The 505,282-nt window shown below is 45.7% G+C and overlaps 2 protein-coding genes across 8 annotated transcripts; one reads left to right on the top strand and one right to left on the bottom strand.

Annotated features, from left to right (window-relative positions):
* Nucleotides 1-5,270: 5,270 nt before the first annotated feature.
* GATAD2B (GATA zinc finger domain containing 2B) lies at nt 5,271-258,502 on the top strand. Of its 5 annotated transcripts, none has more exons than XM_085638453.1 (11): nt 5,271-5,461; nt 132,266-132,583; nt 209,325-209,454; nt 212,551-212,682; nt 212,821-212,952; nt 215,881-216,051; nt 218,163-218,478; nt 224,071-224,273; nt 240,009-240,119; nt 257,931-258,045; nt 258,155-258,502. In XM_085638453.1, the coding sequence occupies exons 2-11, from the start codon at nt 132,267-132,269 to the stop codon at nt 258,286-258,288; spliced, it is 1,761 nt and encodes a 586-aa protein (XP_085494579.1). In that variant the 5' UTR covers nt 5,271-5,461; nt 132,266; the 3' UTR covers nt 258,289-258,502. The 5 variants fall into 5 exon arrangements, with proteins under 5 accessions (XP_085494579.1, XP_085494580.1, XP_085494581.1 ...); XM_085638454.1 differs by having other exon boundaries at nt 218,166-218,478; XM_085638455.1 differs by lacking the exon at nt 5,271-5,461 and adding an exon at nt 88,362-88,480 and having other exon boundaries at nt 218,166-218,478.
* Nucleotides 258,503-302,342: 43,840 nt separating this feature from the next.
* Nucleotides 302,343-392,351, bottom strand: LOC146772793 (immunoglobulin superfamily DCC subclass member 3-like). 3 transcript variants are annotated; one of them, XM_085637319.1, is made up of 14 exons: nt 391,712-392,351; nt 374,655-374,963; nt 364,978-365,122; nt 363,183-363,313; nt 360,727-360,864; nt 360,082-360,240; nt 330,932-331,097; nt 328,511-328,761; nt 327,124-327,288; nt 326,815-327,003; nt 324,922-325,026; nt 315,813-315,942; nt 312,246-312,405; nt 302,343-310,462 (listed from the first exon to the last, which is right to left on the bottom strand). In XM_085637319.1, the coding sequence occupies exons 1-14, from the start codon at nt 391,761-391,763 to the stop codon at nt 310,367-310,369; spliced, it is 2,196 nt and encodes a 731-aa protein (XP_085493445.1). In that variant the 5' UTR covers nt 391,764-392,351; the 3' UTR covers nt 302,343-310,366. The 3 variants fall into 3 exon arrangements, with proteins under 3 accessions (XP_085493445.1, XP_085493444.1, XP_085493446.1); XM_085637318.1 differs by having other exon boundaries at nt 315,813-315,945; XM_085637320.1 differs by lacking the exons at nt 302,343-310,462; nt 312,246-312,405 and having other exon boundaries at nt 315,809-315,945.
* Between the last annotated feature and the right edge of the window lie 112,931 nt (nt 392,352-505,282).

Consider the following 505,282-nt stretch of genomic DNA (forward strand, 5'->3'; position numbering starts at 1 on the left):
AAACTGAGTAGGTCTAGGTTCTAATCTCATCATCCTTTCTCTTAAATTTCTTAATACAGCTAAACTAAAGGAACCACTTTCTGGGAATGCTAAGACTCCACCTTCTTTGGTATACTTTGCCCAATTATCCAGCTAAATACATGTAGGGTACCCATATTTCGCCACCATAAAGGATGCGGTCGATTTCGGTGGGGGAAGTATTTGTCCTTCCCTAGTCACAATAGGTTTATCCTTTTTAAATAGGTTCTTGATTTTCCCAAACCATGATTTTTTCTCTTTCTCTGGTGGATCGTAATACATCATTTTCCTTATCCTGTATCTCTAGATCTCTTGAATCACTCCTCTACGACTATTCTGTTGACTCTCCAATCCCAGCGCGACTCACACTAAAGCACCAATCCGGAGCGTCTACGTCACCCTGGCAATTCTCCACTCCTAGCGCGGCGTACACCAAGGCACCAATCCGTGAAAATCTCGTCACTTAATGGCTGGCCAATCCCAGCGTGGTCTTTCTGACGTCAGCCTTTCTCGCTACTCCTGCTTCTGCTGACCCCTCCTTTACAAAGTTTATCGGCAAACCTTTCTTACATTTTCTTTTACTCAGGATCTGTTAGTAACGACATAAAAACACCACCATTGCCTGTTCCGCTAAACAAAGAGATAGTTGTGTCCAATTACACCAGAATCCTGTATTTCTCGAGAGCAGCGCTTACCTCTGCCCTTCCACAGAATTATTCAGTTCGCCGATAAAGTAGCACTTCCCTCTACCTTACCCTTCTAACAAGCAAAAAGACTAACCTTTTCTCTGGGGATAAAACACATGTGGAGACTACACTGCTCATGAGAATTAAGGCCAGAGTTTCACGAGAGAACCTGTTGCTATTGCACTCACTCACTTTCACACAGAAATGTCCCTAACGATAACACACGACGATATTATCAAATCGAACCCAGACAATGCGTCGTGCCACTCCAATCGCCACACGTTTTCCCTGTGTACCTACAGGGCAACAAGACAATACACCGTGCGACTTCACTTGCCACACGTTTTCCCCATGTACCTAGAGGGCATCCAACTTCCTACATCCCGGAAGTCTTCAAAACAACATAGAACGCGACGCGACTCAACATAGAATGTTAGTACAAAAATCAATAATCAATCAATCCTCCATTACTCAATAGCAATAATCACCAAACCAATGCAATAAAACCATAACTCTGCCACCAGAAAAACTGCTCCAGCGCGAAAGCGCAAATTTACATATCCTCCCTGCGTCACAGACCCGTCATCACACTTACTCATTCATACACTCATTCATTGGTGGGGCTCATAACACCAACACTCATGCGTCTCACTCGAATCTGCGCACAGGAGGAAGAGAAGCGCTGGACATGTGGGGTACCTTATTACCTATAGAAAAGTAAATTTATTACAGTAAGTACATTTTTACATCAATACCTATAGAAACCTAACCTTAGCATCAAGGCACTCCACCACTTGGTCGATGGACCAATTAGTTGGACTGGTTGATGGTGATTTAGAACCAGCTAAAACACATTTAAAGCTTCGGAATCTTTAATCAATACCTTACTTAAAGAATGACAAACTCAATTTTCTGTTAATCAATGTTTAGTTTATCTAATTAATTTGCTTTCATTTGCATAATCAGCATTTTGGTCAACACAGAGTTCAAATTTGATTATTCAGCACAATTTAGCATGACATTTATATTTACCTAATTCTTGATATCGGGGGACCTTTCTTAAACCCTGTTAGCTCTGCATAAATCAAATCCCTTCGGGTGAAATCGTCCCAATCGAATGCAGGCTAATACCCAAATAAGTCCGAAAAAGTTATTTCGCTCGGCACGACACAGTCCCAAAGATATCCAAAGGACCAGGCAATCGTGCAAGCAAATCGGTCATGCAAGTTCGGGACACCCCTCTGGAACGCACTAGCATTAGCTTCTCCCCTCGCCTACAGTTCCCCTTTTATAATGATTTCTAAAATAATCGGTAACAATTTCTAAATCCAAACACTCTGATTGGCTAAGCCCCTCAAATTTGTAACATGGTTCTCCATTCTCACGTTCCCGGGTACTCAGGGAAATGGCTTATGTCATTCTTCTAGCTCATAAAGTTCTCATGCGAAAAGGTCCGAAGTATCAATGTGTTGACCTCCAAGCATAGGTGGTTATTGTTTTCTCTTGTCATTCACACTAGCTGAATTCTGGCAGTCCTCCACGGTCCTATTCTTGACGAGGAACACTGTGCTCTGATCTGAGGATGCCTGGAGATCTTCAGAGCCATCCGAGTCTGCGCACTAGACCTCGCGCTCACACGAAGGTGGCCACTTCTGAACTCCATTTTGAATATCATGGCCTAGTACACCCGAATGCCAACTTAAGCACAACAAACATAAAAGATAATTAATATACGAAAATGAAAATTCTAATGTTTAAACCCACACTAATCCCATTATATATTAGTATTTTCCTAGCTTAGAGCAACATTTAAAGCAATAATACTCACCATTCCGCTATACCAGGAACGCAAACCATTACAGAGCAACATAAATCATGCAATTTCTATCACAACACCTTCTATTGTTAAATATGCGTACCACAGTTAGTCATCAAAGTTATTCTGTCATGCAATTAGCATTTAGTCCCGCGTGTTATACGTGTTTGTCAAGGTGCACTGTTGGATAGTTATACCACGGCACACAGTTAATACAGGTTAATATGTAAATTGATTACGCAATTGGTATTTTTCATGCAAAATAGAGAAGGTATACAAAATTTTGTTTACCTGCTCCACCACCAACTTAAGCAAAAACAGACATAACAGTAATTAGAATATAAAAATTAAGATTCTAATGTTTAATCCCAATATATATTAGTATTTTCCTAGCTTGTAGCATCATTTAAAGCAATAATACTCACCAGTCTGCAGTACTAGAAGCACAAACCATCACAAAAGCAACATGAATCATGCAATTCTCTATTTCACCACGTTCTACAGTTAGTTTGCGTACCACAGTTAATTATTTCATTGTTTTGCCATGCAGTTTACATTTTAGTCCCACGTGTATCTCGTGTTTATCAAGGTGTAAGAGTTGATTAGTCATCTCTCACTTCAAACTAATTAGTATGAGTTAATACTTAGAATGATTACGTAATTAATTTCATGCAAAAATAGAGGAGGTATACAAAATTTTGTTTTACCTGCTCCATTACAAGCTTTCCTTCTGTCCAGGCCTACTTTCTCTGCTATTTTTGCTAAATCTTTCTTCATTTTACATACCAACACTCTAGATTTAGGCTTTGAATCGCAATTTCTCAGCATAAACTGTGTTATTTTGGCTTCTTGCTACTTAAAACTACCTCCATTCAAATGCAAGGTTATGGGGAAACACCCCTCTTTGGTTCCTAAATTTTGCTGTGTATCCATTTAAACAGAACTGTAAAGGTGATGGGATGAATGCTTGTCTAACCATTGCCAATTGATGGGGAGCATTCCAACCCATCGTTATTTTGACCACCATGCGACCTCGGATTATACCCAACCATATGCAAATCCGCCTGGGTCCTCCATCAACAACAGTCCAGCCTAAACTGCCAAGTGTGGTCCTCTCTGAACTGTTTACCATAAGCAACCCAAGGCTGTTTTTGGCTTGATTTGGGCCTCTTCAGCAAGGTGCATCTGGGTTCTTGATGCACAGTGAGCAAGGGGGCCATGCCTGGGCATACCCAGATTCACATAGGGTGTTACATCAAACACAAAATGTGATGGGAAGAAAGCTTAGAATTTAACCACTGGCAATTGATTGGGGTATTATTCCAACCCACTGTTCTTTTGCCCACCATGCTGCTTCAATTACAGCCAGAAAAAGCAATGTGCTGGATAAGTTCTCAACAGCACTTGCTACTGTTAGGTACTTACCATGCTGTAGATTTGCTGTACAATAGCATACATGTCAACATTCATGTGTGACTGGGGAGTTTTTTTGAGCCAAAATATCTCATGCTTAAGACTTGCTCCTCAACAAGCAAAATAAGGTAATGAAGACATTAACATACCTTGTTTATTATTTCTAGATCTTCAACCGATACTATCCAAAATATTGGCATGTTTCCATGGGCACCAGTACCAGCCAGGGAACTATATGATAGACTAAATCCAACCCTCTGGTGTTCCTCTTTTAAGCCATAATTGCGTTACACAAACAAGCAAAATGCGATAGGTTCGCTATAGTTACGTTTACATCACCCTATCAGGGTCATCTCCGTTGGTTTGAATAGGACCTCTCTAAACCATCCGAATTCACTCTCCATTAACAGCCGACGGTCTGCAGGAAGGGTTTTATGTTCAATGTCTGTTCCTGCAATGAAAAGGGTCGTCTTTAAAGCGCGCAGTTGCTTTTTGGAGATAGACTTGACTGTATGTGTAGTCTTAAAAAAAAAAAAGTGTACGAGAAGCAAAGCACCGAGTACGTGATCATTATGTGGGACCGACTGCAGTACCCTCATTTCCCCCCTAGCAAAAAGGCCTCGAGTTCTACTGACTTGTTTTAATTATAACTTGTAGAAGAATAAAATACCAGCTAAAATATATACAAGGGTGATGTGGTGTAGAGGGAAACACCAACAGGGGTCGGGGCGCCATGTTGCTTTATGCACAACGAGCAGCCCTCGGACCCGTCACGGACCTACGGTCTCCGCCTCCCCCGGGGATTCCCAGGCCAGACATTTCACATTGGCTTAATTTCGGTCTTTCAACAGAACCGGCAAAAGGAACAACCCACAGTCTCGCATTCCGGTTGGGTAGCACGTCTGTCACTCACGATACTGAGTTCTAGACGTAAACGCCCACTGTCAATCGTCCAATCCATCCCGTACGAAACGAAAACTCCTGCCTTTATTGGTTCACGGAATTATGCCTACACCCGTAATAGTGTCGTGGGAGGTGAGGGCAGACTGACTGAATCGTTCGTTTGACAGGTTACCGCTGCTGTCAATCATCTAGTGGGCGGTGGTGAGAAAGACCGCTCTCATTACAAATGGATTGACACGACTGTAATCCAATCGATGTGAACAATCGGTTAGAGTAACGTTCTTCAGCACCGCCTGTGATAGTCTGACAATAAGGGTATCAAATCAGGACTTCAGATCAGTCACACAGTCTCTCTTTTGTACCACCCCCTTCCGCCAATGGGGTTCCCGGCCACAGCAGAGGGCGGGACCCGAGACTTTGGCACTTGCCCAATCAGCGTCATTGTTTGTGTGCCGCCGCTGCCGGTGCTGCTGGTTGCCGGCTGCTGTCTGTACCGCAGTGTCTGAGTCCGGCTTCCACACGCCACCCTTGTATCCCGTGCAACGCTCCTTCCCACACCCTTCTCCGCGTTCCGGACACGGAGCCAGACCGGGGCCGGTGGATTCTCCCCGGGGACAGCAGCCAGGTGAGGCCGGGGATGAGTTGGGGCCTGGAGAAGGAGGGGCCTGCGGGGGCATTGGGGCGGGCCTGCACCCACCGTCATCACGTCAGTCCTTCATCATCACTACGGCTCACCATCATCTTCCTCGGTTCTTCATCACCACCTCTGTCCATCTTCATCACTATAGCCTTTCGTCAAAATAACCATGAGCCCTTCATCTCTTTGGCCCTCCTCCCTGACCGCAGTTTAGCCTCTCATTGGCTTTTCATCATCACCTTCACTATAACCACAACACCACCCTACAATCCTTAGTACAGCTCTTCATCCACTTCTTCACTGCATCATCAACATCACTGAAGTCTTTATCATCTTTACTGAATCACCCTCACTTTTTATCTTCCTCACGGCAAGCATCATACATACAGCAAGCATCGCTAGCATCATACATACAGCATCATCCGCCTCCACATCACAGCAGCACTTCATCACCAGCATCCCCCCTACGGCCCTTCATTACCATCATGCTCTTTGAAACTGTAATGAGGATTGTGCTGTCAGGAGAATCTTGACGCTGCAGTAGAGATTCTACACTAAAGCATCCCCTTCACTACAGTGTTAACTATTTCACAGTGTCACCCTCATTAGAACATCTTTCCCACCTCACTGATATCCTCGCTATATTTCTTTGCCGTCCTCCCGTAGCCCCATAATTTTGCTCACATCATAATTGTCAAAACCATCTAAACGTTCAGCCCCCATCACCGTCACTTTTTATCAAGTTTGCTGTGTAGAAACTATCATACTCTCACGATCTTATTACATCACCATCTTATTATCAATTTTTGGCATTCAGTACCATTTTCAAAAGCACTGTTATAGCTTAAATACGTAAACACTCCAACTCTGCTCACAGTTCAATTGTGCACTCTTGCTGTCCTTCCAAAAACATATTGTACCTGTCTAAAACTACTCTTCCGTTCCCCCAATTAGGTCTCCTACTCCTTCTCTAGACCTTTTAATGCCTTATCTAGTCTTTCTTGAACTTGATCTGTCTATCTACAGTATCATGTCTAGCACTCAGACGGGAACACATTCAGGATGCACATTTTGGCATCTAAACTTAGTATTTAATCAGCTCTCAAAGTATCTAATTGATGATTATTGTGCTTTAGTCAGACCCTATAGTACCTAGTCAATAGTCCTTAATGTAGCTTCATCAGTACCCAATCAATCCATAAATCATAGTATCTCTTTTACTCTTCTTAAATCTTATTAAGTTCCATAATAACTTATTTCACACTGTTCACCGGCTACTTTCACCAGCGCTTACTAACCTTTAATTTTCACCTCCCTATTGCCTGCTCACCACAATTACCTCAATACTTTATCATTGTATCCTCATTGCTTTTGATTCCATGTTATCATATGAAATAACATTTTATCAATCATTTAATCAATCCCCATAGTTTTTAATAATGATATGCTTCTGGCGAGATTACCTGCTACGCCTTCGCTACATTGCTGGTCCTTGACTATCTGGTTCCGTCTATCTTGTCATCACTGCTAGTATATCTCCTCCTTGACTCTCATCCATTGTCAGTCACAGTCTGTCCCAACAGTTTTGGCTTGTAGCATGCATGACTCTTTGTAACAAACGCAGCCTTCAGTAGTAACCATTCCCCTCCCAGATACCTCCCATCATCACCTGAAGTGTGTATTATTGCAAATTTTTCGGAATCACCATTCTTCATCATGATAAAATTTGTCATCACTATCCTCCTTTTGTTGTTATACTAAGACTGTCGCAGCTTAGGTAAACATATCTTTATTCTATAACTAGCACTTCTATCCACGCTTTCTTTCCTCTGTATTTAATTTCGAATACATTTTGTCGTTATTACATGACTTCATGGACCATGTCTTCAGCAAACACTTCCCGTAACTTTCTACCATCCCAGGTATTATGTATCACTGTGTGTATCTGCATCATTGCTGTTTAATTTGAGAATCTTCATATCATCTCCTCTTTCAAGCTAATCTCTCTGATACCACTACCTTGTTTAAGCGCTCTACTATTCAAGGCTCTGTCATTATTTCATCAGCATGACTTTGAATACTCTTTGCCCTAGAATCCTCAGTTTGCCATCCAGTAATGCACCGAACACTTTTCGCTCTCGCAGTCCTCAATCTCATTTTTCTTAGCGCCCATCTTAGTTACTCGGTTATCAAAAGATGCTCCCATTGTTAGCCTGTTATATGGCATCACCTAGGTTATTCATATACCAGAGCAGGCAGTCTCTCTGTTCCTTTTCTCATAAGCCATCTTTATTATTTTATTGTTTTATTATAACTGTGATCACAAATCTGTCTTACTGTAACTTCTCGTCGTTGAGTTTTTCCTGTATTTGTTTATCCAACTTGTTTCTCTCTTGAGCACACTTGCACCATGTCTTGACTTCATTTTTCAGACTCATGAGCCTATAATTGCTCCAGTATTGTTTTATCATTACGTGCTCCGTTCAACATGCATGTAGCGTCGCATTGCATTGCATGCGCTCTACATAATTTCTTTGCTTCATCCCTGACCCAACATCCGACCATTCATTGCTCCATTAAGGTGTCTTCCCAACGTCCTCTATGTGCTGCATCATATCTATCTAAAGCCTGGCATCCTCTCAGTCCTGATGACATTCTCCCTTGAATGCCAGCTCAACATTTTCCCAAGGCCCAAAATCTGCCCATTGTCTCAAAATGCCAATTTGCTATCAGCAGCCCAGTGTCGCCCTGCACCTTCCTCTTTCATCATCTGATCATATGGCTTCACCTGTTCATCCCAAAATGTCTGCATAATCGTCTCTGCCACCAGCCCAAAATGTTTGTTGTTACCTCTATCCATCCCAGCATTTTCCCACAGCCTATCTGTTTTTATTTTCAGACAAGTGTACTAGTCTTCTGTCTACATTAATATTTGGAAACTTCTCCTATCTTTAATTTTTTCCACCATATATTTGTATGAAATGCATTTCTGTGCTACTTTGAAACCTGACATTTAATGGGGTCCTCGTGAACCCCGTCTTGGATGGAACGTCACTTCAAAATAGTATGCTCACTTGTGCAGTGGTACAGGTCCTACCCCACACTTGGTTCCCTAGGCTCCAAACAATGACCTGTTATTTTGGTGGAATGTAGCAAAGTTTACTAAAACAAATGCAGAGTAAAGCCAGGTTAAATGGGTCATTGAGTGTTTGCAGAGTAAGTGAACACCCATGAACACGTTTATGCTTCTGTTGCTCCTCAGCTCTGGCACCCCTCATGCCTCGCCACACCACCTCAAAGCCCATTTTTTGTGACTAGGGCCTGTGGTTGAAGTGGGCGGATCTAGTGGGTACAACGTTCCTAATCTTTTTTACTTTAACTGAATCAGTTCCCTGTTCTGTTTGTTAAAGAAACAGCTGTCACTGGATGGTTAATTCTGACCTTCGGGTTGCCTCTGGAGGAAAGGGATGAGGGTCTCTTGTACTGTGATGCCAGAGGAGAGGCAGACATTGAAAACAAAAACCAGCCTCGTCATATTGCCTATTACCTCAAATAAATGTAAATGTGTGCAGTTGGCTAATCAGCAGACTTAAATGCTGCTTGGGAGCAGTATGTTGCTTTAATTAGTGGGAGATATTTGAAGCTTCGTGGTGACAAAGTTGTATTTCTAATGGAAACATATAAAAAAAGGTTTGCACTGGGTACAGTCTGATTGCATGTTCTTGAAAATATAAATGCATTGAAGGCACTTATTTGATCTTAAACGCTAAATCTCTGTACACGTTTCAGCATCCCATCTTATATTGTAATAGAGTTTGTGGTTATGCAAATAACGATTTGCATAACCACAATGCATTTTATGTATCTACTTGAAGTCGAAAGGCCCAAAAAATAGTTGCAGATCACTATGTTCTTTTTTAGCTACTTGTCTTGGGACTGCTGCTCCTCAGTCACTGACCCCACCACATTGCACCCTGGATCACAGTACCCATACTTTTTTATGCACTTCAACCGCTGACTAGTCCAAACACCCCGTCCTGTCAATCCACACACCTCCTCGCTTCCGCTCTGTGTAAACCATTTCCTCCTAACATGTCGGACATCCATTGGCTGAAATACCTCCCAGTCACTTGTTTGATGCCTCTTTGCTCTTGTTCCTCTTTCCTCCTGTCTCTACTCCTTCTACGGGACTAGGTTAGACATCCCCTCACTTCAATCTGCACCACCTCGCTCGGTGTGTAAACCACTACCTCCTCGCTCATCCACTGGCCACAATACCTTCCAGTGACTTTTTTTTTCTCAGTCCTCAGCTAGGCATCCCTCCCCTCCTGATGTCTGTACGTGACTAGGTCAGACTTCCCCTCACTTCATTCCATACCACCTCGCCCTTATTTATACATGCGAAGCCCTCCCACCTCGCAGTTCAGACACTCATTCACTCTCGTCTGGCCACATTACATCACAGTGCCCTCTTCGTGATGCCCCTCAGTTCAGGCCACCCCCTCCATCTCATGCCTCGCCACACCATCTCGCAGCCCCTTCTCGGGCCATCTCCCTCCCAGACTTCAGTTCACAGTTATCAGTTCACACTATCTCGCAATCTCTGGTACTTGCCACCCCTCCTCCCCGTCTAACGCAGACACCCCCTCACTCCCGGCTGGGCCCCCACCTTCCTCCTAGCTCAGACGTCTCCTCTCTCACCTATACGCGACCTCACCTTCACACACTGCACTCCCTCCCGCCTGACTGGCATTGCGTTCCCCCCTCGCCGTACTGCTTGAATCAGTGGCGCCGCTCGCTGCCCACCCTTGCGCCTCGCATGCCCACTCTAGTGCCTCGCATGCCCACCCTCACGGCGCCCCGCGAGTGCGAGCTAGGCTGCCTCCTGTAACGGCGCAGCCTTTGTTTCCGGCTCAGGGGTGCCTGCCCCTCGTTGCATCCTGTTCATTTTCAGCACTGATTATTATTGAACGATGCATTCGCCTCGCGCTGCCCGTCCTGTGACTCCGAGCTCTCCGGTGTTCATTCTTTGATTTAAAAAAAAAAAAACCACTAACGTTTAAAATGAAGCGCCTACGCCCGTGTGTGATTCGGTCTGAGCACGCACTTTGAAGTTGGGGGGCGGTGGCGTCTGAGTGAGCCGAGGCGCCCCGACTTTGTGGCTGCTCCAGCGGCCGAAGCCCCAGCCTCGCTGGCACTGCCAGGTTGACTCGTGCTGTTTCGCGCTCGCCTTTCCATCTGCTGCTTCGCGGGTTGACCCTCCTTTTGGGCTCTGTTAAGGTGTGCGGGGCATGGGTACCCATCTGGGGAGAGTATGTAGTCTTACGGCCAGAGCTGCCGACTTTGGAGCTGGGGGACCTGGTTCGAGCCTCGGTGTTGGCTCAGCATCCTTTGATTCTGGGCAAATCACTTAATCTCCCCGTGTCTACCAAAATGATGTTTAGTAGTGCAACCAGTTTTTGGGAAAGAATGTACTTATAGAACACAGTTTTAATGTAAAATGTATATCTGGCTACTGGCCTGAGCTGGTCCCTCCAGCTGAAAGTGCTGTGGGGTACGGCGGTGACTAGTGTGGGGCTGTAGGGTAGATGGGCGCCTGGGCTTTAGTCGATCTGCCTACGTGCCCTGCGCTCTCATTGCATCAACACTCTGATATCTCTCTTTACGCCATAGCTCAAATTACACCTCAGTTAGGGAAATATTCTTTTAATTGTGCTATTGCTATATATATATATATCACATTAGTTTCTGAGGAAGCCTCTTGCAAAGGACAACAATTTACTTTTAAGCTACGTTATTTGGTGTCCAGTGATTAGTTTGCCACCGAGGACCTACATGACCGCTCACAGTTTGATCTACTCCACTAGACCACATTGCGTGCTTTTTGGACAGATGGCTTTTTCATCAAACTGAGCCTCAGTTCCATACTTCCCACAAATGTGAGTGTGTAGCAAGCACTAGATCAATGCATTGTTTATCTTTGACACCTATATGAACTCTGCAAAGTCATCTTGGAGTGAAAAATGTTATGGACCAGTACTCAAAGCTCTTCACATATGTAGGTTTGCTTTGCAGTTGTAAAATTTGGGTTTGCACTCATAAAAGGATTTACTCGCATGAAGATTTTCATGAGAATTTAATCAAATGAGAAACATGTTTTTACCCACAGGACCTGGAAATAGGTGGGAAGTCGTAGTTATAGGGCTGTAATGCTCCATGAAAATGTGCCCATCCATAAGCTTCCATGTTTAACAGTATTTGTTTTCAAGGTCAAAAGAGGTTCCTGCCCCTCCAAATAGAATGGAGATGGTATAGGTAAAGGAGTTGCTCTACACAAGAACATTTTTCTTTCTTTCCTTGAATAAAAAGTTTGTCACATGAATTTGCAGTTGGCCAGTAAACCCCCACCCCCTTGCAAATCTGCACACATATATTTGACTATGGCTTCCAGACCTACTTCTGTAAACTCTTATATTATTTCCTGAGACATAAGTATGTTTCAGTGCATTGCTGTAGTCCTGCATATGCATTTGTGTGATTGTTTAACTATTTGGGCCTCTTATTTTTTATTTACATCTTACCCTTGTTGGTTTTACACATTTTCCATTATTATTATTTTTTAAATATTGGAATACATCAGACACATTTTATTAAACAATGTCTTAGAGATATAGCGTTTAAAGTTGTCATTGAAAGTTGTATTACACTTTAGCAAATCTGCGTATATGTTTCATATATTTTTTTCAAATCACTATTTGTTTTATTTTGTTCTGAAAATAATTTAAAGGATATCTTAACAAAACTGTAACCCCCATCTTTTATTTTTTAAGTTCAAGTATTTTTTAGGAGCATTTTATTTTGAAGGCAAACAATGCCCAATCTTGCTTTTATTCTTTTGCAAATATTTGCATGTAATCAAGGAGCATTGTGGGAGCATTCTAAATGGCTAAAAATTCTTTAAGATTTGCAAACATTTGTACACGTTTTTATATTGTAACCACTGTGAGTAATGCAAACTCAGCTTGTAGTTAGGTGTGTTTATTTTAGTGCTTATCCTACTAGACGCATTTGGAATTGCGTAATTGAATACGTGTTTTTGAACATATTACACACCTAGATAAAAATCTTGTCATAGATGGAAACAGTCCTTTTCCCCACTGGCAGCCAAAGGGATTCTGCTGAACGGGTCTGGACCTAATTGTCCAGATGACATAATACACATGAAAACTTGTTCTTGCAGCAGTGTTCGACAAGCAGTGATATTGCATGTGTTTAAATTCAACTAGGAAAGAGCAGCTTTCTGTTAATTAGCAATAGCACTAAAGCAGCATACATAATATCCAAATATATTTTTGATGTTCTTCAAATGGAATACTGCTGTGGTGGATACGTACAATAGAAAGTTTATGTATGTTTTCAAAATTAGGTGAAAGTTTTTCACCCTGAACGCTGATAAAAATTTGTGTGATATAGTATTGCCATATTATATCAATATCTGCATGTATTTATGTCCGACTTTCTGCTATATGTGTGAGTGACAAATTCCACACAGGCAACCAGCAAAACGTACTTTTGGAAAAAAAAATGCATATTTTCACTTGCTGACTCTATACACTTCAGAATTGTAACAATTTCCAAGTTTGGTGCGGTGTACAAAAATGAGCGGGGACAGGTTTTACGGCTGTATTCTGTTCAGAGTTTGCAGGTATTGATAGTAGTTTGGCTCACTTTGGCGGAAAATTAGAAGAAAGTGTTGGACTTTGAGGAAAACTTTATGGGATGCCTACTGGTGGAAAGATCTTGACCAAGAATTCCACCAAAGTTGATGTGCATGTGATGTGGTTGGATGTCCAGTCCCAAGGACGGTTCAGTAAAGAAGCATATGCATACTGCTATGTATATCATAGTTAAGTACATGAAGGGTCCTGGTAACTGATGGGTGGTCAGTAAAGGAGATGTAGGGCCTGATGTACTAAACTCTTTTTGGATGCAAACCCTGAAATTCACACAATTACTGGGTTTGTGACCACACAATCCATTTACGATTTGAAAAAGCTTTCTGACGCATATAAGGACTTTTGCAACTCTTTCCACATCTTAAATAGAAGTCATTGTGGTGCCCCCCCTCTCCTGTTCGAGTCGAATTAATGGGTATCAATGGTTTTATGACTGTAGTTTTGGTGGAAAACCATTAATCATTTACAATCCCCTGTTGTGGAAGTAGCTGATTCACAAAGAGCAAGCACCTTTGTAAATCTTGACTGCTGCGTTGGGGAGAGCAGTCATTGGAAACTTGTCTGCTCCACTGATGTCTTCACAAGAGATCCAAACAATTTATGTGCAACGCTTGTTCGTCTAGCTACCAGGTGCCTCCGGTGGAGAATCCCCCACAGCGGGCGCCCCACCCGATCTGCTAGCGTCGGACTCTATGACCAGGTCGGGAACCGAGCTGAAGATCGCTCTGCCGTTCCACGCCTCCATATGAGTGAGTCACCATGACATCTCTTCTTTCACCTCCTGAGAGAGGGGAACCGCTTGATCGTAGGACAAACCTTTCCTTAGATAATATGCTTTTAAGCTTTGCAAGGCCCGATAGTGGAGGGGCCCTGGTAAGATTGCCTGGATGGACGAGGAAAGAAGGCCCACCACTCGGGCAATCTGCCAGAGGGAGGTGTGAGACTAGGAGATGGTCTGTCTCAGCTCGTGCCGAATCTTGGCCATTTTCCGGGAAGGCAAGCTCAAGGTTGAGCAGACTGAGTCCACCACGAAACGGAGAAACACCACACTGAGTAGGATTGAGGATTGATTTGTCCTCGTTGATGACAAACCCCAGTCCTTGTAAGAGAGACGCCGTCTGTTGTAGCTGAACCGACAACGTCTTGGGGCACTGAGCCATGATGAAAATGTCGTCCAGGTAAACAATCATGCGGATGCTGTTGGGCTTGTAGGAATTCCACCGTCGGATGAAGCACCTTCGTGAAGCACCAGAGCGCTGATGAAAGACCGAACGGAAGGGCGGTGAACTCTAACACTTGATCCCGCCAGCAAAACTAAAGAAACCGCCGATGTGGTGGGTGGATAGGAACTACCAGGTAAGCATCCTTGATGTCTAGCCTCACCATCCAATTGGATGGCTATAGAACATCCCGGAGGAGATGAATCTCCTCCATCTTGAAATGCCGGTACACCAACCAACCGTTGAACTCTTTGAGGTTGATTACTGGCTGGCGTCCCCCATCGGTTTTGTCCCCCAAAAAATGTTGCTGAGGAAACTGTTGGGATGCAGTGCTGAACGACAAATGCCCCCTTTGCGAAGCAGCGCGGAGACCTTTGTCGAATAGCAGTGCATCGGCAACGGAAAAAACGATGGGGTGAGGTAAAAACCGCTGGCGCGGGAGATCGTAAAACTCTATGTGAAAACCTCGGATGGTCTGCAGGACCCAAGCATCTGATGTGATATTTGTCCAAGCGTTGTGGAAAGCTGCCAGACGGCCTCCGATACAAACTTGTGAAGCAGGCAGTACACTTACCATTGGAACCACCGCCACCGGCGTTGTTTTTGAAGCCACCTCGGCCCCGGAACCATTACCCTCTTGTGGGGTAAAAGTTTGTGTAATTCGCGGTAGAGTTGTACTGTCCCCGCCCGGAGCCTTGTCCCCTGTTGGGATTGTGTTGACAACCGCGGCAGGTCGAGCGGCCCCTTCCACGACTGGCCCCGTAGGAAAAACAGGTCTGGAAAACCCTCTTTACGTTGGACTGTGCCTTGTCCAACAAGATAAAAGTAGCAACAAATTTTCCTAATTCCTTAACAAAAGGGTTCCCAAATAGGCCCCCCTGCGCAACTGCCCCGGCCTCTGAGTAGGCCAAATCGCCCAGTTTTGGGTCTAAGTTGATCAATAGAGAGTGACCGCCTCCTGTCGAAAGGGCGCAGTTTGCATTGCCCAAAAAGATGATTGGATTTTGCGCCCAATTTGATAGCACTTGGGGGGAAATGGTGGACCCCGTCACCTTAGCCTCCTCCGCCATATCAAATATTTTCATAAGAGGGTCTATCGCGTCTAACAACTTATCTTGACAGGAACGCCAAGAATGATCAATACCCTTCCGGGGATCTTTTATGTATTTGGCTAAAAAAGTGGCCATCTTGGAGTCCAACTCCGGGGTGAAGGCGACTTTACCCTCTAATGTGGGACGTGGACACTCTGCTCTCAAACACTCCCTAGCCTCCTTTTCCAGGGTCTTGCGGAGGCTGTCGGCCACAAACTTGGCCACCTTATCCCCAGGGGCCCAGGCGGCTGACCGAGGATGAATAGTTTAATCCGGCTCCTGCATACCTGAACTGTCCTGCAGCAGGTCGGTGGAAGTGGAAGCCGGGCGCCAAGACCACGAAGACCCCTCATCGTCATCCGTATCATCCGGCGAATCCCCGACCGGGGGTGGCGAAGCCGGCGCAGGAGACTCTAGGGGCTCTTTCACTGGAGCCGGGGCGGGTGGGGGAACCACTTTAGCCAGAAAAGTGCTCTTGAGGCACTCAAACGCACCCTTATCCACCTCTTGCACCACATCAGGACCACCCTCCGGACAACCCTTCTTCCGGGGCGAATGCCCCTCCCCGGGCGCTGGGGTAACAGGGACTGGGGCCAAGTGGGCTTTTGCCAATCTGGCACACTCCCGAACTATGCAATCTGAAAGGCGCTGTTCCATGGAGCCCACAACTTCATTCACACACCTATATATGGAGGTATCAACCACGTCAAAGAAATCGTCATCATAGGGAAGGTACTCCTGGTACACCTCCTCCTCATAAACATCATCATGCTCCATGTACACAGAAAAACCCAGGTGAGCAAAGCCCTGACAGGCCTTGTCTACTTAAGCAGGGAAGAAAATACCCCCAGGCGCTACCCTTACGGGAAGTTTACAGTTTGGGGACCCAAGTGACAAGATATAGGCAGACCCAAGGACTGCTACTTTTTTGCATGCAGGTAACAAGCCTGCTATTGAGGTGGCACCAGCCTCCGGCGCGCGTAGGTCCTCAGAAACTGACCAGGCCAACCGTCTCTCTGCACGCCAAAATTTAAACCAATAACGTGCGCCCCAAAGAAAGTGTGCCCGATGGCGATAACGCGGTACTAACCGGAATACGGACCCCGCCGGGGCGTGAATGAGATAATTGCCGGGAAATACAGACCCCAGAGGGGCGTTCAGGTGAGACAGTATACAGGGACAAGGCTCGCGACAGTCCATCTCCTGCAGCGCGGCGCCTCAACTGAGGAGACCGCGATGCGGGAGAAACGAGAAGTGCGAGTCCCCCTAGCGGCTTGTACAAGTGCCGCGACAGAAATGGCGGCGGCCGCGTAAGTAGCAGTAACGCTCCCGCGACCGTCAGGGCTCTACAAGAGAAATATTAGGCAAAGGCACAATAACAGCAAACAAATCCCCAGGTGCTGTCCATAACGAGACGAGTGACAATCAGCAAATTAGGCAACACTTCAAAACACATCAATAAAACACATTAGGAAACAGTTAGAAAAGTGACTTAACTGGCTGCGAAGCAGCGGAGAAAGAGGAGGGACAGGCAAAATTGGAGGACATATCTGTGCTTAATGGACACTGTGGAAGGACTTGTTGGGCACTGTACCCTTTGGACTCATGGGAGTTGTAGTCTGTTCTCAGACCTTCGTTCTTTTTTGCTGTTTATGAGATGTTTTTCCTGTTTTATTGGGAGAAAAATCTTTGTTATTGCTTTTCGTGGCTGCTGTGAAATTGTTATGTTTATTAAAGCGGAGAAAGAAAAGCATAATCAGAGCCTCCAGTCCGGACATAGAATTAGGCTGTTACACTGCAGACATAAAGAATTTTGTGAAATAGTGTTCCTGCTTTACTTGCACTTACTTCTGCTCTGTTATTCGCCTTTATCAATCTCGGTAAAAAAAACAGCATTTGGGTCTGAATAGGAGTATTTTTATTTTTTAAATTTCTTTTTTAGGTAAGGGTAACTTGGTGGGTTTGTGCCTTTATCTGTGATAGTGTTCTGGGTAGATTCTCACTTCTTGAGATAAGGGCACAGGTGAACTTGTTCTGTATGTGATCAAGAGCTTTGGTGAATTTTTAGCTTCTTTGTTTCGGTCTCGGATGAGTTATTGTCTAATCCTGTGATCGTTTTCTGGGAGGATTATTTCCTGTGATCCATTACTAAGTGGTCCTTTGCTGTCTCTGGTTGATCGGATCTGGGTTTCGTTTGTCATTGTCTCTCTTTTTGTAATTTTAGTGTTATTGGTAATATGTTTTGCATCACATAATAAAAGTATTACACCATACTCCTACAGGTCCGTTCAACTGTCAACATATGTGTAGGAAGCCGTGCTTGCATATCAATCCTCAACACTTTCTCCTCAAAGTTTCTCTCTTTTAACCAGTGTTATTTAGTTTGCCTAAAATGAAAAGTCTCATCAAGGCTTCACCATATTCAGAGGAGAATCATTTGGTATTCACTCTTAATGGGAGTCAGGTACTCCAGAATTTGATGTGGGGAGTATCAAAATAAACGAAAACGTTCAATGGCAGATGCAAGGGGGGGGGGGATGGTGTGATTAATATGTGATAGAAAAAGAGACCCGATAGTGTGAGAAGCATCCCAGGGGCTACCAAGGTTGTGGAAGGGAGATCGGGGGCCAGACGGAAAGAGGAATAGGAGGGAAGAGTTTGTTATATTGTTGGATACATGATGCAAGTAACGTTCATTGCGCAGGGGTAAGTGGACAGTGGTGTAGGTTGCAGAATGGCAGGCGCAGAAAATAATCTTGGACCAAATGCCACCTTGATTGCCAATCACTTTACTAGTCCTTTAATCTCTCCAGTCTCATTTATCACAATTGAACAGGATGACTTCCCTAAGGCATAAACCTCCTACTTAACTAACGTTATTGTTAAAGATGTGGTCCTGTGCTCTGCACATCAACTCCTCCTGGGCCCCTACAGGCCTCCGTCTTTTTAGTACACATCATCCTATTTGAAAATTCTTTTTATTGGCATTTGATAATTTAAGCGTACATACATCATGTTTCGTATAGATGACTGTGATACATAAGTAGCAGAGTAGACTATCATTAATATAGAGAGTACGTTTACATCTTATTCAGTGTGGATGCGGTCTGTGTTGTAGCAGGTCTTTGCCAGTAAGAAAAACTGGGGGGAGAACTAAACTGGGATGTGCCACGGGGTTTTTAGTGTTTGGGCCAGGCGTATACTGTGGGTCCGTTATTACCTACTCGATAGTGCAGCTACTATTCACCTAGGAGGGAGCGGGTGCGCGGGCTGATGTAGGGGGCCGTTGAGTGTGGCAGACGGGCGAGGACGGACCTGGCGGGTCCAGGAGTGGCACGGAAAGTCGTGGAGGGGGATCCCCTGCCCCGGGAGCCTGTACAGTGTGAGGCTGTACGGCGTCGGGGGTATGTATGTCTGTGACCGGGACCTCCGGGGTCTGGGATTGTCTGAATTGGTGCAATAGAAGCGCCCATTCTAGAGAGATTGGGACTTTGCGGATACCTTTGGCTTCTTCCTCGCGGATTGCATCCTCCTCAGCTGCCGCCCATTTAAGAACCGCCCCCACCCATGCCGCAAGTGGAGGACCCGATGGGGCCCGCCAATGCATGGCTATACAGCGTTTGGCCAGCAGGTGGGCTAGGGAAACAAAGCGCATTGGTATTTTGTGTCGTTTCCTCCGTCCGAGTATGCCCAGCGCGTAACCCTCCCAGGTAGTCAGGTGGGTCAGCTCGGTGAGATCTCTGAGCGTCGAGTGGATAGATGACCAATAGGTCTGAATGCCCGGGCAGGTCCAGAACATGTGGGAAAAGGCTGCGTCCCCCGCTTGACAACGAGGGCAGAGGAAGGTCGTGTCGGGGTAGAAGCGTTGAAGGCGCGCTGGCGTTCGGTAGGCCCTATGCAGGATGTGAAACTGTATGTTCTTAAACCGGGCGTTCCTGGATACTTTTTTGGGGGATTCTATCGCTCTTTCCCACTCGCTATAATGAAATGGTCGTCCCGCTTCCTCCTCCCAGAGGGCCCGTAGGGATCCTAATAGTGGGGGTGTCAGTTCCCTAATCGATTTGTACAACCATGTGGTGAGATGGCGACCCGGTCCCATTCGTAATATTGTGTGGAGAACTTGGTGTGTGGGGGGTTCCCCCGATATGAGGTCGGAGTATGGTCGGTAGTGGCTGAGAAGTTGGCGGTGGAGCAAGAACTGGCCTGGGGCCAGGTCATAATCGTCCATAAGCTGCCGGTACGACCGGAGCTGTCCTTCTTCAAACAGTATTTCTGCCTCGGCAATGTCTCTAGACGTCCATTCCCGAAGCATGGCAGATGTGAAAACCCCCCGTGTCTGGGCCAGCCGACCAGCGGTAGTAATGGTGTGTATGGGGGGCATTCTGGTGCCATGCGATGAATACGCTGAACGCACTTCCGGGCAATGTCTACTTGTAGGGGGTAGGTTCGCGTGGGGCTTAGTACACATCATCCTATACATACTTGTAGTCCTTTCAGTCTTGGTGACTCCTTTGCCAACCAGTCTGCATTTGAGAGCGGGCCGTAACACCACGGTAATCTATAGAGGGTAAAATAATCATCTTGCAATAAGCTCCATATGAGGCTCTGACCAAAGCTATTCGAACTGTAAAGACCATTATAAGATGCTCCATAGCATTGCATCAATTGAGAGCTTTCTCAAAATGCTGCTCCCTGAGGCACCCCTTCCACAACCTCACAAAGCAGCTGCTCACTTTTATCTGTGGCCACCTTTCACAGCTAAATTGTGGTCAGTTCCTTCAGAGGTGTTGGCTGGACCATCTTTTGACCATTGAACTCTTTCGTTCGTAAGTCATTATGTCATGACTTTGTAGAACAAAAGAGCAAGCAAGGTGTTGTCAGCCACCTTTCACCTGGCACATAGACTCATTCATCGTTGTATCCACCTGGGCAGCAAAACCTCTTGCAGCCCTCTTAGTCGTTCCCTTTGTTATTTACCTTGGGCCTCAAGCTCCTGCCATTGGAGGCCCGGGGGAGGGCGGGGGGAATGTCCTCCACATTTTTAGATAACTTGGAGGGTCTTGACTTCTTATGTGTTTCCCATAGCTCCAGTCACTAGTGTGCTTCACAGTTGACATCTGCAGCTCAACTGCTTCAAGCCCATCTTGGGACAAGCCACACCCCTGTCTTCTGTTCAGGCATAGTATTGGTGGCAAAACGTCAGTCTTTCAATGAAGAGCTCAGAGAGATAGAAAAACCTTTGAGCCCATGTGGTTGCATCCCCAGTTTTTTTGCCGTCTTCAGTGATCAAGTACTCTGTGGTTTCTTACTTTTGTCTGTGATCTTGATAAGATCGTGCTTATGTTCTCACCCTTCAAGATTTTATACTTGGCATACATTCTGTCTGAAATCTTGTGGCCCCTCTAATTTTGAACATTCGCACTTTCTTCTTCAATCAGGCATTTGAATTTCTGGAACTCCTATTCTAAATTCCTGCTTGGGTCTCGTATCTGCTCCGCTTTCATCTGTGTCTAAGCTTTCCTGTCTTGAAGAACCTTAGTGAGTTAACGCTGCCTCCTTTTGTAATTAGTGCCTTGGGAGTTTATTTTTAACCTTCTCTTGTGATTGGGATGTTTCTGGATCTATTCACTGCTCATTGATTTGTTTTGGATGGGTCCTCAACCTTCTGTGATCAAGGGCTGGGAGGTAACTAGATCTCAGATGGATTATATTCTACTCCTGAGACCAGTACTTTATTAGTGAGTTCTTGTTTTACATGATCAGGCTCTTTTGTTGGTTCTGTGATAAAGTCCTGGGTGAGGTCTCCCGTCCTCTGATCAGATCGTAGGTTGATCCGCTCTTCTGATTAGGTCTTGGGTGGTTTTTGCATTGTGAAATCAGCACTGTCTTGGAGAAATTAAAATGTTGAGTTTACAAACATTGCAGTTTGTGAGATTTCATAGTTTTACAAACATTGTAGCTGTAGGCAAAAAGCAAAAACGTTTTCATGAGAGAAATCTACCCTGATAATTCTTTTTTTACCCGTAAAATGTACTTACCGTTTCATTTTTCAGTTTTAAAAAAAACGTTTTGCAACCTTTCCTGGGAAAACCCTTGTGCACCGTTTCATTGATCATATCCTGGGTGGATTCTTGGTGCTTTTTCTGACTTAGTCCCCTGGGGATTTTGCCTTCTGTTTTAGGAACCTTAGATGGCCTATTGCTTTTTTGACTTCGTTTTAGGTGTTTGCCTATTCTTAATTAGTTTCACCGATGGTTCTCACCTTTTAAGATCGGGCGCACTCTTAATTGCTTCTCAGCTACTGTGATTTATTTCTGGAGTTGATTCTGGACTCATTCTGCAATAGGGCCTTGGCTGGTTTCCAGCGTCCTCCTGTGTAAAGGTAATTTTTGGCATGTCAACACAGTTAATCAAAATTGGGTGGGTTGTCTCCTCCTGTGGCCAGGTCCTGGTTGGCGATTGCTTTCTGTGATCGGGTCTTCGGTGAGTTCTTATCTCCTTCACCTTAGTTTGAATGCATTCTCCCCTTCTGTGACCGGTCCTTTGAGTTGCAGCATCCTTCACTGATCCGATCCTGGGCATGTTTTTTTTCCTTTTCTGATTGTACCTGAATCAGTTCTCATTTCTTTCTGAGATCATATCAAGGATGAGATTCTAACTTTCTACTTTGATTAGGTCTTGAGAGGGTTTTTGTCTCTAGTGTTTTGGGGCCTTGGATGAGTTTTCAGCTTCTCCAGTGCTGAGACCATGATGGTATTTGATTATTGGATGAGGTGATGGGTGGGTTCTCCTCTTCTATGAACCGGCCCTGTGAGGGTTTGCATCTCCAGGATCAGTACCCGAGTGTTTTTTATTTTACTATTCTCATAGGGAATACTGTTTATAATTTTACATAAATTTGTAGGCACTGCCTTAGCACGTTATTTATGCATTTGACTTGACACAACCGCAACATTACCCTGGCCTAGAGAAACAAGTATAGAGTTAATATATAAGAATCTGTATAGGTAAGTCTTATAGAAAGTTGAAGGGATATTTAGAGGAAATAACCTTTTTCTTATTCTGCGAAAACCGTTGATCTTATGGAACAACATCAGGATCATTTAGATATCAACCCAGGACTTAATTCAACAGTTAACTGGCGCTGCTACAGGATAATGAATAATTGGTCAGAGTAGATAACGGTTGGAGGCAATCTTTTTAGAAATATCACTGAATTCGTGTGGTTTTATTTATCTGCAAATCTAACTGTGTTGTCAGTACCTTGCATATGAATTTGGATGTAGACCCAAGCTGCTGTACATTATTCTAGTATCAATATCTCCTGCAAAACGTTATGATGGGTCCACTCTTTGTAGGTATTTTTCTTTGCTGCTCCATAATCTCACAGCTGGTTAAATCTTTGGTCCCTAGAGCAATGTCCTTTTTTTGATTAAAAAAAAAATATATAATCTGCTTGCTTCTAGTGTGACAGACCACCCCTCGGGTCAGATTACTTTAAATAATTTACATCTATATAACCAGTGGTGTAAAGAAAAATGATTGCATCCTCTGCAAAATGTGATAATGTGTCCCAAGTCTCCAATATCTTGCAAATATTCATAGCCATTGGGCTGAATGGGGTTTCTGATGGGTTGAAGGCCCCCCTGTGCTGCAGGGGCCTGTGTTACACCCCTGTATATAACATGAGAAACATTTGACAGTGTTGATCCTTACAGTGCCACCAAGACAGCGGATCATATAGTCTAATTTTATGACTAGTCCAATGTGTCTCTTTTAAGATCACAAATCTTGATTGTGCTTCGTTCTCTTTTATCGTGACTTTAAAAGGGAAGCCTCCAAATATGAGGCTCTTGTGCATCTGTATGGAGTGTACATTTTAGCGGTGTGCAGGCTATATTCCACTCCTCTTTTCCCAGTAGATTTGATAATTTAGAGTTTATATTTAAGTGTATTGTTGAGGTTACATTACCTAATTTGTGGATTAGTAAGAAAACTTCTTAAATGTCCAGCGATTTGCTTAACTGCCCTTTTTAGTTACACTTTTAATTAGAAAGGCTATAGAACTCGAGTATTTTAGGCTAACGTTTGCTTGTATTACCACAAAACCAAGATTGCAGACCATAAAACAGATGTAATACTACATTTATTCCTACCATTTCCAAACTCCACATGATATGGATTTGCGTTCTATTTAGAGTTTAATTTCACCATGTTGACCTATATATTGATTTGAAAAATCCTATTTGGTAATTATGATTTTGTTTACATGGAAACAGTCATGCTCTCCATAGTTTGGCACTTAGGTGTTTTATGAGGTTCCCTTTGTCCAGTCAAACGCCACAATTCTACTGCGTCCTCTCTGTGATGAGGACAGAATCATGTTATAGTATTCAAATGGAGACACTGTTCCTAGAGAGATAAAGGGAGATATGAAGCGAAAAAATCTAGGCTAATATTAGGCCCAACTGCCTAAGGATAGGGGAGGGCATTCCTTAGTTTCTCATGTTGCCCTCACACACCCCGAAGGATGTCATGCTTCATCATTGGGCGTTTGCTCCTCGTCGGGCCGGCGCTGCAATGCCCTACGGGTCCCCCGAAGGGTCACTTTAGCGGAGATCTTTTTGAGAAAACGCCGTTTGGTGCATGCGGGTGTGTGGTTTGGGTCCTAATAACAAAAGAGCTGTGTGGTGGTGGAGTGTGTTAGTGAAGTGGTATCCTAAAAATGTCTAAGGGTTACTGGAATAAAGTTTAATGTGAATAGCACCCTTGACATAATAAAAGACCCGTAGGTCGGGTGTTACCTTATTGAAATTAATGTATCAATGGGTAACTTGTGTGTGGTCAAGCGGTCGACATGTTTCGCGCCCCAATGGTCCAAGAAAAGGATCCCTGGCGCTTCTTCAGGACCAAAAACGAAAAAGTGAAGGTGAATGTGCCCTAAGCGAACATAGAAGCACGATCCGACGGGGGAGAACAGCAACCAGACTTACGAATCACTACTTGGAAAAAGGACATACATGTGACGATATGAAGTGGACAATATTGGAAAACAACCAACATTGGAACAATAACACCCTTCTACGTAGAGAACAACGCTGGGTACATCGCCTCCGGACCAATGAGGTGGGCCTGAACGACGATATACCATGGACTGAACTATAACCTAACATAAGGGTTTGGCAGCGAAATCAGTAGTATACACTCATGACTACCTGACTACGAGGTTCCACGGCACAACATCCATGTCCATGGTCCCCCTATCCTCGCGAGACCTCTCCTCTTTAAGCATCTTTATGAGATTAGAGGGTTATGAGTAGGCTTCCCGGGGTCACTTGCCACATAATGAAAACCCCCCTCTGACCCCCGTTTTTCCCCCCATCCCCCCTAGACTCACGTAATCAATCATGCCTCTCTCTCGAGTTCACCATTGACTGCACGTCGATGGCACCATGAGGCGCTTACAATTATACGAGTCACTCACACTATTACCGCTCGTTTATCACACCTGATGGGTCTTTTCGAAGCGTTTTTTGATAGTTTACGAGCACTATTCAGCTGATTATACATAACATTCATTGCTTCACAGACACATAACCATGGCAACAACAAGACGTGAGCCGGCACCACGTTCTCTAGATACACGCATGCGCCTAGCTCAGCTGTCTACCCTCTGCGCATGCGCAGCTAACAGACACCAGCGAGAACACAGCTGCCCCTCGTTTGAAGACCGGACACAGAGCCCGCCCTAATTAAGTTAACACGGGCAGTACTTAAGAAACGCGGAGTAGTCTTCGTCTCCATTCCAGGTAGGAGGACGACTGGGGTAGGTGGTACAGAGGCCACGCCGGAGCAAAACTGTGAGTAATATCGCTCTTATGAGTACTTAGGAAACTGGCTATTCATTAAAATACAGTGTACGAGACAGCTCAGACCAGTTTGGAATCTATAGATGTTGGATTGACTAGCAGTTGCTTGTCATTTATTCCTTTGTTCACAGCACTAGAAGGTGTGTACGCTCGTCCCCTAACCTATGGAGCATTATTCTCCGTGCCTTTAGGTGAGTGCTTGGAACATATCATAGTAGGAATCGTAATGAAAGACCTACAGAGTATATGCCACTTCAGTCTGTGGACATTTGGTTCAACCTCTACCACGGTTAGTGCATGCATATATGGGTGACTCCGGTCGGCGACGGGCTGTCTTTCTCCTGGCATAGGCACCTGTTAGCTTACCGTCGAGACCCCATTACGCCACCACCCGTGGGTGGAGATGATATCCCTGTTGTATATAATTTGTATATACTTTGATGATGCACTCGTTTTTTAAGATCTCGAAAAGGTGAACAATCTTTAATAGGTAGGATGTTCTCCTCTCTCTTTGTTTCCACTTTCTCCTAGGCTGTCTATCCTGGTGCGACCTGACTCTCATACAGAGAGCAGTGCTACTTCGGAGTGCTCGCCCGGATAGTAAACTGAGGGTAGTATCCCTTAGGGCACATTCACCTTCACTTTTTCGTTTTTGGTCCTGAAGAAGCGCCAGGGATCCTTTTCTTGGACCATTGGGGCGCGAAACATGTCGACCGCTTGACCACACACAAGTTACCCATTGATACATTAATTTCAATAAGGTAACACCCGACCTACGGGTCTTTTATTATGTCAAGGGTGCTATTCACATTAAACTTTATTCCAGTAACCCTTAGACATTTTTAGGATACCACTTCACTAACACACTCCACCACCACACAGCTCTTTTGTTATTAGGACCCAAACCACACACCCGCATGCACCAAACGGCGTTTTCTCAAAAAGATCTCCGCTAAAGTGACCCTTCGGGGGACCCGTAGGGCATTGCAGCGCCGGCCCGACGAGGAGCAAACGCCCAATGATGAAGCATGACATCCTTCGGGGTGTGTGAGGGCAACATGAGAAACTAAGGAATGCCCTCCCCTATCCTTAGGCAGTTGGGCCTAATATTAGCCTAGATTTTTTCGCTTCATATCTCCCTTTATCTCTCTAGGAACAGTGTCTCCATTTGAATACTATAGATATAACTCGGAGCACAGACACTGGACCATAACTAGCTCCCGGTCCCCCTTTCCCTCCTTCTTTTTGTACAGACAGAATCATGTTGCCATGTTTTGCAATCTGGTCCTGGATGAATCCTTACGGGCAATGATGGGGACCTGAGTGGTTTCTCTCTGCTTCTTGTAGCTGGTTCTTGGTAGGTTCTTTCTTCCTGTAATCAGGCCGTGAATGGGTTCTTACCTCTGTCAGTAAACGTGTAGTGACCACGTCCTCCTTTGATCAAGTGTGTTGGTTCTTTCCTTCTTGAGCGATCGGTGCCTTGGTGGGCTGTTCTTCCATTTTTGATCTGATTTTCAAGAGCCTTCCCTTTAGTTTCTAGTTACCTTGTGCTTCCACCTTATTTCATTGTTTTGGGCACTCCCCGTCAGTTTGTCAGCAGGCACAGGGGCTGTTACTGGTATCACATATAAGCGGTTGGATATGGTCTTGCCTCCTCCTTTCATTGGTTTCCGAGTGCTCATGTCTTAGAAGCTGCATCATATTGTTGGTGGGATCTTGCCCCCTCTCCTAATCGAGGACTGGATACATTGTTGGCTCCTTTGCTGATCCCATCCTGAGGGAGTCCTGCTTCATGTGACCAGTTCTTGGGAAGGTTTATTACCCCCTATTGTGAGCTTGCCCTTCAGGATTCTCTTATAATGCACTTTGGCCTTGTTTTGATAGGATAATTAGCTCAAATGTCAGCTTTTCAGTTTATTTGGAATCCAAACTCCTATAGAGAGGGAAACAATGCTGATCTTTCCCCCCCAGGCCTAGATTGTTCTGCCAGCTCTCTATGGCTGCACTTCACCTGGAATAGCGACTGGAAGCAATTCTTAGACTTAGCCCCCTGGAAAATGAGTGCTGACTCCTCTCTTACTAGTTTTGATTTGGGACCTCCTTAGTTACCTGTTTTGGTTATTGTTGTACTGCCCTCGACCAGTAATGCCTTAAGACCTCCCTTATTATGGTCCGGCTTGACAACACAGCTGTCGCCACACAATAATATGAGCATCACTGGAAAAGGGGCTTTAGCTTTGCCCACATGTTGGGAGCCAGGAGTACATGTTTTGATTGGGCAGACGTTTTTTCCCCCAAAAAAGGGGTGCCCCCGCCCAGCCGTGATCATTTTTGTTTATCCAGCTGCCTAAGCTTGAATTTTCAGGGGCATATGCATGATATTGGAATGCTAGTAAATTGTCTTAGATAACTAGATAGTTTGTTGTTTTTCTCTGGCAGCAGCACAGATTGGCGAAGGGCCGTCATTAACCTACATGGATTTTCAGGAATGGCTTGACAGTGCAACTGTCATCTGACCTTTTAAGCTCTACCAATATTATTCTACAGTTATTTGCTTCCATACAACTACATATCTATTCTCATGCTATTTACTTGTAATTCTTCACATTACCAATTCTTGTCCTGAAGTAAGCCTTTTATACCAATAGGCAGTCACCGTGGAGGAAAGAACCCTTTTTGGATGGTCACAACACACACACCCACACTTTTTGCTCTAGGTGCTGTGGTAATTGATCTGAAAGTGTACTGGAGTCTGCTAACCAGGCCCCAGTGCTCGTTCTTTCAAAGTAATGTGAATTGGTACACCTAATTGGCATGATACCTTAACCCCCCCTTATAAGTCCCTAGTATATGGTACCAGTGGTGCCCAGGGCAAGGATGTTAAAGAGGTGTCCAGGGCTGTAGCCCTATTTGTGCCACCCTGAGTGACCTGAGTAAAAGTAAAGTCAGCAGATCTGCCATCGCAGCCTGAACGAGCAGCTTGCGTGCTCGAGATTGACCCTGCACACACCATGTATGACGGGGTCACCTCACTGCCTGAATGCAAGTAAGACATCCCTAAGATAGGCCTCCTATAGCCCAGGAGACGAGATGCATTATATGAATAGCGTGGACATGTATGTGCAACCATATATGTCCCAATAGTGATCCTTTCATTTAAAGAGCACTGCAGATGAATAGCAGTCAATAAGTTAATATGGACTGGCTACCGTGCGACCCAGAGTTAGCCAGCTCCAGTATGGAACCACCAAATTTAGCTGTGTTTGGAATGCAACACTGTGATTTTTGATCCCTAATATGATTCTTGTGTCGAGGGTTAGCTCGCATGTACCCGGCTGGCATCCTTAGGGGTTGCCCCAGTGTCACTGTGCATGGTGAGCTTTCTAAGCCGGTTGCTGCCAAGACAGAAGTCTGCCCGTCTGCTGGGAAGTGCTGTCACTCCCAGAGAAAGGAGACACATGGCCTGGGCAGGAAGGAGGTCACACCTCCTCCCTCCCAGGTTGGCTAGTGAATGACACATCAGGGCGGTGAGTCTCAAAGGCCACACCGCCTCTAATATGCAAGCAACCTATCTCCCAGTGGAAACAAAGATCCCCTCCCATGCGCTCATGTTTGCGAGCAGGTGGAAAATTAGATAGGAGGCGTACAACCCCCAAAGGCTAGCCACGCCTGTATGGTGGGCTATCTGGTCTGTTCAGTCGAAGTGCTCATGCCATCTTGAAAAGTCCCCAAAATAGTGGGTTCTGGTCAGTTTGGTGACCAGTAACCCCCGCTCTTCCCCCGGAGGAGGTCACCTTAGTGGTGGATTAACCTAAGGATCAGTAGCCTATTGGCTACTAACCCTCACACCCCTATACACCCCCTAAATCCAGGATTTAAGGTGTACCCCTGACACCAGAACTCCAGATCTGCCTCTAAAAAAGGAGGACAAAGAAGAGACCAATATCTGGAATGCCAGGGCTCAACAAAGATAAGGTGATAAGTTCTGCACCTGTGGTAGCCACCATGCAATCGCCAGATCATGACTCGTCCCGGGCCAGAGACCGGTTCCAAAAGGAAGGCGAACCCTTCTGCAACTGAAAGACATCACCAGCACTCCCTAGGGCTAGAAGTACTAGTCCTCTGCAATTGGAAGGCACAAACTGCCCTTCCAAGATCCAAATGAGGACTGTCTGCCGGGCTCTGTCAAGATCCGCACGAAAGTAACTGGGCAGGTGCCTTCTGGGAAATCTAGTCATGAACCCCAGTGAGTCTCAGCCCTCTACAGCATTCCCAAGACTTTTGGAAGAAGAATTGCCTCCCGCTGCATTTGCAGTGGTCAAGGTTTGTTGGTGGTCTTGCAAACTACTTTACTTGACACCCCACGAGGAGGGCAGTATCCCTCAAGTTCTACCCTCCATCTCTGTGGCGCAGTTTTTGAATATTTTCATCCCCTTTCGGTTTATGTTGGCATGCCTGGTAAATCAGTCCCTGCAGCTCCTGTTCAGCACCACGGATAGCCAGGAACACCTCTGCACCCGAGGCACCTGAGCTAAGTAGAGCATTTCTGCCTGGTGATTCCTTGTCCAGGGGCCCCTCCAAGCTTAACCTTCAAGGGGCGGCTCTGAACTTAACCTGAAAGTGACCAAGTGTCACAAGTACGGCTTTTTCAGCATCTGCGGTTCTCGCTCTTTAGCAGCAAGGACAGCCAAGTCACCTCTGCACTCGGACCCCCTGGGCAAGGTAAAATTATTTTGACCTTCGAGGCTTGGTCTAAGGACCTGAAAAGACCTTAACTCCAAATGGGTTTCTCTGCACTCACCCCGAATAGTAGTATCGCATAATGTTTTCTCCATTGACCGACCACAATGGAAACGTTTGACAGCTCTGCGAAGTACTGATTTTCTAAACCCTTTACAATTGATAACTCCTGTTATCTGGCTTGTATTGATTTTGTTTTGTTGTCTAAACATATATAAAAATAAGCTCTAATTTTATAAATTGGTGTCTCATTTTGTTTGAGTCTTGTCAATTACTTATCGTCCATGTTGGTACTCTGAAATGCTTACCACATGTTCCTCTAAGTATGTCTGACTGCTCTCTGCCACTCTACCAGGATTGAGCTAAGGATTACGAATGCGAATCTGAGATCCACGTTTGGGTATTGTGTTCATATTACATGGTAAGGCCTCCCAGCCATACCACATGATATTCCAACCTTGCTACAAGGAGCCACTAGCTGAAATGGTCCGGCATTTATCCCCAAGGTTACTGTCACCAGGAAAAATCCTCCAGACACCTATCAGCAGGAAGCTTCAGATTCTGAGTGTGTGACCTGCTCGTTCTCATTACTGAATGGATTCAGGAAAAATTGTAACCCACCCAATTTCATTCTTAGTCCGTGTTTCCCAAACTGTGGATGTCGCTAGCTGGTTTTTGGTGGGTTGCCGAAGTCCAGGCAATAAATAAAGATGCATTTAAATTCTGTATTTATGGTGAAATATTTCCTGCTCTCCAAAAATAGATGTCAAATGTCTCGCTATATCTTCTGCTGATTATGGTATTTTTTTTTTAAACGGAGGCTGGTGTTTAGAAACTACTCTCACTTTGCAGTCAGAGAAATTAAAATAAAGTGAATTATGTGACAGTCCTGCTGGTGTACATGAAGTGTAAAAGGAAAGCTGAAGAATGTTATAGTTACCTAACGCATGAAAAAGTGTAAATACCTGGTAAATGAACTGTACACATTCAGCACGCAGGAAAGCAAATTGAAGCAGGTTTTTTTCTGAAGTGTGATGGAAAACCAGATTTTTTTTTTTTGTAGGATTGTGCAAATATTATTTGAGACCCGATTTTCACACATTTGTGTGAAAAATAGTTTTACCTATAAAACTGTAGGTCTGTGCAAATTTAGAGATCATTTAAATGTAAAATGTGCTGGGTGCGAATAACCACGTGCTACCACACGCTGCTTTGTTACATAAAAAAAAATCACCCAGCTCATGTCCATTATAGCTAGGTGGATCACAAAAGTTTGTTGTACTACAAACTGGGTCGTGGTTCTAAAACATTTGGGAAGTACTGCTCTAAGGGTTTCTGCTTCTCCACACAACTCAAAGTATGTGGTATGAATTACTCATGTGCCTAAAATGACTCCTCAGTTTCATACAGAGCTACAAATTTCTGTTACTCTCGACTCTACATAATCTGATTCAGATTGCCAGATGGATAATTGTACTGAACACTTTTCTAAACCATATTCCATTTCTTCTGAATTGCTACCAGGTGCTTACTTGGTCTAGAAACATTTTCCCAGGAATACTTGCTGGGTGTGTCAGAGTGACTCCATTCTTCGAATTATCAAGGCATCACCAAACGTGACAAGATAGTTCTGCAGAGGTGCCACCTGATTTTTATGTCTGCCTTTTTTCCCATCTACATCTGACATCAGGGCCTAGAGTTTGTCTTGTTTTCATGGTGATTTCTTTCCCTTTTATATTTATCTGTGACTTCTGGTAGAGTTTTTTTTTTTTTTTTAACCTCTGCCCGATGTTGGTGTCTTAGTCCATCTCCCGACCATACATGAAATGCAGGAACTACATATTGTTGACTAAACACCACAGTAGATTGTTGAGTTTTGCGCTTTGTCGTAGGTCTGAGCATGCCTCTAGCTACACTCCATAGCCCTGAAGGAAAGGGCATCCAAACTCTGTCGACATAATCCAAGGTTATGTTACTGGAATTTGTAGAGCGCTAAGGTAACACAGTTCAGGTGTCAGCTCAAGAATGAAAAATTTCCTAGCTAACGTTACGGAAAGTTTCAAATCTTTTAAGGACTTGGAGGTGAGGTTTATGCTATACTTTCTTCACTTTATTTTTCATAGCAGCCGTTTTTAAAGTATTAACAAACCACTTTCCCCAGAAACCACAGGGAAGTTGGTAAAAACAAAGAATGGACAGCATAGTCCAGTCAGTATCTTCCATATAGTACCTGTCCTATAAATCATCTTGTGTTGCGCGAGTCACGCCATTAATCTTTTCCTTCACACCCTGCTTTCCAGTTGCTAAGCCTGGAACAAAAAAAATGAGATCAATACAAGACATGGACTCAAAGAAATGAGCAACAGCCAAAGATGCATGAGACATTCATATGCCAAGGGAAGAACTTGTAACAACTAATATCATGTAATTAGCAACGTGTAAATAAAACAGAAAAACTTGTTACTAGTTACGGGGAGGATGTCCCGTATCATGTATTCTGAGTCCTTAATATAATTAAAACGTTCCGTTGGCTAGAAACATTTTCATTCTATGCCCAGAACGGAGATTCAGATTATGCTAGTTTAAAGCTTGCATACCACCAAATGAACTACATCTATAAAAGGCTTAAAATAGAACCTCTTGAAGGTAGACTCTGAGGACCAATCAGAGGCATTCATAATATTCCCTAGTAGTGCGCCTAGACTGAAAGCCTTGGAGGCCCTCGCCTCCCCTAGCGGAATGGGCCCCAAACCTCCCACGGTCTATGCCAGCATCCTGCGTGACCCAGCACACCCACCGTGCGATAGTGGAGTACGAAACTGCCTTGTGAGGTTTCCGTAGCGCAATAAGGACCTGTTTCTCTCTTGGAGGCTTAAACTCTGCTGACACTGCACCACACAGAGCATAGGAAACTCAGAAAATGCTAGGTACTCAGTAACCCTAGTATGGCATTTAGTATGCCTGCTAATTTTAAAAGACACCCCCTTAGGGGAAAAACTCGTCCCATGATATCCAGGCCTCTAACATCAGAAACCTTTCTGCATTATATCAAACAGAGAAGCATTGTCAGGTTTGCTGCAATTTCTTTTAGTGACAAAAACCTATTTGGATGGCAAGATAAGAAAAGGTTAAGCACCTTATTAACATCCCAAAGATCTGCGTACCGTAGCTCTGGTGGCAGGGATAACCTGATACCTTGAAGCAATCAGCACACACAAGGGTGTGCCCCCTCCCCCTGGGAAATATCAGTCTGTAAATGTCCTGCCTAAATTGCTGAACGGAAGGTATTAATGGAACGATCGGTCAAACCCTGTTGGGCCAGGCCGGCTAGAAAATTTAGGAAGTGAACTACCTTGGTACCCACGGGATCAAAACTCTGTTGCACACACCAATGACACCCTCACACCCAAGCAAACCTTTTATTGCTTGACTGTACCGTCAGACCAGGCCTTGGACAAGAGGCCTTCAGTGTGCGCCAAAAGTCCTGGGATCGACCATCTACTTCTGGAATCCCAATGCCATCAGACGCAGGGACCCGTCCAGGACCATCTGATGCGGACTCTGATCCGGCTTGAGAAGAATTGCTGGGAGACGGATTGGAAAATCCCAAGAAAGTTGCAGAAGAACTGTAAACCATACCTGCTACTTCCAAACCGAGGTCATGAGAACCACCTCCGCTTGCTGCCTTCTGATCTGAGCCAAAGCCAACGTGATCATAGCAAATGGCGGGCACGCATATGCCCGCTTCTTCCCCCAATCTTGCAGGAACGCATTTGTAGCTGCTGCTAGAGGGGGCGGCCTCCCAACTGAAGAAGCGGGTTAACTGGTGATCCAGTCTGGAGGCAAACAGATCCACTGAAAAGGTTTGAAGCTTGGCAAAACTCCGGATGTAGCTTCCATTGGCTGGAATTTCGAAAATGACAAGCGTGCCAATCCATTACCTGGTTCTCCAGGCAAGGCAGATACTCCACCATCACCAATATCTGGTGGTCGAAGTAACACTGCGCAAAATTTGTCGCCAAATCGGATAGAACCTTGGTCCTAGTCCCACCCAGGTGATTTATGTACCTGACGGCTGACATATTGTCAGTTTTTAGAAGGACACATGACTGAAACCTGCCCTTGGTCCAAAACTGGACCGCAAACGACCTCGCCAAAAGCTCCTAATACTTGATGTGCAACGCCTGCTCCTGTGCAGACTATGACCCACTGGTGGAAAAATCTCCACACCAAGCGCTCCAGCCTGACCTGCTGGCATCAGATTCTTTAACCAGGTAGGGAACTAATCCGAAAATCGCTCTTCTGTTCCACGTGGGAGAGCCACCAATGGATTTATTCTTCGTTTCGTCGGACAGTACAACTTACTGAGAATAAGAGAGACCTCTCCTTAAGTGCACGGCCTTCAGTCTTTGCAGCTCATGGTAATTCAATGGTCCCTGGTAGATGGCCTGGATGGAGGCAGACAACAGTCCTACCAGGCATGCGATCTGCCTTAAGGATACCATCTGGTTGGCTAAAGTTCTGTGCAGGTTATGGCTGATCTTGGATAGCTTCCAAGAAGGAGGGCTCGGATGGCTTTGGTAGAGTCTATGCCGAAACCCAAGAAAGTGGCCCCGTCAGAAGGCACCAGAAGTGACTTTTTCAGTTGATCACAAACCCGAGGCTTTCCAACATGTCGACCGCCTGCTGCAATTGCTGCGTCAATTGCTAGGGATCTTGAGCCAATAGAAGCATATGGACTAGGTACACAATAAGGCGCCCCCCTGATCTCGCAGGTACTCCACGACGGGCCTGAGCACCTTCGTGAAGCACCACAGAGTGGAGGAAAGGAAGAGTTGTGAAATAGAACATTTGCTGACGCTTGACAAATTGTTGGAACCACCTGTGGGGAGGAAAGATTGGAATGGTCACGTACCCATCTTTCAAATCGAATCGGACCATCCAGTCCGCTGCGCGCAAGACACTCCGAAGGAGCTGAATCCACTCCATTTTGAAATGGCGGTAAACCAGCCACTCATTGAACCCACGCAGGTTCTACACTGGACTCTGACCTCTGTCTGCCTTGTCGACTAAGAACATATTGCTGACGAAACCCTCTGGGTGAAGGGAGGTAAGACAAATAGCTCCTTTCTCCAGGGGTGAGGTAACCTCTACGTCCACCAAGTCTGCCTCATGGCTTGAAAACTGAAGAGGCTTGGGACGTGTCTCCTGTGACGGGTGTTTCGCAGAACTCTACGTAGAACCCTTGAACAGTTTGTAAGACCCAAGCATCACTCGTGAGTGTCCCCCAAACATATACAAAATTGAACCCCCCTCTGCCCCCCACTCTTAAGAGGGAAGAGGAAGAGACACTTACCGGAATGTGAGGCAGCGTCGGCTCCTCTGAAAACTCGGCCTCTTGACCACCTGCCCGCGGGGTGAGTAGAAGTTTCCATAGCAGGTTTGATCCTGGAATTGCTTGTGCCTGGAGCCTTCCCCTCTGGAATTTTGGAAGGACTGGCTGGTCGAGTGACCCCTACCTCGACCGGTGCCTCGGAAAACCCAGGAGGAGCACACCTGCTTAATAGAGGACTGGGCCTTATTTATTTATGTAAAAGTATTTACACATTTTCTGAGCTCCTTAATAAAGGACTACCCAAACAAGTCCCACTTGGGCCACAGCCACGGCTACCGAATCTGCCAAATCCTCCAACTTGTGATCGACCTTTATGTGAAATAAGCTTCTCTGCTTGGTGGAGAGCGTAGAGTTGGCGTTACCCAGGAAGACCACTGAATGCTGAGCCCAACTAGAAAGAGTGTCCGGGGAAATGAGGGCACCTGAAGCTTTGGCATCTTCTACTATATTCAGGATCCTAGCCATTGGGCCAGGGGATCCAAGAGCTTGTTCTGGCATGCCCGCCAGCATCTGTCTATCTCCTTCTTTGGACCCTTAATGAATTTGGCTAAAAGGGTGGCCATCCTGGGGTCCAACTTCGGGGTTGGCGTTACCTTGCTGCCCGGAAAGGGACGAGAGCATTTCTGTTCTGAGATGACTGAGGGTCTCCTTCCCCATCGGGGTCTTGATTCTACTTGCAATATAATTTGCCATCTTTGCTGAAAGGTGTCCATTTGGACGACCTAGGTTGGAGGATCTGTTCTGGGTCCAGCATGTTCGAGCCATCTTTTACGGCCTGGGGCTCAGTAGACAAGGGAGTAGGGGACGGGCGTCAAGGCCTTGAGGGTCCGGCTTCCTCATTCGTGTCCCCCTGAGCATCATCCCCGGGCTGATTGGCCGGAACTGAAGGTAGAGATGCCTTGGGCAGGGGAGCGACGTTGGAAAGGCACCGTGAGAGACTGGTTCTGCGCCAGAAATGCCTCCCGCAGATGCGCAAAGGCATCGTGAGCCACCCTGTCTTCCCATGGGCGATTGACTGGGGCAGACTGATCATCTGGAAGCTGGGCCGTAGCTGGGGGGTTTGGAGCTTCGACAGCCGGGTTCTGAGCCCACTTAGAGCATTCCTGTGCTTCATAGGGGGCCATTGCCTCCTCCACTGCTCTGTAAATGGACTATACTTCAAAGAACCAAGCTACCTTGCAGAAAAGATTTGAATCTCAGGTGGCAGCCGCTACCTAAGAAGTGCTAACTCTCTCAGGCTTGAACCTCTTAGATTCCGAAAACAAAAAACTTACACACGAACCTTCTCTGGGGCAGCACCAAGGATCTGGAACTCCTTACCACCCAAGTTACGCTCTAACCCATCGACCCTCATGTTAAAAAAAGAGGTAAAAAAGATACTAATGAATAGATTTCTTGCATAATCTTCGAAGTCCTAGGACACAAGGATGGTATCAAGGGCAGCAACTTTAAGATGGATCAGAAACACATAATTGACAGGAGAACCCTTGAAAGCTCTGCTCCTCGGGGTATCTGAATCCGAAGAGTCTCAGAGCAGCAGCACATACCCACCATTGAGTGGATAGAACAATGAAGACGAATGGAATATTAAGAGGCCGGCTGTTGTATAATTGTGCAATATGTTGCAATACCCCATTGTGACTCTTTTACTTTGATTTATCTGTCAATACCTTTCATCTTGCTCTTTCAACCCTATGTACAGCGTTCTAATACCCATGGGTCATGTGTGCGCTTTATAAAACACTCTAAAATAAAAAAATGTTTTAAAAATGGGTGGATAAGAATACTTATACCAGGTTCCTACAGGATACAGCAACTGATGGAACAGTCCCAGCCCGAAGAAGGTCTAAAGACAAGGTCTTAATATCTATGAAACCAACTTCACATTTCAATGACCCCATCCCCTCCACAACAGTAAAGGAACTAAGTCACACCTTCTCACCTATACTAACAGAGATTGTAAACTCATCGCTAAAACAAGGCATGATCCCAGAATGCCTGAAGATCGGTCAAGTGACACCGCTCTTGAAAAAAGCGGGTGCTGACCCTACAATCCTGAGCAACTTTCAGCCGGTGTCAAATATCCCCTTTCTAGCAAAATTGCTGGAAAGATGTGTGCACAGCCAACTGAGCCAGCACAATCACCAATTCGATCTACTTAACAAATTTCAATCAGGGTTTAGAACAGGACACAGCACTGAAACAGCCATCAAGCATATAATGGATGACACACTTAAGATACTAGACAACAACGCCTCGTGCCTACTCATCCTCCTAGATCTCTCTTCAGTATTTGACACGATCAATCACAAAATCCTACTAAAAGTACTAGAACACAGAATGGGGTTATCTGGGAAAGTGCTTTCTTGGTTTGCTTCCTTCCTACAGAATCGCTCACAGTGCATCAAACTCGGCAACTCATTGTCTGACTCCTCACCAGTGAGATGTGGAGCCCCCCAAGGGTCGACCCTTTCACCCACACTCTTTAACATGTATATGGAACCACTAACTGAAATTCCCAACCAATCGAACATTGCATACCACATGTACGCAGACAATACACAACTATACTTAAAGATATCCTCCTTAGACAACGTCATTCAACTAAATAACACTTTAGTCAAAACCCAGTCCCGGCTCTCTGAAAACAACCTCAAGCTGAACTCTCTGAAAAACGAATTCCTTCTTTTCTCCCCACCAAACAGCTCCTCATTCGTCCATGATTGGCTGAAGCACCTAGACGCACTCAATTGCACACCTACCATTATTAATTCCACAAAATCCCTGGGAATAACACTGGACAAACTTCTAAATATGAGAGCTCACATCAGTGCGACCACAGGCAGTGCAACTTTCCAACTGGGAATACTGAAAAACTCAAACCGTTTCTAAACCTTCAGACTTCAAACAAGCAGTACAAGCACTTTTGGTCTACAGACTAGAATACGGTGCGGCAACACTTTCAGGACTAACCAAAATTAGAACAGCTCCACTCAAAACAACTCTTAATGCGGCAGCGAGACTGGTAACAGGAACTAGACTCTTTGACCACATCACTCCATCACTTGGGTATCATACATATACATACATATACATCTAAACTGGCTTTCCCTTGAAGCAAGAGCTCAACTGAAAATTGCCTGTCTCACACACACAGCATTACATTTTAAAGAACCAAGTTACCTGGCAGAAAAGATCTGAATATCTGGTGGCAGCTGCTACCTAAGAAGCGCTAACTCTTTCAGGCTGAAACTTCCTAGATTCCGAAAACAAAAAACGTATACACGATCTTGCTCCGGAGCAGTGCCAAGGATCTGGAATTCCTTAGCACCCAAGGTACGTTCAAATCCATCGATCCACCAAAAAGAGGTAAAAAAGATCCTAATGAATAGATTCCTAGCATAGTCTTTGGGAGAGACAGGGCACAAGGGACATCTCAATGCCATCAACCTCTAGATTGGTAAGAGGCACGTCGCTTACTGGAGAACCCTTGAACACTCTGATCCTCTGGGTACGTGGTTCTGAATAGTTTCAGAGCAGCAGCAAATACCCACCACAAAGTCGCTAGAGCTGCGAAGACTAACGGAATTTTAATGGACTGAGGGTTTTATAATTATGATATTTGTTGCAACAGCCCAATGTGTCTCTTTACTCTAGAGGTATCTGTGTCTATACCTTTCATCTTGTTTCATTCATCCCTATGTACAGCGCTCTGATACCCCTGGGTCATGTGCGCGCTTTATAAAGCACTCTATTTTTTTTTTAATACATTTTTTTTATTGAGCAGAGCCATCAAGAAGTAGCCATTGTTTACACAGAAAAAAGAAAAAAGAAAAAAAAACTTGAACTGTAAGCATCACAAATCCATGTTCACTCATTAATAATTACACATAAGCCAAAAAAGAAAATACCGTCATCAAATTAACAATCAAAAAAAATAATCCCAAACCCTCGAAATTCTTAGTTGCCCCCACCCGTTTGGCATAAGCTTCTTCGAAAGACATTGTCCTTTTCATCTTAATCAACCATTTCTCAAATAAAGGTATTTTCAATGATCTCCAATTTTGTAAAATCAATGAACGGGCAACCAACATAGCAATTGCAAGAAAACATCCCTCATCTTTCGAAAGTACAGCCTCCCTAATACCTAACCCGAACAAAGCAGCTTCTGCTGAGGGTTCATACATTTTCTTAATTGCCCTACTAAAATAAGCAAAAATATTTTCCCAGAAATTTTTTAACTTGGGCCAAGAAAAAAAAAAAGTATGTCGCCATCCCCCTTCTGCTAGGGTACCACAACGAAAGCAACTATTTACCACTTCTGGATATATTTATTTAATGCTTCTGGAGTATAGTATGCCAGCCATTGGGCAAGGAAGGCCATTCTTTTATAGTTAGCAGCTCTCAGAGCCTTATTACCTAAAGTTGAAATCTTTTGCCATTATTGATAAGAAAAAACACATTGTGTATGAGCTTCAACTTTCTCCAGCATCTTTAACACCAAAGGGGATTCATCTTGAGAGTTCAATAAACGGTACCAATTGCTCACTCCAAATAATCTCGAAACATATAATGCAGAAGCAATTCTAACTGGGGGGATGTTAAATATAAAATTATATTTTTTCCAAAAATTAATAATTTGAATAAATTCAAAAAAGGAAGGTTTATTGGGACCAAAACTTCTGCCCTGTACTTCTTCCCAAGAAATCAACCTACCCTGAATACCCAATTGATTCACGATCCCCATGCCAGCATCATTCCATTTTTTCAATTGAGTAGAATGAATATATAAACCTAGATCTCGACATTCAGTTAGCTTTAATGAAAAAAAGCCAGAGAAATCTTTTTGTTTAAAAATGATGTCAAGTCTATTTGAAAAATCTATTAGCATTTTTTATCTTGTTCTCTTTGGGAGTTTAGATATCTTTAAAAAAAAGTAGGAAGTTGGGTTCCAGCCTCTTGGATCATTTTGATGATAAAAAAATTGTCAGCTCGATGCGGATTAGACAATAAACATGCTACATAATCAAAAAATGATGCATCATAATATGAACGAATATTTGGAAGTGACAACCCACCCAGCTGAGTAGCCTATTTAAAAATTGGCAGCTTAACTCTAGCTTTCTTTTTATTCCACACAAATGCCCGAATCATAGAATCAATGCCTTTGAAAAAACTAACGTTAATCTTTACCGGAATTTTAGTAAACAAAAATATCAAAAGAGGTAAAATAGACATCTTAATCAATGCCACACGTCCTATCAAAGTTAAAGGAAGATTACACCATTTATCCAACAGTTTCTGGATCTTTATACTGGTGGCTTCATAATTATTCTTGACCAATTCCCCATAATGACCTGTAACATAAATTCCCAAATACCATATGGGATCGGTTTTCCCTGCCTGTTGTTTCAGTTCTTCTGGGGGGCATGCTAACCCAGAATTTAACATTAAAATTTCAGTTTTAGAGGGATTAATTTTATAACCCCCCTATTTTTCAAATTTCTTAAATTCTACCATTGTTGACTGCAAATTTAATTTTTCTGGATCTAGATATAAAATAGCGTCATCAGCAAAAAGTTTCAATTTTGGCATTCCAACGATTGGGGATCTAAAATCCCTATTGGCTCGTAATCTGATAGCTAAAGGTTCAATAAAGAAAGTAAATTCTACGTTTATAAAGCACTCTAAATAAAATAAAGAAAGAAAGACGAGGATTTTGAATAGACATTTCAAAGAGAAGATCTGGCTCTATCCCAGGAACTGTTTCAATCATTGCAAAGTTCTGAAATAAAGGTTTATCTAGAGCTGTGGCTTCTCTCCCCACTGCCAATTCTTGTAAAAATACTTTTTTTAACCAAGCATCATTTTGTTTTATGATACCTTGAGGATTTAAGTATATCTCTGGTCTCCCCAAAGCTCTGAAATTCTCTTTAATGTATACCAGCCAGTGGATGTTAGACATATTGTCCAGCTTCATGCATACTGAGATAACTAATTTGTTAAGCCTTAGAGTATCCTTTAATCAGACAGCACACCATAACAAAAGGGTCACAACTGAATAAAGTCTACAATATAACTCCTACCTAACTCTTCATGTACTATTTCGGATGGGGTATAAGGCCCCAGGAGACTCCTTGGATATTAATTCTCTGCCACCACGAGGGTCTAGTTTTGCATAACCCCAAATCTTACTACCAACGGTAGAAATAGGGATGCATTTAGCTTCATTCGGCACATGCTCTCATAAACTTTCCAATGTTCTTTTATTTTAAAGGGGTTTCCAGCTAATCTATTAAAATACCTAGATGGGTAACATTTTCAACCTTGCTCACAACATGGCCCTGGGCAGAGAAAGTCGCAATTTTCACATTTTTCGGGCCCACAACCATCACAAGTGACTTGTTAAAATTGGAATGTAGGCCACTAGTAAATATCATCAGGAAGGGCAGCAGTGCCTCAACATATAACAACAAAGCTACCAGCATAGGAATTGGGTACGTTAAATCTTTGTTTTTGAAAGGGCTACTGAGGACTCTGGTGTACTGACGATATGCCTCTGGAAATAAACTCTACTAGAGTGATGCAGAGACTGCGTTCAGTAAGACCTGTTGGGGCCCCCACACCCTGTGGATGTCCTGCGATAATCTTTAAACCGAACACGTCGTTCTTGCTGCTTACCCATAACTGTCTAACTTAGAGAGTATTTAATAACTGGTGGGTTCAATACTGTCCCCAATATTTAACAAGCATTGTCGTATCTAGTAGGGCTAGAGTTGGTCGGCCTGCTTTTGGCTTTGCTTGCGCTTGTTTTAGTATGTTTTTTGCAAAACTGTTTTTGGGGGAAGCTGCCGGACCTTTATCAATCTTTAAATAAATAAAAATAAGCAATTAAAAGTAAACCTGTTTTAAGTCTCTAAAAGCGCTCTTTGCCACTACAGTCTCTGGCACTGCAGGCAACTACTTTGTGTGTGCTTATGGTATTTGTGAAAGAGCAGAATACCGTCACTCACAGTGAACTTAGCCAATGGCTGAAGTGCGCTAAGTCAATGACCCATGTGGTATGCTATGGTGGGAGGAAGAAAAATGTGAATGTTGCAACAAACCAAGGTATGAAGAGGGCTGGCTGGAAGCTCCATAAGTAAGCATACTATACATATAAATTTACTAGAATCAAAAGGTCTTGGCTAACGCAAGGCCTAAAAATTGTACTCATCAACTCCCCTCCAACTATCGTTTGATCTCTGTATGCAGATGGAAAACTTGGTAAGATTTTTTTGCAGGAATTAAGAAAGTTTGGTGAGAAAAATTGACTATTTGCAATCTTTCAGAGTGGGTTCCAACTGCACTAGAACGATGGACAGTCTACTGCTCTATCTTTCTCATATGTGGCTACTCGCACCTTAGAAAACAGTATTTATAGATTTGTTTTTACTGTAACTGTGTGGACTGCTGTTTTGTGTTGCCAGAGCTGGCAAATTGAGGGCTATCTTCTGGGAGCTATTATTGCATTGTAATCAGATGCATGGATCAAGGTTCAGTGGTGTCAGTCATCTTTTCAGATAGCATTTTTACTGACAGAGATCTGAAGCAGGGCTGTGTGTTGGCTGGCTCCCATGCTATGTAATCTGTACATTGCAGACCTTTGCCTTGCCATTCAAAATGTTATATTTATTCTTCTAACCTGAATGACCAAACAATACTTATTTTACGTCCTGCTAGACATGATCGGGCTACTGAGGGCATCGGGAACTTTGGAGATTTACTGCCATACACAAAATGTACCCATAAATATTGAAATGACAACATTTGTCATATTTAGCCTTAAGTTACGTAAATCATGTGATTGGGTTTTGAGTGAAACCAAAGTCTAACCCGTATCTGCATATAAATTGCTTTATAATTCGGTTTTGTCAGAAAGGCTTCCGCACTAAATTTTGAGTTTTTAGAACTAAGTAAACAACTTTGTGGGCCTTCATTAAGTCTATTATTCAGAGTGATAAAGGTAAACTTTAGCCAGCACGGATATATGGCTGTGTGGCAGTCCCTGATAGGTCGTTTTTTTTGACCAGTTAGAGCACAGTACCCATATATTGTTTGTTCACCGTTCTGACGCTACTGCACAAGATCATATCCGCCTTGAATTTGCTTTGTTGAATGAAGTTTGTTTACTTCGGCCCGATTGTTAACCATTTTGCTGTAATTAGAAGACTAAAGCATTTAATATTAGCAGGATGTAAACAAAATGGCAACAGAAGCAATTGTCAATCAAATTACTTGAGGAAAGCATTATTTCACTTACAATTTATGGAAATGTGGATACCAAACTTCCATATATTATTTTTGAAAAAGTCAGAGGGAACAGGATAAAGTTTAAATTGCACATGGGAGATAGTGCTAGGTTTAAACACTGGAAACATTCCTGCCTGAATGAGTATTTTTACCCGAAGGGGGCATTTTATGAATACATGAAAACCTCCATGACGTTTGCACAAAACTGTTAAATGGGTTCATCTTCACTTTCAGTTGGTCCTTTTGAAAGAATTCTATGGTGAGTGGAGGGAATATGTGAATGCAAGTGTTGTGTATTCTGTTACAAAGTACATTTACTTGGTGCACATTGTTTACACCCGGAATAATTTTCAATGGGAAAGCTAGTTTTAGAAGCACGCTTTGTCCTTCCAGGACTCCAGAAATGCACAGATGCCATTAGTACTTGTCTAAGAGGCGATATGCCACAACTCCCATGCTAGTTTTTTAGGTCGAGCATTCAAGACCTCTTGTATATACTTTAGTATATACTTGTATGTGTATGTACTTTGTGGGTTCTGGAGATCAGCCCTAGGACTTGTCTGCTTAGGGACTTTTTTTCTGTTCAACTGCCTCTATTTAACTGCCTTAATAGAAAACGACCAGTAGAGGTCAGTAAAATACCAGAATTGCTTACTGCTGAGGGACTTTCATTTTTTTCTTTTTCTGGCAACTGCCTCTATTTAACTTTTTCGATAGAAAACATCCAGCAGAGGTCAGTAAAATACCAGAATCACTTTAGTATTTCCTAGATTCCAGTCCATAGAAATTGGCTTCCACGAGCACCCATAGACAATAATCTTTTTTTCAAATCTTGTATTTTCAGTGATATGACGACCGAAGGCCATGATTATATATTAAAAACAGAGCTTTGGACTATACCATTTCCAGCTGAAATGCAATATTTATCTCCATGTGTTCCCATGCCTGGCGTGTCACGCAGTTTGGTGCTTACTTTCCTTCCATGTTAAAGAACAGTAGATGTTTCAGCACCCAGACTAATGTGCTGCATAGCTAAATACATATAAGGTCCCAAAGGCGAGACTGATTTCATTGCAAATGCTTGTTTTAAGTATATGGAGCTCTTACTGGGTGACCATTAACGTCATTGCTCCTCTAACTCTTGGATTTTGAACTGAAAGCCCTCATCTGCCAGTGACCATCGACTCAAAGTTGAAAAAGTATCATTCTTGGCCAGGTTGTTGTTTTAAGTGTCAAGTCAACTGCCGAGAAAGCATTTGGATAATAACTCTGATTTTATTGGAATGCCTGATTAATACAATTCAAATTTGTGTATTTAGAAGGCTGTTACCTCTGTATGAATCTATACTGCAGGATTTATTTTTGAGGATATTTTATACGTTTTTGTAACTGTACAAATAAAAATCCATACCATAACATGTTTTCCCATGCATTGTGAAAGAATGGGCACAGACCTTCTGTCGCCACAGTGACCGCTGGCCTTTCAATAATTATGACATGTAAGTGTCCATTCATGCATGGTGCTCATGTTGGACTTGGGGACAATAAGACCAGGTCCAAAGAAGGTGGTGCGTCTGGATGAGATCAGCATTTTTCTTGGGATATACTGACACACCTTTTGATGGAGTATAAGCCTGAAACGGAAGTGCTCCGAGAAACACAGGTAAAGTAGATGTATCATCCGGCTTTATAATTGAGTGGTATTACTCCCTTCGCTTCCAATGCAGACCGCCTGTGAGGTTCCAGCCCCCAGACACGTTCTCACCTCGAAGAGGTACGAACATAGCTCCACAGACATGCGATTGAGCTAGTCTTCAGCATTTTCTTGAAGGTGGTCTGTGAGGGTTGAAACCTTCCTCCAGGGATTGTGAGTTCCAGAATGTAGGGGCCTGCACTGAAAAGGCGTGAGCAGCACGAGATACGAGGTAGAATTTAAGGACTACTAACCAGGCACTTTGCTGTGATTACTACAGCTCAAAAGGTAGGGATTTAATCTGGAGGCAAGATAGCATGGGGGGTCTGATGGTTAAGGCATTTATAGGAAAGGCACACCTTGCAGAGGCATGTGGTCTACCACTGGTTTTGAGCAAAATGCTCTGCAAGCTGATAACGCATTTTTTTTCCTGCGGCCAGTATTCACTCTTCATGACACATTTGTTCTGGCAAAGAGTATTTTAGAAACATATGTCCTTTGCAGAGGTCCAAGTAAGAATTTATCATGACTCAGACCATAAAGGAGGAATATTTGGCGCGGTTTATTGTTGATCTGTGCTAGAGCACAAGGTTTACCTGTACATCAAAGATATAACTGAGGGTCTCAACTTTTTCCAGCGGTTCAATTGCGAGATTGAGCATTTGCATTAGGGGGTAAACCAGAGATAGGGTCTCTCTCACTGCACAAAAATAATGATCTGTTTTCGAGGACTCGGCTGCAGATAATTTAGTCGCCATCTAGTCTTTACTCTTATGAGTCATTCATGTTCGAAGAATGGGAGGCCATCCAATGAAATGTAATAAATACTAGGGTGTCGTCAGCATAGTATTAAATGGACATTCTGTTTTTGAGCCTGACAACAGTGGTACTGATCTTTGCTAAAGTCGTGAATGAAGTGGTGCTACATCAGCAAAGGCTTCAGATACTTCCCTTTCCTTACCTGAACAATGTGTTCAAGACAGTGGAATATATGACCAATTACCTTATACCTTTAAAGAACTGCGCTTTCTTCCTCCCCCAGCCAGGAGACCATTTAAATGCTGTCCGTCAACTACAAAACTTTATTCAAACTACACAACCTAAAGTGGCAAACACTTAAAATTACCAAACATTAAAAAAAGAGCAAAAATCATACACAGGTCTTGTCTAGGTACAGTACGGGACAATGGTATCAACTGCTGACTTCCTTTCTCTCCTGCACCTCAGGAAAAATAGTTAACTATCTACTGGTCCCTGTACCATTTTCCTCGCTAAGTATGACAGCCTGCTTTGTCCTACCTTTTACGCGGAAACTGAAATGGCCCATTAACAGATGCAAACCTAATTTACCATCCTTGAATGCCAAGCCAAAGGCCCTAAATATGGGCTGCATTTGCAACTCTGCCACCGGGCAAAAGCATCTGGCGTCACCCAGGGTTTATTAACCTGCCAACCACATTGTTCGTTACAACTTGCTACTCCCCACTGCCTATTCTTGGCCCATAGGCCCATTCTGCCCTCAACTATTAATGAATAAAATGTTTTTATGTAATTCGGTATTTGGTAGCAGAACTCTTTAAATTGATAGTTGCTCCTATTTCGGCAGTCCTGTAATGTGTGTTTAAAAAAAATAAAACTCTTGATTGTGTCTTGAAAAAGATCATGTGCTGTAAACTTACATTCGATAAAAAGATAGATTGTGTCTGTGGTGCGCCATGGGAAATCTCCATAGATTTCATGTTCTGTGATAGCAAGGTATTTAAAGGTGGCTGGACAGTGAGATTGTGCTGGTTTGACAGTGTGTTATTAATGGGGCTCCCATCTAGCGTTGAGTGACAATATTGCCCTGTTTAAAAATTTGAAGCTGGGGGGGTTATTTCTGACAATAGTTAATTGCAAAGCCACTGTACCTCCGAATATTGGGAAATAGTTTTGGCCTGGTATGATAGGATGCATTTTGCCCAATTTCGGTAGTAGTCGTTAGATTTTATTCAGCTGATTGTGTCTCCTTGTTTTTTTACCATATTTCATTATTGGTATTTTGCAGAAGACATACATGAGAGGGTATAACATACAAAATATGCTATCGCATTTTAACCAATGCGGGCAAAGGACCTTCCCTCTAAAGTGTCCTAGCATGTTCGTACAAAGAAGAAAAAAAACATTGCAGTGAACAAACAACCCCAAATTCAAAGGCTTGTCTGAGACAGTAATCCCCCCTACCCAAACCCTCCCACCCAGCTTCCATACGTTTGGTTTAGGAATCAAATCCTGTGGAACCACTGTTCAGATCATCAATTGGTTGTTACCCTCAAGTCGTATGGGATGAGGAGGATTCAATCATAGCGGGTCACGGATCGTGGCCGTATCCTCAATTAGACCCCTGTCAACCGCATGGTCAAGCTGGGCATCCTCAGGGGCCTCTAGCAGTGGGTTGTCTCTCTTGTTACTTAAAGAGTTTTTATGCCTTTTTGGGGATGGAGATTTGATATTGATGAGTTTGTAGAAGTGGGTAAGTGTTTTTGATTGGAATATAAGCAGGCCGGTAACTGTATTCCCCATGTAAATGTGTGGAAGTAGAGATCTCTATGAAATAGTCACTGACTGCTCAGCAGCTTAGTGGGGAGTAAACGCTATATTCCACAAGGTAATCGGTCACCCTCTTCCTTCCAAATTATAAATATTTATGTACTTTTATCATGCGCATTCTCTTGTGGACTGATAATTTATTCTATCTGTGATGTGGCCTCCTTAACAGGATACTGGCATTTACAATGCGACACCGCTACATTTTTTGTTTTGGTAAACCTGCAAGTGAGAGTACAGTTTGAAATTTAGTTCTGTACCTTTTCAATTTGGAAGTCGAATAAAAATATTTAAAAACCTGTAAGTGGGTATGGTTCTTCCTACCTGCTTATTCTACCGTTTGTATTCTTCTGGGAGCGGGTCAGATGACAGCACCCAGTCTCCAAGGTCCCTCTCCTGTGCAGTAGCTTCAGTACTCTCCTTTACATTGTACTGCTTACCCTAACTACTCTCCCTGTATGCCTGGGCGTGACTTGTACGGTGTTGCGAGGACTCTTTGGTAATCCTAAATGGAGTGAGGATTAACTGTATTTTGAACTTTGAATCTTTTGCTTTAAAAACTTTTTCAGATGCATCACCACGTGTTTTGGTATGTCCGTTTCCAGATGCTTGCCTGGTCTTCACATGTTGTTTTTATACTAAGCCTTTCGCCTTGCAATAATTTTCGGATGGCCTGACAGGTGCAATTTGGTAGGCGATGGTAGGTTGTGCGATCCATGCAGATGTTAAAGCATGTACATCTATAAATCTATATACATTTTCAGTTGCCTAGGTACGAGTGTATAATATGTTTGTAGCAGGAAGCTTTTATGCAAATGCAGATGTTCATGAACCTACATTTTTTTGGTTATACACTTTGAAACTACTTACCAATGCCTTAAGGCAGATTGACCAGTACATTACAAGTAGTATAGATATTAAGACTTTTCGATTCTGCTAATTTAGTCTTTCGCCAGTTTTTGATTCAATATGTTGTGTACTGTAGCACCGCAAGAAACAATTTGCTATATGGTATGCTTTAAAAGTAATAACATTAGATCAAATGTAATCAAATCTAAATCATTCACCTCAAATCATTTTCAGAGGCCTATTTGTGTGTACGATATATACTATTCGCTATAAGCACGTATTGTTATTGTTAATCCAGATGTTCGTGAAGTGAAGTCTTTCAATTTGAAAAACTTTCGGGTGTCTAGACATGTGGACGTGATACACTAGTTGGTGGAAGCAGGAGAGCAGCCAGAAAATGACATTTAAAAGAGAACAAGCGAAAGCCTCAGACAGTGGATCCATACTCCCTGTATTGAAAATGTGTACCAAAAAAATTAGGATTCATCCCACCCCACCCGGTTCTAGTCCCACATTCTTGACCAAGGAAGAAGGTGCTCTACAGAGAACTCGTTGAGCATCTTTGCAACCAGCGCTGCTATTTGTCTGGATGCAAGTCTCCCTGATGGGAAGGAGCATCACCTGAAGTCCACCCTTTTTGTATGAGCAGCTGCAGGTTTGCCTAGAAGCCAGTTTGCGTTACTTGTAAGAAAGGGAAAGCGTGTGCCTGGTAATGCAGGAGAAGAGACTGCCCTGGAGAAGAAACATAGCGTGTTCCCAGAGTGAGTAGCCCCAGAGAAAGCTGACTTGCCCAGAGAGCGGTCCAAGAAGTGACCCATGCTGCAAAGGGATCCACCCAATCTCTTGGTCAGTTTACACGCTGTATCAAGATTGTACCGGTGTGTGTACCCTGGTAAAGTATGGAAATCCACTGTGGACCTAAAAGATGCTGGTACTGCTGATAAGGAGAAGAAAACCGTGTTCTTGCCGGAGAAGTCTACCCTGATTGGCCAGAAGGCAGCAGTTGCCCCAAAGAGATGGAAGAGCTGGAAGCCACAACTGCCACTGCAGTCGCCCAGGTGAGCCATGCTGCTGGCTTTGGAGTTGCTGTAGACTCGCCTACCCAGCAAAACCTGTTCATGAGTGAGACCCCCGCTATGGTTTCCCTGCCAAAAAAGCTTCAAGTTGTGAGGGCTGGAGTGCAGTCTGTGACTTCCGCACAGCCTGGACCACTGTAAACAACCAGCAGATAAACCACCGGGCTAAGGCTGTACTAGGGGAAATTAAACCTAAGGAGCAAGGGGGTCCGACATGCCTGCTTGAGACTGTTTGCAAAAAGAATGATTCAAAACATTGAATTGAGTTGCTCATGCAGCCTGTGAAAACTCTTTGAGCCATCTGCGCTGGAGCCTAATCTTGCCCCTAGATGGTTGGAGATAGTGGGATCACCATCATAACGAGAAGAAAAGAACTTATCGGGGAAGCGGGGAGGGTGTAGCGCCTCCCTTTTAAAACGCAGATTACTACATTCCTGTATAACATACCCATCACATTATTTAGTATTACGTACTACGATCATATGAAACTATTGCCTTGTTCCATATATGAGCACTGCTCTGGACAGTAAGTTATTGTGAGACGCCTGTGACTGCCCGCCCTTACTACCCTGAGATTAGTACGGTAAAGGGGGTACTTGGTCCATTTAGCAGAGCCAGAGTGGGACAGACCCAAGGACACCAGCGACCAACAACCTCAACCATCATAGTTCGGTCCAGAAGACCCAGTCTGTGCGTCACTTCCTGCCTGCGCGTCACTTCCTTCCTGGGGTCTGATGAACCCCAGTCCTGTTTAGTGTGTATGGTACTCTGGTCGCTGGGAGCTTGTATGGGCAGAGCAGATGTGCGTGAACCTCCGGGCGCTTCGGAGGGCGTTAGGGAGAAATTGAGCTTGCCTGGTAGACTCGAGCAGTTCATTTCAGTAATTGACTTTGACACAAAAGCTTACAAGCGCTAACGAGTGTCAATAATCTGGTATAAAAAACAGGCGAGGAGCAGCCGTGATTTCCGCATCATGCTCCCCGTTATCACCTTTGCTCGGCTGCCACCCGTCTCTTTATCACAGATGAGAAAGTTGATGCGTGGCTTTTTCTCTGCTGGCCCTGGAAGCCGGCTCGGCTAGCCACCTTTGTGAAGGAGAGCTTCACAAAGAGAAAGATCTGCTCCTTTTCATCCTTCCGAAGAAGGAAAATTCGAGCCCTCTGGGACATGGAGGTAAGAATGGCGACTTGTGATTTGCTTACGTGTAGGCCTTCCAGCCAGGAAACGCCCGCCTGAATAAGCAAACGAGGAGTCGCCATGACAACCTCGCATTTTAGCAACCTTCTTAAGCTGTGATTTTTACATGCAAAATGGTGTTTTGTTTGAATTATTTAGCCCCCACCGGAGGGGCGCAAAAGACTTTATAAAGTGTCAAATCTAACACGGATTCACCGAGGTAACTGTGATGGCAAGTCTAAAACGGGAGTTGGAAGTGCCGCAGGAAGAAGGGGGACAACAAAGTTCCTGATCCGTCCTCACACTGGATTCAAGGCTGCCCCCAGATCGAGGTAAAACCCTTAGGAGATGTCATCACCTCACAGCTTCACTGGTTGAATGAATGAATGGGAGGGAGGGTCGTGTAACGTGCAGGAGGATGTTCGTGCTTCAGTACTGCGCATCTTTGCCAGCCACTTCCATGGGCTAGGCATTTACTCCTTGTGCAAGAAACAGAAATTTAACAGACAAAAATAGGCTCAACTTTGAAAAAAAGGCTGTATTGAGTGATTGTTTCTTACGTCTTTCATGCAACCCTGAGTTCACCTAAAAGCATTTAGGTAACAAGCACTGGCAAAACCAATAAATCTCGCCTATGCAAGAGCTGTTGGCTTTGCCAATGTATTTGAGCTATTTTATACAATACCCTGGCCGCTGTTCAGCATGGCTATCATTTAGTGGCATACACGAGAGCGGCGTGAAGTCGTGTGGAGTGGCGCACAGTGTTGTGGAGTGGCGTAGAGTGAAGTGCAGTGTCATGGAGTAAAGTGGAGTGGTGTAGAGTGGCACAGATTGGAGGATCATAGTGTTGTAGATTGGAGGATCGTAGAGTGTCATGGAGTGGAGTAGGGTGGGCTAGAGTGGCGTGGAGTGGAGGGTTGTAGAGTAGTGGGTTGGAGAGTTGAGGGGCGTGGAGTGCCATAGAGTAGTTTGAGTGGCATGGAGGGTTGTAGATGGGAGTGGAGTGGAGTAAAGTGTCGTACGGTGGAGGGGTGTAGAGTGTCATCGAGTGGAGGGGTGTAGAGTGGAGTAAAGGGGCGAGGAGTGTCGTAGAGTGGATTAAAATTGATTAGATTGAAGTGAGAGTAAAGTGGCATAGGTGGTATGTAGAGTGTCATGGTGTCATAGAGTGTAGTGACGTGGAATGGAATAGAAATCAGAGTGGAGCAACGTAGAGTGGAGGGGCATAGAATGGCATAGTGTAAAGTGTCTTAGTTTGGAGTAAAGTGTCTTAGTTTGGAGTAAAGTGTCTTAGTTTGGAGTAAAGTGTCTTAGTTTGTAATAAAGTGTCTTAGAGTAGAGTGTCGTGGAGTGGAGAGGACTGGAGTGGGATATAGTGCAGTGTCATATAGTGGAGTCGAGTGTCATGGAGTAGAGCGTCGTAGAGTGGAGGGGCATTTAGTGGAGTAAAGAGGAGTGGCTTAGAGTGGAGTGTGCATGGTGTGGTAGTATAAAGCCATTACAGAAAACATAGTTTTAGTTGAAATGGTCATTACATTTGCACAGACATACAGTTTTACTGATAAAACTATGTAGTGCACAATTGATGTGTGGAAATGGCATCACTTAGTGTTTTGATCCTATTAAAATATTTGTTTTCAGCACACTTCATATTTACATGAAATTTGTGATTTCCTCATTTTGCTATATTCTGAAATATTTGCACAGTCCCTTTACAGACATTTAACTTTTGTTGAGTGCTAAGAAAAAATATTTCCTTTCACACACCTCAGATTGTCAGATAAAGCCTTTCACTTTGAAGTCAGAGAAAGAAAAGTAAACACCAAGCTCCGTTGGAAGGCAGAGACTGATATTTGACCGCTGGCTTTAAATGCACAGCAAATATGTCAAGTACAAAATGTAAAGGCCTACTTACAGAAAGTGAGCACTTTTGGAAGCACCAAAATGTCTTTAGCAAACCAGAAGACTGCGCCGTCTGGCAGGCTTTGATCTAAAAAAGGAGTGTTTGAAAAGGAGACCAGCAAGGAGTGGACTAGATGGGAGGAAATAACTAAGAACAATGTCCTCTTTTCCCCACTACTGTCACCTACTCCGCCTGAACCCCAAGGCAGTGCATGGCAGTGATTCTGGGTAGCTTTCAAAATCGTTTATTGCATACCTCCCAACCAGATGGCTGATGGTTGGCTTCCTAGCCTTCATCCCGTGAGACGAGTTTCAAATGATTTAGGAGAGGGTTTTTACACTCTCAATTCTTCCTCCTTTGAACTACCTTCCTTTACGGCTTTGTCCAGGCGGGCTTTCTTAACATTTGGAAACACGTGAAGGCCCCCCCCCCCCCCGTCCTCCTTTTTGGCTAAGCTTTTAGTCTAGATTAACTATATTGACTGTAATGTTCTATATTTGCTATTAAGACATGTTTGCCACTTTACTTTTCACCCTCACTCCATCATCCAGCATGGTGAACCATCCTCTGGTTGCACTGACTTTACAGATCGCACTGAAGAACAGTTGGCAATACTAGGTTATGGGTTCTCTACCATAATTTCAAAATTTCATGTTTCTTCTACCAGAAATACAATTTTTAATCCAAATCTGACACCCAGTGGGAGGGAAGTAAAGTTATTGAGCATTTATGAGTGGTCCCATCCAGTTTCCCTAAGAAAGCTGGAAGAAAGTATCTGTGCAGATGTAAGCCGGACTTGTCTGCCAATAAGTAAGTGGGGCAGGGACCCAGTGTTCGGCAAGGTTGTGGTCATGTACCCAGGCCTTTAAGACTGCTTCTCACTGTCCATTCAGGTCACCCTTACATTTGACGAGTATGGGTCCTGCTGTACTAGAGGAGGAACACCACATAGATTTTCCCAAGATTAATTAATCCGTGCTCAGGATCGATGAAGAGTGCTCCGTATGGAGAATGTTGCACAAAAATAGATCTAGTGGTGAAATGAGAGTACTCAGTGTATAAATTGAAGTTATTGATTCAAACAGTGGAGTGCTGTGAAGAAACATGATTTGTCTGTGTGAGAAGTTGGCCTGGCATATGCTGGTCACTAGTTATAGTGGCCACCTTGCACCAGTCCAATTCGACTCTTATGGTAGATAGGTTTAAGACAACCTTTTAAAGAAATCTATCCTAGTGGTAGCTGTGGAGAGCAGCCTTCAGGCTAAGTCTCAGAGGAATGTAAAGCAGCTTGTTTTACCTTATAATCTCTTGAATTACCAAATGAAAGGACACCACACAGGTATATATATCAAATATATATGTTTTTATTACTAGACACACTATACTAATCTCTTTATGAGATTAGAAGTCAGGAACATATGCAAATATCAACGTTTCACAATAAGTTGAGCACAAATATGGCTGGGGCCCTAGGGGCGTACCAGACCATATACTAAAAAAGAGGTTTAGGAAAATTGACTTGCAAGGGGACAAGGCCTAGGGCCTGTAGAATCGCTGGGGCTTCAATAATCCACCCAAGGCAGGTAAGTAAAGGACCCACGGGAGACACGTGCAGTGTGAGAACACAGCCCTATTGATTTCAATGGAGCAAGTCGCGGTTGGATTTTTAAAGTTTAAGGGTACTTCTAGAGAGTCTACAAGCAAGCCACTTACAAGGTAAGTAGTTCGAGGGCCAACACCCACAGGAGCACCGGAGTGCATGAGTTACCTCATCCAGGGAAGCCGGGTGTATAGGTGTCTTTTGGTGTTTGGTCGCGTCGTCGTTTTCAATGGAAGCCGAAGAAGTTTTGCTGCTTGTGAAGACTGGAGAAGTGTCCGGTGGAATCCAAGGCCGCATTCAAGATGAAGAAGACCTGAAAGCAGAAGGGACAGTGTTCACAGTCACTTGCCAGTGACCCGGGCCAGGAAGATGGATGTCCACGGAAGTCGGGTGATTTCAGGTGATCAAGGGTGTTTTGAGTCTTCAGCCACGAGGTCCAGGAGGCGTCGACGACGACCAGGAGCTGGATTCGGAGTGTCCTACGAAGTCTGCAGCTTACTGAGGTGTCGGCAACCGGATTGGAGCCAACAAGCCTTGGAAACAACAAGTCTCGTGGAAATTGAAGAAAGTCAGCGGTGCAGACCAGCAAGGTCTGAGGGACTCACCCAGCGAGGGTAAGTCAGGGCAGGCCTGGAGCAACCAGGGGAGCCCTTTGGTTCGATGAGGAAGTATTCAGGGGACCCACAAGCCAGCCGGCAAGGGATCGCGAAGACGCCTCGTGAGGATTCGCTTCACAGGAGCCCACGGTCACTCGGGACGAGGTAGGCCTCTGATTTTCTAGGGAAATCCTGCTGGAGGCTTGGACCACACATGGTCCAATGCACAAGTTCGTAGAACGTCCTGAAGGGGTTGCACTCGACAATAGTGCCTGGTACCCGGGTATTGCTGTTGCTCGTCACTCGTGGGGTCCACTCGCCTCTGATCTGCTGGGGATTCACAATGGCCGTCGAGAAGTCAGGAAATCCACTTCCGGGGCTGCAGGGACTTCGGCGGGAGCGGGAAAGTTTGCGACCGTTGATTCAAGTTTTTGGTGCCTGCCAAGCAGGGAAGTCACTCCTTGACTCCAAGGGAGATTCTTCAGTCTTCCAAAGGTAGTGGAAAGTCGAAGGTCCAGGATTCTTCTTGTAGAGCGTCATCCAGGGATATCTGATTTGCAATGGCAAGGGTTCCCTAACTTATACCAAAGGAAAGGGAGGGACTAGCTCTATGACCACTCCTCTGGGAGGGTCAGGGGAGTGGGTGGTTACACCCACTTCCCTTTGTCCAGTTTCGCGCCAGAGCAGGGGCAGGTAGCCCCTGAACCGGTTTGAGCTGGCATATGCACAGAGGAGCCTACTGCTCCCCGAGTGCAGGACTTCAAAGAACTCTAGGAGTGCACCCACCCAGCCCCAATACACTAAATCCTGTCTGGAAGGTGGTGACACCTCCCTGTGACAGGATGCCTATTGTTTTGCCTCCTCCACTGCGAGTTTTAGTCAGCAGCAGGTGGGCAGCACAGTGTCTGTGCTGGTGGCATCCATTTTGTGATGCCAGGGCTCTTTCAGATTTCTACCGTGTTTCCACAGTAGGTACATGTCGTCCCCTCTAGAAGGGTGGGATTATACTCTCACACCAATTACTGGTGTGGGGGTATGATTCCAAGTTATTTGACCAAACACGACATGCTTTGATGCAGTCATTCCAAAGTTAGCATTTACCGCTAGGTTATAATGCACTTAAGAGTATATGGTTTAACCGCATCCACAAACAGCCACAGAGAATAGACTCTGCCAGCTGCAGAGGGGCCCTGCTCATGCCGAGGCACCCCCTCACATTGTAAACCAAGCACCCTGCCCTCAGGATCGATAGGGCCTGCCTTAGGGGTGACTGATAGGTTTATATGTGTGTGTATGGTGAGATATAGGAACCTATACCTCAGTGAGGAGTGCTAACACTACCTCACCCAGGCTGCAGTAGCAGGCCTGTGGTTTCAGATTTAGTCTGCTTCCCAGGGGTGGCATAATACATGCTTCATCCCCTGGTAGGCCTGTGAAGTACCTATGCCCTTGGTAGCTAAGGTACGATATACTTTGGGCTCATAAGGTACCACAGTATCCAATCACTAGTGCATTTAATATGCACTCGAAGTTGGTTAGAGAGAACAGAGAGACTGGGGCCCTGATTAGCAGGGACCCAGTCAGACTATAGCCAGAAACCAGTGTTGATATCAGAAAAAAAGTGGGGGCAACATAAGTGCAGATCCTACTCTCCTACAGTCTGCATCTCAAAAAAGGCAATGTGAGAAAGGAATGGATATTCCTTGGCTGTCTGGAGTGTGCCAAAGTTTATGTAGTGACTGTCAGGGGGAATGAAGCTTGAGAAATGGTGGAAGGTCTGTAGGTGCATCAGTGGGTTGGGAGGTGTGATGACTTGATCAGTGGTGTTCAAGTCTACATTTACCCACCCATTTCAGAGATTTGTTTGCAGCCTTGAAATTATTGGTTCAGATCCCAGTAGGGCTTTTTCAGCCTTTTATGCCATTAGGATAAATAAATTAACCACCATTCCTATTAAAGAATAGCATTTATAGTGCTGCAGTATCGGGAAAATATAGCTGCAAGCGCTATATAGTAAGTTATTAATATTAAGCTAGTACTCCTTCATGCAGGCCTTCATTTATAAGCCTTTTTGTATCCCTTGACATAATTGCTGTGTTCTGAATTCTACAAATACATGTCCTTACAAACCAACCTAACCTCCGGTTACACTTGGCTAGATGCTCTCTCCAAAAATCCTGAAGTGGAAGGCGTGAATTGTGACGTGTCATATTTCAAATTATGGATGATTCCACCAACTTTCCTCCTCTGAATTCAGGATGATGTTTAAAGATTACTAAAAGTTCTAAAATGCCAAAAAGCAGCCTATTTGCAGAAAAATAACTGCATACTGTAAGACCCACAAATATGTCTTAGTGCAGTGGTTCTTAACCTTTAGACTTCTGTGTACCTTCACATAATCATTACTGAAATCCAAGTCTCCCCTTCCCCCCCGAAAAAAAAACTATTATTGGAATCCATAGACTCCCCACTGAGTCATTACTGGAAGCCTGGGACCCTGGCACATGCCTTTTTTGATGATTTGACCCACAAAACAATACACAACAAAGTACAGAAACCAGCATTCATTAAACAAATGCATAAATGAATAATTATTTTAATTCACAAATATAAAACAATCTGAATTTAATTGGGAAGGTTGTAGTTTTTTTAAATTCAGTTGAAGCAACTCATCTCCCATACTATATTTTGTTTGATGCACTTGCACTATGCCCACAAATGAATCTAAAGATACTAGCCTCCAATTTCAAATTTCTGTACATATACAGGATGTTTGGAAAGTTCAGCTGTTAAATTTTGCTTCTTCATTTATTACGCTTTAATATAGCCTTAGAACCCGACCTAGCGGGCTCTACCGGCCATTAAAGGCCCGCTCCAGGGTTATAGGCCCGAGTCGAAGGGCCAATAGTATTTGCAGTTACTCACTTCTTATTTTTCTTCTGGATTAATTGTCAGAAGTTTTGTAACCTAGGTTGCAGTGGCTGTTACAATCAGAATTGAATATTCTTGATTGTGGAAATGTTAGAAATGTTGGCTACTTTTACAAATGAACTGTTTTTTTTTATATAAGATTATATTTTTAAGTGGCGTTGCTTCTGATTGGAATGTTATTTAATTAGAAGCTCGTCTGTTTTAACATTTTATTCCTGTTTTTTCTTACTGTTCATTTTTATATGTAATCTAAGAACTCTATTCTTTTGTTTTATACTGTAAAATGATGGAATTTTTTTGTATACTTTGATGGTTTAAAGCAAAACAACTGAATATTGTTGTTCTACTATTAATAGAGGCGTTAACAAATTATTAGACTATATTATCTTTAAACAGTTTTCAAACCAGGATTGTATGACTGTTGCAAACAGGCTTCTTCAGTTTTTTTTCCCGATGGGCAAAGTTTACTTGGGCTATAAGCAGAATAAAGAGCAAAAGAATGGAAAATTATATAAATACATTTTTCAGTAGCTAAGTCTTCGGAAAGTGTATCAGACCCATAAAGAGGCCATTAAACTTGTGATATGGCCAATGATCTTGTGGAGCAGTCCTCTAATCTTTGGACTAGTCACTAGACCATCTTCTCTAGCAAATCTTTTTAAGTCTTTGGATGTAAAGAACCAAACTCACAAAGACAGGCAAAAAGGAAAGGGAATGGTTCCCCCCCCCCCACCTTCTATTCCAGCAAGTGACAAAAACATTAGGCGTTCCAAGGAAAGAAAGCTTGCCAGAATGTTTGCCTTTTTTGGATTGTTGAAGCCTCCGAGTGCATGTTTTTAACCTGAAAAACTGTGAAAGTTATTACAGATTTATAGTCTTTCTGCCCCTAGATGTGACTAGGAGTTAAAAAAAAAAAATCTTGTCATAAGGCAAGCCGACTACCTTAAAAGCAGCTACAGTTCATTAAGGATCTGGTGTAGATGACAGCTGAGCCATACATTGAATTGTCTGTGTACATAGGCACACCTGGGCTCACAGACCCTCCCCCCACCCCCACCCCCACCCCCCATCAGGATATTCTGGTCTAAGTGTTGGATTGGCCTTTTGATAGGGCATCTTTATCTTCCCCTTATGAAGCCCTAGAGAGGCGTAAAACTGGTATGACGAAGGTCAAGTCTTTGAATGTGATTTGTGTGCCAGCAGACAGGCCTTCTTTTGTTCTTCAAGAGCTGTGGAAGCATTCAGGTTAGATATCTATGTGTGCATTTATCTCAAATGAAAGATTGTACATCATTCAAGAAGCCTACAGTATGTACCAAGCAGAAGCTTTTAGAGTTAAGACTGATGTAATTGTACCGTCAATGGATGGTAATTACTTGGATCTAATGGGCTCTCAGCTTAGTCAAGGATGGGTACACCTTGAACCCATTTTCAGTCGTCCCTTCTTGCCTTAAGAATGCAGAAGTGAACCCCAGAATACTTGAAGATTTAAGACCTTTTGGAAGCAACCTAAGTAGTTTCAGAGAACAAATAAAGCGTGGGGTTTTGCTTCACATGTTTTATTGTTCCCAAGAGGACTAGGGAAATGTTACAACCTCAGGACCCAAACAGATTTCTCCAGGTAGACTCACTTTTGCTCAGATCTTGGTGGGCCCTGTGAATGAGTAACTAGATGACATTTCTGGGTTTTTAAGCCTTTGCCTTCCCTCTCATCTCCTTCAAGGTAGAGTACCCACCGATCTGCTTCTATCCATTGAGCTGTTCAGACCTTCTTAAGTCCCTTTCTTCTGTCTCTACACATACATAATTCTGTTTACATCATTTCTTATCCTCTGAGATTACTCAGCAAATGCTATCAACCATAAACATAGCAAGCCGTAAGAATCCATTGGGTGAGATTGACAATATCAATAGACCATTCGCGAAGACATTCAGTGTAATATTAGCAAAATCCTATATTGGGTGGATCAGTGTCAGAAATAACTTTATGAAGAGCTGCAAAACGCGATCAGGAGAAGTCTCTCCAACTGCAAAATAGCGCAATATGTGCAGTTAAGTTTGATACAGTCAGAGAACAGTGTTAACTTTTGATCTCAAGCAGGCTAAAGCATTATCAATAGAATCTTCCAGCAAAGCAAGACCTAGCAGTATCAGAAAATAATTTACCACAGTTCCTAAATTGACAGTGATTACAAAGTAAATTTGTTTTATTTTATTTAAATATATAAATAGAGGTAAGGCAGTTTCCTGTCCTTTTATACGTCGACCTGAGCTGCAGGGAGGAGCGAGCAGGAAAGGGAACAATTAATAATATTCAGGCAACCCCCTCTCAAAGAGGGACTGTGTGAGGTATGAAGAACATTGAATGAGAAGGAGAGATCTAGAAAGAAATAATTAAAAGAGAGGAGATAATGAATATAGAGCGAAATATTTACGTTGAATAGTTAAGGGGGTTTATAGGGTGGAAGGAAATAGGAGGAAAGGCGAGAAGTAACACCAATGGGGACGAGAATTTATAATCACAGATAGCTTTTTAGAATTCACTCCTCCAACCTTCACAGAGTAAGCAGGTAGATAGAAAGAGGGTGTTAAAATGCAGGGGGGAGGGAAACTGCAGGTGGGGCGAGGAGGATGAGTGGGGGGGAAGTAATGTGGAGCGGAATGAAGGGCATGGAATAGCAATGAAACGTGAAGAACCTCTTTGCCCCTGCCAGCCCCACAAACATTTGTTTGAGTGGGTTTATTTAATTCCTTGCGAAACAACATATTGATTAACAAATATTTTTAATCAAATAGTGTTCGTCAGATTGAATTTATGAGCATGAGGTTTGCCATTTGGTTAATATATTTTAAAGAAATCCGTTTGTCAGATCCTATGTGTCAGAATCTGGTTCCTTAAGTTGGATGTTAAGGGAGATCTGAAAGTGGCACCGCCAGTAAGGCAAGCCGTACCGAGTATATTGGTGTAGCCATCCAAAGTAACCGGAGAGCAGCCCCAGTAAATCCTCTCATAGGTTGGCAAGTGGTTTAAGCAGAATCTGGATGTTACCATAGGATGCATGCTCGGATTCCAGCATGACTGGCTCACCGTTCATTCCTCCGAAATCACTGATGTGAATACAGACTGATATATTAATAGAAGATTTGGTAGGAGAAATAAAACACCTGTTTTTAAAAAAAATAAAATTATTTTTTATTTTATAGCAGTTTTTTAAACAATACAAAAAAACACACATACATACTTCAAATGCAAAAGGAAAATTATAACATAACATCAATATGGATCATTGATATGAAAAACAAATGTGAGCAAGGCAATTTCGGTACAAAACATTTCAACCATTAATGGGAGGGAAAGTGAGGGACTTGGGACACAGTGACCGGAGAAATGGAAAGTTGCCAGTACTGTACTCAGGTGGAGTCGGCTTGATTATAAAGAGTGTTGATGAATGTGAAAACAGCACAAAAAAAGTACAATAAATATGCGGGAACATTCTAGTGCAATACGTATGCAAGAAGGGAAAGACAACAACAACAGTACGCTAGACATCCGGAGATACAGCCGCTGCCTGTTGTGTAGTTCGGTATTGAGCAAACATACCCCAGAAACTCTTTGGGCGATTGGCAGGGGGTAGCATTTCGTTATAGACATCAGACTGGGTACTACAGTAAACCATGTTGTGTTCCCACTCTGCTACCATGGGCACCGGGCCTCTCATCCATCGCATCCCTAATCGGCGCTTGGCCAGGAGAAGGCCCATCGCAACCAATTTACGAACGTGTTTCTGGAGAGGTTTAGTGTAGCCCAGAAGCCCAAGTAGGGGATCCGGAGCCAGGGTTAGCCCAAGAATATCATTTAACTTCTGGAATATCGATCTCCAGTAGAGTTGTACTGGCGGGCACTGCCAAGCCTGGTGAAAAAAAACCTGCCTGCGGCACATGGCATCACTCACAATTGTCATTATCTCTTAATCCGTATCCATATAAACGCTGGGGGGAATAATAAATTTAAAATGGGCGAGGCAATGTCGACCATTAATAGAGATCTTGCGAGTATTCTCACAACAATAACACCATATGTCGCCTGTAATGGGGACACCAACATCGAGTTGCCATGCTTGCCGCGCCTTATTTAGGGAGGAAGTCTTCGCGTTCAGAGCTGAAATTTATAATTTGGAAATCAGCTTGTATGGGGTCTGCGCCCCCAACAGTGCAGTAAATGGAGGGATGACCAAGGGTTCCTGCAATTCTTCCCCCAGCACTGCCCGCATAGCGTGGCAAGTTCTAAAGAAGTGGAATCTGGTCAGGGGCGAATGCGTACTATCTGCTCCCGCCAACTCCTCCCACGTGCCCATCCACCCATGTCTAAATAGGTCATACATGTTCTGAATGCCGAGTTTTTTGAGGGAGTCCAGGGTCCCTTTCTCCGAGCGAAGTACGAACCACTGACACCATTCAACCTGCAACGAGGAGAGTATAATTGCGCCCCATCATACAGTCTGAGTAACGCATTCCACCCGTGGACGACGGAGTTAATTGAATCAAGAATTCCGCAGCGCCTCGAGGGGGTCTGGGTAAGGAAACGAGGGAGGAAGTGCGGGACAGCAGCAACTTTCTCGATATGAAGATGGGGCAAATCATGGGGCCCGAGGACCCAGCTATGCGCGTGAGAGGCCTGGGCAGCCCTGTAATAAAGTTCGAAATTCGGGGCATTCAGTCCACCGGCTGCATACGGAAGCATGAGGGTGTCCAGGGCGACTCTAGGGGACTTCCCGCCCATGCTAATTTAATCATCAGGGAGCGGAGCTCGAGAAACAGGTGTTGCAGAACTACTATTGGAATATTAGTAAAGAGAAAGAGCAGGCGGGGAAGTACGACCATTTTCATTAAAGAGTCTCTACCAGCCAAGGACAGCGGAGTCGTATCCATTTATCGATATCATCCCCAAGTTTAGCAATCAATTTCCCATAATTGGCTTTAATTATTTCGCAGCGTTGGAATGCACCTGAATACCCAGATAGCGCACCGGTTCAGTGGTCCATTGGAGTGGGAAATCTAGAGGAAACTTACCGGTGGCTGAGTCAGGAGGAAAATAATAGATTTTCCCCAATTGATCTTGAGGCCTGAGAGGCCACCGAAGCGCAGTACCTCATGTATCACAGGCGACAGATGGGTCTCTGGGTCTCTGATATATAGAAGAGTATCGTCTGCGTAAGCAGAGATAATGAGATTGTACTGAGGAAAACGAAGCCCTCTATGCCCCTGGTATTCTCGCAATGCCCGCAGTAGAGGCTCCGCAGCAATAGCATACAGCAACGGTGACAGCGGGCACCCCTGCCGGGTGCCCCGCATAATTGGAAATGGGTCAGAGACCGCGTCACCTGTGCGCACTCGAGCCAGTGGAGAATTATAGAGTACCGAGATCAATTGTAGAAATACCTCACCAGCACCCATGCGCTGCAGCACCGCATGAACTTCCATTCGATGGAGTCAAATGCTTTCTCAGCATCTAAAAAAACCACGGCGGCCTTCACCTCCGGGCAGACGTGCTGCATAACCCCAAAAACCGTGCGGATATTGTGCGAGAGCGTACGACCCGGAATGAACCCAGGTTGATCTGGGCCTATAAGCTGAGGGAGAAGAGGCGACAGACGATTGGCTAGGACCTTTGCAAACAGTTTCGCGTCCACGTTGCGGGGGTCTTTATTGGGCTTTAGTATAGTAATGATCAGCACCTCACGCATAGACGGGGGCATAATTCCGTCCGCAGCCATCTCATGAAATAGAGAGATTAGATGAGGGATCAGGAGGTCGCTAAAGCCCTTATAGAAAGCAACCGTAAGGCCGTCGAGACCTGGAGCGCTGCTTTCCCGCATTGACCCTCAATGCGAGACGCACCTCTGCAGCCTCGATAGAGCGCATCAGAAATTCCCGATGCCAATTTTGTAACCAGGGAAGCTGAATATATTCTAGATAAGCAGAGACATCCTTGTCGCTAGGGGCAGGTTTAGAGCTATATAGCTCTTGGTAGTAAGAGTGGAACTGAGCATTAATGTCTGCTCGATAGACCAGGAGCGATCCATCCTCTCCCTCTAATTCAACAATATCTCCGGAAGCGAGTTGGCAACGGGCCATAGCCGCCAGCACTGAGCCAGGCCGATCAGACTCTCTGTAGGCTCCAGCGGAAGCATTCTTACCCCTATGTTTGACCTCGCTGTCGGCCTGCTGATGGAACTCAGCCAGCGTGGTCTTAAGTTGCTCCTGCAACTCCGGGTCATTATCGGTTGCTAGGCGGGCCTCCAGGTCCAGTATACTGGTCTCCAGTAAGGCAAGACGATCACAAATAGCCCGAAGGACCCCCCCCCATGTTTACTAATGGCCATACCTCTGAGGAAAACCTGAATGCCTCCCATACTGTGATAAAGGAGTCAACCGAACCAACGTTGTGCTCGAAGTATTCTGAGATTGCGCGACTGAGCTCTGTGTGAAAAACTGAATCTAACAGCGAATGGGGGGGAAGCGCCACAAGAAAGGGGGAGGGGAACGATTAGGCACAGTAACCTCTATCGTGACCGGGGAGTGGTCCGAATAGGAGTGGGGCAGGACGGAACAGGCCTGTACCTTGGGCAACAAGGACTGCGAAATACCAGTAATCAATGCGAGTGTGAATATCATGTTGCGCGGAGTAATGTGTAAACACCCCACGCTCTCCCGAACGCCATACATCGGCCAATTGGAGTTGCAAAGCGATTTCCGTCACCGCTCTCGCCAAGGCTGGGATTTGTCCGGTTTGCCCATGCTTGCTTCAGCTATGCATGCAATTGCAACCTTGAGTGTATGTCTGGGAGCAAGCAACACCACACTGCAGCTTAGAGGTTTCACGGGCCAGAAAGGCTATGTACTCTGAGGGGGATGGGGCGATGTCACAATCGGCTCTGCCAGCCCGCAAATGCCACCTCGGGGGCTGTCAGCTGCTCAGCCAGGCGCCAGCAATGCTGTCTGCAGGGCACGCCTCCGCTAGCAGGCCCACTGGGCCTCAGTCCGCTAGTGTGGGGCCAGCACAGAGCATTTGCTAATCCAGCCCCCAAGTACTAGACCTCTGTCTCTGTATGGCATCACGAGTCAGGTATCCAAGGTGCCAGCGTCAAGGGGCAGTGCAGAGGCAGCAGGGAACCGACTGCAGGCAGGACCATGCTGTAGGCAGCAGTCGCGCTCCCCCCGAGCCAGCTCCGGATCACAGGGAACACGGGTCGCGGCTCCGCCCTGCCCGCCTCTCACCTGGCATCCAGTAGGGCACAGTGTCGCCGCAGTCGCACTGCACGGCTCTGCACCGCCGTCGGGAAAGCGCCGGAAGCCCCCGGCGCACTCTCCGCCCACCGACACCACCAGCACCAGCAGGACGCCGAGGCGCGCACGCCGGCCACACTTCCAGGCCACGCGCCGCTGCAGATCTCGGCGGCACAGAACCACCGATCCGATGGCGCCAGACCAGATCCAAGCCCCTCAGCAGAACCAGCAGGCAGGTGGGATTCCCCAGATGTAGTGGTGCTGCAATGTGAAGCTGAAGAAGCGGCTAATTCTGCCGGATTGTTGCAGTGGATGGCGGAGCACATTCACCGAGCGGCCATCTTGAAGCCGGGCAAGCTCCGCCCCTCAAATAAAACACCTGTTAAGACAAAGTTTCTAAGACCACCCATGACTGCCCAGTGAAAGGGTGCTAAATCCCTCACTCAGATAGTCCTCAGGTAGGAGAGCCGCATTATAAGTCTGCAAGATGGATACCTCGGAGGAAGATCCACTGGACTGGTAACAGGGAACATGTCCTGGTGTATAGGCAGTCTTGTGGTAACTCAGGACAGACACTGCTGTGGGGGATAACGGACAAGTTATGTAAACCACTGTTGTTGGAGGCCCTTGGTGGACTGGCTAAATTCTTGCAAAACAGACCCCCTTTTCAGAGGGCCAAGTGAAAAGAGGGGTTCTTGCCTTATGTGTTTTTTCACATGTAAATCTTAAGAATTCCTGTCGAGGTGAACACCAAAAATCTCATTTATATGCTTCGGGCAGTTTTTGACATCTTTCACTGAAATGATATGTGAGATAGAGGGAAGATTCACAGGAGATCGGCCCCACTTGCCATCAAGCTATTTGAGGGGCTGAGGCATGTTACTTGACATCCTGGGTGTGGCCTCTGCAAGCTTGGCTGTCTATTTCTTTCAAGGGAAAAGTAACATTGTGTAGAATCGACGAGTGTGGCATTGGGGACCAAATCATCACCATGGTGATTCCAGTTTACTAATTGTCCTTGATCTTGTTATTCATAACTGATTGGGAATTGCTCACACCAGCAAAAAGGTCTGCAAGAACCTTTGCCCAAAAGAATGACACTTAAAAGAAATTGGCCAGCCAGCCAAACCTCCAGTAAAGAGTTACGAATTAAAAGGGCGGAAGATGGGCTGTCATTACTCAATGAACTTTAGTGAACACAGCCTGATAGTGGAGTTCAAATTGAAGTGAAGACCTCCGGCAAAGCCGATCTTCAGGCAAAAATCTGAGAGACTGATCGCACTCTGTTGATTTGTTGAGCTAGATTTTCTGAAGGGGTGACTTCCTGGGTGTAGCTATTGAAGAGTTTGATGTTTAGGGCGAGTAGCAGCATTGAAAGAGTTTAAACTAAGTGACATAATTTGTATTTCATTTTTTTCCACTGAGTCATTTGGTGACAGGTTTGTACACTGCGGGGGGGGAGGATGCACTTCTGAACGTTTGATAAGTAGTTGAACAGGTTTTGCAGAAGAGTTTGAAATGAGGCAAAGGACAGAGATGGATCATCTAGTTCAGGAATGATGTTCTGATTAGTTTTCTAGAGATAAGCTTTGCAGATATGTAGTATCTAGCAATTTACAAAACCTTACTAGCATTTCAGATATTGTATATTACGAATGAGTGTCAATTCCATCTGTGTAGAGGTAATATGATCACTTTGTGTGTTGGGTGGGATGTCTGACTTCTGTCCAGCTTGTGTCTCTTGGCTAGTTTAAATAGATCCGTTGGGTCTTTGAACAAAACATATCAATGGATGCTGCAGAGTTCGGAATGATATAATTTACTTATCTCGGAGCACCTGCATTGCTGATTTACTATACTTAGGGAACCATAGACCAAAAATCCATCTGTCTACTTAGTTATGCATTGATTTGAAGTATATGAAGAGCAATTTGAGAATGGACTATATGATGTAGCTAGCTGAAAATTATTTGTTGCCCCTTATTAAGTTTCTCTAGCTTCCGTTTCCCCATCTAACAATCTAATATTTTTTTTGTAGATCTACTTCTCTGTTAAAAAGTTTTATTTGAGCAGTGGGAGGATGCAACATTAGTACTGTGCAATTGCCTCCAATGAGGAGCACTGAAGAGAATTGAGGGGTAGCTGTGGTGTTTTGCATGAGAGTACACAGTTTAATTCCTTGTCACGCTTTGAAGTCCTCTATAATGATTGACAGATGTGATGCAAAAAAAAGGAAGCTAATTTACTTCAGTGGATCTCGCAATGCAGGTTTGTGTCCATGCAGAAATTAATATCCCATTTAAAAAATGCTTGTGCCACATCTATGCAGAATGTAGATTTCCATGTGTCAGACCCAAAGAGAAACATGTTGTTCCTGTGTTTGATCAATCCTATTGTCTGACACAAGGTTCTCTCTCAATTTCTTTTTGTCCAAAAGGAAAGTAGGATTAAACAGGAGCATTGTTAATCACTGCTTTCCCACTCCTCCTCTCTGCAGCCTTCAATACCATTGACCATCAAGCCTTGCTTGGCACAGCAGGTTTTCAAATTTGTCCTGGCAGTGATTGCAGTCTGAAATGAATGAATGCATTCCACGAACCTCCGGTGTATCCTGGTTCTATAAGCTAGAATTCGAACCGAACTGCAGATTTAAAAGGAGTTAAATGAAGTGAACAGCCTGGTCTTCGGGTGTTTAAGGAATTAGAGATTTGATTGGCATCTGAGTAAGGGGAAGTCTGATCTTTAGAGTTTGACAAGAATTGATAAGACCACTTCACTATGCATGCGAAATAACCCATACGTTAGCAGAGGCTTCTCAAAGATGACGAATGTTCAATAGGTCAATAACCTAGACCAGAGTTCTCCAAAGTCAGTCTTGGAGGGCCGGATCCATGCCAGATTTTTAAGATAACTACGTTTATCTATATGTGGAAATGCTAAAAATCTGGCATGCATCTGGCCGTCCGGAACCGACTTTGGAGAACCCTGACCTAGACTGTTGAAAGATGGGGCCAGAGCAATTAATAGCTTGGTAACAGATGCAAGATATTTGGATATTATTCTATGGGCAACTGGAAAAAATGGTTGAAAATGTGGTTCCCATGAGTTAAACCAAGAGTCGGAGAGGCAGCATAATTATGCATTAGCTGGAGTTTAAATATCTTGTGCTTGCATAGACCCAAGTACCGAGAATTGCTATAATCGAGGTGGGATAAGTCCTCACCTGTATCACAGTTTTGTGGCAGCTTAAAATAAGAAGAGGTTGAAGTTTCCTGAGTGTTTTGTAACAAAGGAAGCAACTAGAGCCAATAGGTCTCACCGATGCAAGATCTGTTCACTTTCACTGTGTCTTTTAGCCATGTTGTACAGCAGTGTGGCTGTGCAGAATGGCTAAAAGTTCGAAAAAAATCAGTGGTGCACCCAGCGCTGGCTGTGTCATAGTGCTTTTATTTCTTTGTCAAATTCTTTTTATTGCATTTTCAAATGAAGCACAAAACAGACAACTATACAACTTGCGGGGCTCAACGTAGTCTTGCCATAAGCCGAGAGCATTAGATAGCTAGAGATATAACACATCTTCTCCCCAAGTTCTTTGCACAACCGCTACTAGAATCGGGTGCTACTCCCCCCCCCCCCCCCCCCCCAATTAATAGATTACTTATGTCACATATCGACTCAATGTCACACAAAGCACCTTTGCAGATATTGACGAGAGCCAACAGAATCAAGAAAAAGAAAACAAACAAACATTTCCGTGGTACTTCAGGGATATGGAATTCCTACAGCCCCACACCTGGGACATATTGTTTGGGGTCAAGTGCATCAAGTTTTAATGTCTATTTTGTCCTTGGGACAAGTAGGCCCAACCCCCTACAGCACAAAACCTTTAGCTGCCAGTTTACAATATCACATTATGGATCAAGGAAGGGCATTGTCTACAGTTAAGGTAATATGTGTGTCCATATGTTAACACTGTTCAAACTTGTATTTATGGTTCATTAATGCAAAGCCTTTATTATTAGGTTGAGCACTAAAAGTTAATGTTGTCAGCTCTGCCTGCACTACTGACGGTGGTTCCAGTATAAACGTGTACACACGTTTTCAAATTTCAGTAATATGAGGCTATGTATAATGCTCCCATAATGCTCTCTGATTATATGCAAATATTTGCAGATGCTTGAAAGCAACAGTGATGATTCTTTGCTTTCAAAATAAAATGTTCACACAAAAAAAGTAGAAACAAATATTTTGCTGTAAGATTTTAGGTACCATATCTTTGCAGCATCATTTAGTAACATGTTGATGTATGCTTGTATTTCCCCAAAATATTCATAATGGAAAATCAGTGTAACCAGTTAAAATACGATTACAATAAACAAGCACTGGCAAAGTCAGTAGGTCTGAAATTGGTGGTCAGGCTTTTGGTTTTGTCAATGCGTGACTTGTTTAGACATGGTTTTTGTAGAACCTTATCTGTGCTGTGTGGGAGCTGCAGGGCACTCAACATTCTAACCAGCATTGGCAAAAAAAAAAATGTTTTTGCTCTAAAAAAGCACACATTGCCACAGCAGTTCCAGGCACTGAACAAAACTACTTTGTGTGCCAATATGCTATTTGTAATAGAGCAGAATACTGTCACTCACAGTGAAGCCAGCTGATAGACCGAGAGAAGGAAAGAGAGAGACATAATTTTACTAAACACAAAAGGTCACGGTTAACCCCAGGCCTAATTAGAGGCCCAATTATTAAAGAAAGTCTCAAAAGTGTTTCCATGGTATATATCCATGCATTAAGTGCATATATACAGTCGCCGTGAATTCACAAGAATTTACAGAAGTAGGCCAAGAAATAGAACTCCTAGAAAATATTTGTGAACTACATTTTAGCATGAACAAATGTGCTTGTGTAGATTTGCTCATGTGAAAATCTGAATATTTCAAGTTCACTTTTCCTCCAACCACTTTTTTTCCCAACCCTGAAGAAGTTTTACATCTCCCACTGCCAGGAGTAAATTTCCAACCTTTTTCAGAATGGGAAAAGATTAGAAAAGAGTTGGTGAAAACCCTTAAAACATGCAAGTTAGTAGGTTTGCACAGACTCAAAAGGGCATTCCAACCCTTGAACTATTGCTTAACACTACCTTCAGCCCCAGTATGTAGACCTGCAGAAACGTAGCAACATAAGGGAATTGCTAGTATTCAAACCCTACTATGGTTCAAGCCCTGGCATAATTAGAGAGGCTTTATCAGAACTCTTGCATAATGAGATTGCTGCCGTAATTTGTCGCCACATTACATGGCACAAAAGGGACAAGTGGATTTTGTTACAGGACAAGTAGATTTATGAAGCAACCTGCCCCATGGACAAGTAGATATTTTAATAAATTCCACACCCCTGGTACTTAATAGCTGCAGTGATCTTGGGAGAGTGTAAAGCGGGGAAAGCTTAACCAAGGAGAAGGTCAGGAGATCTCTCACCCCAAGATGGGGGGGAGCGGGGAGACCCACACAAGCAAGGAGGGGCCAACTCCCTGAGACCTGCAACCCCCCTGGAGGGTGGGGGATGCCACAGGGATTGGCTGCTCTAGTTTTGAAAGAGATGTAGGTCCCGCAGTGTAGGGCCACAGGCACAAAGTGGCAGACCCTCCGAGAGATACCTTACCAATGGACTCCAAATATTGTCAAACCCTTCACAGGAATTGGTCATGATATCAGACATCTGTTTCAGGGCCAGCACCTGCCACAGCTGCGCATGCCATTGAGTCATCCTCCGGTTTCTTCCAGGCAGCAGCCACTGCCATTTTGGCTGCCCCCAAACATAGCCACATAATGGAACGATCTCCCATGGTCTGGTGCTTCAAGTTGGGGTCCCGTAGCCCAAGTAGGATGTGCGATTGAGTAGTCTAAAATCTGTCTGATTTGGGAGAGGATTTCCTTCCAAAAGGGCTGGATTGAAGGGCTGTCCCTCCAAATGTGACGGAAGTCCCCTAGCAGCCCACAACCCTGCAATACCGGTCTGACGTGTTCGGTAAAAGGGTATGTAGCTTTTGGGGGTAGAGATACCAGTCATACATGATCTTGTAATGGGATTCCCTTAGAAACATAGAGCGATTGTAGTTAGCGATGTCTTTATATAGGGAATACCATTGTTCATCGTTATATGGGCTCTGCCGGATGCCCTCCCAAAAAGCTATATGGGGCGGGGGTTGAGAGGGGCCCGCCGACGGGAGGAGAGAATAGAAAAATTAGATGCATCCTTTAGCCGTACCACCTGCCTGCACAAATCCCTCTCTAGGAAGCAGGTCCCTGGTTGCATCCAATCGCATCCTAGGCTGTTGCACCCAGTGGTTCAACTAGAAGTAATGAAATTCCTCTGTGGGAGGGAGACGAAACGTGGAAACACAGTTCGCAAAAGAGCGCAGTTGCCCACAAACAAACATATCTGACCACATTAGGCACCCTCCATTTGTCAAAGGGGGCCTCCAGTAATGTAGGGCGGAAGGCAGGATTAAAATGAAGAGGGGTGTAGGGGGATGGGAAAGTCGTCAATGGCAAGGATTTGTTGACAATATCCAAATCTTTAAGAATAGTAGCTGTAGGTATGCTAAGATAGACATTCCTTGGTCGGTCCTGCTTTGGTTTCCATGGAAGGTCCCATATGGTTCTCCCCGCCACCAGCCTATGCATTTGGAGCCAGTGTTTATCTGAGGCCCTGAGGGACCATTCAGACAGGAGGTGTAGCTGCGCTGCTCTATAGTAAAGGAGGAAATCTGAAAGGGCCAGCTGTGCTTTTATTTCTTATGGCAGGTGCGGTGAGGGCAACACACATAATCGTGGGAGGGAACAAGCAACACAGACAACATCAAGGTGTAAAGGAAGAAGCAACGTGGTCAACTGGAGGGTTAAAAAAAGGGCTATAATGCAGCCATCACTGGCTGCCTCATATTGCTTTTATTTTACTTGTGGCGGGTCTGAAGTGCCAACCTTAGGAATTGGGAGGGAGGGAAGAAGCAACACAGACAATGAGAAGGTGGGAAGTGGGAGGTAAAAAGCAATATAGACAACTGTAAGGTGAGAGGAAAGCAGCAACAAGGACAACATGAAGCAACCGGGACGGTGGGAGGTGCTTTTTTTCTTGATGATGGGTTGGTGGCAACAGACAATGAGCGGGAAGGAGAAGCAACACGGACAATGGAAGAAAGAAGCAACCAGGACAAGAATGGAAAAGAAGAAAGTCAAAAACACAGACCATGACAATAGGAGAAGAAGAAAGAAAAAATAGTTATTCAACCACAGCTTGAGAAGTGGAAAAACACTAATCAAATTTAAGCTATCAGTAGTTGGGTCCATGCTCCATATAAAAGTACAGGAAGTGAAACCGGCACATGCTGCCCAATTAGGAGTCCGAAAATAAGAGTGACAATGAAGCCAATGAATGGTAAGCTACAAGCCCCTTATAGTAAACAAAATGTCTTGAAAGTGTTGTCTTAGGCGAGACCTAAACATTTTAACCCAGTGGTTTAAGCAAAAAGAAGCGGTCAAATTTAAAGACCAAGGTGTTCACACAGATAGGTTTAGGAGCAGGACCTATGTTGATAGGCCATCTCTCATTGGACCAGAAATCAAAAACGTCACGAAGTAGAAGCACCGGTGTAAATCAATGCTATATGAGACTCATATAGTATAGATGATTATTTATAAAAACAAGTGTTGAGTTGAGAACCATCTGCAAAGTAATGAAATGAAAATCTAAAGGGGCTGATGACAAGAGCAAAAGTTGTTATATGTTGTAGTGCTAGGGCTCAGTGACCAACCTTGAGGCTCCCTGCAAGAAAAAGGATCCAGAGGTGGAGCAGACATGAGCATGGAGACGTTTTGACCTGAACCTTGTGGAATGATGCAAACTATGCTTGTCACTCCCACTGTGAAAAGATTCTGCTGAGGAATGGGTGGGACATTGTATTACAGAAGTGGAGAGTTAAAATGAGGGCCACTTTACAGCCATTATTCAGAAACATATGACATTCATCAAGTGAGGCCTCCATAAAGGATTCACTGCCATATACAGGTCTCAAAACTGCTTGGATTGAGTCCGAAGCATTCAGTTCTCCATGAACACGGAGTGAAAATGTTGGACTTTGCTTTCTATGACTGGGTGGAAATGGCAAACACAGGATTGGGTAATTTGCATGTGTAGTGGAGACAGCAGCTTTGTTGATTGGTTGTAGAAACACTATTGCTTATTTCGAAGTTGTAGAGACAGTCACAAAGCTTAGAAACAGATTGAAAATGTCCTTGAGGACAGGGTTCTAAGGCATTGGAGGCAGCTAGAGCATCTTCGAGGAAGGACATATGGTAGCATCAAAGTTAATAGACATAATTTTTCTATTGGTGAAGGGCACAGTGAGTAAGAAGGCATGGCGAGTTGGGTCAGAAATTCCTTGAAGGTATAATATTAAAGTTGTAAATAAAGTCAAGAAACTACCTTTGCTCTCCATTTTTACAGTCCTAAATGAGGGCTAGGTCGAGAGAGTTTGAGGACAGGCGGTTAGCATACAAATATATTATTGACATGTGAGCGTACACATCAATCTACTAATAAAGAAACGGGCATAATGTACCTGTGATATCATAGGGACAGCGCCCTCAATGGCTGGTGATCGCAAACAACCCCCAACTCAAACGTTTCTCCCCCCCCCTCTGCCCCCAGATATCCCACCCACCTCTCCATGCGGTGCCTCGTTTAAGCGTGTAATCGGGTGTGCTACATCATTCCTGTGCTTATATCTTAGGAGCAGTCCGTGTGTTATCTCGAGCCTCGAGATGGCTAGTTACTGAATCCCCTCCTCAGGTATCTGAGTGTAGGAGCCTGGCCCAGCTGCAGAATTATGCTTGTTCAGGGGGTGCTCGGCATCTTGTCTGGTGACGAAGGGTCGGGGTGCTGTAACGCTTCGACTAAGGACTCCTAGGCTCTGGCTATGTCTAGTGATCCTGTCCTCTCCTGGCCTCCTGGAGGCACACCACCCCTTCATACCCTTTGAGGACATGCGTTTTGAATGGAGCTATGTCATGAAATCAGAAGAATCAAATATTTTGGATGGACAGATTTTGGGAGTAATAATTGAAGCACTGAAGCAGGGTAAATGAAATCGCCCAGGTCAGAAGCTATTCTAGTAACAGGTAAGGCCCCCCAACGTTACATCCTATCTCCATTGTTTTCTAAATCGGAAACACTACGATTCCTATTAGCTGACAAAGACCTCAACATCCACCAATATGTACCTACACTTGCCTTTACCACAAATCCAGGTCAAGTTGTTAAATTGTCTCTCTGAAGACTTTCCTTGCTACAATCTAAAAGTGGCTATTCAAGCTCATCTCAAAAGTTACTTGACCAAGACGGAGCTTGTTCTCTTCAACACCAGCAAGTAAGACTAGGTGGAGGAAGAGCTTGATGATTGAACTTGAACATCTTCACAGCTTGCCAGCAGTGCCAAATCAATGGGGTTTCACATTGACATTAACCTCAGATTTAAGACTTGCATTGCAGAGTAGACCAAGAATGTCTTGCATCAACTGTTGTTGCTTTAATAGAATATATTCCTTCCAAACAATATTCTCAATTGTTGTTGAACCCTCGTCAAATTTCATCTCAATGGAGACCGCATACTATTTGCAGGCATATCAGACACCGGTCTGACTCCCTGGAAAACATTCTGTACGCAGGTATACTCCTTTTTGAAGGACTTCGGAAGTGAGACAGCATCACTCCTGCATTTGGAGACCTACATCTTCTGCATCACCTACAAATATGTCAGAAACAGCACAGCCCTTCATTTAAGACCAAGACCTTTTGCAAGCTAAGTGAGACACCCAGCAGCATCTGCTATATCGCAAGGGTGTGGAACCTCATCCTATTTGGAAGTGTCAAGCATCCTTCATCCTGTGCTACTGAAAAAATGTGACCCGTCAATACTGCTTCCTCTCCTCAAGCTCCTGCAACTTGCTCACTCCTGCTCTCTCACCTCTGGCTCCCAACTACTGATTCCATGCCCTATTTATTTATATGTATTTATTTAGTGTTTTATATAGCGAACAAGACCCAGAAATGGGTATCAGAGTGCTTCTCATATATATATATATATAGCATTGTAGTTTAAACAGTACAATTGAAACCTATAAATAGTTGTAGTTCTGAAACAACAGATACCATTGCACTCCTGCCAATACTCTATAATTAGTTATTGCAAATGTTACTATATTCATTCAGTATGCACCAAAAATTTCAAAACACGAAGATAAATGTTTTTCACTGATGATTGTATTTTTCAGTTGATTCACATAACAGCCAGTCTGGAAAATACAGCCCACAAGTGTTTTTGTCACGCCAGTGACTTTTTCAAGGCTGATATATATATATATATATTACCTACTGGCGGTCGCCAGTAGGTAGTTATAGTTAGGACCCCTTTTCCATAGGAAAACCTCAACATTCTATTTTGAATAACTTTGGCGCCGGTCGATGAATCCTCGCGAATTTCTCAAAATAGGTGGGGCGCTACGCTCCGCTCCTACCCTGAAAGTCTCGGGGGGATCCGTCAAGCGGGGGCTGAGATAAAAGGGGGGTCCCAAAACGCGTTTTCCCCATGCATTTTTCCATAGGACCTTTAGAACGAGCTACAGCCCGAACGGCTGAACAGAATTACTCGAAATTTGGCAGAGAGGTAGTCCCTAGGTCAAGGAAGTGCCTTTTGTAGGTTTGGTGTAAATCTGTTCAGTAGATTCTGAGAAAATAGCCTTTAAATCAATATATATATCTGAGCCCGCTTACGGTACGCTTACCGTACGCTTACCGTAAGCGTACGGTGGCGAGCGCGATTCTGATTGGCTCTTAGATCTTAGTAAACATTCGAATCGGCCGAAACCAGGAAGCGGCGGCCGCCATTTTGTGTATTTCACTCAGAAAAAAAAGAGTGAAAACAAGAAAAGGGGGCAATGAGGAGAGTTACAGACCCCCTTACATTTGTGAGGGGGTCAAAGAAGGACTGTAAAGTACAAAGAAAACATTTATTGATTTTAAAAAAAATCACGGGGTACGCGTACGGTAAGCTTACGGTAAGCGTACGGTAGAAAAAAAAAAAAAAAAAAAATGAAAATCAGATTTAAGTGTTTAGATATTAGGGGGCTCTAAAAAGAGCCGTTGTGTTTATGAAATGATTTTTTAGTGGTACCTACAAGTAAGTACCGATGCAGAGTCTAAGGTTCAAGAGGAAGACTCTGTTCCCTTCATCATTGAAGTGCACACCATCTCCTCTATAAATGTCTTGCATGTCATAACGCAAGTTGTTGTGGTAAATGGCACCCATACCATAGTCACGGAGGAAAGCAGAAACAGATTTGTTGACGTGCTTTCTTGCTTTGTCATCGCACCGCGTGCCCACCGTGCGCGCACGGAACGAACTGCGTTAAGTGGGCGCGCACGCCACGAATGGCGTAAAGTAACTTAGCATTTAAAAAACCGTACAAATTCACTGAAAAAACCATAGGTTTCACACACGTTATAGTTAGGAATTAGCATTTAAAAAACCTTGCAAATTCACTGAAAAAACCATAGGTTTCACACATGTTATAGTTAGCGGAAATTTTACTGATAAAAAACCAATGAAATTCCCCCGTTATAGTTAGTGCAGGCAACTATAACTCACGCGACCGCAATCTTCTGCTGATGACATATGTGTCTTTATGAAAAAAAAATATTTGTAATATATGTATAGCTAAAAATGTATGGAAGAAGACATGGGCAAATAAGTGTCTAAATACAGTATTAGCATCAGCAGAGGATTGCGGTCGCGTGAGTTATAGTTGCCTGCACTAACTATAACAGGGGAATTTCATTGGTTTTTTATCAGTAAAATTTCCGCTAACTATAACATGTGTGAAACCTATGGTTTTTTCAGTGAATATATATATATACACACACACACACACACAAACATATCAGAGGACACATATTGATTTAATAAATTGTTGAAGAAAATAATGATTGCAGTTTAACAGCAGTATCTTCAGTAATGTGCTCCCTGTGAATAGTGAAATCCAGCAAGGAAAGAAAATACTTGCCACTTCAAGTAATATGCCAGTATAAAAAGCTGATTTTCCGTAGTGCATTTCATGCCCAACGTGATATGGTTAGTGAAAGAATTAATATCATGCAGCTTATTCTTTGTGCACTCGCTATCACCATCCAAAAATAATGTATCAAAAACCATTGAGAGGGTGAACCAAGAATGAAACCGATGTAAAGAACCCACGTTCCATGCGTGAATATTCGTGGGTTCATGGTTTATTACATTAGTAAAGAACCCACACCTTTGATGTCTAAAAGGTTGTGGACCGGTGAGTGTAGAAGATACGAGGTCCTAGAATACTAACCTAAGGTAGCTATAAAAAGACCGTTGAACATCGAGAGGCGATCCGGTTAAGTCATCGAGCTAACGCAGTAGCTGTTAGGATAAAAGTATATGTATACGGTTGTGAAATATTAGGAATGCACCATATAAGAAGAGACCACGTGTGAGCTAATCAAGTGAACACTTACAAATAATGTAGAAATCCGGAAGGGCCTTATAAAAGTAAAAGATGTGGAACTTCAATGGTGGTCATCATGAGGCCCTATAAGGAAAACATGATGTTTGTTAGCAAACTTCCCAACCCTTGTATAGAGGTGATGAGTTAACATGAATCCATAACCTACGTGGTAACTCACCAAGTATTGCAAATGCCGTCAGTAATGTCCTGTAGCGGTAAAGGACTATGAAGAAATATCCAACGTAAAGTGCGTCCTCCTGCGGTCCGTCCAGGAGACGTCCTGCGCTCTGGAAAGAGCCTTGATAAGCCCCCTATACGGTAGAAACAAATTCTATCACTCAATGTGATGTGTAAGTCTAGAGAAATAGCCGTATAAACGATCACAAACAACGCATGCGGGTAAGGAGTGCCCACGTATTCTAGAAATACTGGAAAAAGTAGTACTAGTGAGCCTAGTGTAAGAAATGGAGGAAAATGTGAATCCTCCCTCTAGTTACAGCCATACGATTGTAATTAAATGGTTAATACTTGTGTTGTGTGCACAAGTAGTGTGGCGCGGTATCCAACTGAGATGTTAGCCAAAAAAATTATCGCCCCACATACTGTAGTAGACTGAATAAGGCAAGCGTCTACAAAACTCTGTAGACAGGTCTAACCTAGCAAGGAAGTAACTTGCCAAAAGAGTATCTATATGGGTTACTTTACGAGGACAATATAAGTAAAATACCTAAAACATTCAAGGGAGAATGGTGATTGAACGCTTTATATTTCAAATGCTGTTTAAAAACCAAGTAAATACGGGAGAAGTGCTGGAACACATCAATGTATGGCACGCAATATCCTCACGTGTCTGTTAACCCTTGACCAACATAGCTTATTCTTACCTGCGAAGATGCAGTGTATCGTCTCGCAGTGTACCACTTACCGAAGAGAAGTGACTCCACGGTCTACAGGGGACTACGTTAAACGTTGTGCTGTATTTGTGAATGGAAATTGAAAGGAGACAGGTGAAGCTAAGGAAACCCGTATTCTCAAGTGAAAACGGCCGTCATCTTGAAAGTAGTAAAATGTGCCATCTAAATTGATGTAGATACACAAGCAGTAAATGTCGGGGAAGCAATTATAATCTGCACCTTTGGTAGTGCTGTGTAACAATCGCATATTGTGTAGATGTGCATGTACCATGTCACGATTTAGATATGTCACAGAGTAAATAAATGATCTCACTGTTAGTCACAGTGAAGTATTGGTGAATGGAGATCGAAAAAGGATTGGTGAAGCTGAGGAAGCCCGTATTTTCAAGTGAAAACGGCCGCCACCTTGAAGGTAGTAAGATGTGCTGTCTAAATTGATGTAGATACCCAAGAAGTAAATCTCGGGAAGCAATTGTAATCTGCCCTTTCGTTAATGCTTTGTAGATACACCAGAAGCGAATCTTGGGGAAGCAATTCAAATCTGCTACTTCGGTAATGATTTGTAACGATCGCATATTGTGTAAATATGCATACACCATGTCACGATTAGACATGGTGCAGAGTAAATAAATACATAATCTCACCGTTAGTCCAAGTGAAGCAGGCAAATAGAATAAACACTAAGTCTTCATATGGGGACATATCAGTTGATAAAATTTACAAACCAAACTATGGCGGAAAAAGGAAAGTGTATGGTATCCGACATACGGAAATTTCAGCATCATAACAAAGATGGTAATTAAGGTCAGTGTGCGTAATAACAATTCTAGACTGGCTAGGTAGGTGAATGTGAGAACAGGACACAAGAAATCTGAGCTACATTAGTAGCCCATGGCATGGAGTACCAGACATCTGTCATCTGAAAATGATGTCAGAATATGTGTATTAAGATGTAAGGACGCAATGGTATAGCAGAGGGTTGATTATTATAGTCAGCTTCTCGGTGCCAGTGAGCAATGGTCGCCCACAAAAGTTGGTGATTGAAGCACTGGTAGTCTATGTAAGATAAATTAGATGAGTGTAAACACCACCATGTAAACAGCATGGTGGATAAAGCCACATTGGTCATTGAACACAAGTGAATATAAAACAAGGAAGGTATTAGGTGTAGTGTATGGGCTAGAGGAGATCAAAATAGAAGTGTGGTAAGGGTTTTGGATCCCTGGTGATCGTTACAGCTACAGAAGTGAACAATCGTATCTCTGTGTAAGTAGACCTGTTGCTAACGTTGAATGTTATAATCTCTCATAAAATTCACCACAAACAATCCTCATATATTTGGTAGTTTGTTGACTGGTGTTATACATTCTTATAACATAAGTCCCTGTCACCAATTCTGTATGTCCCGCATATAGTTCAAATTCAAACAGCAATACAGAAAAGATGTTTGTTAAATACATAGTATGCAGCTATGCAACCTGGAATCCCAATAAATTTGCAGGTGGACAATACAGTATTTGATAGTTAATCCCTCAGAAATACATGTAGCTCTTTATCTGTGTTGAGCCCCAATTCTTCTGCCCGTAACCTGGTTATCCACTTGGTTTCCTCCCTCCTTAGGATCAGTGTCCTGTTACCCCCCCCCACCCCCCCGCCCTTGGGTTATCGGCCACATGTGGGCCAGACCATGAAATTTGATGTCTATCAGTTCAGATCCAACATGTGCAGTGTTGTGGTGTGTTGCTAGCGGATGGTTGCAGTTGTTGTTTCCGATTGCCCGGATGTGCTCCTGCATACGTTCTTTCAGAGGTCTTTTAGTGCTCCCTATATATATCAGTTTGCACTTACAGATTATACAGTATATCACAAACTTAGTATTGCAGTTCATGAAATTTTGTATATAGTAAGGTATTTTCGTGTTGTATTGAAAGCATTTGGTCTTATCTAATGCAAATTGACAAACATTGCATCTTGTGCAACGGAAAAAAATCCTTGGGTATTTTCGGAAGCTAAGAGCCCTCAGTATTACCAGTCAACGGTGTTACGTAGCTAGGGCAAAGGAGGTTTCTCAGTGTCTTGCCCCTGCTGTATGTTATCAACAGTTTGTTTGATATGGGTTTGTTTAATGAGCTGTCCAGGCCCAAGATGTGCCAATGTTTTTTCATGATGTTGTAAATAGTCTGGCTTTGGTCACAGTATCTGGTTACAAGTGCTAAACATTGTTTAGTTTTGTGTTTCTTGGAGTACGTTTTTAGCAGTGTCTCCCTCTTGGTGTTTAAGATCTTTTTACGTGCCCATGTCAATGTATGGTCAAAATAACCCCTGTTTCTAAATCTGTCCTCCACACTGTCCAAATCGGTCAAGAAGACCCCATCATCACTGCAATTTCGACGAATGTGTGCAATTTCTCCCATTGTTTTGGCATTGATCTGTGACGATGAGTGCGCACTTTCAGCATGCAAGACCGAATTACCGGCCGTTGGTTTTCTGCTATTTTTTTAGCCTTCTGCATACAGAATAACATCTAGAAACTCTATCTGTCTGGCGTTCACATGGTTTGTGAAAGAGAGGTTGTAAGTATTGTCATTCAGATGGTTGAACAGTGTATCTAGATGTTCCATGTCTCCTATCCAAATGACAAATATGTCATCTATATACCTGCCCCAGTATAAAATGTGTTCTTTAATCGATGACGGGCATTTAGACCAAAGATGTTCCTTTTCGAAGTGTCCCATGTGCAAATTTGCATAAGAAGGCGAAAAATTAGATCCCATGGCCACTCCCTGTGCTTGTTTGTACCAGTCTTTGCAATGCAGAAAAAGTTCTTTTTCAAAAACTAGTCTAGTCAAGTCCAGAATCACCATAATATGTTCGTACAGTGTGGCATCTCTTGTTGCAAGAGTAGATGCTAGTGCCATGAGACCCTTCTCTAGTGGAATGGTAGTGTATAGGGAGTTTACATCAAGTGTTAAAAAGTGAAAAGTCTCTAGCCGTTCAATGTCCTCCAATTTACTCAATAGATCACCCGTGCCATGGATATATGAAGGTAGTCTATGTACAAGAGGCTGTAGAAAAACGTCTATGAATTCTGAGATCCTTTCTGAAGGGGATCCAATCCCTGAAGTTATAGGTCTACCTGGTGGGGTCTTTTTGTCTTTATGAATTTTAGGTAGGCCATAGATACAAGGTGCACGAGGGTGTAAGTTATATATATATTTATACTCTAGATCATTAATCAGACTTGGGTCCCGCCAACGGTTTCGTTTCAATTCTATCTTCCTCATGGTTTCCTTTGTTGGATTTGTAGTCAGTTTCAAATAGGCCATGGTGTCAGAAAGTTGTCTATTGATCTCTGTACAGTAATCTATGTTGTTCATTTTCACCACATTGCCCCCTTTGTCTGCTTCTTTTATCACAATAGTGGATGTTTTTCTGAGCATGTCTAGTGCAAAGCATTCTTGTCTGTCCAGATTTCCCTTGTTAGGTCTGAGTTTTTTATGCATCTTGTCCTCTAATCTGTGTAAGTCACTAATGACTGCCTTGTGAAACGTATCTATCAGGTTATCTGAAGATAGTATTGGTAGAAAAGATTTAGGTTTGAGCCCACTGTCCACATTGAGGTTGGACGATATATCTAGATCAGATAGAATGTCTAACATTGTTGTAGGATTTTGTTCACTATCATCTAGTGAGACGATCAGATGGACATCTTGTATGTCCTGGATAGTCATGTTACACTCTGGTAAGTTTGGAATCATCGGAGGCACATAGTTCAATTGCTCTTCAAAATATTTTTTTAATTTTAATCGTCTCACAAATTTGTAAACATCTACATGTACTTCTGCAAAATCAATCTATGATGTTTGGCAAAAATTCAGACCTTTACATAGGACATCCGTTTGTTCTTGTGACAATTCATAGTCAGACAGCTTAATAACTGATACATAGGTGTTACATGTAATCTGTTGTTACAAATCGGATGGAGCATTTTGTAACAGTGTCAGTTCTTTTGATTGCAGGACACAGACCATGTTGTTACCCCTTCTTTTATGTTTGTTGCGCCCCCCCCCCTTGTTTTTTTGTACCAGTTTGTTTCGTAAAGTTCAGTCTTGTTCCCTCTCTGAATCTCTTCAGTTCTTCAAAAAAAAAAGAGGAGGTGGATGCTGAGGTTGTGGTAGGCCTGGAGTTTTGACATGTCAGATGGTTCGCTTGTCTTGCATTTGGGTAGTAGGATGCATATATACCAAACAGCACCCTCAAATTGAAAGAAGTTTCAGACAATATTTATGTAATTGCACACAACGAAAGAAGTGAGATCAAATCCCCATCACTACCCACTTCTATTTTTTGTAAATAGTTGTAGTTGTCTCAATAAAAATGTGAAACAAGGAGAAACATTTGTACAATCACTAATACAGTTAGAAAGAGCCTAGGTTATTAACTTATAATACATTTTTACTTGTTCTGGGTATTCACAATGGTGACAGTAGGTGCAGCAGTCCTCAAGAAGAAATCTCAATGTGAGTAAGGACAAGCTGGAGGCGCCTAGTAATAGAATGAAGAGCTTCATCTAGAGTCTGGTAATGGATGAGCTTGCAGAGAGTTACTCAGCAGGCTTGAATAGGTAGAGTGGTTGTCTGAATGGGGCTTCTAGAGCATGGAGTGGACGGACTGCTGCGGATTAAGGGAGGAATTTGCTCATTAGGAAGGACTTCACTTTTATTTAAATACAGAAGTAGATGAGATTTTTCTGATGCTTGGTGTAAGCGAGTTCCATATTCTCGGTGCAGCTCCAGAAAAGGTTCTGTCGTATTTTTTTTTCTTACGAAAGAGTGGAGGTTTCAGAAGAAGAGTACCGGCGCTCCGTGAGAGTCTGCTTCCTCCAGAAATCAACATTTTCTGTGCTAGGTACAGTGGAGTTTTGTGAAAGATCGCTTTATGAGTGATGCAGGCCATCTTTTGTAGAATTATTGCTTCTTAAGGCAGCCAGTTGAGAGCTGTCAGATGTGGGGGGATGTGGTCATTTTTTTTTTATTCTGTTAAGAGTCTTGCGGTTGCATTAAGACAGGCTTTAAGCGGGGCTTTTGAGACTTTGGGTAGTCCTGATAAAGTAGTACATCCATATTCAAGTCTCAAGATGACTAATGACTGAACTGCAGTTTTGAGGTCTAGTGGTTTAATGTAAGGTTTCATTTTTCTAAGATAGCTGAGGTGAAAACGGGCAGTTTTAGCCATCAAGTTGATGTGCGATTGCATATTAAGGTTCTCGTCGAGAGTGATTCCTAGCAACTTGGTAGAGTCCACCAGGATCGGAGTGCAGTTTAGTGCAGTGATCAGCTTGGTTCAATCCTTTCTCACAGTGGAGTTTTTTTGGGGGGGAGATTAGAAGGAATTCATTTTTTTGAGAGTTTAGTTTAAGGGATTGTTTGTTAGCCATTGGACGGTCTTTTTTAATGCTTGTCATCGTCTTAATCTCGTCTAGGGAAGTGATCTTAATATATAGCAAAGTGTCGTATGCATATATGTGGAAGGAGATGTTAGCCTGCTGTAATATTTTGGTTCGATATAGAGATTAAATAGTGATGGGGATAGTGTTGAGTCCTAATAGGTTAGGGGATGGTGAAGACAGATTTTGATTCACCAGAAATCTTTGTGTTCTGTTATCTAAGAAGGATTTAAACCATTTTAGGACCATTCCCGATATACCCATTCTGTTCTCAAGTCTCTCGAGTATTTTGCCATGGTTAACAGTGTTGAAAGCAGATGAGAGGTCAAGCAGCAATGTTTCATTACGGTCTAATGCGAGCAGGGCGTCATCTACTAAATGTAGAATTGCTGTTTCGGTGCTGTGTCTAGGTCTGAAACCTGATTGGCAGATGTCAAGTAGCTTGAATTTCATAATGTGTTGGTTAAGCTGTTGAACATATTTTTCTTTTACTTTGGCTAGCATGGGAATGTTGGTTATCGGTCGGAAATTGTTTGGGTCCGAATGGTTCTCTGTTGTTTTTTTTAGGATGGGGATGATGACTTGGCCGTTTTTTAGGTAATCCAGGATGGACAAGCAATTCGACAGGAGGGGGCCGTAGTGGTTGTTCGGTTTTATAGTTGATAAGGTTTTGGTGATGTCTTTGTGATCGTAAAGTTTCTCCTGCTTCCCTGTGCTATCCCAGGTACTCGTATCGCACCCCGCCCCCTAATTTACCTGCCCATTTTGCCCACCGCACTGCATCCATTTGCAACTATACAGAAAACGTTTGCTTTTTTAGCTTTGTTCATACCTTGTAAATCTCACACAGAATATTCTTTGAATAATTTTATGCAGATTTTTTTTTTTTACGTTTGTGCTAACTGGGGGGATCAGCATGTTACAAGCAGAGCAACTGGAAGTATTTGGCACCGGGAGACCAAATTATGCAGCAGGGTTGATTGCATTATGCAGCAGGGAAAGCCAGTTTAATACAAAAAAATTGTGCTGCAAACTTCCCATTAAATACAACTCCGCGAATCAGTGTGGCATGTGTCCTATTTGTTATGTCATGCACTGTAGGGCTCAAGATATGAGACATTAAAGCTGCAAAATATTTGTGATTCTTCTAAAGTACGAGTGCCTTGTTGAAATAAAAGCAGCCCTGAGAATGACGTTTACATGATGTCAGCATGACTCAGCCTTACTAGTGAAATAAAAAATCATAATAAAGGGATCCTTCTAGCCATCCGTTTTAAATTCATTATGAATACCTAAGACCTCTATTTCCTGCTGCAGACAAAAGCCATTCCCTCGATTCATTAAATGGGGATTGTTACACTATCAGGGTAGTGTGTTCATCTCTTTAACCCCTTGTGTGCCCCGCCCTTTCCCCGCCCTGTGCCGGGCGTTGAATTAGCGGGCGGGGTTCATGACGAGATAGTCTCGTCATGGGCACAGCGCAACCGCGGCCCATGACGAAACCATCTCGTCATGGGCACTCAAGGGGTTAAAAGCCTGATTAAAGCAATCTACAGCTGAGGGTACCCAGTTAACTTGGCAAAGTTTCTCGCACCCCTTGTGCGGCAGTAGTGAAAACCTTTTGCTTGGTCTGAGCCAGACATATTTTTGGTAAAAGATCTGTAAATTATGCCTCAGATGATCGATTATGTTGTGAAGGCAGCAATTCCGATTTAATGCAAAAATTCTGTTGCTGCACAAGCATATATTTGTTTAGTGGCCGATTCTATAGGTTTTGAAAGCCTGTGGTGAAAATCGATGAAGAATGCGCAGTTTTTAAACTCTGGTATTGTAAGTTTTAGTGGCAGTGGTGAGTCTCGAAGATGATGCATAGTTTTGATTGGTGCCTTTGGTGCTTGCGATGTCATGAGACCCTGACTTTTGATGCTTTTAATGGCTTGGCTTGCCAGGGTTTGGAGAAGCACACCAACCCAATTATAAGATTTTTTTGTCAATTGGGCCATGAATATCTGTGGAGGGGGTTAGGTCAAGGTTGACCTGGTTAATTTGTTGATGGGCGCTATAGGAATGGCGTGAGGTTGGATAATTTTTTCTTTAGGTTATGACAGTGTTGGTAGCCTGAAATGGTCATCTAGCTTTGAAAGTTTTTGTTTGTGACTATTGTCAAGTTGGGTATGTTTTTGAACCCATGTGATTCATGCGAACATGCCTCATTCCTGGGTTAAATCACGTTAGGATAGTTGAACTTTAAGTGGTAGATACTGGCCTATTCTTTTAAACTCCCTCTTTCCAGTTCCCAGTCCTGTGACATTGCAGCATTGGATTTGTTTGGCTGCTTTTGTGAAACCATCAGTGGAGTGTACAGTGGTTAAATACCGTACCACCACTGCAGAAAGGTATCCTATTTTTAATGTCGAGTCCTCTCCTACCGACACCTCATGGCTAGAGTGAATGAGGAGTACTGAGGGACTTTGCTTCACACTATGTTGTATTCTGTATCTTTGATCTGCACAGGTTTGGTGGTCTTATAAGGGTCGCACGCATGAAAGTTCTCAACTCAAGCAGGAGTGCTTGGGTGTTCTTAATCACTTCCATTCGGGTATCTGTTAAAGATTTTAGGTTGGTGGTCCATTTACTAATAATTTTCTGATGTCATCATTTTCAGTGCAAATGTAGCTGGGGGTACCAGGTGCAAGCCACATAGTGGTGTATGAGGTATTAGCTTTGCAGACGCTAAGAGGTTGATTGGGCCCACTAAAGACCTGATCCTTAGTGAGTCTGTGTTCAGAGGCCCCATCCTCTCAAACACATGGTCTGCTTCGACGTGTGTATTCACCCTGGCAGTTCAGGAGTTAATAGATTTGCGATTACATTAGTCCCCTTTGGTGTCAAATCCAGTGTTTTCATGATTCTGGAGTGACCTCTGTCCAAGTGGGGTGATCTGCAAGGGCTGGTCGAGCGAGCAACGGTAAATGGTCTTTGAAATCACAAATAACTTAAAAGAAAATTAACAGATAATTCCATGTCCTGAGGTTACAAACCGGCTGCAACTGGTTTCTTATGTGTTTTTTTTTTCTTCTGCCCTTGCTAGGCATGCTGGGTAAAAGTAATGATCCCCCTCCCTGTTTTCCCTTTTGTTTCATGTAAAGTGTACAGTGATTGGCAGGGAAGTGCCCGTCGTGAGACGGAGTTTGTGCAGGTCCCCGGAGGAGGGGGGGGGGGGGGGGGGGGTGGCGGGGCCGCCCATAGCGTCCTCCCTCCTTCACCGTCGTTCTGTCTTCCTTCGCATTCTTCCTGTTTTTTTGTTGTCCTCTTGCCCTGTCACCCCCTCTTTAATTTTCTTGTCAGACCGAGGATACAGGCGCGGATGCCTGTGCCAGTGAGTATTCGACGGAATAGCCCCTCGAAGGGCAAAGCGAGCTTTCCCCAAGGGAATTAGCAAGCACTAGAACGTGAATAATAGACGGTGCATTTAGGTGCGATTATTGGGAATGGGAGGGAGGTGGGGAGAGATCGTCGCCCTGGTGTCTCCTGGCATGCCGCGACCTCTTTTCCCATCCTCTAGGGTTGCCTGCCTAGGCGGGTCCCTGTAAATGCCCCTTCTTGCGTTTTGCCTCGTTAAAATGGCTTATTTAGGGTAAGCCACTCTTTTGTCTGTGGCGCTGATGGCTTGATGTAACAGCTCGATCGCCTGCCCGCCTCCCGCCTTCTTCCTTCACCCCTCCTCTTTCATGTCAGCTCCAAGCATGCTCTGTGAATGGACCGAGCAGCTGACGAGGGTGAGCGCTGGCACGGTGCCAGGAGCGCCGAGAGGCTGTGTGTGGAGGAACGACGCAGGGAGCACAAAGACAAGGCCCAGAGTCTGGGGCAGCGCTGGCTCTTACATAAGGAAGCACGCGTCACTCCGCGGAGGGAGGGGCGGGCGGGAAGAGGGCTGCTGCGGCCTGCGACTAATAATACCGGCCCTGCCTCATGGCGCTTTCAAGAGTAATCTACGACTGCCAGACCTCGGGACTTGTGGTATGTTGGAATGATGAACCACTGAGCCAACTGTGCCTAAATGATGGGCTTGACCAGTGTGTGACGAAAACTCAACCCCCCCCCCCCCCCCCCCCCCAGGGCATTGTGGCCAGCCATATACGTTTTCTTTACCCGCTTCAATTTTGTTTCCATTTTTTTATTAACTCCCCTCACCTTTGTTGTGCAAAATATGGTCACCGTGGCTTGCACGTGCTGTTATTGAACTGCAGATCGTTGCTGGCTGTCAAAAATGATTGTTGCCTGTGATGGAGGCTTGGAAAAGAGGCACACAGACCCACCACATCCACAGGCCGACTCTGGTAGAATACCTGGCTGGAAACCTGCACTGTTCCTTGGCCCGGTGTAGCCTTAGCCCTGCGTCTGCAACGCTGAGACACGGGCGCACTCTGTCGAAGGCGAACAGCACGTGGCAGCAAACCCATACCGCCCTGTGCATTCCCAGTCAGCTGGAGCGGAGCAGCGTGTCTGCCTTGGTGTTGTATTTCATGAGCTGTGAAGTTCAAGACAGCCTACACGCTGCATCACGGTTGGGGCCATTTTGTTCCAGCGCCATGTCATTCACTTCTTGGAGTTCTAATTCCACCTCCCAAGGCTCCCTGCTTGTACATCACTGCGCGTACCTTACTTCTTCCCCCTTGCCACCCCAGCTATGGGGGGTTCGATGCTCTGGTCAATTGTACATTTAAACGTGAACTTGATGCAAGCTTGCCCTCTCTTCTCTAGGACTATGTTCTAGAAGGCTTTTGAATATTTCCACAAGTTTATAGAGTATGACTAAGTACTGTTGAGAGGGCTCCTTTTTTCTTGCGCTAACACAAATAATGTTGAATTTGGGGGTGGGTGAATTGTCGCTCACTTTGTATACCGAAGTGCATGAATGTTCTATCTGGAAATGCTTCATGGCCTCTGGGGTGGGTACCCTTCCTAAGTCGGCGCTAATGCTCACCCTGAGGCCATTACACGCGGTAGCCTCCATTTTCAGTTGTTTCCTTTTTCTTTGACATCTCAGCAGATTGGGGGTTTGCAGAGGAGTGGAGAGAGATGCGTGTTCAGCACGATAAGACGTGGGTGACTAGCCCGCCTCCACACTTGTTCCCGTTGCACAGGAAACTGTATGCCTCTGGTCTTCTTGATTTGATTTTGGCTGGATATGTTGTTTGTTAGCACCTTTTGGCAGAAAACAAAGCTGTGCCCAGCAAAAGGGTTTTGTAATTAGTGGTTGTCATCTTGTGGAGCATGGCATGTAGGCGACCCATTTTGGCACATGTTTAATCGTATCATGGCAAGTAAGCCGCAAAATATTAGTTTTTATGTTCAAAATGATGTGTGAATTACGGAGTCTTTAGGTCTGCAAGATTGATTCGTGGCATGTAGGACATCATATCTTAGCTTGTAGGCCACAGAAATGTGGTATTTTCTTGTATGGATCAACGTGGTTATGTACAAGGTTTTACGTAACTTAGTCTTCAATACGGTTCAGTGTTTATATTTTAAATGAGGTAGTCCTTTGCAGCATAGATGGTTGGAGGCGGGCAGACCCTGTAGTCACACATTTGTCAAAATTGTCTTTCCCGCATACTACCTAGTGGTATCCTCCAAGTTCTGCATGCGTAACGAAGACTGTAAGTTACGTAAAATCTTATACAGAATCACAAGTTAAAGTCAGCATGCGTACACCAAAAAAGGAAAAGCACATGATACTAAGGATCTTTTGCTCCTGAAGAAAGCCATTTCGCCCTGATTGGCTGTTAGGACGATGGCAGAAACATGTAGACCCTGGGATGCAGGAGACCTTAACTGTCTTATTTCACATTAAATTAATTTTGTTCTTAACCTTACCCAAGGTTCCCATTATTAAATATGCCTTTGTTGGTGGGAAACCTTAAGGTAATTTTACTTTCCTGAGACCTGAAAAACTAAAAAACACCCAGCCCTGCTGTAACTCGGGTGTCAAAGAACACCCAGATGCATTAGGCATCTCGGGAGGGAACCCTATGATGAAACATGGCGCTAATTTAGTGAGTGAGGGAACACCTCGTAGGATTCCCTATTCACCTGAGCGAGGGGTATAACAGAATTTAGGTAGGAGGCCCTCTTTTAATATTAAATTCTGATGGGGAAGTGGAACAAGTCTTCACACTTCTCACTCTCTCTTTGATGTCAATGAGAAACAATGTAGCTTTCACGTCTTTGGTTAGAAAGGGTGCTTGCCATTAGATAGGGTCAGAGCAACTCCATGTGAAGCACTGGCCAGGTAACAGTCTTCAGGTTTTAAAAAGGCGTCATCTTAAGAAATCCCTTCCAGTAGCATCTTGAGTATAATACGGGAAACAACCTTTACATCGCTGATTTTACTCCGCAAACAATCACAACGTGGTTGTTACAACGACCGCGTTACCACGCAGTGCCATTACTACGCAAGTCATTACATCAACTTGCAGTAGATGGCACTCTAACATAAGGAATAGTATAGTTTACTATTCCAACACCTTCGCTACTGTGACGTAGGCTGGAGTTGGAATAGTAAATTATAAATTTCTAATGTTATGGCGCCATCTACTGCAAGTCGATGTAATGACTTGCATAGTAATGGTATTGCTTGGTAACAACGCGGTCGTTGTAACAACTGTGTTGTGATTGTATTGCCGAGTAAAATCCGTGTTGTAAACGTATATATTCGTATAATACATCAGTATCTTAAACAGCCATCTTCTCTCTTCTACAGAATATAGTTACAAAGTGTTAATTCTGCAGCATCGGGTCTTTCACAGATTGAATGACCGCATTATTCTTGGGCACCAGGCTAGAGAACCAAAGTACATGTGTTTTGTCCCTTATAATTAAATCACAAACATTATTATTGTAGTGTTGTAGTCCATTCACTTCATTCTTCTTTGGTCTAGATTGTTGCCAATGAGTTTGGATGAGATAAAACACTGCTTACCCTTCGTGGACACCGTACCTCAGGTTTTCTACTGCACAGTGTGCTAAATAAATCATTTATGTGAATTCTTGTTCTATCTGCATTTTTCTAGTTTCATAGTCCATTTGAAGACTCCCTCATCCAAGATCATTACGTAAAGAGAGAGAAGGCTGCTTTTTCCCTTCGAGAAACAGCCTCCTGTGGAGAGAAATCCCATCATGAGGGTTGATCCTGTCAATGAAAAGACCAAAACATGGAAACGTGTGAACAGTTCCTCTGGAGATGAAAGGGTGAAAGGTGTCAAATTAACCTGGGGCTTCTTGATTAAATCAGTCCCCACCTGCTCCCCTCAGTGAAGAAAATGGCAACAAAAGTGTTTTGCCACCGAACTCTGGTCCTTATGGACAAATTCCTCATTGACGACACTTTCGACACGAAGGGTAAATCCTTTCCCATCGACTTATGCCACAATTCTTTCCCATCGACTTCTACCACTTTGTTATTGACACCCTTTTTCATGCTGGCCTTGTCAACCATATCACTATAATTCACAAGAGCCTTGTCAGTCTTGCTAGTCCATAAAGTAAACTGTAAACTCCTTGTCAGTGAAAACTCAATTTAACTTCTCATGAACAAACAAACTTCATCTAGAACAATGGGAAAGCACTCATCCCTTTATGATTTCTTGACATCTAAGTACTTAGACCAGCTAGATGTCCCCCTTGTCAAGAATGATTTTGATATCTTAGAGCCATGTCCTTGCATTCGATGCCATCAATGGTCCTCTTAGTTTACATGACTACCTCCAATAAAAGTGCCTAAACCACTTTTGAACATATGTTGAAGGTGGGATAAAGAAAAAAGATGAGGGAAATTTTATATGCGAAAGATCAAGAAACAATTTCATTTCTGAGACACTTTCTCACCTCGGTCATCTGTACATGTGCGTTAAAGCCTGCTGAGAGGCAAAAGGAGCTTGAAGATCATTACAGTGATCTTTTCTTCCTCTTTAACTCTTACCACTATCAAGTTCAACACGTATAACCTCATAGGCTAGTGATTCCCAAGTGATCATCCAGCAGAGTTTTTGCTAGCTTGCAAGGCATGTTGGACAATTTTCTGGGCCAACAGTTTCTAGCCAGATCCAGAATTTTCTTTGGCAAACACCACTCCTTTTGCCAACAAGCTTGACTCAACTTGTGGACATTGCAATCTGAAGCTGCCTAGCCCAAATAAGCTCGCTGAAAGGCATAAGGATTGACTGCCTCTTGCATCCATTGCTCAGTCTCCCAAAAAAGTAACAAGAACGGACCTGGGACCAAGATACCAAGGATGAAGAAGATAAGGAACATTGCTATAATAGCGAAGGTTATGATGAGTAGTTGGAGGCTGATGATCGTGCTGGACATAAATGGAAAGACTATGGTGCGTGCCATCAGTCAATGATTTTATTTTGTATAAACGCTCAGGAACGCCATTTTTATTAACTGTGTCCTTCCTACTGCCCCACGGAAAATAATTTGTGTGAAAACATGTCCAGTGTTGCATTCAGCAAAAAGACAAGCCCACATGTAGACAGTTATTACAGCAAAAGATGTGCCTCTTTTTTTAAATTTTTAAAAAAACATTTTGCATGCATGTTTTAAAGCTTGCCTTTAGTTTCGGGTTTATGCTACAGGGTGTCTAGCGTATAAACAAACGACAATATCTCAACCGGTATTATTGAAAAGACTGGTATTTAGGCATGCATAAAAAATTGCAAGAAAGGAAGGTAGGGAGACTCCTAGTTCGTTTGAATGTGTCCAAGGCATCATTTATTTGGATGACTACAAGAAATTTACAGGACAAGTTAGAAAAGGGAAGGGTACAGAAACATTGGCAACAGTTGTAGCAGCACTGTAAGCAATTAATACATAAGTAACCCGAAAGACTTTGTGGACGGCGCAGGTGACAAGTGAAAACAGCGACGGCGCAGAGTGAAAACGTGACAAATATATACAAAGGAACTTCTGGTTCACAGATAATTATTTACATGAATTTTACAGATTTAGGCATTTTAGTGAACCATGGTAAAGGGCGCCGGAAGTTGCGCTGGTATGTCGACGGCGTTTCGATCCTAGCGATTTAGGATCATCATCAGGACTAGGTTACTGAATGAAGGAGCTGTACAAGAAAGGGGATAAAGAGAATGAGGTCTGGGAATGAGGAGGGCAGAGAGGATGGGGGTTGGTGGAACAGTCAGAAATTACCTTAGTGTGGTAAGGAGGAGGAGAAGAAGGGAAACAGCGGAACAGCCAGGCTTGAACCCACCACGGAGGATGCCATTCGTGCAAGGAACGGAGCTGCGAGAAAAAGGGAGCGCCAGTTAAGTGCACTTACCAAGAGGAATGGGTGAGGAGGGAGAGGTGGTGATGAAAGAGGGTCCGTATAGAATCCCGTAGGAGCTTGTGGGAAGAGTCCTACTATGCAGATGCCCCCTACAAGAGAATTGAGCCGATCAATGATTGGAATCAGGGGTGCTAAGCAGCGTTGTGAGGTGGTGAAAATATTCCAGGCTTACCCGGTCAAGGTAGAGTCCTGATGAGGCGGAGGCTGAAAAAGCAGAAGGGCCTGGAATTAATACTTAAGTGCCCGGGGCCCAAACTGCAGAAACTGGTGGCACAAAAGGCAGCAAGAGCTGGTAGCGGACTTACCAACAGGCTTGGAGAAATGACGGTAGCCTGAAGGTACGCAGGGTCCTGTAATGGCAACATGAGTTGGAGCCCTGATCCACAGGAAGCCGTCAGGAGGAGCGGCTGGTGAGGGATGGCCGGCGGGCCAAAAGTGTAAGAGCAGGACCGGTATTTAGGAAAATACAGGCCTGTGCACCGCCCCGGAGCGAGGTATAAAGACAGCAAAAATAAATCGGCGTTGAGCAGGACATCCCAATTTGGGGTTAGACCAGCGGGGGCCTGTAGCAATGAAAGCCATCTTGCATAATGGCCATATAGCTTTGCGTTCATTCTCAAAATAGCCATTGACATCACCTACTATGGTTCCAAGCAGGTATCCAATGCTGCAGAACTGCAGAGACAACGGTGGGTGTCCACTAAAGCTTTCTTGTATGAACTGCTAATCCGGCATCTCGTACATACCTTTTAGTTGGCATACTTTTTACTGTAAGCACATCCATAACAAGTTGTAATCTATAAAGATGGGAATTGACAGCTTCTTTGAGGGCTTTGCACACCAGAAGAAATTATTCTTTTTGAGAGGCAAAAGTTAGAGCACACGCTGCACCTAGTAGATCATGCCATACCAGACTGAGCAACTTTCCAGTAAAATATATTTTCTGGAAAGTTACTCTTGTCAAAGATAGCAGCAAAGTGGCCGGATTGACAGATCAATAAGTAGGCGCAGAGGACACAGCCAAGACCAGATGCCAGGGTTCCTCAAAGAGACACTTGATATCTCTGTTCATCATGCTTTTGTTCATCAAGCTTTTAAGTCCAACATATAGGTGCATTGAGAAATCAACATTTGGCCATTCACTCCAGCTCAGTTGAATACCTCTGCCAAATTGACTAAAAGGGTTGACCAACCTACCAAAAAGGACAAGATTCTCAAGTCCCTGGACGGAGAGATTCTACACCGGCTCCCGAAAATGTAAACCGGAAAGGTGTCAACCAATGGGGAAATAAAGGTTTTACTCCAGTTACTTTCAGCTGAAGTCAAATCTGAGAACGTGAAGCCATTTAAGATCCGCTGCCCCATAGTAAGTTCCTGAAAAGGCAGTTATTCTGGATGCATCGAAAGTACACATGCGATGAATGAACACAAGTTTTGAATGTCTCCCTTTGGCCTCAGATTGACACTAGGAATAGATTTGACGTGTGAAGGCCCAATTGCACCTATGGCACTAAAAGCACTTTGTTTTCCTTTATTTGGATGACTGGCTGCTGAAAGCATTATGTATCTTTACAGGGAGCATGAAAGGCAAAAAAGAAGGGCCGCGATTTCTATTACTATGAGGCTTGATATTAAAACGAAAAGATGTCCTTCTGTGATGTGGTATTTTGAGTAACATGCTACAGCAAAATTGAGAGGAAGGGGTTTGATTCTGACAATCCAAATGTGAAATATAAGTTTATACTGCCAATGATTTATGTGTCAATGGAAATGGCTTCACTGATCCGTTGTTGGGGCTTTGGTCCATTAATCCCACAATGCCACTCACCTACATAGCTAGTCTGTTTGCCACATTCAATAGTGGCAGAAAGCAGGTAATTAGATAAATAAAGTAGAAGGAACTAAGACTCCAACGTCGGCTCTTTATTAGTAGCTTTTTGATCCTAATCTTAGCATCAGTCTTTTCTGTTTTTTTCTCAGAGCCACAGTTTCTGTTCACAACTGACTCCTCTCTTAAATATGTGGGCATTCACCTTCCAGTTTTATCCATGAAAGAACACGAGTCACTTCAAGAGTAGACAATTCACTTACATTTACTGGATTTGAGATTGAAATGTTTGGCTCTGCTCTACCTCACATTCTCCTCTGTTTACTAAGGCCCCTGTGTTCTATGTAAAGATAAAGAGGCACAAAAGCATGTTAGTACTGCATGCAAGCACATAATCTTCGAATTAAATTTCTTAGAACACTTACTTGGCTTATCAAAATTTCTATCACACACACTCAGCAGATGCCAGAATTTATCCCACAAGTGGAAACTTGAAAGCAGTTTCACCATGCCTTAACTGGATGAGATGTGCCTTACTTGACACCCTCTAGTGCCAGTGGATATTCCTATTATTTGGAGGATTCATCTACATAGGCAGAAAGATTACAGAATTTAATAGATCTAATTTCAATCTTGACCTCGTGCTCCATCACTGTAGAAGATCCGACCAGCTCTGTTTTCATCAGTTCAGCAACAAAGGCCAAGCAGTTTTCTATGCGATGCTTTGCTTGTTGGATTGCAGCCTGCTGTACACATTGTCCCATCAAGGTGGACACATCATTCAACACCAGATGCATAAAGCAACTACAGTACTCTTTGCTGGGGTGGCAAGTGAGCTAAAGAACGATGATGTTTCCACCCAGATCTGTGAACGGGGTGAGTGTCTGAAAAGTTTCAGCGCTCCGTCCATCATCTCTTTGTGTTTGCTTTGTTTGCCCTAAGTTGGCAGGGTATGCCCAGACGTGGGTCCCTTGCTCACTTTGCCACTGGATTCAAGATAGCCTGGTTGGTGAGGGGTGTCACCCCGAAACCGGTCCCTGAATGCTTGTTTCCCGTCCAGGGAAGACCTGGCTTGGCAGTTCGGGCTGGACTGTTCCCATGAGGAACAGGGTCAAGACTGATTTGCATATGGCTGCAGGGCTCGACAAATCCACTCCCGCTCGCATTTGCGAGGTAGAATTAATGAGGACGAGCTATTTTTAGGTCCTACTCGCCCTTTCTGGCGAGTAGGAAAACAAACTAAGTTTTGTCCTCTGTCTTTAAAAACGGAGCAAATGTGACAAGATAACAAGATTTAAAGGCATTTTTATTGCTAACAAAGCGAATACTTAACTTGTCACATTTGCTCCGCTTTCAGAGACGGAGGTCAAGTAGGTTGCAGTTAGGTCGAGGAGATTTTTCAAGGTACTAGACCTGCAGGACTAGTACAATTGTTCGGATTTTTCGAGCCCTGGGCTGGGTCTGAACTGGGGTGGCGAAGTGAGCTAAAGAACGATGACAGACTGAGCCCAGATCTGTGACTGGAGGTGAGTGTCTGAAAAGTTTCAGCGCTCCGTCCATCATCTCTTTGTGTTTGCTGAGTTCCTCTGTTGAACATGTGCTGAGCAGTATGGCAGATGTACCACAAATGTACAAAGTGACTCTGAACATCCAGTACCGAGTGGCGCTTGAAGGTTGATCGGAAGTACCTTGTGAAAATTGCATATGCAACACTCCCTCTTTCTCCACAATTGATGTCATATTTACATTCCTCACACGTGTGGTAAAAAATTCTGAGGTAAGGTGACTCTAGAATGAGTGGAGTTCTAAGCTCGTTCACATCAATAGGTTACAGCACTATTGCATGCTCCGGGTGTTTTATTGCTGCTATGTATAGTGTTTTATTAGGGCGCCAGTCTTGAGCTGTAATAATACACGCATGTCAATCTGTGAAAGATCCCATTGCTGGAAACTGTTGTTGTTGGGAGGGGGGGGGGGGGGTGGAATTGAAGATAGGTACTCTCTAATGAGGTAAATGGGACAAAGCAATATCTAGTTCTGTGTACATCATTTTCTTCCCCTGGTGCAGGTAGCACGACTGGAATAATCTGAATATGTCCACTGGATCCTTTAGCTTATGGCACCATCTCCCTTTAAAGCACTCATTACAACAATCCACAAAGTGGTTCCACTTTTTCTTAATTAATTAGTACATTCAATAATTTGAGGACCGGGGCCCAGTGTTGTTTTTCATAGAAGCTTGTATTTTTAATTGGTGGAAAACAGCCAGTCAGAAAAGTACAGCCGACACGTGTTTCATTACGCCAGTGACTTTTTAAAGGCTACAGCAGCGGTGCAAAGCCGCTGATGCTATATGGCGATCAGGTTAAGTACTCTAGATGAAGTAATGGCTGATATGATCAAGAAACCCGTAGAGACCGTTGCAGTATAAATGTGATGAAGTCCGCCCTTTTGTAGTAATATTCTGAGTAAAGGGAAGAGGCTTATAGGCGTAGTCTCGTGTAATTGCCACGTATGGTCCCTGAAAGTGGAGAACGCCTGTACCGTCCTTCTGTAATTAGTCTCCTCTAAAAGTGGAAGTTTCGAACGTTTGAAACTTTCAACAGGGAAGCGGCAATCACATACGGAGGCTTATCCTGGCTTGCTTGTAACCTCACAGCTTTCTAAGTACGGGCAACAGGAGGATGTTAATGGCGTCTGGGCTCGTCTCTACTATCAGCGCCCTGCATTCCTCCTATGGCTACCTGCCTGCACCATGAGAAGCAGCAGCAGAGCACCCTGTACTCTTCCTGTGGCTACCTGCCAGGAGAGCGCCCTTCTACTCCTCCTGTGGCTACCTGCCAGGAGAGCGCCCTGTACTCTTCCTGTGGCTACTACCTGCCAGGAGAGCACCCTGTACTCTTCCTGCGGCTACCTGCCTGCACCATGAGAAACAGCAGGAGAGCGCCCTAATACTCTTCCTGTGGTTACTACCGGCCAGGAGAGCGCCTTGTACTCTTTCTGTGGTTATCTGCTAGGAGAGGGCCCTGTACTCTTCCTGTGGTTATCTGCTAGGAGAGTGCCCTGTACTCTTCCTGTGGCTACCTGCCTGCACCGTGAGAAACAGCAGGAGAGCGCCCTGTACTCTTTCTGTGGCTATCTGCCTGCACTGTGAGAAAAAGCAGGAGAGTGCCCTATACTCCTCCTGTGTCTACCTGCCATGAGAGCACCCTGTACTCTTTCTGTGGCTAACTGCGCGCACCGGGAGAAACAGCAGGAGAGCGCCCTGTACTCCGCCTGTGGTTATCTGCTAGGAGAGCGTCCTGTATTCCTCATGTGGCTACTACCGGCAAGGAGAGCGCCCTGTACTCTTACTGTTGCTACTACCAGCCAAGAGAGCACTCTGTACTCCTCCTGTGGCTACCTGCCAGGGTAGGTTCTTTGTACTCCTCCTGCGGCTACCGACCAGGAGAGCGCCCTGTACTCTCTCTGTGTTTATCTGCTAGGAGAGCGCCCTGTAGTCTTCCTGTGACTACAACCTGGTAGGAGAGCACCCTGTACTCTTCCTTTGGCTAATACTGGCAAGGAGAACGCCCTGTACTCTTACTGTGATTACTACCTGCTAGGACAGCACCCTGTATTCTTTCTGTGGCTACCTGCCAGAAGAGCGCCATGTACTCTTTCTGTGGTTATCTGCTAGGAGAGCTCCCTGTAGTTTTGCTGTGACTACTACCTCCCAGGAGAGCGAGAGCCATGTACTCTTTCGGTGGCTACCTACCTGCACCGTGAGAAAAAGCAGGAGAATGCCCTATACTCCTCCTGTGTCTACGTGCCATGAGAGCACCCTGTACTCTTTCTGTGGCTACCTGCGCGCACCGTGAGAAACAGCAGGAGAGCGCCCTGTACTCCGCCTGTGGTTATCTGCTAGGAGAGCGTGCTGTATTCCTCATGTGGCTACTACCGGCAAGGAGAGCGCCCTGTACTCTTCCTGTTGCTACTACTGGCCAGGAGAGCACTCTGTACTCCTCCTGTGGCTACCTGCCAGGGGAGGGTTTTTGTACTGCTCCTGTGGCTACCGGCCAGGAGAGCGCCCTCTACTCTTTCTGTGTTTATCTGCTAGGAGAACGCCCTGTAGTCTTCCTGTGACTACTACCTGCTAGGAGAGCACCCTGTACTCTTCCTTTTGGCTACTACCGGCCAGGAGAGCGCCCTCTACTCTTTCTGTGTTTATCTGCTAGGAGAGCACCCTGTACTCTTCCTGTGATTACTACCTGCTAGGATAGCACCCTGTACTCTTTCTGTGGCTACCTGGCAGAACGCCATGTACTCTTTCTGTGGTTATCTGTTAGGAGAGCGCCCTGTAGTTTCGCTGTGACTACTACCTGCCAGGAGACCGCCCTGTACTCCTCCTACTGTACTCTTCCTGTGACTACCTGCCAGGAAAGCGCCCTGAACTCTTCGTGTGACTACCTGCCAGGAGAGCGCCTGTACTCTTCCTGTGGTTATCTGCTAGGAGAGCGCCCTGTACTCTTCCTGTGGCTACCTGCCAGGAGAGCCCCCTGTAGTTTTCCTGTGACTACTACGTGCTAGGAGAGCGCCCTGTACTCTTCCTGTAGCTACCTGGCAGGAGAGTGCCCTGTACTCTTTATGTGGCTACCTGCCAGGGGAGCGTCCTGTAGTCTTCCTGTGACTACTACCTGCCAGTAGAGCGCCCTGTAGTCTTCCTGTGGTTATCTTCTAGTATAGCGCCCTGTAGTCTTCCTATGACTACTACCTGCTAGGAGAGCACCCTGTAATCTTTCTGTGGCTACCTGCCAGGAGAGCGCCCTGTAGTCTTCCTGTGACTACTACCTGCCAGGAGAGCACCCTCAGGAGTGTGGAATTTAATAAAATATCTGCTTGTTCATTAGGCAGGTTGCTTCATAAATCTACTTGCCCTGTAACTAAATCCACATGCCCCTTTGGTGCCTTGTATTGCGCTGACAAATTATGACAGCAAGCTCATTATATAGGAGGTCTGATATAGCCTCTCTGATTATGCCAGGGCTCATACCAAAGTAGGGGTTGGATACTTGCAATTCCCTTATGTTGCCACGTTTCCGCAGATTTACATACTGGGGCTGAAGGTAGTGGTAAGCAATAGTTCCATTGTTGGATTGCCCATATGAGTCTGTGCAGACATACTAACTTGCATGCTTTAAGGGTTTTCACAAACACTTCTCTAATATTTTCCCATACTGAGAAAGTTTGGAAATTTACTCCTGACAATGGCAGATGTAAAACGTCTTCCAGGGTTGGGAAAAAGTGATTGGAGGGAAAGTGGACTTGCAAACACTAAGATTTTCGCATGAGGAAATCTACTCACGCATATTTGCTCATGCTAAAATAAAACATTTTTGGAGGGGTATTATTTCTTGGGCTACTTCTGTAAATTCTTGTGAATTCACGAGAGACCTATATCTGCACTTCATGTAAGGACATATACCATGGGTGCACTTTTGAGACTTTCTTTAATAACTGGGCCCCTAATTAGGTCTGGCGTTAGTAATGAACTTTTGTGTTTATTAAAATTCTGCTTCTCGCTCTCTCTCTATCAGCTGGCTTCACTGTAAGTGACAGCATTCCGCTCTTTCACAAAGAGCAAATCGGCACACAAAATAGTTTTATTCAGTGCCAGGAACTACTGCGAAAATGTGTGCTTTTTGAGATCAAAAAATGTTTTTGCCAATGTTTGTTATAATAGTGAAGGCCGTGAGCTCCCACACCAATAAGAGTTTACAAACACCATGCCAAAACAAGTCACACATTGACAAACCCAAAAGGCTGACCACCAATTTCCTTCCTACTCGCTTTGCCAATGCTTGTTTATTTTTGGTTTTTGTTTCCGACAATCTTATTGAAACTGGTTACATTGATTTTCCATGATGAATATTTTTGGGACTTACTACCATACCCCAACACACTTTACTAAATGATGCTGCAAAGAAATAGTACCTAAACTTTTATAGAAGTTCAGTGACATTTTTTTCCTACTTGCATTTTTTGTGAACATTGTATTTTGAAAGCAAAGAATCCTCAATCTTGCTTTCAAGCTTCTGCATATATTTGCATCTAATCAGAGAGCATTCTGTGAGCATTATACATAGCCGCATATTGCTAAACTTTGAAAATGTGTCTACACATTTTTATACTGAAACCAGTCAGTAGTGCAATCCGAGCTTACATTTACTTAGAGTGCTAACCCTAATAATAAAGGCTTTACATTAATGAACCATAAATACAAGTTTGAACAGCAATAACATGTGACATGGACACAAATATTACCTTAACTGCCGTAAATCTCCTTTCCTGGACGGGACATAATATGGTACTGCAATCTGGCTGCCAAAGGGTTTGTGCTGCAGGGGGTTGGGCCTACTTGTCCCAAGGACAAGATACACATGAAAACTTGCTGCCCTTGACCCCAAACAGTATGTCCTGGGCGTCGGGCTATAGGAATTCCACATCCCTGACCCTGTAGTCTTCCTGTGACTATTACCTACAAGGACAGCGCCCTGTCGTCTTCCTGTGGCTACCGGCCAGGAGAGCGCCCTGTAGTCTTCCTGTGGTTATCTGCTAGGAGAGCGCCTGTAGTCTTCCCGTGACTGCTACCTGCTAGAAGAGCACACTGTACTCTTTCTGTTGCTACCTGCCAGGAGAGCGCCATGTACTCTTTCTGGGGTTATCTGGTAGGATAGCACCCTGTGCTCTTCCTGTGACTACTACCGGCCAGGAGAGCGTCCTGTACTCCTCCTGTGGTTATCTGCTAGGAGAGCGGCCAGTACTCCTCCTGTGGTTATCTGCTAGGAGAGCGCCCTGTACTCTTCCTGTGGCTACCTGCCAGGAGAGCGCCCTGTACTCATTCTGTGGTTATGTGCTATGATAGCGCACTTTACTCTTCTTGTGGTTATCTTCTAGGAGAGCGCCCTGTACTCTTCCTGTGGTTATCTTCTAGGAGAGCGCCCTGTACTCTTTCTGTGGCTACTTGCCAGGGGAGCGCCCTGTACTCATTCTGTGATTATCTGCTAGGATAGCGCCCTTTACTCTTCCTGTGACTAGCGGCCAGGAGAGCGTCCAGTACTCCTTCTGTGGTTATCTGCTAGGAGAGTGCCCTGTACTCTTCCTGTGGTTATCTGCTAGGTGAGTGCCCTGTGCTCTTCCTATGGCTACCTGCCAGGAGAGCGCCCTGTACTCATTCTGTGGTTATCTGGCAGGAGAGCGCCCTGTACTCTTCCTGTGGTTATCTGCTAGGAGAGAGCCCTGTACTCTTCCTGTGACTACCTGCCAGGAGAGCGACCTGTACTGTACTATTTCTGTGGTTATCTGCTAGGATAGCACCCTGTACTCTTCCTGTGACTACTACCGGCCAGGAGAGCGTCCTGTACTCCTCCTGTGGTTATCTGCTAGGAGAGCGCCCTCTACTCTTCCTGTGGTTATCTTCTAGGAAAGTGCCCTGTACTCTTTCTGTGGCTACTTGCCAGGAGAGCGCCCTGTACTCATTCTGTGATTATCCGCTAGGATAGCGCCCTTTACTCTTCCTGTGACTACCGGCCAGGAGAGCGTCCAGTACTCCTCCTGTGGTTATGTACTAGGAGAGTGCCCTGTACTCTTCCTGTGGTTATGTACTAGGAGAGTGCCCTGTACTCTTCCTGTGGTTATCTGCCAGGAGAGTGCCCTGTACTCTTCCTGTGGTTATCTGCTAGGAGAGGGCCCCATACTCTTCCTGTGGTTATCTGCTAGGAGAGCGCCCTGTACTCTTCCTGTGGTTATCTGCTAGGAGAGCACCCTGTACTCTTACTCTGAGTACCTGCCAGGAGAGCACCCTGTACTCTTCCTGTGACTACCTGCTTGGAGAGCGCCCTGTACTCTTTCTGTGGCTACTTGCCAGGAGAGCGCCTGTACTCATTCTGTGGTTATCGGCTAGGATATCGCTCTTTACTCTTACTGTGACTACTACCGGCCAGGAGAGCGCTCTGTACTCTTCCTGTGGTTATCTGCTAGGAGAGCGCCCTTTACTCTTACTGTGACTACTACCTGCCAGGAGAGCGCCCTGTACTCTTTCTGTGGCTACTTGCCAGGAGAGCGCCTGTACTCATTCTGTGGTTATCGGCTAGGATATCGCTCTTTACTCTTACTGTGACTACTACCGGCCAGGAGAGCGCTCTGTACTCTTCCTGTGGTTATCTGCTAGGAGAGCGCCCTGTACTCCTCCTGTGGTTATCTGGTAGGAGAGCGCCCTGTACTCCTCCTGTGGTTATCTGCTAAGAGAGCGGCCCGTACTCCTCCTGCGGTTATCTGCTAGGAGAGCGCCCTGAACTCTTCCTGTGACTACCTGGCAGGAGAGCGCCCTGTACTCTTCCTGTGGTTATCTGCTAGGAGAGAGCCCTGTACTCTTCCTGTGACTACCTGCCAGGAGAGCGACCTGTACTATTTCTGTGGTTATCTGCTAGGATAGCACCCTGTACTCTTCCTGTGACTACTACAGGCCAGGAGAGCGCCCTGTACTCCTCCTGTGGTTATCTGCTAGGAGAGTGCCCTGTACTCTTCCGGTGGTTATCTGCTAGGAGAGCGCCCCGTACTCCTCCTGTGGTTATCTGCTAGGAGAGTGCCCTGTACTCTTCCTGTGGTTATCTGCTAGGAGAGCGCCCTGTACTCTTACTGTGACTACCTGCCAGGAGAGCGCCCTGTAGACGTCCTGTGACTACCTGCTTGGAGAGCGCCCTGTACTCTTCCTGTGGCTACCTGCCAGGAGAGCGCCCTGTACTCTTCCTGTGGTTATCTGCTAGGAGAGCGCCCTGTACTCTTACTGTGACTACCTGCCAGGAGAGTGCCCTGTACTCTTCCTGTGGTTATCTGCTAGGAGAGCGCCCTGTACTCTTTCTGTGGTTATCTGCTAGGATATCGCCCTTTACTCTTACTGTGACTACTACCGGCCAGGAGAGGACCCCGTACTCCTCCTGTGGTTATCTGCTAGGAAAGCGCCCTGTACTCTTCTTGTGGTTATCTGCTAGGAGAGCACCCTGTACTCTTCCTGTGACTACTACCGGCCAGGAGAGCACACTGTACTCCTCCTGTAGTTTTCTGCCAGGAGAGTGCCCTGTAGTCTTCCTGTGACTGGAAATAGATTATCCCTTGGTATCTAACGAGAAGAATAATTCAATCATCCAAATAAATCCTGTCTTTATTCTGTCCCCTATATACACACACCCTATTTTGTTCTTAATAAATATCTCTGTTAAATCTCCAATTTGATCACAGCACTTATTTTATTAAAACCAATTGTATACAATTATAGTCATATAAAAGTCACATAATATATGTGACATCTTTTTTTGATAAAAACTCAATACATATAAAAAGCAATACAGTTAAAACATTATGCAAAACAAAGTTATATGGACAAAGAGAGAAAAGTAAATTAAACACTATGATTTGTCATTGTTAAAGCATATCAATTGGGACAATTTGCTAACTAAGCCTTAGTGTACTTAGTTTTACAACATATACAAGGCAAAGTATTCCCGTAGATTATGCAACCAATTGCGTCAACGCGTTTCGATGGTTTCTTGTTAGTATTCAATCTTTTTCAAGACTATTATTGTTTCAAGTTTCTCTGTTGTTCTCATTATTTAGTCACTATGCATATCCTGCTCATTCTAGATCCCTGGCCCCTATTGTTATTAGGCGCTGGTATCGGCCATATGTCAGTCCTTCTTTATGAATGCTGTATTTTCTTACGGTTAAATTAGCCTCATTGAGAAATTCCGACTGACGGCTTATTATTTCCGGTTGGCTTAATCTTTCGTGTATTTTATAAATCATTATTGACCCTTTTCGCTTTAATGGGCGTTTACTTGATATTCGGCAACAAGTCTTATTCATTCACTGTCCTCAGCTTCTCATTGCCAATACCTCGAGGGACTGACCATTACTAGCCTCCTCTAGCTTGTGCCTCAATGTGCTTCAGTGTCTGCGGAGTAACGGGATCATACACACGTTCTCTTTCCTCGAGGTCTTGATTGAATTATTGATCTAATTAGATACCAAGGGATAATCTATTTCCAATCTACTTAATAGTACTCCAGTCCCTTTGTGTTTGTAAAAGGGGTCTCTCTCTAGTTTTATATACTCTTCCTGTGACTACCTGCCAGGAGAGAGCCCTGTAGTCTTCCTGTGACTACTACCTGCCAGGAGAGCGCCCTGTAGTCTTCTTGTGGTTATCTGCTAGGAGAGCGCCCTGTAGTCTTCCTGTCACTTCTACCTGCTAGGAGAGCACACTGTACTCTTTCTGTGGCTATCTGCCAGGAGAGCGCCCTGTACTCTTTCTGTGGTTATCTGCTAGGATATCGCCCTTTACTCTTCCTGTGACTACTACCGGCCAGGAGAGCGCCCTGTACTCATTCTGTGGTTATCTGCTAGGATATCGCCCTGTACTCTTCCTGTGACTACTACCGGCCAGGAGAGTCCCTTGAACTCCTCCTGTGGTTATCTGCTAGGAGAGCGCCCTGTATCTATCTGTGGTTATCTGCTAGGATACCGCCCTTTACTCTTCCTGTGACTACTACCGGCCAGGAGAGCGCCCTGTACTCATTCTGTGGTTATCTGCTAGGATATTGCCCTGTACTCTTCCTGTGACTATTACCGGCCAGGAGAGTGCCCTGTACTCCGCCTGTGGTTATCTGCTAGGAAAGCGCCCTGTACTCTTCCTGTGACTACCTTCCAGGAGAGCGCCCTGTACTCTTCCTGTGATTACCTGCCAGGAGAGCGCCCTGTACTCTTCCTGTGGTTATCTGATAGGATAGCGCCCTGTACTCTTCCTGTGACCACCTGCTAGGAGAGCGCCCTGTACTCTTTTTGTGGGTACCTGCCAGGAGAGCGCCCTGTACTATTTCTGTGGTTATCTGCTAGGATAGCGCCCTTTACTCTTCCTGTGACTACCTTCCAGGAGAGCGCCCTGCACTCCTCCTGTGGTTATCTGCTAGGAGAGGCCCCTGTACTCTTTCTGTGGCTACTTGCCAGGAGAGGGCCATGTACTCATTTTGTGGTTATCTGCCAGGAGAGCACCCTGTACTCTTCCTGTGGTTATCTGCTAGGAGAGCACCCCGTACTCCTCCTGTGGTTATCTGCTTGGATAGCGCCCTGTACTCTTCCTGTGACTACCTGCCAGGAGAGCGCCCTGTACTCTTCCTGTGGTTATCTTCTAGGAGACCGCCCTGTACTCTTTCTGTGGCTACTTGCCAGGAGAGGGCCCTGTATTAAATCTGTGGTTATCTGCAAGGATAGCGCCCTTTACTCTTCCTGTGACTACTACCAGCCAGGAGAGTGCTCTGTTCTCCTCCTGTGGTTATCTGCTAGGAGAGCGCCCTGTACTCCTCCTGTGGTTATCTGCTAGGAGAGCGCCCTGTAGTCCTCCTGTGGTTATCTGCTAGCAGAGCGCCCCATACTCCTCCTGTGGTTATCTGCTAGGAGAGCGCCCCGTACTCCTGTGGTTATCTGCTAGGAGAGTGCCCTGTACTCCTCCTGTGGTTATCTGCTAGGAGAGCGCCCTGTACTATTACTGTGACTACTACCGGCCAGGAGAGTGCACTGTGCTCTTCCTGTAGTTATATGCTAGGAGAGCACCCTGTACTCCTGTGGTTATCTGCTAGGAGAGTGCCCTGTACTCTTCCTGTGGTTATCTGCTAGGAGAGTGCCCTGTACTCTTCCTGTGGTTATCTGCTAGGAGAGTGCCCTGTACTCTTCCTGTGGTTATCTGCTAGGAGAGCGCCCTGTACTCCTCCTGTGGTTATCTGATAGGAGAGTGCCCTGTACTCTTCCTGTGGTTATCTGCTAGGAGAGCGCCCTGTACTATTACTGTGACTACTACCAACCAGGAGAGCGCCCTGTACTCCTGCTGTAGTTATATGCTAGGAGAGCGCCCTGTAGTCCTCCTGTGGTTATCTGCTAGCAGAGCACCCCATACTCCTCCTGTGGTTATCTGCTAGGAGAGTGCCCTGTACTCCTCCTGTGGTTATCTGCTAGGAGAGCGCCCTGTACTCCTCCTGTGGTCATCTGCTAGGAGAGCGCCCTGTACTCCTCCTGTGGTTATCTGCTAGATGAGCGCCCCATACTCCTCCTGTGGTTATCTGCCAGGAGAGCGCCTTGTACTCTTCCTGTGCTTATCTGCTAGGAGAGCACCTTGTACTCTTCTTGTTACTACCTGCCAGGAGAGCGCCTTGTACTCTTCCTGTGGTTATCTGCTAGGAGAGCGCCTTGTACTCTTTCTGTGACTACCTGCCTTCTGAATGGTTTGCAAAAAGCCAGGGATGCGGTTTGCTGTCGCTGGTTGTGAAGTTTGCTGATAATAGGATAATTTTTAAATGCATAATTTACGCTCTTGCTAAGTACATACTCGGCGATTCCAAGCCGGAATGTAAACTCTCATTATCACCCCGGCGGACGCCCGCTCTCGCCCATCTTTCTTGAGTCGGGGCTCAGACATCACGTCAGGAGCCCGGTGTCTGTCGCGACGCACCTGGAGCGGCATGCAGACTTGGCAGGGGATGGCGAGGAGCAGCTCCGGTGGATGACCGACCTAGATGAGCATTGAAGGAGCCTGCCGAGTGGGAAGCGGAGACCTCTTGCTCTTCTTACCTCCATAGATGCGGAGGTCTGAACATCACGCAGAGTATTCCCACTGCATTCCTGTAGCGACCTCGAGTATTTCCACCACATCTGCTCTTGCTGGGAAGCGAGACAGCTCAGCAGATGCCCCTCCGTCCACGCGCGTACAGCGTTTATCCTGCCCTTGGTGCCACCTGCAGGGGCCCTTCTCCCTATGTGTAGCTGTGCCAGGCTAACCCTAAGAATTCAGTGCATGGTCCCAGTTAAACACCTCTGTGATTGCGTCTCTACCCTGCTTTCAAAAAACCTGCCCATACTCTGCATAGACTGTTCCTCGCATTGGAAGCTCTGCCCAGTGTACCTCAATTATGCCGACTTGCAATAATCACAAAAACTCCTCCACAGCCACGTGCCACTCTTTTAAGGTAACTCTGGGCTAGTAGGAAGCACCCCGTGCACGTCCATTACAAGGATCACTCCGCACAGATAGCTCCGAGGGTACCTCCATACTGACCCGCACTATAAGGGGCCATGTTCGTGCACTTGGCGCCTTGAGTACCACATCTGACTGAGAGCATCTTCCAATTAGCTGCCACGTCAGCATCCTTGACCTAGCTCTAGAAATGTAAACTAAATTGCCACATCACCACCATTTAATTACAGGCCCTTTTAATATTGGCCAGGCTTCTTCACCTATAGAGCAGGTCAGAAATTCAAAGGACGTCAGCTCTCGGGGTTTTCGACTCCTAAAGCAGGTGAAATGCGTCTGTCATTGCCGAACACTTTCCTTGTTTCTGTTGGAGTGACACAGGTGGAGTTTCTTGCCCAGATACTGACTCCTTGGAATTTCTGACGGGTTTCTGTGGCTGGAGTGATGGTCCCTCTTACTTATTTTAGTTGATTTGTGGGGTTCACGCGATGTTTTCGTGCATGAAGTTTCTGGAAAGTAGTGTCCTCGTCCGTAAAATGCACTCGTGTTCTGCGTTTCGTATGGAGATTCCCCAGTCTGATATAAATAATGTCTAGTAGCGGTATCTGTTGCCTGCGGTGTCGTCCAGTTCAAGATCCTGTACCTGTACTTTTGGGTCGGAATGTGTAGATGCGCTGAAGATAATCGAACAGGTGTGACTTTTCAGTCAAACAACAATCTTTGCCGGCTCTTACTGTTTTGCAGATCAACAGGCAACAATACTTTTAGATGTTCTGCATGCTTGCAGCCCTGCTAGAGGGTAAACCAAATATGAAAGTATTACCACATAGCTTTCATTCCCCTACTGACCTGGTAAGGATAAAATGCGCAGTTGGGCCTAGCTGATGCTTGATCCTGTGAATCAGATTGCCTCAGCGGATGCATTAACCCACCTTGCTAGATTACCCTGTTCTCAGTATTTGTGAATTACTTTCAGATGTGTGTTGCTTGCTCTGATTTTTCATCCTGAACTGCGAGTTATGTTTTTGTACCATGTAATGATCAATTGCGCTGGCAAGGATCATAGCCTGTCCACCCTGAAAACAATAACCATTTCCCCGCAAGAAACCGCGCCAGTTAGGAACACTGAAATATGATCTTAATACCAGTAACACCCTGGGACCTTTCTGTGGGGCCTCAGCTAGGTTCCTGCTGCGCAAAAGGGCTCTCACTCTTCGGTGGGCAGGCCTGGCCCACGGCTTTTATATTATCACCGAGAAGGCCAGGCTGAGAAAAATGTACGTGGGCCCTTCAGTAATTGTGCGTGGGGTCAAGGTCGGACTGGGGCAAACAATAGGCCGGTATACCAAAATAAAGTGACGCACATTAGCGGTGTATAGCTAGAAAAATTGGCAATATTGGGGAAAACAATAGTAAAAACCAGCCCACATGGCTTTATAACCGGCCCAAAACTACTAAAAAAGAAAGTCGGTCCGTCAATGAACTGTCCATCGGGCAGTGCCCGCCTGCCCTATAGAGAATGCCCGGTGTCTGATCCTGGATGACGCCACGGCCGCAGCTGCGCCTCGTGGCGGACGCCGGGGTCGCGCGGGATCCAGTTCTGGTTTCCCCCGTGCCAGCCAGCGTGCATTGTGGCAGCGTTTGTCTCGCTGCCAGGTCACGTGAGGAGACGGATTCCTGTGCACACAGGCGCTGGGAAGGAAGGTTGGGAGCGAGGATCGCCCAAGGTGCCGTCCGCTGTCATGTGCCGCCTCCGTAAAATGGTGGCTCGCGTCTTCCAGGGGGCACCGGAGCGGCCGGCCACGGGCTGCCTCCCACGGATGCTTTGAGGAGGAGGGCGGCGTGCGCGCGCAGCCGGAGCCGGCTCCCGGGAAGACCGGATTAGCGCATGCCGTGCATTTGTAAGTATGTCTGCGCTCATAATGCTCCTTCTGTTGATCGTCTCTGGCTCTCCTCCCACCTGACTTCTTGCACACTCCATCTTAACGCACTTCCTCCACCGGGCGGGGACGCTGGAAGTCGCTCATGGAATCGGCCGCTCGTCTGCGGCCTCCAATCCTTTGACCACCAAAGCGAATTTTCTATTAAAAATGCACGCTTTTGTCCAGTCCAGAGCGCGTCCGTTCCCTAGTCATTATGTTTTTTAAGATCACAACAGGAGGTGACTCCTCCCCCTCCTTTCACATCTTAGTCATTCTCAATGGTACCTTTTTTTTAATCGCACATGCCCTACACCTTTTCTGCTACCAGAGAGTACAGGAGTGCCCAATGGAAACGTTTATAAAGTCATAACGTGGATTTATAATTTTAGATTTTGGGCTTTGAAAGTGGCAGTTAATATCCTTTCTCTCTGAATGCCGTCGGTATACTTCACCCAGTCTTTTGTTCCCCCTCCCTTGGAGTTCCACCCATGGACTTTCTTGTCTGCATAATGCATGTCCCACCATCCATGTTCTTGTGTACAGTGCGTTCTCACACTTTGGCACAGAGATGGCTCTGCAATGATACTAGCTAGACCGACTAGACCCTCCTAGACAGACCCCCCCAGGATATAGCGGCATGGATTAGCAAATTTAGCGGCACAAATATGGAAGTTTAGCGGCACAAATATGGCAATTTAGTGGCATGTTTGCGCCACTTTATTTTACTCATAATCCTTCATTTTCAGCCTTAAATCAATGGAAACTGTTTTAGCAGAGTATTCCAATTTGGAATAGACAACCTGGGAAATGGAACAGAGGAAGCAGCCCACAGGTGAAGGCTGTTATCACTTGGAAATGCAATCCTGCATTTGCTTTAGTATAGGTTCTGAGAAGCCCATCAAAGATGTCCTGGAAGCATCCCATAGGAAATGGCATTCCAGAACCTACAAACCAGGCGTCAGGCTTTCTGTGTCTCGGGTCATTTACTTTCCTTCCTGATGGCAGATAAGGTCTGGCACATCGCGAAAATCCTGGAGGGTCTGATTAACTGCCAAGCGAGGGGCCTGGCTACCTCACGGAGTCATTGTGCCATCAGCAACTGCCAAGCAACGAGCCTGGCTACCTCACTGAGTCATTGTGCAATCACCAACGGCCAAGCGTGGGGCCTGGCTACCTCATTGAGTCACTGCGCCATCACCAACTGCCAAGCCTAGCTACCTCCATGGGCCTTGGTGTCTTCAGCCTCTTCACAGCGCAGTGAAATCTTCATCAGCTGCTGAGCCAGGATCTCGCTTGTGACCAAAGCTTTCTTTGTAATAAGCAAACTTCCTAAAATTTGCTATTAATGTGAATTTACAAAAGGCAGGGCCTTACATTATTTTCAAGGGCTAAAATATAACGCATTTTTTTTTTTACTTAAATCTATTTATGCCATTATTTAACAGTTGCAGACAATGGGTGGCAGTTTGGGGGTGATCAAGCAAACCCGGGGTTACTCTAAAGGCTGCGTTATGGTGAGAGGTAAATCGTCATGTATTCATCAGCGGGTAATGACCCGCTAACGTGGCATTCCCAATCAGCTGGTAGGCCCGGCAGAAGCGTGCACCTCAAGGTGCAGCAGCTCGGTTATGGATGCATGTCATTACATCGCATAGTAATACCATGCATCCCATTACAACGCAGGTATTACTACGCAATGTCAATGACAACGAAATTGCCTTTGCAACGCAAATTTTTACCACGACTATGCCTTTACCATGCATGTCATTACAACGCAAAGGCATGCGTGGTAAAGCTATACTCGTGGTGAAAGTTTGCAAGGTAAGTGACTACCCTACCCCTACACAACCCTCCCCCGTTCCTCTCCCTACAATAACACTACACTACCCTGCACGACCCCATGACACTACACTAAAACACTACACTACACACTACAACACTACCCTAAACCCTTAAACCTTATAATTCTAAAACTCTACAACAGTATCCTAAACCCTCAAACACTGCAACACTACCCTAAACCACACAAACACTACTACACTACCCTAAAACACTACACTACCCTAAACCCTAAAACACTACACCACACAGACACTACAACACTACCCTAAACCCTAAAACACTACACCAACACTACTACTCTACCCTAAACCCTAAAACACTACACTACTGTGAGAAGTTGGCCTGATGTATGATGTCACTAGTTCTAGTGTACACCTTATATCAGTCCAAATACCCTTATGGTGATTGGTTGTAAAGTCAACCTTATAGACGAGCTATCCTAGTGGTAGCATGGACAAGAGCAGTCTTAGGCTAAACTCTGAATGGCATGTGAAGCCAGCTGTGATACCATATATAATCCCTTGAATACCAAATGAAAGGACACCACAACAGATATATATATAAAATAAAGTGTATTTATTCTAAGCAAACCCTCAGCACTCTTTATGAGATTAGAGGTAAGTACAACACAGTCTTATTTATGCATACATTAAGTCACACAGGTAAGTAATACAGTTAGGCCCTAGGGGCCACGCAAACCATATACTAAGTAAATGGTATAAGGGAGGAGCCAAGATGGCGACCGAGACGGCAGCGTAGATTCCCGGCTCCGTGAACCTCCGCATCCCGCACGGATATCCTGTACTAGATCCTCAGCTTGCGCCATGGGATCGTGTTTGTGAAGGAGAGTGGCAACCGATCGTGTGACTCCGGGGTTTCTGGCTACTGTACCGCCTGAGAAATCTGCGGATGAATTTTGCGGCCCGTGCAGCCCCGGAGCCGGGACCTCGAGTGGACGCCTTGGCCGGGTGGCAGTTTAACAACAACGGCCTGTGGTGACTGGGTGGAGTCGGTCCACCGGAGCGGTGCTGCCCCCGGCCTGCATCTCGCCACGGCCGCTCCCGTTGCTAAAGCGTAGTGGATCGAGGGCATGCCCGGGGGTGCAGTTCTCAGACTCTTCGGTGTTTGCCCCTGCCTTTGACGGTGAGCTGCCCGGACACCGCCCCTAGCTCGCCCTGATCCTTGCAGACTGCTCCCGGATTTTCGCGGCTGCTGGTCCTTGGTGGAGACGACTGTTGCCCGAGTCCACGCAACGGCTGAATTTGTACCTGCCCCCGGACCCCTGTCTCCAGCGACGTGGACCCCGAGGTGCTTGTCCCTGGGTCCCGGCCCCCATACGAGTCGGGCCTCCCCCGGCGGCCATCTTGTTGCGATGCAGCCTACTATCCTGTCCACCGGGTCGCAGCAGGATTGGGAGTGTGTGACTTTTGGGAGGGTGGCAGAGCGACCGCGGGGAGCAGTGCTGGGGTACGGCGACCTCCTTGAGGCCCTTGGTGCCCTTCATTTCTCCTTGGCTCGTGGCATCGAGGTCTTGGGGAGTAAGATCGACGGTGTGGCATCAGCGATGGGACAATGGCGGCATGCTGGTCCGCAGTTACACGGGGACTTCCTACACTGCACACAGGAGGATAATGTCGCGGCCATCCCTGCGATTAGGGCACAGCCGTACACTCCGGACAGTATGCTACCGTATGATCGGCTGACTGAGGGTTTGATCTGTTCCGGAGGTAGTGGTTCCGAGTGGAAGGTGGTGGCCTCGTCCCGTGCACGACCTCCGGTGACCCAGGGACTTTACCAGCAATGTCTGTCTACTTTGGATGATTCAGCCTTTCCGGACCTTGTGTGCAGTGCAGATCCTGGGGCAGCACTGGGAAAGATGTCCCTCCGAGATGCGGACTGTGTTGGCGTTCTGAGACCTCCACCCCACCTGTGTGCGTCGCTTCCCGGTTGTTTTGGGACATCCCTTCACCTTGGAACATCGGACATGGCGCTGGGTCGGGGGGTAGGCATGGGCAGCATCGCCAGGAGTGGTCAGGGATGAGGCTGATCCCTCGGGGTGGTCATCTGGTAGACGGGTGAACTCACGGTTGTGTACTCCCAGGACACAGCTACTAGCATATTCGGTGCGCAATGCTCCCCATTCCCCCTTTTGTTATGGTCGATTTGGTGCTACTTATTGTTTGCTGTTGGGATACCTTACTGTGCGGGAGGGAGAAGCCGGGGGTATGTTCTGAAGGCCCTCCTCCAGTTTATTATATTTTCTCCACCCCCCCGCCTGGTGGGGTTCTTTCTTATTCCTTTTTCCCTGTTTCTTCTATATTTCGGGTCTAGTTCCAGGGCGACAGGCACACTGCTGGGGGGAGGGGCCATACTCATTTGCGGAGGTGCAGGGTGGGGGGTTGGGGGGGGACTCTTTTCTTTCTCAGTCTTCCTCTCTTTTTCCATGGCCTCCTTTTTCTTCTCCGTTTCTTCTTGTTTCTTCTTTTCTGGGATCAGCGTGGTACGCCTCTTTTGCTGTGAACCGTTGTCTCTCCGTGTGTGCCACAGTTTCCTGGGGGTTCTCTGGGCGTTAGGTATGGGGGCCTGCAGGCGCAACTGTTTTTGATATTCTTCCCCATCCTTTCCTGTGTTTGCGCCATGGATTCGACAGATTGCTGTTTATTGCTAACGTCTATCATGCGGCCTGCCCTTTATCGCTGTTGGGAAATTGTTTGGCACCTGATCCTACTGTTTTGTTTCATTATAAAATGAAAAACCCCTTTTCTCCTGGTGTCCTACCTGCGCGGCTCCCGGGCCGAACTATCTTAAGTATGAAGATTTTGCTACCGCGGTGCCGCATGTGCTTATATTTGACCTTATTGCTCTGATTGCTTAGCGGCCGACCCTGGGGGGTTGTAGGCCCATACTTGTCAATGATCGAAATGTCAATAAAGGTTTTTCAAAAAAAAAAAAAAAAAAGTAAGTGGTATAAGAACCACTGTCACGAAAATAGAATAGGCCTAGGGAATCGCTGGGGCTACACTACACTAGCGTTAGTTAGGAAGTGGGAGGCCCACGGGATTCGTGTGCAGAGTGGAAACACTCACGCGTAATGCGTAAAAGTCAATAGCAATAGTACAGTTTAGAAAACGGTAGATTTAGGACACTTCCGGAGTAGCTAGGAAGTTGAGACTTGAAAACTAGACACTAGGATAGTCACTATCCTGATGAGCACCGGAGTACCCAAGTTACCTAGCCCACAGGCTGCGGGTGCATAGGGGTGAAGATGCGTCGTTTTCGTCGTCGACTCCTATGGATGCCTGAAGAAAGATGCTGACAGGCAGTCAGTGAAGAGTGTCCGGTGGATCCCAAGGCTGGGATCAAGAAGAGAAGAAACCTGCAAGCAGAAGGGACAGAGTCAAGGTCACTAGCCAGTGACCACGTGGAACCAGGAAGGAACCAGGCGATGTCGTGAAGATTGCAGGTGAAGGTGAAGCTTGTCGCTGCAGCCAGGAGGACCAGGAAGCGTCGAGGACGACCAGGACCAGGAGGCGAGCTGTCCCACGAAGGCTCTTGCTGTCGGCGGCGTCGAAGTTGGACTAGGACTCACCAAGCCTTGGCAAGCGGAACCCACGAAGAACGAAGGACTTGCTTCTGGTGCAGACCAGGAAGGTCTGGGGTGCTTCTTCTTTGCAGAGAAGCGGGAGCCAGTCTGGAGGAGCCAAACCAGCGCAGAAGATTTCAGGGTGCGTCGTCACAGAGGCCACTAGCCAGCGGGCAAGCAACCGGACAGACGCGGCAAGCAGGAAAATGCTGAAGGGCCCCACGCAGGACTCGTGGAGTGTGGGGGGCTGATCTTCGGTGCAGATGGTGCTTGGGGTTGGGGCTTCTCAATCCCCGGTGCACAACTTCGAGGGTACCTCAGAAGCTGCGCTGTAAGTTACTAGCCACTTTTCCCAGGTAGCCGGTCCCACGTCGCTCGTCGCCTCCACGGATCTCAGCTCTGCTGCAGAGGTGGATGAGGGTCGGAGAAGTCTGGAAGTCAAGGCTCTGGTCGGGCTCTGCAGTCGGTTCCTCGTAGAACGGTCGCAAAGCAAAGGGTAGTCTCTTGATGGTGCCTGTTTGCACAGGGTAGCCACTCCTTGGCTACAAGGGAGATTCTTCAGTCTTCTTCTTTCGTCGAATGTCGAAGGTCCAGAGTTTCTGTTCAGTTTTGCAGGTTCAGGATAATCTAAAGTCTTGAGGCCCAACTCCCACTCTTATACTAATCTGGGGGGCTGGGATACCTGCTAGGTCACGCCTTATGGGTGGGACCTGGGAGGGGGTGGTTACACCCACTTCCCTTTGTCCAGTTTCGCGCCAGAGCTGGGGCTGGAGTGCCCCAGCGCCGGTTTGAACTGGACTATGCAAGGAACACCTTGTGTGCCCCAGGCATGTCTCATTCCTTTCAGCCCACCCTGCCCCAATACACTAAAGGCTGTCTGGGGAGGTGCTAGCACCTCCCCAAGCAGGAAACCTATTGTCCAGGCCTCCCTGGCTGGGATCACTCCCAGCTGCAGGAGGTCAGACTTGTGTCGTGGCAGCAGCATGCATTTTGTGATGCTGAGGCTTTGGTCAGAGGCCAACAGTTGAAGTATGATTTTAACATGTCTTTCCCTCTAGAAGGGGGGAATAATATTCTCATGTCCCGAAATGGCATGGGGGTATTATTCCACAGTGTTAGACACCTTACACGACATGTTTCGATAAAGCCAAACCATAGTTACCATAACCGTCTAAGATTATAAGGCACTTTAAGAGTATATGGTAGGCTATATCATAGAACAGCTATAAGGACAAGGTTCCGAAAGCTGCAGACAGGCTCAGCTCATGCTAGAGCACCATCTCACATGTTACCAAGCACTCTGCCTCCAGGATTGTCAAGGCCTGCCATAGGAGTGACTGATAGGTACACATGTGTCTATATGTAAGTTAGGTATAGGAATACTACACCTAAGCAAGGGGTGATTACACGACCTTGCCCCAGCTGAGTGATCAGCCAGTTGTGTCAAAATGGAAGGCCAGGCCAGGGGTGGCATAATACATGCTGCAGCCCCTGGTAGGCCTAGGGTACACCTATGCCCTGGGTACCTAGGGTACACTGTACAGGGTCCAATAAGGTGATCCTTACCAATTGGTTATGTACCTAGGGTACATGGAGTCCATTTTAAAGAGAGAGCAGACAGCCTGAGACCCTGAATGGCAGGATCTCAGGCCAACTAAGTCGAAAAACCAGCTAGACACTAGGCAAAAAGTTGGGGGTAACCATAGTCAGATATCCACCTTCCTACAACTACACAAACACTACTACACTACCCTAAAACACTACACTACCCTAAACTCAAAAACACTACACTACACAAAACTACAACACTACCCTAAACCCTGAAACACTACACTACTCAAACACTACTACACTAGCCTAAACCCTAAAACATTACACTAACCCCTAAAACACTACACTACACTACACAAACACTACAACACTACCCTAAATCACTACACTACACAAACACTACTACACTTCCCTCAACCATAAAACACTAGACTACCCTAACCCCTAAAATACTACACTACTCAAACACTACAACACTACCTAAACCCTAAAACACTACACTACACTACATAAACACTACTATACTACCCTAAACCCTAATACACTACACTAAACAAACACTACAAAACAACACTACAAAAAAACACACTAAAACGTTATAAAAAAACCCACACAACACAAACATTACAACACTACTTATACACTACCCTAAACCCTACAAAAGTAACCCCCACCCCAAGCGCAAACCCCCTTAACTCTCTCCTCTCCAGCGTCGCTGTCTCTGCTCCCGGTTCCTGCTTCCTCCTTCCTGCTTGGTGCACGTCGTTGTGAGGAAACAGTCTGTTTCCTCACAACGACTTGGATAGCCGCCGCCGCCATTACACATTACATCGCATGCGTTGTAAAAGCGCGTGCAAAGTAATGGTATGCGTGGTTTTTACCACGCGTTGTAACATCGCATGCGTTGTAACACATGCGATGTAATGTCAACACGTGATAAAAACCGCGTTGTAATGGCTGTTCCCCTCGGTTACGGCCATGCCAGGAGATAACGGGATGACGTTTAGCATGAGTCCCGCTCTTATCCGATCAGGAAGGAATGTATACTCCTAAAAACAAATTCCCAAGATAATAAAAAATGCCGGTTTTAGCAAAAATGTATAATTAATATGGTGATCGATGAATAAATCAAAAATGATCTTTTACGGAACGGACTTTGGTAAAAGCTTATGTGGAAACTGCTGATTCTTAAATACACAGCGACTGATGGAACGAGTAGGTGAACGATATACAATTCCAAACTTGAAATATAAGGACATCACAGTTTGCACAGTATTCTAAAAGGATCATTATATGTAAGTGGAGAAAATTAAAACCACACATCGAATGCAGACATCTGCTGTGATTAACGATATATAGTGAAGTGGTCGCACAGTGCTGTTGACACAAATGCAAAAAACAAGGCATCTTGTTTGTGAATGATGCATAAGGTGGTCTTGACACAGGAAAACACAAATGCTAAACATTTTTCACTGCTTGTAATATTGTAACATCCATGCAGGCAAGTGAAGAATTACAATTACCTTAGAAATGTACAACCTTAACCTTTTCCCTGCATTCCTTCAATTTCGCTGGCACTTTTGTAAAAATCGCGGCATTTTTACAAAAGTGCAGATTTCGCGCGCACTTTTGTAAAAATCGCGGCATTTTTACAAAAGTGCAGATTTTGCGGCAAATCGCGCAATCGCGAAATCCTGGAGGGTCTGTCTAGAGAGGTGGTTTCAACTGAGATGCTAGTGTGCTTTAGGGGCATGCTCAGTAGTTTGGCTTGGAGTGAGCCTATTGAAGCAGAATGAATGCTAATTTGCATATGGGGGTTCCTCTCTGAGGTGAGGTGGCATGGTGAGCAAACAATGTTAAAATAGGGTTCAGTCCGTTAATTACCAGTGGCTTAGATTCATTTGAGCTTCATCCCATTACTTTTTTGTTTCCTTGATCTACATGAGGGTGATGCCATAGTGTTACAGACCTTTTGCCTTGATCCCTTGCACGCTCCTATGATCACCTTGCTGTAGGCTGGGTCATACTGAAAGACCCAGGCCATCCTCCCTGGCTATGTTGAAGCTGCTACACTCGCACACTGTAACAGGAGATTGCGGTGCAGTGGTACTGTGTAGGTTCTTCTCCTTAGGGGCTTTTAAAGCCATGTTCACCATGCAGTAGGGCACAGTGCAGTGGTACAGTGCAGTTGGAGCTTGCCTCACAGGGGCTATTGAAGCTACGTTGCTCACACTCTGCTTAACGTGGTCCTATTCTGCTATTGCTGGTCTGGGATGTGCAGTGAGAGGCTGTTGAAGGTACCAGGTTCACACATCTTCTTTCACAGGAGTGTTACTCACCGACTGCTTCTCCAGCAAAGCTCCTTTGACCTCACAGCTCCAGACTATGAGGTGCACTTCAATGTTTAAGGTCGCGGACCCCCTCCTGGAGGCTGAAAGTGTTCCAGGGGGACTGCATTGGTAAACGTCAGTACTCTTCTTGTGTCTGTTGAAACTGCTTTGCATTCACCCACATTTGTAATGTTCCAGTTTACGTCCCCTGTGATTATAATCGTACCATCTCAGCTGCTCATGATTTCCAATGAAGGCTTGGTGTCCTGTTTTTTGGGGTTGCAGAGAAAATTGACATCTTTCTATAAAGATGTTTCTCTGCCTCTGATTGCCTTGCCCTTGTACAGAAGCAAAACACACAAGATGATGGACGGAATGTTGCACATTGGCAAAACATTCACCCCCGTCACAGATCTGGGTTTAATCCATCGTTATTTTGCTCACCACGCCACCCCAGTTCAGACATGGCCATATGCAAACCAGTCTTGACCCTGTGCCTCATGGGAAACAGTCCAGCCCGAACTGCCAAGCCATGTCTTCCCTGGACCTGAATCAAACATCCTAGGACCGGTTTCGGGGTTTCACCCCTCTTCAGCCAGGATAGCTTGACTCCAGTGGCGTAGTGAGCACGGGACCCACGTCCCGTGCGCTCCATGCCACTGGAATCAAGCTATCCTGGCTGAAGAGGGGTGAAACCCCGAAACCGGTCCTAGGATGCTTGTTTCAAGTTCAGGGAGGACCTGGCCTGGCAGTTCGGGCTGGACTGTTCCCATGGGGCACATGGTCAAGACTGATTTGCATATGGCTGGGTCCAAACTGGAATGGCATGGTGAGCAAAAAAACGATGGATTTAGGCCCAGATCTCTGTACTGGGGTGAATATATGGCATTGTTCTGAATTCTGTCTAGCAACAGTTATTTTTGCACTTGTACAGAAGCAGCACCTCAGAAGCTGCCACCTTTATAGCGGTTTATCACGCCTCTGTGTGGGTGGGAATTAGGCCTGTGCAGGTGTGGCACCGCAGCATCTGCGGAGGTGAGACTTTTGGCCGTAAAGCAGTGACATCACAGCTTCTGGGGGTGGGACTTCGAGCTGTACTGGGATGCCACCTAAGACTTTGTAGAGGTGGTGGCTTCTTCTGCAGTGTAGTAACATCTTAGACTCTGCAGGGGTAGAGCCTTGACATGCCTCTCTAGAGTGGCTCAGCCCATAGAGAGTTGGTATCTAGGCCTCTAAAAAGGTAGCGTTTCAGTTTCTGTAGAGGTAGTATGTCGACAACTCTCCATGGATGGAGCATTGGCCTGTCATGAAATGTAGGTTTGACCTGAACAGAAGTGGCAACTTGGCATTTGAAATGGTGAGGCGTCAACTTATTAAATAAGCATTGGCAGTGGCAGTAGGTCTGGCTTTAAGTAAATGTTGCCTGATAATGTGAAGCATTACAAGTAAATAGCATGCAGGTTGATTTGTATTTGTGTGAAAGCAAATAACTGTAGAATAATATTGAGGTAGGTTAAAAGATCAGGTGACAGTTGCGGTGTCAAGACAGAGCTAAATATCCATGTTGGTAAATGACTGCCCTCCTCCCATCTGTGCTGTTGCGAAGAGAAAAACTCCATAAATTATTTGACATTTTGCTAGCGCTTTCAGCCATAGGATGACTACTGTGAGTGACTGCATTCTGTCCAGGTACGCACAAGGTAGTTCTGGCAAGTGTCAATGACTAATATGACTGTGTGTATTTTAAACCTCAAAAAGGATTTTTCTTGTAGCCAATGCCTGGCAGCTTCCTCAGCAAGAACATTATGAAAAACCCAATGCAAAAAACAAAGCATTTACAAATCCCAAAAGCTGGCAGCCAAGTCCAGACCTCTAGGCTTTACCAATGATTTTATTATTACGTTTACACTTTTTTTCAATATGTTCAAAGCAATATCTGGGGCTAGGAATCCTACACTTTAAAACTGTGAACAAATACCATTAATCTGTTTTCAAACATATGCCATTTGCAGTCCATAAACTGTCCCACCCTGTTAAAGTTTGATGGAAGAAAAGGTCCTGTGAGGCATCTGTTTGTTTACTAACATCATAAAAGGCTCCTGGAGTGGGCATAGCTATGGGGCTTAATTTTGGGCATTTCATAATATCAGAAAGTGTGTTTCCATTTATGAACAGGCCAGCACTATGAATAGAGTACCATTTTTTTCGCTTAATTTTTGTATTTTTGGTGTGCCATGAAATTTCTTCCTGATGTGGCTAAAAAGTAAAGTAAGTAGAAACCTAACCTGATTCTAAAGGCTCAAAGTTATGCAGTTATTACATCTGAATAGTGCACCCTGAAGTTAAAGAATGAAGTACTTAAGAGTCAATGTATAGAAATAGCAACTAGGTCACTGAAAGGTTTCAGGTTAAACATCATTGACCTGTATTGAAATAGCTGAGTCAGATATGTGTGCACAAAATAAAGTATGTAAGTTAAGCTCAAGAAAACTATTATCAGGAATCTTATTAAAACATGAATGCATTCTCACAGTGCTGAGGGCAGCTGCAGTTTTGACAGCTGCTGTTTGTCGTCCTTATTTATCTACCTCTTATCTACCTGATCCTTCAGTTCTTAAAAACAAAGAAGAAGCTAGAAGAATAAACCGTTCATGGTCTTTTACCCTCCTTGGCCTAACTGCAAAAGCCAGGGTTTGTACAGCAGCATGGCTCATGAAGTCACGGAGACAACATAACATGAAAGGATAGTTGTTCAATATCACATTTATGCTCCTAAAAACCACCCTTTGAACAACTGTTCAGCATGTTGTTATAACTTTTACTATTAGAATTTATTTGCATTAGTGCAGTCGCTACTTCTTTCTGCCATGTCATGACGCTTGAAACATGAAGATTACTTCGTGGGGGAATGCATAATTAACAAACCGCCAGGGCTTTTGTGCGTTCTTTACGTCCAGGGTAAACATACAGATCACAGCAGGCTTATCAGGGTCCTGCAAACTAAACCTATCTCAGGCTATACCATTGGAACTCTGTTTGTGAGAGAAGGAACAATGGTTTCCCCTTGGGAATATTAGCGATATACAAGCATCCCCCAAAAAACGGAGTGTCCATCGGGAGGCTCCTTTTTGACTATTACCGGTTTGACAGCTTTGAGAATTGAAAATCGGAAATTTGACAAGGTGTACTGAACTCATGAGCAACTTCAAACTAATATAGCCTTGAAAAAGTCCAGGAAGACGAAACACGTGTCGGCTGCTTCTTGTTGAAAAACGATATACTCTGAATCATCTACGAATTTAAAAGAGAACATCATACCATTCACGCTCAAACTGGATTTTCTTATCAAGGATTGGGGATTTTAAAAACACTACAATGTGTGTACTTCGGTGCCATTGTTGATGTACCACAGTTGAGTACATGCCTGACAGCAAACAGGAAGAATATTTACATATAAAAAGCTAATATAGCAATAACTTTTATCACCTTTAGTACAGTCCAACCCCAGGTTCCAAATAGTGAATCAATAATATTCCTATGGCCAAATTACAGAACTCCTAAGCAGAGGTATCCATCCGCTCAACTTCTGTTCTTCCTTTAGCCATACTGTTTGCTTGCAGTTATTTATTAATATGCTTCTTCGAATGGTGTCTAATACGGGTAAGGACTAGGCCCAGATAACGCAACCCTCCTCAACCCTTGGGCAGCCAAGGGTATGCCTTTTGTCTACAGACAAAGTAAATGCCCTACCCTGCTGCTACTGATAACGAGGGCCAAGAGGCATTGGGTAGACTGAATACATGGGTGTAGTTACTCCGTTCTCATTGGAGGGCTGTGAGGAAGTGCTGCTGCCGTGAAGATGAAAAGGGTCCGGTAGAATCCCAGCCGGAATTCTGGAAGAAAGGAACCTGAAAACAGAGGGGACAGAGTCAGGATCACTTCAGAGTGACCAGGGGCTCAGGAGACGAACGCCCACCAATGTTTGGTGCTTCAGGTGCGAAGAAGGGATGCTTGACTCTGCAACCACGAGGACCAGGAGACGTCGACGACGACGACCAGGAGCCAGATGCGAGCTGTCCCACGAAGGATGTTGATTGCTGAGGGGTCGGTGTCCGGCTGGACCACCAACAAGCCTGGCAAAAGCAACACACGTAGGAAGATCAAGCAGGTTACGTGTGGACCAGGAAGGTCCAGGGGACTCGCCAAGCAGTGGGGACTCAGGGCACGTCTGGAGCAACCAGGAAAGCCCAACAGAATTCAAGATGACCCTCAGGAGGACCCATAGGCCAAATGACCAGGAGTCGCGAGGGGATCTCGAGCAAGATTACAAAGCACCAGCCCACCGAGCACTCGGTGCGAGCAGGCCGGAGTTCTTTGGTGGAAATACTGCTCCGGGTCAGGACCACACGGAGTCCAATGCACAAGCTCGGGAATCGCCAACAAGCATATGCACTTGCAAATAGAGGCGGTGCACAGGGGTTCAGGTTATGCAGTCCCCACAAGGGATACTGGCCTTAAACTTGCTGAAAAGGCAGATCGACCTCAGGGACCTTCGAAACCTACCTCCTGTGTTGCTGAGTCTGCAGGAGCTCAGGAGCAGTAGACAGGTCAGTTGTGTTGAGGTGCCTGCGAATGCAGGGGAATGACTCCTTTACCCCAAGGGAGATTCTTCGGTTGTCCTTAGTGCACCATAGGTCCTGCACGGAGTCTGTATGGAGCAAGGGCAAAGACAAAGCTTTGGATGGAGAGAGAGACAAAATCGGGCCCAGTCGAAGTCCAGCTTGTCCAGACGGTCGAAGGTCAGTGGTTTCTTCTTGTAGAATCTTGTCCACATAAAATCTAAAGAGCTACAGTCAGGTAAGCCCTTACGTACCCACAGGAGGGGGTTGGACAGATTCGGGGGACCCTCCTAGGGGAGGGTCAGGACAGAGGGGTGGTTACACCCATGTCCTTTGTCCAGTTTCGCCCAAGTGCAGGAGCCAACGGCTCCCAGAACTGGTTTGAGCTGGACTATGCACAGGGTCACCAAATGGGCCCCAGGTGCAGACTTTCAGGCACTCTCAGAGTGCACCCACCCAGCCCCAATACACTAAATCCTGTCTGGAAGGTGGTCACACCTCCCTGTTACAGAATGCCTATTGTGCTGCCTTCCTCTGCTCAAGCTTGGCTCAGCAGCAGGAGGGCAGAGATGTGTAACTGGTTGGCAGCATCCATTTTGTGCTGTCCGGGTTGAGAAGGCTGGCACCGGATAGACCATTGACCCCACGAAGCTGGCTTCAGAAGGGTGGAATCATACCTCCCACATCGGTTACCGGTGTGGAGGTATGATTCCAAGGTGTTTGATACCAAACACGATATGTTTCTATGCAGCCGTTTTCGAGATAGTATTTACTGCAAGATTATAATGCATCTCTACCTATATATCACAGACAACCCAGGAGAATGGTCTCCGGAGGCTGCAGAGGGGCTCTGCTCATGCAGGGGCATCCTCTCATGTAAAACCCAGCACCCTGCCTTTAGGATTGATAAGGCCCTGCTATAGGGGTGACTTGTAAGTTTTAAGTGTGGTGACCTATAGATATAGTGAACCTATGTCTAAAGTAAGTGGTGCAAGCTCCAGCTTACACAGGTGGCATAATACATGCTTCAGCCCAAGGGAGGCCTCTGGGGTACCTGTGCCCACGGTACATGGGTACCATATACTAGGGACTTATAAGGGTACCCCAGTATCCAATCTGTACATGCATAACAATTTAAAGGAGAAAGCAGATAGACTGTGGTCCTGATTAGCAGACTAGTCAAAACAGTGCAACATCAAGCAAAAAGTGGGGGTAACCATAAGAAGCAGATCCTTCTTTCCTACAGCTGGCCCATCGAGGTATGGTGGCCTGCTGGGCTCAGCAGACCTCCATGTGTGGGACTGCTTTTGAATAAAGCAGCTTTTTTTAAATGCAGCCCGTTTTCCGTAAAGGAAAACGGGATGCATTTAAAAAAAAAAGAAAAATTAAATGTTTTCGTTTTATTTTTTAAGGGCAGGTAGTGGTCCTGGGGCCACTGCCTGCCCCCCCAAAAATATTTTCCCCTGCATTCACAGAGGGAAAGGGGTCCCTGGGACCCCTTCCCTTTTGCAAGTGCTTTACCACTTTTGAAAAGGGCGGTACATTGCGAGTGTTTTGCGGTCGCAAAACAATCTTACATAGGGTAGTGCGTCGCTATTAGGAAGGGAACGCCCCTTCCTAATAGCGAGTCACAAATCCTATTTAGCGAGTCGCAAGTAAATTGCGACTCGATAAATAGAGATTGTACATGGCCCATTGGTATTTTTGCATGCGCAAACGGGTCGCAAACCCGTTGGTGCATGCAAAAATGGGTCTTAAATCTGGCCCCAAGATTTTTAGCAGGTTCTTGAGGGATGTTTGCGAGGCCTAGATCATAAGGCAAACTGGTAGAGAAGTACATGGATAAAGTGCCACCCACTATCAGAACCTTTGGGTTTCAACTTGCTTTTCCTTATTCAGGCAGCTATTACTCACAGGCATGTAAAAGTTGAGTGTGGCAAATGAATGCAAATTACCATTAATTGCACCCCACTTTTTAGGTTGAAGCCTTCCAGACAGTGCAGCTGTCTGGTTTGCTAACAGCATCTTGGGGACATTTAGAAAGCTTCCCCGGGAATGCATTCCGCCAATTGCTTACCATTGGTTTTTCTTTCTATTTGTAGGCTGTATTTCTTTCATGCTGTCCAGCTTGAGTTTGTCCTTTCCGTTGCCCAAACCCTGTATACTGTGTTCTTCCACCAGTATTGGATTTCAGTAAACAGGCCTTTAAATCTTGTTCTTATTTCACATTTGCTGTGCATTTAAAGACAGAGGTCAAATTTCAAGTCCTGTCTTCCTGGTAGCTTGGTGTTTACTTTTCTTTCTTTGACTTCAAAGTAAGATGCTTTATGTGACAATCGTGCTGGCTATGGGGGGAGGTCTTGGGGAAGGCTGTGCGATGTTATTTTGTTTTGCTAGCACACAACACAATTTAAATGTCTGTAAATGAGCTGTCAAGATATTTAAAAATATATGTGAATTAGAAAAGCACAAATGAATCAAATTGTTTTGTAATTCTAAAGTGAGGTGGAAACAATTTTTTTTATAATCAAAACAAATCAATACACTAGTTGATGACATATCCACACATTGTTTGTGCGTGTTATACTTTTATCAATAAAATGGTATGTCTGTGCTAATGTAATGGTCATTTCAATCGAAGATGTCTTGTCTGTAATGGCAGTACACTACCATACCATGCATACTCCACTTTACCCCACTCAACTCTACTCTGCACCACTCCACACTACTCCACTCTGTGCCGATACACTCTTCCCCAAGCTACTCTACTCTGCACCACTGCACTCTGTACCACTGTACTCTACTCAGCTGTTCTCTGCCGATCCACTCTATGCCACTCTAATCTACTCTGCACTCTACGCCACTGTACCATGCACAACTCCAATCTACTCCGCGCCACAGCACTCTACACTACTATACTCTACATTAGAGCACTTAAAACCACACCACTGTATTCTACTCTGCACCAATGTACTCTATGCCACTCTGCACCACTGCACTCCACACCACTCTATTATACACCACTCCACACCAACAGTTTACTCTGCAACACTGCACTCATCATTCCACTTTACCCTGCAACACTCCACTCTACCTTATTCTACTTTACGCCTCTGTACTCTGCAACACTGCACTTTATGCCACTGCACTCTACTCTGCGCCACGCTACTCTACGCCACTCTACTCCAATGCACTGTATGTCACTGAACTACGCCGTTCTCCTCTGCATCACTCCACTGCACTCTGCACTGCATGCCAATCTACTCTAAGCCACTCTAAATTACTCCGCTGCACGCTACACCATTCTATCCACGTGCGTCATTCCACTGCAATCTACCCTGCGCCACTCCACTCTATACCACTGCAGTCTACACCACTTTACTCAAAACCAATACACTCCACAGCAATCTATTCTGCACCACTTTACTCTGCAGCACTCTTAGCCACTACCCTCTACACCAGTGCACTCTACATCACTCTACACCATTACAGTCTACTCTGCATCTCTGCATTCGCCACCACTCTACTCTCCACCACTCTACTCCCCACCACTGCACCCTACTTTGCACCACTCCATGCTACTCTACTGCACTCTAAGCCACTCAAATATACTGTGCACCACTGCACTCTGACACTGCACTCTATTCCACTTCACATGTACTACTGCACTCTTTGCCACTGTACTCTACACCACTCCAGTGTAAGCCACTACACTCTACTCTGCAACACTCCACTCTGCGACACTGCATTCTGTACCATCGCACTCTGTCAATTCCCTCTATGCAACTGCACTGTACCCTGCCCCACTCTTCTCCACAGTGCACAATTCTAGTGTAAGCCACTTCAATCTACTCTGAAACAATCTACTCTACACAGCAGCACTCAACACTGCTCTGCACCACTCCACTCTACGCCACTGTGCTACTCCTCTATGTTTTACTACGGACCACTGTACTGTACCCCACTGTTCTTTGCACACTCTGTGTATCACTCCACTCTGAAAGTCTGCACTCTGCGCCACTGCACTCAACACCACTTTACTCTGCACCAGTGCACTCTACGCAACTGCACCTTACTCCACTCTACACCATTGTGCTTTACGTCACTGCACTCTGTTCTACTCTGCACCACTGCTCTTTGCGCCACCGGACTCTGCACCACTGCACGCTATTCTGCACCACTCAACTCTGTGCCACTCTAAAACAATGCACTCTAAGCCTCTACACTCTTTATCACACAACTCTAATCTATTATGCTTCACAGTATTCTACGCCACTGTTCTCTACACCACTCTATGCCACTCTACTCTACACTCTACCCTGAACCACTCTACTCTGAAACACTCTACTCTGAAACAATCTTCTCTGCCATGCACTCCACTCTGCTGCACTCTACTCTACGTCACTGCACTCTACCTCACTTTACTCAAAACCAATGCACTCTACGCCAGTCTACTCTGCACCACTGTACTTTATGCCACTTCACTCTTTGCTACTGTACTCTGTGACACTCCACTCTATGATGCTCCACCTTGATGCTCTACTTCATTAGACTCTATTCCTCTCTGGCACTCTACTCCACTCTATGCCACTCCAGAGCTCTCTACGCCACTCTACAAAACTACTCAACTCTATAATGTGCAACATACATCTTCTATGCCACTTTACTCCACTCTGTTCTACAACAGACTACTCCACTCCACTTCTCCACTTCAAGCCACTCCTCTCGGACACTATTCCACTCCACTGTAGGCCACTCGACTCTACAAAACTCTACTCCACTTTTGCTATTCTACTGCCCTACACTGCTCCACTCTGACAGTCTGCTCCACTCTAGGCCACTCTACGTAACATTTATGCCACTCCACTTTGCTCTACACCACTCCACCACATTACCACTCCACAACACTCAATTCCACTCTTCACCCTTCCACTCTACGCCGCTTTACTCACTCCACTACATTCCACACCACTCCACTCAACTCTACTCCATGCCACACCACTTTATGACACTTCATTCCACAATACTCTCCTTTACCCCACTAACATTTAGGCATGCTGAACAGCATCCACACTGGTGTACCACATAACTAAAAAATATTGGCAAAGTCAATAGCTCTTGCATAGGGAAGACCTTTTGGCTTTGCCAATGCTTGTTTATTTTTGACCCCTTTGATGGATTTGCATAAAACTGCCAATAGAAAACGAATCCTTCCAAGTTTCTCATTAATTTTGATCTGATTCATCACACAGGCCAAACGTCTCAATAAATGAACACTTTTTGCCCGCCTGATGGATCTGCATGAATTTGAAAATGCCACAAATGATGTCAACATACCAAGTGTCTGCCATAGTTTACGCATATTCTTCAAATGGTGCAAAAGTTATAAGCAAATCAACAAATTGCTTTTTACTGATAATTTATAAATAAGTGTTGACCCTTTCAGCCCCCTGCTAGTTTTTCAAACGCTAGTGTCTTCGAAACTACTGAACAGACCACGGAAAGTGCACCTCTGAGTAAACTTCTACTTTCACGCCAAGTTTTGTGGTAATTGGTTTAGAAAACTTGCTATAGCTATAAACAAGATTTCCCCTGGGAGTTGAAATAAAAGAACACATCTTTTTTGACACCCCCCCGCCCACAAGTTTTTCATCTGCTTGCAAGCGCACCAAAATTGATCTGTTTAACTTTAAGTGAGTACCAGATTTGTTGCAAATCTGTTCATGGTAACCAAAGATACAGGTAAATTATAAATACCTTTTCAATGGAAAGTGTGGCTGAACCATAAATACACAGTGGGGTCTATCACTGTGTGATAAATATATAGGTATAATGCGAAGTGTGCGTATTTCTGATATGATATATTTTTGTCGTCTGAGAGCTTTATCCACCAACAAGACTCCTTCTTTTATTGTACCATGATTGTATTGCTTTTATTGCAGTGAAATTTACTTTTTGTAGATTTTCCAAACTTGTTGGCTTATAAAACAAGCAATGCAATATGCATTGCATTTGCGAGAGTTCAAGCTATTGGCATTGTGAATGACTGACAATGTCTTTTATTGATCTCTTTTAATAATGAATACATAAATAAAAGGCATTGTCATTTACAAAGCCAATAGCTCAAACTCTTGTAAATGCGAGACCTATTTCATTTTAAAGAAGCGACCGCCATTGTCCCGGGCTGCTTGGCGCGCTGAATCTTGCAGGAAAGCATGTCATACCTGCAGTAGGAGAAACTCTTTAAAGAAAATGTTTTCTTCTGTAGAGGGGACTGCTATCAGACGGGAGGAGACATTGGGGCTGCGGAAGACGCCCATCGCCACACAGTGGGAGGAGTTACTCCGGGCACTTAGACAGGTTGAGGAGGTGGATGGAGAGGGTGAGACAGCAAGTGGGGAGACGACTCCGAGGCGGGCACCAGGGGACCTGCCAGAATGACTTCGTGATGTTCCACGCATGCTATGCAACTAGTTTAGGTATCATGAGAACACGCGCTCATATACAAGACTGTGAGTCACGACTGCGCCACAGCACATCAACGTGAGGGACAGGGGACGGACGGGTGGCAGGCACAGGGCTATGTCCAACGGAGCTGGTCTGGGGTTCGAGGTGGTTGAGGTTTTCCATGGGGTTGTTGTTCTATTACCATTTGTTGGAAATAGTTGCGGATCTGGTTGAGAGGCTTATTGGGACAATTTGATGGGCTAATGCAGAGGAATGGTGGGTTGTGCATCGTACTGTTGAAAGTTTGCACTGTGACAGGGGTCCTGAGGAATTGGATAGAGCTATCATTCGAGGAGCTGTTATAAGACCACGTTCCTGGCATGTGCGATGTATAATGCTATTGACACTAAGAGTTCCGACTACGGAATACATATGTCAGTGTACTGTAAGTTTGCAACTATGGTTACAAAATTAATTAAAAAAAATTGATAAAAAAAAAAAAATATATATGAAACTGGTGCTCATGTAAAGCGCTCTGATACCTGATTTCTCCAGTCTAGTTCGCGCTATAAAAAACAAAAAAACCAAAAAAAAAAAAAAAAATAGCGCTTACAGACTAAATAAAGCATACCATGTAACAACAGAAGTAAAAGGGCCAGTCCTCATGGAAGGTTATAAATGAAGGCAAGGCTGTACTAAGGAGCGACTAACAAGCCTATTAACGAATCAGAAGCCATCATTTATGAAAGAGAATGACATAGGCCAATGAAAAATTTGGGCGGAGAGTTGGCGGAGCTTGAAGTCCATACTCCAATACAGCATGCCTTGCAGAGCAGCGCATGTGCTGCCCAGGCTCGACCTAAAAAGACCAATCCTTGGAGTTCTTCACATTAATGCAAAAGTAGTATGTTGTGATTTGGGCTCCCTGAGACTCAACATGTAAATAGACACAATGTTATTTCTGTGTTCTAAAAATGTTCCTCTAGTTGACTGATGAGTTAGGACCATTTTTGTTGTGGGGCAGTTGAGCACTTCACAGATGCATTAGAAAGCCTGCTCTGGGTCATTCCTTTTAGAATTAGAATTATTGATCCAGTTTGTAAATTCAGGTCTTCATTACATTGTGAACAGTCACCTTCAATTACACCATGTGTGAGAATGCTTGCTTCCCAGTTAACTTGATTATGAATGATCATCCAATTCTGCATTGTTAGATCTAACTGACTTTCGATTTGTAATCTCCATGCCTAACATTTATCCCTTTCTTTATACCTTTCCAGGATGGACCGAATGACAGAGGATGCGCTGCGCCTGAATTTGCTTAAGAGGACCCTGGATCAGGCTGATGATCGAGATGATGTTCTGGCCAAACGGTTAAAGATGGAAGGACATGAGGCTATGGAGCGCCTCAAAATGCTAGCACTGCTCAAGAGGAAAGACCTAGCCACCATTGAGGTGCAGCATGAGCTACCTGTCAAAACCCATGAGGAGAAACTGAATGGCAGTCTCAGGCCGCACACAGACTGTAGGACTGCAGGCCGGCCATTGGGAAAGGAAAACATCAATGATGAGCCTGTGGATATGAGTGCGAGGAGGAGGTAGAGACCCTGCCCAGCAACAGTTTTGTCTTGGCCCACACTCACCTTTCTGTTTAATGTTCTGTAGTAATCATTGGAACCTGGAATTGAATCTTGATGGCTTTCTTAGCGGGCCTGTTGGTTGCCATGGCATGCAGTGTCTTGGGAGACGGGGCAGTTTATGCTGGTCTGTTTTGCTTAATGATGGTTGTCTGCAGCAAAAAGACCTATACGTATATATAACTTGAAGTGAAGGTAGGCTCAGTTATGACCCAATTTGGCACATATGAGTGAAGTTCTAGTTTGAACTGGTGGTTGGATTTCTGTTTTTTGCCTTACACATTCTATCAGTGATACTGTTGTTTAGATGCGTATTTGGGACGCACAGCAGTGGTTAGGTTGGAATTTAACTACAACCTTCGTTGCTATTGATAGGGTGTCATGTTTGGTGTTGAAAAAGTCCAGTAAGGAAGAAAAGTCTTTTTATTATAGAGGATATTTGTATATATGTTTATAAATTCAGGAATGTATTTTTAAAACTAAGGCTATCACCTTCTTTCTGAAGATGGCTTGGTATAATTGCCAAATGACTCTTGGAAGTTACTAGAAATAAAAACACCCAAATCACTGTTTTATGTGCGCAGGAGCCAATTAGCAGGTGGACTCAGAAGTATACTTTATATGGTGAGAAGGCAGTGTGAAAACACTTCCACAAACGTAGGGTGCAGTGGGCAAATACATGAACTGAGATATAAAATATTTGTAGGTATTTTAATCAATGGAGTAAACGTGGGGTGGAACTGTGCTGCCTAACGGGCAGGTGAGGGCACTTTATAAACCAACACTTCTTGTTAGGCTTCATAGTAGAAAGTGGCTGTGGAGGCCACTAATGAGTAGAAGGAATGAATGCTAGCACATTTTCTAAATGACGGCTAGCATACACCTATAGAATTTACTGCGCTTCTCCACATGGAGGTTTGTGGTTACATGTTCTAGCAAAGCAATCTAAATTTATTTTCTAAATATTCTTACGATTGCTGACCAGTTTCTGTGATTCATTGCCCATGTGTTGTATATCGCAGTGGTACTGGAGAATTATTAATGCAGATGCCTCACAAAGCATGTCGCAGTTTCACTGCTGGCTAGCCTTTTCCATATTCAGTAGTCTAAGTGTGCTGCCTAACATCCTCCTTGCTTCCAAGTCCTTTACAGGCAACACTGCCAGAGATTGCAGCTGACATGGCTCCTCTAAAAGGAAGATGGGTTCGAATTTTCACCTCGAAGGGAAGGTAAAAGCAATCCGTCTGAGAGGCAGGTGAGCTATATCGGGTAGGATGATCAGGATCCCAGGGGCAAGTATGTGGATTCACTGAGCAGGGCCCCAGCATCCCTTGAGAGAGGCTTCTTGTAGTAAGCCCTGTCAGAATGTAATATGTCACTCTACTAAACAGTAGACCAGTTAGACAGCTGGTGTTGAAACATTTGTGGAAGCTCTCGGGCAGTGCAACTTCTTGTCAGTCAGCCCTGCTTTCCTAAGCCTAGATAGGCACCACAACGACACAAGTCTGTCAGTCTCTTTGTCAGGTAGGTCAAACCTCAGTAGGTGGCCATCTGTAGGCATCTTGGCTCAAAAGACTAAATGCTTCCCTTCCCTAGATTCTGGGGGTAGCTGGCCTCTAGGGTAAATAGGCTTGTATAGGCATTCCTGGTGTCCGATACCTTGGACATCAAAAGGTCCCAGTGAAAAGACAAAGTCTACAGGAAAGCTGGAGTGATTTAAGCTGAGTTGCACATAATGATCATATCAGCTATCTGGCACCTGGATGGACATCACTTGCAGAGGCAAGCAGATATAAATGCAGTGTTTACTATGTATTTGAAACAATTGTTCTGACAGACAGACATAATTGACAACGTCTGCTTAGACCACTTTTTGGTGTCTGCCTGGTTGCAGAATGTTATGTGAGATCAGGATATTAAAATGGATAGGCCAATCACGTAATCCAAAATACCTTCTGCGATCAGGCAGCTTGCGACAGGCAAGACTCCAGGCAGCAATGGACTTCCGCTTGAATATTTTAGAAAAACGTATCAAACTGAACTGACAAAGCACCTCCTGGAGGTTTATGAAACATTCAGGGATGAAGGCAGGATGCCGCTGTTGTCTTGGAAGTGCTTATTGTTATGCTGCCCAAATGCAATGGCGACATGATCGATTGCTTTTCATACCTCCCACTGTCCTATCTTGAACTGCAAGATTTTGAGAAAACCTTTTCCGAACTGGATCCAGCATGCACTTGTGCATCTGGTTCATCTGGATCAAAATGGATTTGTTCCAGACAGGAGTACATCCTCCAATATCCGCAGGCTAGTTCAAATTCTTAATCGGTTGTCAGTGGCCAGGCCCACAAGTTAGCGCAGTCCATAGACCTGGAAAAGCGCTTGATAGCTTGTCCAGGACACATTTGTCTGCGGTTTGGCTGAAAATGGGTTTCCTATCTTGTGTTAGGGTTTTATATACCGAATCCAGGGCCCGGACCAAGACTGGAAAAGAGTTCTCTGTTTTCTGCGTATCCAATGAGTCACCATGCAAGGTTGTCTCTTTTCTTTGGTTCTCTTCGCCTCTTGCTAGTTTTATTTGTCAAATAGTGAAGAGGCACAGCCTAGATGTCAACGGTCGGAGACACTCCATGTCACTATATGCCGAGGATGTATTGATGTATTTAACTTATATGAGCACGGTCCTTAGGCCGACCTTGGAGACTCTTGAAACTTTAGCGAAGTGTTTGTCTGGTAGTCAACCAAACCAAGTCCCGTATGTTCACCTTGATGGATATCAGCGCTCATTCACTTTGTGAAAGGAGCACTGCCAATTTGCCTGTTAAGTTACACATGCTGAAATATCTTGGAGTGACTGTACAGACATCTGCCTGATGTCCGGGCCAAAAACCTGGACAGGTCACTGGCATCCCTCAGGTCTTCTTCAGTGTTCTGGAGGAAATGTCCTTTGCTGCCACCAGCGGGTATTTCATTGTCTAAGATGGTGGCTTTAGCACTCCTCCTGTAGTTATTTTCCAACTACCACTATATAGACCCTTTTCCCGGGATCTCAGTAGCTGGCTAACAGAGCTGGTGCTAAGTGCAGGCAGGCGCAGAGCGGTTCTGGACAAGTTATTCCTTCTAAGAGATAGTGGAAATTCTAGGGCACCACATTTTGAGACCTACTATCTAGCAGCATAGCTCCAAAGGGTCTTGACTGTGATCGCTCAATTGCTTCTTCAGAGGTGGGTTACCTTGACCACAATCTGCGTGACATACCTACTTTGGAACACCTGCTAAGCGGCAGCCCCTATTCCATGTCCAATCCTCTTCTTCTCTGAGTGGCACGTTTCTGCTGGCTTGGTACCTTCAGAGGTCCTCCCGAGGGCAGTATACTTGCCAGACTTATCACTGTGGTGCCAGTCTTTGGAAAGCAGGGCTGCTGTGAATAAGTTGCACTTTGAGAGCTACCATTCCACACGTGGGACAGTTGTTTGATTCTAGGTCCCTCATGACGTTTTCTAAAAAAGGAGCTACTTATGCTCAACCTGTCGGTAAATTCCTGGCACACATGGCTGTCCGTAGTGGAGTTAGCACCATGTGGGGTAGATATGATGAAGAACCGGAGATGCATTACACATTAAACATATTATTAACACGGGCTATTTATTGCCATAGAATTACAGAAATATAAAGGGTGATGAGAGGCAGGCGGACAACAGATTTATAAGCCCCTAGTCCCTTAACCCAAAATTGACAGGGCCCATAGTACTTTCATCAACTTCACAATGGCCTTTACAAAGTGAGCTATAGCAGTTTGTTGTAAATCTTGATACTCCCATCTGGCGAGGTCCGGAAGGCTCTGGAAATTGACCCGGGCATTTGAAATCTAGGGCCAGGGAGGCCTAGGACAAAGGTAGGGTAGGACACCATTTTCCTGGTACTGGCCCCCTGTCGGACGACAAAAGCTACCATAGGCTTCACAGTGATAATGTCGTCAATACTGGCACCTGGTTTGATGATGCACAAAATCTCTGATCCAGCCAGTAATGGTCAATTTCACCTACCGTATGTACCCGCTCCCAGATACATATATACATGCTTCAGCATACTATCTCTCCTACAGGAGAGCGTGTGCCTAACTCGACTCCCACAGTGACCCAGCCTGGACTATTGTAGTCATGTTGTTTGATCTCCTATTGGTTTAAATGGCAGCACTTCTTTCTCTTCATATTAGTACCCCGCAGCCCCCATGTGAGGAGCATTGTCAATAAATGCGACTGTATTGTTTTATGTGTTTATGCAATGAATAATACCAATCGAGAGCAATAAAAAAAAAAAAAACTCCAGGGATGGACATCTCTGAAGTCTGGTGAAATGGTCAGAGCGAACTCCGATATGGAAAACCCCAGTGATAGACCCTGTGGGAGGTCTTGTGCTGTAAGCCTAGGTGGAAAAGACCTGAAAGCTGCCTGGAGAAAACAGTACTGGGCACTTGGGTCTCCTCGGATACACCAACTTCTAGAAGGAAGTTAAGTGCCATAATACCTATGCAAAATGAGCACAGCAGAAATCAAAATGGTGAATAATAAAAGGAATAACATTTACCTCAGGATTTGAATGCTTACCAGTTAGAGAGGTCAATTGGGGATCTGGATTACTGAATTTTATTTTATTTCATTTTGTGCTAGGGAAGATTTTCACTGTCCACAGCATGGTACATCGGTATGTCATGGGTCTGGGAAAAAAAGCAGCTCAGAACTATGAGTACCAGAGTCTGCAAAGTCAGCAACTTTGTACTAACTCAAGTTCTTGCCCTGCAACAACTACTCCCTCATCTCACCTCGACAAACGTATCACCATTTCCACCAAAATGTAAGATGGATGACTCAACCACCAAGTTTGAACTGAAAGAACCAAAAGTTAAGTTGTTTTTAGATGCCCTTACCTCATCAATCCGGTCGATATCCTCAACAATCCGTTGTAAGGACCCTACGATCTTGTGAACAAAAATCTTCTGTGTCTCACACAGGTTGCTATATGTGTACTGCCTCTGAAATGCAAAAAACAAAACATTCAACCTGGTTGAGGTTTCTCTGAGCACAAAACGCTCTGTCACGGACTTGAGACTGAATGTTTAAAAAAAAAAAAAAAAGTAATAAAAAAAAACTTGAAACTGACCACCATGAATCACATTGGATTCAAAAACGCCCAGCTCGGGTCCGAAATGGACATACATTAGGCTATTAAAGATAATTGGGAGACTTCATAACTCACATCCATAGTCGATGACCCTTGCATCTGAGGCAGGAGGTTCAAGAGGACTGGAAAAGGTGAATGTAGCTTTCTCTACTACAGTAGTCCGTATGTAAATTGCTGTAACCAAACATCATGTCGTAAGTGGTGGGAAAATCATAAAATACAAAATAAAGTAAAAAGTAGTTAAGTAATTTTACATCATAGTTATTTAACCATTGAAAGGGTGGTTGCTCTGAGTATGTCATCTATTAAGGCAGTGTCTTTAGTATTGTGTCCTTCGTATTTTGGCTGTTGCATCACCTGAAAGGTGCTGAAAGTTTGGAGAGTAGTAACTTGTTCAAACCACCAATCATGTATGGAGTGGTTCGGATCGAAACGTGTTTATTAAAGCTTAGGTGAGAAAGGGGAGTATCATACAGAGATTTGAGTTCTGGACGGAAAGCATTCTTCAGTGGGAGTGTGCTACTGTACCTAGAGGTCATTAGAAGAATTTGTGACATCACTATTAAGAGTATTTGTAAAGCGTACTATCACCCGCGAGTATTTCCTGGTGTTGAATGATTGTATTAGTGAAGTATTTTCACAGAACAGGTTGTGAATGCATAAAACTGCTTCCCAGCAAATGTGGTGGTAAATACTAAATACATCTGGAATGAGGTGGAATGTAGTATGAAGTGTGGTTCTGATAAACTAAGCTAAAAGGCGGAGGCCCGGTAACTACAGACTTTGAGTTATTCGGAGCACGTTGAATGAACAGAATAGACTTGTGGTTATGTACTCACCTCTGATCCATTACAGCTTCTATTGCATTGTATTATAAGAAGGAAACCTTATGATAACATACAAATCAATCATGATGCAGCTGTTATTGTAGGTCACTGACAGGCCAATGCCAGCCATATGATTAAAAACATAAGTCTTAGTATATTACAGTTTCTGCCTCATCATGTTAGAAGGGGAAGCCCTGCACCTTATGGTGTCCACACGTTTCAGGTGTTATTTTATTATAAATAGAGCGTGCAGCAGTGTGATCCCATGTCAAGCTCTCGATATGTTACAGCACTTTCACTTGCTAGTCTGGTATGAGATTCCTAGGTTTTGTGATTCTTTGGAGCCATGTGCATATGGTCAAGCTGCAGTCTCATAATATACTCGTGGAGCCATCACCTGAAATTGTATGTATGGCTCAAATATGTTGCAGCGCTTAATCCCTTTATAATAAAGGGCCTAAACGTAATGGTTATATCCAGGGACAGTTCGTCTCATTGATTGAATCTGTTAAGATTTAGGAAGAAGTAAAGTAGATTTCAGTAGTGTCTAATCCCACTATGGAGCAGTAGTTGCCTCCCAAACAATATCGCCTGTAATATTTTAGCCTCAATCATTTTTAGTAAAGGTAGAATACTGTAGCTACCATACTGATTTCAGTATGATAGTATTGATAGAAGACCAGTCCTTATATTTTCAATGTGCCTATCACATTTTGATGCTTTTGATGACTGTATCCCTAAATAATGATGCTATCCCACCTGCTTAGTTTTGGTACCATTTACCTGCCAAGTAAATTACGATTTATTTCTTCATTTGTTGTATTTCACTCTGAAAGCCAGACCCTTGGTTATAGCAATATTATTGATTAATTTATTTTTCCTTAACGTATTTATGCCATGTGTCCAGTTTACCCTGTAAGCCAATGACAGTAACATCTATTTCCTCTTATGGGCTGTCTCTACGTGTACCCAGTTTTCGTAATGTAACACGTGCATAAAAGATAGTAATCCAACCGGCATATTCCATTTCAGAAGGTGTTCCATTCCATTGAATTGAATTGTGAAGCCCATGAAGCAGCTGCTTCATTGATCCCAGGGTTACAACCCATAATAACCATAATAGAAAGCAGTGGCCCATACAGGAACATGTATCGTAAAAACTCCTGTTTTTGTGGGTCTCAGGTTATTTTAATGTCCCAGGACTGGAGGCATATCAAGGTCAATGTTGCAAAAAGCTTAAAAATCATATCCATCAGAGAGGATAATCTGTAGAAGCAGGGAGATCAGTTGACCATAGTCTTGCAATAAATATTGACCCGATTCTTCCTTTGGGGTTCTGGGATAGCCACTAGTATCTCCATCATTTGCCAACATTTGCTACCATTACTATTTATAGTTATGATGTTAAAGGTGTTCTGTCAAGTGTTTTGCACAAAGACCTTTTACAGTCTCTAATTGCTCTTGTATACATTATTGTGTACACTTTAAATTTCAACTGAGAATCCATGTGATATCCCTGAATATTAGTACACCTAAGCCTACAACCATCTCTCTGAATTATATTCCTATATCTAATACATTATGAGTTACACCATCTTCTTCCAACTGAATGCATAATCTATGTTCTGATAAGCCCTTTTTAAACAATTCTTTTCATTGATAGTTTGAATATAATATCCAGATCGTTGCATACACAATAACATTGTCCTTTAAACTTCAACAATCATAACCACCATCCCTAACCTCCCCAGCTCCCTCTCCAGGATTGAATATTCTCATATTTGCCTTGGGATGTGGCCTCATGGCACTGATCAAAGTCACTGCTGAGGTGGCCTCTGTAGATATTCAAGTCCGTCCAAATCTTATCCCACTTATAGGGACACCCCATTCCTTCATATGTTTCCTTTTCTGCCAGCATGCACCGGACCATGTCACGTGTCCAGACTTCCAGCTCTGGGGCCTGCTGGGCGCCCCATGCCATTTCTATGTTGTTGTCCAAGTTCATTGCGGTCTGTCAGCATCTGCTTCTCCCCATATATTCAGCACAATATTTGGCAGAGACACTCTTGTCCCCCTCACATCTCTCATACAATTAACCATGTCAGACCAAAACTCTTCTATTGCCAGGCATTCCCATAGGACGTGGAAAAAGGTACCCTTAACTCCCAGGGGTGTGGAATTTAATAAAATATCTACTTGTCCATGGGGCAGGTTGCTTCATAAATCTATTTGTCCTGTAACAAAATCCACTTGTCCCTTTTGTGCCATGTAATGCGGCGACAAATTATGGCAGCAATTTTGTTATATATAAGAGCTTTGAAATAGCCTCTCTGATTATGCCAGGGCTCCTTCCATAGTTGCGTTTGGATACTAGCAATTCCCTTATGTTGCCACGTTTATGCAGATCTACATACTGGGGCTGAAGGTAATGGTAAGCAACAGTTCCAGGGTTGGAATGCCATTTTGAGTCTGTGCAAACCTACTAACTTGCATGTTTTAAGGCTTTTCGCCAACACTTCTCTAATCTTTTTACATACTGAGAAAGGTTAGAAATGTATTCCTGACAATGGCAGACATAAAACTTCTTCCAGGGTTCGAAAGAAAAGTGGTTGGTGGGAAAGGGAACTTGCAAACACTCAGATTTTCGAATGAGCAAATCTACACCTGCATATTTGCTCATGCTGAAATGCAGTTCACAAATATTTTCTAGGAGTACTATTTCTTGGTCTACTTGTGTAAAGTCTTGTGAATTCACATACGTAGTATATCTGCACTTAATGCAAGGACATTGGTGCACTTTTGAGACTTTATTTAATAATTGGGCCCCTAATTAGGTCTGGCGCTAACCATGACCTAATGTGTTTATTACAATCCTGTCTCTCTCTCAGCTTCACTATGAGTGACACGTTCTGTTCTTTCGCAAGGAGCAAATCGACACACAGTTGTTTTCTTCAGTACCAAGAACTACTTTGGCAATGTGTGCTTTTTAAGATGAAAACTATTTTTGCTTTTGCCAATGATTTTTATAATGGTGAGGGGCCCGGCAGCTCCCACACCAATGAGGTTTTCCAAAAACCATGCCAAAACAGGTCACACATTGACAAAACCAAAAGACTGACCAACAGACCAACTGGCTTTACCAATGCTTGTTTATGTTGATGTTTCCCATAATTTTATTGAAACTGGTTACACTGATTTCCCATTATAAATATTTTTTTGAAATTCTAGCAACACATTTAACTAAATGATGTTGCAAAGAAATGGTACCTAAAATTTTACAGTAGTTTAGCTAAATGTTTTTGCATTCTTTGTGAACATTTTAGTTTGAAAGCAAATAATCATCAGTCTTGCTTTCAAGCGTCTGCAAATATTTGCATCTAATCAGAGAGCATTCTGGGAACAGTATACATAGCCTCAAATTGCTAAACATTGAAAACGTGTGTACCCATTTTTATACTGGAACCACAGTTAGTAGTGCAGTTTGAGCTTACAACATTTACTTAGAGCGCTCACCCCAATAATAAAGGCTTTGCATTAAAGAACCATAAATACAAGTTTGAACAGCATTAACACATCGAGAAAAGATATTACCTTAACTGCAGGCAATGCCTTTCCCTGATCTATAATGTGGTACTGTAAACTGACAGCCAAAGAAAGGGTTTGTGCTGTCGGGGTTTGGCCTACTTGTCCCAAAGACAAAATACACATGAAAACTTGTTGCTCTTGACCCCAAACAATATGTCTCGGGCATCGGGCTATAGAAATTCTACATCTCTGAAGTCCACACCCACTTAGGCAGCGGGCATCCCTGGCCCTCCCATGTTTACCATTGTTGTGAGGGGATAGTATGAGTGATGTATGATTTTCAGTTGGACTAACCTGAACCCCATGTGTATGGCTACCTCTCTGGCAGACGCCAGCTCCCCTAGCTCTCATTCCCATTGTTCTCCGACTCACTTCAAGACGTCTGGCATATGGTTGAGTAATGTTTATAAGTCAGTGACCTGGCCTTTCAGGCATTAATTCGTCTTGAAGCCTATCCTCCAACGGGGAGGATTCTGGCAGGTCAGTTCCATTTGGTAACATTGCCCTAAGCGCACATCAGAGTTGCAGGTATCTGCACAATTCTGTGGGTGCCAGTTGATAATCCCACTGCAGGTCAGGCCAGGGGGATAAGATCACTGCACGACCAAACATCTTGCACACCGTAGATTCCTGGTAGGTCCCATTTGTAAAACCCTGACTGGTTTCATAGGATGCAGAGTATTTCCATGTCCCATAGTGTGGTTGCCTGCGCGATCATGTTCCTTCACCCCAAGGCGGACAGGGCAGTCTACCACAGGTGCACTGCAGTCCAGATGGGGCCCGGCTCGTAGCCTCGTTTCCCCCTTTCATATAAGATGGGTAGGTATCCCTGCGGGCGTCTCACAAATTAGTCCATGCAAAATGCCGGGTCTGTCTGCGGGAGGAAAACCCACTTGTTAGCTGTAGTCAGTTGCGCCACCCAGTAGTATTTCTGGACATCTGGCAATGCAGTGGGCCCATCACACCATCCCCTTATTAGCATATGCAATGTGCGCCGAGTCTCTGCCCCACAGCAGCATTCGTACCTCCCCCTCAGTTGCCCTGAAGTAGGAGACAGGCACCACATATGGAATGTTTTGGAGGGCGTATAGAAAGCAAGGGAACTACATCATTTTAGTGAACGCCTCCCTCCCTAGTAGCGAGAGTGGAAGTGACCTTTAGTGCTGCATGTCGCGTCTCAGCCTCTCTAGCAACTGGGCCAGGTTCTTAAGTAAGAAAGGGTCGGCATCTGGCGTATTATAGATACCCAATTGTTGGAAGCCCGTGGTTGCCACTGGGCAGTCTGGTGGTAGACGTGGCATTGAACCTTTAAGGAGATACAGTATGTACTTGTGCCAATTAATAGTATATTCAGAATATTTGCCAAAGATTGTGATGATCTGCATTTTTCTTTTTAGGGTGAGCACTGGGCGCCTACATAGAGCAGCAATGCGTCTGCATAGAGACACTCTTCCCACTGGTCCTCCCAGTGCAGACACCTGCTCAACGTGTTTTGTTGGACCCAAGCTGCTTGGACTCCAATGCCAGAGGAAAAACAAGCAGTGCCAGAACGCAAACCTGCCTGGTACCTCTCCGGAGGTTCAAGTTCAGTCTATTTGCATAGTTTCTAAAAACTATTGCAATAATAGCACCAGACAATAAAAACATAAATCCATACATTAAAACATGTTACTTGCTTGTAAAATTTAAAATCGTTCTCGTGGGCAAGAGCCAGCTAAAGTTACTATAACCGTTGCAGTAACAACACCAGGCATTAAAATCATAAATACATACATTAAAACATGTTTCACATGTGTAAAAGTCGTTCTCACTGGGAGGTGTAGCTAAAGGTCAGGTTTGGCTCCAAGCAGATTAGTAAAACGTTGGGTATAGTTAAACTAGCGGCTTTGTCCAAACCTCCACGCTTACTCAGGACCAGATGCTACAACCAAGGATTGATCGATGTTAATAGAAGTATCCCCCTCCCAAGATTACATGCATTGCAGGTTTCCGTTTCTGTTGTCATGAATATACCCCGATATTTGAACCAAAGGGTGATGAGTGTCAAGCGACGTGGAAGTGGAGGCACCTCCAGCCCACACTGTGGGAGGGAAAGTACTGAATTGTCCCAATTAATACTATAGCCAGAGTAGCTCCCATATGCCTCAAATAGTTGAAGAGTCGAGAGGAGGGACGATGAGGGGCCAGTCAGGTATAGCAGGATATCATCGGCATAGAGCGAAATATTTTCTGCTATGTCAGACTCTCCTGCAATCCTGAAACCACAAATTCCATTGTGGTCCTGCATGGCACAGGCTAGGGACTAGGGACTGTAGTAAGGGCAAAGAGGAGGGGAGAGGGGACGGGGGCATTCCTGCCTTGTACCTCTACCGATGGGGAATCCCGCTGACACTACTCCATTGACCCGTACCGTTGCCATTTTGGCCTGATATAGTAGCTTGCTGTATCTCCTGTAGCAGGGACCAAACCCGTATTTAACCAGGGCATAATCGGGGAAAGGCCAGTGTACTACATTAAACACATTCTCAGCGTCGAGTGCGAGAAAGACGTGAGGAGCTGGCAGATCCTTTATTTCGTTCAGCCAATTGAGTGTTCTTCAGAGTGTGTATTGGATCGATCTAACAGTCATGAAACCTGATTGATTCCTGTGTATCAGAGGTGTGATAATCTACAGTAGTCTGGAAGCCAATATAGTAGCAAGGATTTTAACCTCAATATTAAGCAGAGTTATCTGACGATATGAATAACAACACTCTTTGAGCCCACCTATTACCACCTGCCTAAGGTCTGGAGGGAGAGCCCCTTGTTTTTCTGCCTCTATGAACAAGTTCAAAAGGTGGGGGTCCCTGTAAGCCTGAATATCATTTGTAGAATTCCATAGGAATCCCATTAGGTCCAGTGGTCTTATTAGATTTAATTTGGCTATGGCGGCTTGGTTTTCCGCCAACGTGATGTTGGCGTTGAGCGCCGCTCTAGCCTCGGCTTCTAGAACTGGGGTGGTGATAGACTCCAGGTAGCGTTCAATGTGAGGCTGTGTCTGCAGCGAGCAAAGGCTCCGGCTATAGCTTCATCCATCTCTGCACAATCTCCCCCACGGCCCACCATCCGATGCACCCATCTATCTTCCGCTTCTCTCCTACCCAACCAAGCAAGGAGCTTTACAGTCTTGTTCCTGGTGTCATACAAGCTGTGCACGGTGGCCCTTTCTTGTGCTAAAGTTTGGCACTGATCTCTTGGGAGATTTAACTGTCTGAGGGCAGGGGATGGGGGATGTGTTAGGATCCGGGCCTAGGGTCCCCTCTTTAGGGGTGTGGAATTTCATAAAATATCTACTTGTCTATGGTACAGGATGCTTCTTAAATCTATTTGTCCTGTAACAAAATCCACTTGTCCCTTAGGTGCCATGTAGTGCGGTGACAACTTATGGCGGCAATCTCATTGTATAAGAGCTCCGATAATAGCCTCTCTGATTATGCCAGGGCTCATACTACAGTAAAGTCTGAATACTAGCAATTCCATTATTTTGCCATCTTTCCGCAAACCTGCATATTGGGATTGGAGGTAGCAGTAAGCAATTGTTCCAGGGTAGGAGTGCCTTTTTTGAGTCTGTACAAACCTTACTAATTTGTATGTTTTAGGGGTTTTCACCAGCTCTTCTGTAATCCTCTCTCATACTAAGAAAGGTTGGAAATTTACTCTTTGACAAGGGCAGAAGTAAAACCTCTTCCAGTTTTGGAAAAAAGAAGTGATTGGAGGGAAAGTAAACTTGTAAACGCTCCACAGATGTTTACTTGAGCAAATCTACACATGCATATTTGCTTGTGCCGAATTGGAGTTCCCAAATATTTTTTAGGAGTATGATTTCTAGGCCTACTTCCGTAAATTCATGTGACTTCATGAAATCACTAAAACAAACACATATACCATGAATGCACCTTTGTGACTTTAATTAAGAATGGGTCTCGTGCTAAGCAAGATGATTGTTTGTTTTTATTGAAAGTGTATCTCTTTCTCTCTAGGCTGACTTCACTGTGAGAGCATTCTGCTCTTTCACAAGAAGCATATCCGCACACAAAGTTTTGTTCACTGCGTGGAACTGCTGTCACAGTGTGTGCTTTTTGAGGCTCAAAAATATTTTTGTATTTTGCCAATGCTTGTTATAATGGCGAGGGCCCAGCAGCTCCTACAACAATAAAGTTTTAAAAACCCTTGTCAAAACAAGAAACGCATTGACAAAACCAAAAGGCCCACCACCAATGTCAGACCTTTTGGCTTTGCTAATGTTTAATCATTTTCTTGTTTCCCATAATCTTGTTGAAACTGGTTACACTGACACTGATTTATAATTCTTAATATTTTTGGGGAAATACTAGCATGTATCAACACATTTTACTAACTGATGCGTCAAAGAAATGGTACCTCAAATTTCACAGCAATTTAGCAAAACTCCTAGTTGCATTTGTTCGTGAATATTTTATTTTGAAAGCTAAGAATCGTCAATCTTGCTTTCAAGCTTCTGCAAATATTTGCATCTTATTAGAGAGCTTTCTGAGAGCATTATACATAGCTTCATATTGTTAAACTTTGCAAATGTGTACACATTTTTATACTGGAACCACTGTCAGTAGTGCAGTCCCAGCTTACAACATTTCCTCTGAGCACTCACCCTAAAAATGAAGGCTTTGAATTAATAAACCATCAATACAAGTTCGAATAGCAGTAACATAGGGACAAAAATAGACACTGATCAGTGTGACATCTGTTCTGCCCCAAAGCCCCTGTACTCCCACATACCTCCCTAGCGGATCTGTCCATTGTTTTGTTACTTGGAAGGGTGGATCTGTCTTGATCAAGATGCAGGTATGTCACAGTGTGCGGAGTCAGGCCCTCAGGAAAGCTCCATCTGGAGCTGAGGCACCGCCTCTGGCGTGACCACGCCGTCGATCGCGGGTTCGAGGGCTATGGGGCGGCACGCAGGCAGCTGGTCTCAGCAGGTGCTGGAAGGTCGGGGTCCCCGGGATGTGCCTTGTCTGCAGGACTCCAGCGCACAGACTCCACCTGAGAGGGGAAGACAGCGGGGTGCCCCCAACTAGCCTCACTGTTTCTCAGGAAGGGGGGGCGGCGACTCCTCCATACCCCGTGTTCACGTTCTCTCCTCTGCAGGCCGTGAGGGCCATCTTCGCCTCTTCCAGCTGTAGTCACCGGGTAATTTCACACTCCGCTACTCTTCATGGCCGGGGATGAGACGGGAGTCAGCATGATGCGGCAATCATGGGTCGTATCAGGATATTTAGAGGATTAAGGAAGGGCCCGATGCGGAGTGCCCTCAAGGGGCGCCCTTCACTGCCGCCATCTTGGCCACGTCCCTCCTTTGGCATTTTCTTAAGCACCAGTGCAAGAAATGTTACTAGTCGACGGTTCAACTGTGGATCGTCGGGAGCGAAGCAGGTCGACGCGGCCTGCCTCCGCGTACGGATCCCTTTGTGGTTGATTGGAGTTTTCAACAATTGTCTTCTTTCCTCCAACAGCTCTTAGCAGGTGCATAGCTAGTGCAACATATCCTCTGTGTCTTGTCCTATATCCTACAGAATAAAAATCAACTATATAGGATTTAGAGGCATTTTTATTTTACTCATACTCCCTGCACACTTATTTAGAAGAGCTCTGCTTACAAACGCGTTGAGCCCACTCATTCACACTAGGTGTCAGAGTGAGGGTCCAATAATGAAGCAAGCCACAGGTGGTACCTGCGGGTGTGGACCCTACATAAATATGTATGTATGTGTGTGTATATATATATATATATATATATAATATAGTACATGCTTAAATATATTTATTTATATCTGTAAATTAAAAGAAACATACCAAGGTATCCATGAAATGTGATGTGGGCACTAATTTACCTGGGTGCTATCCGCTCACTCGCTTGAGATACACTTAAACATTCATTGTGCATACATAAGAAACAGTCTTTCAGATAAACTGGGTTATCCCTCTCTGCAAGTTGACAATTAGAATTGGGGAAGCTAAGGGTTTACCCGTCAACCTTCTCACTCATTCTGAGTTTTCAAGGTGCCACACAAGCGGCAGACCTTTGTTATGGTTTCTCTCTACCAGTGGGGAAGATGCAAAGTGCAAGGCAGCAAGCCCAGGTGATGTTTCAGAAGTTACTACTTGAAGAATCTAGGGAAGCCTAGGCTGAGATATTTCTGGGGTGCTTGTGCATTATAGGTGTTCAGTGACATCCATGCATGAGCTCTATTAGAGAAAACCGCCTTGTCTTCCTCTAATGAGAGGAGTTTAATCAATTTCCAAACAGCCTTTTTGAAAACGGAGTGGCAGATTGGGGCCTCCCATAGCTGAGTCAGCCTAGCCCTAGTCAAGGATTCCTTAAGATAAGTTCTGTCAGGCAATGCAGCCCTTTCTTGCAGCTCCTGCCATAAGTAGTGATTAAGAGTGGCAGGAGCAGCCTTCCTGATTTTGGCCCTGAATATTATAAAAGCTCCTTGCCTTGCCAGAAACTATTTTTGTAGACAAAACTCCAGCCTGATCTCTGTTGGTGAGGTGTGCTTTGGCAGGCTGAAGATAATTCTACAATCTTTCACTAGGGTGCAGTTCAGAATGTTAGCGTCCCTACCTCTCTGGAGTTCGCTGCTGTATGTAATTGTTGGCAAGAGTTTCACTTACACTACCCAGAGGAGGGGCGGATAGCGATTGCCCGTTCAGTTTGGATTTTAAATTCTTTAGTGACACAGCCAGTTCCAACCCTATCCTTTTAATTGACTCCCTTTGATGCTCAAAGTTGCCTGCTTTATCGACGATCACCCCTAGATATTTGTATTCTGTTTCTGACTGGATTTGTTTTTTGCCTCAGAACCATGCCAGTAGTGTTTTCCTGTTGTTGCTAATCATCATAGTGCACGTCTTAGTGAAGTTTATGTTCAATACGTTTTCTTCTGAGTTTTCCCGTGTTGTATTAAGGAGATGCTGTAAGCATACCTGGGTGTGACTAAGACTACGTCTTCTGCGTATATGAAGCTCAACAGCGCTAAGCCCCTAGCCTCTGGGCATGAGAGTTGAGGGCATTGAGTGCATACGTAATGTCTGCCATAAACCGGTTGAACAAAGTGGGAGCCAGGACTCACCGCTGCTTCCCTCCTTTGCTTGTTGGTATTCACCTTGATAGATGCGTCCTTCTCCTAGCTTTACCTGCACCAAGGGATCCGTATGAAGAGCAATTAGAAAGTCCAGTAAAGTCCGGAGAATCCCCCAGCATGCCAGTTTATTCCAGAGCCTGGCCCTCTCCACATGGTCGAAAGCTGCCCTGAAATCAATGCAACATAGATGATTTGGCTGTTTTGAAGCTTTTGCCGTATCTGAGAAGTGACATGGCCATGATATTGGTTGTCGTGTATGAGGTTTTTGAGAACCCAGTTTGATTGTGTGGGATTATTGCTCTCTCAGTTACCCATGTCGAGAGTTCCTATAGTAGTAGTGCCTCTGCAAATTGTCAATGAGGGCAACTAGACGATAGTTTTTTGGGGAAACGACCTGTCCCCTCTTTTATCTATTGGAGATATTAGCGAACCTCTACAGGAGACTGTGATTGTGCTGCAGAGCTTAATTTCGGTGAAGAGTGGATCTTGTACTTCTGCCAAGAATTAAGCATTCTGTTTGAAGATCCTCGGGAGGATACAGTTGGGGCCAAAGCCCCTTCTCTCCTGTCTTTGCTGATTTGCTGTCCTATTGCATTAGTTTGGTGTGACCTAGGGGAGAGCCCTATCCCGTTAATCGACAGAGGAGGAGTTGCTGGAGGGTTACCATTCTTCGAAATGGTGTTTAGAAGAGTACTCTTTAGTATCATACTGGTTTCCGAACCTGTAAATTCTGCAGTGCAATGCTGGTTGATATGTTCCCCCAGGTACGTTGCCCAGGTGTCTTCAGATATGTGAGAGGTGATTCCCTCATGCGATGGCCTTCCAGTTTTGACGACACACTGCTCCGGCTGCCGCTTGTAAAAGAAGGGCCCTTTCTTCTGGGCACCAAAAATGCGGGTTAGGCTCCCGCCCGCCTTCTGGCCTCAGCTCCCCTCTCTCTTGGCAGACACACACCAGGCATGAGCAGCGCTGCACGCGTTAGATCTAAGGATTCCTCCTTCTTTCCAGAGCTCCGCCCACGACCAGGCAACAGCCGCCTGGTCCCAGCTCTCGGTTTGGCAGAGTTGGAGCTCCCATCTTGGGTTCAGGAAATCAATAAAAGGCGCTGATCACGTGCTGCGTTGCACAAAGGTCCACATCTCTGGCTTGGAGATAATGAAAAGGTCCAGCACTCCGCCTGTACTCAGCCTCAGGGATCTTCACCAGGAGAACACCCTGCCAGCATCCAGAGCGCTGCCCCACAGGTTGGGGGTAGAGTCCCTTCACAATTTAGTTAGCCGAAGCAGGCCAGCACATTGGGGCTCAACAGGGCAAGCAGCTCCACCCCCACAAGTAGAGAGCCCCAGATGGCGGTTCCTCCTGGCAGTCCAGCAGCCTGCCGGCCACCAGTTCCACGTCTGTAACACACCTCTGAGGCGGAAGCCGGAGGAATCACGCGCCATCATTTTAAATTGTTATTTGTCTGTACTCACATTTTAAATCACTTTGACTCCTGTTTTGAGCACTGCTGGGCTACTTGCCTCATTGTATTCCACAGTCAGCGGAGTCTAGCGCTGACTCGTGGAGTTTGCTGTGATCGGCTGCCATCGCCAGTCGCGAGGACACGCCCACCTCACAGGCCACGCCCACCCCTCCCGCCTATAAGAACGCGCTGAATTCGAGTGCGCTCTCTGTAACACACCTCTGAGGCGGAAGCCGGAGAAATCACGCGCCATCATTTTAAATTGTTATTTGTCTGTACTCACATTTTAAATCACTTTGACTCCTGTTTTGAGCACTGCTGGGCTACTTGCCTCATTGTATTCCACAGTCAGCGGAGTCTAGCGCTGCCTCGTGGAGTTTGCTGTGATCGGCTGCCATCGCCAGTCGCGAGGACACGCCCACCTCACAGGCCACGCCCACCCCTCCTCTCCCTAAATGTGCTTCCCACGCAAGCGCAGCGGACGAGCGCAGCGGGAGCGCCGTCTGCGCGCCGAAGGCGCGCCAAAGGCAAGCCCGTCTGCGCCCGTCATCGCCAGACCATCGCCTCTCGCCAGTCCCCCTGCTCAACCCGTACCACATTTACTGCAGTACGATAGAAAGTCCCTCCTCGCTCTTAAACCATACGCTAGATGCGATAAACTTGAAGGCTGCCTTGGCCAAACAGGTCTGTACTGCAAGCCGTGCTGTTTTATGACATCTTCACCCAGGCTAGCCAGCCACAATACCACTGCTTATAAGCATTATACCCTTACCATCTTCCAACTTAATGTTAGATCCCTCGTGAAACATCACGCTGATGTGTTCACCCTTATAACAGAGGAACATCCAGACATTATGTTTATATGCGAAACCTGGCTCCACGATGACCAAAACAGCATTTTAAATCTTTCGCTGCCTGAGGGCTTCTCTATCAAAACCATCAATAGAGACTCCAGGGGTGGGGGGATAGCGGTTATTTACAAATCAGCATACAATTGCACTTTTGAGAAGGAATCCATCTGGGGCTGTGAAAGTGCGAGATTCAAAATCTCCACTAGTCCTCATTTCACCCTTTCCGGACTCTACATCTACCGGCCCCCTGGCCCCGCTGCCAGGTTCATTGAGGAATTTCTAGATGTCGCTCACTCTCTAGTGATATCCTCTCCTAATTTTACCATCCTGGGAGACCTTAACCTACATTTTGACTCCTTGACCGACTCTACTATTAAGAACCTTCAGGCAGACCTCACAGCCCTTCAGCTAAACCCGCTCATCCAAACTTCCACTCACTCTGCCGGACATTTATTGGACCCAGTTTTCTCCAACCTCTCGGATGTCTCGGCCGTCCCCCCCAAACCCATGGGGTGGACCGACCACTCTCTTATCCAATTTTCTCTGAAAATCAGAGACTCGATTGTGAAAAACACAAACAATTTCCGAAACAAGAGGCCATGGCACAAACTGGCTCCTAGTGACCTTACTAGTAAACTAGGTAACTTCCACCTCAACCTCACAGACGGAGATATTAACTCCGCCTACGCGGCCTTTCAAAATTGGATTAATTTAGGACTAGACTCCCTAATACCAGCAAAACGGACAAAAATCCGTAACACTCCATCCAACCCGTGGTACAATGAAATTCTTCTAACCATGCGGAAAGATTGCAAAAGAGCTGAACGCCAGTGGAGAAAAGAATACAAGGATACTGACAAAGCTGCTTACCTGCGAAAACTGAAATCGTACCATAAAGCGGTTCGCACCACCCGTGCCTCCTACTATGCGGAAGCAATTGGCTCCAGCAGGAACCCCTCAAAAACTATTTTTGAAATTGTACATAAACTTAAGGATAGTTGTAATCCTGTCCCTGGTATTACCTCTGCACAACAATGCGAGGAACTTGCCACCTTCTTTATGGAAAAGGTAAAGAAAATCTACACTTCCTTCCCTCAGAATCTCTCGGACACCTTCATACCTCGTGAGCCTCTGCCAGACAATCCCAATTTGTCTCTCATCCCTTGCGTAACACACGACGAACTTGCTAAACTGTGCACTAAAATCAAATCTGGATCGCCCACAGATGCCATGAGACCTGCCAAATTCTTAGAATCTCTCGAGTTCTTCCTTCCTCTTCTTACTACCTTACTTAACTTATCATTCTCCTCAGCGGTGGTTCCCACATGCTGGAAGCAGGCCTGGGTCTCCCCTATCATAAAAAAACCCACCTTAGACCCATCTAAACCAGAAAACTTCAGACCTATTTCACTGCTTCCATGGGCCTCAAAATTGGCAGAAGCCCATGTGAACAAGGTGCTAGCTAACTACATGACACAACACCAAATTTTAGATCCATCACAGAACGGCTTCAGGCCAGGATTCAGTACCGAATCCGCCTTGCTGACCACCATCGAACATCTACGGAACATCCTGGACGCCGGTCAAAGTGCTGCGCTGGTTTTACTCGACCTTAGCGCAGCCTTTGATACGGTCTCCCACTCTATTTTGTTGAAACGTCTCGAAGCCATAGGTATCAAAGACCTTGCTCTAGAGTGGTTTCGATCATTCCTGACAAACAGATCTTTCCGGGTCTCTGCCCCCCCGTTCATATCCCAGCCTTACCCCATAGAGCAGGGCGTTCCTCAGGGATCGGCGCTCAGCCCGTCCCTATTCAATCTTTATGTCCAGCCTCTCGCTGACATAGCAAAAGAATGGGACCTGACGCTAGTGTCGTATGCCGACGACACCCAGCTCGTCATTTCTCTGACTGAAGGCCCCTCGATCTCAGCGGCGAGATTTAAGAACGGGTTAGAGGCAGTTGCACGCTGGATGTCACACAACTGCCTCCAGCTGAATGCTGGCAAAACAGAGGTGTTGCTTCTGGGTAAAAATCCTGACTACTGGACTGATCAATGGTGGCCGTCCGCTCTGGGCCCCACCCCCCCCCCAAAACTGTGGTAAAAAACCTTGGTGTCTGGGTGAACGCATCTCTCAATTTCCAGACCCACACCAAGAAACTGGCTGCCACCTGTGTGGGTCTGTTGAGGAGCATTCATCCGATCCTTGGCTTTTTTGACCACCATACGCGCCAAATGATAGTCCAGTCTACCATCCTGGCTCGACTGGACTACGCCAATATCCTTTTTCTTGGCCTTAATAAAGCTGAGATGGCGCGGCTACAACGTATACCAAACTCCGCTGCCAGGGCAGTTGTAGGCCTCCCTCGTAGGTGCTCTGCTAGAAACACCATCCAGAAACTACACTGGCTGCGCATGGAAGCCCGAGTTCAGTTTAAAGCCCTCATTACTGTTTTTAAAATTCTCAAAACTGACTGTCCTGGCCTCCTGTGTCCACTCCTAGAGCCCTATACCCCTCAACGGGCCCTACGTTCCTCTGGTCAGAACTTGGTGGTTATTCCACGTATAAGGTTAAGCAGAATGGGCGGTCGCTCCTTCAGAGTCTTGGGCGCAAGACTCTGGAACTCTCTGCCACATCACATTAGCTCGATGACTAACCTGTTGGCCTTCCGCAAAGCGATCAAAACATTATTTTCCCCATCCTAATCTCCTATAGCCCGTCCTTTCCTTCTCCCCTCGCAGGTTTTCGTTATAGTTCAGCGCCGGGACGCCTCGTTGCTGGGGCAGCTGTTCGCGCTCAATAAAACGTTATAACATAACATAACATAACGTCAACACCAACAGCGCCCTTTACATGGGGTCACAGCCCCAAATGTCTACCACATTTGTCTTTGTTCTTCCTCCTGGCACAAACCAGTTCTGGGGGCACTTACACTTTTTTTTTTAAAGTGCACACCAACCCTTTTGTTAGTGTAGGCTCTGGCCACAGACACCCCACAGGGGGGCAGAGCCAGCATTGTGTAGTGCAGGCACAGTCCTATTCAGGCCCAGGTGCTACTCCTCCCACTACTCCAAATGCAGATCAGCCTATTCAGCCTAGTGCTGACTCACCCAGCCCCTTTGGAGCCACTGCACCTCCCCAGTCCCGGTCACTCCAGAGCCAGACATGCAGTACACATCAGGCTGGCACAAAGAAATATAGCACACAGAAATGCCCACGTCTAAAAGTGGCATTTCTAAAATAGTGATAATAAATCAGCGAACACCATTACGCAGCATCTATTACCACTATTCCAAACATACCAAACTTGATCCTGATTCTCCTCTCAGACCAGGAATTACAACTGAAGCACTCATTGGGGAATCCCCAATGCATTCCTATTAGAGGGCAGCCTCACAGTAGTGAGAAACCAAAATGGCTGTTTGTCACTACCAGGACATGCCACACAGTTAAGGCACATGTCCTACCTTTTATCTACAATGCACCCTGCCCATAGGGCTAGCTAGGGCCTACCTTAGGGGTGACTGATATGTAGTAAAAGGGGAGTCACAGACGTGGCACCCACTTTATGTGCCACGTCACAGCGGCAGTAAAGGCCTGAGACAGGTTTGAAAGGCTACTTTGGTGGGTGGCGCAATCAGCGCTGCAAGCCCACCAGTAGAATTTAATTCACTGGCTCCGAGTATATGAGATTCCACATTACTGGGGACTGAGAGGTAAATTAAATTAACCATACCGGTGTAGACCAACCTTACCCTGTTTTACCATAGAGAACACATGCACTTTACACTGGACAGCAGTGATAAAGTTCCCAGAATCCTAAAACCACCAACACCAGGTCAGAAAAAATACTAGGAGGAAGGTCAAAATGTTCAGGGATGACCATGCAAAAAGGGCCAAGTCCAGCAATCTGGGTGAAGCCAGTAGACTGGATACTTCTACAGATACTGGCATGCTTTCTCACCCTACCATGACTATGGAGGGGAGAGCGTCTTTCACAGTGGTAATTAGAAGTGTGGCTGAGGTCCTGGACCTTAGTTTGCCCTCAGTGGCAGTCAAGGCTAATGTCTTAATGGAAGTCCTTTAGCCAGGAGTGTCCCCATCAGAACTGCATCTTCCTTTCAATGAGGCACTGATGTCCTGCTTGGGACTTGATCCAAACCCAGCACAGGCGCTCCTGTGACCAGGACAATTGCCTGCTGCCACTGCCCCGCTCCAGGGGACCCACATTTCCTCACCCAGCACTCTACCCTGGAAAGCTTGGTTGGTCGTCCCAAGCCTCCACGGCCTACGTTATCCTGGCATTTTCCCTACCGCGCCCGCGGACAGGGAATTCAAGAGGCTGGACTATTTTGGCAAGAAGATGTTTTCTTCTGCCAGCCTGGTACTGCTATCTGTGAATACAGCATGCCTTTTGGGCTGCTATTCCCTTGCTGCGTGGGATATAGTTGCACAGGTGCTGCCAACGATCTCAGAAGAGGTCTGGGCTGTGTTCTCCCAGGCTGTTGCTGACGGGAGGGATGCAGTGAAGTTTACCATCTGATGTGGACTTGACACCACGAATCACTAGGCAAAGCGGTTTTGTCGACCGTGGCCCTGCGACGCCATGCCTGGTTAAGGACGACCGACTTCTCTGGTGATGCCCGGTCCTCACTCATGAACATGCCCTTTGATGGATCCCGTTTCTTCGCAAGCAAAGCGAATTTGGGACTGGAGCGCTTTAAAGACAACAGGGCTATGGCTATGTCTTTGGGCCTCTCTATGACTCCTCGTTACCCTCAAACCACCTTTTGCAGCCACGGAATGAGCGTGCCACCTCGTATTTACGCGCCCATCCACCGCGGTGCGCCAGCTTTACAGCCTTTGCTTGGCCCTCCTAATCTGCCTGCTTATCATCATGGGTACCCAGTAGGGATTCGCCATCACCTGCCCTCCTGGAAGTCCAACAAATTGGACAGGTGGGTTTTGCGGATTGTCTGTAGGGGCTACTCCCTCCCATTCGAGACTACTCCTCCCTCCATGCCACCTTCTTACGACAGGCTGACGGAGGACCACCTATCTCTTCTCTGCCAGAAAGTGACAGCTCTTTTGGCCAAAGGACCCATAGAGAGAGTGTCGGTGCCAGAAGTAGGTTGTGGTTGCTATTCCTGCTAGTCCCAAAAAGGACGAATACCTTTGTCCTATCCTCGAAGGACGGAGACCTTTGTCCTATCCTCGACCTATGCTCTTTCAATTTCTTCCTCAAGAAGGAGAAAAGGAGAAATTAAAGATGCTTACTCTGACTCAGGTCCTGTCTGCTCTGGACCCTGGAGACTAGATGGTAGCGTTGGACTTGAAGGATGAATACTTCTACATTCCTGTCCTGCCTGATGACAGGCTTTACCTGCGTTTCACAGTGGGCCTCGAGCATTTTCAGTTTGCTGTGCTCCCTTTTGGCCTCACCAGTGCCCCTCGGGTGTTCACCAAGGTGATGGTGGTTGCAACTTATCTGTAGAAATCAGGAATGCCAGTCTTCTCCTATCTCGACTACCGACTGTTGAAGGCAGGCTAGCCCCAGCCTATCGTCTCCCACATCCAGTCTATGTCAGACCTTCTGCATTTGTTGGAGTTCACTATCTACATGCCGAAGTCACACTTGACTCCCTCTCAGATGCTCCCTTTCATCGAAGCTGTTCTGAACATGGTGCCGTTACAGACCTATCCTCCTGAGCTACGAGTTGAGGATCTTCAGACTAAGATACCGATGTTTCAGCCTATATCCTGGATTTCGGTGAGACTGGCTCTGAGGCTGCTGGGCCTCATGGCCTCCTGCATTCTGCTTGTAACACATGTCCGTTGGCATATGCGGGCTCTGTAGTGGGACCTGATGTTCCAGTGGGAGAAGCATTTGGGGAATCTTTCCAACATGGTCCAGATCTTGAAGGGAACTGCAAAGGACCTGCAGTGGTGGCCTACGAGCCGTGATTGGATCAGTGGCAGACCCCTCTCCCTTCCCCAACCAAATCTGACAGTAGTGACAGATGCGTCACTACTGGGATGTGGTGGCCATCTGGGAGAGGTGGAGATCAGAGAACTCTGTAGTCTCTGGCAGAATCAGGACTCCACATCAACCTGTTGGAGCTTCGAGCGATCCGATTGGCAGTGAAAGCCTTTCTACTCTCCATCCAGGGAAAGCGAATGCAAGGGTTCATGGGCAACACCACCGCCATGTGGTACTGAAACAAACATGGCACGGTGCAGTTGTGGACCCTTTGTCAAGAGGCCCTTCGTCTCTAGTCACGGCTGGAACGTCTGTGCATTTATATGGTATCTCTGAACGCCAGGGCGGACAAACTTAGCCGCAGATGCCTACCTGATCATGAATGGCATCTCCATCCAGAGGTGGTGCAAGGTCTTTTTCAGCAGTGGGGAGAGCCTTAGTTAGATTTGTTCGCTACCAACGAGAATGAACAATGTCCGCAGTTCAGAGTTCTCAAGAAGATCAGGAACAACTGGGCCCAAGTCATGTATGTGACTCCGGATTGGGCATGGAGAGTCTGGTATCCCAAGCTGGTGAGCATGGCCATCGGTCCTCCGATCAGGCTGCCCCTTTGGGAGGATCTTCTATTTCCACTCGAACCTATCAACACTCCGATTTCTTGTGTGGAGATTGATCGGCAACAGTTGATAGCCTTCAACCTTCCTCCTGAAGTCTGTAGCGTTATCTTGGCAGCCAGGTGTCCCTCTGCCAAAACGGTTTACGCCTGCCGTTGGGCTAAATTTGTTGGATAGTGTTCAGAAAAAGACATTGAGAACCCTCTCTTCTGCCCCCATTCCTCAGGTGGTCCTGTTTATTTTTTCCCTTGCCCAGCAGGGCTCTGCTCTGGGCACTGTTAATGGACCAATCTGTAATCTCGTCTTTTCTTCGGTTGCCTGACCAACCTTTCCATTTCTAATTCCCTATTGTACATACTTTTTTGAAAGGTTTGCAACATATGTTCCCTCCCACTCCATTCATTATGCCCCAGTGAGATCTCAACCTCGTCCTCACCTTCCTTATGTGTGCTCCCTTTGAGCCTCAATTGTCCCCTCAGACTCTTCACCATGAAGACGGCCTTTCTTGTGGTGACATCTGCTCGAAGGGTTAGTGAGCTTCAGGCCTTGTCATCCAAGCCTTTTTATCTAAACATCTACCCTGACAAATTGGTGCTTCATACAAAGGCTTCCTTTCTTAGGAAAGTGGTCACTCCTTTTCATGTAGGCCAACCAGATTTACGCTCTGCCTCATCCCTCCAGGGAAGAGGAGCGACTCCACCGCCTGGACCCAAAAAGAGCTTTGTCGTTCTACCATGACAGCACACAAGAGTTCCCGGGTGCATGCCCAACTCTTTGTGGGTTATGTCAGATCGAAGAAGGACCAGGCTGTGCAGTAGCGGACCATCTCCACATGGATCGTGGTCTGCATTAAAATCTGCTATGAATTGGTCACGAAGCAACCCCATGAGGGTTTGTGTGCTCATTCCACCAGAGATACGGCTGCGACCACTGCATTAGCTTGCTGTGTTCCGGTACTGGATATCTGCTAGGCAGCAACGTGGGCCTCATTACACACATTCACCAAACATTACTGTATGGACAGTCAGGTCTGTAGAGATGTGCATTTTTCCCATTAGGTCCAGTATCGATTACAAGGTAAGGAATCTGGAGCTAAAAGTCTCTATCAGATGAAGAAGTTACTTGACTTCGGTAATGCCTTATCTGGTAGAGACTCCATCTAGCTGCCGATTCCTTACCAACTCACCTATCCTCCCCGCTCTGCAAATGGATTTCTAGGGACATGGTTTTTCCCCTATCAGGGCCCTAGTGTACTTCATGGTTCCGCGCTCTGGTGGGAAAGTTGCGAAAAGTAACCAACATTGGTGTGCCTGGGTGACTCCTATATAGGTACGTCACTTCCGGTGCAGACAATGCCATTCTGAGCCGTACAATGCCACCTACCGGCGCTCAGGGGTACTGCTCACAAAAACTCTCCGTATCCAGTCTGATGCCTGGGTCTAATTCTAGGGTAAAGAATCTGCGGCTAGATAGTCTCCTCCGAAGTGAAGTAACTTGTTCTTCATTGCAATCATCCTGGATATGGTGCTGTTTCGTATACCTCCCTTCATCACGAGCCCATGACATTTGGGCTATGATCCTGATGTTTCAGCCTCAGTCTTGGATCTTGGAGAAAGTGGCTCTGAGGCATCTGAGACTCTTGGCCTACTTCATTCTGCTGGTCTTCTATGCTTTCTGACATATGCAGGATCTGCAGTTGATCCTGAATTCTCAGTGGGCACAGCACCGGGGTAGCCCATTGGATTTCATCCAGGTTTCATAGGAGACTGGAAAAAATCTGCAGTGGTGGCTGCTCACTGGCAATTTGACCAGTGCCTGACTCCAATCCCAGCACCACCAAGAGCTGACTTATTGTTACTGAGAAGGGAAGGGCAACTGCGAGAGGTGGAGATCAGAAGTCTGTGGTCTCTGTCCGAAGCCTACATCCACATCAACCTGCTGGAGTTACAGGCCCTTCATCTGGCCCTGAAAGCCTTTCTACCGCCCATGAAAGGGAGGCTGGTTTAGGTTCTCACGAACAACACCACCACTACATGGTACTATAACAAGCAGGGCAAGGTGGGGTCGGGTCCTGTGATGGGCAGCGCTTTGTTTCTGGAGCTTGCTGGATGGTCTGGGTACTTCCCTGGTTGTGAGCCACCTGGAGAATATCTTTGATCTCTAGGGTGACAAAATCCGCAAACACCGCCTGGCATAGCATGAATGGCACTTGCATCCAGAGGTGGCACTGGGAATTTTCCAGCAATAAGGAGAACCCTTGCCACTATTGAGGATGCGTAGTGTCAAATCGTTTGCGCATTAGAGTTTTCCATATAGATTTGAAATGAGAAACCCCTGTATCCGTTATGTGGGGATAATACTATTTTACTGAGGATACTTCTGTGTCCCTATTATCGATGGAGAGGACCAAAGGGATATTAATAAAAATATACGGGATGACCTCACACATCCCCTTGGTGTCATTCTTCGTCATCGGTCATCCCGCGCTTGACAAATAATCCTCTAATGGTGGGTGGGAGGGCCCTCGGTTGCGTCAAGGGTACTTACATGGAAAAAAACGCAAAGTATCCAGATAAAGTGTAAAAATCCCGATCACCTCCTCTGTGGTTATTGCACTTTATTAGGCGTGTGGTGAGGAGACGATTTAAAAACAGATATGAGATGTGAAAGACACCGCTATGAGTCTTACATCCATTCCGGTCGACATTTTTCAGCCCTCTTGGTGGCCTGAAGAAGGGGTCCAGGGTTTTCTTTAGGACCGGGATCCTACTTTCCCCAAGATGTGTCCCTGTCTATACATACACACACTTCTCCAGCACACATACATGATACCATTTCTGGGAGTGAAAATTTGCTTATCAATTGAAATTCATGAAGTCCTGCAATATAAGACATAGAACATAGAAATAAAAAGTCAATAGCAGACATTAAAATAATAAAAGTAATGATGCTTGACAATACGGGATATGCACAAACACTCAACAAGTAGGACCAACTGGGTTGGTTTCCCCTGGTAAACTGCTGTGCGAATCCTGGGTGCACTGCAATTACGTGTGAGCACAGCAAACATTAAAACATAGTGAGTTCTCACTCCAACGTACTAATTATGGTGAACACTGGTGGGTGTGTGGAGAAACACCATGCAGTTCAATCCGCACACTTCCTTACCCTAACTATGGGATATGCAGACCCTATGGACGAGTCAAAGAGGGAAGTATTGTAGTCAAACACTGCAGTAAAACAAGTACAAGTAGCTCGAAGTTAAGCAAGGAACTATGGTACGCAAACATAAACTTGAGGGAATCCCGTCACAGCCACTTACTTAGTCAAAGGCCTCACCCTGTATTTGCACCTATTCAGTGTTTCTGCTCCTCCCGGCGATAAAAGTAACTGATTTGTGGTCCTTATTTATATGCTTTGGCAGCACCCAAGTGACGTCATTGCGCACCACGCACGGACGTCTGGGAAATGAAGTTCTACAGGCAGGTTTGCCAGCACATGTAACGCTAGTAACCTGGCCGTCGGAACACTTTCATAATATGTAAAAAAACATGAATGTAAGGGTTTTAGAGGCTTAACCCTTATGGAGCGCCTTTTGCGTCTGGTGTGCGCCGTACCATTATTGTGCGGCGTCCGTAGGGGATATCTCCAATGGGGCCCAGTGCAGAACCTTGGGAAATGTAGTTCTGCTGCGGAAACTTGTTGGGGCCAGAATGAATTTTCTGAAAACTGAGCCACAGCACAGGGGTTTCATAACGTGAAATGTAAAATACTGGTCTTCAGCTATTTTTTAATGAAAATTGTTCATAGTATAGACTTTGTGATGGTCCCTCATGCATCCAGGGTATAAATCATAATGTGCCCAGTGCAGGAGGCTGGGACACATAATCCTTCACATGGAGATCGTTATGAATGGTGCGTTCTTGTCTGAAATATGGAAACGCCATAGGTGGCAAGGGGATATAATCATGGCAAGTGTTGTGAGAAGAAAAGTTCTGCTATTAAACTACTTGGATGAAGTGTTCACACTCAATGTCTTGTGTTAGTCACCATTAACCAAGGTCCTAATTCCCATTGCACTCATAATGTTGGTGTATAAAATATGAATGTCAGGGGTGATGTCGTACAAAATGTCTTTGTTCTATTATTCTATTTGGTAAGCTGTAAACATGGTAAACATGGTATGTCGTCATTTAAATCATGTGTATATGTTTTGAGACTGTATATCCAACGTTGCTCCCCCTCAAGGAGTATCTATGTCATATTACCAAAAGGTCTTGGGGTTATCTTTTCTAGTATTACCCACATGATATCCCTGTCGGTGTGTTTATGCTCTACTGAGTTTTTGGTCATACGTGTTACACTCTTCTTACACCGAAAGGTACTTTGGTGTTCACTAAACCTCAACCCGGTTTTACGTGAAGTCATTCCAATATACCTTAATGAGTAGGGATATGTAATCATATAAATGACATTCTCAGTGATGCAGTTAAAGTGGTATTTAATGACACATGGATGGTCAGTGCCAGTGTCGATCTCCTTACATTGTTTTGTGAAGGAGCATGCACCACATGTTCCACACAAGAGGTGGCCACTCACAGGTAGTAGGCCCCACAAGGTGTCTGTACATCTTTGTGTTGGATCAGGGGTTCTTCTGCAGGTGTGTACCAGTTTGTCCCTCAGGTTAGTGGCCCTCTTAAATGAGAATAATGGGAGAGGCCAGCCATTGCCAGTCCTATGACGGATGTGCCAATTTTTTGTCATGATTTTTTCTCTGTGTTGGAGATTGGTCTCAACGTGGTCACACACGTGAGCCTTTCTGACTGTTCCTTTGGATTTGTTTCCAAGAGCGCTTCCCTATTGTTGTTCAGTGCTCGTTTCTTGGCTTCTTGATTCTTGCAGGGTACTCGCGGGCTCTCAGCTTGTCAGAAAGTCTACGTACCTGTTCTTTGAATGTATCAATGTCCGAGCAATTGTGTTTAATGCGTAGAAATTGTCCATATGGTAGGTTTTCCCCAAATGCTCATGGATGATGGCTATCAAATCTGAGTAGGCTATTTTTATCAGTACGTTTCTCGGAAACTTTTGTTAACTTGTTATTTTTAATCTGTATGTTTAAGTCTAAAAAAGTAATAGTCTCCTTACTGATGTTGTGTGAATTTGAGGGAAAAGTCCCTGGTATTAACCAAATTTGCAAAATTCTGAGTAAACTCCATATCCCCACGCCAAGTTATGAGTACATCATCAATATATATACGTCATATAATGATGTTAGATTTGTATGGTTTGTCTGAGGTGTAGATGTAATCACACTCAAATTGATGTATATACAGACACACCAGCACTGTTATCACTTTTATTATAGCATTGTTTGATATTGCTCATTGAGTTTACATATGGTTATATAAATAATACTTGACTTGTCTTAAGTTTCTGCCTCACCTCCATTTTTAGGTCTCTCCTAGCGACGCAGTGCATGCGCTGCTTGCTTTGGCTAGATCTATTGTTGACGATTTAGCTTCCGAAGGGGGACAGGAGATGTGCACGCGCCTGAACCTGCGATGTGCACGTGTATGGCTTGCGGCGTTTCAGCACAACGCGTGCATGGCGCGCTTTCACTTTCCCTCCCTTTTCCCGTCGGCTCCAGATCATCTCGGACAGGAGATGTGCACGTGCCTGGACACGCTGTTTTCTAGAAACCATTCGCAGGAGAAGGAAGCGACAGCACTGCAAAATCAGACACCACCAGCCTGCGAGGCCACTGACAAGAAAGGTTGCTTTCTGTTAGTGAATGTCCTTTTGACACTGTTCCTTTTCTTCACTAGGCCTTATTCCCAATAATTTAAATTAACACTTTTTTTTAATACCGCTCTTGCTGGAAGGCTGTAATAATACATTCATCACACGTTTTGTGGTGACTAATTCCAGCGGTAATACCCAGTCTTGTAACTACCGTTCCACAATGTGTCATCTAGTTTGAGTACTAGTAGTAAACAAATGCGTTCCATCACTCTACGATCCTTGGTGCCTTCTCAGATCTATTACTCACTACTTTTTAACTGTTATGGGATGGACTGATTTTTTTTCTCAGTGTTGTACAACTTTTTTCTTTTTTTTATATTTTGTCTACTGTAAAGGCATGGAGACTGACATATGTCACCATTTCAGACAGAGACTAAGGTTTCAGTGGGCATATATTCTCCATGGTTTTATCCATTTTTTTTATGGGCTGTGCATTAGGGCTGAAGACTAAATGAACATGAAGCCTGCATCTATTGGTCCATCCGCCTTGAATCCTGGCTGTCTTATGTACACATGTTGTTATGCCAGCTGCATGTGCGTTTATGGGATTTTGTATCTCTACGTGATTCTCGGACTACCTGTGGGTCTGTGTTTGCAGGTGACTACATCTCCCATGAGTAGCTGTGTTCATGAGTGCCTGTGTGCCTTTCTGCTAGTTGCAGTCTAGTGGTCTGTGTGCTTGACTGCCCTAGCTGTGTTTCTCTGTGTGTGCTGTATTAGTATGAGTGTCGGTATTGCTTGCTGGACATTTGTGTGATCTAAGGCCAGGATGTTGTGTGTCATCCGTGCATACCCTTTACAAAATCCAAACCTGTAGGCTTTGTCAACACTTATTGGTATACTGCATACAACAAAATAAACGGACACAACTCGATTTTACATATTTAAAGCGCTTGGGAAAATCATGTTTTCATTAAACATAGCCATGGCGGCTAAACATCCCTAGGAAAGTGCAACATCATCTTTGATGTTTTTATTACCACGGCAAGACCATGAATTCTGCTGAAATCTATTTTCGGTTTTAAAGCTCGAAGTGAAATATTATGTCAGCGTGTTTTAAACATTGCCATATGTCCAAGAAGTAAAAAGCACAGGAAGTTGGAATGGGGAAGGCAAGAGTGTATAGAATTCCAGTTCCACCCTTGTGCCTTTGGCTGAATTGCCAGTGCCAAACAGAGTTAGACATCAGAATAAATATGCTTTGACAAAGCCAACCGATTTTTTTTCTTCTTTTTTATGGGAAGGAAAATGTCCAGCTTACTTTCTGGTAATCCCATTTCTCCAATGTTCTCTTCCTTGTATAGCTCTTCAATCCTTGGCCTGCACAGCACCCAGGACAATGTACTTCATGGCTCTTTCTCATACACTCTTTCTGCTCCTCGATCTTCAGTTCATCCATCACTTCCTGCACAAACTACCTATTCTTCTCTAGCTTCCTTTCCTATCTATTCTGTGCAGCTCTCGCCCCTATCTATTCACCATGACACAAAATTCCACTACACAAATACATTTCACATCGCTCAGTTCCAACCCACACAATTCCACAACTAACAATTCCAATACAACCCACACAATTCCACTTCACACCACATACGTTCACTACACTTAACCAAAAAAACATAGGTAAAACACATTGTCATTTACAACGCCAATAGCTCTAACTCTCACAAATGCGAGACCTATTGCATTGCAAATGCTTGTTTGTACTTTCTGTGCCTGCGTGTCCCCTTCAAAGCAATTGCCGTTTAATTTTAGCTGGTGGGTCCTCCATTGGGAATACAGAAGTATGACTGCCATTGTGTCAGAGGTACATCTTGGCCATGGTAACTCACTATAATTTTTACCCCTTTAGAAGCCATTGATTTTAGCTTATAGCATTAACTTTAAAAGCACAGGCATGTCTATGTTTAAGGTGGAGGGGGTGTGTCAACCTGGCACTGAATGCCAGGCTTTTCGTTTTATTTCTGCAACAGTCGCTGACACATTTTTCTGTTGGATTTCTATTCTCACAAATGGACTGTTAAAACAAACACTCCTCTCTGCCATTGTTTGGAATGCTTACGTTGCACACTAAAAATTCTTTAGAAAAATACATGTTGCAGCGATTTACTTTATCTTTGTGCTTTTTTTTGTGTAGCTTGCCATAGAAACAAGTGTGAACACAAAAGGAAGCTTCTTTTGAAGTGCTACTGTTGTTAAGATTTTTTTTTGTTTGGAGATAGAGTCCTAAAGCTGGAAATTAGGACAAAACTGTGCATTGGAGCTTTGATCTTTCTCTACATAATCCATGGGGTCGGAGTAATTTGGCAGACAATTGAAAGAAAGAAAGAGTGAACTAGCATGATGGCATGAAGGGTGATAAGTTGGAAAAGATTGATGTGTGAATGTGAAGGAAGTTGACTGTTGATGCTGTCAAAGTGTAAAAGACTATTGCTACTGAAAGCAAATAGGTGTGCTTCGAGTAAGTAAAGGAGAAAATGAGTATAGGTTAAGAAATAACTTATTTTCCTAGGCTTGAGAGAGAGTTTGGTATCAGCAGAAAATAATTGAAGCTTAGTATAAGGAAGAGTAAGAGTATTATGTCTTATGAGTAAGGGGTGTTTCATGGTGAAGAAAAGGAATAATTGGGGTTTAGTGACAAGCAAAGGGATCTTCAGTGTTATAGAAGAGAATACTTTGGTTCTTGCAGGGAAATTATAAGGGGTATTTCATGGTCAAGGAGAAACCAATAGGTATTTGGTATCTATGGTGACAATGGGACTGAGGCTGTGTGACAGATGATGAAGACGGTGGTAAGGGGCTTTTGTGTAGGCAGTACCATCAGTGTTTTAATGGGGAATGCCAGCACAAAGTGGGATATTTTTTTGTTAATGGTAAAGCAGAAAGTAAGATGGTTTTGCTTACTTACGGTCAGTATAAAATAGCTTTGATAATTAGTGTTTTAGGAGAGCATTGAAGATGTAAAATTTAAAATGCAGGGGATGTGTTGATGATTGGGAATGGAAAGGTGCTTTGATGTAGGCCATTATAAGTAGGCTTGAATTTGAAGGAGACAGTGACATTCGGACGCAGGTATGTATACAAGGAAGTAGAGGGGGGGCTGTAGTATTAAAGAAGAGAACAAATATGTTTTGGTGGTAATTGAATGTTTATCCTGAAGTCTTTAGTGTGAAACAGTCTACTTAGTGAGTTCCACCCAGGTGCAATAGCTAGAATATTGGCTGTTCCATTGCTTTCCGGTCCAATATGAATACTGCTTAACACAGTTTTAGTAACTTTCAGTAGTTTTATTTATCTCCGTTTTTTAACAAGATGTATTTATACACTTATATTTGTTCAAACCCATTTCTTTAGTATTGTCACGTTTGCTGAGCATAGTTAGGACCCATATATTATAATTGTTCCGTTGTGATTGTTCAAGTATGGTGTGGTGGTGAGTTATTGTTGTGGGCCTCTGATTCGGGAAGAGATAGGAGGCTGTGTCTGGCAAGGTTCTCAGGTAGAGGCATTGGTTAGAACCTTTTGTAGAGGGCATAGAGGGTAAGGAATTGCTAGAATTTTAAGATACTCCCTTTTCTCCAGCAAGTTCTCATTTAGTGAAAGTTACTAGGTTATTTACTACTAGATTCTGTCTGCCACTGAGGTGAAGTTAAGCTCCTAGTAAGTGGGGTAGGAATATGAATTGGAATGGGTAAGTGTAGCTGCTGCAGTTTGGAGTTCTAACACAGAGTTTGTTGGTCAACCTTGTGTGCTGTTGGTTAGTTTCTTGAATATTGCATGGGACTAAATGAGTAGCTAGTGAAAAAGATGAAATGCTAAAGAGATGGTCCCATTCCAATATTCTACAGATCGTTTTCTATTTGTTGATGGGCATTGATTGTGGTTAGTGGATCTGCGCATTGAGACTGTTGTACAAATTAAGCCACAAGATGACTACCAGAGCTGCATTTGTAATATTTTCTTGAAGAGTAGTGATTTTTAACTGCAGTGGTATGTGGCAGGCCGAACACTGAGCTTTTAATTTTTAGGCCTGGACTTAAGTGTCTTTGTAACTGCCGATTATTTGAGTGCAAGTTTAGGTGGGAATGTATTCTAGTCCACTTCAGAACTAATAAAATGCCTGCTGCAACTGAAAGTTTTCTTATTCAGAAGACGTCAATAGTATAGCATCCACTTCAGTTAAAACATTAAAACATGTTTATTGCAGTCATACCGTTATTTTTGTGGCATTTGCTTGTAAAAATTAAATAAAAAAACATTGCCTCATTTTGTCAATTCCAGACCTTTTGGCTTTGCCAGTGCTTATTTTGTACAAGGTTAAATGATGCACACGTTTTGTGTGTGACCATAAGAACGATACTGAATCAATGATTCGAAAAAATAGGTAGGTAGTTGAATCAGTTTATGTGGCTAAGGGGTTTGTGGTTGGCTGAATTGAAAATGTAATTAAAAGTTTGGATTGTGGGTATCTTCGGGTACGTGTGCATGTAAATAAATATGTGTTCGAGGCATATGAACTGCAGATCACACACTATGCATAGATCGCCATCTGGTGTTGGGCCCGGATGTTTGCACTTGTTTTTGTCTTGGAAAAGTCTTTGTAAGTCACGAGATAGGTGACTCCTCCTTTGGATGATAGTGCGCATGGGCATCGGCTCCATCTTCAGATTGTTTTTTTTTTTCGCCATCGGGCTCGGATGTGTTTCTCGCGCTCCAGTTCGGTACCGTTACCGATCCTACTTTCGACGCGCAATCCTTCACCCTTCTCTGGTATTGTTTTCGATCGCGATCCCTAGTCGTCGCGCATCTTTTCAACATCGAAGTCCTCGAATCTGGTCGTCGACGAAGGCCTTCGGGCATACCTGGGCCTTGACTTTTGGCTCATGGAAAGGACTCCATTCAAGAAGTGTCCTCAATGTGGGTCAAAGTTCCCCCACACAGATCTGCATAAGGTGTGTAACCTCTGCCTCTCCCCGAAGCACGAGGCCAGAGACTGTTCAGCTTGTGCCTCTTTCTGCTCCAAAAGACTATTCGAGATCATCGAGCTCGACCAACAATGGCTCGCTCGTCGACCTCCATCCCCGACGACATCTTCCACGAGGGTGTCTATGTTCCAGAGCAAGTGCAGGCCGAAGAAGGACTCGTCAGCGCCTCCGAAGCCGATGACTCCGACATCGAGGACATCACTCCTGGGCAGCGGGTTGTAAGTAGAGACGTCGACCCCCTCCCCCCATCACCAAAAAAGGCTTCGGTCACACCTTCACCTTCGGGCTCAGGTGCACACCGAGAAAGCGCTTCTCACGCCCCACCTTTGGGCCCGGCAAAGAAGCCAACAACTAAGCCTTCCGGTCACTCGAGCTCGAGTCAGCCTCCGATCGGTGCCGAACCCCAAACGACACAGAAAAAGAAACCGTCGTCCTCCTCCTTGGTGCCGACTACTGCCTCCGCATCCACGCACTCTGCACTGAAATCGACTACCACCAACCCCTCGACTCCGAAGAAAACATCGGAACCAAGCAAAAAGCCGGTCCCGAAAGGTTCACACACTCAACCTTTGGAAACGAAAAAGCCGCCAGAGCCAAAAAAACAACCAGCCCCGCACGCTGCTACAGAGACTTTAAAACCTCACGGTTCCAAGCCTAAAGAGCACAAACCCGCCCCAGAGTCGGTGCTGCGCAAGTCTTCGGAACCGAAAAAATCGGCACCGAAAGAACAGCCTCCAAAAGAAGAGCTTTTTAAACCGGACCCCACCCAAAAGACTCTTCTAAGAGATCCAAAGACTAGTCAACTCAATCTTCGCTCCAAGAAACGACCACTGGACACGCCTACACCGGCTCCACCACCTAAAAAGAGAGATATTGCATCATCTCCCCTCAGGATCCCTTCTCCACCTCCTCCTTCACCTCTCCCACCACATCACTCTCCTACACCATCACCTCCGCCATCTCCTCCACCAGTGGACGATGATGATACTTCTGATCACACTGGGGACGATGCAGACGATGAGCCACTAGGGGATCCTAGCCCACCTTCTACGCCAGACCCCTGGGATGATTATAACACGCCAGATATCCCTAACGTGCCACAGGAAGACATCTATCCCTCTAGACCTTCCCCTCCAGAGGATACCATGGGTTTCAACCAGCTAGTCCACAGAGCTGCACAATACCACGGGGTCGACTTACACACAGACCCCATGGAAGAAGATTTCTTATTGGATACTTTTGATATCTCACAAAAGTCCACCTCCATCTCACCCATGTTGAAAGGCGTAATTAAACACGCACCAGACGTGTTTAAAGATCCTGTTAGGTCTAGAGTTATTAACCCCGGGATTGAAAAGAAATATAAAGCTGACTCAGCATACATCAAGGGCCACATACCGTTAGACTCCTTGGTAGTATTCAATGCCAGAAAGAGGGCTAATTCTCAAACCTCAGGCGATGCTCCACCTCCCGACAAAGAGTCTAAACTCTTAGACGCCTCTGGCAAGCGCACAGCGTCACAAGCAGCTAACATATGGCGTATCGCCAACACTCAAGCTTTGTTAGCGAGGTATAATGGCTCATTATGACAAACTAGAGACCCTACTACAGCATCTTCCAGAAAAATATAAAACTAAGGCTAATGACCTAATACAGGAGGGTAAGCTTATTACCAACATCTCCATCCGCTGTGCTCTAGACATAGCAGACACCGCCTCACGAGCTATCAACACAAGTGTCCTGCTGCGTAGACATGCTTGGCTACGCATTTCAGGTTTGAAACCTGAAGTCCAGACTGCCATTCTTAATCGGCCATTTGACCAGCAACACTTGTTCGGACCTACTGTGGATTCATCTCTAGAAAAGATGAAGAAAGACACGGACACGGCTAAATCAGTGAGAGCCTTGCATTCACAAGCTCCAGACGTTCCTTTTGTCGCTCCTCTTACAGGGGCACCTCCAGAGGCTACTCCTCAGACAACCCATCTACATCTTACAGAACTCCCACCCAAACTACATTCACCAGAGGTTACCAAAGAGGAGGCTACAGAGGCAATAATAACAAGGGCAGAGGCAAGACCAACAATATCCGCTCTGCCTCCACCCCTACCCAATGACTTCCCTCCGCTCCCCCCCAGACCCTTCCACTCCGGTCGGGGAAAGATTGCTACAGTTCCTTCCTGTCTGGAACAACATCACCACAGACAGGTGGGTGAGACAAATAGTTCAGTCAGGTTACTGTCTAGAACTCACATCAACCCCCCCAAACATACCACCCAGACAGCGCCCAATGTCACCAGAACACTTATCGCCGATAAAGCAGGAGGTAATCTCCCTCCTACAAAAACATGCAATAGAACCAGTTCCCCTGCATCAGTAAAACGCAGGTGTTTACTCCCTGTACTTTCTCATTCCAAAGAAGGACGGTTCCCTGAGACCTATACTAGACCTCAGACCCCTAAACTTGTACATACACTCAGACCATTTTCACATGGTCACACTTCAACAGGTTCTTCCTCTTCTCTCACAAGGCGACTTCCTTGCCACTTTAGATCTTAAGGACGCCTACCTTCATATTCTCATTCACAGCTCTCACAAGAAATATCTCAGGTTTGTAGTGGACGGTCAACACTACCAATTCAAGTTACTCCCTTTCGGAGTCACCACAGCACCCAGAGTATTCACCAAGTGTCTGGCAGTAGTCGCAGCTCATCTAAGAAGACAGCACATTCACGTCTTCCCTTACTTGGACGATTGGCTCATAAAAGCCAACTCCTACAATCAGTGTGTACATCACACCACAATCCAGCTACTCCACGACTTGGGGTTCACAGTAAACCACGCAAAGTCTCACCTACAACTGTCCCACGTACAACAATACCTAGGTGCCACAATAGACACCTCAAAAGCACTTGCATATCTCAATCCAGCCAGGATAGCAAGCATAAAAACCCTCATAACCAAATTTCAGCCGCAACACTCTCTTCCAGCTCGAGTGTTCATGCAACTCATAGGATGATTGCCTCATGCATATTTATAGTACCTCACGCAAGACTCCAGATGCGCCCTTTGCAGGAATGCTTAGCACGTCAGTGGAACCAGACTCGGGGTCAGCTGACAGAACTGGTGTTGGCGGACGGTCGCACTCATCGCTCTCTGCAATCGTGGAACACCAAGAACCTTTCCAAAGGGCGACCGTTCATCGAGCCAGTTCCACAGATCGTGCTAACAGCGGACGCATCGCTCTCCGGCTGGGGAGCTCATCCATTACATCACACCATGCAGGGCAGGTGGACTCCTCGCCAAAAGATACTCCACATCAATCACCTGGAATTACTAGCCATATTCCTGGCCTTAAAGTCATTCCAAAAACACATAGCTGTTATGTTGTCGGTGCGGACTAGGACAGCCTTGCCTGATATGTACTACATACAGAAGCAAGGCGGGACACACTCCCTACAGCTTTCGCAACTAGTGCAAATCATATGGAGATGGGCTATTCCTCAGAACATTTTTCTCCTAGCCCAACATGTCCTGGGAGTCCAGAACAATATAGCCGATCTGTTAAGTCGTCAAACGTAACAGATTCACGAGTGGGAACTTCATCCACAAGTTCTTCAACCGCTTTTCCACATGTGGGGGCAACCAGAGATAGATCTCTTCGCCACACACGAAAACACCAAATGCTCAAGCTTCGCCGCCAGATATCCACACCCATTGTCCAAAGGCAATGCGATATGGATGAATTGGTCAGGCAGATTTGCATACGCTTTTCCACCTCTTCCACTCATTCCACTGGTCGTGCGCAAACTGCAGCAACATTCACTGACTCTCATCCTAGTTGCTCCAGCATGGGCCAGACAACCGTGGTACACCACATTACTGGAACTATCTGTAGTCCCGCACCAAAAACTACACCTCTCCCCACGTCTCCTAACCCAGAACCGTGGAGAGATCAGACACCCCGACCCAGCACAGCTCAACCTAGCGATCTGGCTCATGAGGTCCTAGAATTTGGTTACCTTAACCTTCTCCTGACTATGAATGTTATCAGAGAGGCTAGACGCCCCACCACTAGAGCCTGCTATGCAGCCAAGTGGGAAAGATTTGTGATATAGTGTCACAACAACAACATCAATCCTCTAGATGTGTCTATTCAACACATCATAGGTTATCTACTGCATCTCCACAGGTGTAACTTAGCATACACATCTATTAGATTACACCTCACTGCTATAGCAGCCTATTTACAAAATAGACAACACCTGTTACTATTCAGAGTACCTGCCATCAAAGTGTTTATGGAAGGCCTCAAAAGAATAATTCCTCCCAGGGTTCCACCACCACCAGTGTGGAATCTGAACGTTGTTCTCACAAGACTAATGGGCCCTCCATTCGAACCCTTGCGCAAATGCGAGCTACAATTTCTAACATGGAAAGTCGCTTTCCTAGTGGCCATTACTTCCCTTAGAAGAGTGAGTGAGCTACAAGCACTCACTATCCAAGAACCATTTTTACAACTACATCATAACAAAGTGGTTCCAGAACTAATCCAAAATTCCTTCATAAAGTTATTTCTCCCTTCCATCTCAACCAGTCTGTGGAACTGCCAGTGTTTTTCTCGCAACCACAGACAGTCGCAGAAATAGCTCTTCACACTCTCGATGCTAAAAGAGCACTGCTTTATTATATTGAAAGAACAAAACATTTTCGCAAGACCAAACAACTTTTCGTGTCATTCTCACCACCACATAAAGGCAACCCTATATCAAAGCCTGGGATAGCAAGGTAGATTGTCAAATGCATACAAATTTGCTATCACAAAGCAAAACGTACATTATCTCTTCCTCCTAAAACCCACTCTACACGAAAGATAGGGGCTTCAATGGCATTTTTAGGGAACATTCCCCTAGATGATATCTGCAAAGCAGCTACATGGTCTACACCGCACACATTCACAAAGAACTATTGTGTAGATGTGCAGTCTAAACAGCAAGCTAGTGTGGGCCAGGCTGTACTCAAAACGCTATTTCAAACTACTGCAACAGATATTGGTGGTCGCCGCTAGGGATGGGTACTGCTGTACAATCTATGCATAGTGTGTGATCTGCATCTCATATGCTTCGAACAGAAAATGCTACTTACCAGTATGCATCTGTTCTTGGCATGTAGAGCTGCAGATCCACACACGCCCACCCACCTCCCCGGCTACCTTTATCTGTTCCAGTATTATCTTATTTAGATACAGCATGCATGGGCATCTTATCTGTTTCTCACAAAACTCCATCATTTCCCTACTGGCGAAAAACAATCTGAAGATGGAGCCGATGCCCATGCCCACTATCATCCAAAGGTCTAGTCACCTGTCTCGTGACTTCCAAAGACTTTTCCAAGACAAAAACAAGTGCAAACATCCGGGCCGAACACCAGATGGCGATCTATGCATAGTGTGTGGATCTGCAGCTCTACATGCCAAGAACAGATGCATACTGGTAAGTAGCATTTTCCTTTTATGGAAGTCCAGTACCTGAAATGAGTCTGTGAAGTTTCTGTTTCATGTGAGTGTAGTTAAGAAGTCTGCATCTTTAAAAGTGAGCAGTCGTACAAAAAGGGCTGGAAGCTCTCTCTAGGGCCATATTGGCATTATTGTCTGGCAATAGGTATAGACGTAACTTTAGGATGATCAAGAGACAGAAGTTCTACCAAAGGAATAATCGAAGGACAGCAATGATGGATGAGGATTTAATGATGCATTTGCATGAAGTGTGGTTGATGAAACAGCTCTTTTGCAGTGATGTAAGGTCATCCAGTCTTGTGCCTTTGAAATTATTTTCAGTGTGGGGTTGATCCTGGCAATGTCTAGAAGCAGGTGATTTTCATAGGAGAGAAGAATATTGGGTGGGCCTCTGACACGTGGAAGCAGAGCAAGACATTTGCTAAATACTATAGAAGACAATTCACAAAATTAAGTTTTTAATGTGACATTGGTGTGCAGATGTCTTTTGTGACTTTTTATTCGCACAAGCAGACACTTAGGGTAAGAAGCCCTCACTAGATACCAGCAAGAGACTAGTTTAAGCAAAAAAATGTCTCTTGGCGACCTATTTTCTGTATGAATCAGTCTGATGCGTGCAAAAAGTGCACAAAATTGTATAATGTGAAAATTCCAGTAATTTCAGGAATTTTGCATTAACGTGAAAGTTAGAAATTGAGCGAATTTCGCTAGAATAGTTAACACTTTTTCTAGCCTGGCAAGAATGCTTTGATTGTGACAGAGAGAATGTGAGATGCTAAGGGTGTACAACAGAGAGCAAAAGACATAGAGCAGGGGTCTCCAACCTTTTCTGTAATAAGAGCTACTTAGATTCAATGAAAATCATCCTGAGCTACTAATGTTAGTGATGTGATAGTTACCACCCCATCCAGGATTGGCAACAGTGATAACATCAGTGCATTAGGCGGGGTTGCCAGCAGTAAAGATATAAAAGCACTATCAATTTTCAATGCAGCTACATGGGTAATACATAAAGGTCAAAGCTGCAAGCCCCCCCCCCCCCCCCGCACCCAGGCAATACAGGCCCAATATTTGAATAAACTGGAAGTTTTACAGAACTCTTCAGCAGGGTCATTATTGGGACTTCCCAGATACCAATCAGCTTCCCAGGCATTGAAAAACCTTCACTGGTTGAAGGTCACACACAGAATCACTTTTGAAGCACTTTGCCTTACTTACAGAGCTCTTCATAACTCTGGACCCTTGTTTTTGGAAAAAAGCCTTAACTGGTATACGCCTACTAGAAATTTAAGATCATTAGGTGCTTTTAAAGTTAATTTTATCAGATTTAAAAAAGCAAAATGGGGAGGAAGCAGTTTTGTGGTGAGAGCATCCAGAGCTTGGAACCTCCTTCCGCTACCTCTAAGGGCAGCCCCATCCCTTCTTCAATTCAGAAAAAATCTAAAGACATGGCTTTTTAATCAGTAGACTCTTGTATTAAAATGATTTACTGTTGTTCGCAGGATTAGCGGCAAGACACCTCTGGGTAAACACTGCGCTCTATAAATTGACTAACATAACAGCAATACATAACTCCAATTCAAATAATAGCTTTAAATTCATATAGACATCAGCTTATGAGTTCTAAAATATACACATTTTGATCTTGAATACATGGTTTTTAATTCTGGTATACAAATAATAATTCAGCCAAGCAAAAGTTTCTATATTAGTAGGCTGCACACAGGAGAGCCTGGCTTAGTTGTTGAAGGAGTTTTAGTGTAAGTGGCTGTGCTTTAATTCAGAGCTACGCCTATGGGGGTGGTGGATCAAGTAGATAGATAGTAACAGCTGATTGACATAACACGTTTTCATATTAAGTTTTTTCATTTTAGCTAATAATTCTATTATTGTTGTAAGTGAGTATTAGGTCCAAATAATAAAGTGTATTGGGGGAAACGGTATTTAAGGTTTTTTTTGGTATGTATTTCTTTTTTGCTTTTGTATGAATAGTGCAGCCTACGAACTGAATAATGGTAAAGCATATTTAATACTTATAGGATCATTGACCATTAGCTGAAATCAGAACTTTAAGTGACATTGTACAACTGTCTAACGAGAAGCTAGTGCATATTTACGTGGGGCAACAAGACTGCACTACATCTCTCCTTGTGGTGGTGCCCAATAATAAGGTTATGGGTTACAATATCATTTCATGCTTCGCATAAGCATAACTTTCTGTCTAGTTTGCCCAGTTTAGTCACTCTCGATCTGATACTTGTTCTGTGTTGTGATCATCCACGTTTGACAATTTACACCCACATTTCTGAAATGTTCTCAAAAGATATCAGTATGAATTTGCCTCAAGTCCACTAAAAAAGGAACTTTATTGATTAGAATAAAATACACAGATAGAGTATTTCTAAATATGTTTGGTTTACTTTAGGCTCTGTTAGAAGAATCAACATTTGTCTAGTGTTATCTCTCTCTATATAGACCATTTTGAGCAGCCTGTGTTTTCACAAGGGTGTTGCTGCCAATCCTACTTTGTAGAATTCTGTAGTTGTCCACAGTATCCCATGCATTACTAATTTGTTTTTGAGCTAATCTCTTTGATGATTTTTGTTCCATAGATTTCCTTGACAGCCCTGTCATCTGTATCAATGGTTAGCACTGTTACTCAGTTGATTTGCTTTTCCTCCTTTCCATCTGGTTGGCAATTACCCACGCAGTAGGTAGGCATCGACTAAACCTCTTTAAAACTACAGATGATGTCCCTTAGAGCTCTCAGTGCATGAACATCCCTCTGTGCACGTGAGCTTAATGTTTTAGCCAACCCACCGCCATGCCCACTTTTTTTCAACAGTTATGTTTGTGCTTGTTTTAAACTATGACTCGAAGGCATGAAAAAATTTAGATTAGAAAGCCTCTCAAAATTGTTGCTTAGCTCTTACTCTTGCTTATGCAGTGGCATTTATTGCAGCTTATTATCCACAAACCTGGAAACAACTTGGCAAGTTTGTAGTTGTAGAGTTTCTTTATTTAGTTGCTACTGAAGAGTTTTAATTCTGGTTGTCAGAAGGCACTGATGCCACTTTACAGCAGTTAGAATTAAATGAAAATCTAGTAGTTACGGCAGTGAGAGCTATTCATTGGTTGGTCCTGCTGTGCATACACACCTATGCATCTTTCGTTTTCACTGATCCAAAGCAAAGTTCTGGTTCTACCCTATTTTAGGAAAACTATTTCTAATGGATACTCCTGCTCCCAAGGTCTTCATTATGAAACTTTCTGCAAGTTATAGACTGACTCTAGAATTGTACGATTAGCCAAACTGGATCATGTACGAGCCATTTTCACAGCTTCTCACAGACAGTAAGGATGCTCTCAAGCAGTCTATGACCACAGGCCTGGACATGGTGTATGCAGTAGTGAGGTCTGTGAGATCCTTTGTGGTCATTAGGTGGAAGTCTGGATGCACTCCACTGTTGTTTCTGGAGATGTCATGCCAGGCTATTTGAAGTCTAGACTACAGTGCAGGCTCTTTGTTTAGCTTTGAACACAGAAGTTCTACCAACAGTACTAGAGGTTCTGTGGCTAGAGCAGAAAATAATGCAAATGAAAGCGCAACTTCCAAATAACAGATTTATTGTCCCTAACGAGGCAGACGTGTGCACATGTGAGCAATGGTCTGCAGTAAAACCTTTGTTTCTTATTTACCATTTTTCACAAAAACACGTTAAGGGATTTATCCAGTACTATTACATGCCAGTGGAGTGGACAAATGGCTGACTACCCGATGATGTTGCTGACCGATGATTTATTTTGAATGTTCCCTTCTAATTCACATAGGGCCTCCATCATCCCACACACATTGCCCAAGATTTTTAGTTTAAAGGGCTGGAACCAGTTTGCTTTCCTCCATTATTTTGGTAGCCATTAGCACTGAGTGCGTGTGTTCACCGAGGTTCTGGCTGATCAAGATGTGACTATCTATAGAGGTTTTGGTCTCCCTAGTCCAAACTCACAGTAGTGACTGATGTCTTCACTGTAGGGTGGGGAGCTCATCTAGATGACAAGACGCTCTCTGTTGAGAAGGTACCTCAAATTTTGGACATTAGAGCCTGTAAGCCAAACCCTGAATATCGTTCTACCTCCGGTAGGAGAGACTGAGTTTAGACACTTATTGGTAATATAAGCTTCAAGGTCTACTCAAGACAGAAGGGTAGGATTATCTCAAAAAAGGTTGTAAAGCAAAGCAATGCAGCATTAACACTTCCCCATACACCGGCGAATTGGAGTTTCATCAACAGTTTGTCTGAAGCCTTATTTGCTTATATGATACCTTACATTGTGTATCTCAGTATTCTTGTGGTTTTCCCAGCACCATGATTGAGGAATGAGCTTAAACATCTGTTCTAAAATGTGTTAATGTCAAGGAACATCCCTTGATGGAGGAGGAGAACAAACTTGTAATCCTAGTTTTCTGTCATACATACTCAACCTTTCTAGCCCCTTAAACCTGAAGGACCTGATTAATTATATACTTACCCAGAAATGAAACTCTTGAACAGTGAAGCATACAGATTTCTTAAAGGAGTATTTTTGGGATTGATCTGGGTAAAGGCTAATTTCTGTATATATGTTATTACATTATTTTTTAATTTTATTTTAAAGTGGGCTACCCAACCAAGTGTTTTCTAGTGAATATTTTGGCATTATAATTGCTCATATAAAATAATGTCACCTTCATAGGATTATTTTCTTTACAATGTTATTTTCAGAAAATAAGGTTGTGTCATTGAAGACATTCCCTCAGAGTGGTTTAAGTGGGTTTAGTGTTGACCTGGTCTGAGATTTGGCAGCCAATTGCCAATTCTGCTTCTCTTTTTATAGCTCTAGGTTAACTCTGTTTCACTGGTAATTATCATTTGTCATAGAGAGCAGGCTCCGGAAAAACCCTAGATGTGCTCTCAGAACAGTAAAGGAACTAGAAGCTTTTACCTGTTTAAGATCACTTTTGTAGCCCTCACAAATCCACTTTCAGAGGTACTGGCCTACCTCATTTTTCACCACTTAGATCCTGCTGTGCATTACTAGTGAATGGTCACATGTCCCACAATCCAATGTTCTGGCCGTCCACTGAAGCGTCAAATGTGACATCACAATAAACCTTGCATAGCGTGAGGTCACAATCTGCGGGGCATGGTGTGCTTACAGCCGTCTATGGATGTTCGGTAGCAGTAATGGAGACTGATGTGATCTTTTCAAAAAGAACAATCCAATTCATGTCTAAAGGTAGATTTTCAAAATGTTGCTGCCCGGAGACTTTGGGAAGGCCATTCACACCGTGTGACTAAACATGTTTAGATAACTCTTACTTGAATACTTCTTGCGTGGAAAATGGTTGCGTTTCACGGGCGTGGTGTGCAACAGCTTTTTCTTTGCTATACACCTATCTGAATGCTTCCTGTTCCCCAGGTGTGAGATTCTGGCTCTTGCTGAGGACCACAGCCTCCTTAAGTGAGGCAACTTCAGTCATTGATTGCTCAGTCTTTAATGATGCGGCAGTAGAGTTTTGTCCTTGTGTTACTCAGTTTTCCTTTATCTAAAGAGGACCAAAATTATTATTCTTTGTCAATGAGATACAAGAATATAAGTTCTTAATTTCTGATTATTGTATCACTACAGCCATGACTAGTGCATATTTTGTTGTATACAGCTGTCTTCTCTGTTGGAGATATCGGAGAGGAATAAGAATTTGATTCTGATTTCATCCGTTGAAGTCATCTGTATTTGTTTTTCGCCAGGCCTGTGTTTCATAGGGACATAACAATATCAAGTTGCGATGAGAAGGCTTGCTGTAGTCCACATAGCAACACAGACACTGAATGGACATGGGTAAGGTTTACTAGACAAATGGGCAAGCATTTTTCTCACAAAGTTTAGATTTCAGTTAGAACCCTAAATGTGTTTGGGGTTCCGGCACAACATTATCACCCATGTCTTTCAGCTTATACCTCCTTCTGCCCAGTGAGATGTTAAGAGTCTATAGATCATTATCATCACCTACATTTTCATTTTACAAAGAAAACCCCTCTCCCGCTCAAGGGGACATCAGCATACTTCATTCACTCTGTTGAAAGCCTAAATGAAGTAATGACATATGGTGGAAAGTAAGTGATTTACCTTTGGGTTTGCACTTTAGAATGCTTGTCCTGCAAATCTTTGGCATAATAAGCTTAGTCTGATTAGATATCCTTGCTTCTGTGGCTATAAAGATGTAGACAGTGCTGCCGGTAGGCCAACTAAGACGGTAAACACATAATACCGTGCAAGGCTCCAGAAGCCTTTGTGACCAACCATAATTAAAGAAGTATCGCAAATAACCTGTGCAGACCTCCCTGGATTGTGGTTATTTTCTCGAAGAGAGACCGTCTCATAATTTGAGTTGAAGTACTCTAGTTGGAGTGTCATCGTCAAACAAAAGAGTACATTAAATAACTTTATTGCTAGTTGGTATCCATACTAGGATGCTTATTGATAAGATGTCTGATGAAAAAATAGCTTTTTTTAATGAAAATTCAGCAGCATAATCGGCAGCATCCATACCTATTGATTCTGAATTGCATCATTCAGTAAGATTATCATAGAGCTCTGGAGTCCATTTAGATAGATCAATTGAATAATAAAATTCAACACTCCTATCCTCATCAGTCACATGCATGATTTCAGAGAATGAAGGTGTGCTTTCCTGCCAGTGTTCTTTTTTGTATAATGTGGGTGCTTTTTTACCAACCACATTTCTCCAAGCCCCTGGTTCAGAACCTCAGTGGAAGTTGGCAGAAAGACTGTATGTGGCCACCTCTGTGTCTAACATAGGTCCTGAAGGGAAGACTAGGGCTACTATCTCTCTCCATGTCAGTATAGGCACAGTTTACATTCACGGACCTTTGTGTAGTAGCCTAGTGCATTTTGAGTGTGGCAGTCCTGCTTTCCTCTCTTTGAAGTAATTAGACTCACACACCTGAAATCAATATTCTATAGGCGAAAAGTTCAGGATTGGGGAAAGTGCTGGTAATGGTGGTTACTCTAGGGCTGAGTCTTTGTCAACGTTTCAGGATATCAACTCTTTGTTCCTTTGAGATTCATTGTATGTAAATGTGTTGTTTATAAATATTTTGAGATTGTATCTTGAACATGCTTAAAATATTTCACATTCCGGTTCCAAAAGTGTAACATCTTTCTATGAAAACATTACGATGACACTTGACAAATACCTGACTTATTACTACTGCTAAAAAAAGACTATTGACTCTGTTGTTAAGCATATTCCTTTTACCTTACAAACAAAAAAAATTGTGAATTGAAGATTCAGAATTTGCTCTATAAATTATTTTCTGGAGGAGACTTTAAGTGTTTATCCCCAAATAGGAAGCTGCATACAAACATTGTCACCTATATAATTGTGCTCTGTTTAAAATAGTGCTTCACAGAGAACAGACCTAGGTTCGTGAGACCTTGGCACATAAGTGTTTTATAAATACTAAAAATAAAATGTATACATTTTCTAATCTTCGTTAGAGACATTAGCTCTAAGGAAATACGGTGAGTTCACTCCTGATGCTCACTGAATCATGAGCTTTTCACTTAAGGCATCCATTTCAGAGAAGGATAGCCTTGGCTAATTCAAGATTAATCATTCACAGAGCCCTAAATCATTTTCACAGTAGCCAGTGTCATTTGAAGGTGTGAATCAAGAGTAGTTTAGAAGCTACTAAGTAAAGATGTATGAAAATTGAAAAAAATAACTGAGAAAGTGCAAATTTGTTGTATGTAGCAAAACAAAAACAGGTTGGTTCTCATTTGTGTTCCATTCTGTTTCTTCCCTTGTCCTTACGTTACTTTTACATCCACCCACATATGTTCATTCACTCAGCATTTTAATCTACTCCTTTCCTGCATTTTCGCATAACCCTCATTTGCACTTATTGCATCCTCTGACATGCCATGTCAACACTAACACCCCGGATTTACTTTCTAGAATCAGCTGACACATTTGGTAATTTCTAGTTGTCTGAAGCGGGTGGCTTTTTGTGCTCCATTGAGTTGAGTAGATATAACGATGGTTGGAGGGTTCACTGGTGGATTCTCCTTTTGTCTTTGTTTTGTATAATTATAGAAAACTTGCATCTAGTTTTCATCTGTGAGAGGCAGTCCATTATATAGGGACAAGCAGCCTCTGTGCATTTAAAAATATTATTTTAGTATTCTCGATAAAGAATTTGGAAAAATTACAGTATCGTACTATAGCTTTTTAATAACATTCACTGTTGGCTTTAAGTTGGCATTGCAGAGGGTGATGAAAATACCGGCCGTACTAGAGAAACTCCCACTCAGTGGAACCTCCATAGCTTTCATTGCTGTATCCTCCTGGGAAGAAAAGAGTTAGCGCACACAGAGGATCCATCTACCTTGGCATGTGGTCACAAAAGGCAATATCTTGTAGTTTGTGTGGATAGTGGCATAATTGCAAATTACTTGTCATAAAAATGCAATGTAATCATTGGGACAATTATTACAGTGCCTTGAAGTGGAGCAGAATATTGCAGTGCACCTAATCTGTGGTCTCACACTTACTTCTTAGTCTACTGTTTGAAGGTAGGATTACATTTGAAATGATTGACTATGGTTAGGATTACATTTGAAAATGCGGATTGTGGCTAGGAATTTATTTGCAATCACTTGATTCGCACTGAAGTTAGTTTATTGATTCGCCCTCGTAACGTACTGATCACTCTGGTGGTCTTGGGTAGTCTGGCTTTTCAAATTGTTTTACCTCATTAAACATGGCTTTCATGTTCATGGAGCACAGAAAGCTTCCAGTGAGTCTCGGAACTGAATGGAAACATGTTTAGTCCAGGACATGTCCTTGTGCTGATGTTATAGTGTATATTTTGGTGGCTTTTCTTTAGCACTCAAACAGTGTATTTCCTTAGAGTCATGCGCTACTAAAATGTATTTGCCCACTCACATAAGTCACTGAGAGGGAGCTGGTGACGGTTCCAGTTGTGGTATGCATGTGGTGTGCATGTGCTTTAGATTTTCCTGTTTTTTAAACAGCACCATAGATAGTTAATATTATTAAGTATCCTAATTGGATGTTCTGCAGCAGTTGATTATCCTTTGTTGATTTTGCATGGTTGCCATTATTTTTTACTATTTTTGGAGGGTAAGAGGATACATTTAGTCAGCTTGTTAACTTATCACCACTGGATTTGTTTGAGAATTGGGGTGCCAATGCCTGGTTAAGTTTCACGTATATGGTTCTTAACTAAACAAAGCTTTGATACTGTCTATTGGTGGACCACAGAACATGGATCCAATCTTTAAGCAGAAATACTTTGTACATATAATATATTGTGGATTTAATCTATTACCTGCTGAGTTTAAGGAAAGATTTAGACCATTGATCTTAACCTGTGGTCCAAGGACCCCTGGGTGCCTGTGAGGCCTCCTCAGGGGGTCTGTGACTGTGTTGCTATACCATATGTGATTCTGAATTAAACTACATATTTCAGTATTTGTACATTTGTTTGGTTTCTACTTATTTTTGTATTGTTTTGAGGTTCATTTCATAGAAATTTCTTAGGCCCGGGTCCCCATCTTACCATCATGACTCAGCGGGGATCCTAAGATTCCAGTAATGTTTCAGCGGGGTCCACAGAAGTCAAAAGGTTAACAACCTCTGATTTAGAGTTTGCTAAAAGTAGCTTGTTGTCCATGCACCAAGTTTCTGGTAATGGATGAGTTTATATTCAGTCTGTTTCAGGGATTTTGATTTGAGAAGACTTTATAGTTAAATGCAAAAGGTCTGTGTGATGTGAGACATACTAAGTTAACCTCCGCATGCCAGTTCAGATGGGTTTCGGTTGACCTATTGATTTAGTTTGGCCACTCTTTGTAAAATGCTTTTGACGCTCTGACAATTGCCGTTTGTCTCCCTTTTATGGATTTTGGATGCTCAGTTGTCCGTTGTCTTTTTTGTGCTTAACATTGTTTTTCTCAGGCGCTCTTGTTTAATCTTAATTACTTTTGAGGTGTGTCATTTGTAGATCTGTTTCTTTACCTCTCTCTCACCTTGAGCTGATAAGACTATTATTGCCAGGGTTTTCTAACAGTCAGATGCCCTCTTGGTAAAGATTCTCTCCGGGTTTCATGAATGAAACACTACTTCACTTATATGTAAGTGAAAATAGTGAATGGTAGGAGTTCTCTGTCTAGTGTTGGGGGAGTGTTAGTGTTGATGTTTAGGTTGTGCGAGTTGGAGGTCAAGGTTGTTTGTCCCAATGTGTGAAGTGATTTTCACTTGGTGTTAAGAAGTCCCAACACTTTTATTGAATTGCACAGAATTTGGTTTATGTCCACACAGCCACAAACCTCAGCTCTCTCCACCGTGCACTGGCCACTACCAGTATACCTCTAGAGCTACCAGACACAAGTGGAATATCCCAGACATCACTTGGCTCATCATACACCGATGGACCTGCAAAAATAGAAAGAGAGCAATTTTTATATAGTTAACTTGATGCTCCTGCATCACATCTGTGTCAGAATTGATAAACATATACAGTTACGAGTACACATGAAAATACAATCAGACTACTTTGATACATAAAGAGAAGCAATGAATTAGGTGAAAATTATCATAAACAAAATAATTATATGTGAACTAGTCATAACAGGTGTTTTTGTAATTGTTTCCGAAATGAAAGAAGAATGTGTTAAGTTCTGGGGATCCATTGCAAGTGAGTTCTGAAGACTGTTTCTGCTGGTGTGAAAGTAGGGCTTGTGCTTGGGAGTTTTTGCGCTGATATTCTGTGGTACTGATGTTGCCACAATGCATCAGTTTGTAAGCAGTTGTTCCTTTGTTCAGCAATCCAGCTGAAGCCTTGATGCTTGAGTATTTAAATCCCTAGGTTTAAAAGTGTGTAGTAAAACTATTTGTTGGGAGGAATAAAAAATAATTATTGTTTTAACCATGGATATTAATTGTATGTTGCCCATGATTTATATGTAGCTGGAAATTCACATAAATAAAAAGAGGATTTGTTTTAGTATTTGGGGAGTCTAAGTGAGGAAAACAAGTGATTGGTGGAATGCTTGAATAATTTTCACTGGTAATTGGTGATCGAAACAGTCTAGCTCAAACTTCCAAGCCATCTTTGTTCTGAATTGAAACAAAAGCAACCAGTGACCGGGTTCAGCTTTATAAATCTTATTAGTGAGGTGCAGCTCAAGAACCTATGACGTAGGCATGGCAGAATCAGTTTGCTAAGTTATATTTTCATCTGGAGTAACTCACCAGCTTAGTTTTCTTTGAGGAAACATTTCAAATAGGTTTTTTCATCCCAATGTGTTTTGTTTGACTGTAATTGAACTAAACAGGAATACCCCGTAATTCCCCCCCATCAGCAATCACTGTTCTGTACCACCAACACATGCTGTGACTTTTCGTAGTCCCTGCCACATCAGAGTTGGACATTCACTGCAGGGCGGTGAAGATTTTTCAAAGCCCAATATGCATCAGCTCAAAAAGTCAATCCCAAGTCTTGGATGGGGAAGATCATGACTAATCAAATGAAAACGTCACAGCACTGAAAAAAAAGATAAGGTGCAAAACATAGTATATATAATTTGGCAGCTTTATCAATGGGTTCTGTAGTGTTGTGCTTGCCCTGTTTTTGCAGATTCTTGAAAAGGGATCTCAGTACAATTGTCTCAATGAATTTGGAACTCAGAGTTTAAACTCTTTGGGAAAACACTGTGGCCAGCAGTCTGTAATTGATTAACGTTTTGGTGAGTTTTTTTTTAGTTGTAGAAATATTATGAATCTGTGAGATGGCATACCTCGGGTAATGCTAATTTTTTGGGATTAAATGACATCAACAGTAGACATTCTTCAGCAATAAACTTGCTGAACATTTTCACCTTTATTTATAAATTTGGTTGGTTGTTGAATCTTTCTTTGGTGAATTTACTTTTTCATTTTGTCAACAATCTGGTGTATGAATTTCTTTTGGCTAATTTCTCTTGTCCCATATTGCAATCCATTTCGTAAGTGTGTTTTATTTCTGTGTAAGGGCTAATAGGTTCCCCTAAATAGTAAGCGTTCATAGTCCTCATTGTTGCGTGTTTGGTCTGTGCCATTTGACCAGTTTTCACCTTCTTAGCACCTTTCTGGTCAGGCGATGCCAACTACACCTTCTGTTCATTTTCAAATCTCTTTGTGGCACATAGTACTTTCACACCACATATATTTCTGAGTGTGTGCGTAGCCTCCTGTCTACTCTTGGTTCCTTACACATCTGGTTAGTACTTACATTAAACCATGTTTTCTTTCCTCTTAACTTTCCTGATAGGTACTTGCCAATTCAAATGTCAGGAACAAGTGCCCTCATTGGCCCAATTGCATAGAAACTACCAAACATGTTCTATTTTGCTTTCCCCTGTACTTTTGTCAGAGCGAAATAGCGAAAACACTATTGCTGGAATTTGGGGTTCCGGCGTCATCTTCCAGCCTTTTGCATAATGAAAACAGACACTAGCCACTATTCAGTTTTCTGTCTTAGCAGGTTCCTATTAGCTGTAGGTGTGACTAGAAAACGTCTAGGCTTACCTTTCTAGTATAATTTCATATCGTACTGTAGACCAAGGTAAATATTGTAAGCGATGACTGTTTTGTGCATACATTCTTGGGCCATTCTACTGTACAGATGTAATAATACGTGGTGCTATGTAGACATGAGCTATTGTAGGTGGTTCATAAAATCAGCCTGGGCTCTTTACTATGATTGATCAATTTCACAGAATGTCAAGATATATGTTGTGGTAAGTCCCATCTACTTTGGCTGATGTGATCTTGTTACTATTTTATTGTATACTTAAACTTAATTATTGAAAAATTCTTGCTCTGTATATGTTTATTCTCCATGTGGACAGTTATGTTAAGGCCGTCCTGTGGATCACGTGTCTCATTTTTTAGATTACTGTATTTTTAACTTCATCTGTTTTAACTTGTGTCTTGCTTGATGGTCTGTGACCAAAATGAAGCATTATACTACTACTACAACTACTTGGCAGCCCATGCTTTCCCTCATCCTTATTCTTCTAGTATTCTCCTTTTCAAACCTTTCTCCGATTTGTCTTTGATTCTTTCCCTTGTAATACTTCCTTTACTACCTTCACTCTGTTGATTTTTGGCAGGAAAGCAAATTTCTCTTGAAACCTTAATAGTCCAGTCAGTCTGCTGATTTGTCTTTTCCTGCCCACGTTACTCTGCTGGTTGGTCCTTCTATTAGTTCATCTTCTTTTGCCTTCTCACTTTTCTGGACTTTCTCCAGCCTTGTTATTCAGCTTTGAATCTATCTTTCGTAATCCTACTTCTTTTGTTGCTCTTCTGGTCTGGCCTTCTGTTAAGCAGTCGTCTCATGTCTCTCTGTTCTCATGACCTCCTGTGCCTGGCAATCCGCTACTCTATCCTCTACGAGTGGATCCTTGGTAACATCTTCTCCTGCCTTCTATTTGGGTTGGTCTTTACTAACTGATCTTCTTTAGTTGCCTGAGCAGGGACTAGGAATGACTCTTCTTTCCACTTTGTTCTTCTACCGATCGGTCCCTGGCAAATCACCTCTTTGTTGGTACCAGGAAACTAACCCAGAACTTCTTAATTGTTTTTCAGTTAGAAAACCCATGTTTTCTTTTCTTGTTGGACATCTGGACAGTCCTTGTACCCAGTCTTCTCTTGTGTCCTTAGTCAATGGGTTTGAACTTGGTATACAAACATTGTACCTTTTCATTATCTTCTGGTTGCCACTATAATTTCATTACTTTTAAACTTTTAACCTTATAGGTAGTCTAACCTTGATCATGAACCCCATTGTCTAGGTCTCGGCTAGAGAGCCCATGCGCTGTCTCGAAGCAACATATTATTTTCTAGCTGTAGGCTTACAGGTCGCCCATCTCCTACTCTTGGAAAAACTTCAGTATTGCTCTCATTTTCTTTGATTCCATTCATCATGACATGCAAGCGTCATGCCCTTTCTTGTGTTTGGCCCTCCCATAGCCCATGGACCAAATAATTGTCCCCTTACACTGCTCCGGGTTTGCAGAGCTATTTTTTTCTTTGTTTTCAAGCACTCCATAGGAGTACTTGTGTTTTCAGGCCGTCTCCCTTGTACACATACACACATACCACAAAAATATATGCTTGTGTACATAAACAAATGTATTTCTTAAAAAGTTGTTAAAACGAACAGCGTTTATTTCTTTGCGCGATCCGATGGTATTGGAGTGCTCACTGCGTCGTCCATCTTGCCATAGTGCGAACATAAGCCAATGGTATTGGATCGCTTTACGTTCTCACCAGTTACAATGCACAATAATACGTTCATTTTTGTAGCTGATCCTGCTTCATGTAAGGGTTTTTTTTGTTGCTGCCTATCTCCTCATCCCCTCCTGCATCTCTGCTTGACCAGTCCTCCCCCGTGCCTGCTGCCTTTTTTTTTTTGGCACAATCCGATGCTATTGGAGTGCTTGTTCCGGTCTCCATCTGATAGTATTGGGCGTTTTCAGTGCTCACCAGTTATATTACACAGTGGCACGTTCGTTGTTGTAGGTAGGGGGAAGCATAAGTGATTTATCCAGAATGACAAATTGTCCAGCCGACCCCGAGATTCGAACCTGGTTCCCCAATTACCCTGTGGGCAGCTCTGACTGTTACACCACTTCACTTCAAATATCCTTAGCTGTTTTTCCTCTATCACATCCACATTTGTTCAGCAAGACCCTGTCAACACTAAACAAGCATTGGCAAAGACAGTAGATCTCAACAATGCCCGAGCTATTGGCCTTGTCAATGTGAATGTCTTTTAGAATTAAATCGTTTTTATTAGCATAGTATAAGTCATGAAAATACATCGCGTTAGTGCCTACAACCCTCCGGGTCAGCCGCTACACAGTAGAGAGAGGGAGCAACTCCTGCCAGGCAGGAATATGCCAAGTTAGTAGTTAACACAGCATGCCGCCTACAACCCGTGACAGGTCGGCCGCGTTCAAAAGGCATAGCGGATAAACCAACTCCTCCCGAGGGAGGGGGGCATTGGCAAGAGCATGTCCCCATACCTGCCTCCCCAGCGATGTAAACAGGCTTCCAGAGGTCCTCGTGGTACGGGTGCATCTGCTTTTAATAAAACCAAAAATGAAAAAGAAGGAAACATTCCTAAAACCCCTTCCCTAAACCCTTCCTCCCCCTCCCTTCCTCTCTTACAGTGAGCCAGCATTATACAAGGAAGTCGCAAAAGATTCCCGTGAAGGCCACCCAGCCCCCAGTGGACAGTTGATATTTCCAAAAGTTCCCGGCCACTAACCTTTCTCATCCCCCCCCACCCCCCGCTCTCAGGAATCAGCTTAGGTAACCTTAGGTAGGCAGGGCATGACAGTTCTCGGAACTCAGAGGATAAGATGGAGATTAAAGGGAGCCCAGACCCTGGAATATTCAAACTTGTCCCCCATGGCAGCCATGGACTTGCGCTCCATGCCCAGAAGGGACCACAGTTGGTACAGCCATTGGGAGTGGTCCGGAACCCTATCTGTTTTCCATCCTGCCAGGAGGACTCGATGCGCAGTATTCAAGGCCAGGGCGATCTGCCTACCCCTGACCGAGCGCAAGGGAAATGTCAAGGCGTTAGGCAGTCCCAGGATTGTGTAAGCAGGGAATCGCGGGATAGTGGTGTCAAAAGCCCTGTCTATTTCATCGAGAATTTCCTCCCAGTACCTCGTGAGCTTTGGGCAATTCCACAACAGGTGCAAGAGGGTGCCACAGCCCAACCAGCAGAGGCCATCGTTCTGCGAGCTCCACTTGGCCAAGCGCGCTGGGGTATAGTACCAGTGGGATACAATTTTATATGCGGTCTCCGTGTGGCCCATGGAGTGTGCTAAATGGTGCGACCTATAAAAAATGTCCTCCCATTCCTTGTCCAAAAGGGTTCATCCTATTTCAGCTTCCCTCAGCCCTGCCGAGCGGGCCCCCTGGGTACTTTTCGTAAGGAAGGTGTAGAGTTCAGAGATGAGTTTGCGGTCATCCTTCTTCTGGACAAGCCATCTTTCAAACGGGAGGAACGGCCTGCCGACCAGGGGGCGGACCAGATGTTCAATGTGATAGCTAAGTATAGAAAAAGAGGTCAGAATCCTCTAGGCTGTACCTTCTCCGGAGCTCCTCAAAGGGGATATGACCCTGTGGGTCAAATAAGTGCCCTAGACGCTTACACCCGCCCTCAACCCACCGTGCGCCCACTCCTGCCCGTCCCAGGAGGGAAGTCGGGGTTTGAGAAAATGGAAGATATGGGGGAGGGAAACGTGGTGGGGTTTGCTCTTGTGGCCATCCTGTCCCAAACAGTCAAAGTGGGGCGAGTGACAGGCGCGGAATATAAACCCCAGGAGTGCGCTGAACGAGGCAGCCAGACCTCCTGCCAGATGTGTCGACCAGCCACCGTCTGGTCCATGAACACTCAGTGCTTTTCTGTCATGGGGCTATTTCATTTTACCAAATAGCGCAGGAAAGAAGTCTGAAAGTAGCGATTGAAATCGGGCACGACCAAACCCCCTCCTTCTTAGGGCGGTGAAGCATCGCTTTCTGGAGTCTGGGCGAAATCGTGCCCCAAATGAAAAGCTCAATCTCCACTTGGATGCGTAATAGCATCCGCGGTGGGGGTGACAGAGGGAGGGTCTGGAAAAGATAAAACGTTCATTTTCACCGCAGCCAGTCTCCCAAACCAGGACTGGGGCAGATGACGCCATCGGGCGAGGTCCTTCCAGATGCACATAAGTAGGGTGGTATAGTTCGTTTCCGCAGTCTTGCCCAGGTTGTTGTAAAGAACTAGTCCCAGATACGTGATACCCCCAGTCACCCAGTCAAAACCGAATTGGGCTCGGAGTGCGTTCACGGTGGTTTGCTTTGCGGTGAGGTTTAGGGCTTAAGATTTCTGCAGGTTTATTTTGAAGCTGGAGACCCGACTTAAAGTCTGCATTGCTGCCACTATGGCCGGCACAGAGGTCAAAGGATGCGCCATCGAGAATATGACATCATCTGCGTAGAGGCTGATTAGGTGTTGATCCGCCCCAAAGGGGATGCCTTGCACCCGCTGATCATCCCTGCGCCGTTGACCAAAGGGCTCCATATATAAGGCAAAAAGCAGCGGGGAGAGAGGACAGCCCTGTCTAGTACCCCTCTCCACCGCAATGGCCCCCCAAGAGAATGCCATTGACCCTGACTGCTGCAGTAGGGGCACTATAGATACTAGCCACCCAACTACCAAACTTTGGCCCCATTCCAAAGTGTTCGATAGTAGCGAACAGGTATGGCCAATGCACCCGGTCTAAGGCCTTTTCAGCATCCACTGCCAGCAGTAGAGCTTTTTCCTTCGACCTGTGCACTTTGTCGATCAGGTGGCACAGCCGTTTGGTATTGTCTCCACACTGCCGATTCGATATGAAGCCTGATTTGGTCTGGGTCTATCAAACCTGGCATAAGGGGATTGAGTCTGTGGGCTAAGATGCTCGAGAAGAGCTTCGCATCTATATTCAGCAGGGAGATCGGTCAGTAGGAACCGCAGGACATTGGATCCTTCCCCGGCTTGGGGATGACCGAGATTGTCGCCTGGAGCATGGAGGCTGGGAGTGTTCCCTTGTCAGCAAAGGAATTAAATAAGCGGGTGAGTAGTGGGGCCAGTTCCGCATAGAACGTCCTGTAAAAAAATGCACTAAAACCTTTGGGGCCGGGCGCCTTCAAGAGTTTCAGACCGCCGATGGCGTAGATCACTTCTTCGATCCGGATAGGTGCTTCCAGCCCATCCGCTTCATTGGCTGGTAGAGGAGTAATCCCTGCACCCCGTAGATACTCATGGGGATCCACAAGGGTTGAAGACTCTGCAGCGTAAAGGGTCGAGTAGAAGGACTGGAAGGCCGCTGCTATGCCTGGGTCATCAGTGACCTCTGATCCCTGAGGCCCACGCAATGCTTTAACCGCCTGCGCCTGTTGTTGACTGCGAAGGCAGTGTGCCAACATGCGGCTGCCCTTGTTGGAGCCTACGTAGTAATTGTGCTTCAGACGCATACTCAGCCCTATCGAGGTCTAATCGATTTAGTTGGAGCCGCTCTTTTTCTATCTGGCGCCAAACTGTGCGTTTGTGTATGGCTTCAAGTTCTTTGACCCGGCTCTCAAGATCCTACCTCTTATTCTTCCTTTCCTTATTATCAAAGGCCGCTTGCGCGATGAGAGCCCCCCTCGCGACTAGCTTGAGCAACTCCCATACAGAGGCCAAGGCCGAGGTGCCATTCTCGTTGGTCGCTAGGTAATAAATTAGCAGGAGTTTCCCAACCCCCCGTCCATGACCAAATTCAGCCCCCCCCCTCCCCCAACCAACCACCAGGGAGTCAGGTGTCCGGAGAACGTCAGCTAACGTATTCAGCAAAAGTTTCTACTGGTGCTCATTAGTGCCGTAGTAATGAAGCTATTGTTATATTGGGGGAGCCTACATGCAATTGGAGCGCCAAAAGGTGCCCTTTAATCTCCACCACAGTTTCTATAACTGCGCCACGGAATCGCTTAGAAAGCAGGATGGCCAACCCCCACTTTCTTGTACTTTCCCGAGGACCAGAACTGCAAGGGGAACCCTCTATTTTGCATGCGGTGTGTGTCGCTGTGGAGGAGGTGCGTCTCCTGGAGCAAGCGCACCTCGCAGTTCGTATGCTCAAGCAGGGAGAGCACAGCCTTCCGTTTGGTGGGGTTAAGATCTCTAACATTGAGGCTAGCCAACTGGAAAGCCATCAGAACAAGCATTGGCATAGCCAATAGGTCTCGCCTTTGGGACCTTATAAGTGTTTAGCCATGCAACAGTTGCATAACTAAATACTTATAAGGTCCCAAAAGCGAGACCTATTGGCTATGCAAGTGCGGCCGCGAAAGTGAAAGTGATCACGATCAAACATCAAAGCGGACGTGCGGCCGCGAAACCGAAGGTAATCGTGGTAAAGCACGGCGCGCGCGCACATGCACTGTAGCTCTAGGCTGGCCTGGTAGCATTTTTTGGAGCCCTCTCAATAAGTCTCGCCAGACCAGCGCATGCGCTGGGTCAGGCGAGACCTAAAAAGGATGGTCGCTCATGGCCAATGATGGTGCCGGGTACCCTGCTGCGGGGAGCAAGCCCCCCCTGCGGATGCATGCGCTTGTGTTTGTGGGGCCCCCACGACCAAGGGACCCTGAATAGTAAGCTTTACTGGAGAGAGGACCCACACACCCCATAAACAACAAAAGGAGCGAGCTCCATAACAAATAAAGGACAACAAGGAAAGAAACACCATCACGAGAGCTGCGCATGGCCTGCAGCCCACCGCCGAGAATGGTCAGTTAACAAAAATGGGAAGCCAAGGGAGTCCGGGACAGTTCTAGAAGAAAGCGAGGCAGTCCCTCCGCTCCCGCCAGACCCATCAGGACGCTGCACCCCAATAGGCACGCATCGTTGAGTCATTTGCATCCAGTGATCCCTCATTTGTGCCCGCCAGAGACCTAATCACAGCAGAACGCTTCATCCTAATGGTAACTGGGTCAGGGCGAAGGCTTTCCAGGTTTCAGCTGCCTTGAGGCCCACGTCTCCAAGGCCTCTGAGTACCATCCGTCGAGTCGGCGGGGCGAGAAGGTAGGTCATCGGGCGAAAAATTCATCACTTTGCAAGCTTTGAGCAAGGAGAGGATCTAAAGCAGCTTTCCGTCAAGACGGAAGATGAGGCGAACCGGGTGACCCCAAGCACAGGAAATGTTCTTTGATCGCAGGTGATCAGTGATGGGACGAAACTCCCGCCTCTTCTGGAGTGTGCTGGCTGCCAAATCTTGAAAAAGTTGAGGAGCATGGTCCCTGAAGCGGAGAGGCTGGCCATTTTAAGTATCTCCTCCTTCAACGTGTAGTTATGCACACGTATCAAAAAGTCGGCTGGGGTGCGATTAGGCTGACGGGGCGGACCCACACGGTGGCAGCGGTCTATCTTCACCGCAGATTCTGCCAGAGATCCCAGAATCGTGCGGAAGAGGTCCTGGACATAGCCAAGAAGGTCTTCTCTCTCTGCACCCGTTGGGACCGATCTGATGCGGATATTGTTCCTCTGCGATCTGTTCTCTAGGTCTTCAGAGTGTGTCAGGCGCAGAACCTCCTGCTGGAGCATCGCAATCTCCTAGTCTCTCGCAGGTGCGGTCTCCTCCAGGGCAGCGACCCGCTCCCCCACCGCATCCACATCTCTCCTGACCTCGCATAGATCCGCCTGCAGGTCAGTTTTGATGGCCAAGATGTCCTCCCTTTGTGAGGCGAACAGAGACTCCAAAAACGCCCTGGTGACCGCGTTTTCTGGACCATCCCCCGCGGGCGATGTGCCATGGTCCTGAGAGTTTCCAGCGGCCTTCAGCAGCAAGTCTTTTGCCGATCTGTCCTTCTTATATTTGGCCCTGGCTATCTTGGGACCAACGGGCCAGGGACGCCAGACAACGCGAGGACCACCGGAGGAGAGCGCACCTGTGTCGAGGGATCAGGTGGGGGGGAGGGGGGGCGAGCACGCCGGTCCCCAGGGGGGGGGTGGACTCCGTCTCGTTGAGGTGCGTAGGCCCTGCTTCACCCCTGCTCCACCCCTGCTCCACAGTATCTGCAGTGCGCAGTGAAGGGGACCAGCCTCCTCCATGTACTCCCTCCGTGCGGCCTGCACCACGTCGTCGAAGGAGGAGGACTACGCTGGACCCCAGCACAACAGTTCAGTCCACCCGTTCAGCGCCCACGCACCAGTTTGCGGACAGAACCGGCCAGGCAGCCTACTCCACCAACAGCGACTCGCCCGTGGCCAGGGCACCGACCAGGGCATTCAGGACAGCTTTCAAGGGAGGGTCAGCCCAGGGCAGAAAGCGCCAACCAAACCCTGCCTCTGTAAGCTCCACCCCGCAGCCTTGCCCCCACGTAGCTCTGCCGGTACCTGCTTCCTCCTGGAGGGGGGGGGGGAGGCACCGATCCAACCTCCTCACACGTGGCTGTAGACCAGGCCCCTGGGGCCCTCTCCCTTCCCTCGCAGACTGCCGTATTCACGTGCCTCCCACTGGCCTAGCTCCAGAGCTCAGGAGGGTACTCCCGCTGCCTTCGCGGCCGGCAGCGCACGACTCTCCTCACAGGTCAGGCACCGGGGCCTCAACAGCTCCCACGCTGTCGTCGCCGCCGGCCGCACCACCGATCCTGCTGGCCACCGCTCATCCCCCAAGGCCCTCCTCTCCAGCCGTCTCTGCAGCACCACCCTGAGCTCACCTCCGCTTCGCCATCCCAGACGGGCCTCAGCCTGCTGCCGATCCTCTTAGCGCTCCCGCTGTTCAATGGACAGGGCCCGGAATCTGCTGTTCTCTACGGGCGCCCACCGTGCCCTCGTCGGATCCGTACCTCGCCTCCTCCACAGGCGCCGGTCGAAGCAATCCTCTACGGCAGGACCTCAGGCCCACATGGCCGGAAGGCCTACTCCCCTCGCCCACGGCCCGGTGCAAGGGCCTTGCTCCTGCGCCTGTCGGAGCGCCAGGGGCAGGCCGCAGTCACCGATTGTGAGAAAGTGGCTCTGTATATACTGTTCCCTAATAGGTACAGGGTGTACAGAGTCCACAGTCCCCCAGAGGCTGATAGAGGTCAAAGTTAGGTATGACCTTACTCTCAAAAGTGGTAGCTTGGTCGAGCAGTAAGGCAGTACCAGAGGACAGTGTAAAGCATTTATTGTACACACTCAGTCAGCAAATGGTTTCACACACTCAATAACTGAACTCTAGGCCAATGATTTGTATATATAAAATATATGCTTGTTTTATTTTTAGAACCACAAGGGGGTAAAAATATACTTTCTCAGAATGAGAGGTTGAATATAAATACTTTTGTTTCAAGCAATAAATTTGTGTAAACAGTCACAGTTGGTTGCAATAAACAATCCTATTTCCTAAACATAACAATGCATTGAGCTCAATGGTAAATTCAGGTTATTTGTAATAAATTACTTTTCAGATTACTTTTGGAATTCCAGGTCTGGATCCTAGAACCAGCCTGGGGTCAGTATTCAGAATCAAGTGAAGAAAGTCGACTTAATAACTGTAATGATTTTTAGATAATATTTAGCTATTTCAAAAGTTAGCACTTAGAAAATATTTCACAGAAAACATTCAATGGATCTCTATGGCAAGAAATTCAAATTGCAGGTAGAGTACTTTATCGTTACTTTAGTAATCCAGGACTGGGTGCCTAGACCCAGGACTGGGGTCCTTATCAAAAGCAGGTAAGTAATTTCGTTTGCAGAAATGGTACGATTTTAAAAGAATATTTCAAATTTGCAAAAGTAGACACTTAGAAGAAATTTCACAGAAAAGCAGGCAATGGTTTCCTATGGGAGAAAAATGAGTTAGAAGTAAGTATAGTTGTGAACACTTTTCAGAGTCAGGGCTGGGCACCAAGATCCAGCACTGGGAGCTCACCTAGGAGCAGGTGAGTAAATTCGTTTTTGTCACTTGGCTGATTTTTGGTGAATTTTTGCAGTTTTGAAAAGTTCACACTTAGAAGATTTTTGAAGAAAAAGCCAGTCAATGTTACCCTATGAGGAAAATGAAGTTAGCGGTTTAAGGGTAAGTACTCGACTGGTAGTGTTGAAATTCCGGGCATGGACTCAGGGGTCCCCCAGTGTCAGGTAGGTACAGTTGGTTCACCCTCAGCGGTTTCAGGACGGCCGGGTGCAGAGAGAGTTGGGCCCAATGTTATCCTATGAGGGATAGGGGGGCCTTGGTTGGTGGCTGCTGTCTGGCAAGCCACGCGGCTGTGGGAGCTGGGCTCCTGGTCACTTACTCAGGGCAAGTGGGGAAGTAGGTTAGAGTAGAGAGGGCACTGCCAGGGCCACTCGGGCGGCTGGGTGCAGGGTGCTTTTGAGCCTTAGGGCGCTCAATGGAAATCAATGGGAATGTTCCGGTTTGGAAAGAGGCTGCAGGCTCGGGGACGAGGAGGTTTCAGGTGCCACCACCACTTCGAGAGGTAAGTTGGGTAGTTGTAGGTTAGGTGGGTACCCCAGGATTGGGCACAGGGGGTCGCAGGGCGCCGGGTGCAGGGGTGCCTTTTGACGTCGGGAATCTTACCCTCTGGTTGATCGCGGCTGGGGTGGCACTTGGTTCTGAGGCTGCAGGCTTCTTCCGGGATGTCGAGGGGGGTCCTTGGGTGCCGGACTCTGGGTCACAGTCGCCGTGGGGTCGTCCTCTGGGTCTTTGTCCACTCCGGCACTGGCCAGGCTTGGCTGGTGCAGAGTGTGTTGGGTCCGCGGTCCCGGGCTGGTGCCAGGGATAGCAAGTAGGTTTCTTGAGTAGAGCCTCTACTCGTGGGAGTCCCAGGGGCTTAGAGCTAAGAGGTAGCCAGGTCCTCCGGGGTTGGTGAGGTTGCTGGCCACGTGGGAGGCCGCGCTGGTGCAGGTTCGAGAGTCGACAGGCCGGTAGGGCTGGGGCCAAAGCAGTTGGTGTCTTCTTCTCTTTTTAGCAGCTGCAGGGCAGGTCTTTGTTCTTCTTGCTCTTCTTGTCGTTTTTCTATCTGGAATCTGAGGAAGGAAGGTTCAGGGGGCCCCTAAATACTAGATTTAGGGGCGTTACAGGTAGGTGAAGGCCAGGGACCAATGGGTCCTTGTCCTGGGGTGGGTACACCCCCTATCCTGCCTCTCTCCTGTGGGAGGGGGGCAGTAGCCTAATCCTGATAGGGTAGGGCCTCCCATCTTCAAGATGGCGAGAGCCCGGAGATGTGCTTCACCTCGCCTCCCCCACCTGAGGGGTGGGGTGGGCAGGCTGGCACATCCCCTGTCCTTGTATGGGGTTTCCGGCCAAGCTTCCCGCCAGAGTGGGGGGTTGCAGTGGCCTGGGGAAACTCCAACTGGCGGCATGCCTTTGAAGCTTCCCTTTGCTCATCCTGGGGGAGGAGATTTCTCACCTCACCCAGGATGTGCATTGTTGCAGGCCCGGGAGAGCAGGGGCTCTCCCACCCAGGGGTCCAGCAACGTGTCTGCTGTGTGGCAGCCTGGGCAGCCTCAGAGCAGACGTGGATTGCAAGTTAGCTGTAAGGGGGCATCTTCTAAGATGCCCTCTGGGGTGCTTAGTACATTAAATCCTACACTGGCATCAGTGTGGGTTCAATGTGCTGAGAAGTTTGATACCAAACTTCCCAGGCTTCAGTGTTGCCAATATGGTGCTGTGGAGCTCGTGTTTGACAAGCTCTCAGCACCATGTATTCTTAAATGACAGCACTGCACTTACAGTGCCCAGGAATGGACCCGGGTACTGTAGGGGCACAGGGCTCCTGCTCCTGTGCCCACACCATAGGCGTAATGCACCCAGCTAGAGGGGTGGCTGACATATGCCTTGGCAGTGTAGGTGATGGGCATGGTACACAGTGATGTGTGCCATGTCGACTCTTTGTTTTGTCCTGCACCCAGACACTCAGCCTGCAAGGGCAGTGTGTGTGTGTAAGGGTACAGGGCCTCTGAGGGTGGCACAATGAGTGCTGCAGCCCTTAGAGGCCTTCCCTGGTCACAAGGCCCTGGGTACCTAGGGTACCATTTACTAGGGGCTGACATGTGGCTAGGGTTTGCCAATTTGGAGTTTGTGTGGTTTAAGGAAGGAACATAGGCCCTGGGCACCTGATTGGCAGGAACCCAGGGTACACTCAATCGAAGTACATTCAGCAATTTAGCAAAAAGTGGGGGCATACCATGCAAGAAAGATGGCACTTTCTCACACAACCCCCCCCCAAACGAAAGGTGATGAGACTAACCTTGTCCTATGGAGTCTTCATTGTCTAAGTGGAAGAACCTGGAAAGTCCATCTGCATTGGCATGGGCAGTCCCTGGTCTGTGTTCCACTTCAAAGTCCATTCCCTGTAGGGAGATGGACCACCTCAGTAGTTTTGGATTTTCCCCTTTCATCTGCATTAGCCATCTGAGAGGTCTGTGGTCAGTTTGAACTAGGAAGTGAGTGCCAAACAAGTATGGCCTCAGCTTCTTCAGGGACCAAACCACAGCAAAGGCCTCCCTCTCAATGGCACTCCAACGCTGCTCTCTAGGGAGTAGTCTTCTGCTTATAAAAGCAACAGGTTGGTCTTGGCCTTCATCATTGGTCTGGGATAGGACCGCTCCTATCCCTAGCTCAGAGGCATCAGTCTGCACTATGAACTGCTTGGCATAATCTGGAGCTTTTAGAATTGGTGCTGAGCACATTGCTTCTTTTAGGGTGTCAAAAGCCTTTTGACAACTAACTGTCCAGTTAACTTTCTTGGGCATTTTCTTGGAGGTGAGTTCTGTGAGGGGGGTCACAATGGACCCATACCCCTTCACAAACCTCCTGTAGTACCCAGTCAAGCCAAGGAATGCCCTGACTTGGGTCTGGGTTGTTGGAGCTATCCAGTCCATGATGGCCTGGATTTTGGGTTGTAAGGGCTGTACCTGGCCTCCACCTACAAGGTGGCCCAAGTACACCACAGTGCCCTGCCCTATCTGGCATTTGGATGCTTTGATAGTGAGACCTGCACTCTGCAGAGCCTCTAAAACCTTCCCAAGGTGGATCAGGTGATCCTGCCAGGTGGAGCTAAAGACAGCAATATCATCAAGATAAGCTGCACTAAAGGACTCCAACCCAGCCAGGACATGGTTCACCAACCTCTGGAAGGTGGCAGGGGCATTCTTTAACCCAAAGGGCATCACAGTAAACTGATAATGCCCATCAGGGGTGGAGAATGCCGTCTTTTCTTTTGCTCCTGGGGCCATGCCAATCTGCCAGTACCCTGCAGTTAAGTCAAAGGTACTGAGAAATTTGGCAGCCCCCAATTTGTCTATCAGTTCATCTGCTCTTGGGATAGGGTGAGCATCTGTCTTGGTGACAGAGTTGAGCCCTCTATAGTCCACACAGAACCTCATCTCTCTCTTTTCACCCTGTTGATGAGGTTTGGGGACCAGAACTACTGGGCTAGCCCAGGGGCTCTCTGAAGGCTCAATGACCCCTAACTCCAGCATCTTGCTGACCTCAGCTTTGATGCTTTCCTTGACTTGATCTGACTGTCGATAGATTTTGTTCTTGACAGGTGCACTGTCACCAGTGTCCACATCATGGGTACACCAGCTTGTCAGACCAGGGGTCAGGGAAAAGAGGCTAGCATATTGTTGCAAGACTTGCTTGCAGTCAGTCTGTTGTTGGGCAGAGAGGGTGTCTGAGAAAATCACACCATCTACTGACCCATCTTTTGGGCTGTAGGATAGGAGGTCAGGGAGTGGCTCACTCTCTGCTTCCTGTTCTTCATCAGTCACCATCAGCATGGTGATGTCAGCCCTATCATTGTAGAGTTTAAGGCGGTTCACATGGATGACCCTTTTGGGTGTCCTGCTAGTGCCCAGGTCAACTAGATAGGTGACCTCACTCTTTCTCGCTAGGATAGGGTAAGGGCCACTCCATTTGTCTTGGAGAGCCCTTGGTGCCACTGGCTCCAAAACCCACACCTGTTGCCCTGGTTGAAATTCAACCAGTGCAGCTTTTTGGTCATACCAGTGCTTCTGGAGCTCCTGGCTGGCCTCAAGGTTCTTGGATGCTTTTTCCATATACTCAGCCATTCTGGACCTTAGGCCAAGCACATAGTCCACTATGTCCTGTTTGGGTTCTTGAAGAGGCCTCTCCCAGCCCTCCTTTACAAGACACAGTGGTCCCCTTACAGGATGACCAAACAGAAGTTCAAAGGGTGAGAAACCTACTCCCTTCTGTGGCACTTCCCTGTAGGCGAAAAGCAAGCATGGTAATAGGACATCCCACCTCCTTTTGAGTTTCTCAGGGAGTCCCATGATCATACCTTTCAATGTCTTGTTGAACCTCTCAACAAGGCCATTGGTTTGTGGGTGGTAGGGTGTAGTAAACTTGTACTGCACTCCACACTCTTTCCACATGTGTGTTAGGTAAGCAGACATGAAGTTGGAACCTCTGTCTGAAACCACCTCCTTAGGAAAACCCACCCTGGTGAAGACACCCAGGAGGGCCTTGGCTACTGCAGGAGCTGTAGTAGTCCTAAGTGGAATTGCTTCAGGGTACCTAGTAGCATGATCCACTACTACTAGAATGAATTTGTTCCCTGAGGCTGTGGGAGGTTCGAGTGGACCCACAATGTCCACACCTACCCTTTCAAAGGGGACCCCCACCACTGGTAGTGGAATGAGGGGGGCCTTTGGGTGGCCACCTGTCTTGCCACTGGCCTGACAGGTAACACAGGAGCTGACAAACTCCTTCACCTTTTGGTGCATCTGGGGCCAGTAAAAGTGACTCACTAACCTTTCCCAAGTTTTGGATTGCCCCAGATGTCCAGCTAGGGGGATGTCATGAGCCAAAGTTAGGAGGAACTCCCTGTACTTCTGTGGCACTACCACCCTCCTGGTGGCTCCAGGAGTGGGGTCTCTTGCCTCAGCATACAGTAATCCCTCTTCCCAATAAGCTCTATGGGTACCACTGACATCTCCCCTGGCTTCTGAAGCAGCTTGTTGTCTCAGGCTTTCAAGAGTGGGACAGTCTTGCTGACCCTGGCACAGCTCTTCCCTAGAGGGTCCCCCTGGGCCCAAGAGTTCAACCTGGTAAGGGTCAAGCTCCATGGACTCAGTTCCCTCAGAGGTATCTACATCCTCTCCAGGGGGAGAGGGGTTCTGAGTGTTTGGCTGTACAGAAGCTGGTCCCCCAGTCTTCTTGCCCTTCCTCTTGGTTGGTTGGGCCATTATTCCAGGCTCCAAACCTACTTTTTCACCCTTCCTCTTGCTCTGTGCTCTGGTTTGCACACACACCAATTCAGGGATGCCCAGCATGGCTGCATGGGCCTTTAACTCAACCTCAGCCCAGGCTGAGGTTTCCAGATCATTTCCAAGCAGACATGCAGCTGGCAACTTTGGAGAGACCACTACCTGTTTCAGGCCAGTAACCCCCCCCCAGCCTAATGTTACCATGGCCATGGGATGACTAGTGGTGACACTGTCAGCGTTGGTGACTGGGTAAGACTTCCCAATCAAGTATTGCTCAGGGGAAACCAGTGTGTCTTTCACCATAGTGACACTGGCACCTGTATCCCTCAGAGCTTCTACCCTAGTTCCATTCACCCAGGGGTACTGTAAGTATTTCTTCAAGTTGGGGGGCCACACAGCCACAGTGGCAAACTCCACTTCTCCCAAGGAGACTAAACTTGCTTCAGTGTGTTCCCAGATTTGCTCAGGGTACACCTCTGATCCCATTTGTATACTTGCTGCCCCAGGAGTGGCTGTACTGGGTGCCTTAGGGGCTTTGTTTTGGGGGCAAGATACAGTTAGGTGTCCCTGCTTCTTACAGGTATTACAAAAGGCCTTTAAGGGATCAAAGTTCTTCCCCCTATATGGTTGGGGCACATAGGGAGTAGTTTGGGTCCCACCCACCTGAACAGGTTTTTGGGGCCCTTTGGAAGACTCAGACTTTTTATCTTGGGGATTCTCACCACCTTTCCCCTGGGGAGGTTTTGTGACCACCTTCTTTTGGTCACCCCCAGTGGTTGTCTTGGTCACCCTAGTCTTGACCCAGTGGTCCGCCTTCTTTCCCAATTCTTGGGGAGAAATTAGACCTAGGTCTACCAAATGCTGATGCAACTTTTCATTTGTGCAGTTACTCAAAATATGTTCCTTCATGAATAAATTGTACAATCCAGTAAAATCCTGCACACCATGTCCAGCTAACCAACCATCCAGTGTCTTCACTGAGAAATCTACAAAATCAATCCAGGACTGGGTCTGGGTTTTGTGAGCCCCCCTGAATCTAATTCTATACTCCTCAGTGGTGAATCCAAATCCCTCAATCAGAGCTTTCTTCATGAGGTCATAGGATCCTGCTTCTGGCCCAGAGAGAGTCAGAAGCCTGTCCCTGCAGTTACCAGAGAACAGTTCCCACAGGAGTGCCCCCCAGAGAGGTTTCTTTACTTTCCTGATATCACAAGCCCTCTCAAAGGCTGTGAACCATTTGGTGATATCATCACCTTCCTCAAATTTAGGGACAATCCCTTTGGGGATTTTAAGGTCAGAAGTTTCCTCCCTATCCTTGTTTTTATTATTGCTGCCACCATTGATGGGTGCTAAACCCATCTCTCTCCTTTCCTTTTCTAGAGCCAGGAGCCTGGACTCTAGATCTATTCTTTTGGCCAGCCTCACAAGGCTGTCCTCTTCACTGGGGGGTCCCCCAGTGTTGTCTCTGGGACCAGAGCCACCTGTGTGGTCTCTAGGTGCCCAGATGCTATGTCTTGAGTTGGAGGGTATGGGTGCCATCTCCTCCCTAGGGAATAGTATGGGGAGGTTGCTGTCCTCCTCCCCTGTTTCCCTTTCCTCATCTGACTGGCCATCACCATGTTCAGATGGGTGGTCTTTAGCATACTCAGCCAGGAGCTCCTGGAGCCCTTGTTTGGATGGATGCTGACCCATTTGTAAATTTTTGAGTTTACATAAGGACCTCAATTCCTTGAAAGACAAGTGTAAGTAAGGTGTGAGGTCGAGCTCCTCCACCAGGTCCATGTTATTATTATCACTAATAGCTGGGTTTGTTTGAGACATTCTAACCTGACAGTTCTAACCCTCTACCCTGACTATAGTGACTTTTATTTTTCTAAAATTCTAATGGGACTTAAGCAAGGCCCTAGCAAGACTTTTAGTAATTTTGGAAAAACCAATCAGAATTCTAAAGGCAATTTTTAAGAGTTCTGTCGTGTGATCAGATGGTAACCAAGTAGTCCAACAAATGCAAGTTTGTATCCCACCGCTGATCCACCAATGTGAGAAAGTGGCTCTGTATATACTGTTCCCTAATAGGTACAGGGTGTACAGAGTCCACAGTCCCCCAGAGGCTGATAGAGGTCAAAGTTAGGTATGACCTTACTCTCAAAAGTGGTAGCTTGGTCGAGCAGTAAGGCAGTACCAGAGGACAGTGTAAAGCATTTATTGTACACACTCAGTCAGCAAATGGTTTCACACACTCAATAACTGAACTCTAGGCCAATGATTTGTATATATAAAATATATGCTTGTTTTATTTTTAGAACCACAAGGGGGTAAAAATATACTTTCTCAGAATGAGAGGTTGAATATAAATACTTTTGTTTCAAGCAATAAATTTGTGTAAACAGTCACAGTTGGTTGCAATAAACAATCCTATTTCCTAAACATAACAATGCATTGAGCTCAATGGTAAATTCAGGTTATTTGTAATAAATTACTTTTCAGATTACTTTTGGAATTCCAGGTCTGGATCCTAGAACCAGCCTGGGGTCAGTATTCAGAATCAAGTGAAGAAAGTCGACTTAATAACTGTAATGATTTTTAGATAATATTTAGCTATTTCAAAAGTTAGCACTTAGAAAATATTTCACAGAAAACATTCAATGGATCTCTATGGCAAGAAATTCAAATTGCAGGTAGAGTACTTTATCGTTACTTTAGTAATCCAGGACTGGGTGCCTAGACCCAGGACTGGGGTCCTTATCAAAAGCAGGTAAGTAATTTCGTTTGCAGAAATGGTACGATTTTAAAAGAATATTTCAAATTTGCAAAAGTAGACACTTAGAAGAAATTTCACAGAAAAGCAGGCAATGGTTTCCTATGGGAGAAAAATGAGTTAGAAGTAAGTATAGTTGTGAACACTTTTCAGAGTCAGGGCTGGGCACCAAGATCCAGCACTGGGAGCTCACCTAGGAGCAGGTGAGTAAATTCGTTTTTGTCACTTGGCTGATTTTTGGTGAATTTTTGCAGTTTTGAAAAGTTCACACTTAGAAGATTTTTGAAGAAAAAGCCAGTCAATGTTACCCTATGAGGAAAATGAAGTTAGCGGTTTAAGGGTAAGTACTCGACTGGTAGTGTTGAAATTCCGGGCATGGACTCAGGGGTCCCCCAGTGTCAGGTAGGTACAGTTGGTTCACCCTCAGCGGTTTCAGGACGGCCGGGTGCAGAGAGAGTTGGGCCCAATGTTATCCTATGAGGGATAGGGGGGCCTTGGTTGGTGGCTGCTGTCTGGCAAGCCACGCGGCTGTGGGAGCTGGGCTCCTGGTCACTTACTCAGGGCAAGTGGGGAAGTAGGTTAGAGTAGAGAGGGCACTGCCAGGGCCACTCGGGCGGCTGGGTGCAGGGTGCTTTTGAGCCTTAGGGCGCTCAATGGAAATCAATGGGAATGTTCCGGTTTGGAAAGAGGCTGCAGGCTCGGGGACGAGGAGGTTTCAGGTGCCACCACCACTTCGAGAGGTAAGTTGGGTAGTTGTAGGTTAGGTGGGTACCCCAGGATTGGGCACAGGGGGTCGCAGGGCGCCGGGTGCAGGGGTGCCTTTTGACGTCGGGAATCTTACCCTCTGGTTGATCGCGGCTGGGGTGGCACTTGGTTCTGAGGCTGCAGGCTTCTTCCGGGATGTCGAGGGGGGTCCTTGGGTGCCGGACTCTGGGTCACAGTCGCCGTGGGGTCGTCCTCTGGGTCTTTGTCCACTCCGGCACTGGCCAGGCTTGGCTGGTGCAGAGTGTGTTGGGTCCGCGGTCCCGGGCTGGTGCCAGGGATAGCAAGTAGGTTTCTTGAGTAGAGCCTCTACTCGTGGGAGTCCCAGGGGCTTAGAGCTAAGAGGTAGCCAGGTCCTCCGGGGTTGGTGAGGTTGCTGGCCACGTGGGAGGCCGCGCTGGTGCAGGTTCGAGAGTCGACAGGCCGGTAGGGCTGGGGCCAAAGCAGTTGGTGTCTTCTTCTCTTTTTAGCAGCTGCAGGGCAGGTCTTTGTTCTTCTTGCTCTTCTTGTCGTTTTTCTATCTGGAATCTGAGGAAGGAAGGTTCAGGGGGCCCCTAAATACTAGATTTAGGGGCGTTACAGGTAGGTGAAGGCCAGGGACCAATGGGTCCTTGTCCTGGGGTGGGTACACCCCCTATCCTGCCTCTCTCCTGTGGGAGGGGGGCAGTAGCCTAATCCTGATAGGGTAGGGCCTCCCATCTTCAAGATGGCGAGAGCCCGGAGATGTGCTTCACCTCGCCTCCCCCACCTGAGGGGTGGGGTGGGCAGGCTGGCACATCCCCTGTCCTTGTATGGGGTTTCCGGCCAAGCTTCCCGCCAGAGTGGGGGGTTGCAGTGGCCTGGGGAAACTCCAACTGGCGGCATGCCTTTGAAGCTTCCCTTTGCTCATCCTGGGGGAGGAGATTTCTCACCTCACCCAGGATGTGCATTGTTGCAGGCCCGGGAGAGCAGGGGCTCTCCCACCCAGGGGTCCAGCAACGTGTCTGCTGTGTGGCAGCCTGGGCAGCCTCAGAGCAGACGTGGATTGCAAGTTAGCTGTAAGGGGGCATCTTCTAAGATGCCCTCTGGGGTGCTTAGTACATTAAATCCTACACTGGCATCAGTGTGGGTTCAATGTGCTGAGAAGTTTGATACCAAACTTCCCAGGCTTCAGTGTTGCCAATATGGTGCTGTGGAGCTCGTGTTTGACAAGCTCTCAGCACCATGTATTCTTAAATGACAGCACTGCACTTACAGTGCCCAGGAATGGACCCGGGTACTGTAGGGGCACAGGGCTCCTGCTCCTGTGCCCACACCATAGGCGTAATGCACCCAGCTAGAGGGGTGGCTGACATATGCCTTGGCAGTGTAGGTGATGGGCATGGTACACAGTGATGTGTGCCATGTCGACTCTTTGTTTTGTCCTGCACCCAGACACTCAGCCTGCAAGGGCAGTGTGTGTGTGTAAGGGTACAGGGCCTCTGAGGGTGGCACAATGAGTGCTGCAGCCCTTAGAGGCCTTCCCTGGTCACAAGGCCCTGGGTACCTAGGGTACCATTTACTAGGGGCTGACATGTGGCTAGGGTTTGCCAATTTGGAGTTTGTGTGGTTTAAGGAAGGAACATAGGCCCTGGGCACCTGATTGGCAGGAACCCAGGGTACACTCAATCGAAGTACATTCAGCAATTTAGCAAAAAGTGGGGGCATACCATGCAAGAAAGATGGCACTTTCTCACACCGATCGCCGGTCGGGGCTTCACATCAGGACCCACGCGGCAACGACAGAGTGCCGCAGGCAGGCCATCCGCAGCGGAGCAGGACCGGGCACCCCAACCTCCAAGTGCCAGGGTCGTAGGACATGTCGGGATCGTCCAAGGAAGCCACCGCAGGTGAGTGCCTTCAGCCGCTACAGTCTCCAGCCCATTCACCGCCGACACGAGAGGGATCGCTCAGTTTGGACAGCTTTTGTCAATGCTAGAGGCCCAGCGGGAGCGGAGCTCACAGAGAACATGTCCGCTCACTCCACCATCTTGGCCACACCCCCGTGAATGTCTTTTAGCCATGTTGCCTGGCAGCACGTCTGTTGTTCAGCGTGGCTGAAAGTCACTGAAAAAAGTGCTATGATGCAGCCAACGCAGGCCACGCCATAGCGCTTTTTTATGTTAAGAGGGGCAAGACAATAAACTCAGCATGGGGGGGACTTGGCATCGACTCAACATCCTGTGATTCTGAGCTTTCAGTAACTTTAAGCCATACTGAACAGAAGATGTGCTGCTAGACTACATGTCTAAAAGGCATTTACATTTTAAAGGCCAATTATTAGCTTAGGTATTGCCAAAACATCTCGACTTTGCCACTGCTTGTTTCTGTTTGTTCCTTATTGGACTACATTTTAAACTACATTTGTCCAGTAGCCCCACTGGCTTTTGCCCTGCTGATGTATTAACCTTCCATTGTCTCCTTTCCCACATGATCCATCTTTTAGTACCCTCTTTCATTTTTCTCTTGCACACCATGCTTTGTCATCTAGGTTCTGCTCTGGCTTTGCCATATACATTTTTTCTATCTCCTTGTGTGTTCTCTGACTAGTTTGCGTATAATCCATACGCTTTTTATGCTCTCCGATTGTTATCTCATTCTTCTCCCTCTCCTGCCTTCTCTGGCTTTGTTTTGCATATAATCCATGCTCTATTTATCTTCTATGATTTTAATCTTAATAAGCAATTTTCCATGGCTGGATAACTTTTTTTTGTTTAAAGCTTGCTCATTAGCCAGATTTTGTAGTCTTTGGTACTCCCCATCTTTATTTGCATCACATATTCTATCTCTTTATAGCTGCTTTAGTTTTCCCACCTAATAATCCAGCTTCTATCAACTTGAATCTCCTCTAATTTAACTCTATTATTCATTTGTATCATGCTATAGCTTATCTTACCTTTCCCTTATGACCCCTTCTGTGTAGACCTGTTGCTCTTCTGGTCGTTCTCTGCTAAACAGTCTCTGGGCAATTCCCCTCCTCTCCCCGAGGGTTCCTCAGATGCTTGTCCTGCACCCATCCATCTTCACCTTGTAGCACTTTGCATTTCACTATCATTTAACTAATCGTCTGTCACCTCACTATTTCTCTAGCTTTCTCCTTCTCCTCATTGCCTGTCAACTCAAAGCCCATCTTCTTTCAACTCCTAGCATCTTTCCTTTACCCAATTTTAGGTCACCTTGTTGCTAAATTTGTTGAACTCAGGTCATTAATCTTCTGCCTTCCCATCAATCCTTTGACATTTCAGATCACTCTGCTGGTTTGTAACGTCTACGATAACTCATGATGATGATTCTTTTTTGATTTTCTGATTGGTATTTGTTCTTCTTTTTCAGTGACCAGGACAGAGGACGACTGACCCCCTCTCCAGACATCATTGTCCTCTCAGATAATGAGGCATCCAGTCCACGTGGCTACTCTCGCATTGAAGACCGACTCAAGTTGGCCAATCTCGAAATGTTCAAGGTGAGATGTTGTTTCAAAAAGATTTAAAATAGGAAAGCAATTCGTAGGTCCAACAGTAACATCCATGACCCGAGATAACATTTTCAAGTTTGAAACATCCTAAAGCCACTCAAGCATCTCACAAGATTAGCTATAGTAATCTTCTGTCGCAACCAATCTATGGGGGTAACATTACTGTACGGTATATGACCCTACTACTGGCAAACTATAAGCCTATATCTCTTCGTCTCGGAGTCTCCAAAATTCAGGAGAAAGTGATAAACAAGCAGCTCTTTAACTACCTTGAAGAACATGACCAACGTTTCAGTACTCAGTCTCACTTTTGACCAAGTTGTGGCACCAAATCAGCACTTCTTGAGGTGTTCGAATTCATTAAGGTGAGCTGTGATCAAGGTCAATCATCCCCCTTGGTGGTGATAGATCTCTTACTTGCCTTTGACACCATATCTTGCTCCAATATTTTGGAACAATGGGCAATATAGGAGTTTCTGCTGTAGCCCTGAGCTGGCTCTAAACCTTCCTGTTGGATAGATAGCACATGGTACACTTTCCACCTTTCTCATCTTCTGCAAAGCCACTGAAACATGGGGTTTCACAGGACGCCTCTTTGAGCCCCATATTATTTAATGTAAATATGGCCTTGCTTGCTACTATCATTCAGTCATATGGCATCATGGTGGTCTCATATGCGGATGCTACTCTACTCACATTTTCCTTCCAAAAAGCGAACAATGAGTTTCAAGAAGCTTTTAATAATTGCCTTATCAGAGTTGTGGAATCGATGAATAAAAGCTCTTTGAAGATAAATTCAGAAAAAAATGAAATGTTGTTTTGTGGCAATGTCCCAGTACTTATGGTCTAGCTTGTGGATGCCAAATATTAGAGACTATGAACTTAGGTAGCAAATTGGATAATGACCTCTCTTTTAGTCTGCAAGTCGTGCCAGTGACTGCTACGATCTTTAAGAAAAATTCTGAAAATTATCCATGACAATACTTTGAAGATTATTCATCAGTCCATTCATTAATCACCTCCAGGGTGGTCTTATACCAGGATCTGCCTAACTACCTACTGCATCAGCTCCTGATGGTGCAAAATGCTATAGCCAGGTTTTTCCTTAACATCGCTCGCCATCAGCCTCTCACACATCATCTGAAGAGGTTGCATTCGCTGCTAATACTAAAGCAAATTTACTTTAAATGCTTGCAGCTATAGCGCTTTATACAAGAAAGGTCAGACTACATTATTATAATCCAAGTAGAGTGCTCAGGTCTTCTAACAAGCTGCTGTTAAAAATGTAAAAGGTCAGCAGTTGGTTATTTCATCCTGCCTATTACTGTTTGAATGTGACTTACATTCTCAGTGCAAGTACATTCTTGATGTTCAGCTGACTCACTACACAAATTTCATTCATCCATTTTCTTTTAGTTTAAGCACTTCTGAGTATGAAACTCCACCCGCAGAAGCAGAAATACCCTTCCCATCTTTGAAAGACTCTTCTATGTAGAGATAGAAAACAACCATACAGTCCTGCAGGGAATCCTCCTGACAGCGGAAATCAGTATTTTCTTTGCCTGGATTGAAGGCATCTTCAATCACAGAGTTGAACATGGTAGTAGAAGTCAGTCTTTGCTAATTCTTATGGAAAATGAACATGCCTTGTGGTTATAGTCCTCTCCTTTTTCATCATAAATACATTTAATTCCTCCACTGTTAGCTAGAAGACATTATACACCTCTTACAGTAGATGCTGGAAGTACTGCCATTTAATTTCAGAATTTATTTGGGGTTCTTTATGGTACAAATAATGGTGAGAGCATGAAGATGTTAAGGTTTTTAGACCACTTGGTTTCCCTAGCTATATCGGGAGAACTGATGTGTGCAGACTACATACAGGATGCTTTTTGACATTTTGATGCAAGTCAAAACAGCAAATTTCTGGTTTTTTACCAGTAGTTACCATTATCAATACCAGGCTCTAATTCTCGTCCTGAAATCTGCTCCAAGCACCCACCACAATTGCACAGAGGTGGTGGCAGTCATCTAAGTATGTAAGGAATATTCATCTGTCAGACCCTCAACATTTGACTGAAAGCATTCTCTTTCTGAAAGGCACAACTAGATTTCCAGACTTCCCCTTGAAAGTCCTAACGCTACCCCCAAATCAACCGTATTTCCAGTCAAGTCATCAATATTTGACACTTGATAGGTAAAAGAGTTTCTTTGGATGTCAGTGTCTTGAGTCTTTCCTCTGAGCATCAGGGTCTCATGTATATGACCTTCTTGGGCATGAGGATGCTGCAGCAATGCTTGGAAGACACATTTACCCATGTTTTAAGAAACTGGAAGCCTCCGAGCACCATTGCCTCTGCAGGCTTATCCGTTGTCATGTCATTTGAAAAATCTCAGAGTCCCATTTCGTCAGGTACTGCCCTCCTCTGTGTGGCTCTATGCCAAGAAATGCTCGGGTGTCATCTAGATCCTATTGCCACAAACTAAAATGTTTTCTAGATCAAGTTTGGTGGCCGTATGTTGTTCATTAGATGGCAGTTTTTCTACAGTATGAGCATCAAGTTGAAAAAATTGTTACCAAAGATAAGTAACATGTTCCACTCCATGGGCCACATGCTTCCCTTTTTGTTCTAGCCCATCTTCTGCCTTCTGTTTCTGCTGGGAGGATTGCATGTTATTCTTTGTTTGTCATATCCTTTTCTCGTTTCCATCTGGGATGTATGTGTTCTTTTCTATCTCATCGTGCTTCCTCTTCCCCCTCTTTGGGTCCAGCCTTGCATTTTTGTCTGATCCGTTGATCCATATTGTCACTCTTGCTGAGCTGCATCTTTCCCTGTATTTCTCCTCCTCCTGCTTGCTCGCTGCCTTCTTGGCAGACTGCATAATTCCCTGCCTATTTCCTTTTTTGTTCTCTTTCTTCCCTGTAGATGGGCTTCATCTTTATATTTCATGGCTTCCCTCTTCTCTCTGAGTGTCCATCTGTTGTGTCTTGTCTTTGCACTGAATCCCTGCACGGCCTTTGACTCGTCCTCTTGTCTGAATTCTATTTCCAGGTTCTTAATTGCACCACTTATTTTTCCATAGGGTAAAGATTTAGAAGAGAGGCAACAGCTCATCAAACAGCTTCGAGATGAGCTGCGGCTTGAAGAGGCTAGGCTTGTTTTGTTAAAGAAACTTCGACAGAGTCAGCTACAAAAAGAGAATGTCGTGCAGAAGGTGAGGCCTGGTGGTTCCAGTATTCCAGGGCCTCTGATTGCTAGCTGGATCCTCCATGTATCTTTCCTTAAGTGAAGTACACTCAGGCAGAATGCTCACAATTCTTATCCATGGTTTCTTTACATTTTCTCCTTGCAGGCCCCAGTTGTCCAGAATGCAGCATCCATAGTCCAGCCGTCTCCTGCACACATTGGACAGCAGGGTCTGTCCAAGCTTCCCTCGCGGCCTGGTGCCCAAGGGGGCGATCCTCAGAATTTAAGAACTATGCAGGTGAGTACATTGTAATGCGTGTTTCAATGTTTCCAGGAAACCTGCTCCAAGGACTAATACCGTCTTTTTCGTTTAGTCTCTTGCTTTGCAGCATCCCCCTACCAAAGAAATCATAATGTACTGATCTCTTACGGGCATGACCAAAAAAGTAGCTGTTCAAATCCCTTTTTATGTACTGGTTTCTTGAATGCTAAGAAAGAATTGTCGCACAAAATACAATACCCTGTGGATGATGGTGTAGAGTTCTGACCTGTTCTGTAGCTAACTTTCTGTTTACAGTAAGCAGGTAAGTACTGAATTAGATAACACGCCTCCCACTGAGATGGATTGTCTTCTTCATATTGCTTAGATAAAGGATTATTCTACCAACAAACTGGCTAAAGGATCCTATACAGAAAATATTTTTTAAATTTCTACAGTAGCGTATTCAGCACTAATTACACAAGTGCTCGGTTTTTAAAGGGCGGGGGGGGGGGTATCTCAGTAGCTCGATTGATGAAAGGAAGTAGTTTTATAATTGCCACCTGGACGAAGAATGTAAGGCCTTTCAGTGCGATCTTCCTAAAGTGAGGAATCTGTGGGTCTTGACCATTGGCATTAAATCCATAAGCTCTTGGAAGGCAATGTAAAGTGGACAAAACCAAAGGGCCGTTACCTCACAACTGGCATCCAGTGCCAGGTGTGCCTTTAAATGTATGTTTAGTTGTACATGAAGATGACAGTATGCAGACAATCCTAGAGAAACCCTGCTGCCTTTATCCTACAAGACCCCATGATCAGTTAAGTGGGGACTCCTACTTAGTTTTTAGGTCGAGGCTAGAGTCAGCGCGCATGCGCTGCTCTGCGAGACAACAGTATCTCTATTGAAGATGCCCCTCACTCCCCATTGGTTCCTTTATGTCTTTGTCTAAATTCCTTCCCTTTGTGTGGCTAATTTTCACATTTGACCCTCCTTTCAGTGGTGGTTCCTGTGCCTGGCAACTGGCCCTGTTACTTGGATCAGTTACCTTCTGACCATTTGAGTAGCTTTGGCGCACTACTTTTTGTTTTCCCTCGACTTGCAGTGCCGTGCCCCACCACCTTGCGCCAGCCACTGCTCCTGTTCAGATCAAACAACTGACTCAACTATTCATCCACAACAGACCCATAAGAAATATCAATACTGCGCCCTTAAACAGATATTTGTGTGACCTGTGCCATAAAACCGAAATAATTAATTGATAAACATACTTTATGGAACGTTGGGTTGGAGGTACTATAAAGTAGAAACACTCTTTGAAACTGACCAGGTAGAAGCAATCTATCTTAAATTGGTACTATCGGATCTTTCACGTCTGCCAATTCAATAATGATGGAATCAAAAGTATTTTAGGAAAGGAGATGAAGGTATATATATTTAGTATTTGTTCTCATTTGCCGTCATTGCTGTGGATTATTAAAACTATTGCATCCCACCACACAGAGCCTTGTCAATTCACATCACAGGCTGCTGTAACAGCTGGCCTTTGCCACAAAGGCCTAAGGCTGATTTTCAAAGTACTGATAAACATTTATCACTAAACCAAGTGGAGAGATAACATGATTGATGAAAAGCTATCAAATTGCACTTCACATTATACAGTTCTTGTATGCCCTCCTATTTCTTCAGGTGAGGGTGGGCGTGGCTCTGAAAGCTAACTTGTTTTGTGTGATCTGGAGGTTTTTAGTGGCTGGTGTGAGTGGACCAAATTTTACGTACTTAAATCACAAACGCTGTAAAGTTGATACACTCTTGATGTTGAGCTGCTGAGTGGGAAAGATATTGAGGAAAGAAGGTCATGGAATTCAGGCCTTGTCCAATAATTGGAGGGATTTACTGGCATCATAACAGAGATGGGGTTAAGTCTGATGAAGTAGATTGAGAAGGAACGTCTTAAGGAGTAAGGCTATACAGAGTCTGTCTGCCACCAAAAATGTTGCCTTTACCGTCCACCATGCCCCTGACAACTGAATACACTGTCCTAGATGGGCAGTACTGTCCGATGCCTAATGTAAGTTAGACCAAGCCAGGTAAACTTTCAATCTTAGTTGGGCGCCGCCATGTGTACAGCAGCAAGCTGCCTTGCTAGTTGATAAACCGGAAGTGTAATAACATGCAATGACTTCTAAGTCCCCGTTACTTCAGTTCCTATATCCTAGTCCCGTTACTTCAGTTCCCATATCCTACGCGCTTGTGTAGCCAAAGATAATGTGCTATGAAGTAAGTATGCAGGGTTCAATGTCTCCCTAAACATTACTCGTACTTCACTGACTACTTTAAAGTCAGCATCAAAAAGGGTACTTGTGCTTCTCAAGATGTATACATCTCAGCTTATACCAATAGCAGTATAACAAACCTACGGACAGAATACAGAGAGTATAATGGTTGAAAAAATGTGCGAAATGTGTTTCTGAGCCCCGAAGGTGAGGTGACACCTTTCCTCATCCTCAGTAATTCAGTGTGCTGAAACTGAAAAAGTCTCCCCGCTCATACTAAAACGTGTGACTTGCTAATTAGACTCTTGTCTTTCAGCCCACTGTTCTGGGATGGGAAGCCGGTTTTATTTCCATTGTAATTTTTTGTGTCCCCTTTGTGGTGTTATGGACTTCAATTTTCCTTCCAAAGCGATACTCGGTGTCAATAGCACACCACATACGTGTGCAGCGGGTCATGCAAGTGCAGGGACAACAGCACTGCTGGCTGACCCATTGTGGTGATTGCATGCCATTCTTGCCTCTCCAGCCCATTAACCCATAAGCCTGTAGCCCGGTGTTCATTCCATGTGATTTGTGATATTTTCTGAGTATAATATGAATGATTTTGGAAGTGGTTTCTAGTTTAGGATTTTGTGGTCAGGGAATTTTTTGATCTTTGTATACATAATTTTCTTTTTTTCTTTTAATTTCTAGGGTCACAGTGTCATCAGGTCTGTCACAAACACCGCACTCCCCCACATGCTCATGTCTCAGCGAGTCATCGCACCAAATCCTGCACAGCTACAAAGTCAGCGGGTAACTCCCAAACCTGGACTGATTCGGACCTCCACCCCAAGCATGAACCCTGCCATCAACTATCAGCCGGTATGAGGTGGTTTTCAATTAAAAGGTTTTCTTTGTAAGGAAAGTCATGTATGGAGATATATTCCCCTTCTTTGCTGGGTGTTGGTGGTCTAATTGTTATGTACCACAGACACATGTCAGAAGACACATGGTGTGCCAGAGCCATGGATGCTTAGTTTGAATGGCAACTCAGTGACTGGGAAGAATTCATCATTGGGGTCATTGGGATTTGGATTTTAGGGTCATTTCTATTTTATGTACTTTATCATTGAGAGGAATGCTACATTTATACGATTCACTCTATTCCAGTCCTAGTGTAGCTAGAAGGGAACACTCATCTCCAGATAGAGGAGTGTGCTTGGGGTTTTGCTTTTAAGTACATCTCATGAAGCATGCAGCATTAGAGGCAGTCTGCCCTGTATAGAGATCCCCGCCTGCCTGGCAGGATTCTCTGTGGTATGAAGGGAGCCTCCACTGCTGTGGCTCCCCTCCCTGCTTGAAAGGTTTGCAAAGTGAACACCATGTTTAAAGTGCCTGCTCAGCCACCATTTTTGGTTAGAGAAAACAGATTCCCAAAGTAAGAGTTTGTTTTCTCTAAGCAAAAAAAGAAATGCACCTGACGCACATGGAGTTTTCTTTTTACCTATTGGGACCATTTTGGACTTTTGCTGCGCATGTCTGCCATGCATTGATCCCATGGCGGACTAGAGCAGGAAAAACAAGTGATGGTTGCCCAATAGGTCAGGAGATTACCATCAACGCAGCTAGAAAACGTTCTGCCATGGTTCCACCTTTTTGTAAGCCCGCGATTAAATATGACGGGGAACCCGCAGTTTTGCCTGGGCAGGAGGAACACCGGTTTGTGGCATTCTTCTGAATTTGCAAAATAGTAAATGAGGCTCAAAGTTTTATTGAAGCCTCCGGCATCCGAAATGGTCCATATCCTAAATAGTTTATGCAGTGCAGACTGTTTACAGGGGTACCTCCTGATACCTTTTTATTGCATTCCGATCTTGTGATTGCTGTGCCTAGTAACTCACCATGTTAGCACACAGAGTACGCCCGGCTAAATGTGAAAAAGAGAAAAAGAAGGTAGAGATAGTGTAATGTCTGTGGATGAGACAGGAGGAGAAATTTCCTTCAGGACAAAAACCCTCACTCATAGTTAGGTAACATGTTTCATCATATGGGTTCCCTCCTGACACCGAGGTGTGTGCTATGACTCCCCGAGGGAGGAGCTGAGGTGTTTTCTCAAAGATGAGCGTATGAACTCTCGCCTGGACGTCTCCCCGCTGTGTGCACCAGGCAATCACGTTAGGCACAACTAGACGGTGCAAGAGCATGGAGAGTTGGTTTGATATATCGCACTCTAGTAAACAGACCCCTTTGAAGTGAATTGGGTTGTTGAACACCTGACCGCCCAGTTCCTGTGGAGCCAGTATATTTATTCTCTTTTTCACATATACAGAGTGACTATCAAATTAGGGTCCTGATGAATGCCTCCGGATCTCTATAGGGGACCAATAAATGGCAGAAACATGTTGACCTTGATCTAGGGATATATTGGTTCAATCCCTAGCCCTCTTGCTTTTTAACTATGTCCCTACGACCACCTAATAAAAATTCAGTGGATCCAGAGACACTTTTAAATCACTCACTAACTTTTCTTGCACTCTGCCCCTCATTCACTGCTATTCATATGCTCATCTTTGAGAAAACACCTCCGCTCCTTCCCTCAGGGAGTCGTAGCCCACACCTCGGTGTGAGGAGGAGCTCATATGATGAAGTATGTCACCTCACGGTGAGGGTTCTTGTCCTGAAGAAAATTTCTCCTGTCTCTTTCACAGACATTTCACTACCTCTACCTTCTTTTTCTCTATTTCGCATATAGCCAGGCATACTCTGTGTTCTAACATTTGTTCTTTTGATGGATCAGTACCCCAAGGCTTCCTCCGATCCCCTCTGATCCTTAGTGTGTTTATGGTAACTCACCATGCCTTTGTTGTTCATAGCTATACTCTTGATTTATTTCTTAGACTATAGGGATGCTGAATACTGAACAGAGCCATTGTTTTTGGGTGGTCTTATTTTACATTGACTCTGGCTGGTTATACTTCCATTTGCTTTCTCAGCAGACCAGTTCCTCAGTACCCTGTCAGCGAACCTCCTCATCAGCCATCTATATGAACCTCGCTTCTCACATCCAGGCTGGAGCTGTAAGCAGAGTGTCTTCTCCACTTCCAAGCCCCAGCTCGATCAATGATGCAGCCAGCTCACAGGCAGCTGCCAAGCTTGCCTTGCGCAAGCAGCTGGAGAAGACCCTGCTGGAGATCCCACCTCCCAAACCTCCTGCACCGCTGCTTCACTTCCTTCCGAGTGCCGCCAACAGCGAATTCATCTACATGGTGGGGTTGGAAGAAGTGGTGCAAAGTGTCATTGACAGCCAAGGTAGGAAAAAATGGCAGGACATTTAAAAAAAAAACATTGGCTTGTAATGTACCATGAATAGTAACGATTGTCTAGTCAGAGCACAGAACATGATTGCAGAAAGATTATTGGTCACAATGTCATTTAAAAGCAGACATGTGGGTGACATGACGGTATTGTCTACTTTGCTACTAGATTTTTCGGATTCACAGTTTATAAACATGCAGAAAAATGCTGTTGATTGATAGCTGTTAACATTAGTTGGTCCTGTTGATGGTTTGAGAAATGGGAAGAGAGCCTATGTTAAATATACATGGTGGTCTTTGTCTGTTCTAAACCTGTCTCCAGAAACATTCATGAAAGACTTTCCAAGTGTGTCTTGTGAGTTAAAAGATAGCGCCAGTTGCTTATTTTACTTAAACATAGATTCCTCTATTTTAGACCCACTCACCCTTCTCTTTAAAACTTGCCATCTCTCTTTGTGTTATTTGACTCTTACGGGATATAAGTTGCTTTGCATATCACTTCCTGTGTTGCAGTATTTCACAAGTGTGCGACTTACAAGCACTGGTCCATTGCAGCTCACATAATGCTTGTGGCTCACTTGACAGGATATGTGTTGGTCGGAAGAAAAAAAAACATTGGAAAGATTAAAATAGCAAGATTGAAGTGATGGACTCTAGGACTTTCAGTTTTTCACAGCTTGGGTACCCTTTTAAGCAATAGCTTAAGTCCTTGTTTTGGCAATCACAAGAAATAGAGCAAATGTGAACTGTAAACCTAAATTTCTTAACTTTTAACAATGAAAATGGGAACTTAAGTATTGAAACTATCTGTTTTAGTTTGTTTGGAATTGGAATACAAAATATTCCTTCTGACAACAAGTGGGTACTAAAATCTACAGCCATCTGTAGCAAAAACGTGTTTCAAAGTTGGCTTGTCACTTCCTGTATTTCACAAGTATGTTTTTTATTTTTTTTATTATTATTTTATTAAATAAAAGAGGGTCTATCTAAGGGCCCATATATCTAGTATACCAGGTCATAGGAAGGGATCACATGCTGTGCAAGGTCATAGCCATTGCTAGGTCATAATCAATCCTCAACGTGCACAGATTCCAGAAATTTTACTAGTGGTTCCCAAAAATTCCTTGGACGAGAAGCTTGTGGTAGCTCCTCTGCATATGTTTCCAACTGTGTTTTACAGTAAACCAGATCTTCGATCCAGTGTTTACATTTCGGTGTAGCCTTACTACCCCATTTCAGTGCTACGCGCCTCTTTGCTAGTAGAAGTGCAATTGCGAGGAATTTACGTCTACAAGCTAATTTGATCTTATACATACCTAGTAAACATGGTTGGGGTGTATTAGGTATCATTTCTGCCAACATGGTAGTGAGTGTAGTAGTTACCTCTGCCCAGTAGGAATGAAGTATCGGGCACGACCAGGCCACATGTAAGAAGTCCGCAGTCAAACCTCCGCATCTACGGCATTTGTCATCGTCCCTCAGCCCATATTTATGGAGTTGTGCAGGCGTGTAGTACACTTGATGGAGAAACTTAAAGTTTATTATTTTCAGATTGCAGTTAGAAGTCCGCATTTGCAGTTGTGTGCAACTATAATCATATTGTTCAGTAGTGATACTTACACCTAATGTGTCTTCCCATCTCATTTTTGGTCTATCCTGAGCATTGAATTGTTCCCGATGGGCCGCATTATACAGTTTCGTAACTAGACCCTTTCGTGTTGGAGATAACCGCAGGATCTTCAGCGTGTTGAGTGTCAGAGGTTCATCTGGGAACGTAGGATATAGCGCCTTGATTGCCGCGCGCAGTCTCATGTATGCAAACGTTTTCAATGGGGTATGATGTGTGCAGAGAGTGATATCAGTTTGTGATATAAACGTCCCATGCGGGAAAACATCCCCCATTTTACAAAAACCCATCTTGTTTAATAACCGTAGCATTTTAGTTTCTTGTGTCACTGTGAGTTGCGGATGGTGAGTAAACGGGAGTGCTGGCGCATACGTGGGGAGTTTGTGCGCCCGTTTAGCTAGCGTATGCCGTGCTTTGGAGGTACAACTCGCCGGGTAGATCCCTGTGGGTGGAATGTGCCTTTGTGGCGACAAGATAAGTGTAATAAGCGGAGTAGGAAGCAATCTTTCATGTTCCACCGCAATATAAGGTATATGTTCATGTGGGTGTAACCAATAAAGGGCATATTGTGCCTGTGCACAGTAGTAGTAGAGTTGAAGGTCTTGAGCCTCAAAACCTCCTAGCATGTATGGCTTAGTGAGTTCTTTCCAGCCGACACGTGCATGCTTTCCCGCCCATGTCAGTCTAAGCAGGGCCGTACGAAGTTTGGCAAAAAGCACCTGTGGAATCCATATTGGTATGTTCATAAATAAATAAATAAATCTCGGTAACGCCACCATTTTTTGTATAGCTATTCTATCAGCGATTGATAGCGTGAGGTGAATCCATCTGGTAATCTGATCTTCTAGTTTAGTTAGCGATGTTCCATAATTTTCTCTCAGAACCAGATCTGGGTCACGGTGAATCCAGACCCCTAAGTATTTCACTGGGTCTGTGCGCCATTGTAGCGGATAATCAATCGTTGGTTGGGTTGTCCCCGGGGTGAGCGAGATCACCATTGATTTATCCCAGTTAATACTGAGACCGGAGAAATATTCAAATCCGATGCATTCTCGGATAAGTTTGTTGAGATTTACATCTGGGTGTCTGGTGTACAGGACCATATCATCTGCATACAAAGAGATTGCTATGGGCCGTAGATGAAAATGTAAGGCTGTATCAGCATGTTTTTGATGAATCTTACATGCAAGGGATTCTAGTGCCAATGTAAATAAGAGCGGGGACAACGGACAGCCCTGTCGCGTACCACGGCATATATTAATAGGATCAGAGGTGTTACCGTTTATATGTATTCTAGCGCAGGGCTTCGTGTATAGTAGAGCCACCCATTTCAAAAATGGTTCTTGGAACCCCATTCGTCTCAGGACTTAGAACATGTAAGGCCACTCCACAGAGTCAAATGCCTTAGCAGCATCTAATAAAGTCGCAGAAGCCAGCCAGTTCGGGTGTAAATGATGTAACAGTGTAAATATTGTCCGTATATTTTGTGTAGTGGAACGCGACGGAATGAATGCAGCCTGATCTGGGAGGATCAGGTTGGTCATCAATGGTTGGAGTCGTCGGGCAATGATTTTCGCTAGTATTTTGGTGTCTGTGTTGATTAACGATAGTGGGCGGTAGGAATCGCACCGGGTCAGATCTTTGTCTGGTTTGAGAAGCGCGATCAGAAGTGCTTCACATAGTGAGGGGGGTAGTATGCCCTCTTCTTAGGCTTCTTCATACATTGCCGCCAGGTGAGGTAGTAGCACATCCTTATATTCTTTGTAAAATTCTCTAGGTAGGCCATCCATACCTGGTGCTTTGTTGTTTGGGAGTGAATTTATAGCGTCCCTCATCTCATCTTCCGTTATGTGGTGGCCAAAATATTCCCGATGCACGTCAGATAGCCACGCTAGGGAAATGTCACCCAAGTATGCATTTATTTCAGTGGGGGATACTGCCGGCCCAGCAGTGTATAGCTGAGCATAGTGGTCCGCAAAGCAATGTATGATAGAAGGGGTGTCGTATTGTAAGGTATTATGACGATCTGCAATTTGAGTTATATACGATGCAGTGTGTGTGGGCCGCAACCCACTGGACAGTGTCCTACCTGGCCTACCACCTTCTCCATATGCTCTAGCTGTGCATTTACGGGAAAGGTATTTCATTTCATCCGCGAACTCATGATATTTATCTATTTGACTGCGAATTTCGGCTAATAGCTTAGGATTCGGAGAGGTCGTGTATGTGGTCTCCAGTGTCTTAATGTCTGCCTCAATATTGGACAACTGAGTTTGAATGTCCTTCAGTATACCAGCATGTTTACCTATACAGAAGCCCCTAATCGTAAAGGCCTCCTACAACACTGTAGCACTACTCACTGAATTGACGTTGTGTGTAAAGTATTCCGTAATAGCTTGTCGTAGCTCCACTCTATATACTTGATCTTGTAGCGTGCTGGGATTAAGGCGCCATGTAAATTGTCATGGTGTGTGAGTGGGAGGGCTATTTCTAATCTAACTGGCGCATGATCAGAAAGAGTTTTAGGCAGAAGCGTGATTGCGGTCATCCAGGCGTTTACCTCCGCTGTGGCTAGCCAGAAATCAATTCGCGACCATGTGTTATGTGTGGTGGATATGCAAGTACCCTCTCTTCGAGAGGGGTGGCGCAACCTCCACAAATCGTACATAGTGTATTCTTCCATACCTTCCCAAAGTACCTTAGTAGAATGTTTACCATATCGAGCATTACAAGTGGACCTGTCTAACCTGGGGTCCATGCATGTATTAAAGTCACTGCCCCATAAGATTGCAGAGGGTGGGAACTTGTGTAATTTGGCCCATTTGTCAGTGAAAAAAGAAGGATCATCTACGTTTGGTCCATATACATTGACAATAGTCATGACAGTTCCACCGAAATTCCCTTGTACAATCCCATATCTCCCTTGATCATCATGTATTTGTTGGATCAGATTGAAGGAGACATTTATTTTAATAAGTAACAGGACACCTCTAGCATATATGGAGTAGGATTACGCAAATCTGTAAGCGGCCCATCTGGCCCCCACCCGATATTCCGACACAGTAGTAAGATGTATCTCTTGCTGACAAGCTACATCTACCTTGTGCCGATCTAAATAAGCGAAGACCTTGCGTATTTTCTGTGGATTTTGTAAGCCCCTAACATTCCATGTCATAAATGCGAGTTTCCTCGTAATGGATGACCTGCTATCCACTGCTAAACACGATAATCATAGAACTAGATCTGCGTAACATAAAGACAATTCTCTCCGCGCAGACCAATTTTACAATTGTGTCTCCTACTCCTCCCTCCACCCACTTCGCCATCCCAATTACGGCAAAGACAAAACCCCTAAACAAATGAGCGTACCCCTCCCCTCAGAACATTGCATACAAAGCAAAGAAAATAACAAGAACAAACAAGGTTGCAGTGTGCACAACTGAGGCGAGAGTAGCCAGCCTATTCCCCGAAGAGCTATATCCACGGGGGGTCATGTTTCCACTCAAAAAGTGTTATAGTGAACACACTCAATGTCAATAACTGGGAAGAAAAAACAAGCTATAACAGAGCATATTTCACAAGTATGTTACTTAAAAGTGCTGATCGTGATTGTGACTCATGTGGTAGTTTGTAAGGAGGATGAAAAATAAATATTGCAAACAAAGAAAATAAACATATTGAAATGATGGCGGCAGAGTAACTAAACCCTTTGTTTATGCCCCACTGCAATGAGAAAGACCAATTTAAAACCTTAAACTTAAATTCTTCAGCCACCTTTAAATCACACAAGCTATAGATGGTCTTCATGCCTCATTTAACATGAAGATTAGGGCTAGCACAGGTGGTTCTAGGGCATTCTAACTATCTTGCACCTGAAGCACTACCCTGTGTGCCATGTGTCCCCACCCACACACCTTTATTTTGTAATCACATCTGACAGACTTTGCTTTCTTCATGCAGGGAAGGTCTGTTCCTCCTTACTGCGAATGGACCCTTTCATCTGTGCTCAATGCCGCACTGACTTCACCCCACATTGGAAGCAGGAGAAGAGTGGGAAGATTCTTTGTGAGCAGTGCATGACATCCAATCAGAAGAAAGCCCTGAAGGCTGAGCACACTAACAGGCTGAAGAATGCCTTTGTGAAAGCGTTGCAACAGGAGCAGGTTTGTCCAATCAACAGATCTCTTTTTAAGTCTGACCTATGACATAAATGAATGTAATAGAAGTCTATATCCTTTAGGAATCATGATCGCTCAAGTCAACATTCTCAGAGTATGCGTGGTGGGACACGCTTAGGAATTGTACATTCATGTTGGCCTGTGAAGGATTGTATGTACTTTGGGACAAGCAATTTAGAAATTTCATTCACTAGGGAAATGCCTCAGAGGAATTCGATATTTCTGATTGATACTTCTGATTGCAGATTCCCCACCTTGTGTATATTTCCCTGCGTGTCAAACTGGATCCACAAATTGAAGAGCATTGCGCCGTTCCGCAACATTTTATCCTGGAAATGATGAGTTGGGCTGCATACATTTGTCCCTGCCTCTCTGAAACTCCAGAAAGGGCGTGAGGCCACCTCGCTGCCGAACTCCTCAAGAGCTAGTTGCAAACCTGATGCAACTCGAAATTCCGTGTCTATTGACAACCTTGCAGCAATCTGCAAATATCTGACTTGCTTCCGGCTCCAGCGGTGCACCTTTGGGCCCTAAGGATCCACAGAGGCCTCCTGCCGTGGTCTTGCCGGTGGGTTTGCCCCCTGCACCATCTGTGTGTCTTAAACCCGCTTTAGATTCCACACCTGCTTCACGCAGCCTCCCGTTCTGGCTCCACTCCCTGTGCGGGTTCCTTTAACATAAATGCCTATGCTGCTGGCGCCAGGAGAGAAGCTGTTAACCTGTAGTAGTCTCCGACTCCAAGCCGGCTTTATCTCAACTTTGACCCAGGGTGTGCTCCAGTTCCACTGCAGTACAACCAATAGTAAATCCTTCTGACATTTTGCCTTTCCATGTGGCAGAGCTCATCCTTAAATCAGCTCTTTGGCTCAGATTCTGACAATAGCGACTATGATGAGGGTGACAAATCGCCCCACAATACAGTAAGGGCAATTGGTATGCTGAATTACAGGATGCTAGTGGTCTGGACATCTTTGTAGACACTAAACCTCTCTCTCTCTCTCCTACTGGTCCCTCTACAGAGTAAAGTACTTCTTTTACTGTGGTCATGCAACAAACTGCAGAGTTTCTTGACCTGCAGCTCCAAACAAGATAGGTCAAACCAAACATTTTGATGGAAATTCTTCAGCCTGGCCAGTCAACTACTGGATCCTTCTTACCATTTAACAAGGCCTTAACGGACAACCTCTTGGGCACTTAGGCAAAGCAATGCTCCGGACCTCCAGTCAACAAGTAGTAACACCTTTCCATGTCAGGCAGGCTATCACCCGTTCAACTCTCTTTGCCCAACGTCACCCCGCTAATGAGGTTGAGAGACTCCATTGTTTACCCTATGAGAGCCCTCAGTTTCTTCATTGCTTCTTCCAGTGGCCATCCGGTGGATAATCAACTCTCTGTGGGTTTCTTGGAAGCAAAGTAGAGCAAAGCAGTGCAGACAAGAACCATCTCTAGGTGGTTAGACTTCTGCATAAAAATATGCTGAAGCAGCCACCTGAAGGATTAGGGGCTCATTCCACTTTAACCAAGGCGGTTACTACTGCGTTAGCATGCAGAGTGCCTGTCTAGATATCTCTTAGGCTGCTATGTGGACACTAGTGCACATGTTCATAAAACGTTGTTGCCTTGACAGTCAGGTCCGTCAAGATGGGCATTTTGCCCATTTACTCCACAGAACTTTTTGATCTGAGCCATTCCACAGACCTTCCACCTGGGGAGACACTGCTTTGGTATCTGTTCACAAGGTGTGGTGATCGTGGTTAAAAGTATCTATCAGAAGAACAATTTGCTTACCTTCGGTAATGCTCTTTGTAGTGCATACTCTGTCTAACCGCAGATTCCTCAGTGACCCTCTCACATCCCCATTTTGTAGAGTGGACTGTTTTTCGATCTAAAAAGGTCCCAAACTAGAAATCTACACATCGGCCAAATCAGTTTGCAAGAGGCATCTGCCTCTGAATGTGCAGATAAGAGTTTGAAAGCAACTGACATCAGCGCGCTTGGGTGGTGCTTATATGCGTCCCGATCGTCACTTCTGTAGTGGAATGATGTTGGTGCGGAGCCGCACCCTGCTGTCTACAGATTCGCAGGAGTAATCCTTTTAAGTTCCCGGTTCCAATATAATGCCTGGGGGAATATTCACCGGGTGAGCAATCTGCAGTTGGGTAGAATATCAACCAGGAAGAGCTTCACAAAAGGTAAATAACGTTTTCATCTTGTCAGTGCCCTGGAAGAATAGCATGCAACTGGATGGCTAAACCTTCAAAGACTAATTGCACTGGACGTTTTGGTGTGTGTGATTCTGGGCTTGTTGGAGTGTAGAAAACGCTGATCATTTCTTTAAACAACATAAGAAGGCATACACATTTCCTTTTCCTTCAAACATTGGCGGTGTAAATTGCACACATAGGAGGCATGATCACGAGGAATTACTGTACTAAGGATGTATGTGATCAGTAATACTTTAGCACGATCTACCAATGAAGAACTGTCAATGTAACAGTAGCAAGACTGAGAGAGATTGAGCACCCAGAGGCTTTCCCTTTGAGGAGTTTCATAGGCAGAGGGTATCCATTTGAGGACTTGTACACAAGGGTTTATTGTTTCAAGGAACTTGGGCTCAAGAATGGCTTCCCGCCGCAAAATTCATACCAGAAGTAACAACAACAATAAAAAAAGATAATGGGTGGTTTCTTTTTTTTTCCCAGCAGCCAAACTATGGAATTCACTACCCACAAATATTAGAGTCACTGACAACCCAGCTCAGCTTCAGAAAAATAGTTTAGCTGGCGCTTCCTCACATAACAACTATACCTACAACACACCAGCATACACAGACTTTACACTCTATGCCCCTCACAATATAGAGATGAGGTTGTTAAGCATGTCATTGTGCGTTGAAGTTTACTTCAACTTATTTGCAGATACATTTAGAAAAGGGTACAACATGTATATTTCACCACTAGATACATGTGTTTAGCAGACTGTCTATATTATTGCTCCTTTGTGCATATAGGTACATACAAAAGGGTTTGTGTCTGCTGTTAAACCTTTGCAAATTGTTGTAGTTATTTAGTTTTTTGTTAAAAACAACATATTTGTATACTTCACAAGCTACTTGTGCACATCAGACTATATATATATATATATATATATATATATATATATATATATTACTGCTTCTCTGTACATACGATAATTTATTCATATAGGTTTACTCCAGTCTCCAGTATATTTATGTGCAAGTAAGTTTAATTTTGGTTACAAAAAAAAATACTCCCTTCAACCATTGTCCCCTCCTACCTCTCGTTCACTCATTCCAAATCTATCTAACTACTATGAACTACCAAACATCCTTCTCAAACTTGCCCCTTCCTTTTAGTCAAAACACCCAACTAACGGGCACACACTACTTAAACTCTGCTAAGCACACAAGAAATCAAGCGCACAAACTTTCTCCTAAGATAATCTTTTAGAATTTTCAGGGAAAACTCATCACCCCATGCAAAGTTTTACCACAGCCATCACCAAAAAGTCTTGCCGCTGAAAGGGAATAAGAAGAGTCCGCTAGTTTTTTTGTTTTTTGTTGAGAGGTCTACAGGAAGTGATAATAGATTTCCTCCAAGATCCGCTCGAGCCATTGCCTGCACAACATCTGCAAATATCACGGATGATGCCTGCGGACCCCTTACAATGCGGTTACCTCAGCAGTTGGTCAGTCCTCTGAGCATTCTCCAGTGCCAGCAGAAGTGATGCAGCAGATGAAGAGTGTGACAAATGCAAGGAAGGAGAGTGCTAAAACGCTTTGAACTTTTGATTGGGTTTTACAAAACAGACCACTTTCTATGTGACTTCAAATAATGGTGGTTAGATCAGTCCTAAATATTGATCATATATGGCAAAAATGATTTAAATTGATACAGATGCTTATTACATTCATCTTTGGCGCCATAAATGGATAAGAAGTACAAAGCTCCAGAAGATGCTTCAGCATGCATTATGGATCACCGCAGTGTGGGCTCAATGGTGACGCAAGAAGCCCAAAGACCTACAAGAAACTCTACAACACTCTGCACTGCCCCACCTGAAGTACATAGTTGAATTGTGGACATGGCTGACGATGGCAAATCTTTGTTCAGTTAGTCCTTCGATTTAAGCTTTTCAAACTGACAGATTGAGCTTTAAGATATTTAGAGTTCAGACAACAAATAATTTTAGTGGGGTGAGTGACTTCCTTTTGGCAGCCATATTCCTGTTTTGAATGTTTAGAAACTTTGCCATATTTATTACTTTGTGAGATTGTGGACGGGTACTGGTATTGGGAGCAGCTAAAAACTTTTATTTCTTTAAAAATCTTTAGCTGATAGAATTTTGGAGGCGAGTATTGTACTTTTATTTTGATTCTACTACAGAGGTGCTATTTTTGGCAGGCCGTGCTCTAGTGGTTGGAATCCTAGGATTCGTGACAGATAAAAAGCGAGATATGCCACAGATGCGTGCCAAAGGCAAGACCATCCGTGCCTGTCCACTCCCAGATCACGTCTAACACCAGCCACCCTGCCGGTGAGTTGAGCAAGCCGCCTTTCTCGTTAGATTACTCTAAAGATAAGGTACTGACAATTAAAAATCAGCCAACTTTGTAGTCACAAATTTGTGGTACAAAAGGGGGTGGTGATGGACGGAGCGTCACAACCAATCAAACACTCACACCCAGTCAACAGATCTGGGTTTGATCCATCACTGTTCTTTAGCCCACTCTGCCACCCCAGTTCAGACATGGCCATATGCAAATCAGTCTGACCCTGTGCCTCATGAGAACAGTCCAGCCCGAACTGCCAAGCCATGCCTTTCCTGGACCGGAAACAAGCTTCCTAGGACCGGTGTCTGGCATTTCAGCCGTCTTCAGCCAGGCTTGCTTGAATCCAGTGGCAAAGTGAGCAAGGGACTCACGTCTGAGCATACCCTGCCAACTTATGGCGAACAAAGCGGTACAAAAGGGGGTGGTGATTTGACTTAAGAATTCTACTGAGCACTGTTGCCAAAAATATCTGTCCGTCCTGTGGCTTTTTTTTCAATTACTTAACTGAGTCTAATGTGCCTGTTTTATATCATCTCTGGCTGAGGTTACTTGTCCCAACTTTGATCAGGAGGGAACCTCTCTTTCAGCCGTCCTAATTAATTGCTGGTCCCTCCCCAAACATTCTTTCGAAATTAACTAACTACTTTCAGGAAGTAAATTTGATCTTCTTTTCCAGACCAGACAGAATCATGGCTCCCGGATTCCTCTGCCCCAGATATCCCCTTCTCTATCCCAGCTGGTTTTCAAATTCAGCACATAAACAGCGAATACAGAGGGGGTTGATCGTATATAGAGACTCTTACTAGTGGTCTATGTCTAAACCTCTTAATATGGGCGCCATTGAGGGTCTCACTTTTGCAGTCACCCTAACCCCTCCTTCACGGTCACAGGGCCACTAGTTTATAGACCCCCACCTGTTCGTCCGAATCACTTAACCTACTAACGGACTTAATAGGTCAACTTTTCATTCTCCGCTCAAACTTTGTGCAGCTAGGTGACCTCGAACCTACACACAGACAGTCCTAACTGCTCTATGGCTAAACATTTCTTCTCTCCTCTACAGGAATTTAACCTGATCCAACATGTGGTGGGCCAAATTATAAGACCGGTCATACACTTGTCCTTATTTTGTCTCATTCCTTGAACATTCAGATGGATCCGATCCTTAAACTAGCATGGTCAGGTCACTTCCAGGTTCCTTTTAAAATTGACAGAGTCTGCCCTAAGAAACAGCAGCCCTCTTTTGAGAAAGTCACCAGGTCTTGGAGGCAAGTCTCTGACCTGCTGTTCTCGGAGGCATTACAGACAACCCGCTTGAACTTTCAGGGGCAGTGGGCCCTGGCCTCGCCAGAGTGAATAAGTGGCTGTCCTCTCCTCTTAACCGCATTGCTGCTTCAAAAGCAGTATCAAAGTGGAGATGAACTCCTCCAGCACTTAGGTTTTCTGACGCTTTAAAAAAAGATATGTCACACTGCATGCACCTTGAACACGAGTGGAGAAAAGCTTACGACCTAGATGCTAATCCCCATCTAGGATAGGAATATCTATCCTAGACCATTGCTATCCAATTTTGATCACCTCACACTTCAGAACTCGTCCACTCCACTGCCCAGCTGCAAATCTGGGTCTTCACTTGATCCTTGCCCCCTGGATATCCTCAAACTGACTGCACCAAGGATCAACCCCATCTTTCATAAACTGATGAATGCATCGCTTGAGGCAGCTATAGTGCCACAGAGTTGGAAGCAGGCCATGCTCTACCTCTACTAAAGGTAGCTAATGCGGACCCTAAGTTGCATAGCAACTTCAGGCCTATATCCCTGCTGCAGGGTGCTGTAAAAATGTTGGAGAAGTGGGTCAACCAACAACTCTCCCCTTTTTTGGAAAGCAACAATCTACTCCATGACACTCAGTCAGGCTTTTGTGCTGGCTACAGCACTACATCCGCTGTCCTGGAGTTTGCTGAATTCTCATGGATCTTCTTGATCAGGTTCTGGTAACTGTGGTTGTCCTTTTTGAGTTGTCAGCGGCCTTCGATACAGTTTCCCACTCCATTCTCCTTGATAGACTATGGGTCATGAGTATCCAAGTCCCAGCCTGTCTCAAGTGTTATCTGGAGGGCAGATCACAAATGGTCCCCCCGCCTCCTTCTTCACGTCCTTAGCCAAACCACTTGAGTGCAAGGTACCTCAGAGCTGTGCCCGGAGTCCGACTCTTTTTAATATCTAATTGACCCCTTTGGCTAATTTGGCGGAGGCATGGGGCATAAGGGTTGTCACTTACACAGACGACAGTCAGTTTAGCTCTCATTCCAAAAGAAGGAGGTGGGTTCATTGACAGCGTTCAAGGGATGGATGAAGGTGAAATGCCTAAAATTGAACTCTGACAAAACAGAGATAATCTTGTTTGGCACTGACAGTCACACAGACGCCTACAACTGCTGGTCTTCTGAGCTAGGTCCTCCCACCCCCCCTTTCATCTGTGGTAAGAAATCTTGGGGTCAAATATGACTCCAACTTACCCTTTGAACCTCAGGTTAGAGGTATGTCAGCCAGCTGTTTCCTCACGTTGAAATCGGTCAGGAAGATGATCCACTTGATTCCTGAGGAAAACCGTAAATTCGTCATTTACGCTCTGCTAACCTCAAAACTCGATTATGGTAATAGCCTCTACTTAAGTCTACCATCATATTTGCTTCACCGCCTGCAGATCATTATGAACGCTGCAGCCCAGCTGATTCTGAAGACTCCGGTTCGCTTCTCTGTCGTGGTCCCTTTGCGCAGTCTTCATTGGCTGCCAGTTTTTAGCCACATCAAATTTAAAGCCCGTCCCTTCGTCTACAGAAAGTGTGAGCAGAAAGGACCCTGCTATCTAAGAAAAAGATTTTATCCCTACCATCAGGAGGTAGCACTTCACTCCAATGCACAAAAACTTCTACATGTTCCGAGGGTGAGCAAGGCAAGAAGAGGTGATCTTCCTTTTCCTTTTTAACTGCGAAACTCGAACTCTTTGCCTTCAACTGTCCGCTTCGTGCCCTCCGAATCAGTCTTTCGTAAACTTCTGAAGACCTATCTAATTTATATATAGGCCTCCTGGGTTTTGATCAATCACCTTGTTTTACTTTAACGCCGCTAATGCTGGGATGCCTCTTCGAATGCAGCCGTATGCGTCACAAATTTTATTGTAATGTATATTAACCTCAGCAGCACTCAATCAGTCAAATCAAAATATTCTTTATTCGATAATTTACAAAGTTGATAATAAAAGATTACACATACATAAAGACAAATTACATGTAAAACCAACAGGTGTAGCTCATTAATTTTTTTCTAGCCGCCATTAAAGTAGCACAAAAAAGGACTATTAGCAATAGTTTATACATAAAAAATACTATGAGTCAAAGAGTTATAATCAATGAAAAAGAGCACATATAATAACGTGCAACTCCTACGATCTATCCAATATATAAAACCATATAAAGAAATAAGGGATTTACGAACAATGTACACTAGATTATAGAAATAAACCTACAGCTGAACATGCCTCAGGGCCGTAAAGTTGCTGAAACTATATCAAGGCAGGTCTGCACCTAAGAAATTTTAACTTGAGAATTAGAGGCGCTAAAAGTATTTTTGTGTAGGGCTGGTAATAGTTAAAAAAAAAAAGGTAAAGTGCAATAAAGACTGAGAGAAATCCTCATCAGACAGATCGGTACAGATTCTGGATCCCTCATATTGACCCTCTGGGAAACAGAGTATCCATCTGATGAAGCCCAAATGAACCGCTCAGCAACATCCATTCCCATGTGTCGGTCACCAAATCCAGATTTGTCTCCACCCCACCTTTGTTTGAATCACACAATATTCTCTCACAAATTGCTTCATTAGTTCCTTTACTTCCCTCCAAGCCCCCCTCTCAGACAGACATAAAACGTTTTCTGAGCCACCCTTTATCCATCTTTCTTTGATCAATAAGCCTCTCAATGATAGCTGGATAACCAAAGGCAATGGTCAAGACCTTAATATAATGGAGCAAAAGTATTATTTTGCCATAGTCACATGAGAGACAATATTTTATTATCTTTTATCTATTTAAAGAGGCCTGTTTGTTGCTCCAAATCAAGCACCACAATTGTAAAAGGGCTACTTTAATCAGCTCCTCAACATATTCTAGTCCCAGCTCTGGATGGGTGAAAAATGTGAACTATTCAGTGGAACACCCAGGATAAATCTACACACCCTATTCTCTTCTACTTGGATGCAACTCACATCCTGCATCCCAAAATTCCTACACTGTATGTTAAAACTGGGAAACATTTTCTCTTAGAAATTTCTAAAAGTGTATTAATGAGATTTTTCCCTAAGGTGGAAACAAAGGGAAAAATGTGCTAGCAGATTGCTAAAAATGAATTTTCCTGTTCATAATACAAGGGGCCCAAGTACAGGCATGATCATACATTAATCCCCAATTAGGGGAACTGCTTCCCTTTCTCAGTTGATCTATCCTTGATGCTCATACAATCGAGCCTTCACATATTTAGGGCTGCAGACCGTGAGAACGTTTTTTTCATTAATTTGTCTACAGTTTTTATTTTTTTAAACATTTTATAGATTTATTATTTTTTCTTTTACATGTCAAAACATTTCAGTAATAGCAAATACCAAAACCATGCACCTAGTCTGGCATTTAACGCAAGTGGGCGCTTAATATTGACAACAACCATAACCAACTCCCTCCCCCCAAGACACCCATTGGCTCGGACCAATGTAGCATCTGAAGTGCGCACCACATTACAGAGAACCTTGTATTTGGACACATCGCAATCACATTTTTCAAGGCACACCCTGGTTTTGGCTCCCACTGTCTTCTAATATGTCTAAAGAATGGTATTGCACTCATTTGCTCCACACCTTATGGCCTTTTTGGGAGCAGCCCCTACTAGCGTATGTTGCTAACTGTCATTACTGAATTCTGCTGTACTTTTTCGTAAATCCCTTATGTCTTTATATGGTTTATCAATTGGATAGATCATAAAGGTTAAACCTTATTATATGTGCCGTTTTTTATTGATTTTTAACTCTTTGGCTCATGGTATTTTTATGTATGATCTATTGCTAATGGTCCTTTTTTGAGTTTGCCTTTGAACTTCTTCCCCTGATCCTTGGAGTCATCCTGAAGTTGAAGAAAGAGCTGTATTGCATGATTCTGATGAGCCTCTGTCCGTTGTTGCCAATACTGTTCTACTCTTGCTATCAGAGACACAATGGCAATTGCATCGCTTACTATTTGGGAGCACATATGCAAGAATTGAGTGACAGGGTCTCTAGTCACAGAAAGATTCTCTCGTGCATATCAGTGTACTAGAGCTCAGTGCCATAGAACAAGGACTACAGTCCTTCCTTCCTGGGGACATGGGATTGTCAGCTTTTATTTGCAGATCAATGTTTTACATAAACAAGCATGGAGGAGCGAAATTCCAGATCCTGTCAACAAAAGCCTTTTGTGGAAATTAGCAACCCAACACAGAAGTCCTTTGATTGAAGAATGTGCCAGGAGCCTGCAACAAATAGATGGTTATACTCAGTTGGTCAATATCAGTGTGCCACAGGTGGGAGCTAAACAACAAGGTCTTGGAGAAAATATTCACGATCTGGAGAAGACCACAGTTAGATCTCTTCAAGGCTCAGGCCACCAAAAAATGCAATTCTGTGCAAGCCGATCGCTCCACAAAAGATCATGTGTGAATGTGCTTTCGATAGTATGGTCATAGACATTTGAGTATGCCTTTCAACTGCTTCCCCTGATCTTTAAAGTCATCCTGAAGTTGAAGAAAGAGCTGTATTGCATGATTCTGATGAGCCTCTGTCTGTTGTTGCCAATAACGATCTACTTGCTATCAGAGACACCGCACTTGTCACTACGAGTGACACTGGACGTGATTCACAGATTCCAAGGTCAAATCCTCCATCACAGCCCCAGATCACTGATGTTATCTTCTTCTATGTATAATGAATTTGAACATTTAGACATTCCTCAGATTTGTAGTAACATTTTAATACAGGCCTGGGTACAGTTTATCAATGACAAAAAAAAGACATCATCATCTTCAAAGGAATTGAACTGTTAACAATCTTGAACCATCAACTTTAGAACTGGCACAATGAAGACTTGAGCCTTCAACCATTTAAGTTCATTTAGCAAGTATTTCCCGATTTCATAGCTCTTTTGGAACTCAATACATTAAAGCTCATTGGAACCAACCGACATAGCGGGCAAAATATCTGTCCTGGAAAGTGGTTTTCTCTCCAGCCGTAACATCAGTGAGATGAGTCTGTCAAATACAAGCGTTTAAAAGTAGTCTTTCCTTTGCTTCCACATATCATAGTGTAGCAAACCAATCCCAGTTTCATTCTTAAAATGTTTTGGGAAATTTCACTTGAATGAACCAGCGTTCTTTCAAAATTCTTCTGATGCAGCCAGAAGAGCTCTGTAATGTTGTGTATTTGTAAAATGCACACCCTTGAGGGTATCCTGGTGCTGAGCATGTTTATTTGCGCCTGCCACTGTCTATGGTTGGCTGATTAATTGAAAAGCCAGGTCTTCAGCTTCTTGCAAATTCCAAGAAGAGGGCAGGAGGCTTGAATTGGAAATGGGAAGTCTTTCCAAGCTTTAAGAGCAATGAAAGAAAATGCCCAGCTGAGTTTGGTCCAAATCCGGTGGCCATTACCTATCAGCAACAACGACCTATGGCTGCAGACTTTCCAGCTCTCTGCTCATAAAGAAATCAGAAACAGATGCTGGGGCTGGCTAGGTCACACCCTTTGCAAGCCCGCATCAAACACCACCAGGCAAGCCCTGAGTTGGATCCCCCAATGGAAAAGGAAAAGAGGAAGGCCAAGAAACACCTGACACCGAGACCTTGAAGCTGACTGCAAGGAGATGAAATACACACAGAGTCAGATTGAAAGAGAAGCCCAGGACGGAGATGGGTAGAGAGTCCTAGTTGATGGCCTATACTCCAGGAGGAGGAGTAGGCATAAGTAATTAAGAGAACGCCTGTCTTCCTGATCTGGTTCTGTATATGCGTTGATTGTGTGCTAGTAGGAGTTCTGTGGAGCGGAGGTGTATGGGTCGTTGGAAAGGAAATGCAAGTGTTAAGGTAGGTGGGGCTTGAGTTGTTTATTTCCTTGAATTTGTCAGCATCTTTGGGGTGTGGAGGAAGGTTGCAGTGATGACGTTGACTTGTGTGGACATGTCCAGTTTGCTGTCTAATGATTATTCCACAGTTCCTGCTGTTGGTCCGAGTTCAGCTGGCCACCAGTTGGAGTCCCATGGTAAGGTGTTCTTGTCGAAGATCACTACTTCTGTCTTGTCAGTGTTGGCTTTTATCCAGTTAACGACTTCGGTCATGCTGGTGGTGAACTTGTGTCTTGTCTTGGAGGTCATATCCGAGAGTGAGTTGTGTCGTCGGAGAGGATGTTGATGTGTGCCCAGGTGATGATTGCCAAAAAGATCATGTATGTGCTGAAGAGGATTGGGCTGAGCGATGAGCCTTGAGGCATATGCAGAGGAGTTTGGGGCTTCCAAGGAGTAAGGCGACAGGCTGACAGCTTGTGTTTTATCCGTAAATAAGGAGCAGATTCAGTGGAGAGTGGGTCCTTGGACGCCAAACTCATGCAGGTGCCTGATGAGGATAGGATGTTAGACCATGTCAAATGCTGCAGAGAGGTCCAGGAGAATGAGGGCTGCTGTGTCTTCCCTTTCGAAGATCATGCAGGTGTTGTCTGTGGCAGCGATGAGTGCTGTTTCTGTACTGTGGTTGAGCCTGATTTCGGACTGTGTGGCGCCGAGGAGGTTTCTGGAACCGGGGCATGATGGTGGCATGTTTCCAGGTGTCCTGGAATGTGGCTGAGTCGATGGCGGCTTGAGGATGGGTGTTAGTGCTTCGCTGATTGGTTAAATTCCTTTGCTGAAGGCTTGGTGGGGGCAAGTGTCAGATGATGCTCCAGAGTGCATGGTCTTAATGGTAGCAGTGATTTCGATGGTGATGCAGGCTACGGGTCCAGGTTCGTTCATCAGCCGTGATGGGAAGTTGACTTGGAACAGTGACAGAGGCCGGTTGAGGGTCGAAGTTTCATGAAGGTGATTTTATTACAAAAGAATTCCTAGAGCTTGTTGAAACTATCTTGTGAGGGGTGATGTTGCGGGAGGTGGCAGGAGGCGCAGTAAAATCTTTAACGATGGCAAAAAATGTTCTTGCTGTTAGTGCTGGTGTTGATGTGATCTGCAAGAGCTGTGCGCTTGGGGTTCCATAGCTGATGGTGGTAGCTTTTTAGGGCTGTATTGAAGATGTCTTTTTCTTAGGTGTCTCACCTTGCTCTCCATTTTCACTCCAGTTGCTTGCAATGGTGTTTTGCCAGCTGTTGAGGTTTTTGATGGTTTTCAGCAAGTCTCTGGTGTGCACATACCAGTCCTTGAAGAGGGCGGAAGCTACTCCACTTCTGAGATGCTTTTCCAGCTGCAGCGGGCAGTTCCCATTGCCTGCGATGGGTTTGCTGAATCTGTCGATGGCGTGGTCCGTCCAGGTCATAGTTGCTGGCTTGTCAACTGTGATGTTGCTGATTGAGGAGAAAATAGGGTCCAATAGGTGTCTGGCAGTGTGGGTGGATTCGGTAACGTGCTTGGTAAGGCCAAGGTTTCCTAGGTTATCTAGAAGGGCCGTGGAGTTTGGGTTGGTGTGGTGTTCTAGGTGAAAGTTGAGGTCTCTGAGGAGACTGAAGGTGCTGGCATTGATGATGAGGGAGGCAACAAAGTCTGTGATGCTGCTGGCGAAATTGGTGCAAAAGCCCTAGTGGTCTTTAAAGGAGGTTTCTGCCGGGGAGAAGTTGGCTGTGATGAGTCTCTTCTAAATGAGGTGTTTCATGTAGGGGGTGGGGGTGTCTGTGTATGTGGTTCAGCTGATGGTATCTTTGAATACGATGGCGACTCCACCCCTGGGCTTATGCTAACTGTCTTGCTTAGCGATCTTGTAGCTGTCCTCCAGCACCTGAAACGTGGACGGCGCTGCCGGGTAGGGAGCAAAACTAGCGTGCAAGGCAGCACGGAGCTGATAGTAAGTCATTCTGTCAAACACTCCTACCTTCTCCCCCGCCAGCACCTTGTATGACTCTATGAAGGTTCCTTCCGGGAACTCATCTCCCATTGTATGAAGTCGGAGATTCCTCAGTCTGTTTCAGGAACCCGTGTCTGCCAAGAACGACAGTGCAGGCTGCCTGAGCAGCGGTACAGAGGGGGCATACAGAACCGCCACCCACACCCTGCGTCTTAACCCATGCCACGCCTACACCGTGCAGCCAACCGTACCCACCTTAGATCGCAATGTAAGCTGTGGTCTGTAAAAGACCAAATTCAATGGTATTGGGACCGATTGGTCGAGTTCCGGTGCGGTTTGTGCGATAATATTATCTGGGCAGCCCACTCCACCCCGTTCAAAGGGTAGGGTTAAAGTTTTCCAAGTGACCCTGGGTTGTTTTACGTCCCAGGCAAAGGATATCAAGTTCGATCGCAATCTGAGTCTGAAGCTACTGCTGAGAGGGAGCGTAAGGTTAATGAATGCGTAGAGAAATTTGGGGAGAATGACCCATTTTGGCTATTGCCAACCGCCCGGCCAGAGACCGCGGCAATCCCACCCACTGCTTCAGTCGACTCTTCAGCCACTTCATGAGTCTTCCATAATTGAAGCGCCAAAGTACCTCAACATTGCGACTCAACCACAAGATAAATCCCTTTGATTGTATTTGAATTTCTTCTAAACCAGAGGGGGTCGCTTCCAATATTTATTTTTTAAATGAAATCATTTGAATGCAGGCGAAAATCTGTGTACAGTTGGAAGTATGAAGAACAGTCTTAATAGTTATATTAACCTGATGATAATATGTCTAAAGATTCAGCAGCTGGTCATTGCTTTTATAGAGTCAAGAAAGGGGCAGGTGGTTGCATATGCAGCTATTAACAGATGGATTGTCCGTTTTAACAATTTGTGTGTAGCACCAACCAGTCAGCAGTGTCCAGGGTGACCCTGATTCAGTTGAATTCAAAGTCAATGCAAGGGCTTTCAGTCCAGTACTTCGCATAGAAATCTGCAAAGCAATGAAGCAGAAGGCTAAAAGTGTTGTGCCAACATTACTGCCTGGACAGTGATGCAAGCGTGGATACGAAATTGTAGCAGATTGTGTTGAAGAACCGGTTTCAGTATAGATGACCTCGGCTCACCTGCCTGGTATTCATGCATGCTGTATCCAAAAGACGCTGTGAATGGAGAAAAGATCCAGAGCCGGAGAAAAATAAATTACTTGCAAGTGTAGTTCCAGGATTGGGATCTTTTATGTATTCACACGCGACCCTACGCTTCAAGCATCAGAGTTAGGTAGATAGTGGACCATGCTTTAAAGACAGTATTTGTGGATGGAATTGCTGGGAATGAGGTAGCTGGCTAAAAGCAACCTCACTCTGTGTTTTTAAGGCACAAAGTTTGGGCAGCACAAAGTTATTTTTTAATGTGTGCACATGATTATTTTATTCAGAATTCCTTGCCTGTTAGTCAAAAGAGCATGTGCATTTATACAAGAGATGCTGGTGAACTACACGTACATGTAGCTAACCAGATTTACTCACAGTATTAACTATGTGTAACAGTTTCAGGACTTAAGCCATTCATCTGACTCTTCGACTTCTCGACTCCACTCACACCATGAAAATAAAAATGTACGAGTGGAAAGGAGAATAGACAGTCCCCCACATCCGCAGGCTTAGACTTCTAAGCTCTCTGAAACTGCTGGACTATCTTTGGGACCACGCAAAGGAAGCATGCCCAGTATCTATGACTTAAGGGACTGTAGGGCTGTAAAAATACAATTGATCTTACTTTGTCAGTGTATCTGCACTTTGTAGTTCACAATCTCTGCTGTGAAGTGTGTAGCTGTGTCTGCTGAGCCTGGGTCTTTGTGCCTGTTGTTGGCCTACATATCTCAGGGTTCTGTGTCACTGTACCTAAATGTAGTCTGTTTTTCTTTATCTATATGTTATGGTTACAGATGTATTTTCGTTGTATTATGTAAGTAATGTATTCTCTCCATCTGCCCTCGCAGGAAATTGAACAACGGTTACAGCAGCAATCTGCCTTATCCCCAACAACATCTCCTACTGTGTCGAGTGTGAGTAAACAGGAGAATATCATGAGACACCACACACTGCGACAGGTGAGCAAAGCTTCTCTAATGGAGATGGTAGACAATGGAGAATCCACTATTTGAAATAGATTGAAGGCCTCTTCTCCCCAGTGGCAGCTTGCTAGCTCCTGGAGGCATTGGACTGTTGGCTCTGTTGTTCGTAGTAGGCAGAAGATTGAAGCTTGCTAGCACTCGGGGAGCTTACTGCCTCTGTTAACCCTCCTCTGAGTGCTCACTTGTTAACCTGTGGGTGAGTGTGTGAGTTAGAACCTGAGCATTTCTCTAACTTGTTAGTAATCACTTGTTGGCTGTATTCACTGGCTTTGTTCACTTGGTATTACACCTTGCAGGCGCTATTCTTTAGTGCGAAAAAGCTTGTGAAATGATCCTGATTACAGTCTTCCCTCATTTGGGGTGAGTGGAATCATGATGAATTGGGACTCTTTTTTTGGAATGAAAGCTTGTGAATGTAGCATTTTATGGCTTATCAACATGCAAACGTTACTCCGTTGTTTTGGGTTGTAGTTTATTAGCTCTGCCAGCTCGCATGATGGTATTAGGCGAATAGCAGTCTAAGATCTGCACTCATCGAAGGCAAGGACTCACCCTGTAATGTTTTTTCTATGATTGGGTTGGGACCTTTAGAAGCTTCAGGAACATTACGCTACCGAAGTAACATTTCTACATCAGATTACCAGAATACCTGCCCATAACACGTGAAAATGTTGTGCACCTGGCGACCGTTTCAGAACCGAATCAGAGTGAGGATATGGAGGCGTGATCCTATGAGAGTGACTCCTGAGGAGGGCGGGTTATGGAGACCAAAGCTTTCCAGAGTCGTCCTCAGTGTAATGCGTACTTGTGGTCTGATCATCATCATTGAGTCGCGTGACCACAAGGAATCAGTAAGCAGGTGAGGAGCTCACCCATGACAGGAGGAATATATCAAATTGGGTGTGCCCTGTGTAAGTCTGATTCTGCCCCCTTGAAGTGAACACCAGTGTTCTCCTCCATGGGCATGCCTGGCTATAAGCGTCTCCGGATTCCGTCCAGCAACACCTCCTCAGTGTGCCCTTTAAGGGAGAGCACCTTTTCAGCTGTCAGATGTACAAAGTGTAAAATAAAGAGCTTCCGGCACTTTGCTGTTACTTTCTCCGAGGACGGGTTGGGGATAGTGGATTCCGAGAGTATTGGAACCCATTGAAACTTGTGTGCTCTTATCATGGAGCCGTTATTCTGATAATTTTGGTCACCATTTACAGCTATCCACGCTGCTGCGGTGTTCTCTTCTGTTTCCAACTCGAATTTTAGACGAAGCCACATTACTTTTTTGCCTTTGCCTTGAAGAAGTTCCAGTGTGGAACGAAACGCGTTGGCTGCGAGTCCCTTTTACAAGAAAATTAAAAGAATACTTCAAAAATATCTGTTTGAACTTGGACTTTTTACTGGTGCACCTTCCTCTTTTGCTTTATTTTACACAACTGGTCTCCAGTGGAGTCGATCTACGGCGTGCTCCTGGAAGATTTGTGCACAGGAACTGAATTTTTAATTAAAAATTTTGGATTTAAAGTGCTTAACTTATGGTCAGCCGTAGTTTGTTCTTTTGCATAAAGATGTACAAAGTGTTGCGTTTTGTTTTTTAAAGAATACTGACACAGCTAAAATGATTGTCTGGGGCACTCTGGACACAGCCTACCAAGTCAGGTTTTAAGAGTCAACAAGAACGAGCCAGAGCAAAGTCAGCGGCGATTACACAGCGCCCTCAGAACCAACCACAGCAATCCTTTGGGGGGGGGGGAGATCTAGCAACCAAATTTGACTCCGCTGGGAGCCTCTGGGACAACAGCTGCGGTATGCATAAAGCGGCTAAAAAAAAAGCAAGGGCACCTCAGCTGGAAAGCAGTGACTTTCCACACATTCCTCCCCAATCATATGACACCTGTTCGGAGATCAGTAAGGTTATATCTTCCCCAGTGGGAAAAGATCACCTCAGACAAGTGGGTACTCTGCGTCTTCACCCTTGGCTACAGCCTGGATTTTCCCCCCGCCAAATATTACACTGCTGACACAGCATCAGCACGGATCACCAAAGACTGCTGCACGCGCAGGCATTGCTTCAACCCGGAGCAATAGATGCATTCCCAGCGCGCCAACTGGGAAAAGCGGTTTCATCCTGCTGCCTTCTTATCCCAAAGAAAGATGAAATTTAGCGGCCTATTCTAGACCTTGGATCTCTGAATGGCTACATCATAATCTAAATAAACCGTCCATACAGACTGTGGCACCAGACATTATCTGGTACTTGTTGCACCTTCAAAAAGTAGGTTTAGCTTATACTTCTTTCAGGCGCGTTTAGCTGCTGTAGCACCTACGTAAATCAATAACAGTTGTAAATATCCAAAATACAGGTTGTCATTGCCTTTAGAAAACCTTAAAAGAGTGATTCCTCCCATTCTGTGAGTCCCAGAGTGCCACCACTGCACACATGGGACCTTAAAAAGGTTTTTACCACGCTCATGGGGCCGCATTTGAGCCCCTACACTATGTCCCACTTCAGTTTCTGTCATGGAAGGCGGCTTTCCTCATACCAGTCACTTTCCTTCCAAGAGTTTGCAAACTACCAACTCGTGTTGGAGCTCTTTATTCAAGGCAATGATAGGGTCATCCTTAGAATAAACCTGTATTTTTGCCTGAGCTCACCTCCCCTTTCCATGTCTTATCAAACCATTGGTTACCTCCTTTCACCCAACCGCACTCAGTTGTGGAAAGGTCCTTACTAAGTCTAGATGTGGAAAGAACCCCCATGATTGGTATTGCCCATACTAAATCCTTTAGAAAGATAAAGCAACTCTGGAGCTTTTGACAAGCCGCACTGAGGGCAAGTCAAACAGGACCTTGTTAGATGGAATTTTACGTCTATGCAAGTTTGCTATGTCATAGCCCAGTGCACACTACATTCTGTGCCTAGAGTGTAGTCCACTCATGACGAGGGAGCCATTGAGGCATTTTATAGGTAATTTCCAACTTGAAAACATAAGCAGAGGAACTACATGGTCTAGTATACACACTTTCAGCAAGAACTAGTGTGTGGAGGTTCACGCCCCCCAAAGAGCAAAAGGCAAACATTCCTTAAAGCTTTGCTTCAAACATCTTCCGTTGTCGCTCACAAGCCACCCCTTTGGAGAGGAAGGCACTGCTTTTAGTCTGTGAAAAGCATGTAATTTATATCAGTACGTGCTGCAAATGGACAATGTTACTTTCCTGTAACAATCAGTTGGCAGCTTGTATTGCTGTAGGTTTACACACCCTCCCACCTCTGCCACCTTGGTGAGGATGCAAACTTACGGTATGACGTTTGAATGATTAATTTACTTCTAAATAAATCTCTGCGTTGTGCTTTTATAGATAGTTTGTCTTGCATCGTGTCTAAGGTGAAGTGTATGTCTTGGGCCACCCTGAGTTTCATGGAAAGAATCACAAGTCACTTTAAAAACCTCATCTTCGAAGGAAAAGAACCTGTAATGCCCGCATCCATGTGATGCACAGCATTGCAAGCGGCAAACTAATTGTAGCGGTAAGTCAGGCGGCAGTTCCTGGGGTTTAGTGGTCTGTGTATGTCTTCTGTTCACTGTGTGGGACTGGTAATTTGTGGCAATCTCTACACTTGGGGTTGAATCTTGTAAGTCCTGCTAATCTCTGGTGAGTGATAATTGTGAAATCTGTTGTAAGGCTCAAACCAGAGTTGAGTTGGGCAGCTTATTTATTTACTTACCGGTGATTTCTTGCAGTCCTGTTCAAATGCTAGAGTCGAAGATTAGGCTAGACATTGGGAAAATACTTCATTAACATATCGGAATGGTTTCTCCTATCCTTACATCTAATTTACCAAAGAACAAATCAACATGCAATTCGTGCCTGTATATGACGGCAGCCTGCAAAAAGTAATTTCATGAAAAGCACTCAGGGTTGTTGATAGTGTTTAAGGTGTATTCAAGCATTTACATCCACTTTTGTCTCATTTAGTTGGCCTTAATTGGCATGGCTATGCACCGACATGGATCCGCTTGCTCACGGAGACACAAACTACACCTTGCTGATGAGGCCAACCTAAAGATAGTTGGGGTTCTTATGTCCGGAATTAGAGGGGCTTTTCTTTAGCCGGTCAGGCTAGACTGGTGTTTTTAAAACCAGAGAAGGTCTCATTTACGCGTGTTTGGTCTCTGTAATGGCACAGTGAGCAAAACCACAGAGCAAAGGAAAACACGTGAAGGAATTGCCACAGTCTGAGAAGATTCCAAGCAGTTCCCCTCATCCCTTTTTTCTAGGGCTCTTTCTTGATATTGTCAGTTCATATTTGTATGTAGGGTGGGTTGCGGGGCAGAAAGAGTGTTCTTCAGTCCTTTGTGTCTGGTCGTCCGCTGTAGTCATGGAGCCAACCCCAAAGGTTTGCTGTTAGCCAGCATTGAATCTTTCAGAGATTCTCATGCCGGATTCATTCCCCGTTATTAAAGTGGTAATCCTACATGATAAACGTTAAAACATCAGTGGTTACAAACACGGGTTTATTTACCATTCTACTTTGTGCATCTGCGCACTTTATTGTGTGCACCAGGTCGAAATCCAGTTATTGCCCCAAGAAAACTTTTCCAAATCGGTTTGCTTTCAGTTCCTTCTTGAATATGGTGGTGCTGACCCAGGGTACCTGTGTCTCACTCAACAATCACCATCAAACACTCGAAAAATAAGGGGAGAGTCTATCATACACCACTCTGCTCCAAAGGGTCCGCCTGTCACAGCAGGGCGTTTGACTTTGGCTTTACAGATATTTTGCAACTCACTTCCTTAGTCCATGTGACATCACCTGCCAAGATACACTAGACCCAGTTTTTTATGCCAAACCAGTTTGTGTGATTCGTAGACCGAGTTGTGGTTTTCCCAACTGTCTAGTATGTTTCTAATTGATATTAGAATAAAATGCAATTGTTCTTAAACCCATTTATTTATCCGTACGGGGAATGCCATTGCGGACTCTCGGCTCCTGGCGCCAGCTAGCGGACCTGTTCGGTACCTCGTCGTTAATAAATAGCGCCGGCGTTCTTAAAAGCCTGTAAATAAATGTTTCAGTCAGAGCGCACCCTGGAAATGCAGGGCCTGGGAAATAATGATCCCCTTGCACCCTTCTGACGGGCCTCTTCTGTGCTGTCCTCTGGACTTAATGGAGTATGTGCCAGTAAAGGGCATTTTGAGGATTTATTTCTCCGAATTTGAGCCTCGGGAGCTTACGAGCGCTGCAGCCGCTAAGGGACAGCTTTCCCGCCATACACTCTGCGCTCACCAGAGCATTGCGCAAGCCTTAGTGTCGACTTTGCAGTTTCTGCAATGTGGCACCACCCACCCATGACATCCTCGTGGGGGCGCTGCTCTGTACCTGCACTCGCTCACGCTGTCCAGGACACCAAGATCGGGTGCTCTGACCTTGACTGATCATGGTTTGTAAATTATTTCTCTTTGCCATTTCAAGCATCTGCCACCTATCACAACTCCTGGCGTTTGTGTTTTTGCCACTAGAGGGCAGCATGGCATCACAGAAGCAGCTACACTCCAGTAATTGTTATATGTGCTTTAGCGTGAACGATTCAGATATTAGCGCAGCTTGGAGGCGGAGGGAAGAGCAGTCAATGGAAATATTCCCGGAGAAAGAACTAGTCTTGGCTGTATGCACGAAGAAATATTAACGCCGGGACACAAAAGTCCATGACTGATGCGACTCCCACGTAACCTTGTTTTACTGACATCAACCACCTTTGAACCCGCCACGTTCAGTGGGGACGTGAATCCGTGTCAGTCCCGGTTTTTTTTGTTTGTTGCATATTTATATAGCGCAAACTCGACCCGAAGGTATTGGAGCGCTTTACACGAGCACCGTATTTACATTACCTATTCAGGCACAGGGAGATTAAGTGATTTGCCCACAATCACAGGATGTGGACGCGACCCCGAGGCTCGAACCCTGGTTTCCAGCACCAAAGTCGGCAGTTTAAGCCGACGGACCACATCCTCTCCCCGATGGCTATGGCGCAGACAGCGGCAGCATCACCGATGGATTCACGAGCAGCTCTGAGGACCCGACCAGCATGGGGATCGAGAGTGGGCTCAGACTGCAGCGCTGGGCACCTCCCTTGACTGCCCGATCAGCTGTCGCTCCTGGCCCGGCGTACTCTGGTGGTATAGCCTGGCTCCCTCCTGGGAGCCTTCAGATGGCTTTCACTCATGGGTGTAACACAAGACCGTGCAGCCCGCGGTGCAGGGTGGTCCTCAGGCATTCATGGGGCCCACAGTCAGACCAAGGTCAGTGGATATCTGTGAGAGGTGGGCGACTCGGGGCCCGCATCACATTCTGAAGGGGGATCCAAATTCAAATCTCTACTGCTTGATTAATTAAAATCATACAATAAAAAATCATCAATTACACAGCCACGGTAAAACACGGTTTCAATTCCAAGGAGCAAGAGAATAAATAATGTGGGCAAGTTAAATTCCTCCATATTACAAATCTATAATTCATATCTTTAAAAAGAACAAGTTACACCCAATAAGATCATAAATTATGTGCAAATTATCCTATGCAAATTCAATTTCTTTTCTAGCCGATTGAAACTACAGATTTTACTATACTCAGATCGCAAGCTTCTAGTTTCTTTTTTGTTAAAATCAAAAAATTTGTAAAAATTTGCATTCATGATTATATCAGTTGGCTTAAAACAGACTACCAGAGCTTGTTTACAAGATCCTACTCCTGGATTATTAAAATCATTTTTTAAATATCTCATTCTTTCTTCCTTCAGTTCTGGGCATTTACAAACTCAGTGGATCATATTTTCTTTCCCTTGGTTACATAGTCTGCATGGGGTCGCCTTAGATGATCACAACCATAGCATTGCAAGCGTCGATTCTGGAAGATAGCCAAATCTCGCTTTAATAAATATAGTTTTATTTTTACAACCAAGGTATTTCTAAATAGGGCTGCGATTTGGGGATCTTGTACTCATATAGAACCATCCATGCATGTGCTCTTTTAGTAAACAACTCTTTGTCTTTCAGCAGACACAATCGTTTTGTTGTTCCGTTAATTGTCTTTTTGAAGGATATTGATGTTATAGCCATTTCCCAAACCTCGTGTACCGATAACTCATTCAATGCAATTTGTAAATATTTCCAAAATTGTGACCTTTGATCCCGCTGTATTTCTTGCCAGAGTAAGCAACACATTGGATTAGAGGTATTAGTTCTTATCTGTTCCCATACCTTTATATATTGACCCATCCTTGCAAGTTGCTGGTTGGATATACCAAAGTCCAATCTAATTTGTGCAGGTGATGCATTAGTGGCAAGCCGAAACAAAATGTTTAAAACTTTAGTAAGAGCATTGTTTAAAAGGACAGAGTCCTTGCCGCAAAGTGCTTCACTACCGTAGGTGAGGCTGGGCAGCAATTTTGCATTTATTACCTTTAACAGTGGGAGATGACTAGCCGCCCCCGCGGAACTCTGCAATGTACGAAATGCCATAATTAGTGAGTTACTTCTCTTAATCAGCTCTGTTTTATGTTGACAAAATGAGTCCTTATCATCAAGCAAAACACCCAGGTATTTATAAGTTTTCACTTGTTCTAATTGTCAATTTTGCAAATACCATTTATGTTTACTTCGTTTCAGTGCCTTGATATTAACTTCCATTACTTTCGTTTTAGCTTCATTTATTACCATCCTGTTCTCCATTGAGTATTTTGCTATTTTATTTATAAGACGTTGTAGTCCTATTCTTGTTTGACTTAGCAAAATAACGTCATCGGCATATAATAGATTTGAAATGTCTTTCTGCTAATTTAGGTGGATGAGCAATCTCGTTATCTTAAACTTCTGTTAAATCCGATACAAATAGATTAAATAGATAGGGTGCAAGAACGCACCCTTGTTTTAAACCCTGGGATGTTTCAATTTCCCTTGAGAGTTGCGTACCTTTACCTAGTCGAACCCTTGTCCAGGTCTCGGTATATAATAATTGAATTGCTTTTCAAAGGCCAGTGCCATACCTTGTTTCTCAAATTCTCCCCAGAGAATTTTCCAATTACAGTCAAAAGCTGATTTAAAATCCATGAAACATAAGTATAGCGGTTGTTTCCTCAGTTTATATTTTTCAATTAAGATTGCAAGTATTAAAATATTGGTTGCCGTACCTTGTCCTTGCATAAAGCCTGATTGATTTGGCGGAATTATCTGCATTTTTGTTGCCCAATCTGATAGTTCTGACAGGAGGATTGCTGCAAAGAGTTTTGCTTCTGTATCTTCTGTATATTAATCGATAGTTTGTTGGTTGTTCCCACTCTCCGCTTTTATAAATAGGTGATCCTATCAAGCGTTTCCAAGACTCCGGTATAATTGATGTTTGCAATGCTTGATTAAAAACACTGGTTAAGTAACCTGCCCAGATTGGAGCATTCTCTTTGTAGAGGGAAGTTGGTATCCCATTGGGAACAGGGGCTCCATTAAGTCTCTGTTCATGAATAAGCTTACATACTTGATCTTCAGTTATATCTAATTCATTTTCCTTATTATCCTTTGATCGTCTCGTATTATCTGGACCTGGATTAAACTCCCCATCTGGTTTGTAATTCAAATGAAGTTTTAAAAACGTAACCCAACTAGATTCAGTTACTATGGAGGATGTTGTTGTCCTACTAACTCTATTCAAGTTATTTATCAATTTTCAGAATTCTTTTGTGTTATTCTTTTTGCTAGTATATAGGGCTTTTGCCCACACAGCCTGTTTTGCTTGTGATTTCTCTTCCCATCATTTTACGGTACGCCACTGCTTTCACTGGGATAGTTTCCCGTCATTGTAGTGGGCTGCACTTAGTATATCTGTCTGTGTGTTATAGCTGTCTGTGGCCTTTACACCCCGTGCTAGTGATCTGTGCTGGGATAAGCCCTCCCTCTACTCACACCCAATCCCTATTAGGCCGTTATTTCTTGCTGGGATCGTCTGCCTAATGTGATCACTGCATGCCCTTTGGTGACACAACGTGCCCCTTGTGCCATGGGCATTAGTAACCAACCTGCCTGCCCCAAGGGCTTTTGTTATGCCTCGTGAGTGTTGGCCAGGACTGTCACATTGCTGAATCCCTATCCCTCGTAGGGCCCTCTACATCTGTAGCCGTTGGCCACTTCTGCCTTATTCTTCCAGATGCTGCACAGATTCTTGACTGTGGGCTTCCCACCGCCCATGAACAGCCCTAATGTTACCCGAAGTGCATTCTTCACTCTAGTCTTTTCCCACTGAGCGCCTGGCAGTTTGAAGGGGCATTACTGGTTTACATTGTTCGATTACCATGGCATTTCTGAGAAAAAGGGAGAGATGCTGTCTGATTCCAAAGTAAAAATTGTTAGCCCTGAACCCTGTGGAATACCTCAGTACCATCCATGAGGACTCTTCCTGTCTATGAACTGCTTCTATTAGATTGCACTTACCATAGAATAAAGACAACGAGGAAATGCTGTTCTCACATCCTGTAAATAATAACCTCCTGAGAGACTTGCTTCAAAGATTTACTCCTATCTGAAAGAAACACATTAGTTAGATTCCTCACCTTAGATTATCCCCAGGCGTCAGGCTGGATCCGGAAAGATTTTTGTAGCAATACCCCTTGCGCGTCGCTAGGCGTCGTCTGCGGCTCCGCGTCCGTCGTTGGCATCGTGCGCCGGAATGGCGTCGTCTGAGTACTTAGACGCCGCCCTCGCGCGCTGACGTCAGTTCTTTTTTTCCGCGCCAGACAGCGCCGATCCGGGAAGAGCTTACCCCTTAGTCAATTTTTGACTAAACTTTTTGACTCTTTTTGGTCTTCTGTCGACTCGACTCTGGTGCCGGTAGGATGCCTGGGTTTAAAGCCTGTGACTCCCGTCATCGACTGATGTCGGTGACGGACCACCATCGCCGGTGCCTTTACTGCCTGGGGGCCGACCACGACGCGGAGTCGTGCCCCGATTGTCAGGCCTTGACCTCGAAGGCTAGGCGGGAGCGGTCCCGTAAGCTTCTCGAGCTTCGGCACTCGGCTCCGTGCCGCTCACGGTCCAGGAGGAGGTCCAAGGACTGGTCGCGGAGCCGCAGTCACCATCATCGCTCGTCGGGCTCAAAGTCTTCGGGTAAGTCGAAGCGATCAAAGAAGTCCAAGAGGCGACACCGCTGTTCGGACTCCCCTCGCCGGTTGCGCGACTCGGCCGAGGGTCAGGGTGGTTCCACCCCCGCGGCTCCATCGGAGCCGCAGGAGCCGCGTCCGTCTCCATACCCGCCGGTCCCTGGGACTGACGCGACTCCGGCGGAGGTCAGTGCCTTCCTCTCGGCCATGAGGGGCCTGGCTCCGCCATTGACGCCTGCCGGCGCGCCTTCGGGCCTCGCAGGCTCGACTGGGCGACCTCGTGTGCCGGCAGCTCCGGCCCCGGCGACGACTTTGGTCCCGACGCCGCAGGTCCCCGAGGGATCCAGGCCTGGATCTCTGTCGGCGCCGGTCGACCTCACGCCGCCTCCTCCGCCGGTGCCGACACCGGTTCCACCTCCGGCGCCGTCTCCGGACGCCGCCGTTCCCCGGTTTAGCCCCTGTCCGGACCCGGCGCGGCGCCGCACCCGACGCCGATGGATGAGCGTTTCATCTACCGCCCGGCTCCGATCATTCCTCCTGTTTAGCAGGAATCGGATGACGGGGGCGACTGGGAGGGGTCTGAGGACCCTATGGCCATCCAGGGCCAACTTTCACAGGACTGGGCAGACAAACTGGGGGATGCCAGTGGTCTGGACACTTCAACGGACGCTGGTTTCATCTCTCCTCCGACTGTGGCCTCAGAGGAAGGTGCAGCTTTCTCAGTGGTGCAGCGCAAGGCGGCCGAAGCCCTGGGGCTCGAGTTGACTGCTGTGGCCGTGAGGACTAATATCCTCACAGAGGTGCTTCAACCGTCAGCAAGCTCCACAGAGCCTCTGCTGCAGTTCAATGAGGCCCTCGTCGACGTTCTGCATGGCACTTGGTCCAAGCACTCCACAGTTCCTCCTGTGGATAGGAACGTGGCCCGGCGCCACCGCCCTGCTCCGGGCGACCCCAGTTTCCTGTCCCAACACCCCACCCCGAGAGCCTGGTTATCCAAGCCTCCACTTCCCAATCCTCCTTCCCGTCCGCTCCTCCGGATCGGGAATCCAAGAGGCTGGAACAGTTCGGAAAGAAACTGTTCTCTTCCCTGAGTTTGGGCCTGCGGTCTTTGAACACCGCTTGCCTCTTGGACCGTTTCTCCCACTCTCTGTGGGATGCGGTGGAGGACGTGCTGCCCTTGTGTCCGGAGGAGGCCCGGACACGTCTCTCCCAGGCACTTGCTGACGGGCGAGATGCAGCGCGACATGCAATACGGTGTGGACTTGACACCACGGACTCGCTGGGTAGGGCGATTTCCACCACGGTGGCGCTCCGGCGCCACGCCTGGCTGCGGTCCACGTCTTTTTCGGGGGATGTCCAGAGTATCCTCATGGATATGCCCTTTGATGGCGCTCGCCTTTTTGGTGAGAAGGCGGATAGTGCGCTGGCTCGTTTTAAGGACTCCCGGGCTACGGCCATGTCCTTGGGTCTCTCGGCCCCACGGCCGCAAACTTCCACCTCTTTCGTGGCCAAGGAAGGGGCGCCTCCTCACGTCCGTCTAGCCACCGGCCGCAGAACCAACCTGCACGCGGTAGCGGACGTGGGTTCTGCCGTGGCGGTACTAGAGGACAACGTGCCGGTCAGTCCACATCCACCCCGGCAGCATCCGCCTCAAAGCCCTCCTAGTCCGAGCTTTCAGGCCCATTCCACGCCAGTGGGCGGCAGAATTCTCCATCACCTGCTCCACTGGCGCTCCATCACTTAGGACAGGTGGGTGCTGCAAATCGTCCGAAGGGGCTACTCCCGCCCCTTCGAGACGACCCCTCCAGCCATGCCACCGCAGTGCCACCGTATATCGGAGGATCACTTGAATCTTCTGCTGGAGGAAGTTACGGCCCTCTTGGCCAAAGAGGCCGTCAAGCGCGTTCCTGGTCCAGAAGTAGGCCGTGGTTGCTATTCCCACTAATGTCTGGTTCCCAAGAAGGGCAAAGGGGGCCTACGCCCTATCTTGGGCCTCAGGAGCGTCAACACCTTCCTCCGGAAGGAACGGTTCAAGATGCTAACTTTAGCTCAGGTTCTGGCTGCCCTCGACCCTGGAGACTGGATGGTAGCGTTGGACTTGCAGGACGCCTATTTTCACATCCCCTTCCTGCCGGCCCACCGGTGTTACCTGCGGTTCACGGTGGGTCAGGAGCACTTTCAGTTCACCGTGCTCCCCTTCGGCCTCACCAGTGCCCCTCGGGTGTTCACGTAAGTGATGGCGGTGGTCGCAGCTCATCTGCGCAGATCGGGGGTTCCAGTCTTCCCCTATCTCGACGACTGGCTGTTGAAGGCAGGCTCTCCCCAGCAAGTCGTCTCCCACCTCCAGACTATGGCCGACCTCCTGCATTTGCTGGGGTTCTCCATCAACGTGCCAAAGTCACACCTGAGACCCTCACAGAAGCTCCTCTTCATTGGAGCGGTTCTCGATTCGGCGCAGTTCCGGGCTTATCCTCCGGAACAGCAGGTCCGGGATATTCGGGCTCTGACTCCCATCTTTCGGCCTCTATCCTTGGTTTCGGTCAGGTTGGTGCTGCAGCTTCTGGGGCTGATGGCCTCCTGCATCCTGTTGGTGCATTACGACCAGGTGGCGAATGCACGCTCTGCAGTGGGACCTGAAGTTTCAGTGGGCCGAGCATCGAGGCAACCTGTCCGACCATGTCTTGATCTCGGAGGGCACTGCGAACCAGTTGCAGTGGTGGCTCACTGACCGCGATTGGGTCAGCGGCAGATGCCTCTCCCTACCCCAACCGGAGCACGTTGTAGTGACGGACGCGTCCCTCCTGGGATGGGGGGACCATATGGGAGAGGCGGAGATCAGAAGACTCTGGTCTCCGGCGGAGGCTCAACTCCATATCAACCTTTTGGAGCTGAGAGCGATCCGGCTTGCACTGAAAGCCTTCCTTCCCTCTGTCCGGGGAAGTGTCGTGCAGGTGTTCACGGACAACACCACCGCCATGTGGTATTGCAACAAACAGGGCGGGGTGGGGTCGTGGACCCTTTGTCAGGAGGCCCTGCGCCTCTGGACATGGCTGGAACACCAGGGCATCACCTTGGTGGTTCAACATCTGAACGCCAGAGCAGACTAACTCAGCCGCCGGTGCATGATGGATCACGAATGGCGTCTGAACTCTGACGTGGCGCAAGGTCTCTTTCTGCAGTGGGGAGAGCCTTGGTTAGATCTATTTGCCACCGAAGAGAACGCGCAAAGTCAGCAGTTCTGCGCGTTGGAATTTCCAAGGCAGCACTCGCTCGGAGACTCTTTTCGTCGCGAGTGGAGTTGCGGTCTGTTGTACGCCTTTCCGCCGATACCACTTCTGCCCAGAGTGCTGAAGAAGATCAGGCGCGAACGGGCCCAAGTTATCTTAGTGGCTCCGGATTGGGCACGAAGGTTCTGGTATCCCGAGCTACTCAGTATGTCAATCGATACCCCGATACGACTGCCTCTTCGCAGCAGCAGGGGACGGTCCTCCACCCGAATCTGTCCAGCCTCCACCTCCATGCGTGGAGATTGAGCGGCGGCAGTTGATGCCATTTGACTTGCCTCCTGAAGTCTGTGATGTCATTCTGGCAGCCAGGCGTCCCTCCACAAAGACTGTATACGCCTGCTGGTGGAACAAATTTGTGGCATGGTGCACAGCAAAGGCTGTGGATCCCCTTTCCGCCCCTCTTTCTGAGGTTCCACTCTTTCTTCTTTCCTTGGCCCAGCAGGGCTCTGCTTTGGGCACCTTGAAAGGTTATGTTGCTGCAATCTCTGCCTTCTTACGGCTTCCTGATCAGCCTTCTCTTTTCAGGTCCCCTGTTGTTTCACGTTTTCTCAAAGGCATTACTCACATGTTCCCTCCTGTCCCCTTCGTAATGCCACAGTGGGACTTGAATCTTGTTCTGACCTTTCTGATGTGCGCTCCTTTTGAGCCTCTTCACAATTGTCCCATTCGTCTTCTGACCCTGAAAACTGCTTTCCTGGTAGCTATCACCTCGGCTAGACGGGTGAGTGAGCTCCAGGCTCTGTCATCTAAGCCTCCCTTTCTTTCTGTTCATCCGGACAAGGTTGTCCTCCGGACTCGTCCTTCTTTTCTACCAAAAGTGGTGACCCCCTTTCACATCGGGTAACCTGTCATGTTGCCCACCTTCTTTCCACCCCCGCATCCTTCAAAAGAGGAAGAGAGGCTCCACCGTCTGGACCCAAAACGGGCGCTGTCCTTTTATTTGGACCGCACCAAACAGTTCCGGGTTTGACAACCAACTTTTTGTTGGATACGTAGGAGCTAAGAAGGGGAAAACGGTACACAAACGGACCATCTCACGGTGGGTCGTGTTGTGTATTAAACTTTGTTATTCCTTGGCAAAAAAGGACCCTCCTGTTGGGCTGAGGGCCCATTCCACCCGGGCCACAGCGGCTACTACTGCCCTGGGCCAGGGAGTTCCCTTGCAGGACATCTGTCAGGCGGCGACGTGGGCTTCACTGCACACGTTCGCCAAGCACTATTGCCTGGACAGTCAAGTCCGGAGAGATGGCTACTTTGGCCGTTCTGTTCTCCAGGACTTTCTGGTGTGATCTTGGTTCGCAGACCCACCACCAGGGTTGGTATTGCTGGGGTATCTATTCTAAGGTGAGGAATCTAACTAACATGTTTCTTTCAGATGAACAAGTTACTTACCTTCGGTAACGATGTATCTGTAAGAAACATTAGTTAGTTAGATTCCTCACCGGCCCACCCATCCTCCCCGTTCTGGAACTGACATCTAGGTTTAAGATTATCCTGTTCAGGGCCCTAGATTTTTTGGCACCAGTGTCGGTCTCTTGCATGGCTCTGCGTTCCTGGCGCGGAAAGCTATGTACAAGAACTGACGTCAGCGCGCGAGGGCGGCGTCTAAGTACTCCGACGTCATTCCGGCGCACGACGCCAACGTCGGACGCGGAGCCGCAGACGACGCCTAGCGACGCACAAGGTGTATTGCTACAAAAATCTTTCTGGATCCAACCTGATGCCTGGGGATATTCTAAGGTGAGGAATCTAACTAATGTTTCTTACAGATACATTGTTACCGAAGGTAAGTAACTTGTTCGTTAAACCCCCTACTCCTTCAGGGGAAAATAAATGTGGTACTTTCTAGAGTAGGTGCATCTCCATTCAAACTCAGTCATTTTGCCTAACATCCCTGGCTTAAAGAAATGGCTTTCCTTGTGGCGATTATCCCAACCTGGAAAATAAGCAAGAGCCTGGCATTCTTGGCTATGACACTGTAAAATCCACACATCATCTGATGGAACCCTGAAAAGGTCTACAGGTTTCATATCAGCCTGGGCTCTCTCCTAATTTTTCTTCGAATTTCTGTCCGACTTGAGTGTAGGGTTTTCTGGGTGTTAGATAATGGCAAAAAGTGCTTTAAGAGCGAGCCAAAATGGGCTAAGCTTTATTTGGGGCAAATGGCAAAGCCTTTTGCTAAATGGTTTGATGGCATTCATTTTGCATGCTAAAACTTTAACTTGTAAGTCTCTATGCTATGTTAAAACACTCCATATGAGGAAAAAGTAATACAGCAGCACTCTTGGGAACCAATACTTTGTTGAATTGTGAAATATCAGAAATGCTGGAAGTCTTTTGCTGCCACTACTGCCTGGACTGAGATGGCTTGATGGGAACTCCTGTGGGACGAGCTTACCTCCACACTGTGTCCAAATGAAGCCTGCAACTTAGCAGATCTTCTGCTATTTATTCCTTGCTACTGTATGTCAGAAAGCGTGAATCTGTAACTGATCCAATGCTAAACAAAGTTAAGCCACCGCAAAGCTATTTACTCCTTGCTACTGTATGTCAGAAAGCGTGAATCTATAACTGATCCAATGCTAAGCCACTGCACAGCTATTTACTCCTTGCTACTGTATGTCGGAAATCGTGGATCTATAACTGATCTAATGCTAAACCAAGTTAAGCCACTGCAAATACAATTCTCCTCCAACAGTGGGATGTTTTATGGATTAAAATCACTCTCCTAAGAAATTGGTGATAATTGCATGTACATTTTCGTAATATAACTAAGATTGTGGTTTGGTGGGGGTGGAGTTTCTTGGTGCAACATGGTATGGACAGGTTAGAGAAAACGATCTCTATTTGCGTCTGGTAAACACCAGTTGTAAAGCATTGAAAACAAGAAAACGTAACTTGTGCATTACTTATATTTTACTAATGATCCTCAGACTGACGTCTGGGAATATTTGCAAACAGTTTATTACTCGATAAAAGATAATCATTCTGGAAAACTGTGTTCACTTGTTGCAGGGATTCTGCTCATGCACAGAACTATGCGCAGGAAACCAGGACCTCAGTGAATTGTGGGGTACTAAAAAACTCACCTCAGTACCCAGAACCCCTATCCGACCAGCATCAGTGTCCCATTCGTTATCCGTATTCTCTCAGAGGTCCCAATGTATAGACAACCCAGAACAAGCGACTTAGAGTACTCTCAGGAATGGTGGGAATCAGAAATACCTGTTCGTTATTATTCTCATATCAGTCCACAGCAAGAGCAATCAGAGACACGGTAAAGTTTAAAAGGTTTATTTTATAAACTACGTGTCCTAAGATGCCGTACTTTAGCTAACATAAGCAGACAAATGATTATAATTAAAACCATCAGCATTGTTACAATACCATAGAAAATGAAAGGAGGAATCATAGTATAAGTGACAGTGGAATGCAGCCACCTTCCTTTCGCTAGTAAACGAATATTATTAGGCTAATAGAAGGTCTCTAGGCTTGAATGGGGAACCCCATACCGTAAAGATCAGCTTTAGGTGAATCACATCACAGGATCAGATTTTCTCTGCGCCTGGAAATGTTCTTCTCCAGAATGTGTTTCAAACGCATGCAAACTGTAATATTAAAGGCTCTCGACATTCAGGTGCAGCTGTGTGCATATTATGACTAGAGAGTGGGCCGATCAACCGGGACTCAAAAACATACATTGTCTGGCGACTCAGAGTGTTTTGCACACAATGTTCAGACCAAAGTCGCAGTGCACGTCTAGGGATGTGAACAACAGACAGTTCTCATGTGAAGAAAAGGCAAGCAAGCAGTTCTCAAATAATATGTCTCAGCAGTGTCGTGTGCAAAAGCAGCAAAAGTGGCAAGATGGCTTTCTAAAAGCTAACGCGCTTATGCTAACATAGCAATGTATGCATCTAAATCGCTACCTTCACTACACACTGTCCCGTGCCTTAATTTCTCTCACTGTAGTGACTCGTCCCCTTGTAGTCTCCCTTCCTCCAGACGATTAGCCGGCCTTCAGATTTCTGGTCTACGTTGCCTCAGGCCTTCCCTGGATTGAGATTAGGGAACTCTGTTCATATAAACCTCCGAATGTGGCAAGGGGGTGCCCTTGATGCAGCTGAGCTGCTTATTCATTCAGTCTTCTTTTAACCTATTTTGTGTTGGCCAAGAATGAACCTTAAGCCTTGGCCTGTAAATGTCATTAGTCTGGTGAAAAGGGGCCTATGGGCTACTTGTAAGGGTTAGTACAGAGAGTGGAACCACTGCTTCAGGCCAGTAACTATGCCGCAGTGAGTTGCTTGTATAACATGTCTGTGGCTCAGAAGGAGTTTGGCTCATTATTTGCATTGTTTCCCTAGACTCAACAGTCCCAGAATACCCTACAGCGTGGCATCCCCACAGCCCGCTCCATGCTGTCCAGCTTTGCTCAGGCCCCACAGCTGTCTGTGGCGGGAGGCCTCCTTGGCATGCCAGGTAAGGAATCAGATAGAAGAGCGGGGTAAGATATGGAGGCTAGGGCCTCCTTGGAATGGCACATCATTCACCTACATTTCTCTAACTTTCCTTTCTTCTGCCCGCGCAGGTGTGAACATTGCATATCTTAACGCTGGTATTGGAGGCCACAAAGCTGTCAGCTTGGCGGATCGGCAGCGGGAGTACCTCCTGGACATGATCCCACCTCGGTCTATATCGCAGTCCATCAGCGGACAGAAATAACGCCTGTGCAAGCCCCTCCCACCTCCTCTTTCTGTCGCATGCAGTGCCTGTGCTGGAGCCTACCATACCAAGGGAAAGAAACTGTGTCCAATTTGGGCTTGAACGCCCCTTGCCAGTCTGTGGCCGCGAGCTGCTTCCTGTCGCAAGGCTTGCCCCACCCGCTCCCAGTCAGGAGGACCCATGTGCAGTACTATAAAGCATATATATATCTTTACGCTTCTTTTATGCTGGTGGTTTGTTTTTATGATACTTTCATTTTTTTGCTAGCAATTGAAAATTTAAAGATTTCTTTCTGGTAACAATTTTCCAGAGAAACATGGACTTGTGGGTTCAAGCTGCAACTGTTTGCAGGGAAGGTGGATGGGTGGAGGCGAGATGCCAATGATACTGTTACGCACTTAGTGGTAAGGCGGTGGAGAAGCTGGGAATGCAATACTTTTTCTCTGCTGCCTTTGCAACGAAAATCAAGCAAAATCTCTTCTCTGTCCCCTGGTGTGATTAGGGGACACCTAATATCTTCTTGAGGCTGGGCATTGCCTTTTGTTGGTGGCTCTGAGGACAGGCTGGACTCATACACTCTTCTCTCTTGTTTCAGCCCCATCCCTCCTATTCAACTACATTTCTATTGTATTGTTCGAGATTCTTCAGGTCTATCTCAGGCCTTTTGCTTGGGCTTTCTGGCACAGTGGCATAAACATCTCCTTGGGGACTGTGTTAGCCGGATATTCTCCCCCATGTTTTAGATCAAGTCATCTTTACCTCTTTCCAGGTACAGACAGCAGTTGCGCGATAAGGCAGCGACTTTGAATATATTTGCTGCTCTTCCAGAAAAGATGGGACCTTGAAGGAGTGGTGGAAAGTACGAGTAGTTCTAGGACAGAAGGTAACGGCTGCCTAAAAGAAGATTAATTTCCTCTTTCACACAGAGAAGAATGCGGAGTAGACACTAGAGAGTGACCTACCTTTTGACAGTACTCTGGCAACTGTTGCCTAATCAACCGCGCTTATGCTTCAGTCTTTGCTGTGTCTTTAGCATTGGTTTGTTTGTTTAATTTCCTTGAGCCCTCTTGGCAGATCGGTTTCTGTGTTCATCAGTCAGTTTGTGTTGTATGTAGGTTAATGAAAATTCTCTTTCTACTTCTCAGCACTATCTATTTGAGAGACAATTTTTTATCTTTTAAATGTTGGTCTTTGGTCTTACAGTAGGTCACAACATCCCTTTTATTCTGGCAATAGCGATGTCGACGCTGAGAGACCACATCTGTTGCTCTATTCTTATTTTTTAGGTTCTGTGACAGTTTGGCAAAACCAGGTTGCTAAGCTAATGCTGTGATTGCTGAGAGTACGATAGAAGGACAAGAGTAACAATGAAAGACTGAAAATCCTTCAAGGTTTCTGGTGCAAGAAGGACGGATTAAATGGAATGAATACGCAGAATCCTATTGGAATGGTGCAGGTTAGGAGCGAGTTCATGCTTAAGATGGTGGGCTATAAGGATACAGGGCCTACGGGTGACATAGGTTATTGGGCCTGAAGAGTGTGCCTGCCTGACATGGACGCGGTGAACACAGAGAATAGGGGCACCCATAGACGAGGTAATGGAGCCTCAGAGCTTAGTCTGTGTAGACCTGGGGTCACAGAGTACTTGGAATGGAGCCACCCTGAGATTATGGTACTAGAAGTACATTGGGAGGAATGCCCCTGGAGTATGGAGAGCAAAGAGGACGGGGCTTACGAAAGACCTGCGTGCACAGAAAGTAAATGATGATAGACCACCCAGAGACTAAAGGAGCAGACAATCTCCTGAGACAGTAGTAGACTTTAATTGGAGCTGGGTGGATGTAGGACCTCCCATAAGGGGTTTTGCACACAGATGATAACTAAGGTAGTGCAAAATTGTTATAATTTGGTTTTGTGCAATTACGCTAAATTTCAGAAAAATTAAGCAGAATTACTCCTACTTACATGAAATGCAAAACCAGTATTTGGTGCCACATTTTGTTGCGAAGTGCGTACTTCTGTCCATTTTGGACACATGGATGCATAAAGTGCTTAAAAAAAAAATAGACCAAAAAAACGCAAAGATTGCAATTTGGAGTTACTCTTGTGCTGGTTGTTGGCGTTGTTCCTGTGTACTCACGCTAAATTCTTGCTACGAAAGGCACGTGGCATATATACATCATTCTGGCAATTTTGTGTAAATGTACAACGTGAGATTACACTGACATAATGGAAATTTCACCGGGTGTTAATGGTAATGGCCTGCTTTGAGAGTTGGGATACAGAGAGTACATTCATACTGAGTCTAGGGTAAGAATATGCGTAGTGCACTTGTAGCTGGCATCCAGAGTGCAAGGAAAGGCGTGCCCATGGGACGGGCATGTGAGGATAATGTCAAGTAATAAGCCACGTGGGAAGGGCCCCCGGGAATTAAAGGGCACAGAGAGAATTGAGAATTTGGCAGTTTGAGACTTGGCTGCAGAAAGACCACATTTATGCAGCCCAAGACTGGCTTGTTAAACCTTCTGCTACCTGATTCACCTCCACCGGAAATTTGCTTTGTGCTTGTGGGTAATGGTCTTGGATGTGTTTAAACAGACTGAAGATGAATCCTACTAAAATTGAGGTCCTTTTCATTGCCCCAACCCTATGCAGTGGAACTCTGTGGTCTAGTCTTCCTCCATTAGTCACTCTTCATGGAACTACAAGTAACAGCAGTGACGCGGGACACCTTTTTTCTTATAGGCTGTGGTCTGTTTGAAGACTTGCCTGCGCAGATAGCGTCCTGCTGCTTTGGTCTTTTCCCTACTTGATCATGCCAGTAGAGTGTGCCAGGGTATTCCCAAATAGATTCTTTTTCATCCACAGTGAGGGCAGAATGGAGTGGGTATGTTTTCTGACAGCTCTTCATCATAGGGACCGTGTCCCATCCGCATTTTATTTCTTTAATTCCTTGTCGCACAACAGGTCTTCATGGCATGTCTGCCTTTTTATGGCCGAGCTCCTTCTTTCCTGCACCACAAAGCCATCCATTATCTTTCTGTGGGGTCTTTGAAATCTTTCAACTCTGTGCTTTGGTGGTACTTAAGACTTTCATGCTGACTGCACAGCTTTTCTTGTGTTAGGGCTCACTTGTTGAGTGCTCTGCCATTTCTTTGAGCTGCACAAGAGAAAAGAGCATTTATTGTAAATAGGAACACCAAGAGACTCCCATGAGTCCGGTCTACATAGGAATTGACTTCTCTGAAAACATGGCCCCAGGTTGCATAGGAAGTGATTTCCCAGAGTCTGTGGGCCTTTGGTGAAGGGTATGAAGCAGGCGTGCTGCCTTGGAAGCAGGAAAGTGCCGCAGTAACAAATTGTGACTAAAACCAAAAAGCGTGGACGATAGGGTACTTATGGTGCCCTTCTCTTCAGGGAGTTTTCCCAACACTGTATGACTTTAGTAGGATTAGCAGAACATAGGAATGGGCCGTCTGAGTCTGGTAGTGTGATAAATAGAGTCACTAGCTACTTTATAGTTGGACTTCTGGTCTCTGTGTAGTGGGGTGTTCCTGCCAATCCACTTCTGTTGTTGATAGGAGGGCACTTTCTACAGCTGCCCAGAGCTGGAATGTGAAGAGGCTGTTCAAGGAAAGCTCCCGCTTCTCACTGATTGGGTGTACAGTCTGACCTGCCAGACTCCTGAAGGGTCGCTGGCAGAATGTCAAAAGGGTTTAGCGTCTTATACTGCTCTTTAGTGATGAGTATGCAGTTATGCACCCCAAATCCCAATCCATTCTTCTTTTGCTCCTCACTACTTAAAGCTCTTACACTGATTCCTAAAAGAGGTGAAAGGTGGTAGGAGTTGGGCACGCTGGGCATGCCAGTCTCTGGTATGAGGACTGGAACATTATTGCCTGTTGAATCACTATTTCATCTGACTTTAAACGTAGACTTGTGCTGTTTATTCTGCCTTCATTTCGTAGGGCTCGCACGGGGCTGCGATTTTCTCCTGCATGACAGGAGGCAAGGGTGATCACCCAGGCTTCGCGTGCAGTACTTGAGAGGAATAACTCCTCTGGAATGGGTGGGGTGGCAGGTAGGCTAGGCGCTACATGCCGAAAGATATTTGTAGAATCTCATTTTTAATTGTTACAGTGATACTGTGATCTAAAACGCCTCGAGGAGCGGCCCGTTGGTAGAGATCCTCGGAAAGGAAATGGAGGGGCAGAGAAATGTTGACCAAGAGGTGTAGTTACCTATCTTCCTTAGTTTGCACACCGGGGTCTGTAGGATTGCCTCGCAATGCGAGAGCATGGGCGGGAATGCGCATTGAGGGCGAGTGTTGTGCCATTGAAGAGGCTGCATCACGACCTGCTGTTCTCATATTAGTGAAAAGAGTTGATATTCAACTTGCCGTTGTTTGCCGGAATGTGTTTGCTGTGATGATGAAAGATTACATGAAAGTTGCAGCATCCAGTGCAAAGACTGGATGTTGGTTTGGGGTGGAGATTACTATTGTGTTTTTTTTCCTTTTGAGTGAGGTGTCTTAAGATGATTAGTGTGTTGCGTTGAGCTCCACCCATTCCTTTTGAGCTCCCCAGTCACTTTACTCCAGTCTTTTGTTCCACCAGTAAAGAATGATAGTTTGATTATGGTGTTGGAGCCTAGTCATTAATATGTGGCCATAATCCAAGTGGCCCTTTAGAAAGTGTTGGTGTGGTTAAGTGTAGCTTGTCACCACCTCTGCTTGTTTGGTTTCAGTTTCACCCCTGGGTGTGGTAAGTACAAAACAGTCAGCAGGTCTGATGACTTTATCTGTGGATGCCACGTCAGCAGTCCCTTGAAAGGTGCTTAGTGCCCCGCTTACACCACTCAGAAGCCAGGGCCTGCTGCAGGTCAACTCAAGGTCTGAAAACAGTGAACCTTGGCCTTGCAGGTCTACTGTGTTACGATGCAGAAAACGTATCATCCATTTGGAGGACAACGTGTTTACAGGGCTAGATGGACTGAGTAGCCCTCAGCCCATTCAGCTCTGAGGGTAGCCACACTATTTGCTGTTAATGTGAAATATTGCTCATGGGTACAGCTGCAGATCCTGAAGTGTTGGAATATATTTTTTCTCCTGTGTCTGATGCTGTATAGGACCACTTTTAGATTGGTATGGATGGACTCATAACACTGGCTGCAAAGTGTAACCCCCATCAGTGACTGTTTCGTGTTCCAAGCAGATGCTACTATTTCTGATGGAAGGGCTCGGAATACAATCTGCAGTTTCTTTCTTCCGTTGAATAAGCCTCAGCTGAAGGCTGGATGGGTCTCCGACCATCTCACGTCCATACTTGGAAATTGATTTACAGTGTCTCAGACCGACAGAATCCCAATCATCCCATCCCAGGCCTTTTCTCCTATTAATGTCTAAATCTTTGTCCACGTTAAGGGAGACCTTGAGTGGTTCTGAGGGAGTTCAGTTTTTGTTTGGCATTACAAAAAAGGCACGGAAAAACAGGCCGTCTTTCGATGAGTAGTATCGGTGACCCTCCTGGGTGGCAGGTCATGCTGCACTGGCACCATAGTCGCTGCTCCTTTTAATTGTGGATTTCAAATGACGAGGAAGGCAAAGGTGTACACTTCTCATTTTATTCTATTTCTGCACATCTTGTATGTGCATAGAACACGCCTCCTGCTGCCCCCTTGAGTGCCTCATGAGTCCAGGCTTCTCCATCACATGTCCATTGTACCCTGTTTTCTGGGTTACAATAGTCCATGCCCATTCTACCATGCCACCACCATTTCTTATCAGTTCAAACCGGTGGATCCTGTAGCTGTCATTCATGCGTTGATCCTCTTGTCACCTTATGTTCTCATCCCTCCCTTTTGAAGCTTTGGTGCATGCTTTTATGAAGAGGGTCTGTGTTTCTTTTTGCTGCCACAGGTGGGCCGAGGTGTCATGGGGCTGACCAGCTGTTACTTCTTCCTCTTTAATCAAAGAGCTGCCAGGGGGGGCATCGCAATGACCCCTATGGTGTGTATGTATATAAGCTACTTATCCACATGTGAAAATGAAATGGGCAAAGCATTGTACATTGTGTAGAATCCAGGATCTCTTGCCATGAATATTGTGAAACTTGTTGTCAGTTTGGATTGTGACCTTTATGTATTTACATGATGTGCAAAAGGGTGGTTTTCAGGGGATTGGGAGGGTAAAGACGGGAATACATTGCTTTTAACCTGGTTCGAAAGGGACAGGTGACTCGTATCCCATTTTTTTCACAGTTCCGAGTGGCCAACGGCCATGTTAGTTGTTGTTGGTGATTTCTTTGCCCTTAAACCCACAGTTACCATTTTCCTCTCTGCTGTTCGCCACACAGATCCTTCCCACCTCACTACCATCATCTTTCCCATGTCACAGGCATTGAGTTCTCTTTTTCTGCGCTTTTCACATTGGATTACTGCTCTGGATCAGGCCAACGGAGCCTCCTGCTATGCATTTGCCGTTTTCTTCGCCATTCTTTCGCAAAAGCTGGACGCGGGAAGTACGTGGTGTGGAAGCAAAGCGGGCGGCAGCCCACGTTTTCACCAGCAAACTAGCACCTACAAGGCTTTAAACTCACATTGCCGGGACTGCGTAGAGAAAACGCTTATGTGGGTTGGCAGGGGACAAAATGACAATTTTGCCTGTCGGACTTCATATGTGCAGTGAAGATGCTGGTGCTCTGCCTGCTGGAAATGTTTCTTGTGCAACTACAGCAAAGGGAACCCTGGAGAAAACAGTATTAAGTGTAAACTGTATTTGCACTGTATATTATTGTGTTTGTATATATAATACATACGTCAGTATGTACTATATATACTCTCTGTATATATCCATATATCATATAATGTTTGTGTATGTAAAATACTGTCTTATAAATCTGAGTAGAAGAATTGCAGCTTTCTTATTGACAGAGGGAAATCATGTGATCATGTAGTAAGAATTGGCTTGCACACTTTTTAGTCAGAAGCTGAATTCTCACTCAGACCCATCTTGCACCATAGGAGATACAGTCTATATTTACTAGTAGCTGGGTGAATATTTTTACTAAGTGCCAAGCCCAGGCTAGAGTATGTGGTTAGGCAATCAGAGCAGGGAAGAGGGGTGCACACGCAGGGCCTTTGTTGGCTTCCACCAGTAAAAGTAGAATAGCCAGCTATTTGCCTCTGTAAGTGGTCCGCTTTGGGTTCGCTTTCGAATCCGACTGCTCATTGACCTGTGTACTTTTCGGCCCAAAATATCTCCATGTCGTTTAGTGAGACCAGATTGGCTCGCCTCAGCCTCCGTAACGTAAAAAAAAAGATTTTATCCATGTTTTCTCCTCACAAATTAATCCTGCATATAGTTTTGAGTCCACGTTTGATCATTTGTCTTTCTGTTGGGGTCCATGTATGAGTTATTTAAAAAAAAATGTTTTGATCTGTAACAATGGGGAATGAAAGTACACATAAGATCATCTGTTAGCCCCTTCTCTTCATACTGACAGGTCTTGTCCTCTCTAATGACTCCACTGTCTCAGTATACCATAATCCTAGATTGTTTCAACAGTGCACTTGCCAGCTTGGCCTCACTTCCTAAATTGCCTTTTCTCCATTCAACTGATTGGGTGCATGATGCTGGCTTTCCCCAATTACATGCTTTGCATTTTTCCAAGGATCTCATTGCAGCCAGCTTCCACATGACACAGCAGAAGAAAGGATTGGAGGACTGCAAGACCAGCTTCACACTTGAATACCACATTCACTCCTTTGTATCTGCTTGTAATCTATGTTCTTCTTATTTACTTGCTGGGGCAGTCTGATTTTATTTGAAACGCACTGAACTGTGGTTTCAGAAATCTTTGGTAATTAATAGGTCTTTGCTCTAAAGCACAAGAAAAATAGAGAGAAAATATTTGTCATGAAGGGTTGAAGTCCCTAGCAATGTGTTTTTCTATATCATTTAGTTGCAGCAAAACTTGAGGTAGTTTCAGCCTATTACTGGCTGATCGTGAGGTAACATTTCAGCCAGTGATGTGCTGCATCCTAACGCGGGTACAGCCTCAAAGTGCCTACTAGCTCTTATACAGCTTTTCACTCTGCCATATACCCACAGTGCTATGCATGATGGCGCCAGCATTGTCTACAGAAGGTGCACAGACGGTCACCTGACCTGCACTGGAGACAGGGTTATGCTACCTAAGGAGGTAGATAGAGAGTTTAGTGTCACCATCAAGGTACTGATATCAGACCTTAAAATGGATGCAGAATGCCTGTATCACAGAAGATGCATTTGTGGTGGACAGAAGGGACTCTTAGCCTGACACAATACATGTCCCTTGCTATACATGTTCTTGGGGTAAGATATTCAGTGGACTCTAGCACACCATGGTTGTATGGGGTCATTTCTGGGTGTACAGGTCCCTCATGGTGGATAACCACTCATGCGTACTCTACATTAATAACAGCAGGAAGAGGCCATGAGAAAGACATTTTATTTTTCCAGCCATAGGTCTATAGAGTCAGGAATATTCCTACTTGATTAACTGGTTGATCAGGCTTTCTCTCTTGGCCACCGTCCCACATCAAGTACTTGGCGAGCTATTTAATCTGGGCCTCACAGTAAATCAGGTACATTTTCTATAATTCTTTCGCAAAGAACAATTTTAATCTGAGTTCTTTCCGACACCAAACCTTTCCAACCTACCGACCACATTTCAGCTTTGAGAAATTGTCACTTCTACATTAAAGCCCACCCTACCGCTTAGTGTTTTCAGGGAGTTCTAGGGTTCACAATCTCATGAACTCAAGTAGCTTTGGTAGATAGACAGCAGAAGATCTGAGCAAAAATACAGCGGTTAGACTCCTGGGACGGGGAGAGGAACAATAAAAGACCTTGTGTGAAAATAATATAATACAGGCATCTCGATTCTGTTGTTTTTGTATTCAGAGATCATCAAACCACTGCCTTTTCCAAGTGGAGATTATGCCTGTCCTTGAAACGTGGGAGTACTCAACACGCTCTTAGCTGAGAATAGATTCCTTGTCAGTATGCTGGACCTCATGCTGTTTCCTCTACCTTGAAAGCCTACCCTCATCCTTTCAAGAAGATAAAGTTGATACATGTGGGCACACCACCATCCTGTGCCCAAAGACATTGACTTTTTGTAGTAGGCCTGCAAGACTCTTCGATCTTTCTACATTAAATTTGTTTAGCATCGAAGATGCAGAATAGAATCCACTAGGAAACATCACATGAACAGCAGGCTCAGTGTTCACAGTTGGGCTTAGAAAGGACATCCGTGCTGCCTATGGAGATTTTTCCGTGTGTAGGCTTGCACTGCTACCCCCGGTTGGAGGGCGAGCATGTTCAATAAGTATGAAGGAAGTGAGGTTGACGAGCCAAGAGTACCAAACTTGTTGTACCAGTCTAGGCATGTGGAAAGGTCTAGGAGCAAAAGACTACTTTACATCCAGCCCACTCGCTCTTCATCCAAGATGCGCTGCATGTTTTTTATTATCCCTACACATTTCTTCCCTGCTGTACTTCATGCCCCGTTTCAAACTGGGTGATGTTCAAGTTTATTTTTAAACGTACTAAAAAGCCCCTTTTCTGATGAAGTCTTTACAAAAACAGAGTATAAAACTTATATGCAGGTTGGATGTCAAAGGAAGATTGCGTTATGTTGTACCAAGTCTGCGTTTGAGGGCCATGACTGAGGAAGCCTATAAAAGGAATAAATATGCAGAGAATGGCAGAGCTCATGTTGCTCATTAGTGATAGACTATGCTCCCTCATGTGGGGCTGCAGAAGGATCTTGTTGTTGAATACCTTATTTTTTTGTATGCTTTGTTAGAAACTGCTCGAAGGGTTACTTACTTATGAATTCTTACTCCATCTTCATGTTTCCAGCTGAAGCAGTACCATTTTTTATTTGGTTCCTCAGAAAATGTTATTTTGTAGCACATAATAATACGTGATAATCAATTAAATTAATACCTATTCCAAAGTGTATGCATTATGAAGTCTCTAATTTTAAATTCACTTTGGTTTGCAATGTAAGGGTTCCGAAAGCCGGTCATTAGAATAGCCTGATGCTATTAAATAAGAAGCTTTCCTTAATTTTGTCACTCTGTTGAAGGTTTGCCACATAGAGCCTAGGTTTCTCACTCACCGTTTGAAGAAGCCAGTTGTTTCTATGAAAAACATTTGGCCCATTGTAACGTTAGCACCTGCTTGACCAGCAATTACACTGCTGTTGGATGCTGGCTATTCCTTTTTCTCCAAACCAGTCATTACCGTGTCTGTTTGACTTTCATTCCAAGAAATTAGGAAATTCCCTTACCTTTCTACTTTCCTGTTTGTTCTTTGCCATTGTTCTTGTTTGTTCAACATTTGTAGGAAAGATTCTCTCATTACTGACTGTATGCTTCGTTGTAACTGGGAATATATATCCGAGGGAACAGCCCAGGGAAGTTGGGAGTGGATTCTGGACATAAAACTTTGGTCTGGCCTCTAGGAAATATCTCCCAGTCCATTGTATTGAGGTTACCATTAAGGATGTTTAAAAATAAAGTGCCCTCACTAGTATTTCTTTACAAATATTTCCATATACTGTATCAATAAGAATTGGTATTTGTTCATCATGGCTGGCCTCATAATGTAATTGCATGGAATAATGTTTGCATTTGCAGATGTAGCTGTAAAGCAAGCTCTCATATCTTTAGAGTAATATCAGAAAAAGATGAACTTCTCGTGCAGCCTCCTTGTCTTCTAATAACTGACCTAAAACCATTACCCTACTATGTAGCATTTCATCAACAGCATATTCTGCTAAATTAAAATCAAATAATGACAGGCTTGGATTAGGATAATGTGGGATAGCTAGAAACATGAAAAAATTATCTTAATTGAGAACAGTCTTTCGGGTCCTGTGTCCTCAACTGATATTCTTTAATAGCTGTGTCCCCCTTTGGTGACAAGAGTGCAGAATTCATTGCCATGCCGCTGATTTTGCATCAATACCAGATCCCGCCTTGGGTACCTGCACTGACAATTATTTTAAAGATAACTTGTTTCCTTCTGGTTTGTTTTTCAATGTTGAAGGAAACCATTGATTATGGTTAAAAGTAATGATGAAGGCTACATTTTCTATAACTTAAGGTAAATTTATAGTATATACTCTGTGGCTAATACCACAGGGTTTTATCCCACATTTATTAGGGTTTTATGCTGATATAGTCCCGCTCTTCACCACCTCAGCCTTGTGTTTGATCTCGGGTTATCCTAAGTTGCATTAACTTTCAGGGAATGTGTAACTTTTCTGTTCTGCTTCTGATAGAAGAACCCATGTTATAGGTGCCACCTACAACACAATGTAGTCTGCTCTTTTTTTCATCCTTTGAGGTTGTAAGTATTTATATGTTTACCTTCTTGAAACAGTCTTAACAGGCAGATACATTAATACCAGAAAAAGCATATGGTTTGAACTGTTTAGGGACAGAAGGGTCATGCACATACATGGTGCATTGTTAGCTCTGATGCACTAATCCTACAACCTGTTTCTTACCTTCATCTGTTAGCCTCTCTGATTGGATAGTCTGTTGCACTCGGGCCAATTCCTGAATACATATTCATCCGTGAGCGTAGTGATGATATGTACCTAAAAGCATGTGTAACCATGCAGTGCATAGATGATGTACCATCTATTTTAATGACTTGCAGAGTCTGATTTTCCCTCAAACAAGATCAGCTTACCATTGCATGCCTGTGAATCTCTGCACCACAGAGCTTTCATAGCCATTTGAATTCCTGCACCCAGCTATACTCCACAGAAGTACCCCAGCCTGCATCCCTCTCTGCGCTAGACAAAAAGCGAGTAGTGGTTTGACTCCAACTGGTGAATCACAGATGTTGCCTGTCTTGGAGCTTTGCAGCGAAGGCTGCACTGTGGTGCTCAACCTTGCTACAACCCTTTGTTTGGCATTAACTTATTTTCCCTTCTTTTGTTTAAAAGTACATTTACAGCCTGTTCCCTCTGACATTTCTGTTTAGGCCATAATATCCTGACCCAATCATTTGGTTGGTGTATGTACAGCTCACCTGCTAATCCTTTACACCTCTGTTACAGAAAGCATCACAAGCGCCTGTACTTGGCTTTGCCCTTCCTGTCCACCTCTTACTGGCAGGCTTGGAGAAAGGTGACTCTGAGTGACTGAGCCTGCCTGTTTGAGGGACAGATAGGGTGCTCTGCATGCAGCCTATACGTACAGAGGGAACTGAGCCTTTTGCACAATTTTAAGGTTTTCCTTTTGTTTTGCATTGTGTTGAAATCTGGTTAAAAAAGGAAAAAAATGTATAAAAACTGTTTCAATACTGCCAACTGATTATGCAGTGACTGATTAAAAAACAAACAAAAATAAGCTAATTTTTGGAGAAAGGATAAAACAATTTGTAATATTTATCACTTGCAAGCTGTGTTTAATAAAGAAAGGAATGATTTATAACTTTTTATGCGGCTGGTGGCTTCCTTTGGGAAAAGAAGTGATGTTTTTTCAGGCAATGAACAAGGTCAACTACATCATCAAATTACTCTAACTCACTAATGTAAAATTAAATGATTTGTGGTGGCCAATGACGTAAGAAGACACATCTCCCACCAAGGTCATCCAAACAAAAAAAGGGGAGAAGTATTGCTTCAAAAGAGTATTCTTTTCAGAAGTACTTTTAGTTGGAAACAAAATGTATGCATTAATGTACTTGATCTCCGATATGATTACATCACCTCATTGATTGTGTGTAAATAGAGGGAGTACAGTGGTGAAGAGAGGAGTTTCATTCTGGATGCTGCGATGTACAGGGACATATGTGTTTAGAGGACAATTCTCAAGGTCATGAGGCCTAGACAGAAAAGAAAATTAACTGGTTCTATGTTCCAGTTGTTTGTAATTTAAATTACAGCAACTACAAGAAACATAGCCTACTCTTTAACTTTACATTAGCTTCCTTTTAACATTCTTCAATACTTGTTAGCCACTTAGACTGATAAATGGATCATTGACCTGGACATGGAGATTTTCACGAATACAGTGCATGGAAGGAGTTAACTGGAAATTTTCCAATATCAACTCTTTCATAGATTCGCATGCTTGAGTTAGCCCACTACATCCTTGATATCTTTGTTCTCTTATCAAATTGGGAAGCATCTATTAAAAATATGTTGGAGACTTCTAGCTGCAGATTCCTTACCCTAGAATTATACCCAGGCGTCAGACTGTAACTGGAACTTCTTAGGGAGCAGTACCCCTACAAGCCGGTAGGTGGCGTCGTTCAGAACTGTGTGGCGTCGTCGGCGCCAAAAGTGGTATGCGCGGTGCCTATATAGGCGCAAACCAGACAGGCTGATGTCAGTTCTTGTCATTCTGCACCAGTCAGCGCAGATTCAGAGAGCTACCCCTAGTCACTTTTTGCCTAGCCTTTTTTTCGATTATTGTCCAAGCATTTGGAGAAGTGTTTCTCCTGGTGTGGCAGGAATGTCCTCTGGAAAGGCTGGCTTCAAGGCCTGCAGCGCCAGTCACTGATTGATTTCGGTGACGGACCCTCATCTTGCTTGCCTCAAGCACAACCACGACGTAGAGACCTGCGTCAACTGTTGTGCAATGAATCCAAAGGCCTTGAGGGAGCAGTCCCTCAAGCTCATGGTGGCTTGACGTGCAATGCCGCGATGGTCTTTGTCAAGCGGAGGGTTCCGGGATCGGTCGCAGAGCCCAAGATCTTCATCACACTCGACGTCGTTGAGTCACTTAGGTAAGTCCTACAGCAAGAAAAGGAGTAGGAAGTCGTTCTTCTACGAGACAAGGGAGTTTCTGGGAGCTGGAACGGCCCTTGCTCAACTCCAAGGGTTTTATGCGCCCATGTGCCTCATATTGAGCAGCCATTTCCCAGTCGGGTTCCTTGGAGCCACGGATAAATCCAGACCAGCGCCGGATGTACCACCTCGACCTTCTCCGGTGCCGGTCCCGATGCTGACTCTCCTGATGGCACCATCCCCATTCTGATCCCCTGACACGAAGCTGGTAGGGACATTGTCTGGGGCTGACTGGAGCCATGACTTCCAGGCCAGAGCCTGAACCCTATTCCTATGGGCTAGGACTCTGGGAGGATAGGGAGGGGTCGCTGAACCCTAAAGAATACCAGCCTTTAGATCCACACATGGACTGGTGAAAGAACTTGGCAGAGGCAGGTGGACTGGACACTTCTCCAGATACAGGCATGCTTTCTACCCCTACTGTGGCTATGGAGGAGGGAGGGTCCTTTACAGCAGTTGTGAGAAGGGCATCCAAGGTCCTGGACCTTAGCCTGCCCTCAGAGCCTGTCAAGATGAATGTCTTGAAAGAGGTGCTTCAGCTGGGAGTGACCCCTTCAGAATTGCTTCTCCTATTTAATGAAACCCTTACAGACGTCCTGCTTGGGGCTTGGTCCAAGTCCAGCACAGGAGCGCCTGTGAACAGGACAGTTAACCACTGCCTCCGTCCTGCTCTGCCCCAAGGGACCCAAATGTCCTCCCACAGCACTCTTCCCCGGAGAGCTTGGTGGTCCAAGCTTCTACCTCCCTTGTCAGTCCTGGCACATTCCCTACCACACCCCCCAGATAAGGAATCCAAGAGGCTTTACACCTGAGGCAAGAAGTTTTCTTCTTCCCCCAGCCTGGTGAACACCTCATGCCTTTTGTTCTGTTACTCCCATGCTATGGGATTTGGTTGCGCAGGTGCTGCCCATGGTTCCGGAGGTGACCCAGGCCATACTCTCCTAGGCTGTTGCGGAAGGTAGATGCAGCTAAGTTCACAATCAGATGTGGACTAAATACTACCGTCTCGATGGGCTGAGTTACCTCAATGGTGGCCTTACAGAGCCACGCCAGGCTGAGAACAACTGGCATTTCTGGAGATATCCAGGTGTTGCTTATGAACATGCCCTGTGATGGTTCCCGTCTCTTAAGAGACAAGGTGGATTCACTGCTGAAGCACTTTAAGGGCAACAGGGCTACAGCCAGGTCCTAGGGCCTTTCAATGGCCCCTCGCCATCTTCGTGCCTTTTGATCCTTTTGTGGCCACGGAAGGGGCTTCCACCCATGTCTGTACCCTCCCAGCCACTGTGGCACACCAGCTTTCCAGCCTCTACGTGGCCGAGGATGCAGTATCACAGACCCAGTGGGTCTGGCAGCTAGAGGTCAGGCCAGTCCACACCCTTCCCCGCAGCCTCCAACCCCTTATAGTTTTCCTTCTTACCATCATGGGCACCCAGTGGGAGGCAGGATATGCCATCACCTGCCCCCCTGGAGGTCTGTAACACTGCAAACACAAGGAGATGATGGACGGAGCACTGAAACTTTTCAAACACTCACCCCCAGTCACAGATCTGGGTTGAATCCATCATCGTTCTTTAGCTCACTTCCCCACCCCAGTTCAGACCCAGTAATATGTAAATCAGTCTTGACCCTGTGCCTCATGGGAACAGTCCAGACCGAACTGCCAAGCCAGCTCTTCCCTGGACTGGAAACAAGCATCCTGGGACCGGTTCCGGGGTAACGCCCCTCGTCAGGCAGGCTAGCTTGAACCCAGTGGCAAAGTGAGCAAGGGACCCACGGCTGGGCATACCCTCCCCACTTAGGCCGAACAAAGGAAACCTGTAACATTGGACCGATGTGTTCTCCAAATTGTCCGGAGGGGATACTCCCTCCCCTTCGCGGCTACCCTTCCACCCATGCCACCTGCTTGCGACAGGCTAACTAAGGACCACCTCTCCTTGCTTCGCCAGGAAGTGATGTCTCTCTTTGCCAAGGGAGCCGTCAAGAGGGTGCTGACACCAGAAGTAGGTCGTGGTTGCTATTCCCGCTACTTTCTGATGCCTAAGAAGGACCGAGGTCATTATCCTATCTTAGACCTGCTCCCTCTTATTTTCTTCCTCAAGAAGGAGAACTTCAAAACACTCACACTCGCTCCAGTGCTGCCTAACCTGGATCCAGGAGATTGGATGGTGGCACTGAGTTTGCTGGATACATATTTCCACATCCAAGTCCTCCAATCCTACAGGCAGTACCTGCAGCTCCTGGTGGGCTGTGAGGACTTGGAATTCTCTGTGCTGCTCTTTGGCCACATCAGTTTCCTTGGGTGTTCACAAAGGTGATGGTGGTTGTTGCAGCAGCACGTTTTCGGAGGTTGGGAGTACAAGTCTTGTGATACCTCCACAACTGGCTGCTCAAGGCAAGCTCACCTCAGACATTCATAGACCCCCAAGATGACCGCACACCCAACATGTTTGGGGTTCTCGATGAATATGCAGAAGACACACCTTTGCAGCACCTACCCTTCATAGGAGCCATTCTGAATACAATGCAGTTTTTAGCCTTTTCTCCACCTCAATGATGCCAGGATATTCAGGCTATGATCCTGTTTCGACCTTTGACCTGGATCTTAGTGAGAGCATCTGTAAGACTTCTTGGGCTCCTACATACTGCTTGTGGACCACACCAGGTGCCACATGGAGCTCTGCAGTGATATCGGAAGTCTCAGTGGGCTCAGCACCTAGGAAACCTGTTGCATTTCATTCAGGTGTCAGAGGAGACTGCAAATAATCTGTGGTGGAGGTTTCACAGCAGTTGGACCAGTGGCAAACCCCACTCTCACCTCTCCCAGATCTAGTGATTATGCTGGATGCATCGTTACTGGGATAGAGCTGCCACTTGGGAGAAGTGGAGTTCAGAGGACTTTGGTCTCTGGCAAAGACCCACCTTATCATCAGTCTTTTGGAGTTGCAGCTGATTCACTCGGTACTAAAAGCCTTTCTCCTGCCCATCAAGGAGGAATGTGTATAGGTCCTCACAGACAACACCTCCCCCATGTGGTACTGCAACAAGCAGGGCACAGGAGGCATTGCATCTCTGGGACTGGGCTAGTCTTCAAAGCATTTCCCTGGTTGTACAGCACCTAGCAGGATCTTTAAAAGCCAGGGTGGATCATGAATGGCGATTACACTCCGAGGTGGCCAGGTGAACCTTGGCTCCATCTTTTTTTGCCAGCGCCAAGAACACACCGTGTCCAAATGTTTGCGCACTGAAGTTTATAAAGCAATTCTCTTTCAGAGCTGACTTTTCCCTGGAATGGAGCCTGGGACTCCTGTACGCCTTCCAGCTGCTACCTCTCCTGACCAACATTGTGAAGATCAGGATCAACTGGGCCAAAGTCATTTTAGCGGCCCCAAATTTGTGCAAGGAGAGTGTGGTAGCCAGAACTTCGGGCCGAGAGCATCTATCCTCCGATCAGGCAGCTGTTTCAGGAGGATCTTCTGTTGCAGCCGCAGGGCATAGTTCTGCATCATGCCCTGCACACTCACTCCTCCATGCCTGGAGATTGAGTAGACACAGTTAAATGCGTTTGACCTTCCTTCTGAAGTAGTAGTTGTCATAGTGGTATCCATTCACCAAAACCTTCTATGATGGAGGCAGGGGAAAGTTAATGGCTAGGTGTATCTCTCTGCAGTCACAACCTTTACAAATCCAGTTAACTGATGATTTACTATTTCCTTTCTCTCTAGCCCAACAAGGACTTGCTTTAGTAACTGTAAGATGTTTCTTATTGGCTTTCTTACAGTTGCCTGATCACCCATCATGGATTAAGTGACCTATTGTGATATGTGTTATAAAAAAGGACTGATCCACATGTTCCCTCAAAACCTTTTGAGATACCACAGTGGGACCTTAATTTGGTACTCACGCTTTTGATGTACACTCAATTTGTACTGATGCACAGCTGCCCTTTACTTACCCCACCAACAGTGCCTGTAACGTACATACGCAATGAGCTGGTGGGATTGCTAGGAGTAACACTTTCTCTCTGATGCCGGCACCAGTTCTGCCGATGGCACAGAAAGAACAGATTGCCCTCGGGCTCTGAAGTGAATCCGCTGTGACCTCAGCCGAAGTTGCACCCAGCTTCTTCCAAGACAAATTAGTACTCTGGACTAAGGTTGCATTTCTGCCCAAAGTTGTGACTCCTTTCAACATCAGTTTATCATCCTTCCATGCTCTTTGCTTCACCTCAGACATTCAAAGTCGAAGAAAGAGTCCATCACTTAGACCCCAGGAGAGCCCTGAGCTTCTAAATCAATTGTACTATGGAACATCAGGTGGATAACCAACTCTTTGTGGGTTTCACAAGATATCAGAGGAGTAAGCAGTTCAGAAGAGAACGATTTCAAAGTGGATAGTCTCCTTCAAAGAGATTTTGAGAAGCTGGTTTAGTATATGTGCACACTTATTTAAGTGAAGCACCTTGCACCAATCCAAACAACCCTTATGATGATTTTAGTGGTCTTAGACAATCATAGAAAGCTCTCTAAGTGGTAGCTGTGAAGAGCAGCCTTGAGGCTTAGTCCAGAAGGAGTGTAAAACAGCTTGTTTTACCAGAACATAATCTTATAGGTATAAATTAAAAGAAAAAAGAACCACACAGTGTATTTATAAAAATATGTACTTATTATAAGACACTCACTAACATACAGATATCTCATAGCCGGAGATGTACACAATGCACACAATACTTTTCAGTAGAAACCGTTAAGTAGCATGTAATACACAGTGTTCACCAGGGGGAGACCAAACCATATACTAAAACAGTGGTATGAGAACCACGACTCAAATCAAGACTATACCCAGTAGACGTAGAAGTGCCGGGGACCCAAGGAGCAACCAGAGTTAAGTAACCAGGAACCCCACGGATGCCGTGTGCAGAGTGGGAACACGACCGCTGGCTCAATACAAGTCAATAGGTAAGTCTCGGTTGCAATATTAAAGAAGGACCCTTCCCAGTGCACCCTGAAGAAACCCCATGGAAGACAGAAGGTTGGAGAGCCACCCCACCTGTGGATACCCTAGGAACCAGGATACCTACACCAGGGAAGCCGGGTCAATAGGTGTGAAGTGGCATCGGAAACCACTGTCGAATTGCTGCTGGGGAAGGTGAAAGTGTCCGGTGGAACCAAAGGTGGATTCAAGTTGAGAAGTACCTGCAAGCAGAGGGGACAAAGTCTGTGTCACTGAGGAGTGACCAGGAGGCACGGAAGACACATGCCCACCGTTGTCGAATGTTGCAGGAGAGATGACGGTGACCTTAGAGCTGCAGCTGTGAGGACCAGCGACGCTGTGGAAGACAAGGAGCCATTCACGAGCTGTCCCTTGTTGGATGTTGAAAGTTGAGGAGTCTGTGTCCGTTGAGAGCAGTAACAAGCCTTTGCAACTGCAAACAATGTGGAAAGCGAAGAAGATGCAGTGTCTGGACTAGCAAGGTCCAGGTGACTCACCACAAGCAGGGGAGTCAGGGCAGGCCCTGAGCAACCAGGGAAGCCCACAGCATTCAAAGATGACCCTCAAGAGGACCCACAGGCCGGAGGCACTGGAGTCGCAAGAGGACCTCCAGCAGCTCACCAAAGATGCAGGCCCACGGTGCAAGTGATGCGGTGAGGGCGAAGATCTTGGTCACTGGAGATGCTTGAGGTTGGGGCTACCTGGAGCCTGAAGATCTTGGTGAAAGGAAGCCAACATGCCTTTGCAACTGCAAATCGACAGTGCACAGGGGTTCGGTTCCATCAGCCCCACAACGGATACTGGCCTCAAACTTGGTGAGAGGACAGGGCAGACCTCGAGGGATGTGAAGAACCACCACCTGTGTTGCTGAGCCTTTCAAAGTCCCTAAGTACTTACCATACTAATTTAGGGGAGAAAGCACAGAGACTGGGTTCCTGATTAGCAGGATCCTAGTCAGACTAGTCAGAAACAGCATAACACCAGGCATAAAGTGGAGGTAACCATACAAGCAGATCCTACTTTCCTACATATCCCCCCCCCCCCCCACCCCCCCAACCCCCCCAATGTAAGGAGATGAGACTCACCTGGCCCAGTTGAGTCTTCATTTTCTAAGTGGAAATATCTGGAGAGTCCATCTGCATTGGCATGGTTACTTCCAGATCTATGTTCCACTGTATACTATAGTCCATCCCCTTTAGGGAAATGGACCACCTCAAAAGTTTGGGGTTTTCACCCTTCATCTGGCTACCTGTGAAGAAGCGCTCCTGTTTTAAAATCTGTTGCCTCACGTACAATGCCCTAAGAGGAAAAGGCCCACGATATCTCCAAAACAAACTGACTTGCGCCCCCAGTTGCAATCTCAGATCCAGCTCCCAAGCCCTTTTGTGCGTGCCCAGAATTCGCCAATCTCGCACCGGGGGAAATGCCTTCTCTTATCTTGCCCCAGGTTACTGGAATAAATTACCTATATCCCTACGTGAGACTCCTACATATAGCAAATTCAGAAAATTACTAAAAGCTTACCTATACTAACCTTTCCTGGTTTGCTCCCCCTGCCAGGATCCGCAACAGTGCCGAGATGCCCCCGGGTGAGACTTGCGCTATAGCAAATAATATTAACATAACATCTGTTTAACCATAAAAGGGTCTGTCTGAATAATGAAGTTAGTGCCAAACAAGTATGGCCTCAGATTCTTCAAGGCGCAGAACACAGCAAAGGCTTCCCTCTCGAGGACTGACCAACGGTTCTCCCTGGGGGTCAACCTTCTGCTGATAAAAGCTACTGGTTGATCCTGGCCCTTTGCATTAAGTTGTGACAACACACCCCTACCCCTATCTCAGATGCATCTGTCTGGACAATGAAAGTTTTGGAGTACTCAGGACATTCTTGGGAGCAGTGCACAAGGCCTGCTCCGGGTCATCAAATGTCTTTTGACAGCTTACTGTCCACTGAACTTTCTTGGGCATTTTCTTTGACGTCCGATCATTCGGGGGAGTCACAATGGACCCATATCCCTTTACAAATCTTCTGTAGTACGCAGTCAGGCCTAAGAGAGCTCTGAACTGAGTCTGTGTAGTGGGAGCAACCCAGTCCACAATGGTCTGGAGTTTGTTCTCCAGTGGTTGAACCTGCCCTCCACCTACCTGGCGGCCCAAGTATACAACCTTGCTCTGCCCTATCTGGCACTTGGAGGCCTTGATAGTGAGGCCTGCCTTTTGCAGGACCTCCAGAACATTTCTGAGGTGGACCAGGTGATCCTCCCAGGTGGAGCTAAAGACAGCAATATTATCTAGATATGCTGTACCATATAAGACATTATTCACCAACCTCTGAAATGTGCCAGGTGCGTTCTTCAAACCAAAGGGCATCACAATAAATTGATAATACCGAGTAGGGGTTGAAAGTGCTGTTTTTGGCTTGGCATTGTCAGCTAGTCTGATTTGCCAGTACCCAACAGTTAGGTCAAATGTACTCAGAAACTTGGCTGAGGCCAAAGTATCTATGAGTTCATCTGTCCTGGGAATTGGATGGGCATCAGTCCTAGTGACTACATTGAGGCCTAACACAAAACCTCAGCTCTCTTTTTCCACCCTTGGTGTGCGGTTTTGGCACAAGGACTACTGGACTAGCCCAGGGGCTATCTGAAGGCTCAATGACCCCCAATTCCAGCATCCTTTGGACCACTGTCCTGATGCAGTCCCAGACATGATCAGGCTGTCTGTAGATTTTACTCTTCACATGCAGGCTACCACCTGTGTCTATTTCATGGGTCCACCAGGTGGTCTGTCTGGGTGTCAGGGAGAACATGTGTCTTTAATGATTGAGAACTTGCCTGCAATCAGCTTGCTGCTACTCCGTGAGGCTGCCTGTCAAAGCTAATCCAGGGTTCTGAGAAAGGAGATCACGGAGAGGGCACTCTCTTCCTCCTGTCCCTCATCAGTTGCCATGAACAAGCCCATGTCAGCCCTGTCTACAAAAGGATTTAGGCAGTTCACATGAAGTACCCTATGGGGACTTCTGGGAGTACCTAGGTCCACCAAGTAGGTGACCTCACCCTTTTGCTCAAGTATAGTATGGGCCCCACTCCACTTGTCTTGGAGAGCTGCTGGGGCCACAGGCTCCAACACCCCCACTTTCTGGCCTGGCTGGTAAACAGTCAAGACAGCCTTTTGGTCATGCCAAGCTTTTTGAAGTTCTTAGCTAGCCTTCTTCATGTACTCTGCCAATGCGTGAACGCAGGCCAAGGACATAGTCCACAATGTCCTATCTGAAAGAGACTATTAGTTATAGATTATTTACCTTAGAATTACCCCCAGGTGTCGGACTGGATGCAAATAATTTTTTTCTCAGCAGTACCCCTGCTACCGACGTAGGTGTCGTCGGTCGACTCCGCGTCCGTCGTTGGTGTTGTGGTCGCTGGGATGAGGTCCCGGTGTCTACTTAGACCCCCACCCCTGCACGCTGACGTCGGTTCTTTCTTTTTCCTCGCCAGCCAGCTCAGATCCGGAGAGAGCTTGCCCCTTAGGTGATTTTTGACTAACTTTTTTTTAAACTTTTTGTCAACGTCTTTTGAGTCTTCGACTCCTGCTGCACGAAGGATGTCCAGCCGTCGGCCGGTTTCAAGACCTGTGACTCCTGTCACAAGTTGATGTTGGTTACCGATCCGCACCTCGTATGCCTTTGGTGCCTGGAGCACGACAACGACCCAAAGTCGTGCTCCGACTGGCAGGCCCTGAACCCGAAGTCTTTGCGGGTGCTGTCCCGAAAGCTTGTGGAGGCCCTCCGCTCGAGGTCCCGGTCGACGGGAAGGTCGCGGGACCGGTCGCGGAGCCATCACCACTCGTCATCAAAATCTTCACACTCCTCAGGTAAGTTGAAGACGAAGAAGCATAGTCGCTCTTCGCCTTCTCCCCATCCGTCGGCCAACGTGACGCGGAGCCCGGTGCGTAGTCACTCTCTGACTCCTTCCTCAGAGCCTGCTGGGACGGCTCCGTGCTTCCCTCCCTTTCCCGGAGCCGGAGAGTCCGCAGCCCAGCTCCGTTAATTTTACGAAGCACTGCACAGCCTCTTTGGGCAGCCCACTCTGCAGGTGCGCCTTGGGCACCACGGACTCGGCTGGGGGCCCGAGGCCTTCGATGCCGGCAGCTCTGGCCCCGCAGGGTCCCCAATGATCCAGCCCTGGATCCGGATCGTTGCCAGTCAACCTCATGCTACCTTCCCTTGTGAAGATTCCAGTGGCAACGCCCCCGATGCCGGTTGTGCCCCAACCGGCATCGACCCCAGCCTCACCCCCGATGCGGACACTTTGCAGGACCGACGTTGGTACCGGCGCCGGAGGGTACTTTTATTCCGCTGTTCATTCCTGGCGTTCCCTTCAGCCCTGAGTGGCAGCCAGAGGAGGGTGAGGTGGATTGGGAGGGGGTCTATTGACCCTCTAGCAGACCAACTTGAGAAGCCGTGCTGGCGAGAGGAGATGGGTGATGCCAGTGGTCTGTATACCTCCCCAGACCTTGGTATGCTTTCTCCCCCTACCGTGGCTACGGAGGAGGGAACCTTCTACGCTGTGGTATTGCGTAGGGCAGCTGAGCCTTTGGGTCTCGAGCTTCCTACGGTGGCTGTCAAGACTAACCTCCTGACTGAGGTGACATTCTTCTGGGGACTTGGTCCAAAATTAGCACATGGGTTCCTGTGGACAGGATGATTGCCAGGTGCCACCGCCCGGCCCCGGGCGACCCACTCTTCCTCTCCCAACACCCTACCCCTGATAGCTTGGTGGTCCAAGCCTCATCCTCAAAGGGCACATTCCCTACTGCTTCCCCAGATAGGGAATCCAAGAAGGTGAACATCGCATGTATCTTGGGCCGTTACTCACACACAGTGTAGGATAAGGTTACACAAGTGCTGCTGCAGTGCCTGGAGGAGGCCGGGGCCGTGCTCACCCGTGCTGTTGCTGAGGGTCGAGACGCAGCAAAGTTTACTATCCGGTGTGAGCTGGATACCAATGACTCGCTGGGTAGAACGGTTTCTATGTTCTCAGCCATGAGGCGCCACGCCGAGAACGTCCGGCTTCTCTGTGGATTTCCAATCTACCCTTTTGGACATGCCCATTGGTGGCCGTGGCCTGGTTGATGACAAAGCGGACAACGCGCTTGAGCGTTTCAAGGACTTGGGATCCTTGGGTCTCATGACAACTTCTCACCCCATGCAGTCTGCCTTTCGTGGCTACGTAAGTGGTGCCCCACCACGTTTCACCCAGAGCCACGGGGCTGCACAAGCTACCCAGCCTCTGCGTGGTCGGGGACATGGGACCCAGCATCGTGGGTCTGGGGGCCAGCGGGCGGGCCAGTCCACCAAAGCCCCCCCTGCAGCAGACTCCAAACATTCCTAGTCTGACCTTTCAGAGCCACCAGAGGCCAGTGGGCGGCAGGATTAGCCATCCCCTCCCCCACTGGCACAACATCACGTCAGACAGGTGGGTTTTGCATATAGTGCAAAGGGGCTAATCCTTCCCCTTCAAGACTACTCCCCCCTCCATGCCACCAACACTCCATCGCATGTCGGAGGATCATTTGGCCCTTCTCCGACAGGAAGTTGCGGCTCTCTTGTCCAAGGGAGCTATCGAACGCGTCCCTGTGCCAGAAGTAGGTCGTGGTTGCTACTCCCACTACTTCTTGGTACCCAAGAAGGACAAAGGCCTGTGTCCTATATTAAACCTCGGGGACGTCAACCGCTTCCTCCGGAAGGAGAAGTTCAAGACGTTAACATTGGCTCAGGTCTTGTCTGCCCTCTACCCTGGAGACTGGATGGTAGTGTTGGACTTGCAGGATGCGTACTTTCACATTCCCGTCTTGCCTTCCCACCGGAATTACCTACGGTTCACGGTAGGCCATGAGGTCTTTCAGTTTACCGTGCTCCCCTTTGGCACTCCTCGGTGTTCACGAAAGTGATGGCAGTGGTCGCAGCTCATTGCGCAGATCAGGGGTGCAGTCCTCCCCAATCTCGACGACTGGCTGTTGAAGGTGGGCTCGCTCCAGGGTGTCTTCTCCCACCTCCAGACTACGTTGGACAGTCTGCATTCTGTGGGGTTTACAGTCAACGTGACGAAGTCGCGCCCGATTCCTTCCCAGAAGCTCCTTTTCATTGGAGAAATTCTGTACACAGCTCAGTTTCAGGTCTATCCTCCCGAGCAGCGAGTCCGGGATATTTGGGCTATGATACAGATATTTCAGCCTCTATCCTGGATTTCGGGGAGAATGACCCTGAGGCTGCTGAGCCTCATTGTGAGAAGTTGGCCTGGTATATGCTGACCACTAATTAAAGTGGGCACCTTGTACCAGTCCAAACAACCCATAGTGATGATTAGGTTAAAGACAACATTTATAGAAAGCTATCCTAGTGGTAGCTGTGGAGAGCAGCCTTCAGGCTAAGTCTCGAAGGAATATAAAGCAGCTTGTTTTACCAGATCAGAACCTCCTGAATGACCAAATGAAAGGAGAAGCACACAAGAGATATATAAAATATATGTATTTATTACTAAACACTCTCTACTAACCTCTTTATGAGATTAGAGCACAAAGCACACAATATTAAATCACTAGAACAACAGTAAATAGCACAATAAACAGCTGGCTCCAGGGGGAGACCGAACCATATACTAAGAAAGTGGTATAACAACCACGACTTAACTAGACACAGTGCCTAGAGCATGTAGAATCGCTGGGTCAGATGCGTTAAGGTGCCTGCTGCTGCAGGGGAGTAACTCCTTTACTCCAAGGGAGATTCTTCAGTCGTCCAGCAAAGTGTGGATCGTCGAAGTACTTGGTTTCTGTAGCAGAGTTTAGGCCAGGTAAAATCTAAAGTCCTGTAGTCAGAGTTCCTACTTTATACCCAAGGAAGGGGTGGGACAAACTCTGGGGACCCACCTATGGGAGGGACAGGACAGAGGGGTGACTACACCCATGTCCTTTGTCCAGTTTTGGGCCAGAGCAGAAGCAAATGGCTCCTGCAACCGGTTTGAACTGGACTAAGCACGGGGATACCAAATGTGCCCCCAGTGGAGGCTCTCAAACACTCTCAGCGTGCACCCACCTAGACCCAATACACATAAATCCTGTCTGGGAGGTGGTCACACCTCCCTGTGACAAACCTATTGTCAAGCCTGCTCCTGCTCGATCTTGGCTCAACAGCAGGAGGGCAGACTCGTGTCTGTGGCTGGCAGCATCCATTTTGTGATACCCAGGTCAAGAAAGCTGGTACCGGGTGTACCAGTGTTTCACATAAGTCCCTCTAGAAGGGTGGAATCATACCTCCCACAACAGTTACTGGTGTGGAGGTATGATTCCAAGGTGTTTGACACCAAACACAACATATTTCTAAGCAGCCGTTTCAAAGTTAGCATTTACCGTGGGGTTATAATGCACTTAAATATATTTGGTTGGCTGCATCACAAACAACCCCGGAAAATAGGTTCCAAATGCTGCAGAGGGGCTCTACTCATGCAGGGGCACCCTCTCACATAAAACCCAGCACCCTGCCTTCAGGATTGCTAAGGCCTGCCATAGGGGTGACTGATAGGATTATATGTGCAGTGATTTAGAATAGATATAGTGAACCTATATCTAAGTAAGGGGTGCATGCCCCACCTTACACAGGCTGCAGTAGCAGACCTGTGGTGTCAGTTTGAATGGTCTCTCAGGGGTGGCATAATACATGCTGCTTCCTGTATCCCAGCGTCCTGTATCATAGCCGAGCTCTGGACTCATCTTATCAACTTATCACGTATTCGGTCCATTCGGCATCGCCATACAAGACCGCTTATCCTGCTTTCCAACTCCCTGGAGCTGCCACACCAACCAAGGCTTCCGCGCCGTGCATTGTCACCTAGCTCCTCCCCATCCCTTCCGGCCTCCCATGTCAGGCACTAAATAATTCAGGCTTGTATCAAACTGTCCTGATGATGATCCTAGTATTTTGTTAAAGGATCGAAATTAGGGGTGGGCGGAATTTGCGCAATCGCGTTACGCAAATCTCCGCGAAACGGTAAAAAATCTCAGCGAACACGCAGAAATTCCGCGAACACGCGGAATTGCTTGTTCGCGATACTTTTTTCCTGTTCGCGATCGCTGTTTGCGTGCTCGGGGTGAAATATCTCGCGAATACGCCTATTGAGAACGCGAACAAGCAAAAAATTTCGCGGAGTCGCGGAACGCAGATTTTTGGGCAATTTCGCGTTCTCCGCGGAACGCGAAATTACCCAAATTCCGCGAACGGAACGGAATTTACTGCCCAGGCCTAATCGAAATGTCGTCGACTTGCTAAAACACCTTGCACAGCAATCTATTTGATAAATCAGTGCAACGGGTGTCACCTTTAAGCTTGTTCCAACCATTTGTATTATATACAAGCTGCTTTTGTCTTGCTTGAATGTTTTGTTTAAATATACATGTTATGTGACTTTGTAGGACGCAGGACTGTGTCCCACTTTATTGTTGTGTGTTTAATATTTTGCCTGGATCATTTATTAAATTCACTGTCCGACTGGACAGTAGCAATAAAGCACTGATTTTAGTCTATATTAATTACATAACTATTCGAGCTTCTTCACAAGGACCACTGTTTACTCAAAATACTGACGCTCAAGGTCCTTGGCTACCTTGTGGGTTCCCTTGTCTTTTTTGAAATATAATAAATGCTGCAGCGCCTGGGAGGCCTCTGGGGTACCTATGCCCTGGGTACATAGTATACCATATACTAGGGATTGATAAGGGTACCCCAGTATCCAATCTGGAGTGTACCTAAAGTACATGCAATCAATTTAGATGAAAAAGCAGCTAGACTGGGGTCCTGGATAGCAGGATTCCAGTCAGTCTAAGTCGAAAACAGTGATACATCACCAACAAGTGGAGGTAACTATAACAAGCAGATCCTACTCTCATGGCCTTCTGCATCCTGCTGGTGGTTCATGCCAGATGGCATATGCGGGCTCTGCAGTGGGACCTGAAGTTCCAGTGTGCGCAGCACCAGGGGAATCTTTCAGATGTTGTCCAGAGGGGACTGCAAGTCCGTTGCAGTGGTGGCTCACGAACCAGGATTGGGTCAACGGCAGATCCCTCTCCCTTACCCAAACAGGGTTAACAGTAGTGACGGAGTCGTCACTCCTGGGATGGGGCGCCCATTTGGGGAGGTGGAGATCAGAGGCCTCTGGTGTCCGGCAGAGTCTGGGCTCCATATCAACCTTCTGGAGCTCTGGGAGATTCGTCTTGCACTGAAGGCATTCCTTCCTTCCTTCTGTCAAAGGAAGAGTAGTGCAGGTGTTCACGAACAACACCACTGCCGTGTGGTACTGCAACAAACAGGGTGGGGTGGACCCTATGTCAAGAGGCTCTTCGCTTTTGGACATGGCTGGAACATCAGGGCATATGTCTGGTGGTTCAACACCTGGCAGGTTTCCTGAACGCCAGGGTGTACGCCCTCAGCCGCCGGTGCATGATGGATCACAAATGGCATCTTCACTCGAAGGTGGTACATATTTCAGCAGTGGGGCGTGCCTTGGTTAGATATGTTCGCCACCGAAGAGAACACGCAATGTCAGCAGTTCTGCGTGTTGGAGTTTCCAAAGCGGCACTCGCTCGACGACGCTTTTCCTCACGAGTGGAATTGCGGCCTCCTGTACGCCTTTCCACCTGTACCACTTCTGTTCAGAGTGCTGAAGAAGATCAAGCCCGACTGGGCCCAAGTCATTCTTGTGGCTCTGGACTGGGCACGAAGAGTCTGGTACTACGAGCTCTTGAGCATGGTGACTGATCCTCCGATCAGACTGCCTCTTCGGGAGGATCGTCTGTCACAGCAGCAGTGGACGGTCCTCCACCCGAACCTGTCTAGTCTCCACCTCCTTGCGTGGAGAATGAGCGGCGACAGTTGGCAGGTTTCGACCTTCCTCCTGAAGTCCGTAATGTTATCTTGTCAGCCAGGCGTCCCTCCACTAAAACTGTATATGCCTGTAGGTGGAACAAATTTGTGGCATGGTGCACAGCAAAGGCTGTGGATCCCCTTTCCGCCCCTCTTTCAGAGGTTCTCCTCTTCATTCTTTCTTTGGCCCAGCAGGGCTCTGCTCTGGGCACTCTTAAAGGCCATCTTTCGGCCATTTCGGTCTTTCTTCGCCTTCCTGATCAGCCTGCTCTTTTCAAGTCCCCTATTGTTAACCGATTTCTGAATGGCATTACTCATCTCTTTCCTCCTCCTCCTTTCGTAATGCCCCAGTGGAACTTGAATCTTGTCCTCACTTATCTTACATGTGCTTCCTTTGACCCACTACATAATTGTCCTCTTCGCCTTCTTACTTTGAAGACTGCTTCCTTGCTCGCCATCACCTCTGCTCACAGGGTAAGTGAGCTTCAAGCCTTATCTTCCAAACCTCCCTTTCTTTCTGTCCAAAGTAGTCCTCCGGACTAGGCCCTCTTTTCTGCCCAAAGTGGTTACCTCTTTCTACGTAGGTCTGACCATCACATTGCCTATCTTCTTTCCGCCTCCGCACCCTTCTAAAGAGGAGGGGAAACTCCACTGTCTGGACTCTAAGCGTGTGCTGTCTTTCTACCTTGACCGCACTGAAGACTTCCAGGTGGACGATCAACTCATCATGGGTTATGTGGGTGTCAAGAAAGGTCGGGCAGTGCACAAACATACCATCTCTCGATGGGTCATCCTATGCATTAAGATCTGTTATTCTTTGGCTAAAAAAGAACCTCCTGTAGGACTGCACGCCCACTCTACCAGCGCGACAGTAGCTACTACTGCTTTGGGACGTGGGGTTCCGCTGGTTGACATCTGCCAGGCAGCCACGTGGCTATCTCTGCACTTGTTTAGACGTGGGGTTCCGCTGGTTGACATCTGCCAGGCAGCCACGTGGCTATCTCTGCACTTGTTTACTAAGTATTACTGCGTTGACAGGTAAGTCCGGAGAGATGGCTTTTTCAGCCGTTCTGTTCTCCAGGACTTCCTGGTGTAAACTTAGTTCGCAGACCCACCTCCGGGGTTAGTATTCCTGGGGTATCTATTCTAGGGTAAGGAATCTATAACTAATAGTCTTCCTCAGATGAAGAAGTTACTTACCTTCGGTAACGATGTATCTGTAAGAGACATATATTTGTTATAGATTCCTTACCACCCCACCCATTCTCCCCGTTCTGCGAACTGACTTCTAGGGATAGGGTTTGTCTTGCAGGGCCCTAGTTTTGTGCACCATTGTTCAGTGTCTTGCATGGCTCTGAGCTTCTGGTGTGGAGTCGTGTCAGTACTGATGTCAGCGTGCAGGGATGGTGTCTAAGTAGACACGTCATCCTGTCGACCACGGTGCCAATGACAGACGCGGAGTCGACCGACGCTACCTACCGACCCGCAGGGATACTGCTAAGAAAAAACTGACACCTGGGGTAATTCTAAGGTAAGGAATCTATAATCAATATATGTCTTTTACAGATACATCGTTACCGAAGGTAAGTAACTCGTGCATTTAGAAGGTTTGAGAGGTTGCTCCCAACCTTCCTTCACTAGACACAATGAACCCCTAACTGGATGTCCAAACAGAAGCTCAAATGGGCTGTAACCAACCCCCTCCGGAGGAACTTCTCTGTAGGCAAAGAGAAGGCAGGGTAGTAAGACATCCCATTTTTGCCTAAGCTTTTCTGGTAGTCCCATGATCACACCCTTTAGGGTCGCATTGAATCTTTCAGCAAGCCCATTGCAGTGTGGATGGTAGGGTGTGGCAAACATGTAGTTTACTCCACACTCTTTCCACATGGCAGTGATATAACTAGACATGACGTTTGCACCTTTGTTTGCTAAAACCTCCTTAGGTAAGCCCACTCTGGAAAAGATTCCCTGGAGGGCCCTAGTCACTACAGGAGCTGTAGTGGTTCTAAGGGGAATAGTTACTGGGTACCTAGTGGTATGGTCCACCACCACTAGTATATAACTGTGCCCAGATGCAGTTGGAGGGTTCGAGGGACCAACAATGTCAATCCCGATCCTTTCAAAGGGGACCCCAACCACTGGATATGGAATTAATGCGGCCTTTGTGGTGCCACCTGACTTACCACAGGCTTGGCAAGTGGCACAGGAGCGACAAAACTCCTTGGTGTCTTCAGGCATGTGGGGCCAGTGAAAGTGAGAGACAAGCCTGTCCCAAGTCTTGCTTTGTCCTAGGTGTCCTGCAATAGGAATATCATGTGCCAGGCAGAGGAGGAAACCTCTGAACGTCTGGGGTATCACCAACCTCCTGGTGGCACCAGGCTTGGGGTCTCTACCCTCAGAGTACAAGAGCCCATCTTCCCAATAGATCCTATGGGGCCCACTGATATTCCCTGCTTCCTGATCAGAAGCTTGCTGTCTGAGGGGTTCAAGAGAGGGGCAGGACTGCTGCTCCAAACTCAAGTCTGCCCTGGAATGGCCCCCTGCCCCTAGGAACTCTGCCTGGTCAGGCCCAAGTTCCTCTGGGACAGAACTTTCACAGGGGCTGAGATCATCTCCCCCAGGAGACTGGTCCTCACTGGGAGTTTGTGAGGAGGATAAAGCCTTACCCTTCCTGCTCCTTCTTTTGGAAGGCACCTGGTCCATTGTTCCAGGATCCAGTGCCTTGTCAGTGCTGAGCTGTTTGGCCTGAGCCCTGGTGACAGCAACTACACTGGCAGAGATGCCCATCATCTCTGCATGAGTCCTGAACTCCACTTCAGCCCAAGCTGAAATTTCTAGATCATTGCCCAACAAACAATCTACAGGTAGGTGTGGAGATACCACAACCTTAATAGGTCCAGTTACCCCTCCGCAGCTGAGAGCCACAACTGCCAAGGAATGGTCAGTCCTGACTTTGCTAGCATTGGTGACTTGGTACATTTGTCCAAGTATGAACTGATCAGGGGCACTCAAGTTTCTCTGTCACCATGGTGACACTGGGCCCTGTGTCTGTAAGCATTGCCTCTTTTCCATTATTCAAAGGCTGTTGTCTGTACTTGCCCCGGTTAGTGGGACTTGCCAATAAAGTGGCAAGATCTATGCCTTTATCACAGACTAGAACAGCCTGAGCTGGAGTTCTGACTAGGCCAGAACCCAAGGTTAACCCCACTAATCCCTCGGTTGCTGTACTACCACTTGTACTTGTACTAGGGAGAGCAGGTGCCTTATGGGCAGTTGTAGTAGTAATTTCCATGGCCTTTGGACAATCAGCATCCCTTTTCCAATGGGCCTTCACCTTACAAAGGTAGCACCAAGGTTTCTTTTTGCCTTTCTTGGAATTTTGGGACACAACCAGATGCAGGTTTTTAGGGCCCTTGTGAAGACTTTTTTTATCTTTACCCTTATCCTGGGATTTAGAAGAATCTTGCTTCTTCTGGTCACCTCCATTACCATGGTTTTTCTGCTTAACCCTGGTGCGAACCCATTTGTCTGCCTTCTTTCCCTATTCTTGGGGCGAGGTCAGATCAGAGCCCACCAGGTACTGATGAAAAAGCTAGTTCTGACACTTAAGAATGTGCGCCCTCATAATCAAATTGTACAGTCCTTCTTAGTCCTGTACCTTGCTTCCATGAGACCAGCTTTCCAGAGCCTTAATAGCACTGTCTACAAAATCAACCCAGTCCTGGGTGTGCGCCTTCTGGGTGTCTCTGAACTTAATCCTATACTTTTCAGAGGTTAAGCCAAACCCATCTGTGAGAGCACTTTTTAATACTGAGTAATTGTCATCATCCTCTTCTCTAACAGCGAGGAGCTTATCTCTACCTTTGTTAGCAAAGGAGAGCCACAGGATAGCTGCCCACTGCTCTTGAGGTTCTCAAGTGCAATCACTTCCTGGTACTGGGAGACTTCAACATCCATTTGGACAACCCCTCGGAGCCCGAGGCCATTTCATTGACAGAGTCCCTTGTCATCTATCTTTAATCTGTCCCCCTTTGTCCTCCATCCCACTCATAATAAGGGTCACACTCTTGACCAGATCTTTTCTAATTCTGAGCTCAAGATGGATTTGCCCTTGCCTCTAGTGTAGTCAGACCACTACCTTATTGGTTTTAAGGTTTGTAGGGCATCAAGAAGTCCTCAATTCCTTGGTAAGCAAAGGGCAAATACCTCAAGACCTTTCCACCGAATAACTCGAGCAGCTCTGAGTGAAGCATTGGAACACCACCCGCTCTCCTTAAGTGGCAACCCAGAGAGCGATTATCTCTGCCTTGAGAACTGGCTGCAGCAATGCACCCATGCGCTCGCCCCCATGCCCACCCACTCTTCCAAGGCAACCAGAATTGCCGCCCCCTGGTTTAATGAAGTCCTCAGGCAGAGTAAATGCTCCTGCAAGCGACCGGAAAGAGTATGGCGCAAAAACTTTAATCTAGAGGATAAAGCTATATACAAACAGGCCTCGAAAGCCCACCACATTAAAATGTATGAGGCCAAAAAAAGATATTTTGCGGCCAAAATTGAGACATCTGGAAATAAGGGCAAGGGCATTTTTTAAATAGTTAAAGCCTTCTCCTCCCCGCTTTCGGTCGCAAGGCCTTTTACATCCTCTATGGAATGGACAAGCCAACTTGCTGCCTTTTTCCATGATAAGATTAGAGTCATCCAAGACTCGTTCGATGAGAACCTCCCGGTGGAGGGAATATACTCCAAATTTCTAACACCTGGAGCCCCTGCTGAGGGTCCATCGCTAATACAGTTTCCCCCTCTCCAACTGGAGATTTCCTTGGAAATCATGAAAAGCCTTAAGTCTGGCTCTCCCTCGGACCCCTGCCGAGCAAATTTGCTGGCCTCGGTGGCCGAGGCCATTAATCCAGCGGTCAACCAAGTCCTAAATTCCTCGTTGAGGACCGGCCATGTGCCTGGCTGATGAAAAAGCGCCAAAATCCTGCCATAGCTAAAAAAAAGCCCTCAGCCGATCCCTTGGAAGCAGCCAATTACAGACCTATTTCACTGCTCCCGTTTTCCTCTAAAACTTTAGAGAAATATGTTAATTCAGTCATTTCTGAATATGTGGAAAAGAATAGTCTCCTCCATCAGAGCCAGTTGGGTTTTAGATCCAATTTTAGAACGGAGACGGCTCTCCCAGAAATCTCAGAGTCCATCAAGGAGAGTCTTGATAAGGGGGTGCAAAGCTATGTTAATTCTGCTGGACCTCTCCGCGGCTTTTGATACCGTGTCACATGACCGACTCCTGCACATGTTGCAGGATTGTGGTCTGGGTGGCATGGTTTTGAAGTGGTTCTCCTTCTTTCTGGAGGATAGATACCAAGAGGTCGTCTCCCCCTTTTGCCGCTCCTATCCCTTCCATGAAGGTGGGAGTCCCTCAGGGCTCTATTTTGAGCCCCACACTCTTCAACCTTTATATGTCTCCCCTTGCTCCTTTGATAGAAGCTTGCGGTGCTAACGTAATCTCCTATGCTGACGACACGCAGCTTCTGTTCACCTGCGATAAGGGTGCAGACTTGTAGGTGAAAAGATCAACCAATTTCTGACTAGGGTTTTTGCATGGTTAAGGGAGAACCAGCTCAAATGCAACACAGAGAAATCAGAGGTTATTTTCTTCGGCTCCCCACCCATGGATGAGTGGAAACAATGGTGGCCATCGGATATGTTGCCACCCCTCTCTTTTGTCAGCATGGTCAAGATCCTGGGTGTCAAGATGGATGACATTTTGTCTATGAAAGCTCAGATCCAGTCAGTCGCAGGATCCTGTTTTGGTCTCCTGCAAATGCTCAGAAGATTTATTCCCCTCCTACCTATTAACCACAGGAAGACCGTTGTCCAAGCCCATATTTTTTCCAGACTGGACTATGTCAATGCCCTATACTTAGGCCTCCCGGAAAACCTACTAAATAGATTGCAGGTGCTCCAGAATGCGGCCGCCCAGGCGGTCCTCCTGCTTAAACCCAGATGTCACCTCACCTGAAAGCCTTGCACTGGCTACCCGTGAGGAAAATAATTTGCTTTAAGGCCTTGGTTCTGGCCTTGAAGGCACTGCAGGGCACCTGCACATATTACCTCAGAAGGAGAGTCACACACTACGCCCCCCGCAGAACCATTAGGTCATCTTCTTTGCATCTGGCTGTTGTCCCCAAGATATATCGCACCCGCACAGGAGGTTGCTCTTTTCAAGTGCAGGTCGCTCGCGCCTGGATCCTCCTGCCGGTGACACTTAAACAGTTGACGAACGTACTCACCTTTAGGAAGATGCTTAACACATAGCTCTTCCAACACTAACCCTAAGATTCCCCCGCTTATTAGGGGCAGCAGCAGACTAGTTTTGAGGTTCTCTAGCGCCGGGACACTTATGCGCTTTATAAATACTCTTTCATTCATTCATTGAGGGACCCTCTGAAATTTGTAGGCCCTCTCCAAAGCAGTGATCCATTTATGAATATTATCCCCCCCCCCCCCCCTTGTTAGGAGGGACTATCCTGCTCAGGTTCCTATTGTCAAAAGAAGTTTCTCTGATTCTAGGGACATTGTTGCTGGCACCATGGGACTCTAGTCCCAATTTCTTCCTAGCCTTCTAGACTTCCAGGGGCCCTTTGTCAAGGGCCAACTGATCTCTCCTGAGCCTAAGTCTTGCTTTCTCAAGTTTGAGCATTTGGTATTCGCTGTCCCTTTTACTGTATATGGAAGTCCCTATAGAATGTCCTGAAGCATTGGATTCTCTAGAGGAGGATCTAGACCTCCTTAGTCTACTCTGGACCCTCCCAGGAGAAACAAAGTGTGTCTCCTCTGTTCCATCTGCACTATGCCCTGAGGGGTCAGAGTTTGGCAGGTTGGAATCATTTGAGTCCTCCTGCCCATACTCAGAATTGAGATCCTCAGGAAGAGCTCCTGATGCTCCCTCTTCAGGAGTATCCCCACCAACATTTTCCTGTTCTTCTGCCCTTACAGGAAAGATATCCTGATGCAGCAGCTCTAAGAGCAGCTTAATGATAGGGTTGCCACCTGTCTTTATCTTGCTAATACTACAGAGGGTCCTTAGTTCCTGGAACTTTAGGCAACTGTTATTAGCAGACTGGGGTACACTGGTATCCCCAACTAAAGACATGGTTCTAGGTGTGGTGAGGTGTTGCACCTACCTAACCCAGTGGAAACTAAACTCTGAGGTTGAAGAAAGGGTTGTGCTAGACCCTTAACTACCCAACCCTAAGTTCAGTAGAACTTACTTATTCTAAGCTGTTTTATATGTGCCTAATATTAGTGATGGTTTTTCAATTAATCCACACCAAGGTTATCTGGTAAAAAAATCAGGCTTGAATCCCAACTGCTGCACACCAATGTGAGAAGCTGGCTTGGTATATGGTGTACACTTATGTGCGTGGGCACTTTGCACAAATCCAGTCAACCCTTATGGTGATTTTAGTGTTCCTAGACAACCTTAGAAAGCTAAGTGGTAGCTGTGGAGAGCAGCCTTCAGACTTAGTTCAGACGGAGTATAAAGCAGCTTGTTTTACCAGAACATAATCTTATAGGTATAGATTAAGCAAAAAAGAACCACACAGTGTATTTATTAAAAAAAATACATATTTATTATAAGACACTCACTAACTCATATAGATATCTCCTAGCCGGAGATATACACAATTCTTTTCAATAGAAACTAGTAAGTAGTATGTAATACACAATAGTCACCAGGGGAAGACCAAACCATATACTAAAATAGTGGTATGCAAACCACGACTCGAGTCAAGACTATACCCAGAAGACGTAGAAGTGCCGGAGGCCCAAAGAACCACCTGAAGTAAGTAACGAGGAACCCCACGGACTGTGTGCAGAGTGGGAACAAGACCGCGGGCTCAATACAAGTCAGTGGGTAAGTCGCGGTGCAATTTTAAAGAAGGACCCTTCCCAGTGCACCCTGAAGAAACCCAGTAGAAGACAGACGGTTGGAGAGCCACCCCACCTGTGGATACCCTAGGAACCAGTATGCCTACACCAGGGAAGCCAGATGCATAGGTGTGAAGTGGCGTCAGAAACTGCTGTCAAACCCAATGGAGGACTTCACGAAGATGCTGCTGCTGGGGAAGGTGAAAGTGTCCAGTGTAACCCAAAGGTGGATTCAAGCTGAGAAGTTTCTGCAAGCAGAGGGGACAGAATCTGTCACTCAGGACGAATGCCTACCGATGTTGAGTGTTGCAGGAGAGATAACGGTGACCTTGGAGCTGCCGCTGTGAGGACCAGGTGATGCTGTGGAAGACCAGGAGCCGTTCACGAACTGTCCCACATCGGATGTCGAAAGCTGAGGAGTCGGTGTTCGTTGAGAGCACCAACAAGCCTTGGCAACTGCAAACAGTGTGGAAAACGAAGAAGGTGCAGTGTCAGAACCAGCACGGTCTAGGTGACCCACTACAAGCAGGGGAGTCAGGGCAGGCCCCGAGTTATCAGGGGAGCCCACACAATTCAAAGATGACCCTCAAGAGGACTCACAGGCCGGAGGCAGTGGAGTCGCAAGAGGACCTCGAGTAGCTCACCAAAGATGCAGGCCCACGGTGCAAGTGATGCGGTGAGGATGAAGATTTTAGTCACTGGAGATGCTTGAGGTTGGGACCACTTGGAGCCCGAAGATCTTGGTGGAAGGAAGCCAACAAGCCTTTGCAACTGCAAGTCGATGCGGTTATACAGGGGTTTGGTTCCTGCAGCCCTGGTGAGAGATACTGGGCTCAAACTTGGTGAGAGGACAGAGCAGGCCTCGAGGGATGTGAAGAACCAGCACCTGTGTTGCGGAGTCCGTGGGAGCCCAGGATCTGCAGACCGTTGCGGTGCCTGCAGATGCAGGGAAGTGACTCCTTCACGTCAAGGGAGATTCCTTCAGGTGTCTTGGATGACCACAGGGCTTGGAAGGCTCCTTTATGGAGCACAGGAATGGATGTTGCAGCAGACGAGCAGGGCGACGAGATCAGGAGCAGCATGTGTCTTCCCAGTTGCTGCCTTGATGCCCAGAGTGAAGTCCAGCAAAGTCCAGAGTGCCCAGATGGTCGAAGTAGAAGTGGTGTCTTGAAATGAATCTTGTCCCACGACGAATCTAGGGACCCACCTACAGGTAAGCCCTTAAGTACCCTAAGGAGAGGTTTGGGATGATTCAGGGTTCACTCCCAGGGGAGGGCCCGGACAGTGGGCAGGATACTCCCATGTCCTTTGTCCAGTTTTGTGCCAGAGAGGGAGCCAACGGCTCCCTGAGCTGGTTTGAACTGGACTATGCAAGGAGGGCACCAAGTGTGCCCTTCAAGCAGACTGAGTGGCGCTAGCCAGCGCTCCCACCTGGCCCCAGTACACTAAACCTGTCTGGGAGGTGGTCACACCTCCTGTGACAGGATAACTATTGTTCTGCTTTCTCCATCTCGAGCTTAGCTTAGCAGCAGGAGGGCAGAATCGTGTGTCTGGTCGGCAGCAGCCATGTTGTGCTGTCCGGGTCTAGAGGACTGGTACCGTGAGCACTGAGGGCCATCGGAGGAGCTTTACATTGCATGGAATCATACCTTCCACACCGTTTACGATGTGGGAGGTATGATTCCAACATGTTTGATACCAAACATGATATGGTTTAGAGATGGTCATCACGCACTGACGCATGGCCACTCTATATATCTTAATGGCTGATGCAGTTACATCCCGGGAAAATGGACTCCAAAGGCTGTAGGAGTGTCCTGCTCATGCAGATGCACCCTCACACTTAGAACCGAGCACCCTGCCTTCAGGATTGAAAGGCCTGCTTTAGGGGTGACATAGGTTTTAAGTGCAGTGACCCTAGATATAGGTACACCTATATCTTTCGTAAGTGGTGCTAGTGCCAGCTTACAAAGGCTGCAATTGCATGCCTGTAGTTACAGTTTGAGTGGTCCCTCATGGTTGGCATGATACATGATTCAGCTCATGGGGGACCCCTGGTGTACCTATTCCCAGGGTACCTCAGTACCATATACTAGGGACTGATAATGGCACACCAGTGTCCAATCTGGGATGTACCAAAGTACTCACTATACCAAATTAGGGGAGAAAGCACAGAGACTGGGGTCCTGATTAGCAGGATCTCAGTCAGCTAGTCAGAAACAGCATAACACCAGGCAAAAAATGGGGGTAACCATACAAGCAGATCCTACTTTCCTACAGAGATCTGCTATGTACTGCTAAGAAGCAGCCCCTCCCACCCAGAGAGTTTGAGGGCTCACTCCACCAGACTCAAGGATACAATCACGGTGCTAGCATGTGGACTGCCTGTCTTGGACCTCTACCAGGCTGTGACATGTGTGTCAATCCACACATTCACTAAGTGCACCTGCTTTGGTTGCCAGATCCGACAAGAGGGACACTTTGCCCATTTGGTCGTGCGGGACTTTTTGGTCTGAGCATTCCAAAGATCCACAACACAAAAATTGGCGCTATACCCTATTCTTGCTTAAAACTGGTTGTTCACAAGCAAACGCACACTCATGCTTTCATAGCTACTTAATATTACTCGAACTCCCTGAAACAGAGCAATTCCAAGAATTGGACGAGGTAGGCTCACTCACGTAAAATGACACACTTCATCCTTTGCCACCTTGTCCCACCCTGGTAAGATGGTACTACCCGGGTGGACTCAACCTCAGGAAGGGGTTGGCCTGAGGGAGTGCTTAGAAATTATTATTATTGTTTCCCCCTGGATAAAATACTTGGATCCAGTTTCAAAGTTTAAAAAGCCTTAGGATAAACCTCAAAGTATCTTAGGCTTGTTTGAAAACACCAAAAGGTATTATCAGGCTTATGCGGTAATAATAGCCTATATGCATCACTAAATTGGTAACACTATCATGCCAACATGTTGTTTTAGCCAAACAGCCTTAGACATTCGTCAGGGCCAGATCTATGCGCCCCTACACTACAGTAGCATTAGTGCAGAGTCCCATAGAAGACATGTAGAGAGGACCTACTTCTCCATTTGAGATTCCAGGTTATTTAACCTAATTTTAAAATGCTAGCTGCCAATTGGTCTGTTTGGGGTGGGCGTCTCCTGTTGTCACACTTTCATCAAGGTACTGCGCCATCTATGGTCTTGCCGTTCACCAGGCAACAGCGGACTGGTATGACCCAACGACCCACCACTTGGGGAGGTACGGCTCTGGTATCTATTCACAAGGTGAGGAATCTGCGTTTAAAAGTATTCCTCGGAAGAATGTTAGCTTTGGTAACACTCTTTCTGTAGATTCCTCACCTACCCTCTCTCCTCCTCATTCTGTCAACTGGACTCTTTTTTTTACATCTAAACCTGTCCCAAATCTAAAGATCTGCACATTGTTCATGCCAATCTGCTGATGGACTCCGAGGGTGCGGCCAGCCTACAAAACAATGCAAGTCAGTACATATGGGTGGTGCTTATATATAGCTTTGGAGCGGAATAACTTCTTTGCAGTGCCTCCCAACCCACCTACTTGTACTCAGATGTACTGCTTTCAAATGTTTCAGATCCAGTCTGATGCCTGTGAAATAAACAGAAGTTGAGTAATCTGGAGTTAGATAAAATATCCCACAGAAAGATAGTTACCAACGGTAAGTGAGGTATTCTTCTGGCACACCTGCCTGTGCTTGTGAAATCTATCTAGTTGATTTCGTTTCCTAATGTACATTTGTTGAAAAGCACCTTACTATCATCAGTCTTCAAAAATAACATTAAACTCATAAAGCAGATGCAAAGGAATTCTCTACTATCTAGTCAATACTATGCCTGCTACGTCTGCTAGATCCAGCACTATAAGAACTCCATTACCTTGCTCATAGCTCATTCCAAAGGCTATTCAGAAGATCTAGTGACCAGAACTGAGAAGGTTATGCTGGTGGGGCAACAAGAATCTTCTATCATGTTCCAAGGAATCTTAGAATCTGAGCTTTTCCTGGCCTATTATTTGTGATTTAAAGAAGAAATACGATTCAAAGGAAACAATTAGATGAGCTTGTCCTTCAAATCAAGCATTAGCCCACCACCCATAGAGCCAGAGTCTCTTGTTGCGGTAGCAAGGCGGGGCATTGGTGGTGGACACATGGTCGCCAGCCTACGCATCAACGTCTTGGATTGCGTCCAGGTTCTTCAAGCGAGGCTTCTTATTTGGAAGAAAGAAGGGACCATGTCCCCTGGAGCCTCTCGTTGTGGTACCAAGGATGGGCATTGGTGATAGAAGAGGCACTATGGGCAACATCAGTTGAGGAGCAGCTGCTGCTGCTAGAACTCTCTCTAGCCTTCAGCTTCATATGCGAGGTATACAAACAGGACTGAATGAAAGATGTTTGTCAATATGTAGTATGTTCTCTGCTTGAATAAGAGGGAAGCAGTGTTTGCCAAGTCAGCTCCAGATCTAGCTGTTCCTGATCCAACGCCGCAACAGGGCCACGAGACCTTGCTCAAAAAATGAAAATGAGCTACTTAACTCATATCTGCTCTTAAACAAGATTTGGCAAAGCAAATAGGTATCTTCTATGTGAGATTTATTTGCCCTGTCAATGTTTTAATATCCATGTTGTGCAACTGCATGACTGCTGGGTATTTTATGGTATGGTATAGCTGGTCATTGTTTTTGTTTTGCAGTTTTTTATAGCACCCAAAGGTTTTGGTTCACTTCACATGAGCACCAGTCACATTACGCAAGGACGCATACTTTCATTTTTGTTTTGTAGGCACAGGAGATTACATGATTTGTCCAGAATCACACGATGTTGAGGCGACACCAAGCGTCAAACTGTGTTTCCAAAGTCGACAGCTCTGGCTGTTACGCTACATCCTCATTGTATAGCATGATATGGTTTGGCCTGCTATTGTATAGTATGACATGTTATTGTTTGGTATGGCCTCTCATCATATGTATGGAATGTCACATTGTGTAGTATGGCATGGCCTGTCATTGTATGGTAACGGAGAGACAGGTCAGGAGCCAAAAGAACAGAAGGTGGTAGAAAGGAGGGCAAAGGCATACGGAAAGATGGAGGAAGAGAGGGCAACACAAAGGAATGTAATGCCTACAATACAACTAAAACAACAAAACTCGGAAAAATGTAAGTGACTCGCACATCAAAAATATACTTTCAGATCTATGTTTCAGCATGTTTGAATCCGTAATATTTGGAGAGAGGGGTCAAAAGCCATAAGGACGGCTTGGCAAAAGCAACATGGATGAAGGGTGGGAGTTTGAGTGCAGAGGCAACACGGAAGGACATGTTGGCATTCAACAATTAAAATAAAATAAAATACTGAACACGCGCAGTCTGAATATAAACTTTCTCTGCCATGGTGAAGTGTGTCTGAAGCAGTAGAGGGAGCAGAACAAGAATAGATGGTCTTCAAACAGATGCAGTGTTATGGGGTGCTGCCTCACAGACAAAATATTATGGGGTGTTTCCTCACAGACAAAATATTATGGAGTGTTTCTCAATGAGCAGTGGAAGGACACTCCAAGGAAACAAAAGCAGTAAGTTGGCCATGCTCCACAGGAGGGATAAACACACGCAGAAGTAATAAAACCTGCACGCGCTAACCAAACAAAAGCGCGTACATAAAAGCGTCGATGAATCCAGCCCCTGGTAAGCAATGGGCTGGTTTTAGGCCACCTTTATGCTAGCAAAATAAATGTCTCATAAGCAAAAGCGCATGACTTTCTCAGCCGAGATCTAAAAAAATGGGGAATCGTGTTTTAAGTGTCTGTAAGCTAAAATTAATATCTGTGCGCTTTTCTATCTATTGGCTTTACATGTATGAAAATGTTGTCATTTTTGCATTGTCCAACTTAAAACTGTCTCCACATCAATACAAGCTAATGGATATTTTCCTCAATTTCAATCTTACCTGTTTCTAAAAGTTGCCTTGTATGCACAGCCCTAGAGCACCAACGGTGAAGATTCTACGCATTCCAGCACAATGGCATGCAAGCAATACGACTCAACCCATTCCACATGCCGCCGTACAACGCGATAATGCAGCGTGTCACTGAACGTTCCCATGATCCAGTTCATCACTTCCGGGGCTCTCCACTTGAAATGCTTACACCAATGCATTGCACATCCCAGAGGCGCAACTAGAGCCAAATTTCGGGGGGGGGGCTAAGAAATATTTCGGGGGGGGGGGGCTGAATCTTTAAGCAATAGGCAGAGTGGAGCTGCAGGGGCTCTTAGAAGGGGTGAAACAACAGCGAGGCCTCATTAACATGCAAATGGTCTTTTAAAGACCTGTGAAGTGCTCGGGTGCGGCTGTGTGTGTACCCGGGAAGTTGTCTCATCCCGGGCTGCCACACACGACGGGGGGGGGGGGGGCGGGGACTGAAGCCCTTTGAGTCCAATGGGTGTTGCGCGCCTGGCACATCCCCAGTACTGCCAACATGCCATTACACACCCAATAGGGTGACAAGATGTCCCAGATGTACCTGGATAGTCCCGGTTTTTTTATGACTGTCCCGGTTTTGAGAGACGGCCAGGTGAGCGTACACATTTACCACTGTGCTGTGAAGGCTCAGCTTCACACCGTCCCTCACAGGACACTAGGGACTGAGTTTTGTTTGAAAGAGTCTCCTACTGTGCTGCGTGACTTAATTCAGGCAGCAAAGCAGGATTTAATGGGGTGTGAATCAATCCCTGCAGAGCACATCACTGGAGGCCAGAATCACAAAGCTCCCCTTGCAACGCACCCTAGCATGGCTGAGGAAGTCTGTAATTTTAATTCATATATATATATATATATATATACATATATACACACACACACACACACAATATATTTCTATGTCAATGGCTTTCCCATTTTTTTGTTCTGAAAATCTGGTCACCCTAACACCAAAGCAAGAGAACTGGAGACGTTACAGTACATTTCATAGTTTATTGTAGGCCTTTGGTACAAAGAAGAGTTTCAGTTTGTTCAATACAGAGTAAGGGCACGAATTCAAAATAAATAAGGATTTCTGTTGGATTTTTGGGGAGCTGCACGTTTTTCCAGCACTCATCAGAGATGTGCCTGACCAGAAATACACAAGAATAGTTAGAAGCATTCTAATATAAATTGACACAAGATTCCTTAATTAAAGGAAGAAAAAAAGTAAAATTAATATTAATCACAAGAAAATAGGTCCTACCTTTACAATAATGTTTCAGACAAGACTTGGATCGTTGGTTGAGTCTACATTCTTCTCCAAACCTCTTTGTATTTGGTCTCTCTCTTGCTTTCTCTCGCGCGCTCTCTCTCTCTCTCTCTCTCTCTCTCTCTCTCTCTCTCTCTCTCTCTCTCTCTCTCTCTCTCTAGAGAAGCGCATCCATTCAGCAACATTGTACACGCGCTCACACACAAACATGATGTTTTCTTGTATATGATATTTTCTGGATTGAGTCACTGCCTTCTGTTTACATCTGGCAGTGCTTACAGGTTGATTCCAATATTGGATATTGGTGTGTAATATTGAGGAAAATTCCATATGGTATTTAGCCACTCGCATGAGTCATCCATTTTTGGGCATTGCCAGCAACCCTTTAGCATAAACAATATCACTAATATTAATTGAGATCAAGTATGCAGAGATGTTAATTGCATATTTACATATATATGTAAAGGATGTCAGATCCAGCACAGCTCTAAACAGCTAATAAACATTAATACCTAAGCAATAGCCCTGCCTAAGCACATACCAGTTAACTCATGAAGCAAGATTAAACTCGTTAATCAAATAAATAACCTCTGTAACCACACTAATTAGCTCAACAAACTAATTTCACCCAATGATTTTATCAGGCAAGCTACATCCAATCAAATCGACCCAGTAAGCCAATTCTGGTAAAACAAAACTATTACTCTGCAAATCTAACAAGTGGGAATAATCAATTTACTAGGTAAGCAAGTATGGGGTGGGATAAATATACTGCTCACTTCACAACCCCATCAAACACACTTTTGTCAATCAATCAACTGTATTATTAGGCAAGAGTTTACCAACATTTTCAGTTGTTCAAGCAGCAGTCCTGGCCAGCAAGCTGACCAGTAGTAAAATAACACACTAAAATCCACTTGTCACATTATAAACGTCTGCCATGCAAGTCAATCAGTCTACTATAAAAACCAACCAACAATCCATACAAGGCAGCCTGACTCTAAATGTCCACATACCTGCATGGCAACTTTCCACATAACAGCGTGATCTGTCCTAGAAAAATCAACAAACTCAACAAGAATTTCAATAATCCCGTACATCATCTCACCAAACTACTCTGCTTTACTTAAGCTCTTACATTCAAAACTGTCAACCAACCAATCATCCTACTCAAACAGACTTGCCAACCTTTCAAATCAAATGTTGACCACCCCATCATCGAAGAGGTATGTGGAATTAAATAAGCAACCAACCAACCAAGTAGTCCAACAACCTAAACCAACCAATGTGATTGGCATCGGAAACAACTTTTTGTTCAGAAATTACTTTCATGCGGAATCAAACATAACAAACATAGGAATTTACTAATAAATACCAGAGTTGTTCTTTCTTGGATTAGTGGGAGAGGCACACCTAGAAAGAGACGTTAGTGAACGGAACCAGAAAAAAAGCAGGATTTGCATTGTCATGGAAGGTTTTTCACTTTAAACATCTGTTATGAAAGTATCTCTAAAATGTACTGCAATAATCTTACATAAAGATCAAATAACTATTCCAAAAATACGCAGGAACATAACCCGGGTCCCTACATTTTGGGAGAAAAAGAAAATCTGGTTCGCTGAAAATACATCCAGAAATTAGGAACACAAATTTGAATGAAATGTTTTGCAGGCTGAATATCATCTGCTGCTACTCTAGTGTCTTACATGCTCCATAGATGCACAAACTGTGCCTCTTCCTTGCACAGGACATTGGTTTCTCTTGACAGCATTTCTTCCGTCTCCACATAATAAGAAGAAAAGTGTCTCATGAGGGATTAAAGCTTTTTATATAGGTGGAGAAACACTGCAGTATAATGTTCTTAGCAGTTCTTCATTGGTGCTAGCAGTCACTTATTAACAAGACATGTTCTACTCAGTGGTTCCAGAAACGGTTGTGAGTCTAAGCTTGTGCTTTGGGAAAGAGACCGGTGCGTGATCTCCTTTAGTTGGTGAATATAGCATATACCTCTAATGTGAGAGTAGAATGGCGGAAACCTCTTTTGGTATCTTGTTGGGAAAGCAGGGCTCGAGTGACGTTAATATTATGATATTGGTCTAATCTCCTCTGGCTTTTTCTGTTTGAGGAGCTGATCTCAGAACAAGTCACCATTAGAAGATGGGTATGATTTCTTTTTGGATATTTTAGGATAAAACCTGAAGGCAACTCCTCAGTATTAGACTTGTGTGATCTCTTCTAGAAATGTGTTCAGTAGGCAAAGGTTCTTGTGACAAGTGCCTGGTATGAGATAAGTGTGACATTGTTTGGAAATTTGTTGAGTATGCAGCTCAAGCATGTCCCCCAGTATGAGGCCAGTATGACTTAAGGCTTTCAGGAAAAATGCGTATTATAAGATAGCGTGATCTAGTTTAGAAACTGTTTCAGTAGAGCTCTCAGGATGGGTACACAGTGTGAGACGGGTGCACGCTTATTTGTAAATTTGTTGGCTTGGCCACTTAAGACCTCTTTTGGAAATGTGTTGAGTATATGGACTTCAAAAAAGATCTAGAGTATAAACCCTGTAATTGTAAAGCGCAAACTAATCCCCCGCTAAGGGTCTCAAGGTGCTGGGGGTTGTCAGAGAGATTAAGCAAGCTATTGACCAGAGTCACATGGTGCTGGGCTGAGCTGCCGCCAGGGATCGAACCGTGAGCCCCGTGCTCTGAAGTCAGCCGCCCTGGGGGCTGCGTCACACCTCTCCCTCAAGAGTGTGAGACTGCAGTGATCTATTTTAGAAATGTGAGCAGCAAGCAGGTGTTGTGATGGGGCCTGGTAGGAGACCGCTTTACCATATTTGAGCAATCTGGTGGCGATTGAATGACCTAAAGTAAGAGTGCATGGGTTGAGGCTGGTGTGACATTTTTGGGAAATTTACAGTTTCTTTCTCAGGATTTTTCTTGGAAATGTTTATGAATGTGATGCTCTTATTACAGAACCACACCGGAATGAGATTTGTGTAACTGCAATTGGCAATTTATAGAGAAAGCGACTCTCACAATAGGTCCTGTGTATAAGAATGATTTGCCCTCTCTGACATTTCATAGGAAGGTAGCTCTAGAAGAAATATCCAACTAAAGAATGAGGCTAATGTGACTTCTTCTGAAGATTGAGGACATTTCACACAGGTCTTTTCCTGAATAGTACACAAATTGACTCTCTTTTGGTGAATTGTTGAGAAAGAAGAGTTCCTGCCTTATCTAAGTAAACCTAAGGCAGGTGCTTTCTTGTAAAAACATCTCTCACCGAAGATTCTTCATATAATAATTAATTTAATGTCATTGTTTACAGTTACTCGCTTTAGAGTGTATGATCTACTTCATTTGTTCTTCGGGATTACAAATATCAAGGCAGACCACAAGTGTGGCGACCCAAGTGAACTATTTTGTTACTGGGGTTCACGGAGCCAAGCTTCTTTGGGATGGCACAGTTTCAGACTAGTGGGCTCTGTCTCTGTATATTTCTTGGGAAAACAAGGTTATTGAGTTTCCTCTATGCGATGCTTGTGTAATCTGTTTTGGTAATTCTTTAGACTAGTGGAAATCAGGTTGGGAACCCAGTGTGATATTAGAGTTAATTCTTTTGGTTGTTTATGTGCAAATGGGAGGTACCCGGCTTCAGGGCTTTCTATGGATTGCTAATGATCAGTGGAGATCTAGCACACTAAAGGACTGAGAGTATCATATGTTATTGGTAGCTCTTGGGCAAAACAGGTCAGCTTTGGCAGATGCCTAGTTTGGTATTTCTTAAGGGAACATTCTTTCAGGTCAAATTTTGAGATTGGTTTTTCTATTCTAATGATCAATGTGGGAAGTCTAGCTTAGACCAGAACCATAGTTTCCGACTGTTGGTGTATATTTTGGTAATTGAGCAGGAACCCCCTTATCGGACTGGTGGTGAATGTTTTGGAAATTCACGCAGGAAGCTCCGCTCAGTGAAGGTTATCAGTGCGAAACCGGTGTTATCTGCTCTTATGGTTCATATGGAAAGCTAAGCTCTAGGCACTTTTCTAGTTTAAGGCTAGGGTTTAATGATAATGTAGTTTATACATGAAAATTACTTTCAGACAGATGCCCAATTTGAGACTGATGTTTTATCTTTCGATAGAACAGTTCGAGACTGCGTTTGTGATAGTCCTGAATGCCTTTTCTCTGGACAGCACCCGGTTTGTCATTAATAGTCTGGAGAAGCATGCCTTAATACACGGCTTCGGTTTAAGACCACTATTTGGTACTTAATAAGTGAGCCCCCAGTTCACGATTGGAGAATTGTATGAAGTTAATGCTGCAACACCAAACGAATGGTGTCTCGTACAGATAAGAATATTCGTACATAGGCAGTGCCTGTGAGAGGCTGTGAGGTTTGGTCCAAGTCTCTTACATATTGTACTTCCTCTACAGTGAGCTAAATTGCTTGGGAGTTTAATTTGAAGCCTAGTACTCCTTTGGCCATGTTTTGGAGAGCTGAAATAAAGGCAAATTCAGTCAGTTGGAGAGAGACAAGCTGTGGTCGAGTGGAAGAACTAGGCGAAGAGAGATGCACTGTTGAGCACAATCTCTTGTGTGTGAACAGACTTGACCAGTAAAAAAGACAACAATAGAAGGAAAGGACTCTCCCTGCTTCACTACTTCATAGCAGTCCCACTAGAGAGCAGGTATATAATAAACTTTAAGATATTGTGGGTAAATATTGTTTAAACTTTGTCATTTGGTTTAAAGCGCCCAGTTTACACAGCACCGTCCAGTGAACCACTGTCATGTCCTACATAACATACATATTAATATAAAAAGAGAAATACACATAATACACTATTGAAAATCTGCCTATAAAAACTACATATTTCTAAAATTATTTTAAAGGAGGTATAAAGAAAACATCTTTTTTCTTTTGGCACAATGTCATGAATAGAAAGTTAAGACTCTGCCTACAAAAGGGTTTCTAGACCAAACTAAGGTATCTAAAATTATTTTTTTCAACACAAAACATTTCTTTTGGTTGTTTGGTTTTGCTTGACATACAAAGAATACACACGCACTCTCAGACCTAGAAGGGGAACGATGCTCAGGAAGAAACAGATGGAAATGCTGCATATCCACCATTGTTTGCTTATTCCGCAGTTACCGTGAAAAGTATGGACATAAGGACATGTGGGAATAAAAACAGAAAGGCATTTTAAAGAGAGACAGAATGGAAGACGCATGAAAGATAGCAGTTACGGAATGTGAGAGGGACAAGAAAGAAAATAAGGGTAAGCGATCCTAAGGAGAGAAAAACAGAACAGTAGGCAAGAGAAGACCAGTGACAGTTCCATCATGACCATAGGGCGCGTCATGCCCAACACAGACATCAGAAGCATGTAAAGTGGCATAGTATGCACAGCAAAAAGCCAATTTAAATGTTCTGAAAAGTGGTCACAAATTCCTGCTGGTGCAACCAGCACACCTACAACCTTGGGCACTAACCACATTGGCTGATCCAGTACAGCCTATCTAGTACATGAAGGCCAGGGGCATGTTAAAGCTGAGACAGGGAATTATAGGGTTTTCCTTTGGCCAGGTGGGATATGCTAGAATCCCAAATCTATGAAGCTTCCTATTCAGAGTCCATCGCTACAGGAGGCATGCTCAATTCAGCCACCATTGCTTTGAAGGTAAGGGCGGAGCAGAAAATATTGCTTTGAAAAGTACAAGGAGTAAGATGCCATCATGCAGGTCTTCCAAATGCAGGTTTAGTGTGGCTTTTTGCAGGCGGGTGGTTCAGTCCTTGAATCTCAATAAGTCCTGGCCACATTACAAGTCCCTTGGCAGTCACGTTGAGGTGAGATCACACACCCCCTTAAATGTTGCTCTCCTTAGAAGCATTGAGTTCCTCCAGGTATGAGAGATTCTTTAGTGCTCCAAAATCCAGACTTCTGCTGCTCTCACCCATGGAACTCTATGAAGGTACCATCTACTAAGCTGTTCCAGTCAAGCACTTTGTAGGGTAGACCGTCACCGTCACCTACAACCATTTGATATCAAATCCCTATTTCCAGTCCCCTTTCTCATGTACCGAAACGGGCATATAGCTGGAGTTCTTACTTTTTTACGTCTTGGTTATGGAGCTGTTCACTAGATGTGAAACCTTCACCTACATAAACAATAAAAACTGTACATAAAATATTATTAAATTGATCTGTAACTTAATTCCCAGACCCTCTTATCCATCACAACACGTTTTCATGTTGTAATGTATAGAGTAGTTTGCTTACGTTTTTGCTGTAAATCCCTTGCAGGCTAATGTTGACATATTTTTCCTGTCACTTTATGTATGAGAAATTATAGAAACCTTTGGAATTTACTTTGGTACTTAATACCAAGATATTGACAACAGGACGTGACAGAATTTATGCAAATGCGTCTTGTGACCTCCCACAGTGACTCAAGAAGGAAGAGTAGACAGGAGTAAGGAGGTAAAGCTTATGGTGCTCGGAGGACTGTTTGACTGCTGGCTTTAGGAAATCTGCGATGAAAATAGTATGGCGGTAACATGCAGTCGGCAGACAGTGGTGTACAAAGCAGCACTGAAGAATAGTGCTATACACTGAGGAGCTAGAGACGAGCCCAAAGAGCGACATACTTTTCCCCAGTGAGAAGAACCCATGCTCGAACATCAGTAGTAGCGATGGCTCCGTCAGGTCATCTCTGTAACTACGACCCCAGGAGAAATCTACTTAACCTCTTCTGTGCCCATGACGAGATAGTCTCGTCATGGAGCACGGTCGCGCTGTGCCCATGACGAGACTATCTCGTCATGAAACCCACCCGCGTGGGAAACGCCCGGCACAGGAGGGGGAAAGGGCGTTGCACCGAAGGGGTTAAAGACTAAACGGCTGTTCGCAGACACAGGAATCTTCTTGTTTTGAGGACAGAAGAGGACTTTGGCGCCATGTCTACATCGCAACATACTAGAGGTTTTACAGCAAGCGAGGATGCTTTGCTCCAACACCAATTGATGGGCAGACCCAAGCATTGCAGAAGTAGTTAGAGGGTGGATCTGTGGTGACGTAGTGTAGGAGTCAAATACGATGTCCTTTGGGGCTGTCTCTAGCACAGTGTAACCCTCAGATATCATCTATGCATTAACTACTAGGTTTGGTTAATTTTTCAGTACGAAAGGTGGAAAGTGTGTTAGAATCTTAAAGCTCTACATCTTTGGAAGTATTTTAGCTCCTTTTCTTAAAAATATTTAGTGAGAGACATGTAAAAAGTGGTACCGGACACAGAAGCACGGAAAGGAGGAGGCTTTGATGGGAGGTATGGTGTCCTGGAAGGATTCCTTAAGCAAGGCGGGCACAACTGCATTCACAAGCATGTGTACATATTTGGTTTTTGTATATTTGGTATAGTGCTCATTGTAGCAGACGCCCACCTCATTTGGAGAATCCCCTGGGCAAGTAACACATGGCTGCCCATGTAGCGCAACAAGAGAGGCTGAGAGATGACATGAAAATTCTGGCGGCAAATTCTAGCCTTGCCTCTGATGACGTTAAGTCGAAGGGGAACAGAGCATACTTTTTGCCTTCAATTTTTCAGTTCTTTATAATCCTGGCGTAAATAGCTGATTCTTAAAATTGTCCGAACCAGGCCGCCGCACCAGTGATTTTTTTGGTTATTTGCTTACCAATCATCCCTTCAAATCCAGTGGCTTTTTGTGTCATTGGAAAATGTGTTCCCCCTTCCTACCCATCCTCCCATTAGTAAAAGCACAGACATGAAAGCACCCACGCTAGGCGGGTGAGGCATCAGAAGCTGCCCTGTAAAGGGAAGCATTCTGAGGTAGTTTTGGTTTTTCTGCTTATTTTAAAAATATATATAATTATTTCTTGGATGCTTCAAAAGAGACGGAAGTGTCACTCCAAGCTGGCGTCCAAGCGGTGCTTTGAACAATCTTCTTAGGTGAGGTAGATTCTTTGGAGGTTTGTTGGTTTTTTTTAAGAGTTCAGCTCAGTAACCCGAAGCCCAGAGGCAAGGCAAAACAACAGAAAAATGCCCAGCCCAGGGCCAAGGTCACCGTATAAGAGATGCTTGTATGTTTGTCACCGCTTAGCCACTTGGATGGCTGGAGGGGTGGTGTTCCACCATGATCTGGATTTGTGGCGAGCCCTGGTCAGACCGCCCCTCTCTGGAAAATTGAGGCTCCTGAAAGGAAGAGAAGGACCACTCATCAGACACCAAGGCAATTATGGACAATAAAACAGCAATAATAAGGGAGCAGGTGTCTAAAAGCTACAATTAAGACTCATTTATACTGGTGATGGCAATGCTATCAGGGTTACAAGAGCAGCACATATTCTCTCTTTCAAACATTACTTGGTGTGCTCAATATTTCCGACAACTGAGGGATTGGATGGTAATGAAACATCCTCCTATTTATGGTGGACATGATGCTTCTGGAGGAGAACCCACCACAGGGTTCTACGTAGCATACTATCCTGGGGTGGAGGAAATTCCTCTGGATGTATCACTTTATTCAGAAATCCCAGGAATTCCAATAACGACCCAACTCTAAGTCAGTTCCAGACTTGAGAGGAGACCGAATACCTATCAACTTGACGAGGAAGTTGCAAATCTACCATTGGAGAATTATTTGCCGATGGATAATCCTCCAGCAAAATTAGCTCTACCATATTATCCCTATGGTGCTGTTAACCTTACCAGAGGATTGTCTGCTGGGGAGAATTCTCCAAGACCGAATATGTACCATACTTTCCGCAAAACTGAGAATTTCTGAAAACACAGTCCCATATGCTGGTGCTGGAGTATAATCAGATATATCTGATAACTAACTGGGTGTAGTGTACAAAATGTGTGCATGTACATGCACGTTTCTCCAGGCATTCACTGGGACCTCACATGTTTTAGGCCATGTGTGTATGTGTGGGTCCCTGCACACCCGGAGCGAGATTTATAAACAATTTGCTGTGGGTTTGTGTTACTTTTTTAATGCAAACTTGAGGCAAAGTTTTGTGGTGGGATTTACAATTCAATTGTATTGTAACTTAAAAATAACCCAAAGCTGTGCAATGTGTTACTTTGCGTCAAGGTAGCGTTCCATGGCTGGTGCATGGGAGTTCCCATGCAACCACCCATGGGTTTTGCCGCAAATCTCTTTGAACAAAGAATTTTAGCAAGGGATTTGCTGAAAATTTGTGCTCCTCCTCGAGGCAGGCGTAATGAGAAAAAATGTTTGCTTTTCTCCCAGTTGTTCCCACATTGCATATGTGCTGCAGAGTACAGCACACATACACAGTTTTAGTACTGGAACGGACACCTATGCTTCCCACAACAAAGACGTGCATAGACTATGGGGCAAGGATGAATGCGTTGGCGCAGTGGTAGTGCAGGGAGAGAAAAGAACAGCTCCATATCTCAGTAGATAAGGCACAGTTCTGCTCTCTCCTGTTCGCGCAACGCAGTGCTGCAACTTCAGATTCTACCCTGCGTTGCATGACTTGTATGTAAATCTGGGCTGCAGTGTGGCTTGAGGCGAGTCATTGAGGGCCTCAGCAGGGATCAATTGATCGCAGAGCCTGGCGCCCATTCTGCTGCAGCAAGACCTGGCAAGCCCCCTTGAGCAGGAGCGGAGCTGTGATGACCCGTGTAATGATGCTGCATTCCTCCCAAAGTAAACGAGGAGCAGCGTCTTGGGATGCAAGATCCCAGCACCAGATTAGGATCGGATAGATTTTGGTGAGCGAATAGGGGGTGCATGATGGGTTGTACTGGGATCTCCTTCACATATTGACCTTCTGGAGAAGATAATACGACTATAGAACGTATAATGTTAGGCAATTGAGATAATGTTCTCAGAAACATTCTGGTATGAAGTATGAGTGTTGGAATCCACCATTTTCCGTCTCTTCTATCATGGTATCAGTTACGGCCCAGAGCTCTGGACCTTACATCCCAAACATTACATTACCTGAGTGACCAGTTCTATCATTTCAGATGGGGTTGCGCCTGTTTCTTTCCTCCCCACCTGGGATCGTGCACTCTGCTGGGACTCTTGCAGGGTACTCGGGGCGGCTTCGGATCCCTGTGGCACGGTCCAGCTGTCTTGGGTTCCCTTCTTGCAGAAGAGGCTGTAGAAGGAACAGAAGTTTGTTACTTCCAAGACAGATTATAAAAGACCACATTCTGGCAAAGGAAACCTCACACTTAACATATCAGTGACAAAGGAAACACATGCCTACGGCACTGTCTAAAATGTCTTTATACCAGGCTGACCACTAGGCAGGGTTTTGCACTGCTAAAGCAGCACAGTTAAGGCCAAGAAACAACTAAAGGGATGTTCACCCAACACATAACTACATCAAGCTGAGTGTTGTGCATTGAAAACATACAAGCACCTTCAAAGTGGAATTTGTCTACAGAACATGCTGAGTTCTGACAAGACAAAGGAACATCCAGAATCAAGCCAGGCTCTACTTAGGTGAACCTGTACCCAAATCGACACTGCTCATAGCAAAGCTGCATTTAGCTAATACGAAGTAATTGAAGAGACAAACAAAACAAAACCCTTATGCAGCCTGTGGAACTGTGAGGCACAACCAAGCACAGGTTCACACAAAAGACAACTAAAAAACATCCAATGCGCACTCGGACACAAGGACAGTAAAATGTGACCTCGGCCATGTTAGAGCCCTTTGCTGACATGTGGAAAGACCCATGGCACAACTAAATACAAGGTCTCACATGGCCAAAGCACAAAGTTCAGCTAAGAACAGGTTACAACTAAAGGTAAGCTCATTCAAGCCACAACCAAGGTAAACCCAAACTGGGGTGTAGCAGAACAACAACAAAACCCTCGCTGACGTCAGACAAAATAAGACCCATCCAAAAACAAGCGAACACACAGCAAGTTGTCTTCTGTTCTCGGAGAAACAAAGACATAGCCACCGAGAAGTTAATTCAATGCCAAACCAGGATAAAGTCTTGACTAAGTTGAATCAAGAAAGGACATTGCTGAGTCAGTAAATGTTGAAGTACTGTACAGACGAAGGGAAACAAGCAATAGACACTAAAAGTTACCCCAATCAAGAAACATAAAACTGAGTAAACCTTGAAGAAATCAAAAGTAAACCAAACTAGAGGAATTGGACAAAGAGTTAAAGCAAATTCATGGTAGACACAATAGATATACTGTTCAGGGCAGACCCAATATAAATTCATGACTTGTCTCAAACAATGCACCCATGGTAGAATCAAAATTGCAATTTACGAAGACGGAACTATAAAAACAATCAAAATGAGGTCAACTGAGAAGTAGTAACAGCACCAAGCGTGTGGCACTACGGCCAGAGCTGCCGACTTTGGAAGTGGTGAGCCAGGTTAAAGTCTCTGTCGGCTCAACATCCTGTGATTCTGGGCAGGTCATTCCATCTCCCCGTGCCTAAAAAATGAATGTGATCTTGTGGAAAATATCTGGTGGTCATGTAGAGCACTACAAAACCTTTGGGTCGAGTTTGTGTTATATAAAATATTTGTTTTTTTTTAAATGCCACTTTATACACTGGTCACCCAAAGAAGAAGTCAGCCAAAATTGACCTCAACTAAGGTAGAGTGATACCATAACTGAATTTATCAGTCATTGATTTATTAAAATCTAAACTGGGACGTTGATGGCACATTGAAACTACACTAACCACGACCTATAGTTCACACAGAGCTGTTCTAAGGCACTGAAACGGCTTAGCTAAAAACAACTTGTGTAAAAGAGAGACGGAAGACCAAGTCAATCCAGGATGCGGTCACGGCATCACCAAAGCAGTAGTCATCCTGAAGACTATCATGGTACAGTTGATGCTCAATTAAGGCAACATGGTGTAACCACACATCCAGAACAGATCTGACCCGCAGTGTAGACAAACTGCAATATGTGCACGGCAGTGCCAGAGTGAGATAATTAAAGACTCGGGGAGGACAGCCAATACAGCAACATGGTGCTTACCTGAAACACAGAACTACTTAACAAGACAGAAGAAAAATGTAGGTAAATCTTAGATCCCCAAGATTGGATTAAAAACAACATATCGTTAACAACCATTTCAGGAAACAGAAACTGTGACAGCTGAATTGAAAGGTGAGGCTTTTTGGCTATAACTGGTTTGAGAATGGCAGGTCTGGTAGCTTAGTGGACTAATGCGTCCACTGTAGGAACCTGTCTGACCTCATGATCACAGGCTCAAATACCGGCCGAACCACTGAGTTGGGTAGTAGTAAACATCTGTTATTTAGCGGCAAGATGTCCACGGGTGAGCATGTGCTTTACAAATACAGGTTATGTTATTTCAATGATTTAGGAGTCCTATGTTGGATAGGAGGATACCATGGGTCCAAACACCGGCCAGCAAGCGAATTTCTTGCAGGCAGGGAATGTCCAGTGGAAGTAAGAGTGTGGTTTGCTTACCGGTGCTGAATCGTGTTTGGACCCACTGTATCCTCAATTACATCATAATCCTCTGGATAGTATATGGTACAGAAAACAACTTCGGTCTCATGGAGATCTGTGAGGGGCGCTATCGAAGCTTCAACAATTAATGTATTAAACATTAAACACCTGTTGCAGCTGGTGTTTGAGGGTTTTGTTTTCAAAGTCAACCCAGAGATGTTTGCTTGGTACCCACCAATGGCTTCTATAATTGAGTAAGACATGCTGCTGGGACAGGGCTGGCTTCTTTTTATTGAAGCTTGAGGCCACTGAGGACAGGCCATCTCATCTGTTTTATGAAGGAGATGGCATTGAGATTGCGTACATTATGTTTTAACTTGTTTTCTGAAGATGGAGGTGAGGGGCAGTTCAAGTCTACCCTTCCAGTGTAACAACAAACGGGCTTCCTTGAAGTAGTTTGGTCTTTAAGGCTTTAAATATGTTACACTAGAAAAATTGTGACCTAATGATATACTGTGGACAAAGGGGCAACCTTTGAATAAACACTCCAGGGAAGATTTATCAAAACTTTGCGCTGCCACAAAGTCATGCAAAGTCTTGAAAGGGTATTACCTCCCACAAGATGCAAAGGTGTGTGTGTGGCACTCGGCAGCCTGTTTGTCTGCCAGTGCACTTTAGTAAATATGGCTCTGTGCTGCTTTCACGTGCAACCCAACCACTTTAATATCTGTTCTGGTTGGACCATGTTTGAGTAAAGCTGGCCCTCAACATCTAAACAGAGACTGGAAGGTACCACTTAAAAGACCAATAGAGTGCTCCACCTTTGTTAACACTATGGCATACATCCTCCCCGGTCCAATGGATGTGTGAAAAAGGCACAAACAAAATGTCCACAAGAAATGGAGACAAAGAATCAGTGGTAGGCTCACCACACCAATGTAAATGTGAAAGCTCATAAAAAATGTATATGCAAGTGAACCAGAGAAAGGCTCCTGAACGCCTCAACTCTTAATCTTGTACAGACCTTACACAGAGTTAGGACAGAGGTAGATACATCGCTATAGTGCCAACTAAACATTCATGACATCTGGTTTTTACCTCTTGCGATACCCGAACATGAGGAAGAGGACGCAGAAGATGATACAGGCCATCCCAATATGGATTCCCACCACGATGCCGGCTAGAGACGTCTCTCCTTCCTGGCTGCAGTGGCACACTGGATCTTCACCTGCTGGAAGAGGACATTTGGAATCACAATCACATTTGAAGGCCTCCTTTGGTTTGCACTGCAGAATGTTTTTGGGTTATTCACTACTGGGTGACTAATATCCATACCCTCTTTGTGTTGGCCACCTTTAACATGTGTCTGCTGTGTGGATGATCAATCAGTTCAAGGCTATGATCCATCCAAGCCTATGCTAGTGTTGTTCTTTTATGCATTCATTCATAGGTGGCACAACTTAGTGACTTTCTCCAGCTTAATAACTTGTTGGACTCCTCACAATACGGTTTCAGAGCTTTTCATAGCACTGAGCTGGCGCTCCTTAAATCGACAGAGGAGATCAGAGAGGTGATGGATAAGGGTGGGAATGCGATGCTGATTCTTTTAGACCTATCCGCGGCCTTTGATACCGTTCATCACAAGGTATTACTTAATCGGCTATCAGAGATTGGGATTAGAGGTCAAGCATGGAATCTGCTTAACTCCTTTCTGAAGGATAGGTCACAAACAGTCGAACTTAACGGCAACACTTCTGAACCCTTTTCCCTGCCATGTGCGGTGCCACCGGGCTCATCTCTTAGCCCTACACTTTTTAATATCTATGTGGCACCCCTGGCTGGCATCATTAGATCTTTTGGGTTTCAGCTCACCTCCTACGCTGACGACACTCAAATTGTGCTGTCAGTGATGGAGGGAGCTGAAAAAGAAACAGGTGCACGTTTCTCAGACTGCATGGGTTCCATCTCTAGGTGGATGTCGGCAAATTGCCTCAAGCTGAATTCAGCTAAAACAGAGGTCCTGAGATTTGGCTATAATCCTTTGATGTGGACACCAGACTGGTGGCCTGCTAATCTTGGTCTCTGTCCCACACCTTGTAGGAAAGCTAAAAACCTGGGTGTTGTGGTAGATGAAAAACTCAATATGGGGGACCAGGTCAGCAAGGTGACATCAGGATACTCTATGATGCTGAGAATAATTAGGAAAATCATGTTCTTTTTATCTGAGGGGAACTTGAGAACGGTGGTGACTGCCCTTATATTATCACGTCTTGACTATTGTAACAGTCTTTATGTCAATATTCAAACTCAACATCAAAATAGGCTACAGGTTATTCAAAATGCTGCTGCCAGATTGTTGACTAGGACTCCTAGGACTGTTTCAGTCAAAGGAGAACTAAAGAAGTTACACTGGCTCCCAACTCATTTGAGATCCCGTTTTAAGGCACTATGTATAGTGTTTAGAGCCTTGAACGGGACTGGCCCAGAGTTTCTAAGAAATAAGTTTTCTTGGTACATCCCTTGTAGAACTCTTAGATCTATGGGCGCTAAGCTAGTGAAAACTCCCGGTTTAAAAAAAGTTAACTGGGGAGGCAGAAGCTTTGTAAATAGTGCGTCCAAAATCTGGAACGAACTCCCTTTTAAGTTGAGAAACACCTCTGATTTTTGCGTTTTTAAAACATGGTTTTTCTCTCAGTTTTAGTCATTTTATCATCTTAGGTTATCAATGCTTAGCGCCAGGACACCGTATGGTAATCGTGCGCTCTATAAATTATAATAACATAACATAACATAACATGCTGCCCTCAGGCTGCTTCTGTGCACCAAGGTAAGGAATCAAGGCGGAAAAACATGAGTAAGAAGAAGTGGAGACAACTCAGACAGCACAAGACGTATCCGGTCATCCCCATCAATCTTGGATTGAGGATTAATGGTGGTAGAAGGAAACTAAATAGCAATATTTAAAGGTCTTCATATTAAACAGATTTTGAGTAGCAATTTTTTTTTATAAATTATTCATTTTAAAGTAATTTGTTTTTAAGGGTGCTGTATTACATTTCTGCCCAATCAAAATCTCTCTTCAGTGGCTCCTCGTGAAACGCCTGAATCCGCTACAGAAATCGGTGCATTTCTCACTAAAGATCTGCCGACTCATGGAAAGTGCCTTGGAAGTGGAGAGGGCAGGGAGAAGTGAGGTCTGGAGTGAAACAAGGCCTCTGGGCTTCATAAATCTGCAGGTGGCAACTGGGGCTGCCCAAGCAACAGAGACAGCAATTAGGTTTTGTGGACAAAAGGCGCATTTACAACCCCCGGGTTCTTGCGGGCCGTGAGCTTGCATACGTACTGCGCAAATAGTCAAATAAAAGCTGCCTTACCAAAAGGCGCAGGACGGATAACTCTTAGATGGCACTGCTGTGCTAATACAACCATCGGGGGGGGGGACACAGGATAATTCCACCCCAGGGTCTAATAGGGTCCTTCTATGTGGCATTTTCCTTCCTGACCACTGAAGCATGGGGGACGACGCGTGATTTAATAACTGGGTAAAGAAAGGGTGATATATCCTCACACAGTGCTCAATTGTAGAATAAATGCAGTATCCAAAGGTTCGAGGCATGTGGGCTGCTGAATTCATATCTGTGCATAGATCGCCGCCTAGTGTTGGGTCCGGATGTTTGCACGTTGTTGTCCTGGAAGAGTCTTCGAAGTATCCTTGGATAGGTGACTCCTCCCATGGACTACAGTGCGCATGGGCATCCTCTCCATCCTCAGATTGTTTTTTTCCGCCATTGGGTTCGGATGTGCTATCTTAGCTCAAGTTAGGAAAAACTTTTGTCGAGGCCACAAGGCCTTTAGTTCGCGTCGGTACTGTTTATCGATCGGGTTTCGATACTTTTTGTTAGTTTACTAACTTTCAGCACCGACTTTGTTCGCATTTGCCTGTCCATCGACTCTACTTCGACGATGGAATCCAGGACGCCATTCAAAAGGTGTCCGGTATGCAATGCGAAGTACCCACACATCGACGTCCATCCGGTGTGCAACAAATGCCTTTCGCCGGACCACGACGAATCGACATGTATGGCCTGTGCCCGGTTCCGTTCAAAGAAGACTCTGCGGAATCGTCGAGCGGCGAGGCTCGAAGCGCAGCACGCGGCACCGGCCCCAGCTGACATCTTCGACGAGGCTGACGACGTCGAAGAAGTAGAAGTCTTACCCTCCAGTCCCGTTTCCGAACACGAACACGAACCCGGATCGGACGAGGCCGACGAGTCACTCTTCCACAGAGGTGAAGACGACACCGAGGTAGGAGACGACGAGGAGGCCTTAGGAGCCGAAGAGAGTAGCTCCGATGATGAACAAGGCCTACCTGTTCAGACCGAAATTTCACCAGCGCCACAGACTATGGCTCCGGTCGAGGGATCGCCTTCGGGCCTTACCCGAGACCTATCACGCAGTCCTTCGGCCCCGCCCTCGGGCCCGGCCTCGGACGTTCAGCGGCAGCCATTACCGCTTAAGCCAGCTGGTTTCCCTTCCACGAAACCGAAACCGAAAGCTGCTCAGGTTCCTACGAAACCGAAACTGAAAGTGGCGCTAGTCGGATCGAGGCCTTCAACACCTTCGACGCCAGCGCACCGGGTCGGCACCGACCGCACCAAGAGAGACTTCGGTGCCGAACTCGAGACGGGCGACATGGGAGTCGACAAACGGAAGAAGGTCATCGGCGCCGACAAACCTGCCCGGTTACCGGCGTCGACGCCACCGACACCGAGGGCCGTCCCGCCTGCTACGCCTCGCAGCACTCCCTCGACGACACCAAAACCTCACGTGTCGAAGACGTCGACGGTGATCTCCGCACCTCGACTCGATGCGCCACGGGCGCAGAAGATATCTGCAGCCGCCTCGATGACCCTGGCGGGGGCCACGACCTCTAAGGCGCCCCGAGTACGGCCTGGCGCGATGCCAGGCTGCAGATCCAAGGACGCCCTCCAGGACCCGTCGGGTTCCGGTTCGGCTCCGGCGGTTTCGTCGGTGCCGACCAGCATTACCTTCGGCTTGCCTCCACCCACAATCCCGAAGGCGTTTCAACTCAGGACACAGGTCACCAAAACTGCGGTTACACCTGTCGAGCCGTCTCCGTCACACGTCATCGACGCCGACACTGGCAGGATGATTCTCCACGGCCGAAGGATAACTTCGGAACCGCCATTGGAACCTTTCAGGATCCCGCTAAAGAGGAAGCTGCCTGTGGACTCAGAACCTCTCCTGTATGAACCCTTCTATTCACCCTACCAGGATCCACACCGGGCCTCCCCCACACGCTCCGACACGGATGCATTGGGGGACTACTTGGATGAACAAGTCCCCTACCATGTGGACACGGACCCTGATGACCAGCAGGACCCTGACCAAACTTGGGGCGACCCTGCAGACCCCAGTGCACCTCTTGATGCACAGGACACACAACTATATGGGCCAAAAACATCACCCACAGAGGATACTGCGGCGTTCAACGCTCTGATTGAACGTGCGGCAAACAACCATGATGTACAGCTTCACTCTGATATCATCGAAGATGACTTTCTAATGGACACCTTTGCATCCTCAGAAAGACATGTAAAGACTCTGCCAATGTTGAAGGGGGTCCTCAAGCCAGCCACTGACATTTTCAAGGAACCCACCAGGGCACGAGTGATAAACCCCAGGATCGATAAAAAATACAGATCAGCACCTGGGGATCCTACTTACATCAGAGGCCAATTACCACTCGACTCCATCGTTGTGGCGAATGCCCGCAAGAGGGCACACTCGCAGACAACGGGTGACGCTCCTCCCCCGGACAAAGAGTCCAAGGTGCTAGAGACCTCCGGCAAGCGAGTTGCCGCACAAGCTGCAAACATATGGCGCATAGCTAACACTCAAGCGCTCCTCGCTCGCTACGATAGAGCGCACTATGACACACTGGAGCAACTTCTTCAGCACCTCCCTGACCCCTACAAAGAAGGTGCAGAAATCCTTATCAGAGAGGGACAGCTACTCACAAATGCTGCCATTAAATGTGCACTAGACGCTGCAGACACGGCTGCCAGGGCCGTCAACACTAGCGTCATCCTACGACGTCACGCCTGGCTACGTATCTCAGGATTCAAGCCTGAGGTACAAAACAATATACTTAATCAGCCCGTCAACCCCGACTTTTTGTTCGGACCGGAGGTTGACACCACCCTCGAGAAGATAAAAAAGGACACGGACACTGCAAAGTCCATGGGCGCCCTACAAACTCAGTCCTTTCGGAGCGGCTCCTTTCGTCGCCCCGGAAACAAGGGGGCAGGTAGAGGACAGGGGTCACAACAAACATATAACAAGGGTAATACGCAGACCACCTACGATAAGAACACCCGAGGTGGCTATCGTGGCTCCAGTACCAAGGGCAGAGGACGTGGCTACGGCAACACCAGGTCCTCCCCCAAGAACAAGCAGTGACGCCCTCTCCCTTCCTCCCGACCACATAACACCTGTCGGGGGAAGGCTACAACGGTTCCTGTCCACGTGGAACTCCATCACCACGGACAGGTGGGTCAAAGATATTATAAAACACGGTTACTGTCTGGAGTTAACTTCCACTCCACCCACAATACCACCAAGAAACCGTCCTATGTCCTCAGAGCACTTAACGCTCTTACAGCAAGAGGTAGAAAGTATGCTTCTAAAAGGCGCTATCGAGCTCGTACCCATCCACGAGCAGGGCACGGGGGTTTACTCCCTCTACTTCTTAATTCCAAAAAAGGACGGGTCGCTCAGGCCTATATTAGACCTGAGACCCCTGAACCAGTACATTCTTTCAGAGCACTTTCACATGCTCACTCTACAGCAAGTCCTTCCGCTTCTCAAGCAGGGAGACTTCCTAGCATCACTGGACCTCAAGGATGCGTACTTCCACATACCCATCCACCCCTCACACAAAAAATACCTCAGGTTTACTGTTCAGGGGCAGCACTATCAGTTCAAAGTCCTTCCCTTCGGCGTGACAACAGCGCCCAGGGTTTTCACGAAGTGCCTAGCTACGGTGGCAGCACACTTACGGAGGCAGCATATACACGTCTACCCCTACCTAGACGACTGGCTCGTTCAAGCGAAGTCGGCCCAGCAATGTGCAAGCCATATGTCCCGCACCATTCACCTTCTTCACAGTCTGGGATTCTCACTAAATTACCCAAAGTCCCATCTCCAGCCCGCACACGTACAACAGTACCTGGGCGCGACTATAGACACTCTGGCGGCCTCAGCTCAGCCAAGTTTAGTGAGGATCAACAGCATACAACTGCTGATCTCCTAGTTCAAACCCAATCACTCGCTTCCAGCGCGAGTGTTTATGCAGTTGATAGGCATGATGGCCTCCTGCATCTTCATAGTCCCGCACGCGAGATTACATATGCGCCCACTTCAGGAGTGCCTAGCACGTCAGTGGAATCAGGCTCAAGGACAGTTGAAAGACCTAGTGTTGGTGAGCGGTCGGGCATACAACTCTCTGCATTGGTGGAATCCACAAAACCTTTGCAAGGGGCGACCGTTCCAAGAGCCTGTTCCACAAATAGTACTGACAGCGGACGCGTCTCTCCAGGGATGGGGAGTTCATGTACTACACTACACAGTGCAGGGACTATGGACGACACAACAGAAGAAGATGCACATCAACCTTCTGGAACTGAGGGCAATCTTCCTGGCCATGAAGGCTTTCAAAGTACATCTGTGCAACAAGGTCGTGTTGATCCGGACGGACAACATGACCGCAATGTACTACATACAGAAACAGGGAGGGACACACTCTCCACAGTTGTCTCATCTGGCTCAGAGCATGTGGAAGTGGGCCATTCAGAGGAACATGTTCCTCATGGCAGAACACCTCCCCGGCAAGGACAACCAGATGGCGGATCTGCTCAGCAGACACAGCCACCAGATGCACGAGTGGGAGTTACACCCATCAGTACTCCAACCGTACTTCCAGCAGTGGGGTCACCCAGAGATAGACCTATTCGCGACAAGCGAAAACGCAAAATGCCAAAGCTTCGCCGCCAGATTCCCACATCCGCAGTCGCAGGGCAATGCGATATGGATGAACTGGTCCGGCAGATTTGCGTACGCTTTTCCCCCAGCACCGTTGATACCGCTGGTGGCTCGCAAACTCCGACAACACTCCCTGACACTCGTCCTAGTTGCTCCCACGTGGGCACGCCAGCCGTGGTACACCACCTTCCTCGAACTTTCCGTGGTACCGCATCAAAGGCTGCGGATCAAACCCGCGCATTTGACGCAGAACCATGGAGAGGTTCAGCACCCAGATCCGCAACAGCTGAACCTGGCGATCTGGCTCCTGAAGTCCTAGAGTTTGGCTATCTCAATCTGCCACCTGACTGCATGGACATCATCAAGGAGGCCAGGAGACCCACTACAAGAGCTTGCTATGCAGCCAAATGGAAAAGGTTCGTCATTTATTGCGGTAATAATGACATTAACCCGCTGGACGCATCCATCCACGACATCATATGTTACCTCTTACACCTATACCGATGCAATCTGGCGTACACCTCTATACGTGTCCATTTGACCGCAATATCAGCCTATCTGCAAACCAGGCAGCACCTCTCTCTATTCAGAGTGCCTGCCATCAAAGCATTCTTGGAAGGACTCAAACGAGTCATTCCACCTAGTCACCCACCGGCTCCAATGTGGAACCTCAACTTGGTCCTCACACGCCTGATGGGTCCACCCTTTGAACCTCTACACTCATGCGAGATTCAATTCCTTACCTGGAAAGTAGCCTTCCTGGTAGCGATCACTTCCCTAAGAAGAGTTAGTGAACTCCAGGCACTAACCGTTCAAGAGCCATTTATTCAGGTTCACGCCAACAGGGTCGTACTACGTACCAACCCCAAATTCATGCCCAAAGTAATATCGCAGTTCCACATGAACCAGACTATTGAACTGCCCGTTTTCTTCCAAAACCCACAAACTGTTGCAGAGCGGGCATTACATACACTAGATGTACGGAGGGCCCTCATGTACTACATCGACAGGACTAAACCCTTCAGGAAGACAAAACAACTATTCGTTGCCTTTGCCCCACACCACAAAGGTAACGCCATCTCCAAAGCAGGGATAGCCAGATGGATAGTTAAGTGTATTCAAATCTGTTATCAAAAGGCAAAACGCACATTAACTATTCCACCACGAGCCCACTCAACACGCAAGTTGGGGGCGTCCATGGCCTTCCTAGGAAATATTCCCCTGCATGATATATGCAGAGCAGCCACATGGTCCACTACACACACATTTACAAAACACTATTGCGTAGATGTGCAGTCAAAACAGCAGGCAGCTGTAGGACAGGCTGTTCTCAAAACACTTTTTCAGACCGCTGCAGCTGGCACGGGTAGCCGCCGCCAATAGAGGGCACTGCTATGTATTCTATGCACAGATATGAATTCAGCAGCCCACATGCCTCGAACTGAATATGCTACTTACCAGTGTGCATCTGTTCTTGGCATGTAGGGCTGCTGACATTCATATCGCCCTCCCTCCTCCCCGGCGCCTGTCGCAGCTGCAGCTCTCAGAATTATTGCAAGCATGGTCATCACTTTCTGTATCTACTCCATCACTGCCACAATGGCGAAAAACAATCTGAGGATGGAGAGGATGCCCATGCGCACTGTAGTCCATGGGAGGAGTCACCTATCCAAGGATACTTCGAAGACTCTTCCAGGACAACAACGTGCAAACATCCGGACCCAACACTAGGCGGCGATCTATGCACAGATATGAATGTCAGCAGCCCTACATGCCAAGAACAGATGCACACTGGTAAGTAGCATATTCATTTTCCTTAGGAGCCCGTCAATGGCGCTGCCAACTGCCATATGCGAATCCCACCCAGTTTGGGTTCACCTATTGCCTCTTTCTTCCACCATCAACACCTCCTGTTTCTTTACCTCACTCTTACAAGTTCTTTTTTGTTCTCTCTTTGTCAATATTTCCTACTTTCTCTCTGTTCTGCCTTTCTCTCTCCCTTGCTCTGGGTCAGTCAGATAATGGAAAGTCCCATCCCCAAAGATTCATGTCAGTGCCCACCACCTGCAATCGCCGGTACAAACTAAGCCGTGCTTAAAATCACTGTTCTCCATCTAAAGATGTCCCGGTGACCCTAACTCACCCAGCTTTTCCGCGTCTTCCTTCAGGGATACAAAGCGCATGGTGCAGTTTCCCACGCCATTACCATTAAAAGCCTCCAATTTGATTTCATACAAGGCTGAGGCTTCTGCAAACGAAGAACAGAAACAAAATGGAGGATCCGGAAGACACTGACACGGTTCTATGGACAATTGGCAATTCACTCAAAGTCTTACAGCAGAGTAATGATACATGGCAAAAGGCTAGAAAATTGGACCAAGAATGGCTTAGAGTAACCAGAGCATTAAATGTGTGGATGGGTTATATAGTGCTGGGACAATGAAAAAGGGTTGGAAAGAAGACTTGTGGCGGATTTGATGAGAGAATGAGACACAGATGGAAATTTGGGTTGGGAACAGGAACTTAAAAATGGGTAGAAAACTCCAGGAGTGAGATGGATGTATGAAGTGATTAAATGAGAGGCTGGAGGATGAGTAGGTGGTCAGAAGAGCCTACTAATAAACAGTAACCAAAGGAGGGTTAGGTAAACACAATGTGAAAAAATTACGGAGAAACAAGTGTAAAACAATAAACATGTACTTGGAAACACTGAGACACAGAGAAGGTTGTGCAGAGTAAGACACAAGAAAGATGGTCCCAGTAATTGGGCCAATAGACTATCCCCGGGAGTTAAGAATGGGCAGATAGAATGCTCCAAGGAGGTGGGAACTGTACAACAGATGGTTCTGAGGAGGGGCGAATGGGCTCACCGACAATCTAAGGGAGGTAGGAACCAGATGGTTAACAGTTACATGAAGTAGAAAAACAGCCAATGGATGGCCACAGGAAGTTGAGAGCAAACTGTTAGATGGTCCCAGGGAGGTTGAGAATGGACCCATGCATGGTCATAGGAAGGGGAGAATTTGCATATGCATGGCCAGATGAGTTGTGAACAGGCCAATAGTGGGAACAGGTTGATAGGTGGCCTTGGGCAGGTGTGAATGGACAAATGGAGTCCAAAGGAGGTGAGAACAGGCAGGCAGATGGTCAGAGGAGGCAATGTTCAGATGAGACAAATGGTCCTCGGGAGGTGATAATGGGCCCATAGATGGTCATAGGACCTCAGATGGGCTGGTAGTTAGGCACGAAAGATGAGTTTTGAGAGTGGCATAGTTGATTGCAGATGGCTGGAAAGATACAGTTGGTGAAAACAAAGAAAGAGGGGTAGAATGTTGTGACAATAAGATAGTGGAGATTGATCAAAAGAAAAGATGGAAAAAAGAATGGATGAATGAATAGTCATTTGGGAGTGAAGATGAAGAGAAAAAGATGTGGCAGAAGATCAAACATCAATTGGTGAAAAAATAGACCACCAACAATGGACAGTTGGTCGGAAAGAGCAGAGATAGGCAAACAGTGGTGAAGCAAATCAGAGAGGAAAATAATCACGTGGAGTGAGCATGGAGCAATAGTTGGCAGAGAGGATGAGTTATGGCAATGGTACCCGTGATGAGAGATGAAAGGAGGTATGGATAAAACAAGACTTTAGGGGTTGCAAGATAGATGAGAAGATTGAACAACAGTGAGCATGGGAAGAGAGGCATGGATAAATGAGTGGTCATCTGTGCGTAAGGATAAAATTCAAATGAAAGATTGATGCGTGTCAGACACCTGAATGCAAAATCACGATAAACATCCATGTTCAGATAGGCAAGTGGCCGTAACGAGATTTACGTGGAGATTGTGAGGAAGGTGTACAGAGGAGGGGATAGATGGAACAGTGAATAAAGAGATTGGGAGGCAGATGAATGGAGACATGGTATGATAGATATCAGAGATAAGTGAGGCGGATTCAATGCACAGGTGGAAGCCACGTCAATAGTGGGTTGGAGGCTTCAATGAAGTGAGGTTTAGCTTGCAACCAGGTTGCTCTTACCTAGGTTTGTGTAGATGAATGAATTTGAAGAGCTGGAGAGAATCAATGGTCCTTCGAAAACACTGGAGGGGATTTTACGGTGGTAAAGCCTAAAGCCTTCGATCTTGCCTGGTTTCGTGGGTAGCTCCCAGAACACTTGTACTGCGGTGGAGTTGATCACCTTCGTGAAAAAGCTGAGAGCTGCAGGAACTGAAGAAAGTAGGTGTGTAAGAGTAAGAGTATGCCTTCAGGATACAGCAATTTCAATGAAGAAATGCACTTCGACCAAGCACACTGACTTACAAGAAAGGAAGCAAACATTGATCTTACCACTTCCCATAGTTGTAGCCAGGATGGCTTCAGAGTCCTTACTGGCGCCAAGCGGGGAGTAGGCCTTCAGGTAGATGGAGTAGGTGGTAGAAGGATCCAGGTTATTAAAGACATGCTTGAAGGTGGTCTTACTGACTGCTTCCTGCAACTCACGGCTGTCTGGTTCTGAAAAGGATTCAGACATCATGGTAAAAATTCTGAATTTATGACATGGTGGTACTGGGATGGAAATTAAATGCTTTGGTTCAAAGTCCTTAGTAGGAGACTGTCCACTGGCATTATAAGGACCATACCCAGTCATTAATTGTTTAGTCAGCAGCAATAAACATTTTAAAGAGGTGTTGTACAAAAGAAACAACTGCGGTACATTGAGTTGGTTGACATTGAACCAAAGTGATCAGATGTAGTATGGATTATCAGTGCCTACTGTAAGGATGACATTATTGAAGACATATACATATAAGGGTGCACACCTCTAACTCATGAGACATAAAGCAAGCATATACATATCATCATTTGCCAAATTTGCTTGATTATCTTTGCTAATTTTCCCACTAAGTGAGACTCACTGTTTGTGAAAGCTCCAGAATCAGGTACAGCACCTCAGCTTCTTTTCTGAAACTCACTCATAATTCTTCAGACAAAAGCTTGGCACTAAAGGAGAGGCTGATAAAACGGTTCTATTCTCTGAGTAAGGAGATCGGATGATCCAGGCCGCTTCTGGATGTCAAAGCCTAGACTCTTCAACTAGCAGTTCCAATGGAGATTAGCATGCGTAGTCCCCATGGGAAAGCAGAAAGGTACGGAACTAACCTGGGACATGGATCCAAAGTTTTCTTTCAGAGTGACATTCCCCAGTCCACACAATCACAATATCCCCAAACTATCACATCATAGAATCTCATAAACCAGTTTAGCATCTGTATCCAAAACATCCTGTACGAAAGACCCATGTCTCTGGCGAGGTATCAGTAGGGCTATACATTTTTGGGAATTGAAAGCGAAACAGAAATGTTCCCCACCCAAATTCTTGGCTATACTGTTGTGCTTCTAATGAAGAATAGTACAGAGTAGTGCAAGGGCATGGGATATTGGTTGTTAGATCTAATAAAGGCAACCATTATGACAGTGGCAGAACAGGCTCTAAGTCCAATCTGCTTATTAGACAGAGGGTGATTTTCAGTGCATAATGTTCTCTCACGATTCCTGGGTTCCCAAAAGTCTACCCCTCTCCATCTTGGGAATCCCTTCCAGATGTTTAGCAGTATCTCCGTGCACATCGGATGCAGGTATCGCCGCATATTGCTCTTCCACTCCCTTATATCTACCTCTCTATTCCTCAAGAGCCGGGAACCACAATATGAGCATGCCATTGACTCCCACACACCTCCAGCCTTGCGGATGTGGAGAACGTATCCGATGATCCCGTCTGTCACCTCCAGTGGTGGAACAGCCCAGGTCACTTGGATCTCAGTGGTAGACACAGGGGTGGCTTTGATCCCCTCCGGCGAACTGGGCAGTTCCTTAGACATTGTGACTGCAAGTCTAGCACTGGCCTGGTTGGTGCCGGCAGTGTTCTCGGCGATGCACTGGTAGATGGCTTCATCATTGGAGGTGATGCGCTGGATCATGAGTGTGCTAGAGAGAGAGAACAAGAGCTTAGTGAACACAATACACATGTGAGGGCCCTGAAGCCAAAAGTCCCACAGCCTCCTTAGGCCTCTAAAATAAGAGATGGCATATCTATGTCAACAGTGCATCACTCTGCAGGAGACACAAGCACCCAAACAAGGGACAAACTTTTAATTTCATACACAAACTATATATTTAAGATGAAGTCTAAAATCCTATTGCCTTGCTCTGTTATGATGGATATTATCCCTTGAAGCAGGGATGTCTGCATTTACATAGCTTTTGGACACAGATAAGGCCTATCATAAAGAGAGAATGAATGGGACTGAGCACAAAGAGGGACCGAGAGCGGTCAAAGGATGGGTCGCGTATAGAAAGAAGCGAGTATGGGTAAGAGAAATGAGGGGCGCTGGGGAGGAAGCGGGTAGGTGGGGGTTGTCTTTTTATCTTGTGATGTATCTAACAGCAGCAACCAATTGTGGAATAAAAAGCGACTCAAGAGCAGGAATGGAAATGAAAAGGGAAGAAAGGAGACACTTGACATGGGGCATGGAAGAAAGGAGGGAGGAAGTGGGAGTAAAAGAAAGCTAGGGGCTGAGGAAGAGGAGGAAATAATGAAGAAAGAGCGAGCAAAGAGTAAAAGGAAGAAGTAAAGAAACAGTGTCGGAAGACAGTTTGAGTGGGGGAGGGATATGAGTAAGGGAGGCGAGAGGATCTGAGGGTGGGGGAGAGGGTGGAGGGGGAGCAAAGATGGAAAAAAAAGAATGTCACAAGAAGGAAGTAATGAATAAAGGAAGGGAGAAAGTGAGCAATGAATTAGTGAGAATGGGGTAAAGAAATAAAGTCTAGGAAGAGACAGTAACAGTGAGGGAGGGACGAATGAGGAGAGCTAGATGGAAAGAGGGTGAGAAAAGATGTAATTCAAGAATGTTGGAAGAAGGAAGTAAACAAGATAGAGGGGAAGAGTGCGAGAGAGGAGGGAAAGACTAAAGAATTAAAGTCTTAGAAAAGAGAGTTTGAGCAGTGGGGAGACGAGAAGGAAGGAGAGTGAGAGGGAGTAAGGAGGCAGTTTGGACTGGGGGGGAGGAGGGAGGACAAACAGACGGACGAGTCCAATGTTCTTAATCAGGCAGGTTATTTTTTTCATCATCCCATAGCTGCACCGGCGGTACAGCTCAATGGCAGCCACTGCACGTCTCTGTTAAAAAACAATACTTTTTGGGAATGCGCTCACATGTATGTACAATTCTTTGAGGCCACAGTGCTTAATTAGTCGATACGTAAAGTCATGACATTGGGCGGAAGAAGTTTGCTTCAAAATGATATTGAGTCGAAGTTTGACAAAAATTATGAAATTCAGCATAATAGTTTTACATTTACCGACTCACAGGTGAATGGCTAAATGAGACATTATAAAAATTCTGATCCTGGCTTTTACATTTGCTAGTTTCAAAGGCCTCAATTGCAGAGGGTAAGGTGATGATCATGACAAGACACCGTAAGGTCTGTAGTTGAAACTATACGAATTCCTTTATAAGAGGGTTAAAATAACCACAGATGCACACACTTATAAAAGAGGTTTCATTAATTTTCTAAACAGAGTTTATCAAGGTTGTATTTAAGTCATTAAAAATTAAATTGTCTTGTATTTGGCTTAAACCAAATGTTGACCTACTTACTCCTCAGCCAAATATTAACTTAATTCTGAAATAAATCCTCAATTAATGCAAATATATTAAAATAAATTATTTTTGAGGGTTAAATACAAAAAAATCATACATCAAGAAAAAAAGTATTTAAAACTGAAGTGTAGAAGACCAAATTAATTCTGATATATTCTACTAATCAAATAACTATGTACTGGTGGTATTTTTCTAATGTTAAGTTGTATTTATTTATATATTTAACAATTTGAAATAATTCAATTTAATATTATTTCCGATGATATTTTATTTGTATGGCCTTGTATGGTGCTGGACTTACAGTTTAATAGTAGTAATCTACACTCAGATTTTGCCAATAAACAAAGTAGTAAACCTACTCAAAAGTGTATAGTACTCAGACCTGTAAGTTACCTTGGTGAATCACCGGCCTTCATTTTTTTTTTAGACAAAAACTACAATTTGCTCTTCAGGGCAAAGGTGAGCACATCTACATGCTGATCGGAGCCCCTCACCTGTTGTTGTTGCTGAGTTTGACGTTCTCCCCTGGCGTTAGGATCTTGCCGTTCTTCAGCCAGAGCAGATGTGGCTCGGGCACACCTTGTGCCACACATGTGAAGATGGCACTGCTGCCCGGCGGCTTGCTCACGGACTGCGGCCACTGGATGAATTCCGGAGGTGCTGGAAGAGATTAGGCGAAGGTTAGAGGACAACCCCAGTTATGCCCACCAGGCACTGTGCCTGACAACAGCAACAAACACAGTTCCACCGTAAGTCAGGAAAGGGCACACTCACCCAACAGCTGGTGCCACAGGGTACGGTCATGTTTAAGGAACCCTAAAATCACTACTTGTGGAACATGAGTTAAAGATTCAATAACAGTATTGTTTCTGCTGGAAGATGTTCTTGAGTAGTTGGTTGTGGGACCAGTGGATCGGATTAATCCAACTTCACTCTACGAACATATTTGATCCAAGACACATGAACATATCACTTGTGACACAGAAAAAGGTTGCCCGACAGCATTAAGTACAGAAAAAACACTGACCACTTACCTTTTTAATAATGGCACCAAAATCTGAGGAGAGATGGTGTAGGGAGAACCATAGCTCAGTTGTCCAATGTCTGAACAAGCAACTTTTATGTAACCTGAGGGATAACTCTGCTGTCCAGGTGATTATCTAGAAGGATGTGTTCCTATCCTGAGCAGTATAGGTTACTTACATGCAATTTTAAGGGCAAGATTCATGAATACATGTTGTCTGTTCAAAGCCAGCAAGGTTAAAGCAAACCAGTGCAAAGTGTTGACCTGTTACTTACTTTCCAGCACAAAACTTGCTTTGCATTGGCAAGTTGTTGATAAGTAATGGAAAGCTTCTGCTTTGCATCACTTTGCATCCCCTGGATGGTACAAGTGGATTCCCACACCACCACCGACGTTTTATGATGCAGAGGCACAGCTACTAAAAATGGCGGTGCTATGTGTAAAAAATATCAGCGACGCCTTATCTAGGTAGGTGCAAAGTAGGAGAAATGTTTTAATTCCTCCACACTTTTCAAACTTCCAATGTGTACTAGACTTTACAGCACACACACAAAGTGAGAAAAGTTTAACTTTAGCCAAAGCATAGTATGTTGTACTGGAAGGGTACCCTTCCCATACAAAACAAACACACACACACACTACTCTTGACAAGAGAGCAGCAGCGCCACATCTCTGTTGATATGGCGCTGTCTTGCTCTGTCCCTATAAAGCAACGCAATGCGGCAAATTTGGTTGCTTCGTTGCATGAAATAATAGTAGATTTGCCCCCAACTCCCCAATGATTCTTCCTCGTCTTAATTTGCGTTTTGACTCTCCTCTGCTAGGCGGTGTGACGATTTCTAGAACACTTTGAAAAACATTGTAGTCTGGGCACATCACTAGAGGCACCCATCATAAACGAGCATTCAGTTACCTGAAAACGTATGCAAGCCCTCCGGATCCCACCCAAGCTTCAATTATGCACCCAAAAATCAGTGCATTCACTCAGAGTAGAACGTTAATGCAGCAAACTTACAAAACGGGGACCTGAGGCGCCACCTTGGGTAACTTTTTGACAAAAGTTGACACACTTAGGAATTCTTTCTAGAATCATAATCCAGAATGAACTGCTTATCTTGGGGATGGACATCTTTCCTTGAGGCTCCTCAGTCCACTTCAGCAAGAAGCAATGGCTTGTATGACACTATACTGAGGTCAGCGAAACGAACCTGCAGATACAGGACGTCCTCTACCACCACATCGTCATGGAACGTAGAGTATTATTGTTGTATGACTCTATACTGAGGTCAACGAAACGAACCTGCAGATGCAGGACGTCCTCTACCACCACATCATCATGGAACGTAGAGTATTATTCTTGTATGACTCTATACTGAGGTCAACGAAATGAACCTGCAGATGCAGGACTTCTTCTACCACCACATCGTCATGGAACGTAGAGTATTATTCTTGCTTTATCAGTAGTCTACCTAACCCAATTGTCTATTGCAATCACCTAATCTACTTACCTGGTGATGCCGTAGAAGCGATATGGGGGGGTATACGGAGGACTATACCCCACAGAGCTTTGGTTTTCAAAAGAAAGACGCCCAGCAGTACCTTGTAAATGGTAACCTGCTTTTTGTAGCCAAGCCAAATGCATCAACACTCGGTTCTGTAGTTTACCAGATCGATAGCGCACACAGATTTCATGCTTCTTTGATTTTTAGCCTATCTTAGTTGATAAAAAGAGTGCGTTACATATAGCCGCTAAACTGCTTAAGAAGAGCTTCTGTATTACAAAGGTAAATGGCACAGGTGTAGGATAATTAGATGCGAAAATGAGCCGTCCTCTCCTGGATGGTGTTATGCAGGCTAAGACGGGAGTATGACAGGGGATGGAACACTTATAGAGGTGGGGTATGTACCTTACCAACAATACTTCAAGATCAGGAAGTAATTTAATTTGATTGATAATTAATTGTAATGTGATGAAACCACTCTGCTGCAACACATGAGTAACAATGTACTGTTGTAAAGGAAAAAGGATATTGATATGAGCAACTGAATGTAAAGTTATCATGCGAAAGTTCTATATAAATGTACCTTTTCTAATGATATAATAAAAATAATTTTTAAAAAAAGAAGGGAGTATTACATATGTCAAACAATAAAAAGTTTGCCATTGTGACTAAAATACCTTTTGCAAGATCCAAAAGATGGGGAGCTACAGAACATGCCCAAACTTTAAAACAGATCTTACAGGCATGGCCTAAAAATATCTATTATGGGGTTGATATTAAACTCCCAAATAGGAACAGATCAAATGATAGAGTGGCTTATTTATTTCCATACTTTAAGGAAGTCAGAAATAATGGGTGCTTTGAAGAAAGACTGATGATTAAATTGCTTAGGGTAGACCGTGATGGCTAACGGGTGAGTATTGACAGCCACGTAAAGTAGTGATAGAAAGGTAAAGTGTGTGAGCCTTCAAGAAAGACTGGTGATTCAGTCGCTTAGGGTAGACCGCGATGGCTAACGGGTGAGTACTGACAGCCACGTAGAGTAGTGATAGAAAGGTAAAGTGTGTGAGCCTTCAAGAAAGACTGGTGATTCAGTCGCTTAAGGTAGACCGTGATGGCTAACGGGTGAGTACTGACAGCCACGTAGAGTAGTGATAGAAAGGTAAAGTGTGTGAGCCTTCAAGAAAGACTGGTGATTCAGTCGCTTAGGGTAGACCGTGATGGCTAACGGGTGAGTACTGACAGCCACGTAGAGTAGTGATAGAAAGGTAAAGTGTGTGAGCCTTCAAGAAAGACTGGTGATTCAGTCGCTTAGGGTAGACCGCGATGGCTAACGGGTGAGTACTGACAGCCACGTAGAGTAGTGATAGAAAGGTAAAGTGTGTGAGCCTTCAAGAAAGACTGGTGATTCAGTCGCTTAGGGTAGACCGTGATGGCTAACGGGTGAGTACTGACAGCCACGTAGAGTAGTGATAGAAAGGTAAAGTGTGTGAGCCTTCAAGAAAGACTGGTGATTCAGTCGCTTAGGGTAGACCGTGATGGCTAACGGGTGAGTACTGACAGCCACGTAGAGTAGTGATAGAAAGGTAAAGTGTGTGAGCCTTCAAGAAAGACTGGTGATTCAGTCGCTTAGGGTAGACCGTGATGGCTAACGGGTGAGTACTGACAGCCACGTAGAGTAGTGATAGAAAGGTAAAGTGTGTGAGCCTTCAAGAAAGACTGGTGATTCAGTCGCTTAGGGTAGACCATGAGGGCTAACGGGTGAATATTGACAGCCACGTAGAGTAGTGATAGAAAGGTAAAGTGTGTGAGCCTTCAAGAAAGACTGGTGATTCAGTTGCTTAGGGTAGACCATGAGGGCTAACGGGTGAGTATTGACAGCCACGTAGAGTAGTGATAAAAAGGTAAAGTGTGTGAGCCTTCAAGAAAGACTGGTGATTCAGTCGCTTAGGGTAGACCGCGATGGCTAACGGGTGAGTACTGACAGCCACGTAGAGTAGTGATAGAAAGGTAAAGTGTGTGAGCCTTCAAGAAAGACTGGTGATTCAGTCGCTTAGGGTAGACCGTGATGGCTAACGGTTGAGGATTGACAGCCACGTAAAGTAGTGATAGAAAGGTAAAGTGTGTGAGCCTTCAAGAAAGACTGGTGATTCAGTCGCTTAGGGTAGACCGCGATGGCTAACGGGTGAGTACTGACAGCCACGTAGAGTAGTGATAGAAAGGTAAAGTGTGTGAGCCTTCAAGAAAGACTGGTGATTCAGTCGCTTAGGGTAGACCGTGATGGCTAACGGGTGAGTACTGACAGCCACGTAGAGTAGTGATAGAAAGGTAAAGTGTGTGAGCCTTCAAGAAAGACTGGTGATTCAGTCGCTTAGGGTAGACCGTGATGGCTAACGGGTGAGTACTGACAGCCACGTAGAGTAGTGATAGAAAGGTAAAGTGTGTGAGCCTTCAAGAAAGACTGGTGATTCAGTCGCTTAGGGTAGACCGTGATGGCTAACGGGTGAGTACTGACAGCCACGTAGAGTAGTGATAGAAAGGTAAAGTGTGTGAGCCTTCAAGAAAGACTGGTGATTCAGTCGCTTAGGGTAGACCATGAGGGCTAACGGGTGAATATTGACAGCCACGTAGAGTAGTGATAGAAAGGTAAAGTGTGTGAGCCTTCAAGAAAGACTGGTGATTCAGTTGCTTAGGGTAGACCATAAGGGCTAACGGGTGAGTATTGACAGCCACGTAGAGTAGTGATAAAAAGGTAAAGTGTGTGAGCCTTCAAGAAAGACTGGTGATTCAGTCGCTTAGGGTAGACCGCGATGGCTAACGGGTGAGTACTGACAGCCACGTAGAGTAGTGATAGAAAGGTAAAGTGTGTGAGCCTTCAAGAAAGACTGGTGATTCAGTCGCTTAGGGTAGACCGTGATGGCTAACGGTTGAGGATTGACAGCCACGTAAAGTAGTGATAGAAAGGTAAAGTGTGTGAGCCTTCAAGAAAGACTGGTGATTCAGTCGCTTAGGGTAGACCGCGATGGCTAACGGGTGAGTACTGACAGCCACGTAGAGTAGTGATAGAAAGGTAAAGTGTGTGAGCCTTCAAGAAAGACAGGTGATTCAGTCGCTTAGGGTAGACCGTGATGGCTAACGGGTGAATATTGACAGCCACGTAGAGTAGTGATAGAAAGGTAAAGTGTGTGAGCCTTCAAGAAAGACTGGTGATTCAGTCGCTTAGGGTAGACCGTGATGGCTAACGGGTGAGTATTGACAGCCACGTAGAGTAGTGATAGAAAGGTAAAGTGTGTGAGCCTTCAAGAAAGACTGGTGATTCAGTCGCTTAGGGTAGACCGTGATGGCTAACGGGTGAATATTGACAGCCACGTAGAGTAGTGATAGAAAGGTAAAGTGTGTGAGCCTTCAAGAAAGACTGGTGATTCAGTCGCTTAGGGTAGACGGTGATGGCTAACGGGTGAGTACTGACAGCCACGTAGAGTAGTGATAGAAAGGTAAAGTGTGTGAGCCTTCAAGAAAGACTGGTGATTCAGTCGCTTAGGGTAGACGGTGATGGCTAACGGGTGAGGATTGACAGTCACGTAAAGTAGTGATAGAAAGGTAACGTGTATGGAAAGGTCATGACCAAGGGAAATAAGATATCATCATTGTAACGCTTGCCTTCCCAAAACTCCCCACCTTCTTATGGTGAGAAGTAGTTGACAAGGAAGGTAATATCCTTTTTCTAGTTCTCTAAAGTTCAGCAAACATTTGCATGAAAATAATTAAATAAATGTGGGCCTGAAGTGCATTACATGCACAGATACCCCTGGGGATTTATTTTGGAGCTTTGAGGTAACCTAGAAAATACCCAGCCTGGCTCTGACAACCAGGAACTCTGAGCCCATCCAGAATTTTCCAAATGTGACCCCAGTAAGACCTTGGATTCCAAGGAGACTTAAAAGTGGTCAAACAATTGACCTGCCGTGAATACCAGCTTCAGTGCGCATGCTCTGGTCCTCCAGATTCAAAGCGCGGTGACTCCGGGCCCTGTGGTGCTGGAATGCCTTCTTCAAGGATGAAGTTAATGCATCCCTCAAATGCATCTAATCCTTGGTTCTGTGCAGTTCACTGCATAGCTTGAGACCTAATGCTCTCGTTCAGGATTGCTTGTATTTTGCTTTCAGTGGCTGTAGCATGGAGACTGTTCGGCTTTTCTGTAGCATGACCGGGCCGGATGGAGGCTCTATTGCAGGTGGACTTGTGGATGATGTAGGGAGCATTAACTCGAAATAAGCTTAAGGCCTGACAAAATGGGTGCGAATCGATTGCTCTTGTCTTCCACTTTAACTTCCTCCGTGCGAACTACGTCTGTATGATTATTTGAGATCTGAGGGCACAGGTGCTTCACAGTCTACGACTTCAGTGACATCAATCTGCGAGCTGCCACCATTTTGAAAAGACCAATGGGTGTTTGCGAAGCATATATGTGTTAAATAACTACTTGTATTAAATCCACAAAGCAAACGAATATGCCTCACATATCAGGTCTTTCTAGTTTTGTTTTGGATTATGGACTGTGTGTTTATATGTCATACATTTCACCTTTCTCAGCTTCATTATATCCAGTCCTTTGGCTTAGTGGCCCATGGACGTGCATTGCAGCCACTGTAGTAGAACACAATATATTGAGGGCAATGCCCGACATACATTTCATTCCTGGCGCATTTTTTTAGGAAAAACATAGGTCTTTGAAATGCTTCCGGACCACCTCTGAAACAGTCCTTTAAACAGCTTCAAGAAGAGCGAAACACGTTTCGGGTATTACAATCAATAAATCTGTTGTACTGCAGTGACTGATCCGCTGGCATGAGTTACTGAGCCAGAAGACTGGCTATAATGCAGTTGGGCAAGGTGAACTGTAGGATACACAACTACATGGTCCATAATCCAAAGCAAGAATAGAAACAAAGAAAGGGCTATGTAAGCCATGAAAAGCGGCTGTAAACGATTTGACAGCCTGGTGGTGTGCACGTCCTAATTCTGATGCTTTTAGGATTTTCCATTGTGGCTTCCTGGGGACACAGGGTGGCTGTCCTCCGATGACGATAATCCGTTGCAAAGGGACTGTTAAAGAACAGGGGCCTAGACTATTTTGTGAGCAATTATAATTTCATTTAGAAGTGGGAGGATGCACTGAAAGCTGAACTATGCTTGAGCCGGATGCCAAGCTTCGACTCGAGGTTCCATTGGGCTCTAAAGCCCAAAACGGCACGAGCTTTCATGTGGCTCATGCCGGCCACCCTAGCTCTAACCTCGCGCGCCAAAAATAAATGACAAAGAATTAAAATTACATTCAAAATAGGAGCAAGAGAAAAAATATACCTATTTGGTGTGAATTCAGAGAGCCTGGGATCAGTCCGGCTTCCGCGCTTGACCAAATTGTGTGATCCTAGGCAATTACTTTATTTCACTACGCCTCCTTTTTGTTCATCATCACATATTTAAGCGCCTTTGAATATGTGAGTTCAGGATGTGTGCTGTACACTGGCCTCTCTTGTGACAATCTTAATGTCCTACTACGTTGCTCCATCTATATTAATAATCTAGGCCACAGCTAAGGCATACATGACACTGACTTGCATCTTAGTTCGCTAATGGCAATGTCGTCAGGGCTGGGATGAGGGGCAAGTGTGCTTCTAAGCTATGTTTAAATCTATGATTTTAATACTTATCTCTCAATACTGTGATATAATCTGAAAAACATTTCCCCGTGTTAAATAAATATACTATCTTGCATTTTGAAGAGTCTTTATTATACTTTTACATGTTTGTTGCTCGAATTATGTACCAAATATTTTCATGGCTCGACTCGTACACGGGCTCTTAGAGCCAAGCTAGACCCTGGGCTCGGTTCTCCCTGTTAATTGTTTACCCTTCCCAACTCTAATTTGAACTGCTTTCAAACCATCTGTACTATTTTCCAGGGAGTGCCCCCAAAAAGATGTAAATACTGAATATATTTGTAGTACTAATACAGCAAGACTAAACACAAAGAAAAGCTGTTCAAAAGAAATGAAGTGTACCTGCAGGTGATTTCCTGGCCTGACGGGGGCAGTATCAGTCATTATTCACTGCTTACCCATCTGCACAACCAAATGCTAGACTGTAAATCTCGTCTTCGAGAGCCACATTTGTTTTATACCGCCTCAACAACAGTTAAGAGCAAACGTGGGCTAAGCAGCCTTATAACCGCTAGATGGAAGCATTGCCCAGCAAACGAAATCCTCACTTTCATTTGAACTATCGGCATCGAGGCGCCAGAACTGTGGAGAGCTCCTCCTCACAGCGTCGGCCCGTTCCCGCTGCAAGTCCAAGCTGCATCGGTGGCAAGACACCCTAACGAGACAGAAGTGTGTCCCTGGAGCGAACTGCATTCCAGGAAGAGTGAGACCTCGACACTTCACCACAGTGTCCCGGAAATATTTGCATCAATGAGAGAGATAATAACCTTGCAGTTCCCGGAAGTGTCCTGGAACAACACGAGAAAGAAGTGGTGAACAGAGACCTCCACGTGCCAGAGCGGTGTCTCTGAAACTTGAAACCCCTGTCTGTGCGGTGTGTTTACAAGCTGTGCACAGCCAGTTTCAAAAAGACGACACTAATCACCAAGGGGTCAATCAGTACAGACTATGCATACGCTGGAGCCATGTGATGCCGGGGTCTCTATTGCATGCAAAATTAACATTAAAAAATACGTGTTTTAGCATTTTTATAATTGGTTTGAAATATATTGTTAATGAAAGGTGTCTAATGTAGTTCAATGGAGTCTAAAGGGCTTTGCACTCATAGAAACCTGAACTGTAGATGGGAGCCGCGCTGCAAGCCAGCAAATCCCATGTACAGCGTCAGGGTTGCAAGCCACACGCAGCGAATGCAGCAGGCAATGTGCATTACCGGCTTTGTAAGGCGAGGGCTGCAGCGTTGCAGGCTGGGAGCAACAACAGAACTGACTGCATAACATGCACTGAGAGCAGCAGCATTGCAGGCCACACGCAGCAATGCAGCAGGCAATGTACATTACCGGCCTTGTAAGGTGAGGGCTGCAGCGTTGCAGGCTGGGAGCAACAACAGAACTGACTGCATAACATGCACTGAGAGCAGCAGCATTGCAGGCCAGACGCAGCAATGCAGCAGGCAATGTGCACTACCGGCCTTGTAAGGTGAGGGTAGCAGCGTTGCAGGCTGGGGACAACAACAGAACTGACTGCATAACATGCACTGAGAGCAGCAGCATTGCAGGCCAGACGCAGCAATGCAGCAGGCAATGTGCATTACCGGCCTTGTAAGGCGAGGGTAGCAGCGTTGCAGGCTGGGGACAACAACAGAACTGACTGCATAACATGCACTGAGAGCAGCAGCATTGCAGGCCAGACGCAGCAATGCAGCAGGCAATGTGCACTACCGGCCTTGTAAGGTGAGGGTAGCAGCGTTGCAGGCTGGGGACAACAACAGAACTGACTGCATAACATGCACTGAGAGCAGCAGCATTGCAGGCCAGACGCAGCAATGCAGCAGGCAATGTGCATTACCGGCCTTGTAAGGTGAGGGTAGCAGCGTTGCAGGCTGGGGGCAACAACAGACCTGACAGCATAACATGCACTGAGAGCAGCAGCATTGCAGGCCACACGCAGCAATGCAGCAGGCAATGTACATTACCGGCCTTGTAAGGTGAGGGCTGCAGCGTTGCAGGCTGGGAGCAACAACAGAGCTGACAATGCATAACATGCACTGAGAGCAGCAGCATTGCAGGCCAAACGCAGCAATGCAGCAGGCAATGTGCACTACCGGCCTTGTAAGGTGAGGGCTGCAGCGTTGCAGGATGGGGACAACAACAGAACTGACTGCATAACATGCACTGAGAGCATCAGCGTTGCAGGCCACACGCAGCGAATGCAGCAGGCAATGTGCATTACCGGCCTTGTAAGGCGAGGGCAGCAGCATTGCAGACCAGGTACACAAAAGGCAGCAGAAGGGCACGTTCCGAAGAGTGAAGGCAGCTACATTGCCGAATACGGGTAAAACAGAAATTCAAAGTTCTCTGATAGACAGCAGTTACAGCAAACGCAATGCAAGCTGCACTTAAGCATAAAGCTATTGTAGCTGCAATGCAAATCTCCCGCACCCAAACAGGACTGGAGGTGCAGTGCAAGCTTCACTAACCGCTGCAGCACAAGCAGTGAAATATGTACTTACACAAAGCAGGCATAACCAATACATTGCACAATGATTTTAAAACAGACACAGGAGATGCAGTGCATGGCTTGGGTAATGCAAAAGCAGTACAAGTTCATGTCACCAAGAAGAACAGCGGATTAAACTTGATTACACTAAAAAGCTACATCGGACGCAGTGAAATGTATACCAACACTCAATACACGTAGAAGACATTCTGTGCCTACTTACCTGCCTCCCAAGCAGATACAGAAACTCCACATACAAAATATGCCCACTGTAAAGCAGGGGACCCCTCACCTAGCCAGCAAGTGGCACCCTAAGCAAACCTTGCAATCGGCTCCCGCACCATTATTTTATTGTTTATTATATTTGTTCATCGAATGTGTGCCCCACTTAACGTAATCCTCTGATCAATCATCTAGTTCATCTATGTGCACAGGCCACCACTGCTGTAACCTGGATCACAACACAAACATACATGCTACACAAAAAGCATGAATGCAGCTAAATGTACTAGCAACCACATATTCACCGCACAGAATCGCACGCAGAAAAACACAACCCAGTGACACCAATATGCCACCTGCATGCTTTCAGCTGTACACCAAATGCATAAAGGAGTCCCATACACAGAAACACTAATCACATCGGATAAGGTGCCGTAATTAATAATCAATTGTATTTATGCACAAAATTAAACGCAACTGGGCCATGAACTCAATCAAACACATTGAACATAATCACAAAAAATAGCTTAAATAGCTAGCTGTGTACTAGCAAAACAATATTGAGAAAAACCTAAACTGGTATATACCCCAAGCGCGCACACATACAGACAAATATACACTCATTTCTCATGGGCACCCAGATACGCTTTTCAACATACCAAAAAGAGAAGTCCAGCATGCAAATGTATGCGCACATTGAGTGAGCACGCAACAAAACCCAGGATCACTTAGTAAACACACTTCTCTTATGGGTATTTGCTGAACAAACATGGTCACAAGATAGCAAATATAGAATTAGGTCTCTGGTCATCCCAAAAAAGGACAAACGTCAGTCCTGCTGACCAGCTGGCCAGGTCTGTCCCGCCTGCGCGGCCTCCCCAGAGACTCAACAATAGCCCCAGCACTCAGTGTCAGTGTGGGAAAGGGCAACGGGGGCAGATGTCGCATTCAGCCACCATTGACTCTAAAGGGGGAACAAGGGTGCAGCAGACTGTGTGGGTAACTTGCAGCGATTGCGCTGCATCTCATTAGGGAGCCGGCGTGATCCATCAATGAGGTCCCTATGCGCCGGGTCACAAAAACCCAGCTCAGCACGCACAAAGCTAGGAGAAGCAGGTCGTAGCCCCTTTCTTCGGTGGGGGCGGGTCTTGTGACCGGCGGGAAATGGGTACCCCTTTGACTATAGCACAAGGCTCGGTCATCTCGGCATGTTCCCCAATCCGCGTGTCCTCAACATCATACAAGAAAGATACACTGATGGATAGCGTGACAGGACCCCATTCCCAAAGAGGTGAGGGATGTGGCAGACATCTGCACTTGGCTTCAAACCTATTAATCTAAAAAAAAAAAAAACATTCTTGAGTGCAAAAGCCATGGTCAAGGCTGCTATGTCACAGTTTCCTGAGAGGACACGCAAGTCCTATCCGGCTTCCAAGTGCAGTCTACTCTCTTGGTTTTGGTCAGCTCCAATCAAAGTTGTGTTTCAGTTCAGTGGATTATCCATAATGTCAAACAAGCAAAAGACCTGGGTTACCAAGCCCCAAGGAAGGCCGCCATAAAGAACCGTAGAAAGCCTGTCTGCCAATTCCTATACGCTGCGACAATCTGGATACTCCTTAGTATTCAATTTAAGTCAGCCATGATCGGTTACCATGTTATAAATTCATCATTTGACCTGGCTTTTATGGACATTATGAAATTAGCAAGTGGTTGCTCTTCAGTAAGATTATTAATGGACAACTGTCCCCCTAACTAAAACTAGCACCAAGGCAGGGTCTGTCATAAGCCTTTAAACTTCACCAGTGATGACAAGGGCTGAACTTATAAGGCAGCCATTTTTTCATATACCCACACTGCTGAGCTACAGAGGTGGTGCAATGTGCAACGTATACATACACCGCTGCAGCCCAAGCTATGCCGGCTCCCCGCCTCTACGTGCTTACGGTCTAAAAGAATCTCCCTGTGGGCTTCGGTGCTTAGTAGGACTTCATCAAGGGTACCACCCCAGAACCGAGCCCAAGCTGGGACTCCGATTATCCATTTTTCCACTGTACCTTACTGTAGAGGTACAATTGGCTTGAGGACTGCTCTTTACACCATCATGGCTCCTCCTGTAAGTCCTGTTCTTGAATTCTCCAACAGGAGCGCAACATCAAATCATTCGCAAACCACTGACCACCCATCCTGTCCAACAACTGTTTTGACTCTGACTTTTTTACTTACCTGTTATTCTCCCCCCCATACACAGACATACCATGGTCTTCTGTGCTTTCTGTAATTTCCATTTGTCACACGAGCACACTGGGAAAAGAAATCCCAGCAGTATAAACATGCAGTCCACAGACAGTCTTCTTGGATGGTCAGATGCTCCAAGTTCTGAGACCAGCACTGCAATCTGCCCTCTCTGGAGGGATAGCCTGGGTCTGGTAACCTTGAACTTCAAAATTCCACAGACAGCCTTCCAGCCAGCAGGGCTGTGGCACAGCGAGGTTTGTATTTAGGATTAAGATCGCTTCTTGTTCTTGGTGTGCAGCAGCCGCGTCTGCTACAGACCTGGAGGATTCTTCGTATATTACTGCTTGGGATGGACCTTTCGAATGATAAAGCCGGACCATCAACTTCAGTTTCTAAGTTTTCGTTACTCATGGATGCATCGTATAAGTTTGAGGCGAGCTGACGCTTTGGGGTCCTTGTGCGTGGTGGTTACACTTGGATAGGAATAAAGATTCCACCCCTTATCATGCATGTTAACCTACAGACACATGTTCTCAGTACAGTATTTACCAGTGTAGAACGAGGCTGCAGAAGTAGTATTTGATCCGCCAGTACTGGTACTTCCCTCAACCACCGGCGGTGTATCCGTCTAGTGGAGCTTCCTGGCCTTGCTGTCAAGTCTTTGAACTCAGGCCAGCATGCAGGAGTTACTAGGTGCGGAGCATGTCATTGGTTTGGGGTCGATTCGGACGCAAATGCATGGCCAACGCTACCAGCCAACTCCAGGCACCTTTATACTCTGCAAAGGTCCATTTGTAATATGAGCAAGCGTTGAACTCCTACTTCTGGGCTCCAAATTCTGCAAGTCTACATGTGTGTCTGAGATAAAACTCGCGAGAGTTTAACGCTTCATCTGCGGGATGATTCACAGATTACCTTCTGCAGGTTCCTTTGTTTAGAGACATTTCGACTTTAGACCATATTTCCACGCACCCAAAGTTACCAGCCCGTAACAAACTTCAGTGTCCTAAATTCGGAACCACTCATGATCTCCTTAAAAAGCCGCTGCGAGGCCTGGAGCAGCAGCCTTCCGTGGAAGAAGGCATCTTTCTGTCTTGCTGTGACCGGGGTTCTAAGTGAAACAGAAGTGTGCACAAACCGCGGCCTTGTTTGCTTTTTATTGAAGGCATTCGCCCAGCCCTATTTCTAAAGCTGGTTTAGCCACGTGGGTGCTGCCACCTGGATTCTAGTAACGGACCAGAAGGTGAGGATTATGTTTAAAAGTATTAACAATAATAATATTCATCTAGAGTTCGACACTTCCCCGACTTTCGGCCGTGGTGGGATTCGAACCCTCGAGTCGTGGCTCGCAGTTATGCAGGGACCGGTGATTGTGGACTGTACCAAGCCAGCAGAGGGGGGACGCGCCATAGTCGCTAAGCGTTGACGCAATAAAATAATCCTCGCCAGAGGCAGCTGCTTTCCCTAGAAGGAGGTCATTAGCGCAGGCCTGGCTGACTTCCAGCCCTTGTGTGGGAAGCTCCGGAGGGCAAAGGATTCGAAGATCAAAATTCCAGGATTGTACTTGGATTGTTAAAGACACTGCATCACAATGAATAATCAGACGTGTCCTGATCTAATGAAGAAAAGCAAAGACACAACGCAGGTGCACAAGGCTGCAACATGTTCTCACTGTGTGCGCCTGCCGTGGGTGCATCGAATAATTTATCTTGCCTGCAGTTTTTTTAGGCACTGCCTCAGAATGAATATATATTTCACCTACTGGCGGTCGCCAGTAGGTAGTTATAGTTAGGGAAAAAAACAAGCATTTGCAATGCAATAGGTCTCGCATTATTAAAGTTTGAGCTATTGGTGTTGCATTATTTAGCAATGCTAATAGCTCAAACTTAAATAATGCGAGAGCTATTGCATTGCAAATGCTTGTTGTTTTATGGGCTTTCTATGAACACAATTTAAGAAAGAAGAGGTGGAGGTTCAATCTGTCAACAGGCGACTTCATGCTAGGCCGATCTGTTTTCATAAGTGCATTAGTCTGCAGAAACGCAGAATCTGGGGTATTGCGGTGCAATTTTCATTCCGGAGTATTGTTGTGCAATTTTCATTCTGGGGTTTTATGGTGTAATTTTTAAAGTGCATGGTTAATTAGCAGCAGAAGCGATGTGGGGAAGAGATCCCAAAACCCAAATATATTGTAACTCACAATCACGGCACCCTTTTTTACCTATAACATTAAAAGTAAAGAGCGGGTGTCGCGATTATACCAAAAGTAAAGAAATAGATGTTTTTTTCTATTCCTTTACTTTTGGTATAATCGCGGCACCCGCGCTTTACCTATAACATTAAAAGTAAAGCGCGGGTGGCGCGATTATACCAAAAGTAAAGAAATAGAAAAAACATCTATTTCTTTACCTTTGGTATAATCGTGGCACCCACACTTTACTTTTAATGTTATTAGTAAAGCACCCTCCGCTTTACTTTTAATGTTATTAGTAAAGCGCGGGTGCCGCGATTATACCAAAAGTAAAGTGGCGCGCACGTCACGCCTGTGTTGGGCACAATCATAGCTCCTCCCACGGCCTATTGGCGTCTATTACACGCTTGGTGCGCGTAATAGACACCAATAGGCCATGGGAGGAGCTATGCGCGCGCCTCGGGCCAATTACGAGCAGTCTTTTAGAATAAGACACACGCAAAGGTCAATGGGGGAGCTCAAAAGGAAACGCACATGCACGAGCGTGTGCGATTCCTAGGTCAGCTCACATTCCCCGTTTTTTCACCTACTAAAGGTCTCGCGACCTGCGCGAGCACTGCTGTGCAGTGCAACGCAGGTTGCGAGACCTAAATATATATATATATATATATATATATATATATATATATATATATTACCTACTGGCGGTCGCCAGTAGGTAGTTATAGTTAGGACCCTGTTTCCATAGGAAAACCGCAACATTCTATTTTGAATAACTTTGGCGCCGGTTGACGAATCCTCGCGAATTTTTCAAAATAGTATATATATATAGATAGATAGATAGATAGATATGGAATTTATTTGCCCTGAGGCAGTTTCGCCGTGATGTGCAGTACTTTACAAAACTCTCAAAATAAAGAAACAAATGGCTAAATAGCTACAAACTGATGGTTTTTTACGCAAGAAACTCAAACAGTAGACAAGTTAAATGTTATTCCTTCAGAGCTATGCGCCGTTGAAGGACATTAATCACTCCCTATTTAGCACACAGAAATACTTATCTCAAATTGTACTGTCAACCAAAGTCTCCTAAAAGCATGTTTGACATTAGGTGCAAAAGAAGGTCTCCACTAGAAACGAACTGTCCCTCAATTGTACATACAACTGCACAAACACACATGTAGGGGGTCGGGCGAGAGAGCCCTGGAAAACGGACCATCCTTCCCATTAACTAGGAGAGCTCCTGAAGTTCTGTAGGAAACTCAGAACCTCTCTCTTCTTTATGTTTTTACTACATTATGCAAACCCAGACTACAGCACCAGTAACTACATGCATGTATAATCTCTTGAGAAGTTAAGGTGTGTCATGCATCCTATGTAAGTGTTCTCGCCTCCTGACCCCTGCCTGTATCTTACCCTGTGTCTGCATACTGAGACAACGGACCGTCCCTTGCAGGCCAAATTTGATGGCCATTCCTGCAACCACTTGTAAACAAAATTTCACTAGGCGTAAAGAGGAAACATCCCTCCATGAACTCACATTATGCTGGAGCTGATATTGTGCCAATGGTTGGCAGTCAAGTTGGGGTTCAAAACGAACCCCTTGCCTTCTGTACAAAGCAAAGCCGTGCAGTCCCGGACACCGGAATACCTGTTGACTTGCCCATCGCAAACTAACCAACAAGAGGTCTACAGTCGATCGCCCAAAATTGTATCTCGCTCCGCCCAACGAGATTTACAAGGTTCTATCTGCAGTCGCTAGACTTAGGCACAAGACAGAACCTATCCGTTTTACTATGTTCTCTTCACCATCAGGTGGTTTTTAGAAAGTCCTGTAAAGGACTGAAAACTTTAATCTTAGACCAGACTTATGGTCTGGACTTTGCATACATCCCTTGGATGGTTCCAGCTGTCTACTACCTCAGTCCTCTGGCAAGTGGTACAGGCCCAGCAGAAAAGCAGCACCCACCCTATACGAAAATAATAATCGAATAAAATGAATTTATGGCAACATCTTTGCTTCGCTCCATTCCTCGCCCTGGGGACGCTGCGCCCATCCTTCGATGGAGGCTTTTCTGATTCAAGCCTGGGCTTCTGGCTGCCTCACACCAGGAAACCAGGCTCTGGAAGATGTCCCTGTGCAGTTCAGCATCCAATCCTACAATGTGATAGTTACTTAGTAAAGAACTTTTTAAAATCATTCATTCCAGTCAACGGCACTAGAAAGGGCACCGACACCCTTTTCGTCAATAGGCAGTACAGAAAATCCCTGAGTTCATCTGAATGTTTTTGAAAGATAATTTAAGCAGAGTGAGAAAAACAGCATTGGCGGCTCGTAAAACTATAGCAATGTTTTCTGTTAATGCGTCTCCATTTATTAATGCATGTAATTACCGCCTTTATTGGTTGTGATGTTATGTGAAGGCGAGGTTCTGTGTGTGATGTCATGAGGTTCCACAGGATTCTTTGGCACTTGTGGAATTGGCAGAAGGACTGAGCTTGCAAAATCATGCTCTTAGCAGACTAGAATACTATAAAAGTAAACACGCTCCCCGTACATGCAAATTCTGGTCAATAAATTCTCTGTCTGCCTTCAGTGGCCCCTACATGTATCCACCTAGATTGTCTTTCTTGCAGTAAGCTTGTTTGAAGTCTCAGCTGCTTGGCCCAATGCCTGCTTCATGGATTTGTGTATTTGTAATTATAAATCTGAATGCCAGCAGGGCAGACTCGACCTTTAAGCCTTCAGGGCTCGGTCAAGTGATGACCACTGATTTGGTCAATCATACATCGAACAGCTATAGGACAAGCCCGTTGTTGGTGTGCCCAATGGGTGACCAGATCAAAATAAGGTATTTGAAATTACATAGAGCCTCATTCATACAAAAGTAACCTTGCAAGTGGTGAAACGAAGGGGTAAAGTTAACTGCGTAAGCACTAATAGTATTCAACTTACAGTTGTAACTAAGGGGAGAGGATGTGGTCTAATGGCTACAGCAGTCAATCTCAACGCTGCGGAACCGGGTTCGAGTCTCGGAAGGGATGCTCAAAATCCTTTGATTGTTGGCAAATCATTTAATCTCCCCCTGCCTAACAAAATGAATGCGACCACCTGTAACGCAACTGGTGCTCATGTAAAGTGTTCTGATACCTTCGGGTCAAGTTTGCGCTATATAAAACAAAAAAAACAAAAAAAAAGTTGTATTGCCACTCTAAGAGTCACATTTACTAAATTATAGTGCAACGCAGCACAGCGACCGAAGTTGCTGTATTGTACAAAGGGGGAAGAGCGCAAAGCCACATGTACCAAATATGTCCGGCTGCAGCTCTCCTCCCCTGTGCACATAGTGAAAGCTGTATGCGTGCTGTCTGGCATAGATTTTGTACTGGAAGGGTAACTTTCCAGTAAAAGAAATCCTACGCATATAGAAACTTAAAAACATTTCACACATTCGATGTGCGCTCTAAAGTTCTCAGAAATCTGGAGAGTGAAAAAGCCTTTAAAGCTTTGTTAAAAACTCAGGGGCTTATTATCAAGGACGGCGTTAAAATTATCGCCGGTTTAGCGGCAGAAAACTGCTGCTAAAGCGGCGATAATGGGCTTGATAATATGCCACAGAGAATTCCAATAGAAGCCCATGTTCACACCAGAACATGCTAAACCGGTTATAATTTTTAACGCCGTCCTTGACAATATGCCCCTCATCTCTTTGGAGAACTTTATTCACCTTTCAACTTTAAAAGTCTGGAGCGCCTGAATGCTTCTGGAGAAGTTGCTGCACGCTATATAAATGATACTTCATTCATACAGTGCAGCACACATGCAATGTGCAGCACAGGCGTTATTTCCTGATCTGAAGCCAGGCCTTGACATGATTTGTAGATCTGGCGGTACCACCGAGGGAACGCCGCCTTGACACAGAGTAGCGTAAAGTGCTATTTCAGCCACTTTAAAGGCAGCTTTCCACACCCAATAAGTCTTGTGCTGGAAAGTAAATATTTTATCAAGATCATTCTCATAATATGCTCTCCCTACAACTTCCTGAGTACATGCGCCTACATTGATAGAACATTTCTCCCCTCATCCACTCAGAATCCCCATCTCCCATTATTTTATCAAGACCTTGCACTGCATTTCATCCCTTTGGTTGACTTTTTGGTGGTGAAATGGTTTAATAAATCTGCCCCTTAGTGTGTAGGTCTGCAGTTTGGGTGCATAAAGACATTACTGAGAGACTGTACTATTGGCAGACATGTGCTGTACAGATGGAAAACACAACATTACACAAGACAGGGGGTTATGACTTTGTGGGTGCTCACTACATTCCCAATGGTCACCTGCAGTCCGCCCCTCGGAACACGCGTGTTCCCACCTCTCATAGTAAATACGCACCTGCTGATAATCTGCGCTAACTGCGGATTACCCACGGCCTTAACTTCCATCTCTGAAGGAAAATGACTGATTCTGCGAACCACAATACGTCACTTGTTCTCAGTGACGCTTCCTGCACAACTAAGTAAAACCAAGTTACACCAAACGTTTTGTAAATGAAGCCAACAGGGTTTCGAAGGGTCGTTTGGTGGCACATACGCCGTGGACAACTATCCAACTTCACAACAAACCAACACAACAGTGCATACAGCACATGCTTCGCTATTTCATCGTATTCTTTCATAAGGGGGGGCAGCCCGTGACATTTGTGGCAGTTCAACTAGCTGCTCGTCTGTGGCCCTGCAAATAAGCGCTGATGCAACGCGCAATATCCAGATTCTGTTTGTCACCAAATATGTTCGGATGTTAAAGAGGTGTGGGATGATATGGTGCATATGAGGACCTTAAATAATGCAGACAGGGTCAGACAGAGGACATCTCCCGTCCTATTACCTGGATAATTTAGGGGCGTTGGTGGTTCATTGGGGGAGCAGGCACTATTTCAATATGCCGTTCATTCGTTCCGGCTATGGACTTTAATGGGCTGGACCTTATCTGCTCCTTTCTGGCACACATTGTCCAGCCAGCTTGGCCATAATACATAGACATAACTCACCCTTCTGCCGTCAGCGCTGGGGTCCTTTGGCATTTTGCTCTGCTCAGCCATTATTTTGGCCCCTCTTTGTTCACGCCCCTCCAAGAGATGCGTCGATTTCAGGGCTTCACCCCTAGCACAGTTGGGTAAGAGGGCTTTGTGGGTTATATACTCGATGTAGAGATCTTTTCATACCCTACACATCTTTGCTTGGAACGCTGGGGGTAACACCACCCTTTGCCCATCAGATATCTAAAAACTTAGCATCCCTCAGTTGAGTAATACTAGCACCTGTGACGCTATAGTTCAATATGTGCCCTACAACACCATTGACATGTCCAATGTTCGCCCACGCAGACCAAAGCCATATCAGATTTTTAGGATACAAGATACAATGATTCTGAGAGGAAATCAGTGACATTGTTAGTGACTGTCCTGAAAATATGGAAGAGCATGGATCCAGCCAACAAGGACCAACGCTGTACTCCAAAAATTAGGTTTGCTTTCTGCCTTTCGCAAATATAGTCTCTCCACGAAAAGCAAGACAGAGACAGAAATTAAGATATTAGACAAAATTGTGCTATTTCTGATTAAAAACAGAGTTGATAGAGAGACCTATAGCTCTATGAAAGGGCTCCATTAATCACATTGGGGATGACTTTGAAAAATCCTTTGTATGGAGAAAAGCCTCTATTTTCTGGTAATCAGCACTACAATTTTTGAAAGGAAAAGCTATATGGGACCAATTTTGCTCTCTCTTTCTATACGCCCATGAAATAAATAACCTATTTACGTTAAATGCTTTAAACCTATTTCATGTGAATGTGGTTATTTAGGTTTATAATTAATAATGTGCCTCTTCATGAGATTTTACATTAATAGATACATATCTGAAAATGTAAATTGTATTTAAGTTTTTTTTGTTGCACTAAGCACTGTAGTAGGCCTATCATAACACCGCATTCTTGCTGTGTGGGCTGATAGAAGGGGCAGTTCCTTTCGTAGAGAAAATAATTATTTTAAGAAATCAGTGTTTTAAAAACAGATTTTCTTGTGCGATGGGAGTGATCCGGAGGAGTGGGCGTGAGACCCCCCTCCAGCCTAGAAGAGGGGGTCATGGTATTATGCATGCAGCTTTTCTATTCTTTTGTTTTCCTTTCATAAATGAAAGAGCAATTGATCTCAGAGCTGTGAACAGACCCTCCTCGGGCCAGCCCCCTTCATAGGCTGAGACCACCCCCCACCCTCACCGTGTCATTAATTAAAAGGGCAGAGAATGGGGCCGGCTCACTCCAGGGCCCAGACACTCCAAGTCAGGGGTTGTCCCTTTACAGACTGCTATTAGCTGGAGAGTTGGGGTTATGTGTGTGTAGGGGGATGGGTTGCACGTTGGGCACTTGGATCTGTCCAAAACAACCTGGCACCATCTGGTTTTTCTATTATGTCTATTTCCCTGACGCCAGATCTCCCCCCTCACACATACACACTGTCTTGGAAGACCACATCTGCATGTACCTTTGGAATGTTGTCTTATTAAAAGGAGTTTTTGTGTTTCCTTAAATAGTCCATGTCCCCTCACTATCTACTCGTTGCTTCACTCTAATAGCACTTGTCCATTTTGTTTACCCCATACATCCTTTTTAGCACATCCTTTTCCTATCCCTACCTGTCTCTTCATCTCTTCGTCTATCTTTTATGCTCATTTATGCCAATGCTCTACCTCAGTCAACACTTTATAGCCTATTTCCCTCACTCAGTCCACTGCTCCCCTCTATTCACCCTCAACTGCTAGGGCTGGTTCACCACCCCCAGTGGTCTTACCTACATTTACTTGTAGTACTTACAGGTGATGTTTGGGCCTTTTGAGCGAGTGCAATCAAACACAACCAACACGTTGACGTCAACCCACGACATTCCAAAGACACACTCAATATACTTTGAACGGGAAGTGATGGCTCTGGAATCCTGGCCAACCTTGTGGGTATTAGAAGCCAAAATGTTTCTTTTTTTAAAAAGGAAAATGACATGACCTATCAGACTCATTTTAAGACACAATTTCATGCACATCTTCTAAACATATATTTAATTCTATGTATTTCTCACATTAGCCTTATTTATTATAGCCAAAAACATAACAGCCAAAACATTTTGGGATAGCTGGTCACCACAGCAACATAAAACGTTATTTTTTAATCAGGAAAGTGAAAGGAGGGCCCGGAGCCTGTGCTCTTGTAAGTTTAAAATCTATTTATTGAATTGAATCAAGTATGAGACAAAACTGACCCTACTGCACCCATATATTATCTTTATTGTGTAATAAATATGTCCCAGAGATTGTGATATATAGGTTGAGTTTTTTTCTTGGATGGATTAGCTGTATGTTGATACTGGCCTGGGCGCTAAGGACTGTTTATGATGGAGCACACCTTTTAAAAGAAACTAAATGTCCAGTTGTGCATAATGACAGCACTCCAATTAAACTTTAAATGTGCATACAACATGGAATAAAACATATCCACGTGAAATTGAGGGCACACATCACAAGTGGATGTTCACATTAATTGATTAAAACATTGTGCATCTCTTGTGAGTTTAAATAGTAATAGGTGCCAGGTAACCCAAAAATTGTACATGAGACTGAATTCAAGATTATGCATGCTTAATCAGATGACATGTACTTTAATGTGCCTAGTTTGCAAAGTTTCGGATTTTACACATATTTGAAAATCATGAAATCTTACTGAAATGAAGTGTACAATTTCCATACTTGAATATTAAATACGAATAAAGGTTGTAAAGACGCATTTAAATGAGATATTCACTTTGCTTGAGTGATTTGTTATACTTATGTACTGTCGAGTTTAACATGAAGACGTAGACGTGGTCGTGGGGGCCGGCAGAGCAGGACACGGCTCAGTAACAATAACGTGAGGCCGGACTCTCTGACAGATTGAATGTGGCAGAGCCAGACATGGAAAATTCACATTGAACAGCTGCGAACAATGAGAAATGAAAAGATCCCGGCCATTTCTCACTCTCTCTCTCTCACCCCTCCCCCTCCGATGTTCAATAAGATGCCATCAATCCATCAGTATGCAGGAACAACAGCAGAGACCCGGGCATTGTCCCCCTCCCTGTTTATTTTATCTCAAGGCCTACCGGGTCAAAGGTTGGAGTTCAGGGTCAAGGGGTTTTATAGGGACTTTCTTCCTTCCCCCCTTCCTTGGTCCCTTGGCTGGACATGGGGGATGGACCGTCTGACCGGCAGATGTCAGGTTCAGGTCGCCAGCCTGGAGGCCATTCTTTGTTAAGAGGCCCACATGAGAAATGATGGTAAGTATTAGAAGGCTGCGAGGGTCTTCCACCTGCTCCCACGAGCTGTGCTCACACTTCCGCTCTAACCACCAATCAGAGCTTCGTCTTCCTCATTCAGCAATCTGAACTCCCTCCGATGGCATTCCCAACCAGTATGTTCCCCCGCCGCTTCAATAAACTTGGCAGTGATGAGGAGAGCAGTACAACTAGGGAGTAGCTTCAGCATCAAACGAACCAGCAAGGGACCCAAGACTCAACCTAACCACAGGGAGACCTAACCCATGAAACAACCAGAGAGAAAAGAGAGACAGCCATGACTCAAACTCAGCAAATAGGGGGCTGGAGCACAAACCAACAGAAAGCTGGCCCACATTTCAACCCAAATGTTGGTATTAAGTGACCAGTCAGTTACCAGATAAAACAGAGAATTCACATTCACTAAATAAAAAGAGTACAAATATGACGCTGCATATTTGTAGTTCAGACCAACTAACTAGATACTCAACTCTTAAAACATACAAAGCGATACAATAAGCTAAAACCAACAAGGGGAAAACTAAGGCCAGAAAACGACCTACTATTTCAACCAACCAGAAAGTTGGCTAATGCTAGTCTAGGGCAAAATAAAAGGTACATGGGTCAAAACAACTAGGACATGACTCGCCATGTAACCGACCAGGAAACAACTCAGGGGTCAAACTAGTTTTGGACTGATTAATCTTCCAAAACCCAATGTTAAAAAACAGATAACAGAAAACTCAAACCAAGGCAGGAGTGAGCGGAATATCTAATTACCCACGGTGAAACACTAAGCTCAAACAAAGCAAGGAGTATCCAAAAACTGAATACAGCAGACCCAAGGTTCAACTAACCAGACAGTTATCCAAAACTGAAACCATACCAATAAAGAACACGTAATCAAACAAGTTCGTGCCCTCATGCTCGAATCAATTATACAGAGTTCCAAGGTTACAAAACGGTCTTTTATCAAAGTTTAGTCCAACTCAACAGACAACCTCTGCTCAAATGAATGTGATAGCGACCCACAGCTAAAACCAACCAGACCGCGTATCCAAGCTCAAATAAAATGAGACAGTGATCAGAGGTTCAAACCAAGTTGATAGGGAGGCAAGGCTTAAACCAACCAAACATCTAATAATAAAAACATTAATTGAATGACCAAAGGTTCAGATTAACCAAGCAGTGAGCTAAGGCTCAACCCAAACCAAACTACTCAAATCCACTTGAGAATCGCACTGCCCTCCCTTACGGTGGAGGACAGGGATTCGCTGGATGCCCCGCCCACCTCGGACGAAATTGCCTCGGCTATTCGCTCGGTTGCATCCGGCAAGGCCATGGGCCCCAATGGTATTCCCATTGAGCTATACAAGCTACGCCCGGATGTGCTGGCGCCCCACCTGCGCGCGATGTTCCTTGCGGCCCACTCGCAGGGCTCCCTCCCGCCTGACCAGCGTCTGGCTACAATTGTGGTGATCCATAAGGAGGGGAAGCCCCGTGAGCGGGTCACATCCTATAGGCCGATTTCGCTTCTGAACGCGGAGCCCAAAATCCTCGCCAAGGTGTTGGCCAGCCGGTTGGTTGGCGTGGTGGGCGATTTGGTCCACCAAGACCAATCGGGCTTTATACCGCATCGCAACACGGCGCTTAATCTGCGGCGCTTGCACGGGGTGCTCGCACGTGTCCCGTTTGTGCGGGAGCCGGCCATCTTGGCGTCCTTGGACGCCACCATGGCGTTTGATACGCTCGAATGGCCATATATTTGGGCGATGCTGGCGAAGTTTGGGTTCGGCCCGGGTTTCGTCAGCTGGGTCAAATTGCTATATTCGGGCCCGTTGGCGCAGGTGGTGGTGAATGGGCGAGTATCTGCCCCATTTGCGCTGGGGCGGGGCACGCGACAGGGTTGTCCCCTGTCGCCTCTCCTGTTCGCCCTGGCCATGGAGCCCCTGGCGGAGTGGCTGCGGTGGCACCCTTCTATCCGTGGTCTCCGCTGGACCCCCGAGCATGAGGACCGCGTGTCTCTCTATGCTGACGATATCCTTTTGTATCTCGCCTCCCCGCGCAAGTCACTGATCGTCCTGGTTGATGTTCTGCGCTCCTTCGGTCGCAACTCAGGCCTGGTCATCAACTGGGCGAAATCCTGTGTCTATGTGCTCTCCGGGGAGGCCCCGGTCCTGCCACGGGACTGTCCGATCCAGATTGCCTCCCAGGGTTTCCGGTACCTGGGTATATATATCACTCTTGACCCGGAGGCCCGCTATGAGCGGAACTTGTTGCCCCCCCTCCAGCGTCTGCGGGAGGACGTGGTGCGCTGGCGGCGTCTGCCGCTCTCGCCGCTCGGCCGAGCGGCCTTATTTAAAATGATGTCCCTGCCGCGCTTCCTCTACGCCCTCCAGAATACCATGGACTTGGTCCCGGCACGCTACTTTCGCGAGGTGGAGGGCCTCCAGCGGCGCCTGTTCTGGGACGGGAGGCCGCGTATTGCTCTGGCTAAATTGACGCTTCCGTGGTACGATGGAGGGGTCGCCCTCCCGGACATCAAACGGTATTACTGGGCCTCCCAACTAGCTGCAATTAACCATGGCCTTTACGGGCCCGCCTTGAACCCGGCATTTGAGATGGACAGGACGGTTTTGCCCGGTGGCGATTATAATCGAGCGCTCTACTCTGGCGCGCCCGACTCCCGTTTGACGGGACCGACGCGTGTCATGGTGCGTGTCTGGCACGCGGCCAATGCAGCTATGGGGTGGAAGGACCGTTTGACCCGAGCGTCTCCGCTGTATGCATCTGAGAGGTTGGGCTCCCTGTGGACGTCGAAGGGCTTCGAAAAGTGGGACACGATCGGAATCAGCACGGTGGGAGATCTCTGGACGAGGGGGGGATTCAAAACTTTTGAGACGCTGCAGGCGGAGTTTCAGCTGCAGGGCAGTGAGTACTTTCGGTACCTACAGGTCCGCCATGCGCTGGGCTCCGTCTTCCCGGATGTTGCATCCATTCCGGAGTCTTCCCCCCTGGAGGACAGAGTGCTAGATGGCCATGTCCCGGACAGCACGATCTCCCTCATATACAAAAAATTGATTAACGATAGATCGTGTCTGCTGACTAGTCTCCGCGAGGCGTGGGTTGCTGACGGGCTGGAGCTGGACGACGAGGATTGGATTTCCGCGGTGGCCTCTCCGAAAGAGGTGGCCATCCCGGCTCGCCTTCGTTTCGTCCAGCTCAAGATCCTGCACCGGGTCTATGTGACGGGGCCAAGGCTTCTACGTATGGGTTTTGCCGGTGATGGAATGTGTAAGCGTGGCTGTGGTGCGTTGGCGACTTTCATGCATATACTGTGGGAGTGCCCGAAGGTGGAGCGATTCTGGCGTGGTGTGCTTGAGGTTCTACGAATGGTTACGCGTGTCGCGCTGCTGCCTGAAGCGAGGAGATGCTTGCTGAATGTCTGGGAACCAAATGACTACTCGGTCCCGCAGGCGCGGTGGGTGACGCTGGGATACATGATAGCCAAGCGTGATATTGCCCAATTGTGGGGATCCCAGAGGCCCCCTGCGGTGTCTGCCTGGAAAGAACATATGGATTGGTGTATGTTTCGTGAAAAGGTGGTGTATGTGGCGAGGGGTAAGCCTGGGGCGTGGATGAAACTCTGGGGCCCCTGGAACGCCTACCGCGGGGGTATTTGTGAGCCGCCGCTGCTACCAGCGGCCTCGCCGGCTCCGTCTCCCTAGATGGCGCCCCTCCCTTGGCCGCGGGCGCGCGGTCCCCCAGTCCCTGATCTACTCCCGTCCCCCTCTTCAGAATTTTGCTGCTGGTTTGGATCCCCCACTTATGGAGCACGTGTTGTCACTTTGGATCGAGGGTTGCCTTGCGGTTGTGGTTTGTTTATGTTGTTTTGTATTAAGAAAATGGAACCGTACTGTGGGCATGGAGCTGTGAGGCCTGCACCATTGATCACTCCTGTCTTCCTACTGTGCACCGCTGAGAAAATTTTTTGCTATATGTATGTAATATGCTTTTGATGCTCTAGCGGCCGGCCGTGTGGTTGTAGGCCCATACCTGTAACTTCTATAAACTGCAATAAACGGTTTCAAAAAAAAAAAAAAAAAAAAAAGAAATCCTGCATGAATCTGCAAGGCACATTGGCAGCATAAATTTGCATAAACTGCCCCACCTATTGCCTTCCTACTTCCTGTGCTGTAGTTGTTTGTGTAGAGAGAGAGGTCGCAGGCAAGGAAATGTTGTGAGTCGGATACAGGACCCTAAATAGCTGGTGAGAGGTATGTGGTGTTCTAAAAGCATGAAAACTGTATACCTGTGAAATAAAGTGCTTTCGTATGTGTTAAAAAAAAAAAAAAAAAAATCCACTTGAGAATGACTCCGCGCTCAAACCAAAAACTAACCATGAAAAGATCGAAGGATCAAACAAACCAGCCTGTGAATGGTCGCTTAAAGTAACCTGATAAGACAATCAAAGCGTAAGCCAGCTATAAAGTGGCATGATGGTTAAGCCAGCTCGGGACTCAATGTGGCAATAATCTTGGAATTCCCCCTCACTGGAACTAAATAAAAAGTCTCCAATTCTAAATCAGAAGAAATTCAGTGCATGATCTGGCTAGAATCATCTTCTATAACAATATGCTAAAGATCTGTCACTGCTACAGTTCACACCTTAACATTTCAGAGCAAAACAGGTAACATGATGACCAACATTCCCAGGTCCACCTTCCTTGTACAGATGAACACCAATACAGTGTAGCGTCATATTAATGAGTAAACCGCCCCACTATTTCACCAATGAGAGGCTTCCACTGGTGTTCCGAAGCCAAGACTTTCACGTCTCTCTCAAACAACTAGTGTGGTTTCAGTTTTCAATCTAACCTGAGAGCCCACGCTACCTTAAACAACAAAAGTGGCCCCATAGCTCATTGTTCTCAATATACTTTATAAGTGCAAGTAATGAGAACCCATCGAGAAGCTCTAAACAAGCATTGGCATAGCCAATAGGTCTCGCCTTTGGGACCTTATAAGTGTTTAGCCATGCAACAGTTGCATAACTAAACACTTATAAGGTCCCAAAAGCGAGACCTATTGGCTATGCCAAGCGGCCGCGCGGCCGCGAAAGTGATCGCGATGGCGATCAAACATCAAAGAGTAATCGCAGTAAAAGAGGCGCGCGCACCCGCGCACGTGCACTGTAGCTCTAGGCTGGCCTGGTAGCACTTTTTGGAGCCCTCTCAATAAGTCTCGCCAGATCAGCGCATGCGCTGGGTCAGGCGAGACCTAAAACGTGGTATTCTACTCAATTATCCTCAGCCACTTAAGTTAACAAAAGAATCCCCAGTAATGAACCCAAGATCCTCACCCTCTCACTATCGGGAAATAACTTTCCACTACTCACCCAACCAAACAGAATCTGCTGCTCAATATAATGTATACAGAAATTCACCCATTATTCCCACCACGCGGCGCTCCACAACTCCCACTAAGATGAAAGCCTTAAATGAAAGATGTAACAGCACTAGCTGGTATTATTAACTCAGTCATCCCCAACAGGCTGACATGTTGTGACAACTACTTCAAGAAACCACCAAGCATATAATTATGTCCCTGCATTCACTGAGTAAGGGCACATCACACAATCCCCCAAATCAGAGGGCACATCAAATGGTGACCTGTCAACTTTGTCGGCAAGTAGAATGCACAACGGTGTTATTCCCAATACCAAGTGCACACTAGCAATATTCACAGGTAAGAAGAAGAGCCAGTGGCATATTCCAGTAGGAGGGCACAGCAATGGTATTCTGTATAGGGTAAACCAATGGTATTCCACATAATGCAGACACTACAGAAATTCCAAGATAAAGGGCACACCAATGGATTTCCAGACTCACCTTGCACCATGAGCATGCCTTGTGCAGTACGGCGGACACGGGTGCCCGGCCTGTTTGCAGCACACACGTATACCCCTGAGTGCTGCACGGAGACATCGGAGATCATTAGGTTACCAGTTCCAAGTACCTGGATCCCTTCCACACCTATTGAGCGTCCATCTGCAAAGGAAAGAACACACAAGAATATGAAGACAATGTTATGCTTTTTCTGCCTCTATTCCCGGTCTCTCCCAATTTTCTTTTTTGTCCCCATCTTGATGTATTTCATTCAATTCAGTGATAGATTGACCCATGAGGACATCTGAGGATGAATTACTTGTGTTGTGTTTTCACTGGCTATTGGTAAAACACATTTATACCACAAGAGGAACAGCAGCACTATACAAAATTTAAAAAGTAAAATATTCTCTGGCAAGGAGTATGGCGAATACCTCCCTTTTCCAATCCCTTCTGCACAATTCTACTTTCTCGTGGTCAACTTTACATGAAACCTAGATTCTTGCTCCCCCATACTAAGATCCGAGCATTGGTCTACATATTCCTGATACATCTCAGAAGGTCCCCAAACGCAAGATACTAGCAAGTGTGCCAATTCTCACAAGACATACAAGGGGTAAGTTGAATCAGCTTATCTGCCATCCTTACCCAGCCGACTCCAAGAGACGATGGGTCGTGGGTTGCCCGTGGCAATACACTCCAAGATTGCAGTCTGGTGGACAGTGATGGTCAGGTTCTGAGGTCCCGAAAGGATCGCTGGTTCCTTATAAGTTCTTGGGACCGAAACTTTAGAGAAAGAAGAAAGAAAAGTCAACCAGGAATAGGGCACAACACATGGCATAAAGTGATGCAAAGTGGAGAAACTCTTTTGAGTACCATGAAATAAGAACAGAGAGGCTCAGATCTTGTGAATGAGTGAAGACTAATGTAAAACTAATAGTTCTGTCGAGCGATGAAGAGTGTTCGTAGTCAAAAGTCTTTCTATTCCTCATGTCCGGTCAGCAATATCCTTAATTAATTTTACTCCTATCCTCCCTTACATTTCTTTGCACTCAAGCTCCCTACAACTGTTATTTCTGTTGAGTGGTGCCACCTCGTCACCATTTACAACCATTGTTTTTATCGGTTTTACGTGTTTTGTAAATCCAGCAAAATGAGATTCATAGTTTCCCTTTGGTGGCCACTGAAAACCTTCAAAACTTTTGTCCTGACATCAGAATGTGAGTGTTTAAAGTTCTATCCAGGCTGCTCTTCTCATCCTCCGCTTCATGTTTGGGCCAAAATCTGAGTCTTCTTATTAAAATGGTTGTTCCCCTCACAATATTCTGGAAGTAGAGGTTTCCTGCACGCATCCACTTTCAGGTGAAAACCCTTTTCTGCAAACCAATTCTCCTAAAAAATATTCTAGCTCACTTAACCAGTTTCACACAGTTTATTTTTTTGGTTGTGGTGCTTGCATCTAGCTCCTAACCAGAACACCTTCCTTGTATCATAAAATGTGGGAACATACCCCAAATTAAGCAACTCAACTTTTCAAAAAGGACAGGAAGGAAACATGCATATGTAGGCATAAAATGTATGGAGATCATCATTTTTACTCTCCTTTTGTGTATTTTTCTTTTAAATTGTCTATGTCTTAAAACATCAGACATAAACCTACTGCTCAGCTTCGTGAGTGTTGACATGTTTCTGCAATGTCTTAACACAGAACTAGCCTTTCTCAGGACTAAATATTTGACTCCTTTTTGTTGTCAGAGAAATTGTGTTCAAGTGGCATCTCAAACACAATGCCTTCATATTCATACATTTTTCTTATCAGGATCACCATTTGCGGAGTGCTCAGGCTGTGGTATTACAACGCCCGTCCCTTACGCAATCTATTAGTAGTTTCTGTTCCCAAAGTGGGCTTATCTCGAAATAGCCTTCTTATTATAAACTGCTTGAAACTATTGAATTTGTTCTGTCACGTGAACTTTGACTTCTTCTAATTACCGGGTGGTCTCTGTGATCCTAGATGGTATTGTGTGTGTTACTTCCTTATGGGAGTCCAAGTGGATGGTCACAACCATTATTGTTCTAGCATCATACCTTGTGGTTGAGGCTATCCAACATGGCCAATACAGTACTAGAGGAATAATTTCAACTTTCCTTGGGGCCAACAGGGTCCTAGCATGATATAGACACAACAAAATATTCAAGTACACTCAGCAATAGAGGGGAAATAAAACCGAGATTTCAAGTGATGTGGAATATCATGGGAAAACGTGGAGTTGTGAGGACTATTATTAAAAATGTGCACCAATGCAGAACAGACCAGAGAATGGAGGAATTTGGCAAAGTATTAAAGAATCTTGTGAGACATGGGGTGCTGGAGGGCAATGAAGAATTGCACATCCTGAAGAATAATACAGAGTTCACATGGAAAGAGAGTACTTCATTGTACCACTAAAAAAAGGCGTATTAAAAAAACTGAATGTAAGATCAAACATATTACTGTACAATGTATTTTTTTTTTAATGTGCAAGAGAAAATAAGAGCAGCATAGTAAGGAGTAATTACTACAAAGAAGAACTGCAGGTACTAAAATGTCCTAGCAACATATGATGAGAAATGCAGGACAGAATGAGCTATTCCATGCACGGAAGAACAATGCAGAAATGTGTTAACTAGGACAGAGTAATGCTTATAGTGGAGCAGTAGAAAAAAAAAGGGATGTTGAATAGTAAGTAGTAGTCAATAGTTCATAAAAGAAGTGCCGTAGAAGGTGGAATACTAGAGAGTTGTGTAGAGTACTAGGGAATATTTCACAAAACCAAGGATGAATGAAGATTGAATCGGAGTGATGCGAAGTGTGAGGAACTATACTTAACATTGCTGAAGTAGACAGAATACTGAGCACTCATCGGTAGAGCATACAATAATAGATTAGATTAGAATATCGCCAAGAAAAGCAAGGCATAGGTATTATTTATATATTGTACTTATAAAGCGCAACATTCATCCCAAGGGATATCAGTTGAATTATCTAGTAATGTTAATTAATCTTAGCTACTGCGAGGACCACAAGTGGCATGAACGATAGAATTTCTGACGGCTGCCCTCACCTGTGATTGATAGCTCGGCCTCCTGACTGTATCTGGTGTTTGCAATGTTGGTGGCTACGCAGCGATAGGGGCCAGTGTCAGAGCGTCGGACTCCCGTGATCTGTAGGATGCCGGTGGGCAGGAGGGTAAGCCTGGTGGATGAAAAGACATGAGTTAAGCAGATGAATTGAATGTTAGCACCCACACAGAGCACAGTTTTCATTGCCGATCATTCCAGACAATGGCAAAGAAATCTCCAAACTCTTTTGTAAAATGGATCTCCTTAATGAGAATATCAATTCCAATTTTTAATGCATTTCAAACTTGTGCTTTTCAAGGTTCCTTAGAATTTGGAGACCATTCTGTAGAACACATAGCTCCAGTCCTGGCCTTGCCTTTTACAAACCACTGTAATATATAGTACTTTAGTCCAGTTGTTTCATTTGATGTGCCCCAACTCCATACAACTCATATAGCATTTGGTTGTGAATTGAAATCCTAAGAGTATGAACACTGTGTTCCCAGCTCATGGAGTCATCTACAAACCATACTTAAGTTCCTTGTCTGACCTAATGAAGTGTCACTGCTAACACTGCTTGGGTCCTTCACCCTTCAGGTAATCCCAGGAAAACTGAAACTTGTGTGATTTGGAAAGGAAGAGGCAGGTTCACCCTATACATCCACACACAGAGGCAATTGCTGGAAGCAAAAACCATCCCTTCTTGCTCTGGTGGCCCCACACCTACGGAAAGTCATTTATACCTCTCACCTGAGCTAGGGAAGGGGGTGCCTGTCAATAAATGTTAATATTGGACAAGAAGGTGATAAAATTATGAAAAATTGATTTGCACACCCGGTTTATTTATTCTGCAAACCCCACCTGTGAAGGCCTAAAATAACTCTGACTCCCGTGGAGACAAGGAAGAAGAATTTCACCACTTGCTTTCAGCAGATTCTTTTATGTTGTCTTTGGGCTTGGTTGCCTCCAATTTAAAAAGACCACAACCCTCTGGTCAACACTCCAGATGATATGTGACTATGATGGAATTTATGGGGATATTTAAGAGTCCATCGTAACCCATACTACATGTTAGTAGTTGCTGGGACATGTGATCTTTTCTTACCCTACATATACTTTCCAGTTGAAGGAGGTGGTGATGGCATCAGAGTTCCTAAGTGATTGGTCTGGACCCATTTTAAATGCAATGAAGAAATGGTCGGTCTTAGACTAAACAGAGCCTGTGTGCTATAAAAAGACACGTTCACTGTCCGGTAGGGGAGGTCATGTCGCACCTGAATTTTCTCTGCAGACACAATTGCAGCTCCATGGTGTAGCGCTTCTTCAACAACACCCCTTCTCTTCTACTATTTAACATCAGCCCAGAAAACTTTCTAAAGGACACCACCAACTTCACGGATCACCCACGGACAACCAAAAATACTTGTTGCACAATACACCAGCTGCTTGGTTCCCACTCTGTCAACCACAAATGTCCTGGAGAGAACCCCGACACCATGGCTCATGTGCCTTCAACTGAACTCATTTCCTGAGAGATCTCATTGTGTCAATGGCTTGTTCACATGTCACCCAGAGTCCCCAAGCTCCTTAGCCTATGCGCTCCAATCAACAGTGCCGCCTTTGGGACCATCCTTCTTCATGGGATCAAAACTTCAGTCTCTGAGTGAGGGGGCTCCTATCACTGATAGCACCCCAAGTACTGGGGTCTAATGCCGTTTCCAAGACGCCCATGTTGCTGGGAGTTTCTTGAAACATCACCCAACGCCTGAGCATGAGGGCGCACCAGAGTCCACTCACCTGTAGTCTTCTGTTGTCAGCACGGTCCGGTTCCGTTCCCAGGTGATGACTGCCTCTGGCACGCCATAGATGAGGCACTGGAACCGCGCTACACCGCCTTCCTCCACCGCCATGGACTCCGGATGCATAAGAAACTTTGGCAGCGCTGCAGCCAAAGGGAAAAAAAGAGAGGAAGATATGTTATTTCAAATACAAAGGTTATTAGAGACGGAGGCGGTCTCCCCACACAACCAGTGGTCAAAGTGGTGGAGGGGTGCAAGGCACAATGTGCCCATGCTGTTGTGATTTTTAGAAAATCAGTTCCTCTACTTTTTGTGGAAAGGCAACAGTCCTGGGGTGGTTAATTTCGAAAGTTGAAATGCTTCAGCTAAAGTGTAAGGCTGGGAGTTTTCTGTGCTGTGAAACCGTGAGAGAGGCAGACAGCTAAACAAGCCTTCTTGCCAGGGTGACTGTTCCCTGAAAGAAATATAAATGTGCCTACTAGCCAATCTGAAAATGCACAGGGTGCTTGGGAGCCGGTATTGGCTTTAATTGATGGAATGGTATTGTATGGGAGCTACAAAGCTAAGCTGTGAAGTGTGTGCTTTTAAAAGACAGTTATAACAAAAAATTGCAGTACGTACAGTCTGGGTATTACTAAAATCTATATTTTTAAAGCACTTTTTCTTAAAACTTTTTGGGTATTTTGTAGTAGCCTATCATATAGTGTGTGTAATGCAAGTTTAACCCCTTCAGCGCTGCGCGGATTTCCCCGCGGTGCTGAAGGGTTCGAGCGCGGGCGGGGCCATGACGGAACGGTTCCGTCATGAGCACAGCTCAACCGATGCTCATGACGGAATCGTTCCGTCATGAGCATGGAAGGGGTTAAAATAATGACTTACAAGTTCACAGTGCTTTCTGTCATAGACTGGCACCTCGCTGTACTATACATACACAAGTCACTATTCTCCACTGCACCAACCAGGATTCAATTCTGTGGTTCTCTGGAGCTGCGCATTAACTAATAGAGGCTTTATAATGTACAATAGTGCATTTACGATTAATATAACTTACATCTAGTTTTCATTTAAGGTGCGTATTATTTTATATGTAGTTACTCGCTCACTCGCCACACTCCCATTGCAATCAGCATCACAGTTCCCATATTTTTTTTAATGTGCTTCCCCCACTCCATAGAACAGTCTAACTCTAACTGCATTCATGAGTATTAACACTTTGGTTGTGGTATGGACAAACAAAGGTCTAAGTCATAAGTAGGGCTCTCGGTTTTATGGTATTTATTTTTTCGTCATTTCCGTCTGTATTTATCCATGTTTATTTTTTGTCAACTTTATCTGTATTTATCCATATTTATATGGGTTTTGTGAAAAAAGTAAACTGAAACTAGTATATTTCCACATTTATTTAACCAATAAATATGCAGTCATGCTTGTACGCCTTCCCGGTTTCAGTGATATGAACACCCGCAGAAGATAAATCAATGCACTTATATGAAAATATTCACATTTCAGTATCAGCCTTGTGTATATCTACTCTTTACTAAAATTCCATTCTTTTTTAACCCCTTTACCATTCAATCCACACAGTTATTGGCCTGGCAGTGCATGGCAAAGTGTATTTAGAATCACTCAAAAAGCACCCAATTTCCGTTTTTATCCACATTTAAAAATAAATACAGACAAGAAAATAAATGGTTTTCTGTCTGTATTTATGTGTAAAAAACCGTAAAAACGGAAAACAGGGAGCCTTAGTCATAAGTGATAAATTTATTGCAGGCCGCTGCTTAGTTCTGAAACATAGAGAGGAATGACATAACACACGAGTTCCTTTACAAGATCCTGTAACTGAGGAGTGACTCTTGCCACAATGTTTCCCCCCAGCTTACTTATGTGATTGTTACCTTATAATTAAGGCTCCCTGTTTTCCGTTTTTACTGATTTTTACAGATAAATACAGACAGAAAACATTTATTTTCTTGTCTGTATATATTTTTAAATGTGGATAAAAACGGAATTTGGGTTACTTTTTGAGTAATTCTAAATACTGTCTGCCATGACTGCCAGGCCAATAGCTGTGTGGATTTATAGGTAAGGTGGCTAAAAAAGAAAGGGATTTCCGTAAAGAGGCTTTAACAGCAGTAGATATGCACAAGGTTGATACTGAAATTTGCATATTTTCTTAAAAGTGCATTCATTTATCTTCTGCGGGTTTTTACAGCATTAAAACCTAGTAGGCATTCAAGCATGAGTGCATTATAGGTTAAATAAATGTGGAAATATACTAATTTCAGCTTCATTTTTCCACAAAACCCAAAATAAATATGGATAAATACAGATAAAATTAGCAAAAAATAAATATGGATAAATACAGACGGGAATGTCAAAACAATAAATACCATAAAACCGGGAGCCCTACTTATAATACAAGCAGGTCACCTCCACAGCCATCTGTGCTTACTATTTCTGGCCTGATTTACAGTATGGCTGGAGGCAATGAAACAGGCCTTCCTTCTGCACCAACCTCGTGGAGAAAACTTTGCTATTAAGTTCTGCGCAAGGGTGGCTGTGAACTGTCCAACATGGCTGAATACGCCATTGACTGACATGATAAAAACATTCACCGCTGCCATGCCAGCAGTATGTGTCAGCAACACCCAAAATGGGTGTTCATTATTAGCGGCTATACACCTACTGTCACTTACAAGCTAGGGAGTTTCAATAAGAATCAGTTAAAAAGAAAAAGTTGACAGGGTGTACGGCGCCCACAGAAATTAATGGTCGGGATTAATTCACTTATGTTTCCATCACCGTTTTGTTTTTCCAGAATAGTAATATGCCAAATTCCAACCAAGGGGTATGTCCTGCTGTTGTCAGTAATGGTAAAGCTGCTGCCTCATAAGTCTGTTTTCTATTTCTATCTTCCTCTAAATGAGACCATTACTGTTTTTACTTCCTCTGAGGTTAGATGTCTTCTCCATGCGGATATGAAGAATAAATGAATTCATGTCATTCATTGTCTTAGCATTTATAGAGCGCGTTGCTGCACCCTCGGACTCATGCAGGCGCGTGCGGGTGAGACGGGCGTAGATTGGTGCAGCCTATTTGTGGCGCCGATATTGGTAAACTGATGCATGGAGTGGTGATGCACATGTACTGCTAACGGTTTGTGAGCATAAGGCAGCGAGCGTTGTGGAACGAAAGCCGAGAAGCCCACATCATCGCGCGTGCGCAGGCGGCAGGATTTTAAAATGCGTAAAGTAGGCGTGCGCGAGGATCCGAGCTGCTGGCCAATCGGGGAACAGCGTGCAGGCATTCTGAAGCGTTTCCAGAAGGGGCGGGAACATGCAAATTTCTGCTTGCCTGTCCTGGACCCCAACAGGGCACCCTACGGCAAAAAAATGCAGAAGCAGAGGTCGTTAAATGTTTAACGAGCAGTTAATGAGTCTACACTGTCAACGACCAGTCACATGAAAGGAATCACTGAAAAGACCAGAGTGTTTAATTGAATTTAGCAGAGTAGTTTATTATAAGCAATGTATGACGTCATAATTAGCACAATATTTTTAAATTACAGTCAAGAAATGCCAAGGATAGGTCATCCGAGGTATTGCAATGAAAGATGTCATCAGCACCCAAATCAAAAGATATTTTTGTCAACCTTCAAATAGATGTTTGAAGGGAATGGCCAGGCGCTCGATCGCTCTGTACTTAGTTTGATCCTATAAAGTGTGAATAAGGTCTCGAGGTGTGAAAACATGTGCATAATTTGCTATTTCGGAACTATGCGAAATAGCATTAGAATTACACAGAATTACAACAAATGCAAAAAAAGCTTTTGGTGGCAACGAATAACGTGAAATACGACCATGAGCGGAAAATAATAATAATTTTTTTTCTCTAAAACAGATGCTCACATTCTGGTCCTTCGCGTTGTTCCCATGCGCTCACGCTAAATGAGTACTACGAATGACGCGTAATTACATGCTGTGGCGAAATAGTGCAGTTTCGGGAATTTCACTTACCAATTGTAACATGAAGTTAGCGAAATTTCGCAGGCTTACACCAAAGTAACACAAATTTCGTCCAGGCCCTGTGTTACTATAACTAAATATATCAAGAATTTTAAAATTGTAGGGTGTTTTTTGTATTATCATGTGTTCTCTTTCATTCCTTCCCATAGTTGACTGCTTTGTAACTCAAAAGGATGAAAGGCGGAGTTCTCTCTGATGGAGCTAGAACAGAATGGTCATACAAGCAGACAGCAAGGAATGAAGACAGCCAGAGGGAACCCAAAGTCTGCTTCCTGGTCAGATTCTAGGGCCACATTCACTTGACTCACGCCTGAGAGTCCTTTCTTTTCTCTTAGGTAAAGTATTCACTTTTCATTGCAAGCGGCTCAATTCTCACCCCTGCTGACATCTGAATCTTAGATGCTCCAACAGGGGTGGGGGAAAGAAAGAAATGAAACAGATGCTGGAGAAAAACTGAACAAGGGACATCTGGGGTACAGAGAGAAGCAAAATGGGAAAACAAGAACTCAGGGAACAAGGGGAAAGGGTCTATGGGAGAGAAGCGATGGCAGTCATGGTCTGATGCTGGAGGAGTCAGTATCGCTGAGACAATGGACAGGCCGTTGGTCCTGGGCCAAAAGACCATGATATCTCAACTGACCAGTAACAACTGGACAGAGTAAGCTGTATGATAAGCTTAATATCAAGTAGTTGACATTGCCGCAGACCCACTGGCCATTTAAGGGCCCGGGCCTCCTGATATCCCTGTGGACCCTTTTTTACGATGTCTCAATCCGAGAGGAAGATCTGGGACTGATGTCCGCCTACCCCAGGGTTGAATTATAAAGGGCTGTAACTCTTCCTAGCGTTGGGGAGGGAGATGGCCTGGCCTGTTCTTCCAACAGCTTGGAGTATAAATTTCATTCCTGGCGCCCGCCTCTACCGCCCCATTCTCATTGAAATGCGGCCTTCCCATCAACCCCGTCCTTTTCTCCACTAGCCTGCCTGGTCTTCTTTATGGGGCACAGGAACGGCCATAATTCAGGCCAATGTCCCTGTGCAAATGGCTTCAATTATGAAGAGGTCAGTGAAGGTAACCCTACCTTTGGGGTGAGATGGGGGTCAGCTAGGACAGACAAGGACCATCCACACATCATCTAGCTCTCTAGCTGGTAAGATGGCTCAGTGTGCTGTGCTCCCGCTTCTTAGAAAGGATGCAGCGAGCACATGAAAGCTTCAAACTATTCCTGTTTGATAAAATGGACCTGGTGTCGTAAGAGCCAGACTCGTCTGAAGTTTTTATGTTCTCTTTGTTTAATAATGCCTGGAAAAGCCTTGAAGAGACATGTCAGAGTTATAGAAAGAGGACAACAACCATAGTGCATGAAAGAAATTACACCACAGGCATACAATTGCTAACAAGGGTTAAGTGGAGGATCAAGACCTGAATCCTCATGGCACGCCACCACTTACAGATCGTCACTTGCACACGCAACATGCAGAGAAGCTGGGTTGTAAAGTTGGAAGGTCCACCCCTTGCCCCAATTTATGGGACACATCCCTGAGGATAACCCACACCCACCAAAGATCTCACCCAATGCAAACAGAGCTCAGGAATGAATGTCCTCTTGGAGAACCTCCCTTCCAACAACCACTGCCACAGACAGAAGTCTGTACAAAGAGCCAAGAGGCCCAACGACTGACCAACACTGCGCTATACAAATATTCTTTAACATAACATGACAAGAGACAATTGCAAGCATAGTGCGCTCCCTATAAAGAGAAACATTTCCAGAAGGATGCTGTCCTTCGGGGTCTGTGGATCAAAAGTTCAGCCTCTGTTTGGAGCGGTAAACCCTGGAGATCTTCTGTGGATTTCGGCCATGAAGAGCGACATGACGTGCCATAGTTACTGGGAAATAATGGTGGTAACCTCCCTTGCTGCTCTCTTGATTTCAGGCGGTAGGAGCTAGGTCTCAAAGTTTCACAACAACCTTGAATGCATTTTCTAACTAAACATCCCATTGGGATATGTATTAATTTTCAAATAAAGAACGTAAGGATTTGACTAAAGGTTTAATTGAAAGCATAGTGCCACCAGGTTTAAGCAGCGGAATTTTCTTTTCTTCTTTTGTTTGTGGTAAATACTTGCTCTATGAAACAATACATTTAAACATAGCGTTAGCTTGCCAAAGCCAGACCTCCTGGCTTCGACAACACTTTTTTCTTTTATGAATAACATAGAAAGCTCAAAAGTAAGCAAAACTAGTGTGTCAGTTAGCTGAAAGAAACAGGCCTTGGAAAAGCTAATAGATCTGGTTTTGGGTGCCAGCTGTTTGGCTTTGCCAATGCTGGTTTTTGGCATTTTTTTTAAACTTTATTGTTGCCAGATATGGTGGCCCCCAGCAACATCAAAAATAAACATTGATTAAAATGAAATATATTTTGGGTCTAAAGAAGCATACATTGTCATTGTACATTTTGGCACTGAAGGGAACTACTTTATGTGCGGATGAGGTCCTTGTGAAAGAGCAGCATGGCATCATTCTCTGTGAAGTTAGCTGCATGCTGTAGTGTGCAAAATATTTGAGTGACTCAATAACAGCCCAATGGGTGAAAAGAGCTGGCTAAAAGTGTAGATGTGTATATATATACACTTAAAATCCAAAGGTTACAGGGAGGTTATAGTTAGGTTCTGATTTTACACACACAAAACCATAGAAATTCAGCATTTATAGTTATCTCAAATAACTCGTGCCCCTGCCGTACACAGTTTTCCCATCAATAATTTCACTGCAAACATTGCAGTGATATTATCAATGATGTCATAGAAGATGTCAAAAGTGATGTAATATGTTGGGTAATTAGCAGTGCATGGCGAGGGCATGGGTTATTGTTACCTTAGGGCACGAGTTACTGTTACTTGAGATAACTATAACTGCTGATTTTCTATGGTTTTGTGAATGGAAATTATGAACATAACTATAATGTCCCTGTAACCTTTGTTTTTTTCAGTGAATTTCTAAGGTTTTTTTAAATTCCATTTCCCAACTATAACGTCCCTGTAACCTTTGTTTTTTTCCCGTGAATTTCTGCAGCTTTATAATGATATCTCCCAACTATAACGTCCCTGTAACCTTTGTTTTTTCCCCGTGAATTTCTAAGGTTTTTTTAAATTCTATTTCCCAACTATAACGTCCCTGTAACCTTTGTTTTTTTCCGTGAATTTCTGCAGTTTTATAATGCTATCTCCCAACTATAACGTCCCTGTAACCTTTGTTTTTTTCCCGTGAATTTCTGCAGCTTTTTAATGCTATCTCCCAACTATAACGTCCCTATAACCTTTGTTTTTTTGTGTGAATTTCAACAGGTTTTTTAATATAAATTGTTCTACGATTTGGCCCATAAGTTCAGTTTACTAATATGTATTATCACAAGTTTATAAATACATTTTAATGACACATTTATTTTTATTATATGTTTTAATACTCAAAGTTAAGGTAAGGTAACTTACGTAGTCTTTCTAAAAATGCAATGCACCAAGTCTTTCTTTTAAAATTCACTTTATGGATCCGCTGATCCATCGCGAATCCTTGGACAAATAAGGGGTCTGCCAGTTACATTGCACACATTCAATACTAAAACAACAATCCATTTGATACAAACATATGCTATTGCAATTTCTGTAAGTGTATCACTGCCTGTGTGTGAGTGGCTGTGTGAGTGACGGTGTGGGTGAGTAAGTGGCTATATGGGTTTCTGGGTGGCTGTGTGAGTGTTTTAGTGGGAGTGGCTTTGTGGAGAGTGGGTGTGTGAGTGGCTGTATGTGTGAGTGAGTGGGTATGTAAGTGGTTGTGTGGGTGTGCAAGTGGGTATATGAGGGGCTGTGTGGGTGTGCAAGTGGTTTTGTGGGACTGAGTGGGTGTGTGAGTGGGTGTGTGAGTGGACTGTGTGATTGGTTGTGTGGGTGTGTATGTGTGAGTGGGTGTGTTTTTTTAGGTCGACCCTCGGCATGCTGTATTCGAGTATGGACTTGAAGCTCCGCCCACTCTCCGCCCATATTTTTCATTGGCTTGTGTCATTCTCCTTTGTAAATGCTGGCTTCTGATTCATTAAAAGGCTTGTTAGTCCCTCCTTAGTACCGCCTTGTCTTCATTTGTATGAGGACTGGGCCGTTTACTTCTGTTGTTACACGGTGTGTCTTATGAGTTACTCCTACTGCAGGCACAACATGCTTTCTTACAACATCAAGCACGCCATGCACACTTTCACTTTTTAAGCAGCCCGGAACAATGGTGGCCGCTCCTTTGAAATGAAATAGGTCTCACATTTACAAGAGTTGGAGCTATTGGCATTGTAAATGACAATGCCTTTTATTTATGTGTTTTTAATCAAAACAGATAAAGAAAAGGCATGGTCATTTACAATGCCAATAGCTTAAACTCTCACAAATGCGAGACCTATTGCATTGCAAATGCTGGTTTAGTTGGAGTCTGGATCCACGGAAGCACCCGAATCCATGAGGATCCAGGGATCTTTGCATACTCAAAGAAAAAAAGTTTTTGGACAAGTTCTTGCCCATGAGCGGTCGCTTACAGACCCCTCCATCAGTCCCATGGGGTCAAGGTACCTTCACCCACACCCCTTCTATCACTTTTACATTTTATTTTCTTCCCTGGGAACCATGTTCCGATGCACAAACAGTGGCTTTAACTTTTCTCTAGGGTTGCAGCCAGCCAATCACGGCATTGATGTTGGCAAGTGGATTCGCGAATACACCCAGATCTGTGGAGGATCCGTGTAACTAGATATACAGAAATCTTTTTACTTTAATAACTCCAAAATTCCTGAACATATTTTCTCAACATTACAAATGCACTCTTTCTGAGCCCCAATCTAGCTCTCTGCAAAATTTGGTGTAATTCCCTTCAGCAGGTCGGGCTGTAGTTGTGTCTGAAATCCCTGTGGGGAAATTGCATGGGAAAAACACGTTCTAGGACCCCACCCCCCTTTTTCTCGCCCCCCGCATGACTGATCACTCTGAAACTTTTCAGACAGCAGCTTATGTGAATGACACACTAGTTAGAAAAATTTGCTAAGATTCAGCAGATGGCACCAAAGTTATTAGCAAAACAAAAATCACTTTTCCTATGGAAACTAGGTCCTAACGATAATTACCTACTGGCGACCGCTAGTAGGGTATATAGATATGGATATATATATATATATATATATATATATATATATATAATCTTTAAGAAAATCAAAAGGGCTTGGCTATCGCCAGACCTAATAAAAATGTGACTTAAAATGGATAATCAGGTAATACAGCAGGATCAGTGCCCTACCCACGCTTGAATGCTCCTTGAGAAAGGATGTGTAGTGCATGGCACTACGGACATTGTTTTCGAGCCCGGATTTTTGTGAAATATCCTAACACACCTGAAGTCAATGATTTCTAGGTGAAAAATTCAGAGTGGAGACAGTGTCTCATGGCCTGGAGTGAGGTGACTACCCTACTGTGATGTTTGTGTCCTCGAAGAGGACATTCAGCGCCTTTACCGATGGGCCTCCAGTGTCACAACTGACCGTATGCAAGGTGCAGAGCCTACCTCAAAGAACTGTTATCCCACGCCTCCAGCCTTCCACATACTGTCTAGCAACTTACATGCTAATTGCACCTTGGCCTTGCGGCTGACCAGAAGGCCGTAGCGGTTTTGAGCTGTACAGCTGTACTCCCCAACGTCCGTCTCATTGTTGGGACCTCGCTTCTTGTGAAAACTCTCGATCCGCAGCGAGCCGTTGGCAAGGATAGTAGTGTGGGCACCATTCCGCAGTGGGACCCCGTTCTTGTGCCAGGCGATGCTGATGGGGGCCTCGCCTTCCAGTTGGCAGTTCAGTATCAATGGGCGATCTCTCACAGCAATGACGTCGGCAGGCTCCATCACAAAGGCCAACTCTGAAGCCTGGGCTAGCCCTATGGGGGGGGTCAAAACACAGAGAAAGTTAGTTCCATATGGCTAGCAGCCTTGTGCATTCTAAAGGACATCATGCTGTGCATTAGATAGCTATTTCAGGAGACATCAAAGAATGTCCTTTTCATTTGCCACCTATAAATCTGGAAGCCTCAATGAGATGGCAAGTTTTCTTCATTCAGCTTAATCCGGAGTTTCTGTGCCAAAACCCACACTCCCGCTCCATTACCCTAAATCAAGTCCCCCACGTCCCATTGCTAAATGTGTTTGCAGAATTTATGTTGTACATACTAGGGGACCAGTGCCCTTGACAGTAACAAAGTGAAAGAGATAGGGGGGTGCCACCATTTCGTGCGCCGCCTGGCTCCCTGCTGCTTCGGACGGGACTTCTCGCGGCTTGTCCTCAAAAAAAGACATAACATGAGCTAGACATGGTCTGACACAGGCGGAAAATCGGTAGGAATTTGCAGCCACTCAGGAGACCAGCGAGGAGGGAGAAGGCTTTTTGTTCCTTTCAATGGACGACTTTACTGTCCACTGAAGAGTTTCCTCATCCAGCACTAATCTCCTTTGAGGCTGCCCCCGTGAAGGCAAATGTATGGCCTTAGGCAGAGGCGGACAGTCCAATTGCAAAAACTGGAGATTTCCCTCAAAGGCTGGTGGAACTGGGAACCGGTGTCTCATGGCCAGGAGAGGTTTGATATTCAGCAAGCCCTAATGTTCTTTCAGAGGTCCAGCCTGGCCTATTGTGGATTGGTTAGGGGTGACAAGCCCCAGTCTCTTATTGTGGATTGGTTAGGGGTGACAAGCCCCAGTCTCTTATTGTGGATTGGTTAGGGGTGACAAGCCCCAGTCTCTTATTGTGGATTGGTTAGGGGTGACAAGCCCCAGTCTCTTATTGTGGAATGGGTAGGGGTGACAAGGCCCAGCCTCTCTTATAGTGGATTGGTTAGAGGTGTCACATGGTCAGGTGGGTCTTGACATTCTGTTAGCACTATTGTTCTTTCAAAGGCCCAGTCTCTCCTGTTGTGGATTGGGTAGGGGGTGACAAGGCTCAGCCTCTCTTATTGTGGATTGGGTAGGGGTAACAAAGCACAGCCGGTCCTGCTGTGGTTGTTTAGGGGCTTCACATGGTCAGGCCGAGGTTGACATTTCATCCAGCCAGCCCTACTGTTCTTTCAGAGGCCCATGGCTGTCCTGTTATTACACATCCTGGTTTCCTTGCAGCACAACATGTAACTGTCTCTGCCCCAGCACAGCTACTAAATCTCCAGAGCTCACAATAGGCCCAGGCACCCCCACCCTGACCACTTGGATTCATATCGAGTTGTGACGGGGAATGAACTATGGTTGGGTCATGGAGGGCTCATTTACTCTGTACTAAGTAAACAATGTGCCACCCCTCCCACTCATGGCTCTCTGCCATGCCCCTCACTGGCATCTGGGACCCCTCTGTTCAGAACCTGGAGATCTAAACAGATCCGCACTGGCCCTTTGACGTTCAAATGACTTACTGGTCAAATGGGCAATCCAACTCCAGTGGTGAAAACAAAAAAAAGCCATTTCACATTAGGCAGGTCCAAGATGTGCATGGTCCCAACTGCAGTTTTCATAGTAGCAGTTCATCAAATGTGGAACCATGGACAGGCCAGCGCCTGCGTATAGTATAAATAGTGTGTGTGTGTGTGTGTGTGTGTGTGTGTGTGTGTGTGTGAGAGTGTGTGTGCTAAAGAGAGTGTGTGAGAGAGAGAAAGAGTGTGTGTGTGATAAAGAATGTGAGATAGAGAGAGGGTATGTGTGAGAGTGTGTGTGTTGGGTGTGTGAGAGAGAGAGTGTGTGTGTGTGTGTGTGTGTGTGTGTGTGTGTGTGTGTGTGTGTGTGTGTGTGTGTGTGTGTGTGTGTGAAAGAGTGTGTGTGTGATACAGTGTATGTGTGAGAGTGTGTGTGTGTGAGAGTGTTTGTGTGTGAGAGAGAGTGTCTGCGAGATAGAGTATGCATGTGAGAGAGAGTGTGTGAGAGAAAGTTGTGTGTGATAAAGAATGTGTGTGAGATAGTGTGTGTGGTATAGTGTGTGTGAGAGAGAGAGTTTGTGTGTGAAAGAGTGTGTGAGTGCGTGTGTGTGTGTGTGAGAGTGTGCGTGTGTGATAGTGTGTGTGTGCTAAAGAATGTGTGTGTGAGAGAGGGAGAGTATGTGAGAGTGAGTGTGTGTGTGAGAGATAGAGTGTGTGAGAGTGATGGAAAGTGTGTGTGTGAGATAGAGTGTGTGTGTGTGTGAGAGAGTGTGTGAGAAAGTGTGTATGTAATGAATAATGTGTGAGATAGAGAGTGTGTGTGTGATAGTGAGTGTGAGAGTGTGTGTGTGTGCAAGAGAGTGTGTGTGTGTGAGTTTGTGCATGTGTGATAGAGTATGTGTTAGTGTATGTGAGAGAGTGTGTGTGTGATAAAGAATGTGTGTGAGGTAGTGTGTGCGTGTGTGAGAGAAAGGGGGTGTGAGTGTGTGTAAGAGAGTGTGTGTGTGAGAGAGAGAGAGATAGAGAGTGTGCATGCGTGTGTGTTAGAAACTTAACATTATGGTAGAATATCATGTATTGTGATTCCGGGGTATTACTAAATGGTGTATCGCAACTAGTTGTAGGCTGCAGATGCAGCCATCCATACAAAGTCTTCCTTGGCTCTCCGCCTACAGCTGCATGGAATGTAACCCTCAGTGCTTCAGGCAGTGACCCCTCCAGGGCCTGGCCTGGTTACATGCACACTGGCCTCTCACCAAGCCCCATGCAGGGATCAGCACCTTTAACCTCCACTGTACATGAACCAAAGGAGAGCAAAGCCCAGAGATACAAGGACTATGGCTGTGGAGCCCCTACCTGCGCCGCACCCGCCCCGAGGATCACTACCTCAAGCCTTAGGATCAGGACTAAGCCTTAGGCAAGCCCTAGCTAGGAGGGGCAGTACACACTGTGTGCACAGGTCTGGGCCCAAGAACTGGATTTCTGAACAACTGGGGATAGACCCCAGGGCTGAAAAGATGGAGTCCCCATGACATGGAGCGGCCTGCCAACCTGTTACCAGGTATCATGAACTGGTCGTTAATGGTCGGACGCTGCCAACATGTGGTGCTACCAAACGCACATTGTGTCAGGCATGGACACCAAGGCTGTGAGTGTGTGCTAGGAATTGCCTGAGTGTCTTTGGAAAGAGTATATACACGCAACATGATGTATGTTCTGCATATGGAATATAATTGCTTATAGCAAACAAAGAGTATGGATGTTCCAAACATTGTACTGTGTGCACGAAATGAATAGTGCGCATTCCCAAAATTTGGGGCGTGAATTCTTCTTTAAGTGTTTGTAGTAAGGATTGACTGTATGTATGAAACATGCACTTTGTGTACACATCAATGACTGGTTTATGTGTCCCATGCATTATATCTATGGGGGAGGGCATGTGTGTTTGGGTCTATGTGTGTGCGTGCACCAATGGTATGTCAGCTCAGTTTTACTAACACTTTGCGGTGTTTTTGATTCACAAAAGTGATGCAGATCCCGTGCAAATAATTCTGGTGGTATTTACTTTCCAATGCAAATTCGGATTTGTGTTGAAAATATGCCGAAAGTGTTGCAAAGTAGTGCTATGCGCTCCCTTGCGGCAAGGGGATTATGCGTTATATGTATGGGGGTTCTGTTGGAAGGATACCCAAACAGTTGCAAAGCAGCGCTATGCGCTCCCTTGCGGCAAGGGGGTTGACCATGTGTGGCACATGGGCGTCCCTGGGCAATCACCCATGCTTTGGCAATACAAATCCCTATCTACTGACATTTATAGATAGGGGTTTGGGCCACAAGTTACGCGTCCTCGATGCAGGCATAACAGTGGAGTAAATTTTAAAACCTACCACATTTTTCCATCTATGTCCGCGTACTCCACTTAACAGCACTCGTACAAAATGGGACAAATTTTAAAGCATAACTTTTGTACCTCAAGGGGTTCCCCTTCCAGTACAAAGCATATGCTCGACAGAATGTACCCACCCTTAAACAACGGTGCAAGGGAGTGTGTGCATTAGTGGGGCGGGGCAGCAGGAGAGAGCAACAGCGTCATACTTGAGTAAAGATGGCGCCTTCCAGCTCTCTGCCTTTGACGCAACACAAGTTGTGGGCATTGCGCTAAAAGTTAGTAAATCCGCTCCTACGTATGTGCATAGAGTAGGGTTTGTTGGTAGACTGAATGCACAGCATGTCTCTGGGGCTTACAGAATGTTTGTCTTGCGCCTGGTGTGTGTACTGAACACAAAGTCTGTGGTCCATTGAGGGACACGGGACCATTCGAGTCGGGGAAGTGCGGCCCAGCCAGGGGTAGCTCCGTCGCTTTAATCTCATTTGGGGGCCATTAGTGTAATGTTTCTCCGACCCACAGCCTCCCCCAAACCCTGCCATGGAATGACAAGGATTGTGTGCGGCACTAAATTCAGGCCGAGGGGGTGGCGGGCGGGAGGGACACTCGCAAAGTTAACTCAACCAGCTACAATGGGGCGGCCGGGAGGGGGGAGAAAGTTGTCTTGATTGATGTCTTTCTTACAGAGAGTGCGAGGCCAGAAAGCACATCCTAGAACCCCACAGGTCGGAACAATAGGCGCTGGGGCCCGGCCCGGGGAGAGGGACAATGGCGCGGGTCACGCAGGGTCACCGGCGGCCATTGTGGAGCCATCCGACCACAATGGCGGCCTCCTGAATGGGGGCCCCACCTTGCGGGAGGACCCCGGCTCTCCATCTGGCCCGCCTGACGCATGCATGATGAGTTAGAGGTGAGTTTCCCATGACTCCCCGTCACTCACACTGGATGCCCTATTGTCACCCGTCTGGCCCTCTGTGGGCGCGGTGCCCTCCGTCACCCCGGCACAACCGGGAGGGACGACCCCGACGGCGGGCAGCTTGGATGTGGCCGTGGATGGCTCACGGCCTCTCGTGAAATTGAGGGTCTTGTGTCCAGATGCGGGGTCCCCCACTCTTTGTCCTGGGGCAGATACAGGGGTCTGGGGCGCGAGGCCCTCTCTCGCTCCGCTCCCCGTCTGCCTGACCCCTCGGCAGTATGATGCCGTCAGTCAAATATGCATAGGTATTTATATTATCTGGGGAGTGACCAGAAGGCCCTCGCACCCCCAACCTCCTCAGATACAGCAAACACCCCCCCCCTGAGTATAAACCTGCTATCCGAGAACACGTCATTACGCACATCTACACTGCACGCCCCCGGGTTTATAAGATCCCAAGTCCCAGATGGGCCCCCCCACTGCATGAAGGAAGGTTTGGAATGTTTGTTTCACCCTGCTTGAGTGCCTCTGTGCCCCCACCTTAACCACCTGCTCAACCCCTACATCCTGTTTGTGGAGTGTCTCTCCCTCATCCTGAATCCACCAGCCACACCATGAATGAATGAGCAAATAAACATATGGCCACGATTTAACGACTGCTGCAAACACCTCAAGAGAGGAATGAATACTCTTCCCCGAGCACTCAAAGACTGTAACAAATATCACTTATCATATAGTCAGTTCATGAAATAGTATGCACATCCAAATAGTTCATGTTTCAATGTCCATGAGTTTATTCTGTTTTCTTTGGATCAAGTATTCTTCTCCTGGCACAGAGAGTAATCCACGTCCAAAATCACACATGAACAGTTCTTCATGTTTATACAAACGAAAAGCAGCCGACACGTGTTTCGTCATGCAGCCGAATGCATATTGGACTTCTTCAGGGCTGTAATAGGGTCCAAATATTGTCAATATCACTCGTGTGGAGTCTCTGTAAATCCCTCCTATTCCAAGTGCCTAATAATATATCCTTCTCTGTGAGCACCTGGTACCTCCAAATCTGTAAGGGGTACAATGTAATGTAACACGTGTGCGTGGTCAAACGTCCTCAGTATCCCGGTAACTCGTATCAAAAGCATGGCGTCCAACCTCCCCTCAGAGCACCTTTGAATACTTGTTTAAGCCAGATACCTTTACCCAGAATTAGTGTTGAGCGCCCCCGGCGAAAATACCTGGTTACCCAGTTTAATTACCTTAAGAGAGGAACCTGTTCCCTGCATCACTGACTCAGAGGGGCACTCAAGATTCCCTGGCTGTGTGACGTCACGCCTTCGCATTTCATGCATCTTAGGGCAGCGGAACCTCTGACTGACACTGGGATAATGTAAAAGACACATACACATGACCCTACAACCCTGCCAAAGTGGACAATGGCGGTCTTGCTTGGTAGTCTTAAGTGCAACAAAGTTTGTAACAAGCAGATGTATGCATCGAGGTGATAGGTAAACCCCCTTTTTGCCAAGATCTTAGTACACCAGTGCTAAAGGTGTACCCATAATTGTTTTTTTAAAGTGTCCGCCAACATGAGAGACCACCCAGCAGTGAGAGGCCGAGGGGCTCAGCCACATGAGCTGGGAGGAGCTGGCAGCAAGCACAGCTCAATGGAAAGCCAGCCAAGTCTTTGAAGGGTGACCGCAGGGAGGCGGGAGTGTGCTTCCAAGCATGGCACCGTGCCAAGGCGGGCAGCCCCCTGTGGGTGATGGAGGGTCTGGGCACGGGGACAGCCGCGGGATGGCAGACAGGCAGAGGGCAGAGGTCAGGAAGGAACGACGAAAGAGCCCCAGAGCGCGAGCTGCCATCAGCAAAGGGGAGAAGGGCTTTCCTGGGATAAGAGAGGTACAGCTGCCATCAGCAATGAACCGGAAGTGCTTTCCTTCAGAAACAGACCGCACAAGAGAGATCGGTCTGGGTTCCAGAAAAAGAGAAGTACGCCTACCCTTCAGGAAGAGAGACCAAAAATGTAGGCAGAGCGGTCACCAAGCAAAACAGGAGAAAATAAGTACGGCTGCTCCCAACAAAAGAGAGGTAGGACTGCGAGAGAGTAAAACAATGGTAGGGCTGCCCTCAGCAGAAGAGAAGCAGAAGCCTTCGCGCCACCAACATCGGGGTTGTGGCCGACAGTCACCAAAAGAGTTTTTGGGCTACTCTAGATTGACTGTAATTGTTGTACATCTTTGAGAGAAGTTTACCATGGGGTGAGAGCCAGCTCCTAACACCTTCCAGCTTCTCAAATCTCATGAGATATAACCCCCGATTCCTGCTTCCTTAATCTCTTACAAATCTCTACTCCTTGCCCTAAATATCCTATAAATCGCTTCTGGTTGCCCTAAATCTCCTATAAATCTCTTCTTGTTGCCCCAGATCTCCTATAAATCCCTTCTCGTTGCCCTAGATCGCCATTAAACCTACAACAAAGCCGATCACTCCTTTAAAACCAAGACTTCCTGATCCTTAAATCTCCATTGAACTATCCTTTCTGCTCATAGGATCTCCTCTAAATATCTCCTCTCCCTGTTCCAGACTTCTTTACCCTCCCTTCTTCCAGCTGCCCATGCATCTTTTAAATGACTCCTACCTGCCCATGATACTTTATTAAACCTCTCCTTTCAGTTTCCTTACACTCTCACCGCTCAGATCTCCATTGACAGCTCCCCAGATCTCCCACTCCTAGATCATTTCATTTGTACCTCTGTTCCCTGTTATCATTTATACCCCTCTCATCTCTACAGAGCCAATGTAACCATCCCCTTCATATTCCCAGGTCCATCGCAAAAACCACTCCTTCACGTACCAGATCCATCCCCTTTTCTTAGTTTATCCTTAAACCTTTCCCCAGATCTCAATAGCTGTCCTCCCAGATATCCTTTCAATCTCTCTGCCCAGTTCCTGGGCTCTCTTTCAAAATCAACTCTACATGATTTCCTAAAACGTGCCTTGCTAGTTCTCTCTCAAACTTCTCCTTCCCGCTCCCCGATCTCCATTTAAACCCCCCTCCAGCCCTACAAGCATCCCTTGAACCTCTCTTTCCAGCGTGCCTGCCCAGTGGCTGCAGGGACCCGCCAATACTGCAGCTGCCCTAACTTTTCACCCAATTGTTCCTGGTGCTGGGGGTTGTAATCGACTCCTTTATGCTGTGATGACAACCTGGCCTGCGCCTTGAGGCTGCTCTTCTCAGCACAATTGAGGCTGCAGCTCCTTTGCCTGCTGGTGTCAATGGACGGCATAATTGATCTAATTATGCCCCTCTTGTGCCTCTGCATCACTAAGGGCCTTCTGGGAAGCAGAGGAGCGCTGGGGGAGGGGCTACGGAAACAATCTTGAGGCAGCATGGGGGATGGGAACTCATGCTACAAGAGTGCATCATATACGTCCACAGCAAAACACAACACAGCATGCTGGAACATAAAACACCATGCCACAGCATAACATTCCATGCCATAGCACCACATGCCATGCCACAACATAACTACACCACCACGGCTACATAGCACCTTGTAAACAACATAACATTCCACCCCATAGCACCATATGCCATGCCACAACACAACTACACCACCACCACCACATAGCATCTTGTAAACAACATAACATTCCACGCAATACACATGCCATGCCGCAGCATAACTACACCACGACGGCTACATAGCATTTTGTAAACAACATAACATTCCACCCCATAGCACCACATTCCATGCCACAACATAACTACACCACCACCACCACATAGCATCTTGTAAACATAACATAACATTCGACACTATAGCACCACATGCCATGCCGTAACACAACTACACCACCACCACATAGCATCTTGTAAACAACATAACTTTCCACGCCATAGCACCACATGCCATGCCACAACACAACTACATCACCACCACATAGCATCTTGTAAAAAACATAACTTTCCACGTCATAGCACCACATGCCATGCTGACATAACCACAGCACCACATAGCATCTTGTAAACAACATAACTTTCCACGCCATAGCACCACATGCCATGCCACAACATAACTACAGCACCACATAGCATCTTGTACACATAACATTCCACAACATAGCACCACATTCCGTGCCACAACATAACTGCACCACCACACATAGCATCTTGTAAACATAACTTTCCACACCATAGCACCACATGCCATGCCACGACATAACTACAGCACCACATAGCATCTTGTAAACAACATAACCTCCCATTCCATGCCACAATATAACTATAGCACCACATAGCACCTTGTAAACAACATAACATTCCCATATAGCACCACATGCCATGCCGCAACACAACTACACCACCACCACATAGCATCTTGTAAACAACATAACATTCCATGCCATACACATGCCATGCCGCAACATAACTACACTACCACAGCTACATAGCATCTTGTAAACAACGTAACATTCCACGCCATAGCACCACATTCCATGCCACAACACAACTACACCACCACCACATAGCATCTTGTAAACAACATAACTTTCCACGCCATAGCACCACATGCCATGCCACAACATAACTACAGCACCACATAGCATCTTGTACACATAACATTCCATGCCATAACACCACATGCCATCCCGCAACACAACTACACCACCATCACCACATAGCATCTTGTAAAAAACATAACATCCCATGTCATGCCACGACATAACTACAGCACCACATGGCATCTTGTAAACAACATAACATTCCACACCATAGCACTACATGCCATTCCACAACATAACTACACCACCACCACATAGCATCTTGTAAACAGCATAACATTCCACACCATAACAATACATGTCTTGCCGCAACATAACTACACCACCACCACCACAAAGCATCTTGTAAATAACATAAAATTCCACATCGTAACATCCCATGCCATGCCACTTCATAACTACACCACCACATGGCATCTTGTAAACAACAACATTCCACGCCATGACACCACATGCCATTCCGCAACACAACTACACCACCACCGCCACATAGCATCTTTTAAAAAACATAACATCACATGCCATGCTGTGACATAACTACACCACCACCACATAGCATCTTGTAAACATCATAACATTCCACGCCATAACACCACATGCCATGCCACGACATAACTACACCATCACATAGCATCTCGTAAACAACACACACACACACACACACACACAACAGCATAATATAACATGCTGTAGCAGACTATGCAACATTGTAAAATATTACACGACGACATAGCCTTTCTGCAACAAAGTAAAATGACCCAACAAAGGATATCCTGCCCTGACATACTGTGACATAGCAGGTGATGCCACATATACCATGATAGGCAACAACCTAGCACGTAACATCAGATGCCACAACAGCAAGCTATGTCACAACATCCATGCCATTATACAACCTAGTATTTAATACCATACATAACTCTTGCCACCTCACAACATAACACACCATGCAACAACATAACAAAACATGCCAGAGCATGACTATGTTACATAATACGCAAACCCATAACACACGACACAGCATACTACTCTATGTACTTTCATCAAGTCCACCCAACTGTGGTGAGCCTGCTGCACTTTCACTATTGCCTCTGTAAGTCCTGGGTGACTGGCCCCCATACCAAGCTGTCTGACAAATCAGGACTGCTGAAAGTCCCTCCATGGCGGGGTGGTTGATATCTTTGTAAATACGGACTTCGTTTTGTCGCTCAGTTATCTCACAGGAGATGTCCTTCCCACCTCCTATCATGAAATATATCATCTTTCCCATTCTTCTAGAATATGCAAACTGTCCACGTTTAGCCCCTATAACACTCACTGTCCTTGCTGGTCTAAGGGCAGTGGAGAGCTACCAGTCTCCCGTCACCACCCTCTTGAGAGTGCTCAACAGATGGAGTGCATGCATCGGACTGATGAAAGGTGGAGCCCTTCATATAGCCTGGCATTTTAGCCAGCATAAGTTTAGCAAATGACTTCGTGACACATGTGTACTTCGAATGCACCCTTAAAAGGTCATGTTACAAATCGGTGCATTCTGGATATTGTAGTGAACTGCTAGGATGAACAGGCATGATACTGACTTATAAAGAAACTGCTGAGAAACTGCTATGAGTCTGCCCTGGAACTATCTGGTAACTTAGGGCAGTGCTCTAAGCTCTATGACTCTTGTCATTAAATGTCTGGCACACACGTCTCAGCACCCAGGGAGCTTGTGGAAGGCAAAGGGGACTGACCCGCGGTGCTCTCGTGGCAAGGGGCAGGAAAAACAGAGCGCCTCCTCTTCAGGTTCGAAAAACAACTTCTGAAATATTGTCTTCCTTGCCAGTAAGTTTATAGACAAACTACCCCACGGGAACTACAAGTCCCAGAATGAATTACACTGGCTAGGAATGACCAAACTGTGGCCAGAAGATAGCAGCTCTGCTGGCCGGCAGATTCCCTGTCTTTGAGTAATTAAACCTCTTTTCTGGACTCTTTAAATGACTTCTTAGATTTATCAAGGGCACATCAACAAACGACTGAGTGCGAAAAGCTGATGGCTGACAAGTCAGTCTGGGGAAAGAAGTCACTCATGGCACAGGGGTAGGTGACCGCATTGAAAGCGACTTCCTGTCATAATTTGGCCTGTTTTTCACATTTATACACATTCCTCTACACACATTAACATGAAATATTTACTCACAGCAAATGTCTTACTAAATAGTTGCTTTGTCTTGCTCCGAGCCATCACACACGCTACTCTTGTGAGATTAGCAGATGACTCCAGGTCACCAGGTTGCAATACTCCTGTCCTAGTCTTTTATTTAACAACAAGATGAACTCTGGGAGCTGAAGTCTTGCTGCATGAGGAACAAAAACACAATAGTTGCAGAAAAGAGAGCTGGAGACAGAAGCATCGCCCTCCTTGCTGCCACAGCGTCCACTTAAAACCTGCCTCTCCTGAGATAAAATAAAAGGTACCAAAGTCCTTAAGTGACCTCTAAAAAATCTCTGAAGCCCACGGTTATCCATAAAATGGTGAATATTTTTTTTTGTAAGTCCAATAAAAGGTCTCAGCGTGTCCTAGCACCTGGTAAACAAGGCAGTGAGTGCATGGCTTAATGAACATGAGAGGGGCTCTCAGGGGGGCAATCTGCAGTGTGCAGGCCTTACATACTCTCTCACACAGACCGTCTCCTCCCCCTCATTAATAAAACTTTAAGAGGCAATTAAGCTCATTAAGAAGCTATCAGCAGCATGCTCCCTTGGGGCTGTTAATCTGCTGGAATTCACAACCCCGTGCCCACACATTTCCATGCCGACCCACCGCGGATCTTTGACCCATGGCACAACATTTCCTAAATCCAACAGAAAGCTGAATGTTGTTCACCTCTTCTGTGCCTTTTAGTTCACAAAAGAAGAGGCCGCCTGGTCCACTGAGCCTGCCTGCCAAGTGTCATAGGTCCATGCGTGATGCGTTGCTCCAGTTCAAGCTTTTCTTTGAATTCTGGGTCGTGTAGTCTTTTTTATTCCTTTATGAAAGAGAACTACAAGTCCCAGAATTCAACGGGAGTCCACGAGTACATCATGCATCAACGTGGGAAATGTGGCAGCTAAGCTGAACTGATCAAACCCTACTACCCATTTCTGATTACCCCTTTCCACTAATCAAACCCTAATACCCATCTTTAATTGCCCCTTTCCACTGATCAAACCCTGCTACCGATCTCTGATTACCCCTTTCCACTGATTAAACCCAACTAGCCATCTCTGATTACCTCTTTCCACTGATCAAACCCTGCTACCCATCTCTGATTACCCCTTTTCATCGATCAAACCCTACTACTCATCTCTGATTACCCCTTCCCACTGATCAAACCCTACTACCCATCTCTGAATACCCCTTTCCACTGACCAAACCCTACTACCCATCTCTAATTACCCCTTTTCATTGATTAAACCATACTAACCGTCTCCGATTACCCCTTTCCGTAGAGCAAACCCTCCTGCCACCCTTGTGAACAGTTGCTTAGGGCCATACCAAGGGATGCAGGTCTTCACTGTATCTAATGCCTTGGCCTAACTTCCGTCGGACGGCCAGACTGATCATGACCCTCTTAAGAAAATACCACTCGCGTCAACACAAGCCCACCACGTAAATCTTCACTGACAGAAAGTAACGTAAGGGGACATTCTACCGCCAGGGTGGGTTTTTCGCACCTCTAGGAACAGTAACAAACTAAGAAGTTCACACAACTTCTGAAGGATGTAGGAAGAAAACAAAGAAACCCAAGTCAAAATAATGGAAAGAAAATGTGGCAAAGTAAGTAAAAAAGCAAAAAGATGTAAACAAAAGACTAACTCAGATGAATGTAATCAACAGAAGGCATGGCATACTAAGTCAACACGAACCACACAAAGACTATCCTATACAAACAAAGGCAATGCAAGCTTAGACGATGAGGCCATATGGCACAGTAAACCAACATCTGCAAATTAGGGCCACATAACAAAAACTAGAGCTCGCTTAATCAAGATAAGACAAGCAAAGCCATATGGTACAGAAAGAACAGAGCGATGAAAGACAACACATGGAAAAGTAGAGCAACAAGTCAAGCTAAGGTAACACAAGGCAACCTAAGGCATTGCAGGCCTAGAATAAAGCGACACAGCACACACAGACAACTAATGGGTCAGTAAAACAACACAAGAGAACCTACGACAAGACTTGAAAGAAAGCAACGCATGGCAAACTATGGCAACACAAAAAAAGCACGGCACCAAAAGGCAAACGAAAGCAACAGAAAATAAACCAAGGTAATCTATGCCAAACATTACAGCACAAGAAGCGAGACAATTCCAAACAGGCTAAGACACAAGGCAATCTAACACACGAAAACTACCTTAACACGTGGTAATTAAAAACAAACCATGAAATACAAAGTAGGAAAAAGGCTCTTTACAGGATTAATTATAATATGATGACAATGGGGGGAAAAATCACCTCGTCACAATTAAAAGGCAATAAAAAAAAGAGGCAAGAATTTTAGACATTGTCTCAAACATTTTTTTTCAATGTAATATTATATACTGTGTTGTTACCTACTTCTGCGTAGGGGAACTCAACAATTTTCAAAATAATTTGAGTTTTCAAGCGTTTAACATTGGTCTGTCCAATACCTACAATAGAAGTTTTACCCATCTTAGTGGGGCAACTGTTGTGAACTCAGGAGGTGGGAAGGCTTGGACTAACCTGCCCCGCTTCACAATGTTGACATGTAGTTTACACACAGACCGCTGCAGCAGGCGCTCCCCCGACTGAGCTACCTTGAAGGCACTCGTGTAACGCTATGATCATTAGATACTCCGCTTATCGGCCCCTTTTTTAGGGGGTGACAAAACGCACGTGGTTCTTCGGGCACCACAACCAGCCAACCGCCTGCTCTAAACGGCACACACCAGAAGTTTGTGCAGAGTGGCATCTTCAACACCCATCAGTGCAATACCGACAGTTGCACTGAATAAAAAGGCCAGTGTGCACCAGCTGGTCGGGGGAAACCCGGGTGCCCCACTGCCCACACAGCAGTGTCATCACCGAGGCCAGAATCCTGCTTTTTAACAGCACAAAAGTGATTTTGACCTGGGGGCTTGCAGAAAGTTTGGAGATGTTCTCAACGCGGAAATGTTCTTAAGGCACGAATTATTTGCACAACAGAAAGATTTGTTACATTTAAAATTATCAACCTCGGGGTTGGATTCGAACCCGTGGCCTCAGTGTGACCCGCGGGGCACTGACCCTTCTCCTATTACACGCTGAGCCCTCGGAAAAGGAGATTTCAAGAACTGAATATCCCCATTGGCACCTCCATAGAGATGGGACTGCAGTCTCCCAGCGACGATTATTAAAAGAGAAGTGAACATTATAATTTATACGCCCTTATACACATAACTTACTGGGCTTAGCAGCTACTGCGCTACAGAGAAGTGGGGAGGGGGAGAGAGAATAAGTGTGTGAGAGGGAAAGAGAAACAGAGGGTTGTGTGTGAGAAAGGTGCGTATGCGAGGGAATTATAGGTGTGTGTGCGCGAGAGTTGTATGTGTGTGTGCGAGAGTGGTATGTGTGTGCGTGAGACTGGTAAGTCCGTGTGCGAGAGAGCGGTGTGTGTGCGAGAGAGCGGTGTGTGTGCGAGAGAGGAGTGTGTGTGCGCGAGAAAAGCGTGTGTATGAGAAGTGTATAGGTGTGTATGATTGAGGCGTGTATGTGAGAGAGGTAGCGTGTGAGAGGCAGGCCTATGTGTGTGCGTGAGACTGGTAAGTGCGTGTGCGAGTGGTGTGTGTGCGAGAGAGGAGTGTGTGTGCGAGAAAAGCGTGTGTGTATGAGAAGTGTATGGGTGTGCATGATTGAGGCGTGTATGTGAGAGAGCTAGCGTGTGAGAGGCAGGCCTATGTGTGTGCGCGAGAGAGGTGCTCTTGTCACCACTGGCAGGGGCGACTCGGCCTGTCATCTTTCTGATTTTAATAAAACGACTGAACTGAGTTGCACAATATTTGATTTGACATAGGGCTGGATGCTGAAGGGGCTGTTACGCGCTATAAAAACCGCGTTTTTATCTTGGGTGTGGCGGCTGCACTCCTTCCCAGCCTTGGCTAGAATTCTCAAGTAACTTCCCTTCTCTCATGGTCCCTGCGCGCCCTCGTCCCGGGAGGTATCAATGCTTGTCTAACACTGCGTCCTGTCCGCCTCTGTGTCTCCATGGGCCCAAAGCATGGCCCCGGTGCGAAGCGGACGAGGCCGGAGAACTGAGCGAAGACCGCACTTCGAGGCCCTCTGAGACCCTGCCCTCGGCTCTGCTCTTCCACCCACCCAGCCACCTATACGAAAACACGTGAATGTATCATGGCTGTTAATTAGCATTGCCCAGCTCACAATCTACCACGAGGAGGGAATGGCGGCCCTGTCGGTAGTCCAAAGTGTGGCTTTCAGAGCGCGAGATGGCTGTGTGGCAGTGCGTGGACAGAGGGGCCATTAATAAGTTAGCACCTTCCGGCGGGTCTGACTAGGGGCTGCAGCGGGCTGCGTCCTCGTGCCCTTGGCCTGGCTAGTAAGGTCTGCTTAGGCCGGGGCTGAAGCGGACTGCGTCCTCGTGCCCTTGGTCTGGCTAGTGAGCCCTGGCCTTCTGTTGGATGCCTTTATTTTACTGCATCCTTTATTCGACCAGTGTTGGGTGCAGGTTCCAAGTTCTGTCTCTGTGTGGGCAGCTGTGAGGTGGTGGCATGTTTTGGTGGGCAGGGCTGTCCGAGCACTACATCCTCAGCGAGGCTCCAGCAATCGTGTGTGTGGGTCCCTCGGCCTCCGCTTGGATGCTTAGGGCGCACGTGGGCTGGGAGTTCCGATCCAGGCAGCTGGGGCCGGGCTCTGAATGGTTACCCATCCCCCGAGGATGCCTGTCAGCAAGGTGTATATTGACGTGGTGGGTGTTGACCCCATAAGGTGTGGCAGTAAAGAATGGGGCAGTAGGGAATACACCGAAGGAGTGTGGGCTGAGGGTGTATGGTAAAGAGGGCGACTGTCAAGCAAGATAATTCTGGTTTTCGGGGATGGAGCGCTCCTGCAGGACAAACCTACCCTTCCCCCAGGGCTGTAGGACATGGCTCGCGAAAGCCACTAGCCACGTGGACACCGTTTAAGGCAGCTCGGCCTAGCCGGTACAGTCATTTCTAGTCTCGTCATGAGACAAAACTTCCTGGAAGTGGCGGGAACGGCTCTGAAAGTTACCCTCTCAACCATCTCCTTATAGCTTAGCCCCCACAGAAGACCCCCGAGCAGAGAGCAGGCTCAGTCCCACCGAGAGCATCTCTCTTCTGGGGGGGTCGTGTCAAGGGTTAACTTACCCCAGAGCTGCACCATGGCCCAGGCAGCCAGCCACGTCCTGAGGCCGAACATGCCTGGATCCTTCCAAGACGGGGTCCCAAACGTTGCAAATTAAGGCACCAGATCCAAGGGGTGCTTCCAGAAACGCACACAATGTTTATAAGCAGGGAGGAGCGCTCCGCGGGTCCAAGGGGCAGCGCGCGGGGTCAGCGCTGAGAAGTGGTCCTCGCTCGCAGCATCCTTGGGATGCGGGATGCTCCGGCGGCCTCTCGGCGGAGGCTTGGTCGCTCCTGTCCGGTCCTCACGTGAGTGGTCCTCCAAGGAGCACGCCCCGGTCCCCTGGTCTCCGCGGTCAGGGTGTCCACTCGACGGCGCAGCTTTGTGTCCGGCGGCCCTGGGTCGCTCGATGCTCCTGGCAGGCCGGCAGCGGCTCAAGTGATGACCTATTGTTACTCGGCCCTGATGCCCTGTCAAAGGAAGACAGAGACACAATTGGGGTGAGGTGGAGGGGGGCTTGGGGGGCTGGGGTAGGCCCGCACGCCCAATGGCTGCTGGCAGATGATGAAGGGGAGGGCCCGGTTCCTCGTGGGTCTCCCCAAGGGAGAGAGCTCAATGGAGTGTCCGGAGGGAACCCTCCTGAGGTCTGGAGCGGGCCGCACTAGGGCCTGCCGGGGGTCAGCGAGAGGTGCAGATGGGAAGGAGGAAGGCCGGGACGCAGGATAGGGGGTCGCTGCCCGGTGGGACACAAAGGGACCTGGGGGGCGGGGAGCTCATGGGAGCAGCAGTCTGGCCCAGTGCATGGAGAGGGCAGATGGATGGTGGGTACCAATGGGCGGGCCCCCATCATCATCCGCGGGATGCACGTCTGGAGGCCTCGCCTTGGGGGTGGAGAGGTGTGGGGTACACAGTAGGTCACGCGCTGTGCGAGGGCCTCTAGGTATAGGGTCGCTGGGTATGAAAAGTGAGCAGGTTCCTTAGCCAACTTTTAACACAACTTTAAGACGTCTAGGCCCACGGAAGACAATCAGATGTGGGGAGCAAGTGTATAGGGGGAGCTCAGCACGATCTGCGCGCGCGCGTGGGGTGCGCCCCGAGGTGTTAATGTGTGCGTAGCCCATACAATATAGCAAGGAAACCAGAGAGAGTGCATGTGTATTGATAAACAGGCCTGTTTCCATAGGTGTGTGGATGTGTTTCCTGCTTGCTTTTACATCCTTACTTGTATGTTTATATGATTTTGCATGTGTGTGAGTGCTCATATCCAAGTGTGTCTTTAGAAGTTTATTTTTACATCCACAGACCAGTGGTTTAATATCGACATTTAAATGATATCCACACGTATGTATGTTAATACCTATGTGTTTGAACAATCATGTTTGTTTACATCCGTTTGTTCGTGCGCATTCATGTATCAGCATGGTTGTAGGAGGTGTTCATGTCTATCCACGTATGAGTTGATAATGAGGTGCCTGTGTTTCTATCACACGTGTATTTGTAGCATGAACACACATATGCTTATATACATATGTATGTGTGAATACAGATGTGTGTGGGTGTTTATACACTGGTGGGCGTGATGTGAATGTGTGTTGTGTTTGAATCATTACATGCCTCATATCCATGCGAGTGTGTTTATATCCTGGTTTGTGTGTTAGGATGTGCGCTTTTATACCTATGTGCCTGGGTTTATATATGGGTGTAAATTTCCATCATGTATGCACATGTTCATATAACATGTTTCTGTTCATGTGTTTTTATTCACACGTGTCGTCACCTTTCCGCGTGGCTATTTACTCTTGTATATACCATCAGAAATAATGCAATCCATGAGGTTTTAGAGAACATGTAAATGAAAGTCTGTTGGTTCACTCACAAGCAATGCTTATCCTGCCAGTCAATAAAGGGAGCTGCAAAGGCTGCAATACCACTTTCAACAACTAGGTGTCCTCACGAAGACATAGCCCATGTACTTGTTATCACCACAGACATGAGATGCTAATGTAAGGCCAGAGATTTACAATCAGCAACTCCCAGGAGAGAATCTATCGATAAAGATGGTTGCTGCATTTCCCCTCGCGTAATAAATATACGTCAACACATTAAATGCAGCTGTGAAGCAGAGGTGTCAGTGCCCTCTAGATTTCTACTTAACAATTTACCCAGTAATAAAGGCTGCTCACAAGCAATAAATACTGCTAGGCCCATTAAACCCTGGTGCTGCTGGTGATGGTATTGACGACAGCATTTATGATGTTGATGTAAAATGTGAAGGCTTCAGCAATGCATGGAGGAGGGGGCACTGTGCCTGCTTCGAGCATGTAAAATGGGGCTTTTAGCTGCGACTAGGCGGCTGGGGTTCTGGGGCATGACCAGGGCTGTCAGTGTGGGGATTAAAGCGGGGGTCATCAAAGGGTGTGTGGCCTATGTATTTAAGGCTGTGACTTAAACATGTAAACTATGTTTCTGTGACTGCCACAGTGTGCCCTGTACTTTTGTGCCTCTCTGAGCTTTCTGTTAAAGAGGCCATATATAATAACTTGGGCTCCCGGTTTTATGGTATTTATTTTTTTAGCATTTACGTCTGTATTCATCCATATTTATTTTCTGTTTAGCAGAACAACGAAGTTGTAAAACTGTACATTTCCATATTTATTTAACTTACAGACGTGCACTCATACTTTGATGTCAGTCTGTTTTAGCTACTTCAGCTGCCAAATATTATATAACAGAACACCCACTGGTAAATATTAGCACTACACCACAAATGTATGTTGACACATGGCATTATTAATGAAATTGCATCCTGTTTTTTAATTTCTCACATAGTCGATCTGCTCAGCTGGTGGCCTATAACTCACGAAAGACAGCACAGTCACTTAAAAGAAACACATTTTTCTGTATTTATCCACTTTTAAAAATAAATGTGACAAAAAACTCTGTGTTTATCTGTAAAAATGGAAAACCGGGAGCCTTAATAATAACGCAACAACTAACTTACACATAAAACCAGCCAGGACTATTGGCTTTGTCATTGATCCTTAGCTGTTTAAGCTAAAGCACTGTACAAAAGTAATATGCTACATGGAAAAATATAAAATATATAATTTCGGAAATAGCTAACACTCTTAGAAAAAGCAACATTAAATACAACATGAAATAAACTGGAACTAAATCGCTGCCATGGATTATCTCAACGTTTTTACATCAATTGTGTAGAAATCGATCCGTGTTTTTAGCAGGATGGTTAAGGAAAACGGCATAGTGCCCAATATGTCTGTTTTTAATTACTACAGGGTCTGAGACCTGGACCACTTGAAGCCCTGGCCATGGCCTATCGCCATACCCTGTTTCAAATCAATCGGCACAAGAGTTTGAAGTTCATGGCCTTCAGTGGCATTGATCAGTCGTGGGCAGAGGGCATGGCCAAAGATTCCCTGCACCCTACAGTTTTTTGAGTTTCTTTCCACTTGGGGTGACAAATGCAAAAAGAACAATTGATGGACAGAATGCAGAACAATGTCATACATTCACCCCAGTACAGAGATCTGGGCCTAAATCCATCGATTTTTTGCTCCCCATGCCAGTCCAGTTTAGACCCAGCCATATGCAAATCAGTCTTGACCCTGTTCCCCATGGGAACAGTCCAGCCCGAACTGCCAGGCCAGGTTTGGGCATGTAAGCTGGTGGATTAATACATCCACTATAGGACCCAGGTAGTTGTCATCAAGGTCACAAGTTCAGATCCGGGTGGGAGCACTGAGCCCTTCACCCTTATAAAACAAGGGAACACCCAATCAGTGCGATTAAACAGTCATTGGTGTTTTGTTGATAGGCATCCTAAGAGGTATGGTCAGGCCGGGATCAGTTGGGTAGGCATATTGCGCCCGAAGTGAAGGAAGATATTTGGAAAGGGGCGTATGTGGATATCTTTAATTTGATCCTGGACAAACCTGATCGGGAGGAATCAAAAAGGTGCAAAGAGTGCACGCATTCCAGGGATTGGGGTCATTGGCCTTACAAGAAGAGGGTGGAGGAGACTTAGTCAACTGGATTAAAGGGTTTTCCATTTATCAGGCAATCTTAGCTGAGGGTTTCACTGGTTTGGGCTCCCAGCTGGCGTGTTACCAGAACAGGATTGCATGTGCGAAAGAGGAGTTATGTCGGTGTGAGATGGAAAGAATATGACAAGGAGTTTAGGAGTTAAGGCAACTAGTCCTGACTTAGAGTGGGATCATAATGATGTTTTATGGTTGTCAAGCGAGGTGCATCAGGATATGCATGTTTGGCTGGCATTCTTAAAAGACTTAAATGGCACAGTGGTGTGGCCCAGCCTCGTCAGGACCACTGAGGAACTGGGCCTTCTTACGGATGCGGCAGATAGCAAGGATTTTGATGCCATCCTGGGCCCGGCGTGGTGTGTGCAGTGCTGGTCGGCTGCCTGGGTGAAGTCAGGGCTGATTACCACATAGGTTTCAAGGGGTGCTGAATATTGCAGCTGATGCTCTGTCTCGTTTCAAGATGCACGTTTTCAGGTCCCACCACCCAGAAGCAGCGGAGGCACAATGCCTTTTCCGGGCCGAATTTGGCAACTTGGTGCCCAAACCTATCGGACCTTGTGGCAGCCAGTTTAGCACCCAATACGAGTCGGGCTTATAAAGGGGCATTCATCGCGTACTGTAGTTTCCTATGGGACAGGTGGGAGAGGGTGTGGCCTGAATGTTTCTCTATCCTATCATTCTTGGGAGCACTGAGGAACGGGGTGTGCTCTGCAGCTTGCGTGCGATGCCACATGGCAGCAATGTATTTCTTTTCGAAGATGTAAGGCCACCAGGACCCAGCCAGATCGTTTAGAGTGCAGGGGCTTCGTGGGAATGGCAGAGTTTGCAGGAGACCAAGCGGAATACCAGGCGCCCCATTGGTACAGACAAACTAGCAGCAGTGATGGGTGTCTTAGGGAGCGTCTGTAGGTCCACCGAGGAGGCTCACCTCTACAGGACAGCATTTACGTTGGCCTTCAAAGGAGCCTTCAGGGTGGGGGGGAACTGGTGGCCAAGAACAAAAAAGATTGGCAGAGAGGGCTGCAGCGGGCTCACGTACAAAATTCAGAGGGCTCGTTTTGCGGTACTGTGGTCCAAGACAGACCAGGTTGGCAGAGGGGACCACACCATCTTGCACAAGGCATCAGGTAATGCCTGCTGTCCCGTGAGCAACCTCAAACTATTCTTGGCGCATAGGTCAAAGGGGGGGGTGGAAAGCCCTCTTTTAGTACATGCCGATGGCATCCCATTGACAAGGTTCCAGTTTTCCAGGGTGCTTTGGTTGACGCTCAGGGCAGCGGAAGTTAACTCCATGCAGTTCGGTTCCCATTCATTCAGAATTGCCACAGAGGCGACAGCAAAGGGACTCTCAGGACAGGCAGTGCAGAGGATTAGCAGATGGTCCTCGGAATGCTACAAACGTTAGGTTTTTTCCGCAGGTAACTTTGACAACCGGACCTACCAGGCGGGTTTCCATGTGATTTCCCACTGGCAAGGGGGTGCTCTGTCTGGGACAGTTGAAGAACACACTAGAGTCATGGTTCTGCAACGGTGGTACGCCTCCAGGGGTACTGGTGGCACATCTCAGGTGCAATGATTTGGTACACCTTGATAGGAGAGGCTTCTTTGAGGCACTGATTACCAAAATGGAATGGTTGGCAAAGAGGTGCCCAAAGTCACTCATAGCATGGTCCCACATCATCTTGCGGTTGCTATGGCAAGGAGGGGAGTTGATCTGGGCCCTTAATCACGGTGTGAAATGGATTAATAAGAAGGTAGACAAGTTGTTTAGGACTCCGGAACTGCAGACTATCCCGCATGGGTACATACAGGGGGAGAGCTTTTTTTGTACAGGATGGGGCGACATATCAAAAATGGGCAACAAGAGGTTTTTGGAGAATATTCTCACATGACTGACCCATGGCCAAAGCAGGGCATGACCTTCTTGTGGGGGTAAGGGGGGGCAGATAGTAGGTGAACTATCCTGGCATGTGAGGTCATGAATGGTGGAGCATTTACAGTCCATATACGGCATCCTATTTACTTGGTATAGGTGGAGACAGCAGTCTCTCAGGCTCCTCCAGAGGTGCGGTTCTGGCAAGTCAGCTGGAGGGTGGGGGTTGGGAGTGCATGCTGCTAACAGGCCTTTACGGCCAATCCTCAGACAGGTGTGTCGGAGCCAAAGCTAGCAGCACAGGCCCTTTGGGGGGGATATTGAGGGAGACGGGGTGCCCAAGGTCGGTAACCTTGCAGGCAGATGGGCCCCCTGTGCAAGATCACTTTGGGGGGGACCTCACAGATGGGCCAGTCATGAGCTCACTCAAAGGCTCAATGCAGGATACGCAGGGACAAGACCAGTTATGGTTAGTAATGGCTATGTATTAGTCTCTGTTAAGGTTAGCCATCTAACAAATTGCAAATAATGTATGGAGCGTTATAGGGTTTCTGCGTATTTTGTTGTAAAAATGATATTTAAAGTTTGATATTTAAGTTTTTTGTGTCCAATAAATACAGCCGGGGTTTTATGACCCCTAACCCAAAAGTTTCAGAAACAAAGTGTTGTGTGTGGTCTGTGCCAAAAGGGGGTGTTGGGGGGGCTCCGGGGGGAGGGGAGCCCAGGGTCCGTTACCAGATCAGGGGCTAGGACTGTGCGATACCATGACCATATGCCAAGGTGACCCCGACTAGGGGGTGCAGCGCCTATGGCAGGATGCCGGTCCCTGCCAGTGGGGCTGATGGTGGCAGCATATGATGCCGCCGGCACCAGCCTACAAGACACGCAGGCGTCAGTCGCCAGGGGTGCAGCGACCCGGAAGTAGTTAAATATTTGTGGATCGCCGGGGAGCTGGTTCACACCAGACCCCACCCCTTTAAAAGGGACAGCGGAGACACAAAGCGGTCTCTTTCGCAGTTGCTTGCAGTTTGTCCCATACAGGTTGGCACAACCATTCGGCAGCCCTGTGGGGACAATGTCCTACCTGCTCTGGATCCCCTTGGTACTATATACTATGGACTTATAAGTAAGACAGCTTATGTAAGTTGGGAGTAGCCAATTCAACATACATTTTGTAAGGGGTTATAACATTAGCACTGAGGTCTGGTTAGCAGGGCTCAGTGCATTTTCAGAGTCGAGAAATAACCGGCATCTATTCAAAACGTTGGGGTGATCGTGTAAAAACAGGCATGTCTTTATAAGCATGAAGTCTATAAAAAGCTGAACCCACATTTGTTGGAATCCAAGATACAGAAAACGACACATTTTACAGAGGATTTGACATCCTGATTTCTTTGAGTAAACCCATCACATGTAAATAATACATGCTCGGATGTTTCACAAGAGATTGTTTGAAGTCTAAACACAGACTATGGGAACATCTGCAATTTAATTTTGCTTCAGGTGGGTAGGCCAATAAACTACTGGGGCAGCAGAAGGGTTGCCTCTGCCCATCCAGCATCAGCCTGCCCACCATAATGAAAGTAGCTAACTGTATTGTGGGAAAGGTTTGCCGAAAGTGCTCCTGCCAATGTGGATGCAGCCCTTTCAGTGGAAATTAATTTCCTCCTAGCCAAAAAATAAATGTCACTGCTGTACAGGGAGTTTCCTACTTGCATGTCGAGGACATATCTTTTGTTTCCTGCCGGAACCAACATGTCTTGCATGGCAATCTCAGACAAAAAATTAGCCATAGGAGCGCCCTAATAAATAGACCTTCCAACATTTGTTAACCAGTGGTCCTCTCACCGACAAGTTTCTCCAAGACAAAGCCAGATGAGGCTTCACTGGCGTAAACCTGGTGCTTGCCCTTTATCGAAGTGAGGTAGAAGAGCCTTAGTTTTGGTCATGGGTGTAACAAGACTCAAACTTAAGAAAAGGGGGAGCTAAGACTCCGAGCCAGGGAAGATTCGAGCACTGGTGGCGGCCATTATGACAGTCTTATTTGGTGCTTTCGTCCCCGATATTATCTTTCTCCATGAATTCCCTCACTACCACTCTCCAACAGTGCACCTCATCTATCCATAGCCTCTCTCGGACGTATATCTTTTTTTATAGTGCTACTCATAGTTCACTCGCACTCAGTTCCGTGATATACATCAAATGTGGGAGTATCAGCTGCGCCGATGTTACTATTACGCACCTACGTGGCTCCTACTAACAGAAGTTCATAACATTTCTAGCAGCCAGGCTGTGCTTAGATGATTTGCAAATTCACCTCAAAGGCCGGGAGACTGATGGTCATTATGGACAACTCGCCGACTGCCAACTAAACATTTAAAGCAGTGTCCCGTTGTCTCAATCATGACTCTCGGACATGCGGTTCCAAGGAAACCCAATTTACTTCTATGCAGCGCACTACCGTTTTTGGGAACAACTTGATCGTCCACCGCCAACAGTAGGAACCTTCAGAGTCATAAGTCAGCTTATGGTGCATAAGGGAACACGACAGCTTGGGTGATTATGTTTAGAGCCATGAGTGGATACGATGATACGTGAGGACCACATCATCCATTCTGAAGGCTCAGCACTGGCTGCCTGACACTAGAAGATCTACCTTCAGACTTTTGTGCATTACACACAATGAAGTAAACAGAAAAGGACTAATATTTGCCAATGAAACTCCATATAAGCTCCCAGAAAAGGATGGTACGCTCCAGACTGGCCAATCCAGACTGGCCAATCCAGACTGTCCACTGCAACCAACCACTCCACCTTACAAGAAGAAAATTGCTGTCAAGCCTTCTATTACATCCATTCTGATAAAACTATGCCACTGACTCCCACCAAAGACACATGCCACAGTGAATTACCTGGAGTTTAGCAGGATACTGAAAACCAGGACATTTCCCATTCGATCCTTGGAGTATAAAATAGAGTAAGGATCTCACTTTCAACAGGGTCAGGGGGTTTAGTGCAACACAGAGAAACTACAAGGGGCACATACTCCTGAACATGACCTGAAAATTACCCAATTCTAGAACAACATACCTAAGACATCATCCGCAAATATGGAATATCATGATCACGGTATATCTCGAAACAATTCCTGCACATTCAAGTCAGCAAACACAAGAGCCTCCTTTGGACGTTCATGAACTGTACACTTGATTACCTATAGTTCAGAAGATTATTGAAAACCCATTCGACCTTAATGGCTTATAAAACTATTTTATTATTTTCGTCTAAAACTGCACTTCTCCCTCTTTTAGGGGTCTTTCTTCCACTCTCCAAAGTGCTCTAAATCAGCCTCATGGCAGCATGGGTGTGCAAATATTATGTCAAAATCTTCAACAATGTTTTGATAAAAATGAAACCTTTTTGAAAGGTGGTGAAAGAGAAAACATTAAAATGACTTTCATGTGATTTCAGTCTCAGTCCTTGTTCTCACTCTTTCTCAACCGGTTGGGAATTGACTGCACTACAAGGTTAACTGCATTAACCTAATATGGTGGAAGAGTACACGAGGAAACTGTGAGCCAGCGATGGGCTTGATTGTAGGCAGGAAGCATCTGTTCATCTGCCCATTATTAAAAGGCCATCCTAAGATTGCCACCAAACACAGACTCTTCTCTAAGGTGGCTACCAAGCGCGGACTCCATTCCGAGATGGCCACCAAACAAGAACACCATTTCAATATAGTCATTTTTGAGACTGGTCTTTCTTGTCAGCTGATTCCTTTACTGGTTCAGAACCTTCCTATCAGGTGATTACTGTTAAGGGCCGGCCTTTCCTGTCAGTTGGCCCTGCTCTATCATCATTTAAAAAGCATCTAATCAGTGTTTACAAGTGAGTCACAACTCCTTTGGCTTGCTCTTGCTGTTGCATACGTTGCTTCAGTCCTGCTAACTACAGCTCTTCCCCCGCCCACTACTCCAACATTTCTCCAGGCCTACCACCTCCAGTTCAGCTCCAGGACTGGTGTTGTTGTGAACTCCCAAGTCACACTCCATTTTGAAAATGTTATGTTAGCCGGTCTGCTTTTTGTCCATATTCAGCATGTCATTATCTTTTGCAGAATTTGTGAAAGCGCCATCTTCATTGAAACATTTATTTATTATAACATTAGGTTGCAGAACTGTGCCACACATTACTCGATATCTACATCTCAAGGTTTAACAGTAGACAAGATAAATATGTAGTTCGAGTTGATGTATTTTCATCTCATTGGTTTAGACTGGTTGCATTTCGGATTTTGGAAATGCTTCACTTGATTTTGCAATGCAGGTTAAATGTCAGTGGTTAATAGCCTATAGAAATCCCTGGAACTGACCGCTGAGTTGGAGAGGCCTTCGCCCCATGTTGTCACGAGAGGTCCTGCCAGACGGCCTGAACATCCACTGTTATGTCAAGAGTTGATCCAGCGACGAGAGGAGCTGAGCCAAGGGGTTTGTGGTTTCCTTCTGAAGGAACGCTCTCCCAGTCTGATAAACACACCTAATCCACTGTGGACAGGTATACAGTCCATACTAATGATGGTGCACTGAACTGGATCCTTGCACACTTGAGTTGGAAACCCATACCTGGCAGAGCTGGATCACAGAACCCAGGAATCACAACAGTTTTACCTAGATTCAAAACTTCTGCCTTGTAAGAACTTTTCTAAAATTGGGAGCCAGAACTGTGGGGGTATCTTGTGCCTTTGGGCTCTTTCTTTTTGCTGCTGTCAGACACAATTTTCAAAAGTGCATCCTCTCTATTCCTGTATTATACCTCAGACGCTGAGAACGAGGGAAAAATCACAACCCCTACTTCCAGCTTTTAGCGAACATTAAATGTCTTTGCGATGAATAAATTATTGCCCCTGGTGGACTTTTTGCTTGTTTGAGTGGTGAGTTTGAGTTCTGGTATGAGAAAGATCCTGAAGTGAGGACTCCTTACCCTGGGACGAGCGTGAGCACACCTTCCACCATCCTGTATCGCTGCTACCCTTCTCGCAAGAATTGTCGGTGTACATCTGGATGCTAATGGAGGAAGGAGCTCATGTCAGCAGAGCTGAGGTCGTGAGTGAAGTTGTTCTCAGGATCCACATGCAAGCGTGCACAGTAGTACAGCGCTCCTTCTTCCCTGGCCAAGTCCAGTGAGTACGCATTCCAGAGAACGGCCAGTTAGGCACGTTGCAAATAGAGACGTTCTGGTGAGGGCTCCACATTACAACTGGATAACCAGTTTAGTCCAATTCCAAATCCAGTCCAATTTAACTCCAGAACAAAAGAGAGTGGCCAAACACTAAAGGCCCTCATTTAGAGTTTGGCTGGTGGCCCTGCTGCCCTACCGCCCGCCATAGTTGGACATCTCCGCCGGCCTGGCAGAGGTGTCCATGCCTACAGAGCAGTCAGCGCCACAGAGGCTCCATCCAGAGGAATCTAAAAGTTTTCTAATCAGCTGCCATGTTTCATGCGGTGGTTCAGCAAACTTTTTAAGAAATCAGACGAAGGTCGATTAGACCTAAATGTAATATGATATACAAGTATCCCGGCACTCAAAAGTGATACCCATTATAAGCAAACTACATTTAATTGTGTCAATATATCACTGGCAACAAACAAAGATGGATTCATACAAAAAAAATTCTTTTTAATTTAAAAGAGACATTGAGTAAAACATCACAGTTTTCAAACAATACCATAAACACCCATTGTCCCTAGACAAGCATAACATTGAAGAGACTATTTATAAAGGGTATTTGTAGCTTTACAGTCTTGATCCGAATGGGCAACAGCAGACACGTGTTTCGTCACATCAAGTGACTTCCCCAAGGCTTTCAAAAAGTATTTTTTTCTGTGACTACACAATTCTTATTGCTCCAAGGTAAATTGCCAGACACGGTCCGAATACGACCGATGTTTTCCTAGTTTATAAGCGATATCCGCCTATCTCATAAGTTAGGATACCAGAAATCTGCCTGACAGGTAGTTCCGAGAATGTGAACCATATGTCTGTTTGTATGTCAAATTATTCTATATATAGCAAACGTTTGCAAAGTCCAAAGGACACGATCCAAAATATGCTTGCCCCTGTTGGAATCTCCTCATTCCATAGTTGAATTTTCAAAGATATATGTAGCCTTTAAAGTATCTTGTATGTGACAGCCAAATTTGAATTCCTAACAGGCTATGATAGGCCCCACATGTTCAGTGCAGGAATCCAACGGCGTGGCTTTGCGGTACGCGTCCGATGAAAAAGGGTTGACGGCAAAAATCTGTTGTGCGAAACTTGATGTAATAAATACTCTTTGAGAATGGACTTTGTTTGCAGAGTGCTGGTGTTCTTTGCAGTGATCACTGTAACCACTGTTTCGAAAAAGTATTTTCCTCAGGCCCCCCCAGAGTCACCAGCGCTGGCTAACAAGGATGCACACTTCTGAGGCATTTGAGAATTATATATTTATATCCCAGTAGAAGATTCCCCTTACTTGCATGAACGACAGCGAAAAAGTGAGATCCACTCACGATTCGGGTATACTTCCATGATTTATTTCAAATGGCAGAGGACATGACGTGTTCTGACCCGGCGCGGGCGGTGTTCTCTGTGCGTTTGAAATATATTACGGAAGCATACCAGACTATGGACCAGGTCAGAATACTTACCTGTTGTGTATGCAAGTAAGGGGAATCTTCTACTGATCATACGTGGAACTGGATCATACGTGGAACTGGGATACCCATAGAGCATTGCCCGGACCCTTGACCTGGACGTCTATTACCTCTCGGAGATAGATGGATAAATATGGGCCCTCCAGAAGTTCAATAATTCATTTTATTCACCTCATGGCGGTAAGGATGTGTTTCGGCTAGAAAAGTATATATATATATATATATATATATATATATATATATATATATATATATATATTCAATGAAAAAACCATAGGTTTCACACATGTTATAGTTAGCGGAAATTTTACTGATAAAAAACCAGTGAAATTGCCCCGTTATAGTTAGTGCTGGCAACTATAACTCACGCGACCGCAATCCTCTGCTGATGCGAATACTGTATTTAGACACTTATTTGCCCATGTCTTCTTCCATACATTTTTAGCTATACATATATTACAAATATTTTTTTTTCATAAAGACACATGTCATCAGCAGAAGATTGCGGTCGCGTGAGTTATAGTTGCCAGCACTAACTATAACGGGGCAATTTCACTGGTTTTTTATCAGTAAAATTTCCGCTAACTATAACATGTGTGAAACCTATGGTTTTTTTCATTGAATTTGCAAGGTTTTTTAAATGCTAATTCCTAACTATAACGTGTGTGAAACCTATGGTTTTTTCAGTGAATTTGTACGTTTTTTTAAATGCTAAGTTACTTTACGCCATTCGTGGCGTGCGCGCCCACTTAACGCAGTTCGTTCCGTGCACGGTAATATTTTAATTTTTCGTAATTTTTATAAGCCATGCACAAATGGTGCCCTTCGGGCACCATTTGCACACGGGGTGGAGAGAGTGTGGATAATTTTTTCTTTTATTATTTTTGTTTACAATATTTAGTTTTTGTCACCTCTAATAAGCACTGTACATTTGGTGGCCGTCGGCCACCAAAAGCACAGGGGGTGGGGTGAGTGTGGATAGTGTTTTTTTTATTTCCATTTTTTTAACGTACGCGTACGGTAAGCGTAATCGGCGAAATTAGCGAAAAAATCAAAATTGCATTTTTGCCCTTGGGGGGTCTTTGGGGACTCCCTCAACATGGCTATGTGTGTGGGAGTTGTCTTTACAGCCCCTTTATATGATTTTTGACTTTATTTTACAATCTAACTCTCAGTGCGAGAGAGAAAATGGCGGCCGCCGCTTCCGGGTTTCTGCCGATTCGAATGTTTACTAAGATCGAAGAGCCAATCAGAATCGCGCTCGCGCACGCCACCGTACGCGTACGGTAAGCGTACCGTAAGCGCACCGTAAGCTGGCTCAGATATATATATTGATTTAAAGGCTATTTTCTCAGAATCTACCGAACAGATTTACACCAAACCTACAAAAGGCACTTCCTTGACCTGAGGACTACCTCTCTGCCAAATTTCAATTAAATCTGTTCAGCCGTTCGGGCTGTAGCCCTGTCTAAAGGTCCTATGGAAAAATGCATGGGAAAAACGCGTTTTGGGACCCCCCTTTTATCTCAGCCCCCGCTTGACGAATCCCCCCGAGACTTTCAGGGTAGGAGCGGAGCATAGCGCCCCACCTATTTTGAAAAATTCGCGAGGATTCGTCGACCGGCGCCAAAGTTATTCAAAATAGAATGTTGCGGATTTCCTATGGAAAAGGGGTCCTAACTATAACTACCTACTGGCGACCGCCAGTAGGTAATATATATATATATATATATATATATATATATATATATATATTCGAGTTTCCATAGGAAATAATTTTTTTGTGTTGCCAATAACTTCGGCCCCGTTTGACAAATCTCAACAAAACTTTCCAAAAAAATCCAACTTTTTGACTAGTTTGAGCATGGAAAGTAACAGGGTGATTCATCAAGCGGGAGCATAGAAAAAGCGGGGTCCCAAAATGTGTTTTCCCCATCCCATTCATTTTTCCATAGGAACTTTAGACACCGCTACACGGATTTAGATAAAATTTGGCAGAAAACTAGATTTCGATCAGAAACAGTGCTTTTTGCATTTTGGTGTAATCAGTCCAGTAGTTTTGGAGAAATTAAGGTTAACAAAAAGTGTATATATCACACCGCTGAGGTTCCGTGAAGCCAACAGATCTCAAAATGAGATCTGATTGGATCTCACCACCTCAATCAGGAAGTAGTGGCAGCCATCTTTGGACTCGGGGCTCAGTCCTAAGTCCTAGGAGAAATGGGGCCCAGGGAAACGAAACATGTTTAATGTTTTGGGGATGGGGGATTGTGAAACCCCCCCTGGCCAGTTTTGGCCCCAGAGACCCCATCCCATGGGGCCCATGTTTTTTGTAAGGGCTGGGAGTCACGCGGCCTCCCTCACTAGGCTGTATTAGGCCTAAGGGCCCTATTCTTGGGGCCCACTGTATCGTTAAAGAGGAGGAGGGCTGCACGGCCCCCCTCCCCGAGCCTTTGAAAGGGCCGCAACTTATTTTTTTTTTAAAAGGCAAGTGGCAGCATGGGCCCCCTCTCTTAGCTATTAATGGCCCCAGGGACCTCACTACCCCCCGGGCTGACTTACATACTGTGCCCTGGGGAGCCCGACCCCAGACACAGCATTTTCCCTGCCCACTCCGGCGCAGCAGGAAAAATTGTGCTTGCTCCTACCTGGCGGGATCATTATTAAAACTCCCGCCAAATGGCAGCAAAAACAAACTCTGCTCTCAGCAGACGGGAGCTTTAAAAATGCTCCTGCTGTCTGGGAGTAGACTTGATCTGTTTCCCTGCCCACACTCATGCTCTGGATACTCATAAAAAGCTGCTCCCTACGTGCATAAGCAATGTCAGCTCCCACAGCATGCAGAGAGCCAGCTGGGGCCGCGGGGTCTCCGGGGCTTCCCCCGGGGTCCCCAACATGTGTGATGTGTGTGCCCTGGGTGGACACCCACCTTGAAATGATGCAGGCTCCGGAGGATCGGGTCCCCGGGCCATAATAGGCTTAGGGAGGAAGCTGCAAAGCCCCCCATCCCCTTTAAAAGACACACAGCCCTGGGGGATGTGCCCCCAGGGCCTAAGGCTCATGGAAGGGGGTCCCTTTAAACAAAAAAACAGCTCTGGGGCGAGGGGTCCCAAGGGCCTTATAAGGCTCAGGGTGGAGGACCACGTGCCCCCCTCTCTCCTTTAAAATAAACAAGGCCCTGGGGGATGGGGTCCCCAGGGCATAATGAGGCTCAGCTGGGGATGCCGAATAGCCCATTTCCCCTTTTAAAAAAAAGGCCCTATAGGAGGGGGACCCCGGGCCCTAATAAGGCTCAGGGAGGAGGCGCTACATGGTCTCCCTCCCCTTTAAAATACATAGAACCTTGGAGGATGGGATCCCCGCAGCCCAACAAGGCTCAGGTGGGGGGCCACACACCCCGTCCCCTGTTTAATTGAAGTTGGCCCTGGGGGATGGGGTCCCTGGGGCCTCCTCCCCTGTTTTATGGAGTGTGAGGGGGTGCACGCCCCCTTCCCTGTTTAATTTAATTCGGCTCCGGGTGATTGGGTCACCGGTGCCCAAAGGCCAATCCTACGCCTTATGGCAAAGGCTGAACTCCTCCGCCATGGACGGTCGAGGGCTGCAAGTGCTGTGGGGTTGGCCGCAGGGCCTGGGCACAGACCAGGCCATGTGGTCAACCCCACCACCCACGGCTACAGGCCGAAGCGGTGGAATTTACCATGGTTGTGAGGAGGCTTCGCAAAAACTACTTCCGCTGACATGGAAGGAGTATTTTCGGTGATACCTGTCTGTCCACCATGCCATGGTGCCATGAAAGGCATTTTACTTTTTTTTAATTTCCCAAAGACAAACCACAAAACTAGATGTATGCTTTTGGAAAATAAGCAGTCAATGAATGTCCTTAACGGAATGGGAGGTTTCTTCCAATGGGTTAAGGACTTGTCGCTTTTTTCCTGTCCAGTGACAGGACTGGTGCCGGGACCGCCTTGTTGTGCACCGTTGTTCTGGAAAGACAAAAACAAGAAGGGCATCTCCTTCCTGGGGGTTGTCCTCCACCATGTTTGGCAGCTGGTAAGCGGCAAATCAGGTGTTTGTGATGGCTGTGCGAGTGGTGCTTTCGCTGTGAAAACAGAGCTTGCACCCCTCTACTGGAGTGGTGGGACCAAGAGGTTGGCTGTTGGGGCATCTGCCAATATTTTCCAATGCCCTGTAACCACCAGACTCCAACCAATATTCTTATTTAAGAAGCGGATTGTGGTCTCAATTCCCAAACTACTGGTCAATGAGCGACAGCAGGTGCCAGAAGTAAGTTAACATTTTTGATGCCTTTATGGCCTTTCTTGAAGGGGTAAACAGCTATTTTCACAGGGACTCATCTTTATCAGTTCATTCACTTCCCTGTAATACAACTGCTACAGATTCTTACCAACGGGACTTGTGCATTCATTCATACAATCGCATCTCGATGGGACAATGTACAGTACAAGAAATCTTCAATCAAAAAATACAGACATCAAGCTCACAAGTGGTTAGGCTCCGAGCATTATCAATATGTGATACTGACAATACAATGCATCTTATTTAAATAAACAATTGATCATTAATTGTTTTGTAAATAGTGCTAATGAGGTAAACAGTCTTTTAAAGCATTACATCACCCATCTCATCAGTGCAAAATAAAGTTTAAAAAAATCATAAAAAGATGTTGTCATACCTCCTGATTGTGTGTCTATACCTCAGACACCAAGTTTACAATTGCTTTTTCCTTTGTCTTAAACATTTCTCAGCACTATTTTCATTCTGCACAAATCTAAATCAATATAGATTGCTATCATGTTTGTCAGGAATATATACTCAGATTTCACAAATATGTTCTAGGACAGTTACCTTTGAGTTTACACACAGTACTCCCCATGTGAATAAAATGTCATTGACAAATCAAAAAAAGTTGTCTGACAATTGATAAAGGTCGATATCATATTGCACATTAGTACATATTTTAGGTAAAAATTTGAGAGGATCTTATTTAAACCACAATTTCCGATCTTTCATTTATTGAAGGCGAATAAATCTGTCCGCGGTAGCCGAAACCAACATCCTACTAGTAAAGGTCTGGACAAGGACCAAGTTACATCCACGACTGGAGGGTATTTCCTGTGTGCTATTGTTGGTTTAGGACCTATATAAGTCTGCAACTCTGGATACATTCTTAATACATTCCAATATTTTTCCCACATATTTTTTAACTTCTTACTTTATTGGTAAATGGAGTACTCGTCCTGATTTGATTTCATTTGTACCTGAATTTATTTTATATAAGTACCCAATTGTTTATGCAATCTTTTAATTGCTCCATCAGTGACATGTTCTGTAGAACCTCTCATCATGAATCTGTTTCATCCTGAATACTTCTATCTTTTACTTCTTTTCCATCACACATTTGTGTGTAGCATGAAGCAGACTCATAGCCAGTTTTCTAATGAGTTCTCTCTTTTGTAAACAATCCCACTGTCCCTATTTAATCTGTTACATGTTTGTTAATTACTGCAAACCTCACCTGCTTTCGGATGAATATATATGTAAATATCAAGTTCAAATCCTTATTATTGAGTGCATTTAAGCAGTATTCTAATTAAGTTATATCTACATTTCACATTATCAGTAGGTCATCTATATATGGCATTCAAACAATCATGTGGTTATACCAATTTTTACGCCAACTTCCATTAACCCTCCCTCTTCCAATATCCTATTAGCAAATTCGTATATGTGGCTAATAGGCATGAGTAGGCCTGGGCGGTGAACTCCGCTCTTGGAGTTTTCTGCAGCTTGCAAAGTGCAGAAAACTCTACTCCGCGTAGTGCAGTGAAGTTTTTTCCCCCGCTCGTGAACTGTAAATTGGCGAGCCCAAGCTGCCGTCCAGGTAGAATTTCTTCTTGAGCAGCAGGAAAATCAGCGCGAACAGCAGTTTGCACTGCACTTAGCCACTTGCAGAACTCTGTGGAGTTGTTTTAGTCACTTCGCGGAGTTGAGCGTAGCGAAACTCCGTGAACTACGCCCAGGCACATAGTTGAGTCTTGGTCTTTAAAGTAAAAGAATTGTGAAGTAGTATGAATTCAGTCACCTCAAGGACAGTCGGTCATTGAATATGCACTCAAAAAGTACTGAAGTGCTTGCAGCCATCAAGTTTAAGACTAATGTATGAAGAGGTGAGATCAAGGATAAACAATGCAATGCTTGGTTGCCATGGGGATCCCTCCAATCTGCTCAGCATGTCTTTTGTATCATGAACACAGGATTTGAGCCCTTTCACGTAAGGCAGCAAAGCTCCATTCGCATATATGGAGAGTCATTGAGTCAAACAGCCTATGTGGAGAACTATAGGTCTACCTGGACGGATGATTGTTGATGTCTGCACTTTTATGAGCTCATATAAGACCAACTAGAAATATGTTCCTCGGATAGCGTTGGTCTTAATTCCTTAGAATGCCTACATTCTGATGGGTTAACATGGATGAAATGCTGGTGTCAAGGCATGTACAAGAACAGTTGCACTTTAAGACTCAAGCAAAGAGAAACGCTGAGTGAGCATGCACTACCTTTTTACTTCATTTACAACCATGCATTGGCTGGGGCGGACTCAAGAGGCTTGTGCACACTGTGCAACTCCACCATCATATGCGGTCATACAAGCTCATACCCCAGGGGGAGCAGGTGGTTGGCTTCCTGGGCCAGGAGTGATCACCTGAGCTCCTGAGCACTGACCCTCGTTTACTGAGCAGGTCATGTTCCGCAATAGAACGCGCGCCTTCCTGATGAGTCCACGCGGACAATACACTGAGGCGAAAGGCTGTTTGACTTTGGTGCCACTTTACGACTCAAGCTAAGACAAACACACTGAACATGGCCTGTCTTGTACTGCATTCACACGAAGCATTGTCTAGGGAGGACTGGAGCAGGCCTGTGAAAAGGGTGCACCCCCAGCTTCAGATACAATACAAAGCGCACTTTACCTATCACTCTGCCCTCTCATATACTTTTGGCATTCTTAGAGACAGTGTTTCATAAAGTTGCATTCTTTGAATGATCAAGCTGGGAAGCCTCTCTATAAAAAATAAAATAGTGACCATCAAAAACTGCACTCATAAGCTTCAGCCCACGGGTAGATGGGATTTCAGCTCCACTTTCAGAGGTAATCTAGAGATTCCAGACCATGGGAAGGGCATACTTCATCTTTATTCTCATCTGGGTGGAGGATGGGCCAGATGGAGATCAACAAACCATGCCATAGCAGCAGAGTAGTAGAGCCAGATAACTTACCCTTTCTTCTCAAGCATTGAACGCTAATGGAGAGATATCCTTCAAAGAGAATGTAAATCAGTGATTACTGTGAATGTGGGAAGGGGAGACTTCCAGAAACACTCCCCAGCAGGTCTCACTCCTGTCTCTGCTGCGGCTCCATTGTTAACGCAGTCGTGTTTAGCAAAACACTCTCAGCATTCTTTATCCAGAGGTTCTTTGAAAAGACTCCTAGACAGACTGCATGCCAGAGGTGGAAGTCTAAAAGGACCTCAGGGGTAAAGATACATTTAGTCCTAGAACACTATGAACATGGAGCTGCTTTGCACGTCATTCACCACGCATAAATGCTTGAAATATACTGGCAAGAATGATGGTTACATTAATTAGAAAAATAAAAACAGCAATAACACCACCACAAATCATACCTAGAATAATACTTGTATGTCATACGTTTGCTAATAGAACAGTCTGAAGGTATCCGGTTTTAATTCCCGGGACTTCCTAATCATTTCTTTTCCTAAAATTGCTGAGAACTGTCTGAAGCCAGGTGGATCCCAACAGGTGGTCTTCGGGTTGTTGCACAAAGCACTATAATGGCCCTTAGGCCACTGAGCTACACGCGGGATAGATATAGTATAGATATTACCTGGTCTGCCACGCCGAGGGTTGATGCATTCAGATAAAGCATTTAAATACTTTTTTGAGTTTTGTGGTGTGCTGTATTTTTTATAAGCCTTTTTATTGATTTTTCAGCTTTGAAACACAATTATCTAGATACACGTTTGGCTTTTTTCAGCCATTACACATCTTAGGCGCAGCACTAAAGACAAAGTCATTAAAACAGCAGCGACATTACATTCCCACCCTCGACTTCCTCCTCAACCAAAGCCCCACTTTCAATCATATATTTTTTTATTTCGAGGTCCTTTCTCCCTCCCCCACAGCGTCAGAAGGGGTCCCCTAGTACTGCCATTCTCCCCTTCTCTGCAGCTTGTCCACCTCCCCCCTGCCCTATGGTGTTGGGAACTCGAGAGAACAACGTGTCAAATCCCCTTTTCCATCTAGTGACACTTTAATGGGGCGGAGGGAGGGGGGAGATAGACGTCCCCCAACGTGCAGGGCTAGTTCGAGCCCGAGCAATGTGTTTTTTCAGAACTTTCCACACCCTCGTCTTCCAGGGAGATCAGGAATACTATCTTGAGGTTCAGAGTTATGGGGCACCCTTGAACTGACTGAAACGTACAAGGAATTCCCTCCAAGAATAAATGTAATAATCAAGCATGCCCACATTCTGTAGTGGAAGTGTTCAGTCTCAGTTTGGCATTGAACATACTTGGGACCTGTACTTTGCTGCACGCGCCAAAGTCTTTTCTGGGTACGGTGTGGAGGATTGCCTTATGGTCACCCCAGCAAAAGACACACAATTGATGGACGGAATGCAGAACAAATCAAAACATTCACCCCCAGTCACGGGATCTGGGTTAAATCCATCATTCTTTTGATCACCATGCCACCCCAGTTTAAACCTGGCTATATGCAAATCAGTCTTGACCCTGTGCCTCATGGGAACAGTCCAGCCCGAACTGCCAAGCCAGGTCCTCCCTGGACCGGAAACAAGCATCCTAGGAACGGTTTCAGGGTTTCACCCCTCTTCAGCCAGGATAGCTTGATTCCAGTGGCACAGTGAGCCCAGGACTCACGTCTGAGCATACCTGCCGCACTTAGGGCGAGAATGCAAAAGACACACAATTGATGGACCGAATGCAGAACAAATCAAAACATTCACCCCCAGTCAAGAGATCTGGATTAAATCCATCATTCTTTTGCTCACCATGCCACCCCAGTTTAGACCTGGCTATATCCAAATCAGTCTTGACCCTGTGCCTCATGGGAACAGTCCAGCCCGAACTGCCAAGCCAGGTCCTCCCTGGACCGGAAACAAGCATCCTAGGCAGTGGTCGAAGTGGACGGGAACGGCAGGGCACGGCGTGCCCCTACTTCTTTAATTCTATAGATTCCGTTCCCCTACTTTTTTATTTTGAACATGCGTCCCTGGACGTAAGAACTATCCAAGGCTCGGCATTTGTGGCTGTTCGGGGACGGACGGGGAGCAGAGAAGGACAAGGTCTCCGTCTCTTGCTTCCTGCCCAGACAAGACAAGGAAGGTGTCCACTTCTGCTCAGCCGCTGGCAGCTGCCCACCCCCTCTTTCTTACCCTTATTCCCTCTCTGTCTGTCTAGCTCCTTCTCACTTAACGAAAACCGTGACTCAAGAAATGGTTCTCACCCTCTTTCTTCCTGTCGCTCATTTGTTCCCCTCTGAAATGGATGCAAAAAAGAAAACCACTTTTGGTGGAAATGCCGTTTTGACATTTTTCTATTCCAAAGTGCAGCCACGGAAATAAAAGGTTCATAATATGAAACATCAATAACTAAATAAAGCAAGACGGAGTGTTCTTAAAGTGGCCAGATCGGTTTTATTCAAACCCCAAAAACATTAGCGTCACTTTACTGAGTTTGCCAGTGAAGCGCTGTTTTCCCCAGGTGGGGAAGTTGGCCAAACCTGGAGGTACAGCAATACCTGGTTGTTGGGTGGATTGGAAAACAAAGGGACAGATTTACGTTCCCTGGCGCATCCCTGCAAATCAGCAGAGATGCGCCAGGGAAGATGCGTCACGCAAGTTTGCCCTTACGCCACCGCAGATGCGCCGCATTTACAATGCGGTGCATGGTGGCGCAAGGACAAGCAGATGCGTGACACATCTGCCGGGGTAAGGTTGGCTCAGTGCTGAAGTTGTGTCGCAAGCGCGACGCAACTCCAGCACTGTTCCAACCTGCCCTATCCCTAACATGGTGCGTCACGCCTTACGTCTGCTTGAAGCAGGCGTAAGGATTTGACGCACCAGCGTCGGAAAAGTGACTGCGTGAAATCTTGTAGATTTCACTGCGTCACTTTTCCGAGGCTTTTTCCGAAGTAATGCCCACCCTGCATACATTAAACCTGATGCGGGTATAATGTGACGCAGGGCTTTACAACGTGACGCATCTCCCTAGATGCGTCACGTTGTAAATCTGTCGCAGCATGGTGCTAGCTTTGCGCTGCCGCTGCGTCACAAAAGTGACGCAACGGTGGCGCAAAAGTGGCGCACGGGGCTTGTAAATCTGCCCCAAAATGTGTATGGCAGCTTTGTGTTCACGAATGTGGTCTTTTTAAACCATACTGCTTACGTTTTGTAAGCATATAAGCAGTGGACATTGAAATGGGTCCTTTCTGGGCCCTGTAGTTTTCAGGCAGAAGCACTCACTGATTTCTGAATAGTGAGTGTAAAAGTGTTAAGTTCACCATGTTGTTCCTGCTTACATTTCGCATGCTTTATTTAATCTTCCATTCCTTATGAGTGTTTGCTTTTTCCAGGGTGTTGTTACTATTTCCTTTAGGGAGCATATTGCTCTTGCCTAGTGCGTAATTTGAATTGAATCGCATCCAGTTGTTTATAGCAGGTCAAATTGGATTGTAGTTGAAGGCAGTGTTAATTTCTCTCAGTGGGGCAGTATGGTGTTCAGTGAGGGAGCGGATGTAGCACTGGGGGCAGAGCTGCCAAATTTAGAACTGGGGAACCAGGTTCAGCCTTCATGAGCAGTCCCCCAGACCACTCTCCTGAGGGTGCACATTTCCATGCTAGACCTTAGACGGCCTTGCAAATCCAGAAAACCCATGGTGTCTTAACACCAGCAGGAAGACCCTAGCAGTGGCAAGTGTGGGTTCACCTTGAAGGCTTGCTCACCACAATCCATACTGAAGTTCACCTCCAGTCTTGCAGGCAGGCCTACGAAGTAGCAGAGCCTAGAGCAACAGTGACTCTGTCACTGAGGTCACAGGATCCCTGAGAAGAGCTGGCCCTAGGGCGGTGCGACCGCAACGGGTGCTGACTTTGAGTGGGGGCGTTGTATATTATGGTTTTAAAAGCACTTGCTGCCTCCTTCCTGGTAAGGGTGGGCGGAATTTGTGAAATTGCCTTTCGCAAAATTTCGCGAAACGGCAAAAAATCTCCGCAAACACGTGAAATTTTGCGTGCTCACAGAGATTTTGGGCTGATTAATGCGTTCCTGAATTTGACCTTCAACTCGGGCACCTGCTATATTTATATCTGTAAGTACTTCCTGTTGAGGTTTAATTACAGGAGCATCGTGCCAGAATGAATCCTTCCCTGCATATTTCCGTGCCGTCGCGGAAGTTTCGACATTTTCGCGTTCCGTGCGGAACGCGAAAATGTCAAAATTTCACCAAGTTTAGCGAGCGGAACGGAAATTGTCGCCCACCCTTCCTGGCCTACAGCAATTTTCGGCAATAATAAAAATGTCATGATAACTCCGGTGAATAAAAGTCTTCCTAGAGCGAGATCGGAGTTTTGTCTAGTGGAACTTTTGACTCATGGAAAGATAGCGGAGAATTTTTTTTTTATTTTTTATTTTTTAAATTAATTTCTTTCAGATTCAAAAAGAACACATACAGATGGTTATGCTGTAGCAATTGATGACACATTAACAGTTTATACACTCGGGGTGGCAGGAGATATCGACAGTGAATTAGATGACAATCGTAGACAGACAAACACTTGATAGTAATCAATCGGGTACACACTGTGGCAGTAGAGGATTACAGTACATTAATGACATAAGCAATCAGACATCAGTGATAGTCAACAGGTATGCAGTGAGCAGGCCCCAAATATCACGAGGTTTGGAAGTACTAGGCAATTCCTCAGCATAGATAGCGCAGAGGGTTAATGTGCCTGCTGCTAAGAACATGTACCATACCCATCTCAAAGTGCACATATTGTAAATAGGTCAGTGGGTTACTGCTTTTGTCAGTAAGATTCTTTTGCTACTTGCAGTTTATAAGTTAAAATCCTAACCAGGAACAGTGAGCTATTAACTTTAATCTTAGAGCTGCATACAAACTTCAAGGTATAAACTAGAGCTTTGTGTTTTTTTCCCCTAAGCCTTTGATTATCATAATGTTGCAAAAAGTGTTCATTTGGATAGGAATCAATAATGATTATTAAAGTGACCCCCAATCATGGTATTAAGTTTTAAATTCTGAGTTTGTGTTTCTCCAGATCAATCACTATTAAAATATACTGCCTACTAAAATGGTTGTCATGTGACTCCTACACCTTGTAGTCCTTTGTCTTATGTAACATATCCCATACAGTGATTTACACACGTAAAATTGATTGTCTCTGTGTATATTGCTGACGACCAAAAATCCATTGCTCGGAAACAAATGGCTTGTGCTTCCACTTTTAAGCATTTATGGGACATTCTGTGATTAGAAACATATCCCACTTTGTGAATTTATTTTAATGTCAATAACTCATATAAATCGTTAAATAATCATGTGTATCCATTGGTTGTATTACATAACATAATAAGCTGTAACTGGTTAGTGAAATGCCAAACAAATACTAAAGATTGGGTTGTTTTGCAATCCTGGCCACACCTCTAACTCCGCCCACTGATCCAATCCTCAGGTTATTCCCGCCTTCTGATTCTCCGCCCACAGTTCCCCTACTTTTTTTCCCCCACTTCGACCACTGATCCTAGGACCGGTTTCGGGGTTTCACTCCTCTTCAGCCAGTGTAGCTTGATTCCAGTGGCACAGGGAGCCCAGGACTCGCGTCTGAGCATACTTGGGGCGAGAAAGCAAAAGACACACAATTGATAGACGGAATGCAGAACAAATCAAAACATTCACCCCCAGTCAAGAGATCTGGGTTAAATCCATCATTCTTTTGCTCACCATGCCACCCCAGTTTAGACCTGGCTATATGCAAATCAGTCTTGACCCTGTGCCTCATGGGAACAGTCCAGCCCGAACTGCCAAGCCAGATCCTCCCTGGACCGGAAACAAGCATCCTAGGACCGGTTTCAGGGTTTCACCCCTCTTCAGCCCGGATAGCTTGGTTCCAGTGGCACAGTGAGCCCAGGACTCACGTCTGAGCATACCTGGCGCATTTAGGGCGAGAAAGCAAAAGACACACAATTGATGGACGGAATGCAGAACAAATCAAAACATTCAGCCCCCAGTCAAGTGATCTGGGGGTGCATTTGTCACCCCGAGTGGGACGGGTATGCTAAGACGTGAGTCCCGTGCTCTCCATGCCACTGGAATCAAGCTATCCTGGCTGAAGAGGGGTGAAACCCCGAAACCGGTCCTAGGATGCTTATTTCCAGTCCAGGGAGGATCTGGCTTGGCAGTTCGGGCTGGACTGTTCCCATGAGGCACAGGGTCAAGACTGATTTGCATATGGCTGGGTTCAAACTGGAATGGCATGGTGAGCAAAAAAAATTATGGATTTAGGCCCCGATCTCTGTACTGGGGTGAATGTATGACATTGTTCTGCATTCTGTCCATCAACTGTTTTTGCGTTATGGTCACCCCAGGGCACAGTTTTTAATGGAGGTTATGGGCAAATGATTTGTGGGTTGACAATTATCAGATGCAAGTTTTCTTGATTTTACATTCCTTGTAGCCTGTTGGTTATGTAGCAGCAGTACAGAGGTTTCATCACCTGTGCTCTTATCAGTTCTCCTCATTCTACATATGAAGTAACAAAGAGAATTTGCTGAAGTCTGGGCAGCTGAAGATTGAACTCGACACCTGCGTTAATTTGAAAATGAGTAATACTGGCGATCTCCCTTTTGGAAATCAAGAAACCGATGCCCGCCAGAGTACATTCCCCTCAGATGCTGCCGAAACCCTCCAATATCCCCAGCTGGGAAATTTGGGGTACATGTTCTTAACAAAATTACTCAAGATATTTAAAAAAATTGCACGGCCAATAGGTCATTCAGCCTCATTAATATTCTACGCAGTCTCCTGTTGTTCGCAGTATGCTATCTGGCACATCCTCTGTCCCGGGATACGAACATACAACCAACCACCTTTCCAGCCATTCATCACCCAACAAATAGTCCCAAAGATGAACCACTGATTATTGCCAATAAATTACTGAATATGATCCACAGGGAAAAGGACTTTTATTTTTGCTAATAACTTTTCTCCTGATTTCCAAATTCATTATTTGTATAACTCGAAAGAGGCTTGCGTCAGCATCCACATTGCATTGATCAGCTGCAATGTTCGACAACTACCTTTAAAAAAAATCTACCATGCATTTTGTTCTACATCAGTCCTTCATTGGGGGTGCACTGATAGATTCATGCAGAATTACTCATAGCTCATGCTGGTGAAAACATGTGCGCTCAGCGGCTATCCCCGCCGCTTCACAGAACATCACGAAGCTAAGGAGATGGCCGCTTTCCAGGGGTAATATTGGCAGCGTCCAGACAGTTTAGCTGCATGAGCCTTAGTCTGCCAGAGAGGACTGTCTCACCAGGGACCATTTTTGCACCTCTCCAGTCACTTTCTTCCATTGGACCCACCCAGCCCTCCCATCTTTCCTTAATATTAGTGAACAGGAGCATTGATGACTCGGAACTTATGAATATGAGAGATTCCCCCTCCTCCGCCCACTTCACCCAAAGGATCCTTGAAAACACTTTGGCCTCCAGTTGATTGTATATTGGTGGTGGGTGGCAGTCAACCAAAATTGTTTGGTGTGGTACTAGGGCGTGTTGCAGTAGATATAGTCAGGGCCACTGGAAATATGTGGCAAGGGAGGACGAAATTATGTGAAATGTTGAATAAATATTGTGGGCGGGGAAAAGGAAACTAATGCACTTTAATGTGGAACTTTCAGTAATAGTCTTACTTCATTATTTTGCATTTATAAACATGTTGACACTGTCTGGGCCAAGATTTCACCTCGTAAGTACCAGTTTACCACCCAAATACAGCAATAAGAAAAATGTAAGGGGACTTGTGTTTGAGCTAGAAATGTATTTTTGGGGTGTAATCTGCAGATTATGCAATAGATGATGGATTATGTGGCACATGAAACAAATCCATAATTATGCTTATAACACTGCTGCTGTAAAATCACAATTATTATAGCCTGGGATATATTATACTTATAGAACTTTATTTAGTGTTGATCAATTTTAGCACCTAGCATTAGAAATTACTTAGTTTGCTTGCCCAGTCAGACATCACCAAATCGGTAATTTTTCAGCAAGCTGCCGACATCAGAAACTATACAGTTGTGTGCTATGTTTCAGTCAAGTCCCTCACCATGAGGGTGTTCGTTAACAGCAATGCACTGGAATCAATCTACCCACAGGAACAAAAACACCCTTGCCTGCCTGTGGGTCATGAAACTCCTTCGAGGATCTAAAGGGGTACGTTTGGAAGCATGTATAGAAGTCTGGGCAAGACCATCATCCGATAGCCACCACTCAAATTGCTTTCATATTATACTAATCTACCACTAATCCTTTATGGGTTCCAGAGTAGCTACTTGCCAAAAAAGCGCTTCAACACCCCATCAGGGGTAGCAAACGCTATATAAATGCAAACCTTTTTCCCTCTTCTATCCCTACGCAATCCATCTCAATCCAAATAACTGACTAACATAGCCACCACTCAAATTACTTTCATATTTCACTATACTAATTACCCACTAATCCTTTAGAGGGTCCAGAATAGTGTGCGACTTCCTGAAAAAGCACTTAGACGCCTCATCAGGGATAGTAAGCACTATACAAATGCAATTACAATACAATATAGGGCCACCCAGTCCAAGATATTTAGCTGAAGATTCAGCTAGCCATTCATCTCTTTCTGTACTCTAGTTAACAGGGGACTTAAATTTAGGCCTGGGTGAAATTTTAACTAAGCCTAAATAATCAGGGTAATTTCACGTTAATCTTTTCAGACAAAATTACCAAAAATTACACGATTATGCCCATTCGCACAATTATGAGTAATATGGCACAAAAATCCTACCGCAGGAGCACAGGAACAACAAACGTAGCAAGCGCCAGCGGCTGCTGCTGTTCATGTTCTATTGCATTTAGTGCTATTTTCTTACGCACAATATGCCTCCATGGGTTCATTTTGGACACAAGGGTGCATTTTGAGCTAAGAAAATGGAGCTAAATTCAGGCTTACATTACGCGAGTTACGCCCACCCTCCGTTAAATTAACCCTCCAGGTAAGTTTGCCAAGTAAGGGTAACCTATATTCTAAGGGACTTCAAGCTTTGGGTATGAACACAGAGTTGGGTCTGCCACTCAATATCCTTTGTTCCGCCCCCAAGTGGAACCAGGATTGATTTTGCCCAATTAAATCACAGGCCAGAGGCATCACCATATAAATTAAGCATTTTGATGAGTTAAGGACCCGGCTTTGGGGACGGTCCATGAAGTGCAGCACACCTTTAAAACTGAGTTAATGAGTGAGATCATTCTGGAGGAGAGGAGTGAAGGGTTAGAAAGATCGATACTCGAAAGGAAAAACCACAGCGATTGGTAGAGGCAAGGGGTGTGTGTCGATTTGCAATGAGACACCAGCCAAACTATGGGGTTGTGTGATGTTGATAACTTCACGTGCAAACATTGACATTTTGTACTGAGCTCTGTGTTTAGCATATGTCCAACCATATTGATTTTGAAGGTATGAACTTGGCACCCATCTGAACAAGTTGTATAAAAAGGGTGCAGGAAAATTAAGGACTGTATTTTGCTTATAGACTACTGCTATCCCTACTCACTCCCAGGAACACAATCTACCTTTCTAATGAAAGACACTGGTTTTATGGATTACCAGCTTGTTAGAAGAGGGGCCCTGGTGGACTTTTCTAATAGTTCTCAGTTGGGACCTAGCCGCTGTGGTAGTGGAAGTGGTGAAGGAGGACTCCAGCCACATGCTGAAGTTTTTAATGGAACTCCTGGGTTCTTGGTGGAAAGATTCAGTCTGGGGGGGGAGTAACAGTAGCGAGGAGTGTGGTAAGAGATAGAAACAGTAAAGTTGAACAGTTAGGCTTTCAGTGAGATTGAATGTAAGTAGAAAGTTATTATGATGGTGAGGCAGTAAGAGATCCTATTGAGGAGAGGCATGAAGGAGAAAGAAAAAATGACTCTAGAGTTATCTGGTTATAAGTTGTATGGCTGAAGAAGAAAAGCAAGTCAACAAGAGAGGTAATGCACGTGCACTTTTACAAACCTTTGCTGCTAGTTACGTGTCCTGTATGATCGCTTGCACTTTAGTAAACTCTTGTTTTACTGCTAAGTATCGTGTGTTTCATATCGAAAATGGCCCTTTAAAGTGTTTAAATACTCTTGCACTGCTATTATGCTTCTGATTATCTTGTACTGTTTAGTGAATAGACAAATTATCGTTTTTCACCACATGGTTACTTAGCTCGTTATCTAGTACTGTATAGCGAATTGTCAAATTCTCGCATTTTTATACGGTTTTAATTCTGAGAGTTTTAAGATAGTATTAGATTATAAATTTTGTACAAGTCCTCAAGTATTCATCCATGGTAATTTTTTTTTTTTTTTGGGTTCACTCCTCTTGGCACTCGAAAGTTTATAGAATGGCTGCTATTGATATGTTTATTTGTGCTTTTATATGATATGTTATGATGAATTTAGTACTGGTAATTTTTATGGAGTGTAATGTTGTTCTTAAGATGTATTTTTACGTGGAATTCCAAATCATAATAAAGTAAATTGAAATTGAGAGGTAATGTAGAGTCAAAAGCGAAGAGGGCAGAGTTCTCCACTTGAAGCACTTTGACAGCAAAGGGGACCAAGTAGTAAACATGAAGAGCAGCAGGAAGCAGAGAATGAGTGATGGGAGAAGTAGAAGCATTTCAGTGCACTGTCAAAGATGCCCATAAAGGCCAGGTTTGCAAGCAGGCAGAGGCGGCTACCCATTGCGGTGTTCAGTCGATCCCCACCACTTATATTTTCTCCATACATTACTGCCAGGGTGCAAAGCAGTTCACTGCACATCTCCAGAAAGTAGGAGTTACTGCAGCTAAAAAAAAAATGTGTAGGTCTGCTAGAGGATCATAGAAAGACTAACTTCAGTGGAGGCCTTGTTATGCACTTGAGGTTTCATCCACCATCGGGCACCATCCGCATAGCTTCCCAAAAGAAGTTAAATCCAGGAACACTCATGAGAAAGGAAGGCTGGTCTGGAGGGGGTAGCTATGCTATGTATCCCCAAGACACAGGAGCTCCTCATTAAGCCTCCAGGGTTTCTATTTGAGGGATCCAAGTCAAAACCCTTGTGTCCCAGAGGGGGCCCATCTCCCATCTAAGAAGCCTGCAGAAGGACAGAGTCCTGTGGCTTATAATCCTATCATCTAGATTTTATATGAGAGCTGTGGGTACTGAAGTGTCAACACCATTTATATTTCATTTGAACGTATAAGCAGTTTACGTCTTTGCTTGCAAAAGCATGACACCACAAATAACCCAGATAACTGTGGACAGTTCATGAACAGTACAGTGATGAAGTCATGCGAACTCTGTAGTTAGTGTGTTTTACAATCTTGAGCTGTGCTTGTCCTCTACTTTCAAATGGTTTCTTTACATCACTTAGCAAGAGTGCCCTGGGCATTCATAGTGGAAAGTGTTTGACCACCCAATTTATTTTTCTACAGGAGTTGACTTAAAACTATTATACATGTTGGTAAATACTGTAAAGGTGGAAGTGCCATGTATGCGGCATAAACTCTTGACTCCAGCTTCATCGTCGACTGGAACATGAGGACATATAACATACCCATGAGCCAGGGGTTGGAGATAACCACTGCGACTTTACCCTATCACAGGACAGCTAGGGATTCAATAAGATCCATTCAAAGAAACCTTTGCAATAGTCACCAAGCCACCATGGCCTCAATGCTTCAAGTGAAATTGTCTCTCTTTCAGACGCAGCCTGTCTTCCCAACTGTTGTACAGTCAATGGGTAGAGCTTACTTACCTTGATTTATTTTTCTCTGTCAAGTTGAATGACCACCTGGAGGCATAGTGTGGGCCAGCTAACCCTTGAAGGTATTCTGTTTTCTGCACAGGAGTTTGGAGGATAGATCCCCTGGTAGCGGCAAGCGCTAAAGCAAAAGAAACATTGGCAAAGTCAATAGCTCTTAATGGACCAAAGATGCAGCGCTAGCATATTAGAACAAGACACACGAAGGAAGCTAGCAGAAACGAATAGAGAAGGTCATAGCTCTAAAGTAGTAAGTCGAGTAGTTAAATGCAAAAACTTGAGAGGAGAAGGAACACACCCAAACAGCCAATAGCAGAAGTCGAAAGCCGAATACTTCACTGGGCTGAGCCAAGATGACAACGTCTCAAACCAATGGCTGAAAGAAGTGGTTCAAAGAAAGCCCATGATGGAAAGGAACAGAAGCAAAGCCCATTCTATGTATATTTTTAGCAACATATAATTTTGACAGCTATGCGGTCATAAGCCAGACCTAAAGAATCAGGCTACATGTCTCTATCGCTGTAGGAAGCTGGCTCTGTATATACTATACCAGAGTAAGGTATAGTGTGCACAGAGTCCAGTGGATCCCCGGAGGTATAGCAGAGGCTAAATTAGACAATAACTAACAGCTCTCTTTGTGGTAGTGTGGTTGAGCAGTTAGGCTTATCAGGAGGGTGTGTTAAGCATTTATTGTATTCACTCAGGCAAGAACTGATGGCACACACTCAGAGATTGAACCCAGACCAATTAGGCAAGTATAAAAAGTTATACTTAGGTTTTATTTCTAGAACCAAGCAGAACTTGGCACAGGTAGGTAAAATAATCTTTCAACTGCAAGGCTGTACACAGGAATGCAATTGTAGTTTAAATTGAAATTGTTACTAGTTTGTATTTGCTTTCAAAACAGTTCAAAATGCATAGAAATTACTTTGCATGACTTTGCATTAATTTTCAGGTACTTTGACTACTCTGGGTGATATGCCTAGATAGCACACCGTGGATCTTACAAAACACAGGTAAGTAGGACAGTTTTAGGTTTAAAGCAAAGTTACTTTTGTTTCCATACAAAAGTCAGTTCAGATTCAGAAAAACTTTATTCGATTGTAAAAAAGAACAATCATAAAAGTATACATATAAAAAAGTCATTACAATTCATTAAATCATATCATATAACAGATCATTTCCATAGGTTGATAAAAAAAAGATACATTTATACAGTTATCCTATTTCTAATAAGTATCACTTTCTTCAAATACAATGTAATTGTTGCAACACAGAGATGATTGTCCAAGCGTTGGATATCGTACATTGCCGGGCGGCAGTGCCGATGCCTGATCTCCGTTAAAAACGGCAATAAAAGAACACGCCTGATTTGGTGGTAAAATTTACAAAATAGAACAACATGCATTGTACTTTGGGGGGAAATTTCATCACAGGGACAGGGAGACAGTACATGAGACCAAACATTAACTGTTGGAAAGCTGACCAATCTATGAAACAGTCCAAACCTAAAACGGGTTAATAAAAATCTGTCATAGTTGCCCGGAACATGACGCAAATAGGGTTGAATATTAAAAGATGTTAAGATTAATTGATGTTTTAAAACAGTGGGTTTTGAGGCCTCAGCAACATTTCTTAATGATTCTAAAAAGATCAGACCCTCTTTTTTGAGCTCTTTCCGTGAAATTGCTGAAATAGTAAGAGGATTTAAAAAATAATCCAATTTACCAATATCAGTTAAAAACTTTCGTACATAGTTCAGCCACGGTATCCTCATGTGTCCATCCAGTTTTAAAACTTCTAGCAATATGTCTCTATTAAGTTTGGGTTCTTCTTTTGTCCACACCCTATGCCATAATAGTACAGGTTCCAACTTAATGAGATCTGATATAAAAGAGAGTCCCAATTCTGCATGGCAATTATAGTTAGAGGAACTCTTAGGGACTGCGAGGATAAATTTCAGGAAAGAGTTCTCAAGTACCTGGAGCTGGGTAGTGTCAGCAAAACCCCAAATCCCACTACCATACATTGCACCAGAAACGCATTTGGCCTTGTAGATCTTAATTAGTTCCGTAGGCGGTCTGGTGCCTAATTTCCTCGTGAAGGATCTGAGGGCAGCAATCGAACGGTTCATTACTTGTTTTTTTGCTAATATTGCCTCACCCCATACATCCTTCCAGGTAAACAAAATACCCAGATAGGAAAATTGCTTGGTATGAGTTAACTGCTGACCCTCAATAAAGATAGCCTTCTTAGTTTTAACCCTTCTATCACAGTGCATGATGAAAGTTTTTGCAATATTAACTCGTAAGCCCAGGTCTTTCATAAAGAGGGCGAAACAATCGACCACGCGCTGTAGACCCACTTGGGTACGGGACATGAGTACGGCATCATCCGCGTACATTAAAAGTGGAATTGGACGACCAGCTACATATGGGGGATCAAAACTCTTATTGCACAGGGCTTTCTCCAACCCGTTTATATACAAATTAAAAAGGAGTGGGGCCAGGACACAACCCTGCCTGACCCCACTCCTGATTGGAATTTTGCCCGTGCATTCACCCTTGCGTCCATAACGAACGCGAGCAGATGCATCACTATAAAAACATTTAAGAAAATAAATAATGTTTTCTTCAACCCCAATTTGTTCCAGTAATATCCATAGTTTAGAGTGAATCACACAGTCGAAAGCGGCTGAGAGGTCAACAAAAGCCACAAACAAGTTCTCCCTCTTAGCCCTGGTGTACTTCCCGGTCAACATCAGAAAATTTAGGCCCTGTTCCTAATCCAGAGCGGAAACCATATTGCAGATCGGATAAAATAGAATTATTCTCAGCCCACGAGAGTAGACGATCCAGGATAACTCGTCCAGCTATTTTAGTAAAAGAATCTAAAAGGGAAATGGGTCGGTAACAACCCGGGTCATGTCTATCCCCCTTTTTATATATTAGAACTATTATGGACTCCATCCAAGTGGGCAATAAGTCCGTCCTGCAGCTGGCATTTAGCACCTGGACCAGAAGGGGGGCCCACAGAGGCATGATTGTCTTAAATACATCTATAGGCACACCATCTGGGCCAGGGGCCTTCCCGCCCTTACTCGCAAGTATAGCCTTTTCAACCTCTTTCAAGGAAAACTGCATATTTCCTAAGGAAGAGTAATCCGTAGGATTACAAGAGGAATAAAACATACTATCTCCCTCATACACTTTGGAAAAGTGATCAATCCATTTATCCTCAGGAATAGCTATCTCTATGGAGGGACAAACCTCTTCACTAAGAAGAGGATTTCTGATGATCTTCCAGAACCTTGCGCAATCATTACTAACCGATGCCTGATGCAACGCTTCCCAGGATTCTTTTCTTAGCTCATCTTTTCTATCTTTTACAGCTAATTTATATTCTTTCCTAGCTCTACGTACGTCTTCCGCACACCTAGGATGATTATGCAATATTTTCTTTAAATAAGAATATGCTCTGGTGCATCTAGAGTTAAACCAGCCACTCCTCGGTGCAATGTTATTCTTGCATTTTCTCGTTAAGGAGGTTCTAATTTCATTACAGATTATCGAAAATGATGCAAGTATTTTTTCTGGAATAGCGTCCTCCGATAGACAAGTTAAAAACTCCGAAGCACAATTATTAATGACGGTATTTAGTACGTTAATTTTATCCACCTTATCCCATTTAAGCGTAAAGCCATTGGTTCTTCCAATGGCCAGATTTTCCCACAGTTTGTCTCTGTCTATACTATTTTTGGGGGCAGACTTCTTTGAGATTAAAATAGCTAAACATAATGGAAAGTGATCACTTAGAGCAATCTCAGATACATTAAATTTAACAATGCTTTCGGCATGTCTAATTGTAATTAATGCAAAATCAATGGTCGAGGAATAACCTCGACCGTTAAATGTTGGAGGAAGAAAAAAGGGGTTTGTACAGATTTCATTTAAAAAACCCAGATCTAGTTGTCCCAATAATTCATTAAAATGTTCTCCCAAGGGAGAGTGATTAAAATGTAACCGACTCACTCCATCTTCTCGCCCTATAATACATCTTTTGTCAATCGTCATATTGCACAAAGTACAATTAAAGTCTCCCAAGAGAAGAGTCATCATATTGTACCCAGAAGATTTTTCTTGTAGGGACACTGATTTAATCAATTTATTGAGCGTAATAGAAGCTTCCCCTAGGGGAAAATTATTATATAGATTGAGCAAAGCAATCGGGGTAGCTGAATTAAAAACCAGTATCAAAAGTTGAAAGTAAGAATCCTTAACTGGCTCCATTATCTTTAATAAATGCAATTTATTTGATACATAAATGGTCAGGCCTCCTTTGGCTCTTCCATGTATAGTGTCCACTGCTGGGGTATGAAACGTTTTAAACCCATTTATATGGACTGGATCCCTAGTCCATGTTTCTTGTAGGCAGATGAGATCTTGCTGATAGATAAAATCTTGCCAAAAAGGGTTACCAATTTTGGATTTAATTCCAGCAATGTTCCATGAGCATATATTACATGCCAGAGTACCAAACGGAGGACAAGTAAAGGGAACCAAAGTAGGATCTACTTTCAGAGGCAATAATCCACTCTCACTCATCTCCTCTGTTCCATCGGCGACCACCACATCCCCCCCCCCCATGTAACCATCAATTTCAGATCGAGAACTAACTACACTTGTTCCACCACTAATATTATCCAGTGGGTCAAAAGGCAACATAGCATCCATAGCAATAGTCAAAGTGCTTTGGAGAGGATAGATTTGCTGTCAATCATTGTTGTCTAACCCACTGAGAGTGTCAAATCGGTTAGATGTTGGAATACCGAATCTCCCACCCTCAAAACGCCCCCAGGTGGGTAATTGAGGACAATAGCCCCGCATCCTTTCCTGCCATGGGGACGAATAAAAGAAATCAAGAGGAACAATGTTAACATGGTCTGTAAGAAGTTGGCCAGAATAACATCTCGCAAGAATATCGTTAACCAAAGGAGGGGACCGGAATGAAAGAATCACGCAGTCCCCTCTCAGTGATTTAGGAGATGAACCAATCCAATCGACTCTTCTAGCCATCTTAAAATTCGAAAATAAAGCACTTTTTGACCCAAATTTAACTGATAGGAAATAAAGGGATTTATTCCTCAAAGTTGACCAGTGTTCATGAACATTTGGAGGAAGGGGTGGAACGTTAGCTAACACCACAGTATATGGTAAGGCCTCCGGGGGCAAGTTTATGGTAGGTAAACTGGGTGTGATAATAACCTCCCTAACGTCAACAGCTGTTCTTATAACGGTTGGAGAGTTATTTTGGACAGCTTTAGAAGGTCCTGGTACATCTAAACCAACCAAATTGGTACCTTTTGACCTGATGGATTTCTCCTGCACACTACTTTCAGTCACCTGATGTACTTTTTTAAGATTGCCTTTCGTCACAGGCGGCGGTTTTTGTGGTACAGAACCATTTCCCTGCGTAACCTGTAATTTACCCATGACTTGTACTTCCATATTGGTGACCCTAGCTTCGATATTTGATAGTTTTACCATGATGGGTTCCACGAGAGCCATTAACAGGTTCTCCATTTTTCCCCAGAAACCCTCCCCTATTAACGGGTCACTCATACTAGTATTAGGAGGGGTAACTAATAAATTGTTATTAACCTTTTTCCCTTCTTCCACAGTAGGTTTACTGGTAGTTTTACGTGATTTATAAGGTCCCTTTCCCTTAGCATTTATCAAGTGTGACCCTTCCTTATTACAATGGTTTTGCTTACACTTCGCCTTCTGGCCTCTAGTTGTCATTCATGGAGTGTCATTATTGGTATTTTATACAGATCCAGAAATTGTAATTGGACTTAAAAGTGGAGCTGCTCCCACCTCAACCATAGGACTCTCATGCAGAGAGTGCTCAGGTAGTTGGTTACTAGAAAAGATAACAGGGGACAAAGATAACCTAGATTCTATAGGCATATGATCTAATTGTGCCTGTTGGAGAGGATTTGTATTGTCACCAGTTACTTGTAATGGTCGAACTTCAGGGAGGCCAATAAAAGATGGAACTATTAGTGACTCCTGTAAGTTGGTTGTAAGAATCGATGCATTAGTGGCAGAAAGAGGGGGAAGCATACCTACTGGAAGTGAGAGGCGCCTTTCAGTACTTTCGATAGCTGATGAAACCACCCGATTGTTTTTTGTAGCATACGATCGATTGCTGTCAGACTAGGAAGAGGAGTATTGACAGTGGTTTTGGATTTAGAGTCATTATGAATTTGAACAGACGTATGCTTTCCCATATCTTAGGACAATAATACGTAAAGAAACAGAAATATGAAATATACAAAACAATAAAACAATAAAAACAAGTGAACCAGTCCCTAGAAATCACTCTGAATAAGAAGTTTACTTATGTTCAATGCTACAACCAAGAGTTATAGCCCTGCCCTGCCTCGGACGGCCACAGACGGCCTGCCCTTTGCCCGGGCTTAGCCCGGCGGTGGCCACGCGCGTGCCCGCGACGCGGGGACTCTCCTCAATTTCAAGCACCGCCTGGCGCGAAAATCCCGATGTCGGCTTTGCGCCGCAAAGACTCCTGGGGCCTGTGGTCCCCCCTCTCGAGAGCCGCGTTGGTGTCGATGGAGCAGCAGCGGTGAGGGGAGACCAGCGAGAGGAGCAGCAGCAGCAAACAGAATCAGGGGTAAGTAGCAGGGCGATTCCCCGAGCAATGACCAGAGTAGTTCAGTTCAACAATTGAAACATTTTTGGAGAAAAATCCTAACATGGGTTCCTATGGGAGGAAAGGATGTTATCGGTTTACAGGTAGGTAAATGACCTACAAGAATAGCTATTTGGGGTTAGAACCAAGGTTCCCGAAGGGTCAAGGAGGCACTCAAGTTGCACCACCAGCGGAACTAAGGCGGTGCAGAGGCCCAATGTTGGCCAATAGGGATGGGGGGGCCGTCTGCTTGGGCTTCTTACGAGCAGGCCACTCAGTTGTGGGACCAAAGCTCCTGGGGTTAGGATCAGCACTGCAGGGGCCAACAATCAGCACAAGAGCTGCACCACCAGCGGCACGGAGGCGGCCGAATGCAGAGTGCCAAGAAGACGTCGGGAGCCCTGTTGTTTCCAATATAGATCTCTGCAGCCTTTGGAAGAAAGGCTGTAGGTTCAGGCAAGGAGGTTTCCGGAGGGCGACCACTAGAAAGAGAGGTAAGTTGGATTGTTGAAGGATGCTTGGACAACGTTGGTTGGGCCACCCAAGGCTGGGGGGGCGTCGGGTGCTGGGGTGTCTTTGGCCATCGGAATTCCTTACCAGCTCCGGTCGCGGCCAGGGGATCCCTCAGGTTGAATCTGCAGGCGTCGGGTAGAAGGTCAAGGCAAGTCTGGGATCACCAGATCCCAGGTTAGGATTGCTGGGGAGACCTCTTCGTGGTATTGGGCCACTCAAACTCGAGCCGTGGGTGCCGAGTGGTGCAGGACAACGGATTCGGCTGGATGCGGTGTCTCTGCTGGAGTCTTTGTTCGAGCAAATCTGGTGCTCACGGGAGACAGTCATTTTGAGGAAGGCAGGGCAGGTCCTCCAGGTTCAGGTGGGCTGCTGGACATGCCGGGGTTTCGCTGGTGCAGGTAGAAGTAGGGAGAGGCCAATAGGGCTGGGGCCAAAGTTGGTGTCCTCTTCGTCCTCATTCAGCATGGCTCTTCGGTCCTTCTTTCTTCTTCTCGTATCTGAGGAGGCAAGGTTCAGGGTTGCCCCTAAATACTGAATTTAGGGACGTTACGGCAGGGGGAGGTCGGGATCAATAGGTCCCTACATTGGGGTGAGTACACCTCCTATTATGCCATCCTCCAGTGGGAGGAGGGCAGGAGCCTCTCTCTAATTGGCTGTGTCCCTTCATCTTCAAGATGGAGGGGACTGAGATGTGGGCTATACCTCTCCACCCCCCGGAGGGTTGGGGTTGGCAAAGGTGGGCACACATCTCTTCCTCACTTGGTTTTCTCACTTATTCTCCCACTCAAAATAGTGGTCAGAACAGTGGGGGCCACTTGCAGGGGACAGGAAAAAGCAGGGTCAGCTAAGAAAGGAGACATGCCTTTGAAGCTTCCCCTTCGTGGACCCTGCCCATCCTGGGGGAGGAGACTTGACACCTCTGCTCAGGATGAGCTTTGTTTCTGGACCTAGAGAGCTAAGGCCCTCTACCCAGGGGTCCAGAAACCTGTCTGGTGGTAGCAAATAGCGGGTAGGCATTCAGGAACCCCACCAGGGCTGATCGTTTTTCAGGGGGCATCTCCAAGATGCCCTCTGAGTGCATTTTATATCAAAACCCACACTGGCATCAAGTAGAGCCATGTCTATGTGACTCTACACGATCTCCTCCTGATGATCGCAGTAAAGGTCATCTTGGCTGAGTGGAAATCCTTCAATCATCTCTCGTTTCATACATGGTGGGCTTGGGTCTCTTTCCTGAGAGGGGCACGAGTCATAATCCAACCAACCGAAGCACCTCCAGTTTTCCACTGCTGTCTGGCACTCTCTAGACAAGTTCAACAGTCTGGACACAAACAAGCACTTGCACTTATATCAATCACATTTGGGACCTTAGACAAAGCCCCACCTATGGATTGGATTTTCCCACAATCCTTTCTCCTCTCTCCTTTGTTTTGCCCAATACCTACCCCGATGACATTAGTTGCAATTTCATATTTCTCGTACAGTAGGGATACCTAATACATAAGATATACTGTCTCTTGTTCTGTTATCTTAGGGAAACTTACTTCTCAAAGAGCAAATATTCACTGATGCAATAAATATAATTGCGATTGTAGTGGATTTGTATTGTATAACCCAAGTCTGCTTGCAATCTCTCACGAGGACTACTGTGTATTCTCCTTTTTCTACTTATGTATTTTGGTATCGTTTTTTTTTTATGCCTTGCAAGGGCGATGTAACATTTGAATAACTGTATATTGCTTTTAAATGCCAATAAAATATTTGGAACTAAAACAACCAAATAAAACACACTGGCATAAGTATGTGCTTAATGTTTGCTACCAAACTTTCCAGCTTTCAGTAAAGCCATTATGGAGCTGTGGCGTTCGTACTGACCAACTCCCAGACCATAAACTCTTTTATGGCCTTACTGCACTTACAATATCTAAGAATTGACTTAGCCACTGTAGGGGTACAGTGCTCCTGCAACTGTACCCTCTCCTGTGGTCTAGTGCACCCTGCTGGAGAGTTGACTTACCTAGGCCATAGGCAGTGGGTTGCAGGCATGGCACTCAGGGATGGGTGCCATGTCGACTCTTCACTATTCTCTGCACCAAAACATGCAGCCTGCGGTGGCAGGGTGTGGGTGTAAAGGTGCAGAGCCTCCAAGGGTGGCACAATAAGTGCTGCAGCCTTTAGAGGCCTTCCCTGGTCACAGAGCCCTTTACAAGTACCTGTTACAAGGAGCTTACCTGTGGCCAGAGATGTGCCAATTGTGGGTAAAAAGGTACAGTTTTGGCAAAGAACACAGGCCCTGGGAACCTGATTGGCAGGGACCCAGGTCACATCAAGTCGAAGTGCATCAAGTGTCCGGCAAAAAGTGCGTGTGTCGGGGAGGTAACCATGCAAAAAGGCGCACTTTCCTACAATTGCTCATCCATGCAGCTGTCTCTCATCTCAAACTAAGACCAAGGGGAGTTTCTTGGCGCAAAGAGGACAATGGGCAGGCACAGTGGAAGACCATACCCACATCAGCAGAAGAAGGTGGTTTCAACATGCTTCCTAAAGGAAAAATGTTGATTAAACCTTGTGATCTGCAGCGGCAAAATGTCCCAACACTTAGGTCCCAGTAGTCCGAACAGCTTCCCCCAGAATGCTTGCAGAAGAGCCACCAAGAAGAAGTGGTGACAAACAAAAATAGCAACCTTACCAACGCCGTGAACAGAGACAAGGAAACATCAGTGCCTAGAAAGCAGAGGTAGAGACCATGTACAGTCTGTGGGCAAAAAGTAAACAGGGAATGAGCACACTTGATGAATCTAATGGCATGTGATCTGATACTAATTCCTGCCCTCTTCTCTTTCAGCTCTCTATTCTCCACCCTTCGTTCCTCTGTTCCCTTCATTGTACCTCCTGCCCCCCCCACCATCTCTGGTCCCTTTTCTCTCCTATCCCTTCATTTCTCATCCCTCCATCCCCCCCTGTCCACAGTATCTGTATGTTCTACAAGGTGAAGCAGAGTGGGGTTCTCCTGTCCCCAGCCCCACTGTCCCTGCCTCCATCTGTAGGTTTCCATACCAGAGCTCCATGCCAGGGCTTCTTTTATTTTTTTGGGGGTGTGAGGAGAGCTGTTACTCTTCTGCCCTATTGTCCCCCTTTATGGCCTGGGCCAGTTCTAGGCTTTTACCCTATTAGCCTTTATAATAGAGCTCCCAGTTACCCAGGGAGACGATCAGACCCCTCCATAATCCCTTTAGCCTAAGCTGCAAACACCACCCCTGGTGTCACTTACACAAGCTGTTAACTCTATTATCTGCCAGAGCAAGGGGCGGGGGGGGGGCCGGGGGCTGCCTTTTCATCCATGTAAATCAAAAAGGGGGAGCAGTGCAGAGGGTGGGGGGCAGTACCACCAGGGCACGCCCCCAGCCCCGGCCTCCTGCCATTGTTCCACTGATGAAGAAATACCAGGAAACCCCAAGCATCACCAGGCAAGCGAGCATCTTTCTGCAGCACGCACCCCCCCCCCCCCCCCCCCGCTCCAGCAAACCATGCGTCTTCAGGGGGGCCGCCGAAGAACAGTTTCTTCCTGCTCATGATGGCAAACTCCTCTGAGGGTCTTTTGCTGTGGAGAGCTTCCAGGGACCTGTCAGGCTTTACACAGATGCGCATCCCGAAGGGCAGATGGGTTCGAGAAGGGCTGCATTAAGCCAGGGACAAACCTTCTAAACTGTTAACACAATCAACCCTGCAGCTCCCAGACCCATGACATTTTACCCGATTTCTTTATACCGCAGTACATAACATGAAGGAGGTATTTGCGTGAAAGACAGGTTAACCTTTCAGCACTGTAGATTCATTCAGACTTCCTGAGGATGTTGGTTTTTCCACTTTAGGTATTTTTCTTTAACTTTTTTCATGTTAATTAAGTTGTTTGGCATTAGATACCCAAGCCTTATTGTTTTTAAAAAGACGAAATGTGTTTCTGGCTGATAAAGTGGCATTTAAAAGAGACTCTCCCTTCAGGCCTTGTCTTTATGCGCAGCTTTTGTTTCGAATCGCTCAGCTATAAAGGAGATTTGTATATTTACCGGCCCAGTCTGTGCCTTTATTTTGGGGTGAAACCACTGGACAGCGGGCTACAGGGGGGTTTGCAATGTGTAGATGTTCTTGAGAAATGTATTCTTCTACTACACATAACAATGAGGGTTTCAAAAGAATCTAATGTTTTTTAAACATGCTGCTTCACTGGGTTTATTTGGATACATTTACAAAAAAGCACCCCTTATATCTAAATGAAGAGGCGCGGACAATGTAATGAATATCTAATCTGGTGAACTCCTTTGAGAGTTTTGCTCGATAAAGTCATGTTTACAGCGGCACGGTCTTCAAATAACGAGTTGTTGCCGGGAAACCCTCCAAATAAATTCTGCTGAGTCAGGACTCTGGGGTGAAATCACTTGGTAAGAGACTGCAGGTATTAGGTGTCCAGGAGATAGGGGGGGGGTCCCCTGCACCTTACAGAGTTCCTCCTCCATTTTAAGTTACCATAGTAAACTGAGGTTTCATTTTAGAAACTCCAATATTTAAGGTAAGAGTAGGCTGGTGACATTCTATCCCTCCCAGAAGCCTCTGCTTCACCTCCTTCTTAAACCAATCACAGCGTTGCTGCAATATGATTGGACGGCACCTTCAACACTCGCACAGAGCACCCAACATAATACTCATAAGCTTAACCACAACTTAACACTTTACATCCATGCAAAACAAACAGATGATCTATTCAACTAGACCTCCCAAGGAGCGAAGTTGGGACCTCATAAGGCGTATAAAAGTGGGATACAAATGCTCCGCCAAGATACAATACCACACACCAGCTACCTCGGGGGAAAGAGGTCAGTTTTAATTTTGTAACATAATAGGTTCGGTTTACAAAGATACACGGGGAAAGTCCTAACTAAATGCATCTTTGATTTATACCTTGGCTTATAAGTTAGGGCTTATTAGCCCGGTCAGCAACATTTCCATTTGTACAAATCACTGCTTGTGCGCTACGCGTGAGCAGATGTAGTGAGATGTTTGCTACCACAGCAAACACACTCTTATTAGCTAAAGTGCTCCCATAAACATATCTAGTTCATTCCAAAAACCTCTGTGTGTTTACAAACTATCCTTTACAAGCCAGATCTCACTCCGGTGGTCCTCCTTTTAACCTGCTTAAACACCTGTCACTGCCCAAATTAAGTGTCAAGGTATAACTTATATATGAGTAATAAAGTCACATCAGATCTTAAGCGTGCACAACTTAGATGCTGCTGCCTTTGTAAATCACTCAACATTTAGGTATGCGTAAATGAACATTTTAGAAGTTAGTAAAGGTTATACACACCTCGAAAAAAGCTTGCCAAATCAGGCGTTTTCTATAGGAAATATATATATGTATAGACAAGCATGGTTACTTTTTCCTTGAACATTTTGTAATATTCTTACTTTTCTTAATTGTTGTAATATAAATAAAAAAATAATTGTATCATTAATTGTATTGTTAATGTAGATATGTTGTAGTCCAGACTGACAGCAGAAACAACTCAAGAGTGGCTATGGAATCTATTCAAGCGATTAAAAGTTAGTTGAGCACAATTCTATTCCGATCGTCTGTAATAGTGACTGTTGTCAGGACATAGCAGGAATCTTGTCACACAGAGCCACTCCTCCACCCTGGTTTCATTGAATATATTTAGCTGTCAGGGTTCACACTCAGACAAAAGTTGTGCAGAGGTTTGAGGGATCTGTGAAGCCTCTTCATTCTCCACTTGACGGTATCAATACTAGTAATAGTGTCATCTGTCAATAGCGTCAAGAGACCTCCTTTGGGGTCAACATAGCGCTCTACAACTACACCGTACCTCATTAATAACTCCAATGACTAGAAAGACCCCTTTAAAAAGGTTTGTGTCTTGGGGTATGTGGCCTACTGCCAAGTCAAAGCAAACCCCTCATTACAGGTGGCCAGGGGTGACACGCGGGGGAATCCGGTGGTAATTTCTGGATAGGAGAGCCCTGTCCATTATCGCCAGTAGACAGGAGTAAGAGTAGGTGCGGCTAGATTCGACCTGAGGTAACCCCATGCACCTGTGACCCTGCCGCCTAACAATACTGTTACTGTTTGCAAAACTAGTGTTCCGAAATCTGCAATGCAAGGTTGTACCCCACCCTACATTTAGACCAGCTTATTGCTATGATATGTATAAGATGTCTATGCAAATACCCTGGTGGCTCTTTCTGAGACCTGCTCAGGTGAGGGGGCTTCATGCAGACCCCCACCCACCCTGAAGGAGGGAGCAGAGAGGACCCCTCCCTATAGTGTAACACCACACAGGTCTCTTCTGCAACCAATCAGGTTTACTTGTAATGCACTTGTGGAGTGAATGGAGGTGATGCATGTATGTTTGTATGCATATGACTTATGCAGTGCAAATCTATGTCAAAGGAATGGAGCGCTTTACAGGAACCAAGACCGTTTGTAAGTTGGTGATGGGATGGGGTGCATGGAGGGACAGCAGGGGATAAGAGCTGAGTGCTAAGGCGGTATCTGGAGACATGTGGAGTTAGGGGCGAGAAAGACAAGGCCCATGTGGAGTAGGCACAAGAGGAGTGGGGCTGAAGAAGAATGTTCTCCGCTGGCAGCACTGAGAAGGATAGGCTGCGGGTGATATTGCTGAAGAGATTAATATTCCATACTTTTCGAAAGCGAAGATTGGTTAAGGCCACCCAGGTATGACCCAGGGTGGGGTTCCTTATCTGGTAGCATAACAGAAGGCTTGGTATCTTCTTTTACTTCTAGCATTCCTTTAACAACATTCTGGCAGTGCTTGCAGTGAAGGCTGTGCATATTTTGCCAGAGGTCTTGAATTTGGTTTAAAATTATGGAGGGGTGTCGTGGCATTTACTGCCTTCTAGACCGCGCAGCGCGTCTTGCAATATATGCATGCCGCTCGCTGGAGCCAGTGAAGTTCTTTCAGAGTCGGAGTAATTCTGATAAATTGACAAAGGCTTTTAATGAGATGGGCTTCAGCACCCAGGTAATGTCTATGAAGACAGGTAAATGTCTGCTTTCATCTTTTTCTAACTGGTACTATGTAAAGAAAGTCTATTTTTTTTTTTTTAATAATTCCTGTCCCCCTCAGCTTCAATTCACGGCGGATCACATCACCATCCACCGAGACGAGTGGATTTTTTGTTGTAATCAACCAAATAAGAAACTCACATAAATCAATGTAAATCTATACTCAAAGAAACTCGAGATTCAAAATCTTATTTAGAGGCCTGAGTGGAAAAACTGTTGAACGCCAGCCTTCACATTTAAATAGTAAACTATAATAAAAAAAAAAACAGAAGAAATACAAACAAGTTTACATTTAGAGAATAATCACATTCAAAACTAAAGATGCGATTTCTTTTTTTCAATAAAAAAATAAAATAAGGTATCATTCCTAGAGTGAACTGAGGATGGTGTTGATGTATGTGGAATTGATAAGACGTCTTATTTCTTTCTCTAATCTACAAACGCCTCTTTTTTTCATTCTGCTCTCCCTTTGCAGCAAAGCATCTATTTTCAAAACAAAATCGTAGTCTTCACACTTCCTTTCAATGAATTTGCCTTAGTTTTTGTTGGCTTTCCAACCCTGTTGAGAACTTTTGTCTGCCTGAATGTGTAAAGAGCATTCCCCGCTTGGGGTCCCTGACCCCGCCTGGTCCCAATGTTCACTTGTTAGAAAGCATTAGGAGTTCATGAATAAAGATGGCGCGCAGACAGACCACTTTGAAAACGGTCAGAGAGGTGCAAAAACACTTTACTATGGCCAAAGTACCAAAACAACACTTTAAGATGGGCAGAGAAAAGCAACACCACCGCGAGAAGAGCCATAAAAAAGGAAACAATATTTTGAGGAGCAATAAATAAAACAAAACAACAACAACAACAAAAATCACTGGGGGAAAGAGGTACTAAACATAAAAAAACACTTTGAGAAGTGGCTGAAAAATGAAAAACATTTGGAGAAGAGAAAACCCACTGCAGCTAGAGGCAGGCAGAAACAAAACCAATAATGACACAGGGCGGCAAATAGCAAAAAACACTATGAGAAGTGGTAGAGAAAAGCAACAAACACTGTTTGCAAGCATCGGCAATGCAAATAGGTCTGGCTTACAACTCAAAATGCATCTTTAGTCACTGGTGACTTTAGGTAATCAGTAAATGATCATATATGCACTGTGTGCCCAGTCTTTGCAGTCATTCGTCGACCCATCGACTCATTCTTGCCTTCGCCCGCTCACCCATACACAAAAAACACACAGAAACTTGAAAAACATATAAAGATGCATTCAATTACTGCAAGTAGAAAAAAGAAAGCATACCAGCTTCTAAACATAGTGGGCATAAGCTTGAAATAAATAAAAAATAAACAACATAGCAATACGCTGATCTAGGAATAGTACTGTGCATAGCGCATCATTGTTTTAGAAATACAATATGGCTGCCACGTTTAGAAGCAACACACCAGCCTTCATGGAATGATAAAACGATACCCTCTGCATAATACCATTCCAAGATATTGCTCAGTAAAGATCACGCTAGACAACCATCTCAATAGATTATTGTGCTTAATAATCATTGCTTTACCAATTCATAATGTCCGATATAATTCTGAATGTGGTGGCCATCTTGGAATGTCAAGACACTGATGTACTATGGACATTACTATTCCAAGATGTCCGCCAGGTTTAGAAGCAGTGGCTTCATGTGATGAAGCACACTGCTGTTAAATGAGCGGCAAGCAAGGAGCCCGGTCTCTGAAATTACCTGGCACTCTGAAACACCGCAAAAAAAACTTAATAAAAAAAAGATAAACTAAAGAAATGAAAGGGCACCTTCCAAAGTGGGAATGGAAAAACTAAAGGACAAGCACACCAGCCTTGGAACTAAAGCGCATTCACTTTCAGGCAGATGTGCACAGGTGAGGAGGTAAAATGCTGCAAACCAAAGGGCAATAGACGGAGTGTCTGAAGCCGGCAAACCCACTGCCTCAGGTTCAAAGCTTCTAACTTTAGGATCTGTCAGAGACATACCATCAATAAATTTACAAATAAGTACGCAATTACAGATAGCAAAAAATATAGAACTATAACTACATAGGAGCCTAAAAACGAGTCTCAGTCAAATCTTCTTGCCCCGGGTTTATAAGAGGGGGTAAGCAACACAAACGCACTTGTCTATTCGGGTATTTTGCGAGCTTGCAAGTAACAAAATACCAGTCTGCAGGCCCAACACAGTGAAACAATAAACAACAAAAATTCATATTGGCTTTACCATATGCTTTTCACATTAAAAAAGTCAAGCCTACTGCTTTTGTCAATACTTTTCATAATAAGCAGATCTGAACTATTGCATACTGAAATAACATTTCCCAGTGAAATAATATGGCATATTGCCATGATCATTGTCTCATCACCATACCAAATTGAAACCTAGAGTATTACTCATATGCTTTCCTACAAAGGAACCATCTGGCAAACAGCGATGCAATGAAAATATGTGCAAAATTGCAGTGTGCAGAAGAACATGTAATGCCTTCCAAGAGAGCCAAAGAATTATCACAGCGCAACTCTTCTCCCTTAAGCTTTCCAGAGGCTGTAAACATCAACACATATCTTGTCTACTATATTAATATGTGAGATTCCATGAACCAAAATACCCATCTACGGGTGTTGCAGGGATTCTGTGCAAACACAGAACTATGAGTAGGATTATGGGACCTTAGTATATAGGGAATGAGTCATCCTACCACCTAAGTACCTTTGAGCCCGGGACTGAATAGCTTTAGCGTCTCACTTACCCTCCTACTCACTCGCAGAGGACCAAGTGATTAGACATCCCAGAACACAACACTCCTGATTCTCTCAGGAATCGCAGTTGCAAGACATACCTTTTCGCTCACACCCTTGCACCTGTCCGCATAAGATCTGACTTAGACACGAGCAAGTTTAAACTATTTTAACTAACGTGCTCTAGTGTGCAGTATATGTGCCACAATAAGCAGAAAAATGCATAACAAAAATACGGTCGGCATAGCAAGTCATAGTGAAAGACAGCGTAGCCTAACCTCCCTCCCCTTGTCTAGAAGCAGGATGATTATATATTAGAAGATCTCTGGGCTTTATCTGCAGACTCTGTACCTCAGTCTATAGATGGTAGAGCTACATCATAGGTGCCGTCATGCTCCTCTCCCTGGAAAGGTCCCTCTCCAAGTGTTTACCACCTATCCGCGTATTTCAATAAGACCAAAGTACGTATTCTCAAACAACAGCTGCATCTGTATGTTTTGTCTAGGTGCTAGGGCCTGACCAGAACAGAATAACAAGGGGCATTGTTGTTCGACCTTGTTCACAATGTTCAGACTAAATCCCAGTAACCTGCAAAGCGTGAAAACAGCAATAGGTTCTCATGTGAAAATAACAAAAGATGCATTTGCAAAATAAATTTGTGTAGTAACGTGCACAAAGCAGCCGGCAATCTGCAGCGTGCTTATGCTAACTTAGGGAAGACGACAATGTCCCCCATTGGCCACGTGGCACGGGCTTTAACACAGAGTAGTAGTAATAATCCACTCTTAAAGGCCTATTGACTTTCCCATTTGCTTTTCACAATAAATATGGTGGGTCTACTGCCTTTGTCATAACTTTGAATAATAAAAAGACGAAATCTATGGCCTCAGACAGAACATTGCCCAATGAACCAATAAGGCCTATAGCCATGATCATTGACTTGTCGCCGTTACTTAACCAAATCAGGCCTAATGTGTTAAGATGACCTTTCGGAAAAGGCAAATAAAGTAAGCACTCATTCAGTGAAACACACACCTTCACAATAAAATGTATGTAGAGAGGAAGGTCAACATGTAGGTAGATCCTCCGCCACACTCTCGGTACTGCTTCTTAAAGACCTTTTCTGGTGATGACATAAGGGCCAGAGACAGTTTCAAGACAAACACAAAAAGTGGCAGAAAAGCAAAATCTTTGCGAAAATGGACAGAGAAAACCAAAATCCATAGTGAAAAGTGGAATACTTTGAAAAGCTGCAAAGCAATACCACTGTGAAAATCAAAGTAGCAATAATCACGGCAAGAAGGTATAAAGAAGAGGAAATTGCCACCGGGAGAAGAGCAAGAGAAAGGCACTCACTACTGCAAGAGGTGGCAGGAAAAAACACAGCACGATTGTAGGCAGAGGAATACAAAGACCCAAGCCACCTTAGAAGGAGTACAATGCAATACAATGACCAGAAAAGGCAGAGGAGAAACAAATCCATCAAAGCACACAGAGAACAGCAAGCACGATTCTTCAATGGACACAGTTCAGCAAACACCAAAGTGAGAAGTGTAGAAAAAAATTAAAACTACTCTTAGAAAGGGGCATAGTAAATCCAAAATGACCTTGAGTAGGGGCAGAGGAACCCCAAAAGTACTGGTAGAAGGGCATAGCAGCATGAACCAATGTGAGAAGTTGCAGTTCAGTAAAGAGTGCTTTGATTAGACAAGGGTGGCATGGCTATCAACCCAGAGCCGCATAGGGAAATTAAGCCAGCAAGGCACTGGCTATGCTGAAAAAGAGAAATAAGAGGCTATACCACTTTAGGGCTAGATGAACAAGGAAGACCGGTGGCGGGCGACCACGCCATAGCATGGAGCTCTGCTCCCGGTGTGAGGCTCTAACTATGGAAGGATCTGCTCCCACTCCGGATCTCATGCGAGGAGGCTGCTGGGAGTGGAGCGGGAACTCCTTGAGGCGGATATTACCAGTGAAGAATTAGGTAGGTCCTAGAGCCAATTTGGAATCAGGAAAATTTTGTGGTCAAAATGAGTCGGCGCTGAAATTCTTCAATGCCGTCTTCTATGGAAAATGTGAGTCACTCAAAAAAATGGTTGATGAAGATTCCATGACAAGCGATTTCTCCCCTGATCTGAGGATGGCTGAAATCACAGTGATTCATAAGTCGGGTAGACCACTTGAGAGATGTACTGCGTGTCGCCAGATTTCTCTCCTCACTATGAAGAATAAAATCTTGCCCAAGGTCCTGACCAACAGATTGATAAAAGTGATTGGTTCTTTAGTCCTCCCAGACCAGTCCAGCTTTATGCAGGTAGTGCCACCAGGCACAATATATATGGAATAAAGAACCCCCTGCTGTACATTACATGGATACTGCAAGTCAGTAAGGAGTTCCATAACCATATAGAGGAACGAGGCAGAAGGCAGAGTTCCTAGATCATGTTATGGGACTCCACGGTGACTTGCAATACTCTTATCATGAACCGCAGGGGGTATTTTAATCCTTATAATTAGGGCTCCTGGTTTTAAGGTATTTCTTTTTTGACATTTCGGTCTGTATTTATCCATATTTAGGTTTTGCTAATTGTATCTGTATTTATCCATATTTATTTAGGGTTTTGTGAAAAACTGAAGCTGAAATTAGTATATTTCCACATTTATTTAACCAGTAAATATACACCCATGCTTGAATGCCTGCTAGGTTTCAATGCTGTAAAACCCTGCAGAAGATTAATTAATGTAATTTTAAGAAAACATGCAAATTTCAGTATCAACCCTGGGCATATCTACTGCTGTTAAAGCCTCTTTACTAAAAATCCTTTCTTTTTTAGCTCACTTACCTACCAATCCACACAGCTATTGGCCTGGCAGTGATGGCAGACTGTATTTAGAATTACAAAAAAAAAAAACCCCAATTTCCGTTTTATCCACATTTAAAAATAAATACAGGCAAGACAATAAATGTTTTCCGTCTGTATTTATCTGTAAAATCAATAAAAACGGAAAACAGGGAGACTTAGTTATTATATATGGTCACACTTTCACCTTTCCCACAAACTATATAAATCCTTGGTTCACAGCTCTTTCATATGAAAGAGAAAGCGTGTTTAGCCTCATAAAGAATAAAAATAGAATCTTGAGTGCAAAATTAAATGCATCAAAAAGTTGTTAGATATTTGTAGAAAACAAAATATTAAAATCAAGTTTTTTTTTTTTTTTTTTTTTTTTTAAGGACAGTAGCTCAAAATGTGTAGCAACATGCATAATGATTGTAACGTTTCTATAAGTACCTCAGGAGTGCAAAAAATAAACATGCAGCCTTTAATATCACCTTTCCATTTGTTACTACACAGAAGAAAAACAGAGCAGAAGAAAGAAGAGCAATAGGTTGTTTTGTTCCGTAAACAGCTGCTTTATGTTCCGTAAACTGACCTGCCTTTCCCATCGGCTCCTGGTTCTGGCAGCAGGCACTGTGATGTCCAAACTCAAATACAATAAGTTATTACAGTGGCGTTCTGATGTAATGTCTTTACAATAGGTGACTAGGTGTGTCACAAGTCACCCGGTAGAAAGACCGGTTTTAATACAAGGACTACATAATCCCATGTATTGTAAGATGCCTACACAATGTGCTAGCTCTTGAGAATAGACTAGACAGGACATTGGTGCTTCAACTGGCCAACTTTAAGGACAATGAATCGTTTGATTCAGTGGTACTACAGGTTTACCTTATTAGAGGAAGTCAATCTTGACCACCAAGTTTATTAGCTTCAACAAGTTACCCTATACCCATTTATCAGTGAGGTCAGAGTGGGTGGGGACATATTAGACCCCCTTCCCTATTAAAAGAGGAACCAGGGAAGGTTGCTCACTCCCCACCTCCCCTTGCTATTCACCATTGAAATAGATCTGGTGGTGGAATGAATTTGGACTGAGGCCTGCTCAGTGGTGCTGAATGGGTCAAAGGCCCAGTACACAGTGTGTATTTATATGCGGAAAACATTTTGGTGTTTCAGCAGAATTCTAACCGTTCTGGTCTAAGAGCCCTCTAGATTCTTAGTTTTTCTGTGAAATCTACAGGTCACAAGATCAACACAGTATACCCAATTGGCACACACCACAAGATCTTAGTTGCCCACCAGATCTTCTGATTGCTGAAGAGGATTCAACATATTTGTCCGCTATGTGTCAGTGGATGAAGGCGTTGCGTGGGAAAGGAACATCTAACATCAGATAGATAAATGACAGAGTGGTATTACATCCTGGCTCCCCTTTCCTTAACATTTCATCGGCTTGTGTGCTATATTCAAAATTATGTCCCCGACACGTTTACTATCTCAGTTTCATCTGCGTCAGTCCTGAGGTGGGAGCGAACGTGTAGAGGGGGAGGGGAGAGACTCCTGCCGCCCTGTTGTGCGCTTGCTCTCCAAGGCTGAATTCACAGGATTGGTTGGCAGACGTAGGCCTGGAGCGGTGCATCTAAACAGGATACACTGTAACAAATAAAAGAATAGATTGACAAAAGGCGCTTCCTGATCACTGGACCCAGGGTAAAGAGCTCTTGGTGCAAATGGAGGACCACAGGGAAGGTGTGACCGAAACCAAGCAGCTGCATACAGATGCTTTGCATGCTCTGCCTTATAGATTTTAAAGTCTTATAGGCGTGGAAGGTTTCTGAACGATGACTACATGTGGCAAGGGTCACACCAAGAACTGTATACTACATTTGGACGACTCTGGCTTCATCCAAGAGATGTACGTGCAGGCAACCTCATAACTGTGTAAGGCGACTCATTGGTTAAACATAAAAGAAAACAACCACTGAGAGAGTATTGGTCCACAACATCCACTGCGGTGAGAGACGTGCACACTAAGATACCCCAACAGAACAAATTGAAAGCATATATAAAGCCCATAATGGAAACAACAAAGCAGGAAGCAGGCAATGGAAAGAAGCTTAGGCAACAGGGAGCCTTAACTTTGTCTGACGTTTTGAAGGCTATTCATGATACCAGACCCCCTTAGAAACAAAATTTGAGACAGTTGCCAGAGACCTCAATCTGATGCACACAAATCTGCAACATGTGGCAGAGGGAGTGACACAAGTGGAACAGACCACCAAGGCAAGGACAGGTGATGTTGCACAGTTGAAATTCACAGTTAAAGGGATTACCAATGCATGCCAGGTACATCTACCAGAAAGAGTGGAAGGGGAAAGCACAGAAATATTTCTTGAACAACGGTAACTAAAGAAACAAACCCAAAGGGATGGCCAAACTTGTTTTCGGTGGAGAGAGTGCACACAGCTCGTTTTTCCACCGCCGTCGGGTACTCTGCCCAGGGTTTTTTCTGTCTCCTTATCCCTAGGACAGATAATCAATATTATGATCAGTGTGCAAGAGAGGCACAATGGTGTATGAAGATAAAACATAAATGTTCATTCCAGACTATACAAACTTGTGCAAATACTGTGACGCTGCTTGAATGCAGAAAAGAGGAAGTGCAGAGAACACAACCAAAAATATATAATATATTCCTTCTGGCGTTTCTGTGAAACTCAAGATATTGCACGTTGGCAGATCAAATTTCTTTTCGACACTGGAGAAAGTCTAGGATTGGACTGAGAAGACAAAAGAGGTATAGAGATCCAATAATAGATCCCTGGATGAGGCAGAAGAGCTGCTTCATATCTGGATGAAGACTTCACTCAGGTTCGAATGAAACATGCCAGCTCAGTCCAATGAGCCCATGAACACTGGGTGCACTGCTATGCTGACAAAGGCCAGTGACCAATAATACGGAAAACTGGATGGGATTCAGAACATGGAATAGTTACCTGTAATCCTTGTTCTCCTCCTGGGGAATCTTCATTTCAGTCATAGCACACAATTGTCCCATAGATGCAAGGGGTTACAGAGCCCTTTTTGTAAACTATATACAGATATATATACCACCAGAAAGATCACGTAGTTTTCACAACTCGACCAAACAAGCCCATCCAATTGGAAAATACGTAGATCAGCTTTTTTATTCACAGCAGGCAATTATAGCATGACACGTTTCGACCCGAACTGGGTCTTAATCATATGCTAATGCGAGGGTCAGTTAATCTTGATTTTAAATATACAAAGTTCATCAACACTGAAGAAGGACTAAAGTGCAGTCACTATGTTCAAAAATACTAATCCCTCCAATTTTATGTTCTTGATCAAAGTTCAGGACCAGGGAGAATTCGTTCTACTACATACTCTCATCTATCCACTTGCTGATGCATTTTCTTAACACAATGTTAGAGTTTATATTGCTTGAGTCCCAGTAACTCTCTTGTAATAAGACTACAATGTCCATAATGCTTTGTAACTTATTTCAAAACATCGCTGCATCCTTATTTAAAATCACAGTCTTGTGCCATTATAGATAAAATAAGAGCGAAGGTGCCCAAACTTTCTTTCCTCCGCGAAGTAAATTCCATATAGGGCTGGGCAGCAAACATATCCTCCATTTACCTCAGGGGCACTTCACCTCATGTTGTTCAATGTTTTTGTTTCGTTGCCCGCTTTCATAATACCTCCATTTTCCGAAATGCAATGGTATACACCCCCGCAACCCTGGCTGCTGTTTAAATATCCAAGGAATATTCAGTAAGCAGGCCTCCCTCAGAGTCAAATGGTCAATGACTGAAACATGTTGACCACATAAGGGATATAAGAAGACCATTGAAGTCCCAAAAGATATCCCTCACATTTTTAAAACTTGCCCAAGGTCGCCATTGAATAAAAGTACCATATTAGGTGGTAGACCGTGAGACAATTTTAAATCACTTGCACTAAACGCACTTCCCAAAAACCCAGCTCCAGAGTAAATCTGGAGTTGAAGCACACCCTGGGGGCACTCGGTATCCAGGGTGGGAACCCAATGATGAAGCAGGTCACCAACTAGGTTGGTGAGTGAGGGTTCTTTTAACACATCCCAATGGTTCCTTCTTTAGAAGGATTAAGAGCCTTTGAAAATGCCTAAAGAGTAAGACCTCCGAACCTCTGTCTTAGGCTTACTTGGTCCCCAGCAGCTTCGCTCCTCCTGCTCCGCCACGGAGCCTCCAGCCCATCCTGTGAGGTGTTCTAGGCCGCTGCCTGCTGGTTCCTCCGTGTGTGCCCTGTTCCTGCCTCTGCCTGGCTGCATCCTTAATTATCGGTACTGTTGCCAGCATTGTCTCACTGTTTAATCGTATTTTGTAATTCTAATTGTGGTAAACTTATTTTCTGCTGGATTTGTGTCATTTACTGCTTGCTCGCTCTGTTCCCTAATTCTGTGCCCGCTCCGCTTTCCCCTCCTTCCCGCCGCTGCTGACCTTGCGGCCCCCCGTTCACACCCGTTTACCGCCTTCTAGCTGCTCGTCCCTCCCCTCCACTTTTAAAGGACAGCTGCTGCGGGGGAGCGCGAGTAAGACCTCCGACCCTCGGTCTCAGGCTTACTCGGTCCCCAGCAGTTCCGTTCCTCCTGCTCCGCCGCTGAGCCTCCAGCCCCTCCTGTGAGGTGTTCTCGGCCGCTGCCTGCTGGTTCCTCTGTGCGTGCCCTGTTCCTGCCTCTGTCTGGCTGCATCCTTAATTATCGGTACCGTTGCCAGCATTGTCTCACTTTTTTATCGTATTTTGTAATTGTGGTAAATGTATTTTCTACTTGATTTGTGTAATTTACTGCTTGCTCGCTCTGTTCCCCAATTCTGTACCTGATCCGCTTTCCACTCCTTCCAGCCGCTGCTGCCCCTGCGGCCCCTCCCCCCTGTTCACGCCCATTTCCTGACTCCCAGCTGCTTGTCCCTCCCCTTCTTAATGGCGGCTGCTACGCGGCGGTCGCGCAGTGGACGCACACAGCAGACACGCCAAAGGCAAGCCCATCTGCGCCCGTCCACGTCCCGACCGCGGCCAGCACCAGGAACCCTGGATCTCTGACCATCCATTGCTACGACTCTAACACCCTCCTCGCACTCAACCCCGGAAAACTCAGAGACTGCCAACAGGCCTCACTGAACACGACCCACGGCCAGTTCTCCTGCCTCCACTGCCACCAGACCTTCACCTCCACCCCGACCTCCAACACCGCCAATGCCAGCACCGGGGACATCCTAAGATGCATCCTCCTCAACATGCGCTCCGTACACAAACACGCCATGGAAATCTGGAACCTACTCGACGCTCTCTCGCCCGACATCGCCTTCTTCATGGAAACCTGGACCAATGCCTCCTCCGCCCCCGATATCAACACTGCCATCCAGGACCGACTCAACCAACCGGGAGGGGGCGTTGCCATCTCCCACAAGAGCACCCTCTGCCTCACCACCTCCAGCGAAACCTTCCCCTCCGCCGAACACCTGCACTTCGAGATACAGACCAGCCCCAACACCACACTCCGAGGAACCCTCATCTACAGCCCCCCCAGCCCCCGGACACCTTTCGCCACAGCCTTCATTGCAACCCACGCCATCGCCTCAATGATCTACATACTCATCGGAGACCTGAACTTCCACCTCGACAACCCCAGCGACCCCAACTCCACCATCCTTCGTGGCAACCTCGCCAAACATCAGACTTAAACAACAGACTTAAACAACTTGTCAACACACCGACCCACCGAGCAGGACATACCCTCGACCCCATCTTTGCTGCAGGAAACAGCGTTCACTTCAGCCACACAATACAACCCCATGGACCGCCCATCACTGAGTACACTTCATCATCGACAAACCCACGGCACCAAAACCAGCCCCACGCCCACCACGAAGGAACTGGAGCAAGGTTACCGATGAACAACTCCACCCTCACCCAAGACATCCCTACTTGGGCAGCCGACGCTAACATCGCAGCCAAAGGTCTCCACACTTGGATCTCCAACTGTGCAGACGAGCTCGCCCCGCAACACAACCACAACAAACAGCGCCCCAGTAAAGCCCCCTGGTTCACCACAGATCTCTAAAAAGCCAGGCGCACCTGCAGATGCTTAGAAAAGAACTGGAGAAACACCAAGACAACCGAAAACTTCTCCACCTACTAGAACGCCATGACGGACTACCACAACCAAATCAGAACCACTAAGAGGAACTTCATCCACAACAAAATCCTTGTCAACTCCAATTCCAAGGAACTCTTTAGTGTCATTCAGGAATTCACCAACCCACGCAGCGAAGCCAGAGACATCACTCTGTCCCAAGACCTCTGCGATAAGCTGTCCACCGACCTCAAGAACTACCGGCCCATCTCGCTTCTCCCCTTCGCAGCCAAAGTTGCAGAGAAAACAGTCAACAGGGAACTGACACGATTCATCAAAGAGAACGTCATCCTCGACCCATCCCAATCCGGATTCAGAAGTAACCACAGCACTGAGACCTCCCTACACGCTGCCACAGATGACATCCGCACCCTCCTGGACCAAGGCCACTCTGCAGCCCTCATCCTGCTCGACCTATCAGCGGCCTTTGACACCATCTCCCACCACACACTAGTCGCCAGACTACACGACGCTGGCATACAAGGATTAGCCCTGGACTGGATCCAATCATTCCTCACCGGAAGAAGCCAGAGGATCAGACTGCCACCCTTCCTCCCCGATCCTACAAAAATCACCTGCGGAGTCCCACAGGGGTCATCACTGAGCCCGACCCTCTTCAACATCTACATGGCCCCCCTCGCAACCATCGTCCGACAACACGGCCTAAACATTGTATCCTATGCTGACAACACCCAGCTCATCCTCTCCCTCACCAAAGAACCCACCACCGCCAAACTCAACTTCCAGAAAGGAATGCAAGAAGTCGCAGTCTGGATGACCAACAGCAGCCTGAAACTCAACCCAGAAAAGAAAGAAGTCCTTGTCCTTGGAACCACCCTTTCAGCATGGGACAACACCTGGTGGCCGACCGCCCTCGGAAGCCCACCCACCCCCTCAAACCACGCCAAAAACCTTGGCATCATACTAGACTCATCACTCCCCATGAACCGACAGGTCAAAGCAGTCACCTCCAGCTGCTTCAACACCCTCTGCATCCTCCGCAAGACCTTCAAATGGATCCCCCACTGATTCAAGGAAAACAGTCACCCAAGCACTCATCACCATCAGACTGGACTATAGAAACACACTCTACGCCGGCATCAACAAGTCCCTACTCCGCAAACTCCAGACAATAGAGAACACCACCGCCAGGCTCATCCTCGGCATCCCCCGGCACGAACACATCAGCCAACACCAACGAAGACTGCACTGGCTCCCCGTGGAGAAAAGAATCACATTCAAAATCCTCACTCACGCCTACAAATGCCTACACAACAACGGACCCAAATACCTCGATGACAGAATCAACTTCCAAGTACCCAAAAGAAACCTCCGATCCTCCAACCTTGCACTGGTTGAAACCCAGCGTAGCCACAGAGCCAGAGCAGGCGGAAGATCCTTCTCTCACATCGCAGCCAAGACCTGGAGCTACCAGCAGACATCCGACGTGCCCCCTCCCTGAACACCTTCAGAAAGACCCTCAAGACCTGGCTCTTCGGTTAAACAGATCTGCAGACCCCCCCAGCACCTTGAGACCCTCACAGTGAGTAGTGCGCTTACAATCCCCTGATTGATTGATTTTAAGCTGATAGTAAGTTTGTTCTTTATGCTTTGAAATGACTAGTACAGGGAAGACTGACTCACTTCATCTTTTCTCTCTCTAAATTTGTTTTTATGATAAAAAACCCACAGAAATGTATTGAAAAAAAACAAAATATTTAAGTAATGTTATAGTTAGGCATGATAATACGATTTTACCTTGCTTTAAAAAAATATATTAAAAACCCCCCAAAGATTAAAGTAACGCTGTAGCACAGAATCATAATCAGATCTTCGGTTAAGTTCAACAAAACTACACAAATTCAATAAAAAAACAAAGGTTAATGTGACAGTATAGATAGGTATTGAAATAAGATAAAAAACAAATGTTTAACCTTCCCCCCCCCCCCCCCCCCCAAAAAACCACCGATATTCACCAATTATAATTTACTGAGCTAACAAATTGTGCTCCCGCCAGGCATTGCTTAAGACCTCACGTATTACATCACTCATGACATGTTAGATGACATTATACAATCATTGTGACACCATCCTACAGGGTTTCTGGACTTGAAGTAATTCAACATTCTACACCCATGATCTATTGACCTATTTTCCATTCACCTTAATGGGACTACCCTCTTTTTTTTTTTTTTTTTTGAAACCGTTTATTACAATCTCAAATAGTTACAGGTATGGGCCTACAACCATCTGGCCGGCCGCTAGAGTGGCAGAAGCATATGACATACATACAGAAAAAGCCCTTGGTGGTGCAAAAAGGGTAAATCAGGAGGTGTCAGCAGTGCAGGCCACATAACTCAAAACCCACAATACGGTTTCCTTTTGTCGAAACACAACAACACAAAAAACCACACCCGCAAGGCAACCCGCAATCCCAAGTGACAGCACGCGCTCCTTAAGTGGGGGACCCCAACCAATCGCCAAACTCTGAAGAGGGGAATGAGAACAGGTCAGGGACTGGGGAACCACGTGCCCATGGCTGGGGGAGGGGGTCGGCTAGGGGGACGGAGCTGGTGAGGCAGCCGGCAGCAGTGGCGGCTCGCAGATATCCCCGCGATAGGCGTTCCAGGGGCCCCAGATTTTCACCCACGCCCCAGGCTTACCCCTCGCGACATACACCACCTTTTCACGAAACATACACCAATCCATGTGTTCTTTCCAGGCCGACACCGCCGGGGGCCTCTGGGATCCCCACAATTGAGCAATGTCACGCTTAGCTATCATGTATCCCAGAGTCACCCACCGCGTCTGCGGAACCGAGTAGTCGGTTGGCTCCCACACATTCAGCAAGCACCTCCTCGCTTCAGGCGACAGCGCGACACGCGTAACCACTCGCAGGACCTCATGCACACCACGCCAGAATCGCTCCACCTTTGGGCATTCCCACAGAATATGCAAGAAAGTTGCCAAAGCACCACAGCCACGCTTACACAGTCCATCCTCAGCAAAGCCCATACGTAAAAGCCTTGGCCCCGTCACGTAAACCCGGTGGAGGATCTTAAGCTGGACGAAGCGAAGGCGAGCCGGGATGGCCACCTCCTTCGGAGAGGCCACCGCGGAAATCCAGTCCTCGTCATCCAATTCCAGCCCATCGGCAACCCAGGCCTCGCGGAGGCCAGTCAGCAGGCCCGATCGGTCGTTGATCAGTTTTTTATATATAAGGGAGATCGTGCTGTCTGGGACATGGCCATCCAGCACTCTGTCCTCTAGGGGGGGAAGACTCCGGAATGGACGCGACATCCGGGAAGACGGAGCCCAGCGCGTGGCGGACTTGGAGGTACCGAAAGTACTCACTGCCTTGCAACTGAAACTCCGTCTGCAGCGTCTCGAAAGTTTTGAATCCCCCCCTCGTCCAGAGATCTCCCACGGTGCTGATACCGATCGTGTCCCACTTCTCGAAGCCCTTCGAGGTCCACAGGGAGCCCAACCTCGCAGACGCATAGAGCGGTGACGCCCGGGTCAAACGGTCCTTCCACCCCATAGCTGCGTTAGCCGCGTGCCATACACGCACCATGACACGCGTTGGTCCCGTCAGGCGAGGGTCCGGCGCGCCAGAATAGAGCGCTCGATTGTAGTCGCCACCGGGCAGGAGCATCTTGTCCATTTCAAATGCCGGGTTCAGGGCGGGCCCGTAAAGGCCATGATTAATCGCAGCTAGCTGGGAGGCCCAGTAATACCGTTTAATATCCGGGAGGGCGACCCCCCCATCGTACCACGGAAGCGTCAATTTAGCCAAGGCAATACGTGGCCTCCCATCCCAGAACAGGCGACGCTGCAAACTCTCCACCTCTCGGAAGTAGCGCGCCGGGACCAAGTCCATAGTGTTCTGGAGAGCGTACAGAAAGCGCGGCAACGACATCATCTTAAACAAGGCCGCTCGGCCGAGCGGCGAAAGCGGCAGACGCCGCCATCGCACCACGTCCTCCCTCAAGCGCTGGAGGGGAGGCAGCAAATTCCGCTCGTAGCGGGCCTCCGGGTCCAGAGTGATATATATACCCAGGTACCGAAACCCTTGGGAAGCAATCTGGATCGGACAGTCCCGTGGTAGGACCGGAGCCTCCCCGGCAAGCACATATACACAGGATTTCCCCCAGTTGATGACGAGGCCTGAGTTGCGACCGAATGAGCGCAAAACATCAACTAGGACGATCAGTGATTTACGCGGGGAGGCGAGATATAGAAGGATATCATCAGCGTAGAGAGACACACGGTCCTCATGCTCGGGGGTCCAGCGGAGACCACGGATGGAAGGGTGCCACCGCAGCCACTCCGCCAGGGGCTCCAGGGCCAGTGCAAACAGGAGAGGCGACAGGGGGCAACCCTGTCGCGTGCCCCGTCCCAGTGCGAATGGAGCCGAGACTCGTCCATTCACCACCACCTGCGCCAATGGGCCGGAATACAACAACCTGACCCAGCCGATGAAGCCCGGTCCGAAGCCAAACTTCGCCAGCATCGCCCAAATGTATGGCCACTCGAGCGTATCAAACGCCATGGTGGCATCCAAGGACGCCAAGATGGCCGGCTCCCGCACGAACGGGACACGCGCGAGCACCCCGTGCAAGCGTCGCAGATTAAGGGCCGTGTTACGATGGGGTATGAAGCCGGACTGGTCTTGGTGGACCAAGTCGCCCACCACGCCGACCAGCCGGTTGGCCAGCACCTTGGCGAGGATTTTGGGCTCCGCGTTCAAGAGCGAGATGGGCCTATAGGATGTGACCCGCTCACGGGGTCTCCCCTCCTTGTGGATCACCACGATCGTGGCCAGACGCTGGTCCGGCGGAAGGGAACCCCGCGAGCGGGCCGCCAGGAACATCGCGCGCAGGTGGGGCGCCAGTACATCCGGTCGCAGCTTATACAGCTCGATAGGGATGCCATTGGGGCCCATGGCCTTGCCAGATGCGACCGAGCAGATAGCAAGGGCAATTTCGTCCGAGGTGGGAGGGGCGTCCAGCGAATCCCTGTCCTCCCCCGAAAGGGAGGGCAGCGCGATGTCCCGAAGCAGGGCATGGGAATCCTCCTCCGAGCAGGGAGAAACCGGGGAATACACCTCGCGGAAATAATCCGCGAAGCAGGAGACAATGGCGTCCGGCTCGGTGACACACACACCATCCATCCTCTCGATCGACGGGACCACACGACTCGCTCTCTCCTTTTTGTCCAACCACGCAATCAATTTACCAGCCTTATCACCCACATCATACAGTCGCCCCTGTTGCTCCCTACTGAGGCCCCTGGCCGCCTCCGTGACGAGGGCCCTATAGGCCGCCTGCTTGAGGTGTAGAACATGCAATGTGGCATCCGTCACCCCGCTCCCCAGGTCACCCTCTAGTTCAGTAATTTCGGCCTCCACCCGGGTTACCTCCTCCCGCTCGCGCCTCCGGGCATGGGAGATAAGGGAGAGGGCCTCCCCCCTGAGAACTACCTTAAAAGCCTCCCAAAGGGAGATAGCCGAAGGGACAGACCCCACATTCTCCTCAAAGTACCGCTGCAAGGATTTGATCAATTCTGCCCGAATAGTGGGGTCGCGCAGGTACCAGGCATTGATTGGGGCTACCCTGCCCTCCCCCCTCGGGAAGACATCAAAGTGCAACAGTAATGGGGAGTGATCTGAAATACCCCGCGCCAAATGGCGCACCTCTCCCACTCTCCCAGCATAGGCCGCAGGGACAAGGACATAATCAAGCCACGAGAGGCTACCATGGGCACCCGAGTGGAAGGTGTATTGCAGCTGCGCGGGATGCTTTAGTCGCCAGCAATCCACCAATCCTAGTGTATCTAAAAGGCCGGACAGCCACGCCTGTGCCCGGGGGAGGTCCCTGGGGGGATGACGATCCATAGACCCAGAAGCCACCGCATTGAAGTCTCCCCCAACTACCAGAAGCCCACCCGGGAGGTCAAGGAGGAGGCGCCCCAGGTCCGCAAACGTGGTAGATTGCAACCCCGGCGGAACGTACACTGATACAAAAACGACCACTTTGCCCTCCATTCTACCCACCAAGACAGTGTAACGTCCCCTCTCATCATGGCGCACCTCATCAATCTCCAATGGGAGCGAGTTCTTAATCATGATGCCCACCCCCCGCGAGCCCGAGGTGAAGCCCGAATGGGCCGCCAAGCGATAGCCTCGCCGATTCATGGCATGAAAGGAATTACCTATAAGGTGTGTCTCCTGCAGGAAGACCACATCTGGTGAAATCCGTTTCAGATACTGCAGGACCACACCACGCTTAATCCTATCCCCCAGTCCGTTAACGTTCCATGATAACACAGTCAAATCCCTACCCCCCATCATACATGGAAGCCATCAGTCGTCCCCCAAAGAGCATCTCAAAAACAACAATACAGTAAAGGGTTCGCCTTGCGGTGCAAACAAACAACACTCCACCCCCACCCACCCATCCCAACAGAACTCCCCCCTCCCTGCACCCCTGCATGAGCCCAGACAGCCCCCCCAAAGTGCAGTGTGCCTGTCGCCCCATAGATGAAAAACTAACTAGTCCCCCAGAGGAGGAGGGAAAGCCCCCAATGGACCCCGCACGACCTCCATAGGAGGGGAACATACACGGTCATTGAATGGTAACAGGAATGTTGTCCAGAGCAAGGCCTACTATTCACCCCTCAGTTCTGATCCGGCGAGCCCTCCCCGCCAACCGCACCCCCCCCACCCCCCCGGCCCCGATCCCCAGGCAGAGTATCCAACCAGTCCCCAGCCGCCTCGGGACGGTCAAAAAAGTGCGTGCGACCATCCACCTCCACCCTCAGCTTAGCTGGAAAAAGCATTGAGTACTTAAGGTTCAGGTCCCGTAGGCGACGTTTAACTCCGAGAAAACTCAGTCTCTGCTTTTGGACTGTCGGAGTAAAGTCAGGGTAGAAATTCACGTCCATATTATCGAGCTTGACCGGTCCCTGTAGCCTGGAAGTCTGCAGGATAGCATCTCTGTCCCGAAAGTTAAAAATCCGGGCAATGAGAGGCCGCGGCGGGGCTCCGGCCTTAGGTCTTCCTCCGGGGACCCTGTGAGCACGTTCCACCGCAAAAAGTTTACTCAGCCCCCGGGGCTGGAGACGGGTGAGGATCAGGTCTTCCACAAACAAATCTGCCGCCTCCTCCTCCCGTCCCTCCGGCACCCCAACAATGCGAACGTTGTTCCTCCGGGCCCGACCCTCGGCGTCCTCCAATCGACGGTCCATCAGGGCGCTCGCCTGGCCAAGCCGGTGCAACTCCTTTTGAAGGGCCGCCACGTCTGTAGTGAGACTCGAGGTGGTGTGGGCCAGGGAATCTACCCGGTCATTTGTTTTAGACAAGTCGGCTCTCACCAGGCCCACATCCACCAGGGCCGAGTCTATCTTCTGCGCCAGAGTATCAAAGCGCTGGTCCACCGAGGCCTTCATCTCGGCAATGGCGCCCATGACGTCCCGGAGGGTCAGATCCGCGGGCTGAGCAGACGCCTCAGCCGGGCCCGCGGGGGATGTACGCTGTGCCTCTGGGGATCCCTTCTGGAGGGTGTAGCGGTCCATACTGTTTGACTGAAGTGCCGGGCCACGGCGGGTCGATTTCACCTTTGCCCGGTCGCCATCTTGCTTCGTGGACATGTCGCACTCCCAAAGTCGTGCCAATCTCCTCAAAAGGGCCGATAAACCAGCTCACGGGTTCCGGGGGGGGGGGTGACCACTGGACCGCAGGACAACTCACAGCCGGCGGGTCAGCCGGGCACCGGGACAAGGCCACACCGCTCCGCAACCCTACCTCGCTTGAAGGCAAGGAGGGCGCAAAAGCGAAAGTGAAAGCGCGGGGTACGCGAGTCGCCCAGCCCTGCCCGCCGCTGTTGTTCGCTTTGTCCCCGGGTCGCCCCACAACTCCAATCCGGGGGGCCGGCGCGGAGAAGGCCGCAATCTGCGAGCGGTGCTCCCACCAGTGTCCGGGGTCCGATTCGAAAACGGAAAACGGGTGCCGCCTCAGCTCGGGTACAGAGACACAGTCCCCTCGTCAAAGAAAGGATATAATCAGGATTAATTCAAGAGGTCGCGGAGGTCCTCGGGAGCTTCGCACCTACGCGGCCATCTTGGTTGCGCGCTAGGCTCCTCCTCCGGGACTACCCTCTTAAAGACTTTATGTGACTAGCAATTTTAAGTCAAGAAGTTGACAGGTATACATTTACCACTGAAAAGAGCCCTTCTGAGTGCCTCTATGGACAATCATCCGTAGTTTAGTCAAATACACTACACACATTTTTGAGATGGGTACAATTCCACACAATCTTATAGCCAGGCTTACAACACCAGTGTGAAATAAACCACCTCTAAGTGATACACTCTTACATTCTGTATTACCTAACAATCTGCAATGCCTCACAATCTCTAGTGAAGGTCTGGTAATAAATATCCACACCTTCTAAACATCAATCAATCAAGAATAGGTCTTGAGTCCATTCCTGAAGTGGGTCAGCGAGGGTGTGGTGGGGAGGTGAAGGGGGAGGGCGTTCCAGGGTTTGGCGGCGAGGGGGGAGAAGGAGCATACTCCGGAGCCACAGAGGCGGATACGTGGTACCTGTGCGAGGTCGAGGTGTGCAGAGTGGAGATTCCTTGTTGGTCGATGTAAGTGCAGGTGTTGGTTCATCCTCGCTATAAGGAATTTGTCTATAGCACTGTATTACAACTATTTACCATGGGCACGTGCCCAGATATCAACTGGTAAATAATCTTTTGTGAAAAGAAGCTTTGGCCTTTCTCACAGATTATTTTGCAACAGACTTTGGCTTTTAGCCACAACCTACTTTCAGACATACCTCTGCAACCCACATCAGGTGCACTTAGCCTTTAACTTCTTTTAGACAGAATAATACTTGCACCTCCAACTTTAGCTATTTGTACACCATATAACTTTCACCTGCACAATCACACTTGTCTCTAGGGCCTAAGCTGTTTTCAGGTTATGGACCCACATCTGGGCACTCAGTAACTCTATGCTGTACATGACTATGGTTTTATTAATGATGCCATCAATGATGTAATTTGAGATGTCAACAGCAATGTTATCAATTATGTCAATGAACATGTCAAGAGTGATGTAATAGGTGAGGTCATAAGCAGTGCAAGATATAGTTGGCTCAGTAAACTGTAACTGGTGAATTTCAGTGTTTTTTAAAACATTTTTTTAAATCCGATTTGAACACCTATTACGTCACTTTAAGCTTTGTTTTTTTCAGTGAATATACAGACAGTGTTTTCAAATTTTGAAAAGCCAATTGAAAAAACAGCAAAGCTTTTTATAGCATAATGCAAGCTCTTTTGGCCAATTTTTGTCAATATTCGTTAAAAAAGAAGCCTACATTTAGACAGGAGGCAGAGGACATAAAAGTTACTAAGTAGAAACGGGGGAGGCGGGGTGTTTGCATTCCTCCCAGCAAGTTATATGTGGATGATTCGTTCATCACGTTTGAGATCCTATGCAGATCAGGATACGTGGGCGATCGCCGGAATTTACAATGCGAACAGGAATGGACTACATGTTAAAGAGAAATGGGGACTATATTGTGAATGGACTATCTACTGCAGGATAGGCTAGGGCACGGAGTCTACAAAGTAAGCCTACTATGAATGCAATAAATCAGACTTTAAAACACTTCACTGAAGCTACAATGCCCTGGCGATATTACGAAAATTGGAAACTAGTTGGGCTTATAATCACCCCTAATGTGACTCTAACAGAGGAACATTTTTTTCACCGGCTATTGATGTGTCCAAAAATAGTAAACTACTGGCAGCGGTGTTGACAGTTCCGAGACCACTTAAATGCAATACAACAGAGGTAAAGAATGAAAGCAGGCACCGGCAACCAGGAAACAGTGAGGTTTTTATTTTAGACAGAGATGAACGCTGGACAGCCACCTTGATCCCATAGCGCGGCCGCCATTAACAGGCCCTTAAGTACCACTTGAGTTGCCAAACTAAAACGTTGCCACAGAAGACATACTGTGCTCACTGAAACAATGAGAAGTGAAAAAGACTCACATTTATAAAAATAATATATATGACATGCATTATTCAGAATGATAAAGCGAAAAACAATTCACCGTGATTCACTGAATTAATTGCATTCACTGAACCTAATGTCTAAGGAAATTAAATACAAAAAGGTAGTTAATGTTCAGAGCAGAGTGTTGTGATTGGAGTGTAGCAGCATATGAATACATGCATACAATCGAAACCACACTACCCGACTGAATCACAAACTAGAGAACTTGCTGGGCGGCACATCATTGACATGGGTCACATATAAAATACATGGTGCATAAATGGCAATGAAATCACGTGATGACATAACAGCTACGCAAACCCACACTAAGAAATGTCTGACAAAGCAGTAAAGGAAGCTTAAAGGGGTAGGTGCACCCCATATAACCTGTGTGGATGAAAAGTATTAGATACATCCCCTTTGGGCATAGACCACCTGCGTAATTGATCTGATGTAATCTAGCTAGCTGTAACTCACACTTTCGTGGACAAGTGTCCAAATGAAGCAACAGATGCCAGGCCACCAATAAGAGGCCAAAAGACATGACAACCAAGACTTTGAGAGATCTCTAGGTGAAAAACGTGAAGGTAAGTGCATGACGTGAGTAAATTTTATATACTATGTACTAAACCCGGTCACCGCAACATTAAGTTTTTGTTTAAAAAGAAATAAAGTTTTTGATTCTGTAAACATGCAAACTGACTGTTTGTGCACAGTGTTATTTAAAATTATTCTTTCACATGCAATTGTAATATTAACAATTGATTGAATAGTAATACATATACAGAATGAAATGTATTGTAATACTCACGGTCAAGTTGGGAGATGAATAAATTCCGAAGTCTTTTCTTTAGCTTTACCTTAATGTATATAATTCTTGAACTCTGAACTGAGGTCATGTGACCAAGAGCTGGATAGCTCGAAACGCGTCTTTTTGCCCGAATAATAAATATACTTTGATGAAACTGGATCGATGTGGCTCGTGCTTGAAGAATTTGAGAAGCTTGCTGGTTGATATACATATATACATATATATATATATATATATATATATATATATATATATATATATATATATATCGTCTTTGTGTGGATAAGGTCCGAGAATTCCCAGCAAATAATCCAGCGGCACACCCAGGACAAAACAATAAGTTTATTTATTGTTTTAAACGAACAGAACTACGCGTTTCGGCGAAGCCTTTGTCAAGTTAGTGACATGGCTAGGAACTGCCAGGGGTTTTAAGAAATGCGGCTCGTGCAAAGCATGTGAGCACAGTAAAAATTGTGACAGTTATATCGTAGGAAAAAAGAGAAAAATGATCAACAAATTCATAACCTGCACCAGTGACTATACCATCTATGTCCTGGAATGCCCCTGCGGTATGAACTATGTGGGCAGCACGAAACTACAGCTTAAGACCCGCATTTTACAACACATGAGAGCCGTGACCAATATTGACCTTAATTACCTCGTAGCGAGGCATTATCAAGAGAAACATCAGAGTAATGCCAAATGGATTAAATTCTATGGCATTGACAGGATCTTACCTCTCCAAAGAGGGGGAGATCGCGAGAAACTTCTAAGAATTACTGAGTCAAAGTACATCATTGAACTCAACACTAAGATCCCTAATGGGATGAATTATGGTGAAGAACTGGCCACCCACATAGGGGTTTAGACCTTTCTTCTATTGTGTTCTCCTCATGTTCATATGATATTTTTACACCTTTTCTTTTCTTTTAATACCGGTGTCTAGGGCACATTAGAATAATGACCAGTGATGGTATTAGGTTGATATATTTCCAAATTTGATTGTCTATCACTAGCTAGGTTTAGCAGAGTGATATGTTGCCCCAACCCTCCGGTGACATTTAGTTTTATCTCACTTTATTTCATTTTCTATTTTTCACTGGGTGTATTCATTGGAATAGATCATATTTTTCACGGTTCTTACCTCGAACAGCTGATGACCCCAGCCCCGTAATATCCCTCCTTCCTTTTTTGCAAATGACATATCTAATACAGTGGTAGAAGAATTTATCGCTGAAATAAATTATCCAATCATTTAATTTGTTATCAGAATATATACTTGTTCATTATGAAATAAAGCCGATATGATGATAAGGCAATGATCAATTATATGAAACTGCCACATTAATAGAGTTTGGGTACATTACCCGGTGATCATTCAATTTAGCACTATGGTACTATTAACAAATGTTGAAGGTGGGTACATTACCCAAGCACGTTTAAGACTTCCCGTTTTTGTTAATTATAAGGATAACAATTAATAAGTTGTGTCACATCCAGGAGATATTGCATTTGAGCATGGATAACTTGTACTGGGACTTGTAGCATTTTCCTGTCCTTTTCTATTGGAATTATTGTATATTCTGGCGATTATTATAATATTGGTTGACCATTAGCTATATTTATGATGTGACCAAAGCTAAATCCTAATGTTTATGATTTATATAAGGGAATGTCTATGAAGTGAAGCATTCTATGTTACTATGTGAGTACATTATTCCCGGTACTCTGGGTACCTTTATTTGATTCATACATGAATTTGTGTTATAATTATTGAGACATCGCATTGGCGTGTCCATAGGCAGTAATAGAATTTTCTTTCTCCTAGAAAATTTCTAGTGGACTTGTAAATAATTGTAAATAATCGTATCCACATTATTATTATTATTGGTATGCTTTGAACATCATCATGGACTGTTTCACGAGCAATTGTATTGTTGTAATTACAAAAACGTACACAAATGAAATGTTTGACGGCGATAGTATTTCCTCACTGTTTATCAACCATGACCTGTATTTCTAGGGGAATTGGGGCACGGGTCACTAACTTGACAAAGGCTTCGCCGAAACGCGTAGTTCTGTTCGTTTAAAACAATAAATAAACTTATTGTTTTGTCCTGGGTGTGCCGCTGGATTATTTGCTGGGAATTCTCGGACCTTATCCACACAAAGACGTTAAAAACGGAGTTGCGACTGTGGCTGGCACCGGCGTCGATAGGAAGGAGAGCGGGGATTTCGCAACAATTTTCTGGAAACGATATATATATATATATACACACACACACATACACACACACACACACACATACACATTTAAAAACCTTTTTCCCTCTTCTATCCCTCCACTATCCTTCTCAATCCAAATAACTAACATAGCCTCCACTCAAATTACTTTCATATTGTAGTATACTAATTCACCACTAATCCTTTATAGGTTCCGGAGTAGCGTCCTACTCGCCGAAAAAGCACTTCAATACCTCATCAGGGGTAACAAGCGCTATATAAATGCAAACCTTTTTCCCTCTTCTATTCCTCCACTATCATTCTCAATCCAAGTAAATGACTAACATATCCACCACTCAAATTATTTTCATTTTTCACTATACCAATATACCACTATTAGTAATCCTTTATACGTTCCAGAGTAGCGTTCTACTCGCCGAAAAAGAGCTTCGACGCCTGGCACGGGTACTAAACGCTATATAAATTCAATTACAATACAATACAAACATAAATAATTTGTCCTGCTGATACAATTGGTCTTATCAAGGGAACAGCGCCACGGTGTGGCTATATTGATTAACTACACGCTCCCGTTCCTGTGAGCTAAACAGAGTGGCCCAAGTTGACCAAGAGGAGTGGCGCAGAGGAGAGTGACGGAGGCCGGAACGCAAAAGACGTGAGCTCGGAAACACCTATTTGCACAGGTGGGCAGTCTTTTTTTCTGGCACCAAAATATGATGAACGTCTCACCAGATAAGTATCCATTCTCCAAATGAGTGTTATGAGAGTCTGGGTTTTATTGCAGACAAAGATGCTAGCTAGCGTTAGGCATCAATTTCCTTCGTGCCACAGAACACTTCAGCAACACTTTAAAGACCACGGAGTGCAATTAAACAAAGATAGCCTAAAAGAACACAATTTCAATCGGCAACGTTCCTGCAAAGATCACCTTCTCTTTTCCTGGATAACAACGAACTCAAAATTCAGGTCCACAAATAACCCCATTCACATCAATTGTTCTCCTAAAGATTTCATCTTGAAAAAATAAACATTAGTTTTAGACTAACTAGCACCACCGCACAAACACTTTAAAATGTATATTTTTTTTAATCAAAACTCACAAAACTAAGTCAACAACTCATCTGCTACGTTTGGGTGGGGAGGTATTATGGTAACCTTTATGTCTCAAAACAAATCCAGAATCTTCTAACACTCCTTTTGGAAATTCGATATTTTAGATCAAGCTGATACCAAAATTACTAATTTTCTTAGGCTTCAAAAAGTGTGTTCTATTAGCTTTAAATAAAAAGAAGAAAAGGTTCCAGAATTAGACCAGGCGTCACACCGAAAGTATCTTCCTTCAGGGAAAAACACCTTTCTTTGAACTGTTCCACGGAGTGAAAGGAAGCATAAACGAACAAGTTATTTACCTTCGGTAATGCCTTATCTGATAGAGACTATCTGGCTGCAGATTCCTTACCTTAGAATTATCTCCAGGCCTCAGACTGGATCTGGAAATTTTTTCGAACAGTATCCCTGGGCACCAGTAGGTGGCCTCGTTCAGCTTTGTGTGGTTTCGTTCTGGCTGGAAGTGACATGCACTATTACCTTTATTGGCACCACCTCGGTGCACTGCCAGTTACTTCTGCAACTTTCCACGCCAGGAGTGCGGAGCCACGATGAGCACTGACCACTGGTTTGACAAACTAAGGCCCTAGAAAAGGTGTTCCCTACAACGTCATTGTTTCGCAGAGTGGGACGGATGGGAGGGTTGGTAAGGAATCTGCAGCTAGATAGAGTCTCTACCAGATAAGGCATTTCCGAAGGCAAGTAACTTGTTCATCCGATAGAGAATTCTAGCCGCAGATTTCTTACCTTAGAATAGATCCTCAAGCAATACCTCCCCGGAGGTGGGACTGCAAAACCAATTCGATTAGAAAATCCTCCAGGACCGGACATGCAAAGTGATCAGCACGACGGACCTGACTGTCCAGGCAGTAGTGCTTCATGAACATGTACAATGAGGTCCACGTTGCATGGCAGATGTCCAGGATCGGGATGTCACTCGCTAACTCAGTGGTCGCAGCCTCGACTCTGGTGGAGTGAGCTTGCACGTCCTCCGAGGGGCTGCTTTTTGGCAAATGCATAGCAGAACTTAATGCACAGGAAAATCGATTGCAAGATGGTTTTCCTCTGTACTGCCTCCCCCTTTTTTGCTCCCATATACCCCACAAAGAGTTGATCATCCACTCGGAATTCTCTCAGGTGGTCAAGGTATAACAGTGCTTTTTTTGGGTCCAGACGGTAGAGTTTCTCCTCCTCTTTGGAGGGATGAGGTGGAGCAAACAAAGTAGGCAGGGTGATGTTCTGGCCTACATGGAATGGAGTCACAACCTTCGGAAGGAAGGAGGCACGTGTTTGGAGGACCAGCTTGTACGGACATTAAGAGATGTAACAAGGATGCACCGAGAGTGCCTGTAATTTGCTGACCCTCTTGGCCGAGTATTCAAAGTCAAGAGCCCAAGAGGGCAACTGTGAAGAGGCTCAAATGGTGTACACATGAGAAAAGTGAGAACTAAATTGAGGTCCCACTGAGGCATTATGAATGGTGTAGGGGGAAACATGTTGTTGGCCTTTAAGGAACCTAGCCAGTAGGGGTGACTTAAAGAGAGATGGTTGGCCTGGCAAACATGAAAATGCTGAGATATCAGAAAGGTAACCTTTAACTGTCCCCAGAGCAGAGCCCTGCTCTACTGAGAATAATGTAAGCAATAGAACTTGAGAGAGGGATGCAAAAAGGAGGTCAATGTTGTGGGAAACACAACATGACACAAACTTGTCCCAACAGCAGTCGTATACAGACTTGGTTAAGGGACGCCTGGCTGCCAGAGTAATGTTACAGACTTCGGGAGGAAGGTCAAAAGCCATCAACTGTTGCCGCTCAATCTCCATGCATGATGGTGGAGAGTGCATAGGTTCAAGTACAGAAACCTTCCCTTTTGCTGTGACAGGAGATCCTCTCAAAGAGGCAGCCTGACTGGAGGACCTATGGTCATGCTCAACAGCTCAGGATGCCGGACTCTCTGTGCTCAATCCGGAGCTACAAAAATAACTTGGGCCCAGTCTTTCTTGATCTTCTTGAGAACTCTGGGCAATTAGTGGTATTGGCAGAAAGGCGACAGGAGGCCGGAGCTCCACTCGAGATGAAAAGCATCTCTGACGAGAGTCACCTTGGAAACTCCAGCGCGCAAAACTGCGGACAGTGCCCGTTCCCTGCAGTGGCCAACAGATCTAACCAAGGCTCTGACCACTGTTGAAAGAGATCTTGCACTACCTCCGTATGGAAGCACCATTTGTGATCCACTACGCATCTGCAGCTGAATTTTGAACCTCAGGAGTTCAGCGAGCCTGCCAGGTGTTGAACCACCAGGGAAATACCCTGGTGTTCCAGCCATGTCCAGAGATGCAGGGCCTCTTGACAAAGGGTCCATGACCCTACCCCGGCCTGATTTGTTGCAATACCAAAGGACGGTGGTGCTGTCCGTGAATACCTGCACCAGTATTCCCTTGATTGAAGCGAGAAAGGCATTCAGTGCCAAGTGAATCATCCAGAGCTCCAACAGGTTGATGTGGAGCTCAGACTCTGCCAGAGACCAGAGGCCTTGAATCGCCACCTCTTCTAGGTGCCTGTCCCAGCCCAGGAGTGATGAATCTGTCACTACTGTCAGCTCCGATTGGGGAAGAGAGAGGGGTCTGCTACTCACGCAATCATGGTTCGTTAGCCACCAATGCAGATCTTTTGCAGTGTTCTCTGAGATCTGTACCATGTTGGAGAGATTTCCCTGATGCTGCGCCCAATGGGACTTCAAGTCCCACTGCAGAGCCCGCATATGCCATCGGCATGAGTAACAAGCAGGAGGCCGTGAGGCCCAACAGCGTCAGAGTCAGTCTCACCAAAATCCAGGATAGAGGCTGAAACCCAGAAATCCTAGCCGGAATATCCTGGACAAGTTGTTCAGGAGGGCAGGCCCAAAACTGCACTGTGCCCAGAACGGCTCTGATGAAAAGAAGCATCTGGGAGGGAGTAAGATGTGACTTTGGCACGTAGTTAGTGAACACCAGTGAATGCAGGGGGTTCACAGTCTGAAGGTGGGAGACGACTGCGTGGGGTGAGCCAGCTGTACTGCTTCGCCTTACCAAATAATAGGAAATACTGCACCCCCACAGAGAGGCACACACAAGGCAAAGCAATAAAAACACCAAGAAAGGGATTTCACTCTCAGTTTACAAAATAAAGCATGGAGATTTATTTGTGCAACACTCTAACAGAAAGGCTTACCCAGACGTCAAATGAGCAACATATTATATATATATATATGCAAGCAATAATATCACACGTATAAGTAGGCAAATGCAACTGTTAAATTTATGGAATAAAATACAAGCTGATAATAATACTGGACGTCCCCTGCAAGAAATCAGAAAGATATATACACTGAATACATTAGATGATTATAACCACTGGAACCTTGAATGTGCACACAGACACACTCACATCACAATGCCAATAATCAAAAGAAAACACCTCAGATGATTAGAACCACTGGAGACCTGAATGTGCACACAGACACAGTCACACATCATAATGTCAATGAAAGAAATACATCACCGATCAAGTAGCCAACATTCTTGCCAACTCAGCTGGAGGAGCCCTTGACAGCCAGGCAGAAGTCTCGATCAGGACCCTCAAAGTTCCCTGCGGCAACACGTCTGCTCCACAGCGAGCTCCTGTCTGGGCGCCAAGATTTGCCGCCTTTAATGCCTTTTACTCAACCTGAGGAGAAGTTTCTAGAAACCTCGCCCCCTTTCTTCTATTCAGAAAAACCGAGCTGACCGTACTAGTCTGTGTAAAGGTCAAGACAGAAGCTGGCCAGGCCACTGTATTTTGACTTCGAGAAAGAGCTGTACATTCCACACATTTCTCTGGCAACAACAATCTCTGCTTTGAAAGGTACCAAGCACGCATCCCACACTTATCTTAGTGAAGCTTACGAAAGTCTCCAAAAGTACAGAAAACAACCTAGAACGTGAATAGCCTAAACAACGCGAGTGATCTGGGCGCCTGCCTATGTGTGCAAAGCTCAAGCTAGACAGAGTCAGAATTCCAGATGGCATGAGGGCATGTCAAAGCCAATAGTAAGAACTTCATAATACTTCCCAAAGTACAACACAATGCACATTTGTGCACCACTGCCTATAGTACTACACACTTCATCTCCCAATGTACAACATAATGCACATTTGAGCACCACTGCATATAACACTGCATTCCAAGACAGAGAAGTACATTTCACACCTCTCTCTCCCGCATGCTTTCAAATGCACATCCCACACATTCTGTTCTTGGCAAGGCTAGGAAGCGTACACTCCCCCTCTGAAACTACGAGACACAAACGAAATCTTCAAGGAAAACGGCACATCCAGGAAAAATGATGTTGTACATTCAAGAAAACACCAAAAGTCAATTTAAACAATGGTAGTCAAAGGTCATCACAAGGTCCCAATACATGGGAGTGCCTCTGGCACTACTGCCCGCCTTCAACAGCCAATCGTTGAGGTAGGGGATGACTGGGACCTCTGACCTCCACAGATGAGATACAAGCACCCCAATCCCTTTCGTGAACACCCTAGGGACACTGGTAAGACTGAAAGGGAACAAGGCAAACTGAAAGTGCTCTTGGTCGACAGTTAACCACAGGTAACATGAGGAAAGGCAGGAGAATGTGGAAATACGAGTCCTGCAATCCCACCGCTACCATTCAGTCTTCGGGGTCGTGAGCAGACAGGACTATGGCAAGCATGAGCATTTTGAATTTCTCATAGTTGAGAATGCGCAGATCTAGGATAGGACGAAGTCCTTCATCCTTCTTTGGTACCAGAAAGTAGCAGGAATAACAACCACAACCTACTTCTGATGCAGGCACCCTCTCTATGGCTCCCTTGGCTAAGAGAGCCTTCACTTCATGATGGAGCAAGGAGAGATGGTCCTCCATCAGTCATACATACTTGGGTGGCATAGGTGGTAGGGTAGTTAGAAAGGGGAGGGAGTAGCCCATTTGGATGATCTGGATAATCCAGTGATATCACTGACCGCCTGTGGGGCACGTGATGGTGTATCCTGCTTCCCACTGGATGCCCATGGTGGTCGGAGGTTAAACTAAAGTGGCTTGGAGGCAGTGGCTGCTGGGAGGGTGGTGGACGGACTCGACAGCTGTCTGCCTGCCCCACGCAATCTGTGGGACCTGTGCTCTTGACCACAAAATGCTGAGAAACCTGTTGGGTATGGTCGTGGGGAGGGTAAGGGCACGAATTAAGACCCCTTCTGAGGACAGGAGAGGCAGATTGGGGTTGGCGAGGAGCAAAAGACAAGTCCAAGGACCTGGACATAGCTCTGCTGTCCTTAAAGGGCACCAGAGTTGAATCCACCTTCTCACCAAAGAGGCAAGAGCCATCAAAGGGCATGTCCATGAGAGAAGACTGGACATCCCCTGAAAATACAGTTGGTCTCAGCCAGGTGTGGTGCCGCAAGGAAACTGACAAGGAAATTGCTCTGCCCATTGAGTCAGTCGTGTTGAGCCCACACCTTATGGGGAACTTTGCTGCATCTTGCCTGTCAGCAATAGCCTGGGTGAGTATGGCTCAAGCCTCCGCCAAGACCATAGGCAGAGGTTGCGCAACAGATTCCCATATCGTATGAGAAGAATGGCCCAAAAGGCATGCAGTGTTCACCGACCACAATGTTAGGCTGGAGAAAGAGAACATTCTCTTGCCAAAGGTTTCCAGCCTTTTGGATTCGCTATTTGGTGGAGTTTTAGGGAGACTGCCAGGGAAAATCCTGGATGTAGAGACTTGGGCCACCAAACTCTCCGGGGTGGTATGCTGGGAGAGGAAACTGGGAAATGCAGAGGAGGGGGGTTGGCAGTGGGATATCGTCCTATGCACAGTAACCCCTGTGCAGGGCTTGGACCAGGCCTTAAGTAGGACATTTGTAAGGGCTTCATTACATGGGACAAGGGGTTCACAAGGGCGAGACTCCCGGCTTAAGCACCTCTGTCAAGACGTTCATCTTGACTGTCACTGTGGGCAAATGAAGGTCCAAAACCTCCGCTGCCCTACTCACCACTATGGCAAAAGAGGCCCCCCTTCTTTATAGCCACGGTAAGAGGCGAGACCAGGTCAGTACTAGGCGAGGGTACCAAACCGCTGGCCTCCACCAGTTCCTCATACCAGTTGTCCTGTTCCTGTTCTTCCTGATCCTTGGGGTCAAACGGGCTCCTAGGGCAAACCCGCAGGCGTGGATGCAGTAGGGATCCTTCCAGAGCCCATGCAGTCCGAAGGTGCTCTAAAGGGGCCGGGCCACCCAACTATGACACACATGGCCGCATAAAACTTTTAGCAGGGCGGGGGTCGCTCCGGCCCTGGGAAAATCGGGGCAGCACAGAGCGGACACAGATTCAGGTTCCGCCAACTCGCGGGGTCTGGAGTGCCGCCACTTCCACGTCTCGTCAGAAGGCCTCGATGGACGCTGTGAACTCTTCTTCTTTGTATACCTTATTTCTGTCGAATAGACCATAAATGTGCATGTGCAATAAGCTTACAAACATTGAAACAAACCTGATAAAAATGTGCAGTCTAGTTAATAAATGTACAGAGTAAACATGTTAGACCTGTCAGCCCTTTGGGTGGTCCCTCCTCATCATTATTTATTTTGTCCCACTTTTGCCTCAAACCCTGTTTGAATTTTTCCTTTTTGGGAACCACCAGACTTTTTAGTGTTGCTGCAGATTCAGGGAGCCATTTTATCTACCCCTGAAACTTCTGTCTGAGGGCCTGGAGCACAAAATGGTGGCCACCTGTGACATCACCAGCATCCACTGGAACCTGCTAGCACCTTCCAGAACATTCCAGAACCCTGTGACAGTTGGAGGCGGTTTAGAATGTTGGGGAGTTAAGAGAGAGAGTTGGCAGTTGGAGCTGGCAGTTGGCACCTGACTGGTGAAGAGTGAGCAGCAAAAACGTGAAGGAGGAAGGAGTGAAGCAGCAGGGGTGGAAACTTGTGCCTGGAGTGGGGTCCATAAACCCACCCTTGATACTAGTCCCTACTGACGGAGCCCAGCCTAGAGCCCTGTGTGGGAAGAAGTCAGAAAAACCATCCTGAGGACCTGGACAGCAGGAACAGGCCTTAGAAACAAGAGAACAGCAAGATCCTGACCTGGAAGCTGGTTTCCCTGAAGTCCGACGTCGAGTAGCCTAAGACCTGGAACCCGAGGTGGAGAAGCGGCGCTGACTGGAAAAGCAGACGTCGTACCCGGAGCCGCCAGAGGTCGAGAGAGGGCGCCGTCAGAGGTCGTGAGGAATACCAGAGGTCGAGGAGGAAGTCACCAGAGGTCGAGTGAGCGGCGTCATCGGAGGAGTAGAGTCCGCCCTCCGGAGTCGTCGGAGACCGAGGTGAAGGGTAACGGAGGTCGGGAGTGAGGATCGCACTCCGGAGTCGCCGGAACCTGTGAGGATCGTGCCGGAGGTCGGGAGTGGAGGTCGCACTCCGGAGTCGCCGGAAACCTGTGAGGAGCACCGGAGGTCGGGAGTGAGGATCGCACTCCGGAGCCGCCGGAAGTCGACATCGAGGCAAGGCCGGCCGACGTCATCGAAGCCGAGGTCGCCATCGGACCGGAGCCGCCCGAAGTCGACATCGAGTAAGACTGCCCGACGCCATCGAATCGGAGGCCGAGATCGAACCGAGGCCGCTGACATCGAGACCGGAGCCGCCTGCCGGCGTCGTTAAAGAACTGACATTGTGCCGAGGCCGCTGACATCGAGCTGGAACCGCCTCACGGCATCGACCCGACTCCAGCGGCGTCGGAGCATCAGAAAAAGGGCAGTAAGTGGAGTAGAGGGCGCCTAAGGCCCTGTGGAGACCTGAGAGACTGCTCTAAGGGGCTAGGGAGGTGCTGGAACCAACCTGACTGTGCCAGGGGTGAACTGGGACTAATCTAGAGAAGTTGTGTGGAGAGAGAGAGCCAGGTCTCTGGTATTTTCCCCCTTTATCTACCTCAGTTTAGGCCTCAGCCTTGTCCAAGCCAGGGAGTAGACACCCTCAAGCCTTCCACATCCCCACAAGCTGTGCTTGGGCCAAATCAGCCCTTAGGAATCAAAAGTGATCTGATTCCATGAGTGTCACTGTCAGCTTTTAAGTATTTATTAGGGGCACTGTATTTATTGTATTTAACCTATTTATTGTTCCACTGTATTTATTGGTCCACAGTATTTATTGATGCACAATATTTATTGGTTACAGTATTTATTGCCTCAGAATATTTAATTGCCTGTCTGTATTGCACTTTTATTTATGCCTTCAGTATTTATGATCACCCCTATTTATTGAATCATTAAGCCAGTATTTATTTGACCTGCACTTTCTAAAAAAGTTTGTATATTGTGATTGTTATTTATTTTCTCCAATCAGCAACTAAGAGAAAAAGCAGATAAAGAAAGTTATTTTCATAATTTTTACGGTGTATAGTCGTTTTTGGAACGGATGCACGCATGGTTATTGTTTGGGTATGTTGTATGCTTAGCACGGAGCCTGATTCCTGACCACTCGAGCCAAGCTACCACAGTGTGTCCGGAAGACCACCACCACCCCTTCTAGTGTGGGAGTGGGTTTTCCAACAAAACAAAATTCACAAGGTTCACAATACAATAGTACCAAGCGGTCCTTAGCTTGTTGCAACATTAGCCCCCGTCCTACAACATCACCAGCCTTCTGCTTCCCACCAGCAGCCAGCTGAGTAAATATTTGCCCCCTTGTTAAAAACAATTGCGACAAGAATCACTACACACATAATGTTAATAACATCTAAAAACCATTTGTAAATGATATTAGCTTTAAGAAGTTTGGAAAGAATGACATTTAAAAGCATAAAGGCGAAAATAAAAATGCATCGGCCTAAGACCGTGAGGTTGACTTCAAGGACAGCCGGTGCGCACACCACAGAGGTTAAAAACTGTGACAATGCACATACAATTGGCATGTGGGTGTTATATTTCAGGATCCTAAATACATCTTCACAGTGCTTGGACCCTATATTCCTGCACAATTGGATTAGCCAGCGCTGCCTGGCTATTTTGTAACCCAGGCAGAAACAAAAAGACATGTAGCTCTGTCTCTGACAATTACAGGCGGGACACCCTGAGGGGGTGGCGCCAGGCCATTTACTGGGAAATGCACACAGGGGGGAAGAGTCCCATATCTAAATTGAATTTATAAATTCCTGGCAAAAGCTGGTTGGATTTCATCCAGGAAAGATTCTAATGTGTACAAGTCCTTGATTCTCAAAGTTGGCAGTTAAGGAACCAGTTGCTGAGCTCTCCTGTAATTCCGCAAGTTTGCCCACCCTATAGCACCTTACCAATTCAGTTCTTGAGATTACAGAACACGGTTACTCCATAAACTCAATCTGCCCATCATACGGAATGCATCCTTGACATTAACAAACCTTGCTATTTTTCCTGCACCCGGAAATCTCAGTACTTTAAAAAAAAACTTTTATTTAACATTTTCCATCACAAGAGCAACACAGTACATTTTTAAAGAAAACCAAGTGCCAAATCAAAGCACAGGATCCATAACATTATAACAGCGAGTTGTCAAGTTCCAATAAGAGCCATAAAAAGAACAGAGCACAGCAACTACAGCGAAGAGGGAAGGCAGCATCTGAGGACCTCATTTCATACATAGCGCAACTGAAAGGGTTTCCCTGATCATCAGTTCATCACACTGTTCGTCAGAGATCATATAAGGCATATTATTCGGATAGTCAAATGAGGAAGGGCAAGCAAAGGGAACAAAAGCACAACACATTAACCAAGTCAATCTGTCAAGACTTGTATGTCGAGCTAACCTTTTTCATGGGAGGGGGCGGTGGGTCGTCAACGTTGTGTGTTAAGAGGTAGCTCAGGAGATGGCCCCAAATATCCTTAGGTCTGGAAGACAGTGGGAGTGTCTCTGCATACGTTGTCAAGTGCCCTTGGCAGTAGATTAAGTCCCTCAGCCACTCCTTGAATTTAGGGGCTCTTCCTCTACCCCACCGATAAGCCACTCTCCACTTAGCTAATAACAAGGATATAGCAATAAAGGCACGATGTGTCTTAGGAAGCTGTTTAGCGTTACCCAGGAGCGCCAATAGGGGATCCCCCACCACCGGGACTCCTAACATCTGCCCAGGTGCCTCAAAGATTAGTACCCAGTACTCCTGTATTTTAGGGCATTCCCATGCTAAGTGAAGAAACCCTGCTCTCGGTTGTTTGCATCTCTCACAGCGGTCATGATCTGCCAGTTTGAGTTTATACTTTTGAGCAGGCGTATAATAGCGACGTTGCAAAAATTTATAGTGTATAACACGCAAGCGACAGCTGGCAGAGATTTTCGCCGTTTGAAGGCAGCAGTGTTCCCACTGTTCTTCTGTTATTTCCCTTCCCAGTTCCGTGCTCCAGTGTATACGAGCCGTGCTGGGTGAGCCAATAGGTTGCGCCCGTATACTGCGGTAGAGTCGAGACACGAGATGTTTACCATCATTGGACCCCAACATCTGGTGAAGAAGGGGGAAGCTTTTGGGCTCTCGGGGGAAGTCCGGAATAACAGAGCGAACACCTTGACGCAGCCGGATATATAAGAAAGTGTCTAGTGGCGAAGGAGGGGCTGCAGGAAATAGTTGATCTAACGTGCGGAAGAGGCCATTATGAAAGAGGTCTCACCATGTAGTGATTTTAGCACGCACACACTTTTGCTGAAACCCACGTTCCTGCAGCAGGGGCATACAGGGATGATACAAAATGGGGAGTCTCGCGGAATACAGCATAGGGGAGCCGAGTAGACTCCTGATACAGTGCCATGCATCCACCGTAGCGGTGACAGTGGTGGGAGGCAAATCTCGGGTGCGTCGGGGTGCATGTATGAGGCCATCCAGAGGGATGGGTTCTGCCAACCAGTGCTCCACGGCTACCTGCGGCATATAACTGGAAGGGCGAATCCAAAAGTAAGCATAGTGTGCTTGTGCACAAAGATAATAGAGTTCGAAATCAGGAATATCGAATCCACCCTGCGCATACGGTTTCGTGAGAATGGATCACTTAAGCCGAGCGTGTTTGCCACCCCTGAATAATCGAAGCAATTCAGTACGAAGGGCTTTAAAAAATTGACGCCCTGGATCATAGGGTATGTTCATAAACAGATACAAGAATTGCGGAAGCACGACCATCTTTATCAGAGAAGCGCGACCCGCAAGCGAGAGCGGCAGTGAGATCCATCTAGTGACATTATTAGTAAGACGATGCATAGCTATACCATAGTTAAGTCTCAGGAGCTCCTCTCTATCTCTTGAGAGCTGTATCCCTAGGTACCGAAGGTCAGAATCACACCAAGCTAAGGGGTAGTCCAGAGCGAAGTGGGAGACTGCATCCGTCAAGGGAAACACCTGCGATTTATCCCAATTAATGTGCACTCCGGAGAGTCTACCAAATACTATAAATTCCCACAGCAGAGGATTGATGTTTGAAAATCTCAGTACTTCCTTTAACTCTAACCTATAAGCAGCCAGTTCCGGGGTTGCCCACAGAAGGCGCCAAAAAGTTAGAGGTCTAAGACAAATATCATCCGTGATTGGTCTGATCCCTAGATCCAAGCGCAAGGGAGTGAGTGAAGTACTGGGGGGGAAGACCAAATAGCTGCTTCATGAAGTTGTTCTAGGTCTTATTACTATTTCTTAAAAAGCAATGCCCCCATAGTTCTGCCCTATACATGGCAGCACCCCTTGCTTGCACTTTGTAAATCTCTATTGGCCCAGCAGGTTTGTGGAAAAAATTCCTATATAGTTTTGCCAGCCCCCCGTTGTCTGTGCTAGCTTAAGACTTGCTTTAGCCATTTGACGGCCCCATTCCAGATTTCTGTTAGGGTAACACCTAAGTCGTCGAATACCAATACCCTCTCAAGTATGATGCCATTCCAACAGGGCTTGGATCATATCATACTAGCTGGATTGAATACCATAAATTTGGTCTTATGAGTGTTAATCTCCAGCCCCCTGTTTTTACAGAAGGCATCAAAACTATCGAGGATCCTCTGGATACCCATAGGTGACTTTGAAAGCAAAAGTGTCTTCAGCAAACATCATTGCGCCACTTTTGTGTGCGAACTTCGGGACATCATTATCCTTTCGATTTTCAGTGCGACAAAGACCATCAAGAAAGTCTTCACGAAAGATGCTGGGATCTTCCGCACAACAGAGATCTTGAGCATATCAGAGTCTACAGGTGCAGCAGTGAGGAGCTTGGGGGGAGTGGTTCCTGAGCGCCTTGGGCTGCATGGTGTGGAAGTCCTTGCAGGCCTTGGATTCGTGGTTACGCTCCAAGCACCCCAAACATACCAAGTGGGGGGTCTGTCACCGCCAACTTCCGATGACAGGCCCCACATGGTTTCAATCCAGCTGGTTTCTTAGGTGACAATCCTACACACTAGGAGAGATCTTTAAAAAATTTGACAGTCACAAAAAGTTGGTCAAAAAGTGATTGAAAGGAGGAGCCTAGCGCGCAACCAAGATGGCCGCGTAGGTGCGAGGCTCCCGAGGACCTCCGCAACCTCCTACGTTTATCCTGTCTTCATCCTGAATTGGTTGAGGGGACTGTGTCGGTGAGCCTGAGCCAAGGTGGTACCCGTTTTCCGTTTTCGAATTGGACCCCGGGTGCCGGAGTGAGCACCGACTGAAGTTTGCGGCCTACTTCTCTCCTGACCCCGGACTCGAGTTTGGGGGCGACCCTGTGGCGAAGTGAACAACAACGGCGGGCTGGGCCTGGCGAGTCGCGTACCCCACACTTTCACTTTCGCTTTTGAGTCCCCTTGCCATTATCGCGGGTGGGTTCACAGCGCTTCTTTGTGTTGGGGTGGCCTCGCTGGGAGACCCTGCCTGCCTGCCTGCGGTGGCCCACTCTGCCGTCCTGGGGTGGCCCCCGAGGCTCTCGGCCTTGATTGCCTGCTCTCCACTGCGTGGCTGGTGCGGGTGCGAGATACACGACGATGGCCACGAAGCAGGATGGGGATTGGTTGAAGGCCAAGTCGACCCGGCGTGGCACCGCACATCAGGCCAACGTCATGGACCGCTACACCCTCCCGAAGGGGTCTCCCGGCGGATCGCACAAGTCCTCCGAGTGCCCCCCGGATTTGCCTACTGATCTGACTTTGCAAGACGTCATGGGCGCCATTGCTGAGATGAAGACCTCGGTGGGCCAGCAATTCGACACTTTGGTGCACAAACTCGACGCGGTCCTCATTGATGTCAACCTTGTGAGAGCTGATCTCTCTAAGACGAATGACCGGGTCGACTCCTTGGCCCACACCGCGTCGGGCCTCACGACTGAGGTAGCGGCCCTTCAAACGGAGGTGCACCGGCTCAGTCAGGCAAGTGCGCTCATGGATCGGCGCCTGGAGGACTCCGAGAGCCGGGCCCGGAGGAATAATATCCGTATCATCGGAGTACCCGAGGGACGGGAGGAGTCGGCGGCGGATCTCTTTGTGGAGGACCTGATCTCTACCCATCTCCAGCCTCGAGGACTGAGTAAATTCTTTGCTGTGGAGAGGGCCCATAGAGTTCCCGGAGGCAGACCGAAGGTCGGAGCCCCTCCGCGGCCTCTTATTGCCCGTATTTTCAACTTTCGGGACAGGGATGCGATTTTGCAAGCTTCCAGACTGCAAGGGCCGATTAAGCTGGAGAACATGGAAGTGAACTTTTATCCTGATTTCACGCAGGCGGTCCAGAAGCAGAGACTGAGTTTCCTGGGCGTCAAGCGGCGGCTTCGAGGCATGAACTTAAAATACGCCATGCTCTTCCCGGCCAGGCTGCGGGTGGAGGCGGATGGTCGCACTCACTTTTTTGATCGTCCTGAAACGGCCGGGGACTGGCTGGACACTTTGTCTGGGGGTCATGGTCGGGATGGGGGGGGGGGGACGGGAGGAGAGTGCCCACCGGACCGGGTCTGAGGTACTGACACGGGGGCTCACTCCGGATGATGCCACTTTCAGCCAAGCTTAGGGTCTTTTGTCTGTTGCGTCTTGTCTCCCCTCCATTGGAGGAGGTGCTGGGTCTCGAGGGGGTTCTCCTTCCTCCTCTAGGGGGTCTTAGTAGTTTAAATCACATAGGGGCGACAGGCACACTGCAAGTTGGGGGGGCTGTTTGGGCTCATGCAGGGGTGCAGGGAGGGGGAGTTTTGTTGGGGCTGTTGGGTTGGGGTTGGGTATTGTTTATTTGTACCACAAGGCAGAAGTATTGTTGTGCTATTTCTAACGTGCTCTCTGGGGGGCGACTGATCGACTTCGGCTATTATGGGGGGTAGGGGACTGAGTCTTTTGTCCTGGAATGTTAATGGACTGGGGGACAGGATAAAACGGGGGGTGGTCCTGCAGTTCCTAAAACGAATTTCACCAGATATAGGGCCATATGTAGGTAAATTATTTTTACCGATTCATAAATACCGAATTTTACCGAATCGGTATTTAAGAATCGGAAAGTTATATGTAGGTCAACATTCGGTAAAGTTTACCGAATCGGTAAAATTCGGTAAACATGAATCGGAATTTTCCGAATCGGAAAATACCGAAGCGGTATTTTCCGATTCGGTAAATACCGAAGCGGTATTTTCCGATTCGGTAAATACCGAAGCGGTATTTTCCGAATCGGTAAATACCGAATCGGTAAATACCGAATCGGCAGTTTAACACATGACTGCAAGCAGCCAATCCTGTGCAACCTCAACCCCACCCAACCAGGGAGTGGCCACACCCAGGCAGGTGCACACAATTAGCAGACTCTGGAGAGGCTGGGAGTGCTGAGGAGAGGAAGAGAGCAACTGCCAGATTCAGACCTGGAGACTGCAAGAATGGCAAGCCAGGACACAGAGAGGGAAGGAGGGGAGAGGAAGCGAAAGCTCAAATTCAGCCCCAAGGAGCTGCAAGTTCTGGTGGAGGAGGTCGTGAAACAGCACCAGAAACTATTTGGGAAACTGTCTCAGCAAGTGCCTGAGTCAGAAAAAAGAAAGATCTGGCTTGGAATCCAGGCACAGGTGAATGCCATAGGAGTGACCCCCCGGGACATCGATGTCCTGAAGAAGCGGTGGTATGACATCCGCATTATCACCAAGAGGAAGGTGGCAGATTTAAAAAAAGAGGCCAGCCAGACAGGAGGACGACGCAACAGAGCACCAGCCCTGACAGAACTGGAGGAGCTAGTGGAGACAACGATTGAGCCAGAGAGCATCGTGGGGATTGGGGACGCTGACAGCTCCGCCAGAGGCACCTCCAAACAAGGTAAGACGCTTGCACAGCAATGTGCCCCCCCCTACCCCTATCCAAACTCCCAAAATGTGCCATGAGAATCCAACTCCAGTACAGGTATTAGTGCATGCCTGCAATGCATCATGGGAGATGTAGTCCCTGACAGGCCAAACATGATACGAGGACAATGAGATACTGTCTAGAAATTGTAATGTCATGTCAGGAAGACAAAGCTTCAGGTACACTTAGCTGCTGTTGCTTTTCTGTCCACAGGCACTACTGCGCACAGAACTGGCCATGAGAAGGGAGAGAGAGCACACCACACACCCAGCACAGAGAAGGCCACCACCAGTTCCGGCCTGGGAACGGCACCACAGGCACTTACACCACCCCAGCCAGCATCGCCGCTCCAGCCACCATCCACAGTCCAGCAGGTTTCACCACCATCTTCGCCTCCTGCACAGCACAGGTTGAGGAGGCGTCCTGCAGCTAGGTTGGATGTGACCGACTCATCATCCGATGAGTCGAGGGGCCCGGAAACGTCCACTGTAACCCAGGATGTAACACATGCCAGTGTGCCTTCCGAGTCTGAGGGAGAACACACAGTTGGCAGACGGCGCCGCAGGGCTCGGCCGCAGAGTCCACCTCCCCTTGGGCAGGGCCATGGAGTGTTCTCAGGTCTTGAGGGCACCATGGTGAAAATACAACGCGTACAGGCAAGGGCAATGGTGTCCGTACAGCGACAGATGAAAGGCCTACACAACACCTTTGGCAACATTGAAAAGGGCATCACCACCATGGCAGGGGGCATTGCGGATATGGCAGCGGGCATGCGGGACATGTCCCAATCCATCATGGAGCTGTGCTCCAGGTTCGATGAGGACAGGGCCACACGGCGCAGGGGACATCAGAGGAAGGATCAGACCTCGAGGGCAGTGAACCGGCTGGCGACTGCCACATCGCTGATCTGCAGGCGCTCTGTTGCGATGCAGGAGGGCCTTGCACAGTGCAGCACAGATGTGTCCAGGGGGATGGTTAGGGTCACAAGTGCACTAGAAGTGCTGCTCACCAGCCAGTCTGCAGCAGCTGGCGCTTTGGATGCTGGCGACACAGAAGACACGACCAGCAGGAGCAGCATAACCCCCCCGTCCCAGACACTCGTCGGAGCAACAGGCGTCAACGTGGTGCCACTGGTACCCCAGCCAGTGAGGACGCCCCCTCAATTCCATCCCGCACTGCTGCGCGTGGGCGCAAACAGTAAAGCCCCATGCGAAACAATGACACATTTGGGTGAAGTAACCCTTAACTCACAAAATTTAATTTCTCATTGTTGTTGTCATACAGTTTCCTTTGTGTTGTGGCGTAGTGCTGTCTGATTAAACTACGTCATGGCATCCAACTACAGGCTGTGTCCCCTTACTCATTCAGAAATAGTTGGATGTGATCTCTGCCCGTCTCACTCTTCCATCTGTTGCTGCTTGTACTCCTGCTGCGTTGGCCTCTGCATGCGCAGTCTCATCATCATTGTCCTCAATATATGTCATTTCGACCTCTGTGCCTCTCTTTGTGGCAAGGTTGTGCAGCATTGCACAAGTGGCAATAATCTTGCAGCAGAGGATGGGTGTGTACTGGCGTGCACCTCCACTCTTATGGAGGCAGCGAAACCTGCTCTTCAGTAGTCCAAACGTGCGCTCCACCACATTTCGAGTAGATTTGTGTGCCACATTATATCGTCTCTCACTCTGGGTTGATGGGTGTAGGTAGGGAGTGAGGATGAATGACCGCACGGCATATGCACTGTCCCCTAGGTGAGTGAAAGGGAGACATCAGTCACATGCCTCAATACACTCTGATTTGCACTGAGTACTATGTAGCGTCACTGTTACTTACCTAGCAGGTATCCTTCCCCGAATTCTCCCGCAAGCAGTCGTGTGTAGATCCCACTGTTCTGGAAGATGTAGGAGTCATGGGTGCTCCCAGGGAATTTGGCAACAATATCAGTGATGATGTTCCCTGCATCGCAGATTACTTGCACATTGATGGAGTGGGTGGACTTTCTGTTTCTGTAGATGTGCTCAGTGGCAGCTGGTGGGCAGATTGGGATGTGTGTGCCATCTATACAGCCAATGACATGGGGGAACTGTGCCATTTGATAAAAGTCAGTTTTAGTTTTCTGCAGTTCAGCCTGTGTGTTAGGAAAGCTGATGTAGTGGTGCATTCTCTGCATCATGGCATCCAGGACCTTCCTGAAGAAACGTGACATGCAACTCTGGGAAACTCCGCCCACCGCAGCTATCACCCCCTGGTAACTGCCAGATGCAAGTAGGTGTAGGCTGCAGAGCACCTGCACATGTGGTGGTATGGCATGGGCCCTTCTTGTTGGCTGGTCCAGGAGTGGGTGCAGGTCCCTTATCAGGTCCAAGATGGTTTCGGGGTGTAGCCTGTACCTTTCATGTATCTCTGCGTCAGTCAGTTGGAAGAGTGTGATGCGCTGTCTGTAGATGCGTTCCTCCCGTCTCCATATCCTCAGTCCTGCAGCCTGTAGACGTAGCCGCCTTGCAATGACATACAGAGCAGCCATGTTGTCCATGCTGTTGCATTTTGGGATTGCTTAAATGCACTGTTGAAAATTACCACCTGCTTTCTATCAGTGTTAATTACCGACTCTTATTTACCGATTTTGAAGGATTTCTTAATTACCGACTTTACATACATAACATTTTTCAGTATTACCACTTCATATTTACCACTTCATATTTACCGAATCGGAAAATATGTATTCGGTAAATTTGAAGCGGTATTTTTGAAGTCGGTAAATTTGAATCGGTATTTACCGATTCATATTTACCGAATATGTGTTTTTGGCCTCCTACATCTCAACTATCTAAATACCGGTCGGTAACGTCTGTTTTACCGAATTTCGGCCATTACCGACCGGTATTTGGCTACCTACATATGTCCCACAGTCTTTCTGCAGGAAACACACCTCATTGGAAACTCCTTTCGTGCTATGAACAGACGGGGCTACCGCCTTATGGCCCACTCGGGCTTCACGTCTGGTTCGAGGGGTGTGGGCATTATGGCTAAGACCTCGCTCCCGTTGGAAGTTGATGAGGTGCTCCATGATGACAGGGGACGATACACAGTTCTGGTGGGTAGATTGGAGGGTAGAGTGATTGTTTTCGTTTCTGTTTATGTCCCGCCAGGGTTGCAAACGACTACTTTTGCGGATCTGGGGCGCCTCCTCCTTGGCCTTCCGGAGGGGATTCTAGTGGTTGGGGGGGATTTTAACGCTGTGGTTTCCGGGACTGAGGATCGTCACCCTCCTAGGGATCTCCCCCGTGCCCAAGCGTGGTTGTCCGGCCTCTTGGATACCTTGGGGCTCGTGGATTGTTGGCGGTTGAAACATCCTACGCAGATACAGTACACCTTTCATTCCGGGGCTCATGGCAGTCTTTCGAGACTTGATTATGTCCTGATGCCAGCGGTACAGGTGGGGCGGGTTGGGGAGGTACGACATTTGGCGCGGGGTATTTCAGACCACTCCCCGCTCCTGTTGCACTTCGACATTGTCCCGAGGGGGGAGGGGAGGGTGGCCCCGATTAATCCCTGGTACCTGCGTGACCCCACAATTTGCGCAGATTTGGTTAAATCTCTTAAGCGATATTTTGAAGACAATGTGGGGTCTGTGTCGTCCGCGGTTTCTCTGTGGGAGGCGTTTAAGACGGTACTCCGGGGCGAGGCGCGAGCGGGAGGAGGTGACCCGTATTGAAACTGAGATAACCGAGTTGGAGGGTGATTTGGAGTGTGGGGTGGCGGACGACAAATTGCATGCTCTCCGACTCAAGCAGGCGGACTACAAGGCCCTCGTCACGGAGGCAGCCAGGGGCCTCAGTAGAGAGCAACAGGGGAGACTGTACGATGTGGGTCATAAGGCTGGTAAATTGATTGCGTGGCTGGATAAAAAGGAGAGAGCGAGTCGAGTTGTCCCGTCGATTGAGAAATTGGATGGTGTGTGAGAAATTGTTGATTGCTTTGCAGAATATTTCCGTGGGGTGTATTCCCCGGTATCTTCCCGCTCGGAAGAGGACTCCCATGCCCTGCTTAAAGACATTGCGCTGCCTTCCCTTTCGGAGGAGGATAAAGTGTTGTTGGACGCGACCCCAACATCTGAGGAGATTGCCCTCGCCATACGCTCGGTCGCCTCCGGCAAGGCCATGGGTCCTAACGGCCTTCCCATCGAATTGTACAAACTACGACCGGATACGCTGGCGCCGCATCTCCGTGCTATGTTCCTCGCGGCCCGCTCTGCGGGTTCCTTCCCGCTGGACCAGCGTCTGGCCTCTATCGTGGTTATTCATAAGGAGGGGAGGCCGCGGGATCGGGTCACGTCTTACAGGCCCATTTCGCGGTTGAATGCGGAACCTAAAATTCTCGCCAAGGTGCTGGCTAATCGGCTGGTTGGCGTGGTGTGCGATCTGATTCACCAGGACCAGTCCGGCTTTATCCCTCATCGCAACACCGCGCTCAACCTGCGGCGTTTGCATGGGGTGCTCGCGCGGGTCCCGTTCATACGAGAGCCGGCCATTTTGGCGTCCCTGGACGCCACTATGGCGTTCGACACGCTTGAGTGGCCATATATTTGGGCGACGCTGGCTAAGTTTGGTTTTGGCCCGGGATTTATTGGTTGGGTGAAACTGTTATATTCCGGACCGCTGGCGCAGGTGGCGGTAAACGGTAGAGTGTCGGCTCCGTTTGAGCTGGGCAGGGGCACGCGGCAGGGCTGCCCGCTATCGCCGCTCCTCTTCGCGCTTGCCTTGGAGCCCCTGGCGGAGTGGCTGCGGTGGCACCCTTCTATCCGTGGTCTCCGATGGACCCCCGAGTATGAGGATCGCGTATCCCTTTACGCTGATGATATTCTCTTATACCTTGCTTCCCCTCGTAAATCGCTGATTGTACTTGTGGATGTTTTGCATTCAATTGGCCGCAACGCTGGCTTAGTCATCAACTGGGCTAAATCCTGTGTGTATGTCCTTTCCGGGGAGGCTCCTATCCTTCCGCGGGGTTGTCCTATCCAGATCGCTCCGCAGGGATTTAAGTACCTGGGTATCTTCATTACCCTGGACGCTGAGGCCCGATATAAACAGAACTTGCTCCCCCCCTCCAGCGCCTAAAGGAGGACGTGGCGCGTTGGAGGCGCTTGCCGCTCTCACCGCTCAGCCGTGCGGCATTGTTTAAGATGATGTCGCTGCCACGTTTCCTATACGCTTTACAGAACACGATGGACGTTGTCCCGGCGCGCTACTTTCGCGAGGTGGAGAGTCTGCAGCGACGCTTGTTCTGGGAGGGTAGGCCGCGTATCGCCCTTGCGGAGCTGACGCTCCCGTGGTACGACGGGGGGGTCGCCCTCCCAGACATCAAACGATATTACTGGGCCTCCCAGCTGGCTGCTATAAACCACGGCCTTTATGGGCCCGCTCTTAACCCTGCCTTTGAAATGGATAAACTATTACTGCCGGGTGGCGACTATAATCGGGAGCTTTATTCTAGATCGCTCGACGCACGTCTGACGGGCCCTACGCGGGTCGCGGTACGGGTGTGGCACACGGCAAACTCGGCGATGGGGTGGAAGGATCGGTTGACCCGGACGACGCCGCTGTATGCATCTGAGCGGCTGGGCTCTCTGTGGACCTCGAAGGGCTTTGAGAAGTGGGACATGATAGGCATCAGCAAGGTGGGCGATCTCTAGACGAGGGGGGGATTCAAAACGTTCGATGTGCTGCAGACTGAATTCCAGTTGCAGGACAGGGAGTACTTTCGATATATTCAGGTCCGTCACGCGCTGTGCTCCGTATTCCCGGATGTTGCCTCCATCCCGGAGTATTCCCCTCTGGAAGATAGAGTGCTAGATGGGCATGTACCGGACGGCACGATTTCATTGATTTACAAAAAGCTCATCAACGATCGCTCGGGACTGCTGACTAGCCTTCGTGAAGTGTGGGTGGCCGATGGATTGGAGCTGGATGACGAGGATTGGGTGTCTGCGGTGGCCTCCCCGAAAGAGGTGGTCATACCGGCTCGCCTTCGCTTCGTCCAGCTCAAGATACTCCATAGGGTCTATGTTACGGGGCCGGGTCTGATGCGTATGGGATATGCCGTGGATGGGTTGTGTAAGCGTGGGTGTGGTTCTTTAGGGACCTTCCTCCATATTTTGTGGGAATGCCCGGAGGTGACGCGATTCTGGCGTGATGTGCACGCGGTGTTGCAGGCGGTCACGCATGTGACGCTGCTTCCCGAGGCGAGGAGATGTCTGCTAAATGTGTGGGAGCCGACTGACTACTCAGTGCCGCAGACGTGGTGGGTGTCTCTGGGATATATGGTGGGCAAGCGTGACATTGCGCAATTGTGGGGTTCCCAGAGGTTGCCAACGGTCTCGGCGTGGAAGGACAACATGGATTGGTGTATGTTTCGGGAAAAGGTAGTGTATGTTGCGAGAGGTAAGCCTGGGAAATTGGTGAAAGTGTGGGGCCCCTGGAACACCTACCGTGGCGGAATTTGTACCCCGCCGCTGACGCCTGATCTGGCACTGGCCCAGTCTCCTTAGTCTGCTTGTCGCCTTGGTTCTGGGCTTTGAGTCCACTTTGTCTCCTATCCCCCCCCCCGCTATTCCTGTGGATCGGTAGGGTCCTCCCCAGGGGAGCTCATACTGTTGCTTTGACTTTTGGCTGCCTTGTGGATTTGTTTGTCGTGTCTTATATAAAAATGGAACCGCCATGTGGTGGGTCCGGACGGTGTGGCCGCCAACGCTTCTTTCAACTCCTGTGACCTCTCTCACGCTGCAGCGACTGTTTTCTGACTGTATTCTATGCTCATACTGTTTGCTAGCGGCCGGCCCGAAGGTTGTAGGCCCATCTTTGTATATCTTTGAATTCTGTAATAAAGGTTTAAAAAAAAAAAAAAAAAAGTGATTGAAAGGTAGCTCAGACCGGATAAACGGTATGTGGTGCGAAGAGGAAAGAACCAACATTGGTGCGCCAAGGTGGAGTTTACAGAGGTACCGCGCACATCACTTACGACACCAAGCAGAGCCAAATGACGCCACCTATCTGCGCACAGGGGTACTTTTCAGAAAAAAGTCTAGATTCGGTCTGACGCCTGAGGATACTTTTAAGGTAAGGAATCTACAGCTAGAAGTATCTATCAGATACAATGATTTGCATAGTAGCCTCATCCATAACTGGCTTCACCCACCTTACCAAAAAAGCAGAAGTATCGAACTCCAGCACAGCACCTCTCTCTAGGCAGAAATCAGAAGATAATGGCTGAGCCCTGTTATGTTTAATGTTGTTTATTCTCATCAAAAAGGAAAAATGACAAAAGGGGAACTGCAGTCAAGTACTTTTTCATGGCTACTTAACTCTTGCTCCCCAAAATGCACTGGTCTCCTGCAAGTGGGGAGCAGGGCAGCAGAGATTCAACTATAGAGGTGGCACTGCATTTGTTATTATGGAGTCTGCAGTAGGTTGGCCAGAAAAGGCCAGGAGATATGTTTTTTTTTCTTCCAACCGTCCTACCATATAAATGTAAACCCCAGTAAGACTAAATAAGTAAAACTAAATATCAGTGCTAATTGAATGCCTAAAACAGATACAACACCTGAGGAAGAACATTTATCTTAAAGTATTTCCTACCAACAGTAGTCATCTTTCAAGTCTGTAAGAAAGTCTGGGAAATTAGCTTTTGCCAGAGTGGTCACCAATATGGTTACTGTCTCCCTTAAGTAAGCGATACAGGTTAATGCTCAAAAATTAACACATTGGATTAAGAACCCGTACTGAGTTTAAATTCAAACCAGGCACTTTTTAAAAGGTTTATTTATTGGTTCTTACCAAAACATTTTAGCAAGCAGCACTGTGAAAAGCTGCAGCATACCACATTACATTTTGACATTAGCAGATCTGTGTGGAATAGATAGAACGGCGATGACATTTGGTGGATAGTGAGTGATGGAAAATAACATGACAATACATTTGTTTGCCATCTATATAATTCAATAGAAAATCTATTGGCCATCAGGAAAGGTGTACGTTTATACGAGTCACCCTCAAACTCTGTCCCTTTTATGAAATTGTTATTGTTGATATCCTGAGACAATAGATAAATACTCTGAACAAACCTTACCAGAAATAGTGGGTAGACCTGTTTAGTGTGTTTGTTCAGTTCAACCTTGGCTGAGACAAAGCAGTTAATTGTAATTCTTGTGGATACGTTAACATAGCTTCCTGGTAACGTTTTCTAAATCCAGGTGTGAACTCAGCTTATTACAAGACTGGTCTGAGGAATGCTGGGCACACACAGATGTAAGTCTTCTTAGGACACAAAAATACCAGTGGCTTGGGCGTCCTCTATTCTTATGAGGTGTACCGCCTTCAGAAGATCATCATTCATCTGGCGCCAAGTTACAAAGTTTGACTGGTAGAATCCATCAGTCCAGGGAGCAGTGGATCTCATTGTACGCTGAAGTTCTGCAAATATTTTGCTGTCAACGTGTATCAGGAAAATAGGCTTGTTAGAGGGATTGCATGCCAGGTGCTTTTTTGGTTTAGGGAAGAAATATGAAGAATATGTTACTGCACCAGTTTATGAGGAGTTATGTATACTTGTCAGGTGTGCAGTTCACCGGTAAAAGAAGGTATTGTAAAACCCCCACTAAATCATCTCGACCGGGATCTCTATTTCCTTACTTGGTTTTAATAAATGTGGATATCTCTTGCTCCATTACCAGAGCTTCCATGATGGTCTTTGAGAGAAGTTATAGCTGGGAAGGTCACACACTCTGGGTTTTGCCTATAATCAACGTTGGAAAATGTCTTACACAAATTTCAAACCAGATTAAGGGCCTTAATTTAACTATGGCGGGTTGTACAAAGTTCTGCCAGTTGAGTGAATTGATGAACTCTGTTGGGCTGCTGGAGTACAGCCTGCCATATTTAGAGATATTTGTCAGGCTGGAAGGCTCTGCCCTCCTAGAAGAGCCACCGCCATTGTGGCTCCATGGAAGACACTGAGGATTCGCTGTTCCGGTGCCATGTTCAATGTATCAACATGGTACAGTTTTGTGAGAAGTTGGCCTGGTATATGCTGGTCACTAGTTATAGTGACCACCTTGCACCAGTCCAATTCGACTCTTATGGTAGATAGGTTTAAGACAACCTTTTAAAGAAAGCTATCCTAGTGGTAGCTGTGGAGAGCAGCCTTCAGGCTAAGTCTCAGGAATGTAAAGCAGCTTGTTTTACCTTATAATCTCTCGTATTACCAAATGAAAGGACACCACACAGGTATATGTATCAAATATATATGTATTTATTTCTAGACACACTCCTAATCTCTTTATGAGATTAGAAGCTAGGAACACATTCAAATATCAACATTTCACAATAAGTTAAGCACAAATATGGCTGGGGCCCTAGGGGCGTACCAGACCATATACTAAAAAAGAGGTTTAAGAAAGTCGACTTGCAGAATGACAAGGCCTAGGGCCTGTAGAATCGCTGGGGCTTCACTATTGCAGTGAAAGCAGGTAAGTAACAGACCCACGGGAGACGCATGCAGTGTGAGAACACAGCCGCGTGTTCGATATGGACTACAATGGAGCAAGTCCCGGTTTGATTTTTAAAGTTTTAGGGTACTTCGAGGAAGTCTACAAGCAAGCCACTTACAAGGTAAGTAATTCGAGGGCCAACACACACTAGGGCACCGGAGTGCACGAGTTACCTCACCCAGGGAAGCCGGGTGCATAGGTGTCTTTTGGTGTCGGGTCGCGTCGCTGTTTTCTATGGAGACCAAAGAAGATTTGCTGCTTGCGTCGACTGAAGAAGTGTCCGGAGGAATCCAAGGGTGGATTCTAGATGCTGAAGACCTGAAAATTGAAGGGACAGTGTTCACAGTCACTTGCCAGTGACCCGGGGCCAGGAAGATGGATGCCCAAGGATGTCAGGTGATTTCAGATGATCAAGGGTGTTTTGACTCTTTGCTTACGAGGTCCAGGAAGGATCGACGATGGCCAGCAGATGGATTAGGAGTGTCCCACGACGTCTGCAGCTGACTGCGGTGTCGGCAACCGGATTGGAGCCAACAAGCCTTGGCAACAGCAAGTCTCGTGTAGAGTGAAGAAAGTCGATGGTGCAGACCAGCAAGGTCTGAGGGACTCACCCAGCGAGGGTGCGTGAGGGCAGGCCTGGAGCAACCAGGGGAGCCCTTTGAGTTGATAAGAAAGTCTTCGGGGGACCCACAAGCCAACAGGCAAGGGATCGCGAAGACGCCTCTTGAGGAAATGCTTCACAGGAGCCCACGGTCACTCGGGACGGAGTAGGCCTCTGATTTTCGCTGCAAAACCTGCTGAAGGCTTGGGCCACAAATGGTCCAAAGCACAAGTTCGTAGAACGTCGTGAAGGGGTTGCACTCGACAATAGTGCACGGTTCCCAGGTATTGCAGTTCCTCGTTACTCGTGGGGTCCACTCGCCTCAGCCCTGCTGGGGACTCACAATGGCCGTCGAGAAGTCAGGAAATCCACTTCCGGGGCTGCAGGGACTTCGAACTCCGACAGGAGCGGGAAAGTTTGCGACCGTTGATTAGAGTTTCTGGTGCCTGCCAAGCAGGGAAGTAACTCCTGGACTCCAAGGGAGATTCTTCTGTCTTCCAAAGGTAGTGGAACGTCGAAGGCCCAGGATTCTTCTTTGCAGAGCGTCGTCCAGGGTTATCTGCTTTGCAATGGCAAGGTTTGCCATCTTATACTGAAGATAGGGGAGAAACTAGCTCTATGACCACTCCTCTAGGCGGGTCAGGGTAGGGGGTGGTTACACCCACTTCCCTTTGTCCAGTTTCACGCCAAAGCAGGGACAGGTAGCCCCTGAACCGGTTTGAGCTGGCATATGCACAGAGGAGCCTACTGCTCCCCCAGTGCAGGACTTCAAAGCACTCTAGAAGTGCACCCACCCAGCTCCAATACACTAAATCCTGGCTGGAAGGTGGTGACACCTCCCTGTGACAGGATGCCTTTTGTTGGGCTTTCTCCACTGCGAGTTTCAGTCAGCAGCAGGAGGGCAGCCCAGTGTCTGTGCTGGTGGCATCCATTTTGTGATGCCAGGGCTCTATAGGATTTCTGTTGTTTTACTACAGTGGGTACATGTCGTCCCCTCTAGAAGGGCGGGATCATGCTCCCACATCATGGACTGATGTGGGGGTATGATTCCAAGGTGTTTGACACCAAACACGACATGTTTTGATGCAGTCATTCCAAAGTTAGTATTTTAATGCACTTAAGAGTATATGGTTTAACCGCGTCCACAACCAGCCATAGAGAATAGACTGTCAGCGGTAGAGGGGCCCTGCTCATGCAGAGGCACCCTCTCACATTGTAAACCAAGCACCCTGCCCTCAGGATTGATAGGGCCTGCCATAGGGGTGGCTGATAGTTTTATATGTGTGTGTATGGTGAGATATAGAAACCTATACCTCTGTGAGGAGTGCTAGCACTACCTCACCCAGGCTGCAGTAGCAGGCCTGTGGTGTCAGATTTAGTCTGCTTCCCAGGGGTGGCATAATACATGCTTCAGCCCCTGGTAGGCCTGTGAAGTACCTATGCCCTAGGTGCCTTGGGTACCATATACTAGGGGCTCATAAGGTACCACAGTATCCAATCACTAGTGCATCTAGTATGCACTCAAAGTCGTTTAGAGAGAACAGAGAGACTGGGGCCCTGATTAGCAGGGACCCAGCCAGACTATAGCCAGAAACCAGTGTATACATCAGAAAAAAAGTGGGGGCAACATAAGTGCAGATCCTACTCTCCTACAGTTTTGTATTTTTCCAAAACAAATTCCCAAGGCAATAGATTATTGTTGAAAAACTGAATTAAAGGCCCTGGCGCGCTAGGAGTTTTTTGCCCCAGGGCATGTTGGTCAGTAATCCTTTATACTGTTCAAGACTGCCAGAATTTCCCTAGTAATCCAGCTAGGAAAATAAACGACACTGGATTTTTCATCCCAATAGGGTAGATAGTCTGGTGTCCATTGACTGATGCCCCAATCTCAATCAGGTCCTCGGGCATAGGTTTCTTCCGGCGGTGCCGGCCCCAGTTTCACTGATGGAAACACTGCGGTTTCCCCACCTCTAAATAATAGGAGAAACTGCCTTAATAACTTTAAAGAAGGGCATTCGTTTTCTGGCCTTCATCCTGAGAACCCACAACTGTGGATGTCACTTTGTAGGGTTTTTATACCTGGACTTCAAGTGTTTGGGCCAAAATCTTAAGTGCTCTGTTACCTTGCTCTTAAAGGCTGGTGATGTCTTCACACTTGGTGGCCACAGCCTGAAGCTGGCTCTTTCTCCTTTGGGAAGTGTCCCCAGTGCCTGTGTACTAACATTCCTGTATTTGAGTTCTAGGTTCTTAATTTGAAAATCCAGATAAGTAATTGACAAACACCTCAGTCCTTTATAGGACTATTCATGGTCTTCTCTGAGATGATTTGGAAGCATTCTATGTCACTGCCTTTGGCACGTCCCTAACCCTATTGAATGTAAAGGGCCATGAGTGTAGACCTTTTATTTCTGATGCTCCTCCACCAGCCCTCCTCCTGTGAATGACTAAGACATAACAGGGACAGGCATACAGGACAGTGATACAAATATAGTTGTCGAGTAGGACTAACACATGGTTAGTAAGTTATAGAACCTTACATATGTCACACATTTGTAATGGTCTGACTGTAGTTCTCGTCATCTCTGAAAGGCATCAGTTCTCTTTTTTATCTCCAGCTTCCATGAGAACTGCAATGTTATTTTATCACCTAATCTCTATTGTCCTTTATTCAGTCTTTGGCATATTAGGCAGTTACTGCAGTATTCAGCTGGGCTGCTGATTCATCTGTGAACATGTAATGATATAATGTGGTGAGAAGAGGCTGCACCTATCTGTAGCATGTTGCATCCTAGCATGGTTTGACTCCCATAGGACATAAGTCTAGGTAAGACTGGATCTTTGAAAACTCCCTTCTTCAATCTTAAGAATGTGGCCAGCAAGGTGTCTTTTGCTAGAAATGTTAAAACTTGCTGCAGGGTCATACAGGTTTGGACCCTACTTTGTGGGCCCTCTCTAGGAACACCTCTGGAAGACTGTTCTTAGAAAGGAGGTGTAATGCCCACCATAAAAGTCTTAATGTTCTCCCCCCTCCAGGTCTTTTATAAATAGACCTCACATCAGAAAGTCTTCTATCAGGCAATTGCTTAGGCTTCAAGTCTCTTCAGGATCAGTTTCACTTTCCTCGGTTTGGATTACACATAATCACTTTGGTCTCATGTCCCACAACTCTCTTGCACTTATCACATGCATATTTTTTTGACACCATCTACCTGACAGGTTAGATACTGGTGAAGTTCCCTGAGATACAGAGTCTAGTCTTCTCTGATTTCAATTCTTTTTTCCATCTTCATGACATTAAATAATCTCTAAGTTTTTTTTTTCATGATTTCCAAGGTATCTCTAGAATCCAAAAAGCGTAGAGTTTTTTTCCAGAGTCTCTGCCCTTTGATTTAGGAATCAAGTGATACCCTTCTAAGGGGTACTTTGTTTGGCCACATGAGGTGGTTGCCAGATCTCAACTGCCTTCTCCTATGACTTCAGCTCCTCACACTGGTTGGAAATCAGGTGACTGGGATATCCACTGGTGAGACCATCAAGAGCCCCACTCGCGCAATAGCTTGACCTTATCAGGTGACCAGGGAATGAACAGTACAGTACCTCATAGGGTGTGGTCCTTTTGGTTCCAACATTAAGTCCAAACCGGTCAGTCTTAGCTCTTTCCTATGAAGTACTGTTGTGCATGTGATGGAGCTTAATGGACTGCCCGAAGGCTGATGGAAACACCAACAGGTACTACATTAAGGCCTGTCTTTGGTTTCACAAGGGAAGATGGGCAAGGGATCTGGCATAGGGCCCCACCCTAACGTCTCCCAGACAACCGTTTTGTTTACATTTGGGATTTTTACTGGGTCCCACACTTTTCCTTCTTCAGATCAACCACTCTCCTAATGAGGATGAAATACCCACCGCTCCTTCCTTTAACTATGTTTCCTTCAGGTGCCAAATGCTCTGTCTCGCTGCCGTAGCTCTTACATCTGACTTCGGCTGCTCCATCAACCCGAGCTTTGTTTCCAGACTCAAGGTTCAATCCAAACCAATATCAGTAGTGGGGCTTATTTCTACTCATCAAGCAGTTACTCCTTCCACTACTGGAGCCATGCATTGGCACAAATTCTTTCTTCATTGTAATGGTGTGGCCATAGTGGTTAGGTGTGTGCACAGGGGAGGGCTTCTCATACTATGGTACCATTGGGGGGCAGCGGTCTTTGTTGATGAGCCACACAGGCACAGCTTAATGCCATTTAGTTTTAAAGATCGAATCAGCAACAAGTGCCCGGACAGCAAGGAGGGAGCAGCCAGGAAGAGAGGGTGAACATGAAAGCCCCTAGTGCTGCCGTCACTAGGGGCAAGGGCAAATGCAAAGTACCTTTCTTTTCTTTTTTTTTTAGAGATACAGCTTCCACCAGGTCACTGGTAATTACTTTTTCGAGAAAAAAATATTTGATTTGGACCAGACCATCCTGCTTTGGATGGGCCAAACACACTGGCATGAACAAAGCAGAATATTATGCAAAACAACAATTGACCCCGTCAAAGTCAAATGTTTGTGAAGTCTTTTTGGCCTGATTTAGAGTTCGGCAGAAGGAGTACTCCACGGAAACAGCGACTGAATACCCTCTGTGCCACAGATATGGTCTGCCCACCCGATTTAGAAGCAGGTGGATCATAAGTATGTCAAAGTTGGAGCCTACACTGGCTCTATCACCGACACACTCGTCCAATGGAGTACTTACTGGCCATTTGAGGTTAACAAATAATGCAGCCCACCCATGTGTGGCATTATGTGTTTGTTTGCTGTTCATCACCCCAAAAGGCAAAGTAAAAAATAAAAAAATATACTATCCCACACCGTGGGAGAAAACTCACATATGTGGGGGGCATTAGTTCTATTATTTTCAAAATCAAATTCGTGCTCTGGGAGTCTGTTTTTGAAAAAAGTGATACCTGTGAAAGTTTGACGGTCAGCCGTCGTGTTTGAGCTGTCCATCAAACTTTTACAACATTGACAGGAACCACCGTGGTGGCAGTTCCTGCCAGTATTTAGAGTTGTCCGCAGGGCCATCCGCCATCCCGAGGGACTTACCTCCCTCCTTGCCAAACTCTAAATCAGGCCTTTTGTGTCTGTGTGAGGGGATTATATGGGTAGTGTTTCAAATGCTGTAGCATCGGTGTGTGGTCAGATTCAAATAGGGCGCTATGTTTTCTGCTGTTATCTACTGGAGTTGAGAAGCTGGCGATGTAAACTTGCAAGTGTTAGATTAGAGTGAAGCCTTTATCGTACTGAGCTACGGGAATAATTCTACTTGCCATTTAGCTCGTATCTATCTACTTCTTTCTGTCTCTGCTGGGACCTCGGACAGATCTATGGCTTAAACTTCCAAGCCTGTGATTTTAAAGAAATGCTGGCCTATGCATCACATCAAAGATGGTTAGCGGGTCATCAGAGTGCAGGGTTTGGAAGGGAATTAGAAATTCTGTATTTCACCATCAACATTCTGCCAATTACTCAGTCTGTTCTAACAGTTAAGCGATATTAAAGTGGCACAGCAATAATATTTATTCTGGGAGACTATACTTTCTTCTGTTGGGCAGTGGGGTACAGGCATTGCTTTGAGACCAAAAGCAGAGCCGATAGCAAGAAATTATCTCCTTTTTAGGTCTTGCGTGGCGTTGCAGGGCAGAGCCCTGCTCCGCCTCCGTGAGAGATTTTGTATGAGAGGACTTTCAGAAGAGGGCTTTAAGCGCCGCCCCTCATTTCCATTGGCCGGCATCACCGTTTATGCTAAACGGTGGCCTGCTATTGGAAATGAGGGTTTTCTGTGGACGCCCTTTCTCCCCGAGCCGGACTGGCTCGCCTGGTTTGCGTCTGTCGTGAAGACATTTCTTATCAGCTTGTTTATTTAACAAGCTGATAAGAAACATCTTCACGAGAGCCGTGAAGGAGCATGCACCAGGTGTCCTGCAACCACGCTGGCTTCATGCCTGGATCATGCCCCAGTCAGCTCTCTCATTGGTCTGTCGCTGTCTGGTGAGTGGACTTCAGTGCGGCGGTAACATTCTCTCCCTCTCGCCTCTGTGTTTAGTGGAAGACGGCTCCCGCGCTCCTCTCGCGCACTCTGCCTTGGCAGTGGCAGGCGGTCCCTTCTCTGTTTTCACACACACTTTTGTGGTAGGGGCACATATCTCACTTTTCACGAACACTGCTGCTGTGAAAGGAGGTTGCTGCTATTACCACACTTTTGTGGTGACGGTAGGAAGTTTGACCCACTACCACCCTCCACTTAAGAGCTACCAAACCTCGGGCAAGGACGAGGCTGGCTCATCCCTCACAGACCTGCCTGCCTCCCATGCCCACCCACACGTCCCACTACTGGATCTTGAGCAGCCACACGGCTGACCTTCCCCCACCCTCCTCCGCTGCGCGGCCTGTGTGCGCTTTCTAGCTTCGCAGCGCCGAGTTGTCAGAGGTTGACGAGCCGCATACATCCCCGGCACAGCTGTTCGCCCCTTCCCTCTCCACAGCGCCGCACTTGTGCGAGTTCCACCCATCAGAGCTCAATGTATACCGGAAAACACAAGCACTGTTGTGTGAGGTGGGAACACACACACCTCTTATGGTCCACTACAGTACCGCGGTCAGACGGTTTGCTAGTGGTGCACACGCTGAACAGACCAGAGGCAAGTTAAGCGGTTCCGAGTGGCCGATGGCTGCGTGTTTCTCCATATATCTGCACGTATTCGTTGAGTGATTCCAATGTGTGTGTGTGTGTGGCAGTGTGCGTGATGGCTGAGTAGTGGCTTTTTGTGTGTAATGATTGTGTCCAATGGATGCCTGCATGCAACTGTGTGATTGCAATACATCTTTTGTGTGAATGCTTTGTGCGTAGGTGGAGTGATGGTTGTGTTTGCAACCGATGTCTGCATGCGATGCAGTCTTTTTTTTTTGTGCAGGTTTATATTGCGCAAACTTGGCTTAGAGGCATGCGACCGCTTTACTTAAACACCAGGTTACATTACACAAGGTCCGACTTTTTTATTGCTTTAGATCAGGGTTACTCATAGTACGGCCCGCGGGCCGCTGGCGGCCTGCCTGGCCTTCATTGGCGGCCCGCGGACCTTGCTCGATTACATGCCGCAGTTCCTTCCTTGGAGTTCACAGGGAAGATGGCCGCATGAGCAAACGTTGTGAATACGTATTCACAACGTTTCCTCCTGCGGCCATCGTCTCTGCTTACTGCTTGCCTCTGATTGGCCTGCCTGCCTCCGAGTCACACACGGAACCGGTGAGTTAGTGCAACGAAAAGACCACAGAGCGAGACTAGGAATGCACCGCTATTGAAAGTGAGAGAGGCTTGTAGTCCGGAAGGGGCGGAGCTAAAAGGATTCCTCGTAGTTGCCTGGAAGAGTGCCTGAGGAGAGGTGCGTGTGGATGGGGGTTGTTGGGGTTAAAGATGTTTATGGAGCGGTAAAAAGAGGCTGGGTTAAAACCCGAGCTTCGTCAAATCCGAGTAGATGCTGGAGCGCAGCCTCTTCTCTCCTGAAACTGAGTTGCTTTCGAGGTAGAGTTGGCATCTCTCAGTCAATTCATCCCCATTTGGAGGTTGTCACCTACTCATTGGACTCGGTGGCATACCTCAAATAATCAAAATGACCCCTTACACCTCCCCTACACGGGAGCATCTCCCTGTGAAATGCTTATTCTCCAGTGATTCGAACGGCATAACACCCCCAAACTGCTCAATGTCACCCTCGTCACAGATTCAGCAGGTTTCTTGTGTAGTTCATGCCTTCAAATAAAAATGTATTATCAAAATGTGCTCTTTGTAGTTGCATCTGATTGTGAAATACAGCATTGTCTAATGTTTTGAAAGGTTTTTTTTACTCTAGCTCCGCCCCCCACTGATCCCGCCCCCACTGACTCCACCCCTACCAGTGCGGCCCTCGGCCACTAACCACACTGTAATTTTGGCCCCCGACAGAAAGTTTGTGAGTACCCCTCGTTTGGATACAGGGAGATTAAGTGCTTTGCCTAGAATCCCAAGATGTTGACCAGGCGCCGTGACCCATCCCTTGTTCCCTAGCTCCAAAGTCAGGGGCTTAGGCTTGCGATATTTGTGTGCCTGCCTGTGTGCGTGATGGCTTTGCGTGTATGTGGGGGAGAGGTGGCTATGGTAAGGTTTGCATGTAATGGCTGTATGTGAGGGGAATGGTTATGTGACAGCATTATCTGCCCGGCGCCGGATTCATTTCCAAAATCTGCATATATTCAAGACCTTGTACCCCCTGGCAACTCGATTCTCTGATAATTTTTTTAATCCCCAGGACACCGTGTCTCCTAATTCTTGTGCAGTCCTTCTATGTCTGTGGCTTGTGTTTTTTGCCTTAGAAAGTATTCACCCTGTCTTCAAGGGAGCTTGAGCTAATGTGCTTTATTTGAGAGCTAGATACTGTACATTCGGGTAGCATTAGATGTTGTGCCCGAGGTGAGCACTGAGTGTTTAGAGTCAGGGGAGCACTATTATGTACATGCCAAAGGCAAATGGGTGTGTGCATTATGAGAGACAGATGTTGATGCACAGCAAATTAAACAGAGGGTTGTACAAAGGGTCACACATCGTTCTATAGTAACTGGGCACAGGGATAGTTCAGAGAGGTTGAAGTTGTGCCATCCTGGCATGAGGATCCCATCACGTTCTGCTTTTAATTGCATTCCTGGACTTGTGATATTCCTTCATTATATAAATGAAGGACTACTAGCACAAGATGTTAAGCCTGTATTTATGACGAATACCCCCTGCCTTCGTCTTTAAAAATGCAATAGGTCTCGCCTTTCATTAAGTTAAAGCCATTTGCTTTGCTATACAGTACCATAAGCAATGCAAATGGCTTTAACTTAATCAAAGGCGAGACATGTTGAATTTTCAATGCTGGTTTACAAAAGGCAGGCAGCTTATCTTAGCTGAAAGCAAAAACATCTTTCCAGGAATTGTTCAAGTTTCCTCTCATAAGAAGTTCTGGAAACTACTCATGGTCCATCCTAACATTCCCTGTGAATGGCTCAATACCGTGAGAGTGAGCTTCCCTGAATCTTGTGAGTTGGAAAAACCTACCACTAGCCTTCCTCATGCCAGAAAGCTTTTTATAGGCCCAGACCTCCTGCCTCCCACCTCATGCACCGGACATACAAGCCATTTCCTCCCTGGTGAGTGACACACCATACTCCATTGGCAGTCCTCCAACTCAGCCAGGAGTTTTATCCCCACTTTCTTTTCCATTTCTGCCTAGGATTCTGCAAGTGGGGACACTTTATGTTACCTACAAAGAATAGTCCCCAAGGAACATCATGAGCAGCTTGTGTTAGCTAGGATTCCCACCACAATCAGTAGGGGTTGTATTGGCGACAGGAGCATGAAGCGGTGGCACTAGAAGGAGACGTCTGAAGGACATTGGTAAAGGAGAGACATCCAGGTTGCGGTAGGGAAATAGTTCAGTAGCTGATAGGACCTTTAGGATAGTAGAGTAATCCTTAGGGTTTCTGCAAGGGATGCTTGCGGTCTCCCCTTTCAACCTGAAAGTCCAAGTGTACTTTACCTAAGATTTCCTTCTCTATCTTGAATTGGTTGTGAAGCCAAGTACAACTGTCTGGATTGAGTTATCCGAGGGATAACAGCAGCAAGGACCTTTTGTACCCCTCTGGGCGAGGACCAAGCCAGATCCTGGACAGCTGCCCTGTGACGTGACCAGAGCAACACCCAACCAAAAGAATGTTTCAAATGCAAGGCCAGACCTTCACACCTCCTACGGAGAAGATACAGTGCCTACCCAGAGGCTGCCTCCTGCTCATTGTGTACGAGAATGTGGAATCAATGCACAAACTGAGAGTTACAGTTTTATCCGAAAAAGACGGCCATGAAGCTGGGCTAAATACTGAAAAGAGCTCTGAGCTCACTGGTCCCCCAAGACTTGGGGCCATCTATAAATCTGACTGAACAATTGCCCAGGAAAAAAGCGGGCCCATACAGCTCATTCAGTGTTCATGTTCTATTCCAAGAGTTTTTCATATACCTCTAAAGAGGAAGGCGAGGACTAGAGGTAGAGTTCTTAGTTGTCTCCCTTTTCGGAGTAAGGACTATACCCCTCGGACTGGGACAAAACTCTGCAGCTTCTGGTGAACATGCCTACTGAGCTAATCTAGGCTGTCGTGTTCAGCCAGACTCTGAAAAGAAGAGGTCTTCTACCCAAACCTGGAGACCAGAACCTGCAACTGCAGACCAGCTCCACCTGGATGCGCACCAGTGTTAGTTCCTCAAAGCCAGTGTGCCTCCCCATGATCCAGTACAAGACGCAATCTTCTGTCCCTGATGGATTATGTACAGCTCTACATGTCTGCACCCATGCAATGCTGCTACTTCTGCTGCGACTCATGCTCGTGTGAATCTGTTTACCGCACATGAATTCCTGGTACTTCTGCGACCAGCGTCCTTGTGTGTAGAGCTTCTCATCCGCATGGTGTGTTCTTCTTTACTGATGCGCAAGTGCTACACCCGTACGCTCTTTTCCCAGAGCAGTTGGCCCCAAAACATAGGTCCACAACTGTTTGTGTCCCGCCTAAAGTACATTCACTCACCCAGAGAACTTTAAACTGAGATCGCTGGTGTGCATTGGGGTCTCAGTGCACATCTCCCATGAAGACATAACCGGCGCGACTGAATAACATCAGGACAGAATGCAGAACAGTAGAAACAGTACATGGGAAAAAGCGTAGTTCAGAACTATTTCTTTATCACTTAGTCATTGTTTGTATGATAAAGACACAGAACACTTACAGAGCAAGTTACCTATGAGAAATGTTAATGCCATAAAACATATTAAGGAGAATGAGCATATTATCTTGATAACAAAATCTATCTTTTAAAAAAAGAATAGCACTGCATAGATGTATTTAGTGTAAGTCGTGCAAAAAGGGCTTGCACCAGACACTGTAGCCCACTCCACGAATAAGCCTTTGCAGTTCAACTTCACTACCACCTGAAAGTCAAAGCCTGAAGAGGATGCAATTGGCAATTTGGTGAGCTTCTCGTACTATCCGGTTCCTGTGTTTCTAGGTATAGAGTCCATACTTATAAAAAAGATAGTTTAATTGCCTTCGACTCACATAAGCCATGGAGAACTTGCCTGACATCTGAGAAGGTTCCTGTCTAGTGCACACTCTGCCTTTGCTGATTCAGGAGTCTTGACATGTGAGGTTTTTCAAACACCTTTAAATGGCATTCTTCGATGAACCCCGGTATCAACCTTCTACAATGTCAACACACACAAGGTGGTTTTGTGGCCACAGATGAAATGGAAAGATACCTGGAAACAATGAGACAATAAGTATACTTCTATGCAACTGAAGTGAAAGATAAAGACCTGTAGATGGAAAACACACCAAAAACAATTAAATTACATAGCTGATTGGTTTATAAAATAATGAAAATTCAAACTAGTATTCAAAGTTACCATTAGCAAAGTGGATCAAGAAGATCTGCTTTTAGGGACCTGACCACTCTGGAACTCTTAAGAGAAAAAGGTCTCATGAAGTTTAAAGGGACTTTGCTCTTTTTACTACAGGTGTATGGAATGTGGTCATCTTTCACTGGATTGTATTTTTAAAAGTGAACTGGGTTGTAGTCTTGCAGAGCAGAATTGTTCCAAACTGATGAATCCAAGGAGGATCCTTGCTGGAGACATCCTGTATCTAGTACAGACGTGCAACCACCACCCACAGATTGTGCCATAATACAAACCCCAAACAAAATGCCCTGTAATGAATAAAGCACATTAAAACATACAGCAAAAAACAGAGAAAAACAAAACTTTCTTTATTTTCTAGAAAAAAGATGCTCACAAATACATCTATGGAATATTATACAAGCACGTAATTGCTGTTCGGATTGACATTAGATGCATGTTCTATTTAAAAAATAAAAGAACTAATTCTAAAATCTCTCAATTTCTTTATTTTTTTTTACACAAATCTACCATCAAACCTGTATGCATGCCTCACTAGCACATGGATTCTCCAAAATCTTCAATGCAGGCAACTCCTTCAATGTTTTTTTTCTGTAGGCAGAACTCCAAAGTCAGGATTATTGATGGGCCGGTGCTTGTCAATCTTATAAGTCGCTTAGGCTAATGAAAATTCAAGAAACAGTAGAAAGTAACACCAGCAAATACTGACAGGGACCTATGATCTAAAACAGTCTCCTCTTCTTGCACTTCAGGGGAGGCTGTTTAACAAAAAAAGGTGATTCGGAGGAAATTAACAGCTTGGGGTTTTAAATGTTGGAAAATATGGACAGGCATCCTGGAGAGCTAAGCGGATATCTGATCTTGCTGAAGAGCTGCAGCCACTGACCCTTACGTTATCATTGCGAAGCTTTCCATTAGCAAAACCGGATGAGTTTGCGCAGGCATGAATTTATATATTCTGAATTTTAATTGGCTTAAAAGAGAAGAATATTCAGAGAAGTCCCTTTTTTCTTAAACGGTACACCTATTTGGAAATGATGGCTCAGGAGAAAACAATAGAGTATTGTGCATCAAACGTAAATGGCTGAAAGATTATGTTTAAAGATGGCGCCAAGGGTGGCCGAAATTCCTTAGAAGCAGAGTAGGTTAGCTAGTTTACCCACAACAATCTCAATGCACTGGGAGAGAGGAATATGGACAAAGTTATTTTTGTGTGAGTTTGTAAAGGGAAAGACAGCAACTCAGCTAGGACTGTATGATATATTCCAAACCTGAACTGCCCGGAGCTGAAGTTACAGTCCAAAAAAAGGTACCGCTGGGAAAAGCATGTTCACTTCCCTTACAGTTACACACGGGACATGAGAGAAGTCCTTGATATGCGAGGCACCAATCCCATCCCAAATCTATAGAAAGACTTCATTCATGGTGGATCTCCTTGTGAGACTAACTTCTCTTTTATTATTACCTTGTTGACTGTTAATCCCAGCACATGCTTATTTAATTTGATTATATCTATGCTGAATTAGTTAAATAAGTGTGTTAACAATCGGTCGAGTGTTACATTCTCCTTGAGGGTGCCCCTTAAGTTGCTATATCTGTATTAAATTCCACAGTTGTGGACAATCTGCTTAAGGTAGAAGAATGCTACTCGTCTGGAGAATGTAGAATGGTGTAATATGCTCGCATTAAAACACTGGAATGTTGGAAGCTCCACTGAAGACAATGAAGTGTTCACGGGCTAATGGCTGGTATAAGCCTTCTGCTCCAACATTCCAATGTTTGTCTTTCTGTTTCTCCCTTTTTCATTTGGAACCTTCTACCCTCAGTGGGTGGAATGCTCCAATTACCTTACAGACCTTCTGCCTCAGACTATACCAGTTGTTAAAGGTTCTCGGTTGCAATACAGGCCCTCACCTGCGGCTCAGGCCTATAACTCAATGTTAGGGCCTTTAACAACCGGTACAGACCTCAGCAACGGGCTACAAGGGTATATGAAGAAGAGTTTGTAATGAAGGTTCAGGTGCCCATACACATGGCAGAGATATGTAAACGTTTATTTCACAAACAAATTCTGTTTCCATGGTCATCAATGCTTACTGGAGATTATTTGTTTATTGCTCCTAGCCTTTCTTCCCATCTAATCAAAGGAGTACTGATGATTTTCATCTTGAAGAGACCTACACTCTATATAAATGGTATGTTTTACTACAATCTGTAGATCTATAAGTTTGGGGTTCAAACGGATTTGGTTTATGTCGGCAGAAACATACATATCTGTGACACCAATGCTCCCTGAAGCATGTCTTCATTAATTTCAACACAATGAATATCTACGTTTATATGAAGGATCCGGGAACTGGTATTTGAAAAAGAGAATAAACTCTTTATAATTATTTTGGAACCAGAATATCTGCATTAAAGCAAAGTCTACCCTTTTGTCCTAAACAAAAGGGGGGGAAGGGGAAAAGGGGGAAAAGGGGGAAAAGGGGGAAAAGGGGGAAAAGGGGGAAAAGGGGGAAAAGGGGGAAAAGGGGGAGAGAGAGAGAGAGAGAGAGAGAGAGAGAGAGAGAGAGAGAGAGAGAGAGAGAGAGAGAGAGAGAGAGAGAGAGAGAGAGAGAGAGAGAGAGAGAGAGAGAGAGAGAATATATATATATATATATATATATAAAACTTAAGGATGTTTCTAAAAGAACCCAGTGTAGCAATTAAAATACAACTTATTTCCATTGCCTCTTTGCAAGAGAAAAAAATGAAAAACGGTTCCAACTAGAGTAGAACATTGGAATTAGCAAACATACTCAAATATGATCAAGAGGCCAGAATCAGTGCTGATCGATTACAAACGTCAGAAAGAAGCAATCTACATTAGCGTCCGAGTTGTGAAGACAGATTTTCCGATATGCCATTTTGAACGTCTTTATTGATATCCAAGACATTTAGCAACTGTATTCATGTCAGCATTCTTTGTTATGAAGTATAATCGTCTTCTCAGTCAATCAAAGTGTGACGTATGCTTTAACTGTAAGACATACTTCACAAAATTTGAAAATAGGTTTGATTTACAGATGGAGAAAAAAGTCTTTAAGTGATTTTAACACTCCAATACCCAACTTCTTGAAATCTCACTGAAAATACCTATGTGAGGAAAACTACTACCTAGTTGTCTTTGTTGGACTTTAGCTTGTAAGAGTTATTCTTTTGTATTCGAAGACTCATTAGGACTCAACACAATATGCCTGGGATGCGTTTTAGACACTTTATGACTGATCACAATGCACTGAAAAATACTGGAGAACCTGATAAAAAAAATTATTTTCTTGGATTAGGAAGACGAGAGGAAGAAGCTGCATGATGAACAAACGATTCACTTCTTTGGTTCTAGATTCACCATAGGCAAAACAAAAGAACCTTCAATTCTATAAGATGTTTTGAACCAAGTAAGCAACCGAAATTGTAGGCATCAAGCCATGATTAAGAGGGCCATGACTAATGCAATTGTGCTTCAATACAGAAAATAACATTTTCAAATATTGAACTAATTCACGTCTCTTGAAGTCATTACATCTCATTCACTTTTGAGAGACTGGAACCTCTTCCTCAGAAAAAACATGGTGACTTAATATAGCTTTTTATACAAATAAAAGACCGAGAAATTGAGGTTACAGGCTTCAGGTTACATGCTGTTTTCCAGAAGGTGTCTCAATAACCCCCTTAAACAGCGAATAAACCCTTCGGTTTACTCATGACATGTTCACTAGAACTAAAACTGAAGTAAAAAATCGAATTGGATCAAACTTTTGAAAAACGAAGATTCCATCTGTTTTGTGTATGAAGCTCTTAAGCGAAGACTCACAGCTCCAGCACTCAAGGAATCTTGCTGGAAGACATACCAGCTACCCACTGTAAGAATATGAAATGCTGTCCAAGTATACACCTGTTGAAACAGCATAGAATATTCGGTTCAGCTCCTTTGTCACCATCCATTTTAAAACACACTGAAGGCTTATTCAATATTTTACCAAAAAAGACACCATAAGTGAGTGCACATCCCTGTGTGGGTGCGTGTCCATTGATTGAAGAAATCCTCAAAACACATCATGCATGGACTTGACATTGCCACTTAGAAGTGGACTAAATTATGGTATTCACTTGGGCGATATGGAAAATTACTCTGGATTAGAAAGATAATCCAGTGATAATCACAGGAAAACACCATCATTGGGGTGTTGCATTGATCTTGCTACAATACGTATACTCCTCCAAGGCAAACCATTGGCAGCTTGGCCTTGATTATCTTGATTGGTAACCAACGCTCAGCCTGAACATAGGAACGTTTTGTGAAGGTGGTCATTAAGATAGTAATGTGTGGCACAGATATAGGAACCCTTTGTGGATATAAAGCTCGACTTAGGACACAGATATATAGTCAAATAGACTATACCCT

The sequence above is a fragment of the Triturus cristatus genome, chromosome 12, assembly GCF_964204655.1.
Source record: "Triturus cristatus chromosome 12, aTriCri1.1, whole genome shotgun sequence".
NCBI classification, from domain to species: domain Eukaryota; kingdom Metazoa; phylum Chordata; class Amphibia; order Caudata; family Salamandridae; genus Triturus; species Triturus cristatus.

What these genes read in the sequence shown, in the direction of transcription:
- GATAD2B (XM_085638453.1), top strand. Translation starts at nt 132,267, where the DNA reads ATGGACCGAATGACAGAGGATGCGCTGCGCCTGAATTTGCTTAAGAGG. An exon ending in AAGAGAATGTCGTGCAGAAG is followed by an intron (nt 212,683 to 212,820) that starts GTGAGGCCTGGT and finishes TTCTCCTTGCAG; the next exon opens with GCCCCAGTTGTCCAGAATGC. An exon ending in GACACCACACACTGCGACAG is followed by an intron (nt 240,120 to 257,930) that starts GTGAGCAAAGCT and finishes TTGTTTCCCTAG; the next exon opens with ACTCAACAGTCCCAGAATAC.
- LOC146772793 (XM_085637318.1), bottom strand. Translation starts at nt 391,763, where the DNA reads ATGTTCGGCCTCAGGACGTGGCTGGCTGCCTGGGCCATGGTGCAGCTC. An exon ending in GGCCAAGGTGCAATTAGCAT is followed by an intron (nt 365,123 to 374,654) that starts GTAAGTTGCTAG and finishes CTTTGGCTGCAG; the next exon opens with CGCTGCCAAAGTTTCTTATG. An exon ending in GGCCGAGCTATCAATCACAG is followed by an intron (nt 360,865 to 363,182) that starts GTGAGGGCAGCC and finishes CTTTCTCTAAAG; the next exon opens with TTTCGGTCCCAAGAACTTAT.